At 44.9% G+C, this 576716-nt stretch overlaps 1 protein-coding gene across 1 annotated transcript; it reads right to left on the reverse strand.

The window, feature by feature from the left end:
- Nucleotides 1-16466: 16466 nt before the first annotated feature.
- On the reverse strand, nucleotides 16467-465538 carry LOC132393593 (1,4-alpha-glucan-branching enzyme-like). Its single transcript, XM_059969048.1, has 16 exons — nucleotides 465345-465538; nucleotides 377327-377496; nucleotides 294340-294455; nucleotides 231061-231186; nucleotides 159582-159717; nucleotides 132998-133088; nucleotides 131277-131486; nucleotides 89013-89128; nucleotides 84776-84903; nucleotides 81961-82059; nucleotides 71631-71741; nucleotides 70822-70993; nucleotides 70169-70353; nucleotides 40984-41114; nucleotides 35751-35868; nucleotides 16467-20057 (listed from the first exon to the last, which is right to left on the reverse strand). The coding sequence occupies exons 1-16, from the start codon at nucleotides 465437-465439 to the stop codon at nucleotides 20001-20003; spliced, it is 2061 nt and encodes a 686-aa protein (XP_059825031.1). The 5' UTR covers nucleotides 465440-465538; the 3' UTR covers nucleotides 16467-20000.
- Between the last annotated feature and the right edge of the window lie 111178 nt (nucleotides 465539-576716).

Genomic DNA, 576716 nt, shown 5'->3' on the forward strand with positions numbered 1-576716 from the left:
ACCCAAGATAGAGCTGACTAGATTTACAACCCTCTACAGCTTCTTTCAGTCCTGTGCAGTACCCCCTCCAAACCAGACAGTGATGCAGCCTGTCAGAATGCTCTCCACGTTACAGCTAGAAGTTTTTGAGTGCATTTGTTGACATACCAAATCTCTTCAAACTCCTAATGAAGTATAGTCGCTGTCTTGCCTTCTTTATAACTACATCGATATGTTGGGACCAGGTTAGGTCCTCAGAGATGTTGACACCCAGAGACATGAAACTGCTCACTCTCTCCACTTCTGATCCCTCTATGAGGATTGGTTTGTGTTCCTTTGTCTTACCCTTCTTGAAGTCCACAATCTGCTCTTTTGTCTTACTAACGTTGAGTGCCAGGTTGTTGCTGCGGCACCACTCCACTAGTTGGCATATCTCACTCCTGTACGCCCTCTCATCACCACCTGAGATTCTACCAACAATGGTTGTATCATCAGCAAATTTGTAGGTGGTATTTGAGCTATGCCTAGCCACACAGTCATGTGTATACAGAGAGTAAAGCAGTGGGCTAAGCACACACCCCTGAGGGTCAGCAAGGATGAGAAATTATCACCAATCCGCACAGATTAGACCATAAGACCATAAGATATAGGAGCAGAAGTAGGCCATTTGGCCCATTGAGTCTGCTGTGCCATTCAATTATGGGCTGATCCAATTCTTCCAGTCATCCCCACTCCCCTGCTTTCAGCCCATATCCTTTGATACCATGTCCAATCAAGAACCTATCTATCTGTGCCCTAAATACACCCAATGACTTGGCCTCCACACTTGCTCGTGGCAACAAATTCCACAGATTTACCACCTTCTGACTGAAGTAATTTCTCTGCATCTCTGTTCTAAATGGATCCCCTTCAATTTTGAAGTCATGTTCTCTTGTCCTAGAATCCCCTACCATGGGAAATAACTTTACCATATCTAATCTGTTCAGGCCTTTTAACATTCAGAATGTTTCTATGAGATCCCCCCCCTCATTCTCCTGAACTCCAGGGAATACAGCCCAAGAGCTGCCAGACGTTCCTCATACGGTAACCCTTCCATTCCTGGAATCATTCTCGTGAGTCTTCTCTGAATCCTCTCCAATGTCAGTATAGTCTTTCTATAATAAAGAGTCCAAAACTGCACATAATACTCCGTGTGGTCTCATAAGTGCCTTATAGAACCTCAACATCACATTCCTGCTCTTATATTCTATACCTCGAGAAATAAATGCCAACATTGCATTCACCTTCTTCACAACCAACTCAACCTGGAGATTAACCTTTAGGGTATTCTGCACAAGAGCTCTTAAGTCCCATTGCATCTCTGCATTTTGATTGTGGCCGTCTTCTTAGGAAGTCGAGGATCCAATTGCAGAGGGAGGTACAGAGGCCCAGGTTCTGCAACTTCTCAATCAGGATTGTGGGAATGATGGTGTTAAATGCTGGGTTATATTTCGATGAACAGCATCCTGACATAGGTGCTTGTGTTGTCCAGGTTGTCTAAAGCTGTGTGAAGAGCCATTGAGATTGCATCTGCTGTTGACCTATTGTGCTGATAGGCAACTTGCAATGGGTCCAGATCCTTGCTGAGGCAGGAGTTCAGTCTAGTCATAACCAACCTCTCAAAGCATTTCATCACTGTCGATGTGAGTGCTACCAGGGTCACTAAGGCAGCTCATATTATTCTTCTTAGGCACTGGTATAATTGTTGCCTTTTTGAAGCAAGTGGGAACTTCTGCCCATAGCAGTGAGAGGTTGAAAATGTCCTTGAATACTCCTGCCAGTTGGTTGGCACAGGTTTTCAGAGCCTTACCAGGTATTCGATCCAGACCTTCTGCCTTGCGAGGGTTCCGTTTTCAAAGACAGCCTAACATTGGCTTCTGAGACAGAGATCACAGGGTCATCAGATGCAGCAGGGATCTTCACAGCTGTAGTTGTGTTCTCCCTTTCAAAGCGGGCATAGAAGGCATTGAGTTCATCTGGAAGTGAAGCATCGACACCATTCATGCTATTGGGTTTCACTTTGTAGGAAGTAACGTCTTACAAACCCTGCCAGAGGTGTCGTACATCCAATGTCACCTCCATCTTCATACGAAATTGTCTCTTTGCCCTTGGAATAGCCCTCTGGAAATCATACCTAGTTTTCTGGTACAGACATGGGGTTTCCAGACTTGAATGCCACAGATCTAGCCTTCAGCAGACAACGTACCTCCTGGTTCATCCACAGCTTTTGGTTTGGGAATGTACAGCAAGTCTTTGTGGGCACACACACATCCACACAGGTTTTAATGAAGTCGGTAACAACTGCAGCATACTCATCCAGGTTCGAAGATGAATCCCTGAACTCATCCAGATTCAAAGATAAATCCCTGAATACAGTCCAGTCCACCGATTCAAAGCAGTTTTTATGTAGTTCAGTCTAGTTTTCTTTGTCTCGCTTTTACTACGTACTGTATCAGCAGTTATGGTTGAAATGACAATAAAAGTGACTTGACTTGTGCTTCCCTTGTCCAAACCTTCTTGGTCCTCACTACTGGTGCTGCAGTCTTCAATCTCTGCCTATACTATATAGCAGAAGTACAGATGGGGTCAGACTTCCCAAAGTGAGGGCATGGAATAGCATGGTAGGCATTCCTGAGGGTGGTGTAACAATGATCCAGAATGTTGTTCCTGCTAGTATTGTAAGTGATCTGTCGATGGTAGTTGCTTAATGATTTTTTTCAGACTGGCCTGATTAAAATTTCCCAAAACGATAGTGAAGGCGTTAGGGTGCGCTGTTTCATGCATGTTGATCCGTAATGGAATTGATGGCTTTGTGGCAAGGTTTGCAGATGATACGAAGATGGGTGGAGGGGTAGGTAGTGCTGAGGAAGCAATGTGATTGCAGCAGGACAGAGAAATTGGCAAATGGGCAAAAAATATCAGATGGAATACAATGTTGGGAAATGTATGATAATGCATTGTGGTAAAAGGAACAAAAGTGCGGAGAAGGTTCAAACACCAGAGGTGCAGAGGGACTTAGGAGTCCTCATGTAAGACTCCCTGAAGGTTCATTTACAGGTTTGAGTCTGTGGTAAAGAAGGCAATTGCAATGTTAGCTTTTATTTCAAGAGCATTGGAATATAAAAGCAAGGAGAAAATGCTGAGCCTTTATAAGACACTCACCAAACCACACTTGGAACATTGTCAACCGTCTTGGGCCCCGTAACTGAGGAGGGGTGTGTTGTCATTGGAGACAGTCCAGAGGGGGTTTACGAGGAGGATTTTGGGAATTAAGGAGTTAGCAAATGGGGTGCATTTGGCAGCTGTGGGCCTGTATTCAGAGAATTAGAAGAATGTGGGCAGATCATTTCCTGATTGGTAGGGGCATCAAAGGATATGGTGAGAGGGCAGGTGCAGAGGATGAGTGAGATCAGCTGGCCACTTACACCTACCAAATGTTGACAGGACTAGACAGGGTCGATGTGGAGAGGGTGTTTCCTAAGCTGGGGGTACCTCACACACACACAAATGCATAGACAGACAGACACAGACACCTACACACAGACACACTCACAAACATAGGCAGAAACACATAGACACATACAGACACACACTTCTTCGGTTGTCCATCGAAATCCGATGACAACGTCCACTCTTAACGGTCACACACACATACACACTCATACACTCACACACACACACACACACGTACACACACACAGACTCACACATACACACTCATACACTCACACACACACACACTCAGACTCACACATACACACTCATACACACACACACTCAAACACACACAGACTCACACATACACACTCACACACACACACACACACACACACACACACACATACACAGACTTACACATACACGCTCATACACTCACACACACACACACACACACTCAGACTCACACATACACACTCATACACACACACACTCAAACACACAGACTCACACATACACACTCACACACATACACAGACTCACACATACACACTCATACACACACACATACACAGTCATACACACATTCACTGTCTCTCACACATGCATACACTCAGACACGCACACGCACTCACTCTCTCTCTCACACACACACACACACACACACACACACACACACACAAATATGCACATAGACACATGCACACACACTGCAGCGTGGCCAGCTTCTAACTTCAGAACATTTTTATTATTTCGTTTCACAGAAAGCCCCCAGACTTTGAGGAAAATCGGACAACAATATAGGGTTTAGTTGCAATTTAGAAAAAGCGGCACCATAGTCCCCAGTCAAGAGTCGTCGACTGTTGGAGTTACAGCCGGTTACTTGCTAACGTCAGCATCTGCAGTGGTCTGAGCTCCACATGTAAAATCGTTAACGGCTGGCCGAGGGTCGGCTTTGAACGCGTGAAATCTGAAGGTTAAACACTCTTTCTGAAACCATCTTTACGGGCGAGTCGTGGAGCGCAATGAATTATTCTGGCACCGTAACGGAATGATTCAAGGCAGGGTGCGCCTTTCTCCCCGTCGTTGCCTCCACTCTCAGCCACTCTCCCTGCTGATATTCCTGCCTCCCAAGATCACCTGTTGACCCACTCACTATAACCGATTGTGGATCATTTTCATCACTCCCACTCCCCTCACGCTAATCTCTGAACTGCTGAAATTGTGCGCAAACATGCCCCTGACAAAGACCCCCTCAAACGGGCAGATTTGTAAGGTTCGGAAATGGGAACTCCGGCTGTACTTACGCGAGACGTTCCGGGAAGCCCTGGGAAAGGAGAGAGTCCAACAGGTTCGGTGCACTTCTGCTCGGAATCCGAGAGTGGCAGAGAAACGGTGTCCTGCCTGAAAACTCCGCCATCTCACTCACTCCCTCTCCAACGGCACCGGGTAACCTCACCTACACCGACTTCCTGTTGCTGCAGCCGACACTGACACAGACTGGGTGAAAGTGGGGTTCATGAGGGAGGAAGCTACATTTCATCCATGCCTGAACCTCAAGACTCAAAAACAGTTAATTTTCCCAAGCAGTAAGGCTGACCAACACCTCCATCCACTAACCCACCCCTCCACACCCCAAACACCACTTCCTGTCAGTCACCTTATGTACAGACACCCCTGTGCCTAGTTAAGGGTCTCGACCCGAAACGTCGACTGTACTTTTTTCCATAGATGCTGCCTGACCTGCTGAATTCCTCCAGCATTTTGTCTGTTTTACCTCCTGTGCCTAGCGTAACTTTATGAACATACATAAAGTATACATGGATATACAGTACGCTGTCCGATGTATTTATATTTGTGTGATTATTATTAGTATTCTGTATTTTATTGTGTTTTTTGCGCTACATCGGATCGGGAGTAACAATAATTTCATTTTCCTTTACGCTTGGGTACTGGAAATTACATTAAACAATCTCAAAGAATCTGCTGTGTTCCTTCAGCATTTTGTGAGTTGAAGAACCGGGGTTAGTCCAGGGCCGCTGTCCACCAAATCGGCTCCCCGAAAGCTCGACACTGGTTAGTCTATCAGACTGAGGGGTTAGACTACGAGGAGAGATTGAGTCACCCGGGACTGTACTCGCCGGAATTCAGAAGGATGAGGAGAGATCTTATAGAAACATATAAAATTATGAAAGGGATTGATATGATAGAGACAGGAAAGTTGTTTCCACTGATAGGTGAGACTAGAACTAGGGGACAGGGCATCAAGATTCAGGGGAGTAGATTTAGGACCGACAAGAGGAGAAACTGCTTTTCCCAGAGAGTGGTGAATCTGTGGAATTCCCTGCCCAATGAAGCAGTGGTGGCTACCACAATAAATATATTTAAGACACAGTTAGATAGATTTTTGTATAGTAGGGGACTTAAGGGTTAAGGGGTAACCCTTAAAGGCAGGTAGGTGGAGATGAGTCCATGGCCAGATCAGCCATGATCTTATTGAATGGCGGGGCAGGTTCGATGGGCCGGATGGCCTACTCCTATTTCTTATGTAACCGAAGCTCTGGACAGGGTCGCTGTAGTTATGTACGCGGTCAAATTCGGGGTTAAGGCCGAAGTTCTGAAATGAGACAGAGTTTGGGAGAGGGTAACGTGCCTGCTCCCGTGTATATACAGATGACACAGTTTCTTTCACGGGAAGGTTTTTACTGCTCGAGCATTAACATGAACGCTTCCGGTGGTTTAATTGCAGTGAGCCGTGGCATCTGTTATCTTTTCATCAGCAAGCGAGAGCGGGTGAGCTGAGACACCGCCGGGCGGGCAGGTTCCAGTGCAGAGTCGGCTCCGAAAGGGAAGGAGCGCGGCTGGGTAAACTGCCCTTCTGTGGGGCTAGTACAGTCTCGTTACGCCAAATATAATTTCTCACACCTTGTAGCCATACAGGGGCTCATTCAGCGAGGCGTTGCTTTGCTGCTAACTTGGGTGGTTCCACGACTGACTCCACAACTAAAGTCAGAATCTCTAAAAGTAAATGTAGCCTGGGGTGGGGGCGGGGAGTGCGTCGGGAATGGATGGTTCGGATCGGAATGAATGGTCCGGATCAGAATGGATGGTCCGGTTCGGAATGGATGGTCCGGATCGGAATGGGTGGTCCGGATCCAGACTGGGTGGTCCAGAATGGGAGTTCTAAATTAAAGTTCAGATTGGTGTCGGTGCCAGTGGTTCAGGGAGAATAATTCTGGAGATAGGAGACAAAATCAGAGCTGAGGGAGTTTAAATCAGGAATGGATTAGGATCAGACTGAATCCGGAGTAACTGCGATTAGCCTGGATTAGGATCAGACTGAATCCGGAATAACTTGGATAGGTTAGGTGAGTGGGCAAATTCATGGCAGATACAATTTAATGTGGATTAATTTAATGTGAGGTTATCCACTATAGTTGCAAGAACAGGAAAACAGGAAAAGGGGAGGTGCAACGAGACCTGGGTGTCATTGTACAGCAGTCATTGAAGGTGGGCATGCAGGTACAGCAGGCAGTGAAAAAGGCAAATGGTATGTTGGCATTCATAGCAAAAGGATTTGAGTACAAGAGCAGGGAGGTTCTACCGCAGTTGTACAAGGCCTTGGTGAGACCGCACCTAGAATATTGTGTGCAGTTTGGGTCCCCTAATCTGAGGAAAGACATTCTTGCCATAGAGCGAGTACAGAGAAGGTTCACCAGATTGATTCCTGGGATGGCAGGACTTTCATATGAAGAAAGACTGGATCAACTAGGCTTATACTCACTGGAATTTAGAAGATTGAGGGGGGGATCTTATTGAAATGTATAAAATTCTAAAGGGATTGGACAGGCTAGATGTAGGAAGATTGTTTCCGATGTTGGGGAAGTCCAGAATGAGGGGTCACAGTTTAAGGATAAAGGGGAAGCCTTTTAGGACCGAGATGAGGAAAAACTTCTTCACACAGAGAGTGGTGAATCTGTGGAGTTCTCTGCCACAGGAAACAGTTGAGGCTGGTTCATTGGCTATATTTAAGAGGAAGTTAGATATGGCCCTTGTGGCTAAAGGGATCGGGGAGTATGGAGAGAAAGCAGGTACAGGGTTCTGGGTTGGATGATCAGCCATGATCATACTGAATGGCAGTGCAGGCTCGAAGGGCCAAATGGCTACTCCTGCACCTATTTTCTGTGTTTCTATGTAACTGTGATTGGCCTGGATTAGGATCAGACTGAATCTGGAGTAACTGCGATTAGCCTGAGCAGAGTTTGGTGAGTTTTCCTTTCAGGGTTTGAACGCAAATGGAGTTCAGTTCACCTCCAAAGACAGTATGTCCTTTCTCAAGTAAGGAGACCAGATGTAACCATGTTCCAGACTCTTAGTAGGTCCTGATAGAAGCCAGGTAGGCTCCACATAGTAGTGCGGCTGATGCACACCGGTGGTAGCCGCATCTCTTCGTGAAGATAGCAGCCCCTTTGGAGGAAGAATGTCACCAACACGTGCCACCTGGGAGGGTGCTCAGCATACAGGAATCTCTGAGACAGAGAGCTGCCATTCCTGTATGTACACACACCAGTGACTGTGCGCCCTCTCTCACTGGGAGACTCAAAAGACTGCTGCAGAGACCCAGTGTTTCCTGTTACCCCAGAAGAAGTCCACTAAATTCCTCTGCATTCTTGCAACAAAAGAGGCAGGAGGGGCCAAGGTGACCATGCGGTACTACAACATGGAGGCTACCAACTGGTTTATGACCACCATCCTGCATTGTTAGGAAAGCATCCTGAGAAGGCTTAACCAGTGCCCCAGCCGGGCCATGACTTTTATCTCCAGGTCCTGCTAGTTTGCCAGCCAGGTCTCTCTAGAAGGACTCAAGTAGACTCCCAGATAAAGGAGATGCCTGGTGCTCCACTCAAAAGCTCTCATCTCTTCCATTAGGGAGTCCACCTGCCACTGACCCATTAACATTTCGCCCAGTTGATCCTAGCAGAGGACACTGCTGATAAAACTTACTGGCACATCCTTCGCAGGTCATTGGGATCTGTCACCATCAGGAGCACGTTGTCAGCGTAAGCTGAGGAGGCAACCTCCATCTTCGGTTCGCGCAGAACCAAACCGATCAGCCTCCGCCGAAGAAGGAACTGGAATGGTTCTACACAGATTGCATACATCTGGCCAGACATGGGGCACCCCTGACGTACTCTTCTTCTAAAGGGAATGGGCGCTGTTAGTGATCCGTTGATCTTAACAAGGCACTCTGTGGCAGACTATAGGAGATGAGCTTGGGCTACAAAGTGCTGTTCGAGCCTACTTATATACAGTCAGCCAGTAAGGAGAGGGTATGGAGGGATGAGGATGTCCTTGTGAATTTGCCCCTGGGACTGGCAAAAACAGTTATGTGTGGGCGTCCTGGGAACGGGTGGTGGAGGGATCTGCTCAAGCAGACTGCCTGGCAATGCTTAGAGGGTATATCCGTGCCCGGGCAACCATTGAGAGAGAACATGTGTGGTCCACGGCGACCATAGAGGTGTTCCAGGACCGTTGGGCTCCGTGGGGGGAGAGCGCCATCATTGACAGAGATAAAGACATTTTTGTTTAATGTCGTTTGTCTAGTAGTTGTGTAGTAATTGTGTTAGTCACTGGTGTATATATACATTGTAGCACTGAATTTCTAATAAAGATATCTTGTAAAAAAAGTCCCTCTGGATAACAACATGCTGCAATTTTTTACCATTTTAATAATCTGCTCTTGCATTTTTCCTTCCAAAGTAGATGACCTCACATTTACTTATTCACTATGGAAAAGGACTTTGGTGATTGTAGGGATGACTTACAGTGGACTGAAAAGCTTGAGCATGTAGACATTAAGAGGATGTGCTGGAGCTTTTGGAAAGCATCAGACTGGAGAAGTCTCAGGAACTGGATGAGATGTACCCCGGGCTACTGTGGGAGACGAGGGAGTAGATTGCTGAGCCTCTGGCGATGATCTTTGATCAACGAGGACTGGAGAGGTTCCAGAGGACTGGAGGGTTGTGGATGTTGTTCCCTTATTCAAGAAAGGGAGTAGAGATAGCCCAGGAAATTGTAGACCAGTGAGTCTTACTTCAGTGGTTGGCACATTAATGGAAAAGATCCTGAGAGGCAGGATTTATGAACATTTGGAGAGGCATAATATGATTAGGAATAGTCAGCATGGCTTTATCAAGGGCACGTCGTGCCTTAAGAGCCTGTTTGAAATTTATGAGGATGTGACTAAACACATTAATGAAGGTAGAGCAGAAGATATAGTGTTTATAGATTTCAGCAAGGCATTTGATAAGATACCCCATGCAAGGCTTATTGAGAAAGTAAGGAAGCATGGAATCCAAGGGGACATTGCTTTTTGGAACCAGAACTGGCTTGCTCACAGAAGGCAAAGAGTGGTTGTAATAGAAACACAGAAAACCCACAGCACAATACAGACCCTTCAGCACAAAAAGTTGTGCCGAACATGTCCCTACCTTAGAAATTACCAGGCTTACCCATAGCTCCATGGGACTATCTAAAAGTATCTTAAAAGACCCTGTCGTATCCGCTTCCACCACCAGTGCCGGCAGCCCATTCCACGCACTCGCCACTCTCCGAGACAAAAAAACTTACCCCTGACATCTCCTCTGTACTTATTCCCCAACACCTTAACCCCGTGTCCTCTTGTGGCAACCATTTCAGCCCTGTGAAAAGCCTCTCATCATTTTATACACCTCTATCAGGTCACCTCTCATCCTCCGTTGCTCCAAGGAGAAAAGGCTGAGTTCACTCAACCTATTCTCATAAGGCATGCTCCCCAATCCAGGCAACATCCTTGTAAATCTCCTCTGCACCCTTTCTATAGCTTCCACATCCTTCCTGTAGTGAGGTGACCAGAACTGAGCACAGTACTCCAAGTGGGGTCTGACCAGGGTCCTATATAGCTGCAACATTACCTCACAGCTCCTGAATTCAATTCCACGATTGATGAAGGCCAATACACCATATGCCTTCTTAACCACAGAGTCAACCTGCGCAGCTGCTTTGAGCGTACTATGGACTCGGAATCCAAGATCCCTCTGATCCTCCACACTGCCAAGAGTCTTACCATTAATACTACATTGTGCCAACATATTTGACCTATCAAAATGAACCACTTCACACTTATCTGGGTTGACCTCCACCTGCCATTTCTTTGGCAGTTTGAATGGCGCAGGACTGCGCAAGCACGTGTGAAGGTGGGTCTCTGAAATCAGCGGGGGAGTTTAAAAAGTGAGCAGAATAACGGAGCGGGTGATGGAGTAGAGGGAGACAGAGTAGGAAGGCTTTGGCTTGAAAGGCTTCGGCGAGCAGAGGCTGAGGATGAGCTTGCTCCCAGTGAGGTAAGGCTGGGTAAGCTCCTTTAATTAATCTAATTAACTTAGAAGTAGGGAATGGATGTAGGGTTGTTGGGTGCTCCGTTTGCAGTATGTGGGAAGTCAGGGTGAGCACAATTGTCCCTGATGACTACACCTGCAAAAGGTGCATCCAGCTGCAGCTCCTGACAAACCAAGTTAGCAAACTGGATCTGGATGAACTTCGGATCATTCGGTAGGCAGAGGCAGAAATAAACAGGAGTTTCAGGGAGATAGTCACCCCTAAGACTCAGGAGACAGGTAACTGGGTGACTGTCAGGAGAGGGAAGGGTGATAGACAGAATGACAGAGCACCCCTGTGCCGTTCCCATCAATAATAAGTATACTGTTTTGGATACTGTTGGTAGAGATGACCTACCAAGGACAAGTTGCAGTGGTTGCGTCTCTGGCACTGAGACTGGATCCTCAGCTCAGAAAGGAAGGAGGGAAAAGAGGAGAGTAGTAATGATAGGGGATTCGATAGTTAGGGGGACAGATAGGAGGTTCAATGGAAGAGATCGAGAATCCCAGATGGTCTGTTGCCAGGGTCTGCGATATCTCGGATTGCGTTCTCAAGAGGGAGATGAGCAGCCAGATGTCATGGTCCATGTAGGGACCAATGACGTGGATAGGAAGGAGGAGGAGGTCCTGCAAAGAGAATTTAGGGAGTTGGGTGCAAAGTTGAAGGACAGGACCTCCAGAGTTGCAATCTCAAGATTGCTACCTGTGCCATGTGCTAGTGAGGCCAGAAATAGGAAGATAATGCAGCCAAATATGTGGCTAAGGAGGTGGTGCAGGAGGGTGGGCTTCATGTTTCTAGACAATTGGGAAGGTGAGACCTGTTCCGACAGGATGGGTTGCACCTGAACTGGAGGAGGAGTAACATCCTTACGGGAAGGTTTGCTAGTGCTGCTCTGGGGTTTTAAACTAGATTTGCAGGGGAAGGGGAACCAGAGTGTTAGAGCAGATAGTGAGGTGGAGGAGGATAAAGGTCACGTGAGAGCTGCAAGTATAGTGCACGGAGTAAAGCCAGATCTAACATATAAAGAGGCTTTGAGGAACGAGAAGCAGAATAATGGGTGTAAAGGTAGTAAGGTAGAAGGCTAAAGTGTGTGTACTTCAATGCAAGAAGCATCAGGAACAAAGGTGATGAACTGAGAGCTTGGATACATACCTGGAATTATGATGTAGAGGCCATTACAGAGACTTGGCTGGAACCAGGGCAGGAATGGATTCTCAATATTCCTGGATTTCAGAGCTTTAAAAGGGAATTGGGGGGGAATCAGAGGAGAGGTGGCATTACTGGTCAGGGATACTATTACAGCTACAGAAAGGGTGGGTAATGTAGCAGGATACTCTTTTGAGTCAGCATGGGTGGAAGTCAGGAACAGGAAGGGAGCTGTTACTCTATTGGGAGTATTCTATAGGCCCCCTGGTAGCAGCAGAGATACTGAGGAGCAGATTAGGTGGCAGATTTTGGAAAGGTGCAAAAATAACAGGGCTGCTATCACAGGTGACTTTAACTTCCCTAATATTGATTGACACCTGATTAGTTCTAATGGTTTAGATGTGGCAGAGTTAGTCAAGTGCGTCCAGGATGGATTCCTGTCACAGTATGTTGACAGGCTGACTAGGGGGAATGCCATACTAGATCTAGTATTAGGTAATGAATCGGGTCAGGTCACAGATCTCTCAGTGGGTGAGCATCTGGGAGACAGAGACCATGAGAGACAGTGACCACTGCTCCCTGGCCTTTAACATCATCATGGAAAAGAATAGAATCGGGCAGGACAGGAACATTTTTAGTTGGGAAAGGGCAAATTATGAGGCTATAAGGGTAAAACTTGCGTTTGTGAATTGGGATGATGTTTTTGTAGGGAAATGTACTATGGACGCGTGGTCGATGTTTAGGGATCTCTTGCAGGATGTTAGGGGTAAATTTGTCCCAGTGAGGAAGATAAAAAATGGTAGGGTGGAGGAATGATGGGTGAGGTGGAGGTGGAGAATCTAGTCAGGTGGAAGAAGGCAGCATACGTAAGGTTTAGGAAGTAAGGATCAGATCAGTCTATTGAGGAATATAGGGTAGCAAGAAAGGAGCTTAAAAAGGGGCTGGGAAGAGCAAGAAGGGTGCATGAAAAGGCCTTGGTGAGTAGGGTAAAGGAAAACTCAAAGGCATTCTTCAATTATGTGAAAGAACAAAAGACTGACAGGAGTGAAGATAGGACCGATTAGAGATAAGGGTGGGAAGATGTGCCTGGAGGCTGTGGAAGTGAGTGAGGTCCTCAATGAATACTTCTCTTCAGTATTCACCAATGAGAGGGAACTTGATGATGGTGAGGACAATATGAGTGAGGCTGATGTTCTGGAGCATGTTGATATTATGGGAGATGTTGGAGTTGTTAAAATACATTAGGACGGATAAGTCTCCAGGGCCTGATGGAATATTCCCCAGGCTGCTCCACGAGGCGAGGGAAGAGATTGCTGAGCTTCTGGCTAGGATCTTTATGTCCTCGTTGTCCACGGGAATGGTACCAGAGGATTGGAGGGAGGCAAATGTTGTCCCCTTGTTCAGAAAAGGTAGTAGGGATAGTCTGGGTAATTATAGACCAGCGAGTCTTACATCTGTGGTGGGAAAGCTGTTGGAAAAGATTCTTGGAGATAGAATCTATGGGCACCTAGAGAATCATGGTCTGATCAGGGATCAGGGGTACATCTCATCCAGTCCTGGTGACTTATCCAACTTGATAACTTTCTAAAAGCTCCAGCACATCCACTTGCTGCAAGTTATCACTACAATCACAAAGATCCTTTTCCATAGTGATTACTGAAGTATTCATTAAGTACCTCTGCTATTTCCTCCGGTTCGATACACACTTTCCCAAGGTCACATTTGATAGGTCCTATTCTTTCACATCTTATCCTCTTGCTCTTCATATACTTGTAGAATACCTTGGGGTTTTCCTTAATCCTGCCCACCAAGGCCTTCTCATGGCCATTTCTGGCTCTCCCAATTTCCTTCTTAAGCTGCTTCCTATTAGCCTTATAATCTTCTAGATCTCTAACATTACCTAGCTCTCTGAATCATTTGTAAGCTTTTCTTTTCTTCTTGACTATTGACTTCTTGACAGCCTTTGTACACCACAGTTCCTGTACCTTACCAGAACTTCCCTGTTTCACTGGAACAAATATCCCCTAAATATTTGCCACATTTCTTGCATACTTTTCGCTGAGAACTTTCCCAGTTTAAGCCACCAATTTCCTGCTTGACAGCCTCATAATTTCCCTTACTCCAATTAAATGCTTTTCTAACTTGTCTGTTCCTATCTCTCTCCAATGTTATTGTAAAGGAGACAGAATTATGATCACTATCTGCAGAATGCTCTCCCACTGAGATCTGATACCTGACTAGGTTCATTTCTCAATACCAAATCAAGTACAGCCTCTCCTCTTGTAGGCTTATCTACATATTGTGTCAAGAAACCTTCCTGAACACACCTATCAAACTCTGCCCCATCTAAATCCCTTGCTCCAGGGAGATGCCAATTGGTATTTGGAAAATTAAAATCTCCCATCACGACAACTGTTATTTACATCTTTCCAGGATCTGTTTCCCTATCTGCTCCTTGATATCCCTGCTGCTATTGGGCGGCCTATGAAAAACACACAGTAAAGTTATTGACCCCTTCCTGTTCCTAACCTCCATCCACAGAGACTCAGTAGACAATTCCTCCATGGCATCTACCTTTTCTGCAGCTGTAACACTATCTCTGATCAACAGTGCCACGTCCCCACCTCTTTAGTCTCCCTCCCTGTCCTTTCTGAAACATCTAAAACCTGGCACTTGAAGTAACCATTCCTGTCCCTGAGTCATCCAAGTCTCTGTAATGGCCACCACATCATATCTCCCAATACTGATCAACGCTGTAAGCTCATCTGCTTTGTTCACAACACTCCTTGCGTTAAAATACACATCTCAAACCTTCGGTCTGAACACGTCCCTTCTCTGTCAAAAGCCTATCCTCCCTCTTGCACTGTCTACAAGCTTTCTCTATTTGTGAGCCACCCTCCTCTTCCCCAGTTCGATTCCCACCCTCCAACAATTCTAGTTTAAACTCTCCCCAGTAACCTTTGCAAACATCCTCACCAGGATATTGGTCCCCCTGGGATTCAAGTGCAACCAGTCCTTTTTGTACAGGTCACACCTGCCCCAAAGGAGGTCCCAATGATCCAGAAATCTGAATCCCTGCCCCCTGCTTGAATCCCTCAGCCACGCATTTATCCTCCACCTCATTCCATTCCTATTCTCACTGTCGCGTGACACAGACAGTAATCCCGAGATTACTACCTTTGCAGTCCTGCTTCTCAACTTCCTTCCTAACTCCCTGTCATCTTTTTTCAGGACCTCTTCCCTTTTCCTACCTATGTCATTGGTACTAAAATGTACCACAACCTCTGGCTGCTCTCCCTCCCACTGCAGGATATCTTGGATGCAATCTGAAACATCCTGGACCCCAGCACCTGGGAGGCAAACTACCATCCGATTTTCTTTCCTGCATCCACAGAATCGCCTGTCTAACCCCTTAACTATAGAGTCCCCTATCCTCATCCCTCCCCTTCTGAGCTACAGGGCCAAACACTGTGCCCAGGGCACAGTCACTGCTGCTTCCCCCAGATAGGCTGTCCCCCTCAACAGTACTCAAACAGGAGTACTTATTGTCAAGGGGCATAGCCACAGGGGTACTCTCTAGTACCTGACTCTTCCCCTTCCCTCTCCTGACTGTGACACACTTGTCTGTCTCCCGTGGCCCTGGTATGACCACCTGCCTATAACTCCTCTCTATCACCTCCTCGCTCTCCCTAACCAGGCGAAGGTCATTGAGCTGCATCTCCAGTTCCCTAACTCGGTCCCTTAGGAGCTGCAGCTGACACACCTGGTGCAGATATGGCCATCCGGGAGGCTGGGAGAGTCCAGGACTTCCCACATCTGACACTGAGCACAGAAAACTGGCCTCACACACATACTACTTCCTTTCCACAATTAACACAGTTAAACCTACCGCACCTCGTCCCATTACCACCTAAGCCCGTTGAGCCAAAGCCCTATCACTCATGCCTCCTCTCACTCCGCTGCGCACTGGATTTGGCAGTCTTCTTTTTAAACCTTTCGCGCTCTACTGGTTGACTTAACGTGACTGTGCAGTCTCGCCTCTCTTTTACCCCGAGTAGTAAAAAAAAGTCCCTTTGCTTCGAAAAATCAGCTGTTCACTCGCCGCCTTCTTGCTCCGTAGACGGGTCATATTCTGCATGGAAGCCGGTCACTAGTGGAGTGCCTCAGGGATCTGCTCTGGGACCCTTACTCTTCGTGATTTTTATAAATGACCTGGATGAGGAAGTGGAGGGATGGGTTAGTAAGTTTGTTGATGACACAAAGGTTGGAAGTGTTGTGGATAGTGTGGAGGGCTGTCAGAGGTTACAGCGGGACATTTATAGGATGCAAAATTGGGCTGAGAAGTGGCAAATGGAGTTTAACCCAGATAAATGTGAGGTGGTTTATTTTGGTAGGTTAAATATGTTGGCAGGATATTGTTGATGCACCATCAATAACTCTGAGACGTGAGGTGAGATATAGGCTTTTATTGACTGGAAGAAAGAACAAGCAGCAATTGACCACCATACTACATCCTGGAGACTGAGGGCAGGGCTCAGGCCTCAATCGCCTTTATACCGGGGTCTGTGGGAGGAGCCACAGGAGCAGTCAGCGGGGGGGGGGGGGGGGGGGGGTGTCCAGACAGGTATATGTAGTTCACCACAATAGTATTAATGATAAGACTGCTGGCAGCATGGACGATCAGAGGGATCTTGGGGTTCGAGTCCATAGGACGCTCAAAACAGCTGCACAGGTTGACTCTGTGGTTAAGAAGTCGTACGGTGTATTGGGCCTTCATCAATCGTGGGAATGAATTTAGGAGCCGAGAGGTAACGTTGCAGCTACATAGGACCCTGGTCAGACCCCACTTGGAGTACTGTACTCATTTCTGGTCACCTCACTATAGGAAGGATGTGGAAGCCATAGAAAGGGTGCAGAGGAGACTTACAAGGATATTGCCTGGATTGGAGAGCATGCCTTATGAGAATAGGTTGAGTGAACTCAGCCTTTTCTCCTTGAAGTGACGGAGGATGAGTGGCGACCTGATAGAGGTGTATAAGGTGATGAGAAGCATTGGTGGTGTGGATAGTCAGAGGCTTTTTCCCAGGGCTGAAATGGTTGCCACAAGAGGACACAGGTTTAAGGTGCAAACACGAGGAAATCTGAAGATGCTGGAAATTCAAACATCGCACACAAAATGCTGGTGGAACACAGCAGGCCAGGCAGCATCTATAAGAAGCACTGTTGATGTTTCGGGCTGAGACCCTTCGTCAGAGGTTAAGGTGCTGGGGAGTAGGTACAGAGGAGATGTCAGGGCTAAGTTTTTTTTACGCAGAGAGTGGTGAGTGCATGGAATGGGCTGCTGGTAATAGTGGTGGAGGTGAATACGATTGGATCTTTTAAGAGACCCTTGGATAGGTACAAGGAACTTAGAAAAAAGGAGGGCTATGGATAACACTAGGTAATTTCTAAAATAAGTAAATGTTCGGCACAGCATTGTGGGCTGAAGGGCCTGTATTGTGCTGTAGGTTTTCTATGCATTCCATCTGCCAGACCCTTGCTGACTCACTGAACCTATCTCTATCTCTCTGCAGACTCTCCGTATCTTCTTCACAATTTGCTTTTCTATTCAATTTAGTGGCATCAGCAAACTCAGAGACGGTACACTCGGTCCCCACTTCCAGATCGTTAATGTACAGTATATCACGGTCAATAATGTATACCCAGTACCAACCCACGGCACACTGATGGCCAGCCAGAGTAACACCCATGTATATCTCTATCCAATCTCCTCTTAATCTTCTACGTTCCAAGGTGTACAATCCTAACATATTCAATCTTACCTTATAGCTCAGGTCCTCCAGACCCAGCATCATCCTCGTAAATTTTCTCCACTTTATCTATGCCCCTCATGATGTTATATGGTCGCACCCCCAGCTTCTTTCACCGAGAGGTAACAAGCCATAGACTACCTGGCCTCCCCCTCAATACTCCATGCGCTCTCACCAATGACTTGTACAGTTGTAACGTAAAGTCCCAACTCCTGCACCATGGAGTGTCCTGACCAGCTGCAACGCTGCTTGTGTTGGGAATTGCAAGGCTTCTGACCACAAAACACTACAAAGAATTGTGAGGAGATCATTGGGGTTTCTCTTCCAACCATTAGAGATATTTCTCAGGAGCACTGCCTGCACAGGGCCCTTAGTGTTGTCAATGATCCCTCCCATTGGTCCCACAGTCTCTTTGACGCCTTACCATCAGGCAGGAGGTACCAAGGCATTAGGACAAGAACTGTTAGGGTGAAAACTGCTTCTTCCCCCAGGCCGTGAGACAACGGAACCCCCTGCCATTACCTAGGTCATCACATATGAAGTGCCACCAGTAGCGTTATACTGTTTACTTTTTAGCTTGTGTCAAAAATATACCTTATTTCTTAATGAATTTGTGGTAATATTACTTGTATGTGTTATGTGTGTGAGTTATATGTACTGTGTTGTGAACCTGGGTCTGGAGGAACATCATTTCATTGGCAGTACACATGTATATGGTTGAATGACAATAATCTTAAATTGAATCTGAACTGTACTCAGCGCCCCAACTAATGAAGGCAAATGTGCCAAATGTGTTCTTCATCCCCCTACCCGTGTCAACACTTTTAGCAAACTATATTTTGAGCATTAATCCCTTTAAAGTATTTTTAAGCAGAATTTTTAACAGATACTTTTTAAATGATTTCCTGTTTCTGACTGAAACATTGAGTAAGATTTACAGCCAGTGAGTTTGAGGATAGGTTTTCTCCCTGACATTCCTCTGCCCAAGTAGATGCTGGCACCATGTGGGCTGAGTATTTGTGAAAGAACAGTGTTGTTGTGAGTTGCTGGGTCCGAATTTTAATGGAGGAGATGTGTATGAAGCTTTATCCAGCTGGTAAATGTGGGGAGGATGGTGGCAAAGGACAGCAGCTGGCTTTGCTGCTCCCGAGGAGCGCCACCCTTGGGCATCAGTGCAGTGCGGTTGATGAGGCAGGTTCACTCATCTCCAGAAAACAACGGGAAGTCCAGGGTCCTTATTCTGACCATCTCTGGTGGTGCTCTGGAAAAAAAAAAGTTTGATTGTCCACTCAATCTATGCTTCTCATCACCTTGCACACTTCTGTCAAGTCACTTCTCATTCTCCTTTGCTCCTGAGAATGGCCCGAGATTGCTTGAGCCCAATCTAATCTATTTATTTAGTGTATGGAACAGGTCCTTACAGCCCAGTGAGTTGTGCCACCCACAACCCACTACATCTCCCTGTCTTTTAACCCTAGCCTAATCCCAAGACAATTTATAATGGCCGAATAACTGGTATGTTTTAGGATTGGGGAATAATGAGGTGATTTCTCAGTAATCTGGCCCACTGATGACAAGGAGACCTTTCAAACACTATTTGCAAAGTGCTGGTCCTTTTGATTTTGAACTCCAGCCTACTCTTTATAAGCTGCACCTATCTGTACACCAACTACCCCACCCTCTCTGGTTCCCATTCCTCCGCCAACATTATAGGAAGGGTGTGGAAGCTTTAGAGAGAGTGCAGAAGAGAATTACCAGGATGCTGCCTGGATTAGAGAACATGTCTTATGAACATAGGTTGAGTGAGCTGGGGCTTTTCTTTTTGGAGCAAAGGAGAATGAGAGGAGACTTGACCGATGTGATCAAAATGATGAGAGGCCAACATTGAGTGGATAGCCAGAGGCATTTTCCCCAGGGCGGAAATAGCTGATACACTCCTTCAGAATTGCCCTTCTGCGATGAGGTGGTGAGGGTTCCCTCTCAGGGAGTGATTCGCTCTAGAATCTGTCCCTCAGCCTCCGGAACAAGGTGGACGCAGACCCTCATTGGAACATGTTCAGTTTACCACAGATATTTAATGACAAATCTCAAACAGGCAAGGGTTAATGTGTGTGTGAACTTGTGGCAGGAGGGGTAACGTGTCCGGATTTTGCTCCATTCTCCCTGTGCTCCTGATCACTGGGGGGAGTCCACCCGAGCGAGGATGATGGCCGTCCGGCTGGGAATATAAACCTGCAAAACAGAATCAGAGTCAGTCTGGCATACAGGGTAATGAGTACAGACAGGGACCGTACAGTGCGCACAGGGACAGTTCAATACGCACCCAGGGATTGTTCAACGCATACACAGGAACCATTCAAGATGCACACAGGGACTGTTCAATGCACTTGGGCTAACGGGCGGAAGAACACAAGCTGGAACAGCAATCTTACACAGAGAATGTGATCTGGGGTTTAACGTCACACAGACAATGTGATCTGGGGTTTAACGTCACACAGACAATGTGATCTGGGGTTTAATGTTACAGACAATGTGATCTGGGGTTTAATGTCACAGACAATGTGATCTGGGGTTTAATGTCACAGACAATGTGATCTGGGGTTTAACGTCACAGACAATGTGATCTGGGGTTTAACGTCACAGACAGTGTGATCTGGGGTTTAATGTCACAGACAATGTGATCTGGGGTTTAACGTCACAGACAGTGTGATCTGGGGTTTAATGTCACAGACAATGTGATCTGGGGTTTAACGTCACACAGAGAATGTGATCTGGGGTTTAATGTTACAGACAATGTGATCTGGGGTTTAACGTTACAGACAATGTGATCTGGGGTTTAACGTCACAGAGAATGTGATCTGGGGTTTAACGTCACAGGGAATGTGATCTGGGGTTTAATGTTACAGACAATGTGATCTGGGGTTTAATGTTACAGACAATGTGATCTGGGGTTTAATGTTACAGACAATGTGATCTGGGGTTTAACGTCACAGAGAATGTGATCTGGGGTTTAACGTCACAGGGAATGTGATCTGGGGTTTAATGTTACAGACAATGTGATCTGGGGTTTAATGTTACAGACAATGTGATCTGGGGTTTAATGTTACAGACAATGTGATCTGGGGTTTAACGTTACAGACAATGTGATCTGGGGTTTAACGTCACAGAGAATGTGATCTGGGGTTTAACGTCACAGGGAATGTGATCTGGGGTTTAACGTCACAGGGAATGTGATCTGGGGTTTAACGTTACAGAGAATGTGATCTGGGGTTTAACGTCACAGAGAATGTGATCTGGGGTTTAATGTTACAGACAATGTGATCTGGGGTTTAACGTCACAGGGAATGTGATCTGGGGTTTAACGTCACAGGGAATGTGATCTGGGGTTTAATGTTACACACAATGTGGTCTGGGGTTTAACGTCACAGGGAATGTGATCTGGTGTTTAACGTCACAGAGAATGTGATCTGGGGTTTAACGTCACAGGGAATGTGATCTGGGGTTTAACGTCACAGGGAATGTGATCTGGGGTTTAACGTCACAGGGAATGTGATCTGGGGTTTAACGTCACAGGGAATGTGATCTGGGGTTTAACGTCACAGACAATGTGATCTGGGGTTTAACGTCACAGAGAATGTGATCTGGGGTTTAACGTCACAGACAATGTGATCTGGGGTTTAACGTCACAGACAATGTGATCTGGGGTTTAACGTCACAGACAGTGTGATCTGGGGTTTAACGTCACAGACAGTGTGATCTGGGGTTTAACGTCACAGAGAATGTGATCTGGGGTTTAATGTGACAGACAATGTGATCTGGGGTTTAATGTTACAGACAATGTGATCTGGGGTTTAACGTCACAGACAATGTGATCTGGGGTTTAACGTCACAGACAATGTGATCTGGGGTTTAACGTCACAGACAATGTGATCTGGGGTTTAACGTCACAGACAATGTGATCTGGGGTTTAACGTCACAGAGAATGTGATCTGGGGTTTAACGTCACAGGGAATGTGATCTGGGGTTTAACGTCACAGACAATGTGATCTGGGGTTTAACGTTACAGACAATGTGATCTGGGGATAAACGTCACAGACAATGTGATCTGGGGTTTAACGTCACAGAGAATGTGATCTGGGGTTTAATGTTACACAGACAATGTGGTCTGGGGTTTAATGTTACACAGACAATGTGATTTGGGGTTTAATGTCACACAGACAATATGATCTGGGGTTTAATGTTACACAGACAATGTGATCTGGGGTTTAATGTCACAGTGAATGTGATCTGGGGTTTAATGTTACACAGACAATGCAATTTGGGGTTTAACGTCACACAATGTGATTTGGGGTTTAATGTTACACAGACAATATGATCTGGGGTTTAACGTCACAGTGAATGTGATCTGGGGTTTAACGTCACAGTGAATGTGATCTGGGGTTTAATGTCACAGTGAATGTGATTTGGGGTTTAATGTCACAGACAATATGATTTGGGGTTTAATGTCACACAGACAATATGATTTGGGGTTTAATGTCACACAGACACTGTGATCTGGGGTTTAACGTCACAGTGAATGTGATCTGGGGTTTAATGTCACAGTGAATGTGATTTGGGGTTTAATGTCACAGACAATATGATTTGGGGTTTAATGTCACAGACAATATGATTTGGGGTTTAACGTCACACAGACAATATGATTTGGGGTTTAATGTTACACAGACAATATGATCTGGGGTTTAACGTCACAGTGAATGTGATCTGGGGTTTAATGTCACAGTGAATGTGATTTGGGGTTTAATGTCACAGACAATATGATTTGGGGTTTAATGTCACACAGACACTGTGATCTGGGGTTTAATGTCCCAGACAATGTGATCTGGGGTTTAATTTCACACAGACAACACAATCTGGGGATTGACTGTCAGACAGAGAGAACGCATCTGGGGTTTAACGTCACACACAGGCAATGCAAGCTGGGGATTTATTCTCACACACAGACAATGCAATTGCAGGTTTGATGTCACACACGGACTATGCGATGTACGGGTTTAATGCACACACAGACATCTGAATGCAATGGTGGGGACCAGGGTACTGTGGAAGTGAGGAATCTGCTGCCGGGATATACACTCTCCTTTTCCCATGTTGAGATTCTCTGCTCTCTTCTCGCCATGCTGCCTCAGTTTCCCAGCAGAGAGCTTGTGTTAACTAGAGATTTAATGTCACAGGAATGTGGGGCCGATTTGCTGTTACCTGGGGCTGTACAAGCCCCGAGCCCAGAACTGCCAGCTTTTGTCTCAAAGAACAACCTGACAGCAGTTAAACATGAGAGGTTCTGCAGATGATGCAAATCCAGAGTAACACAGAGAACGCCAGAGTAACTCAGCAGGTCAGACTGCATCAATAAACAATACACAGAGAACGCTAGATGAACTCAGCAGGTCAGACTGCATCAATAAACAATACACAGAGAACGCCAGAGTAACTCAGCAGGTCAGACTGCATCAATAAACAATACACAGAGAATGCTAGATAAACTCAGCAGGTCAGACTGCATCAATAAACAATACACAGAGAACGCTAGACGAACTCAGCAGGTCAGACTGCATCAATAAACAATACACAGAGAACGCCAGAGTAACTCAGCAGGTGAGACTGCATCAATAAACAATACACAGAGAATGCTAGATGAACTCAGCAGGTCAGACTGCATCAGTAAACAATACACAGAGAACGCCAGAGTAACTCAGCAGGTCAGACCGCATCAATAAACAATACACAGAGAACGCCAGAGTAACTCAGCAGGTCAGACTGCATCAATAAACAATACACAGAGAATGCTAGACAAACTCAGCAGGTCAGACTGCATCAATAAAGATGTGATACTTTGTGTCGAGACCATTACCATCACTCATTCCATCACTGAACTGTTCTCACAACCTATGTAAGAACTTTCAAGGGCTGTTTATCTCATGTTCTCAATATTTATAGCTTATTTAGTTATTAGTATAGTTTATTATTTTTCACTGTTTGTATTTGCCTGTCTTGATGTGTGTGGTCCTTCATTGTTTCTATTGTATTTCTCCGTACTTACTGTGCATGCCCACAGAAAGTGAATCGTAGGGGTTGTATATAGTGACATATGTGTACTTCGATAATGAGACTCTCCATCAGGACAGTTATCGTAACCAGGGTAAGGAGGACACACAACTTCCACCGCTGAGGTGAATCTATCTTTCATCCCTGGAAGAGGTGTATTGTTCCTGGGGACACTGCAAAGCACCGAGTGGATGGGATCCCAGTTCCAAACACAAAGTCCCCAGCAGGGTAGTTTATCAACTTATTAGGTAGCCCTCCTGTCTTCCTCGCTCCATATCTCGACTCACACCACCCTCTCAGGCACTTCACTTCCAATCTTATCTTGTTAATGATTCCCACAGACCAACACTTCTCCTACTGACAGAATCCATCTTGGAAAGATCAAAACTGCTCCATGCTGAACACCTGGACGCTCAGAACTCCAGCATCCATGCCTCTCAAGTTCAAGTTTGTTGTCATCTGACTGTACACATATATAACCAAATGAAAAGAACATTCCTCCAGACCACAGTGCAGCCATGAAACATATATCACACACAGCACCTAAACAAACTATTACTGTAAACAGGTTAATAAAATATTACTCCAAATGCATGTGAATTGCACAGCACAGGTAAACGGTAACCAGTAAACAGCTCGCTGTCCTAGTGACTAGAACTCGGTCCCACAGCCTGAGGGAGGAAGCTGTTCCCCAGTCTGACAGTCCTCGTCTTCATGCTCTTGTACTTTCTTCCTGATGGTCGTGGCTCAAACAGATTGTGGGATGGGTGGCAGGCACCCTTCCGGTCCTTCGTCCACAAAGCTCCCGGTAAATGTCACAAATGGGGTGAGGGAGAGCCCGGTGATCCTCTCGGAGGTATTACCATCTGATCAGGGACTAAACCAGTACCATTACACAGCCTGCACACCCTTCTCGCTTATTACGGCACAGTTCAGAGTCTCTGTCACACAACGGCATTCCACAGACAGCCATGCACACCTGAACGAAGCCAGTGCCATGCACTTGAGAGTCTGTTGTGTGGCCACAGACACTGGTAAAGATTGGGAGCGTGCAGACCAGTGAGAGTGGAAGGTCACGGCTCGGTCATCCCCAGAGCACTACTGAAGCCGCCACACACTCACCGACTCACCTTTAGACAGAGTTTACACTTGTGTAGAGTTCCTGATTTGACGAGCTGGGGGAGGAAAAGCAGCGGAAAATGTGATGCAAAGAGAAAGACAGGCGTGGCGGGGCTGCCACTGGTTAATGAATGTCAGGGCGGAGAAGAGGGTTAGTAGAAAACAGTGGGCATCGTAGGGTGGGCAGATTAAGCAGGAAAGCTGCATGAGAAAGGGGAGGGGCGAGTGAACTTTAAATAATATTTACTGGTACCTAATCAATAACATCAAGTATCGCTGCCGGTTCAGGAGTGCTGGGGGCAGGGGAACATGACGGGTGATGAAGAAACTACACACAGGTCTGCCCATCACCAGCAAGGCCATTCCTAGCTCCTATGCTTTCCATTCAAGCCGGGGGGGGGGGGGGGGGGAGGAAGCCTCTTGCGTTAACCCACAGATTTGATCACGTCCGACTACAAATGCCTTCCTCCTCTTCACCTGTCACTGAACATGAATCTAATGCAGGGGTCGGCAACCCGTGGCTCCGGAGCCGCATGCGGCTCTTTCATCTCTGTGCTGCGGCTCCCCGTGGTTTGTTAGTTTTTGAAATGTAATTCGAAATTTGAAGATTATGGTGATCTTGTACAATCTAAATAAAACGTTGTGGCGACCCCATTTCCTGGCACATCCGAACCGGCTCACAATTAGCCACCGTTCCGGCTAAGGGAGATAGCCTACGGGGGTTTGTGAGTACGTATCTTTTGGAGCATCCGCGCCCACGGGGGGCGGGTTGAGGGAGGCTTTAAAGCAAGACTGTTTAGTTCGAATAAAGTTATCTTTGACTGCAGTGTCGTTATTTTAGCACTGCGTGTAGCACACCGCCACAACGTGTTTTTTTATTGCTATTAATATACGTCACCACTGCCAATCCCTGACACCCGCCAGTGCGCGATTTCTTTTAATTTTTGGATCGAAGGTAGGCTAACTATGGAGTAACCTTCAACCCAACGTCTTTTTTTCGGAGTTCAAAATGTTTTTGTTGCATGCAGAAATGTAATTTCGTTTTCTCTGCAGGAGTTCATCAATTTCATAAATGCAACACATTATAGTTTGTTTATACATAGCATAAAGGCAAAAAAAACCGTTGTATGCAGTGTTATTTCATTTTAAATGTCAAACGGGTTTTGTGGCTCCCAGTGTTTTCTTTTCTGTGGGAAATGGGTCCATATGGCTCTTTCAGTGGTAATGGTTGCCGACCCCTGATCTAATGTTTACAAAGAACCTAACTCTGACCAATTCCTTGATTATCTGTCCAGATTAATCCTCTGTTCCTTGAAACCCTGGTCAATGCAAGAGCAGGCAGCAGCTCCTGATGTCGATCCTTTAGAAGATTCCACCCCGCTCTCACTCCCACACCACCTTCACTACACCGTCCCTCACCCCCTACCACCCCTCACTCTCTACATACCTCATTCCCTACTGCTCCTCACTCTATACAGACCTCGCTCCCTATCACCCCTCGCTCCCTCTTACCCTCACTCCTTATGGTGCCTCACTTCCTACTACCCTCACTCTCTACAGCCCTCACACACGGCCCTCATTACTGCACCTCACTCACCACCAATAAGGGGCAAAGGGCACTTACCTGCTCAGCGTGTTTCCTCCTCTGGATGTGGTCAGGTTCAAGGTGATACAACTGAGTGAGAAGAGAAAAGTAGGAAAATAAAGGGGGAGGAAAGGACACAAACAGGGGGAAGGGAGGAGTGATGAAGGAGCTGGGGAAATGATGAGGAATAAAGCGGAAAGAGGTCAGAAAGAACAGAAGCTGGGGAGTGTTGCCACCGGGAGCTGATTGAACACCCTGTGAACAGTCCCCCGAACAAACCTGACTGATACACACATCACATGGATCAGGCACCGGACACTTGGCTCTTCAACTGGCTCCAAACTTCCATCAGGTGACAATTATCTTACTGGGGCCTCAGCACCACTCTCTACACTGCCCTACCCCAGAATCTGATGGACAGAGGTGGTGACACTAAGGCCCTAAGATATGGGAGACTATTTGGCCTATCGAGTCTGCACTGCCATTTTGTCATTCCTGATCCATTTTCCTTTCAGCTCCAATCTTCTGCCTCCCCCACCCACCCCCGTATTCCTTCCTGCCCTGAGCAATTAAGAATCTTCAACTTCTGCCTTAGATCATGACTTGGCTTCCACAGCTGCCTGTGGCAAAGAATTCCACAGATTCACCACTTTCCAGCTAAAGAAATTCCTCCTCATCTCCATTCTAAAAGATTATCCCTCTACTCTAAGGCTGTGTCCTCTAGTCTTAGACTCTCCTATCAAAGGAAACATCCTCTCCACACCCACCTTATCAAGGCCTTCCACCATTTGACAGGATTTAATTAGGTCATCCCTCATTCTTCTGAATTCTAGTGAATACAGGCCCAGAGCCATCCAACGCTCTTCATATGGCATGCCATTCAATCCTGGAATCATTTGTGTTAACCTCCTTTGAATCCAGCACATCCTTTCTAAGATAAGGGGCCCAAAACTGCTCACAATATTTCAAGTGAGGCCTCAGCAGTGTTTTATATAGTCTCAACATTACATCCTTGCTTTTATATTCTAGTCTTCCTGAAGTAAATGGTAACACTGCATTTGCCTTTCTCACCACATACTCAACCTTCAAATTAAGTTTTAGAGAATCTTGCACAAGGACTCCCAAGTCCTTCTGCACCTTAGATTTTTGTATTTTCTCTCCATTTAGAAAATAGTCAACCCTTTCATTTCTTCCACCAAAGTGCATGGCCAAACAGTACACTTTCTGACACTGTATTCTATCTGCCACTCTTCGCCTATTTTAATTTAAGTACTTTAGTAGCTGCTCCGCTTCCTCAAAACTACCTGCCCCTCCACTTTTCTTCACATCGTCTGCAAACTTTGGAACAAGGCTATCGATTCCATCATCCAAACCAGTGATTTACAATGTAAAATGAGTCTATCCCAACACAAATCCCTGTGAAACACCACTCATCGCCAGCAGCCAGTCAGAAAAGTCTCCTTTTATTCCCACTATTTGTCTCCTGCTAACCAGCCACTGCTTTATCCATACTGTAATCTTCCCTGTAACACCATGGGCTTATAGCTTGTTAAGCAGCCTCATATGTGTGGCACTTTGTCAAAGGCCTTCTGAAAATCCAAGTACACAACATCAACTGATTCTCCTTTGTTTATCCTGCTTGTTCAAAGAATTCCAGCAGATTTGTTAGACAATATTTTAAGTTGAAGAAACCATACTGACTACAGCCTATTTCATCAAGCGCCTTCAAGTAGTCTAAGACCTCATCCTTAACAATTTACTCTCACACTTCCCAATCACTGAGATCAGTGGTCGAGGCCACTAACTGGCTTATAGTTTCCTTTCTTTTGCCCCTCTCCGTTCTTGAAGAGTGAAGTGACATTTGCAATTTTCCAGTCTCAGGGAACCATTCCGGAACCTACTAATTCTTGAAAGATCATTACTAAAACCTCCACAATCTTTCAGAACCCTGGGGTGTACACCATCTAGTCCAGTTGACTTATCTACCTTCAGATCTTTCAGTTTCCTAAGAACCTTCTCCCTGATAATGGTAACTTCACACACTTCATGGCCCCTGACACCTGGAACTTCCACCATACTGCTAGTGTCTTCCACAGTGAAGATGATGCAAAATACTTATTCAGTTCATCTGTCATTTCCTTGTCCCCATTACTACCTCTCCAGCACCATTTTCCAGTGGTCCAATATCCACTCTTGCACTCTTTTACACCATATATCTGTAGAAACTCTTGGTATCCTCTTTAATATAATTGGCTAGCTCAATTTTGTATTTCATCTTGATCTTCTTAATGACTCTTCTGCTGTTTTTTTTAAAAGCTTCTCAATCCTCTAACTTCCCACTAATCTTTACTCTATTATATGCCCATCTCTTTGGCTTTTATATTGGCTTTGACTTCTTTTGTTAGGCATAGTCACGTCATCTTGTCTTTAGAACACTTCTTCCTCTTTGGTATGTCCATATTCTGTGCTTTCTGAATTGCTTCCAGAAATTCCTGCCATTGCTGCTTTGCTGTCACCCCTACCCTTCTTTTCCAGTCAATTCTGGCCAACTCCTCTCTCATGCCTCTGTAATTCCCTTCACTCCACTGTAATACTGATGCATCTGACTTTAGCTTCTTCTCAGATTTCAGGGTGAATTCAATCATATTATGATCACTTTCCCCTAAATGTTCTTTTACATTAAGCTCTCTGATCAATTCTGATTTATTGCATAGCACCCAATCCAGAATAGCTGATCTCCTAGTGCAACCATGAGCTGCTCTAAAAAGCCATCTCACATGCACTCTGGAATCCTCCTTCCTGGAATCCAGTGCCAATCTGGTTTCCCCAATTTACCTGCATATTGAATCTCCCATAACTATTGTAATATTGTCCTTTTGGCATGCATCTTCTATCTCCCGTTGTAATTTGTAGACCACATCCTTACTACTGTATATAACTCCCATCAGGGTCTTTTTACCCTTGCAGTTCCTTAGCTCTATCCACAATGATTCAACACCTTATGTCACCTCTTTCTAATGATCTGATTTCATTTTTTACCAACAGAGCAACACCATCCCTTCTGCTTTTCTGCCTGTCCTTTTGATACAATGTGGATCCTTGGACATTGTAATCTTCCTTCAGCCATGATTCAATGATGCTGACAATGTCATACATGCCGATCTGTAACTGTGCTACAAGTTTATCTACCTTACTCTACGTACTGCGCACAATCAAATACAACACCTTCAGTCCTGCATTCACCCTTTTCGATTTTGTCTGCCTTTTATGTTGCAACTCACCCTGTTGACTGCAATACCCTATCAACAGCCTCTCCTTGCAAGGAGTCGCACTACATAGAGCCTCAATTTGTAAACCTTATCTTTAGCACTATCACTCCAGTTCCCATCCCTCTGCCAAATTAGTTTAAACCCACCTGAACGACTCTAGTTAAACTGCCTGCAAGGATATTGGGTCCCCTTGGGTTTAAGTGTAACCTGTCCTGTTTGAACAGGACATACCTTCCCCAGAAGAGATCCCTGCAATGCATGAATTCAAACATGGGTGGGGGAACCCGACCACATCTCCTACTACCCAGGCAGTAAGTCAACTTGCAGAGTTCCCGTATTCTTACAGGATCCATCATGGTTTCACTATTTTATTCACAGCATGACGTATCAGAGTTTGATCTGGTGCATCAGGATCAGAATGCTGGACGATAAACCCTGTACCCCGGTGCCATACAGTGTAAATCCTATACAGACCGGTACTGTACCCCGGTGCCATACAGTGTAAATTCTATACTGACCGGTACTGTACCCCGGTGCCATACAGTGTAAATCCTATACTGACCGGTACTGTACCCCGGTGCCATACAGTGTAAATCCTATACTGACCGGTACTGTACCCCGGTGCCATACAGTGTAAATCCTATACTGACCGGTACTGTACCCTGGTGTTACACAGTGACAGACCCGTCCCCACCGGTACTGTACCCCGGTGTTATACGGTGACAGACCCGTCCCCACCGGTACTATACCCCGGTGTTATAGTGTGACAGACCCGTCCCCACTGGTACTGTACCTGGTGTTACACAGTGACAGACCCGTCCCCACTGTAAACGTACCCCAGTGTTATACAGTGACAGACCCGACCCCACTGGTACCGTACCTTGGTGTTATACAGTGACAGACCCGTCCCCACTGGTACCGTACCCCGGTGTTACAGAGGCCATATAGGTGGAGCTGAGGAACGGGAAAGGTGTGACCACACTTATAGGGTTGTATTATAGACCGCCCAATAGTCAGAGAGAATTGGAGGACCATTCTGTAGAGAGAGAGCAGACAACTGCAGGAGACAGAAAGTCGTGATTGTAGGGGATTTTAATTTTCCACATATTGACTGGGACTCATACACTGTGAAAGGGCTAGATGGCTTGGAGTTCATCTAATGTGTTCAGGAAAGTTTTCTAAATCAATATATAGAGGTACCTACAAGAGAGGATGCAACGCTTGATCTCCTATTAGGGAACCAGACAGGTCAGGTGACAGAAGTACGTGTAGACGAACATTTTGGGTCCAGTGACCATAATGTCTCAAGTTAATTATGGATAAGGATGGGTCTGGTCCTCGAGTTGAGGTTCTAAATTGGAGAAGGGCCAATTTTGTGGAAATGAGAAAGGATCTAGGAAGAGTGGATTGGGATAAGTTGTTTTCTGGCAAGGATGTGTTCAGAAAGTGGTAAGACTTCAAAGGTGAAATTTTGAGAGTGCAGAGTTTGCAAGTTCCTGCCATGATTAACTATAGAACCATAGAACATTACAGCACAGAAACAGGCCTTTTGGCCCCTCTTGGCTGTGCCAAACCATTTTTCTGCCTAGTCCCACTGACCTGCACCTGGGCCATATCCCTCCAAACCCCTCTCATCCATATACCTGTCCAAGTTTTTCTTAAATGTCAAAAGTGAGCCTGCATTCACCACTTCATCTGGCAGCTCATTCCACATTCCCACCACTCTCTGTGTGAAGAAGCCCCCCCAATGTTCCCTTTAAACTTTTCCCCCTTCACCCTTAACCCATGTCCTCTGTTTTTTTTTCCTCCCCTAGCCTCAGTGGAAAAAGCCTGCTTGCATTCACTCTATCCATACCCATCATAATTTTATACACCTCTATCAAATCACCCCTCATTCTCCTATGCTCCAGGGAATAAAGTCCTAACCTATTCAACCTTTCTCTGTAACTCAGTTTCTCAAGTCTCGGCAACATCCTTGTAAACCTTCTCTGCACTCTTTTAACCTTATTAATATCCTTCCTGTAATTAGGTGACCAAAACTGCATACAATACTCCAAATTCAGTCTCACCAATGTCTTATACAACCTCACCATTACATTCCAATTCTTATACTCAATATTTTGATTTATAAAGGCCAATGTACCAAAAGCTCCCTCTACGACCCTATCTACTTGTGATGCCACTTTTAGGGAATTATGTATCTGTACTGTCAGATCCCTCTGTTCTACTGCACTCCTCAGTGTCCTACCATTTACCTTGTATGTTCCAGCTTGGCTTGACCTTCTGAAGTGCAATACCGCACACTTGTCCGCATTAAACTCCATCTGCCATTTTTCAGCCCATTCCTCCAACTGGTCCAAATCCCTCTGCAAGCTTTGAAAACCTTCCTCACTGTCCACTACACCTCCAATCTTTGTATCATCAGCAAATTTGCTGATCCAATTTGCCTCTACAAGATTATGAGAGGCATAGATAGGGTGGATAGTCAGTACCCTGTTTCCCAGAGCACCAATAGCAAACACCAGAGGGCATAGGTACAAAATTAAGGGAGGGAAGTTTAGGGGAGACATCAGAGGTAAGTTTTTTTTACACAGAGAGTTGTGAGTGCCTGGAATGACTTGCCAGGGATGGTGGTGGAGGCCAAAACATTAGGGGTATTTAAGAGCCTCTTGGACAGGCACATGGATGAAAGAAAAATGGAGAGTTATGGGGTGGTGTGGGTTTAGTACTTTTTTTTAAGGTTTATATGGGTCAGCACAACATGGAGGGCTGAAGGGTCTGTACTGTGCTGTAGCGTTCTATGGTTCTACGTATTTGTTGATGTGCCAAATCTCTTCAAACTCCTAATAAAGTATAGCCGCTGCCTTGCCTCCTTTATGACTATATCAATATGTTGGGACCAGGTTAGATCCTCAGAGATCTTGACACCCAGGAACTTGAAGCTGCTCACTCTGTGAGCATTGGTACATGTTCCTTCGTCTTACCCTTCCTGAAGTCCACAATCTGCTCTTTTGTCTTACTGATGTTGAGTGCCAGGTTGTTGCTGCGGTACCATTCCACTAGTTGGCATATCTCACTCCTGTACGCCCTCTCGTCACCACCTGAGATTCTACCAGCAATGGTTGTATTGCCAGCAAATTTAAAGATGGCATTTCAGCAACGCCTAGCCACAGAGTCATATGTATATATAGAATAGAGCAGTGAGCTAAGCACACACGCCTGAGGTGCGCCAGTGTTGATCGTCAGCGAGGAGGATATGTTATCACCAATCCCCACAGGCTGCAGTCTTCCAGTTAGGAAGTCAAGGATCCAATTGCAGAGGGAGGTACAGAGGCCCAGGTTCTGCAACTTCTCAATGAGGATTGTGGGAATGATGGTATTAAATGCTGAGCTATAGTTGGTGAACAGCATCCTGACGTATTGTCACGTATACTGAGAAAAACTCGTTACGCAGTGAAAACTGGTACATACCCTCCACACAGATCACTTCATCACATCAGTTCATTGAGGTAGGACACGCCGAATAGAGTGTAACAGCTACAGAGAGAGTGCAGAGCAGCTAAATAATAAGATGCAAGATCATGATGAAGTGGACTGTGCAGTTAAGGGAACTATTCAAGAGTCTGATTACAGTGGGGAAGAAGCTGTTTTTGAGGCTGGTGGTATGTGTTTTCAGGACTTAACGAGCTAGGAAAGCTATAAAGAGAGTGGATTGCAAATCTGTAGGCCTATTGCATATGAAAGAAGCCATGTAAACTTGCGCGATGTGGAATCAGTGGCGTCTAGGCGGCATCTTTTGAAAAATCTAACCTGTGTTAAGGAAATGTCTATCATGTCAATGTTATTTCACGGTGATGATATTACCAAACAGAAAAGGACCCATGATTGGTATCACTTCAGCCTCTACGGTCCCACAGTCAGATGGAGTAATCTCTGACCAGACTGTCAACTGCTCCCTCAGTTCAGACCAACACAGTCACCTCTTTCAAGAAATTGGAAATGGTGTGGGTGGGGTAAAGCTGACTGACATAGAACACAGACATCTCCAGTACATTACAGCTCCTTCGGCCCACAATGCTGTGCTGACCATGTCACCTACTCTAGAAACTGCACAGGATTTTCCTACCACATAGCCCTCTATTTTTCTAAACTCCATGTACCTATCTAGCAGTGTCTTAAAAGACCCTAATGTATCAAACTCTACGCTGTCGCTGGCAGTGCATTCCACCACTCTCTGTGTGAAAAGCTTACCCCTGACATTCCCCGTGTACCTACTTCCCAGCAAATTAAAACTATGCCTCTTGTGTTAGCCATTTTAGCCCTGGGAAAAAGCCTCTGGCCATCAAAGCTTCTCATCATCTTATACACCTCTATCAGGTCACCTCTCATTCTCCACCACTTCAAGGAGAAAAAGCCAAGTTCACATCCTATTTTTATAAGGCATGCTCCCCAATCCAGGCAACATCCTTGTAAATCTCCTGTGCACTCTCTCTGTAGTTTCCACATTCTCCTTGTAGTGAGGTGACCAGAACTGAACACAGTATCTGAAGTGGGGTCTGACCAGGGTCCTATATAGATGTAACATTACCTCCCAGCTCTTGAACTCAATTCCATGGTTGATGAAGGGCATCACACCATATGCTGTCTTAATAATACTGTCAACTTGCACTGTAGCTTTGAGTCTCCTATGGACCCCAAGAATCTTAACATTAATACTATATTCTGCCATATTTGACCTACCAAAATGAACCACCTCACACTTATCTCCAACTTTTCAGCCCAGTTTTACATCCTATCGAGGTCCCGCTGTAACCTCTGACAATGGTCCAGACTATCCACAACACCTCCAACCTTTGTGTCATCAGCAAATTTACTAACCATCCCTCCACTTCCTCATCCAGGTCATTTATAAACATCACAGAGAGTTGGGGTCCTAGAACAGATCCCTGAGGCACACTACTGGTGACGAACCTCTATGCAGAATATGACCCGTCTACAACCACTCTTTGCCTTCTGTGGGCAAACCAGTTCTGGATCCACAAAGCAATGTCTCCTTGGATACCCGTCCTTATTACTGTCTGTATGAGCCTTGCATGGGGAATCTTATCAAATGCTTTACCGAAATTCATATACACTATATCCACTGTTTCATCAATGTATTTAGTCACATCCTCAAAGAATTCAATCAAGCTTATAAGGCAGGACCTGCCCTTGACAAAGCCATGCTGACTACTCCTAATCAGATTATGTCTCTCCAAATGCTCATAAATGCTCTCAGGATCTTCTCCAACAACTTACCCACCACTGAAGTCAGACTCACTGGTCTGTAATTTATTGGGTTATCACTACTCCCTTTCTTGAACAAGGGAACAACATTTGCAACCCTCCAATGCCCTGGTACTTCCCGTCCCCACCGATAATACAGAAATAATCGCCAGGGGTTCTTGTGGCATCACTTGCAGGGGCAGCAGAGGAATTGTCCCACATTTATTCTTTCTCCTCTCAGGAGATTACAGACCTGTAGAGGGAGCTCTAGTAACAACAGCCCAGACATGAGGGCAGTTACTAAACTGATGTCTAGGTATTATGAAGCACGGTCCAGACACAATGTCCAGACATCACCGAGCCCTGTCCAGACATCACTGAGCCCCATCCAGACATCACCAAGCCCTGTGCGGAGATGATATCTAGGGAGATGTTGCCGTGGCTGCAGAAAGAACCTGGCCACACACAGAGTCCTGCGCCTCTCCTCATTCCCACCCTTGCTGTGCCTGGACCCTGGTGTGACCCATGTTCTGCAGCAGTCATATTCCTGTGGAGCTTTCTGCTGAGGGGACAGTAAACACTCACCAGCAGAGAGTTGGGCCGGTTGTTCTGGGGTTGTGGTTCTGTGAAGAACTCGGTGTCATGGTTCAATCGGCTGTGACCTCCATAATCAGCAGCGTCACTGTCCAGTACGATCTTATACCTGCAGTACGAATTAAGGAAAACACATCTGCACATTTCAATATTCACATAGAACTATTATTTAGAAGTAACTCCCAGTGTAGCAGACATGGAGATCACAGCCCAGGACCAGAGACCTGGATTCCAGAATTACAGCCAGGGGTCAGATACCTGGATCCAGGGATTACAGCCAGGAATCATGCACCAGGATCCAGGGATTACAGCCGGGGACCAGAGACCTTGATTCAGGAATTACAGCCAGAGACTATGGACCAGGATCCAGAGATTACAGACGTGTACCAGTGACCTGGATCCAGGGATTGTAGCCAGTGATGAGTGACCAGGATCCAGGGATTACAGCCGGGCATCAGAGATCAGCATCCAGTGATGACAGCCTGGGATTAGAGACCTGGATACAGGGATTACAGTTGGGTGCAGAGATCAGGATCCAGGGATTACAGCCGGGGATCAGGGACCAGGATCTATCAATTACAGCTGGATATCAGAGACCAGGATCCAGGGATTACAGCCGGGGATCAGGGACCAGGATCTATCAATTACAGCTGGATATCAGAGACCAGGATCCAGGGATTACAGCCAGGGATCAGGGACCAGGATCTATCAATTACAGCTGGATATCAGAGACCAGGATCCAGGGATTACAGCTGGGGATCAGGGACCAGGATCCAGGGATTATAGCCGGGGATCAGGGACCGAGTTTGTGTAATCACAGCACCTGGACCAGGGATTGGGGTTCACGGCCAAGGGACAGGAGATTAAGGCTCAATGACTTGGGACTGGAGACCATAGAATATGGCCAGGTGACTATTGACTGATAATTGTGGATCATGGCCCAAAGACTGGGTTGGGAGCTGGCCGTTCCCATTGCTGCTGCTCTCCGGTGTTGGTGTGGTATAAAGGGCTGGACTGTGTGTTTCTTCAGCTGCATGAGCGTGTGATGATCGGGTTGTTTTGGGTTTATTCTTACCAGTAGCACTATCAATCTACAAGATATGACACTCAGGAACTTGGGCTTTATTATTATTTTTGTGACTGTATGATTACTGTATCATAATGTGCTTTGTGTTGTGTGTGACTGTTGGTACTGTGTTTGTACTGCTTCACTTGCCTGTATTCATGCGGGGTTGAATGGCAATTCAATGACCTGGAGAGTGTAGAATTGGCATCAGAGACTGGGGATCTTGGCCCAGAGGTAGGATACACATACTGTACTGCAGAGAGCACTTGGCCGCACACAGGACCCTCACCAGGCGCTCCCCCACCTCTGACCACCCTGTCGTCTGGCTCCTCTCCTTCCTGTCCCTGGACCCTAATGTGACTTGCACCCTGTGGCAAATCCTACTGTTTGATTCCTGTGCAATTTCATGAACTCAGCAGATCATTTGCCTAGTTTCTCTTTTCAACCTCTGTTGATCACAAGGCTCAGTGTGTGGTCATGAGTGTGAACTTTCCTATCAGTCAGAACCCTGTACCGGGGGGACCTTGATGCAACAGTTGTGAGCCACACCCAGAGGGTGTGCTACCACACGGGGGTCCAGTTATAATCTCTACACCAACAGTCCATCAGGATCCCATCCTGCCCCCTCAAACACCTCTTCACTCTGCACCATCGCTTACGGGAGGGTCCAACTGTAATCACACTCTGCACTGATGGTCCATCAGCACCCTATCCACTCCCCCCAAACTTCTCTCCACTCTGCAGCAGCACAAGCGGGGTGGGGGGGGGGGGGTCGGTTCAGCTGTACTGACGGTTCATTGGTTCTTCATCCATCCCTCGTCTCTCCACACCAGCACACACGGGTATGCAACTGTAGTCACTCTCTACAACGATGGTCCATCGGGATCTCATTGACATCTCCTCTCTCCACAACAGCACACACAAGCTGCCCTGTTCACCGTCTATAGAAACCACTGCAGTCCCTTGTCCAGACTACATTCACACCTCCTCTCAAACCTATCACAGGAAAGCAGCATCCCATCCATTATTGAGGAGCCCCACCATTCTGACCAGGCTGTCTCCTTGCTGCTGCCTTCTGACCCCCACCACCAGGGTTTGGAACAATTATTACCTTTCAACCATCAGGCTCTTGGACCAGAGGTGATAACTTCACTCACAGTATATGGATTCACTTTAAAGCACTCATATTCTCAAATTTATTTAGCGTGGAAAAGGCCCTTCTGCCCCTTTGAGCTGCACTGCCCCGCAACCCCGACTTCACTCTAAGCTACATCATTACAATGGCCCACTGCATCTATGGATTGTGTGAGGAAACCAGGGCAGCCAGGGAAAACCCATGCTTTCCACGAGCAGGACATACAAAGACTCGTTACAGAGGACGCCGGGACTGAACTCAGAACTCCAACGCCTCTAGCCTTTGCACGTTGTCCAAATTTGGATGTGCGACTTTTCACTGGTTTTGTTGTGTTTCTTTGTAGTTACTGTGAATGCCTGCAAGGAAATTAATCTCAGGGATTGTACATGGTGACATATGCAGAATGCACTTTTCATAATAAATTTACTTTGAATTTTAGAAATCATCGTGCTAAGCTTCCCCTTCGGCATGGCTGGCTCTGTGGGAGCACTTTCACCAGTGGCTGGAGGAGCTGGCTCCTCCATTCTCTCACAGACATAGGGGATGGGTGAATAGTGCTGGCCAGCTCTGGGGAGACATTTGAGTCAGGCGGGCAGTGACTGTCCAAACAGCTGTGACCTGACATGGAGATTCAGCATGGTCCACCTTTGCAAACAGAGACCACAGGGTAGTGGGGTGCCAGGTTTGCCTCGGGTTGCCGCTCCTTGAGAGTGGATTCAGATACGAGGCCCTGGTGTTTGGACTGAGGCCACATTACTCTGCGATCACTCAGTGGTGTAATTAAGGATGTGGGTTCAATGCATTCATTCATCAGCAGAGGGAGACAGACACTGAGAGATCGTCTGCAGCTGCAGCTCCCGCTCCCCAGTATGGCCAGGTCCAGTGCGAGCCTCCTCCCACACATACAACTCCTAGAGCCAGGCGTTTCGTAAACAGAAGCTCATCTGGAAAGTCAATTGCTGTCCAGTCATGGTGCTGGACAAGCTGGACACAGGGTCACAGAGGCAGCCTGATTCCTGCCCTGGGGGAGTCTCCCCTCGAGACCAGCTTCTCCATGAGAGCAAGAATGTCATGAATCATCAGCATCAACAGATGACGAGAAACATCACTTATCCTCACTGCCAGTGGATGAGCCTTCCTCGTGGCCAAGAGTGTCCCCATGCTGCCTGATGCTCTGCCATGGGCAACTGGACCTGACACTCCAGGATTAGCAGTGGGGAGGGGGAGCACAGAGGATTGTGTGCAGGAAGAGGTTGAGAAACATGTTGACAGCTGTAAATCTGTGCTCCAGGAAAGGGACAGCAGAGGAAAGGCCACCTGCTTGTGCTGGCTTTTGGTGAGCCATCGCATGGCTATTTAATACCTCCCCTCAGAGTCTATCCCATCCTTCTGAATAACCACCATGGAGTATGCCCCCACTACACTGTGTAACGGAGGGGTACCTCCACAGATGATACCCAGTGTGGCCTCTGATGAGACTCGACATAGATTGGGGGAACACTTTGTCAAACATCTTGACTCCATCAGCCACAACAGGAAGAATTTCCCAGAGGCCACCCATTTCAATTCTACTTCCCATCCCCATTCTGACATGTCGGTCCATGGTCACCTCTACTGCCACCATGAAGCCTAACTCAAGTTTGAGGAGCAACACCTCATATTCATCTGGGTAGCCTCCAACTGGACGGCATGAACATCAATTCCTAGAACTTGTGGCAACTCCTCCCTCTTCACCCTTCTCTCTTTTTCCATTCTCTATTCTGACTCTTCTTATATCTCTTCTCTTCTCTTCTCCTCGCTTGCTTCATCACTGCTCTCTGGTCCACCATCTTCTCTGATCAGATTCCTTCTCTTGTAGCCCTTTACCTCTTCCACCCATCACTTCCCTGCTTCTCACCTCATCCCCTCCCCTCACCTATAACCTGCCAGCATGTACTCCTCTTCCTCCTACCCTCTTATTCTGGCTTCCTCCTTTTGCCTTTCTAGTCCAGCCTAAAACATTGACTGTTAATTCATTTCCATTGATACTGCCTGACTTGCTGAGTTTCTACACCATTTTGTGTGCGTTGCTTCAGGTTTCCAGCATCTGCGGAATCTCTTGTGTTTATAATCTGCAGATACTGGAAATCTGAAATTAAAACAGAAACAGCAGGAAACTGACCTGCAGCCAACCCACCATCCATTGGTCTCTCCTTGCTACACTACCTGCTTAACAGTGGCCTGAGCATGAGCTCCTGAGAGTCAACCGATCACTTCGCCCAAGCTGTGGAGATTTGTCCCCTGGGGAATTACCCTGTGGAGATTTGCCCCATAAGGGATGCCCTGTGTGGATTTCCCCATGGGGTATGCGCTGTGGTGATTCGTATCATGGGGATTTACTCTGTGGACATTTGCCCCATGGGGTGTACCCTGTAGAGATTTTTTACCATGAGGAGGTGTGCCCTGTGGAGATTTGCCCCTTGGGGTGTCCCATGTGGAGATTTGCCTATGAGGTGTGCCCTGTGGAGATTTGTCCCATGGTGTGTACCAGGTAGAGATCTTCCCTGTGGGATCTGCCTCATCAGGATGTGCCTCGTGTAGATTTGCCACATGGGTATACCCTGTAGTATTTGTCCTATAGGAATGAACCCTGTGCAGATTTTTACCATGGGATGTGCCCTGTGGAGATTTGCCCCCTGTGGTGTACCCTGTGGAGATTTGCACCATAGGGAGTATCCTGTGGAGAATGGCCCCCTGTGGTGTACTCAGTGGAGATTTTCCTATGGGGATTTATCCTGTGTATATTTACCCCATGGGGTACCAGGTGGAGATATGTCATATGGGGTGTGCCCTGTGGTGCTTTAAACCATGGGGTGTAACCTGTGGAGATTTGCCCCATGAGATGTGCCCCTTTGAGGAGATTTGTACCATGGGAATTGCCCTGTGGAGATTTGCCCCATGGGTGTACCCTGTGGAGATTTACCCCATGGGGTTGTGCCCCTTTCAGCATTCAAGAGCACACAGAAAGCACGTGAAAAGGATATTTCCCAGGTAGATCGATTCCAACTCTGTAGTCAGGAAAACTTTTCTCGTGGTTGAAGTTGAAAACAAAGAGCAAATTTGCACGCTCAAAGGCGATGACCTTGTTTTCTTCATGGTTCTCACTGACGTAGGCCTAGGGTGGAAAAATATTAATGTCCGTGTGTTATTAAATAAAAACAGCAGTGTGGCTGGATGAGACGTTCACCTCTCCTTTATCCGTTCCCCACACATCTCCTTCAAACCCCTCCCCGACACACCTCCTTTAAAACCCCCCCCACTGTTGAGTGGCACAGGTAGCAATCCCAAAATTACTACCCTTGAGGTCCTGTTTCTCAGCTTCCTTCCCAACTCTCTGTACTCTGTTTTCAGGACTTCCTCCCCTTTTCTTCCTGTCGCTGATATCAATATGTAGCACAGCTTCTGCCCACTCACCCTCCCTTTTCAGGATATTGCGGACACTTCCAGAAACATCTCAGATTCTGGCACCTGGGAGGCAAACTACCATCTTTAGGGAGTGGTGTTCAGAAAGGCAGCGTCCATTATTAAAGACCTACAGCATCCAGGACATGCCCTTTTCTCACTGTTACCATCAGGGAGGAAGTACAGAAGCCTGAAGACCCACACTCAGCAATTCAGGAACAGCTTCTTTCCCTCTGCCATCCGATTCCTAAATGGACACTACTTCATTTTTTAAAATATACAGTATTTCAGTTTTTGCACGTTTTTAATAACCTATTCAATATTCATAATTAATTGACTTGTTTATTTATTATTTTTTCTCTCTCTACTAGAATATGTATTGCATTGAACTGCTGCTGCTAAGTTAACAAATTTCATGTCACATGCTGGTGATAATAAACCTGATTCTGATTCCTTTTTGTGTCCATAGAATCACTGATCTGTCCCCGACTATATAGTCCCCTCTTACTGCTGTCATCCACTCCATTTCTCTACCTTACTGAGCCACGGGGCGTGACTGCCGTTGCTTTCCCCAGGTAGGCTGTGCCCCCCAACAGTACTCAAAATGGAGTACAGTACTTATTGTTGAGGGGGATGGCCACAGGGGTGCTCTCCACTATCTGACATTCCTCTTTCCCTTTCCCGACAGTCACCCATTTATCTGTCTCCTGTAGCCTGGGGATGAATACCTTATTGTACCTTCCTGTGTTTTACTGCCTCACTTTTCCTCACAAGCTGAAGGTCATCAAGCTGCAGCTCCGGTTCCCTCACAACCTTCAACATTTGGCATATTGCTAGCATCTTCCACAGTGAAACCTGATACAAAATACTCACTTAGTTCATCAGCCATCCCCTTGTCCTCCGTTATTATTTCTCCATCCTCATTTTCTAGTGGTCCTACATCCACTCTCATCTCTCTTTTATACTTTACATATTTGAAAAAGGTCTTAATATCCATTTTGACATTGTTTGCTAGCTTGTTTTCATATTTCATCTTTTCCCTCCTGATAATTCTTTTAGTTGCTTTCTGTAGGTTTTTAAAAGCTTTCCAATCCTCCGTATTACCACAAATTTTTGCTTTGCTGTATTCTCTCTTGTCTGCTTTACATTAGTTTTGATTTCCCTTGTCAGCCATGCTTGTACTATTTCACTATTTGAGTATTTCTTGGTTTTTTGAATACATCTATCCTGCACCTTCCTCATCTTCCTCAGAAACTCACACCATTACAGCTCTGCTGACATCCCTGCCAGCATCTTCTTATAATTTACTTTTGCCAAGTCCTCTCTCATACCACTGTAACTTCCCTTAGTCCACTGAAATACTGCTACATCAGACCTTATTTTCTCTTGATCAAATTTCAAGTTGAGCTCAATCATATTGTGATCACTGATTTCTAAGGGTTCTTTTACCTTAAGCTCTCAAATCACCTCTGGTTCATTACATAACACCCAATCCAGTATAGCTGATCCCCTAGTAGGCTCAATGACAAACTGCTCCAAAAAGCTATACCTTAGGCATTCAACAGACCCCTTCTCTTGAAATCTATTACCAACCTGATTTTCCCATTCAACCTGCATATTAAAATCTCCCTCGACTCCCATAACACTGCCCTTTCGATACACTTTTCTATTTCCTGTTGTAACCTATGGTCCACCTCCCAGCCGCTGTTGGGAGGACTGTATATAACTGCCATCAATGTAATTTTACCCTTGCAGTTTCTTAGTTCAATCCACAAGGATTCAACATCTTTTGATCCTATGTCACATCTTTCTACTGATTTGATGCCGTTCTTTACCAGCAGAGTCATGACACCCCCTCTGCCTACCTTCCCGTCCCTCCATTACAACATGTAACTAACATGCTGTAAGGTTTCACTGCTAATGTAATGGTTTCTCCGTAGCAGCAATGTTTGGGTTATGACTAGAGATAATGGGACTTTAGAATGTGGGGGCTATCCAATGAGAGAAATATTCTTCTTTCTTGTGAGTCTGGAAGAGAGATTTTTGTGGTCTTTGGTTGGCGAGAGGAGAAGAAGGAAGACATGTGTAGAGAGAGCTGGTAGACCACCGGATGGAGTGGACTGGGAGTGAGGGTCCAAAGGTCGGGGACACTCGGAGGAGGTTGATGGTTGAAGAATGGCTGTATTTGAGCTCCAACGTGTACTTTTGACTTTTCTCTTAAAATGGACCCCTTTTCTTTTTATTTTCTTTACTAGCCCTATATTCAGATTAAGATTTATAAAGTTCAATCAGTTAATTGCATATGGTGTTCTGTCTGATATTTTGCGGTGCGGATTTGAAACCGGGCAACACATCACGCAGAATACACACAAATAGATTCCTCAGTTTGCCGGGGCCAGAAGTTGTCTTCTCCAAGACGAACACACGCTGGCCGAGCCTGAGGGTTACACCAGTGACTTATGAAGCTGAGATGTCAGGGGTAGGTTTTTCTATTCAGAGAGTGGCGAGTGCATGGACTGGGCTGCTGGCAACAGTGATGGAGGTGGATAAGATAGGGTCTTTTAAAAGGCTCCTGGATAGGTATATGGAGCTTAGAAAAATACAGGGCTATGGATGACCCTAGGTAATTTCTAAAGTAAGTACACATTTGGCACAGCATTGTGGGCCGAAAGGCCTGTATTGTGCTGTAGTTTTTCTATGTTTCTAAAGAGACCTATTTCTGGTGGTTGCCGCTGACAAGTGATGTTCCAAAGGAGTTGGTGTTGGGATTGATTCTTTTTACAGTATATGTCAATGATTTGGATGATGAAATTGATGGTTTGTTTCAAAATTTTCAGACAAAACAAAGAAAAATGGAGACGCAGGTAACTTTGAAGAAGCAGAAGGGCTACGGAAGGACTTAGATTAGGAGAATGAGCAAAGAAACAGCTGATGGAATACAGTGATGGGAAGTGTATGGGTATGCTCTGTGGTAAAATAAAAGGGTTGACAACTTTCTAAATGGAGAGAAAATGCATAAAAAGTGAGGTGCCAAGGGACTTGAGAATCCTTGTGCAGGATCCCCTAAAGGTTAATTTGCAGATTAAGTCTGTGGTGAGGAAGGCAAATGCAATGTTAGCTTTCATTTCATCAATATAATATAATGTAACCATATAACAATTATAGCACGGAAACAGGCCATCTCAGCCCTTCTAGTCTGTGCTGAACACTTACTCTCACCCACTCCCACTGACCCACACTCAGCTCATAACCCTCCATTCCTTTCCTGTCCATATACCTATCCAACTTTACTTTAAATGACAATACCGAACCTGCCTCTACCACTTCTACTAGAAGCTCATTCCACACAGCTACCACTCTCAGAGTAAAGAAATTCCCCCTCGTGTTACCCCTAAACTTTTGCCCCCTAACTCTCAAATCATGTCTTCCTGTTTGAATCTCCCCTACTCTCAATGGAAAAAGCCTATCCACGTCAACACTATCTATCCCTCTCATAATTTTAAATACCTCTATCAAGTCTCCCCTCAACCTTCTACGCTCCAAAGAATAAAGACCTAACTTGTTCAGCCTTTTCCTGTAACTTAGGTGCTGGAACCCAGATAGCATTCTAGTAAATCTTCTCTGTACTCTCTCTATTTTGTTGACATCTTTCTTATAATTTGGTGACCAAAACTGTACTCCAAATTCGGCCTTACCAATGCCTTGTACAATTTTAACATTACATCCCAACTCCTATACTCAATGCTCTGATTTATAAAGGCCTACATACCAAAAACTTTCTTCACCACCCTATCCACAAGAGATTCCACCTTCAGGGAACTATGCACCATTATTCCTAGATCACTCTGTTCTACTGCATTCTTCAATGCCGTACCATTTACCATGTATGTCCTATTTGGATTATTCCTACCAAAATGTCGCACCTCACATTTATCAGCATTAAACTCCATCTGCCATCTTTAAGCCCACTCTTCTAACTGGCCTAAATCTCTCTGCAAACTTTGAAAACCTACTTCATTATCTACAACGCCACCTACTTTAGTATCATCTGCATTCTTACAAATCCAAATATAAACTTACTAATATAAAAGGAAAAATGCAATGTTGAGACTTTATACAGCATTTGTTGAAACTGGGGAAGGTTCAAAGGAGGTTCATAAAAATGATTCCTGGATTGAATGGTTTGTCATATGAAGAACATTTGATGGCTCTGGGCCTGTATTCACTGGAATTCAGAAGAAGGAGGGGTGACCTCATTGAAACCTACCTAATGGTGAAAGGCCTTGATAGAGTGGATGCAGTGAGGATGATTCCTTTGGTGGGAGAGTCTAAAACTAGAGGAGACAGCCTCAGAATACAGGGGTGCATTTGGAATTTTGTTAGCCAGAAAAGTGGTGAATCTGTGGAGTTCGTTATCACAGGCAGCTTTGGAGGCCAAGTCTTTATGTAGATTTAGACAATAGACAATAGGTGCAGGAGTAGGCCATTTGGCCCTTCAAGCCAGCACTGCCATTCAATGTGATCATGGCTGATCATCCACAAGTAGTACTCCGTTTCTGCCTTCTCCCCAAATCCCTTGACTCCGCTATCTTTAAGAGCTCTATCTAACTCTTTCTTGAAACCATCCAGAGAATTGGCCTCCACTGCCTTCTGAGGCAGAGCATTCCATAGATCCACATCTCTCTGGGTGAAAAGTTTTTCCTGAACTCTGTTCTAAATGGCCTACCCCTTATTCTTAAACTGTAACCTCTGGTTCTGGACTCCCCCGGATCTATAAAACATTGGAAAATGATTACAATGCGTCCACGATTTCTAGAGCCACCTCCTTAAGTACTCTGGGATGCACACCATCATGCCCTGGGGATTTAGCAGCCTTCAGACCCGTCAGTCTACCCACCACCATTTTCTGCCTAATGTGAATTTCCTACAGTTCCTCCATTACCTTTGGCCACTATTACATCTAGGAGATTGTCTGTGTCCTCCCTAGTGAAGACAGACCCAAAGTACCTGTTCAACTTGTCTGCCATTTCCTTGTTCCCCATAATAAATTCACCTGTTTCTGCCTTCAAGGGCCCAACTTTGGTCTTTAATAATTTTTTCCTCTTCACCTATCTAAAGAAGCTTTCACTATCCTCCTTTATATTCTTGGCTAGCTTACCTTCGCACCTCATCTTTTCTCCCCATTTTGCCTTTTTAGTTATCTTCTGTTGCTCTTTAAAAGTTTCCCAATCCTCTGACTTCCCACTCATCTTAGTTGTGTTGTACTTCTTCTCTTTGATTTTTAAACTGTCCTTGACTTCCCTGGTCAGCCACGGTTGTCCCCTTAGAATCTTTTTTCCTCTTTGGAATGAATTGATCCTGCACCTTCTGTATTATTCCCAGAAATACCTGCCATTGTCGTTCCACTGTCATCCCTGCTAGGGTATCCTTCCAGTCAACTTTGGCTAGTTCCTCCCTCATGGCTCCATAGTCCTCTTTGTTCAACTGTAATACTGACACTTCAGATTTTCCCTTCTCCCTCTCAAATTGTAGATTAAAACTTATCATTTTATGGTCACTACCTCCTAATGGCTCCTTTACCTTGAGTCCCCTTCTCAAATCTGGTTCATTACACAACACGAGATCCAGAATTGCCTTCTCCCTGGTAGGCTCCAGTACAAGCTGTTCTAAGAATCCATCTCAGAGGCACTCCACAAACTCCCTTTCTTGGGGTCCAGTATCAACCTGATTTTCCCAGTCTACCTGCATGTTGAAATCCCCCATTACAACCTAGTATTACCTTTGCGACATGCTAATTTTAGCTCTTGATTTAACTTGCACTCTATATCCAGGCTACTATTTGGGGGGCTGTAGATAACTCCCATTTTTTTTTGCCCTTACAATTTCTCATTTTTATCCATACTGACTCTATATCTCCTGATTCTATGTTACCCCTCGCAAGGGACTGAATTTCATTCCTCACCAGCAGAGCCACCACACCCCCTTTGCCCACCTGTCTGTCCTTTCGATAGGTCGTATATCCTTGAATATTCATTTCCCAGCACTGGACCTCTTGCAGCCATGTCTCTGTTACTCCTACAACATCATACTTACCAACTTCCAACTGAGCCTCAAGCTCATCCACTTTATTTCTTATACTTCGTGCATTCATATATAATGCTTGTAATCCATTACTCCCCTCGTTTCTCACATCGATCCCTATTGCAGTTGGCCATACTCTCCGGTTCCTTCCTGAGCTTTCTGCCCCTTTAATTATGTTGTCTTTCTTAACTTTCTTACTCTCTCTTTCCCTTTAACTCCATCTTTACGTTTCCAGTTCGTCTCCTCCCCCAACTTATTAGTTTAAACACACCCGTGTAGCAGTGGCAAACCTGCCTGTCAGAATGCTGGTCCCCCGCCTGTTAAGGTGCAACCTGTCTCCTTTGTACAATTCATTCTTACCCCAAAACAGATCCCAGTGGTCTAAGAATCTAAAACCCTGCTTCCCGCACCAAGCTCCTCAGCCACACATTGAGATCCCATATCTCCCTGTTCCCACCCTCACCAGCACAAGGAAATGGAAGCAAACTGGAGATAACCACCCTGGGGGTCCTGCTTTTCAGTGTTTTTCCAAGTTCTCTAAAGTCACGCTGCAGAATTTCTTTCCTCTTCTTCCCGACGTCATTTGTGCCGACATGCACTACCACTTCCGGCTGTTCACCTTCACCCTTGAACATGCCGTGCAATCAGTCGGTGACGTCCTGGATCCTGGCACCAGGGAGGCAACACACCATCCTTAAATCCCGCAGAAACCCCTTTCTGTACCTTTCACTATGGAATCCCCTACTACCATGGCTCTGCCTGACATCTGTCTCTTCGACTTTGCTTCAGTGCCAATTTTTGACTCGCAGACCTGTCCGCCTCTCAGACTGGCAGTGTCTTCTGTCCTGACAGCTTCCAAGAGGATGAACCTGTTTACGAGAGGTACATCCCCCAGGGTCTCCTGTACTCCAAGCATCCATCCCTTCCTTATCGTCACCCCCGTTCTCTCCTCCGGTATCTTCGGTGTAATGATCTCTCTGTAGGTCCTGTCCAGAAAACTCTCGTTTTCCCGGGTGAACCTGAGATCATGCAGTTGCTTCTCCAGTGGCCCAACACGGTCCTTCAGGAGCTGAACCTGGACACACTTTTCACAGTTGTAGCAGCCGGAGGCACCATCAGTATCCCTGACCTCCCACAGCAGGCAAGCATCACACTGAATCAGTTTACCTATCATCTCTTCACCACCTCTCACCCTCTCCAACTGTGGCATAGTCTCCTCGCTGAAGACTGTTGAGCCAAAGACTTGCACTTTTCTCACAAGGCACTTCCCTCAACAAGGCCACTCCCCAGGTCAAAGCCTCAAATCTCCACTCCTTTACTGGCCCACTCACACACTGGCTGCTCCGCTTGAGCTACTCCTCTACTTATTTGTCTGAGGTTTTCCAAACTGCTTGGTCACCTGACCTCGATTGCCCAATCAGCTGCTTTCTGCTGAGTCTGAGCTATTCAAATCTTGAATTGTCTAATTAACTGCTTTCTGCTGAGCTATTCAAATCTTAATTGACTTGACTGCACAGTCCAAATGCCAAAACTGCCAGAACCTCTCGAGCCAAAGACTCGCTCTTTTCTCACAAGGTACTTCCCTCAACGTCCGCTCCCTGACTCAAAACTCCACTCCTTTACTGGCCCACTCACACACTGGCTGCTTTCCAAGGCAGAGATTCATAGATTCTTGATTGGTCAGGACATGAAGGGATATGGGGAGAAGGCAGGGATGGGGCTGAGAGTAAAACTGGATCAGCCATGATGGAATGGCGGAGTAGACTTGATGGGCCAAATGTCCTTATACTGCTCCTATAACTTATGGTCCTATGGATATCCCACAGTGGAGGCACATCCCACAGAAGGGATTCCACAGAGGGACATCCTGTTGTTGTATATCCAGTGGAAGCACATTCTACTGAAAGATGTCCCATTGAGGGACCTCCTGTTGTGGGGCTTCTCATGGAGGGACATCAGAGACATCCATTTTTGTAAGTAGATGGTCCCAATGCAGGTAAGTGGGATGAGTGTAGGTGGGGCAAAGGGATGGCATGGACAAAATGGATCGAAGGGCCTGTTTCTGCGACTATCATGAGAGGAGGTAAGTAACATTTGTGTTGCATGTAAAAGACTATGACCATCACTCACTGATCTCTCCCCTTCAAAGACTGTAGATTATTCCATGTTATGTTGCCGAAATATGAGGCACAGAACGTTCAAGAAGCTGGCTGTTTTAACAAAGCACGGCGCTTTCTCTGGAATTTGTTCGCTTTTCGAGTTTGCATGACTGACCAGCTCCTGTCTCTGAGACAACCATGGAGTGGGTGAGAGGCATGACATAGTGGAGCTGCCATGTCATTGACTTCCACAGGAGCAGTCCATATCTTCTGCCATGAACTCCCAGGATAACCCACATCCCTGATTCACAGCATTCCCAGGAGACACCCACACCAGTCCACTTGTGAGACCCGTAATGACAACACTGGACCTAGGAACGTCACATAAGAACACAGACAGCCACAAGAGATTCTGCACTGATGGAAATCCAGTGCAACACACTCAAAATGCTGGAGGAGCTCAGCCAAAACGGCGACTGTTTATTCCTCCTCTTAGATGCTGCCTGACCAGCTGAGTTCCTCCAGCACTTCGTAAAAACATAAGGACGAAGAGCAGGAGTCAGCCATCTCACTCATCGAGCCTGACCATTTAGTAAGATTGTGGACACAGCTCCACCTACCTGCCTCTTCCCCAGAATTCTTAATCCCTCTGCTGCTTAAAACCTTTCTAAGATTTACAGCTGATCCAGTCAGGCTTATTGTGAGGTTAGTGACAGGCCTGGTACTGACAAGCTTATTGTGTGGTCAGTGTCAGGCCTAGTACTTACAGGCTTATTGTGTGGTCAGTGTCAGGCCTAGTACTTACAGGCTTATTGTGTGGTCAGTGTCAGGCCTAGTACTTACAGGCTTATTGTGTGGTCAGTGTCAGGCCTAGTACTTACAGGCTTATTGTGTGGTCAGTGTCAGGCCTGATACTTACAGGCTTATTGTGTGGTCAGTGTCAGGCCTGATACTTACAGGCTTATTGTGTGGTCAGTGTCAGGCCTGATACTTACAGGCTTATTGTGTGGTCAGTGTCAGGCCTGATACTTACAGGCTTATTGTGTGGTCAGTGTCAGGCCTGATACTTACAGGCTTATTGTGTGGTCGGTGTCAAACCTGGTACTAACAAGGCTTCTGTGGCGACTTCTGAGTCAGATGGTACTTGTACAAAAGGGACAGGTTGTACTTGAATCTGAGGAGGCCAATATTCTTGCAATCAGATTGACGAGGGCTGTTGGAAATGGTTTAAAGTAATATGGCAGGGGGATGGAAACAAGTATGGTAGAGCTGAGAATGAGCCAGCAGGTTTATAAGTAGATGATGAGAGGCATTGATCATGTGGATAGTCCCAGGGCTGTAATGGTTGCCACAAGAAGACACAGGTTTAAGGTGCCGGGGAGTAGGTACAAAGGGGATGTCAGGGGTAAGTTTTTTCTCTCAGAGAATGGCGAGTGCGTGGAATGGGCTGCCGGCAACCACGGTGGAGGCAGATATGATAGGGTCTTTTAAGAGATTTTTGGATAAGTTCATGGAGCTTAGAAAAATAGAGGGCTATAGGTAAGCCTAGTAATTTCTAAGGTAGGGACCTGTTCGGCACAACTTTGTGGGCTGAAGGGCCTGTATTGTGCTGTAGGTTTTCTATATTCTATGATGGGTGTAACATGAACGTAAGGAAGGACAAGCCAATGACTGGGTACAAGTGCAGACAGACCAAAGAGTTAAGTTGTACCACAGAGGCAAAATTCAAAAAGGTGAAGAATGCGGGACTGAAGATGCTGTATTTAAATGCACAGAGCATTCGGAAAAAAGTGGATGAACTCGTGGCGCAGTTAGAGATTGTACAGATTGGTCAGTATGATGTGAGTATCACTGAGTTGTGGCTGAAAGAAGGCCATATTTGGGAGCTTACATTAAAGGAAATACTTCGTATCGAAAGGGCAGACAAAAAGGCATAGGCAATGGTGTGTCTCTGTTGGTAAGAGACTGAATTATCTTAGATGGCTATCTAAGATTGGGTGTTGTGTAATAACTCAGATCTTACTATAGAGCTCAATGTAAAGGAACCCTTAGGAGACAGCGATCATGATATGACTGAATTCATACTGCAATTTGAGAGGGAGAAGCACAACTCACGTTATCAGTATCGCAATGGAATAAAGGGAATTACAAAGGCATGAGAGAGGAGCTTGCCCAGGTGGACTGGAGGAGGATACTGGCGGGGATGACAGCAGAGCAGAGATGGCTGAAGTTTCTGGGAATAGTTCACAAAGCACAGGATAGATATGTCCCACAGAGGAATAAGTTCTCAAATGGCAGGGGTAGGCAACCGTGGCTGAAAGGACTGCACAAAAGCCAAGGAAAGGTAGCAAAAGTAAGTGGGAAGTTGAATGATAGGGAAACTTTTAAAATCCAACAAAAGGCAACTAAAAAGCTATAAAAAGGGAAAACATTAAATATGAGGCAGACTAGCCAATAATATAAAGCAAGAAACCAGAAGTTTTTTCAGTTGTATAAAGAGTAAAAGGGGGGGTGAGGGTTGATGTTGGACCACTGGAAAATGATGCTGGTGAGGTAGTAATGGGAGACAAAGAAATGACAGATGAACTTAATGGGTAATTGGCATCTGCCTTCACTGTGGAAGACACTAGCAGTGTGCCTGAGTTCCGAGAGTGTCAGGGAGCAGGGATAAGTGCCATTGCTATTACAAAGGAGAAAATGCAAAGCAAACTCAAAGGTCTTAAGGTGGATAAATCACCTGAACCAGGTGGAAATTATAGGCCTATTCGCCTAACCTCAGTGGTTGGGAAAGTGTTGGAGTCTATTACAAAGGATGAGCTTTCAAGGTACTTGGAGATAAAACAAGTCAAAGTCAGCATGGTTTCAGTGAAGGGAAATTTTGCCTGACAAATATCTTACAGTTCTTCGAGAAAGTAACAAGCAAAGTGGAAAAAGGAGAGGCAGTGGATGTCATTTACTTGGATTTTCAGAAGGCATTTGATAAGGTGCCTCACATGAGGCTGCTTAACAAGATAAAATCCTATGGCGTTATGGGAAAGATACTGGCATGGATAGAAGAATGGCTGACAGGCAGGAGGCAGTGAGTGAGAATAAAATGGGCCTTTTCTGGTTGGCTGCCAGTGACCAGTGGTGTTCCTCAGGGGTCAGTATTGGGACTGCTGCTTTTTACATTATTTGTCAATGATTTGGATAATGGAATTGATGGCTTTGTGGCAAAGTTTGTGGATGATACAAAGATAGGTGGAAGGTAGGTAGTGCTGAGGAAGCGCTGCAATTGCAGATGGACTTCGACAAATTGGAAGACTGGGCAAAGAAGTGGCAGATGGAATACAGTTTTGGGAAATGTACGATAATGCATTTTGGTAAAAGGAACAGTAGTGCAGATTATTATGTAAATGAGAAGTTTCAAATGTCAGACATGCAGAGGAACTTAGGAGTCCTTGTGCAAGACTCCCAGAAGGTTAATTTACAGGTTGAGTCTCTGGTAAAGAAGGTAGATGTAATGTTGGCATTTATTTCAAGGGGAATAGAATATAAAAGCAAGGAAATAATCCTGATGCTTTATAAGATACAAGTCAGGCCACACTTGGAGTATTGTCAACAGTTTAGGGCCCCATATCTCAGAAGGAATGTGTTGTCATTGGAGAGAGTCCAGAGGAGGTTCATGAGGATGATTCTGGGAACGAAGGGGTTAACATATGAGGAATGTTTGGCAGCTTTGGGCCTGTAATCACTGGAATTTAGAAGAATGCGGGGTGGGGGGGCGGGTTCTCATTGAAACCTGCTGAATGTTGAAAGGACATGATGTGAAGATGTGGAGATGTGGAGAGGATGGTTCCTTTGGTGAGGGTATCCAGAACTAGAGGCCACAGACTCAAAATTGAGGGGTGATCTTTGAGAACACAGGTAAGGAGTAATTTTTTTAGCCAGAGAGCAGTGAATCTGTAGAATGTTCTGCCACAGACTGCGGTGGTGGAGGCAGAGTCCATGGGTATATTTAAGGCAGAAGTTGATCGTTTCCTGATTGGTCAGGGCATCAAAAGATATGGCAAGGAGGTAGGTGTAAGGGCTTGAGTAGGATCTGGGATCTGCCACGATGGAATAGCGGAATATACATGATGGGCTGAATGGCCTAACTCTGCCCCTATATCTTATGGACTTATGGTCTTAAAGCTTCTTGTGTGGTCAGTGTCAGGCCTGGTACTAATCTGAGGGGCTTAATTTCTCAGATAAGCATAAGGTTGTTATAGTAACACACACAAAATGCTGGTGGAACACAGCAGGCCAGGCAGCATCTATAGGGAGAAGCGCTGTCGACCCTGGGTCTCGGCCCGAAATATCGACAGCGCTTCGTCCTATAGATGCTGCCTGGCCTGCTGTGTTCCACAAGCATTTTGTGTGTGTTGTTTGAATTTCCAGCATCTGCAGATTTCCTCAAGGTTGTTATAGTAGGTGATTTTAACTTTCCATGTATTCACTCGGAATCCCATACTATTAAAGGACTAGATGGGATGAAGCTTGTCCAATGCATTCAGGAAACTTTCCTTTATCATTATGTAGATATCCCAACAAGAGACTGTGCTGTTTGGGAATGAGATAGGGCAAGTGACAGAAGTTTGTGTAGGGGAACACTTTGTATCCAGTGATCATAATGCCATTAGTCAAAGTAAATATGCAAAATGATAGGTCTGGTCTGCAGGTTGAGATACTAAATTGGAGAAAGGCCAATTTTGACATTATTAGAAAGGATCTGGCAAGTGTAGTCGGGACAGGTTGTTTTCTGGCAAAATGTACCTGTTAAGTGGGAGGCCTTCAGAGATGAAATTTTGAGAGTAGAATGCATGTATATGGCTGTGTCAGAATAAGAGGTAAAGATAACAAGTGTAGGGAACCTTGGTTTTCAAGAGATATGGAGACCCCAGTAAAGAGAAAAAAGGAGGTGCATAGTAGGTATAGACAGGGAGGAATAAATGATGTCCTTACAGAGTATAAAAAATCCCCTGGGCCCAACAAGAGGAGCCTAGTGCAGAAATTTCTGGGGTCCTAGCAAAGATATTTAAATTAGCATTAGTGACAGGAGAGGTACGAAAGGATCTTAGGGTCTTATTGGAGGGTAGCCACTGTTGTTCCACTGTTTAAGAAAGGCTCGAAACAAAAACCAAGAAATTATAGGCCAGTGAGCCTGACATCAGTTGTGAGGAAGTTATTGGAAGGTATTCTGAGGAACTGGATACATAAGTATTTGGATAGATATGGAATGATTAGGGATAGTCAGCATGGCTTCATGTGTATTAAGTCCTGTTTAACCAATCATACAGAGCCTTTTGAGGAAGTTACCAGGAAAGTGGATGAAGGCAAGGCATGGACGTTGTCTACATGGACTTCAGCAAGGCATTTGACAAGATCCCACATGAGAGGTTGGTCAAGAATGTTCAGTCGCTCAGCATTCAAGGTGAGGTAGTAAATTGGATTAGCTTTGTGGGAGAAGCCAAAGAGTGGTAGTAAATGGCTGCCTCTCTGACTGGAGGCCCGTGACTAGCATCAGAGCTGGGTCCATTGTTGTTTGTCATCTATATCAATGTTCTGGATGAGGTTAACTGAATCACTAAATTTGTGGATGACACCAAGATTGGGGATGTAGCAGACAGCAAGTAAGGTTATCATGGTTTGCAGAGGCATCTGCATCAGCTGAAAAAATGGACTGAAAATGGCAGATGAAATTTAATGCAGCCAAGTGTGAGGTTTTGTACTTCAGTAGGACCAACCAGGGTAGGTCTTACACAGTGAACAGTAGAGTACTGAAGAGTGTGGTAAAACAAAGGAATCTGGGAATACAGGTCCATAATTCATTGTAAGTGGCATCACAGGTAGATAGGGTCAAAAAGAAAGCTTTTGGCACATTGACCTTCATAAATCAATGTATTGAGTGCAGAAGATGGGGATGTTATGTTGAAGTTATATAAGACTTGGTGAGGCCTAATTTGGAGTATTCTGTGCAGATTTAGACCATAAGATATAGCAGCAGAAGTAGGCCATCTGGCCCATCGAGTCCGCCCCACGATTCAATCATGAGCTGATCCAATTCTTCCAGTCATCCCCACTCCCCTGGCTTCTCCCTGTACCCTTTGATGCCCTGCCTAATCAAGAATATACCCTATCTCTGCCCTAAATAAACCCAATAACTTGGCTTCCACAGCCGCTCACGGCTCACGGCGACAAATTACATAAATTTACCACCATCTGACTAAAGTAATTTCTCTGCATCTTTGTTCTAATTGGACATCCTTCAATCCTGAAGTCGTACCCTCTTGTCCTAGATGCCTTCCATGGGAAATAACTTTGACATATCTAATTTGGTCAGGCCTTTTAACACTCAGAATGTTTCTATGAGATCCCCCCTCATTTTCCTGAACTCCAGGGAATACAGCCCAAGAGCTGCCAGACGTTCCTCATACGGTAACCCTTTCATTCCTGGAATCATTCTCATGAATCTTCTCTGAACTCTCTCCAATATCAGTACATCCTTTCTAAAATAAGGAGCTCAAAATTGCACACAATACACCTAGTGTGGTCTCATGAGTGCCTTATAGAGCTTCAACATCAAATCCCTGCTCTTATATTCTATACCTCCAGATATGAATGCCAACATCGCATGTCCCTTCTTCAGCACTGACTCAACCTGGAGTTTAACCTTTAGGGTATCCTGCACAAGGACTCCCAAGTCCCTTTGCAAATCTGCAATTTTAATTCTCTCCCAATCTAAATAATAATCTGCCCATTTATTACTTTCACCAAAGTACATGACCATACATTTTCCAACATTGTATTTCATTTGCCATTTCTTTGCCCATTTCCCTAAACTAAGTCTCTCAGTTTCCTCAACACTACCCTCTCCTCCACCTATCTTTGTATCATTGGCAAATTTAGCCACAAATCCATTAATCCCATGGTCCAAATCACGGACATACATCGTAAAAAGCAGCAGTCTCAATACCGACCCCTGTGGAACTCCACTGGTAACTGGAAGCCAGCCAGAATAGGATCCCTTTATTCCCACTCTCTGTTTTCTGCAGATCAGCCAATGCTCCACCCATGCGAGTAACTCCCCTGTAATTCCATGGGCTCTTATCTTGCTAAGCAGTCTCATCTGCAGTCACTTACCTGCAGGAAAGATGTAAATAAGGTTGAAAGAGTACAGAGAAAATTTACAAGGATGTTGCTAGGTCTGGAGGATCTGAGTTGTAAGGAAAGATTGAGTAAGTTTGGTCTGTACTCCTTAGAATGTAGAAGATTGAGGAGATTTGACAGAGGTATTCAAAATTATGAGGGGTATAGATAGGGTAAATCCAAGTAGGCTTCTTCCATTGGTTGGGTGGAACGACAACCAGAGATCATGGGTTAAAGGCAGAAAGTGAAATGTTTGAGGGGAAACTCCTTCACTCAGAGGGTTGTGAACATGGAACGAGCTGCCAGCATAAGTGGTGCATGTGAGCTCAATTTCAACATTTATGAGAAGTTTAGATAGGTACGTAGATGGTTAGGGTATGTATAGTTATGGTCCCGATGAAGGTTGATGGGAGTAGACAGCTTAAATCATTTTGGCATGGATTTGATGGGCGAAAGGGCCTGTTTCTGTGCTGTACTTCTCTATGTTTATAATTAGATCAATGTAAAATCATTACAGGTAAAGTTCTATTAGTTAAATTTATGTATTTTGCATAACATCTTAATTTTATGCAACTGAACCAATCTTTGTTTCTTGCATTCTGTAATTTTATTTTAAAATGTTTATTTAGGATTATGGCTTTTATTAGCTGTTTTTTTTGCTTGTGATTGGTTGGGTCAGCCCAGTGGATGACATCACTGTCACTGGATACCAGGGATCCCCTTGGAACTGACAACTGGTGGACAGAAACACACAGAGCACAGATAATGGGATCGACCGAATGTCTGTGTTCTGTGGTCAGCAGAGAGTGTGTCGCTCTCCAGTGACTATCCACACAAGCCCTGTTCAACCTGACTGAAAATAAAACTGAGCATGTTTAAATTAGAACATAATTACCCATAAAACTAATTTACATAAGCAAATATTCTGCATCTGTTCTTTTATTAACAGAACTGGGCTCCTTAATCAATGCCAAATGGTTTTTAATAAAGCATTCTCTCTCTATGGTTTGCACCAGTCTCTGATTGGGACTGAGGGAACCATTAACAACTGTCACACCATCCACCAAGAGTGACAAATGATGTCAGAGAGCAGTTCCTCGCCTCCAGGTTGATATTATTGTTATCTATGATGAGAAAACCATGGGGAGATGGGGTCCAGAGCTGACCCCAGTGAACTATGCTGCTAATGAGAGAGAGAGATAAAGCGGGGGAGAGGCGACTTGCTACACATGCTGATAATGAGAGAGACACAAGGATTTAAAATTATGGCTTCTTTGATTGTTGACTTTACTTCCAAGGACTTCGCCTGCTTGTGTGAATCCTTGCTGACACAGCAGAATGATGCCAGGTACTTGTGTTGACAGCAGGGAGTGGCCCAGTTTGATGACATGATCAGTTGATGGATGGCTGGTACCCCGGCAGGGGAGATAAAAGACGAGTCTGCTGAGACACAGGCAGACACGCCACTGGACACTGAAAGAGTGTTGTACACCCACAGGAAGGTGGGGGCTTGGAGAATTGATTCGAGGAATCGGTCAGAGGCTCACAGTGTGTGAAACCAGGCTGGTGGGGGCTTGTGTGTGTGTCCACCCACACCTGGGTGATGAGCCCACCACTGAAGAATGGTCTGGCTTGGAACGGAGAGGTCATAATCGGTGACAATAACGGTACAATGGAACAAGAAGACGACGGAAGGTTTGCCTGCTGCAGCTGCTCCCATCTCGCTCTCTCTCTCTCTCCAACGTCACAACTGCAACTACCTCAACCCAAACTGAACTGACCTGAACTCTGCATTATCTTAAGACTATTCATTACCCCTAGACTACGATAGAGCTTGGTTTTGATTCTTATTCCTACACTTCTGTATTTATCATTGCTAACCTGTTTTATATGTATATTTGCATTTTTGATACTATATTACTTAGTCTACTAATAAACACCTTTAGTTACAGTATCACCAGACTCCAGCGTATCCTTCCATTTCTGCTGGTTTGGTAACCCAGTCATGAGGTACGTGACATTATCAATCTTACAAAATCAATACCTGGGGGGGGGGACACTCCTGCAAAAGCTCAACAGGTCAGGCAGCATCCGCAGAGTTAACAGCTCAGGCCCTTCACTGCAGGTTAAGGAGTGCATAGTGCCTGGAGCTCAGTGACGAATGGTGTCCAAAGGGATCTGAGACAACTGCTTTGTGATTTTATAAATGACTTGGATGTCTTTGTGTGAGCTAGGACTTTTCTCTTTGGAGCAAAGGAGGATGAGAGGTGACTTAATGGAGGTGTACAAGATGATAAGAGGTCTACCAGAGAATGTGATAGACTGGGAAAGGGAGAGGTGCAGAGAGACCAGGCTCACTGAGTGCAGGCGTGGAAAGAGGGCTGCAGCCAGAGCATTGTGTATTGTTTTATCACTGGGTTACAGAGTGAACAGAACAGAAACTGCCTTTTGGCCCACTGATTCTGTGCTGACCCATTTACACTTAGCTGATACCAATACCCGCATTTCCTTCCACTGACGTCAGATGCTAACACACTGCAGCGAAATCAGTAAGCAGTCTGCATTTCTTTGGGATACGAAAGGAATCCCATGGAGTTACAGGGAGATCACGCAGACTGGACACAGCCTGTATCTCTGGAGATGTGAGATTGTGCTATAATGGGTTTCCTTGTCTGAGGAATACTGTACAGTTGGAGATGCAAGATATTAGTTTGATTCCTGTGGCCGTGTGTAATGAGTTTGTATGATTGCCCTGTGACCATATGGTTTACCTTCGGGTGATTCAGTTTCGTCTTATATCCCAAAGAAATACTTGTTAGAGTTAGGAAGTTGGAACGTGCTATGTTGGCACCATAAGAGACCCAGGAACACAATGGTCTCCCTGCAACTCCCTAGACACCAGTGCACTCTAATGTCTGCCATCAGTGATGGGTAATCAGCATCAACCCGGTCTCTCTCCACCGGAACTCCCCGGTCTTTCTCCACCGGAACACCCCGGTCTCTCTCCATCGGAACACCCCGGTCTCCCCCCACCGGAACACCCTGGTCTCTCTGCACCGGAACACCCCGGTCTCCCCCCACCGGAACACCCTGGTCTCTCTTCACCGGAACACCCCGGTCTCCCCCCACCGGAACACCCTGGTCTCTCTTCACCGGAACACCCCGGTCTCCTCCCACCGGAACACCCCGGTCTCTCCCCACCGGAACACCCCGGTCTCTCTCCATCAGAACACCCCGGTCTCTCCCCACCGGAACACCCCGGTCTCTCCCCACCGGAACACCCCGGTCTCTCCCCACCGGAACACCCCGGTCTCTCCCCACCGGAACACCCTGGTCTCTCTCCACCGGAACACCCCGGTCTCTCTCCACAGGAACACCCTGGTCTCTCCCCACCGGAACACCCCGGTCTCTCTCCACCAGAACACCCCGGTCTCTCCCCACCGGAACACCCCGGTCTCCCCCCACCGGAACACCCCGGTCTCTCCCCACCAGAACACCCCGGTCTCTCCCCACCAGAACACCCCGGTCTCTCCCCACCGGAACACCCCGGTCTCTCCCCACCGGAACACCCTGGTCTCTCTCCACCGGAACACCCCGGTCTCTCCCCATCGGAACACCCCGGTCTCCCCCCACCGGAACACCCCGGTCTCTCCCCACCAGAACACCCCGGTCTCCCCCCACCGGAACACCCCGGCCTCTCTCCACTGGAACACTCCGGTCCTTCTGCACAGGAATACTCTGGCCTCTCTGCAGTGGAACACACTGGTATCTCTCAACAGGAAAACGAAGTCTCTCGACACAGGAACACCTCGGTGTCTCTATTTAATGAACTGGAGGTGATTAGGGAGCTGAAGGAAAAAGTACTCTTAGGAACCAGTGATCACAATATGAGTGAGTTGAACTTGAATTATGATAGGGTAAAAGTAAAGTCTATTGTAGCTGTGTTTCAGTGGAGTAAGGGAAATTACAATGGTATGAGAGAGGAGTTGGTTAATGTAATTTGGAAGGAGCTGCCAGCAGGAATGTCAGCAGAGCAGCAATGGTGTACATTTCTAGGAAAAAATGAGGAAGGTGCAGGACACGTGTACTCCAAAACTGAAGAAATACTCAAATGGTAAAATAGTACAACTGTGGCTGACAAGGGAAGTTAAAACTAATGTAAAAACAAAAGGGAAAGCATACAAGAAAGCAAAAGTTATTGGGAAGATAGAGGAATCAGAAGTTTGTATAAACCTACAGAGAGCAACTGAAAGAATCATTCGAGGGGTAAAGATGAAATATGAAAGCAAGTTAGCAAATAATAACAAAGTGGATAGTAAAAGCTTTTTTCAGGTATTTTATTTTCAAAAAAATAAGAGAAATGAGAGTGGATTTTCTATTGGAGACCACTAGAAAATGAGACCAGAGGAATAATAACGGGGGACAAGGAGATGGCTGATGAACTAAATGAGTATTTTGCATCAGTCTTCACTATGGAAGACAGTAGCAGTGTGCCAGATGTGGTTGTGTGTGAAGGAAGAGAAGTGGATCCAGTTACTATTACAAGTGAGAAGGTGCTCAGAAAACTGAAAGACCTAAACGTACATAAGCCACCCGAACCAGATGAACTGCACCCTAGGGTTCTGAGAGATAGTGGTAGAGATTGTGGCGGCATTATAAATGATCTTCCAAAAATTGTGCCAGAGGACAAGAAAATTGCAAATGTCACTCCACTCTTTAAGAAAGGAGGAAGGCAGCAGAAATAAAATTATAGACCAATTAGCCTGACCTCAGTGGTTGGGAAGATGTTGGAGTCAATTGTTAAGAATGAAGTGATGGAGTACTTGGTGACACAGGACAAGATAGTACAAAGTCAGCTAGGTTTCCTTCAAGGAAAATCCTGCCTGACAAACCTGTAAAATTCTTTGAGGAGATTACAAGGGGATACTGTGGATGTTGTATATTTGGACTTTCAGAAGGCCTTTGACAAGGTGCCACACATGAAGCTGCTTACTGAGTTATGAGCCCATGGTATTACAGGAAAGTTACTATGATGGTTAGAGCACTGGCTGATTGGAAGAAGGCAGAGAGTGGGAATTAAAGGATCCTTGTCTGGTTGGCTGCCAGTGACTAGTGGTGTTCTGCAGGGATCGATGTTGGAACCACTGCTTTTTATGCTGTATATAAATGATTTAGATGATGAAATAGATAGCTTTGCTGTCAAGTTTGCAGATGATATGAAGTTTGGTGGAGGGCCAGGTAGTGTTAAGGAAACAGTAGGAAGCAGAAGGACTTAAACAGATTAGGAGAACGGGCAAGAAAGTGGCAAATGAAATATAATGTTGGAAAATCCAAAAATCTGAGATATAAAAGGACTTGGGAGTCCTCGTACAGAACACTCTAAAGGTTAACTGTGCACAGTTCTGGTCGCCTTACTATAGGAAGGATGTGAAAACCATAGAAAGGGTGTAGAGGAGATTTACAAGGATGTTGCCTGGATTGGGGAGCATGCCCTATGAGAATAGGTTGACTGAATTCGACCTTTTCTCCTTGGAGCGACCGAGAATGAGAGGTGACTTGATGGAGGTGTATAAGATGATGAGAGGCATTGATCGTGTGGATAGTCAGAGGCTTTTTCCCAGGGCTGAAATGACTAGCACGAGAGGACACAGTTTTAAGGTGCTTGCAAGTAGGCACAGTGGAGATGTCAGGGATAATCCAGTCTCTCTGTAACTCTCCTTTTCCGAGTCTATCACATTCACATTATCTGCTCTCTGATTATCCTACCAATGTGAATCACCTCACATTTACCCTCATTCATAAGGCCAGTGATGTTGTGGGGGTGGAACTGGACTCTCTGACGGTCATGTCTGAAAAGAGGATGCTGTCCAAGTTGCATGCCATCTTGGACAATGCCTCCCATCCACTCCATAACGTACTGGTTAGGCAAAGGAGTACATTCAGCCAGAGAGTCATTCCACCGAGATGCAACACTGAGCGTCATCGGAAGTCATTCCTACCCGTGGCCATCAAACTTTACAACTCCTCCCTCAGAGTGTCAGACACCCTGAGCCAATAGGCTGGTCCTGGACTTATTTCCACTTGGCATAATTTACTTGTTATTATTTAATTATTTGTGGTTTTATATTGCTATATTTCTACACTATTCTTGGTTGGTGCGACTGTAACAAAACCCAATTTCCCTCTGGATCAATAAAGTATGTCTGTCTGTCTGATTACATAGGATTTCTCCATCCCCTCACTCTATACCAATCAACCCACAATCTCTCTCTCTCTGTCCTTTTCAACCCTCACCCTCCCTGTTGGCACTGGTATTGATGTATTATTGCCACCTGCACCAAAATGCAGTGTAAAACCTGTGCAGACAGTTCACAGATCCAATCATTGCATTGACCTGGAATAAGGTAAATAACAATGTCAAATCAAATGTCAAATCTACTGAACAAGGTGAGCAATAAAGTATAAGGTCATAATGAGATAGATTGTGAAACCAAGAGACCATCTCAGACCATAAGACATAGCAGCAGAATTAGGCCATCTGCCCCATCGAGTCTACTCTGTCATACAATTGTGGCTGATCATTTTTTCTATCTTCTCCTCAAGCCCAGTTCCTGGTCTTCTCCTGTAACCTTTGATGCCATGTCCAATCAAGAACCTATCAATCTCGGCCTTAACTAAACCCAACAACCTGACCTCCACAGCTGCATTTGGTACCAAATTCCACAAATTCACCATCCTTTTGCGAAAGAAATTTCTCCGGATCTCTGTTTTGAAAGGGCGCCCCTCTATCCTGAGGTTGTGCCCTATGTCCCAGACTCTCCCACCATGGGGAATATCCTTTCCACCTTTACACATCTACTCTGCCTGGGCTTTTCAACATTCCAAAGGTTTCAATGAGATCCCCTCTCATCCTTCTGAATTCCAGCTAGTACAGACCCAGAGCCATCAAACGTTCCTCAAATGATAACCCTTTCATTCCTGGAATCATCCTCGTGAACCTCCTCTGGACCCTCTCCAATGTCAGCTCATCTTTTCTAAGATGAGAGGCTCAAAACTGTTCATAATACTCAAGGTGAGGCCTCACCAGTGTAGTGCACTGTAATGTTTCACTGCTAATGTAATGGTCTCTCTGAAATGTTTCACTGCTAATGTAATAGTTTCTCTGTAGCAGCGATGTTTGAGATAACAGGGCTTGGAATGTGGGGCCTATCCAATGAAAGGCATGTTGTTGTTTCTTGTGAGTCTGGAAGAGATTTTCGTGGCCTTTGGTCGGTGAGAGGAGAAGAAGGAAGATGTGTGGAGAGAGCTGGAAGACCACTGGATGGAGTGGACTGACAGTGAGGGTCCGAAGGTCGGCGACACTCGGAGGAGGTCGATGGTTGATGAATGGACGTATTTGTGAGCTCCAATGTGCACTTCTGGTTTTTCTCTTAGAATGGGCCCTTTTCTTTTTATTTTCTTCACTAGCCCTATGTTCAGATTAAGATTTATAAAGTTCAATCAGTTAATTGCATATGGTGTTCTGTCTTATATTTTGCTGTGTGGATTTGTAACCAGGCAACACATCACGCAAAATACACACAAACGAGATTTCTCAGTTTGGTGGGGCCAGAAGGTGTCTTTCCCAAGACAATCACATGCTGGCCGAGCCTGAGTGTTACAGTTGTGGGGGCTGCAATCGGGATTGATTCCGTTGGATGCTGTGTGATTGCCCTAAGCAATGAACCAGTGGGCTGTGTGTTTTAATCTGTGCTGGTAAGGATGCTGCTGGGGTGGGGTGGTGGTAAGTAATGCGTGTGTGTTGAGTGGGGTGGATATTCGTACCCCAGATGAATTTTAAATTTGATTTTTGTGTACGGTTAAAGCTATTGGCAAAGTTGAGATCGTAGCATGGCATTTTGATAAAATGGCGGGTTCAGACCTCGTTTTCGTTCAGACTAGCACTGACATAACAGTAATGGAACTGCCAGTGTCTATCGGTGCCCCAGGTGGGGAGGGGCCATGGCCTGTCCATACTGTCAGGGAGGAGGAGAAGGGAGCCAAGTGGGCTGAGTCACAAGTTGAGTTGCCTGTAGCAGGGGGTAGAGATTTCAAAGACAGGGTTCTATCGTTTTTGAGGACTGAGGAGAAAGAGTGGTCAAATGGAATGTCTAATTCGTCCCTGTCACCCAGTGAAGAGTGAGAGTCTTCAGGGCCCCCAACAGGTGAAGTTAGGCAGGCCCCCACCACTGAGAGGGACACTCATTTGGAGGATGAAGACCTGGATGTGTGGTATATTCTGCCTTTAATGAACTCCCCATTGATTGAGGAAGAGATCCCCGGCCCTTCTACCATTGAGTCAGGTGAAGTGGTGGGGGGGGGGGGCTATCTGTGGGCAGCCTGGGTTGCAGCAAGACACAGCAGGGGAGGAAGCAGGGTTTGACCATAGGACAGAGACAGACAGACATACTTTATTGATCCCGAGGGAAATTGGGTTTCGCTACAGTCGCACCAACCCAGAATAGTGTAGAAATATAGCAATATAAAACCATAAATAATTAAATAATAACAAGTAAATTATGCCAAGTGGAAATAAGTCCAGGACCAGCCTATTGGCTCAGGGTGTCTGACACTCTGAGGGAGGAGTTGTAAAGTTTGATGGCCACGGGTAGGAATGACTTCCGATGACGCTGTGTTGCATCTCGGTGGAATGAGTCTCTGGCTGAATGTACTCCCGTGCCTAACCAGTACGTTATGGAATGGATGGGAGACATTGTCCAAGATGGCATGCAACTTGGAAAACATCCTCTTTTCAGACACCACCATCAGAGAGTCTGTCTGTCTGTCTACGTCACACCAGGGGAAACTGCTGTTCTGGGGAGCTAGGTCACTGCCTTTTACACCTGGGTTGGACTTTGTATTTTGCAGGAAGGGTTGGCAAATTATCTCAACATCATGAGGACATGACTAAATTTTCTGGGGGGGTGTGTAGAGTGTAGCATGCTGTAAGGTTTCACTGCTAAAGTAATAGTTTCTCTGTAGCAGCAATGTTTGGGTTATGACAGGAGATAACAGGGCTTGGAATGTGGGGCCTATCCAATGAGAGACATGTTGTTGTTTCTTGCAAGTCTGGAAGAGAGGATTTTTGCAGTCTTTGGTCGGCAAGAGGAGAAGAAGGAAGACATGTGTGGAGCGAGCTGGAAGACCACTGGACGGGGAGCGAGGGTCTGAAGGTCGGCAACACTTGGAGGAGATCGATGGTTGATGAATGGCTGTATTTGTAGATCCAACGTGCACTTTTGACATCTCTTAAAATGGGCCCTTTTTCTTTATATTTACTTTACTAACCCTATATTCAGATAAAGATTTATAAAGTTCAATCAGTTAATTGTATATGGTGTACTGTCTGATATTTGTTACAGGGCAACACAACACGCAGCATCCACACAAACGAGATTTCTCAGTTTGCCAGGGCCAGAAGTTGTCTTCCCCTCGATGAACACATGCTGGACGAGCCTGAGGGTCACACCAGTGACTTATGAAGCCTCAGCATCACATCCCTGCTCTTGTATTCTAGACCTCTTGAAATGAATGCTAACATTACATTTGTCTTCCTCACTACCGACTCAACCTGCAAGTTAACATTTAGGGTGTTCTACACAAGGACTTCCAAGTCCGTCTGCATCGCAGATTCATGGGTTTTCTCCCCATTTAGAAAATTTATTTCTACTACCAAAGTGCACGACCATGCATTTTCCAACATTTCATTTCATTTGCCACTTTCTTGGCCATTCTCCTAATCTGTCTAAGTCCTTCTGCATCCTACCTGTTTCCTCAACACTACCTGCCCCTCCACCAATCTTTGTATCATCTGCAAACTTAAAAACAAAGCCATCTGTTCCATCATCGAAACCACTTACATACAGAAAAAATGACATGGTCCCAACACTGACCCATCCCTGTGGAACCCCACTAGTCATTGGCAGCCAACCAGAAAAGGATCCTTTTATTCCCACTCACTGCCTCCTATCAATCAGCCAATGCTTTAACCATCTTAGTAAATTTCCTATAATACCATGGGCTCTTATCTTGGTAAGCAGCTTCATGTGTGGCTCCTTGTCAAAGACCTTCTGAACGTCCAAATATACAAAATCCACTGCATCCCCTTTATCTATTGTACTTGTAGTCTCTCAAAGGATTCCGATAGGTGTCAGTAACAGTGGGGTGGAGGTAGTCTTTAAGCCTTGTAGTACATGTCTTCAGGCTTTTGTATTTTCCATCTGCCCAATGGAAGAGGACCTGTACCTGATGGAATGCATCCTTGTGTTCTGAGGAAGCAGCTGGAGAGACTGTGGAGGCATTAACAATTGACAGATTCCAGCATTGTACTTGATGACTGGAAAATTGCAGATGTTACTCTGCTATTTAAGAAGTGTGGGAAGCAGCAGAAAGGAAACTATAGACCTGTTAGCCTTACATCAGTGGTTTGGAATTTGTTGGAATCAATTGTTAGGGATGAGATTATGGAGTACCTGGAGGCACATGACGAGATAGGCCAAAGCCAGCATGGTTTCCTGAAAGGAAAGTCCTGCCTGACTAACCTACTGAAATTCTTTGAGGAAATTACAAGCAGGGTAGACAAAGGAGATGCAGTAGACATGGTGTACTTGGATTTTCAGAAGACCTTTGACAAGATGCCGCACATGAGGCTGTTCAGCAAGATGAGAGCCCATGGAACTACAGGGAAGTTACTAGCATGGGTGGAGCATTGGCTGATTGACATAAAACAGAGAGTGGGAAAAAAGGGATCCTATTCTGGCTGGCTGCCAGTTACCAGGGAAGTTCCACAGGGGTCAGTGTTGGGACCGCTGCTTTTTACCATGTATGTCAATGATTTGGACTATGGGATTAATGGATTTGTGGCTAAATTTGCTGATGATACAAGGATATGTGGAGGAGGGGGTGGTGTTGAGGAAACAGAGAGCCTGCAGGGAGACTTGAACAGTTTGGGAAATGGTCAAAAAAGTGGCAAATGAAATACAATGTTGGAAAGTGTATGGTCATGCACTTTGGTGGAAGAAATAAATGGACAGACTATTATTTAGATGGGGAGAGAATTCAAAATGCAGAGATGCAAAGGGACTTGGGAGTTCTTGTACAGAATACCCTAAAGGTTAACCTCCAGGTTGAGTCGGTGGTGAAGAAGGCAAATGCAATGTTGACATTCATTTCTAGAGGTATACAAGAGCAGGAATGTGATGTTGAGGCTCTATAAGGCACTCGTGAGACCACACTTGGAGTATTGTGTGCAGTTTTGAGCAATTTCCTGTGGTCAGTGCAGAGCAGATACCATACCAAGCTGTGATGCACCCAGGCAGAATGCTTCCTGTGGTGCATTGACAAAAAAATTGGTAGGAATCAACAGGGCTTGTGCTGGGAGAGTCCTCTCTCAACTTGGTGATATTTCTTCAAAACCCCGGGTATATGCAAGTCCAAGTTTGTTGTACATATATAAAACCAAATGAAACAATGTTCAACTGGACCACGGTGCAGAATACCTGTCTAGCAGCAATCCACTTGTCTCTATCAACCTCTCAGTGTCACACTCTTTCAGACATCCTTCCATTAGCCAGCCAGTTCAGTCCCCAATCACTATCTCACCCCGCTATCCTTCATGAAGCCACGGACCAGCCTGACAGCATCCATCTACTGCACTACAATCATCACCATCACATGAACAAACGAGATTGACTGCCCGTTCAATATCTGCCCTTCAGTTCACACAGCTACAAATACTCCCACTGTTCCACCCTCTGCCTTCTACACAGTCTGTTACCCCCGCTACTCAACCTCTCTCTCTCTCGCTCAGGTGAGGGTTTCTGACCTGAAATGTGAATTGTTTCTCTCGTCACAGACACTGACTGACTGGTGAGCTCTTCCAGCTAAAGTGATACGGGGGCCTAGGCTGTGCCTGATTCAGGGCAGGGACTAATGAGTGGATTTCCGGAGACTTTTTTCCCAGGGTGGAAATAGCTAAAACAAGGGAGCATAATTTTAAAGTGATTGGAGGAAAGTATAGGGGGATGTCAGATAAGTTTTGTCAGAGAGAGTGGTTGTTGTGTGTAACACCCTGCCTCGGATGTGGTAGAGGCAGGTATATTAGGGCCATTGAAGAGACTCTTAGAGAGGCACACGGATGAAAGAAAAATGGAGGGTTATGTGGAGGGAAGGGTTAAGTTGATCTTAGAGTAGGTTACAAAGGTTGGCACACCATGGTGGCTCGTAGGGGTTGTATGCCAGACTGATGGTTACAGGGAGAGAGGGGAGTGCTGGAAATGTTGATGTGGTATGGGATGTGATCCGTGACAGGTCCATCCTTTGTTCAGAGGAAAGCATCCACACTCACTGAGACAGTGGCAGGAAGGGTGTCTCAAAACACTTTCCCTTCTGTCACGTCTCAGTAAAGGCCCTCGTGGAATTTTCCGTGTTGACGTGCATGGTGAAGTTAGCCTCTCCCTTCTGAAGGGCAGGGATGCCCTCCAACACACTCACTACTCTCAGGCTGGTCAGCAGAAGCAGAGCGTGGGTGATAATTAAACAGGCTGCAGTGAGAGAGACAGGATGCAGCTTCAAGCACGTTGTCCTCCCAGTGTTTGGGACACGAACCTCATGCTCAATGGTTCACAGCCAATGATGGAAAACCAGGGACCGACATCTCCATCTTGCCAAGAGCTTCATGAAACTGCTGAACTTATCACCCACAGCTGCCCCAGTGAATGGTGAGGGTCGGCGGGAGGACCAAGACCAGCAGCTTCAGTCTAAAGCATCCTGTCCTGAGGGACCCACCATCCATCCACCCCAGAGTTCACAGTGGCCCCTTGCCTCCTCCACTGAGAACGAGAGAGAGAGAAAACCAGCAGAGTGATGGTGAGTGGAACAGAGGAATCAGGGAGTGGGGGGATTGTGAGGAAATTGGGGGGTCAGGGAGAGGAGGATGGTGAGGGTGAGGAGGACAGGAGTGGTGAATTCAGGAGCCCATTGAAACCGACTGAATTTTGAAAGATATGGATAGAGTGGATGTGGAGAGGATGTTTCTTATGGTGAGAGAGTCTAGGGCACAGCCTCAGAATAGAGGGACGTCCATTTAGAAAGGGGATGAGGAGGAATTTTCTTAGCCAGAGTGTAGTGAATCTGGAATTTGTTGCCACAAACGGTTGTGGAGGCCAAGTCACTGAGATGATGTTGAGAGGCTCTTAATTGGTCAAGGCGTGAAGGAATATGGGGAGAAGGCAGGAGATTGGGGCTGAGGGGGAAATTGGACCTGCTATGATGAAACAGTAGAGTAGGCAGGGGATGAGGTGGATGGGTGAGACTGGGGACCTGGTTGGTGATAATGGGGGATGAAAAGGACTGTTGCCAGGTCAGAACGATGCCCACTCACCGGTGGCGCTGCCAGCCAGCCGTACTTCTCCTCCAGGTGGTTCATGTCTCTGTCGAAGGTGTTGAGTTGGTTGTAACGCAACAGGTGATCATTCAGCAGGTCAAACTGGCGCCTGGCATAGTGGTAACTCTCGTTGTTCCCCTTTCGTGGGAAGTCCAGCCACTCGGGGTGACCAAATTCATTACCTGCAGGAAAAGCACAGGTGAAAGTTTGGCAGAGAACCATAGGACTATGGTCCCCATGGATGGGGCAGTGGGTGTACTCCTGTTAGTACCACCCCTCCCAGTGTGACCCTCTCTCAGTTCTGAACAAACATAGACTGAAGAAAAAATTTATTTTATTGTAACTGTATGTTTTCTGCTATCATATTTTATGTGCTATATGTGTGTGCATGAGTGTTGGTTCTGTGTTTTGCACGTTAGCCCCAGAGGAATGCTGTTTTGCTTGTCCGTATTCCTGTGTGGTTGACTGACAATTAAACTGAAAATATCAGGTTGGTGGGTTGAGGATTCCAGGACGCTTGGACCCAGAGGTGGGGCTATCCAGTCAGCCGCAAGAAATACAACCGCAGTGAGGGTTCGATGTCAGCTCCGGTTTTGAGCAGGTGGTACAAAGGGAAACAGGCCACTTTCAGAGCACCCACACAGACTTACCAATGAAGTTCAGATAGCCCTCGCCTCCCAGAGTGTGTGTGATCAGTCGGATCATCTTGTGTAACTGGATTCCACGGTTTATTACTGGTGTCAAGGGAGTTATAACACTCATGTTGGTATACATCTCTGCATCCATCAGCCAAAACGCCAAGGTCTTGTCCCCAACCAGAGCCTGTAAGCAGACCAGAGAGAATGCTGATATATGGATGGGGTAAAACTGAGAACCTGCACAGCATTCTCCAGTTACTGAACAAATGGGACTGGACTAATCCCAAATCCTGCCAGTTCCCCATCACCCTTGACTGCCCTGTAGCTGAACATCTCAATAGAAACATTGCTGGGAAGGCTGATAACGGTGCATGACATCTGGATTAGAGAATGTCAGAGTGCAAGGTACCTCTTTGACAGGCAATATTTTCTTAGCACTGCTCTGGTTCCCACCAGATCAGGAGCATATCCACATCACCACTGAGTTTCCCAAACACTGTGAATGTTTCCACATCACCATTGAGTTTCCCATCTCAGTGAGTGTTTCCACATCACCATTGAGTTTCCCATCTCAGTGAGTGTTTCCACATCACCATTGAGTTTCCCATCTCAGTGAGTGTTTCCACATCACCATTGAGTTTCCCAGTCCCAGTGAGTGTCTCCACATCATGACCGAGTTTCCTGGTCTTTGTAAGGGAAGGGGAAGGCGATGCGTGCAGGGGAAAGGTAGATGCTTAGGAGGTGTGAGGGGGTTTAACGGAGCAGGGAAGAGAAGCAGGATAATACCATGATGGCCTTACGTTGTCAGTGAGGATCATTACCTGGTCATGGCTCTCGGCGTAGGCTATGGCCTTCTCTCCGTACCGCCGGTTGGTGAGTGTGTGCACAATGTTGCCCATGTTCCAGTCCTCATCTTTTAGTTCTTTAAGGATCTGTGGGTGGTGGTAGGTTGTTATACACAGTTTTTGGTGACTGACAGTGACAGAAAGTGATGTTACAGACCGTAACTGTCTGGTCGTGTGCAGTCTGGGAGGACACATCGTGTGCTTCAAGATGGGGAGGGTGTGTTCTATGAGGAAGAACAGGACGTACACACCGGGGGGGGGGGGAGACGTACACACCAGGGGGACGACGACGACGTACACACCGGGGGGGGGGGGGGGGACGTACACACCAGGGGGACGATGACGTACACACTGGGCACCGGGGGGGGGGGACAGACGTACACACCGGGGGGGGGGGGGGAACAGGACGATACGACATAGGAGCAGGATTAAGCATTTGGCCCATTGAGTCTGCTCCACCATTAAATCATGGCTTGATTCTTTTTTCCCCTCCTCAGCTCTACTCCCCAGCCTTCTTTCAATAACCCTGGATGCCATGTCCAATCAAGAACCTGTCAAGCTCTGCCTTAAATCCCATGGAAATAAATTCCACGAACTCATACCCTCTGGCTAAAGAAATCTCTCAGCATCTCATCTTCAAATGGATGCCCCTCTAACCTGAGACTGTGCCCCCTTGTCCTCAACTCCCCCACATTGGGAAGCATCCTTTCCATATCTACTCTGTTTATGCCTTTCAACATTCAAAAGATTTCAATGAGATCCGCCCTCATCTTTTTAAATTCCAGCGAGTACAGACCCAGAGCTTTCAAACGTTCCTCATATGACAATCCTTTCATTCCCAGAATCACCCTTGTGAACATTCTCTGAACCCTCTCCAAAACCAGCACATCTTTTCCTCTATGAGAAGCCCAAACCTGTTCACAATACTCAAGGTGAGGCCTCATCAGTGTCTTGTAAACACTCAGCATCACATTCTTGCTCTGGTATTCTAGACCTCTTGAAATGAATGCATTTGCCTTCGTCACCACTGACTCACCCTGCAAGTTAACCTTTAGGTGCTTGGGTGTCACAAGGGCTCCCAGGTCCCTTTTCATCTCAGATTTTTGGATTTTCTCCCCGTTTAGAAAATAGTACACATGATTATTTCTACTACCAAAGTGCATGACCATGCATTTTCCAGTTTTGTATTTTGTCACTTTCTTGCCTATTCTCCTAACCTGTTTAAGTCCTTCTGCATCCTATCTGTTTCCTCAACACTACCTGCCCCACCACCAATCTTTGTATCATCTGCAAACTTGGCAACAAATCCTTCTACTCTATCGTCTAAATTACTGATAAACAGCATAAAAAGACGCGGTCCCAACACTCACCCCTGTGGAACACCACTAGTCACTGGCAGCCAACCTGACAAGGATCCTTTTCCCACTCACTGCCTCCTACCAATCAGCCAATGCTCTAAACATGTTAGTAACTTTCTTGTAATACCATGGGTTCTTAACTTAGTAAGCAGACTGATGTGGCACCTTGTCAAAGGCCTTCTGAAAGTCCAAATATACAACATCCTCTGCATCCCCTTTATCTATCCTACTTGTAATCTCCTCAAAGAATTCCAACATGTTCACAAGTCAGGATTTTCCCTTAAGGAAACCACGCTGACTTTGTTCTATCTTGTCCTGTGTCACGAAGTACTGCTTCACCTCATTGTTAACAATTGACTCCAATACCTTACCAGCACTGAGGTCAGGCTAACTGGTCGAGAATTTCCTTTCTGCTGCTTTCCTCCTTTCTTAAAGAGTGGAATGACATTTGAAATCTGCCAGTGCTCTGGCACCATGCCAGAGTCCAATGATTTTTGAAAGATATAACCATATAACAATTACAGCACAGAAACAGGCCATCTTGGCCCTTCTAGTCCGTGCAGAACACTTACTCACCTAGTCCCACCAACCTGCACTCAGCCCATAGCCCTGCATTCCTTTCCTGTCCATATACCTACCCAATTTTTTTTTAAATGACAATATCGAACCTGCCTCTACCACTTCTACTGGAAGCTCGTTCCACACAGTTACCACTCTCTGAGTAAAGAAGTTCCCCCTCGTGTTACCCCTAAACTTTTGCCCCTTAACTCTCAACTCATGTCCTGTTTGAATCCCCCTACTCTCAATGGAAAAAGCTTATCCAAGTCAACTCTATCTATCCCCCTCATAATTTTAAAGACCTCTATCAATTCCCCCCTCAACCTTCTACGCTCCAAAGAATAAAGACCTAAATTGTTCAACCTTTCTCTGTAACTTAGGTGCTGAAACCCAGGTAACATTCTAGTAAATCTTCTCTGTACTCTCTCTATTTTGTTGACATCTTTCCTATAATTCGGTGACCAGAACTGTACACAATGCTCCAAATTTGGCCTTACCAATGCCTTGTACAATTTTAACATTACATCCCAACTCCTATACTCAATGCTCTGATTTATAAAGGCCAACATACCAAAAGCTTTCTTCACCACCCTATCCACATGAGATTCCACCTTCAGGGAACTATGCACCATTATTCCTAGATCACTCTGTTCTACAGAGTTCTGCAATGCCCTACCATTTACCATGTATGTCCTATTTGGATTATTCCTACCAAAATGTAGCACTTCACACTTATCAGCATTAAACTCCATCTGCCATCTTTCAGCCCACTTTTCTAACCGGCATAAATCTCTCTGCAAGCTTTGAAAACCTACTTTTCCACAACGCCACCTACCTTAGTATCATCTGCATACTTACTAATCCAATTTACCACCCCAACATCCAGATCATTAATGTACATGACAAACAACACTGGGCCCAGTACAGATCCCTGAGGCACACCACCAGTCACCGGCCTCCAACCCGACAAACAGTTATCCATCACTACTCTCTGGCATCTCCCATACAGCTACTGTTGAATCCACTTTACTACTTCAATATTAATACGTAACGATTGAACCTTCTTAACTAACCTTCTGCGGGGAACCTTCTTCTTTTAGATTTTCTAATTTCTTTCTTAAGATTCTTTTTACATTCTTTATATTCTTCGAGCATCTCATTTACTCCATGCTGCCTATATTTATTGTAGATATCTCTTTTTCTGAACCAAATTTCCAATATTCCTTGAAAACCATGGCTCTCTCAAACTTTTAACCTTTCCTTTCAACCTAACAAGAACATACAGATTCTGTATCCTCAAAATTTCACCTTTAAATGACCTCCATTTCTCTATTACATCCTTCCCATAAAACAAATTATCCCAATCCACTCCTAAATCCTTTCACATCTGCTCAAAGTCAGCCTTTCTCCAATCGAAAATCTCAACCCTGGGTCCAGTCCTATCCTTCTCCATAATTATATTGAAACTAATGGTATTGTGATCACTGGACCTGAAGCGCTCCCCAACACATACCTCCATCACCTGCCCTATCTCATTCCCTAACAGAAGATCCAACACTGCCCCTTCTCCAGTTGGTACCTCTATGTATTGCTGCAAAAAACTACCCTACACACATTTTACAAACTCCAAACCATCCAACTCTTTTACAGAATGGGCTTCCCAGTCTATGTGTGGAAAATTAAAATCTCCCACAATCACAACCTTGTGCTTACTACAAATATCTGCTATCTCCTTACAAATTTGCTCCTCTAATTCTCGCTCCCCATTAGGTGGTCTATAATACACCCCTATAAGTGTTACTATACCTTTCCCATTCCTCAATTCCACCTAAATAGTTTCCCTAGACGAGCCCTCTAATCTATCCTGCCAAAGCACCACTGTAATATTTTCTCTGACAAGCAATGCAACACCTCTCACTCTTGCCCCTCCGATTCTATCACATCTGAAGCAACAAAATCCAGGAATATTTAGTTGCCAATCACACCCCTCCTGCAACCATGTTTCATTAATATCTACAACATCATATTTCCAGGTATCAATCCATGCTCTAAGCTCATCCACCTTTCTTACAATGCTCCTAGCATTAAAATAGATGAATTTAAGAAATTCACCACCTCTTACTCTCTGTTTATCCGTAATGGTGCAAACAACTTTATTATCTTTTTCTTCCTGCTCCCCTACATCTTTGGTCTTTGCGCCCCCCTTCTCTATCACCTGCCTTTCCTCCCTCACACACTCTCTACTAGCTTTCTGTATTTGTGAACTAACATCCTCACTCCTGGTCTCTTCAATTTGATTCCCACCCCCCCAACCATTCTAGTTTAAAGTCTCCTCAGAAGCCTTAGCAAATCTCCCAGGATACTGGTCCCCCTATGATGCACCATCAATAACTCACACTGAGACGTAAGGCGAGATATCGGCTTTTATTGACTGGAAGAAGGAACCAGGAGTGAGTGTCTATCATACAATGTTCTGGAGACTGAGGCCGAGCGTCAGGCCTCAGATCTCCTTTATACAGGGGCCTGTGGGAGGAGCCACAGGAGCAGTCAGCAGGGGGCGTGTCCAGACAGGCACATAGTTCACCACATTCACCCCCCCTTTGTTTGTAAGAGTCCTCATGTGGCGAAGTTTCTTACAAGTCAAGTCTATCAGGTGGTCGAATCTGTCGCTGCGATCTACGTAGCACCGGCTGTGATCGCATAGATGCCGGCAACATTGGTGATTGCACAGGGGACGGAGGTTGCACTTGTTCTTGCCCACTAGGCGCCGGTGATCCCTCATGCATGTGCGAGGTGCCTGGTATAAATGCGTACGAAACGCCCGGTATACAAGTGTCGTGAGGAGTCTGTGTAGGGCCTGGTGAGCACGGTGTCACCTCTGGTGCAGGGTTCATAGTTACCGGAGAGCCTTCAGGGTAGTGGTCTGCTGCACCTGCGGGTGCCAGGTCGCGGATGGAGACCGTGTCCTCCCGCCCATCAGGTAAGACCACGTAAGCATACTGGGGGTTCGCATGTAGAAGGTGAACCCTCTCTACCAGCGGGGAGTATTTATTGCTCCTCACATGTTTCCGGAGCAGCACTGGCCCCAGGGACGTCAGCCAAACTGGTAGGGTGGTCCCAGTGACAGACTTCCTGGGAAAAGAGAGGGGTGGCATTGGTGGACGTACATAACAGAGAGCGGATAGAGTGGAGTGCCTCAGGGAGGACCTCCTGCCATCGAGAGACCGGCAACCCTTTTGACTTAAGGGCTAAAAGTGTGGCCTTCCACACTGTGGCATTCTCCCGCTCCACCTGGCCATTACCCCGGGGATTATAACTCGTGGTCCGACTGGTAGCAATGCCCCTAGCTAGCAAGTACTGGCGCAGCTCCTCACTCATAAAGGAGGACCCTCTATCACTGTGGATATAGCAGGGATACCCGAACAGAGTGAAGAGCTGGCGCAGGGCTTTTATGACGGACGTGGCAGTGGTGTCGGGGCAGGGGATGGCAAAGGGGAACCGTGAGTACTCGTCGATAACACTGAGAAAATAGACATTGCGGTCAGTGGAGGGAAGTGGGCCCTTAAAGTCAACACTCAGTCGTTCAAAAGGGCGGGTGGCCTTGACAAGTTGTGCCGTGTCAGGACGGTAGAAGTGCGGTTTGCACTCAGCGCAAATTTGGCAGTCCCTGGTCATCGTCCTGATGTCCTCCAGGGAGTATGGCAGGTTCCGAGCTTTCACAAAATGGTAAAATCGGGTGACCCTCGAGAGTAGGATTCTGTGCATAACGGCGGGTTCAGTCGCACGAAGCTCCGCCAAGTACGATTGGAAGCAGGCAAGCCAGTGTTCAAAAGCGAGAGCTGCGTCAGGGTCTTGAGGGTCCAAATCCAACCGGTCCAGACGCAAAACGGGTTCCATGTTTTAAAACTTCCAGTCAATAAAATTGATGCACCATCAATAACTCACACTGAGACGTAAGGCGAGATATCGGCTTTTATTGACTGGAAGAAGGAACCAGGAGTGAGTGTCTATCATACAATGTTCTGGAGACTGAGGCCGAGCGTCAGGCCTCAGATCTCCTTTCTACAGGGGCCTGTGGGAGGAGCCACAGGAGCAGTCAGCAGGGGGCGTGTCCAGACAGGCACATAGTTCACCACACCCTAGGATTCAAGTGCAACCGGTTCTTTTTGTACAGGTCACACCTGCCCCAAAAGAGGTCCCAATGATCCAGAAACCTGAATCCCTGCCCCCTGCTCCAATCCCTCAGCCACGCATTTATCCTCCACCTCATTCCATTCCTACTCTCACTGTCGCGTGGCTCAGGCAGTAATCCTGAGATTACTACCTTTGTGGTCCTTCTTCTCAACTCCCTTCCTAACTCCCTGTATTCTCCTTTCAGGACCTCTTCCCTTTTCCTACCTATGTCATTGGTATCTATATGTACCACGAGGCTCTTCACCCTCCTACTTCAGGATATCTTGGATGCGATCAGAAACATCCCGGACCCTGGCACCAGGGAGGCAAACTACCATCCGGGTCTCCTGACTGCGTCCACAGAATCACCTACCTGACCCCCTAACTATGGAGTCCCCTATTGCTACTGCCTTCCTCTTCCTTTCCCTACCCTCCTGAGCTACAGGGCCGGACTCTGTGCTGGAGGCACAGCCGCTGTTGCTTCCCCCAGGTAGGCTGTCCCCCTGCAACAGTACTCAAACAGGAACACTTATTGTCAAGGAGTACAACCACTGGGGTACTCTCTAGTACCTGACTCTTCCCCTTCCCTCTCCTAACTGTGACTCACTTGTCTGCCTCCCGTGGCCCTGGTGTGACGACCTGCTTGTAACTTCTCTCTATCAACTCCTCACTCTCCCTGACCAGATGAAAGTCATCGAGCTGCAGCTCCAGTTCCCTAACACGGTCCCTTGGGAGCTGCAGCTCAGCGTACCTGGCGCAGATGTGGATGTCCGGGAGGCTAGGAGACTCCGGGACCTCCCACGTCTGACACCAAGAACAACAAGCTGCCCTCACACTCATAATTCCCCCTTTCCACAAATAACAGGAAAAACTGAATCCTACACCTACCTTGCCTCAACCATTTCCGCCTAAGCCTGTTGAGCCAAAGCCCTTAAGCCTTCACTCTGTTCCCGGCTCACTCCGCTGCCCGCAATATAAGGCTGTGTTCCTTTTAAATCTTCCACGCTTCACTGCCCAATATCACACGCCTGCGCAGTCCCGCCTCCCTTAACTCCGATGAGAACAAGAAAGAATCAAAATGGCTCCCACCACACTCCCGTTCTGATTCTCAGACTTTCTTCTCCAAATTCATTACTAATCATTACTAATGCCTCTACAATCTCTACTGTTACCTCTTTCAGAACACTAGGGTGCAGTTCAACTGGTCCAGGTGACTTGCGTATCCTTAGGTCTTTCAGCTGTTTGAGCAGCTTCTCCCTTGTAATAGTAACTGCACTCACTTCTGTTCCCTGACACCCTTCAACATCTGGCACACTGCTAGTAATTTCCACAGTGAAGACTTATACTTATAATACTTATTTCAAGTCGCATTTTATTGTCGTTTCGACCATAACTGCTGGTACATTACACAGTAAAAACGAGACGACGTTTTTCATGACCATGGTGTTACATGAACAATCCTTGCCCCAGTTATTATTTCTCTGGCCTCATTTTTTTGCAGTCCTATATCCACTCTCAACTCTTTTTTACTTTTTATATACCTGAAAAAGTTTTTACTATCCACTTTGATATTATTAGCTTGCTTTCCTATTTTATCTTTTGCTCCTCAAGATTCTTCTAGTTGCTCTCTGTAGGGTTTTGAAAGCTTCCCAATCCTCTATCTTCCCACTCATTTTTGCTTTGTTGTATGCCCTCTCTTTTGTTTTTACATTAACTTTGACTTCCCTTGTCAGCCATGGTTGTACTATTTTGCCATTTGAGTATTTCTTTGCTTTTGGAATACAACTATCTTGTACCATCCTCATTTTCCCCAGAAACTCACGCCATTGCTGCTCTGCTGTCATCCTCAGCAGCATCTCCTTCCAATTTACTTTGGCCAACTCCTCTGTTGCACCACTGTAATTTCTTTTACTCCACTGAAATACTGTTATGTCAGATTTTACTTTGTCCCTATCAAATTTCAAGTTGAACTCAATCATATTATCACCACTGCCTCCTAAGGGCTCTTTTGCCTTAATTGCCTCGCACACCCACACACCCCTACAGCAGAGTATTGCAGGGTCATTCAATCTAACCCCACTGCCCATATAACTGTGCATTACAGGGTCATTAAATCTACCCCCACAGCCCATATAACTGTGCATTACAGGGGCATTAAATCTACCCCCACTGCCCATATAACTGTGCATTACAGGGTCATTAAATCTACCCCCACAGCCCATATAACTGTGCATTACAGGGGCATTAAATCTACCCCCACTGCCCATATAACTGTGCATTACAGGGTCATTAAATCTACCCCCACAGCCCATATAACTGTGCATTACAGGGGCATTAAATCTACCCCCACAGCCCATATAACTGTGCATTACAGGGGCATTAAATCTACCCCCACAGCCCATATAACTGTGCATTACAGGGGCATTAAATCTACCCCCATTCTCCTACAGCAGTGCATTACAGGGGCATTAAATCTACTTCCACACTTTCTACAGGGAAAAAAGGATGAGCCATGATTGAATGGTGGAGCAGACTCGACAGGTCAAATGGCCTAATTCTGCACCCTGTCTTATGGTCTATGGTCTAAGACAGGCACTGAAAATATATGAAGGACAAACTGTGGTTGAGGAACTGGTGTGAAATACACACACACAACCGCTCTGACTATAACTTAGTAAATCCCATGTACAGTCCAGGGGACACATGGGACACAAAGATGGCACTGGCTTGTTCAATATCAGGGAGAGGGACAGTCCTCTCTGGAAAACTGCACATATATGGTAGGCTCTAAGGAACCTTCCTCACCAACACTCTGCTCTATGTTCCACATGCACCGATGATTTCAATCGTCTTCTCTAAAGACTGAAGAGAAATTTTAATTTCCCTCTGCAGTTTATAAATAGATAATTGCTTTGTTTATGAGAGGGTGAACAATTTCCTCAAGGCTCATGACTCCGTTCTAATAACGCTCAATTTGCAACTGCATGAACTGCTGGTCTATTTTAAGCTCGGGTGAGCGTTGTGCATACAGAATCTGATACTCCCCAACAGACCAGCATGCATCCTATCACCTGAATACTCACGACATGGAGGCAAAGGCTGGAAGCGTCACTGACAACAGTCACTCACAGGACATGACCACAGGGTGACGCACGACACCAGCATCCATGGCAGAACCTATCCACTGACACTCTTCTGCATTCCAGCGCCAACTCCCCAACTTCCAGCCTGATTACAGTGTGTGTGTGTGGGGATGGGCCTATGGCAGGACAGATCCCCTCTTCCACCTCCCAGACACTGACGTACATAGTTCCCTTCCCCTGACCTTTGAACCACACCAACCCTTTCTTCTGACCATGACACTTCACCCAAACTAACCCCTTCTCTGAACTCACCTCAACCTCTTGCCCCAAATCAACCCCTTTTCCTGACTCAGACTGGCCTATTCACCTGACCCATACCAACACTTTCGCCTCACCTTAAGAACTAAGAAATAGGAGCAGGAGTAGGCCATCTGGCCCATCGAGCCTGCCCCACCATTCAATAAAATCATGGCTGATCTGGCCATGGACTCATCTCCACCCACCTGCCTTTTCCCCATAACCCTTAATTCCCTTACTATGCAAAAATCTCTCCAACCTTGTTTTAAATATACTTACTGAGGTAGCCTCCACGGCTTCATTGGGCAGAGAATTCCACAGATTCACCACCCTCTGGGAAAAGCAGTTCCTCCTTATCTTTATCCTAAATCTACACCCCTGAATCTTGAAGCTATATCCCCTAGTTCTAGTCTCACCTACAAGTGGAAACAACTTTCCTGCCTCTATCTTATCCATCCCTTTCATAATTTTGTATGTTTCTATAAGATCTCTCCTCATCCTTCTGAATTCCAGAGAGTACAGTCCCAGGCGACTCAATCTCTCCTCACAGGTTAAACCCCTCATCTCTGGAATCAACCTGGTGAACCTCCTCTGCACTGCCCCCAAAGCCAGTATATCCTTCCTCAAGTATGGAGACCAGAACTGCACACAGTACTCCAGGTGCGGCCTCATCAGTACCCTGTACAGTTGCAGCATAACCTCACACTTAAATTCAATCCCTCTAGCAATGAAGGCCAACACCCCATTTGCCTTCTTGATAGCCTGCTGCTCCTGCAAACCAACCTTGACCCACAGCTGTACCCTGACCTCTGATTCAGCAGAAACATGGGGACTCACCTGAATCCACTTATCGGGAATGGCCATCGCCAAACGGAAGTCAAACCCTGCGCCCCCTTCCGTGACCGGTCGGCAGAGTGTGGGCATTCCTGACACATCCTGGAAAACATTTTCACAGTCTTAGTGCTGCCTCCCAGACTCGAGATGTCCACCTGCATTTACACAGTACCTGACTCTGCCCGAGCTGATACTGGATCACGGGAACAGATAGGGTACGGTGAGGTTGAGGGTCGAGTTCAAGGCTGGATCTGTGAGCACTCTCCTGGTATTCCCCTAACTCTTTTTAAACCGAGAACTAATCGGACAGTAACACGATTGTTCTCCAGCACAGAAACAGGAACACAGAAGACTACGGTCACTGGAATCTGTAGCAACTTACAATATGGTGGAGGAACTCAGTGGTTCAAGAGAACCTGCAGTGGGAAATGGTCAGCTGATGTTCTGAGGATTGTTCTGAGGATCACCATGATGATGCTGGCTGGAGAAAACCCACCCAGATACCCAATTCCCACAGAGAAGTTCCTCATACCTGAAGGATTATTGGTGAAATATTGTGATAGTCTCCTGTTCAAGCACCATCCCAGAGAAAGAGGATTACAAATATACACTGGAAGAAGAAATCCTTCTGATGCAATTCAGTAAATGGCACTGGGCCCAGGCCCTGTCCTATGGCTATCATCATCATAGCCATGGAAACCCGGCCCCGTCCTTCACTGGGCCCTGACCAGTGGCCTTCACCGTTGGCATCAATCCCTTGCTGAGCCACGTCCCATGGCTGTTGGAACCTGGACCCATCCTGTGTCAGAGACACTCAGCCCTACCACCCTTGTCACCGGGCTTCATCCTGCTAATGTTGATACTGGGCCTCGCCCCATGGCCATCAGCAACTGGCCCACCATTCACTAAGCCCAGTCCTCCAGCCATTGACAACAGGCACCACCCCACACTGGGTCCAGACATGCAGCTGTCAACACCGAGCCCTGTCCTTCGGCCAACACTACTGGGTCCTGCTCCTTGCTAGATGCTGTCCCACTGACATTGACACTGGGTTTTGCCCTTCACTAAGGCCCATCGCATGGCTGCTGAAACAGGGCCCCGACCCACACCCCTTTGCACTGCCAGACTGAAGATCCCTCCACACTGTGTGATATGAGGTCCTGAACTGGAGTTAATTAGCACATTTGCAGATGATACAAAGACTGGTGGAGGGGCAGGTCATGTTGAGGAAACAGGTAGGATGCAGAAAGACTTAGACAGATTAGGAAAATGGGCAAGAAAGTGGCAAATGAAATACAATGCTGGAAAATGCATGGTCATGTGCTTTGGTAGTAGAAATACTGTAAATGTGTGGACTATTTCCTAAATGGGGAGAAAACCCAGGAATCTGAGATGCAGAGGGACTTGGGAGTCTTTGTGCAGGACACCCTGAAAGTTAACGTGCAGGACACCCTGAAAGTTAACTTGCAGGTTGAGTTGGTGGTGAGGAAGGCAAATGCCATGTTAGCATTAATTTCAAGAGGTCTAGAATATAAGAGCAAGATGTGATACTGAGACTTTATAAGGCACTGGTGAGGCCTCACCTTGAATATTGTGAACAGTTTTGGGCTCCTCATCTTAGAAAAGATGTGCTATCATTGGAGAGGGTCCAGAGGAGGTTCACAAGGATGATTCCAGGAATGAAAGGGTTATCGTACAAGGAGCGTTTGTACTGGGTCTGTACTTGCTGGAATTTAGAAGGGTGAGGGGAATCTCATTGAAACGTTTCCAATATTGAAAGGCCTTGACAGAGTAGATGTAGAAAGGATGCTTTCCATAGTGGGAGAGTCTAGGACAAGAGGGCACAGCCTCAGGATAGAGGGGTGCCCTTTCAAAACAGAGGTGTGGAGAAATTTTTTAGCCAGAGAGTGATAAATTTGTGGAATTTATTGCCACATGCAGCTGTGGAGACCAGGTCGTTGGGTGTATTTAAGGCAGAGATTGATAGGTTCTTGATTGGTCATGACATCAAAGGTTACGGGGAGAAGGCTGGGAATTGGGGTTGAGGAGAAAAAAAAGGGATCAGCTATGATTGAGTGGCGGAGCAGACTCGATGGGCCAGATGGCCTAATTCTGCTCCTATGTCTTATGGATTTCTATGGGACCACACAATCCACTGATCATTCACAATCCCTCTGGGATCATCAGTCCTGATTACAATACACAATCTCTCTGGGATCATCAGTCCTGATTACAATACACAATCTCTCTGGGATCACCAGTCCTGATTATCATACAATTTATGATTCAGTGCTTCTCTGGCCAGACCAGGAGTTAATGGTGAGGGATTGCACTACATCCTCATCCAAATGCCTGCACAAAACTGGCATTGGTAGAAGGTGATTGTGTAAAATGAACTTCACTCTGTGTCTGACCCCGGGAGTGTGTGATGGGATGGTGTGGATGGAGCTTCACTCAGTGTCTGACCCCGGGAGTGTGTGATGGGACAGTGTGGAGGGAGCTTCACTCTGTGTCTGACCTGGGAAGTGTGTGATGGGACAGTGTGGATGGAGATTCAGTCAGTGTCTGACTGGGAGTGTGTGATGGGATGGTGTGGAAGGAGTTTCACTCTGAGTCTGACCTGGGAAGTGTGTGGTGGGACGGTGTGGAGGGAGCTTCACTCTGTGTCTGACCTGGGAAGTGTGTGATGGGATACTTCATTCTGTATCTTATTTAAATACTACTGCCTGAAATAATTCTCAAACACAACATTTATTCTGCTGAAGAGACTGCAGAGCCGGTGATTACACAGAGGAGCAGACACAAAAGGAGCTGTTACCTCTGCAATACTGATAAAGTCAGGGTAGAAGTTGTGTAACATGTAGTTCGACAGGGTCAGGTAGGCCAAGGCTTCCTCATCAACTTGTAGACCAAAGTATTCACCGTAGTCTCCAGAGAAACTGACAGCTGCAACCAGATGTGAGAGGCATGTGTTCAGTCACTGTACAGTGTCCAGCACTGATCTACTAACATACAGCAGGCAAATACTGGAAAGGACAAGCAGTGTTGCTGATCTGGTTGGTACGGTAGTGTAGTGTATGGTAGTATGGTGGTTAGCACAATGTACGGTAGTGTAGTGGTTAGCACAATGTACGGTAGTGTAGAGTATGGTAGTGTAGTGGTTAGAACAATGTACGGTAGTGTAGTGGTTAGCACAATGTACGGTAGTGTAGAGTATGGTAGTGTAGTGGTTAGCACAATGTACGGTAGTGTAGTGGTTAGAACAATGTACGGTAGTGTAGTGGTTAGCACAATGTATGGTAGTGTAGTGGTTAGAACAATGTACGGTAGTGTAGTGGTTAGCACAATGTATGGCAGTGTAGTGGTTAGCACAATGTATGGTAGTGTAGTGGTTAGCACAATGTACGGCAGTGAAGTGGTTAGCACAATGTATGGCAGTGTAGTGGTTAGCACAATGTACGGCAGTGAAGTGGTTAGCACAATGTATGGCAGTGTAGTGGTTAGCACAATGTACGGTAGTGTAGTGGTTAGCACAATGTACGGTAGAGTAGTGGTTAGCACAATGTACGGTAGTGTAGTGGTTAGCACAATGTACTGTTCTGTAGTGGTTAGCACAATGTACGGTAGTGTAGTGGTTAGCACAATGTATGGCAGTGTAGTGGTTAGCACAATGTACGGTAGTGGTTAGCACAATGTACGGTAGTGTAGTGGTTAGCACAATGTACGGTTCTGTAGTGGTTAGCACAATGTACGGTAGTGTAGTGGTTAGCACAATGTACGGTAGTGTAGTGGTTAGCACAATTTATGGTAGTGTAGAGTACAGTAGTGTAGTGGTTAGCACAATGTACGGTAGTGTAGTGGTTAGCACAATGTATGGTAGTGTAGAGTACAGTAGTGTAGTGGTTAGCATGATGTATGGTAGTGTAGTGGTTAGCACAATGTATGGTAGTGTAGAGTACAGTAGTGTAGTGGTTAGCACAATGTACGGTAGTGTAGTGGTTAGCACAATGTACGGTTCTGTAGTGGTTAGCACAATGTACGGTAGTGTAGTGGTTAGCACAATGTATGGCAGTGTAGTGGTTAGCACAATGTACGGTAGTGTAGTGGTTAGCACAATGTACAGTAGTGTAGTGGTTAGCACAATGTATGGTAGTGTAGAGTACAGTAGTGTAGTGGTTAGCACAATGTACGGTAGTGTAGTGGTTAGCACAATGTATGGCAGTGTAGTAGTTAGCACAATGTACGGTAGTGTAGTGGTTAGCACAATGTACAGTAGTGTAGTGGTTAGCACAATGTATGGCAGTGCAGTGGTTAGCACAATGTACGGTAGTGTAGTGGTTGGCACAATGTATGGCAGTGTAGTGGTTAGCACAATGTACGGTTCTGTAGTGGTTAGCACAATGTACGGTAGTGTAGTGGTTAGCACAATGTATGGCAGTGTAGTGGTTAGCACAATGTACGGTAGTGTAGAGTATGGCAGTGTAGTGGTTAGAACAATGTACGGTGGTGTAGTGGTTAGCACAATGTACGGTAGTGTAGAGTACGGTAGTGTAGTGGTTAGCACAATGTACGGTAGTGTAGTGGTTAGCACAATGTATGGCAGTGTAGTGGTTAGCACAATGTACGGTAGTGTAGTGGTTAGCACAATGTATGGCAGTGTAGTGGTTAGCACAATGTATGGCAGTGTAGTGGTTAGCACAATGTACGGTAGTGTAGTGTACAGTAGTGTAGTGGTTAGCACAATGTATGGTAGTGTAGAGTACAGTAGTGTAGCGGTTAGCACGATGTACGGTAGTGTAGTGGTTAGCACAATGTACGGTAGTGTAGTGTACAGTAGTGTAGTGGTTAGCACAATGTATGGTAGTGTAGAGTACAGTAGTGTAGCGGTTAGCACGATGTACGGTAGTGTAGTGGTTAGCACAATGTACGGTAGTGTAGTGGTTAGCACAATGTATGGCAGTGTAGTGGTTAGCACAATGTACGGTAGTGTAGTGTACAGTAGTGTAGTGGTTAGCACAATGTATGGTAGTGTAGAGTACAGTAGTGTAGTGGTTAGCACGATGTATGGTAGTGTAGTGGTTAGCACAATGTACAGTAGTGTAGTGGTTAGCACAATGTATGGTAGTGTAGAGTACAGTAGTGTAGTGGTTAGCACAATGTATGTTAGTGTAGAGTACAGTAGTGTAGTGGTTAGCACAATGTACGGTAGTGTAGTAGTTAGCACAATATATGGCAGTGTAGTGGTTAGCACAATGTACAGTAGTGTAGTGGTTAGCACAATGTACAGTAGTGTAGTGGTTAGCACAATGTATGGCAGTGTAGTGGTTAGCACAATGTACGGTAGTGTAGAGTACGGTAGTGTAGTGGTTAGAACAATGTACAGTAGTGTAGTGGTTAGCACAATGTACAGTAGTGTAGTGGTTAGCACAATGTATGGTAGTGTAGTGGTTAGCACAATGTACAGTAGTGTAGAGTACAGTAGTGTAGTGGTTAGCACAATGTATGTTAGTGTAGAGTACAGTAGTGTGGTTAGCACAATGTATGGTAGTGTAGTAGTTAGCACAATATATGGCAGTGTAGTGGTTAGCACAATGTACAGTAGTGTAGTGGTTAGCACAATGTACGGTAGTGTAGTGGTTAGCACAATGTACAGTAGTGTAGTGGTTAGCACAATGTATGGCAGTGTAGTGGTTAGCACAATGTACGGTAGTGTAGAGTACGGTAGTGTAGTGGTTAGAACAATGTACAGTAGTGTAGAGTACGGCAGTGTAGCGGTTAGCACAATGTACAGTAGTGTAGTGGTTAGCACAATGTATGGCAGTGTAGTGGTTAGCACAATGTATGGTAGTGTAGAGTACAGTAGTGTAGTGGTTAGCACAATGTACGGTAGTGTAGTAGTTAGCACAATATATGGCAGTGTAGTGGTTAGCACAATGTACAGTAGTGTAGTGGTTAGCACAATGTACAGTAGTGTAGTGGTTAGCACAATATATGGCAGTGTAGTGGTTAGCACAATGTACGGTAGTGTAGTGTACAGTAGTGTAGTGGTTAGCACAATGTATGGTAGTGTAGAGTACAGTAGTGTAGCGGTTAGCACGATGTATGGTAGTGTAGTGGTTAGCACAATGTACAGTAGTGTAGTGGTTAGCACAATGTATGGTAGTGTAGAGTACAGTAGTGTAGTGGTTAGCACAATATATGGCAGTGTAGTGGTTAGCACAATGTACAGTAGTGTAGTGGTTAGCACAATGTATGGTAGTGTAGAGTACAGTAGTGTAGTAGTTAGCACAATATATGGCAGTGTAGTGGTTAGCACAATGTACAGTAGTGTAGGGTTAGCACAATGTACGGTAGTGTAGTGGTTAGCACAATGTACAGTAGTGTAGTGGTTAGCACAATGTATGGCAGTGTAGTGGTTAGCACAATGTACGGTAGTGTAGAGTATGGTAGTGTAGTGGTTAGAACAATGTACAGTAGTGTAGTGGTTAGCACAATGTACAGTAGTGTAGTGGTTAGCACAATGTATGGCAGTGTAGTGGTTAGCACAATGTATGGCAGTGTAGTGGTTAGCACAATGTATGGTAGTGTAGTGGTTAGCACAATGTATGGCAGTGTAGTGGTTAGCACAATGTATGGTAGTGTAGTGGTTAGCACAATGTACGGTAGTGTACTGGTTAGCACAATGTACGGTAGTGTAGTGGTTAGCACAATGTACGGTAGTGTAGTGGTTAGCACAATGTATGGTAGTGTACTGGTTAGCACAATGTACGGTAGTGTAGTGGTTAGCACAATGTATGGTAGTGTAGTGGTTAGCACAATGCTTTACACTACCAGCAATTAATTTCAATTAATTCCCAACACTGCCTGTAAGGAGCCTGTACATTTGCCTGTGTCACCACAAGTTTCCCCCATATTCCAAAGATTGACCAGTAGGTGGGATAATAGGGCATTGGAAATTGTCCTGTGATTAGGCTAGGATTACATTGGGCTATTATTGGGTGGCACGGCTTGAAGGGTCAATTAATATTATGGTGATAAATAGATCAGTTGCTTACCAATGCCATGATGGTGGTATAACATGGATGTCACCCCGTCGAATCGGAACCCATCAAAACCATACTCCTCGACCCACCAGCGGAGGTTGGAGAGCAGGAAGCGCAGAACCTCCCAGCTGAGAAGGAAGCAGCCACTTAAAATCAACAACAGCTGAGGCAACAAAGCAATGGTAGACAGAGGACCAGAGGACACAGGGAACCAGTGGCCAGGGGACTGACTGGTGGACGCAAGGGATCAGCGGACTGGGGACTGGTGGACAGAGGACCAGGGGACACAAGGAACCAGTGGCCAGGGGACTGACTGGTGGACAGGGGACCAGCGGACACAAGTGACCAGTGGTCATTGTGCTGGTGGACAGAGGAGCAGTAGACACAAGGGTCTGGTGGACAGGGGACCGGTGGACAGGGAACTGGTGGACAGGGGACTGGTAGACAAGGGATCAATGGACACAAGGGACTGGTGGACACAGGGCACTAGTGTACAGGAGACTGGTGGACAAGGGACCAGTGGACAGGGGACCAGTGTACAGGGGACTGGTGGACACAAGGGACCAGTGGACAGGGGACCAGTGTACAGGGGACTGGTGGACACAAGGGACTGGTGTACAGGGGACCAGTGGGCAGGAGACTGGTAGACAGAGGACCAGAGGACACAGGGCACCAGTGTACGGGAGACTGGTGGACACAAGGGTCCAGCGGTCAAGGGACCAGTCTACAAGGGTCCAGTGGACAGCAAACCGGTGGACAGGGGACTGATGGACACTGGTGACCGGTGGACAAGGACCAGTGGACACAGAGGACTGGTTGACAGGGGTCTGGTGTAAAATAGAATGATGGACTCAGGGTACCAGAGGACAGGGGACTGGTGGACTGGAGACTAATGGACACGGAACCAGTCGACACAGGGACCAGAGGACAGAAGGGTCTGGTAGACAGGAGATTGGTGAATAAAAGACAGGCAGACAGGGGACCAAGGGACAGGGGATCCGTGGACATGGGACTGGTGGACACAGGGGACTGAAGGACACAGAAGGCATCAAACTAAAAGCTCGTGCATATACAGTTGTCAGGGGTAGTGGGAAACTGGAAGATTGGGATAACTTTAAAAAGCAACAGAGAAGCACTAAGTGAGCAATAAAGAAAGGGAAAATAAATTATGAAAATAAACTAACCCAAAATATAGAAACAGATCGTAAAAGTTTTATATTATATAAAGTGGAAAAGGGTGGTTAAAGTGAATGTAGGTCCCTTGGAGGATGAGAAGAGGGAATTGATATTGGGTAATGAGGAATGGCAGAAGCTTTGAAAGACTATTTTGTGTCGGTCTTCACGGTGGAGGACATATCTAACATGCCAAAGAGAGATGTTACGGATGTGATGGGACTCTGAGGTCCTCGATACAATAGCTATCACTGAAGAGGTAGTGCTGAGCAAACTTGTGGGCCCAAAGATAGATAAGTCCCCTGCTCCTGATGGAATGCAACCCACAATACTGAAAGAAATGGCAGAAATCAAAGTTGAGGCTTTGGTGATAATTTACCAAAATTCTCTGGATTCTGGGCAGGTCCCAGTGGATTGGAAGATGGCAAATGTCATGCCTCTGCTCAAAAAAGGATGTAGCCAAAAGGCAGGTAACTCTAGGCCAGTTAGTTTAACATCTGTAGTTGGAAAAATACTTGAAGCTATCATTAAAGAAGAAATAGCGAGGTATCTGGAACGAAATGGATCCGCCAGGCAGACTCAGCATGGATTCAGCAAAAGCAGGTCCTGTTTCGCAAATTTGTTTTTTTTTTGCAGCAGTGCAGTGCAAAATATAAAATAAACTATAAATTGCAATAAACAATATGTACTCAAAGGTACATAAGTACAGCAAAAAGATAGAAAGATAGTGAAGTAGTGTTTATCGGTAGTGGTGATGGGGAGGAAGCTGTTCCTGAAACATTGAATGTGTGACTTCAGGCTCCTGTAACTCCTTCTTGACGGAAGCAACGAGAAGAAGATTTGTCCTGAGTGACTGAGGTCCTTAACGATGGATGCTGCCTTTTGAAGGTGTCCTGGATGCTGGGGAGGCGAGTGCCCAGGATCTAGTTTGCATCTACTTTTTCCGATCCTGTGCCATGGCCCCTCTGTACCAGACAGTGACACAACCGGTTAGAATGCTCTCTATGGTTCATCTTTTGAAATTTTTGAGTGTCTGTGTCATATCAAGCAAATCTCCTCAACCATCTTATAAAATGTAGCTGCTGGTGAGCCTTTTTCATTTTGCATTAGTATGTTAGGCTCAGGATAGATCTTCAAAGACGTTGACACCCAGGAATTGTTTACCCTTTCCTCTGCTGACCCCTTGACGAAGACTGGTGTGTGTTCCCCTTCCTGAAGTCCTTGGCCTACGGACGTTGGGTGCAAGGTTATAGTTGTAACATCACTCAACCAGATGACCTATCTCACTCCTGTACAGCTCCTCGTCACTCACTGATCTTCACCAGTTCCCACACCCACAGTGTTGCAGATATCTCCCCCCCTGCAGTGTACCCCTATATTGGGCAACAATGCACCCCATCCCTGGGCCGTCGCGATTGGAAGTTTCCTGTGTGTCCATCCAGTTCTTCTTCAAGCATGTCTGTCCTCCCCCCTCCTCCCCACCCAAGGTGGTTTCCATATTCACATTCCGCTAGATAAAGAATACATCTCTCTGTTGGACACATTCAAACTGGTTATTACTAAGATGTGAGGCACCTTTAATATGTCCACTCGGTCCTGTCCACTAGCTCCCATGCTGCAGAGGTATGAGACCCTCCCCTACCACATCCACCGTATGTGGTTAAGAAAGCATATGCGCATTGGTCTTCATCAACCGTGGGATTGAGTTTAGGAGCTGAGACGTAATGTTGCAGCTATATAGGATCCTGGTCAGATCCCACTTGGAGTACTGTCATCTCACTATAGAAAGGATGTGGAAACCATAGAAAGGGTGCAGAGGAGATTTACAAGGATGTTGCCTGGATTGGGGAGAATGCCTTATGAGAATAGGTTGAGTGAACTCAGCCTTTTCTTCTTGCAGCGACGGAAGCTGAGAGGTGACCTGATAGAGGTGTATAAGGTGATGAGAAGCATTAATCATGTGGATAGTCAGAGACTTTTTTCCCAGGGCTGAAATAGCTAGCACGAGAGGGCACAGTTTTAAGGTGCTTGGAAGTAGGTATAGAGGAGATGTCAGGGATAAGTTTTTTACGCAAAGTGGTGAATGCGTGGAATGGGCTGCCGGTGACGGTGGTGGAGGCGGATACGATAGAGTCTTTTATGAGACTCCTGGACAGGTACATGGAGCTCAGAAAAATAGAGGGCTATGGGTAACCCTAGGTAATTTCTAAGGTAAGGACACGTTCGGCACAGTTTTGTGGGCCAAAGGGTCTGTATTGTGCTGTAGGTTTTCTGTTTCTATCTATGTAACACTCATCCTGGGCACCCAATGTTCCTGAACAACACACTCAAGTCTGGGTGTGAAACCACTAACATTGCACACAAGCTCTAACTGGTGATAGTTCAGTAAATTGTAAGAAGGCCAGGAGGCAACCAGAGTGAAAATGTTTCATTAGGAGATAGCTGAGGTGGCCCAGGGCAACGCTGGCCTAAATTCCAATGGATTAGGGCTCGGGTTGGGCAAAGGCCAAAGTCATTGCCAGAAGTGGGAGGAAAGGCAGGACAATGAACAAAAGGGAGCAGGTCACCATCGGGAAGGGGTAGAAAGCAAGAGCAGATTGAGCATCAGAAGCTGTGCACCATCAGATGGGAAGTAATGAGACAGGAGTGCACAGTGGGATGAGAGGAAAGGGTGACGGGCAGCAGAGAACGAGAAACCCACACATCACAGCTGGTCAAACAGGAGAGGGAGCAGAGATGGGGAGACGGAGAGGGGATGGAGGGAGAGTGGATAGAGGAAAGGTTGGGAAGTAGAAGGGGTAGAAGGTGAGGGTGAGGTGGGAAACGAGGGGGAGGGGTGGAGGGTGGAGGGGAAGGTGGATGGGGAAGGGTGGAGGGGAGGTTGGAAGAAGTGTGCAGTGACTCTGAGAGGGTGGAATGACTGCTGGGAGCTGGATCCACTGGGATTGATCTGAGTTGCTGAGGAATGGAAGGAAACAGAAACATCCTGGCCATGATTTCCCAGCCTTCTTTCACCGACCCGAGGGTATCCCTGGCTCTCTTCCCACAGATGCTGCCTGATCTGGGCTTTTCCAGCATGCTGTTAGTTTAGATTTCCAATGCTTTTATTTCCCAATTTACAAACATAATCCTATGTTGACGCTGAAGCAGGTCAGGTGCCATGTCCCGACCTACAGTATGTGTGAGCATCATGCACAAAGCTTCCTCGATACATCCCGTCTCAGTGACTTCAACAGAGTGAGATGGTCACCCTGTGATCAACAGCCCACTCACTGAGATCTGTTCACCAAAGACAAATATATCTCTCACCTCTGTATTTTCTAATTCTCTGCACTAAAGCTTTATACAGTGAACAATGCATCAGACAGCAGCTAACTCGTGCCGTCCTTTCCCTTTTTCCTAAGTTAAATATCTGCCAACGCAAACACTTTGAATTACTTCATTGGTGTTGACTGAAACTTGTTAACTTTCTGAACATCCCACATACAGCTCCAGTTTAATCAACATTCTCCCATTCATCAGTTGGATCCAACTAAAAATAATCCGAGCCTCAGGTGTGAAAATTCTCAGACACAAAATGAGCTGGGAGCCTCAACCCAATTACAGAAAACTACAGATTCACAGCAAACTCTGCACACAATTAGGCACAAACTCGTCGTTGCATTCAGCCGCAGTTTACACGTCAGTGTCTGCAGAAAGGAGGGACACCGGGGCCTTTAGGCCTCCCTCCGTGTCCATGTGTTTACAGCTGATCAAATGAAGCATTTCCTCGCTCAGGAACAAATGTGAACAGAACACACTGGAGAACAGCAGGATAATCAGTTTCCCAAGGCAGTGTTTTTCTAATGGTTCACAGTGAGTCCTCCACTCTGGTAATCTGCCTTTATAAAGCCACCTGTTTCTGAAACACTTTAGCACAGTACAGTCCCTTTGGCCCACAATGTTGTGCTGACCCTTTAATCTACTCTAAAATCAATCTAGCCCTTTCCTCCTACAATGCCCATTTTTCAATCGTCCATGTGCATATCCGAAATATCCTTGCTTGCTTCTACCGGCAGGGCATCCATCCCATGCACACAGTACTACCTGCATTAAAAAAAACTTATCTCTGACATCCCTCCCTATACTTTCCTCCAATCACCTTAAAATTATGTTCTCTTGTGTAGCCATTTCCACCTTGGGAAAAAAGTCTCTGGCTGTCCACTTGATCTTTCCCTCTGATCATCTTGTACACCTCTATCAAGTCACCTCTTCAACCTGAGCCTGAGTCTCCAGAGGGTTCCTGTGCTGTGAAAGACGTTCTGCCTCGTCCCTGTGCTGAAGACGCCACGCCCTAGTGGCTCCAATGACTACAGACCGGTGGCATTGACCTCCCACATCATGAAGACCCTGGACAGACTTGTTCTACAGCAGTTCCGGCCTATGGTTAGGCTACACTTAGACCCCTCCAGTTTGCCTATCAGCCCCGACTAGGAGTTGAGGATGCCATCGTCTACCTGCTGAACCGTGTCTACGCCCACCTGGACAAGCCGGTGAGCACTGTGAGGGTCATGTTTTTTGACTTCTCCTGTGCGTTCAACACCATCCACCCTGCTCTACTGGGTGAGAAGCTGACAGTGATGCAGGTGGATGCTCCCCTGGTGTCATGGATTATTGATTACCTGACTGGCAGACCACAGTACGTGCGCTTGCAACACTGTGTGTCGGACAGAGTGGTCAGCAGTACTGGGGCTCCACAGGGGACTGTCCTGACTCCCTCTCTCTTCACCATCTACACCTCTGACTTCAACTACAACACAGAGTCTTGCCAGCTTCAGAAGTTTCCTGATGACTCTGCCATAGTTGGATGCATCAGCAGGGGAGATGAGGCTGAATACAAGGCTACGGTGGGAAACTTTGTCACGTGGTGCGAGCGGAAACATCTGCTGCTTAATGTGAAAAAGACTAAGGAGCTGGTGGTGGACCTGAGGAGGGCTAAGGCACCGGTGACCCCTGTTTCCATCCAAGGGGTCAGTGTGGACATGGTGGAGGATTACAAATACCTAGGGATACGAATGGACAATAAACTGGACTGGTCAAAGAACACTGAGGCTGCTTACAAGAAAGGTCAGAGCCGTCTCTATTTCCTGAGGAGACTGAGGTCCTTTAACATCTGCCGGACGATGCTGAGGATGTTCTACGAGGCTGTGGTGGCCAGTGCTATCACCTTTGCTGTTGTGTGCTGGGGCAGCAGGCTGAGGGTAGCAGACACCAACAGAATCAACAAACTCATTCGTAAGGCCAGTGATGTTGTGGGGGTGGAACTGGACTCTCTGACGATGATGTCTGAAAAGAGGATGCTGTCCAAGTTGCATGCTATCTTGGACAATGACTCCCATTCACTCCATAATGTACTGGTTAGGCACAGGAGTACATTCAGCCAGAGACTCATTCCACCGAGATGTAACACTGAGCGTCATAGGAAGTCATTCTTACCTGTGGCCATCAAACTTTACAACTCCTCTCTTGGAGTGTCAGACACATAGGCTGGTCCTGGACTTATTTCCACTTGGCATGATTAACTTATTATTATTTAATTATTTATGGTTTTATATTGCTATATTTCTTCACTATTCTTGGTAGGTGCGGCTGTAACGAAACCCAATTTCCCTCGCGATCAATAAAGTATGTCCGTCTCTCTGTCTGTCTCCCATCCTCCTTTACTTCAAAGAGAAAAGCCCTAGCTTGTTCAACCTGTCCCCATAGAGTCATAAACATAGGAAAGTACAGCATGGAAACATGCTTGGCCCTTGGCCCATCTAGCCCATTCTGAAACTATTTAAATGTCTACTCGCATCCACCTGCCCCAAGACACTAGCAGTGTGTCAGAGGTCTGTCAGTGTCAGGGAGCAGCAATGAGTGCCATTGCTATTACAAGGAAAAAGTGCCAGGCAATCTCAAAGGTCTTAATGTGGATAAGTCACCTGGGCCAGACGGATTACATCCCAGAGTCCTGAGAGAGGTTGCTGAAGAGATAACGGATGCATTGGTCATAATCTTTCAAGAATCACTTGATTCCAGCATATCCCAGCACTCTTTATGAAGGAAGGAACACAAAAGAAAGGAAGCTATAGGCCAGTTCACCTAACTTCAGTGTGTTGGAATCTATTATTAAGGCTGAGGCTTTGGGGTACTTAGAAACTAGTGATAAAATAAATCAAAGCCAGCATAGTTTCTGTAAAGGGAAATCTTGCCTGACAAAACTGTTAGGAATTCTTCGAGGAAGTGACAAGCAGAGTGGGAAAGGAGAGGCAGTGGATGTCATTTACTTGGATTTTCAGAAGGGATTTGATAAGGTGCCACGCATGAGGCTGCTTAACAAGATGAATTCTTATGGTGTTACAGGAAATATACTGGCATGGATGGAGGATGGCTGAAAGGCAGTGAGTGGTTGGCTGTCAGTGACTAATGTTGTTCCTCAGGGGTCAGTATTGGGACCACTGCTTTTCACATTATTTGTCAAAGATTTGAATAATGGAATTGATGGCTTTGTGGCAAAGTTGTGGATGATACAAAGACAGGTGGAGGGTAGGCAGTGCTGAGGAAGCAATGCGATTGCAATAAGACAGACAGATTGGAAGAATGGGCAAAAAAGTGGCAGATAGAATACAGTGATGCGAAATGCACAATAATGCCTTTTAGGAAAAGGAACAATACTGTGGACTATCATCTAAATGCAGAGAAGGTTCAAATATCAGAAGTGCAGAGGGACTTCACATTGTCTGCTAGAGCAACCTCATGCCTTCTTTATGATCTCCTCATTTCTTTAAATTCTCTTGCATTTCTTATTTTTACTTCATAAGCACCTTGCCTGCCTGGACCTGCTGCGCACCTCACCTGCCTGGACCTGCTGCTCACCTCACCTGCCTGGACCTGCTGCTCACCTCACCTGCCTGGACCTGCTGCGCACCTCACCTGCCTGGACCTGCTGCTCACCTCACCTGCCTGGACCTGCTGCTCACCTCACCTACCTGGACCTGCTGCGCACCTCACCTGCCTGGACCTGCTGCGCACCTCACCTGCCTGGACCTGCTGCGCACCTCACCTGCCTGGACCTGCTGCGCACCTCACCTGCCTGGACCTGCTGCGCACCTCACCTGCCTGGACCTGCTGCGCACCTCACCTGCCTGGACCTGCTGCGCACCTCACCTGCCTGGACCTGCTGCGCACCTCACCTGCCTGGACCTGCTGCGCACCTCACCTGCCTGGACCTGCTGCGCACCTCACCTGCCTGGACCTGCTGCGCACCTCACCTGCCTGGACCTGCTGCGCACCTCACCTGCCTGGACCTGCTGCGCACCTCACCTGCCTGGACCTGCTGCGCACCTCACCTGCCTGGACCTGCTGCGCACCTCACCTGCCTGGACCTGCTGCGCACCTCACCTGCCTGGACCTGCTGCGCACCTCACCTGCCTGGACCTGCTGCGCACCTCACCTGCCTGGACCTGCTGCGCACCTCACCTGCCTGGACCTGCTGCGCACCTCACCTGCCTGGACCTGCTGCGCACCTCACCTGCCTGGACCTGCTGCGCACCTCACCTGCCTGGACCTGCTGCGCACCTCACCTGCCTGGACCTGCTGCGCACCTCACCTGCCTGGACCTGCTGCGCACCTCACCTGCCTGGACCTGCTGCGCACCTCACCTGCCTGGACCTGCTGCGCACCTCGCCTGCCTGGACCTGCTGCGCACCTCACCTACCTGGACCTGCTGCACACCTCTTTTTTCCCCTTAACCGGGGCCTCAACATCTCTTGAAAACCAAGACACCTGATACTTATCTTTACCTTTTATTCTGACAACACATACAAGCTTTGTACTCTCAAAATTTTGCTTTTGAAGGCCTTCCACTTACCAAGTACGCCTTTGCAAAAAAAAACTGTCCCAATCCTCATTTGCCTGATCATTTCTGATACCATCAAAATTGGCCTTTCACCAACTTAGAATCTCACCTGTAGAAAAGGCCTATCTTTTTGCAGAGTGACTTTGAAACTAATGGCATTGTGGTCACTAGATGCAAAGTGTTCCCCAACACAAACTTCTGTCATCTGTCCTGTGTCATTCCCTAATAGCAGATCCAGTATTGCATACTCTCTCATTGCAGACATCCCACTCTGCAAAAATTCATTTCAGGGAGGTAGCATCATCATTTTGTAGGAGACTCCGAGGAGAGGTGGGATCTCTGCAATAGAGTAGCTCCTTAGCAGCTAGCCAGCTAGTTTAAATAACATTAGCTATGCTAATGAATGAATGACACCTGTTAAACTCACATCTCTCTCTCTCTCTCCCCCCACCTCCCACCCCCCCTCACTCGCTCTTGAAAAATCGATTTCCGGGATATTGTATATAATTTGCGGGTGTCAGGGAGCCTCTATCAATTTGCGGGAGACTCCTGGAACTTCCGGTTGAGGTGGGATGTCTGTCATTGGGACTTCTATGTACTGATGCAGGTCGTCTGCCTGAAACGTGAACTGTTTACTCTTTTCCATAGATGCTGCATGGCCTGCTGAGTTCCTCCAGCATTTTGTAGGTGTGCAAAAAACCTTACCGAACACATTTGACAAACATTATCCCAACTAGTCCTTTTCCCATAGGGGATTCTCAGTCAGTTTGTGGACAGTTAAAATCACCTATTATAACAGCACAAATCTTGCCCTTTCATCTGTTTTCGTCCTACCTTTCAGATATGCAAGTGGCAGTGCAAGTGATGTACCCATTCTTCCAATCTCATGCATTCTACATTCACACAGTGCTCCACATGACACTGGATATCCCATTGTGTACACTGACGCAGTAGACAGACTGGGTGACCACTTTGTGAAGCACCCATGTTCAGTCCACAGGAGTGATCCTGAACTCACTGCACCCTTAAATCAGCACCCCACTTTTGAGGCATCAAGTTTGCTCCGCAATTCCATCATGACTGATAGAAACATAGAAACTAGGTGCAGGAGTAGGCCATTCGGCCCTTTGAGCCTGCACCGCCATTCAGTATGATCATGGCTGATCATCCAGCTCAGAACCCTGTACTTGCTTTCTCTCCATACCCCCTGATCCCTTTAGCCACAAGGGCCATATCTAACTTCCTCTTAAATATAGCCAATGAACCGGACTCAACTGTTTCCTGTGGCAGAGAATTCCACAGATTCACCACTCTCTGTGTGAAGTTTTTCCTCATCTCGGTCCTAAAAGGCTTTCCCTTTATCCTTAAATTGTGACCCCTCGTTCTGGACTTCCCAACATCGGAAATAATCTTCCTGCATCTAGCCTGTCCAATCCCTTTAGAATTTTATACGTTTCAATAAGATCCCCCGTCAATCTTCTAAATTCCAGTGAGTATAAGCCTAGTCGATCCAGTCTTTCTTCACATGAAAGTCCTGCCATCCCAGGAATCAATCCGGTAAACCTTCTTTGTACTCCCTCTATGGCAAGAATGTCTTTCCTCAGATTAGGGGACCAAAACTGCACACAATACTCGAGGTGTGGTCTCACCAAGGCCTTGTACAACTGCATTAATTATCCCTCTCAACTCTGTTCTGCCTTTTCTCTCTTCCTGTAATCTTTGACAGCCTGACTAATCAAGAACCTATCAATTTAATGACTTAGCCTCCACAATTGCTGTGGCAATTAATTCCATAGATTCACCACCATCTCCCTGGCTAAAAAGAAATTCTTCCATATCTCTCTTCCAAATGGATATCCCTCTATTCTGAGGCTATGTCTTCTGGTCCTACTCTGCCAATATAGGAAACATCCTCTAAACATCCACTCTATCTTGGCCTTTCAATATTCAATAGGCTTCAATGAGATCTCACTCCCCCTCCCCCATCAGCCTCATTCTTCTAAACTCCAGCAAGTACAAGCCCAAAGACATCAAATGCTCCTTGTACGTTAACCCTTTCATCCTCTGAATCATTCTCATTAATCTCCTCTGAACCCTTTCAATGCCAGCATATTGTTTCGTAGATAAGGGGCCTTAAACTGCTCACAACACTCGAAGTGCAGTCTGACCAACACCTCATAAAGCCTCAGCATTACATCTTTGCTCTTACATTCCAGTGCTCTCAAAATGAATCCCAACTCATCCCTGCCCTGAATGGCCACTCAGATACTTGAAAGGCAGGTCATAAACATGAAATTCTGCAGATGCTGAAAATCCAGAGTAACACAAACAAAAAGCTGGAGGAACTCAGCAGGTCAGGCAGCATCTATGAAAATAAAAAAAAAGATGAAGGGTCATGGCCCGCAATGTTGACTGCTTATTCCTCTCCTTAGATGCTGCCTGACCTGCTGAGTTCCTCCAACATTTTGTGTGGTGTTTTCCTCAAAGCAGGTGAAATGTAGGGTTAAGTGTAGGGAGCTACGATATTGTGGCCATTACAGAGACTTGGATGGCTCAGGAGCAGGAATGGCTACTTCAGTGGCAGGTTTTAGATGTTTCAGAAAGGACAGGGAGGGAGTCAAAAGAAGTGGGAGCATGGCATTGTTGATCAGAGATAGTGTCATGGCTGCAGAAAAGGAGGAAGACATGGATGGACAGACATACTTTATTGATCCCGAGGGAAACTGGGTTTCGTTACAGCTGCACCAACCACGAATAGTGAAGAAATATAGCAATATAAAACCATAAATAATTAAATAATAATAAGTTAATCATGCCAAGTGGAAGTAAGTCCAGGACCAGCCTATTGGCTCAGAGTGTCTAACACTCTGAGGGAGGAGTTGTGAAGTTTGATGGCCACAGGTAGGAATGACTTCCTATGACGCTCAGTGTTACATCTCGGTGGAATGAGTCTCTGGCTGAATGTACTCCTGTGCCTAACCAGTACATTATGGAGTGGATGCAACTTGGACAGCATCCTCTTTTCAGGCACCACTGTCAGAGAGTCCAGTTCCACATCCACAACATCACTGGCCTTACGAATGAGTTTGTTGATTCTGTTGGTGTCTGCTACCCTCAGCCTGCTGCCCCAGCACACAACAGCAAACATGATAGCACTGGCCACCACAGCCTCGTAGAACATCCTCAGCATCGTCCGGCAGATGTTAAAGGACCTCAGTCGCCTCAGGAAATAGAGATGGCTCTGACCCTTCTTGTAGACAGCCTCAGTGTTCTTTGATCAGTCCAGTTTATTGTCCATTCGTATCCCTAGGTATTTGTAATCCTCCACCATGTCCACACTGACCCCTTGGATGGAAACAGGGGTCACCGGTGCCTTAGCCCTCCTCAGGTCCACCACCAGCTCCTTAGTCTTTTTCACATTAAGCTGCAGATGATTCTGCTCGCACCATATGACAAAGTTTCCCACCATAGCCCTGTACTCAGTCTCATCTTCCTTGCTGATGCATCCAACTATGGCAGAGTCATCAGAAAACTTCTGAAAATGGCAGGACCCTGTGTTGTAGTTGAAGATCGAGGTGTAGATGGTGAAGAGAGAGGGAGACAGGACAGTCCCCTCTGGAGCCCCAGTGCTGCTGACCACTCTGTCTGACACACAGTGTTGTCTATGGAGACTCTGTGGATGGAAGCTCGGCATAGGAAGGGGTCATTAACTGTACTGTGTGTTTTTTATAGACCACCCAGTAGTAAAAGGGACATCAAGGAGCCGATAAGGAAACAGATTCTGGAAAGGAGTACAGTAATAATAACAGGGTTGTTGTGGTGGGAGATTTTAATTTCCCAAATATTGACTGGCATCTCCCTAGAGTGAGGGGTTTAGATGGGGTGGAGTCTGTTAAGTGTGTTCAGGAAGGTTTCTTGACACAATATGTAGATAAGCCTACAAGAGGAGAGGCTGTACTTGATCTGGCATTGGGAAATGAACCTGGTCAGGTGTCAGGTCTCTACGTGGGAGAGCATTTTGGAGATAGTGATCACAACTCTATCTCCTTTACAATAGCATTGGACAAGGTTAGGAACAGACAAATTAGGGAAATGTTTAATTGGAGTAAGGGGGAAATATGAGGCTATCAGGCAGGAACTTGGAAGCATAAATTGGAAACAGATGTTCTCAGGGAAATGTGGTAGAAATGTGGTAAATGTTCAGTGTCTATTTGTGTGTGGTTCTGCATAGATACGTTCCATTGAGACAGGAAAAGGATGTTAGGCTACAGGAACCGTGGTGCATAAAGGCTGTTGTAAATCTAGTCAAGAAGAAAAAAAGAGTTTATGAAAGGTTCAAAAAGCTAGGTAATGATAAAAATCCAGAAGATTATAAGACTAGCAGGAAGGAGTTTAAGAATGAAATTTGGAGAGCCAGAAGGGGCCATGAGAAGGCCTTGGTGGACAGGATTAAGGAAAACCCCAACACATTCTATAAGTATGTTAAAAGCAAGAGAGAATAGGACCAATCAAATGTGACAGTGGAAAAGTGTGTATGGAACCGGAGGAGATGGCAGAGGTACTGAATTAATACTTTGGTTCAGTATTCGCTGCAGAAAAGTATCTTGGCAATTGTAGGGATGACTTGCAGTGAACTGAAAAGCTTGAGCATGTAGATATTAAGGAAGAGGATGTGCTGGAGCTTTTGGAGAGCATCAAGTTGGATAAGTCACCGGGACCAGACAGGATGTACCCCAGGCTACTGTGGGAAGCAAGGGAGGAGACTGCTGAGCTTCTGGCGATGATCTTTGCATCTTCAATGGGGACGGGAGAGGTTCCGGAGGTTTGGAGGGTTGCAGATGTTTTTCCCTTATTCAAGAAAGGGAGTAGAGATGGCCCAGGAAATTACAGACCAGTGAGTCTTACTTCAGTGGTTGGTAAGTTGATGGAGAAGGTCCTGAGAGGCAGGATTTCTGAACATTTGGAGAGGTATGATATGACTAGGAATAGTCAGCATGGCTTTGTCAAAGGCAGGTCGTGCGTTACGAGCCTGACTGAATTTTTTGAGGATGTGACTAAACACATTGATGAAGGTAGAGCTGTACATGTAGTGTATATGGATTTCAGCAAGACATTTGATAAGGTACACCATGCTTAGAAAAACAGAGGGCTATGGGTAAGCCTAGGTGGTTCTCAGGTAAGGACATGTTCGGCACAGCTTTGTGGGCCGAAGGGCCTTATTGTGCTGTAGGTTTTCTATGTTTCTGTGAGTCACACTTGGGAAGGGAGGCAGACATGTTCACCTGATGTGCTTCAGTGGAGCAGATCAACAAGCTTCATGAGCTGAATTCTCCATGGTGGGACTCCAACTCCAGTAAACTCAGCACGATGCTCTGACTCCACAGTGTCTGCATCATCTGTTCATACGTGGCTCCATACCTCATCTGTCTGAGTGTGATCCTGTGAAATGCCTCGGGAGAAGTGAGGCATGGCTTAAAGTTATATCTGAGCCATTATGTAGCCAACACTCATGCTTTCAACTGAAATGAGAATGCAGTTACTTTGTGCTCATCAGCACCAAGATCCAATTGCCAGTAAAAGCAATTTGTCCTCATTGATTTAATTCTTCCAAGAGCTAAGAAGCTAAATCATTACTGGATAAGGAATGAGATTGAAGTTCTCTCACATTTATAAAGGGGGTACTTTTCAAAAGCCTCAGGATGTCCATCAGACAAGAGAATATTTTACAAATACAGGTCATACCGGGGCTGAGGAAGCAAGTTTCAAAGCTGCAGATAAGGCTTGTCCCTCAGATTTAGGGCACTTGGCTGGAGAAGAGGAGAGCTCCCCCTCCCTGCTGCTGCTGTGTAAAGGGGCAAAAGGGCAGCACCTTCAACGAGGGAAGGCCAAAGCCCGAGTGTGGCCCCGACGACCCTAGAGTGGAACTCCAACTCATGACCTGTGCAGTGAGATGTATCACCCACAGAGGCTGCTGGGTCGAGGTGACTCAACATTGCAGGGAGTGTTTGGTGAAAGGACCTCCGTGCTCAGCTGTTCAAGGATAAAGATGAGCTTTATTTGTCATATGTACATTGAAACATCCAGTGAAATATATCATTTATGTCAATGACTGATGCAGTCTGAGATTGTGTGTTGGGGCAACCTGCAAGTGTTGGCATTCCCAAAACTTACTAAACCTAACTTGTACATTTTTGGAATATGGCAGGAAAGTAGATCACCAGAAAAAGGTAGAAACTCCCTACAGATAGTGATGGGAATTGCATCCTTATTGCTGGTGCTGTAAAGTGTTATGCTAACCACTAGTACACTACACTGCCACCTCAAGTTTCAGTGACTCGCTCCATGGGTGTGGGTGGGGTAGAAATGCCCCCTCTGCCTCCATCTATCATGCCCACCTCTTTCCTGTTACGTGAAGAGCACAGCCACTGGGGCTCACCAGTTCTCTCATTTCTCTTCATTTAGCCTTGTACCATTATCATATCGATTCATTTAATTACCTCCTGCCCTCCACTCTTTGTCAAGTTTGTTTCACTAAAGAGCTGAGTAATCAGAGAGGTTTCTTTGATTGAAATACAGAAATGTCAGGAATAATCCTGCACCTGCCGTACTGTAATCCTTTGCATTCACACAAGGCTGCGGCTTGGTAAAGCATCTCTGAAAGGACGGCAGGGCTGCTTATCGGTCCCTCCATCTACACAGATGTACCGGACAACACAACCACACAACACTACTGTCAACTGCTTTGTAAAGTAAAACTCAAATCAAAAACAATCTCTTAATCTTCATTAAGTCCATAAAAGCCCCATTGCAGTTCTATAAAATTTTCAGAATATTCCAGTAATGAAAGGCATTAGGAAATGCATTTTGTTACAGTGACTTTGATTCAGCTCAGTGAATTAAAATCCATTCACTGTCAGAGCTCACAGTAAGAGGCAGCAGGCACTCCTGTCTCACACTACAGAGGGTAACCTTCAACCTGCTCCATGAAGCCCTCTCTCTGCAATGCAAAGGCAGTGGTCAGTGGCTGCACTTGGCCGGTACAGAGGACACAACACAATAGCAAAGCAAAGAGTATTAAATTCAGCACTCAGAAGCTGCCTGAGATCTCAAAATAGGTCTCCCAGTCACTGAGTGAGGGTCTCCTTGCACACCAGATGAGACTCACCCCATGCACCAGATGCAGGCCTCCCCTCTTCCACTGTGTAGGAGATACAGAAGCCTGAAAACACATACTATCAGACTTATGGACAACCTCTACCCTGGTGTTATCAGACTCTTATATGATAAAATGGACTCATGACATGATAATCTACCTCATTATGGCCCAGCACCTCATTGTCTGGCTGCTCTGCTCTTTCTCTGTAGCTGTAACACTTTATTCTGCATCTTGTTATTAGTTTTCCCTTGTTCTACCTCAATGAACTGTTGTAATGAATTGATCTGTATGAACGGTATTCAAGACAAAATTTTTTTACTGTATCTGGTACACATGACAATAATAAACCAATTTACTGTCACACAGCGACCACCTTTCTGAAGATATTTCACTGGCCAGACAGCACCGGGTCCATCCTGTGAGTGGGCAAAGCAGTAGATTAATAGCAAATCCTCTTTAAACATCCACAGGCACTATCTCCCATTGAGAAAATCAGACAACTGCTTTTATGATGCTGTTTGGAGAGAAGCATTGGCCAGAACACTGGGAGAAGTCCTCTAGTCATCTCTGGGACTGCAGCAGTCTTCAGTCATGAAGCAGTTAGCAGCTGGGGATCTCCAGGCCCTCAGGATCCATTTCACCTTATCTACGGGAAGCATCACCAGCAGCAGACGGGCAGGGATTCCAGGAAACCGGCTCCACCCAATGCCAGAGTCCCAGGACATCAAGCTGGGGGAGGTTGGGGATTTGAATCAAGATTCTGGCGTGTTTGTCAGCCTGGCTAGCTGCGAGTTGACGTCTCTATCAGTGGTGGTGTAGTCAGCCCTGACAACGGCGAAGCAGAATCAGCTCGCAGTTACATCTTCATTGCATCATTTCTCAAGAGTCACTAACGCTGCACTTTTCCAATCTCCGGTGATTTTTAAAAGGGTTCTTTTTTCATAATTTAGCAGGTTTGTCATTGTGGAGTAGGAAGGAAACCAATTAAGTCCCAGCACAGACAGCAACTCAAAATTTGGAAAGGTAAGCAAAAAAAGCTGTGGAGTTTTGTAGAAGCAGGCAAAATGTTTTCCTGGCTCAACCAGAATTCAAAGCCTCACAACAGAGTTTCAGAAATACAGTGATATTTGTAAGGTACACACTGCAGCATAATACTGTGAGGAGCAGAAACACAGTTCCAGAATTACAGAGCACAGCAACAGCCTTGCAGGCCAGCTCACTCCATTCCACACTGACTCAGCCCCTATCCCTCCACTTCACTCCAATCCACACTGACTCGGCCCCTATCCCTCCACTTCACTCCTATCCACATTGACTTAGCCCCTATCCCTCCACTTCACTCCTATCCACATGACTTGGCCCCTACTCCTCCACTTCACTCCAATCCACACTGACTCAGCCCCTATCCCTCTACTTCACTCCTATCCACACTCACTCAGCCCCTACCCCTCCACTTCACTCCTATCCACATGACTCGGCCCCTATCCCTCCACTTCACTCCTATCCACACACCTGTTCAAATGGGAAACAAAAGAAAATCTGCAGATGTTGGAAATTCAACCAACACACACAAAGTGCTGGAGGAACTCAGCAGGCCAGGTAGCATCTATGGAAAAAAGTAGAGTCGACATTTTGGGCCGCGAGGCTCCTGTTCAAATGGCTTTTACCTCTCTGTTCCTCAGACAGCTTCTTCAGAAACTGACAACATCAAGGGGTCTGCAGCTTCAACAGGACAGATCTCTCAACAATCACGAAGAAGGCACTGCAATGCACTACTTCATTCGGAGTTTGAGGAGATTTGGTATGTCACCAAAGTCTCCTGGAAATTTCTCCAGATGTATAGTAGAGAGTATTCTGAGTGGTTGCAACATTGTCTAGTATGGAGATTGGAAAAAGCCTCAGAGTGTTGTAAATTCAGCCAGTTCCACCATGGCCATAACCCTCCCACCATTGAAGATATCTCCAAGAGGCAGTGCCTCAAAAAGACAGCATCCATCATGAAGGACCCTCATCACCAAGGACATGCCCTCTTCCGATTATTACCATCAGGGAGAAGCTACAGGAGCTTGTGCACGCACACTCAACATTTTGGGAACAGCTTCCATGAACACACTTGTTATTCTTCCCCCCCACCCCCCCCACCGGCGCATCATTTATTTATTTATTTTGTAATTTATCGTTATATTTCTCACACTGTATTGCCACTGCAAAACAAAAAAGTTCACAATTATGTTGGTGATAATAATATGATTTTAATGTGAAAAACTCACCTATCACATCTCCTTTAAACCTCATAATTTACCTTAAACCTGTGTCTTCTATTTCCATCCTGTGGAAAAAACTTGGGTAATCTAATCTCTCTCTGACCCTCATCATTTATAAACCCCCATAAAGTCACCCCTCAGCCTCCTATATTACAGTGAGAACAATAGATATATAATAACAAATGTAAATATATAGATTTTATTGATCCCAAAGGAAACTACAGCGTCCTAGTGGTACAGCATTACAAGTGCACAGATATACAAATATTAGAAGAGAAATAAGAAAGAATAAAAATAAGAATAAGAAAGAATTGCCCTGACCAATCAGCAAACAATCAACTTCTGCCTTAAATATGTGCACGGACTTGGCCTCCACTCAAGTCTGTGGCAGAGCATTCCACAGATCTACTACTCTCTGGCTAAAAAAATGCCTCCTTACCTCTGTTTTAAAAGGTCACCCCTTAATTTTTGAGGCAGTGCCCTCCAGCTCTTGATACCCCCACCATAGTAAACATCCACTCCACAATCACCCTATCTAGTCCTTTCAATATTTGGGAAGTTTCAATGAGATCCTCCCCTACATTCTTCTAAAATTCTGTGAGTACAGGTCCAAAGCTGCCAAATACTCTTCACAGGTTAACCCTTTCATATCTGGAATCATCCTCATGAACCTCCTCGGGACTCTCTGTCCAATTGCAACACATCATATCTGAGATAAGGGGCCCAAAACTGATGACAATACTTCAAGTGGGGCCTGACTAGTGTCTTATAAAGACTCAGCATTCTCTCGTTTTTATATCCATTCCCCATGAAATAAATGCCAACATTACGTTTGCCTTCTTTACCACAGACTCAACTTGTAAATTAACTTCTGGGAGTCTGCACCTCTTGTGTTTGTACCTTCTCCCCATTCAGATAATACTCTTCACTATTGTTCCTTTTACAAAAATGTATTATACATTTCCCAACACTTCATTCCATCTGCCACTTTTTTGCCCATTCTTCCAATTTGTCAGACTGTAATATCCATTTCCATGTGACAATCTACACCATTCCTCTGTTTGTCAGACTGTAATATCCCATTCCCATGTGACAACCTACACTGTTCCTGTTTGTCAGACTGTAGTATCCCATTCCCATGTGATAATCTACACTAATTTCCTCTGTGTCAGACTGTAATATCCCATTCCCATGTGACAATCTACATTGATTTCCTGTTTGTCAGACTGTAGTATCCCATTCCCATGAGACAATCTACACCAGGGGTGTCAAACTCATTTTAGGTCATGGGCCAGATTGGGCAAAATGCAGCTTCATGCGGGCCAGATCAGTCGGGCGTGTGCAAACGCAGCTTTCATTGCCTCCGTTTTTTCAGCCCGTTCTCATGTATCTCAGTCTCTGCGATAACTACAAAGTGTTTCACTTCACAAATTCCGTTTCTTATGAAGAAGTAAGCATTATTTTTATGATTGGTATTAACTTACAATCATAGGCTTCATATCGCCGGGCCATTAATAATTAAAATAATAGCTCTATCTAAAATGATCTCGCGGGCCGGATATAATTGTACGCCGGGTCGGATATGGCCCGCGGGCCTTGAGTTTGACACCTATGATCTACACTGTTCCTGTTTGTCAGACTGTAATATTGGATTTTCATGTGGCAATCTACAACACTCCTGCTTGTCAGACTGTAATATCCCATTCCCATGTGATAATCTACACTGATTTCATCTGTTTGTCAGACTGTAATATCGGATTTTCATGTGGCAATCTACAACACTCCTGCTTGTCAGACTGTAATATCCCATTCCTCTCTGACAATCTAGAGAGATATAGATAGGCTAAGTGAGTGGGCAAGTGGCTGGCAGATGGAATACAATGTCGGTAAATGCCAGGTCATCCACTTTGGAAGAAAAAAATCAAAGAGCTGATTATTATTTAAATGGTAAAAAAATTGCAGCATAGGACTTGGGAGTGGTTGTGCATGAATCACAACAGGTTGGTTTGCAGGTGCAGCAGGCTGTCAAGAAGCCAAATGGAATGTTGGCCTTCATTGCTAGAGGGATTGAATTTAAGAGGAGGGAGGTTATACTACAACTGTACAGGGTACTTGGTGAGGCCACACCTGGAGTACTGTGCGCAGTTCTGGTCTCCTTACTTGAGGAAGGATATCCTGGCTTTGGGGGCAGTGCAGAGGAGGTTCACCAGATTGATTCCAGAGATGAGGTGGCTAGACTATGAACAGAGACTGAGTCGCCTGGGTCTGTACTTACTGGAGTTCAGAAGGATGAGAGGAGATCTAAGTTTGTCATAGCCGAGGGTGGTAGTGGGGATAAGCTCCCACTACCTATAAAGTTCTCCAAATGGCGTGTGTCTCAAACAGCCTCTGACAACTGTCCAACTCTTGGCCTTCACATTGGCTTAGCTACTAGGCCTGTTGGAACTGTTTCTACTGACAAGAGAAGGGGCAAAGCTGGACCACTGGCAACTCAAAACCAGCTGCTTTGGGCAGGTGAGGCCCATCAGCCTTGGACAGCAGCCCACCTAGGAGAAGGAAAACTCTGATTTTAAACCTCCACTGCTTTGTGGTCATACCCACCCATGGGAAAGGCTTTGGAGTAAACCCTGAGGAAGAAATCCGGAGTCGAGGTCCCTCAGGCAGTTTGATGTTGTTTACAATTTCACTCTGGCAACCTCAATGAGACGCTGGTGCCAAGCTGTATCAACACTTGCCCTTCCCTTGGACAACATCAGTGACAAGGAGAGGGAGGGGCGAGCCCGCTGCATGGGCAACAACCGGTTCTTCAAATCTTCCCACTCAGGCTTCACCCTGGAGAGGACACAGTCCACCAGAGGGGCAAATCCATGATCCCCTGAGATTGATGGCTGCCTAATATTATAGAAACATATACAATTATAAAAGGGATCAATAAGATAGAGGCAAGGAAGTTGACTCAGCCTCAAGATTCAGGAGAGTAGATTCAGGATGGAGATGAGAAGGAACTGCTTTTCCCAGAGAATAGTGAATCTGTGACAAACAACAATGGACCCTGCATTGATCCCTGCAGCATTCCATGAGTCACAGGCCTCCAGCTAGAGAGGCAACCATATACCCCCATCCTCTGGCTTCTCCCACAAGGCCAATGTGTAATCAATCTTGAATTACCTCATCTTGAATTCTGAGCCACTGAACCTTCTTGACCAACCTCCCATGTGGGACCTAGTCAAATCCCATGCTAAAGTCCATGGAGACAACATACTCTGCTTTGCCCTCATCAATTTTCCTGGTAACTTACGCAAAAAACTCTATAAGGTTGGTTATATGTGACCGACCACACACAAAGCCACGCAGACTACCCTTAATCGGTCCCTGACTATCCAAATAGTCACACACCCAGTCCCTTAGAGTACCTTCCAAGAACTTTCTCACTACTAACATCAGACTCACCAGCACATAATTTCCTGGCTAATTTTTCAGAGCTTTTCTTAAACAGTGAAACAACATTACCTATCCTCTAATCCTCTGGTACCTCACCTGTCACTAAGGATGATTTAAATATCTCTGTGTGGACCGCTGCAATTTCTGTACTTGCCCCCCATGGGGTCCGAGGGAACACCTTGTCAGGCTCTGGAGATTTATCCACTCTAATTTGACTAAAGACTGGAAAACACCTCTTCCTCTGTAATCAGTATAGTCCATGACCTCACTGCTGCTTTGCCTCATTCTATAGAATCTATGTCCATCTCCAGACAAAATACAGTTGCAAAAAATCCATTTAAGATGTCCCTCATCTCTTTTGGGTCCACACAAAGATGACCAGAGTACCAACTTTGTCAGTTGTAATCCCTTTGCTCTCACAAAGCTATAGAAACCTTTAGGATTCTCCTTTGCCTTGTCTGCCAGGGTAACCACGTGCCTTTGTTCAGCTCTCCTGATTTCTTTCTTAAGTGTTTTCTTGCATTTCTTATACCCAGAAGTACCTCACTTGTTCCCACCTGCCTATACCTGCTATGCATCTCCTCTTACTTAAACAGAGCCTCAATATCTCTTAAGAACCAAGGTTTCTAAACCTGTTATCTTTACCTTTTATTCTGACAGGCAAGTACAAGCTTTGTATACTCAAAATTTCACTTTTGAAGGTTCCCACTTACCAAGTACACTTTTGCCAGAAAAATAATCTGTCCCAATCCACAATTGCCAGACCCTTGTTGTCCTTTCTCCAATTTTTAATCTCAATGTGCGGACCAGACCATATTTACTTTGAAACTGAAGGCCAGAGTTTTTGGGCTGCACAGGTGCAGAAAGTGTTGGCATCAGAGACCTAACCCCAGCAGCAAGTAAAATAAGTTCAAGCAAAGCAGCCATCCTTGAGTGTGCCAGTGACAGAGTGTGAAGACTTTGGCTTAACAGGCTTCGGTGTGAACAGGCGAAGGCACAGTTAAGAAGAGGCAAACCTTTCACTTTGTTGGTATAGAGTAGTCAGGATGGAATGCTTCTCCTGTCAGACATGGGAAATTTGGGATACTTGACGGTTTCCCTGATGACTACATTTGGCACGTGGCCTCATGGACAAGGCACTGGTTCGAGCCTCAGCTGAGGCAGCGTGTTTGTGTCCTTGAGCAAAGCACTTAACAACAGCCAAGCTGCATGGGTCCTGGTGCCCTGCCCTTGGACAACATCAGTGGCGTGGAGAGGGGAAGGCCTGCAGCTTGAGACCGTCGGATGCCACCATTGATTGACATTTGCAGAAGGTGCACCCAACTTTAGTGCCTGACTGACTGGGTCAAGGAGTTGGAGATGGAGTTAGATGTATTCAGGATCATTTGAGAGGCTGAAGATATTAGATACAAGATTTTTGAAGAGGTGGTCACACCCAGAGTAGAGTATAGACTTTGGACAGTAGATGGGTAGACCAGGAAGAGATACAGGATTAAGAAGACAGTCAGGGCTCTCCTTTGCCATTCCCCTCAACAACAAATTTACAGACAGAGAGATAGACAGATGTACTTTATTGATCCCAAGGGAAATTGGGTTTTGTTACAGTCACACCAACCAAGAATAATGCAGAAATATAGCAATATAAAACCCATCAATAATTAAATAATAATAAGTAAATAATGCCAAGTGGAAATTAGTCCAGGACCAGCCTATTGGCTCAGGGTGTCTGACACTCTGAGGGAGGAGTCGTAAAGTTTGATGGCCACAGGTAGGAATGACTTCCCATGCTGCTTAGTGTTACATCTCGGTGGAATGAGTCTCTGGCTGAATGTACTCCTGTGCCTAACCAGTACCTTATGGAGTGGATGGGAGAATTTAGCCCCTTGGATACCGCTGGGGAGGGTGACCCATTAGATCACTGCAGCGGCTGCCAGGCTGGTGACAATGTGGCCGACTCTGAGCCTCAACATGGAAGGGCAAGGCCAAGCAATGTGGTAGTTATAGGGAACCCGATAGGTAGGGGGGCAGAATGGAGATTCTCTGACCACAAAAGCCACACCAGGGTGGTGTGTTGCCTTCTGGGTACTAGGGCTGATGATGTATTGGAGTGGCTGCAGGATATTCTCAAGAGGAGGTGGAACAGCCGGAGGTCCTGGTGCTCACTGGCACCATTGACATAGGCTAAAAAGGGGCAGAGGTCCCACGAAGTGAGTTAGGGAAGAGGCTGAAGAGAAGGACCTCCAAGATTGTAATCTCTGGATTACTCCCTGAGCCACAGGCTGGTGCATGTAGAAATGGGATGATAGCACAGACGAACGAGTAGCTGAGAAGATGATGCGGGGGACAGGGTTTCAAGGTCTTGGGTCATTTCTGGGGAAGGGGGTGTGACATGTACAGGAGGGATGGGTTTCGCCAGAAGTGGACGAAAACCAACATCCTGACTGGGAGGTTTGCTGATTGTTACTTGGGAGAGTTTAAACTAGTTTTGCAGGGGGCTGGGAACTGAAACCTCAGATTTGTAAGGGAAAGATTGAACCAGATGTCAGGAAAAGTATTGAATGACAAAAACAAAATAACAGGTTATGATGGGTCAGATAGTTTGAAGTGTGTATATCTTAATACTAGCAGTATTATAGGCCAGTATGATGAACTTAAGAGTATGGATCGGTGCATGAAACTATGATGTTGTAGCCACTACTGAAACTTGGTTCAGGGAGTATCAGGAGTGGGTGATTAATGTTCCAGGTTTTCAAAGTTTTAGAAAAGATAGAGGAGGAGGTAAAAGAGGGGAGGGAGTTGCACTAGTAATCAGGGACAGTCACACAGCTGTAAACCGAGGAGGCAAAATGGATGGGTCAGACACTGAGTCCATTTGGGTAGAACTCAGGAACAGGAAGGATGCAATCACACTGATGGGATTGTACTTCAGACCCCTAATAGCCACTGGGACATTGAGGAACAGATATGTAATCAGCTTAAGGAAATGTGTAAAATTAATAGGAAATGTTGTCATAGGGGATTTCAATTTCCCTGATATAAACTGCAACCCTCTTACTATAAAGAGGGAAGAATTTGTTTGAGTTTATCCAGGAAGGTTTCTTAAATCAATATTGGGACAGCCTGATGTTGGGTAATGAGCCTGGCCAGGTGATTGACCTTTCAGTGGGTAAACATTTAGGGAACAGTGACCACAATCCCTTACCTTTCAGCATAGCTATAGACAATGATATGTACGGTCCTTGTGGGAAGGACCAGATGGAACAATAAGAGACCCATCGATGACCAGAGAGATGCTGAATTTAGCCAAGAAGGAAAAGGGAAAATATATAATGCTTCAGAACCATGATCAAATAAAGCACACGAGGAGTATAAAGAAGCCAGAAAAGAGCTAAACAAGGGAATTAGGAAAGTCCTTGGCAAGAAGGGGTAAGGTGACTCCAAAAGCATTCTTCACATACATAAAGAGTAAGAGGAAAACTAGGGATAGGGTGGGACCACTTAAGCATAAAAGGGGGAAACATTTGATTGGATGCAGAGAATGTAAGTGAGACAATGATTACTTTGCTTCAGTATTTACCGAGGATATGGAGGAGCAGGAGATCAGTGCCGAGTGTGTAAATACATTAGGGATATGAAGGAGCAGGAGATCAGCATCAAGTGTGTAAATACATTAGGGATATGAAGGAGCAGGACATCAGTGCTGAGTGTGTAAACACATTAGGGCATTTAGAGGTCAAGGAGGAGGAAGTGTTTGGTCTCCTAATGTGAATTAAGGTGAATAAGTCCCAAGGGCCTGATGGTTATTATTCTTCACTGTGGAAGACACTAGTGGTATGGTGGAAGTTCCAAGTGTCGGGGTCATGAAGTGTGTGAAGTTACCATAACTAGAGAGAAAGGTCTTGGGAAACTGAAAGGTCTGAAGGTAGATAAGTCACCTGGACCAGATGGTGTACAGCCCAGGGTTCTGTAAGAGGTAGCTATAGATTGTGGAGGCATCAGCAATGAACTTTCAAGAATCACTAGATCTGGAAAGGTTCCAGAAGATTGGAAGATTGCAAATGTCACTCCACTCTTCAAGAAGGGAAGGAGCCAGAAGAAAGGAAACTATAGGCCAGTTAGTCTGCCCTCAGAGGTTGAGAAGATGTTGGAGTTGATTATTAAGGATGAGTTCTCAGGGTACTTGGAGGCACATGATAAAATAGGCCATATTCAGAATGGCTTCCTCAAGAGAAAGCCTTGTCTGACAAATCAGTTGGAATTCTTTGAGGAAGTAACAAATAGGATAGACAAAGGAGAATCAGATGATCTTGTGCACTTGGATTTTCAGATGGCCTCTGATAAGGTGTCACACTTGAGTCTGCTCAACACCTACACACCCATGGTATTACAGGAAAGATTCTAGTATGGCTAAAACAGTGGCCGATTGGCAGGAGGCAAAGAGAGGGAATAAAGGGAGCCTTTTCTGGTTGGCTGCCTCGTGGTTTTCCACAGGGTTTTGTGTTGGAAATGATTCTTTTTTATGTTATATGTCAATGATTTCAAAAGATCGTCAGGCAATACACTAGACTCATATATTCCATTAAACAGTTCAAAAAGAATATCAATGCCCAGATCTTCTAGGGCTTGTATCAATTCCACTGAAATTTCATCAGGTCCAGTGGCATCATGTTTCATGCTTTTCAATGCTTTAGTTATTTCTTCTTTGGTAATAGGTGGGCCAGAATTAGGGTGTTTAATATCTGGGAGTTCCCCTCTATTATCTTCAAAAAGCTGCTCTATATACTGAATCCACCTCTTACATACTTTATCTGGATCCGTCTGCCGGTTGAACTGCTTAATGGCATATATGAGTCTGGTGTATTGCCTGATGATCTCTTGAAATCAGTATTTATAACTCTGCCAAAAATTCCTGGACCTATTGACTGCAAAAATTATAGAACAATCAGTCTTATGAGTCACATAATAAAGATTTTGTTAAGAATTGCTCTGAGTTGAATTAAAAACAAATGAAGGCCAGAAACTTCTAAACTGCAGTATGGGTTTATTGAGGATAGAGGAAGTAGGAACACAATTTTCATACTATGAATGCTTAGAAGTTTCAATACTATGAATTGAATATCAAAATTATGTCTTTTTCAGTTTTATTGATTTCACTAAAGCACTTGACAAAGTGCAACATGAAAAATTATTTCAAATTCTCGCTAAACTAAACATTGACAGAAGGGACCAACAACTGCTTCAAAATTTATATTGGAATCAAATGGCGGGTGGTAAAAATTCATGATAATATAAGCAGATGGACTAAAATTCAAAGAGGAGTTAGACAGGGATATGTCGCCTCACCAGAATTATTTAACATCTATAGTGAAGTGATTCTCAGAGAAATAAAAGAACTAGATAGGATAAAAATTGGAGGTGTTAACATCAACAATATAAGATACGCAGACGATACCACCCTAATAGCAAGTGCTACCCTAATGGAAGACCTACAAATCCTCCTAGACAAAGTAGTACAAACAAGTACAGATTTTGGTCTAACCATCAACTGTAAAAAAAACCAAATGTATGATAATACAAAACAGCAGGATACTCCCAACTGCTAATTGTACATCGGTAACCAAGAGATTGAACAAAAGACCAGCTTTAATTACTTTGGTAGCTTTATATCACAAGATGCTAAAAGTAAAGTAGAAATAAAAGAATTGCCATTGCCAAAACCAGCTTTCAAAAAATTAAACCCATTTTTACCAACAGACACACATCTATAACAACAAGGCTTAGGCTACTAAAATGTTACCTCTGGTCAATCTTGCTGTATGTTTCCAAAAAATGGACTATAACACCAGATCTCCAAAGAAACTTAGAAGCACCAGAAATGTGGTTTCTTAGAAGCATGCTGAAAATATCATATAGAGATAGGATAACTAATGAGACAGTACTCTAATGTGCCCATTCAAAAAGATCTTTAATGAGAACATTAAATGAGAGGAAAGTTAATTTCCTGGGTAATGTCATCAGAAAGGGAGAAATAGAATACCTTACATTACAAGGCAGTAGGCCTGGGAAACACAGAAGAGGAAGGCAAAGAAGAAAATATATGGACACTGAAAGAACTAACAAATCTAAATGTGTGAGATATCATTGATGCTGCGAGGGATCGTTCGATGTGGAGAGCCATGATCGCCCAAGCATGTAATGCGCAAGGCACATGAAGAAGAAGTTAATGATTTAGATGTTGAAACTGATGGCTTCGTTAAGAAGTTTGCAGATGAGATGAAGATAGGTGGAGGAGCAGAAAGAGTTGAGGAAGGAGAGAGGCTACAGAAGGAAAATAGGAATACAGTGTTAGGAGGTGTATGGTCATGCACTTTGTTAGAAGATCATAAGACATACGAACAGAATTAGGTCATTCAGCCCATCGAGTCTCCTCCACTAAAGGAATGAAAGGGTTGAATATTTTCTAAACGGAGAGAAAATACAAAAACACTGAGGTGCAAAAAGACTTAGGAGTCCTTATGCAAAATTTCCTGAAGGTTAATTTGCAGGTTGAATCTGTGGTGAGGACAGCAAATGCAATGTTAGGATTTATTTCAGGAGGACTAGAATATAAAAATATGGATGTAATTTTGAGACTTTATAAAGCACTGGTGAGGCCTCACTTGGAGTGTTGTGAGCAGTTTGGGCCCCCTATCTGAAAAAGGATGTGCTGAAACTGAAGAGGGTTCAAAAGAGGTTCATGAAAATGATTTCAGGATTGAATAGCTTGTCGGGCAGCTGTGGAGGCCAAGCCTTTATGTATATTTAAGGGAGAAGTTGATATATTCTTGATTGGTCAGGGCATGAAGGGATATGGGGAGAAGGCAGGAGATTGGAGCTGAGAGGAAAATTGGATCAGCCAGAGTCAATGGACTAAATGGCCTAATTCTGCTCTGATATCTTCTGGTCTAATCCTGATCAAATACCAAACTACCATGAACTGATGCCTTATGTACTCAATCGACAATCCTGAGTGAGCTATGTCCCTCACCTTGGCTGCTGCTCAAACTACCCATATGCCCTACCTACAGAGAAACCGTCCTCTACAAGCCTTGCACATTTTCACTTTTTTACTTGCCCTAATTTTCTGATCTGCTATGGGTCCCACCACCACCAGACTAGTGTGACTCGTACTAGCACATCTCTCCAGGATATTGGAACCCTCCAGTTCCAGTGCAATTTGCTAATTCTCATGTACAGATGATATCTACATCCTCTTGTCCAGCTCACCTCTGCTGCAGAAGGGATCTCAAAGGTCCAAGAACCAGAAACCCTCCCACCTATACCAGCTTCTCAGCCACATCCTTCATGTGTGCTATTCTTCAATTCCAATCCTCACCAAAGTGTGGCGCTGGGTATGATTGAGAGATGACAACCCTTGAGGTCTTGATTTTTTAACCTCCGAACTCCCTATTTTCACTCTGCAGGACCTCATCCTTTTCACTACTTATGTCATTGGAGCTGCAATGCACATCACTGTCTGGCTGCACCCCTTCCTCTTGGGAATTCTCCGCAACCACTCAAGGACGTATCCTCAACCCTGGGACCAGGGACGTAACACACCACTCTGAAGACTTAGGCTATGTCCACACTAGACCGGATAAATCCATAACTGAAGCCTTTTCTCTTCGTTTTGACCCTCTGTCCACACTGAAACAGCGTTTTCCTCCCCTGAAAATGGAGCTTTTCTAAAACGCCCTCCAGAGTGTGTAAATTTGAAAACACCGATTGGGCAGAGTAGTGTGGACGGGGAAACCAGAGATTTTTAAAAACGCTGTCATGAAGTGCCGGAACAGATGGTGGCGGCAGCGTGGCATTTCATAGTCTTCTTGAACGCAACCCCCACACACAACCTAACAATTTCAGAACAGATGGCAACCAGAAGCCAGAAGAATTAAAAATGTACTCACTAAATACTTTGACCCATAACTTACTGAATAAATAAGTATACTCACTTTGCCCTGTTTTCTGTCCTTGCTGGTATGAAGGTGGTTTACCTATTTATGTAAGTATCTCTCTGACAATAGATGTGTTACAGCCTAATGCAACATTGTATGTTTTATACATTTAACAAGGTATTCTATTAATGCAACACAGTTAGTCAGTTTTTCAATGTTCGTTGTCAGCCGGGTCATACTGTCCGTGAACTCTCTGTTGGTTGCCTCCATATGTTCCAGTATTTGTTTTTTCAGTTTTAAGTCCTCCTGCACAAGAGCCAACAGCAGTTTGTCGTTTGGCAATTTCCTTTTAACTTTTTCTAGTCTGTAACTGGACAAATGCGCAGCAAGATTCGACACCAAACATGTCGCTTGTTTTCTGTAGATGTGTCCTGTGCATGCCCAGTAGGAGGAGATTTGCTCAAATACCCGTTTTAATGTGGACGGAGGTATTTTCAAAAATGCTTGGTGTGGACACCTATCGTTTTTACGTGAAACCAGCGTTTTCAAAATTATCCAGTCTAGTGTGGATGTAGCCTGACTGTCTGTCTCTGTGACTGAAGAGTTTCCTGTTATTTATGGCTACAGAGTCTCCGATCTGCCCTACTAGCGACACTACCTTGGCTGCTGCTGTCATTTATCCTGAGATCATCTCCAACCACCTCTCCCACCCATGAGTAGAGCCCTCTGATCTACTCTCTCTGCATCCACAACTGCATGGCTAGGCACAGCTCAAACACCATCTGAAAATTTGCTGAGATACAACGATTGCTGACAGAATTTCAGATGGTGACGAGGAGGTGTACAGGAGTGAATTAGATCAGCTGCCTTGAGTGGTATCACAGAAACAACCTTGCACTCAAAGTCAGTAAGACCAAGGAATTGACTGGACTTCATAAGGGGAAGCCAAGAGGACACACACGAGTCCTCATCAACAGAGCAGCAGTGGAAAAGATATGGCTCCTGGGTCTCAACAGCGTATAAATGTAATTACAAAGAAGGCATAACTGGTTGTATCGCCGTTTGGAGTGGAGGGGCCACTGCACAGGATTGGAAAAAGCTGCAGAAGTTGTAAACTCAGTCAGCCCCATCGTGAGTAATAGCCTCGTCAGCATCGAGGATACCTTCAAAATGCTATGATTGAAAAGGTGGCATCCATCATTAAGGATCTCTATTACCAAGGAGCTTCTCACGACTATTGTTAAAGAGAAGGTACAGGAGCCTGATGACACACACACAACATTTTAGTAACAGCTTCTTCCCCTCCATAGTCAGATTTCTGAATGGACAATGAACCCACATACAATACCTCACTATTTTGTTTTTTATTTTTGCTCTCTTTTTGCACAACTTATTTAATTTTTAGGTATATTTGAACAGGGCATGACTACACAGCATGTGGAGGTCAGCCAATGAGAACAGTGGGAAGAGTTTAAAAGAGAGCAAAGTTGAAAAGGTGACAGTTATTTCTTCAGCAGTTTGAAAACGGCACGACTGCGCAAGTGCATGGAGGTCGGCCAGTGAGAACAGTAGGAAAAGTTTAAAAAGGAGACAGCCTGACAGAGCGGGAAATGCTCTATAAAAGACGGTGGAAATGCTCTCCCACTGAGAGACCTGATACTTGACCAGGTTCATTTCCCAACACCAGATCAAGTACAGCCTCTCCTCTTGTAGGCTCCTTCCTCAACACACTTAAGGAACTCCACCCCATCTAAACCCCTTGATCTAGGGAGATGCCAGTCAATACTTGGGAATTTAAAATCTCCCACCATGACAACCCTGTTATTACACCTTTCCAGAATCTGTCTCCCTATCTGCTCGTCGATGTCCCTGTTACTATTGGGTGGTCTATAAAAAACACCCAGTAGAGTTATCGACCTCTTCCTTTTTCTAACTTCCACCCACAGAGACTCTGTAAACAATCTCTCCATGTCTTTCTCCTTTTCTGCAGCTGTTACACTATCTCTGATCAACAGTGCCAAGCCCCCACCTCTATTGCCTCCCTCCCTGTCCTTTCTGAAACATCTAAAGCCTGCCACTCTAAGTAACCATTCCTGATCCTGAGCCATCCAAGTCTCTGTCATGGTCACAACATCAAAGCTCTAAGTACAGATCCACGCTCTAAGCTCATCAGCTTTGTTCATGATGCTCAGTCTGAGCGTGTCCCTTCTTTATCACCTGCCTATCCTCTCACTCGCACTATCTACAAGCTTTCTCTATTTGTGAGTCAACTGCTCCTTCTTTCATCACTTCAGTTTGATTCTCCCAAGCAGTTTTTCCCTCGATTCCCAGCAGCTACTGCCTCTCTCCAGAAGCTCCTCCCTCTCTCCCCAGAAGCTCTTCCCTAGCTCTGAGACAGCATCCAACTCTCCCCAGCAGCATCCCACTCTTTCCCCAGCAGCATCCCACACTTTCCCCAGCAGCATCCCACTCTTTCCCCAGCAGCATCCCACTCTCCCCAGCAGCATCCCACTCTTTCCCCAGCAGCATCCCACTCTTTCCCCAGCAGCATCCCACTCTTTCCCCAGCAGCATCCCACTCTCCCCAGCAGCATCCCACTCTCCCCAGCAGCATCCCACTCTTTCCCCAGCAGCATCCCACTCTCCACAGCAGCATCCCACTCTTTCCCCAGCAGCATCCCACTCTTTCCCCAGCAGCATCCCACTCCCCCCAGCAGCATCCCACTCTCCCCAGCAGCATCCCACTCTTTCCCTCGCAGCATCCCACTCTCCCCAGCAGCATCCCACTCTCCCTAGCAGCATCCCACTCTCCCCAGCAGCATCCCACTCTTTCCCCAGCAGCATCCCACTCTCCCCAGCAGCATCCCACTCTCCCCAGCAGCATCCCACTCTTTCCCTCGCAGCATCCCACTCTCCCAAGCAGCATCCCACTCTCCCCAGCAGCATCCCACTCTCCCCAGCAGCATCCCACTCTCCCCAGCAGCATCCCACTCTTTCCCTCGCAGCATCCCACTCTTTCCCTCGCAGCATCCCACTCTTCCCCCAGCAGCATCCCACTCTCCACAGCAGCATCCCACTCTTTCCCTCGCAGCATCCCACTCTCCCCAGCAGCATCCCACTCTCCCCAGCAGCATCCCACTCTCCCCAGCAGCATCCCACTCTTTCCCTCGCAGCATCCCACTCTCCCAAGCAGCATCCCACTCTTTCCCTCACAGCATCCCACACTCCCCAGCAGCATCCCACTCTCCCCAGCAGCATCCCACTCTCCCCAGCAGCATCCCACTCTTTCCCTCGCAGCATCCCACTCTTTCCCTCGCAGCATCCCACTCTCCCCAGCAGCATCCCACTCCCCCCAGCAGCATCCCACTCTTTCCCTCGCAGCATCCAACTCTCCCCAGCAGCATCCCACTCTCCCCAGCAGCATCCCACTCTCCCAAACAGCATCCCACTCTACCCAGCAGCATCCCACTCTTTCCCCAGCAGCATTCCACTCTCCCCAGCAGCATCCCACTCTCCCCAGCAGCATCCCACTCTTTCCCTAGCAGCATTCCACTCTCCCCAGCAGCATCCCACTCTCCCCAGCAGCATCCCACTCTTTCCCTCGCAGCATCCCACTCTCCCCAGCAGCATCCCACTCTCCCCAGCAGCATCCCACTCTCCCGAGCAGCATCCCACTCTCCCCCAGCAGCATCCCACACTCCCCAGCAGCATCCCACACTTTCCCCAGCAGCATCCCACTCTCCCCAGCAGCATCCCACTCTCCCCAGCAGCATCCCACTCTCCCAAACAGCATCCCACTCTCCCCAGCAGCATCCCACTCTTTCCCCAGCAGCATCCCACTCTTTCCCTAGCAGCATTCCACTCTCCCCAGCAGCATCCCACTCTCCCCAGCAGCATCCCACTCTTTCCCTCGCAGCATCCCACTCTCCCCAGCAGCATCCCACTCTCCCGAGCAGCATCCCACTCTCCCGAGCAGCATCCCACTCTCCCGAGCAGCATCCCACTCTTTCCCTCGCAGCATCCCACTCTCCCCAGCAGCATCCCACTCTCCCCAGCAGCATCCCACTCTCCCCAGCAGCATCCCACTCTCCCGAGCAGCATCCCACTCTCCCGAGCAGCATCCCACTCTCCCCAGCAGCATCCCACTCTTTCCCTTGCAGCATCCCACTCTCCCCAGCAGCATCCCACTCTCCCCAGCAGCATCCCACTCTCCCCAGCAGCATCCCACTCTTTCCCTCGCAGCATCCCACTCTCCCCAGCAGCAACCCACTCTTTCCCTCGCAGCATCCCACTCTCCCCAGCAGCATCCCACTCTCCCCAGCAGCATCCCACTCTCCCCAGCAGCATCCCACTCTTTCCCTCGCAGCATCCCACTCTCCCCAGCAGCATCCCACTCTCCCGAGCAGCATCCCACTCTCCCGAGCAGCATCCCACACTCCCCAGCAGCATCCCACTCTTTCCCCAGCAGCATCCCACTCTCCCCAGCAGCATCCCACTCTCCCCAGCAGCATCCCACTCTCCCAAACAGCATCCCACTCTCCCCAGCAGCATCCCACTCTTTCCCCAGCAGCATCCCACTCTTTCCCTAGCAGCATTCCACTCTCCCCAGCAGCATCCCACTCTCCCCAGCAGCATCCCACTCTTTCCCTCGCAGCATCCCACTCTCCCCAGCAGCATCCCACTCTCCCGAGCAGCATCCCACTCTCCCCAGCAGCATCCCACTCTCCCGAGCAGCATCCCACTCTTTCCCTCGCAGCATCCCACTCTCCCCAGCAGCATCCCACTCTCCCCAGCAGCATCCCACTCTCCCGAGCAGCATCCCACTCTCCCGAGCAGCATCCCACTCTCCCCAGCAGCATCCCACTCTTTCCCTTGCAGCATCCCACTCTCCCCAGCAGCATCCCACTCTCCCCAGCAGCATCCCACTCTCCCCAGCAGCATCCCACTCTTTCCCTCGCAGCATCCCACTCTCCCCAGCAGCAACCCACTCTTTCCCTCGCAGCATCCCACTCTCCCCAGCAGCATCCCACTCTCCCCAGCAGCATCCCACTCTCCCCAGCAGCATCCCACTCTTTCCCTCGCAGCATCCCACTCTCCCCAGCAGCATCCCACTCTTTCCCTCGCAGCATCCCACTCTCCCAAGCAGCATCCCACTCTTTCCCCAGCAGCATCCCACTCTTTCCCTCACAGCATCCCACTCTCCCCAGCAGCATCCCACTCTTTCCCTCGCAGCATCCCACTCTCCCCAGCAGCATCCCACTCTTTCCCCAGCAGCATCCCACTCTTTCCCTCACAGCATCCCACTCTCCCCAGCAGCATCCCACTCTTTCCCTAGCAGCATTCCACTCTCCCAAGCAGCATCCCACTCTTTCCCCAGCAGCATCCCACTCTTTCCCTCACAGCATCCCACTCTCCCCAGCAGCATCCCACTCTTTCCCTCGCAGCATCCCACTCTTTCCCCAGCAGCATCCCACTCTTTCCCTCACAGCATCCCACTCTCCCCAGCAGCATCCCACTCTTTCCCTCGCAGCATCCCATTCTCCCCAGCAGCATCCCACTCTCCCCAGCAGCATCCCACTCTTTCCCCAGCAGCATCCCACTCTTTCCCTCACAGCATCTCTCTCCCCAGCAGCATCCCACTCTTTCCCCAGCAGCATCCCACTCTTTCCCTCGCAGCATCCCACTCTTTCCCCAGCAGCATCCCACTCTTTCCCTCACAGCATCCCACTCTCCCCAGCAGCATCCCACTCTTTCCCTCGCAGCATCCCACTCTCCCCAGCAGCAACCCACTCTTTCCCTCGCAGCATCCCACTCTCCCCAGCAGCAACCCACTCTTTCCCTCGCAGCATCCCACTCTCCCCAGCAGCATCCCACTCTTTCCCTCGCAGCATCCCACTCTCCCCAGCAGCAACCCACTCTCCCCAGCAGCAACCCACTCTCCCCAGCAGCATCCCACTTTCCCTCGCAGCATCCCACTCTTTCCCTAGCAGCATCCCACTCTTTCCCTTGCAGCATCCCACTCTTTCCCTCGCAGCATCCCACTCCTTCCCTCGTAGCATCCCACTCTCCCCAGCAGCATCCCACTCTCCCAAGCAGCATCCCACTCTTTCCCTCGTAGCATCCCACTCTCCCCAGCAGCATCCCACTCTTTCCCTCGCAGCATCCCACTCTCCCCAGCAGCATCCCACTCTTTCCCCAGCAGCATCCCACTCTTTCCCCAGCAGCATCCCACTCTTTCCCTCGCAGCATCCCACTCTTTCCCCAGCAGCATCCCACTCTCCCCAGCAGCTTTCCACTCTTTCCCTCGCAGCATCCCACTCTCCCCAGCAGCACCCCACTCTCCCCAGCAGCATCCCACTCTCCCCAGCAGCATCCCACTCTTTCCCTCGCAGCATCCCACTCTCCCCAGCAGCAACCCACTCTTTCCCTCGCAGCATCCCACTCTCCCCAGCAGCATCCCACTCTCCCCAGCAGCATCCCACTCTCCCCAGCAGCATCCCACTCTTTCCCTCGCAGCATCCCACTCTCCCCAGCAGCATCCCACTCTCCCGAGCAGCATCCCACTCTCCCGAGCAGCATCCCACACTCCCCAGCAGCATCCCACTCTTTCCCCAGCAGCATCCCACTCTTTCCCTCACAGCATCCCACTCTCCCCAGCAGCATCCCACTCTTTCCCTAGCAGCATTCCACTCTCCCAAGCAGCATCCCACTCTTTCCCCAGCAGCATCCCACTCTTTCCCTCACAGCATCCCACTCTCCCCAGCAGCATCCCACTCTTTCCCTCGCAGCATCCCACTCTTTCCCCAGCAGCATCCCACTCTTTCCCTCACAGCATCCCACTCTCCCCAGCAGCATCCCACTCTTTCCCTCGCAGCATCCCATTCTCCCCAGCAGCATCCCACTCTCCCCAGCAGCATCCCACTCTTTCCCCAGCAGCATCCCACTCTTTCCCTCACAGCATCTCTCTCCCCAGCAGCATCCCACTCTTTCCCCAGCAGCATCCCACTCTTTCCCTCGCAGCATCCCACTCTTTCCCCAGCAGCATCCCACTCTTTCCCTCACAGCATCCCACTCTCCCCAGCAGCATCCCACTCTTTCCCTCGCAGCATCCCACTCTCCCCAGCAGCAACCCACTCTTTCCCTCGCAGCATCCCACTCTCCCCAGCAGCAACCCACTCTTTCCCTCGCAGCATCCCACTCTCCCCAGCAGCATCCCACTCTTTCCCTCGCAGCATCCCACTCTCCCCAGCAGCAACCCACTCTCCCCAGCAGCAACCCACTCTCCCCAGCAGCATCCCACTTTCCCTCGCAGCATCCCACTCTTTCCCTAGCAGCATCCCACTCTTTCCCTTGCAGCATCCCACTCTTTCCCTCGCAGCATCCCACTCCTTCCCTCGTAGCATCCCACTCTCCCCAGCAGCATCCCACTCTCCCAAGCAGCATCCCACTCTTTCCCTCGTAGCATCCCACTCTCCCCAGCAGCATCCCACTCTTTCCCTCGCAGCATCCCACTCTCCCCAGCAGCATCCCACTCTTTCCCCAGCAGCATCCCACTCTTTCCCCAGCAGCATCCCACTCTTTCCCTCGCAGCATCCCACTCTTTCCCCAGCAGCATCCCACTCTCCCCAGCAGCTTTCCACTCTTTCCCTCGCAGCATCCCACTCTCCCCAGCAGCACCCCACTCTCCCCAGCAGCATCCCACTCTCCCCAGCAGCATCCCACTCTTTCCCTCGCAGCATCCCACTCTCCCCAGCAGCAACCCACTCTTTCCCTCGCAGCATCCCACTCTCCCCAGCAGCATCCCACTCTCCCCAGCAGCATCCCACTCTCCCCAGCAGCATCCCACTCTTTCCCTCGCAGCATCCCACTCTCCCCAGCAGCATCCCACTCTCCCGAGCAGCATCCCACTCTCCCGAGCAGCATCCCACACTCCCCAGCAGCATCCCACTCTTTCCCCAGCAGCATCCCACTCTCCCCAGCAGCATCCCACTCTCCCCAGCAGCATCCCACTCTCCCAAACAGCATCCCACTCTCCCCAGCAGCATCCCACTCTTTCCCCAGCAGCATCCCACTCTTTCCCTAGCAGCATTCCACTCTCCCCAGCAGCATCCCACTCTCCCCAGCAGCATCCCACTCTTTCCCTCGCAGCATCCCACTCTCCCCAGCAGCATCCCACTCTCCCGAGCAGCATCCCACTCTCCCGAGCAGCATCCCACTCTTTCCCTCGCAGCATCCCACTCTCCCCAGCAGCATCCCACTCTCCCCAGCAGCATCCCACTCTCCCGAGCAGCATCCCACTCTCCCGAGCAGCATCCCACTCTCCCCAGCAGCATCCCACTCTTTCCCTTGCAGCATCCCACTCTCCCCAGCAGCATCCCACTCTCCCCAGCAGCATCCCACTCTCCCCAGCAGCATCCCACTCTTTCCCTCGCAGCATCCCACTCTCCCCAGCAGCAACCCACTCTTTCCCTCGCAGCATCCCACTCTCCCCAGCAGCATCCCACTCTCCCCAGCAGCATCCCACTCTCCCCAGCAGCATCCCACTCTTTCCCTCGCAGCATCCCACTCTCCCCAGCAGCATCCCACTCTTTCCCTCGCAGCATCCCACTCTCCCAAGCAGCATCCCACTCTTTCCCCAGCAGCATCCCACTCTTTCCCTCACAGCATCCCACTCTCCCCAGCAGCATCCCACTCTTTCCCTCGCAGCATCCCACTCTCCCCAGCAGCATCCCACTCTTTCCCCAGCAGCATCCCACTCTTTCCCTCACAGCATCCCACTCTCCCCAGCAGCATCCCACTCTTTCCCTAGCAGCATTCCACTCTCCCAAGCAGCATCCCACTCTTTCCCCAGCAGCATCCCACTCTTTCCCTCACAGCATCCCACTCTCCCCAGCAGCATCCCACTCTTTCCCTCGCAGCATCCCACTCTTTCCCCAGCAGCATCCCACTCTTTCCCTCACAGCATCCCACTCTCCCCAGCAGCATCCCACTCTTTCCCTCGCAGCATCCCATTCTCCCCAGCAGCATCCCACTCTCCCCAGCAGCATCCCACTCTTTCCCCAGCAGCATCCCACTCTTTCCCTCACAGCATCTCTCTCCCCAGCAGCATCCCACTCTTTCCCCAGCAGCATCCCACTCTTTCCCTCGCAGCATCCCACTCTTTCCCCAGCAGCATCCCACTCTTTCCCTCACAGCATCCCACTCTCCCCAGCAGCATCCCACTCTTTCCCTCGCAGCATCCCACTCTCCCCAGCAGCAACCCACTCTTTCCCTCGCAGCATCCCACTCTCCCCAGCAGCAACCCACTCTTTCCCTCGCAGCATCCCACTCTCCCCAGCAGCATCCCACTCTTTCCCTCGCAGCATCCCACTCTCCCCAGCAGCAACCCACTCTCCCCAGCAGCAACCCACTCTCCCCAGCAGCATCCCACTTTCCCTCGCAGCATCCCACTCTTTCCCTAGCAGCATCCCACTCTTTCCCTTGCAGCATCCCACTCTTTCCCTCGCAGCATCCCACTCCTTCCCTCGTAGCATCCCACTCTCCCCAGCAGCATCCCACTCTCCCAAGCAGCATCCCACTCTTTCCCTCGTAGCATCCCACTCTCCCCAGCAGCATCCCACTCTTTCCCTCGCAGCATCCCACTCTCCCCAGCAGCATCCCACTCTTTCCCCAGCAGCATCCCACTCTTTCCCCAGCAGCATCCCACTCTTTCCCTCGCAGCATCCCACTCTTTCCCCAGCAGCATCCCACTCTCCCCAGCAGCTTTCCACTCTTTCCCTCGCAGCATCCCACTCTCCCCAGCAGCACCCCACTCTCCCCAGCAGCATCCCACTCTCCCTCGCAGCATCCCACTCTCCCCAGCAGCACCCCACTCTCCCCAGCAGCATCCCACTCTCCCCAGCAGCATCCCACTCTCCCCAGCAGCATCCCACTCTTTCCCTCGCAGCATCCCACTCTCCCCAGCAGCATCCCACTCTTTCCCTCGCAGCATCCCACTCTCCCCAGCAGCATCCCACTCTCCCCAGCAGCATCCCACTCTCCCCAGCAGCATCCCACTCTCCCCAGCAGCATCCCACTCTCCCTCGCAGCATCCCACTCTTTCCCTCGCAGCATCCCACTCTCCCCAGCAGCATCCCACTCTTTCCCTCGCAGCATCCCACTCTCCCCAGCAGCATCCCACTCTCCCCAGCAGATTCCCACTCTTTCCCTCGCAGCATCCCACTCTTTCCCTCGCAGCATCCCACTCTCCCCAGCAGCATCCCACTCTTTCCCTCGCAGCATCCCACTCTCCCCAGCAGCATCCCACTCTCCCCAGCAGATTCCCACTCTTTCCCTCGCAGCATCCCACTCTCCCCAGCAGCATCCCACTCTTTCCCCAGCAGCATCCCACTCTTTCCCCAGCAGCATCCCACTCTTTCCCCAGCAGCATCCCACTCTCCCCAGCAGCATCCCACTCTCCCCAGCAGCATCCCACTCTCCCTCGCAGCATCCCACTCTTTCCCTCGCAGCATCCCACTCTCCCCAGCAGCATCCCACTCTTTCCCTCGCAGCATCCCACTCTCCCCAGCAGCATCCCACTCTCCCCAGCAGATTCCCACTCTTTCCCTCGCAGCATCCCACTCTCCCCAGCAGCATCCCACTCTTTCCCCAGCAGCATCCCACTCTTTCCCCAGCAGCATCCCACTCTTTCCCCAGCAGCATCCCACTCTCCCCAGCAGCATCCCACTCTTTCCCTCGCAGCATCCCACTCTTTCCCTCGCAGCATCCCACTCTCCCCAGCAGCATCCCACTCTTTCCCTTGCAGCATCCCACTCTTTCCCTCGCAGCATCCCACTCCTTCCCTCGTAGCATCCCACTCTCCCCAGCAGCATCCCACTCTCCCAAGCAGCATCCCACTCTTTCCCTCGTAGCATCCCACTCTCCCCAGCAGCATCCCACTCTTTCCCTCGCAGCATCCCACTCTTTCCCTCGCAGCATCCCACTCTTTCCCTCGCAGCATCCCACTCTCCCAAGCAGCATCCCACTCTTTCCCTCGCAGCATCTCACTCTCCCCAGCAGCATCCCACTCTCCCCAGCAGCATCCCACTCTCCCCAGCAGCATCCCACTCTCCCCAGCAGCATCCCACTCTCCCTCGCAGCATCCCACTCTTTCCCTCGCAGCATCCCACTCTCCCCAGCAGCATCCCACTCTTTCCCTCGCAGCATCCCACTCTCCCCAGCAGCATCCCACTCTCCCCAGCAGATTCCCACTCTTTCCCTCGCAGCATCCCACTCTCCCCAGCAGCATCCCACTCTTTCCCCAGCAGCATCCCACTCTTTCCCCAGCAGCATCCCACTCTTTCCCCAGCAGCATCCCACTCTCCCCAGCAGCATCCCACTCTTTCCCTCGCAGCATCCCACTCTTTCCCTCGCAGCATCCCACTCTTTCCCTCGCAGCATCCCACTCTCCCCAGCAGCATCCCACTCTTTCCCTTGCAGCATCCCACTCTTTCCCTCGCAGCATCCCACTCCTTCCCTCGTAGCATCCCACTCTCCCCAGCAGCATCCCACTCTCCCAAGCAGCATCCCACTCTTTCCCTCGTAGCATCCCACTCTCCCCAGCAGCATCCCACTCTTTCCCTCGCAGCATCCCACTCTTTCCCTCGCAGCATCCCACTCTTTCCCTCGCAGCATCCCACTCTCCCAAGCAGCATCCCACTCTTTCCCTCGCAGCATCTCACTCTCCCCAGCAGCATCCCACTCTCCCAAGCAGCATCCCACTCTTTCCCTCGCAGCATCCCACTCTCCCAAGCAGCATCCCACTCTTTCCCTAGCAGCATCCCACTCTCCCCAGCAGCATCCCACTCTCCCCAGCAGCATCCCACTCTTTCCCTCGCAGCATCCCACTCTCCCAAGCAGCATCCCACTCTTTCCCTCGCAGCATCCCACTCTCCCCAGCAGCATCCCACTCTCCCAAGCAGCATCCCACTCTCCCCAGCAGATTCCCACTCTCTCCAGCAGATTCCCACTCTCCCCAGCAGCAACGCACTCTCCCCAGCAGATTCCCACTCTCCCCAGCAGATTCCCACTCTCCCCAGCAGCATCCCACTCCTTCCCCAGCAACATTCACTGATGGAACCATGTTCAGCAAAAACTGATCATCAGTAGTTGGTAAAATAAAAGGAATAAAAAAATTATGTTACAAACAAAGTAATCTTGATTTCTGTGCTTTCTGGCAAAACTTTCTAAAATATCCATCTGAAAGAGCCCTTGGAGAATTAATTAGAGCGAGTTACAAAGAATTTGTTCAGCTTCAACAGCAGGATGCTGCCTGAAAGAAAATCCTAACAGCCCATGGCCACCTTGGGAGCCGTGAGTGGGGAGGAAGGAGGGGTGCAAGTGGAACCAGAGCAGTAATGGGCTGCCAGGGGCATGTTGAGGGAGTACGTACTTGGAATAGTTGAAGAGCCGACTGTCCCACAGGCTGTGAGTGCCCCGGTTCCCTGTATGGAAGAAGCAGGAATCAGTGCCGTCAAAAAGGTTCAGCCCGTCCTCTGTGTTTGTCGATGCATGGCTGTGGACAATGTCAAGGAGCACCAGCAATCCCATCGAGTGCGCTGTGTCAACCAGCAGCTTCAGCTCATCTGGAGTCCCGTAGCGGCTGGACATGCACACAATACAGTAATACACTGTTAGCTTTCCCTTCTCATCTTCTGTGTTCTTGCTTGAAACTACTGAGCTGCAAATGCTCTCTGGGCCTTTACATCAATTTCTGCACAAATAGCCTTTGTCATCTTTTATTTTTGTTGTTGTTGAGGAAAATCAAAACAGAATAACTAGTGAGTGTAGTGAGTGAGTGTGGGAATGCTGGATAGAGAGAGCGAGAGAGAGAAAGAGAGAGGGAGGGAGGGAGGGAGAGAGAAAGGGGGGAGAGAGGGGGGAGAGAGGGGGAGGAGAGAGAGGGAGAGGGAGAGAGGGAAAAAGAGAGAGTTGGGGGAGAGGGTTGTGGGAGACCGGGAAAGGGGAGAGAGGGGGAAAAAGGGAGGGAGAAAGCGGGGAGAGAGGGACAGAGAGAAAGAGATAGAATAAGGGAAGAGGGGGAGAGGGGGGAAAGGGGAGAGAGTGGTTGGGAGAGGGACGAGGGAGAGAAGGGGAGAGTGAGAGCAGAAGAGGGAGAGAGAGAAAGAGAGAGAGTGAGATGGTGAGAGGGAGAGAAGGTGGGGGGGAGAGAGAGTAGGAGAGTGAGGGAGAGAGGGGGAGGGAGAGGGGGAAGACAGGAGAATGGGGATGAGTGTGGGTTCAGATGGGGAGAGAGAGGGAGAGAGGGCAGAGAGGGGCGAGAGGGGGAGAGGGGGAGAGGGAGAGAGGGCGTAGGAGATGGAGGGAGTGGGGAGTGGGAAAGGGGGAGGGAGTGGGGAGTGGGAAAGGGGGAGGCAGCAGGGAGTGGGAAAGGGGAGGCAGTGGGGAGAGATTGGGGTGGGAGAGGGGAGCGAGCGAGTGAAAAGTCACATAGAGGGGGTTAGGGAAATGCAGGAAGGGATAGAATGGAGAAGCAGAGTGGTTTGGGAGAAAAGGGAAGTGGAAACAGAGGGAAGAGTAGGGTTAGGGCCAGAAGAGAATGTGTGGGATGAGGAGAGCAAGAGTTGTTTGAGAGAGACATGGAGAATTGGAGGGGTGCGTGTGGAGGGGTGGATGTGGGGAGGAGGTTTGGAGGGGTGGGTGTGGGGTGGGGGTGTGTGGTGGGGTGGGTGTGGGGAGGAGGGGTGGGTGTGGGGAGGAGGTGTGGAGGGGTGTGTGTGGTGGGGTGGGTGTGGGGAGGTTTTTAGGGGTGGGTCTAGGGTGGAGGTTTGGAGGGGTGGGTCTGGGGTGGAGGTTTGGAGGGGTGGGTCTGGGGTGGAGGTTTGGAGGGGTGGGTATGGGGAGGAGGTGTGGAGGGGTGGGTGTGTGCGGGGAGGGTGGGGTGCAGGGAGGAGGTTTGAAGGGATGGGTGCGGGGAGGTGTGGAGGGCGTTTTGAGGGGTGGGCTCTCTCCTACACAGTTCTTTATTCCCCAGCCTCCCCCTTTCCCCTTGCTGCCTCTGATCAGCCGTGTTCCCTCCAGCTGCTTTGCCCCTCACTCCAGCAGGATGCATTTGAGCGGAAGAATGTGGGGAAACCCCTCTGTGTGTTGTACCTGGATGCAGCAAAGAAACTGGTCACTTGATATCCAAAGCTAGCATAGTAGGCGTGTTCCATGATGGCCATTAGCTGGATACAGTTGTAACCTGCAGGGGGACAAGATCACTCTCTGTGGCCAAACGTCTCTGACACCAGCCTGTACAACACCACCCCTCACTCTGGTACAAAAGTCTTCTCTCCCACCTCACAGACCACCATTGGCAGGGATAGCTATTCAGCACAACCACCTTGTGTTGGCCCAGCTGATCCCAGCACCCCTGCCCTGGGAACCCCAGCCCAACAGCAGCACATGTGCTCTGATGATCCTCTGTACCCACTCGTGTGCCACACCCACAGTTGGTGACGTTCCCATGGGGGGGGGGGCAGCGATCCCACATTGGGGGTGAGGTCACACACAGGATGACAATTCCACAGAAAGGTTCGCTCAGACAGGGTTGACAATCCTACAGCAAGTGAGGTCACAAAGAGGGTGACGATCCCACAGTGAGTGACGTCCTGCAAGGTGTGAGACTCCTACACAGGTTGACACCCTTATAGAGAGTGTCACCCAACAGGAGGTGACTCTCCTACAGAGGCTGAAACCCTTGCAGGGGTGACATCCTAATGGAGGTGCCTCTCTTACAGGGGTTGCCACTACTACAGGGGTTGATGCTCCTACAGGGGTTACAGTGGTACAGGTGCTGATACTTGTACGGGGGTGACATCCTACAGGGATGATGGTTGTACAGGGGCTGATACTCATACAGGGGGTGACACTCCAACATGAGGTGAAGCTCCTATAGAAGGTGACAGTCCTACAGGGGGTTATTGTTCTACACGAGGGTGATGCTTCTACAGGGGGGGGGGGGGGGGAGGATGATGCTCCTTCAGAGGGTGACACTCCTACAAGGGGTGACACTACAACATGTGGTAACACTCCGACAGGTAGTGACGCTTGTACAGGGAGGAACACTCCAACAGGACATTCTTGGTAGATCAGGAGCCCAAAACTGTTCACAATACTCAAGGTGAGGCCTCACCAGTGCCTTAAAAAGCCTCAGCGTCAAATGCCTACTCTTGTATTCTAGACTTCTTGAAATGAATGCTAACATGGCATTTGCCTTCCTCACCACCGACTCTACCTGCAGGCTAACCTTCAGGGTGCACTGCACAAGGACTGTCAAGCTGCTTGGGATCTCAGATTTTTGGATTTTCTCCCCATTTAGAAAATAGTCTACAGATTTACTTCTACTGCCAAAGCGCATGCCCATGCATTTTCCAACATTATATTTCATTTGCCAATCTCTTGTCCATTCTCCTAATCTGTCTAAGACCTTCTGTATCCTACCCATTTCCTCAAAAGTACCTGCTCCTCTACCAATCTTCATATCATTTGCAAACTTGGCAACAAAGCCATCTATTCCATCATCTGAATCACTGATTACAGAATAAAAAAGCAGTCCCAACACCGACCTCTGTGAAACACTACTAGTCACTGGCAGCCAACCAGACGAGGATCCTTGAGGCTGAATTTGGAGTATTGTGTGCAGTTTTGGTCACTGAATTACAGGAAGGATATTAATAAGGTTGAAAGAGTGCAGAGAAGGTTTACTAGGATGTTGCCGAGACTTAAGAAACTGAGTTATAGAAGAAGGTTGAATAGGTTAGGACTTTATTCCCTGGAGCGTAGAAGAATGAGGGGAGATTTGATAGAGGTATATAAAATTATGATGGGTATAGATAGACTGAATGCAAGCGGGCTTTTTCCACTGAGGCCAGGGGAGACACAGTTGTACTATTTTACTATTTGAGTATTTCTTCATTTTTGGAATACACATGTCCTGCACCTTCCTAATTTTTCCTAGAAACTCATGCCATTGTTGCTCCGCTATTAATCCTGCCAGTATCTCTTCCCAAGTTACTTTGGCCAACTCCTCTCTCATACCATTGTAATTCCCTTTACTTCACTGAAATACTGCTATATCAGACTCTACTTTATCCTAATCAAATTTCAAGTTGAACTTAATCATATTGTTATCATCGGCTCCTAAGGGTTCTTCTACCTTAAGCTCCCTAATCATCTCCTGTTCATAACACCCAATTCAGTATAGCTTGTAGGTTCAATGATAAACTGCTCTAAAAGTAAAAACATTTTATAGGCATTCAACATACTCACTCTCTTGGGATCTATTTCCAACCTTATTTTCCCAATCGGGCCTGCATGTTGAAATCTCCCCTGACAATCATAACATTGCCCTTTAGACACGCCTTTTTGATTTCCTGTTGTAATCTGTGGTCCACAATCCAACCACTGTTGTTAGATCTGTATATATCTGCCATCAACATCCTTTTACCCCTGCAGTTTCTTAAATCAACTCACAAGCATTCAACATCTTCCGATCCTATGTCACATCCTTTTACTGATTTGATGCTATTCATTACCAGCAGAGCCACACCACCCCCTCTGCCTACCTTCCTATCCCTCCGATATAACGTGTAACCTTAGATATTCAACTCCCAATTACAATCATCTTTCAGCCTCAATTCAGTGTTGACACAAAATCATACCTGACAATCTCCAATAGTGCAACAAGATTATTCACCTTATTTCTTATACTCTGTGCATTGAGATCTACTGTAACACTTTGAATGCTGCACTTGTTATCCTTCTTGATCCTGCATCCCTAATGCACTGATACTCACCCTGCTGGCTGCAATTATATCTCTTACTATCTCTTTTTTCTGTTAGTCCTGACAAAGGGTCTTGACCCAAAACATCGACTGTACACCTTCCTATAGATGCTGCCTGGCCTGCTGCGTTCCACCAGCATCTTGTGTATATTACCTGAATTTCCAGCATCTGCAGATTTTCTTGTGTTTACCTCTCTCATACCACTGTCATTTCCCTTACTCCACTGAAATAGATATAGAAACCCAGAAACGTAGAAAACCTACAGCACAATACAGGCCTTCAGCCCACAAAGCTGTGCTGAACATGTCCCTACCTTAGAAATTACTAGGCTTACCTATAGCCCTCTATTCTTCCAAGCTCCATGTACCTATCCAAAAGTCTCTTAAAAGACCCTATCATATTCGCCTCCATCACTGTTGCAGGCAGCCCATACCACACACTCACCCCTCTCTGAGTTAAAAAACTTACCATAGAACCATAGAACACTACAGCCCAGTACAGGCCCTTCAGCTCTGAATGTTGTGCTGACCCATATAATCCTTAAAAAAAAAAGTACTAAACCCGCACTACCCCAGAACCCTCCATTTTTCTTTCATCCATGTGCCTGTCCAAGAGGCTCTTAAATACCCCTAATGTTTCAGCCTCCACCAACATCCCTGGCAAGTCATTCCAGGCACTCACAACCCTCTGTGTAAAAAACTTACCCCTGATGTCTCCCCTAAACTTCCCTCCCTTAATTTTGTACATATGCCCTCTGGTGTTTGCTATTGGTGCCCTGGGAAACAGGTACTGGCTATCCACCCTATCTATGCCTCTCATAATCTTGTAGACCTCTATCAAGTCCCTTCTCATCCTTCTATGCTCCAAAGAGAAAAGTCCCAGCTCTGCTAACCTTGCTTCATATGACTTGTACTCCAAACCATGCAACATCCTGGTAAATCTCCTCTGCACCCTCTCCATAGCTTCCACATCGTTCCTATAAAGAGGTGACCAGAATTGAACACAATACTCTAAGTGCGGTCTCACCAGAGATTTGTAGAGTTGCAACATGACCTCTCTACTCTTGAACTCAATCCCCCTGTTAATGAAGCCTAGCATCCCACAGGCCTTCTTAACTACCCTATCAACCTGTGCAGCAACCTTGAGGGATGCATGGATTTGAACCCCAATGTCCCTTTGTTCATCCACACTCTTAAGTAACTGACCATTAATCTTGTACTCAGTCTTCTGGTTTGTCCTTCCAAAATGCATCACCTCACACTTATCCGGATTGAACTCCATCTGCCATTTTTCTGCCCAACTCTGCAGCCTGTCTATATCCTCTTGTAACCTTCGACAACCTACAGCTCCATCCACAACTCCTCCAATCTTCATGTCATCTACAAACTTACACACCCATCCTTCTGCCTCTACATCCAGGTCATTTATAAAAATCACAAAATAGCAGGGGCCCCAGGACAGATCCCTGCGGCACTCCACTAGTCACTGACCTCCAGACAGAATACTTTCCTTCCACAACTACCCTCTGCTTTCTTCCTTTAAGCCAATTTTTTATCCAAAAAGCCAAGGTTCCACTTATCCCATGCCTCATGACTTTCTGGATGAGTCTCTCATGAGCAACCTTGTCAAATGCTTTGCTAAAGTCCATGTAGACCACATCCACTGCCCTACCCTCATCAATTTCTTTTGTTACCTCTTCAAAAAACTCAATCAGGCTCATGAGGCATGATCTTCCTTTCACAAAGCCATGTTGACTATCAATGAGTAGACTGTACTTCTCCAAATGCTCGTAGATCCTATCCTTAAGAGTCCTTTCCAGTAGTTTGCATACCACCAGCGTAAGACTCACTGGTCTATAGTTCCCAGGTTTCTCCCTATTACCTTTTTTAAACAAGGGAACTACATTTGCCATTCTCCAGTCCTCCGGCATTTCCCCTGCAGCCAAAGAGAATTCAAAGATCATAGCTAATGCTCCTGCGATCTCTTCTGTCAATTCCCACAACAACATGGGGTGTATCATATCCGGGCCTGGGGATTTATCAATCTTAATGTTTTTAAGAAGATCCAGCACTTCTTCCTTAATATCCACATTGTCCAGCACGCAGGCCCACTCTACTTCGACCTCATCCTGATCAAGATACTTCTCACTTGTGAATACTGAAGCAAAGTATTTATTTAGGACCTTCCCAACATCCGCTTCCAGGCACATGTTGCCCTCTTTATCCTTTAGTGGTCTCACCTTTGTTCTCGTCATCCTCCTATTCTTCACATACACATAGAACGCCTTAGGATTCTCCTTAATCCTACATGCCAAGGCCTTCTCATGCCCCCTTTGAGCTCTCCTTTCTTTAGCTCCTTCCTGGCTACCCTATATTTCTCATAAGCCCCTCCTACTTCCTGCTTCTTATATCTAACATATGCTTCATTTTTCCTCTTGATGAGTTGCCTCATGTGTTTCATCAGCCACGGTTCCCTTTTCCTACCATTTTTTCCTTACCTCAGTGGGAAAAACCTATCCTGAACCCAGCTCAAGTAGTCCCTAAACTTCTCCCACATTACTTCTGTGCCTTCCCCTTTGAACATCTGTTTCCAATTTACTCTCACTAGTTCCTGCCTCATCCCTTCAAAGTTAACCCTTCCCCCAGACATCTGATGTTACCCCTGACATCTCCTCTGTAGCTACTCCCCAGCACCTTAAACCTGTGCCCTCTTGTGACAACCATTTCAGCCCTGGGAAAAAGCTTATGACTATCCATGTGATCAATGCCTCTCGTCATCTTATGCACGTCTATCAGGGCACCTCTCATCCTCCCACAAAAATACAACTGCAGATGCTGTGGATCAAAGAGTATGTACAGAACGCTGGAAGAACTCAGCAGGTCAGGCAGCATCTGTGAAAAAAGAGTAGCCAACGTTTCTGGCCGAGACCCTTCATCAGGACCCTTCCTGATGAAGGGTCTCGGCCCAAAACATTGGTTACTCTTTTCTCACAGATGCTGCCCGACCTGCTGAGTTCTTCCAGCATCGTGTACGTATCCTTCACCTCTCATCCTCCGTCGCTCCAAGGAGAAAAGGCTGAGTTCACTCAACATATTCTCATAAGGTATGCTCCCCAATCCAGGCAACATCTTGTAAATCTCCTCTGTACCCTTTCTATGGCTTCCACATCCTTCCTGTAGTGAGGTGACCAGAACTGATCACAGTACACCAAGTGGGATATGACCAGGGTCCCATATAGCTGCAACATTACCTCCCAGCTCCTAAATTCAATTCCATGATTAATGAAGGCCAATACACTGTATGCCTTCTTAACCAGAGAGTCAACCTACATAGCTGCTTTGAGCGTCCTATGGACTTGGACCCCAAGAACCCTCCGATTCTCCAGACTGCCAAGGGTCTTACCATTAATGCTATATTCTGCTATCATATTTGACCTACCAAAATGAACCACCTCACACTTATCTGGGTTGAACTCCATCTGCCACTTCTCAGCCCAATTTTGCATCCTATCAACGTTCTGCTGTAACCTCTGACAGCCCTCCACACTATCCACAACACCTCCAACATTTGAGTCATCAGCAAATTTACTAACTCATCCCTCCACTTCCTCATCCAGGTCATTTATAAAAATCATGAAGAGTAAGGGTCCCAGAACAGATCCCTGAGGCCGACCACTGGTCACAGACCTCAATGCAGAATACGACCCATCTGCAACATCTGTCCGAGTGCCTCCTATCCGTTTCTGTCCGAGTGTCTCCTATCCCTGTCCCTGTCCGAATGACTCCTACCCCTGTCCCTGTCCAAGTGTCTCCTATCTCTGTCCCTGTCCGAGTGTCTCCTATCCCAGTCCCTGTCCGAGTGTCTCCAAACCCTGTCCCTGTCCGAGTGTCTCCTATCCCTGTCCCTGTCCGAGTGTCTCCTATCCCTGTCCCTGTCCGAGTGTCTCCTATCCCTGTCCCTGTCCGAGTGTCTCCTATCCCTGTCCCTGTCCGAGTGTCTCCTATCCCTGTCCCTGTCCGAGTGTCTCCAATCCCTCTCTCTGTCCGAGTGTCTCCAATCCCTGTCCCTGTCCGAGTGTCTCCTATCCCTGTCCGAGTGTCTCCTATCCTTGTCCGAGTGTCTCCTATCCCTGTCCCTATCCGAGTGTCTCCTATCCCAGTCCCTGTCCGAGTGTCTCCAATCCCTGTCCCTGTCCGAGTGTCTCCAATCCCTGTCCCTGTCCGAGTGTCTCCTATCCCTGTCCGAGTGTCTCCTATCCCTGTCCGAGTGTCTCCTATCCCTGTCCCTATCCGAGTGTCTCCTATCCCAGTCCCTGTCCGAGTGTCTCCAATCCCTGTTCCTTTCCGAGTGTCTCCAATCCCTGTTCCTTTCCGAGTGTCTCCTACCCTGTCCCTGTCTGAGAGTCTCCTATCCCTGTCTCTGTCTGAGTGTCTCCTATCCCTGTTCCTGTCTGAGTGTTTCCCACCCTGTTCCTGTCCGAGTGTCTCCAATCCCTGTTCCTTTCCGAGTGACTCCTACCCTGTCCCTGTCTGAGAGTCTCCTAACCCTGTCCCTGTCCTAGTGTCTCCTATTCCTGTTCCTGTCCGAGTGTCTCCTATCCTTGTCCCTGTCCTCGTGCCTCCTATCCCAGTCTCTGTCCAAGTGCCTCCTATCCCAGTCCCTGTCTGAGTGTCTCCTATCCTTGTCCCTGTCCGAGTGTCTCCTATCCCTGTCCCTGTCCAAGTGTCTCCTATCCCTGTCCCTGTCTGAGTGTCTCCTATCCCTGTTCCTGTCCGAGTGTCTCCTATCCCTGTCCCTGTCCTAGTGTCTCCTATCCCTGTCCCTGTCTGAGTGTCTCCTATCCCTGTCCCTGTCCGAGTGTCTCCTATCCCTGTCCCTGTCCTAGTGTCTCCTATCCCTGTCCCTGTCTGAGTGTCTCCTATCCCTGTTCCTGTCCGGGTACCTCCTATCCCTGTCCCTGTCCGAGTGTCTCCTATCCCTGTCCCTGTCCGAGTGTCTCCTATCCCTGTCCCTGTCCTAGTGTCTCCTATCCCTGTCCCTGTCCTAGTGTCTCCTATCCCTGTCCCTGTCTGAGTGTCTCCTATCCCTGTCCCCGTCCGAGTGCCTCCAATCCCTATCCCTGTCCGAGTGTCTCCTTTCCCTGTTCCTGTCCGAGTGTCTCCTATCCTTGTCCCTGTCCGAGTGTCTCTTATCCCTGTCCCCGTCCGAGTGTCTCCTATCCTTGTCCCTGTCTGGGTGTCTCCTATCCCTGTCTCTGTCCGAGTGTCTCCTATGCCTGTCTCTGTCCGTGTGTCTCCTACCCCGTCCCTGTCCGAGTGCCTCCTTTCCCTGTCCCTGTCCGAGCGTCTCCAATCCCTGTCCCTGTCCGAGTGTCTCCTATCCCTGTCCAAGTATCTCCTATCCCAGTCTCTGTCCAAGTGTCTCCTATGCCTGTCTCTGTCCGTGTGTCTCCTACCCTGTCCCTGTCCGAGCGTCTCCTATCCTTGTCCCCGTCCGAGTGTCTCCTATCCTTGTCCTTGTCTGGGTGTCTCCTATCCCTGTCTCTGTCCGAGTGTCTCCTATCCCTATCAAGTATCTCCTATCCCAGTCCCTGTCCGAGTGTCTCCTATCCCTGTCACTGTCCGAGTGTCTCCAATCCCTGTCCCTGTCCGAGTGTCTCCTATCCCTGTCCCTGTCCGAGTGTCTCCTACCCCGTCCCTGTCAAAGTGCCTCCTATCCCTGTTCCTGTCTGAGTGTCTCCTATCCCTGTCCCTGTCCGAGTGTCTCCAATCCCTGTCCCTGTCCGAGTGTCTCCAATCCCTGTCCCTGTCCGAGTGTCTCCAATCCCTATCCCTGTCCGAGTGTCTCCAATGCCTGTCCCTGTCCGAGTGTCTCCTATCCCTGTTCCTGTCCGAGTGTCCCCTTTCCCTGTCCCTGTCCGAGTGCCCTCTATCCCTGTCCCTGCCCGAGTGTCTCCAATCCCTGTCCCTGTCCGAGTGTCTCCTATCCCTGTCCCTGTCCGAGCGTCTCCAATCCCTGTCCCTGTCCGAGTGTCTCCTATCCCTGTCCCTGTCCGAGTGTCTCCAATCCCTGTCCCTGTCCGAGTGTCTCCAATCCCTGTCCCTGTCCGAGTGTCTCCAATCCCTGTCCCTGTCCGAGTGTCTCCAATCCCTATCCCTGTCCGAGTGTCTCCAATGCCTGTCCCTGTCCGAGTGTCTCCTATCCCTGTTCCTGTCCGAGTGTCCCCTTTCCCTGTCCCTGTCCGAGTGTCTCCAATCCCTGTCCCTGTCCGAGTGTCTCCTATCCCTGTCCCTGTCCGAGCGTCTCCAATCCCTGTCCCTGTCCGAGTGTCTCCTATCCCTGTCCCTGTCCGAGTGTCTCCAATCCCTGTCCCTGTCCGAGTGTCTCCAATCCCTCTCTCTGTCCGAGTGTCTCCAATCCCTCTCTCTGTCCGGGTGTCTCCAATCCCTGTCCCTGTCCGAGTGTCTCCTATCCCTGTTCCTGTCCGAGTGTCTCCTATCCCTGTTCCCGTCCGAGTGCCTCCTATCCCTGTCCCCGTCCGAGTGTCTCGTATCCCTGTTCACGTCCGAGTGTCTCCTATCTCTGTTCCTGTCCGAGTGTCTCCTATCCCTGTCTCTGTCCGCGTGTCTCCTACCCCGTCCCTGTCCGAGTGTCTCCTATCTCTGTTCCTATCCGAGTTTCTCTATCCCTGTCCCTGTACATGTACCTGTTCTTTAAAAGGAGATTTAGGACTTTGTCTAACAGCCAGGCCAGAGAGTGGCTGCTTGCTTTGTGTTCAAATCCAAGCGATAATCTGTCCAACACTGATTTCCCAAAACAAACAGGTGTTAGTTAGAATGAGAAAAGGAGCCCCTTGTCAGTCAGAGAATGGTGAGAGCAGCTGTGCCATCAAATACACACTTCTTTGGTTTTCCATCGAAATCTGATGATGATGTCCACTCCTTTAACGGTGAGATCTGTGATGACTATTTAATCCTGTACTGGACTCACAAGCTCTACTGCAGGTGGGACATGTACAAATGTTTGTATATGTGGTAGTGGTGGTAATGATGGCAATCACGGCTGCATTTCTCCTAGATCTTCTGCTGTCGGCTGGTTGTTCTTTCCATCTCCAGAATACGAACTCCATCCCTACACAGCTGTCGCCAAGTGATATGGTCAGCAGCAACATCCTCCAGGTCCTCGGGTCTGATCTTGCACTTCCTTATAGCGTTCTTCATCTGATCCTTGTAGCGCTTCTTCGGCCCTCCAGCTGAGTGTCGACCATGATGTAGCTGGCTGTATAACACTCTGCGGGGTAGCCGACATGGGGGCATCCTTATCACGTGCCCCAAGCACTGTGGCTGACACTGGTTAATCATGGCCTCAATTGGTCAGTTGGTCTTTACAAGTATTTCAGTTGGTCTTTACAAGTATTTCAGTGTGAGACACAGGTTCACGCCAGGTAATTCCCAGGATGCGCTGAAGGCAGCTTATGTGGAAGCGCTTCAAGGACTTGACGTGACGGCTGTAGGTTACCCAAGCTTCACAGCCATAAAGGAGACAGGGACAGGGATAGAGAAACTCGGACAGGAACAGGGGTAGAAGACACTCGGACAGAGACAGGGATTGGAGACACTCAGACAGAGACAGGGATAAGAGACACTCGGACAGAAACAGGTATAGGAGACACTCGGACAGGGACAGGGATAGGAGACACTCGGACAGGAACAGGGATTGGAGACACTCGGACAGAGACAGGGATTGGAGACACTCGGACAGAGACAGGGATAGGAGACACTTGGACGGGGACAAGGATAGGAGGCACTCGGACGGGGACAGGGATAGGAGGCACTCGGACAGGGACAGGGATTGGAGACACTCGGACAGGAACAGGGATTGGAGACACTCCGACAGGGACTGGGATTGGAGACACTCCGACAGGGACTGGGATTGGAGACACTCCGACAGAGATAGAGATAGGAGACACTCGGACAGGAACAGGGATTGGAGACACTCGGACAGGGACAGGGATTGGAGACACCCGGACAGGGACTGGGATTGGAGACACTCGGACAGGGACAAGGATAGGAGACACTCGGACGTGAACAGGGATAGGAGACACTCGGACGGGGACAGTGATAGGAGGCACTCGGACGGGAACAGGGATTGGAGACACTCGGACGGGAACAGGGATTGGAGACACTCGGAGAGAGATAGGGATTGGAGACACTCGGACAGGGACAGGGATAGGAGACACTCGGACGTGAACAGGGATAGGAGACACTCGGACAGGGACAGGGATAGGAGACACTCAGACGTGAACAGGGATTGGAGACACTCGGACAGAGACAGGGATAGGAGACACTCGGACAGGGACAGGGAAAGGAGACACTTGGACAGGAACAGGGATTGGAGACACTCAGACAGGGACAGGGATATGAGACACTCGGACAGAGACAGGAATAGGAGACACTCGGATAGAGACAGGAATAGGGGACAGAGACAGGGATAAGAGACACTCGGACAGGGACTGGGTAGGAGATACTCGGACAGAGACAGGGATTGGAGACACTTGGACAGAGACAGGGACAGGAGACACTCGGACAGAGACAGGGATTGGAGGCACTCGGACAGAGACAGGGATAAGAGACACTCAGACAGGGATACGAGACACTCGGACAGGGACTGGGTAGGAGATACTCGGACAGAGACAGGGATTGGAGACACTCGGAAAGACGGATAGGAGACACTCGGACAGGCAGGCATAGGAGACACTCGGACAGGAATAGGGTAGGAGACACTCGGACAGGAACACACAATTACAGACACAGACACACATACAGAAACACACAGATACACACTCACTCACATATACACACACACACAGACACACACACACACACACACATACAGACACGCATACCCAGGGACTCTGAAAATGGCCTCCCCGGTTCTAGATCTCACCAGCACTCAGCATCACCCTGTCAACCCCTCGAGATGTTCGACATTTCAATCACATGACCTCCTATTCTTCCAAATTTATTGACACAGGTCCAATCTGCTCAGACGTTCTCCAGAAGTCAACATCACCATCAAGGGAAACATTCTGGTGAGCCTGGCTTTCCATGACGCAGTACTCCACATGTACCAGCTCGGAAAATAACCTGTAAAAATTCTTCTCCCTGGGATAAACTGCTCCGGAGGACTTGGTGAATTACAGATGACCAATAGTCAGATAAGCTTGCCCTGGGTCAGTCCATAGAAGTTCAGACCGTTCCCCCCCACCCATGTCAGTCAACTCCATCTGCCAGTTCTGAATGTCCTTTGGCTTCATGTGTACACCCTGCATCTCCAGAGATGCTGCCCAACTTGCTGAGAGCTCCTAGCACTGCTGGCATTTCATTACTAAAGACTTTGTCCTGGATACACTCGCGTGCTTGTACAAGCCTGCAGGCAATGCCAAGGTTCTGAAGGGAAATGCTAGTGTGGGGAAGGTTCCAGATTGCTGTGATCGGGGGTCTCACACTACAGGTAGTTATGTAGCCAGAACACCAAGGAGCACCTTTGGGATTATGGTGCATTCATGATTTACACAATCAAAGGCAAAACAATAGGAATGATTGCAAATGGCAATCCAGACAAAAACATTTTACCTTCATCCAATAGCTCTATAAATTTAAAACAAATATAACGTATTTTGCTTTGTTCAAAACAGACTTTATCGCAATTCCAAACCTACAGTAATTGCTCTGCAAACTATAGATTTTTTATTCCAATCCAACAAAAGTATTCATAAAAATCTTTTATGTAGTTGCCAAGCAATCTATCAGGACAGTATATTATCTGTGGGAAGGTATGAAGATGAGTGTGATTGTCTGATTAATGAGGAACTTCATTATGTTGAACCATATGCTTATGCACTAATTTCAAATAAATACAGCAATTGTCCAGATGCACACCAATTAAACCACAAGGATATCACCGTTGTTGTAAAATGTGGAAGTTGAAGGATGTAACCAGCAATAAACACCTCAGCCACTTTGGTTTTTGCTCATGGATCTTGCAGGAAGCACATTTCCACTTTTTGACAGACATACACCAGCAAGTACTGTCAATGTGTTCATCTCCGTGTCAGCACACTCGTGTTTCATTCTGATCCCAAGCCACAAAATAGATGGGGTTTGATTATGTATTGTATTGAACTGCTGCTGCTAAGTTAACAAATTTCATGTCACATGCCATTGATAATAAACCTGATTTTGATTCTGATCAGCCTGGTAATTGGGGACGGTGGGGTCTGACTACATGAAACAGAGGGGAAGAAGCAGTTCCTGAATTGCTGAGTGTGTGCCTTCAGGCTTCTGTATCTCCTACTTGCTGGTCACAGTGAGAAAAGGGCATGCCGTGGGGGCTGGAGGTCCTTAATAATGGATGCTGCCTTTCTGAGACACTGTTCCCTGAAGATGTCCTAGGTACTTTGTAGGCTAGTACCCAAGATGGAGCTGACTAGATTTACAAACTGCTGCAGCTTTTTTTTGGTCCTGTGCAGTAGCCCCTCCATACCAGACAGTGATGCAGCCTGTCAGCATGGTACAACTATATAAGTTTTTGAGTGTTTTTGTTGACTTACCAAATCTCTTCAAACTCCTAATGATTTATAGTCGCTGTCATGCCTTCTTTATAGATGCATCGATATGTTGGGACCAGGTTAGATCCTCAGGGATCTTGACACCCAGGAACTCGAAACTGCTTACTCTCTCCACTTCTGAACCTTCTATGAGGATTGGTATGTGTTCCCTCGTCTTACCCTTCCTGAAGTGCACAATCAGCTCTTTCATCTTACTGACACTGCGTGCAAGGTTGTTGTTGCGACACCACTCCACTAGCTGGCATATCTTGCTCCCGCGCACCCTCTCATCTCCACCTGAGATTCTACCAACAATGGTTGTATCATCAGCAAATTTATAGATGGTATTTGAGCTATGCCTCGCCACACAGTCATGTGTATCGAGAGAGTAGAGCAATGGGCTAAGCACAAACTCCTGAGGTGCACCAGTATTGATCGTCAGCGAGGAGGAGATATTATCACCAATCCACACAGACTGTGGTCTTCTGGTTAAGAACTCAAGGATCCAATTGTAGAGGGAAATACAGAGGCATTAACTTCTCAATCAGGACTGTGGGAATGATGGTGTTAAATGCTGAGCTATAGTCGATGAACAGCATCCTGTTATCCGATTCCTAAATGGACACAAAACCCGTGAACACTAACTCATTTTGTTAATATATATTATTATTATTTTAAAAAAAAATCTATTCAACTAATTTACATATTTATTTATTATTTTTTCCTCTTCTATATTATGTATTACATTGAACTACTGATGCTTAATTAACGAATTTCATGACAAATGCCGGTGATAATAAACCTGATCTGATTCTGATCAACCTTGGAGATGGGGACAGTGGAGTCTGTCTATATGATCAACCTTGGAGATGGGGACGATGGGGTGTGTCTATATGATCAACCTTGGAGATGGTGACGATGGGGTGTGTCTATATGATCAACCTTGGAGATGGGGACGGTGGGGTGTGTCTATATGATCAACCTTGGAGATGGGGACGGTGGGGTGTGTCTATATGATCAACCTTGGAGATGGGGATGGTGGGGCTACATGACTATCTTTGGTCTGTACGAAGCAAAGATTTGGTTTCTTCGTTATTATTGAAGCTTTGTCTGCAGCTATGATCTCCCCTCAACGGACACAAACACTGACCCTATGTAAGTCTACCTCCAGCCAACTGCTGACAAAGACCCTTTGCCACCTCTTTATCACTTCCAACCATTCCCGATCCAGCCTTTTTAAAAACTTTATTCACAAAACAGCTCGGTAATAGGCCTTACTGGCCCAGTGAGCCTGCACTGCCCAATTACACCCATGTGACCATCTGACCTGCTAATTCGTCTGTATGCCTTTAGAATGTGGGAAGAAATTGGAGCACCTAGAGGAAACCCACATGGTCATGGGAAGAACATACAAACTTATACAGAAAGCGGTGGGAATTTGACCTGAATTACTGGTGCCAACCTCTACATGATAGTGTCACCCACTACCATCACCCAGGTTCAGGCCAACATCCACTCACCCCACCTGCCACACTCAGTGCCACTGTTTGGGCCAGGTACAGGGGTCAATATTCAGACCCCAATCTCTGGACTGCCTTCTCTGCCCTGCCAAGTTTTCCATAAGACCATAAGACATAGGAGCAGAATTAGGCCATTTGGCCCATCAAGTCTGTTTCACCATTCAATCATGGCTGATCTTTTTTTCCCTTCCTCAGTCCCACTCCTCAGCCTTTTCCCCGTAATCTTTGATGCTGTGTCCAATCAAGAACCTATCAAGCTCTGCCTTAAATACACACAATGACCTGGCCTCCACAGCTGCCCGTTGTAATAAATTCCACAAATTAACCACCCTCTTGCTGAAGAAATTTCTCTTTGCATCTCTGTAATAATAATTAAATAATTATTTAATTAATTATCTGTTTAATTATTTATGGTTTTATATTGCTATATTTCCACACTATTCTTGGTTGGTTCGACGAAACTCAATTTCCTTCGGGATCAATAAAGTATGTCTGTCTATTTCAAATGGACACCCCTCTATCCTGAGGCTGTGCCCTCTTGTCCTGGACTACCCCATAACGTGAAACATCCTTTCCACATTTAGTCTGTCTAGGCCCTTTGACATTCAAAAGTTTTCAATGAGATCCCCCCCCCCCCCCCCCATCCTTCTGACTTCTAGCGAGTACAGACCTAGAGCCATCAAACGTTCCTCGTATGATAATCCTTTCATTCCCAGAATCATCCTTGTGAACGTCCTCTGGACCTTCACCAATGCCAGCACATCTTTTCTTTGCTGAGGAGCCCAAAACTATTCATAATACTCAAAGTGAGGCTTCAACAATGCCTTATAAAGCCTCAGCATCATATCCCTGCTCTTGTATTCTAGACCTCTTGAAATGAATGCTAACATTACATTTGTCTTCCTCACCACTGACACTATCTGCAAGTCCCCTTGCATCTCCGATTCCTGGATTTTCTCCTCATTTAAAAAATTGTCTGCACATTTATTTCTGCAACCAAAGTGCATGACCATGCATTTTCCAACACTGAATTTCATTTGCCACTTTTTTCCCCATTATCCATATCTGTCCAAGTCCTTCTGCAGCATTCCTGTTTCGTTAACACCATCTACTCTTCCACCAATCTTCGTATCATCTGCAAACTTGGAAACAAAGCCATCTATTCCATCATCTAAATCATTGATATACAGCATAAAAAGAAGTGGTCACTGGCAGTCAACCAGAAAAGGATTATTTTATTCCCACTTGCTGCCTCCTACCAATCAGCCAATGCTCTAACCATGCCAGTAACTTTCCTGTAATACCATGGGCTCTGAACTTTGAAAGCAGCCTCATGCATGGCACTTTGTCAAAAGCCTTCTGAAAGTCAAAATATACAAAGTCCACTGCATCCCCTTTGTCTATCCTCTGTGTAACCTCCTCAAAGAATTCCAACTGGATCGTCAGGCAAGATTTTCCCTAAAGGAAACCATGCTGACTTTTTTCTATCTTGTCCTGTGTCAACAAGTACTCCACAACCTCATCCTTAAAAATTGACTCCAACATCTTCCCAACCACTGAGGTCAGGCTTACTGGCCTAGAATTTCCTTTCTGCTGCCTCCTCCTTTCTTAGACAGTGGAGCAACATTTGCAATTTTCCTGTCCTCTGGCACCATGCCAGAGTCCAATGATTTTTGAAAGAGCATTAGACTAATGCCTCCACAATCTCTACCATTACCTCTTTCAGTTTTTTGAGTACCTTCTCCCTTGTAATAGAAACTGCACCCACTGCTCTTCCCTTACACCCTTTAACATCTGGCACACTGCTAGTGTCTTGCATAGTGAAGACTGATGCAAAATACTCATTTTGTTCAACTGCCAACTTCTTGGCCTCCGTTATTATTTCTCTGGCCTCATTTTCTAGCAGACCTATATCAACTCATATCTCTCATTTAGATTTTTACATACTTAAAAATGCTTTTACTATTCACTATGATACTGTCTGCCAGCTTGCTTTCATATTTCATCTTTTTTCTCCTAATAATTTGTTTAGCTGCTCTCTGTAGAATTTTAAAAGCTTCCCAATCTCGTACTCCCACCAATTTTTGCTTTGTTGTATGCTCTCTCTTTTGCTTTTACATTTATTTGACTTCCCTTGACAGGCACGGTTGTACTATTTGCCCATTTGTGTATGTCTTTGTTTTTGGAATACATCTATCCTGCACCTTCCTCATTTTTCCCAGGAACTCACACCATTGCTGCTCTGCTGTCATCCCTGCCAGCATCTCCTACAATTTACTTTGGCTAACTCCTCTGTCAGACCACTGTAACTCCCTTACTCCAATGAAATATTGCTATATCCGACTTTTCTTTCTCCCTATCAAGTTTCAAGTTTGAACTCAATCATATTGTGATCATTGTCTCCTAAGGGTTCTTTTACCTTCAGCTCCCTAATCACCTCCTGTTCATTACATAACAACCAATCCAGTATAGCTGATCCTCTAGTAGGCTCAACAACAAACTGCTGTAAAAAGATATCTCATAGGCTTTCAACAAACTCTCTTGGGATCCAATTCCAATCTGATTTTCCCAATTGACCTGCATGTTAACACCTCCCATGACTATCACAACATCATTATTTTGCCACACCTTCTCAATTTCCTGTTGTAATCTGTGGTCCACAATCCAGCCACTGTTGTTAGATCTGTATATATCTGCCATCAACATCCTTTTACCCTTGCAGTTTCTTAAATCAACTCACAAGCATTCAACATCTTCCGATCCTATGTCACATCTTTTTTATTCTTTCAATGCCAGCAGAGCCATACCACCTGCTCTGATGACCTTCCTATTTCTCCAATACAATGTGCAACCTTGGACCTTCAGCTCACAACACTACAACCATCCTTCAGCCATGATTCAGTGATGGCCACAACATCATACCTGACAATCTCCAATAGTGCAACAAGATCATTCACCTTATTTCTTTTACTCCGTGCATTGAGAAATAACAGTTTGAATGCTGCATTTGCTACCGTTTTTGATTCTGCATCCCTAATGCACTGATACTCACCCTGCTTGGTGCAATTATATCCTATCATCTGCCTGCCCTTCTTGACAGTCTGACTGCACGCTATCTTTGTTGTTTTAACCATCTGTCCTATCCTGAGTCCCTTCACTCTGGTTCCCACCCCACTGCCAAATTAGTTTAAACCCTCCCCAACAGCTCTAACAAACCTGCCCACAAGAATATTGGTTCCCCTTGAGTTCTGGTGCAACCTGTCACTTTTGAACAGGTTATACCTCACCCAGAAGAGATCCCAATGATCCAAGAACGTGAAGCCCTTACCCCTGCAGCAGTTTCTCAGCCACACATTAATATGCAAAATCATCCTGTTTCTACCCTTTCTGGTGTATGGCACAGGCAGCAATCCAGAAATTACTATCCTGGAGGTCCTGCTTCTTTCTCAGCTTTCTATCTCACTCTCTAAATTCTCTTTTCAGGACCTCTTAGCTTTTTCTTCCTGTCACTGGTACCAATATGTATCAAGATATCTGTCTGCTCCCCCCTCTCTCCAAAATGTTGTGGACATGATCTGAGACATCCCTGACCTTGGCACCTGGGAGGCAGCATACCATCTTGGTGTCCCATTCACGTCCACAGAATTTCCTGTCTGTTCCCCTCACTATCCAGCCCCCTATCACTACCACTCCCTTCTTCTCCCTCTTTCCCTTCTGCACCACAGACCCATGCTTAGTGCCTGTAACACAGTCTCCATGCCATTCCCCGGGAGGTCAAACCCCACAACAGCATCCAAAATGGTATACTTATTATTGAGGGGAATGGCCACAGGGCTGCTCTGCTCTAACTATCTGTTCACATTTCCATTTCTCCTGACAGTCACCCAGCTACTCACCTCCTGCAACTTCAGGGTGACTACTTCCCTGTAACTCTGATCGATGATCTCCTCACTCTCCCGTACAAGCCAAAGGTCATCCAGCTGTTGCTTCAGATCTCTAACACGGTCTTCAAGGAGCTGCAACCAGATGCACTTCAAGCAGATGTAGTTCCCTGGCAGACTCTGGGTCTCACAGGACTCCCAACATCTGGCATGAAGAACACACAACAGCCATTTAGTACACTAGGTATAATAAGGGGGGGAGAAAAGGGAACCTTAACAGAAACTTACTCAGAGCCAATGCCTCTTTCGAGCTGAAGCATCCTCTGAGACAAAACCTGACACTCCTACTCTTGCCACTGGCCTACTCCCAACAAAGGCTGACCGGCTTGTTCTTTCTGTACTTTTAAACAAGTGTCGCCAACCTGCGAGAAACCTCATTGCCATAGCCTGCTCTTGCTGCTGATTGAGCCGTCAGAATCAGCCCGAACGCCTGCGAAGCATCACCAGCCTGTAAGAAATCTTGTCCCTGTGGCCTGCTGCTCATGCTGACTGGACTGTTGGAGTAAGCCCGAACGCCTGGGAAACTCTCCTTTTAAACGTGACCTCCGGAAACCTGCCTTAAAGTCTCTCCTGGCGGCTGGATGATATAGGAGTGTAGTGGCTTACAGTGCCAGTGACCCAAGTTAAATTTGCAGAGCTGCCTGTAAGGAATTTACACGATCTCCCTGTGACCCTGAAGTCACTGTTCACAGCCAGACCAGCAGCTGCCTGGACCAGGGCTGTTCACTGAAGCAAAACCCTCCTCTCAAGCTTCATAAACAATGTGTGTATGTCATCTGTGGCCAAGACCAGTACTGCTCACTTAAGGTCCAGCAGCTCTAATTGAGATCCTCTGCTCTCTCTTCAACTCAATCACTGTGTGACAACCAGAATTACACATTACACACTAAATGTGGCCAAATCAGACTTTTGTAAACTTGAAGCTTAACAACCCAACTTTTATAACTTGTGCCCAGACATGAAGGCAACACCCTGTCTACCCATGTTGCCACTCCTGGGGAGTTACAGGCATGGACCCTTGGAGCCCTCTCCTAAAGTGCTCCTAAAGATCCTGTATTCTGCCGTTTACAGTACTCTGAAACTTCCTAATTATTCACATTCAAGCTGCTACATCTCTTTCTTTAGCCAGAAACCCCCTTCAGTATAAGCAAATGCTTTGAGAGGTCTGTCAAGGACTACATCTACAGCTTGCTACCATCAAAACTGGATCCCCTACAATCTGCCTACCAACACAACCGATCGACAGACAACTCAACAGCCACTTTTCTACACACTGTCCTTACACGTCTGGAGAAGAAGGATGCTGTTCTTGGACGACAGTTCAGCATTCAACACCATAATTCCATCCAGGCTTGACAGGAAGCTCAGAGACATCGGCCTTCACCCTGTCTTGTGCAGCTGCATCCTGGACTCTCTGTCAGATCACTGGAAGGTGGTAAGAGTGGGCTCCCTCACCTCCACTCCTCTGATTCTCAACACAGGAGCCTCTCAGGGCTGTGTACTAAGTCCCCTCCTTTACTCCCTGTATACCCATGATGGTATCACTACCCACAGCTCTAATCTGCTAATTAAATTTGCCAACGACACTACATTGATTGGCCTAATCTCAAACAATAACGAGGTGGCTTACAGGGAAGAAGTCAGCTCTCTGACACAGTGGTGTCAAGAAAACAGCCTCTCCTTCAATGTCACAAAAACAAAAGAGCTGGTTGTGGATTACAGGAGGAATGGAAACAGGCTAACCCCTATTGACATCAATGGATCTGGGGTTGAGAGGGTAAACAGCTTCAAGTTCCTCGGCATCCACATCACCGAGGACCTCATGTGGTCTGTACACACCAGCTGTGTGGTGAAAAACACAGACCTCAGACGACTGAGGAAGTTTGGTATGGACCTGGAAATCCCAAGAACTTTCTACAGGGGCACATTTGAGAGCATCTTGACGAGCTGCATCACTGCCTGGTATGGGAACTGTAGCTTCCTAATCGCAGGACTCTGCAGAGAGTGGTGCGGACAGCCCAGTGCATCTATAGTTCATTCATTCACTGTTCATTTCAGACAAGATGATACTGGACCAGGAGTCATAACTTCTGCAGAGATGTGGAGATCCTGAGACTGATCAGACACAGCCTTTTGCCTCCTTCCTGTCTTCAGGTTGTCCCTACACTTGAAACTATGTACGTCTCACTTGATACCATCCACATCCACTTTGGAACAAGAAGGCAACGGGAGTTCTCGGGGGTTGAGCGTGAACAGTTTACAAAGGGCAAGGGATCTGCAGAAGTTTTTGATTTGGAACAAGAAAGCAGCGGGAGAGCACCTAAGGATTTCCAGCAGGAAGACATTTTGAGTTCTCGGGGGAAGAGAGAGGCCAGACTGCGCAGGCGCGTGACGTCAGAGAGTCGAGTGCGAACAATTTAAAAAGAAGGCAGTCATATCCAGCAGGCAGCGTTGGGCGTGGGCAGCAGAGTGAAAGGGCTTTGGCTCCACGGGCTTCGGCAGTAACGGGATGAGGTGAGGCAGTTGTTGATTGCAAAAGAAGGGAGTATGTGTGTGAGGCCAGTTTTCTGTGGTTGGTGTCAGATGTGGGAGGTCCTGGAGTCTCCCGGCATCCCAGACGGCCACATCTGCACCCGGTGCATTGAGATGCAACTTCTAAGGGACCGTGTTAGGGAACTGGAGCTGCAGCTCGATGACCTTTGTCTGGTCAGGGAGAGTGAGGAGGTGATAGAGAGGAGTTACAGACAGGTGGTCACTCTGGAGCCACAGGGGACAGAAAAATGGGTCACAGTCAGGAGAGGGAAGTGGAAGAGTCAGGTACTAGAGAGTACCCCAGCGCCTGTACCCCTTGATGATAAGTACTCCTGTTTGAGTACTGTTGGGGGGGGGGACAGCCTACCTGGGGGAAGCAACAGTGGCCGTGCCTCTGGCACAGAGTCTGGCCTTGTGGCTCAGAAGGGTAGGGAAAGGAAGAGGAAGGCAGTAGTGATAGGAGACACTATAGTTAGGGGGTCGGACAGGCGATTCTGTGGATGCAGGAAAGAAACTCGGATGGTAGTTTGCCTCCCAGGTGCTAGGGTCCGGGATGTTACTGATCACATCCAAGATATCCTGTGGTGGGAGGGAGAACAGCCGGAGGTTGTGGTACATATTGGTACCAATGACATAGGTAGGAAAAGGGAAGAGGTCCTGAAAGAAGACCACAGGGAGTTAGGAAGGAAGTTGAAAAGCAGGACCTCAAAGGTAGTAATCTTGGGATTACTGCCTGTGCCACACAACAGTGAGAATAGGAATAGAATGAGCTGGAGGATAAATGCGTGGCTGAGGGATTGGAGCAGGGGGCAGGGATTCAAATTTCTGGATCATTGGGACCACTTTTGGGGCGTGTGTGACCTGTACAAAAAAGACGGGTTGCACTTGAATCCGAGGGGGACCAATATCCTGGCGGGCAGGTTTGATAGAGCTGTTGGGGAGGGTTTAAACTAGTTTGGCAGGGGGGTGGGAATCAGAATGTGAGTGTAGGGATTAAGGTAGATGGACAAGGGCATAATGCTAAGAGTTTTGAGTTGATGATGAAGGACAGGCAGGGGACAGAACATAATTGTAGCCAGTTAAAGGGGTTGAAATGTGTCTATTTCAATGCTAGGAGTATTAGGAACAAGGAGGATGAACTTAGAGCATGGATTAGTACATGGAACAACGATGTTGTGGCCATTACTGAAATTTGTTTGGAGGAAGGGCAGGATTGGTTGATGCAGGTCCTGGGGTTCAGGTGTTTTAAAAGGAATAGGATGGGAGGTAGAAAAGGGGGGGAGTGGCATTGGGGGTCAGGGATAGTATCACGGCTATAGAAATGGAGGACACTGCAGAAGGAGTATCCACGGAGTCAGTCTGGGTGGAAGTTAGAAATAGGAAGGGATCAATCACTGTGTTGGGAGTAGTCTATAGGCCCCCAAATTGCCCTCGGGACACCGAGGAGCAGATAAGCAGGCAGATTTTAGAATGGTGCAGGAAATACAGGGTAGTAGTTATGGGGGATTTGAACTTCCCTCATATTGACTTGCACATCCTGAGTGCAAGGGGGATAGATGGGGCTGGATTTGTCAGGTATGTTCAAGAGGGATTCCTGACATAGTATGTGGACCGGCCAATGAGAGGAGAAGCCATACTGAATGTAGTTCTGGGTAATGAACCTAGTCAGGTGACAGACCTCTTGGTGGGGGAGCATTTTGGTGAGAGTGACCACAACTCCCTTAGCTTCAGCATAGCTATGGAAAGGGATAAAATCAGACAAAATGGTAAAGTGCTTAACTGGGGAAGGGCCAACTTTGAAGGGGTGAGGCAGGAACTAGTGAGAGTAAATTGGAAACAGATGTTCAAAGGGGAAAACACGGAATTAATGTGGGAGAAGTTTAGGGACTACTTGAGCTGGGTTCAGGATAGGTTTGTTCCACTGAGGCAAGGAAAAAATGGTAGCAAAAAGGGAACCATGGCTGATGAAACATGTGAGGCAACTCGTCAAGAGGAAAATGGAAGCATATGTTAGATATCAGAAGCAGGAAGTAGGAGGGGCATGAGAAATATAGGGTAGCCAGGAAGGAGCTAAAGAAAGGACTTAGGAGAGCTCAAAGGGGGCATGAGAAGGCCTTGGCATGTAGGATTAAGGAGAACCCCAAGGTGTTCTATGCGTATGTGAAGAATAGGAGGATGACGAGAACGAAGGTGGGACCACTAAAGGATAAAGAGGGCAACATGTGCCTGGAAGCGGAGGAGGTTGGGGAGGTCCTAAATGAATACTTTGCTTCAGTATTCACAAGTGAAAAGGATCTTGATCAGGATGAGGTCAAAGCAGAGCGGGCCTGTGTGCGGGACAATGTGGAGATTAAGGAAGAAGAAGTGCTGGATCTTCTTAAAAACATTAAGATTGATAAATCCCCAGGGGCGGATATGATACACCCCAGGTTGTTGTGGGAATTGACAGAAGAGATCGCAGGAGCATTAGCTATGATCTTTGAATCCTCTTTGGCTGCAGGGGAAGTGCTGGAGGACTGGAGAATGGCAAATGTAGTTCCCTCGTTTTAAAAAGGTAATAGGGAGAAACCTGGGAATTATAGACCGGTGAGTCTTACGTCAGTGGTATGCAAACGACTGGAAAGGACTCTTAAGGATAGGATCTACGAGCTTTTGGAGAGGTACAGTCTACTCATGGATAGTCAACATGGCTTTGTGAAGGGAAGATCATGCCTCACAAGCCTGATTGAGATTTTTGAAGAGGTAATAAAAGAAATTGATGAGGGTAGGGCAGTGGATGTGGTCTACATGGACTTTAGCAAAGCATTTGACAAGGTTGCTCATGAGAGACTCATCCAGAAAGTCATGAGGCATGGGATAAGTGGAACCTTGGCTGTTTGGATAAAAAATTGGTTTAAAGGAAGAAAATAGAGGGTAGTTGTGGAAGGAAAGTATTCTGCCTGGAGGTCAGTGACTAGTGGAGTGCTGCAGGGATCTGTCCTGGGACCTCTGCTATTTGTGATTTTTATTAATGACCTGGATGTAGAGGCGGAAGGATGGGTGAGTAAGTTTGCGGATGACACGAAGATTGGAGGAGTTGTGGATAGAGCTGTAGGTCGTCGAAGGCTATAAGAGGATATAGACAGGCTGCAGAGTTGGGCAGAAAAATGGCAGATGCAGTTCAATGCAGACAAGTGTGAGGTGATGCATTTTGGAAGGACAAACCCGAAGACGAAGTACAGGATTAATTGTCAGTTACTAAGAGTGTGAATGAACAAAGGGACCCTGGGTCCCTCAAGGTCGCTGCACAGGTTGATAGGGTAGTTAAGAAGACCTGTGGGATGCTAGGCTTCATTAACAGGGGAATTCAGTTCAAGAGTAGAGAGGTCATGTTAATAGACAATAGACAATAGGTGCAGAAGTAGACCATTCGGCCCCTCGAGTCTGCACCGCCATTCTGAGATCATGGCTGATCATTCACTATCAATACCCAGTCCCTGCCTTGTCCCCATATCCCTTGATTCCCCTATCCATCAGATATCTATCCAGCTCCTTCTTGAAAGCATCCAGAGAATTGGCCTCCACCGTCTTCCGAGGCAGTGCATTCCATACCTCCACAACTCTCTGGGAGAAGAAGCTCTTCCTCAACTCTGTTTTAAGTAACTGACCTCTTATTCTCAATCCATGCCCTCTGGTACTGGACTCTCCCAACATCTGGAACATATTTCCTGCCTCAATCCTATCAAATCCTTTAATTATCTTAAACATTTCAATCAGATCCCCTCTCAATCTCCTCAATTCCAGCGTGTACAAGCCCAATCTCTCCAATCTCTCTGCGTAAGACAGCCCTGCCATCCCAGGAATCAACCTAGTGAATCTACGCTGCACTTCCTCAATTGCCAGAATGTCCTTCCTTAAACCTGGAGACCAAAACTGTACACAATATTCCAGGTGTGGTCTCACCAGGGCCCTGTACAAATGCAAAAGAACATCCTTGCTCTTGTATTCAATTCCCCTTGTAACAAAGGCCAACATTCCATTTGCCCTCTTCACTGCCTGTTGCACTTGCTCATTCACCTTCATTGACTGGTGAACTAGGACTCCTAGGTCTCTTTGCATTTCTCCCTTACCTAACTCGACACCGTTCAGACAATACTCTGCCCTCTTGTTCCAGCTTCCAAAGTGGATAACTTCACATTTATTCACATTGAATGACATCTGCCAAGTATCTGCCCACTCACTCAGCCTATCCAAGTCTCCCTGTATTCTCCTAACGTCCTCTTCGCATGTCACACTGCCACCCAGTTTAATATCGTCAGCAAACTTGCTGATATAGTTTTCAATGCCCTCATCTAAATCATTGACATAAATCGTAAAGAGCTGTGGTCCCAATACAGAGCCCTGTGGTACCCCACTAGTCACCTCCAGCCAGTCTGAGAAACACCCATTCACTGCTACCCTTTGCTTTCTATCTGCCAACCAGTTTTCTATCCATGTTGAAACCCTGCCCCCAATGCCATGAGCTCTGATTTTACTCACCAATCTCCTATGTGGCACCTTATCGAATGTCTTCTGAAAATTATCAAATGCCTTCTGAAAATTATCGAATGCCTTCTGAAAATGCCTTCTGTTGCAACTCTACAAATCTCTGGTGAAACAGCACTTAGAGTATTGTGTTCAATTCTGGTCACCTCATTACAGGAAGGATCTGGAAGCTATGGAGAGGGTGCAGAGGAGATTTACCAGGATGTTGGATGGTTTGGAGAACAAGTCATATGAAGCAAGGTTAGCAGAGCTGGAACTTTTCTCTTTGGAGCGTAGAAGAATGAGAGGGGACTCAATAGAGGTCTACAAGATTATGAGAGGCATAGATAGGGTGGATAGTCAGTACCTGTTTCCCAGGGCACCAATAGCAAACACCAGAGGGCATAGGCACAAAATTAAGGGAGGGAAGTTTAGGGGAGACATCAGGGGTAAGTATTTTTACACAGTGGGTTGTGAGTGCCTGGAATGACTTGCCAGGGATGGTGGTGGAGGCTAAAACATTAGGGGTATTTAAGAGCCTCTTGGACAGGCACATGGATGAAAGAAAAATGGAGGGTTGTGGGGTAGTGTGGGTTTAGTACTTTTTTAAAGGATTATATGGGTCAGCACAACATGGAGGGCTGAAGGGTCTGTACTGTGCTATAGTGTTCTATGGTTCTACCTTGTTACGGCACAGTCTCCCCCTCATCCATCCATTTCTCACATGGAGATCAGTGCACATGTCCGCTTCTGAGCTCAATCAATGTACGGACAGGCAGAGCCACTTCTCTACATAACCTTACCCAGATTCTTGATATGGGCCAGGACATTCTGTGTGAAATTCCTGTACGTCGCTATCGTTCCTTCAGGAGATGCAATGCCAACATGAGCTTCATAGATTCGTACACTCTTTGGTCTTGGGGGACGAGGATGCCGGAGCTGCACACAAATAAAACCAGGTTCTTTGTCAGTAACATAGTTGATACCGAGAGGTGTAAGTCTCTTCAATAGAGAGAATTTTAACTATATCCCCTGCCTCCAATCTGACACTCCATCAGTGGATGCCCTGAAGTGCAATCTCACATAACTCAAAACAAAAAAATTAGGAATGGCAATTGAAGCAGTGTAGGGCAATTTTAAACCTGGCGCAGGAACAGAGCAGGAACAATGGGTGGTGAGGGTCTCGACAAACTGAGCTGGAAATGAGGGATGATGAGGATCTTCCATGAAAAACTGAACTAGGAATGAGGGGTGGTGAGGGTTTCACACGACAATTAGCCGGGAATGAGGGATGGTGAGAGTCAAATGAAGAGTGAACACCTCTGACCAATGTGCTACGGGAAGATCCTGGAAAGGGTTAGTACCTTCATTCCATCCACAGCTGTGAGGATTTTAATTCCACTTCCCATTCCTATTTTGACATGTCTGTCCATGGCCACCTCTCCTGCCAAGATGAGTTCACACTCATATTGGAGGTGCAACACCTTGTATTCCACTTGGTTAGCCTCCAACGTGATGACATGGACTTCAATTTCTCCAATCTGGTAATCTCTCCCCATTCCCCATTTTGGCTCCATTCCTTTCCCATCTTTTCTCCTCACCTCATCTCCCCCGGTTGCCCTCTTCCTTCTCTTTCAGCTATGGTCCACTCTTCTATAATGGACGCTGCCTTTCTGAAACACTGCTCCCTGAAGATGCCGGACCTTCTTTGAACCCACTCCAGTTTCAGCACTTGCCTTCTGAGATAAGCGACCCAAAACTGTTCACAATACTCAACGTGTGGCCTCACCAGAACTTTATAAAGTCTCAACATTACATCCTTGCTTTATTCCCTTCTGAAGGCTCTATAAGATTCAGTCTTCTCAGCCCTTTACTTTTTCCACCTATCCCTTCCAGCTTCCCACTTCATCTCACCTATCACCTCCCAGCTGGTACTCCTTCCCTCCCTCCACCTTTTTATTCTGGCTTCTGCCCCCCTTCCTTTTCAGTCCTGATGAAGAGTCTTGGCCCAAAACATCGAATGTTTCTTCTTTTCCCTAGATCTTGGCTGAGTTCCTCCAGCACTGTGTGTGTGTTGTTCTGGAAAGGGTGCAGAGATATGTCCCAAGGGTGAGGATGTGGACAGATACATGCAATTGTGGGTCACTCTCCAGTGATAGAAATGAAAAGGATATTGCTGGAGGTTTTCAAACTCTTGTACAGGCATTGTTTTGGGTAAGGGTATAAGAGGAGTTGCAGGAAGAATTTTACACCCCAGACAGTGATTGTAATCTGGAACATACTCCCTGAGGGATATTGGTTAACTTTTATGAATTATCCAGGCAGGATCATTCTTTAGATCAAATGTTGGGAAGCTGAATTATGGATTAAACAGGAGCCTTCAGAAGGGAATAAAGCAAGGATGAAATGTTAAGACTTTATAAAGTTCTGGTGAGGCCGCACGTTGAGTATTGTGAACAGTTTTGGGTTGCTTATCTCAGAAGGCAAGTGCTGAAACTGGAGTGGGGTCAAAGGAGGTCCGGCATCTTCAGGGAGCAGTGTTTCAGAAAGGCAGCGTCCATTATTAAGCACTCAGGGCGTGCCCTTTTGTCATTGTTACTATCAAGTAGGAGGTACAGGAGCCTGAAGACAAATACTCAGCGATTCAGGAACAGCTTCTTCCTCTCTGCTATCCGATTCCTAAATGGACATTGAAGCTCTGGACACTATCACAGAAGTTACTGGAAGGGATTCTGTGGAACAGGACATATGGCTTTATACAAGGCACTGGTGAGGCCTTACATTGAGTATTGTGAACAGTGTTGGGCCTCTCATCTTAGAAAAGATGTGCTGGCATTGAAGAGGGTCCAGAGGATGACTCCGGGAATGAGAGGGTTATCATATGAGCAACATTTGATGGCTGTGGGGCTGTACTTGCTGGAACTCAGAAGGATGGTGGGGTATCTCTCTGAAACCTTTCGAATGTTGAAAGGCTTAGACAGAGTAGATGTGGAAAGGATGTTTCCCATGATAGGAAAGTCTAGGACAAGAGGGCACAGCCTCAGGATAGAGAGGCACCCTTCCAAAACAGAGATGAGGAGAAATTTCTTTAGCCAAAGGTGGTGAATTTGCGGAATTCGTTGCCACATGCAGCTGTGGAGGCTAGGTTGTTAGATGTATTTAAGGCAGAGATTGATAGGTTCGTGATTGGACATGGCATCAAAGATTATGGGAGAAGGCCGGGAACTGGGGTTGAGGAGGAGAGAAAAAAAGGATCAGCCATGATTGAATGGTGGAGCAGACTCGATGGGACAGATGGCCTAATTTTGCTCCTATGTCTTACAGTCTAAAGTTGACTTAGTGTAGGAAGGAGAGGGTGGTAGAACATAGAACAGTACTGTGGACATGTTCTGTGTTTGAATTCCAGTGTGGGAACAGAAATCCCCACTCTGGTTTTCCAACTCATATCACGAGCTGGGTGGCGATAAGCCAGATGCTCCATCTAAGAAACCAATACAGCATCAGGTACAAAAGCATTGACTCCTCACTCTACAAAAGATTCCAGCTCCCATAGCAACAAGACAGCATTTGCAATTTCTTATAATATACATTTAATTCTAAACACTCCTGCCACTTTACAAAGGATCGCAATGCTCCGGCATTTATCATTCCTCCCCTGACCTGACAGTTGCAACAAAAATTATTTTGTGCACCTTTACAGATTTAATTCATTTATGATGAAAAGGCATGTTGTTACAAAAGTCACAAGGTCCGATGGGGATACTTCACTGCAGCTTTGATACAAGCCACTTCACTCACAAAATTAAAGTCAATGTGAAACACTGTTGAGAAGCAGCTTAATTGAAGATGACAACAATTGTGAAAGAGCTGAGACAAAACCCAGTGAACTAATCTGAAGTCAAAAACTTGAGAGGCTACGATTCACTTCGTGGTCTCGGGGGAGGCGGTGTGCACGGAAGCAGCAGATGGAATACAGCATAGGGAAGAGTACGATTGGTAGAAGGAACAAAGGCGTAGACCATTTTCTAAATGCGGAGAAAATCTAAACTAAACAAAGGGAGCAATACACACTAAGTGGTAGAGGAACTCAGCAAGTATCTGGAAAAAAGTAGCTGACATTTTTGGCCAAAACCCTTTGGCAGGACTTGTACATTTTTCCATCGATGCTGCCTGGACTGCTGAGTTCCTCCAGCATCTTGTGCAAGTTGCTTGGATTTCCAGCATCTGCAGGTTTTCTCTTGTTTCAGGAGCAAAGGGACTTGGAGGTCCTCATGCAGGATTCTCTAAAGGAAGAAAGGAAATTATAAGCCGGTCAGCCTGACTTCAGTGGTTGGGAAGATATTGGAGTTCACTGCTAAGGATGAGGTTTCAGGGTATTTGGAGGCACATGGTAAAACAGGCCAAAGTCAACATGGCTTCTTTAAGGGACAATCTTACCTGAAAAATCAGATGAAATTCTTTGAAGAAATAACAAGCAGGACAGACAAAAGAGAAAGGTTGATGTTATGTACTTGGGATTTTCAGAAGGCCTTTGACAAGGTACCACACATGAGGCTGCTTAACAAGTTAAGAGCCCATGGTATTACAGGAAAGATTCTAGCATGGATAGAACATTGGTTGACTGGTGAAAGACAGAGTCGGAATAAAGGGAACTATTCTGTTGGCTGCCGGTGACTAGTGTGTTCCACAAGGGTTGGTACTGGAGATTCTTCTTTTCACATTATATGCCAATGATTTGCTTGACAAAATTGATGGCTTTGTGACCAAGTTTGCAAATGATACCAAGCTAGGTGGAGGGGCAGATACTGTGAGGAAACAGAGAGTCTTTACTTGAGAAGGACTTTACTTGAGAATAGGCAGAGCTGCTAGCTGGGAAGTGTATGGTCACGCACTTTGGCAGAAGGAATAAAGACTATAAGACCATAAGATATCAGAGCAGAATTAGGCCATTTGGCCCATCAAGTCTGCTCCATCATTTCATCATGGCTGAAAAAAGGCGTAGTGTGGCGACCCATTTCCTGGCACATCCGAACCGGCTCACAATTAGATAGCCTACGGGGGTTTGCGAGCACAGAGCTTTGGAGCCTCTGCGCCACGGGGGGCAGGTTGAGGGAGGCTTAAAAGTGAGGCTGAGGATTTCGAATAAAGTTTTTCCTTTGACTGCAGTTACCGACTCCGTGTCGTAATTTTAGCGCTGCGTGTAGCACACCGCTACAATTGGTGACCCCGACGGTCCAAATGATTTTTGGACCAGAAATGACCGACGCCGCCTCTGTTCATGCGGTTTCGTTGAAACTGCCGGGTTTCTGGACACAGCGACCGAACCTATGGTTCCAGCAAGCCGAAGCCCAATTCCACGTTCGCCGGATCACCTCAGAAGACACCCGCTACTACTACGTGGTGAGCTCCCTCGACCAGGACACAGCGGCCCAGGTTGCGGAGTTCGTACAGTCGCCCCCGGCAGACGGCAAGTACACGGAATTCAAAGCCCTGCTCCTCAGGACTTTCGGACTCCCACAGCGTGAGCGGGCTGCCCGTTTACTGCACCTGGATGGCTTGGGCGACAGACCTCCATTGGCTTTAATGAATGAGATGTTGTCTCTCGCCGACGGACACACACCCTGCCTCATGTTTGAGCAGGCATTCCTGGAGCAGCTGCCCGAGGACATATGCCTGCTGCTGTCCGACGCGGATTTCAGTGACCCGCGGAAGGTGGCAGCCCGGGCGGACTTGCTGTGGAACGCCAAAAAGGTGAGTGGGGCGTCCATCGCACACATCTCCCAGCCACGCTCCCGGCAGCAAACCAGTCCAGGCCCGGCCGCAGAGCCCGCCAACCCCCGGCCCAATGAACACTGGTGCTTCTACCACCAGCGGTGGGGCGCAGAAGCCTGCTGTTGTCGCCCGCCCTGCAAGTTCCCGGGAAACGCCAGGGCCAGCCGCCGCTGATGGCTACGGCGGCTGGCCATCGGGATAGCCTCCTGTATGTGTGGGATAGAAGGTCGGGACGCCGGTTTTTGGTCGATACTGGGGCTGAGATCAGCGTTTTACCTCCGACGAGTTACGACACCCGCAGCAGGGCACCGGGTCCCCCCCTGAGGGCCGTGAATGGCAGCACAGTAAGGACCTATGGCACCCGTCAGGTGCAGCTACAGTTCGGCTCCAGCCAGTTCACGTGGGACTTCACACTGGCCGCCGTAGCCCAACCGCTTCTGGATGCGGATTTTTTGCGAGCTCACAGCCTACTGGTCGACCTGCCCAGGAAGAGACTGGTACACGCCGAGACCTTTCAGACGTTCTCCCTGGGTGCAGCCCAGTTGCCAGCCCCTCACCTCGGCTCCATCACGCTGTCCGACAACGACTTCACCAGGGTTCTGGCGGATTTCCCATCGGTTCTGGCACCGCAGTTCACAGTGGCCATGCCCAGGCATGGCGTACAGCACCACATCCCGACCCAGGGACCACCCCTCCACGCCCGCGCTCGGCGGCTTCCCCCGGACAAGCTCCGACTGGCGAAGGAGGAGTTCCAGAGGATGGAGGAATTGGGGATCATCCGGTGGTCCGACAGCCCATGGGCCTCCCCCCTACACATGGTGCCCAAAGCGACGGGAGGCTGGAGACCGTGCGGCGACTACCGCAGGCTGAACGAGGCTACCACACCGGACCGCTACACTGTGCCGCACATTCAGGACTTTGCAGCAAACCTGCACGGCGCACGGATCTTCTCCAAGGTAGACCTCGTCCGAGGGTACCATCAAATCCCGATGCATCCGGACGACGTCCCCAAAACGGCTCTCATCACCCCATTTGGCCTTTTCGAGTTCCTCCGCATGCCGTTCAGCCTGAAGAATGCCGCACAGACGTTCCAGCGGTTAATGGACGCGGTGGGACGGGACCTGGACTTCGCGTTCATCTATTTGGATGACATCCTCATAGCCAGCAGCAGTCGTCAGGAGCATCTGTCCCACCTCCGTCAACTCTGCGCCCGACTGAGTGAGTACGGTCTTACAATCAACCCCGCCAAATGCCAGTTCGGACTCGATACCATTGACTTCCTGGGCCACAGGATTACTAAAGACGGGGCAACCCCTCTGCCCGCTAAGGTAGATGTGGTCGGCCACTTTCCCCGACCCACCACGATCAAAGGCCTTCAGGAATTCGTAGGTATGGTCAATTTCTACCGCCGCTTCCTCCCTTCAGCTGCCCGGATCATGCGCCCCCTGTTCGCCCTGATGTCGGGTCCGAGCAAGGACATTACCTGGGACGAGGAGTCCGCCGCCGCTTTCGTTCAAACGAAGGAAGCTTTGGCGAACGCCGCAATGCTAGTACATCCCAGAATGGACGCCCCTACCGCCCTCACAGTGGACGCATCTAACACGGCAGTCGGTGGGGCGCTGGAGCAACTCATCGCAGGTCGCTGGCAACCCCTGGCATTTTTCAGCAAACACCTGCGGCCACCCGAGCTCAAGTACAATGCTTTCGACCGGGAACCGTTGGCGCTCTACCTGGCAATCCGGCATTTCAGGTACTTCCTAGAAGGTCGGCCCTTCACCGCGTTCACGGACCACAAACCGCTTACCTTTGCGTTTACGAAAGCGTCCGACCACTGGTCGTCCCGCCAGCAACGCCACCTGTCCTACATCTCTGAATACACGACGGATGTCCGGCACGTCTCGGGTAAGGACAATGTCGTGGCAGATGCGCTCTCTCGCCCTACCGTTCATGTCCTTTCCCAAGGGGTAGACTTTGAGGCACTGGCAGAGGCGCAGCAGGCGGATGAGGAGATTCCGAGTTACAGAACCGCAGTCTCTGGTTTGCAGCTCCAGGACCTCCCCGTGGGCCCAGGTGAGAGGACCCTACTCTGTGACGTCGTCCTGACAGCCTGGCGACGCCGTGTTTTCGACTCCATTCACAACTTGGCGCATCCCTCCTTCCGGACAACTGTCCGGATGGTTTCCAGCAGGTTTGTTTGGCACGGACTCCGCAAACAGGTCAGTGAATGAGCCAAAACGTGCATGCACTGCCAGACGGCCAAGGTGCAGCGGCACACCAAAGCCCCACCGCAGCAGTTCCATCCCACCCACCGGCGTTTCGACCACATTCATATGGATATCGTGGGCCCCCTGCCAGTGTCGCGCGGAGCGTGGCACCTCCTGACTATCGTGGACCGGTTCACAAGATGGCCAGAGGCGGTCCCGCTCACCGACACCACCTCCGAATCTTGCGCCCGAGCCCTGATCGCCACCTGGATATCTCGCTTTGGTGTACCGGCCCACATTACCTCCGACAGAGGCGCCCAGTTCACCTCCAGCCTGTGGTCAGCTATGGCCAGCCTTTTGGGGACTCAGCTGCACCACCCCACTGCCTACCACCCACAGTCGAACGGGCTAGTGGAGCGTTTCCACCGTTACCTGAAGTCGGCCCTCATGGCCCGCCTGCGAGGAGCCAACTGGGCGGACGAGCTTCCCTGGGTCCTACTCGGCATCCGCACAGTGCCCAAGGACGACCTGCATGCCTCGTTGGCCGAGTTGGTATACGGCGCGCCCCTGGTCGTCCCCGGGGAGTTCCTACCAGCCCCACGGGGGCAAGAGGAAGATCCCGCAGCAGTCCTGGGCAGACTACGCAAGAAGCTCGGTAACCTGGCCCCCATACCCACTTCACAGCACGGGCGGCACCTGACCTGCGTAACCAAAGACCTACAGAACTGTAAGTCTGTGTTTGTACGAAGGGGCGGGCATCGGCCACCGCTGCAGCGGCCATACAAGGGGCCGTTTATGGTGCTCCGGAACAACGGGTCCACGTTTGTGCTGGACGTTGGGGGGAAAGAGGAGATTTTCACGGTGGAGCGCCTCAAACCGGCCCATGTAGACCTGGTGCAACCGGCCGAGTTTCCGGCACCTCGGCGCAGAGGCCGACCTCCCAAGCAGGTTCTGGCCCAGACCGTGGACATTGTATCGCCGGTTCTGGGGGGGGTTATGTGGCGACCCATTTCCTGGCACATCCGAACCGGCTCACAATTACATAGCCTACGGGGGTTTGCGAGCACAGAGCTTTGGAGCCTCTGCACCACGGGGGGCAGGTTGAGGGAGGCTTAAAAGTGAGGCTGAGGATTTCGAATAAAGTTTTTCCTTTGACTGCAGTTACCGACTCCGTGTCGTAATTTTAGCGCTGCGTGTAGCACACCGCTACAGTAGACTATTTTTGAAATGGGGAGAAAATTCAAAAATGAGAGGTGCAAAGGAATGATATTGTGCATGATACTCTGAAGGTTAACTTGCTGGTTGAATTGGTGGTAAGGAAGGAAAATGCAAAGTTAGTATTCATTTCAAGAGGACTAGAATATAAAAACAAGGATGTAATGCTGGGGATGTGTGAAGTTCAACGTTCAAGGTACATTTATTATCAAAGTATGTATACTAAAAACAACCTTGAGATTTGTCTCCTTACAAGCAACCACAAAACAAAGAAACCAAATAGAACTCATTCTTTTTCGGTTCTCCGTTGAACTCCGATGACGACGTCCACTCCTTTAACTGTGAGATCTTTGATGACTATACAGTCCTATCCTGGACCCTCAAGCTCTCTTGCAGGTGGGACATGTATACGTGGTAGTGTTGGTAGTGGTGGCAGCCATGGCTGCATTTCTCCTGGCTCTCTTCCGTTGTCTTCTGGTTGTTCTTTCCATCTCCAGAATACCAACCCCGTCCCTACGCAGCTGTCGCCAAGTGTTATGGTCAGCAACAACATCCTCCAGGTCCTCGGGTCTGATCTTACATTTCCTTAAAGCATTCTTCATCTGATTCTTATAGCGCTTCTTCGGCCCTCCAGCTGAGTGTCGACCATGATGTAGCTGGCTATATAACACTGCAACTGACGCTGGGTGATCATGGCCTCAATACTTCTGCAGTTGGTCTTTACAAGTATTTCAGTGTGAGGCACCCGCTCACACCAGGTAATTCCCAGGATGCACTGAAGGCAGCTTATATGGAAGTGCTCCAAAGACTTGATGTGACAGTTGTAGGTTACCCAAGCTTCACAGCTATAAAGGAGGGTGGTGACACAGACTGCTTCGTATACGGCAACCTTTGTGGAGGTTGTCCACCAAGGCTCCTGTTCTGAAAGACTCTACGCTGAAGTCTCCCAAAGGCAGCTGATGCCTGTTTAATGCAGCTCTGGATGTCGTTGTCAATGCCGCTATCCTCAGAGAGAATGCTCCCCAGATATTTGAAAGCTCGCACTACTGACAGCTTTTCATCACCAACAGTGAAGGCAGGTAGGGTGGGTGGGACACTGGTACTCCATTGGAAATCCACTTCTGTATTGACAGTCAGCCCCATCCTGCTGTACGCTCTCACTGCCACAGCAAGGACAGTCTGAAGATCCTCCGGAGTATGGGCCACAAGAACACAGTCATCTGCAAACTGCAGCTCCAGGACCCGCTCTCTATGGAGTTTGGTGGTTGTGTGGAGCCTCCTGATGTGAAAGAGGTTGTCATGTAATCTGACGCCCACTGCCACACCGCTGCTGTCCTCAATCTCGTTGTGAAGAAGCTTGGTAACACACAAGAGGAAGATGTTAAAGAGCACTGGCGCTAGCACACACCCCTGCCTCACCCCTGTGCGTACAAGGAAGGGCTCGGACTCTTGTCCTCCTATGGCCACCGAGCAGTTATCCCATCGTGGAACTGGCAGAGGATGTTAACAAATTTATTGGGGCAGCCAAACCTGAGGAGGACATCCCATGAGAGCTCTCTTTGCACAGTGTCGAATGTTTTGGGGAGGTCGACAAAGGCCATAAGCAGGTCTTGATGTTGCTCCCGGCACTTTTCCTGAAGTTGCCGGGCTGTGAAGATCATGTCGATCGTGCTCCTGTTCTTCCTAAATCCACAATGCGATTCAGGCAGCATTGACTCGGTGATGTTGCTGATGAGCATCTGAAGCATCACCTTAGCCAGGACCTTTCCAGCAACAGAATGGAGTGATATGCCCTACTATTGCCGCAGATGGCCTTGTCACCCTTGTTCTTATGAATGACAGTGATGTTTGCATTTCTCCGTTGCTGTGGGATGTTCTCATCATTCCAGGTCTTGGTGATGTACTGGTAGAGGGTGCGCATACACATGTACCTTCCGTTCTTCAGTAACTCAGCAGGAATATTATCAGTGCCAGGGGACTTGTTGTTCTTAAGGGAAAGGATGCTGATAGAACCTCCTGGAAGGTTGGTGGTAGACTGAGGTCGTGGATAGGAGGAAGTTCAGATAGTTTGTCCAGGATAGTGGGGTCTGCATCAGAATCTTGATTAAGCGGGGTGTTAAAATGTTCAGCCCACCTCAGCAGAATGGTATTCTGATTCTTCAGAAGTGTTAGACCATCTGCTGTTTTCAGGGGAGTAACGCCACCAATTTATTGGGCCGTAGATGGTTTTGACAGCATTGTAAAAACTATGCATGTCATTATTATCGGCAAAGGACTGGATTTCATGTGCCTTTTCAATCCACCACTCATTTTGCATGGCCCGTATTGCCTTTTGCACTTTCCTCTGAGCTGCCTGCCAATGCTGCCTGATGCTGATGGATGAAGGGTTATCCAAAGTTGCCCGATGTGCTTTGTGCATGTCCTTAAGCAAGTTGTGGATGGTATCTGAGTTATCATCAAACCAGTCTTGGTGGTTTCTGCTCTTATGGCCGATGGATTGGGCTGCTGCCTCAGAGAGCGCAGAGCTGATATAGGTCCACTGTTGTTTCATGGTATTTTCTGATCTCAGACAAGGTTTCAGCTCCCTTAGTTTCTCAGCTAGGATGTGTCGAAATTCACTTCTTGCTTCTGTGTTTCTCAGACGTTTGCAATTTAGCCGCTTTTTATTGGTATTTTGCAGCCGCAAGGGGGGGACGCACTTTCATATGGAGCTTGGCCACAGTCACACGATGGTCAGTCCAGCACTCTGCACCTCTCATGGCACGGGTGATGAGAACATCCTTGATGTCACTACATCTCACAATGAAGAAGTCGATCATGTACCAATGTTCAGAGTGAGGTCTTATGTTTTGCCTTCCGCTGGAAGATGGTGTTGGTTATGGTAAGGGTTATGCTCAGAGCAAGGAGTAAGTAGCCTCATGCCATTTGCATTGACCTTGCCAATACCATGCCTACCTAGCACTCCACTCCATATCCTGTTGTTCTGTCCCACCCTAGCGTTGAAGTCCCCAAGCAAAAGGATCTTATTATTCTTAGGGATCCGGCAAAGAGCTTCATCCAATGTCTGATAAAAGCATTCTTTGGCCTTGTTCTCAGATGGCAAAGTTGGTGCATAGGCACTGAGAAGCGTGGCATAACGTTTATTTGCCGCGGGATACGGAGGGTCATTAGTCTTTCACTAATGCCAACAGGTGTTTCTGTCAGACTTGGTAGAAAGGTTTTCTTGATGGCCAATCCTACTCCGTGGAGATTTGTCCACCTGGGGGAAACCTTTCCATAAGAAGGTGGAACCCATCCCTTCCTCTATTAAAGAGCCTTCATCCAGGAGCCTGGTCTCACTCAGGGCAACAAAGTCGATGTTGTAGTGCCTCAGCTCAGCAGCGATCAAGGCTGTTCTCTGGTGACGTCTGTTAGAGGTGCCATATGAGTCCAGGAGAGTCCTTGCATTCCATGTTGCCAGTTTTAGGTTATATTGTTTCTTATTTCAACCGCGGTAGTGGAATAGCCCGATAGACGCAGTAACCTATCCAAGTGAGTGACTGAATGGGCAATTTTTAGGCCACCTTTTCTAGGCCCCCCCCCCCCAAATTAGAGTGAGCAGTGCGGTCCCTAAATAGGGCTGCTGAGTTGCACAGGGATCTGCCGACAACATCTGCCACTCAGTCCCAGCTGCCAGTGACCAAATACCCTGTGCCGCTGCCATGCAGGGTTCTGACCAGGAGCTCCCAGTCCACTCATACCTGCTCCCATTGCCAGATGCTCCATCGCTGTCAGACTTCAACCATATGTAAGGTTCAGGTATTGTTCACCGTGGTCAGAGTGGAGACCTGCGCAAGGAAGATACTAAAGTGCCACAGGGAGTGTGCCATCCCCAGTAGCACTACCTTCACCGTGATGAGGTAAATCCCGGTGGCAAGGGTGAACCCAGGACAACCGGTCCCACATCCTGGCTGCAGGAGGCTGCCGGGTCCTTGGTCTGTTCAGGCCCGCCTATTACGCGCTACCAGCGCATTGCTTTTCTGTCAGGGTGTGCTCCCTTCGCCTTGTCTCAACAGACTTACCACAAGGCAGTGGGGCTATTTACCCATAGCTGGGACAGTGGTTGACAGGCGCCAGGGCGTATCCACACAGTGGTGGGCCTGCACGCCATGTCTCTGGGGCCCACTGCTGCTCTGAGATCTCCTGCAGTTTAGCCGGGGACCGTAAGATACCCAGATTCCATGTGTGGCCCCGAGGAGGCACTGCAGGAGTCTTGGTGGTGGAGAGGCTCTGTACTGGCAGGAGGAGGCTTGCGCACTTGGCCCTTTTCACTCTCTGTTGAGACGGCCAGCCAGTGGCAATAGCTGTAAGCAGAGATCACCTATGCGGCATACAGCATGCAGCATACACTAACTACAAGCACTACTACACTAGACACTTCATACACACCCTGTGAGCAAATACTCCCACCCACACAGAGAACTCATTAAAAAACAACCATCAAACAAAGTTAATGTAAAATTTATTATCAGAGTACATATATGTCCTGCAGGTATACTTAACAAATCTATAGAACAGTAATTGTGACAGGATCAATGAACAACAACTGTTCAAATGCAAACTGAAATAAATAACCAGGGCATGAAATAATATGATAAAGTCCTTAAAATGAGACCATTGGTTGTGGGGACACCAGAAATAGAATGAGTGTAGTTATCCCCTTTTCAAGTCAAGTCAAATCAAATCACTTTTATTGTCATTTTGACTATAACTGCTATGTACAGTACATAGTAAAAATGAGACAAAGTTTTTCAGGACCATGGTGTTACATGACACAGTACAAACACTAGCCTGAACTACGTAATAAAAACAACACAGAGAAAAAAAAACAACCACACTAGACTACAGACCTACCCAGGACTGTATAAAGTGCACAAAACAGTGCAGGCATTACAATAAATAATAAGAAGGACAATAGGGCAGTAAGGTGTCAGTCCAGGCTCTGGGTATTGAGGAGTCTAATAGCTTTGGGGAAGAAACTGTTACATAGTCTGGTCGTGAGAGCCCGAATGCTTTGATGCCTTTTCCCAGATGGCAGGGGGGAGAAGAGTTTGCTTGAGGGGTGTGTGGAGTCCTTCATAATGCTGTTTGCTTTGCAGATGCAGCTTGTAGTGTAAATGTCCGTGATGGCGGGAAGAGAGACCTCAATGATCTTCTCAGCTGACCTCACTATCTGCTGCAGGGTCTCGCGATCCGAGTTGGTGCAATTTCTGAACCAGGCAGTGATGCAGCTGCACAGGATGCTCTCAATACAACCCCTGTAGAATGTGATGAGGATGGGGTGTGTGAGACAGATTTTCCTCAGCCTTCACAGGAAGTAGAGACGCTGCTGGGCTTTCTTTGCTATGGAGCTGGTGTTGAGGGACCAGATGATATTCCCCGGCAGGTGAACACCAAGAAATTTGGTGCTCTTAATTGTTTTGTTCACATTCATAGACAGGTTGTTGGCTCTGCACAAGTTCATTAGCCACTGCACCTCCTCTCTGTAAGCTGACTTGCCGTTCTTGCTGATGAGACCCACCACCGTCGTGTCATCGGCGAACTTGATGATGTGGTTCGTGCTGTGTGTTGCAGCACAGTCGTGGGTCAGCAGAGTGAACAGCAGTGGACTGAGCACACAGCCCTGGGGGGCCCCCGTGCTCAGTGTGATGGTGTTGGAGATGCTACTCCTGATCCGAACTGACTGAGGTCTCCCAGTCAGGAAATCTAGGATTCAGTTGCAGAGGGAGGTGTTCAGTCCCAGGAGGCTGAGCTTTCCAATCAGTTTCTGAGGGATGATTGTGTTGAATGCTGAACTGAAGTCTATGAACAGCATCCAAACTTACGTGCAGGGTGATGGCAATGGCGTCATTTTGAGTGGTTGGGATGGTACGCAAACTGCAGGGGGTCCAGTGAGGGGGGCAGCAGGGTCTTGATATGCCTCATGACGAGCCTCTTGAAACACTTCATGATGATAGATGTAAGTGCAATGGGACGGTACTCATTGAGGCAGGACACTGAAGACTTCTTCGGCACGGGGACAATGGTTGTGGCCTTGGAGCACGTTGGAACGGTGGCACTGCTCAGGGAGATGTTGAAGATGTCAGTGAGAACATCTGCTAGCTGGTCTGCACATCCTCTGAGCACTCTACCAGGGATGTTGTCTGGTCCAGCAGCCTTCCATGGGTTGACCCTGCTCAGGATTCTTCTCATATCAGCCACGGTGAGACACAGCCCCTGGTCATTCGTAGGAGGGGTGGACTTCCTCGCCGCCACGTCATTTTCCACCTCAAATTGGGTGTAGAAGTTATTCAGCGCATCTGGGAGGAAGGCATCACCTGCATAGTCAGGTTATGTTGACCTGTAATTGGTGATGTCCTGGATGCCCTTCCACATGCGTCTTGTTCAAGAGCCTGATGGATGAAAGGTAATAAGTGTTCTTGAACCTGGTGGTGCAAGTCCAGAGGCTCCTGTACCTCCTACCTGATGACAGCAACGAGAAAAGAGCATGGCCTGGGTGGTGAGGATCTTTGATGATGGACACTGCTTTTCTACGGCAACATTTCATGTCGATGTGCTAACTGGTTGGGAGAGCTTTAGCTGTGAGGTACTGGGCTGAATCCACTAACTTTCAAGGGATATTCCACTCAAAGGCATTGGTGTTCCCATACCAGGCTGTAATGCATTTCCCCGTGGTGCTCCTGTGCTGATAGAGATTGTGGAGGAGATGTTGCTGCCAATCTGAACTAACTGGTGTCTACAAGCGAGGAAATCCAGCATCCAATTGCACAAGATGTTATTAAGGTTCAGTTGTTGGAGCTTACTGATTAGTTTTGAGGGGATGATGGTGTTAAATGCTGAGTTGTAACGAGCATCCTGATGTTTGCATCTTTGCTGTTCAGACGTTCCAGGTTTGTGTGAAGAGCCAGTGAGATTGCATCTGCCATGCAAATTCAAGTGGATCCAAGTCACCACTCAGGAGCTGATATGTTTCAACACCAGCCAACGTGTAGAAAAAACAAATGGTGCAAACAATAAAAATAAGCAAATAACATTGAGATCTGAAGTTCACAGAAGTGAGCTCAGAGCCATGAAGCCAGCCCCAGCTGGTCCAGGAGCCCATTAGTTGCAGACCACAGCCTCAGTTCAGTGCAGAGGTGAAGAAAACTTGTGGAGAGCGAGCTGAACACTGGCCTGACCCTTGCCTCTGGCTCCAACACCCTGACCTTTTCAAACTGGCCTAGCACTTAAATCGACCACACAGCCAGTCGTCCCTCACACTCAGGCCCGGGCCCCACCACCTCTCCTCGATTCTGCCACTCAAATCACCTCTAATTGCGCTGCAGCAATGGCCAAATATTGGCTCGCTTGTCAGCCTTGGGATCAGGCCGGGGTCTAGTTGCATCCATTTGGCCCTAATGCAACTGTCCTGCTCCTTTGAGACTTCAGTTCACACCAGAAAAATGCTAGATCAACCAAGTGTTTCAAAAGCACAACTCTGAAAGGGAAGTTACCGGCAGTGATTGCAGTGATCATTTCTGAGAAAAAGTGTAATAAAGTAGCTCATATTTGTGTTTTCTGCCAGCAAGTCTTTGCTGTGCTTCATCAGCGCGAGCAGAAACCGGAAGGCATTTTCAATTCAAAGCAAGTAGGCAGCGGAGTAAGTCGCCGTTTTTTGGGAGAAAATTCAGATATATGTTTTTTTAACTACTTGGGATAAAAGAGGCATGATTGTGCAGGCACGTGACCTCAGAGTGCGTAAGGTTTAAAAAGGGAAGCAATTTTCAACGTTTTTTTTCAATTCACAGCAAGCAGGCAGTGGAGTAAGTCGCAAACACGAGGAAATTTGCAGATGCTGGAAATTCAAACAACAACACACACAAAATGCTGGTAGAACACAGTGTTCTACCAGCATTTTGTGAGTGGAGTAAGTCGCTGTTTTTCAGGAGAAAATTCAGATTTTTTTTTAAACGACCATATATTCCGGAATATAAACTGACCCAGAGTACAAGCCGATCCCCCATTTTCAAGGTTAAAAAGTGACTTTTTCATGGTACTTTTGAATGAGCCGACCCCTTTTATAGAGTTTTTGGATTTAGCCAGAAAAGATCATGTGATCTCACATGCTGGTACTCAGCTTTACTGGATCCGGAACCTGGAACTTTTGTGAACCAGTACCTGCTAAGAAAACAGGCCTGCACATTGTGGAGCGTTATAGGCGAATTCTTAATAATCAGGGAGAGAAACTTTGGATTAGGTTTCCAAAGGAAAAGAATCCTCTGAAATGTAACCCCCATGAAACCATTTAGCGCCTATCGTAATCTCTTTAAAACATAACATGGGGTGGTGGGATCAGTACGTGTACTCAGTATTGGGTTTGCGACCACCATGTACAAAGATTAAAACAAATGCGATATGATGCTGGCTTCAAGCTGAAGGTTGCTGATTTTGCTAAACGAACAAATAATTCTGCAGCTGCTAAGAAGTTTATTGTAAACGAGAAGCAAGTGAGAGAGTGGAGAAAGGCAGAGGACACGCTGAGAGAAATGCCAAAGAAGAAATGTATAAACCGAAGGAAAAAATGCCAGTGGTCAGAACTGGAAGAAAAAGTTTTAGAGTGGGTGAATCACCAGCAATCATCTGGATACATTGTTACCAGAGAAATGATTCGAGTTCAAGCATTGAAATAGGATGAAAAACACCGTGAGGTCAGCGAAAATTTCAAAGCTACGCGAAGCTGGTGCACCCCGATTTATGAATAGACGTGATCTTGTGTTGAGACAAAAAACAAAGATTGCTCAGAAAATTCCCGCAGGGTGTCGTTTACGTTCAAGAACGCTGCTGGATGGACGAAGAGGGTTGCTTGAGGTGGGTTAAAGAGGTGTGGCATTGACGTCCCGAAGGTTTCAGGAAGGAAAAGTCACTACTTGTCTGGGACATGTTCAAAGCACACTTGTCAGGTGAGACAAAAGCAGCACTGAAAGCTGAAAAGACGGACATTGCAGTCATCCCCGGTGGTTTGATGTCCGTGTTCCAGCCACTAGATGTGAGTTTAAACAAACCATTCAAAGAATTCATGCATCGACAGTGGAACGAATTTGACTTAAGACAGCCAATAATTACGACCTGTCTTCCATGTATTCGCTTTTCGAAAGTTGGCACCCTCTGTACAAGCCAACCCCCTAATCTGAGGACCAAAATTTAGGGCCAAATTCTCAGCTTATACACCGGAATTTACGGTACTTGGGATAAAAGAAGCACAACTGCGCAGGTGTGTGACCTCAGAGTGCTGAAGGCTTAAAAAGAACACCGCCATATCCAGTGGGCAGCGGAGTGAGAGGGTGCGGAGCGATAGGGCTTTGGCTCAACGGGCTTAGGCAGAAATGGGAAGAGGCTTCCTGCAACCATTGAGTCTTATAGTAAAGGGGTAAGTTACAGGCTTATTTATTTAGTAATAACAGTAGCATTAGGGGTATGCATCTAGGATTAGTGTTGTGCTTGGAGTGCCAGATGTGGGAACCCTGGGAGACTCCCAACCTCCCCAAGGATTACATCTGCACCAGGTACATTGAGGAGAGGTTCCTTAAGGACCGTGTTAGGGATCTGGAGCTGCAACTTGATGACCTTCAGCTAATTAGGGAAAGTGAGGAGGTGATTGATAATACCTATAGAGAGATAGTGGACAGCTTGACAGTCTCTGTGACAGTCCCTCTCGGAAATTGATATATCATTTTAGATACCTTTGGAGAGGTTGACCTGACAGAGGAAGACCACAGCAAACGGGACTGGCACTCTGCCCAATGCCATGATCAAGAGAGCAAGGAGAAATGCAGTAGTTATAGGGGATTCCATAGTGAGGGGAACAGACAAGAGATTTTGCGAGCTGGACAAGGATACCCGGATGGTGTGCTGTCTCCCTGGTGCCAGGATACAGGATTTCTCAGATCGGGTCCAGAGTATTCTGAGGAGAGAGGGCGAGCAGCCAGAAGTCTTGGTACATGTTGGTACCAATGACATAGACAGAAAAAGAGAGGAGGTCCTGAAGGAAGAAAATTGAAAAGCCACACCTCCAGAGTAATAATCTCAGGATTACTGCCTGAGCCACGCGCTAATGAAGGTAAGAATAGCAGAATTAAGCAGATGAATGTGTGGCTAAGTAACCCGTGCAGGGGGCAGGGCTTCAAATTCTTGGATCATTGGGATCTATTTTGGGGGAGGTACAAAAACAATGGGTTACACCTAAACTCAAAGAGTACTAATATCCTGGTGGGATTGTTTAATATTGCTGTTAGGGAGGTTTAAACTAAGTTGGCAGGGGGAAGGAAACCAGAGTGTTAGGGTTGAGGAAGAGAAAAATAGAAATAAGTCAAAGATACTGTGCAGCAAAGATGGCAAGAAGGATAGACAAGTGAATAGACAGGATAATTTGCTGTGTGATAAAAATATAGCAAAATTGGTAACAGATACTGATCTAAATGTACTGTACTTAAATGCACGCAGCATTAGAAATAAAGTGGATGACCTTATTGTACAGCTACAGGTCAAAAGATATGATATTGTGGCCATCACCGAGTCATGGCTAAATGACGGATGTGGTTGGGAGCTGAATGTCCAAGGATACACAGTATATAGGAAAGATAGGAAGGTAGGTAAAGGGGGTGTCGTGGCCCTGATGGTAAGCAATGATATCAAATCACTCGAAAGAAGGGACATGTACTCTGAAGGCTGTCTTAGAGGGAAAATTATAGCGATATCTTCATATAAGAAAAAGATAAGGAATAAAACATTAGAGGAATTACAAAATAGGCTGAAGGAACTAGAAAAAAAACACAAATTGAATTTGGCACAGGATACATTAAGGGAAATTAAAAGAATTAGGAATGAAATTAATAGTTTGGCTACGCAAGAAATCAGGAAAAATTTAATGTTTCTGAAACAGAGATATTATGAAAGTGGATCAAAATCTATGAAAATACTGGCGTGGAAACTGAAAAAAAAATATAGCAGAAAATACAATTCATAGAATTAGAGACCCAAGAACAAAAATGATAAAAAATAAGCTAAGTGAAATTTAAGAAGCTTTTGAAGTGTTTTACAAAACTCTATATTGCAAAGTTCCGGGGGAAGCATAACCCAAATTGACACCACCCTGAATTCTCTAGAGTTACCCACTTTAAGTGAAGAACAAAATAGAACGATGACTGCTGACGTAACTGAAGTAGAATTAAAAGCTGCAATTAGTAGGCTTAAATTAAGCAAGTCACCAGGATCAGATGGGTATACGGCAGAGTGGTACAAAGAATTTAAAAATGAGTTAATTCCTGTTTTACTCCCCACACTTAACTGGGCTCTAAAAAAGGCACAAATGCCACCCAGTTGGAAGGAATCGATGATCTCAGCTACACTGAAAGAAGGCAAGGATAAAATAGAATGCGGGTCATTTAGACCAATATCCGTTCTTAATGTAGATTACAGATTATTTACCTCCATCGAGGCCAAACAATTAGAGGAGTTTCTACTCATACTGATACGTAACGATCAAGACAGATTTTATACGACAACGCCAGACACAAGACAATATACGAAGGACACTTCACATTATGGATCATATATAAAAAAATAAAATCAAAGCAATAGTGATAAGCGTGGACACTGAAAAGGCATTTGATTTGCTTAATTGGAATTTTCTTTACAGAGTTTTACATAGATTTGGTTTCCAAGACACAATTATTAAAATGATACAGACTCTATATGACAACCCTACTGCTAGGATTAAAATCAATGGATATTTATCAAATAGTCTTACTCTAGAAAGGGCACAAGACAGGGTTGTGCATGGTCAGTGCTACTCTTCGCATTATATCTGGATCCATTAACTCAATACATCAGACAAAATGAAGATATCAGGGGCATTACTATTAAAGGGACAGAGCATAAGTTGACTTGTTACGGGGATGACATTTTGATCTATCTAGGGCAACCGACATACTCTTTATCTAAATTGATGCAATCCTTTGAACAATATGGTCAATTATCAGGATACAAGATCAACATAGATAAAACCCAATTACTTTCATATTACTATAGCCCACCAATAGAAACTAAAAGTAGATATCCTTGGGCATGGCACACAGAGTCTTTCAAATATTTGGACATCATTATGCCAAAAGATCTGGCAAAATTATCACAATGTAATTATCAGCCTTTATATAAAAAAATTTAAGAAGATATGGCAAGATGGAATCTGATTCCTTTTTTCAGTCTCAGTTCAAGGGTTGAGTCTATTAAAATGAATATACTGTCTAGACTGTTATATCTCTTTCAGACCCTACCAATAGAGATTAATCAAAATCAATTCAATGAATGGAACAAGATGTTATCAAAGTATATTCGGCAGGGTAAAAGGCCTAGAGTTCGTCTCAAAAATTTGCAATTAGCAAAGGAAAGGTGGCGGGGGGGGGGGGGGCTACCTTCTCTTAGAGATTATTATTTTGCAGCACAGTTGAGAGACAGGTACTTTCCATCCTCATACAAGCAATGTTGGCTGATAACAACCTGCAAAGGTACATAAATACTATTGATAATCCATGGGTGAAATTGACTCTTAAAATATGGAAAGCTACTAATAAAGAATATAAACTAAAGGGAGATATTGCAATTCTTAAATGGTGTGCATATGATTCAGATTTTACACCAAATAAATTGTATGCTAGATTTAAGGACTGGGCAGCTAAAGAAATAACAGTTCTTTGCAACATAATGAAAGAAGGAACACTGTTCAGTTTTGAAATGCTTAAAGAGAAACACTTATTAGAAAAACAAGATTTTTATTGGTATTTACAGATGCGACAATATGTTAATAAGACGCTTAAAAATGTAACCAGGGCAAGTACATGCTTGATAGAGCTATTTAGAAAAAGCATATAATTCAGATAACGGTAGGAGAATCATTTCAAACATGTATAGGGGGTTGTCAAATCTTAAAACACATTCAACTTCATACATTAAAACAAAATGGGAGAAGGAAGGAGGGATAATTATATCTGAGGAAGAGTGGACAATAATATGGAGGTATCAATGAAAGTGTACCAGTTCACAGAAATGGAGGGAGTTTGGATGGAAAAACTTGATAAGATATTTTATTACACCCTCTCAGAAATCCCATTATGATAGTAACCTCCCTGTTTGCTGGAGAAATTGCGGAAATCAAAATGCAAATCATTATCATATTTTTTGGGACTGTCCTGTTATTAAAAACTATTGGACGGGGATACAAAATGTCCTACAAGACATCTTTAAATGTGAAATACCCTTAGAGAGTAAGACCATATATTTTGGATATCTACCTCAAGAATGGTTGAAGAGAGATAAATATTTAATGAATATACTGTTGGTGGCTGGTAAAAAGACTCTTACTAGGATATGGTTATCACAGGAGAGCCCAACTTTAAATGCATGGATGGAAATTACAATGGACATTTACAAAATGGAGAAGATAAACAGCATCTGTTAATCATAAGCTGGAACAATTTGATTCATACTGGGAAAAATGGTTTAACTACATAATGACTCATAGGCCTGATTTTATTCTCACAAATCAATGAATATGTTGTAAAAAAAATCACTCACTACTTATACATAGTTCTTTCCTTTTGCTTGTTTTTTCTTTCCACTCTTTTCTATAAGTGTATACCTCAGATAAATACTTAGTGGAGATTTGTGATATATATGATTATATGATATATATGTACAATGTCTGAAATACATCTTATGGAAATGTTTGTTTGATGATCAACTTCAATAAAAAATAAATTACAAAAAAAATGAAAGAAAGGACATAGGATCAGAAGAGGTAGAATCTTTATGGGTCGAGTTAAGAAATGGCAATGGTAAAAAGACACTAACAGCAGTTATATACAGGCCTCCAAACAACAGCTGGGATGTGGACTACAAGTTACAGCTGGAAATAGAAAAAATGTGTCAGAAGGAAAATACAAAGATAATTGTGGGGGATTTTGATATAAAAGTGGATTGGGAAAGTCAGGAAGATACTGGGTCTCAGGAGAGGGAGTTTGTAGAATGCCTACAGGATGGCTTCTTGGAGCAGTTTGTCCATAAGCCCATCAGGGGATCGGCTGTTTTGGATTGGGTGCTGTGTAATGAACCTGAGGTGATTAGGGAGCTAGAGGTAATGGATCCTCTTGGAAATAGTGATCATAATATGATTGAGTTCAGTTTTAAATTTGAAAAGGACAAGCTGTTATCAGGTGTATCGATATTTCATTGGAACAAAGGAAATTACAGAGGTATGAGAGAGGAACTGGCCCAAGTTGACTGGAAAAGTAAGCTGGATGGAGGGACAGTAGAGCAGAATAGGATGAAATTAATACAAGAAATAAGGAAAGTGCAGGAAAAATATATTCCAAGAGAAAAGAAAATCATGAATGGAAAAATGGCACAAATGTGGCTAACGAGAGAGGTCAAGGCTGAAATAAAAGCAAAAGAGACGGTGTACAAGGAAGCAAAAAATTAGTGGGAAAACTGAGTGGACGTCTTTTAAAAACTTACAGAAGGAAACTAAGAAAGTCATTAGGAAAGAAAAGATGAATTATGAAAGGTAGTTGGCCATTATCATAAAAAAAGATACAAGAGTTTTTTAAAATATATGAAGAGTAAAAGAGTGACACGAGTAGGTATAGGACCGATTGAAAATGATGCTGGAGAAATCATAACAGGTAACAAAGAATTGGCAGAGAAACTAAATGAGTATTTTGTATTAGTCTTCACAGTGGAAGACATTAGCAACATACTTGATAGCCAGAGGTCTCAAGGAATAGAATTAGGTACAGTCAAGATTACTAGGGAGAAAGTGCTTGGGAAGCTAAATGGACGAAGGATAGATAAGTCTCCCAGACCGGATGAGATGCACCCACAGGTTCTGAAGGAGGTGGCTTTGGAGATTGTGGAGGCATTGGAAATGATCCTCCAGGAATCAATAGACTCTGGCATGGTTCAGAAGGACTGGAAGGTCACAAATGTTGTTCCACTGTTTAAGAAAGGAGGGAGGCAGCAAAAAGGAAATTACAGACCTATTAGTCTGACATCGGTAGTTGGAAAGTTATTGGAGTCGATCCTCAAGGATGAGGTTATGAATTACCTCAAAGTGCATGACAAGATAGGCCCAAGCCTGCATGGTTTCATGAAGGGAAGATTCTGCCTCACCAACCTATTGCAATTTTTTGAGGCAATCTCAAATAAGATTGACAAGGGAGAGGCTGTGGATGTTGTGTATTTGGATTTTCGAAAGGCCTTCAATAAGGTGCCACATAAGAGGCTGCTTAATAAGATGAGAGCCCACTGAATTACAGGAAAGATATTGGAATGGGTGGAGCATTGGCTGATAGGCAGAAAGCAAAGGGTGGGAATAAAGGGATCCTATTCTGGTTAGTTGCCAGTTACTAGTGGTATTCCCCAGGGGTAGATGTTGGGGCTGCTTCTTTTTACACTGTATATCAATGATTTAGATTATGGATTAAATGGTTTTGTGGCTAAATTTGTGGATGACACTAAGATAGGTGGAGGAGCAGGAAATGTTGAAGAAACTGAAAGGTTGCAGAGAGACTTGGTCAGTTTAGGAGAGTGGGCAAAGAAATAGGAGATGAGATACAATGTTGAGAAGTGTACGGTTGTACATTTTGGAAGAAGGAATAATTGGGCAGATTATTATTTAGATGGGGAGAAAATTCAAAAATCGGAAGTGCAAAGGGATTTGGGGGTCCTCGCGCAGGATACCCTAAAGGTTAACCACCAGGTTGGATCGGCAGTAAGGAAAGTGAATGCCATGTTGGCATTCATTTCAAGAGGAAGAGGAATAGTGTGTAAGAGTAAGGAGGTGTTGATGAGGCTCTATGGGGCACTGGTGAGACCTCATTTGGAATGCTGTGTGCAGTTTTGGGTCCCCTTCCTTAGAAGGGATATACTGATGTTGGAGAGAGTTCGGAGAAGATTTACGAGGATGATTCCTGGAATGCAGCGGCTAACATATGAGCAGCATTTGTTGGCTCTTGGACTGTATTAACTAGAGTATAGAAGAATGAGAGGGGATCTCACAGAAGCATTTCAAATTTTGAAAGGGTTGGACAGAGTAGATGTGGAAAGGCTGTTTCCCTTGGTGGGTGAGTCCAGGACAAGAGTATTAGAATTAGAGGGTACCCGTTTAAAACAGAGATGAGGAGAAATTTTTTTAGCCAGACGGTCATGGATTTATGGAATTTGTTGCCACATACAGCTGTGGAGGCCCGATCATTGAGGGTGTTTAAGGAGGAGATTGATAGGTATCTGATTAGTCAGGGTATCAAGGGTATGGGAAAAAAGCTGGAAATTGGAACTAGATGGGAGAATTATTTAGCTCATGGTGGAGTGGCGAAGCAGATTGGATGGGCTGAATGGCCTACTTCTGCTCCTTTGTCTTGTGATCTTGTGGTCACACCACATTTGGAATACTGTGAGCAGCCTTGGGCCCCTTATCTAAGAAAGGATGTGATGCTATTGGAAAGAGTCCAGAGGAAGTTCAGGAGAATAATTTCGGGAATGAAAGACCTAATGTATGAGGAGCATTTGATTGCTGGAGTTTAGAAGAAAGAAGGCAAATCTCATTGAAACCTATCGAATATCGTGCCACGTGACAGTGAGTATACGAATAGAGTGAGGTGGAGGATTAAATGTGTGGCTGAGGGATTGGAGCAGGGGGCATGGATTCAGAATTCTCGATCATTGGGACCACTTTTGGGGCAGGAGTGATCTGTACAAAAAGGACGGGTTAAACTTGAATCCCAGGGGGACCAATATCCTGGTGGAGAGGTTTGCTAAGGCTATTGGGGAGAGTTTAAACTAGAATTGGTTGGGGGTGGGGTGGGAACTGAACTGAAGAGATGGAGGAAGAGGCTGTTGTCTCAGAAATAGAGAAAGCAGGGAGACAGTGCAAGATGGAGGATAGGCAGGTGATAGAGAAGGGACATGCTCAAACTCATGGTTTGAGATATGTCTATTTTAATGCAAGAAGCATCATGAACAAAGTGGATGAGCTTAGAGCGTGGATTAGTACTTGGAGCTATGATGTTGTGGCCATTACAGAGACTTGGATATCTCAGGGGCAGGAATGGTTACTTAGAGTGCCAGGCTTTAGATGTTTCAGAAAGGACAGGGAGGGAGGCAAAAGAGGTGGGAGCGTGGCACTGTTGATCAGAAACAGTGTCACGGCTGCAGAAAAGGAGGAAGACATGGAGGGATTGTCTACAGAGTCTCTGTGGGTGGAGTTTAGGAACAGGAAGGGGTCAATAACTCTACTCTTTTTTTATAGACCACCCAATAGTAATATGGATATCGAGCAGCAGATTGGGAGTCAGATTATGGAAAGATGCAATAATAACAAGGTTGTCGTGGTGGGAGATTTTAATTTCCCAAATATCGATTGGCATATCCCTAGAGCGGAGTTAGTTAGGTGTGTTCAAGAAGGTTTCTTGACACAGTATGTAGATAAACCTACAAGAGAGGTTGTACTTGATCTGGTATTGGGAAATGAACCTGGCCAGGTGTCAGATCTCTCAGTGGGAGAGCACTTTAGAGATACTGATCACAATTCTAGCTCTTTTACCATTGCATTAGAGAGGGATAGGAACAGACAAGATAGGAAAGCATTTAAAGAGCAAACACGAGGAAATCTGCAGATGCTGGAAATTCAAACAACAACACACACAAAATGCTGGTAGAACACAGCAGTCTAGGCAGCATCTATAGGGAGAAGCGCTGTCGACGTTTCGGGCCGAGACCCTTCGTCAGGACTAACCGAAAGGAAAGATAGTAAGAGTAAGAGATCTCTTACTATCTTTCCTTTCGGTTAGTCCTGATGAAGGGTCTCGGCCCAAAACGTCGACAGCGCTTCTCCCTATAGATGCTGCCTAGCCTGTTGTGTTCTACCAGCATTTTGTGTGTTGTAGTTGTTAGGAAAGCATTTAGTTGGAGTAAAGGGAAATAAGAGGCTATTAGACAGGAACTTGGAAGCATAAATTGGGACAGATGTTCCCAGGGAAATGTACGGAAGAAATGTGGCAAATGCTCATGGGATATGTGCGTGGAGTTCAGCATAGGTACATTCCAATGAGATAGGGGAAGGATGGCAGGATACAGGAACCATGCTGTGGAAAGGCTGTTGTAAATCTAGTCAAGAAGAAAAGAAGAGTTTACAAAAGGTTCAAAAAAGCTAGGTAATGATAGAGAGCTTGAAGATTATAAGGCTAGCAAGATGGAGCTCAAGAATGAAATTAGGAGAGCTAGAAGGGGCCATGAGAAGGCCTTGGCGGACAGGATTAAGAAAAACCCCATGGTTTGTAAGAGCACGAGGATAAGACATGGAAGAATAGGACCTATAAAGTGAGACAGTAGGAAAGTGTGTATGGAACTGGAGGAAATAGCAGAGGTACTTAATGAATACTTTGCTTCAGTATTCACTACAGAAAAATATCTTGGCAATTGTAGAGATGACTTACAGCGGACTGAAATGCTTGAGCATGTAGATATTAAGAAAAAGGATGTGCAGGAGCTTTTGGAAAGCATCATATTGGATAAGTCACTGGGACCAGACGAGATGTACCCCAGGGTACTGTGAGAGGCAAGGGAAGAGATTTCTGAGCCTCTGGCGATAATCTTTGCATCAACAACAGGGATGAGAGAGGTTCCGGAGTATTGGAGGGTTCTGTATGTTGTTCCTTTATTCAAGAAATGGAGCAGAGACAGTCCAGGAAATTATAGACCAGTAAGTCTTACTTCATTGGTTGGTAAGTTGATGGAGAAGATCCTGAGAGGCAGGATTTATGAACATTTGGAGAGGCATAATATTAGAAATAGTCAGCATGGCTTTCTGAAAGGCAGGTCATGCCTTACGAGCCTGATTGAATTTTTTTGAGGATGTGATTACACACATTGACGAAGGTAGAGCTGTACATGTAGTGTATATGGATTTTAGCAAGGTGTTTGATAAGGTACCCCATGCAAGGCTTATTGAAAAAGTAAGGAGGCATGGGATCCAAGGGGAAATTGCTTTGTGGATCCAGAACTGGCTTGTCCACAGAAGGAAAAGAGTGGTTGTAGACGGGTCATATGCTGCATGGAGGTCGGTCACCAGTGGTGTGCCGCAGAGATCTGTTCTGGGACCCGTACTCTTCGTGATTTTTATAAATGATCTGGATGAGGAAATGGAGGGATAGGTTAGTAAATTTGCTGATGACACAAAGGTTGGAGGTGTTGTGGATAGTGTGGTGGGCTGTAAGAGGTTACAGCGGCACACTGATAGGATGCAAAACTGGGCTGAGAAGTGGCAGATGGAGTTCAACCCAAGTAAGTGTGAGGTGGTTCACTTTGGTAGATCAAATATGATGGCAGAATAGAGTATTAATGGTAAGACTCTTGGCAGTGTGGAGGATCAGAGGGAACTTGGGGTCCGAGTCCATAGGACACTCAAAGCTGCTGTGCAGGTTTACACTGTGGTTAAGAAAGCATACGGTGCATTGGCCTTCATCAATCCTGAGATTGAGTTAAAGAGCCGAGAGGTAATGTTACAGCTATATAGGATCTTGGTCAGACCCCATGTGGAGTACTGTACTCAATTCTGGTCGGATCACTACAGGAAGGATGTGGAAACCATAGACAGGGTGCAGAGGAAACTTACAAGGATGTTGTTTGGATTGGGGTGCATGCCTTTTGAGAATAGGTTTTCCTTGGAGTGATGGAGGATGAGAGGTGACCTGAAAGAGGTGTATAAGATGATGAGAGGCATTGATCGTGTGGATAGTCAGAAACTTTTCCCCAGGGCTGAAGTGGTTAGCATGAGAGGGTACAGTTTTAAGGTGCTTGGAAGTAGGTATAGAGGAGATGTCAGGGGTAAGATTTTTACGCAAAGTGGTGAGTGTGTGGAATGGGCTGCCGGTAATGGTGATGGGGGCGGATACAATAGGGTCTTTTAAGAAACTCCTGGATAGGTACATGGAGCTTCAAAAAATAGAGGGCTATGGGTAACCCTGGGTAATTCCTAAAGTACGTACATGTTCCGCAAAGCATTGTGGGCCGAAGGGCCTATATTGTGCTGTAGGTTTTCTATGTCTATCACGCAGCATCCGTACAAACAGGAAATTTTGCACCTCAATCTAATACGATTGGTGGGGCCAGAGATTGTCTTCCCTGGACTTGTGCAGCCAACAGAACCTGAGGGTTACAAAAGTATGTATTCACCATATGACCTTGAGATTCATTTCCTTACAGGCAGCCACAAAACAAGAAACTCAAATGAAGATACCCAAAAGAACCTATAAAGAACGTCGACAAACAAGAGGGGGAGAAAACAAATTGTGCAGACAATAAAAGTAAGCAAACAGCATTTAGAATGGAAGTGAGTCCTCAGACAAGGAGCCCGGAGCAGGCCCACAGCCTCAGTGCAGCGAGGAGGGCAGTAAACGTCATAGAGCAGTGAGCTGAACCTGCCTGACTCTTGTCTATAGTTCCTGACACCAAGTTTTTTCAATTCATCTGGGTCAGCATTTTAATCGTCTTTCCTTGCACTAGGACCTGGGCTTTGTCGCTTCGATAGGCTCTGGATCTGAACTCTGGCACCCATATTTTGGCCCACATCTGACCTTTCCAAATTGGCCCATCACTTAGATCGATTAGACCTCACTCCTAGTTTCTTCCACATTGACTTTTCTCCACTTTGCCTGCCCAGCTCTGTTTCGAACAAGCCTCCACCTTGCTCCGACTCCTCCTCAACCATACCTCCACCTAGCTCTAACTCCAGCAACTCTGTACTGTACCTGCATGCTTCAACTCTTGAGTCAGTCTTATCTTCGCTCACCTCTTCATTGTTTGTGGTGATGATAATCTTTTACAGAAAAAGTGTTATTAATAATATATTTAGTTGTTTTCCTTGTTTTGGATCTACCAGTAAGTTATTGCCTGCCTTCAGCAGTGTCATCTCAATCCCTTCAGTCCATCAGATCCTGCTGCATATAGCAATCCCACATACCAGCAGTTGGTCCATACTTTTCTGCACTTTGGCAATCTGCAGATATGTCTTAAAATATCAAGAGCATACCAGACCCCAGCAGCCATCCAGGCTGAGTTCCAGATTTAACCACCATCTGAGTGAGGAAGTTCCTCAGATCCCATCCAAACCTATGCTTTTCAAATTAATTTGTAATTCGACCCCCTGAATCTCTACTAATACTTGCAGACTCACTCTTTAAAGAACACGAGAGATTCTGCAGATGCTGGAAATCCAGAGCAAGACACACACAAAATCCTGGAGGAACTCTGCAGTTCAGGCAGCATCTATGGAGGGAAATAAACTGCCAATACTTGAGCAGCCTTGAAGAAGGGTCTCAGCTTGAACCTTCATCTGCTTATTCCCTGCAGAGGTGCTGCCTGTGTCAGTGCCTCTCTCTTTCAGGTACAGATCCAATCACAGGTTCTGGAATAAAAGGCTGCAAACTGACCAGCGTCCTGGCAGAGATGGAGCACTCTCTAACACTGGACAACAATATTTTTCAAAAGTGTTGCTTCCTCAAGCTTTTTCTTGTTTATGGTAGACTGCTCGAGGATGAACACAATTATAATTTCAGACTACTTGTATCACGTAGGAATTTGGAGAAACAACAAATTAACTTTTATTGAATATAATGTGCTTAATTGCATAATGGTGCTGATGCTTTGCAATAGTTCAACTAAGTTTAAAATATTTTGTTAATGATTTTCATTTGTACTCAGTGTCTGAGGCTTTTCGCTTAAGTGTCCAACAATAATTCACCAGCATTAATGGACCAGTTGCCCTGGTATCTTTTCTCCATGATCGCAATGTCCTGGTGAAACCTTTCACCATGCTTATCACTAACAGCACCAAGATTTGCAGGAAAGAAGTTTAAATGGGAATGCAGAAAATGCATCTTTAGTGACATGTTGCATTTCATGGTTTTATACACTTGAAGCATGCTTTCAACCAGCTGCAAGTAGTTTGGTGCTCTGCAGATACTGAGAAAAATTTCAACAACTTCCTTAAATGCCTTCCAAGTGATTTTCTCCAGTCCCACTAGAAATTCTTCAAATTGCCTGTCATTGATGACCTGTTTGATTTGTGGACCAACAAAAATGCTTTCCTTAATCTTGGCCAAGTGAAATAGGAATTGATATGAAAGGAGAGGGGAGTAACGAATTAAAAGTATTATATATGAATGCACTAAGTATAAGGAATAAAGTAGATGAGCTTGAGGCTCAGTTGGAAATTGGCAAGTACGATGTTGTGGGAATAATAGAGACATGGCTTCAAGCCGACAGGGCCTGGGAAATGAATATTCAAGGTATACATCTTATCGAAAGAACAGACTGACTGGCAGAGGGGATGGGGTGGCTCCGTTGGTGAGGAATGATATTCAGTCCCTTGCAAGGGGGGACATAGAATATGGGGATGTAGAGTCAGTATGGATAGAACTGAGAAATTCTAAGGGTAGAAAGACCCTAATGGGAGTTATCTACAGGCCCCCAAACAGCAGTTTGGATGTAGGGTGTAAGTTGAATGAAGAGTTAAAATTGGCATGTCGCAAAGGTAATGATACAGTTGTCATGGGGGATTTCAACATGCAGGTAGACTGGGAGAATCAGAATGGTACTGGACCCCAAGAAAGGGAGTTTGTGGAGTGCGTCCGAGATGGATTCTTATAATAGCTTGTACTGGAGCCTACCAGGGAGAAGGCAATTCTAGATTTAGTGTTGTGCAATGAACCGGATTTGATCAGGGGCCTCGAGGTAAAGGAACCATTATGAGGTAGTGACCATAATATATGTTTTAACCTACAATTTGAGAAGGAGAAGGGAAAATCGGATGTGTCAGTATTACAGTTGAACAAAGGGAACTATGGAGCTATGAGGGAGGAGCTGGCCAAAGTTCAATGGAAAAATACCCTAGCAGGGAAGACAGTGGAACAAAAATGGCAGGTATTTCTGGGAATAATGCAGAAGGTGCAGGATCGGTTCATTGCAAAGAGGAAGAAAGATCCTAAGGGGAGTAAAGGGGCGGCCGTGGCTGACGAGGGAAGTAAAGGGCAGTATAAAAATAAAAGAGAAGTATAACATAGCAAAGATGAGCAGGAAACCAGAGGACTAGGAAGCTTTTAAAGAGCAACAGAAAATAACAAAAAAGGCAATACACCAAGAAAAAATGAGGTACGAAGGTAAACTAGCCAAGAATATAAAGGAGGATAGTAAAAGCTTCTTTAGGTATGTGAATAGCAAAAAAATAGTTAAGACCAAAATTGGACCATTGAAGACAGAAACAGGTGAATTTATTATGGGGAACAAGGAAATGGCAGATGAGTTGAACAAGTACTTTGGATCTGTCTTCACTCGGGAAGACACAAACAATCTCCCAGATGTAATAGTGGCCAAAGGAACTAGGGTAAAGGATGAACTGAAGGAAATTTATATTAGGCAAGAAAAGGTGTTGGATAGACTGTTGAGTCTGAAGGCTGATAAGTCCCCGGGACCTGATGGTCTGCATCCCAGGGTACTTAAAGAGGTGGCTCTAGAAATTGTGGACGCATTGGTAATCATTTTCCAATCTTCTATAGATTCAGGAACAGTTCCTGCTGATTGGAGGGTGACTTATGTTGTCCCACTTTTCAAGAAAGGAGGGAGAGAGAAAACAGGGAATTATAGACCGGTTAGCCTGATGTCAGTGGTGGGAAAGATGCTGGAGTCACTTATAAAAGATGAAATTATGACACATTTGGATAGCAGTAGAAGGATCTGTCTGAGTCAGCATGGATTTATGAAGGGAAAATCATGCTTGACTAATCTTCTGGAGTTTTTTGAGGATGTAACTATGAAAATGGACAAGGGAGAGCCAGTGGATGTAGTGTACCTGGACTTCCAGAAAGCTTTTGATAAAGTCCCACAAAGGAGGTTAGTGGGCAAAATTAGGGCACATGGTATTGGGGGCAGAGTACTGACATGGATTGAAAATTGGCTGGCTGACAGGAGATAAAGATTTGCGATTAACCGGTCCCTTTTGGAATGGCAGGCTGTGACCAGTGGGGTACCGCAAGGTTCGGTGCTGGGACCGCAGCTGTTTACAATATACAATAATGATTTAGATGAAGGGATTAAAAGTAACATTAGCAAATTTGCTGATGACACAAAGCTGGGTGGCAGTGTGAAATGTCAGGAAGATGTTATGAGAATGCAGGGTGACTTGGACAGGTTGGGTGAGTGGGCAAATGTATGGCAGATGCAGTTTAATGTGGATAAATGTGAGGTTATCCACTTTGGTGGCAAGAAGAGGAAGACAGATTATTATCTAAATGGAGTCAAGTTAGGAAAAGGGGAAGTACAACGAGATCTAGGTGTTCTTGTACATCAGTCAATGAAAGCAAGCATGCAGGTACAGCAGGCTAATGGCATGCTGGCCTTTATAACAAGAGGAATTGAGAATAGGTCCTTCTGAAGCTGTACAGGGCCCTGGTGAGACCCCACCTGGAGTATTGTGTGCAGTTTTGGTCTCCAAATTTGAGGAAGGACATTCTTGTTATTGAGGGAGTGCAGCGTAGGTTCACAAGTTTAATTCCTGGAATGGCAGGACTGTCATATGTTGAAAGATTGGAGTGACTGGGCTTGTATACACTGGAATTTAGAAGGATGAGAGGGGATCTGATTGAGACATATAAGATTATTAAGGGATTGGACACGCTGGAAGCAGGAAGCATGTTCCTGCTGATGGGTGAGTCCAGAACTAGAGGCCACAGTTTAAGAATAAGAGGTAGGCCATTTAGAACTGAGATGCGGAAAAACTTTTTCACCCAGAGAGTGGCGGATATGTGGAATGCTCTGCCCCAGAAGGCAGTGGAGGCCATGTCTCTGGATGCATTCAAGAGAGAGTTAGATAGAGCTCTTATAGATAGTGGGGTCAAGGGATATGGGGAGAGGGCAGGAACGGGGTACTGATTGTGTATGATCAGCCATGATTATAGTGAATGGCGGTGCTGGCTAGAAGGGCTGAATGGCCTACTCCTGCACCTATTGTCTATTGTCTATTATTGTCTATTAGCATCAGTTATTCTGGGAAGCATCTGTCTCAAATATCAAAATCCTTCATAGAAACTTTTGTGCCTGCTGTTAGCAAATTCCATCCTTACAGTCCTGAACCCAATAATTATTACTCAAACCTGTCCTGCTGTGCAGCAGCCAAGACGCCTAAGCATGCCTGGACAAGATAGGAAACTTTCCAGCTTACATTGTAGGCAATATTTGAATTGACTTTGAATTATGACTTGAAATAATAAACATAAGTTTATTAAAAATGGTGTGTGACAGAGAAATTTCATGATCAGTAGCCCAAAATACATAAGATACACCTAACGGTATTCAGGAAGCAAATCTTTGTTGTCCAGTGTAATAGTCGAGCCAGCTCTCCCATCTGCTGCATTTCAAGCATAACAAAGTATCCAAAATATGATATTGTGTAGGTTTCTTTGCCGCATGACAAAGCCCATTCCAGTATAATCTGGCGAAGACTTGACTCATTAAACTAACACATTTTCCTGAGCAAGACATTTCTGAGGGGTAGATTGATAGGAGTTTGATAAGCAAACCTAAAGGTGTGCTTTGTAACAATGAGAAAGCTGTAGAGAAATATTAAATGGTGTGTTATCAGTCCTTCAAGAAATGGTACAAGGGTGTCAACATCACTGAAGATGTTCAAGTCATAAAGTGTGGTCCATGTAGGGACCAATGACATGGATAGAACAAGTGATGAGCAGTTAGTGATAAGGGGGATGGGAAGCAGAGTGCCAGAACAGTTAGAGGAGAGGTTGTGGAGGCTGATGTTGGTAAGACCTCAAAACTCGGAATCAACAGGTTGAGATGGAGCGAGCCCGCTCCTCTTGGACACAGACTGACCAATCAGAGCCTTTGTTCTCCTCTCGGATACTGAATGACGGATCAGAGTCTCTCCTCTCCTCTCGGATACAGACTGACAGATTAGAGCATCTTCCCTCCTCTCGGATACAGACTGACAGATCAGAGCATCTTCCCTCCTCTCGGATACAGACTGACAGATCAGAGCATCTTCCCTCTTCTTGGACACAGACTGACACATCAGAGCCTCTCCTCTCGGATACAGACTGACAGATCAGAGCCTCTCCTCTCCTCACCTCTCGGGGTTCAGGTCAACATATTAAAGCCTCTCCTTTCCTCTTCGACACAGACTGACAGATCTGAACTTCTCCTCTCCTCTCGGATACAGACTGTCAAGTCAGAGCATCTTCCCTCCTCATGAATACAGACTGACAGATCAAAGACTCTCTTCTCCTCTTGGATACACACTGACAGATCAAAACCTCTCCTGTCCTCTCAGATACAGACTAACAGATCAGAGCCTCTCCTCTCCTCTTTGGGTTCAGACTATGGATCGGAATGTCTGCTCTGCTCTCACTGTTCAGACTGATGGAGTCTCTCATCTCCTCTGCTCTCGGGGTACAGATTAGAGCCTCACCTCTTGAGCTTCAGACTGTTGGATCAGAACCTCTGTTCTCCTTTTGGTGCTCTGTCTGACAGTTCAGAGCACTTGACAGATGTACTTCACAGCATTAACAGGAAGTCTGAGCGGAGGCCTTTGTGCACCCTGACGAACATCACAATGTTGCTGTTAATTCAGCACTCACTGGAACATAAGAAATAAGAGCAGGAGTAGGCCATCCGGCTCATCGAGCCTGCCCCGCCAGTCAATAAGATCATGGCTGAACTGTCCGTAAACTCAGCTCCATCTACCTGCTTTTTCCCCATAACCCTTAATTGCCTTACTATGTAAAAACCTATCTAACTGTTTCTTAAATATATTTAGTGAAGAAGCCTCAACTGCTTGCCTGGGCAGAGAATTCCACAGATTCACCACTGTCTGGGAAAAACAGTTTCTCCTCATCTCCATCCTAAATCTTCTCCCCTGAATCTTGAGGCAATGTCCCCTAGTTTTAGTCTCACCTACCAATGGAAACAACTTTCCTACTTCTATTTTATATATCACTTTCAGCATTTTGTATGTTTCTATAAGATCCCCTCTCATTCTTCTGAACTCCAAAGAGTATAGTCCCAGGTGACTCAGTCTCTCCTCATAGGTCAACCCCTTCATCTCTGGAATCAACCTGGTGAACCTCCTCTGCACTGCTTCCAAAGCTAATATATCCTTCATCAAGTATAGTCAAATGTCACATCTCTCAGTGGGAGAGCATTTTGGAGATAGTAATCATAATTCTATCCCCTTTACATTGGAGAGACATTGGAGGAACAGACAAGTTAGAAAAGGATTTAATTGGAGTAAGGGGAATTATGAGGCTATCAGGCAGGAACTTGGAAGCTTAAATTGGGAACAGATGTTCTCAGGGAAAGGTATGAAAGAAATGTGGCAAATGTTCAGGGGATATTTGTGTGAAGTTCTGCATAGGTATGTTCCAATGAGACAGGGAAGTTACGGTGGGGTACAGGAACCGTGGTGTACAAAGGCCAAAGAAGACTACTACTACCTTGGCTCACAGGTCTAGGGGGCTGGCATAGTCAAGAAGAATAGAAAGCTTACAGAAGGTTCAAAGATCTAGGTAATGTTAGAGATCTAGAAGATTATAAGGCTAACAGGAAGGATCTTAAGAAGGACATTAGGAGAGCCAGAAGGGGCCATGAGAATGCCTTGGAGGGCAGGATTAAGGAAAACCCCAAGGCATTCTACAAGTACACTGGTAAGTTGATGAAGAAGATCCTGAGAGGGAGGATTTACGAACTTTTGGAGAGGTATAATATGATTAGGAATATTCAGCATGGCTTTGTCAAGGGCAGGTTGTGCCTTACGAGCCTGATTGAATTTTTTGAGGATGTGACTAAACACATTGATGAAGGAAGAGCAGTAGATGTAGTGTATATGGATTTCAGCAAGGCATTTGATAAGGTACCCCATGCAAGGCTTAATGAGAAAATAAGGAGCCATGGGATCCAAGGGTCCATTGCTTTGTGGATCTAGAACTGGCTTCCCCACAGAAAGCAAAAAGTGGTTGTAGACGGGTTATGTTCTGTATGGAGGTTGGTGATCAATGGTTTGCCTCAGGAATCTGTTCTGGGACCCTTATTCTTCATGAATTTTATAAATGACCTGGATGAGGAAGTGGAGGGATGGGTTAGTAAGTTTGCTGATGACACAAAGGTTGGGGGTGTTGTGGATAGTGTGGAGGGCTGTCAGAAGTTACAGTGGGACATTGATAGGATGCAAAACTGGGCTGAGAAGTGAAAGATGGAGTTCAACCCAGATAAGTGTGAAGTGGTTCATTTTGGTCAGTCAAATATGATGGCAGAATATAGTATTAATGGTAAGACTCTTGGCAGTGTGGAGAATCAGAGGGATCTTGGGGTCTGAGTCCACTGGACGCTCAAAGCAGCTGCACAGGATGACATTGAGTGCCAGGTTGCTGCTGCGACACCACTCCACTAGTTGGCATATCTCATTCCTGTACGCCCTCACGTCACCATCTGAGATTCTACCAACAATGATTGTATCATCGGCATATTTAGAGATGGTACTTGAGTTATTCCTAGCCACACAGTCATGAGGATATAGAGAGTAGAGCAGTCATCGAAACACACACCCCTGAGGTGCACCAGTGTTGATCGCCAGAGAGGAGGAGATGTTATTACCACTCTGCACAGATTTTGGTCTTCCGGTTAGGAAGTCAAGGATCCAATTGCAGAGGGAGATATGGAGGCCCAGGTTCTGCAACTTCTCAATCAGATTTGTTGGAAGCTTCAAGATGGCGGCGCAATGCAGTTTGCAACAGCTTCTCCGGAGTTGATATCTGTTACCTGTTAAGCAGGGTGCTGTGCACAATCCTAATCTGATGAAAAACGGACGTGGGAGCACGGAGGAACATCTGGAAATCTCCAGGAAGCCCTTCTTCGTTGCTGCTGCTGCTGTGAGGTCTGGGTCTCTGCTGGAAAGAACAGACCCCCAGTCCTCGGGGTTGTGTTGCCAGTGGCATCATAGTGCGCTCGGCAGAGGATGATGCTCAGAGAGGCTGTGCCGGAGGGGATGGTCGGAGGCTCGGAGGTTCGACGGACTCAGAGTCCGCTGCGGTTGGGGCGCTTTCACTGTGTGCTGCGTCTGCGAGGCTGAATCCGGCGGCGCCCTGGAAGTCCATCGCAGGGGTATTCCCTTCTGCCATCTGCGTGGGATGATGAGTCTATTGAGAGCCTGAGGTCTTGTGGAAACTGTGTGGTGGTTTCTTTCGAACTTATAGTCTTTTAACATCTTTGGACTATTTTTACTGTGCCCATGGTCTATTTTCTTTTATCAATTATGGTATTGTTTGCACTGTTATAACTATATATTTAACTATATGGTTTTGTGCAGGTCTTGTAGCTTTAGTTTTTGGTTTGTTGGGTGGTAGAGTTGGTCTCCTGACTTGGTGTGTCTGGGTAGTCTTATTTTGTCTGGTGGGTTTGGGCTCCTTTCCAGGGAATGCGCTATGATGGTAGTGTGATATTAATACGCAGCAGCCTCTCGGGACTCTGGATTTGAGGATTGCCAAATGTTACGTGGATTTTCTGGTGTAGTCTCTTTTGTCATGTGCTTTTGTGATATCATTCTGGAGGAATGTTGTTTCATTTTTTAAATGCATTGCAGTTGAGGTTTCTAAATGACAATAAACCAAAATTCAATTCAATTCTATTAAATGCTGAGCTACAGTCGATGAACAGCATCCTGACATAGTTGTTTGTGTTGTCCAGGTGGTCTAAAGCCTTGTGAAGAGCCATTGAGATTGCATCTACTGTTGACCTATTGTGACAATAGGCAAATAGCAATGGGTCCAGGACCTTGCTGAGGCAGGAGTTCAATCTATTCATGACCAATGTCTCAAAGCATTTCATCACTGTAGATGTGAGTGCTACTGGGCAATAGTCATTAAGGCAGCCCACATTATTCTTCTTAGGCACTGGTATAATTGGTGTCTTTTTGAAGCAAGTGGTAACTTGCAGCCATAACAGTGAGAGGTTGAAAATGTCCTTGAATACTCCTGCCAGTTGGTAGGCACAGGTTTTAAGACCCTTAGCAGGTATTCCATCAGGACCTCCACCGTGCGACAGTTCTTCACAGCCGTAGTTATATTCTCCCTTTGAAAGTGGGCTTAGAAGGCGTTGAGTTCACCTGGTAGTGAAGCACCACTGCCATTGCTATTGGGTTTCGCTTTGTAGGAAGTAATGTCTTGCAACCCTACTAGACTTGTCGTACATCCAATGTCACATCCAACCTGGTTCGAAATTGTCTCTTTGCCCTTGAAATAGCCCTCCGCAAATCATTACTGGTTTTCTGGTACAGGCTTGGTTTGTCAGATTTGAATGCCACAGACCCGGCCTTCAGTAGACAACTTATCTCCTGGTTCACCACGGCTGTTGATTTGGGAAAGTCTTTGTAGGCACACACTCATCCACACAGGTTTTACTGAAGTCGGTAATAACTGCACTATAGTCATCCAGGTTTGAAGATGAATCCTGGAATACAGTCCAGTCCACTGATTCAAAACAGTCCTGTAGGCGCTCCTGTGCTTCCCTTGTCCAAACATTCTTGGTCCTCACTACTGGTGCTGCAGTCTTCAGTCTCTGCCTGTACTCAGGGAGTAGAAGTACAGATGGGTGATCAGACTTCCCGAAGTGAGGGTGTGGAATTGTACGGTAGGCATTCTGAATAGTCGTGTAGCAATGGTCTGGTGTGTTGTTTCCTCTGTTATTGCAAGAGATCTGCTGATGGTAATTGCTTAGTGATTTTTTTTCAGACTGGTCTTGGTAAAATCTCCCAAAATGATGGTGAAAGTGTTCAGGCGCGCTGTTTCATGCATGTTGATCCCATTGCTCAGAAGCTTGCTTAACATTAGCCTGAGGTGCAATGTATACTGCTACCAAGATGGTCCCAGAGATCCACCGCAGTAAGTAAAATGGACAGCACTTAACTGCTAGCTATTTCAGGTCTGGTGAGCAGATTTGGGACAGCACTGATATATTCGTGCACCAAGAAGAGCTGATCATGAGGCATACTCCTCCACCTCTGCTTTGAGAGACTCTATACATCTATTCTGACAGTGTATAGTAAACCCGTTGGTCTGAATCGCTGCATCCAGAATGGAAGGGGTTAACCAGGATTTTGTGAAACAAAGGACACACACGGTCCAAATGTCCCTCTGATTCAGCACCCTAGCTCTGAGATCATCGATTTTATTCACCAGAGACTGTACGTTTGTCAGCAAGTTAGTTGATATTGGGAGTTTAAAACCCTGTTTCCTTAAATGCACTTGTATCCCTTATCTAGAATCCTACAAGGTCTCATCCATCCACAATCTGTACAGTTTCCATCAGTTTTAAGCAGCGATAGCTCGCTTAAATACACTATGACATTTTTAATACATGTACATGTATTAAATACATGTACTGACCTTGGAAGCAGTTGTATTTTTTAACTGTATCAGGCTGAAACAAGAGTATTTAATTGTATCCACTGAGAGCTCTGCTGCTACACGAGTCACCCCAAGGCACCCTGGAACTATCACAGCATAGAAGACAATGGGGCTTCACTTCCAGGTGAGCTCAATGCTTTCGATGCTCGCTTTGACCATCAAAACATGGAGGAACTATTACAAACTCCCACATCCCCCGATGATGCTATGAGTTATTTCTCTGAAGCCGATGTGCAACCCATGGAAAGCATGTGGTCCAGCTGGGGTATCTGACTAAGTACCAAAGACTGTGCTGGTCAGCTACGGTGTTACCCCCTCACTTTGGTACTGCGCGGTGCCCACCTGCTTCAAGCAGGCTTCAATTATACCAGGGCCCAAGAAAAGTGCAGTGACCTCTCTCAATGACTACCACCCAGCAGCACTTACATCCACAGAGAGAAAAAGTTTTGAGAGGTTATAATGAAATATATCAACTCCTGACTGAGAAGCAATTTAGATCCACTCTAATTTGCCTACGGATGCCAGATCATTAACTCTTCATTTAACCCTGGAACATATGGACAGCAAAGATGCATACATCAGGATGCTCTTTATCAACTACAGCTCAGCATTCAATACCAACATCCCCTCAAAACTAATCAATAGCTTCAAGACCTTGGCTTCAATACCTTCATGATTTCTTCACTTGCAAACCCCAGTCAGTTTGGATTGGCAACAACATCTTCTCTACTATCTCCATCAGGTGCAAAACAAGGCTGCAGGCTTATCCCCCTGCTCTATTAGCTTCACACTTATGACAGTGTGGGTAAGCATAGCTCCAATGCCATATTCAAGTTTCGAGTAGTTTCAATATAATATAGAGGAGGATAGGACTGGATCCAATGTTGAGATTTTTAATTGGAGAAAGGCTAACTTTGAGGAGATGCGAAAGGATTTAGAAGGAGTGGATTGGGACAATATGTTTTATGGGAAAGATGTAATAGAGAAATGGCGGTCATTTAAAGGTGAAATTTTGAGGGTACAGAATCTTTATGTTCCTGTTAGGTTGAAAGGAAAGGTTAAAAGTTTGAGAGAGCCATGGTTTTCAAGGGATATTGGAAACTTGGTTAGGAAAAAGAGAGATATCTACAAGAAATATGGGCAGTAAGGAGTAAATGAGGTGCTCGAGGAATATAAAGAATGTATGAAGAATCTTAAGAAATTAAAAAAGCTAAAAGATACGAGGTTGCTTTGGCAAGTAAGGTGAAAATAAATCCAAAGGGTTTCTACAGTTATATTAATAGCATAAGGATAGTGAGGGATAAAATTGGCCCCTTAGAGAATCAGAGTGGACTGCTATATGTGGTGCCAAAAGAGATGGGGGAGATTTTGAACAAATTCTTTTCTTTGGTATTCACTAAGGATAAGGATATTGAATTGTGTAAGGTGAGGGAAACGAGTAGGGAAGTTATGGATATTATGACGATTAAAGAGGAGGAAGTACTGGAGCTTTTAAGGAATATAAAAGTGGATAAATCTCCGGGTCCTGACAGGTGGGTAAATTAATGGAAAGTATTTCTAGAGATGGTATATATAATTATCTGGATAGACAGGGTCTGATTAGAAACATAGAAACATAGAAAAAAGGTGCTGGAGTAGGCCATTCAGCCCTTTGAGCCTGCACCGCCATTCAGCATGATCATGGCTGATCATCCAACTCAGAACCCTGTACCTGCTTTCTCTCCATACCCCCGATCCCTTTAGCCACAAGGGCCATATCTAACTTCCTCTTAAATATAGCCAATGAACCGACCTCAACTGTTTCCTGTGGCAGCGAATTCCACAGATTCTCCACTCTCTGTGTGAAGAGACTTTTGCCACTTTTGCCTCTAAGAACTCCATTTTCACTGACCAACAACCGTTGTCTGGATAATCAACGGCACTGGTACCCCAAATCTCCAGTGCCCTCAATGTCGTCAAGGGTAAATGCTTCCAATAACGGTTATAAAACAAACTGTACAGCAACTTAACTGATGCCCCAGTACCGAGGATGGCTTTAACTTGACTTCCATCCATCCGTAACAACACCTGTGCGCATGGCCCCTCTAAGCCTTCAGGAATAGAGTCTGTTCCTTTTGGGAGTTCCTTGGTACATTGCTGGGAATGTGCTCCCTCAGAGACCCCAAGCCGTTCCCCCGCTGGGCCTCCTCTAAGTTTCCCGACACCTCTCGAATCAACGGAACAACTGATCCCCTTTACAGATCCCCTTGGCACCACAAGCAATTTATCTGCCCCCCTAGGCAAAAGGGATACCCTAAAAACTTTCCACCAATCTCCTGCCACGGATATGATAAGCCCCCCCAGCTGCGGCATTTGACTTCCAGTCGAACCACACGCATTTTCCCACACTTTCCCAGAACTGGCAGCTGTCACTTCGAGGTAATTGAGCCCGACAGTTCTAACAAAGTCACCAGCCCGCCTACTCAAACTTTCAACCTGTCCCTGTCGCTTTTCCTCAGCCAAGCACTGCCACTCACCCAACAACTGAGGGGTCTGCTCCGCCCACGCCTCCGCCCCTTTAGGGCCGGACATTATTCCAACAACCGGGCGGAGCTCACCGCTGCTGAAACATCCCAACCTGTCACTCCTCACTCTACAAACAGTACGGACAACCCACAGTCCCACCACCATTTCGTCAGCACTAGTCGGAACTCGAACAACGACCTCCAGGCTACCAACAGCAGCCACCCCACCCAACACACATGCAGTGATAACCAGCAATCGCACACCCACAAAGGCACACCAGCTCTTCGCCGCAGACACAATTTAAAGAGGGTGATCACACAGCTTCCACAGAAATCAATCCCGGACGAGCACCTCACAATGTAACCCCCTGGGTCACCTCAGGCTCGCTCAGCTCGTACTCATCTAGGGGGAGCAGCCTTCAGCCCCACCAAACTGGGTAATCAGCTGGTGTGGATGCTGTGTGATGTCCCCGCCTCGCCCAAAAACAGACAGTACACCATAAGCGATTAAATGAGTACAATTTATAAAGGTTACTATAACTAAGTGATTAATAACGATACAGTATATATGGAGAAAAAATAAAGAAAAGGCGCCAAACTTATCAAAGTCCAAACCACTTCGTGCACAACCGTTGGAGCTCAATTACTGAAGTCTTCTGGCCACCATTCGATCCCCTCCGAACTCCTCGACTTGCAGCTCAGGACCCTCCGAGTGGTCAACCAAGCACATCTAGCTTCATCCCCCCTCCTCGGAGTACCTCCTGGCCTCGGATCCCTGCTTGGGGTCCGTTCCTCACCTAGCTTACAGCATTGCGTCCTCTCTCTCTCACCCCCTCGCGCTGATCTGCCCAAAAGCCCAAAATCTCAACAAAAGCTTACAGACTCAGAAGAAAGAACATTAATCCCCATTTGGTTTACAAAGGAATACCATTCTCGTTATCAGTAAATTTTAACAAACAAGCTTCCAGCACTCTCTCGCAACAAAGGAGCATTCCTGCTTGTCAGCAAAACAAAGAAGCCCTTTTGATTACATACACAGTAACAAAGAAAAAAGAAGAAACCCCCTTTACATATGTAAATGATCTGGACGAAAATTTAGAAGGGGGGATTACTAAATTTGCAGATGATATCAAGATTGGTGGAGTTGTGGATAGTGTAGAGCACTGGTAAAGAATACAGATATGGGCTAATAGATGGCAGATGGAGATTAACCCAAATAAATGTGAGGATTTGCACCTTGGTAGGACAAATGCAAGGACATAGCACACTGTTGATGGCAAGGTCCTTAACAGTGTTGTTGATCAGAGAGATCTTGGGATCTAAGGTCATAGCTCCTTGAATGTGGCTATACAGGTCAATAAGGCGATTAAGGTGGTTTATGGAATGCTTGCTTTAATTAGTCTAGGCATTGGGTTCAAAAGTCACGAGGTTATGCTGCAAATTTATGAAACTCTGGTTAGGTAACATCTGGAGTGTTCCATACTGTTCAGGTCATCCCAATATAAGAAAGATGTTGAGACTTTTGAGATGGTGCAGAAGAGGTTTACCAGGATGCTTTCTGGTTTAAAGGGCATGTGCTATCATGAGAGGATGGATAAACTTGGGTTGTTTTCTCTGGACTGTCAGAGGTTGAGGGGAGGTCTGATAGAGGTTCATAAGATTATGAGAGGCACAAATAGAGTAGACAGAGATTGTCTGTTTCCCAGGTTTGAAATGCCTTATACCAGAGGGCATGCCTTGAAGGTGAGAGGAGGTAGGGTCAAGGGGGATGTGATGGGTAAATATTTTACTCAGAGTGGCGGATTCTCGGAATTTGCTTCTTGGTGTTGTGGTACAGGCAAATACATTAGAGACTTTTAAGAGAAGTTTGAATAGGCACATGGAAGGACAGGCATGAGGAAAATGAAGAAATGGGACTGGGTCAGTGAGCAGTCCATAGATAAAATCAACTCCAGAAATAATAAAGAAATACATTGTTCTGTTATTACCAGGGAGCGAAATCAGGCAGATGTGATGAGATCAGAAATTACATCACCACAGTGAGAAGAAAATTAAAACCTGCTAAATGAACCAATCACATTGAAGAATTAACCTTGGGCCAATGGGTATTAAGCTCTGCCAAGAGGCTATAGAAGCTCCTGGGGAGGGTATTACCCTGTTTCACCTCAGTCTGTTACCTGACAAACCTGGGGGTCAGTAGCCCAATCCACCCAAACATTTAGTACGAGATACATCCTCCAGTGCAGCAGTCCATCTCATGAGGGCGAATGAGAACATTTAGTTCTGCAGGGGTCCCAGTGAGCTGCTGAACCATCTCAGATTATGGAAGGACAAAGTGTGTGTGCAGGAAACAACAGAGTAACTACCTTCAGACTCAGAGTGATCCTTTGAAACAGGAAGAGAAAACAGAACCACCCAGGAGCAAAGTATAACAGGAATCAGCAGGGATTTCAAACAGGAAAGTCTGCCTTGATCAATTTTAATAAGTCCTTTGAAGGAATAAGGGCAACAGTCATTAAGATGATTCAGAATATGTAATAAGGCAGTTACAAAGTGTCTTAAGCAATGGTGTAGGAGAAAGAGAGGGTCAGGGGTAGCATATGGAATGAAGAGGTGGGCCAGAGGGCAGCTTGTTAAGTTAGGAGTCCCTAATCTCTGCACTAGCCACTGGGTGCCCAGTTTACGTTCATGATTCAGACTTGAGATTCAAAAATGCAGTTTCTAAATAAAAAAAATGCTCCTCTCAACTTAAACTATATGTTCAAGTTCTTGATTTCCCAACCATGGGATAAAAAACTGAGTGCACTTACCATCTCTGTAAGGTCACTCCTCAGTCTCCTTTGCTCCAAGGAATAAAGTCCAAGCTTGCCCAACCTTTCCCTATAACTCAGCCTACAAGTCCGGGCAACATCCTTGTAAATTTTTTCTGCACACCTTCCAGTTTAATGACATCTTTCTTATAGCAGGAAACTGGACACAGTGCTCTAATATGATTAAATTAGGGATGGGGGCATCAACTGAACAGGATGAACTTCCAGGAGACAATGTAATGGGCAATAGTTGATGTGATCACAGATGTGACTCCTCATTCCCAAATTCTTCACAGGCTGAGTATAAATACTGAATTACCATCAACACCAGTGTGATGAGCTGGAACACAGAATGTGGAACAATACAACACAGTACAGGCCCTTCAGCCCATGAAGATGTGCTGACCTTTTAACCTACTCTAAGATCTTTCTCTCCTAGAGAGCCTTTCATTTTCCTATCATCCATGTGCCTAAGAATTTCTTAACTGTACCTAATGTACATATCAGCCTGTACCACATCCCCTGGCAGTTCATTCCATGCACCCACCACTCTCTGGGTAAATGACATACTCCAATATTCCCCCTATTCTTTGCTCCAATCATCTTAAAAATTATGTCTTCTCATATTAGCCATTTCTGTCCTGGAAAAAAGTCTCTGGCTGTCCACTCGATCTATGCCTCCTATCATCTTGTACACCTCTATTGAGTCACTCTCATCCTCCTTCGCTCCAAAGAACTGTTATATGTTTGCAAACCACAAGTTGAAGTAACAGGTGAGAGCAGCTCAGAGTGTGAATTTGGAGGGTCCATGACAGCAGATATTGCAGGAGGCTACAGCATCACAAAACAGCTCTGAGAATGCACACTGTGACTTTACATTGTGAACGTCACATAAAACTTGCCGAGGAGGAAAACAAATTGCAACCCAGATAGTAAGAAAAGTTACCTTTAAGCAAGAAAAATAAGCAGGCAACCAAGCATTTTGAAAGTCGAGATGCAAATGGAGTGAGGAGCCAAGGATTGTGTAAGTCTGGAACAAAACTACTGAAGAAAAAACAAACGACACTGGGCTTTATTACAAATGGGATGGATAACATAAAGTTGCATCAACCTTGGATGGGATTCTGCATACAGTACTTGTCATACACAAAGGACAGAGATGGCAAAGAGGATTAAAATAGATTTACAAGAAGGTAGCTGATGAGAGAAGTGCAGAATTTGAAGGCTGGAGGTGTGACATGTGGGATTTAATGTCTCTACTTTCAATGTCAGTAAGGTTTTATCTCATTCTTCCTGCCTTCCTTCCATTTTCACTATGGAACAAAGAAGAGCATAACAAAGCACAGGCGCTTTGGCCCACAATGTTGTGCTGATCATTTTATCTACTCCAAGATCAATTTAAACTTTTACTCCCACATAGCTACTCCATTTTACTTTCATACCTCCATATCTCAGGTCATGTGTTCATGGCCAATGACTGACCACGTTTCCCATACTATCTTCATCCATCATTGGTTTATAAACAATGATTGACTCACGTTTCCACACAATCTTCATCTATCATGGATTTGTAACTGATGATTCACCCATGTTTCTACACTATCTCGATTCATCATGAGTTTGTAACCAATGACTGACCCACGTTTTGCTAATATATCATTCCATCATAGGTTAGTGACCAATGATTGATCCCTGTTTCTATACTATCTCCATCACATCTCCTCCCTGACCTGGTTCCTTTAAAGACATTTTCACTTTCTGATCAGATCTGATGGTGACATCTGCTAACTCTATGTGTCTGTGATGTCTCCTTTGTTACTTACCTATAATCTTCTCCACTGCTGTTGACAGAGCCAGCCATTTTAATTCCCTTCTCCAGAATTTCAACTCTCATTTCCTCTTCTCTCAGTCAGAACAAGGAGAAGCTTTCCCTTTCTTCACTTCGTCTTCTGTATGTACACAACCTAAAACTCAATGCTATGATTGCGCATAGCTTCTCTTCTCTCTTTCTGCTTCCCAAACCTGTCTCTCACACAACCTCCAGAGATGTAATATCTTGCTTTCACCTTCTCTTCCCACCATTCAGTTGTTCCAGGTGAAGCAGAGATCCACTTGCACATCTTCCGATCCGGTGCACTACATTCAGAGTTCACACCATGGTCTCCTCAACACTGGAGAAAACCCGGAGCTTGGGAGCCCCCTCAGTCTGCAGCAATGATCTCCAGCTTCCAGCTGCCAGTCACTTTAATTCTTGGCCCCACACAGACTTCCACCTAATTCCCAGAAACCAAAGATAAGGTCCAGACTCAGCACCTCAGCGCGTGACCTGGTTCACAATAGTGTGAATTAGTAAACATCCAGCAAGCTCATGTAAGCAGATTCACAAATAGAAAGGCCTCTGACCGGAAACTGATGGTGGCCCCTTGCAGATGGTACTGACTTGACCAATATTTCAGCATTTGTTTCTCTTTCTGATTGTCAGTATTTGCATGTTTTTGTCCTCCTCGACCGCAGTACTGTTTGTATCCTCTCTCAGACTGAGAGTAGATATAGGACCGATAGAAAATGATGCTCAAGAAATTGCAATGGGAGATAAGCAGATGGCGGAGGAACTGAATGAGTATTTTGCATCAGTCTTCACTGAGGAAGACAACAGACAGTAGGTGCAGGAGTAGGCCATTCAGCCCTTCTAGCCAGCACTGCCATTCACTGTGATCATGGCTGATCATACACAATCAGTACCCCGTTCCTGCCCTCTCCTCACATCCCTTGACCCCACTATCTATAAGAGCTCTATCTAACTCTCTCTTGAATGCATCCAGAGACTTGGCCTCCACTGCCTCCTGGGGCAGAGCATTCCACAGATCCACCACTCTCTGGGTGAAAAAGTTTTTCCGCATCTCAGTTCTAAATGGCCTACCCCTTATTCTTAAACTGTGGCCTCTAGTTCTGGCTCACCCATCAGCGGGAACATGCTTCCTGCCTCCAGCGTGTCCAATCCCTTAATAATCTTATGATTCAATCAGATACCCTCTCATCCTTCTAAATTCCAGTGTATACAAGCCCAGTCGCTCCAATCTTTCAACATATGACAGTCCCGCCATTCCGGGAATTAACCCTATGAACCTACACTGCACTGCCTCAATAGCAAGAATGTCCTTCCTCAAATTTGGAGAACAAAACTGAACACAATACTCCAGGTGGGGTCTCATCAGGGCCCTGTACAGCTGCAGAAGGACCTCTTTACTCCTATACTCAATTCATCTTGTTATAAAAGCCAGCATGCCATTAGCTTTCTTCACTGCCTGCTGTACCTGCATGCTTGCTTTCATTGACTGATGTACAAGAACACCTAGATCTCATTGTACTTCCCCTTTTCCTAACTTGACTCCATTTAGATAAAAATCTGTCTTCCTGTCCTTGTCACCAAAGTGGATAACCTCACATTTATCCACATTAAACTGCATCTGCCATACATTTGTCCACTCACCCAACCTGTCCAAGTCACCCTGCATTCTCATAATATCCTCTTGACATTTCACACTGCCACCCAGCTTTGCGTCATCTGCAAATTTGCTAATGTTACTTTTAATCCCTTCATCTAAATCATTAATGTACATTGTAAACAGCTGCGGTCCCAGCACCGAACCTTGCGGTACCCCACTGGTCACAGCCTGCCATTCTGAAAGGGACCCGTTAATCACTACTCTTTGTTTCCTGTCAGCCAGCCAATTTTCAATCCATGTCAGTACTCTGCCCCCAATACCATGTGCCTTAATTTTGCCCACTAATCTCCCATGTGGGACTTCATCAAAAGCTTTCTGGAAGTCCAGGTACACTACATCCACTGGCTCTCCCTTGTCCATTTTCATAGTTACATCCTCAAAAAACTCCAGAAGATTAGTCAAGCATGATTTTCCCTTCATAAATCCATGCTGATTCAGACTGATCCTTCTGCTGCTATCCAAATGTGTCGTAATTTCATCTTTTATAATTGACTCCAGCATCTTTCCCACCACTGATGTCAGGCTAACCGGTCTATAATTCCCTGTTTTCTCTCTCCCTCCTTTCTTGAAAAGTGGGACAACATTAGCCACCCTCCAATCAGCAGGAACTGTTCCTGAATCTATCGAAGATTGGAAAATGATTATCAATGCATCCACAATTTCTAGAGCCACCTCTTTAAGTATCCTGGGATGCAGACTATCAGGTCCCGGGGACTTATCAGCCTTCAGACTCAACAGTCTATCCAACACCATTTCTTTCCTAATATAAATTTCCTTCAGTTCATCCTTTACCCTAGTTCCTTAGGCCACTATTACATCTGGGAGATTGTTTGTGTCTTCCCTAGTGAAGACAGATCCAAAAAACCTGTTCAACTCATCTGCCATTTCCTTGTTCCCCATAATAAATTCACCCGTTTCTGTCTTCAATGACATCAGCAATATGCTGGACAAGGGTGTCAGGGAAGAGAAATATGCGCAGTCACAATTACTACAGAGAAAGTACTCAGGAAGCTGAGTAGTCTAAGGGTAGGTAAGTCTCCTGAACCAGATGGAAGGCACCCTCATGTTCTGAAGGAAGTAACAGTGGATATTACGGAGGGATTAGTAATGATCTTTCAAAAGTCAATAGATTCTGGCCCGGTTCTGGAGGGCTGGAAGATTGCAAATCTCACTTGGTTATTTAAGAAGGGGGCAAGGAAGCAAAAAGGAAATTATAGACCTGTTAGCTTGACATCAGTGGTTGGGAAGTTGTTGGAGTCGATTGTCAAGGATGAGGTTACGGAGTACCTGGAGGCATATGACAAGATAGGCAGAACTCAGCATGGTTTCCTTAAAGGAAAATCCTGCCTGACAAACCTAGTGCAATTTTTTGAGGAAATTACAAGTAGGCTAGACAAGGGAGATGCAGTGGATGTTGTGTATTTGGATTTTCAGAAGGTGTTTGACAAGGTGCCACACATGAGGCTGCTAAACAAGATAAGAGCCCATGGAATTACGGGAAAGTTACATACGTGGATAGAGCGTTGGTTGATTGATAGGAAACAGAGAGTGGGAATAAAGGGATCCCATTCTGATTGGCTGCCAGTTACCAGTGGTGTTCCACAGGGGTCCGTGTTGGGGCCACTTCTTTTTATGTTGAATATCAACGATTTGGTGGCTAAGTTTGCTGATGATACAAAGGTAGGTGGAGGGGCCAGTAGTGCTGAGGAAACAGAGAGTCTGCAGAGAGACTTGGATTGGGGGAATGGGCAAAGAAGTGGCAAATGAATTACAATGTCGGAAAGTGTACTGTCATGCACTTTGGTAGAATAAATAAACTGGCAGACTATTATTTAAATGGGCAGAGAATTCGAAGATCTGAGATGCAACTGGACTTGGGAGTCCTCGTGCAGGATACCCTTAAGGTTAACCTCCAGGTTGAGTTGGTGGTGAAGAAGGCGAATGCAATGTTGGCATTCATTTCCAGAGGAATAGAGTATAGCAGCAGGGATGTGATGTTGAGGGTCTATAAGGCACTGGTAAGACCTCACTTGGAATACTGTGTGCAGTTTTGGGCTCCTTATTTAAGAAAGGATGTGCTGACATTGGAGAGGGTTCAGAGAAGATTCACTAGAATGATTCTGGGAATGAGAGGGTTAACATATGAGGAACGTTTGACCGCTCTTGGACTGTACTCCTTGGAGTTTAGAAGAATGAGGGGGGACCTCATAGAAACATTTCGAATGTTGAAAGGCATGGACAGAGTGGATGTGGCAAAGTTGTTTCCCATGGTGGGGGAGTCTAGTACGAGAGGACATGACTTGAGGATTGCAGGGCGCCCATTCAGAAAAGAGATGCAAAAAAATTTTTTAGCTAGAGGGTGGTGAATCTATGGAATTTGTTGCCCCGGGCGGCAGTGGAGGCCAAGTCATTGGGTGTATTTAAGGCAGAGATTGATAGGTATCTGAGTAGTCAGGGCATCAAAGGTTATGGTGAGAAGGCGGGGGAATGGGACAAGGGGAGATTGGATCAGCTCATGATGAAATGGCAGAGCAGACTCGATGGGCCGAATGGCCAACTTCTGCTCCTTTGTCTTATGGTCTTTCCATTGTTTCTCTCATTTCACAGAGCCTGCCACTGTAGTTTCCTGTTCAATCTTTAGAAGGGTCAGCTGGACAAATCTGCAGCAAATGAGCAGTAGTGGTGTCCATATGCACATATGAGGCAGCAAGTATGTCTGTGTGTCCTGTTTGTTTTGGTGGCTGCATGTGTCATTGAACATTTTTGTGTGAATCTACGTGTCCCTGTGTCTTGAGTGGGTGCCCGTGTCAGAGTACGTATCCGGAGTGTGTGTGTGTGTGTGTGTGTGTGTGTGTGTGTGTGTGTGTGTGTGTGTGTGTGTGTGTGTGTGTGTGTGTGTGTGTGTGTGTGTGTGTGTGTGTGTGTGTGTGTGTGTGTGTGTGTGTGTGTGTGTGTGTGTGCATGTGCGTGCGTGTGTGTGTGTGCGTGTGTGTGTGCGTGTGTGTGTGCGTGTGTGCGTGTGTGTGTGTGTGCGTGTGCGTGTGTGTGTGCGTGTGTGTGTGTGTGTGTGTGCATCTGCTAGTGCTCGTGTCTGTTTGTGCATCTGATAGTGATTGTGTCCACTTGTGCATCTGCATGTGCCTGTGTCCATTTGTGCATCTGCTAGTGCTCGTGTCCGTTTGTGCATGTCTGTATATCCATGCCCGTTTGTGCACCTGCTGGTGCTCATGTTGGTTTGTGCATCTGCTAATGCTGCTATGCATTTGTGCAACTGTATGTGCTTGTGTCCATTTCTGCACTTGCGTGTGCCCATGTCCTTTCGTGCAACTGTTTGTGCCTGTGTCTATATATACATCTGCTAGTGCTTGTTTCCGTTTGTGTGACTGTGTGTCGTATCCATGTGCATACTTATGTGTGCCCATGTCTGTACCTCATGTGTGACCATGTCACCTGTCAGTGTGTGACTGTGTCCATGTGTGCACCTGCACGTGCGCATGTTCATGTGTGCACCTGCGTGTCTGTGTCCATGTGTATGCCTGCATGTGTGACCATGTCAGTGTGTGTACTTGTGTGTGATAGTGTTCGTGCGTGTTCTTAGCTGGGTGAAGAACTGGAAATAGCCGTATGCAACCCAGAGGCCATGTAAACTGGTATCAGAAAACAGAACTGAACAGAGTTTCAGAAATGTGTTTCAGAGTTTCTGTGAATGCTTGCTAAACTCAGTGACAAAGATGATTTGATATCACAGACAGAAATGTGAAGATATCAATGTGTTACTACAGTACCACAGCACCCTGTGACCAGGGCTGGGTACTCAGTATTATAGCTTATTCCAAGTTCCAAATGAACAACCCAAAAGCAGAAAGAGGTGGGTAGCATTGTCAATCAAGAGAGGCATTGGAGCAGTCACTGAGAAATGCAACATGAAAACAAGCCCTTTGGCCCAACTCTTCTGTTTTGACCTTGGTGCCCCATGTTCGGCCCATATCTCCGTAAAACCTTCCGATCCATTACTTATCCAAATGCTGTTATGGTGATAATGTAGATAGTGGTGATATGGAGGCAGTGGATAGTGAGGTGGAATTTATTTGTTGGAATCAAGAATAGCATGGCAAAGAAGACACGAATGATCATAGTCTATTGCCCAACTGTGAGCACACGAAAAGAGAATATCTCAGGCACGTAATTATCATGGCTTCTGCACCCTCTCCTCTTCCTGTGTGTACATTATCCACACCCCACCTCGCTGACACACAGAACTATTGACATGTAACCACTCAGATCTGATTTTGGCAAACGCCACAATCCTTGAAGAGCATAGAAGCTTCTGCAGGTGTTAAATGAGTTGCAAATCTAACAGACTGAAAGAGACAGCACAATCTCTTCTCTCAGGAAGATGGTTTGACAGGAATGCATGCGACACTGACAGAGCTAAGAGCAGCCATCTGCCACTGAGAAGTCAAAGGCAGCTCCCAGGCAGGAGAGGCAGCTAATTTCCTTGGGAAGGAAAAGCCAACAGCTTGCTCATGCCCGTCATCCCTCCCTTCAAATCCTCCACTGTCTTAAGCTCCTGCAATGACTCATCTCCATGTTTGCCCATGAACCTTGCTGGTCTTAATCACCCCACCGCTTAAAGCTCCATTTTGTATCACCAAAACTTCCTCTGAAAATTCATCTCATTCCACCTTTAATTGAACTCTTTGTTTAAGTGTTGACCACCAGTTGTTGTGATGTCAGTTTCTGCTGGGTTACAATACCTTCAGTTGGACAAAAGACCATAAGATATAAGAGCAGAAGTAGGCCATACGGCCCATCGAGTCTGCTCCACTGTTCAATCATGGGCTGATCCAATTCTTCCAGTCATCCCCACACTCCTGTCTTCTCCCCATACCCTATGATGCCCTGGCTAATCAAGAATCTATCTATCTCTGCCTTAAATATACCCAATGATTTGGCCTCTATAGCCACTCGTGGCAACAAATTCCACAGATTTACCACCCTCTGTCTAAACTAATTTCTCTGCATCTCTGTTCTAAATGGACGTCCTTCAATCCTGAAGTCATACAGTCTTGTCCTAGACGCCCCTACCTTGGGAAATAACTTTGTCATGGCGAATGACCAGGAGGAATGAACACTGGGCCCTGGTACTGTGTCACTGAAGAGCCTGACAGATAGTTGACCAAGGGGCAATGAGACCTGAGCCTTGTTACTGTGTCACTGGAGAATATGACAGATATCTGGCCCATGGGCAATGAGAACTGGGCCTTGTTACTGTGTCACTGGAGAGTACGACAGATAACTGGCCCATGGGCAATGAGAACTGGGCCTTGTTACTGTGTCACTGGAGAGTACGACAGATAACTGGCCTATGGGCAATGAGCACCGGGCCCTGGTACTGTGTCACTGGAGAGGCCGACAGATAGTTGGCACAGGGGCAATGAGAACTGGGCCTTGTTACTGTGTCACTGGAGAGGCCGACAGATAGTTGGCCCCAAGGGCAATAAGTGCCAGGCCCTGGACTTTTGTCACTCCAGGACTTTGAATACAGAAACTCAATGAAAGATGAGGTGAGGTAACTCAGTCTCCTATTCTGATGTAGCCTGATTCCCCCTCTCCCCACTCCCATGGTACTCACTGCTCCATTCTCCACCACATCCTCTCACCTTGTTCCCCACACCACCTTCAGAACCACCACATGGAGCTGACTGGGAGAAGGATAAAAGGATAGATGGGCAATTTTTAGCACACAGCAAAATAATGCATGGTGCATGGTGCAATAGAAACAGAATCCCCAAGGCAGAAAATAACAGCAAGAAAAATGATTCATCCATGGCTGACAGAAGAAATTAAAACTAGTAGTCAATTCAAAGAAGAGACTTATGAAGTTTCCAGAAATAGCAGCAGACTTGAGGATTGGGAGCAGATTACATCTTGCCAGAGAATAACCAGGAAACTGATAAAGAAACAGGACAAATAACATGAGTGCAGACTGCAGGAAAATAAGACCATAAGATAGGGGAGCTGAATTAGGCCATTCAGCCCATTGAGTCTGCTCCACCATTTTATCATAGCTGATCCAATTTTCGCCTCAGCCCCAGTCTCCTGTCTTCCTCTTCAGAATCAGAATCAGGTTTATTATCAGGAAATTTGTTAACTTAATAGCAGCATAATGCAATACATAATACAGAAGAAAAAAATCCTATTAATAAATAAGTAAATCAGTTACAGTATACATATATTGAATAGATTAAAAATCATGCAAAAACAGAAATAATATATAAAATAGTGAGGTAGTGTTCAATGTCCATTTAGGAATCAGATGGCAGAGGGGGAGAAACTGTTTCCTTTCACCCCCTGACCAACTTAGAATTTGTCAACCTTTGCTTTCAAAATATATAAAGGCTGCCTTTCGCAAAGAATTCCACAGATTCACCACTCTCTGGATAAAGAAATACCTCCTCATCTCCATTCTAAAAGGACTCCACTCTGTTCTGAGGCTGTGTCCTCTGGTCTTAGACTCTCTCACCAGAGGATATATCCTCTCCACAAACTCACCACAGACCCAACCCAGAAATTAACTTTTAAGGAATCCTGCTCAAGGACTTCAAAGTACCTTTGCATCTCAGTTTGTATTTTTTCTCTACTTAGAAAATAGACAACCATTTCATTTCTTCTACAAAAGTGCATGACCGCTCACTTCCCGACAATGTATTCCATCCGCAATTTCGATGCGCATTCTCCTAATCAATCCAAGTCTAGAAGACCATAAGACAAAGGAGCAGAATTTACCATCTTCCTCTTTGAATATACCCATGGACTTAGCCTGCACCACAAGTTCACCACTTTTTGGCTAGAAAACATTCCTCCTTACTTTTGTTCTAAAAGGTCGCCTCTCAATTTTAACAAACGAGAAAATCTGCATTCACTGGAAATCCGAGAAACACACACAAAATGCTGGAGGAACTCAGCAGCCAGGCAGCACCTATGGGAAAAAAGCACAATCAACTTTTCGGGCCAGTACTTGAGGCATTGCCCTCCAGTTCTGGATACCTGCACCAGAGGAAGCATCCTCTCCAAATCCACCTTATCTAGTCCTTTCAAATTTGGTAGATTTCAATAAGATCCCCATACATTCTTCTAAATTCCAGTGAGAACAGGCCCAAAGGAGCCAGACCCCCATCACATGTTATCCCCTTGACTCCCAGAATCAGCCTCATGAACCTCCTCTGGACTCTCTCCAATGACAACACATCCTTTTTGAGGTAAGGGGCCCAAAACTGTTGATGATACTCCAAGTGCGGCCTGACTAGTGTCTTATAAAGCTTCAATATTATCTACTTGCTTTTATATTCTATTCTCTTTGATATAAATGCCAACATTGCATTTGCCTTCTTTACCACAGACAAAACCTGCAAATTAACCTCTGGGAGTCTTGCACGTGGACTTCTAAGTCCCTCTGCACCTCTGATGTTTGAATTTTCTCTCCATTTAAATAATAGTCTGCACTATTGTTCCTTTTACCAAAATGCATTATCATACAGTTACCAAGACTGTATTCCATCTGTGTCCTGCCGAAGGGTTTCGGTTCAAAACATCGACTTTTTCCATAGATGCTGCCTGGCCTATTGAGTTCCTCCAGCATTTTGTGTGTGTTGTTCAGATTTCCAGCATCTGCAGATCTTCTCTTCACTGTATTCCATCTTCCACTTTTTTGCCTATTCTAAAGTGTCGCCCCTCAATTTTGAGGTTGTGCTCCTTAGTTCTGGATACCCCATCACAGAAAACATCATCTCCATACCCACCCTTTCAACATTCAGTAGGTTTCAATGAGATTCCCCCACATTCTTCCAGATTCCGGTGAGTACAGGCCCAAAGCTGCCAAACACTCCTCATACGTTAACCCCTTCACCCCCCGAATCATTCTCATGAACCTCCTCTGGACTCTCTCCAATGACAACACAACCTGTTTGAGGTACAGGGCTCAAAGCAGTTGACAATACTGAAATTGCCACCTGACTGGTGTCTTATAAAGCCTCAGCATTACCTTCTTGTTTTTATATTCAATTCCCCTTGAAATAAACACCAACACTGCATTGGCTTTCTTTACAACAGACTCAACTTGTACATGGACTCCTAAGTCTAATTTCCAATTTGTCCAAGTCCTGCTGCAATTACACTGCTTCCTCAGTGCCACCTACCTCTTTAGATCATCCCTAAACTTTACCACAAAGCCATCAATTCCACTATCTAAATCACTGACAAACAACGTGAAAAGCAGCGGTCCCAATACCAATCCATGAGGATGAACACTAGTCACTGTCAGCCAACCAGGAAAGACCCCCTTTATTCCCTCTTGCTGCCTCCTGCCTGTCAGCCATTCCTCTATCCATGCCAGTACAGCGGGGGAGGCAAAAGAGGTGGGGATGTGGCACTGTTGATCAGAGATAGTGTCACAGCTGCAGTAAAGGAGTAAGTCATGGAGGGGTTGTCTACTGAGCCTCTGTGGGTGGAAGTTAGAAGCAGGAAGGGGTCAATAACTCTACTGGGTGTTTTTTTTTACAGAACACCCAATATTAACAGGGACATCGAGGGGCAGATAGGGAGACAGATTCTGGAACAGTGCAAAAATAACAGGGTTGTTGTGTTGGGAGATTTTAAATTTCCCGAAGTTGATTGGAATCTCCCTAGAGTAAGGGGTTTACATGGTGTGTCATTGGTACCAGTATGTACCACAACCTCTAGCTGTTCTCCCTTCCACCGCAGGATTATCTGCAACCCTCCAGAACTTCTGTCCTCATTGATGATGCAAAAATCATTGCCAAACATAGAATAGTACAGCACATTACAGGCCCTTCGGTCCACAATGTTGTGCCGACCCTAAAACACTGCCTCCCATATAACCCTCCACCTTAAATTACTCCATATACCTGTTTAGTAGTCTCTTAAACTTCACTAGTGTATCTGCCTCCACCACTGAATCAGGCAGTGCATTCCACGCACCAACGACTCTCTGAGTGAAAACACTTCCTCTAATATCCCCCTTGAACTTCTCTCCCCTTACCTTAAAGCCATGTCCTCTTGTACTGAGCAGTGGTGCTCTGGGGAACAGTCGCTGGCTATCCACTCTATCTATTCCTCTTAATATCTTGTACACCTCTATCATGCTCCTTCTCTCCAAAAAACAAAGCACTAGCTCCCTTAATCTCTGATCATAATCCATACTCTCTAAACCAGGCAGCATGCTGGTAAATCTCCTCTGTACCCTTTCCAATGCTTCCACATCCTTCCTATAGTGAGGCGACCAGAACTGGACACAGTACTCCAAGCGTGACCTAACCAGAGTTTTATAGAGCTGCATCATTACATCGCGACTCTTAAACTCTATCCTTTGATTTATGAAAGATAACACCTCATAAGCTTTCTCAACTACCGGTACCCTATCTATCTGTGAGGCAACTTTCAGGGATCTGTGGACATGTACCCCCAGATCCCTCTGCTCCTCCACACTACCAAATATCCTGCCATTTACTTTGTACTCTGTCTTGGAGTTTGTCCTTCCAAAGTGTACCACCTCACACTTCTCCGCGTTGAACTCCATCTGCCACTGCTCAGCCCACTTCTGCATCCTATCAATGTCTTTCTGCAATCTTTGACAATCCTCTACACTAGCTACAACACCACCAACCTTTGTGTCATCTGCAAACTTGCCAACTCACCCTCCTACCCCCACATTGAGGTCGTTAATAAAAATCACAAAAAGTAGAGGTCCCAGAACAGATCCTTGTGGGACACCACTAGTCACAACCCTCCAATCTGAATGTACTCCCTCCACCACAACCCTCTGCCTTCTGCAGGCAAGCCAATTCTGAATCCACCTGACCAAACTTCCCTGAATCCCATGCCTTCTGACTTTCTGAATAAGCCTATCATGTGGAACCTTGTCAAATGCCTTACTAAAATCCATGTAGATCACATCCACTGCACTACCCTCATTTATATGCCTGGTCACCTCCTCAAAGAACTTTATCAGACTTGTTAGGCACGATCTGCCCTTCACAAAGCCATGCTGACTGTCCCTGATCAGACCATGATTTTCTAAATGCCCATAGGTCCTATCTCTAAGAATCTTTTTCAATAGCTTTCCCACCACAGATGTAAGGTTCACTGGTCTATAATTACCCAGACTAACCCTATTACCTTTTTTGAACAAGGGGACAACATTCACCTCCCTCCAATCCTCCGGTACCATTCCCGTGGACAATGAGGACATAAAGATCCTAGCCAGAGGCTCAGCAATCTCTTCCCTTGCCTCATGGAGCAGCCTGGGAAATATTCCGTCAGGCCCCGGGAACTTATCCGTCCTAATGTATCTTAACAACTCCAACACCTCCTCTTCCTTAATATCAACTTGCTCCAGAACATCAACCTCACTTATATTGTCCTCGCCATCATCAAGTTCCCTCTCATTGGTGAATACCGAAGAGAAATATTCATTGAGGACTTCGCTCACTTCCACAGCCTCCAGGTACATCTTCCCACTTTTATCTCTAATTGGTCCTACCTTCACTCCTGTCATCCTTTTGTTTTTCACATAATTGAAGAATGCCTTGGGATTTTCCCTTACACTACTCGCCAAGGCCTTCTCATGCCCCCTTCTTGCTCTTCCCAGCCCCTTCTTAAGCTCCTTTCTTGCTACCCTATATTCTTCAATAGACCTATCTGATCCTTGCTTCCTAAACCTCATGTATGCTGCCTTCTTCCACCTGACTAGATTTTCCCTTGTCACCCATGGTTCCTTTACCCTACCATTCTTTATCTTCCTCACCAGGACAAATTTATCCCTAACATCCTGCAAGAGATCCCTAAACATCGACTACATGTCCATAGTACATTTCCCTACAAAAACATCATCCCAATTCACAAGTTCTAGCCTTATAGTTTCATAATTTGCCCTTCCCCAATTAAAAATTTTCCTGTCCTCTCTGATTCTATCCTTTTCCATGATAATGCTAAAGGCCAGGGAGCAGTGATCACTGTCCCCCAGATGCTCACCGATTGAGAGATCTGTGACCTGACCCAGTTCGTTACCTAACACTAGATCTAGTATGGAATTTCCCCTAGTCAGCCTGTCAACATACTGTGATAGGAATCCATCCTGGACACACTTAACAAACTTTGCCCCATCTAAACCCTTGGAACTAATCAGGTGCCAATCAATATTAGGGAAGCTAAAGTCACCCATGACAACAACCCTGTTATTTTTGCACCTTTCCAAAATCTGCCTCCCAATCTGCTCCTCGATATCTCTGCTGCTACCAGAGGGCCTATGGAATACCCCCAGTAGAGTAACTGCTCCCTTCCTATTCCTGAAAAGAGGATCCTGCTACATCACCCACCCTTTCTGTAGCTGTAATAGTATCCCTGACCAGTAATGCCACCCCTCCTCTCCTTTCCCCCCCTCTCTATCCCTTTTAAAGCACTGAAATCCAGGAATATTGAGAATCCATTCCTGCCCTGGTGCCAGCCAAAGGCTCAGCATCTCCTCCTTTGCCTCTCACAGTAGCCTGGGTTATATCTCATCCGGTCCCAATGACTTATCTAATCTGGTGCTTTTCAAAAGCTCTAGCACATTCTCTTTCTTAATGTCTGTATGTTCAAGCTTTTCAGTCCACTATAAGTCACCCCTACAATCGCCAAGATCCTTTTCCATAGTGAATACTGAAGCAAAGCACTTAGAAGTAGGTACAGACGAGACGTCAGTGGTTGTTTTTTTACACAGAGACTGGTGGGTGCATGGAATGGGCTGCCAGCGACAGTGGTGGAGGCGGTTATGATAGATCTCTGGGTCTCCCAGGACTCTAACATTCGTCATGAAGAGCACACCATGGCCATTTAAATGGTACAGTAAGAGAGGGAAAAAATCAAAAAAGGAAACCTTTTGTCTTTTTTGAGCCAAATCCTGTCATTTCTACTTTCGCCACTGGCCTACTACTGACAATGGCCACTCTGCCTATCCCTTCTGCACTTTTATTTAGTTCGTAGAGCTTTGTTGACATGGCTGCTAGGCCCCATAGGATGGACAAATACCCGTGAAACTCTCTTTTTAAATAACTGCTGCCAACCTGCGAGGAAACACCTCTTCGTAGTGCTCTGTTGAAACCGCTGATGGGCCCGGTATGTGACTAAAGACTCTGGTAAAATTCTACAGATGTACTGTGGAGAGCTTTCTAACTGGCTGCATCACTGTCCAGTATGACTACAGACCGGTGGCATTGACCTCCCACATCATGAAGACCCTGGAGAGACTTGTTCTAGAGAAGCTCTGGCCTATGGTTGGGCCACACTTTGACCCCTCCAGTTCGCTTATCAGCCCTGACTAGGAGTTGAGGATGCCATCATCTACCTGCTTAAATGTGTCTACACCCACCTGGACAAGCCGGCGAGGACTGTGAGGGTCATGTTTTTTGACTTCTCCAGTGCGTTCAACATCCGCCCTGCTCTGCTGGGTGAGAAGCTGACAGTGATGTAGGTGGATGCTTCCCTGGTGTCATGGATTATTGATTACCTGACTGGCAGATCACAGTACGTGCGCTTGCAACACTGTGTGTCAGACAGAGTGGTCAACAGCACTGGGACTCCACAGGGGACTGTCCTGTCTCTCTTTCTCTTCACCATCTACACCTTGGACTTCAACTACTGCACAGAGCCTTGCCATCTTCAGAAGTTTCCTGATGACTCTGCCATAGTTGGATGCATCAGCAAGGGAGATGAGGTGGAATACTGGGCCACGGTGGGAAACTTTGTCACATGGTGTGAGCAGAATCATCTGCAGCTTAATGTGAAAAAGACTAAGGAGCTGGTGGTGGACCTGAGGAGGGCTAAGGCACCGGTGACCCCTGTTTCCATCCAAGGGGTCAGTGTGGACATGGTGGAGGATTACAAATACCTGGGGATACGAATGGACAATAAACTGGACTGGTCAAAGAACACTGAGGCGGTCTACAAGAAGGGGCAGAGCAGGCTGAGGGTAGCAGACACCAACAGAATCAACAAACCCATTCGTAATGTCAGTGATGTTGTGGGGGTGGAACTGGGCTCTCTGACGGTGGTGTCTGAAAAGAGGATGCTTTCCAAGTTGCTTGCCATCTTGGACAATGTCTCCCATCCACTCCATAATGTACTGGTTAGGCACAGGAGTATATTCAGCCAGAGACTCATTCCACCGAGATGTAACACTGAGTGGCATAGAAAGTCAATCCTACCTGTGGCCATCAAACTTTACAACTCTTCCCTCGGAGTGTCAGACACCCTGAGCCAACGGGCTGGTCCTGGACTTATTTCCACTTGGCATGATTAACTTATTATTATTTAATTATTTATGGTTTCATATTGCTATATTTGTTTTATATCGCTATATTGCTATATGTATGGTTTTATATTGCTATATTTCTTCACTATTCTTGGTGCGGCTGTAATGAAACCCAATTTCCCTCGGGATCAATAAAGCATGTCTGTCTGTATGGAGGTTTCACTATATACCGGTGTAGAGGGATACAATAGCGTCTTTTAAGAGACTCCTGGACAGGCACATGGAGCTTTGAAAAATAGAGGGCTATGGGTAACCGTAGGTAATTTCTAAAGTAAGTACATTATGGGCCAAAGGGCCTGTATTGTGCCGTAGGTTTTCTATGTTTCTACTCCACAGGATCAGAAAAAGCTGCAGAGTGTTGCAAACTCAGTTAGCTCCATCACAAGCACAATCCCCTCCATCAATGAGGACAGTCTTTAAAAGGCAGTGCCACAAGAAGGCAGCATCCATCATGAAGAACTATCACCATCTGGGACATACCCTCTTCTCACTGCTACAATCAGGGAGGAGGTAGAGTAACATGGTATCTTACAGGCTACTGTGACTTGTATTTTTTTTATATTACAGCACTGTAATGCTGCCAAAAAAAAACAAATTTCATGACAAATGTCAGGGATAAGAAAGCTGATTCTGATTCCAAATCTGAATGAGGAAATGTAGGAAATATCAATTCATCAAAATTAAGTGTAAAAGTTGATAAATATCAAACCAAAATATAACAGTAGGTGCTCTGGTCCTTATTTCATAGATATTCTGAAATTCTTCCTGCTTTCCTCATGTGATTTAAGGAAGGAGGGGTAAACTAGGGAATTGCCAATCCGTTGGGAGTTCTTTAAGAATCTGACCTGTAGAACAGGTGAAAGGGAAATGAGTGGATGAGTTGCATCTGTACTTGAAGAAAATGTTAAATATTGGCTGACCCAGGAGCTTAATCAATAACAAACCATCAGCTGGAGGAACGCAGCGGGTTAGCTCCACGTTGACCAACATGATTATAGCAGATGGAGTTGGGAGAATGTACAAATGGGAATTACCAATTGGTGATCAGATGGAAAGCAAATTGAGCCAGGCCACAAACAGAGGGTACCACAGGGATCAGTGTTTGGCACCTGGCTATCCACAACCTATATCTGATAGGAGAGAATCTCACACTGTTAAGATTTCAGATGATATGAAACTAAGTAGAATCATGAGAACAAAGGGGGTGGGGGCGCGTGAATGGGTTTCAGGAATACAAACCATCTGTGCAATAGGTCAGAACATGGCAGATGGATTAACAAACCCTAACACACTCATTCATAATGCCAGTGATGTTGTGGGGGTGGAACTGGACTCTCTAACGGTGGTGTCTGAAAAGAGGATGCTGTCCAAGTTGCTTGCCATCTTGGACAATGTCTCCCATCCACTGCATAATGTACTGGTTAGGCACAAGAGTACATTCAGCCAGAGACTCATTCCACTGAGATGCAACACTGAGCGTCATAGGAAGTCATCAAACTTTACAACTCCTCCCTCGGAGTGTTAGACACCCTGAGCCAATAGGCTGGTCCTGGACTTTTTTCCACTTGGCACAAGTTACTTACTTATTATTATTATTTAATTATTTATGGTTTTATATTGTCATATTTCTACACTATTCTTGGTTGCTGCGACTATAACAAAACCCAGTTTCCCTCGGGATCAATAAAATATGTCTGTCTGTTTGTCAAAGTAGGATCAACCACCTTGGTGCTCATGAACTGAAAACCAGAGTTATTTGTTAAGAACAAAGCATAGTACAGCACAGTACAGACCTTTCAGTTCACAGTATCCTGCCAACCTATATAAGCCCTCTCCGAGATCAATCTAACCACTTTATCATATAACAATTACAGAATGGAAACAGGCCATCTCGGCCTTTCTAGTCCGTGCCGAACGCTTACTCTCACCTAGTCCCACTGACCCACACTCAGCCCATGACCTTCCATTTCTTTCTTGTCCATATACCTATCCAATTTTACTTTAAATGACAATACCGAACCTGACTCTACCACTTCTACTGAAAGCTCGTTCCACACAGCTACCACTCTCTGAGTAAAGAAATTCCCCCTTATGTGACCCTTAAACTTTTGCCCCCTAACTCTCAACTCATGTCCTCTTGTTTGAATCTCCCCTACTCTCAATGGAAAAAGCCTATCCATGTCAACTCTATCTATCCCCCTCATAATTTTAAATACCTCTATCAAGCCCCCCTTAACATTCTACGCTCCACAGAATAATGACCTAACCTGTTCAGCTTTTCCGTGTAACTTAGGTGCTGAAATCCAGGTAACATTCTAGTAAATCTTCGCTGTACTCTCTCTATTTTGTTGACATCTTTCCTATAATTCAGTGACCAGAACTGTACACAATATTCCAAATTTGGCCTCACCAACGCCTTGTACAATTTTAACATTACATCCCAACTCCCATACTCAATGCTCTGATTTATAAAGGCCAACTTACCAAAAGCTTTCTTCACCACCCTATCCACATGAGGTTCCACCTTCAGGGAACTATGCACCATTATTCCTAGATCACTCTGCTCTGCTGCATTCTTCAATGCCCTACCATTTACCATGCATGTCCTATTTGGATTATTCTTACCAAAATGTAGCACCTCACACTTATCAGCATTAAACTCCATCTGCCATCGTTCAGCCCACTCTTCTAACTGGCCCAAATCTCTCTGCAAACTTTGAAAACCTACTTCATTATCCACAACACCACCTACCTTAGTATCATCTGCATAGTTACTAATCCAATTTACCACCCCATCATCCAGATCATTAATGTATATGACAAACAACACTGAACCCAGTACAGATCCCTGAGGCATACAACTAGTGTCCGGCCTCCAACCTGACAAACAGTTATCCACCACTACTCTCTGGCATCTCCCATCCAGCCACTGTTGAATCTATTTTACTATTTCAATATTAATACCTAACGACTGAACCTTCCTAACTAACCTTCAGTGCAGAACCTTGTCAAAGGCCTTACTGAAGTCCATATAGACAACATCCACTGTTTTACCCTCGTCAACTTTCCTCGGAACCTCTTCAAAAAATTCAGTAAGATTTGTCAGACATGACCTTCCACGCACAAATAAATCCATGATGACTGTTCTTAATCAGACCCTGTCTATCCAGATAAGTATATATACCATCTCTAAGAATACTTTCCATTAATTTACCCACCATTGACGTCGAACTGACAGGCCTATAATTGCTAGGTTTACTTTTAGAACCCTTTTTAAACAATGGAACCACATGAGCAATACGCCAGTCCTCCAGCACCATCCCCGTTTCTAATGACATTTGAAATATTTCTGTCAGAGCCCCTGCTATTTCTACACTAACCTCCCTCAAGGTCCTAGGGAACATCCTGTCAGGACCCGGAGATTTATCCACTTTTATATTCCTTAAAAGCGCCAGTACTTCCTCCTCTTTAATCATCATAGTTTCCATAACTTCCTTACTTGTTTCCCTTACCTTCTCCTTCAATATCCTTCCCCTTAGTGAATACTGAAAAAAAGAAATTGTTCAAAATCTCCCCTATCTCTTTTAGCTCCACACATAGCAGTCCATTCTGATTCTCTGAGGGAACAATTTTATCCCTCTTTATCCTTTTGCTATGAATATAACTGTAGAAACTCTTCAGACTTATTTTCACCTTACTTGCCAAAGCAACCACGTATCTTCTTTTAGCTTTTCTTTTCTTTTTACAATATTTTTATTCAGAAAAAAACAAGATTTGCAGAGTGCAACACATAGATACATCTCAACATAACTTGTGTACATTCATATATTGTAATAAAATTGATCAAAATGTTATAGTATAACACAAAGGTATACCACTCTGTAATCAAAAATTTAAAGATAAGTCATACATCATAAACGAAATTTTTTTATATAAAAAAAAGTCAACCCCCTACCAACTACCAAAGAAAAAAGCTGATGGATGACAATGGATACTTAAAAAAAAAGACATATTCACTTAAAAAGAGAAGATAAAAATATACATAAAAGTCTGTGCACTGTTAAACTTTATAAGGGGATTTGGGTCAAATCGGACCCTAAAAAGTTGTGAGAAGATATGAAGTACTTGCTGCCAAAACTTTTCAATTGTAGGGCAAAACCAAAACATATGAATTAAAGAGGCATCCCTTTTAGCTTTTCTAATTTCTTTCTTAAGATTCTTCTTACATTCTTTATATTTCTCGAGCACCTCATTTACTTCATGCTGCCTATATTTATTGTAGATATCTTTCTTTTTCCTAACCAAATTTCCAATATCCCTTGAAAACCATGGCTCTCTCAAACTTTTAACCTTTCCTTTCAACCTAATAAGAACAAAGATTCTGTACCCTCAAAATTTCACCTTTAAATGACCTTCATTTCTCTATTACATCCTTCCCATAAAACTAATTGTACCAACCCACTCCTTCTAAATTCTTTCGCATCTCCTCAAAGTTAGCCTTTCTCCAATCAAAAATCTCAACCCTGGGTCCAGTCCTATCCTTCTCCATAATTATATTGAAACTAATGGCATTGTGATCACTGGACCCAAAGTGCTCCCCAACATGTACCTCAGTCACCTGCCCTATTTCATTCCCTAACAGAAGATCCGACACTGCCCATTCTCTAGTTGGTACCTCTATGTATTGCTGCAAAAAACTATCCTGCACACATTTTACAAACTCCAAACCATCCACCCCTTTTACAGTATGGGCTTCCCAGTCTATGTGTGGAAAATTAAAACGTCCCACAATCACAACCTTGTGCTTACTACAAATATCTGCTATCTCCTTACAAATTTGCTCCTCCAATTCTCGATCTCCATTAGGTGATCTACTATACACCCCTATAAGTGTTACTACACCTTTCCCATTCCTCAAGTCCATCCAAATAGACTCCCTAGACGAGCCCTCTAATCTATCCTGCCAGAGTACCGCCGTAATATTTTCCCTGACAAGCAACGCAACACCTCCCCCTCTTGTCCCTCCGATTCTATCATACCTGAAGCAACAAAATCCAGGAATATTTAGTTGCCAATCACACCCCTCCTGCAACCATGGTTCAATAATAGCTACAACATCATATTTCCAGGTATCAATCCATGCTCTAAGCTCACCCACCTTTCTTACAATGCTCCTAGTATTAAAATAAATGCATTTAAGAAATTCTCCACCTCTTCCTCTCTGTTTATCTCTAACAGTACAAAGAACTTTACTGTCTTCTTTTTCCTCCTTCTCCCATATATCTGTTCCTACACTCTGGTTCCCCTCCCCCCTCATATCTAGTTTAAATCCACTGGAGCCTCTCTAGCAAACCTACCTGCAAGAATATTTGTCCCCCTCCAGTTCAGATGTAAACTGTCCCGCCGGAAGAGGTCCCACCTTCCCCCAATTATCTATAAACCTGAAGCCCTCCCTCCTGCACCATGACTTCAGCCACGTGTTGATCTGCACTATCTTACTATTTCTAAACCCACCTACACGGGGCACTGGAAGCAATCCTGAGATAACTATCCTAGAGGTCCCGTCCCTTAACTTGGCACCTTGCTCCCTAAACTCACCTTTCAGGACCTCCTCACTCTTCCTACCCACGTCATTGGTTCCTACATGGACCACGACATCTGGCTGTTCACCCTCCCTCTTGAGAATACTGAGAACTCGATCCGAGATATCGCGGACCCTGGCACCAGGGAGGCAAAAGACCATCCAGGATTCTCGATCTCTTCCACAGAACCTCCTATCTGTCCCTCTAACTATCGAATCCCCTATCACAACTGCTCTCCTCTTTTCCCTCCTTCCCTTCTGAGCTGAGGGTCCAGTCTCGGTGCCACAGACACAACCACAACTTGTCCCTGGTAGGTCGGCCCCACCAACAGTATCCAAAACAGTATACTTATTGTTGATGGTAATGGCCATAGGGATGCTCTGCTCTTCCTATCTATTTCCTTCCCTCTCCTGACAGTCACCAAACTACCTGTCTCCTGACTCCTAGGGGTGACTATCTCCCTGAAACTCCTGTCTATTTCTGCCTCTGCCTCCCGAATGATTCGAAATTGATCCAGCTCCAGCTCCAGTTCCCTAACATGGTTTGTCAGGAACTGCAGCTCGATGCACCTTTTGCAGGTGTAGTCATCAGGGACAACAGTGCTTGCCCTGACTTCCCACATACTGCAAACGGAGCACTCAACTGCCCTAACTGCTGCCTCTATTATCTACTCCTAATCTAATTAGATTAATTAAAGGAGCTTACCCGGCATTACCTCATCTGGAGTGAAGCTCGTACTCAGCCTCTGCTCGCTATTTAAATTCTCCCACTGCCTCACGGGCTGACTTTCACGCGCTTGTGCAGTCGTGCCCCGTTCAAACCTCGCCTCTGCCTGTTCTTGCCGAAACCTGATTGAGCCAAAGCCCTCCCACTCTGCCTCAGTCCACTTTGACGATGGCTGCTGTATATGGTGGTCTTTCTTCTTAAACCTTTGGCGTGCTACATCACACGCCTGCGCAGTCTAGCCTCTTTGCCCCAAACAGTTAAAAAAAAACAGCTTCTCTCCAAGCTTCTTTTACCTTCCTCTGACACAGCCCATAGCTCTTACATCTTTCTTACACCTGTCTGCCATGTTAATGTCCCTATTCATCAGCCTGGCAGTGCATTCCAGGCACCCAACACTCTGTGTAAAACATTCCTCTCCTTACAACTTTCTCCATTCATGTTCAGTGAATGTCCTTTGGTATTGGCCATTGCTGCTCTGGGAAAAAATCTCTGACTGACGACTTGATCGATACCTCTCATAATCTGACACACCTCTGTAAATTGGCTCTCATTCACTGTTACTTCAAAGAAAAAAGTCCAAGTTCACATAACTTTTCCTCATAAATTCTCTAATCCTGACAGCATCCTGGTAAATTTCCCCTGCACCCTCTCTAAAGCTTCCACTTGCTTCCTGCAATGTGACCATAACTGAACACAATACTCCAAGTGTGGTTAAACAGATTATGTAGAGTTGCAACATTACCTTGAACTCAACAAACTCAAATAAAGAAGGTTAGCAACCACTTATCTCCTTAACCACCTTATCAACTATGTGAAGGATCCTACCATTAACCCCATTCCTTCACTGTGAGGGATCCTACCATTAACCCCGTTCCTTCACTGTGAAGGATCCTGCCATTAACCCCGTTCCTTCACTGTGGATCCTACCATTAACCCCGTTCCTTCACTGTGAAGGATCCTGCCATTAACCCCGTTCCTTCACTGTGGATCCTACCATTAACCCCGTTCCTTCACTGTGAGGGATCCTACCGTTAACCCCGTTCCTTCACTGTGAGGGATCCAGCCATTAACCCCGATCCTTCACTATGAGGGATCCTACCGTTAACCCCGTTCCTTCACTGTGAAGGATCCTGCCATTAACCCCGTTCCTTCACTGTGGATCCTACCATTAACCCCGTTCCTTCACTGTGAGGGATCCAGCCATTAACCCCGATCCTTCACTGTGAGGGATCCTACCATTAACCCCGTTCCTTCACTGTGAAGGATCCTGCCATTAACCCCATTCCTTCACTGTGAGGGATCCTACCATTAACCCCATTCCTTCACTGTGAGGGATCCTACCATTAAACCCGTTCCTTCACTGTGAGGGATCCTACCGTTAATCCCGTTCCTTCACTGTGAAGGATCCTACCATTAACCCCGTTCCTTCACTGTGGATCCTACCATTAACCCCGTTCCTTCACTGTGAGGGATCCTACCGTTAACCCCGTTCCTTCACTGTGAGGGATCCAGCCATTAACCCCGATCCTTCACTGTGAGGGATCCTACCATTAACCCCGTTCCTTCACTGTGAGGGATCCAGCCATTAACCCCGATCCTTCACTGTGAGGGATCCTACCATTAACCCCGTTCCTTCACTGTGAAGGATCCTGCCATTAACCCCATTCCTTCACTGTGAGGGATCCTACCATTAACCCCATTCCTTCACTGTGAGGGATCCTACCATTAACCCCGTTCCTTCACTGTGAGGGATCCTACCGTTAATCCCGTTCCTTCACTGTGAAGGATCCTACCACTAACCCCATTCCTTCACTGTGAGGGATCCTACCGTTAATCCCGATCCTTCACTGTGAAGGATCCTACCGTTAACTCCGTTCCTTCACTGTGAAGGATCCTGCCATTAACCCAGTTCCTTCACTGTGAGGGATCCTACCGTTAATCCGGATCCTTCACTGTGAAGGATCCTACCGTTAACTCTGATCCTTCACTGTGAAGGATCCTGCCATTAACCCCGTTCCTTCACTGTGGATCCTACCATTAACCCCGTTCCTTCACTGTGAGGGATCCTACCGTTAACCCCGTTCCTTCACTGTGAGGGATCCAGCCATTAACCCCGATCCTTCACTGTGAGGGATCCTACCATTAACCCCGTTCCTTCACTGTGAAGGATCCTGCCATTAACCCCGTTCTTTCACTGTGAGGGATCCTACCATTAACCCTGTTCCTTCACTGTAAGGGATCCTACCGTTAATCCCGATCCTTCACTGTGAAGGATCCTACCGTTAATCCCGATCCTTCACTGTGAAGGATCCTACCATTAACCCCGTTCCTTCACTGTGAAGGATCCTGCCATTAACCCTGTATTCTGCTTTCAAGTTCGACTTTCCAGAGTGAATCACTTCACAAGTTTCTGTGATGAACTCCATCTGCCACTTCTCAACCCAGCTCTGCAACCTGTCAATGTCTTGCTGTAACCTACAAGGCATAGTATTCACAACTCGAGCAACCTTTGTAACACATATAAAACGTTGGAGGAACTCAATGGGATAGGTGGCATCCACAGAATTGAATAAGTAGCTGACGTTTCAAGCTAAGAGCTGTCATATGAACCAACCTCGTGTTGTAAGTGGCTGTCTGATTTACACAAAAATCGCAACAAATTTTGTGAGATTTTTGGTAGAGTCATAGAAACACAGGGCTCAGAAATGGGCTTGTTCGTACTGATTATGCTGTCTGTCTATGAATCCCATGTTCCTGGATCTGGGCCATATCTCCCTGGACCTGTCTTCATGCCTTCTAAGCATTGTAATTGTACCAATCTCTACCACTTCCATGTATCCACCACCCCATGTGTACAAGACATAACCCTTAATCTCCAAAATTCTAATACACCATTCTTCCTGATCTTTTGTTTGGTTTTGTGCTTTCAGTCAGAAGGCTAAAAACTAGGACAATGCCTTCTGTGTTGATGCTTTTTCCAGGATGAATACAAACAAACTGCTTACCATGTATCGGTGGGGTGGCTGCCAGTGCACCCACTCGTAGATCCTGGAGTTCACCTGGCGGGTGACATATCTTGCCCAGGGAGAGATGCGGTAAAGCTGCTGACCAGTACTGTCCCCAATCACCACCTTCGGAAGAAAACAGTTGCTTGGTTAGTTTAGCGTACATTAGACCCACATCGTAACAATAAATTGATGTACTCCAACAAGTTGTAAACTGTAAACATGAGGAAATCTGCAGATGCTGGAAATTCAAGCAACACACACAAAATGCTGGAGGAACGCAGCTGGCCAGGCAGCATCTGACGAAGGGTCTCGGCCCGAAACGTCAACTATACTTCTTCCTTTAGATGCTGCCTGGCCTGCTGCGTTCCACCAGCATTTTGTATGTGAAGTTGTAAACCATTCTGTAATTAGACTAGAACTAAATCAGTAAGTTGCTGGGCCGCATGACTTGGTGGGTCGGAAGGCCCCATTCCATGCTGTATCTCTAAATAAAATGAACAAAAAGCTAGTGAGGCAGTTCATTCCAAGTAATGCTGGTTCACTGATCAGAACCTCAGCACCCTCCTCTGTTTCTTTAACCTCTCTGAACTCTCTGATCATGTCATCCCTTGATTTCTGCTATGATTTCATTAACTCCATCACCAGTATCCACTCCTTCAGATACTTGGGCCCTGAAACCTCTTCATTACTCTCCCCTCCTTCCAGACAGTTCAGGCTGCTCAGGTTGTACCACCTGTTTCAATTTCCTTTCATCAGCTTTCATTTGTGCCAGCAGAGGCTTGGGACATTTCTGAAGAATCTTGGGACATTTTGATGTGCTCTAACCGCAGGGGCAAGCAGCAGCATGTCTAAGTACTGTCACGGGTCATACAGAGAAGTTAAGGGAGCTGAGCAGATCTGCCTCCCACAGGGGGCTAAGGAGGTTACTGTGGATTTTCAGAAGGAAGCGACAGAAATTTCCAGATGCAGCACAAATCAAGGAGTGTGGGAGAGTATGGAAACATGGTGTTTCTATGGCAAATCAGTCACGATTGGCATTAATGGCAAGCTGGGGCAAAGGGCTGAATGGTCTACATTATCTTAGTCATAGAATACTACAGCACAGAAAGACACCTTCAACCCATCTAGTGATGCCTGAAAAACTTCCCTTCATATTCTCAAGGGAAATTGTTAAATTTCAACTACTAAACATTTCAAAATTCGAAGTAAATTTATTATCAAACGATATATATGTCACCATATGCAGCCCTGAGATTCATTTTCTTGCTGGCATTCACAGTAAATACCAGAAACACAACAGAAACAATGAAAGACCACACCCAACAGAACAGACAACCAGCATGAAAGATGACAAACTGTGCAATTACAAAAAGAATAATAATAAATAACTAAGCAATAAATATCATAAGTATGAGATGAAGAGTCCTTGCAAATGAGTCCATAGGTTGTGGAAACAGTTCAGTGTTGGGGTGAGTGAAATTATCCCCTCTGGTTCCACAGCCTGATGGTTGAGGGGCAATAACTGTTCCTGAGCCAATGGCAGCAGTGAGAAGAGAGAATGGCCTGAGTTGTGTTTGTCTCTGATGATGGATGCTGCTTTCCTGTGATAACACTCCATGTCGATATGCTCAAAGGTGGGGAGGGCTTTACCCATGATGGACTGGGCCATATCCACTACTTATTGTAGGATTTTCCATTCAAGGGAATTGGTGTTTCCATACCAGGCTGTGATGCAACAAGTCAATATATTCTTTGCCACACATCTACAGAAGTTTCGTCAGAGTTTTAAATGATAGGCTGAATCTTCTCAAACTTCTAAGTAGAGGCTCTGCTGTGCTTTCTTTGTATGAAACTGACGTGCTGGGACAGGTCCTCTGAGGTGATAACACTGACCCTCTCCACTTCTGATCCCTTGATGAGGATTGGATCAAGGACCTCCGATTTCCTTCTCCTGAAGTCAATAATCAGCTCCTTAGTCATTGAATGAGAGATTGTTGTGGCACCACTCAGCCAGGTTTTCAGTTTCCCTCCTATATGCTAATCAACAACAAGGCTTTGTTCCCAGATAATCTCAATACCTGTTATGCTAGCTTTGACCATCAAAACATGGAAGAACCATAATGAACTCCCACAGACCCCAATTATCCTGTGATTTCAGACTCTGAGTCTGATGTGAGAGCATCCTTCAGGAGGGTGAGCCCATGGAAAGAATCCAGCCCTGATGGGGTACTGGCCGAGTACTAAAGATCAGTACTGATCAACTGGCTGGGTGCTCACTGATATCTTTAACCACTCACTTCAGGTACCCACCTATTTCACATAAGCTTCAGTTACACCAGTGTCTAAGGAGAACCTGCCTCAATGACCATCATACAGGAGCACATACATCCACAGTGACAGGTTGGTGATGAAATATATCAACTCCTGCCAGTCAAGTGACTTGGATCAGCTCCAATTTTCCTATCATCACAACAGACCAACAGCAAATGCCATTACATTGACTCTTCCCTTAACCTCACAACATCTGGACAGCAAAGATACACACATCAGAATGCCCTTTAGTGAGCATTCAATACCATCATCCCTTCAAAACTAATCAATGAGCTTCAAGACTGGGGCCTTCATACCTCCTGGTGCAACTGGATCCCTGATTTCCTCATTTGCAGACCCCAGTCAGTTTGGAATGGCAACATCTCCTCCATGTTCTCTACCAGCACAGATGCACAAGGCTGTGTGCTTAGCCCCTGCACTACTTGCTTTGCACTTATGACTGTGAGGCTAAGAACAGTACCAATGCTGTATTTAAGACTTAAAAAGACATCACACAGAAATAACTGTCAATATTGTTGGAGTGGGGCAGTGTTAGCATGGAGAGACTTTTGGCTTTGGTGAACAGGCGTGGGTGAAGTAAGTCCCTGGTAAGCTTGTTGTTGCTCATTTTTCATCTGCAAGTGCATCGTTTGGGCAGTAAGGATGGCTCCAGTGGCTGTGTTTCCATCTGTATGTGAGATGTGGGAATCCTGGGACAGCACTAGCCTCCCAGATAACCACATCTGCACCATGTTCACCGAGCTGCAGCTCCTCAGAGAATGAGTTAACGAACTGGAGCTGCAACTCAATGACCTTCAGATCATCAGGGAAATTGAGGAGGTGATAGTTAGGAGCTACAGCAAAGTAGTCACTCCTTGGTTGCAGGAGGCAGGTGAATGGGTGACTGTCAGAAGGAAAGGAAATTGGCAGCCGGTACAGATGACCCCCATGGCCATTTCCTTCAATAACAAGTATAATGTTTTGGATACTGTTGGGTGGGGGTGGAGAATGACCTACCGGAGGAGGGGGCCATAGTGACTGGGTCTCTGGCTGTGGCTCAGAAGGAAGGGGCACAGGAGGAATGCAGTGGTGATGGGAGATTCCATAGTTGGAGGAGTAGACAAGTCTGTGGATGTGATAGAGACCTTGTCTCTCAGGTGCCAGGGTCAGGGACATCTTGGATCATGTCCACAACATTCAAAAAGGGGAGGGTGAACAGCCAGATGTCTTGGTAGATATTGATATCAATGACATAGGAAGGAAAAGAGAGGGGGTCCTAAAGAGAGCTAAGCAAAAAGCTGAAAAGCAGCATCTCCAGAGTAACGATCTATGGATTATTCTCCTGTGCAGTATGCCGTTGTGGGCAAGAATTGGATGATGTGGCTGATGAATGTGTGGCTGAGAAACTGATGCAGGAGGCAGGGTTTCAGATTTATGGATCTCTTCTGGGGAAGGTATGATCTTTTCAAAAGGGACGGACTACACTTGAAAATATCTTTTCAGGCAGGTTTACTAGAGCTGATGGGGAGAATTTAATGTAATTTGGCATAGGGATGGGAACTGGAGTGATTGGACTGAGGATAGGGATAGAAACATAGAAAACCTACAGTACAATACAGGCCCTTCAACCCACAATGCTGTGCCGAACATGTCTTAGAAATTACTAGGTTTACCCATAACCTTCCATTTTTCTAAACTCCATGTACCTGTCCAAAAGGCTCTTAAAAGACTCTATCGTATCCGCCTCCACCACTGTTGTCAGCAGCCCATTCCACACACTCGCCAGTCTTTGTGTAAAAAACTTACCCCTAACATCTCCTCTGTACCTATTCCCAAGCACCTTAAACCTGTGTCCTCTTGTGGCAGCCATTTCAGCCCTGGGTAAAAGCCTCTGCTTATCCACACGATCTATGCCTCTCATCATCTTATACACCTCTATCAGGTCACCTCTCATCTTCCGTCGCTCCAAGGAGAAAAGGCTGAGTTCACTCAACCTGTTTTCATAAGGCATACTCCCCAATCTAGGCAACATCCTTGTAAATCTCCTCGGCACCCTTTCTATGGCTTCCACATCCTTCCTGTAGTGAGGCGACTAGAATTAAACACAGTACTCCAAGTGGGATCTGACCAGGGTCTTTTGTAACTGCAACAGTACCTCTTGGCTCCTAAACTCAATTCCATGATTGATGAAGGCCAATGCACTGTACGCCTTCTTAACCACAGAGTCAATCTGCGCAGCTGCTTTGAGCGTCCTATGTACTCGGAATCCAAGATCCCTCTGATCCTCTTCTTTGAGGGATGTTGCTTTACAAGTAGAGGTAGGGTATTTTGAGACTGCCAGGAAGGACAGGCAGATGATGGGGCAAAATTGTAGTCAGTGATGTAGGTTGCAGTGTAAAAGGGGGACAAAATTGAAAAGGGTGACAGATACAGGACTGAAGGTGTTATATTTGCACATGGTATACAAAATAAGACATATGATCCTGTCGTACATTAGAGACTGGCACTTATGACATTGTGGGCATCATGGAGTCATGGCTGAAAGACAATTCTAGTTGGGAGACTAATATCCAAGGATACACATTGTATTGAAAGGACAGGTAGGTAGGCAGAGGAGGAGGAGTGGCTTTGCTGGTAAAAATTGAAATTAAATCTTTAGAAAAAGGTGACATAGGATCAGAAGATGTGGAATCCTTGTGGGTAGAAACAAGAAACTGCAAGGGTAAGAAGAACCTGAAGGGAGTTATTTATAGGCCTCCAAACAGTAGCCAGGACGATAGAAAAAGCATGTCAAAAAGGGAATGTTATATTATTCTTGGGGAATTTCAATATGCAGGCAGATCAGAAGTTGATGCTGGATTCAGAGACAAAATTTGTAGAAATTGTAGAAATTCGTAGAAATCGTAGAGATTGCTTTTTGGAACAACTCGTGATTGAACCCACTAGGGGATCTGCAATTCTGGATTGGATGTTGTATAATAAACCGAATATGATTAGGGAGCTTAAGGCAATGGAACCCTTAGGAAACAGTGATCATAATATGATAGAATTCACCCTGCAACTAGAGAGGGAGAAGCTAAAGTCAGAATTATCAGTATTACTGTGGAGTAAAGGGAATTACAGAGGTGTAAAGAGACTGGAAGGGTACACTGGCAGGAAAGACAGCAGAGGAGCAATGGCTGGAGTTTCTGGGAGCAGTTTGGAAGGTCAAGGATAGATACATCTCAAAGAAGAGGAAGTACTCTAAAGGAAGGATGATTTAACTGTGCAATGCACACAAAATGCTGGAGGAACTCAGCAGGCCAGGCAGCGTCCATGGAAAACAGAACAGTTGATGATTCCGGCCAAGACCCTTCATCATGACTTAACTGTGCCTGAGTAGGGAAGTCAAACCAACATAAAAAGCAAAAGAGAAGGCATATAATGGAACAAAAATAAGTGGGAATTTAGAGGATTCAGAATTCTTAAAAACTAACAAAAAACAACTAAGAAAAACCGTGTGGGTGAAAGATTAAATAGGAAGGTAAACTAGCCAATAATATCAAAAATGATACCAAAGGTTTTTTAAAGATGTATAGCGACTAAAAGAGAGGCGAGAGTAAATAAAAGACTGCAGGAAAATGACACTGCCGAGATAGTAATGGGGGGCAAAGAAATGGCAGACGAACTGAGTAAGTATTTGGCATCTGTGTTCCCTGTGGAAGACACAAATAGTATGCTGGAATTTCGAGGGTGTCAACAGAAGAAATGAATGCATCTGCTATTGCTGGGAAAATGGTACTTTGGAAACTGAAAGGTCTGTAGGTAGTTAAGTCACTTGGACCAGCTGGACAACACCCCAGGGTTCTAAAACAGGTAGCTGACGAGATTGTGAAGGCATTAGTAATGATTTTTCAAGAGTAAATAGATTCTGGCATGGTTCCGGAGGACTGAAAAATTGCACATTTCATTCCACTCTTCGAAAATGGAGAGAGACAATAGAAAGGAAATTACAAACTAGTTAGTCTGACCTCAGTGGTTGGGAGTATGTTGAAGTCAATTGTAAAGGATGAGGTTAGGGAGTGCTTGGTGACACAAGACAAAATAGGAGAAAGTCAGCATGGTTTCTTTAAGGGAAAATCCTGCCTGACAAACCTGTTGTAATTCTTTAAGGAGATTACAAGTAGGATAGATAAAGGGGATGCAGAGGATATTGCATAGGCCACACATGAAGCTGCTTACCAAGAGCCCATGATATTACATGAAAGTTACTGGTATGGTTAGAGCATTGGCTGATCTGTAGGAGGTGGCGAGTGGGAATAAAATAATCCTTTTCTGGTTGGCTGCTAGTGACTAGTGGTGTTCCACGTGGGTCGGTGTTGGGATCGCTTCTTTTTATGCTGCATATCAATGATTTAGATGATGGAATAGATGGTGTTGTTGCCAAGTTTACAGATGATATGGAAGTTGGTGAAGGGGCAGGTAGTATTGAGGGAACAGGTAGGATGCAGAAGGACTTAGACAGATTAGGAGAATGGGCACTGTTTTCTATACGGGGAGAAAATCCAAAAATCTGAGATGCAAAGGGACTTGGGAGTCCCGAAAGGACACCCGAAAGGTTACTTGCAAGTAGAGTCAGTGATGATGAAGGCAAATGTAATGTTAGCATTCATTTCAAGAGGTCTAGAATACAAGAGCAAGGATGTAATGCTGAGGCTTTATAAGACACTGGTGAGGTCTCACCTTGAGAATTGTAACAGTTTCTGGACCTTCATCTTAGAGAAGTTTATGTACATGGCCTATCAGCGGCGTCAACAAAGCTTTACTAAGAGGGATTTCTCACAGGTCTGAGGCAGTTATTTAAAAAGGGAGCTTTGAGAGCATTTGCCCATTGTACGTGGCCTGTACGTGGCAAGGTAAGTTACCTGTGAGGAACAGAAACAGGAAGTATGTCTGTCTTCTGTGCTCAGTGTAAGATGTGGAAAGTTTGGGGTACTCCCACTCTCCCAGACGGCCACATGTGCGCCAGGTGTGTCAAGCTGCAGCTCCTTAGGGACTGTGTTAGGGAATAGGAGATGCAGTTCGATGACCTTCATCTGGTCAGGGAAAGTGAGGAGGTGATAGAGAGGAGCTATGGGCAAGTAGTCACACCGGGGCCTCGGGAGACAGAGAAGTGTGTCACAGTCAGGAGGGGGAAGGGGAAGAGTCAGATATTAGAGAATACCCCCGTGGCTGTCCCCCATAACAATAAGTACTCCTGTTTGAGTACTGTTGTGGGGGACAGCCTACCTGGGGGAAGAGGCAGTGGCTGTGCCTCTGGCACAGAGTCTGACCCTGTGGCTCAGAAGTGTAGGGAAAGAAAGAGGAAGGCAGTAGTGATAGGGGACTCTATAGTTAGGGGGTCAGAGAGGCGAATCTGTAGACACAAGAAAGCAACTCGGATGGTAGTTTGCCTCTCAGGTGCCAGGGTCCGGGATGTTTCGGATCATGTCCAATGTATCCTGAAGTGGGAAGGAGAACAGCCAGAGGTCATGGTATATATTGGTACCAACGACATAGGCAGGAAAAGGGAGGGTGTTCTGAAAACAGACTACAGGGAGTTAGGAAGGAAGTTGAGAAGCAGGACCTCAAAGGAAGTAATCTCAGGATTACTGCCTGCACCACGCAACAGTAAGAACAGGAATAGAATGAGGTGGAGGATAAATGTGTGGCTGAGGGATTGGAGCAGAGGGCAGGGATTCAGATTTCTGAATCACTGGGACCTCTTTTGGGGCAGGTGTGATCTGTACAAAAAGGACGGGTTGCACTTGAATCCCAGGGGGACCAATATCCTGGCGGGGAGGTTTGCTAAGGCTAATAGGGAGAGTTTAAACTAGAATTGCTGAGGGGTGGGAACCGAACTGAAGAGATGGAGGAGGAGGCTGTTGTCTCACAAATAGAGAAAGCTTGTAGACAGTGTGAGAGAGGGAGGATAGGCAGGTGATAGAGAAGGTATATGCTCAGACCAATGGTTTGAGATGTGTCTATTTTAAGGCAAGAAGCATCATGAACAAAGTGGATGAGCTTAGAGCGTGGATCAGTACTTGGAACTATGATGTTGTGGCCATTACAGAGACTTGGATATCTCAGGGGCAGGAATGGTTACATAGAGTGCCAGGCTTTAGATGTTTTGGAAAGGACAGGGAGGGAGGCAAAAGAGGTGGGGCGTGGCACTGTTGATCAGAGATAATGTCATGGCTGCAGAAAAGGAGGAAGTCATGGAGGGGTTGTCTACTAAGTCTCTGTGGGAAGAAGTTAGGAACAGGAAGGGGTCAATAACTCTACTGGGTGTTTTTTTATAGACCACCCAATAGTAACAGGGACATCGAAGAGCAAACAGGGAGACAGATCCTGGAAAGGTGTAATAATAACAGGGTTGTCGTGGTGGGAGATATTAATTTCCCAAATATTGATTGGTATCTTCCTAGAGCAAGGGGTTCAGATGGGGTGGAGTTTGTTAGGTGTGTTCAGGAAGCTATCCTGACTCAATATGTAGATAAACCTACAAGAAGAGAGGCTGTACTTGATCTGGTATTGGGAAATGAACCTGGTCGGGTGTCAGGTCTCTCAATGGGAGAGCATTTTGGAGATGGTGATTACAATTCTATACCATAGCATTAGAGAGGGATAGAAAAAGACAATTTAGGAAAGTGTTTCATTGGAATAAGGGGAGTTATCTGGCAGGAGTTTGGAAGCATAAATTTAGAACAGATGTTTTCAGGGAAATGTACGACAGAAATGTAGCAAATGTTCAGGGGATATTTGCATGGCGTTCTGCATAGGTACATTCCAATGAGACAGAGAAAGGATGGTTGGGTACAGGAACCATGGATTATAAAGGCTGTTGAAAATCTAGTCAAGAAAGAAAGAAAAGCTTATGAAAGGGTCAAAAAACTAGGCAATGACAGAGATTTAAAAGATTATAAGGCTAGCAGGAAGGAGCTTAAGAATGAAATTAGGAGAGCCAGCAGGGGCCATGAGAAGACCTTGGAGAACAGGATTAAGGAAAACCCCAAAGTGGATAACCTCACATTTATCCACATTAAATTGCATCTGCCATGAATTTGCCCACTCACCTAACCTATCCAAGTCACCCTGCATCCTCTTAGCATCCTCCTCACAGCTAACACTGCCGCCCAGCTTCATGTCATCCACAAACTTGGAGATGCTGCATTTAATTCCCTCGTCTAAATCATTAATATATATTGTAAACAACCGTAGTCCCAGCACCGAGCCTTGCGGTACCCCACTAGTCACTGCCTGCCATTCTGAAAAGGTCCCATTTATTCCCACTCTTTGATTCCTGTCTGCCAACCAATTCTCTATCCACATCAATATCATACCCCCAATACCATGTGCTTTAAGTTTGCACACTAATCTTCTGTGTGGGACCTTGTCAAAAGCCTTTTGAAAATCCAAATATACCACATCCACTGGTTTTCCCCTATCCACTCTACTAGTTACATCCTCAAAATTCTATAAGATTCATCAGACATGATTTTCCTTTCACAAATCCATGCTGACTTTGTCCGATGATTTCAGCTCTTTCCAAATGTGCTGTTATCATATCTTTGATAACTGACTCTAGCATTTTCACCACCACCGATGTCAGATTAACCGGTCTATAATTCCCCGGTTTCTCTCTCCCTCCTTTTTTAAAAAGTGGGGTTACATTAGCCACCCTCCAATCCTCAGGAACTAATCCAGAATCTAAAGAGTTTTGAAAAATTATCAGTAATGCATCCACTATTTCTTGGGCTGCTTCCTTAAGCACTCTGGGATGCAGACCATCTGGCCCTGGGGATTTATCTGCCTTTAATCCCTTCAATTTACCTAACACCACTTCCCTACTAACATGTATTTCCCTCAGTTCCTCCATCTCACTAGACCATCGGTCCATTATTATTTCCGTAAGATTATATATGTCCTCCTTAGTGAAGACAGAACCAAAGTAGTTATTCAATTGGTCTGCCACGTCTTTGTTCCCTATGATCATTTCACCTGTTTCTGACTGTAAAGGACCTACAGTTGTCTTGACCAACCTTTTTCTTTTCACGTATCTATAAAAGCTTTTACAGTCAGTTTTTATGTTCCCTGCCAGCTTTCTATCATAATCTTTTTTCCCTTTCCTAATTAAGCCCTTTGTCCTCCTCTGCTGGTCTCTGAATTTCTCCCAGTCCTCAGGTGTGCTGCTTTTTTTTGCTAATTTATATGTTTCTTCTTTGGACTTGATACTATCCCTAATTTCCCTTGTCAGCCACGGGTGCACTACCTTCTCTGGTTTATTCTTTTGCCAAACTGGGATGAACAATTGTTGTAGTTCATCCATGCGATCTTTAAATGCTTGCCATTGCATATCTACCGTCAACCCTTTAAGTATCATTTGCCAGTCTATCTTAGCTAATTCACATCTCATACCTTCAAAGTTACCCTTCTTTAAGTTCAGAACCTTAGTTTCTGAATTAACTATGTCACTCTCCATCTTAATGAAGAATTCCACCATATTATGGTCACTCTTACCCAAGGGGCCTCGCACGACAAGATTGCTGACTAACCATTCCTCATTGCTCAATACCCAATCTAGAATGGCCAATTAGAATATACTTGTCTAGTCGTCTCTTAAACTTCACTAGTGTGTCTGCCTCCACCACTGACTCAGGCAGTGCATTCCACACACCAACCACTCTCTGAGTGAAAAACCTTCCTCTAATATCCCCCTTGAACTTCCCTCCCCTTAACTTAAAGCCATGTCCTCTTGTACTAAGCAGTGGTGCCCTGGGGAAGAGGCGCTAGCTGTCCATTCTGTCTATTCCTCTTAATATCTTGCACACTTCTATCATGTCTCCTCTCATCCTCCTTCTCTCCAAAGAGTAAAGCCCTAGCTCCCTTAATCTCTGACCATAATCCATACTCTCTAAACCAGGCAGCATCCTGGTAAATTTCCTCTGTACCCTTTCCAATGCTTCCACATCCTTCCTATAGTGAGGCGGCCAGAACAGGACACAGTACTCCAAGTGTGGCCTAACTGGAGTTTTATAGAGCTGCATCAATACATCACGTCTCTTAAACTCTATCCCTCGATTTATGAAAGCTAACACCCCATAAGCTTTCTTAACTACCCTATCTACCTGTGAGGCAACTTTCAGGGATCTGTGGACATGAACCCCCAGATCCCTCTGCTCCTCCACACTACCAAGTATCCTGCCATTTACTTTGTACTCTGCCTTGGAGTTTGTCCTTCCAAAGTGTACCATCTCACACTTCTCCGGGTTGAACTCCATTTGCCACTGCTCAGCCCACTTCTGCATCCTATCAATGTCTTTCTGCAATCTTCAACAATCCTCTACACTATCTACAACACCACCAACCTTTGTGTCATCTGCAAACTTGCCAACCCACCCTTCTACCCCCACATCCAGGTCGTTAATAAAAATCACGAAAAGTAGAGGTCCCAGAACAGATCCTTGTGGGACACCACTAGTCACAATCCTCCAATCTGAATGTACTCCCTCCACCACAACCCTCTGCCTTCTGCAGGCAAGCCAATTCTGAATCCACCTGGCCAAACCTCCCTGGATCCCATGCCTTCTGACTTTCTGAATAAGCCTGCCATATGGAACCTTGTCAAATGCCTTACTAAAATCCATGTAGATCACATCCACTGCACTACCCTCATCTATATGCCTGGTTACCTCCACAAAGATCTCTATCAGGCTTGTTAGGCATGATCTGCCCTTCACAAAACCATGCTGACCGTCCCTGATCAGACCATGATTCTCTAAACGCCCATAGATCCTATCTCTAAGAATCTTTTCCAACAGCTTTCCCACCACAGTCGTAAGACTCACTGGTCTGTAATCACCTGGACTATCCCTACTACCTTCTTTGAACAAGGGGACAACATTCGCCTCCCTCCAATCCTCCAGTAGCATTCCTCTGGACAACGAGGACATTAAGATCCTAGCCAGAGGCTCAGCAATCTCTTCCCTCGCCTCGTGGAGCAGCCTGGGGAATATTCCGTCAGGCCCTGGGGACTTATCCCTCCTAATGTATTTTAACAACTCCAACACCTCCTCTCCCTTAATATCAACTTGCTCCAGAACATCAAACTCACTCATATTGTCCTCACCGTCATCAAGTTCCCTCTCATTGGTGAATACCGAAGAGAAGTATTCATTGAGGACCTCGCTCACTTCCACAGCCTCCAGGCACATCTTCCCACCTTTATCTCTAATCGGTCCTACCTTCACTCCTGTCAGCCTTTTGTTCTCCACATAATTGAAGAATGCCTTGGGGTTTTCCTTTACCCTACTCGCCAAGGCCTTCTCATGCCCTTTCTTGCTCTTCTGAGCCTCTTCTTAAGCTCCTTTCTTGCTACCCTATATTCCTCAATAGACCCATCTGATCCTTGTTTCCTAAACCTCATGGATGCTGCTTTCTTCCACCTGACTAGATTTTCCACTTCACTTGTCACCCATGGTTCCTTCACCCTACCATTCTTTATCTTCCTCACCGGGACAAATTTATCCCTATCATCCTGCAAGATATCCTTAAACACCGACCACATGTCCATAGTACATTTCCCTGCAAAAACATCATCCCATTTCACACCCGCAAGTTCTAGCCGTATAGCCTCATAATTTGCCCTTCCCCAATTAAAAATTTTCCTGTCCTCTCTGATTCTATCCTTTTCTATGATAACGCTAAAGGTCGGGGAGCGGTGATCACTGCCCCCAGATGCTCACCCACTGACAGATCTGTGATCTGACCCGGTTCGTTATCTAATACTAGATCTAGTATGGCATTCCCCCTCATTGGCCTGTCAACATACTGTGACAGGAATCCATCCTGGACACACTTAACAAACTCTGCCCCATCTAAACCCTTGGAACTAATCAAGTGCCAATCAATATTAGGGAAGTTAAAGTCACCCACGATAACAACCCTGTTATTTTTGCACCTTTCCAAAATCTGCCTCCCAATCTGCTCCTCAGTATCTCTGCTGCTACCAGGGGGCCTATAGAATACCCCCAGTAGAGTAACTGTTCCCTTCCTCTTCCTGACTTCCATCCATACTGACTCAAAAGAGGATCCTGCTACATTACCCACCCTTTCTGCAGCTGTAATAGTATCCCTGACCAGTAATGCCACCCCTCCTCCCCTCCCACCCCATCCTTTTTAAAGCACTGAAATCCAGGAATATTGAGAATCCATTCCTGCCCTGGTGCCAGCCAAGTCTCCGTAATGGCCACTACATCATAATTCCATGTATGTATCCAAGCTCTCAGTTCATCACCCTTTTTCCTGATGCTTCTTGCATTGAAGTACACACACTTTAGTCCTTCTACCTTACTACCTTTATACCCTTTATTCTGCTGCTCTTTCCTCAAAACCTCTCTATATGTTAGATCTGGCTTAACTCCATGCACTTCTTTCACTGCTGTATCGCTCCGGGTCCCATCCCCCTTGCAAATTAGTTTAAACCCTCCCAAACCATGCTAGGGTTGCAGATGTTGTTCCCTTATTCATGAAAGGGAGTAGAGATAGCCCAGGAAATTACAGACAGTGAGTTTTACTTCAGTGGTTGGTAAGCTGATGGAAAAGATCTTGAGAGGCAGGATTTATGAACATTTGGAGTGGCATAATGCGATCAGGAATGGACAGCATTGCTTTGTCAAAGGCAGGTCATGCCTTACGAGCCTGATTGAATTCTTTGAGGATGTGACTAAGTGCATTGATGAAGGAAGAGCAGTACATGTAGTGTGTATAGATTTCAGCAAGGCATTTGATAAGGTACCCCATGCAAGGCTTATTGAGAAAATAAGGAGGCATGAGATCCATGGGGAACTTGTTTTGTGGCTCCAGAAGGCTAAGAGTGGTTGTAGATGGGTCATATTCTGCATGGAGGTTCCAGTGGTGTGCCTCAGCGATCTGTTTTGGGACCCCTACTCTTCATGATTTTGATTAATGACCTGGATGAGGAAGTGGAGGAATGGGTTAGTAAATTTGCTGATGACACAAAGTTTGGGAGTGTTGTGGATAGTGTGGAGGGCTGTGAGAGGTTACAACAGGACATTGATAGGATGCAAAACTGGGCTAAGTGGCAGACAACAGAAGCGGTTCATTTTGGTAGGTCAAATATGATGGCAGGATACAGTATTAATGGTAAGATTCTTAGCAGTGTGGAGGATCAGAGGGAACTTGGGTTCCAAGTGTGTAGGACACTGAAAGCTGCTGCACAGGTTGATTCTGTGGTTAAGAAGGCATACGGTGCATTGGCCTTCATCATTCGTGGAATTCAGTTAAAGAGCCAAGACGTAATATTACAGCTATGTAGGACCCTGGTCAGACCCCACTCTGTGCTTATCTCTGGTCATCTCACTACAGGAGGGATGTGAAAACTGTAGAAAGGGTGCAGAGGAGATTTACAAAGATGTTGCCTGGATTGGGGAGAATGCCTTATGAGAATAAGTTGAGTGAACTCGGCCTTTTCTCCTTGGAGCAATGGAGGATGAGAGGTGATCTGATATAAGATGATGAGAGGCATTAATCGTGTGGATAGTCAGAGGCTTTTTCCCAGGGCTGAAATGGCTAACGTGAAAGGGCATAGTTTTAAGGTGCTTGGAAGTAGGTACAGAGGAGATGTCAGAGATAAGATTTTTACGCAGAGAGTGGTGAGTGCATGGAATAGGCTTCAAGCAACAGTGGTGGAGGTGGATACGATAGGGTCTTTTAAGAGACTCCTGGATAAGTGCATAGAGCTTAGAAAAATAGAGGGCTATGGGTAACCTGGGTAATTTCTAATGTTCAGCTTTGTGGGCTGAAGGGCTTGCATTGCGTTTTAGGTTTTCTATGTTCTGTGTGCTAGCATAGGAGAAGGTTCAGAGGAGATTCACAAGGATGATTCCAGCAATGAAAAGGTTATCATACGAGGAACATTTGATGGCTCTGGGTCTGTACTCGCTGGAATTCAGAAGGATGAGGGGGGATCTGATTGAAACCTTTTGAATATTAAAAGGCATGGACAGAGTAAATGTGGAAAGGATGTTTCCCAAGGTGGGGAAATTTAGGACAGGAGGTCACAGGCACCCTGTGATAGAGGGGCACCCTTTCAAAACAGAGATGCGGAGAAATTTCTTTAGCCAAAGGGTGGTGAATTTGTGCAGCTGTGAGGGCCGGGTTGTTGGGTGTTTTTAAGGCAGAGATTGATAGGTTCTTGATTGGGCATGGCATCAATGGTTACAGGAGAAGGCCAGGAACTTGGAGTGAGGAGGAGATCAAATAAACGATCAGCCATGATTGAATGGCGGAGCAGACTCAATGGGCCAGATGGCCTAATGCTGCTCCTATGTCTTATGGTCTTCTGTCTCATCCAGTCCTGATGACTCATTTAACTTAATTTTTTTCGAAAGCTCCAGCACATCCTCTTTCTTAATGTCTATATGTTCAAGTGTTTCAGTCCGCTGTAAGTCACCCCACAATTGCTAAGGTCTTTTTCCCTGGTGAATAATGAAGCAGAGTATTCATTAAGTACTTCTGCTATGTCCTCCGACTCTATGCACAAGTTTCCACTATCGCACCTGATTGATCCTATTCTCACACGGCTCATCCTCTTGCTCTTCACATAGCTGTAGAATTCCTTGGGGTTTTCTTTAATGCTGCTCACCAAGGCCTTCTCATGGCCTCTTCTGGCTCTCCTCATTCCATTCTTAAGCTCCTTCCTAGCAACTAGATCTTCTAGATCTCTAACATTACCTAGTTTCTTCAACCTTTTGTAAGCTTCTTTTCTTCTTATCTAGATTTTCTACATACTTTGTACACCATGGCTCTTTAACTCTACCATTCTTTTCCTTGCCTCAATGGAATATACCTATGCAGAATTCCATGCAAATGTTCCCTGAACTTATGCCATATTTCTGCTGCACGTTTCCCTGAGAACATCTGCTCCCAATTTATGTTCCCAAGTTACTTCCTAATAGCATCACATTTCCCCCACCCCATTTAAATGTTTTGCTAAATTGGCTGCTCTTATCCCTCTCTAGCGCTATGGTGAGAGAGAGAGAGAGAGAGAGAGAGGGGGAGAGGGAGGGGGAGAGGGAGGGGGAGAGGGAGGGGGAGAGGGAGGGGGAGGGGGAGAGGGAGAGGGAGAGGGAGAGGGAGAGGGAGAGGGAGAGGGAGAGGGAGAGGGAGGGGGAGAGAGGGAGAGAGGGAGAGAGGGAGAGAGGGAGAGAGGGAGAGAGGGAGAGAGGGAGAGAGGGAGAGAGGGAGAGAGGGAGAGAGGGAGGGAGAGAGGGAGAGAGGGAGAGAGGGAGAGAGGGAGAGAGGGAGAGAGGGAGAGAGGGAGAGAGGGAGAGAGGGAGAGAGGGAGAGAGGGAGAGAGAGAGAGAGAGAGAGAGAGAGAGAGAGAGAGAGAGAGAGATTGTGTGTGTGTGTGTGGGTTTGAGCGCGTGTGTGAGAATACAAGTTAATGAGAGAAAGCTGAAATCCTCCACAACTGTAGACCTATCCACACCAAAACATTTGCTTCTGCCTCCTGGTGATGGTTGAATGGCTCCTAGACTAATCCTAGCAAAGTGATCTCCCTGTTCGATTTCTGAACTTTACCCATTTGACAAGCTGCAGGGATGGTTTCCTTGATCAATATTACAGTACACTCCCTTTAACTACCGGCTCTACGATGTCTCAGTCTGAACACGATTAGGTAGAGGAAGAATGCTGAAGCTCGGTGAAGTGCGAACAGAACAAAATTCTGCCGCCTGCCCTTCAGCTTCTTCTGTTTGATGACAAGTGTCGATTATACAAGAAAAATGTGTAACACTGACGAAATTAGAGCCACTAACTCACAGTGCAATATTGTATAAATGCCAACACAACTTGTATCAAATTCCTCTTCCCCAGCTTGAAATAGCCAGACTGACAGCTTCTTCATAAGCTAACAGCAACTTTCACGTGAATGTGTTAGACACTGGATATTTCATCTCAAGAGACAAAAACACAAAAGTGTGTGAAGTTACAGTACTTCATCCAGAGCTTACTGGTGTCACTGATCCCACCGTCCTCTCTAGAACCATCCAATGTCCCACTGATCCCACCGTCCTCTCCAGAACCATCTAACGTGTCACTGATCCCACCGTCCTCTCTAGAACCATCCAATGTCCCACTGATCCCACCGTCCTCTCCAGAACCATCCAATGTCCCACTGATTCCATCGTCTTCTCCAGAACCATCCAACGTCCCACTGATCCCACCGTCCTCCCCAGAACCACCCAACATCGCACTGACCCCACCGTCCTCTCCTGAACCATCCAACATGTCACTGATCCCACCGTCCTCTCCAGAACCATCCAAAGTCCCACTGATCCCACCGTCCTCCCCAGAACCATCCAACGTGTCACTGATCCCACCGTCCTCCCCAGAACCATCCAAAGTCCCACTGATCCCACCGTCCTCCCCAGAACCATCCAACATGTCACTGATCTCACCGTCCTCATCAGAACCACCCAACATCGCACTGATCCCACAGTCTTCTCCAGAACCATCCAACGTGTCACTGATCCCACTGTCCTCTCTAGAACCATCCAACGTGTCACTGATCCCACCGTCCTCTCCAGAACCATCCAACGTGTCACTGATCCCACCGTCCTCTCCAGAACCATCCAACGTGTCACTGATCCCACCGTCCTCTCCAGAACCATCCACTGTGTCACTGATCCCACCGTCCTCTCCAGAACCATCCAACATGTCACTGATCCCACCGTCCTCTCCAGAACCATCCAACGTGTCACTGATCCCACCGTCCTCTCCAGAACCATCCAACATGTCACTGATCCCACCGTCCTCTCCAGAACCATCCAACGTGTCACTGATCCCACCGTCCTCTCCAGAACCATCCAACGTGTCACTGATCCCACCGTCCTCTCCAGAACCATCCAACGTGTCACTGATCCCACCGTCCTCTCCAGAACCATCCAACGTGTCACTGATCCCACCGTCCTCTCCAGAACCATCCAACGTGTCACTGATCCCACCGTCCTCTCCAGAACCATCCACTGTGTCACTGATCCCACCGTCCTCTCCAGAACCATCCAACATGTCACTGATCCCACCGTCCTCTCCAGAACCATCCAACGTGTCACTGATCCCACCGTCCTCTCCAGAACCATCCAACATGTCACTGATCCCACCGTCCTCTCCAGAACCATCCAACGTGTCACTGATCCCACCGTCCTCTCCAGAACCATCCAACATGTCACTGATCCCACCGTCCTCTCCAGAACCATCCACTGTGTCACTGATCCCACCGTCCTCTCCAGAACCATCCACTGTGTCACTGATCCCACCGTCCTCTCCAGAACCATCCAACATCGCACTGATCCCACCGTCCTCTCCAGAACCATCCAACGTGTCACTGATCCCACCGTCCTCTCCAGAACCATCCAACGTGTCACTGATCCCACCGTCCTCTCCAGAACCATCCAACGTGTCACTGATCCCACCGTCCTCTCCAGAACCATCCAACGTGTCACTGATCCCACCGTCCTCTCCAGAACCATCCAACATGTCACTGATCCCACCGTCCTCTCCAGAACCATCCACTGTGCCACTGATCCCACCGTCCTCCGCAGAACCATCCAACATGTCACTGATCCCACCGTCCTCACCAGAACCATCCACTGTGTCCTGATCCCACCGTCCTCTCCAGAACCATCCAACGTGTCACTGATCCCACCGTCCTCTCCAGAACCATCCAACGTGTCACTGATCCCACCCATCGTCCTCCCCAGAACCATTCAACATCCCACTGATCCCACCGTCCTCTCCAGAACCATCCACTGTGTCACTGATCCCACTGTCCTCTCCAGAACCATCCAATGTGTCACTGATCCCACCGTCCTCTCCAGAACCATCCACTGTGTCACTGACCCCACCGTCCTCACCAGAACCATCCAATGTGTCACTAATCCCACCGTCCTCACCAGAAACATCCACTGTGTCACTGAACCCATCGTCCTCCCCAGAACCATCCACTGTGTCACTGAACCCACCGTCCTCCCCAGAACCATCCACTGTGTCACTGACCCCACCCATCGTCCTCCCCAGAACCATTCAACATCCCACTGATCCCACCGTCCTCTCCAGAACCATCCACTGTGTCACTGATCCCACCGTCCTCTCCAGAACCATCCAACGTGTCACTGATCCCACCGTCCTCTCCAGAACCATCCAACGTGTCACTGATCCCACCGTCCTCACCAGAACCATCCAATGTGTCACTGATCCCACCGTCCTCTCCAGAACCATCCAATGTGTCACTGATCCCACCGTCCTCACCAGAACCATCCAATGTGTCACTAATCCCACCGTCCTCACCAGAAACATCCACTGTGTCACTGAACCCATCGTCCTCCCCAGAACCATCCACTGTGTCACTGATCCCACCGTCCTCTCCAGAACCATCCAACATGTCACTGATCCCACCGTCCTCTCCAGAACCATCCACTGTGCCACTGATCCCACCGTCCTCCGCAGAACCATCCAACATGTCACTGATCCCACCGTCCTCACCAGAACCATCCACTGTGTCCTGATCCCACCGTCCTCTCCAGAACCATCCAACGTGTCACTGATCCCACCCATCGTCCTCCCCAGAACCATTCAACATCCCACTGATCCCACCGTCCTCTCCAGAACCATCCACTGTGTCACTGATCCCACTGTCCTCTCCAGAACCATCCAATGTGTCACTGATCCCACCGTCCTCACCAGAAACATCCACTGTGTCACTGAACCCATCGTCCTCCCCAGAACCATCCACTGTGTCACTGAACCCACCGTCCTCCCCAGAACCATCCACTGTGTCACTGACCCCACCCATCGTCCTCCCCAGAACCATTCAACATCCCACTGATCCCACCGTCCTCTCCAGAACCATCCACTGTGTCACTGATCCCACCGTCCTCTCCAGAACCATCCAACGTGTCACTGATCCCACCGTCCTCACCAGAACCATCCAATGTGTCACTAATCCCACCGTCCTCACCAGAAACATCCACTGTGTCACTGAACCCATCGTCCTCCCCAGAACCAGTGCAATATAAAAGCAATCTGAATAAATTCTACATAAAAACAACTGTTATGTAGTATTCACATGCACAGATTGTACAAAATATTCAAACTATATATGTAAGCAATATAATAACGTAAATGAAGTCACACTAGCTGTAGGCTAGAGGGCGGGGTGGGTCAGGACAGGTTGGTGTGTAGTTGGCGGTGGGCATGAGTGGTGTGAGCGTGTGGTTCGTGCTGGGCCTGTTGTGGACCTGTGCTATGGTTAGTAGTGGGTGTGGGGTGTATGGTTAATCATGGGGTTGCTGTGTGTCATGGGTTTGCATAGTTTGTGGTGGGTTTTTGGTGTGTGGAGGTTTTGTGACGTGTGGGGGTCTGTGGCGTGTAGGGCTTGTGGGTTAGTGTCTGCGAGGTGTGGCTTAATATGTGGGTGTGAGTGTTTGTGGGTTGTGGGTTATTGTGTGGGAGTGGGTTAGTGTGCTGGAGGTGTTGATCAGCTTTACTGCTTGGGGAAAGTCACTGTTTTTGTGCCTGGTGGTTTTGGCATGGATGTTACACAGCCTTCTCCCTGGTGGGAGTTAGAGAGACAGTCCATGAGCAACACAGAACATGGTTGATGAACTCTGCAGGCCAGGCAGCATCTACAGAAAAGAGGAAAGAGTTTACATTTTGAGCCGAAACCCTTTTTCAGTCTACGAGCAGGTTGGGTGGATTTCTTCAGATTATTACTGGCCGTTTTCCATTACCTTACTATATAAACAACTTTGGTGGGGGTTAGTCTGTGCTGAACATCACAGCACACAGTGGAACAGATCTATTATATTGCATGAACAACCAGCTCAATATAAGCGTGTGCTGGGGGCAGCCCATGAGTGTTGTCAAACACTGCACCAGCAATATAGCTTGTTCAATATACAGCAGAAGAACTCCAGCAACAACTCTCTTTTTCTTTCTCTGCCCCACTCTATGTCTCCTCTCTCTCCCCATCCCCCTCTCTTCCTTTTCTTTCCCCATCCCACTCTCCCTTCATCCCCATTCTCTCTCTCCCCATCCCCCTTACTCTCTATTTCCCCATCCCCCCTACTCTCTCCCCATACCCCATCTGTCTCCCCATACCCTCCTCTCTTTCTCCCCGATACCTCTCTCTCTCCTTCTCTACCTCTCTCACCACACCCCTTCTCACCCTGTACCCTCTCTCCATCTCTCCCCATCCCCCACTCTCCATCCCTCATCTCTTCCCATTCTCTTTCTTCTAATCCCTCTCTCTCTCTATCCTCCCCATCCTCCTCCTCTCTCCCCAACTCTCTCCCTCTCCCCCATCCTCCTCTCTCTCTCTCATCGTCTTCCCCTCTCTCCTCTACCCCTCTGTCTCACCACCCCCTTGTGACAATGTTCACACTCCCAGATCTGCCTGCCAGACTCTGGGTCTCTGCATTAGTTTGGGAATGCAAGGCAAAGCAGACATGTGTGGGCCAACACAAGGAAATCTGCAGATGCTGGAAATTCAAACAACAACACACACAAAATGCTGGTGGAACACAGCAGGCCAGGCAGCATCTATAGGGAGGAGCGCTGTCGACGTTTCGGGCAGAGATGTCGACAGCGCTTCTCCCTATAGATGCTGCCTGGCCTGCTGTGTTCCACCAGCATTTTGTGTGTGGTGTTATGTGTGGGCCAGAATTGTTCGAACTGTGCAGCTTTCCCACTTCCAATAGAGGGAGCCATATCCTAGCGAGTCCCAGCAGCTAGGGACTGCTGAGCAGTCATTCCACCCCGGTTACTGAAGGTCCAGGAAAGCCCAATGGCCTGAGAGACAAGGCAGCACTGCATTTTCTTCCATTGTTAACAATTACAGTGGCATGCAAAAGTCTGGGCACCCCAGTCAGAATTTCTGTTACTGTGAATAGCTAAGAGAGTAAAAGATGACCTGATATCCAAAAGGCATAAAGTTAAAGATGACACATTTCTTTAATATTTTAAGCAAGATTACTTTTTTATTTCTATCTTTTACAGTTTCAAAATAAAAAAGGAAAAGGGCCCAAAGCAAAAGTTTGGGCACTCTGCATGGTCAGTACTTAGTAACACCCACTTTGGCAAGTATCACAGCTTGTAAACACTTTCTGTAGCCAGCTAAGAGTCTTTCAATTCTTATTTGGGGGATTTTTGCCCATTCTTCCTTGCAAAAGGCTTCCAGTTCTGTGAGATTCTTGGGCCGTCTTGCATGCACTGCTCTTTTGAGGTCTATCCATAGATTTCTGATGATGTTTAGGTTGGGGGACTGTGAGGGCCATAGCAAAACCTTCAGCTTGCACCTCTTAAGATAGTCCATTGTGGATTTTGAGGTGTGTTTAGGATCATTATCCTGTTGTAGAAGACATCCTCTTTTCATCTTCAGCATTTTTTTTTAAACAGATGGTGTGATCTTTGCTTCCAGAATTTGCTGACATTTAATTGAATTCATTCTTCCTTCTACCAGTGAAATGTTCCCCGTGTCACTGGCTGCGACACAAGCCCAAAGCATGATTGATCCACCCTTGTGCTTAACAGTTGGAGAGGTGTTCTTTTCTTGAAATTCTGCAGCCTTTTTTCTCCAAACATACCTTTGCTCATTGCGGCCAAAATGTTCTATTTTAACTTCCTCAGGCCACAGGACTTGTTTCCAAAATGCACCAGGCTTGTTTAGATGTTCCTTTGCAAACTTCTGATGCTGAATTTTGTGGGAGGATGCAGGAAAGGTTTTCTTCTGATGACTCTTCCGTGAGGTCATATTTGTGCAGGTGTCACTGCATAGTAGAACAGTCAGTACACCACCATTCCAGAGTCTGCTAAATCTTCCTGAAGGTCTTCTGCAGTCCAACAGGGGTTTTGATTTACCTTTCTAGCAATCCTACGAGCAGTTCTCTCAGAAAGTTTTCTTGGTCTTCCAGACCTCAACTTGACCTCCACCGTTCCTGTTAACTGCCATTTCTTAACTACATTATGAACTGAGGAAACTGCTACCAGAAAATGCTTTGCTTTCTGCTTATAGCCTTCTCCTGCTTTGTGGGCATCATTTATTTTAAATTTTCAGAGTGCTGGGCAGCTGCTTAGAGGAGCCTATGCCTGCTGATTGTTGGGACAAGGTTTGAGGAGTCAGGGTATTTACAAAGCTTTGAAATTTGCATCACCTGGCCTTTCCTAACAATGACTGTGAACAAGCCAAAGCCCTAACAAGCTACTTAAGGTCTGAGACCTTGGTAAAAGTTTTCTGACAGCTCAAATCTCTTGGGGTGCCCAAACTTTTGCATGGTGCTCCTTTCCTTTATTTTCCACTCTAAAATTGTACAAAACAAAAATACACTAATCTTGCTTAAAATGTTGAAAAGAATGTTTCACCTTTAACTCTATGACTTTTGGAGATCAGTTCATCTTCTACTCACTTAACTATTCACAGTAACAGAAATTTTGACCAAGGTTGCCCAAACTTTTGCATGCCACTGTACATTGGACAGCAATCTTTTTCTAAAAGTGTTGCTTCCTCAGATTTTTAGACCAGTTGAAGCTGAACATAAATATAATTTCAGTTTACTTGTATAACATAGGAATTTGGAGAAACAAGAAATTAACTGTTATCGAATATAATGAGTTTAATTGCATAACGGTGCTGACACTTTGCAATCGTTGAACTAAGCTAAAAATGTTTTGTTGATGATTTTTGTTTCTACTCAGTGACTGAGGCTTCTCACTTAAGTATCAGCATTGATGGAATCCAGTTGCCCAGACACGGTCTCTCCATGACTGCAAACCCGAGTGAAGCCTTTCAGCATGCTCGTCACTGACAGTGCTAAAACCTGCAAGGAAGAAGTCTAGATGGGAAGGCAGACAATGAATCTTTAGTGACATGTTGCACTTTATGGTTTTGTATGTATGAGGCATGTTGTCCACCAACTCTGCACTTAGTTTGGTGCTCTGCAGTTGCCAACATCCTCTAATGATTTTCACCAGCAATCCATCCTAAGTGATTTTCTCTAATCCCACTAGAGGTTCTTAGAAGTGCTTGTCATTGATGATCTGTTTGGTTTGTGGACCAACAAAAAATGCCTTCCTTAATCTTGGCATCAGTTATTCTGGGAAACTTCTATCTCAAATATCGAAATCTTTCACAAAATATTTGTGCCTAGTGACAGCAGATTCCATCCTTGCAGTCATGAACCCAGTAATTCTGCTTCTGACTTTGACAAACCCAAGTCTCTGAACGGTCATTTGGATCATAAGACATCGGAGCACAACTTGGCTGCTTGAACCATTGTCCCTGCTCCGCCATTTCATTATGGCTGATCTAATTTTTCTCTCAGCCCCTATCTCCTGCTTTCTCCACATATCCCTCCATGCCCTGACCAGTCAAGCTCTATCAACCTCAGCCTTAAATACATATAAAGACTTGGTCACTACAGCTGTCGGTGGCAAAAAATTCTAGAGTCACCACCCTGGCTGAAGAAATCTCCAATCTAAAAAGATGCCCCTCTATCCTGAGGATATGTCCTCTGATGATGTCAGGAAACATCCCCTCCACGTCCACTCTATCAAAGCCATTCACCATTTGATAGGTTTCAATGAGGTCACTCCTCATTCTTCTGAATTCAAGCGATACAGACCCAAAGCTATTAAACAATCTTCATATGACAAGTCATTCCATCCTGGAATTATTTTCCTGAACATCCTTTGAACCCTTCCCAATTTCAGCACATCCTCTCTAAGATAAAGGGCCCAATCTTGCTCACAATACTCCAAGTGAGGCCTCACCAGTGCTTTACAAAGTTTCAACATTACAACCTTGCTTTGATATTCAAGTCCTCTTGAAATGAATGCAAACATTACATTTGCCTTCCTCACTATAGACTCAAACTACACATGACCCTTTAGGGAATCCTGCACAAAGACCCAAGTCCCACTGCACCTCAGGTTTCTTGTATTTTTAGAAAATCATCAACCCTTTCATTTCTTCTACCAAAGTGCATAACCACATACTTCCCAACACTGATTTCCATCTGCCATTTCTTTGCTCATTCTCCTAATCTCCAAGTCCTTTTGTAGCCTCCCTCCTTCCTCAAAACTATTTGCCCCTTCACCTATCTTCTTATTGTCTGCAAATTTTGCAACAAAGCCATCAATCCACCATCCAAATCATTGACATATAACGTAAAAAGGATTGGTCCCAACACAGATCCCTGTGGAACACCACTAGTTACCCACAGCCAACCAGAAAAGGCTCCCTTCCTTTCCACTCTTTGTCTCCTGCCAACCAGCCACTACTTTATCCATGCTAGAATCTTTCCTGTAATACCATGGGCTCGCAGCTTGTTAAGCCACCTCATGCACCTTGTTAAAGGCCTTCTGAAAATCCAAGTACACATCAACCAATTCTCTTTTGTCTATCTTGCTTGTTATTTCTTCAAGGAATTCCAACAGATTTGTTCAGGTAAGATTTTCCCTCGAGGAAATCATGCTGCTTGTGGCCTATTTTATCCTGTGCCTCCAAGTACCCTGAGACCTCATCCTTAATAATAGACTCCAACATCTTCCCAACCACCGTGGTCAGACTAACTGGTTTATAGTTTACTTTCTTCTGCTTCTTTCCCTTCTGGAAGAGTGAAGTAACATTTACAATTTTTCTGTCTTCTGATACCATTCCAAAATCTAGTGATTCTTGAAAAATCATTACGAATGCCTCCATGATCTCTTTGGATGCTCTTTCAGAACACAGGTGTATACACTATCTTATCCAGGTGACTTATCTACTTTCAGCCCATCCGGTTTCCCAAGAACTTTCTGTCTAGTTATGGTAACTTCACACACTTCATGCTCCCCAACTCCCGGAACCCACCATACTGCCAGTGTCTTCCAGAGTGAAGATTGATTCAAAATACTTAGCCATTCGTCCACTGTTCCCAGAGTTACATATCCATGTAACATCTCCATGTTACATCTCCATGCATCCATGATGGCTTTCTTGAGCAGCATGTTAGTGAACCTTCAAGGGAAAATACTATCTTAGATCTAGTCCTGTGCAATGAGACAGGTAAGATTAACTATCTTGTAGTCAGGGATCCTCTTGGAAAGACTGATCATAGTATGATTGAATTTCGCATTCAGATGGAGAATGAAATAGTTAGAACTAAAACTAAGGTACTATGCTTGAACAAGGGAGACTACAATGGGATGAGGGAGGAGCTGGTTAATGTGGATTGGGAGCACAGGTTATTTGGTAGGACAGTTGAGGAACCGTGGAGTACTTTCAAAGAGATTCTTCACAATGCTCAACAAAAGTATATTCCAGTCAAAAGTAAGGACAGAGCAACATGACTTGACGAAGGGTCTCGGCCCGAAACGTTGACTGCTCATTTCCACGGATGCTGCCCAATCTGCTGAGTTCCTCCAGCTTGTTGTACATGTTGCCTTGATCACAGCATCTGCAGTGTACTTTGTGTTCAAAATTAAGGACAATAAGTGTGGGGACAGCTAGCCTTGGATAACTAAGGAAATAAAAGATAGTGTCAAATTAAAAGTTCATGTGTACAAAGTTGGGAAGAGTAGTGGGAGTCTGGAGGATTGGGAAAACTTTAAAAAGCAACAGAGAAGAACTAAACAAGAAATAAGGAAAGGGAAGATGGAGTATGAAAATAAATTAGCACAAAATATGAAAACAGATAGCAAAAATTTTTATAAATATATAAAGCCTAAGAGGGTGGCTAAAGTCAACGTAGATCCCTTGGAAGCCGATAAGGGGAAATTGATATTGGGTGATAAGGAAATGGCTGAGGCATTAAACGACTATTTTGTGTTAGTCTTCATGGTGGAGGACACATCTAATATGCCAAAGAAGGATCTTATAGACGAAATGGGAGGTGAGAACCTTGATAAAATCACTGTCACTAAAGAAATAGTGATGAGCAAACTAAAGGGCCTGAAGGTAGATAAGTCCCCTGATCCTGATAGGATGCAACCCAGGGTGCTGAAGGAATTGGCAGAGGTTATAGTAGACATGTTGGTACAGTAATCATTTATCAAAACTCTCTGGACTCTGGGCAGGTCCTGGCAGATTGGAACTCAGCAAATGTCATGCCACTTTTTAAAAAAGGATGTAGGCAAAAGATGGGCAACTATAGGCCAGTTAGCTTAACATCTGTAGTCGGGAAAATGCTTGAAACTGTCATCAAGGAAGAAATAGCAAAACATTTAGAAAGGAGTGGTTTCCATTAGACAGACGCAGCATGGATTCAGAAAGGGCAGGTCCTGTTTGACAAACTTACTAGAATTCTTTGAGGACATAATGAGTGCAGTGGATAGAGGGGAACAGGTGGATGTTGATTTGTATACTTGGATTTCCAGAAGGCTTTCGATAAGGTGCTGCACAAGGGACTTATAAATAAGATACCGACACATAGAGTTGGAGAAAGTGTATTGGCATGGATAGTGGACTGGTTAACCGATAGAAGGCAGAGAGTTGGTATAAATGGGTGTTTCTCTAGTTGGCAGTCAGTGGTGAGTGGGGTGCCGCAGGGGTCGGTGCTGGGCCCACAGCTGTTTACCATTTACACTGATGATCCAGAAGAAGGGACTAAGTGTAGTGAACAGGGGACTGGGTGTAGCGTAGCAAAATTTGCTGATGACCAAACTGAGTGGAAAAGCAAATTGTCCAGAGGATGTGGAGAGTCTGCAGAGGGATATTGATAGGTTAAGTGAGTGGGCCAAGGTCTGGCAGATGGAATACCACGTTGGTAAATGCGAGATCATCCACTTTGGAAGGAATAATAGAAGAGCAGATTATTATTTAAATGGTGAAAGATTGCAGCATGCTGTTGTGCAGAGGGAACTTGGGCGTGCTTGTGCATGAATTGCAAAAGGTTGGCTTCAGGTACAACTGGTTCTTAAGAAGGCAAACGGAATGTTGGTCTTCATTGCTAGAGGGATTGAATTCAAGAGCAGGGAGGTCATGTTGCAACTGTACAGGGTACTGGTGAGGCCGCACCTCGAGTACTGTATACAGTTCTGGTCTCCATACTTGAGGAAGGATATATTGGCTTTGGAGGCAGTGCAGAGGAGGTTCACCAGGTTGATTCGAGGGATGAAGGAGTTAACCTTTGAGGAGAGATTGAGTCGCCTGGGACTATACTCTCTGGAGTTCAGAAGAATGAGAGGGGATCTTATAGAAACATACAAAATTTTAAAAAGTTGGAAAGTTGTTTCCATTGGTAGGAGAGACTAGAACTAGGGGACATTGCCTCAAGATTCAGGGGAGAAGACTTAGGATGGAGATGAGGAGAAACTGTTTTTCCCAGAGAGTGGTGAATCTGTGTAATTCACTGCCCAGGCAAGCAGTTGAGGCTTCTTCACTAAATATATTTAAGAAACAGTTAGATAGGTTTTTATATAGTAAGGGAATTAAGGGTTATGGGGGAAACCATAGAACCATAGAACACTACAGCACAGTACAGACCCTTCAGCCCTCCATGTTGTGCCGACCCATATAATCCTTAAAAGTACTAAACCCACACTACCCCATAACCCTCCATTTTTCTTTCATCCATGTGCCTGTCCAAGAGGCTCTTAAATACCCCTAATGTTTTAGCCTCCACCACCATCCCTGGCAAGTCATTCCAGGCACTCACAACCCTGTGTAAAAAGCTTACCCCTGATGTCTCCTCTAAACTTCCCTCCCTTAATTTTGTACATATGCCCTCTGGTGTTTGCTATTGGTGCCCTGGGAAACAAGTACTGACTATCCACCCTATCTAAGTTTCTTATAATCCTGTAGACCTCTATCAAGTCCCCTCTCATTCTTCTACGCTCCAAAGAGAAAAGTTCCAGCTATGCTAACCTTGCTTCATATGACTTGTTCTCCAAACCAGGCAACATCCTGGTAAATCTCCTCTGCACCCTCTCCATCGCTTCCACATCCTTCCTATAATGAGGTGACCAGAATTGAACACAATACTCTAAGTGCGGTCTCACCAGAGATTTGTAGAGTTGCAACATGACCTCTCTACTCTTGAACTCAATCCCCCTGTTAATGAAGCCTAGCATCCCATAGGCCTTCTTAACTACACTGTCAACCTGCACAGCAACCTTGAGGGATGTATGGATTTGAACCCCAAGGTCCCTTTGTTCATCCACACTCTTAAGTAACTGACCATTAATCCTGTACTCAGTCTTCTGGTTTATACTTCCAAAATGCATCACCTCACACTTGTCCGGATTGAACTCCATCTGCCATTTTTCTGCCCAACTCTGCAGCCTGTCTATATCCTCTTGTAACCTTCGACAACCTACAACTCTTGCAATCTTCGTGTCATACTCCTCCAATCTTCGTGTCATGAAAAGGCAGGTAGATCGAGCTGAGCTTACAGAGAGATCAACCATGATCATATTGAATGGTGGGGCAGGCTCGATGGGCCAGATGGCCTACTCCTGCTCCTGTTTCTTCTGTTTTTATGTTCTTATGGCTTTCCATCAGTCCAATATCCACTCTTGACTTTCTTTTATACTTTCATGCTCTGCAATAATATTAGCAAGCTTACTTTTGGATTCTATCTCTAGACCATAAAACTACAAAGAGAGGAGCCCATCAAGTCTGCTCCACCATTCAATTTCAATCATGGCTGATCAATCAATCATGGCTGATCCTTTTATCGCCTCCTCAGCCCCACTCCTGGCTCTTCTCCCTGTAACCTTTAATGCCATGTCCAATCAAGTACCTACCAAGCTCTGCCTTAAATACACCCAATAATCTGCCCTCCACAGCTGCCTGTGGTAATAAATTCCACAAATTCACCATCTTCTGGCAAAGGAAATTTCTCCATATTTCAGTTTTAAATGGACACCCCTCCATCCTGAGGCTGTGCTCTCTTGTCCTGGAGTCCCTCACCATGGGAAACATGCTTTCCACATCTGCACAGACTAGGCCTTTCAAAATCTGAAAGGTTTCAATGAGATCCTCCCTCATCCTTCTGAACTCCAGCAAGTACAGACTCAAGAGATCAAACATTCCTTGTATGATAACCACTTCATTCCCAGAATCATTCTTGTGAACCTCCTCTGAACCCTGAACAATGCCAGCACATTTTTTATGAAATGAGGAGCCCAAAACTGTTCACAACACTCAAGGTGAGACCTCACCAGTACCTTGTAAAGTCTCAGAATCACATCCTTGCTCTTGTACTCTAGATTTCTTGAAATTAATACTAACATTGCATTTGCCTTCCTCACCACTGATTCAACCTGCAAGTTAACCTTCAGGGTGTTTTGCACAAGGATGCTCAAATCCCTTTGCACCTCAGATTTATTTCTTCTACGAAATTGCACAACCATGTCACAGTACACTGATTTTTGAAAGATCATTACTATTGCCTCCATGATCTCTCCTGCTGCCTTTCAAAACCTTAGGGTGCAGTTCATCTGGTCTGGGTGACTTATGTACCCTTAGGTCTTTCAGCTTTTTGAGCACTTTCTCGCTTGTAGTAGTAACTGCATTCACTTCTCTTCCTTCATACCCTTCATCAGGCACACTGCTAGTGTCCTCCACAGTGAAGACTGATGCAAAATACTCATTTCGTTCATCTACTATCTCCTTGGCCTGTTATTATTTCTTCAGCCTCAGTTTCTAGTGGTCCTATATCCACTTTCATCTCTCTTTTATTTTTTATATAGTTGAATAAGCTTTTACTACCCACTTGGATATTGCTATGCTAATTTGCTTTCATATTTCATCTTTTCCCTCCTGATGAACCCTTTGGTTGCTCTCTGTAGGGTTTAAAAAGCTTTCCAACCCTCTGTCTTCCTACTAATTTTTGCTTTGTTGTATGCCCTCTCTTTTGCTGTTTGATTAGCTTTGACTTCCTTTGTCAGCCACAGTTGTACAATTTTGCCATTTAAGTATTTCTTCAGTTTTTGAATACATCTAGCATGCATCTTCCTCATTTTCCCCAGAAACTCACGCCATTGCTGCTCTGCTGTCATCAGTTTCCTCAACAGTACCTGTCTCTCCACCAATCTTCATATCAACTGCAAACTTGGCAGCATAGCCACCTATTCCATCATCTAAATCATTTATATCCAGCATAAAAAGAAGTGGTCCGAACACTCACCCTTGCAGAACACAACTACTCACTGGCAGCCAACCAGAAAAGGATCCTTTTATTCCCACTCACTGCCTCCTACCAATCAGCCAGTGCTCTAACCATGTTAGTAACTTTCCTGTAATACCATGGGCTCTGAACTTGGTAACCAGCCTCATGTGTGGCACTTTGTCAAAGGCCTTCTGAAAGTCCAAATATACAACATCCACTATATTCCCTTTATCTATCCTACTTGTAATCTCCTCAAAGAATTACAATAGGTTCATCAGGCAAGATTTTTCCTGAAGGACACCATGCTGACTTTGTATTATCTTGTCCTGTCTCACTAAGTACTCTATCACCTCATCCTTAACAATTGACTCTAACACCTTCCCATCCATTGAGATCAGGCTAACTGATTTCCCTTCTGCTGCCTTCCTGCTTTCTTAAAGAGTGAAGTTACATTTGCAGTTTTTCAGTTCCCTGGTCCATCTTTTGAAAGATTATTTCTCATGCCACCACAATCTCCAACACTCTTTCAGAATGCTATGGTGCAGTTCCAGGTGATTTAGGTTCTTTTAGGTCTTTCAACTTTTTGAGCAGAGAGACTGGTAGGGGGCGTGGAATACACTGACATTGAAAGTGGTAGAGGTCTTTTAAGAGACTCTCAGATAGGTACATGGAGCTTAGAAAACTAGAGGGCTATTTGGTAGTGAAATTCTAGGTTACACGGTTGGCACAACATTATCGGCTGTAGATTTCTATGTTTCTATGTCACCATATAAAACACTGAGATTCATTTTCTTCTGGGTATACTCAATAAGTCCATAACAGAACAATAGCCATAACATAATGAAAGACCACCCCAACTTGGGCGTACAACTAGTGTGCAAAAGACAACAAACTGTGCAAATACAAAAAGAAATAATAATAAATAAATAAACATAAATATCAAGAACATGAGATGAAGAGTCCTTTAAAGTGAGTCCATAGGTTGTGGAAATATTATGATTGGTGGGACAAGTGAAGTTGAATGAAGTTATTCATCTCTGTTCAAGAGCCTGATGGTTGAGGGGTAATTACTATTCCTGAACCAGGTGGTGTAGGGTCCTGAGACCTGTACCTTCTTCCTGATGGCAGCGGTGAGTAGAGAGCATAGAAAATAGGTGCAGGAGTAGGCCATTCAGCCCTTCGAGCCTGCACTGCCATTCAGTATGATCATGGCTGATCATCTAACTCAGAACCCTGTACCTGCTTTCTCTCCATACCCCCGATCCCTTTAGCCACAAGGGCAATATCTAACTTCCTTTAAAATATAGCCAATGAACCGGCCTCAACTGTTTCCTGTGGCAGAGAATTCCACAGATTCATCACTCTCTGTGTGAAGAAGTTTTTCCTCATCTCGGTTTTAAAAGGCTTCCCTTTTATCCTTAAACTGTGACCCCTCGTTCTGGACTTACCCAACATCGGAATCAATATTCCTGCATCTAGCCTGTCCAATCCCTTTAGCATCTTATATGTTTCAATAAGATCCCCCCTCATGACCAAGGTGGTGAGGATCCCTGACAATGGATGCTGCTTTCCTACAATACTCCATATAGATGCTCTCACTAGTGGAGAGGGCGTTATCCGTGATGGACTGAGCCACCTCCACTACATTTTTGTGGGATTCCATTCAATGGCCTTGATGTTTCCATACCAGGCTGTAATGCATTAATTCACAGATTAATAGAAGTTTGCCAAAGTTTTAGATGTCATGCTGAATCTACACAAATTTCTAAGAAAATAGAGGAGCTGCCTTGCTTTCTTTATAATTGTACTTGCATGCTGGACCCAGGACAGGTCCTTCAAAATAATAACACTGAGGAATTTACAGTTACTGACCAATCTCCACTTCTGATCCTCCGACGAGGACTGGCTCATGGACCTCCACTTTTCTCTTCCTGAAGTCTATAATCAGCTTCTTGGTTTTGCTGACATTGAGTAAGATGTTGTGGTTGTGGCACCACTCTATCAGATTTTCAATCTCCCTCTGATATGCTGATGCGTCTCCTCCTTTGATTTGGCCGTTGACAATAGGATAATCAGGAAACAAATATGGCATTGGAGCTGTGATTAACTAAGTATAAAGCAAACAGAATCAACTAAGCACACGGCCTTGCGGTGCTTTGCTGACAGAGATTGTGGAGGAGATGCTGTTGGCAATCTGAATTGAGTGGAGTCTGCAAGTGAGGATCTAATTGCACAAAAAGGTACTGAGACCAAGGTCTTGAAGCTTGTTGAATAGTTTTGAGGAATGATATATTGAATATCGAGATATAGTCGATAAAGAGCATCCTGACGTATGCACCTTTGCTGTCTAGATGATCCAGAATTGCAGATGGTATCTGCTGTAGACCTGTTGTGATAGTAGGCAAATTGGAGTGGATCTACAAATGTTTGTAAGTTGCTTCTCAAGCAGGAGTTGATATATTTCATCACCAATCTCTCAAAACACTGCACCACTGTGGATATAAGTGCTACTGGGTGGTAGTCATTGAGGCAGGTTACCATGTTCTTCTTAGGCATTGGTATAATTGAAGCCTGCTTTAAGCAGATGGATACCTCAAAAAGCCAAAATAAGAGGCTAAAGATCTCAATGACCACTCCAGCCAGCTGATCAGCACAAATCTTTAGTACTTGGCCAGATACCGTGCCTGGGTTAGACGTTTGTTATGAGTTCACACTCTTGAAAGCTACTCATATGTCGGCCTCAGAGACTGAAATCACAGGATCATCAGGGGCTGCGGGAGTTCAGAATAGTTCCTCCATGCTTTGAAGGTCAAAGGGAACTTAGAAGGCATTGAGCTCATCCAGAAGCAAACCCTGTTGTTGCCTACGTCACTTGATTTAACTTTATAAGAGGTGATAACATTCAAGCCCTGTCACAACTGTGGAACATCCTTCATTGATTTGAGTTTGATCTGGAATTATCACTTCGCCTGCGAGATGGCTTTCTAAAGATCGTACATGGATCTTGTAACTTTCTTGTAACCACAACAAATGACTATGGCCAGAACAGGACATAGCTCCCTGCACAAACTGTAAACCTTCTACCCCAGTCTTATTGAACATCCCTTAGTGCAATAAAGTGGACTCTTTGACCTCACAATCTACCTCGATATGACCTTGCACTGCATTTTCTATCTGCACTGCACTTTCTCTGTAACAACCTACATTCTTCTCTCTGGTCTTGTTTTACTTTAGTGCACTACTGCAATAAACTGAATTGTATGGACAGTGTGCAAGGCAAGTTTTTCACTGTACCTTGATGCACATGACAATAATAAATAAGTTCACCAATTTTCAATGGGCTTTGTAAGTTTTACAAAGTTTAAGGCATATAAGAAAACACTAAATCAGATGAGCAAAGTCTTGATGGAAGAGGAAAGTTTAAAGGAGCAAGTCTGGAAAGGAAAGAAACTGAGCATTTTCCAGGAAAGAATTTTGAAGCTTAACGCTGTAGCAGTTGAAAGAGTGAATTCTGGCTTTTGGTGGATTGATGATATCAGAGGACAAGCCAGATAGAGAAGACAGACCGCTTCTTTTCACATTATATCTTAATGACTTGGATAACAGAGTTAATGGCTTTTTGGCCAAGTTTGCAGACAATATGTAGGTGGAGGGGCAGCTAGTGTTGAAGAAGGAGTCTGCACAAGGATTTACAAAGACTAGGAGAATGGGCAAAGAAGCAGCAGATGCAATGCATTGTAGGGAAGTGGATGGGCATGCACTTTGGTAGAAGAAATAAAGTATAGACTATTTTCTAATTAGGGAGAAAATTCAAAATTCAGAGGTACAAAGGGACTTCGGAGTCCTTGTGCAGGATTCCCTAAAGATTAATTTGTAGGTTGAGTTGGTGGTAAGGAAGAAAAATCCAATGTTAGAAACATAGAACATAGAAACATAGGAAATCTACAGCACAATACAGGTCCTTCGGCCCACAAAACTGTGTTGAACATGTTCCTACTATAGAACTACCTAGGCTTAATGATAGCCTGCTATTTTTCTAAACTCCATGTATCCATTTAGGAGTCTCTTAAAAGACCCTATCGTTTCTGCCACCACCACCGCTGCTAGCAGTCCATTCCACACACCCACCACTCTCTGCATAAAAATAAAACTTACCCTTGACATCTCCCCTGCACCAATTTCCAAGCACCTTAAACTGTGCCCTCTTGTGCTAGCCATTTCAGCCCTTGGGAAAAGCCTCTGACTAGACACATGATCAATGCCTCTCATCATTTTATACACCTCTATCAAGTCACCTCTCATCCTCCGTTGCTCCAAGGAGAAAAGACTGAGTTCACTCAACCTATTGTCATAAGGCATGCTCCCCAATCCAGGCAACATCCTTGTAAATCTCCTTTGCACCCTTTCTATGGTTTCCATGTCCTTCCTGTAGTGAGGCGACTAGAAATGAGCACAGTACTCCAAGAGGGGTCTGACCATGGTCCTATATAGCTGCAACATTACCTCTCGGCTCTTAAACTCAATCCCACGATTGCTGAAGGCCAATGTACTGTATGCCTTCTTTAACAACAGAGTCACTCTGTGCAGCAGCTTTGAGTGTCCTATGGACTCGAACCCCAAGATCTCTCTGATCCTCCACATTGCCATTAATAATATATTCTGCCATCATATCTGCCTACCAAAATGAACCGTCTCACACTTATCTGGGTTGAACTCCAACTGCTTCACAGCCCAGTTTTGCATCCTTCCAATGTGCCACTGCAACCTCTGACAGCCCTCCACACTATCCACAACCCCCCCAACCTTTGTATCATCAGCAAATTTACTAACCCATCCCTCCACTTCCTCATCCAAGTCATTTATAAAAATTACAAAGAGTAGGCATCCCAGAACAAGGTAATGATAGGGGTCTAGAAGATTATAAGGCTAGCAGGAAAGAGCTTAAGAATTAAATTAGGAGAGCCAGAAGGGGCCATGAGAAGGCCTTGGCGACAGGATTAAGGTAAACCCCAAGGCATTCTGCAAGTATGTGAAGAGCAAGAGGATAAGATGTGAGAGAATAACCAATCAAGTGTGGCAGTGGAAAAGTGTGTATGGAACTGGAGGAGATGGCAGAGGTACTTAATGAATACTTTGCTTTAGTATTCACTATGTAAAAGGATCTTGGCGATTGTAGGGATGACTTGTAGCGGACTGAAAAGCTTGAGCATGTAGATATTAAGGAAGAGGATGTGCTGGAGCTTTTGGAAAGCATCAAGTTGGATAAGTCACACACACAAAATGCTGGTAGAACACAGCAGGCCAGGCAGAGGAGAAGCATTGTTGACGTTTCGGGCCGAGACCCTTCGTCAGGACTAACTGAAAGGAAAGATAGTAAGAGATTTGAAAGATTTCCTCGAAGTTGGATAAGTCACCAGGACCGTATGGGATGAACCGCAGGCTACTGTGGGAGATGAGGGAGGAGACTGCTGAGCCTCTGGCGATGATCTTTGCATCATCAATAGGGTTGGGAGAGGTTCTATAGGATTGGAGGGTTGAGGATGTTGTTCCCTTATTCAAAAAAGGGAGTAACGATAGCCCAGGAAATTATAGACCAGTGAGTCTTACTTCAGAGATTGGTAAGCTGATGGAGAAAATCTTGAGAGGCAGGATTTATGAACATTTAGAAAGGAATAATATGATTAGGAATAGTCAGCAGGCTTTGTCAAAAGAAGGTCCTGCTTTACGAGCCTGATTTTATTTTTTAAGGATGTGACTAAACACATTGATGGACGTAGAGCAGTAGGTGTAGTGTATATGGATTTTAGCAAGGCACTTGATAAGGTACCCCATGCAAGGCTTATTGAAAAAGTAAGGAGGTATGTGATCCAAGGGGACATTGCTTTGTGGATTCAGAACTGGCTTGCCCACAGAAGGCAAAGAAAGTGTGGTTGTAGATAGGTCATATTCTGCATGGAGGTGTGTGACCAGTGATGTGCCTCAGGGATCTGTTCTAGGACCTCTTCTATTCATAAATTTTATAAATGACCTGGATGAAATCCCACTTGAAGTACTGTGCTCAGTTCTGGTCGCCTCACTGCAGGAAGGATGTGGAAACCATAGAAAGGGTGCAGAGTAGATTTAAAAGGATGTTTCCTGGATTGCGGAGCATGTGTGGATAGTCAGAGGCTTTTGCCCAGTGCTGAAATGGCAAGCAGAAGAGGGCACAGTTTAAGGTGCTTGGAAGAAGGTATAGAGGAGATATCAGGGTAAATTTTATTTTTTTACACTGGGAGTGGTGAGTGTGTGGAATGGACTGCCAGCGATGGTGGTGGTGGTGGATACGATGGGGTCTTTTAAAAGCTCCTGGATGGGTAAGTGGAGCTTAGAAAAATAGAGGGTTGTGGGTAACCCCAAGTAATTCTAAGGTAAGAATATATTCCGCACAGCTTTGTGGGTCGAAGGGCCTGTATTGAGCTATAGGTTTTCTATGTTTCTAAGTATCGCAAGAAAGGCAGTTGAGCTCAGGGCTTGGATCAACACCTGGAATTATGATATTGGGCCATTAGTGAGACTTGGCTGCAGGAGGGATAGGACTAGAGCTCAATATTCTGGACTTCTGTTGTTTTAGACAGGACAGAGTGCGAAGGAATTAAAGGAGGAGGAGTCGTATTACTATTCTTGGAAAATATCATGGCAGTGCTCACTCAGGACAGACTGGAGAACTTGTCTAGTGTGGCATGATGGATTGAACTGAGAAATATGAAAGGTATGAACAAGTTAATGGGGCTATATTACAAACCACCCAACAGTCCGAGGGATTTAGAGGAACAAATTTGCAGACAGAAGGCAGACTGTTGCAAGAAACATAAAGCTATTATAGTTGGTGATTTTAACTTTCCACATATGGACTGTGACTGTAAAAGTACTAGATGAAACAGAGATTGTCAAACATGTTCAGAAAGTTTTCTTTAAGCAGTATGTAGAAGTCCCAATGAGAGAATGTGTGGTCCTTGATCTGCTATTAGAGAATGAGACAGGGCAGGTGACCCAAGGTGTATAGGGGAATACTTTGCATCGAGTGATCACAATGCCATTAGCTTCAAAGTAAATATGTGTGAAGCCAAAAGAGATGGGGGAGATCTTAAATTTTTTTTTGCATCTGTATTTACTCAGGAGACAAACATAGTCTGCAGAAGTGAGGCAAAGCAGAAAATGCCAGGGTCCTAGCAGAGATAATTAAATCATTCTTAGCAACAGTTGAGGCACCAGAGTATTGGAGGATAGCCAATGTTGGTCAATTGTACAATAAAGGCTCTAAAAATAAACCAGGAAATTAAAGTCAAGAGAAAATCTGCAGATACTGGAAATCCAAGCAACACACACAAAATACTGGTGAAATTCAGCAAGTCAGGCAGCATCTATACAAAAACGTACAGTCAATGTATCAGGAAAAACCCTTTGGCAGGACTGGAGACCAAAAGCTGTGGAGTAGATTTGAAAGGTGGGGGAGGGGAGAGAGAAACGCCAGGCAATAGGTGAAACCAGGAGGGGGAGGGATGAATCAAAGAGCTGGGAAGGCAATTAATGACAGAGACAGAAGGCCATGGAAGAAAGGGAAAAGGGGAAGGAGCACCAGAGGGAGGCGATGTGCTGGCAAGGAGATGAGAGAGGGAGAGGGGGAGGGGAATGGTGAAGGTGGAGAGACAGGGGTTATTACCAGAAGTTTTAGAAATCTATGTTCATGCCATCAGGTTGGAGATTGTCCAAACGGAATACAAGGTGTTGCACCTCTAACCTAAGTGTGGCCTCATCATGACAGTAGAGGAGGCCATGGGTGGACATATTGGAATGGGAATGGGAAGTGGAATTAAGATGGGTGGCTTCTGGGGGATCCCTCTTGTTCTGACAGACGGAGTGTAGATGCTCAGCAAAGTGGTACCTTCCAGGTGAGGCAACACTTCACCTGAGAGTTTGCTGGGGGCCATTTACAGTGTCTGGTGCTCCTAGTTTGCCCTCCTGAACATCGGAGGAACCTAACATAGATTGGGAGACCGCTTTGTCGAGCATCTACGCTCCATCTGCCAGAACAAGTGGATCTCCCAGTGGCCATCCAGTTTAATTCCACTGCCCATTCCCATTTCCTTTCTGATATGTCCATCCATAGCCTCCTCCACTATCATGATGAGGCCACACTTGGGCTGGAGAGCAACACGTTTGGGTAGCCTCCAACCTGATGGCATGAACATCGATTTCTCAAACTTCCAGTAATGCCCCCCAACCTCACTCCTTCACCATTACCCATCCCCCTTTCCCTCTCACCTTATCTCACCTTGCCCTCCCATTGACCCCCCTCTGGTGCTCCTCCACCCTCTTTCTTTCTTCCATGGCCTTCTCTTTCACCAATCGACTTCCCAGGTCTTTGCTTCATTCCCCCCCTCCCCCCACCGCCTCCAGGTTTCACCTATCATCTAGTGTTTCTCTCTCTCCCCTCCCCCCAACTTTTAAATCTACTCCTCAGCTTTTTTTCTGCAGTCCTGCTGAAGGGTTTTGGCCCAATATGTCCACTGTACTTTTTTCCATAGAAGCTGCCTGGCCTGCTGAGTTCCTCCAGTATTTTGTGTGTGTTGCCAGGAAATTATAGGGTGGTAAGCCTGACATCAGTAGTGGGAAAGTTATTGGAAGGTATTCTGAGGGACTAGATATACTGTACGAGTATTTGCATAGACATGGAGTGATTAAGGAGAGTCAGCAAGGCTTCCTGTGAGGCAAATCATGTCTACCCAATCTTAAGAAGTTTTTTGAGGAAGTTACCAGGAGAAACAACAAAGATAAGGAGAATTTTTTTTAGCCAGAGGGTTGTGATTCTGTGGAATTCATTGTCACAGATGGCTATGGATGCCAAGTTATTTATTGACTAAACCGGAGGAACATCGGCCAGTCCTCATCAGGACGTCAGAGGTAGAGAGGGTCAGTAAGTTTTAATTCTTCAGCATTATCATTTCACAGGACTGAACCTGGGTTCAGCAGCAGGTGTCTTCACAAAGAAGGCACAGCAGCACCTCTACTTTCTTAAAAGTCTGCAAAAATTTGGCATGTTATCTGAAACTTCGACAAACTTCTATGGATGTGCAGAAGAGAATATACTGATTGGTTGCATCATGGCCTGGTATGGCAACACCAATTCCCTTGAACAGAAATGACTATAAAAAGTAGTGGATATAGCTCAGTCCATTCACAAACAAGAGAAAATCTGCAGATGCTGGAAATCCGAGCAACAGACACAAAATGCTGGAGGAACTCAGCAGGTCAGGCAGCATCTATGGAAATTAATCTCTTCTCCATAATCTCTAGTAAGGAGCGCTATCCCAGGAAGCAGCGTCCGTCATCAAGGACCTCTACCATCCAGACCATGCTCTCTTCTCACTGCTGCCATCAGGAAGGAGGTACAGGAGCCTTAGATTCCACAGCACCAAGTTCAGAAACAGGGATTACTCCTCAACCATCAGGCTCCTTAATCAGAATGGACAACTTCACTCACCCTAGTTATGAACTGATTTGACAACTGTTGGACTCACTTTCAAGAACTCATGTTTGATATTTGTCTATTTATTTACCTAATATTTATCTATTTATTTATATTTTGTATTTGCACAAATATCATCTTTTGCACATTGGTAGTTTGTCAGTCTTTGTGTCACACTTTTCATCGATTCTATTGTTTCTTTTAATTTACTATGAATGCCCGCAAATGAATCTCGGGGTTGTATATGGTGATATATTTACTTTAAACTTTGTACTTTGATTTACAAACAGTAGAAGAGCTTCAAGGTTATGGGGGTAAGGCAGAATGGGTTTGAGAGGGTTAATAATTCAGCCCTAATGACATGGCAGAGTGACTCAATCCACCTAATGGTCTAATCAGAATCAGATTCAATATCACTGGCATATGTTGTGAAATATATTTTGTAATGCAGAATATAACACCATAAATTACAATTTGTTCATTATCCTTTCAGGAATCTGATGGTGGAGGGGAAGAAGCTATTCCTGAAATGTTGAGTGTGTGCCTTCTGGCTCCTGTATCTTCTACTTGATCATAGCAATGAGAAGAGGGCATGTTCTGGGTGATGTGGTCCTTAATAATGGATGCTGCATTTTTGAAGCATCGCCTTCTGAAAATGCCCTCGATGCTGGGGAGGCGAGTGCCCACGACAGAGTTGACTGAGTATGCAATTTTCTGCAGCCTTTCCCTATCCCGTTCAGTGCCCCCTCCATACCAGAAGGTGATTCAAGCTGCCAGAATGCCTTCCATGGTACATTTGCAGAAATTTCAAGAGGCTTTGGTGATATATCAAGTCCTCTCAAATGCTTAATGAAATATAGCTGCTGCTGGACCCAGGATTGATCCTCAGAGAAGTTGACCACCAGGAACTTAACACTGCTCACCCTTTCCACTTCTGATCCCTAGATGAGAGCTGGTGCGTGTTCCCTCGACCTCCCCTTTCTAAAGTCCATAATCAGTTCCATTGTCTTACTGACGTTGAGTGCAAAGTTGTTGCTGCAACACCTCTCAACCAGCTGACCTACCTCACTCTTGTACACCTCCTCGTCATCTAAGATTCTGTTTTTCAACAGCTGTGTCATCAGCAAATTTATAGATTTGAATTTGAATTGACTTTATTTCTTACATCCTTCACAGACATGAGGAGTAAAAGTCTTTACATTACATCTCCATCTAAATGTTCAACGTGCAATTACAGTAATTTATAATAAATAGAACAGTCAATATAAAATAGAAATCCACTCAAATCAGTGTGAGTTAATCAGTCTGATGGCCTGGTAGAAGAAGCTGTCCCAGAGCCTGTTGGTTCTGGCTTTTATGCAGCGGTACCATTTCCCGGATGGTAGCAGCTGGAATAGATTGTGGTTGGGGTGACTCGGGTCCCCAATGATCCTTCGGGCCCTTTTCTCACACCTGTCTTTGTAGATGTCCTGAATCATAGGAAGTTCACATCTACAGATGTGCGGGCTATCTGCACCACTCTCTGCAGAAATCTATGATTAACAGAAGCACAGTTCCCATACCAGGTAGTGATACAGTCAGTCAGGATGCTCTCAATTGTGCCCCTGTAGAAAGCTCTTAGGATTTGGGGGCCCCTACCAAACTTCCTCAACTGTCTGAGGTGAGAGGAGCTGTTGTGCCTTTTTCACCACACAGCTGGTGTGTACAGACCACGAGAGGTCCTCGGTGATGTGGATGCTGAGGAGCTTAAAGCTGTTCACCCTCTCAACCCCAGATCCACTGATGTCAATTGGGGTTAACCGGTCTCCATTCTTCCCGTAATCCATAACCAGCTCCTTTGTTTTTGCAACATTGAGGGAGAGGTTGTTTTCTTGAAACCACTGTGTCAAGAGAGGTGGCTTCTTCATTGTAGGCTTCCTCATTATTATTTGAGATTAGGCCAATCAATGTAGTGTCATCAGCAAATTTAATTAGCAGATTAGAGCTCTGGGTGGTGACACAGTCATGGGTATACAGGGAGTAAAGGAGTGGACTTCATACACAGCCCTGAAGGGCTCCTGTGTTGAGAGTCTGAGAGGTGGAGGTGAGGGAGCCCACTCTTACCACCTGCTGGCGATCTGACACGAAGTCCAGGATCCAGCTGCACAAGAGAGGGACAAGGCCGAGGTCTCTGAGCTTCCTGTCGAGCTTGGATGGATTTATGGTGTTCAATGCTGAATTGTAGTTCAAGAACAGCATTCTCACATAAGCATCCTTCTTCTCCAGATGTGTAAGGACAGTTTGTGGAGCAGTGGCTATTGTGTCATCTGTCAATCGGTTGTGTTAGTAGGCGAATTGTAGGGGATCCAGAGTGGATGGTAGCAAGCTGCAGATATAATCCTTGACAAGCCTCTCAAAGCATTTGCTTTAAAAGGCTCTAAAAGTAATCCAGGAAATTACAGGCTGGTAAATGTGACGTTGGTAGTAGGTAAATTATTGGAAGTACTAAGAGATAGGATCTACAAGTATGTAGATAGTCAGGGAATTATTAGGGAGAGTCAACACAGCTTTGTGCGTGGTAGGTCATGTTTAACAAATCTATTAGAGTTTTTCGCGGAGGTTACAAGGAAAGTGGATGAAGGGAAGGCAGTGGATGTTGTCTACATGGACTTCAGTAAGGCCTTTGACAAGGTCCTGCACGGGAGGTTAGTTAGGAAGATTCAATCACCAGGTATACATGGAGAGGTAGTAAATTGGATTAGAAATTAGCTCAATTTCTAATTGAAGAAGCCAAAGAGTGGTAGTGGAGGATTGCTACTCTGAGTAGAGGCCTGTGACTAGTGATGTGCCACAGGGATCAGTGCTGGGTCCATTGTTATTTGTCATCTATATCAGTGATCTGGATGATAATGTGGCAAATTTGCTGATGATACAAAGACTGGAGGTGTAGTGTACAGTGAGGAAGGTTTTCAAAGCTTGCAGAGGGATTTGGAATGGTTGGAGGAATGGGCTGAAAAATGGTAGATGGAGTTTAATGCGGACAAGTGTGAGGTATTGCACTTCGGAAGGTCAAACCAAGGTAGAACATACAAGGTAAATGGTAGGGCACTGAGGAGTGCAGTAGAACAGAGGGATCTGGGAATACTGATATAAAATTCCTTAAAAGTAGCATCACAGGTAGATAGGGTAGTAAAGAGAGCTTTTGGTACATTGGTTTACATATCAAAGTATTGAGTATAAGAGATGGAATGTAATGGTGAGGTTGTATAAGGCATTGGTGAGGCCAAATTTGGGGCATTGTGCGCAGTTTTGGTCACCAAATTACAGGAAGGATATTAATAAGGTTTATATAAGAGTGCTGAGAAGGTTTATAAGGATGTTGCCAGGACTTGAGAAACTGAGTTACAGAGAAAGGTTGAATAGGCTAGGACTTTATTTCCTGGAGCGTAGAAGAATGAAGGGAGATTTGATAGCGGAATATAAAATTATGATGGGTATAGATAGAGTGAATGGAAGCAGGCTTTTTCCACTGAGGTTAGGGGAGAAAAGAACCAGAGGACAAGGGTTAAAGGTGAAGGGGAAAAAGTTTAAAGGGAACCGTAGGGGGTGTGGAATGAGCTGCCAAATGAAGTGGTAAATGTGGGCTCGCTTTTAACATTTAAGAAAAACTTGGGCAGGTACATGGATGAGAGGTACATGGAGGGATATGGTCCAGGTGCAGGTCAGTGGGACTAGGCAGAAAAATGGTTCGGCACAGCCAAGAAGGGCCAAAAGGCCTGTTTCTGTGCTGTAATGTTCTATGGTTCTATTGAGGTGAGTGCGACAGGATGTCAGTCGTTCAGGCCTGTTATCTTGGTCTTTTTTGGTACAGGGACAATGGTGGATAATTTAAAGCAGGAGAGCATTCTACACTGTCAGTAAACACTCCTGCCAGTTATGCTGTGCACATCCTGAGTACTCGCCCTGGGATGCCGTCTGGTCCCGCAGCCTTGTGACTGTCCACTCATTGTAAACATCTGTGTACCTCGGCCTCACAGACAACCAGGTTGCAGATTGTAGTGGTGGCTTTCCTCGGAGACTCACAGTTAGCAACGTCGAATCAGGTGTAAAAGCGATTGAGCTCATCTGGGAGAGAGGCCGCGAGGTTGGCGGCGCCACAACATTTGGCTTTGAAGTCTGTGATGGTATGCAACCCTTAACAGAAGTCACGTGTGCTATTCGTTGTGAATCTCGACTCAATATTGTTGTTTCACAGCACTGATAACTTTGTGCAGACCGTAGCTGCTTTTCTTGAACTCCAGTTGCTTGCTGGCAGCGTAAGCTCTGTGTTGCGTGGTAGGTGCTGCTTGCACAGAACTATGCCCATGGTGTTTGAGCTATGCCCAGCCACACAATGATGGATGCAGAGAGAACAGAACACGTCCTTGTGGTACGCCAGTGTCGACTGTCAGTGAGATGTTACTTCCAATCTGCACTGGCTGGGGCCTCCTGTGAGGATGTAAAGGCTTCAGTTTTGCTCCTGTCCTATGTTTCTATGGACTGAGCTTAAGAGACACTTGCTGTTGCTGGCTGCTACAGAAACCAGCCAGTTGAACCTAGATGCACAAGAGATATGGTGGAAGAACGATTTCGTCTCACACACACTGTGAGTGCTGTGAAAAGGTTCCACCGCTCCTCGGGTTTTCTCATTAGCACTTTGATAGAATGGCACCCACCTGTTCCCCACTCTTCACACCAAATATCAATAACACCATTTACCACTCAGCCTATCAGTCACAGTCAGAGAGCAGCACATCAACAAGGTTAACTGCACTCATTGGCCATTTCACACTCCACGTGAAGCCACAGTGACAATGCAATGAAGGAAACAGTGACTAAGTGCCACATCGTGGCCACAACATATTATGCTGTTTGGAGCTACGTTAGAGGTCAACATGAAGGAGTGTGGAGAATGCAAAATTAAGGAATGGCCAGTTTCTGAAAGCTTTAAATTCGATCAATATTTAATGATTTTTGTACCACTGTGACAAAGAACCATGGTTACTTTTTCCAGCAGCTTCTTCTTGAGTCACGAACAGTGAGGGTTGCTGTCGGAAAAGGCACTCTAATAGAGTCACTACCTGAGCAAGTCTGTCAGGAACAGACAGCAGAAGCGTCTTGGACTTATCTTCACAAAGAATTACACAAAACCCCATGCAATCTGTTCTTCAATAAACAGAGAGACAGGCATAGTAGGGAGGGGGCAAGAGAGATGGGGTAGAGTAGGGGGATAGTATACGGAGGGGGAGGGGGCAAGAGAGATGGGATAGAGAAGGGGATAGTGTAGGGAGGTGACAAAAGAGACGGGGCAGAGTAGGAGGTAGAGTAGGGAGGGGGCAAGAGTAGTGGTGAAGGGTTGAAGATTGAGGGTCGAATGCCAGTGGTGGAGAGTTGACAAATGAGGGTTGAATGTCAGTAGTGGAAGGTTTGGGGCCAGTGATCACAAGACAAAGGAGCAGAAGTAGGCCATTTGGCCCATCGAGTCTGCTCCACCACTCCACCATGAGCTAAACTATTCTCCCACCTAGTTCTAATTTCTGGCTTTTTTCCCATATCCCTTGATACCCTGATGAATTATATACCTATCAATATCCTCCTTAAACACCCTCAATGATCGGGCCTCCACAGCTGTATGTGGCAACGAATTCCATAAATCCACAACCCTCTGGCTAAAAAAATTTCTCATCTCCGTTTTAAATAGGTTCCCTCTAATTCTAAGACTGTGGCCTCTTGTCCTGGACTCACCCACCAAGGGAAACAGCCTTTCCACATCTACTCTGTCCAACCCTTCAACATACGAAATGATTCTATGAGATCCCCTCTCATTCTTCTATGAATGAACCCTAATGAATACAGTCCAAGAGCTGACAAATGCTCCTCATATATTAGCCTCTGCATTCCAGGAATCATCCTCATAAATCTTCTCTGAACTCTCTCCAACATCAGTACATCCCTTCTAAGATAGGGGGCCCAGAACTGCACACAGTATTCCAAATGAGGTCTCACCAGTGCCCCATAGAGCCTCATCCACACCTCCTTACTCTTATACGCTATTCCTCTTGAAATGAATGCCAACATAGCATTCGCTTTCCTTATTGCCGATCCAACCTGGTGGTTAACCTTTAGGGTATCCTGCACGAGGACCCCCAAGTCCCTTTGCACTTCCAATTTTTGAATTTTCTCCCCATCTAAATAATAATCTGCCCGATTATTTCTTCTTCCAAAACGTACAACCGTACACTTCTCAACATTGTATCTCATCTGCCATTTCTTTGCCCACTCTCCTAAACTGACTCTCTCTGCAACCTTTCCGTTCCTCAGCACTTCCTACTCCTCCATCTTGGTGTCATCCGCAAACCATTTAATCCATAATCTAAATCATCGATATACGGTGTAAAAAGAAGCAGCCCCAACATCTTCCCCTGCGGAACACCACTAGTAACTGGCAACCAACCAGAATAGGATCCGTTTATTCCCACCCTTTGCTTTCTGCCTATCAGCCAATGCTCCACTCATTCCAATATCTTTCCTGTAATTCCACGGGTCTCATCTTATTAAGCAGCCTCTTATGTGGCACCTTATTGAAGGCCTTTTGAAAATTCAAATATACAATACCCACAGACTCTCCCTTGTCATGCTTATTTGAGATTACCTCAAAAGTTCAAAAAGGTTGGTGAGGCAGGATCTTCCCTTCATGAAACCATGCTGGCTTGGGCCTATCTTGTCATGCACCTCGAGGTATTTCATAACCTCGTCCTTGAGGATCGACTCCCAATAACTTTCCAACTACCGATGTCAGACTAATAGATCTGTAATTTTCTTTTTGCTGCCTCCCTCCTTTCTTAAACAACGGAACTACATTTGCAACCTTCCAGTCCTCCGGAACCATGCCAGAGTATATTGATTCCTGGAAGATCATTTTCTTTCCTAATGACTTTCTTAGTTTCCTTCTGTAAGTTTTTAAAAGTCATCCAGTCCTCAGTTTTCCCACTAATTTTTGCTTCCTTGTATGCTGTTTCTTTTGTTTTTATTTTAGCCTTAACCTCTCTCGTCAGCCACATTTGTGTCATTTTTCCATTCATGATTTTCTTTTTTCTTGGAATATATTTTTCCTGCACTTTCCTAATTTCTTGTAGGAATTTCATCCAATTTTGCTCTACCATCCCTCTATCCAGCTTACTTTTCCATCAAATTAGGCCAGTTCCTCTCTCATACCACTGTAATTTCCTTTGTTCCACTGAAATATCAATACACCTGATATCAGCTTCTCCTTTCAAATTTAAAACTGAACTCAGTCATATTATGATCACTACTTCCAAGGGGTTCCATTACCTCTAGCTCCCTAATCACCTCAGGTTCATTACACAGCACCCAATCCAAAACAGCCGATCTCCTGGTGGGCTTATGGACAAGCTGGTCCAAAAAGCCATCCAGTGGGCATTCTACAAGCTCCCTCTCCTGAGATCCAGTATCTTCCTGACTTTCCCAATCCACTTTCATATTAAAATCCCCCATAATTATCTTGACATTATCCTTCTGACATGCTTTTTCTATTTCCAGCTGTAACTTGTAGTCTACATCCCAGCTGCTGTTTGGAGGCCTGTACATAACTGCTATTAGTGTCTTTTTACCCTTGCCATTTCTTAACTCGGCCCATAAGGATTCTACCTCTTCTGATCCTATGTCCCTTCTTTCTAGTGATTTGATATCATTGCTTACCATCAGGGCCACGCCACCCTCTTTACCTACCTTCCTATCTTTCCTATATACTGTGTATCCTTGGACATTCAGCTCCCAACCACATCCATCATTTAGCCATGACTCGGTGATGGTCATAATGTCACATCTTTTAACTTGTAGCTGTACAACAAGGCCATCCACTTTATTTCTAATGCTGCGTGCATTTAAGTATAGTACATTTAGATCAGTATCTGTTACCGATTTTGCTATATTTCTATCACACAGCAAATTATCCTGTCTATTCACCTCCCTGTCCTTCTTGCCACCTTTGCTGCACCTTCTATTTTCCTCTTCCTCGGCCTTAGCACCCTGGTTTTCTCCCCCCTGCCAACTTAGTTTAAACCTTCCCCTAACAGCTATATTAAACAATCCCACCAGGATATTAGTGCCCTTTGAGTTCAGGTGTAACCCATTGTTTTTGTATAAGTTATACCTCCCCCAAAATAGGTCCCAGTGATCTAAGAATTTGAAGCCCTGCTCCCTGCACCTGTTACTTAGCCACACATTCATCTGCTTAATTCTGCTATTCTTACCTTCATTAGCGCGTGGTTCAGGCAGTAATCCTGAGATTATTACTCTGGAGGTGTGGCTTTTCAATTTTCTTCCTTCAGGACCTCCTCTCTTTTTCTGTCTATGTCATTGGTACCAACATGTACCAAGACTTCTGGCTGCTCGCCCTCTCTCCTCAGAATACTCTGGACCCGATCTGAGAAATCCTGTATCCTGGCACCAGGGAGACAGCACACCATCCGGGTTTCCTTGCCCAGCTCGCAAAATCTCTTGTCTGTTCCCCTCACTATGGAATCCCCTATAACTACTGCATTTCTCCTTGCTCTCTTGATCATGGCATTGGGCAGAGTGCCAGTCCCGTTTGCTGTGGTCTTGCTCTGTCAGGTCAACCTCTCCAACGGTATCTAAAACGATATATCAATTTCTGAGGGGAACTGTCACAGAGGTGCTGTCCACTATCTCTCTATAGGTATTATTAATCACCTCCTCACTTTTCCTAATTAGCTGAAGGTCATCAAGTTGCAGCTCCAGATCCCTAACACGGTCCTTAAGGAGCCTCACCTCAATGCACCTGGTGCAGATGTAATCCTTGGGGAGGTTGGGAGTCTCCCAGGGTTCCCACATCTGGCACTCCAAGCACAACACTAATCCTAGATGCATACCCCTAATGCTACTGTTATTACTAAATAAATAAGCCTGTAACTTACCCCTTTACTAAAAGACTCAATGGTTGCAGGAAGCCTCTTCCCATTTCTGCCTAAGCCCGTTGAGCCAAAGCCCTATCACTCCGCTGCCCACTGGATATGGCGGTGTTCTTTTTAAGCCTTCTGCACTCTGAGGTCACACATCTGCGCAGTTGTGCTTCTTTTATCCCACATAGTTAAAAAAAAATTGAATTTTCGCCTGAAAAACAGCGACTTTCTCCGCTGCCTGCTTGCTGTGAATCGAAAAATCCGTTGAAGATTGCTTCCCTTTTTAAGCCTTCCACGCTCTGTTACGTGGCTGTGCAGTCGTGCCTCTTTTATCCCATGTAATTAAAAAAAAATCTGAATTTTCTCCCAAAAAACTGCGACTTACTCCGTTGCCTGCTTGCTGTGATGTGGTGAGAGTTGAGGGCCAGTGGTGTATATGGTGTCAATTGATATGAAAGGAGAGGGGAGTATCGAATTAAAAGTATTATATATGAATGCATGAAGTATAAGGAATAAAGTAGATGAGCTTAAGGCTCAGTTGGAAATTGGCAAGTGTGATGTTGTGGGAATAACTGAGACATGGCTTCAAGCAGAAGTGAATATGAAGTGGGAAATGAATATTCAAGGATATACATCTTATCGAAAGGACAGACTGACTGGCAGAGGGGGTGGGGTGGCTCTGTTGGTGAGGAATGATATTCAGTCCCTTGCGAGTGGGGACATAGAATCTGGGGACGTAGAGTCAGTATGGATAGAACTGAGAAATTCTAAGGGTAGAAAGACCCTAATGGGATTTATCTACAGGCCCCTAAACAGCAGTCTGGATGTAGGGTGTAAGTTGAATGAAGAGTTAAAATTGGCATGTCGCAAAGGTAATGATACAGTTGTCATGGGGGATTTCAACATACAGGTAGACTGGAAGAATCAGAATGGTACTGGACCCCAAGAAAGGGAGTTTGTGGATTCTTAGAACAGCTTGAACTGGAACCTACCAGGGAGAAGGCAATTCTAGATTTAGTGTTGTGCAATGAACCGGATTTGATCAGGGACCTCGAGGTAAAGGAACCATTAGGAGGTAGTGACCATAATATGATATGTTTTAACCTACAATTTGAGAAAGAGAAGGGAAAATCGGATGTGTCAGTATTACAGTTGAACAAAAGGAACTATGGAGCTATGAGGGAGGAACTGGCCAAAGTTCAATGGAACAATACCCTAGCAGGGAAGACAGTGGAACAAAAATGGCAGGTATTTCTGGGAATAATGCAGAAGGTGCAGGATCGGTTCATTCCAAAGAGGAAGAAAGATCCTAAGGGGAGTAAGGGGCGGCCGTGGCTGACAAGGGAAGTCAAGGGCAGTATAAAAATAAAAGAGAAGAAGTATAACATAGCAAAGATGAGCGGGAAACCGGAAGACTGGGAAGCTTTTAAAGAGCAACAGAAGATAACAAAAAAGGCAATACGCCAAGAAAAAATGAGGTACGAAGGTAAACTAGCCAAGAACATAAAGGAGGATAGTAAAAGTTTCTTTAGGTATGTGAATAGCAAAAAAATAGTTAAGACCAAAATTGGGCCATTGAAGACAGAAACGGGTGAATTTATTATGGGGAACAAGGAAATGGCAGATGAGTTGAATAAGTACCTTGGATCTGTCTTCACTAGGGAAGACATAAACAATCTCCCAGATGTAATAGTGGCCAAAGGAACTAGGGTAAAGGATGAACTGAAGGAAATTTATATTAGGCAAGAAACGGTGTTGGATAGACTGTTGAGTCTGAAGGCTGATAAGTCTCCGGGACCTGATGGTCTGCATCCCAGGGTACTTAAAGAGGTGGCTCTAGAAATCGTGGATGCATTGGTAATCATTTTCCAATGTTCTATAGATTCAGGAACAGTTCCTGCTGATTGGAGGGTGGCTAATGTTGTCCCACTTTTCAAGAAAGGAGGGAGAGAGAAAACAGGGAATTATAGACCGGTTAGCCCGGGGGTCGGCAACCCGCGGCTCCGGAGCCACATGTGGCTCTTTTACGTCTGTGCTGCGGCTCCCTGTTGCTTTGGGAAATAATTGGTTGTGGCGACCCTTTTCCTGGCACATCCGAACCGACTCACAATTAGATAGCCTACGGGGGTTTGCGAGCACAGAGCTTTGGAGCCTCTGCGCCATGGGGGGCAGGTTGAGGGAGGCTTAAAAGTGAGGCTGAAGATTTCGAATAAAGTTTTTTCCTTCGACTGCAGTTACCGACTCCGTGTCGTAATTTTAGCGCTGCGTGTAGCACACCGCTACATGGTCAGTATTTAATTAAAATGTATTTTATGTTAGTTTGTTAGTTTTTGAAATGTAAATCTAAATTTGAAGATTATGGTGATCTTGTACAATCTAAATAAGATGTTGTGGCGACCCATTTCCTGACACATCCGAACCGGCTCACAATTAGCCAGCGTTCAGGCTAAGTGAGATAGCCTACGGGGGTTTGTGAGTACGTGTCTTTTGGAGCATCCGCGCCCATGGGGGGCGGGTTGAGGGAGGCTTAAAAGCAAGGCTGTTTAGTTCGAATAAAGCTATCTTTGACTGCAGTTTACTGACTGCGTGTAGCACACCGCTACAACGTGTTTTTATCGCTGGCTGTCCAGAGGGGAGGTGCTGAAACGCTTTGTCGCGTGTCTGGAAGAAGTGAAAACTTTCTTGGGCAGCAAAGGGCTCACCTTTCCTGAGCTGGAACAGCCAGAGTGGCTGGAAAAGCTACACTTCATGGTAGACATGACAGCGCACCTGAACACGCTGAACACAGCTCTTCAACGGGGTAAGGACGTACAGCCCTGCACATGTTGGAGGATGTTTTGGCATTCGAGCGCAAGCTGACGTTGCTTGCCAGAGATTTACAGAAAGGCACATTGTCTCACTTCCCCAATTTGAGAGAGTTCAAACCAAGGTCACAACATGATAAATTCGGAGTATTTACATTCTGCAATCATCGCAATGTAAACATCGTTTGGGAAACGCTTCTGTGAGTTCAGAGAGGAAAAAAACACATTATCCTTCCCGGTCACTCCCCTAAGCATCGATCCATCCCTACTGAATACGACTGCATTGTCAGGTGTGAGTCAACCTGACCAAGTATGATAAATATTTTAATTGCCTATTATTTTACGTATATTCATATGTTTTCATTGTTCAGTGAAATAGTCCTTTTATTTTTCAGGTTGACAGCTGGCTGACGTTATTTTTGGTTTGCTGCTGGCGGCAAATTTAAGTTTGGCGTTTTTCATAAATACAAGAAGGACTCAAATAGACATTGAGTATTTTACTTAAAAGTAACCTTCAACCCAACGTCTTTTTTTCGGAGGTCAAAATGTTTTTGTTGCATGCAGAAATGTAATTTCGTTTTCTCTGCAGGAGTTCATCAATTTCATAAATGCAACACATTATAGTTTGTTTATACATAGCATAAAGGCAAAACAAAACGTTGTATGCAGTGTTATTTCATTTTAAATGTCAAACGGGTTTTGCGGCTCCCAGTGTTTTCTTTTCTGTGGGAAACGGGTCCAAGTGGCTCTTTCAGTGGTAAAGGTTGCTGACCCCTGGGTTAGCCTGACATCAGTGGTGGGAGTCAATTATAAAAGATGCAATTATGACACATTTGGATAGCAGTAGAAGGATCAGTCTGAGTCAGCATGGATTTCTGAAGGGAAAATCATGCTTGACTAATCTTCTGGAGTTTTTTGAGGATGTAACTATGAAAATGGACAAGGGAGAACCAGTGGATGTAGTGTATCTGGACTTCCAGAAAGCTTTTGATAAAGTCCCACATAGGAGGTTAGTGGGCAAAATTAGGGCACGTGGTATTGGGGGCAGAGTGCTGACATGGATTGAAAATTGGCTGGCTGACAGGAAACAAAGAGTAGTGATTAACGGGTCCCTTTCGGAATGGCAGGCTGTGACCAGTGGGGTACCGCAAGGTTCAGTGCTGGGACCACAGCTGTTTACAGTATACATTAATGATTTAGATGAAGGGATTAAAAGTAACATTAGCAAATTTGCTGATGACACAAAGCTGGGTGGCAGTGTGAAATGTCAGGAGGATGTTATGAGAATGTAGGGTGACTTGGACAGGTTGGGTGAGTGGGCAAATGTATGGCAGATGCAGCTTAATGTGGATAAATGTGAGGTTATCCATTTTGGTGGAAAGAACAAGAAGGCAGATTACTATCTAAATGGAGTCAAGTTAGGAAAAGAGGAAGTACAACGAGATCTAGGTGTTCTTGTACATCAGTCAATGAAAGCAAGCATGCAGGTACAGCAGGCAGTGAAGAAAGCTAATGGCATGCTGGCTTTTATAACAAGAGGAATTGAGTATAGGAGTAAAGAGGTCCTTCTGCAGGGGTACAGGGCCCTGGTGAGACCCTGCCTGGAGTATTGTGTGCAGTATTGGTCTCCAAATTTGAGGAAGGACATTCTTGCTATTGAGGGAGTGCAGCAAGGTTAATTCCCGGAATGGCGGGACTGTCATATGTTGAAAGATTGGAGCGACTGGGCTTGTATACACTGGAGATTAGAAGGATGAGAGGGGATCAGATTGAAACATATAAGATTATTAAGGGATTAGACATGCTGGAGGCAGGAAGCATGTTCCCGCTGATGGGTGAGTCCAGAACTAGATGCCACAGTTTAAGAATAAGGGGTAGGCCATTTAGAACCGAGATGCGGAAAAACTTTTTCACCCAGAGAGTGGTGGATATGTGGAATGCTCTGCCCCAGAAGGCAGTGGAGGCCAAGTCTCTGGATGCATTCAAGAGAGAGTTAGATAGAGCTCTTATAGATAGCGGGGTCAAGGGATATGGGGAGAGGGCAGGAACGGGGTACTGATTGTGTATGATCAGCTATGATCACAGTGAATGGCGGTGCTGGCTAGAAGGGCCGAATGGCCTACTCCTGCACCTACTGTCTATTGTCTATAATTTCCTGGGTTATCTCTACTCTCTTTCATGAACAAGGGCAACTAGGGCATAACATCCTAACATTTGCAACCCTCCAACCCTCTGGTACTTCTCCTGTCCCTATTGATGATACAAAGATCATCGTCAGAAGCTCAGCAATCTCCTCCCTCACTTCCCACAGTAGCCTGGGGTATATCTTGTCTGGTCCCGGCAACTTATCTAACAATGCTTTTCTAAAGCTCCAGCACATCCTCTTTCTTAATGTCTGTATGCTCAAACGTTTGTCTGCTGTAAGTCATCCCCACAATTGCCAAGGTCCTTTTCTCTGGTGAATACTGAAGCAAAATATTCATTAGGTACCTTTGCTACCTCATCCAATTGTATGCACACGTTTCCACACTGCTCATCCTCTTGGTCTTCACATACTTGTGGACTGCCTTGGGGTTTTCATTAATCCTGCTCACAAAGGCCTTTGCATGGCCCCTTCTAGTTCTCCTAATTTCATTCTTAAACTCCTTACTGGTGTAAAGGGGGTTTCTTCTTTTTCTTTGTTACTGTGTATGTTAATCCAAATCGCTTCTTTGTTGCGAGAGGGTGCTGGAAGCTTGTTTGGGTTAAAATTTACTGATATTCCTTTGTTAACCAGTTGGGATTAATGTTGTTCTTTCTTCTGAGTCTGTAAGCTATTGTTGGTGGGCTTTTGGGGAGATTGGCGCAAGGGGGTGAGAGAGAGAGGACGTGATGCTGTAAACTGGGCGAGGAACGGACCCCAAGCGGGGGTCTCAGGGCCAGGAGGTACCCCAAGGAGAGGAGACGACGATAGGTGTGCTTGGTTGACCACTTCCGGTGGTTCCGAGCTGCGAGTCGAGGAGTTTGGAGGGGATCGAATGGTGGCCAGAAGACTTCAGTAATTGAGCTCCAACGGTTGTGCATGAAGTGGTTTGGACTTTGATAAATTTGGCACCTTTTCTTTATTTTCTTTTCCTTCATGTATACTGTATCATTATTTCTTAGTTATAGTAATCTTTATAAACTGTAATCATTTAATTGCATATAGTATCCTGTTTGTTCTTTGGCGAGGCGGGGACATCACACAGCATCCACACAAGCTGATTACCCAGTTTGGCGGGGCCGAAGGCTGCTCCCCCTAGATGAGAACGAGCTGAGCGAGCCTGAGGTGACCTGGGGGCTACACTGGCAAACTTGTAAGTTTCTAGAGCTCTAACAGTACCTAGTTTCTTCAACCTTCTGTAAGGTTTTCTTTTCTTAACTACATTTTCTACATGCTTTGTACAAGATGGTTATTTCCCCCTGCCGCCACAATCTTTTTAGCCATCTCTGTCAGAATCCTGGGGTGTACATCATCAGGTCAAGTGACTCATCTACCTTCAAACCTTTCGTATTCCCAAGCACCTTCTCCCTAGTAACGGCAACATCACTCACTTCTGTCCCCTGACACTCTCGAACTTCTGGCACACTGCTAGTGTATTCCACAGTTAAGACTGATGCAAAATACTTATACAGTACATCCGCTATTTCCTTGTCGGCTCATTACTACCTCTCCAGCATTGTTTTCCAGCAATCTGATATCTACTTGTCTCTCATGTGCACTTTATATATCTGAAGAAACTTTTGATATCCTCTTTAATATTATTGGCTAGCTTACCTTTGTATTTCATTTTCCTACTTTATGACATTTTTATTTGCCTTCTGTGGTTTTTAAAAGCTTCCCAATTCTCTAACTTCCCACTATTTTTGATTTAATTTCTCCTCTCTCATGCCTCTGTACAGTACTGTAACACTGATACATCTGACTTCAGCTTCTCCTTTTCAAATTGCAAGGTGAATTCTATCATACTATGATCACTGGCCCTTAAGAGTTCCTTTACCTCGATTCTATTCTCATATTAACCCTCAATGTGACAGATGTCATTCAGATGTGGCTTCATTGACCCATATGTTTTGGTCATGTCCCACTTTACATAACTATTGGAAGGACATATTTGCTACCATTTCCTCAATTTGGAATATCGATTTACAACCTCATTTTATTACTGCAATTTTTGGTATACCAAATGAGGATGGTAATCAGTTTTCCCCTTCAATTAGACGAATGATTGCTTTTGTAACATTAATGGCCAGAAGGTCTATATTACAAAATTGGAAAGAAGTAAATCCTCCTACCACGTTTCAGTGGTTCTCTCAAACTATTTCTTATCTGAGCTTGGAAAAAATTAGAAGCACTATTTTTGACTCATCAATTAAATTTGAAGAAACTTGGGGACCGTTCATTCGACATTTTCATATGAATTAATTTGACCTCTTCCAGACCTTCTTGTTCAGGTATGGAGTTCCAGAGTTCTTGACACTATCATATACATATAAACTGTTATTATTGCCCATGTTAGTTTAGTTTAGTGTTTTTTTTTCTATATATTTTTTCTTGTATTTTTAATTTTTTTTCTTCTTTTGATGATTATTTTTATTTTTTTTCATATATAATTATTATAGACTTGATTATTATACTTTTTTTTGTTGTTGATATTAATAGGATATTGTTATCTTATTATTAATGTAATCTCAAGTCTATTGCACTTATAACCTATTCACTATTATGTTATGTTTTCTTTATATATGAAATTCAATAAAAAGATTGAAAAAGAAAGAAAGAGAGAGTTCCTTTACCTTAAGCTCTTTAATAGCTGATCCCCTAGTAGGCTCAGTTCCAAAAAGCCATCTCGTAGTCATTCTACAAATTCTCCCTCTTCGAATGCAGCATCAACCTGATTTTCCCAATCAATTTGCATATTGATATCCCCCATGACTATTGCAACATTGCCCTTTTGACATAACTTTCTTTCTTCCGCTGTAATTTGTAGACCACATCTTACTACTGTATACAATTCCCAACAGGATCTTTATACCCTTGCAATTTCTTAGCTCTACTCACAATTCTACGCCTTCTAATGCTATGTTACCTCTTTCTAATGATTTGATTTCAGTTTTTACCAACAGAACCATGCTACCCCCACCCCCCCCCCCACCATCTGTCCTTGCATATTAAGCTCCCAGCTATAATCTTCCTTCAGCTACTATTCAGTAATGCCTACAGTGTCACACATGCCAATCTGTAACTGTGCTACAAGTTCACCTACCTCTGCTTATGTTGCTGGGTACATCAGAAAGCACAGACATGATGGATCGAAGGGCTTACGACTACTCCTGTTGACTGTTCGATCACAACTACTTGGTACAATTAGACTTTCAATCAAAAAATATTCAACACCAGCAGGTAGTCTCAACTGATTGGATAATAAACCAGGGATCTGGGGTGATGCTCCTAAGACAGTGAGTTCTCCTGTGGGGTACCATGAAGTTCACTATTTTCCTTTCTCAAAAACCAGTTAAATAAACTCAGTCTCTGATTAACAAAAATGAAGCTATATTGCTTAGTGTTAACACTTACAAGCACCCTCTATACCATGTATTCACTACTCAGGCTGATATCAAATTATTGCTTGATTTTAGAAAGTGTCTTCTTTACAGATTACCAAATCACTCAGCTTCTTGCTGTCACTGTTTCCAACAAACAAAAAGTACACCACATCTGAAATATATGTGAGATGTCAATCAAGACAACAGAACAACAACTGCTACTGATTGCAGACTTCCTGATCAATGGGCTATGCATCTTGAGCTCCCTTGAGAAATTAATGAGACTTAAAGCTTCTCAGAGTGGTTGGGATAGTTCATAAACACAACAGGGCTTTCACAGTCTGCTAGTCACCCCGTAAACTGAACTCAGCATCAAGCCACGGCCTGAGACATACACTTCTAAAAACAAAAGCACCGCACTGAGCACATACCTCACCTCTTTTGTTTCCTACACAAAGGCACCACATTTAATAGATTAATAATGTAACGTTAACTGGTAGGGTCATCATCACAACGCTGAGTGTGCTGACGTGGGTGGTTTGATAATAATTAGGAGTTCTGCTCTCAATGTGAGACTGGTTGCAAACACAATCAGACCAACATACATGCAAATCCACGTCACTGAACCCCGAAAACAATGAGGTCACATCCCCAGAACAAGATACGATAATCTTCAGCTGTCGTGCAAATTTATACAAGTTTATCCAAAGGTTAATTAGGTGTGGGAGAAGGAGGCAGCAAGAATGCATGCGTGAGTCTTCACAGGATTTTTTTCTCTAATCCCCATCCCAGCCAAGACTGGCAGACCTCACCAACTAGCTCAGCATAAATCCAACTAGCAGGCAGCTACAAGGTGCACAGGGAGGAACGTTGATTTATTCTTTAACGGATGCGGTGTCATTTATTTATTTAGAGATACAGCACAGTAACAGGCTCTTCCAGTCCAACGAGTCCGCGCCACTCAATTACACCCATCTAACCAATTAATCTACTAACCCGCAATCAGATCTGGTCAGTTCACTACAGAAAAGATGTGGAAACTATAGAAGGGGTGCAGAAGACCTTTACAAGGACATTGTTTGGATTGGGAAAGCATACCTTATGAGAATAGGTTGAGTGAACTTGGGCTTTTCTCCTTGGAGCGACAGAGGATGAGAGGTGACCTGATAGAGGTGTACAAGATGATGAGAGGCATTGATCGTGGGGATAGTCAGAGGCTTTTTCCCAGGACTGAAATGGCTAGCATGAGGTTGCCAGGTGTTGGTTGAAACCTGCTTTTTCCAAAACAGGTTGCTAGAGGTTGATCATTTCGCATTTCCCCCTCTCCCCTCTACTTTCAAATCTCTTACTATCTTTCCTTTCAGTTATTCCTGATGAAGGGTCTCGGCCCGAAACGTCGACATCGCTTCTCCTTATAGATGCTGCTTAGCCTGCTGTGTTCTATCAGCATTTTGTGTGTGTTGTTGTTTGAATTTCCAGCATCTGCAGATTTCCTCGTGTTTGCCAGAGAACATAACTGTTTTCACTTCTGTTTTTACTGCAGTGTCCCCCCCTTTGTACCAAGTCAAATGCACGTGTACCAATACTGTACTGTAGGACCCCAGAGGCAGCAAGACATAAACATCTTCTATCACCACGGACACTCTGCAGTTATATTTCTAAACAAATAAAAGAGAAAGGAAATTCAATAGCTTTACCTTAAACCATGAGATAATCTTGCAAAAACCCCATTGCCCACATCGCATCCACTTCTGAACGCATCTCCTTCATGCCTACCACCCTCAAAACCAACATCTAGGCTGGAATTCCCACCGCTTTACAGACATGTGCCCATTCCTGCTACAGTTAAATCCATGAGCCAGGGACAAATGGTCACTCGGGGGACCCGTGGGCGGACGGTTGACCCCGTAGAAGCCACTGCACTCAAGCATGCTGTCATCTTACCGGAAGTCTATTGTTTCTTTCATGCCTGCAAGCTTGGCACATTTCTAGGAATTTGTGAATGTTTTTTATGACATACCAAACCTCCTGAAACTCCTAATGAAATATAGCCATTGTCTTGGCTTCTTTATAGCTGCATTAATATGTTACATCCAGGTTACGTCCTCAGAGATATTGACAATCAGGAACTTGGAATTGTCACTCTCTCCACTTCTAATGCCTCTATGAGGATTATTTGTGTTCCCTCATTCCTTTCTGAAGTCCATAATCAGCTCTTTGGTCTTGCTAACATCGAGTACAAATTTGTTGCTACAACACCACTCAGCTAACTAGTATATCACATTCCTGTACACCTCTTGTCACCATCTGAGATTCTGCCAATAATGGTTGTATCATCAGCAAATTTAGAGATGGCATAAGTTGGCATAACATGGTGGGCAGATTGGCCTGTTCAGTGTTGCATTTTCTACGGTTACGATATTTTCCCTGGTGAACAAGACTAGAAGCAGTGTCAAGTCTCCGATTAAGGTCAAGAACTGAGATGAGAAATACTTTCACCTACAAGACGGTGGATCTTTGGGACTCCTTCCCTCACAGGTTCAGACACTGGGTTGATTGAATTATAGGTCATTAGGAAAATCAAAGTTCAATGTATATGTATGTTGCCATTCATTTTCTTATGGACATACTCAATAAATCTATAGAATAATAACCATAATAGAACCAATGAAAGACCACACCAACTTAGACAATCAACCCAATTGCAAGACAACAAAACTTCAATACAAAAGAAGGAAGGAAAGAAATAATAATAATAAATACATGAGCAATAAGATGATGAGAGGAATTAATCGTGTGGGTAGTCAAGAGGCTTTTCCCCAGGGCTGAAATGGCTGCCACAAGAGGGCACAGGTTTCAGGTGCTTGGAAGTAGGTACAGAGGATACATCAGGGGTAAGTTTTTTTTAAAAAAAACGCAGAGAGTGCTGAGTGCGTGGAATGAGCTGCCAGCAACGGTGGTGGAGGTGGATACGATAGGGTCTTTTAAGAGACTTTTGGATAGGTACATGGAGCTTAGAAAAGTAGAGGACTATGGGTAACCCTAGTAATTTCTAAGGTAGGGACATGTTCAGCACTACTTTGTGGGCTGAAGGGCTTATATTGTGCTGTAGGTTTTCTATGCTTCTATGTTTTTTTCAATGTTTCTAATAAATATCAGAAACATGAGATGATGAGTCTGTGATAGTGAGTACATAGGTTATGGGAACATTTCAATTAAAGGGTGAGTGAAGTTACCCCTTCAGTTCATGAGGCTGTTGGTTGAGGGGTAATGACTGTTTCTGAACCTGGTGGTGAAAATCCTGAGGTTCTTGTACTACTTTCCTGAAGGCAGCAGCAAGAAGAGAGCATGTCCTGTGTGGTGGGGTCTCTGATAATTAATGCTGCTTTCTTGTGACGGAGATTCATGTAGATATGTTTAATGGTGGGGAAGGCTTTACCTGTGATGGACTAGGCTGTATCCACTACTTTTTGTAGGCTTTTCCATTCAAGAGCATTGTTGTTTCCATACCAGGCTGTGATGCAGCCAGTCAATTTGCACTCCACCACACATCTATAGAAGTTTGTCAAAGTTTTAGACGTCATGCCAAATCTTCACAAATTTAAACACAAGAAGATGTGTAGGAGAATAAAGAGGTGGATGGTTGGCCATGATCTTGATAAGTAACAGGAGAACTCCGGAGGCTAAATGATCCCTCACCCCTTCATATTTCTCATCTCATCCTTCACTGTAAAGGCAGAGTTTACACATCTATTTGTATTTTTGATGCTACTAACAGAATGGCTCAGGGAAACCGATGAAGGGACGTTGTCTGCAAATGCTGGAATAAGTTTACAATTCAAGTCAAAGCAGACCGAAGATCCTGTTTCCATGCTGTGAGCAAAGAAAATAGCGAAAAGATTTGAGGCTGATATAAGCAAAGCAGTACAATGTTGGAACAGGGCCTTCAACCATGATGCCAATTAAAACTAATCCTCTCTGTTTGCACATCAGCTGTATCCCTGCATTCCTTGCCTATTCATGTATATCTCAAACATTCCATCTGCTTCCACCACTTCCTCCAGCTGGGAACTGCACTTACCACTCTCTGTGTAAAATAAAATTTGCCTTGACTCTCCTTAAAACTTCCACCCACCCCCACCTACACCCTCTTGTATTTGATACTTCCACCTTGGGATAAAGACTCTGACTATCTACTCCATTAATGCCTCTCATTATTTAATATACTTCAGTCAGGTTGTCCTTCAGCCTCCAGTGCCCGAGAGAAAACAACTGATGTGTATGCAAACTCCCCTTGTAGCTTCTACTCTCCAATCCAGGTAACTTCCCGGTGAACCTGCTTTGCACCCTTCCTGTAAAGCAGCAAGCAGAAGTCACAGTTCAAAGTAAAGTTATTATTAAAGTATGCATACCATGTACATCTTTGAGATTCATTATCTTACAGGCAGCCACAAAACAAAGAAACACAACTGAATCCATGAAAAACCTTGCACAATAAAGACTGAAAAATGTTTAATATGCAAAAAAAGTCATGCAAACAATAAAAAAAACCCAAATAATACACAGCAACTGATTCCACAGCCACGGAGTCAGGTCAGTGCTGAGGCGAGGAGCCAGTCCAGGAGCCTGATGGCTACAGGACAACTACTCCTGAACCCGGTGGCACAAATGTGGCCCAAGCAAGGTTTTATACTGCTGCTGCTTGACTTGCTGACTTTTATACACAAGTCAGACACAGATATAATTGCTGACATCCTTCCAGAACATGAAGCAAATTGCATATCTGCCATTTTCCCGAGCTGGTCTCTCAAGTACTTGGCAGGAAAAGAGCAACAACACTTTTCTCAAGAGGTTGGTCAAATCAGCAAAACAAGTCAAGTCCTGAAGCCAACAGACTTTTCCTGCCACGAATTTCAAACGCAACAGTATCATGAGGAATTTACCTTTAGCTTGGATCCGTGCAGTATAGGGGATGAACCATCAGCTTTGGGAGGGATGTACAACTCCCATTTTCCAAATGGCAATTGTTTATAATGATGGGAAGAAACGTTCCATTCATCTGCAGGAAAAAAACAACATTAATAAAAATCTCACACTATCAGGTGGACTGTATCTAATCAGTGAGTAGGATCATAAAAGGAAACTGCCATTTCATTTAGGTACTCGGCTGAAGTTTAAAAAAAGCAGCACTTCATTGCAGTTTTTGGAGTTGAACTGCACCCAATCAGTGAATGGGATTCAATAGAAAGAACTAATGAAAATAAGGCAGGGGCAAGTGAGTGGCCATTATGTGAGGCAAGTACCTGGTAAGTTTCTCCTTCCTCTTTATTTTTCGGTCCTCGTCTGTTAAGGCACACTTAGCGCAGTAAGAATGGTTACAAGGGCCACACACAAAATGCTGGAGGAACTCAGCAAGCCAAGCAGCAACTATGGAAAGAGTACAGATGACGTTTCAGACCAAGACCTTGACTGTACTCTTTTCTATAAAAACTGATAACCACATCTGCACCAGGTGCACCGAGCTGCAGCTCGATGACCTTCGGCTCATATGGGAATCTGAGGAAGTGATAGATAGTAGTTACAGGGATCAGTCACCCTTAGGTTGCAGGAGGCAGGTAACTAGGTGACCATCAGTGCAGAATATCCCTGTGGCCAATTCCCTCAATGTGCTTCTCTGCCTCCACTCATCATTGATGTTGATGAGGCCAGCTACTGTAGTATCATCAGCAAACTTGGCGATGGGGTTGAGATGAATCTGGCAGTGCATTCATGAGTTGCAGCTTGAACAGCAATGAGGTGAGTATGAGGAAAGGTTGAGCGAGCTTTGGCTTTACTCTTCAGTGAAAAGGAAGTGTCTAAGACAGTAAGACTGTGGGGGCATGGATACTTTGCTGGTATTTACAACCTGACACATCATCAACTGCCCTATTCAACACTTCATCTCCCATCCCCAGTGAGCTCACCACCAGCCCTTTTCAATGCTTCATCTCCCATCCCCAGTGAGCTCTCAACAGCATAATGCTGTTTCTCCTGTTTAGTATCTCTATCCAAACATTCCATCTTTGACTCTATTGCCTCTCTGCAGCACTGTATCAGTCTCTTTGAACAAGATGTCCCTTTAACATTACTACCATCAAGGAGCTGGTACAGGGGCCAGAAGACACAAACTCAACATTTCAGGAAAAGCTCCTTCCCCTCCACCTTCATATTTCTGAATGTACAATGAACCCATGAACTACCTCACTATATTCTTTCTTCTCTTTTTGCACTACTTACTGAATTTTCAATATATTCTTATTGAAACTTATTGCTTTTATTATTATGTATTGCAATGTATTGCTACCAGAAAACAACAATTTTTATGACATATGCCAGCAATATTAAACCTGATTCTGATCAAACACCCTCCTTTTCTCTTTCCCTGTCCTTCTTACACCAGGAGTATTTTCTCTGTCCTATCCCTTTAAGAGCTAAGTTTCTGTTATCAGTACACTACGCTCCTGCATGGCTCTCTGCGCCTGATTTACCACACTCAGCGCATCCACACAGATGCAAAGTGAACCAGCTTAACTTGCATTTCACTGATCACAGTAAAATCTTTATGCTGACCTCATTGAGTGTGAACTGCCTTCTTCATTCCTTTTCATATTTTGCCTTTAATTTTAGCTTATTAGTTTACCTGACTGTCCCTCTGGAGAGTTGCAAACGCCGAGAACGTGCTGTTAGGGGAGAAGCTGGAAGCAAATGCGATAGCAACATTTAAGAGGTACGTTTTTTGGGCACAGATGGAGAGGGAATGCAGTTCAAGGTTCAAGTTAATTTATCAGATATACACTGTATAAGGTAGATGATCTTGCAGCACAGTTACAAATCGGTAGGTACAACATTGTAGGAAACACTGAGTCATAGCTGAAAGAAGATCATAGCTGGGAGCTTAACATCAAAGGATATACCTTGTATCGAAAGGACAGACAGGGAGGAAGAGGGGGTGGGTGGCTCTGTTGTTAAAAAAATGAAATCAAATCCTTCAAAATAGGTGACATAGGACCAGAAGGTGAAGATTCCTAGGGGTAGAGTTAAAAGACCGTAAGGGTAAAAAGACCCTGATGGGTGTTATATACAGACCTCCGAACAATAGCCAGGATGATGGGTAAGTTACAATGGGGGATAGAAAATGCATGTCAAAAGAGCAATATTACAATAGTCATAGGAAATTTCAAAATGCAGGTAGATTGGGAAAATCAGGTTGGTGCTGGATCCCAAGAGAGAGAATTTGTAGAGTGCCTACAAGATGGTTTTTTTAGAGCAGCTTATGATTGAACCCACAAGGGGAAAAGATAATCCTGGATTGGGTGTTGTCTAATAAACCAGATTAGATTAATGAGTTTAAGGTAAATTAACTTTTAGGAGGCAGAAATCATAATATGATAGAATTCACCCTGCAATTTGAGAGGAAGCTAAACTCGGATCTATCAGTATTACAGTGGAATAAAGGCAATTATAGGGGCATGAGAGAGGAGCTGGCCAAAGTTGATTGGAAGAGGACACTAGCAGGGTTGAAGCAGAACAGCAATGGTCTGAGTTTCCAGGGGAAGGAGCAAGATCCCAAAGAAGAAGTAGTATTCTAAAGGCATGATAGATGACAAGGGAAGTCAAAAACAACATAAAGGTGAAAGAGAAGGCATATAATAGAGCAAAAATTAGTGGGAAGTTAGAAGATTGGAAAGCTTTTAAAAACCAATAGAAGACAGCCAAAAAAAGTCATAAGGGAAATAATGGAATATGAAAGTAAGCTAGCAAATAATAAATACACACACACACACACACACACACACACACACACACACACACACACACACACACACAGGGGGCAAAAGTGAGCACTTGCTGTTACTAGGGAGAAGGTGCTTGGGAAACTGAAAGCTCTGAAGGTATCTAAGTCACTTGGACCAGATGGTATACACTTCAGAGTTCTGAAAGAAGTGGCTGAAAAGTGTGAAGGCATTGGTAAAGATCTTTCAAGAATCACCAGATTCTATAATGGTTCCAGAGGACTAGAAAATTGCAAATGTCACTCCACTCTTAAAAGGAAGAGAAGCAGAAGTAACAAACTATAGGACAGTTAGTCTGAACTCAGTGGTTGGGAAGATGTTGGAGTCGATTATTAAGCATAAGGTCTCAGGGTACTTGGAGACACATGATAAAATAAGTTTGGTTTCCTTTAGGGAAAATCTTGCCTGACAAATCTGTTGGAATTTTTGAAGAAATATCAAGCAGGATAGACAAAGGAGAATTGTTTAATGTTGTGTATTTGGACTTTCAGTAGACCAGTGACAAGGAGCTGAATGTGAGCCTGCTTAATAAGATAAGAGCCCATGGTACTAATGAAAATTACTAGCATGGATTAAAGATTGGCTGATTGGCAGGAGGCAAAGAGTAGGAATAAAATAAGCCTTTTTTGGTTGGCTGCTGTTGACTAGCAGTATTCTGTAGGGGTCAGTGCTTGGGATTACTTTTTAAGTTATGTCAACTATTTGGATAAAATTGATGGCTTTGTGACCAATTTTGTGGACAATATGAAGATTGTATTGCAGTGGAAGCCGGGAGTCTGCAGGCAGACAGATTAGGAGAATGGGCAAAGAATGGCAGACAGAGGTGTCGGGAAGTGGATGGTCATGCACTTCGGAGGAAGGAACAAAAACAGACTATTTTCTAAAGGGCAGAAAATTTTAAAATATGAGTTGCGAAGGGATTTGAGAGTCATCGTGCAGGATTCTCTAAAGCTTAACTTGCAGACTAAGGGGATGGTGAGGAAGGCAAATGCAAAGTTAGCATTCATTTTGAGAGGACAAGAATATAAAGGCAAGGGTGTAATGCTAAGGTTATATGAGGCGTTCGTCAGACCGCATGCTGTATTGTGAGCAGTTTTGGGCCCCTTATCTTAGAAACACAGAAACATAGAATAGTACAGCACAGTATAGGCCCTTCAGCCCACAATGTTGTGCTGATCCTTAAACCCTGCTTACCATATAACACCCCATCTTAGATTCCAAAAGAATAAAAAATTGCAATTGTCACTCCACTCTTCAAGAAATTAAAGAAAGTGCAGAGACGATTTACTAGGATGTTACCTGGGTTTCAGCACTTAAGTTACAGAGAAAGGTTGAAAAAGTTAGGTCTCTATTCATTGGAGCGTAGAAGGTTGAGGGGGGATTTGATCGAGGTGTTTAAGATTTTGAGAGGGATAGATAGAGTTGACGTGAATAGGCTGCTTCCATTGAGAGTAGGGAAGATTCAAACGAGAGGACATGATTTGAGAGTTAGGGGGCAGAAGTTTAAGGGAAACACGAGGGGGTATTTCTTTACTCAGAGAGTGATAGCTGTGTGGAATGAGCTTCCTGTAGAAGTAGTAGAGGTCAGTTCAGTTGTGTCATTTAAGGTAAAATTGGATAGGTATATGGACAGGAAAGGAGTGGAGGGTTATGGGCTGAGTGCGGGTATGTGGGACTAGGTGAGATTAAGAGTTCGGCACGGACTAGGAGGGCCGAGATGGCATGTTTCCGTGCTGTGATTGTTATATGTTATATGTTACAAGAAGGGATAGAGGCACAGGAAAGTAAACTATAGGCCAGTTAATCTGAACTCAGTGGTTGAGAAGATGTTTTTGTCAGTTATTAAGGATGAGGTCTCAGGGTACTTGGAGGCACATGATAAAATAGGCTGTAGTCAGCATGGTTTCTTCAAGAGAAAATCGTGCCTGACAAATCTTTGAAGAAATAACAAGCAGTATTGACAAAGAAGAATAGGTGGATGTTGTGTATTTGGATTTTCAGAAGGCCTTTGACAAGGTGCCACACATGAGACTGATTAACAAGCTACAAGTCCAAGGTATTACAGGAAAGATTCAGGCACGGATAAAGCAGTGGCTGATTGGCAGGAAGCAGAGATAGGGAATGAAGGGAGCCTTTCTGGCTGGCTGCGGGTGTGGTGTTCCACAGGGATCTGTTTTTGGACTGATTCATTTTATGTTAAGTCAATGGCCTGGATGAGAACTTTGTTGTAAACTTCGCAGATGATTCTGAAGATGGGGGAGGGGCAGGTAGTTTTGAGGAAATAGAGAGGCTACAGAAGGGCTTAGAGAGATTATGAGAATGGGCAAAGAAATGGCAGATGGAATACAGTGTCAGGAAGTGTATGGTCATGCACTTCGGTAGAAGAAATGAAAGGGAATAGAGAATGAATTGAAATGAAATAGAGAGAAATTACAAAAAAAAAACTGATCACAAGTTCATCTTTAATGTATCAGAAGACCAGTCAAGAGTCTTATAACTGTGAGATAGAATCTGTCCTTGAACCTGCTGGTGCAATTTTCACACTGTTGTTATCTTCTGCTCAATGGAAGAGAGGCGAAGAGAGAATGATTAGGTTTTCAATCGAAGCAGGAGGCTGAGAGTGGAAGACTAAAGGCATCGCGGAGAGGTCTTTTTTTTTCTTTAACAGCTCGGGGAAAAGAGGCTAATCTGCACAGGCGCGTGACATAGCGCGCCAATGTTTGAAAGAAAGACCACCGTATACAGTGGCCATCGTTGGAATGGACTGAGTCGGAGTGGGACGGCTTTGGCTCAATCAGGCTTCGGCAAGTAACAAGCACAGAGGCGAGGGTAGGTTCCGGTAAGTTTCATTTTTCTTCTTTTTTTTTGTTCAGACTACAGAATATGCCAGGCAGGATGTTGGAATGCTCCTCTTGCAGGATGTGGGAAATCAGGGAGACCGCCGGTGTCCCTGACGATGATACCTGCAAGAAGTGCATCCAGCTGCAGCACTTAACAGACCATGTTAGGGAACTGGAGCAGGAGCCGGATGACCTCTGGATCATTCAGGAGACTGAGCAGTTTATAGACAGTAGCTTCCGGGAGGTAGTTACACCTAAGGAACAGGGCACAGGTAACTGGGTTACTGTCAGGCGAGGGAAGAGGAAAGGGCAGGTAGTGCAAGATTCCCCTGCGGCCATTCCCCTTCAAAACAGGTATACCGATTTGGATACTGTTGTGGGGGATGGCTTACCTGGGACAAGCTGCGGCAGCCAGATCTCTGGCACGGAGTCTGGCTCTGCAGTGCAGAAGGGAGGGAGAAAGAAGAGGAGAGTGGTAGTGATAGGGGACTCAATAGTCAGGGGTACAGACAGGAGATTCTGTGGTCGTGACAGAGACTCCCAAATGGTTTGTCGCCTCCAGGGTGCCAGGGTCAGGGATGTCCCTGATCGCGTGCATAGCATTCTGAGGTGGGCGGGTGATCAGCCAGATGTCGTGGTACACATCGGTAACAATGACATAGGTAGAAAGAGTAAGGAGGTCCTGAACACTGAGTACAGAGAGCTTGGTAAGAAATTAAAACAGGACCTCAAGGGTAGTAATCTCCAGATTGCTGCCTGTGCCACGTGCCAGTGAGGGTAAGAGTAGGATGCTCTGGCAGATGAACATGTGGCTGAGAAACTGGTGTAGGGGGCAGGGTTTCAGATTTCTAGGTCATTGGGACCTCTTCTGGGGCAGGTGGAACCTGTACAAGAGAGACGGGTTACACCTGAACTACAAGGGGACCAATATACTTGCAGGGAGGTTTTCTAGTGTTATTGGGGAGAGTTTAAACTAGATTTGCATGGGGGTGGGAACCAGAGTGCCAGAGTAGATAGTGGAACGGGGTAAAAATAAATGATGTTAGTAGTTCATGCAAAGTCACAAATAGTAAGGTTGTGTGTGGTGGTAATACTCTTCTGAGGGGCGTATATTTCAATGCGAGGAGTATTGTGGGAAAGGCAGACGAGCTGAGGGCCTGGATTGACACATGGAATTATGACATCATAGCCATTTCTGAAACTTGGCTACAGGAGGGGCAGGACTGGCAGTTCAATGTTCCAGGGTTCCGTTATTTCAGACGTGATAGAGGCAGAGGGATGAAGGGTGGGGGGTGGCTTTGTCAGTCAAGGAAAATATTACAGCAGTGCTTCAGCAGGACAGATTAGAGGGCTTGTCTACTGAGGCCATATGGGTGGAGCTGAGAAACAGGAAAGGTATGACCGCATTAATGGGGTTGTATTATAGATCACCCAATAGTCAGCAAGAATTGGAGGAGCAAATCTGCAGAGAGATAACAGACAACTGCAGGAGACAGAAAGTTGTGATTGTAGGGGATTTTAATTTTCCATACATTGATTGGGACTCCCATACTGTTAAAGGTCCAGATGGGTTAGAGTTTGTAAAATGTGTTCAGGAAAGTTTTCTAAATCAATATATAGATGTACTAGCTAGGGAGGATACAATATTAGATCTCCTATTAGGAAATGAGTTAGGGCAGGTAACGGAAGCGTGTGTAGGGGAACAGTGGTTCCAGTGATTGTAACATCATTAGTTTCAACTTGATCATGGATAAAGATAGGTCTGGTCCTCGAGTTGAAGTTCTAAACATAAAAAGGCCAAATTTGAAGAAATACGAAAGGATCTAAAAAACGTAGATTGGGACAGGTTATTCTCTGGCAAGGATGTGATTGAAGTGGGAGGCCTTCAAAGGAGAAATTTTGAGAGTGCAGAGTTTGTATGTTCCTGTCAGGGTTAAAGGCAAAATGAATAAGAATGAGGAACCTTAGTTGTCGAGAGATATTGGAACACTGATTAAGAAGGAGAGAGAGAAGTATATGCTCGAGGAGTATAAAAAGAGTAAGAAAATAGTTAAGAAAGAAATCAGGAGGGCTGAAAGAAGACATGAGGTTGCTTTGGCAGTCAGGGTGAAGGATAATCCTAAGAGCTTCTACAGGTATGTTAAGAGCAAAAGAATAGTAAGGGATAAAATTGGTCCTCTTGAAGATCAGAGTGGTCGGCTATGTATGGAACCAAAAGAAATGGGAGAGATAATAAATGGGTTTTTTGCATCTGTATTTACTAAGGAAACTGGAATGGAGTCTATGGAAACAAGGCAAACAAGTAGGGAGGTCATGGAACTTATACAGATTAAAGAGGAGGACGTGCTTTCTGTCTTGAACAAATCAGAGTAGATAAATCCCCAGGACCTGACAGGGTATTCCCTCGGACCTTGAAGGAGACTAATGTTGAAATTGCAGGGTCCCTGGCAGAAATATTTAAAATGTCGATATCCATGGGTCAGGTGCCAGAGGATTGGAGGATAGCTCATGTAGATCCGTTGTTTAAAAAGGTTCAAAAAGTAAGCCAGGAAATTATAGGCTGGTTAAATTTGACATCGGTAGTAGGTAAATTATTGGAAGGAATACTAAGAGATAGGATCTACAATTATTTGGATAGATAGGGACTTATTAGAAAATGTCAGCATGGCTTTGTGCATGATGGGTCATGTTTAACCAATTTATTAGTTTTTCGAGGAAGTTACCAGGAAAGTGGATGAAGGGAAGGCAGTGGATGTTGTATACATGGACTTCAGTAAGGCCTTTGACTCCCGCATGGGAGTTAGTTAGGAAGATTCAGTCGCTAGTTATACATGGAGAGGTAGTAAATTGGATTAGACATTGGTTCAATGGGAGAAGTCAAAGAGTGGCAGTGGAGGATTGCTACTCTGAGTGGAGGCCTGTGACTATTGGTGTGCCACAGGGATCAGTGCTGGGTCCATTGTTATTTGTTATCTATATCAATGATCTGGATGATAATGTGGCAAATTGGATCAGCAAATTTGCTGATGATACAAAGATTGGAGGTGTAGTGGACAGTGAGGGAGGTTTTCAAAGCTTGCAGAGGGATTTGGAACAGTAGGAGGAATGGGCAGAAAAATGGCAGATGGAGTTTAATGCAGACAAGTGTGAGGTTCGGAAGGTCAAACCAAGGTAGAACATTCAAGGTAAATGGTAGGACACTGAGGAGTGCAATAGAACAGAGGGATCTGGGAATACAGATACAAAATTCCCTAAAAGTGGTGTCACAAGTAGATCGGGTCATAAAGAGAGCTTTTGGTACATTGGCCTTTATAAGTCAAAGTATTGAATATAAGAGTTGGAATGTAATGGTGAGGTTGTATAAGACATTGATGAGACCGAATTTGGAGTATTGTGTGCAGTTTTGGTCACCTAATTACAGGAAGGATATTAATAACATTCTAAGAGTTCAGAGAAGGTTTACAAGGATGTTGCCAGGGCTTGAGAAATTGGGTTACAGAGAAAGGTTGAATAGGTTAGGACTTTATTCCCTGGAGTGCAGGAGAATGAGGGGAGATTTGATAGAGGTATATAAAATTTTGATGGGTATAGATAGAGTGAATGCAAGCAGGCTTTTTCCACTGAGGCTAGGGGAGAAAAACACCCAGAGGCCATGCGTTAAGGGCAAAGGGGGAAAAGTTTAAAGGGAACATTGGGGGGGGGGCTTCTTCACGCAGAATGGTGGGAATGTGGAATGAGCTGCCAGATGAAGTGATGAATGCAGGCTCACTTTTGACATTTAAGGAAAGCTTGGACAGGTAATATGGATGAGAGGGGTTTGGAGGGATATGGCCCAGGTGCAGGTCAGTGGGACTAGGCAGAAAAATGGTTCAGCACAGCCAAGAAGGGCCAAAAGGCCTGTTTCCATGCTGTAATGTTTTATGGATGGGGTATTTTACTTCATTGACTGCTTTATTGAGGCAGCAAGAAACATAGACAGAGTCCATGAAGGGAAGATTGGTTTTCATGATGTGCCGAGATGTAGTTTAAACTCTCTGCAGTTTCTTGAGGTCATAGGCAGAACAGTTTTCATAAACCATAACTTTAGAGCATGGAAAATATGCTCTAAATATGGAAAATATGGAAAATAGAGGGGTTGGTGTGCTCTCTTGGTTGTAGAGCCAATCTGTTAGATCAGCACAGCCAATGGTGATATTTATACTTAGGAATCTGAAGCTCTCAGCACCACTTGCTTCCTGAAGTCAGTGACCATCACTTTGGTTCTGCTGGTAACCTGTCAGAACCCTCTCAGAAGGACAAAAGGTGGGGAGAGTGAAGAGCACAAAGTTTGTTGCTGTGTACATAATGGATGATCTAACCTGGAGCTACAACATGCCAGAAGAGACTGAGGCACACAAGGTTCTCTGCCCCCACTCTAACAACTTCCGATAGCAGCACCTTCAAGAGCATCCTGTCTGGCTACATCATTGCGTGGTACGAAAGAACAGAAGAAATAGGATCCTGTTGAGCCTGTTCTGCCATTCAATAAGATCATGGCTGATCTGGCCATGGACTTATCTCCACCTGCCTTACTTTTCTCCATAACCCTTAATTTCCCTACTATGCAAAAATACATCCAACCTTGACTTATATATAATTACTGAGGTAGCCTCCACTGCTTCATTGGGCAGAGAATTCCACAGATTCACCACCCTTTGTAAAAAAGCTGCAAGGCTTTGGTCCACAAGACAGAGGATAGTAAAAAAAAACCATTGAGGAGATCACCACTATTTGTGACATTTTCCAGGAGCGTTGCAGACCAAGGGCTCAAAGCTTTGTTGAGATTCTCCACCAACCATCCCCCAATCTCTTTGAACCTCTACCATCGTGGAGGTGGTACAGGAGCATCAGGACTAATACTACCAGACTGGATAATAGTTTCTTCCCTCAGGCTGTGAGATTAATGAATATCCTGCCACCAACAAGGTTTCATCACTGGAACGACGAGCTGCTTACGTGTGCTGTGTGTGATATATATTTTGTGGGTACACTGCAGTCTAGAGGAATGTTGTTTTGTTTTTTTGCTTATATAAGAACATAAGATATAGGAGCAGAATTAGGCCATTTAGCTTGAGACCGTTCCACCATCCAATCATTGCTCATGTACTTTCCCTCTTAATCCCATTCTCCTGCCTTCTCTCCGTAACCGTTGACGTCCTTAGCCACTCTCATTTCTTGAGCTTGTGAGGAAGAGAGAGGAGTAAGATAGACGAGGTGCCAATAGGGGAAGGATCTTGGGACAGGAAAGGAAAAGTGAATAGGCCAACAGTTACTGAATTGGCTGTGATGTTGTAACTCTAGCTGGCAACAGTGAAAACTGCAGATTGGGCTAATTCTACAAACTGCTGCTACATGAAGATCACTTACAAAGTTCAACAATCTGTCTGCTAATTCAGGATTTAAAATGACATTTACACCATCCACATCTCTCCTGCAAAGATTAGCACTCTACCTAATCGAAAATGCAAAGAATCCATCACAGCTGAAGGATCATTAAAGAGCCATTTTATTGAACTTGCTGGCTCAATGTTTTCTGCGTCCCAGCCTACTGACACCTTGGCTGTGATAGGTCAGGTACAGGGGTTAAAGGGGCTGGGTCACTGGGACTCTGTTCCAGTGGAAGCCAGGGAGGGTTACAGGTACTGTACATAGTTCCCTGATGATACCATGCTTGCATTATGATGTGCAGTTCTGTCACTTAGCCGTAGGCAGGATGTCAAAAGCAGGAGAGGATCAGAAAGGATTCGCAAGGAGTGCTTCAATTAGGAGAGATGAGATTGGCTGGGACTGGTTTCCCTGGAGCTTAGAAGGCTGACAGGTATCCTTACAGAGGTTTATAAAATCGTGAGAGACGTAGATAAGATGGACGGTCACAGACTTTTTCCCCAGGATAGAAGACTCTAAACCTTGAGGACATAGGTTTAAGGGGAGAAGTTAAAGTGTACAGAGGACATAAGGGGGCAACTTTTTCCACACAGTAGGTGGTGGATATATGGAGGAATGTACAACTACAATGTTTTGAAATATATTTGGATAAGACATGGGCCAGCTCAGAAGTATCAGTGAAGTATGTCTTCAATGGGAATTGTAAGGCAACTGACTGCAAGATTCTACAAAGGATTGTGACAAATGCTGAGAGGATCATTGGGATCTCTTTCACCCATCTGAGATTATCTAGAATGCTGCTTACGCAGGACCCTTTGCATTGTCAATGATCCTTCCCATCCGTCCCACAACCACTTTGACCCCCTACCATCAGGCAGGGGTTACTGTAACATTACAACAAGAACTGTTAGGATGAGACAACTGAGCTCCCTGCCACCACCCAGGTCTCATCACATATGAAGCACCAGTAGCATTATACTGTTTATTTTTTAACTTGTGTTATAAATGCATCTTATTATTTGTTAACTTATTTGTGGTAATATTACTCTGTGTGTGTGTGAATTATACATACTGTGTTTTGCACCTTGGTCCAGAGAAACGTTGTTTTGTTTGAAACGTCGGAACATAGGAAATCTACAGCACAATACAGGCCCTTTGGCCCACAAAGCTGTGTCGAACGTGTCCTTACCTTAGAAATCACGTAGGGTTACCCATAGACTTCTATTTTTTTGAGCTCCATGTACTTGTCCAGCAGTCTCTTAAAAGACCCTGTCGTATCTGCCTCCACCACCATCGCTGGCAGCCCATTCCACACACTCCCCACTCTCTGAGTAAAAAACCAACCCCTGTCATCTCCTCTGTACCTACTCCCCAGCACCCTAAACCTGTGTCCTCTTGTGCTAGCCATTCCAGCCCTGGGAAAAAGCCTCTGACTATCCACATGATCAAAGCCTTTCATCATCTTGTAAACTTCTATCAAGTCACCTCTCATCCTCCATCGCTCCAAGGAAAAAAGGCCAAGTTCATTCAACCTATTCTCATAAGGCATGCTTCCCAATCCAAGCAACATCTTGCAAATCTCTTCTGCACCTTTTCTATGGTTTTCACATCCTTCCTATAGTGAAGTAACCAAAACTGAGCACAGTACTCCAAGTGGGGTCTGACCAGGATCATATATAGCTGCAAAATTACCTCAGCTCTTAAACTCAATCCCACGGTTGATGGAAGGCCAATGCACAGTATACCTTCTTAACCACAGAGTCAACCTGCGCAGCAACTTTGAGTGTCCTATGGATTCGGACCCCAAGATCTCTGATCCTCCACATTGCCAAGGGTCTTACCACTAATACTATATTCTGCCATCATATTTGACCTACCAAAATGAACCACCTCACACTTATTGGCGGTATCCATGTGTACTGCTGAATGACAATAAGCATGAACTTGAAGTAAGGATGAGGCAGGCCAAAGTGCCTGCTTTGTGCTGTATGACTAAAGGCTTGAAAAAGAAAAACCCAAGTAGGGGTTGGAATGGGGCAGGGGAAGAAGGAACTGGGTGGAGGAGTCAGAGTGGTAGAAGAAGGGCAGATTACAAGGAGGAGGAAGGAGAATTTGTGGGAAGTGAGAGGGAGGAAGGTGATGCATGAGTAAGTTCAGGAGAAAGCCCATATTGCAACATTGTTCATCTGCAGAACATGGACATAGGCAGTGGCAGAAGGAGCATAATCCTGAGAAGAGTGAGGTGATGCACTTTGAAAGGACACACAATGTATGGGAGGGTACTAGGGGAGCTTGGAGGAGCAGGAAGACACTGGTGTACAACCCAGTGATCTCTAAAGGAGACAACACAGGTAGGCAAAGTGCTTAAGAAGGCACATGGGCACAGAATCCAAGCACAGTGCTCAGGCTTCATACAGTTTTACACAACATTGCTAGAATACTGTAATAAACTCAATACAAACTTGATAAATGGCACTTCAACTTCTATCTGGGCATCTAGCAGCCTTCAGCTTCCTATAGTAGGAGAATCTAGGACCAGAGGGCACAGATAGAGTGGATGTGGAGAGGATGTTTCCTATAGTGGGGGAGTGTAGGACCAGAGGGCATGGATAGAGTGGATGTGGAGAGGATGTTTCTAATAGCGGAGGAGTCTAGGACCAGAAGGCACAGATCGAGTGGATGTGGAGAGAATGGTTCCTATAGTGGTTGGGGTGTAGGACCCAAGGGCACAGATAAAGTGGATGTATAGTGGACATTTCCAATAGTTGGAGAGTCTCGAGCCAGAGGACACAGATAGGGTGGATGTGGAGAGGATGTTTCCAATAGTCAGAGATTCTAGGACACAAAGGCACATAAAGAGCAGATGTGGCGAGGATGGTTCCAATTGTAGGAGAGTCTAGGACCAGAGGGCACAGATAGAGTGGATGTGGAGAGTATGTTTCCTATAGTGGGGGAGTCTAGGTCCGAAGGGCATGGATAGAGTCGATGTGGAGAGTGTAGTTTCAATAGCAGGAGAGTCTAGGACCCAAGGGCATAGATAGAGTCGATGTGGAGAGGATGTTTCCGATAGCAGGAGAGTCTCAGACCCAAGGAAACAACCTCAAAACATGAACTTTTTCCTCAATAAGCAGCTGAGGCTTTCCAGTGTGTTCTGTATTTTGGAATCTTGTTTATTACCATTGACTTGTTATACAGCATCAGTACAATGCAAAGACATAAAAATTACTATAAATTACAAATAAATAGTGCAAAAAAAGTAAATACTGTTCATGAACTGTTCCTTAATCTGATTGCAGAGGGGAAAAAGCTGTTCCTAAATCATTGAGCGTGTGTTCAGACTCCTGTATCTCCTTCCCAAAGATATTAACACGAGGAGGGTGTGTCTTAAATGGTGAGGGTCTTTGACGATGGATGCCTGGGATTGTGCCTGCAATGGAGATGGCTGAGTCTACAACCTCCGCCACCTCTTGTGATCCTGTGCATTGGAGGCTCACCACGGAACATTTATAGAATTTTGCCAAAGTCTTTGATGACATACCAAATCTCCTCAAACTCCTAAGGAAGGAGAGCCACTGATGCGCTTTCTTCATGATTGCATCAGTAGGTTAGGCATTGGATAGATCATCTGAGATGTTTACATTCTGGAACTTGAAGCTGCCTTGCTACCACTAATCTCTCTACAAGGACCACTGTGTAAGGGAAGACTTCTCTATCCTATATTCCACAATCAATACTTTGGTCGTACTGATGTTCAGCGCAAGGTTACTGTTGCAACACCACTCCAGTAGCTAATCCATCACAATCCTGTACACCATTTGAGGCTCAGCCAACAACCGTGGTATCAATGGCAAATTTATAGATGGTGTTTGAGCCGTGTCTAGCCACACAGTCATGTGTGTAGGCAGAGTGAAGAGAGTAGAGCAGTAGGCTAAGCACACATCTTTGAGGTGCACCATTGTTGACTGTCAGCAAGGAGGAGACATTATTTCCAATTCACACTGACTGTGATTGCTCAGTGAAGTCAAGAATCAAGTTGCAAAGGGAGGAAGAGGCCCAGGTTTTGAAGCTTAGTATTGAGGGGATGATGGCCTGGCAAATTTTTGATTTCCACCATAAGCTGTTTTTATTTATTTTCATTAACTGGAGTTTGCATGCGGTTCTGGTTGCCATGCTACAGGAAGGATGTAATTGCACTGTACAGGGTTTAGCAGAAACTCACCAGGACAATGTCTAGGGTGGAATGATTCATTTATGAGGACAGCCACAAGACCATAAGATATAGGAACAGAATTAGGCATTTTTGCAGATCAAATCTGCTCCATCATTTAATCATGGCTAATCCAATTTTCCTCTCAGCTCCAATCTCCTGCCTTCTCCCTGTATCCCCTCATGCTTTGACTAATCGAAAATCTATCAAACTCCGCCTTAAATACACATAACGACTTGGTCTCCACAGCTGCCCGTGGCAAAGAATTCCATAGATTCACCACTCTCTGGCTAACAAAATACCTCCTCATTTCCGTACTATAAGGAGCCCCCTTTATTCTGAGGCTGTGTCCTCAGGTCTTAGACTCTCTCCTATCATACGAAACATCTTTTCCATATCCACTCTATCAAGGCCTTTCACCATTTGAAAGGTTTCATTGAAGTCACCCCTCATTCTTCTGAATTCCAGTGAATACAGTCAGGCCCAGAACCATCCAGTGCTCTTCATATAACAAGCCATTTAATCATGGAATCATTTTTGTGAACCTTCTTCGAACCCTCCCCAGCTTCAGCACATCCTTTCTAAGTTAAGGGGCCCAAACCTATTCACAATACTCCAAGTGAGGCCTCACCAGTGCTTATAAAGTTTCAACATTACTGGGGTTACTGGAGATGCAGGGGTTGTTTTCCTTGAGATAAAGGAAAGATAGATGAGTACAAATACTAAGGAGTATAAGAGGAGAAATGACTCCTAGAGGGCACAGGTAAGGGCTGAAACATTTAGAGGGAACCTGAGTGTGGGTGGAATCTGGTATGCTGCCTAAGAGGGCAGCAGACACACGAACTCTCACTGCATCTACATATCCAGACAAACCATTTACTCTCCCATTCACAGAGCATCCTATCACCCAGACTGAAGGTGACCCAATCCTAATTTTGAAGACCTCAGTCAGTGAATGTGGTGCTCTCCCCTGCGAGCACAAACTTAGAAGACTACAGCACAGTACAGGCTCTTTAGCACACAATGTTGTGCCAACATTTTAACCTACTGCAAGATCAATCTAACATTCCCCTCCCACACAGTCCTCCGTATTTCTATCATCCATCTGCCTATCTAAGAGTCACTTGAATGTTCCTAACGTATCTGCCTCACTCAGCCGATCCTCACAAGGCATGCTCTCTAATCCTGGCAGCATCCTAGTAAATCTCCTCTGTACCCTCTCTAAAGTTTCCACATCCTTCCTATAATGAGGCAACCAGAACTGAACACAATACTCCAAGTCATCCAAATCATTCCAAGTAATTTTTGCTTCAGAAAGTTAAGTCTCTCTGGTGTTCTGCTGGAATCCGCACTCATTTGGGAGCTGGCCCTCCCATCGGTCTGGCCCTCTGACGTTCATTCAGTAGAAGACAAACCGGATTGCATTCGTCTGTGGCTAAACTATACGATATGGTGAACGATTGCAGGCTTGTTCTTGAAGATACGTGCCTCCAGGACAACATCCATGTACCATCAATCTCCAGGCCACAAAATTCAGAGTCTTGGACTACATATATTTTTATAACTATTACAATTTTTGTAACTATGTTTATCTGCTATCATGGTTTTATGTGCTCTATAACCATATAACCATATAACAGTTACAGCACGGAAACAGGCCACCTCGGCCCTTCTAGTCTGTGCCGAACACTTACTCTCACCTAGTCCCACTGACCTGCACTCAGCTCATAACCCTCCATTCCTTTCCTATCCATATACCTATCCAATTTTGCTTTAAATGACAATACCAAACCTGCCTCTACCACTTCTACTGGAAGCTCATTCCACACAGCTACCATTCTCTGAGTAAAGAAATTCCCCCTCATGTTACCCTTAAACTTTTGCCCCCTAACTCAACTCATGTTTCTTGTTTGAATCTCCCCTACTCTCAATGGAAAAAGCCTATCCACATCAACACTATCTATCCCCCTCATAATTTTAAATACCTCTATCAAGTCCCCCCTCAACCTTCTACACTCCAAAGAATAAAGACCTAACTTGTTCAACCTTTCCCTGTAACTTAGGTGCTGAAACCCAGGTAGCATTCTAGTAAATCTTCTCTGTACTCTCTCTCTATTTTGTTGACATCTTTTCTATAATTTGGTGACCATAATTGCGCACAATACTCCAAATTCGGCCTTACCAATGCCTTGTACAATTTTAACATTACATCCCAACTCCTATACTCAATGCTCTGATTTATAAAGGCCAACATTCCAAAAGCTTTCTTCACCACCCTATCCACATGAGATTCCACCTTCAGGGAACTATGCACCATTATTCCTAGATCACTCTGTTCTACTGCATTCCTCAATACCCTACCATTTACCATGTATGTCCTATTTGGATTATTCCTACCAAAACATAGCACCTCACACTTACCAGCATTAAACTCCATCTGCCATCGTTCAGCTCACTCTTCTAACTGGCCTAAATCTCTCTGCAAACTTTGAAAACCTACTTCATTATCCACAATGCCACCAGCCTTAGTATCATCTGCATATTTACTAATCCAATTTACCACCCCATCATCCAGATCATTAATGTATATGACAAACAACATTAGACCCAGTACAGATCCCTGAGGCACACCACTAGTCACCGGCCTCCAACCTGACAAACAGTTATCCACCACTACTCTCTGGCATCTCCCATCCAGCCACTGTTGAATCCATTTTACTACTTCAATATTAATACCTAACGATTGAATCTTCCTAACTAATCTTCCGTGTGGAACCTTGTCAAAGGCCTTACTCAAGTCTATATAGACAACACCCACTGCTTCACTGTGTTGTATGTGCTGTACATGATTGTTAGTTCTGTGTTTTGCACCTTGGCCCCGGAAGAACACTCATTCATAGAAACACAGAAAACCCTCAGCACAATACAGGCCCTTCAGCCCACAAAGCTGTGGCGAGCATGTCCTCAGCTTAGAACTACCTAGGCTTACACATAGCCCATTTTTCTAAGCTCCATGTACCCATCCAAGAGTCTCTTAAAATACCCTATCGTATCCGCCTCCATCACCGTTGCCGGCAGCCCATTCCATGCACTCACCACTGAGTAAAAAAAATCATACCCCTGACATCTCCTCTGTACCTACTTCCAAGCACCTTAAAACTATGCCCTCTTGTGCTAGTCCAGCCCTGGGATAAAGCCTTTGACTATCCACATGATCAATGCCTCTCATCATCTTGTAAACCTCTATCAAGTCACTGCTCATCCTCCATCACTCCAAGGAAAAAAGGCCAAGTTCACTCAACCTATTCTTATAACGCATGCTCCCCAATCCAGGCAACATCCTTGTAAATCTCTTCTGCACCCTTTCTATGGTTTCCACATCCTTCCTGCAGTGAGGCAACCAGAACTGAGCACAGTGCTTCAAGTGGGGTCTGACCAGGGTCCTATAAAGCTGCAACATTACCTCTCAGTCCTTAAGTTCAATCTCACGGTTGATGAAGGCCCATTCACCGTAAGCCTTCTTAACCACAGAGTCAACCTGCACAGCAGCTTTGAGTGTGCTATGGACTCGGACCCCAAGATCCCTCTGATCCTCCACACTGCTAAGAGTCTTACCATTAATGATATATTCTGCCGTCACATTTCAGCTACCAAAATGAACCAACTCATACTTATCTGGGTTGAACTCCATCTGCCACTTCTCAACCCAGTTTTACATCCTATCAATATCCAGTTGTAACCTCTGACAGCCCTCCACACTATCCACAACACCCACAACCTTTCTGTCATCAGCAAATATACTAACCCATCCCTCCATTTCCTCATATCGGTCACTTATAAAGATCACAAAGAGTAGGGTTCCCAGAACAGATCCCTGAGGCACACCACTGGTGACCAACCTCCATACAGAATATGACCCGTCTACAACCACTCTTTGCCTTCTGTGGGCAAGCCAATTCTGGATTGACAATGCAATGTCCCTTTAGATCCCATGCCTCCTTACTTTCTCAATAAGCCTTGGATAGGGTACCTTATCAAATGCCTTGCTGAAATCTATATACACTACATCTATGGCTCTACCTTCATCAATGTGTTTAGTCACATACTCAGAAAATTCAATCGGGCTCATAAGGCACGACCTGCCTTTCACAAAGCCATGCTGACTATTCCTAATCATATTATGCTTCTCCAAATGTTCATAAATCATGCCTCTCAGGATCTTCTCCATCAACTCACCAACCACTGAAGTAAGACTTACTGGTCTATAATTTCCTGGGCTATCTCTACTCCCTTTCTTGAATAATGGAACAACATCTGCAACCCTCCAATCCTCCGGAACCTCTCCCATCCCCACTGATGATGCAAAGATCATCGCCAGAGGCTCAGCAATCTCCTCCCTTGCTTCCCACAGTAGCCTGGGATACATCCTGTCCAGTCCCGGCGACTTATCCAACTTGATGCTTTCCAAGAGCTCTAGCACATCCTCTTTCTTAATATCTACATGCTCAAGCATTTTGTTTGGCTGTATTCAACTGTATGGTTGAATGACAATTAATCTTAAATTTGAACTTGATTTGCTACTTCCTAGAACAGACTCACAACCTGTTCAACCTTCCCTGCCAGATATAACATCTCAGTCCAAGTATCATCATTGGAAAGACTGATTTTTACACTTTCCACAATTCCTCACAAAATCCTTCCCTGCTTAGAAACATGCTCGTCGTTAATTCACCCCACACATAAAATACTCATCAGAAAGCTGATTTCTCAGCATAGCTTTTCCAATAGTGCAAAGATAACAAATCCACCAGTACATTTATGATTCAAATTCATTTATCACATGTATGTTGAAATATACAGTGAAATGTATTGTTGCGTTAACAACCAAACAAGGGTGTGCAGGGTCAGCCTGTAAGTGTCATAACACATTCCGGTGCCAACATAGCATGCCCACAATGTTCGGCAGAACAACGCAGAACACAGCAAGCAACAAACTAACAGCAGAACACCCAAGCAGTCTCCTAACCCCAACAGGCCACCTTGTTTGGCCTCCAGCGGATGTGGATTTGGACTCAGACATTGGACTGAGTGAAAATGAGGAATAGAATTTCCAATTTAAGCAGGTGATGTGTAGAAAGAGCCAAATACACCCAGATCCACTAAATTCATACCAATTCCATTACAGCGATAGAAGATGGAGATGTAGTTAACACACCACAGCTGAAGGGGAACTGACTCAGGAATCTCCCTATATGTGCAATATAGTACAGGGGATTGGTAACAAGGCACTGCTTTATTGTCCCTAAGTTATGAATCTCCTGCACTATATTCAGCATGGAAAGTCAAGCACTATTCAGACCAATGATGACGAAAGTGGATTTCACAAAGACACAAAGGATGAAAAATGGAGAATTAATTTCAAAGTGGAGAGCACAGAGGGAACATAAAGTGTTAGCTAGTGAGTCCATCACTTGGTTAGATAGTCATTCACTGGATGGACAAATGCTATGTGATAAGGTAAGAAAAATAAAGAACTGTACTGATCAGAAGCGAAGATAAATCCACTACTATTTATCCACTGTAGCAGCTCATTAACTGTACTGTAGATAGACTTAAGTGCTACTTTGCACTTTGTAACAGAACAAGGTGCTGGAAATACACAGCCCATCAGGAAGCAAGTATGATGAGAACAGATATAGAACAACTGGTAGAGGTACAACGTTCACAGTAAATTTGTTACCAAACACATATGTCACCATTTACAACCCAGAGGTGCAACTTCTTGTGCACAGAGTAGATTCAAAGAAACACCACAGAATTAATAAAAAACTGCACACAAGGACAAACAACACATGTGCAAAAGACAACAAACTGTACAAATACATAGAACATAGAACAGTGCAACACAGGAACAGGCCATTAAGCCCACAATGTTGTGGTGAACCAGCTAAAATAGGTGCATGGAGTTTAGGAGAGGGCTAAGGGTAACCCTAAGTAATTTCCTGAAGTACGTACATATTTGCCACAGCATTGTGGGCTGAAGGGCCTGTATTGTGCTGTAGGTTTTGTACATTTCTGTGCTTTCTATGTTTCTAAAAAGTAAATCAAAAACACCCAAACACTAATCCCTCCTACCTACATCACGTCCACACCCCTCCATCTTCCTACATCCATGTGGCTATCCAAATGAGTCTTAAAAGCCTTAATATAGTTGCCTCTACCACCATACCAAGCAGCACATTCCAGGCATCCACCACTCTCTTAAGTAATGAAAACTTACCTATCATATCCCCTTTGAACCTATCCCCGCTCTCCTTCAATGCATGGTATTAAAATATTTCAACCCTGGGAAACAGATACTCTCTGTCCACTCTATCTATGCCTCTCATAACCTTGTAAACCTCTTATCGGATCTTGGTTGAGTGTACTCGGCCTTTTCTCCTTGAAGCGACGGAAGATGAGAGGTGACCTGATAGAGACGTATAAGATGTTGAGAGGCATTGATTGTGTGGAGAGTCAGAGGCTTTTTCCCAGGGCTGAAATAGTTGCCACAAGAGGACACAGATTTAAGGAGTAGGTACAGAGGAGATGTCAGGGGTAAGTTTTTTTACTCAGAGAGTGGTGGGTGTGTGGAATGGGCTGCTAGCAAAGATGGTGGAGGTGGATACGATAGGGTCTTTTAAGAGACTTTTGGATAGGTACATGGAGCTTAGAAAAATAGAGGGCTATAGGTAAGCTTAATAATTTCTAGGGTAGGGACATGTTTGGCACAACCTTGTGGGCCAAAGGGCCTGTATTGTGCTGCAGGTTTTCTATGTTTCTATCTCCCCTCAGCCTCAGGTTGTTTACTCTGGAGCGTCCAAGTTTATCCAGGCTCTTGTGATAGTACACGCCCTCTAAACCAGGCAGCACCCTAGTAAACCTCTTCTGCACTCTCCCCAAAGTCTCAACATCCTTCCTTCTAACCAGAACTGTATGCAATAGTCCAGATGTGGCCTAACCTGAGTTTTATAAAGTTGCAACGTAATCTCCTGACTTTTGAACTCAATGCCTCAACTAATAAAAACAAGTATTCCATAAGCCTTCTTAACCACCTTATCCGCCTGTATCACCGCTTTCTAGGAGCATTGAACTTTGCTCCTAAGATCTCTCTGCTCCATTTGCCATTTCTCAGCTCATATCTGTATTCTTTGCTAGCCTTACACTATCCACAACAGCACAAATCTTGGTATCACCTGCAAATTTATTAACCTACCTATTAACATTTCCATCAGGACCTTTACATACATTTCAAATAGCAGAGGTCCCAGCACAGATCCTGCAGAACTCCACTGATTACAGACTTCCAGCTTGAATAAGTCCCTTCAACCACCAACTTCTGTCTTCTTTGCGCAAGCCAGTACTGAACCCAAACAGGCCACAGATCACATGCAGGTTAATCTTCTCGATTAGCCTCCCATGAGGAACTTTGTCAAACACCTTACTAAATTAATGCAGACGATATCCACAGCCCTACCCTCAACAATCTCTTGTCACCTTGTCAAAAATCTCAGTCGCTATATGACCTGCCATGCATGCACAAAGCCAAGCTAGCTCTCCCTAATTAGGTTATAGATTTCCAAATGCTCATATATCCTATCCCTAAGAATTTTCTACAGCAATTTTCCTACGAATACTGTGAGACACCAGTCTATACTGCCCAGGATTTTCCTTTGTTCCCTTCTTAAATAGAGGTACAAAAGTATCAACCCACCAGTCCTCCAGGATCTCGCCTGTGACTACAAAGGATACAAAGATACTGGTCAAGGGCCCAGAAATCTTGTCTCTTTCTTTGCTCAATAACTTGGGGTAAATTCTAACAGACCCTAGGGGCTTATCCACCTTAATACTCATTAGGTTCAATACTTCCTCCTTCTTGACCTCTAAAATGCCTTAATGCATTTATACACTCAGCATTGATCTCATGGTCCTCTATATCCTTTTCCTTAGTAAATACTGAAGCAATGTGCTCATTAAATACCTCACTCACATTCCCTGCATCCAAGCAAATGTCTCCCCCTTTATCTCTGAGTGGTCCCACCCTCTCCCTAGTTATCCCCTCACTCTTGATGTATGCAAAAAATGCTTTGAGATTCACTGTGATCCTACTTGCCAGGAGGCTTTTCATGCCCCCTCCTGGTTTTCCTAATTCCCTTCTTTAGTTATTTTCTTGATTCCTTAACCTCCTCACATGCTTTGTTTGTTCCTGACTTACAAAGCTTTACGTACTTTTCTTTTTTCTTCTTGACTAAATTCATCAACGTCTCTAATCATCGAAGGTTCTCTTATCATTCCATCCCAGTCCTTCCTTCTAACAGGAACATACCATCCCTCTACTCTGTGTTCGTAAGGGATAGTAAGGGATAAAATTGGTCCTCTTGAAGATCAGAGTGGTCGGCTATGTATGGAACCAAAAGAAATGGGAGAGATATTAAATGGGTTTTTTGCATCTGTATTTACTAAGGAAACTGGAATGGAGTTTATGGAAACAAGGCAAACAAGTAGGGAGGTCATGGAACTTATACAGATTAAAGAGGAGGAGGTGCTTGCTGTCTTGAGGCAAATCAGAGAAGATAAATCCCCAGGACCTGACAGGGTATTCCCTCAGACCTTGAAGGAGACTAGTGTTGAAATTGCAGGGGCCCTGGCAGAAATATTTAAAATGTCGATATCCACGGGTCAGGTGCCGGAGGATTGGAGGATAGCTCATGTAGTTCCGTTGTTTAAAAAAAGCTCAAAAAGTAAGCGGGGAAATTATAGGCCGGTAAGTTTGACATCGGTAGTAGGTAAATTACTGGAAGGAATACTAAGAGATAGGATCTACAAGTATTTGGATAGACACGGACTTATTAGAAAAAGTCAGCATGGATTTGTGCGTGGTAGGTCATGTTTAACCAATCTATTAAGAGTTTTTCGAAAAAGTTACCAGGAAGGTGGATGAAGGGAAGGCAGTGGATGTTGTATACATGGACTTCAGTAAGGCCTTTTCCCGCATGGGAGGTTAGTTAGGAAGATTCTGTCGCTAGGTTTACATGGTGAGGTAGTAAATTGGATTAGACATTGGCTCAATGGAAGAAGCCAGAGAGTGGTAGTGAGTGAAGGATTGCTACTCTGAATGGAGGCCTGTGACAAGTGGTGTGCCACAGGGATCAGTGCTGGGTCCATTGTTATTTGTCATCTATATCAATGATCTGGATGATAATGAGGCAAATTGGATCAGCAAATTTGCTGATGATACAAAGACTGGAGGTGTAGTGGACAGTGAGAAGGTTTTCAAAGCTTGCAGAGGGATTTGGACCAGTTGGAGGAATGGGCAGAAAAATGGCAGATGGAGTTTAATGCAGACAAGTGTGAGGTATTGCACTTCGGAAGGTCAAACCAAGGTAGAACATACAAGGTAAATGGTAGGACACTGAAGAGTGCAGTAGAACAGAGGGATCTGGGAATACAGATACATAATTCCCTAAAAGTGGCTTCACAAGTAGATAGGGTTGTAAAGAAAGCTTTTGGTACACTGGCCTTTATAAATCAAAGTATTGAGTATAAGAGTTGGAATGTAATGGTGAGGTTGTATAAGACATTGGTGAGACCGAATTTGGAGTATCGTGTGCAGTTTTGATCACCTAATTACAGGAAGGATATCAATAACTTTCAAAGAGTGCAGAGAAGGTTTACAAGGATGTTGCCGGGACTTGAGAAACTGAGTTACAGAGAAAAGTTGAATAGGTTAGGACTTTATTCCCTGGAGCGTAGGAGAATGAGGGGTGATTTGATAGAGGTGTATAAAATTATGATGGGTATAGAAAGAGTGAATGCAAGCAGGCTTTTTCCACTGAGGCAAGGGGAGAAAAAAACCAGAGGTCATGGGTTAAGGGTGAAGGGGGAAAAATTTAAAGGGAACATTAGGAGGGGCTTCTTCACGCAGAGAGTGGTGGGAGTGTGGAATCAGCTGCCAGATGAAGTGGTGAATGCAGGCTCTCTTTTGACATTTAAGCAAAACTTGGACAGGTACATGGATGAGAGGGGTTTGGAGGGATATGGCCCAGGTACAGGTCAGTGGGACTAGGCAGAAAAATGGTTCAGCACAGCCAAGAAGGGCCAAAAGGCCTGTTTCTGTGCTGTAATGTTCTATGGTTCTGAGCAATTGATCTTTAAACACCCTCCACATGTCTGATATAGACTTGCCAGAGGGAAGGTGTTCCCAATTAATACTTTTAAGTTCCTGCCTAATGCCCTTGTAATTTGCCCTACTTCTATTTAAAACTCGCCCACAAGACCATAAAGCATAGAGCAGAATAAGGCCATTCAGCCCATCAAGTCTGTTCTGTCATTCCATCAAGGCTAATGCCAGGTCCTACTCAACCCCATACACCTGTCTTCTCGTCATATCCTTAGATGTCTTGACTAATCAGGAAACAGTCAACTTACACCTGAAATATACCCAGCCTGTGGCATAGCATTCCACAGATTCACTATCCTCTGCCAAAAAAAAAGCCCTTATTTCTGTTCTAAAAGGTTGCCCCTCAATTATAATGCTGCGCCCTCTAGTTCTAGATACCCCCACCAAAGGAAACATCTTCTCCTATCTACAACACACACAAAATGCTGGTAGAACACAGCAGGCCAGGCAGCATCGATACGGAGAAGCACTGTCGACGTTTCGGGCCGAGACCCTTCGTCAGGACTAACCGAAATGAAAGATAGTAAGAGATTTGAAAGTAGTGGGGGGAGGGGGAAATGCAAAATGATAGGAGAAGACCGGAGGGGGTGGGATGAAGCTAAGAGCTGGAAAGGTGATTGGTGAAAGTGATACAGAGCTGGAGAAGGGAAAGGAACATGGGACAGGAGGCCTCAGGAGAAAGAAAGGGGGGAGGGTAAGCACCAGAGGGAGATGGAGAACAGGCAAACAACTAAATATGTCAGGGATGGGGTAAGAAGTGGAGGAGGGGCATTAACGGAAGTGAGAGAAGTCAACATTGATAGGGGCACCTGTTCAAATTTTTTTCTTGCTTCTTTGCCCAGGATAATTGTTGCCATTTCCAGTGCACATGGCTTGATGAGATCTTCTGCAATTGTCTGGGGCTTCTTGGATTTGGCCACTTTATATGCCACTTGGTATGAAGCAAGTAGTGGTAGTTTTTCAACAGAAACGAAACCTAATTTTGGAAGAGTCCCTTGTGAATTAAAATGAGGTCTTTTGATTTTCAATGACCCAACATCATGTCCTTCAACATCAGCTCCGCCATGCTTGTACTTGAAGTGCTCTTGAAGCTTGGATGGCTTCAGATTTGAGTTGGAAAACACAACACTACAAAGAATGCACTGGGGTTTTTGCAAGCCATCATTTCCTGTTGTGCAAGTGAAACCAAAGCACACATAGTCATCATTCCACTTTCTTCTTTTTGACATGATGAAGGGTTAATGAAAGGTTAAGGGTAAAGAGAAAAATATGAGCTAATATGAGAAAAACTATCTGACTAAGTCAGGGATGACCGCTTTTCTCAACCAGACATGTCTATGGCAAAGTATCGTGAGAAGTATGCTTTCGAATATTATATTACGATATTATCTGCAGTTACGCCAAGATAAATCGTCAGGTGGAAATGCTACGGGGATGCGACACAACTTATTAGGCTACTCTCTACTGAATTTACACACCTATTTCTGATAATTACCGGAGATATGAACTCCTATCACATGATACCTCCTCAACTAACACAATTCAAAATTATCAATGATTCAAGAAAAAAACCTTTTAACAGAAAAAAATCCTTTGAAATTCAAAAACTTCTCTAATACATTGAGACAAATACAAATGAATGATTTCAGCTGCTTTTTATAAAAATGTGGCTTTTTGAAATTTTATAATTGAATAATTTACCTACTGTCTGTGGGTTTGGTTTTAACTCGAAGTCATTACTTGATGGTTGATTCGGGATGTATAAAGATTTTGGCATTATGAGATGATTTTTAACTCTGAGATGTGACCTTCTAGCTAACATTGATGAGACTCCTCAACGCTGACTTGGGCAGCAGGAGACTGGAGTGAGTTTACGTCTCTCTCGACTCGGGCAGCGGGAGACTGGAGTGTGCTTGGGACAAACGTTATTTCTACTTCTCAAGGCACACTGGCAACTGGCTGAGTGATGACTCGTGACTCTTCACTCAAGGACACAAGCCACTCTTTGTCGCACCCCCTGAAATTCCATCTCGCACCTCCTGGGGGTGCAGGCACCCCAGGTTGGGAACCCCTGGTCTAGAGAGAGTGGATATGGAGAGGATGTCTCCAAAAGTGGGACAGTATTGGTCCAAAGGAGACAGCCTCAGAATAGAGGGACATCCATTTAGAACAGAGATGAGGAGGAATTTCTTTAGCCAAAAGACAACTATGTCTTATGGTCTGTTATAGAGCATAGAAGCGGATAGTACGGTATTGGCCGACGATGATGTGCCAACATTTTAACCAACTCCAAGATCAATCTAACCCTTCCCTCTTACATAACACTCCATTTTTTCACATCCCTGTGCCTAAATTGTCTCTAATGTATCTGTCTCTACCACCACTCCAGTTGCTCATACCTACCACTTGCTATGTAAACAAACTCCACCTCCGACATCTTCCCTATACTTTCCTCCAATCACTTATAATTCTGTCCCCTCGTATAAGCCATTTCTACCCTAGGCAAAAGGCACTGGCTGTCCACTCAATCAATGCCTCTTATCATCTTGTACACAATTGTTTCGATCTGTGAGGCCATGGGAGTAGATTACAGGCTACTGCTGGAAGTACAACCAACCTCTCCTTCCCCAACATTGTTAAGTGCTCTCTCATAAGCAGCAGCACTAGAAATATTAATGCATCCATTCTACTTAAGGCATTGTATGGTCTACTGTCGATTTCTAACGATCTTTGTTCCAGCAAAAGATTTTTCTGTTAAAGATTCAGAGGTCACAAGTAAGGAGTTAAAATGGAAATCAAGGAAATAAAAACATTCAACCCCCGCCTAATAAATAGTGCACTTAGAGAACAGGTTTATAAATTGTCACAATTGTTAATGCATTGAGCATCGTTGTCGTGGCTATCCCTTGAGGTCGAGGATGATGGTCTTCGTTCTGTTGATCTATTTATGGACCCTCAAGTAAGTGGTCCACAGAGCAAAGACGCCTGTGCGTGTATTTATTTAATGTGTACTTGATATTGCACTCCAAGAAGCACACGATACGTCACAAATCAATCAACTGATTCTAATGGCATGGAAACCACGGCGATTGGAGTTGACGGATTTGTTGCAGCCTTCATCCGCCTTCATAGCCGTTGAGTTCAAAGTAACTTTGTCTGCCTGTTCCACCGTTGAGGTCTTGGTTGTACTGTTCTTTGTCAGGGACCTCACCTTCAACCTTACCGCCATGAGTGACCCTACCAGAAGCATAGCTCCAGACAGCATCGCTCTCGGGATCTCAGGACCACACAAGCTTCTCCACCACGACAACGTAACAATCCATGGAGAAGACTGAGCATATGCAGCTGGTCAAACACAATGGGAATTTACAGACTGTCCAATGCCCAAACTCTTCCCTCCAACCCACCTCCAGTCATGCACTCACAGGCCTGGAGCACTTGCTACTTATTGGAGGAAAGCTTTACACATTCTTAAGAGTGTCAGATTCAGAATCAGGTTTATTATCACCAGCATACATGGTGAATCGTTTTATTTTGAGCAGGGGTATAGTACACGGCATAATCAGAATCAGGTTTATTATCACCGACATGTGTCATGAAATTTGTTAAGATAGCAGCAGTTCAATGCTAATAAATAAATTACAGTATACGTATATCGAACAGATTAAAAATCTTGCAAAAATAATATATTAAAAAAGCTGTGGAAAGCGGTCAGTGAGTGAATGTCGAAGATTGCAGAGAGACATTGATAGGATGCAGAAGTGGGCTGAGAAGCGGCAGATGGAGTTCAACCCGGAGAAGTGTGAGGTGGTACACTTTGGAAGGACAAACTCCAAGGCAGGGTACAAAGTAAATGGCAGGATACTTGAGAGTGTGGAGGAGCAGAGGGATCTGGGGGTACATGTTCACAGATCCCTGAAAGTTGCCTCACAGGTAGATAGGGTAGTTAAGAAAGCTTATGGGGTGTTAGCTTTCATAAATCGAGGGATAGAGTTTAAGAGACGCGATGTAATGATGCAGCTCTATAAAACTCCAGTTAGGCCACACTTGGAGTACTGTGTCCAGTTCTGGTTACCTCACTATAGGAAGGATGTGGAAGCATTGGAAAGGGTACAGAGCAGATTTACCAGGATGTTGCCTGCTTAAGAGAGTATGGATTACAAACAGAGATTAAGGGAGCTAGGGCTTTACTCTTTGGAGAGAAGGAGGATGAGAGGAGACATGATAGAAGTGTACAAGATATTAAAAGGAATAGACAGAGTGGACAGCCAGCACCTCTTCCCCAGGGCACCACTACTCAGTACAAGAGGACATATCTTTAAGGTAAGGGGAGAGAAGTTCAAGGGGGATATTAGAGGACGGTTTTTCACTCAGAGTGGTTGGTGCATGGAATGCACTGCCTGAGTCAGTGGCGGAGGCAGATACACTAGTGAAGTTTAAGAGACTACTAGACAGGTATTTGGAGGAATTTAAGGTAGGGGGTTATATGGGAGGCAGGGTTTGAGGGTCGGCACAACATTGTGGGCCGAAGGGCCTGTAATGTGCTGTACTTCTCTATGTTCTATAAAAATGAGGTATGTTCACTGGTTCAATGTGCATTTAAGAATTGGATGGCAGAGGGGAAGAAGCTGTTCCTAAATCGCAATGTGTGCCTTCAAGCTTCTGTACCTCCTACCTGATGTTAACGGTGAGAAAAGGATGTGCCCTGGGTGCTGGAGGTCCTTAATAATGGACACTGCTTTTCTGAGACAACACTGCTCGAAGATACCCTGGGTATTTTGTAAGCTAGCAGCTAAGATGGGGTGGACTAGATTTATAACCCTCTGCAGTTTCTTTTGGTCCTGTGCAGTAACCCCTCCATACCAGACAGTGATGCAGCCAGTCAGAATGCTCTCTACATCTATAGAAGTTTTTGAGTGTATTTGTTGACATACCAAATTTCTTCCAAATCCTAATGAAGTATTGGCACTGTCTTGCCACCTTTATGACGACATTGATACGTTAGGACCAGGCTAGATCCTCAGGGATCTTGACACCCAGGAACTTGACACTGCTCTCTCTCTCCACTTCTGATCCCTCTATGAGGATTGATATGTGTTCCTTCATCTTACCCTTCCTGAAGTCCACAATCAGCTCTTTAGTCTTACTGCTGTTGAGTGCTAGGCTGTTGCTGTGACACCACTCCACTAGTTGACATATTTCGCTCCTGTATCCCTCAGGTCACCATCTGAGATTCTACCAACAATGGTTGTATCATCAGCAAATTTATAGATGGCACTTGATCAATGCCTAGCCACACAGTCATGTGTATAGAGAGTGCAGAGCAGTCAGCTAAGCACACACCCGAGGTGCACAGGTGTTGATTGTCAGTGAGCAGGATATGTTATCACTAATCCGCACAGATTGTGGTCTTCCAGTTAGGAAGCTGAGGAACCAATTTCAGAGTGAGGTAAAGTAATCTCTCAATCAGGATTGTGGGAATAATGGTATTAAATACTGAGCTATAGTCGATGAACAGCACCCTAACATAGGTATTTGTGTTGCCCAGTTGATCTAAAGCCGTGTGAAGAGCCATTGAGATTGCGTCTGCTGTTGACTTATTGTGGGGATAGGCAAATTGCAATGGATCCAAGTCCTTGCTGAGGCAGGAGTTCAGTCTAATCATGGCCAATCTCTCAAAGCATTTCATCACTGTAGATGAGAGTGCTACTGGGTGACAGTCATTAAGGCATAAGACTATAAGACATAGGAGCAGAATTAGGCCATCTGGCCCATCGAGTCTGTTCCACTATTAAATCATGGCTAATCCTTTTTTTCTATATCCTCCTCAACCCCACTTCCTGGCTTTCTCCATATAACCTTTGATGCCATGCCCAATCAAGAACCTATCAATCTCTGCCTTAAATAAACCCAAGAACCTGGCCTCCACAACTGCATGTGACAACAAAGTCCACAAATTCATAAAATAAATTTCTCCGCATCTCTATTTTGAAAGGGTGCCCCTCTATCCTGAAGCTGTGCCCTCTTGTCCTGGACTCTCCCACCATAGGAAACATTCTTTTCACATCTACTCTGTGAAGCCCTTTCAACACTCGAAAGGTTTCAATGAGATCCCACCCCTCATCCTTCTGAATTCCAGTGAGTATAGACCCAGAGCCATCAAACGTTCCTCATATGATAACACTTTCATTCTTGGAATCATCCTTGTGAACCTCCTCTGGACCCTCTCCAATGCCAGCATATCTTTTCTAAGATGAGGGGACCACAACTGTTCATAATACTCAAGGTGAGGCTTCACCAGTGCCTTATAAAGCCTTAGCATCACATTCTTGCTCTTACATTCTAGACCTCTTGAAATGAGTGCTAACATGGCCTTTGCCTTCCTCACCACAGACTCAACCTGCAAGTTAACCTTCAGGGTGTTCTGCACAAGGACTCCCAAGTCACTCTGCATTTCAGATTCCCGGATTTTGTCCCCATTTAGAAAATAGTCCACAGATATATTTCTTCCACCAAAGTGCATGACCATGCATTTTCCAACATTTCATTTGCCAATTTCTTGCCCATTCTCCTAATCTGTCTAAGTCCTTCTGTAACCTACCCGTTTCCTCAACACTACCTGCCTCTCCACCAATCTTCATATCTTCTGCAAACTTGGCAACAAAGCCACCTATTCCATCATCTAAATCATTTATATACAGCATAAAAAGAAGAGGTTTCAACACCGACCTCTGCAGAACACCACTAGTCACTAGTAGCAAACCAGAAAAGGATACTTTTATTCCCACTTGCCACCTCCTACCAATCAGCCAATGCTCTAACCACGTTAGTAACTTTCCTTTTATACGATGGGCTCTTAATTTGGTAAACTGCCTCGTGTGGCACCTTGTCAAAGGCCTTCTGAAGGTCCAAATCTACAACATCCACTGTGTCCCCTTCATCGATCCTTCTTGTAATCTCCTCAAAGAACTCTAACACGTGGGTCAGGCAGGATTTTCACTGAAGGAAACATTGCTGACTCTGTACAATCTTGCCCTGTGTCATCAAGTACTCCGTCACCTCATCCTTAACAATTGACTCCAACACCTTCCCAATCATTGAGTACAGGCTAACTGCTCTATAATTTCCTTCCTGCTGCTTTCCTCCTTTCTTAAAGAGTGAAGTAACATGTGCAATTTTCCAGTCCTCTGATCCAATTATTTCTGAAAGATCACTTCTAGTGCACCACGATCTCTAACGCTACCTCTTCCAAAACCCTAGGGTGCACTTCATCTGGTCCAAGCCACTTAAGTACCTTTGTCTTTCAGCTTTTTGAGAACTGTCTCTCTTGTAGCAGTAACTGCACCCACTTCTCTTCCTTCACACACTACAACAGCAGGCATACTGCTAGTGTCTTCCACAGTGAAGACTAATAAAAAAAATACTCATTTAGTTCATCAGCCATCTCCTTATCCCCATTATTATTTCTCCCATCTCATTTTCTAGCAGTCCTATATCCACTCTCATTTCTCTTTTATTTTTAACATACTTGAAAACATACTTTTACTATCCACTTTGATATTATTTGCTAGCTTGCTTTCATATTTTGTCCCTCTGTAGGTTTTTAAAAACATCCCAACATCTATCTTTCCACTAACTTTTGCTTTGTTATATGCCCTTTCTTTTGCTTTTACAATGGCTTTGACTTCCCTAGTCTGCCATGGTTGTACTATTTTGCTCTTTGAATATTTCTTCATTTTTGGAATATATATATATATATATCCCATACTCTCATTTTCCCAGAAATGCACACCATTACTGCTCTGCTGACATCCCTGCCAGTGTAATCACTTGTTCCTAAGGGTTGTTTTACCTTCACCTCCCTAATCGCCTCCAGTTCATTGCATAACACCCAATCCAGTGTAGCTGATCCCCTGAAAGGCTCAATGACAAACTGCTCTAACAGCTATATCTTAGGCATTCAACATACTCACTCTCTTGAGATCCATTACCAATCGACCTGCATGTTAAAATCTCCCATGACTACCATAACATTGCACTTTTGACTCACCTTTTCTGTTTCCCGTTTTAACTTGTGGTCCACCGTTGGGATGCCTGTATATAACTGCCTTCAGGGTCCTTTTACCCTTGCAGTTTCTTAACTCAACCCACAAGGATTCAACATCTTTGGATCCTATGTCACATCTTTCTATTGATTTGACGTCATTCTTTACCAGTAGAGCCACACCACCCCCTCTGCCTACCTTCCTATCCCTCCGATATAACGTGCAATCTTGGACATTCAGCTCCCAACTACAACCATCCTTCAGCCACAATTCAGTGATGGCCACCACTTCTTACCTGACAATCTGTAAGTTGCAACAATATCATCCATAAAAACACAATGCTGGCAGAACTCAGCAGGCCAGACAGCATCAATGGGAGGAGGTAGTGACGACATTTCAGACTGAAACCCTTCCAAGTTCTGCCAGCATTTTGTGTTTTTATTTATTTCCAGCATCTGCAGATTCACTTGTGTTGCCCAACAATATCATGCACCTTATTTCTTGTACTACGCACATTTAGATACAACACCTTGAGTACTGTAATTGCTATCTTTTCTGAGTCTGCATCCCTAATGATTTGATACTCAGCTAAGTCCCATCATCTGCCTGCCCTTCCTGACAGTCTGACTGCACGCTATCTTTTACATTTTTACTACCTATCCTATCTTGAGACCCTTCACTCCGGTTCCCACCCCACTGCCAAGTTAGTTTAAACCCTCCCCAACAGCTCTAACAAACCTGCCCCCTCAGGTTCAGAAGAAATTATTACCCGGGAGGTCCTGCTTCTCAGCTTTCTAACTAGCTCTCTAAATTCTCTTTTCAGGACCTCACTGGTTTTTCTTCCTATGTCATTGGTACCAATATGTACTAAGACATCTGGCTGCTCCCCCTCCCTCTCCAAAATGTTGTGGACACGATCTGAGACATCCCTGACCCTGGCACCTAAGAGACAACATCCACAGAATCTCCTGTCTGTTCCCTTCACTACTGAGTCCCCTATCACTACTGCTCCCTTCTTCTCCCTCTTTCCCTCCTGCACCATGGACCCATGCTCAGTGCCTGTAACCCAGTCTCCATGGCATTCTACCGGGAGATCATCCCCCACAACAGTATCCAAAGCGGTATACTTCTTTTTGAGGGGAATGGCCACAGGGGTGCTCTGCTCTACTACCCATTCCCATTTCACCTGACAGTGACCCAGTTACTCACCTCCTGCAACTTCAGGGTGACTGCCTCCCTGTAACTTTGATCAGTTATATCCTGGCTCTCCTGTACAAACCAAAGGTCATCCAGCTGCTGCTCCAGATCCCTAACACAGTCTTCAAGGAGCTGCAGCTGGATGCACTTTACATAGATGCGGTTCTCCCAAAAAATAAGGAAACCTTAACAGCTGCTCTACACAGAGACAACACCTCTTCCAAGCCAAAGCCTCCTTTTGAGCCGAAGCCTGTTGCTTCTACTCTTGCCACTGGCCTACTCCCGGCAAAGACAGTTCACATTATTTTTCTTAGGCACTGGTATAATTGTTGCCTTTTTGAAGCAAGTGGGAACTTACACCCAAGGCAGTGACAGGCTGAAAATGTCCTTGAATACTCCCATCAGTTGTTTGGCACAGGTTTTCAGAGCCTTACCAGGTACTCCATCTGGGCCTTCTGCCTTGCGAGGGTTCACCCTCTTTAAGGACAGCCTAACACTGGCCTCTGAGACAGAGATCACAGGGTCTTCAGGTGCAGCCGGGATCTTCACAGCTGTAGTTATATTCTCTCTCTCAAAGCAGGCATAGAAGGTGTTGAGTTTATCTGGTAGTGAAGCATCCCTGCCATTCATGCTATTGGGTTTTGCTTTGTAGGAAGTAATGTCTTGCAAACCCTGTCAAAGTTGCCATGCATCTGATATCGCCTCCAACCTTGTTCGAAATTGTCCCTTCACCCTTGAAATAGCCCTTCGCAACTCATACCTGATTTCCTGGTACAGGCCTGGTTTGCCAGACTTGAATGCTACAGATCTAGCCTTCAGCAGACAATGTACCTCCTGGTTCATCCACAGCTTTTGATTTGGGAATGTACAGCAAGTCTTTGTAGGCACACACTCATCCACACAGGTTTTAATGAAGTCGGTAACAACTGCAGCATACTCATCCAGGTTCGAAGATGAATCCTTGAATACAGACCAGTCCACCGATTCAAAACAGTCTCGTAGGTGCTCCTGTGCTTCCCTTGTCCAAACCCTCTTGGTCCTCACTGATGGTGTTGCAGTCGTCAATCTCTGCCTGTACTCAGGGAGTAGAATTACAACTTGGTGATCAGACTTCCCGAAGTGAGGGCATGGAATAGCACGGTAGGCATTCTTGATGGTGGTGTAACAATGGTCTGGTGTGTTGTTTCCTCTGGTATTGCAAGTGATCTGTAGATGGTAATTGCTTAGTGATTTTTTTCAGACTGGTCTGGTTAAAATCCCCCAAAACGATGGTGAAGGCGTTAAGGTGTGCTGTTTCGTACATATTGATCCCATTGCTCAGATCATCCAAAGCTTGATTGACATTGGCCTAAGGTGGAATGTATACTGCTGCCAAAATTATCCCACAAATCTTCACTGGTAGGTTTAAAAAAAAAAGGCACTTAACTGCTAGATATTCCAGATCTGGTGAGCAGAAATGGGACAGCACTGATAAATTTGTGCACCAAGAAGAGTTGATCATGAGGCATACACCTCCACCTCTGCTTTTGAGAGACTATAGATCTATCCTGACTGTGTGTGTATGTATAGTAAACCTGTCGATCAGAATCACTGCATCTTGTACATAAGGGGTCAATCAGGATTCTGTGAAACAAAGGACACACACGGCCCTAATGTCCCTCTGATTCAGCACCCTAGCTCTGAGATCATCGATTTTATTCACCAGAGACTGCACGTTTACCAGCAAGATAGTCGGAATTGGAAATTTAAAACGCGTCTCCTTAAATGCACTTGTATTCCTGACTTGCAGCCACGCTTCGTCCGTGGAATTCTATGAGGACGCATTCGTCCACAATCAGTATTGTTTCCATCTGTCTTAAGCAGCAATAGTTCATTTAAAAGCATTAAGACATCTTTGTTGACTGTATTAACCTTGGAAGCAGTTGTGTTTTTTAACTGTATCAGACTGAGGCAAGAATATTTAATCATATCCATTGAGAGCTCTGCTGCTACATGAGTTGCCCCTAGGCACCCCGGAAGTAGAAAATTACTACAAGTTAAAAAGAATAAATAAAAAGAGTCGAACGAGTGTTTCTACATGCCTTATAAACAAACAACATATGGACTCTGGTAGCCAATATCTGCACAGAAAGATCCTACAGTAGTAATTCAGTCATGAACAGATAGTATATGTCAGTTAAAAGAAAGATTAAAGAGACTAGCTTTACTTGAGCAATGTGCATCAAAACATACTAAAATGTCATTTGTGTCAAATCAATTCAGCATAAATTGTGTTGAGCAGTCCACAAGTGTCACTATGTTTCCAGTGCTAACATTGGAAACAAGGCAAACAAGTAGGGAGGTCATGGAACTTATACAGATTTAAAGAGGAGGAGGTGCTTGATGTCTTGAGGCAAATCAGAGTAGATAAATCCCCAGGACCTGACAGGGTATTCCCTCAGACCTTGAAGGAGACTAGTGTTGAAATTGCAGGGGCCCTGGCAGATATACTTAAATGTCGGTATCCACGGGTGAGGTGCTGGAGGATTGGAGGATAGCTCATGTAGTTCCGTAGTTTAAAAAAGGCTCAAAAAGTAAGCCAGAAAATTACGACATTGGATGACATTGGTAGTAGGTAAATTATTGGAAGCAATACTAAGAGATAGGATCTACAAGTATTTGGATAGACACGGACTTATTAGAAAAAGTCAGCATGGCTTTGTGCGTGGTAGGTCATGTTTAACCAATCTATTAAGAGTTTTTCGAAAAAGTTACCAGGAAGGTGGATGAAGGGAAGGCAGTGGATTTTGTATACATGGACTTCAGTAAGGCCTTTGAAAAGGTCCTGCATGGGAGGTTAGTTAGGAAGATTCAGTCGCTAGGTATACATGGAGAGGTAGTAAATTGGATTAGACATTGGCTCAATGGAAGAAGCCAGAGAGTGGTAGTGGAGGATTGCCACTCTGAGTTGAGGCCTGTGACTAGTGATGTGCCACAGGGATCAGTGCTGGGTCCATTGTTATTTGTCATCTATATCAATGATTTGGAATGATAATGTGGCAAATTTGCTGATGATACAAAGACTGGAGGTGTAGTGTACAGTGAGGAAGGTTTTCAAAGCTTGCAGAGGGATTTGGAACAGTTGGAGGAATGGGCTGAAAAATGGCAGATGGCGTTTAATGTGAACAAGTGTGAGGTATTGCACTTTGGAAGGTCAAACCAAGGTAGAACATACAAGGTAAATGGTAGGACACTGAAGAGTGCAGTAGAACAGAGGGATCTGGGAATACAGATACATAATTCCCTAAAAGTGGCGTCACAAGTAGATAGGGTTGTAAAGAAAGCTTTTAGTACATTGGCCTTTATAAATTAAAGTATTGAGTATAAGAGTTGGAATGTAATGGTGAGGTTGTATAAGACATTGATGAGACCGAATTTGAAGTATTGTGTGCAGTTTTGGTCACCTAATTACAGGAAGGATATTAATAACGTTCAAAGAGTGCAAAGAAGGTTTACAAGGATGTTGCTGGGACTTGAGAAACTGAGTTACAGAGAAAGGTTGAATAGGTAGGACTTTATTCCCTGGAGCATAAGAGAATGAGGGGGGATTTGATAGAGGTATATAAAATTATGATGGGTATAAATAGAGTGAATGCAAGCAGGCTTTTTCCATTGAGGCTAGGGGAGAAAAAAACCAGAGGTCATGGATTAAGGGCGAAGGGGTAAAAGTTTAAAGGGAACATTGGGGGGGCTTCTTCACACAGAGAGTGGTGGGAGTGTGGAATGAGCTGTCAGATGAAGTGGTGAATGCGGGCTCACTTTTGACATTTAAGAATAACTTGGAAAGGTAATATGGATGAGAGGGGCTTGGAGGGATATGGCCCAGGTGCAGGTCAGTGAGACTAGGCAGAAAAATGGTTCGGCACAGCCAAGAAGGGCCAAAAGGCCTGTTTCTGTGCTGTAATGTTTTATGGTTCTATTGCATTTCCACAACTTCCTAAACTTAACTGTAAGTCTTTGGACTGTGGGAGGAAACTGGAGCTCCCAGAGCAAACCCATGCAGTCATGGGTAGAACATACAATCTCCTTGCAGTCAGCAGTGTGAATTGAACCCCAGTTTTACGACTGATGCTGTAATGTGATTGTGCAAGTCCTATGTTGCAGAGCAAGTATTGGCTTGGATTCCCAGTTCTTCTGCTAAATAGCACAGTGGGATCTTTCACAAACCTTTAACAAAATTGCTGGAGTCCTGACAGAGATCTTTGTCAGCATCTCAGGAAGCCTACATTGTTCCTTCGTGCAAGGGCCACAGGGATAGTACAGAAAAATACAGGCTAGCAGAACCAACATAAATATTACTGGCAAACACAAGGAAATCTGCAGATGCTGGAAATTCAAACAACACACACAAAATGCTTGAATTGCTTGAAAATGCTTGAAGGGTCTTGGTCTGAAATGTTGACAGTGCTTCTCCCTATAGATGCTGCCTGGCCTGCTGTGTTCCACCAGCATTTGTGTTGTTTAAATATTACTGGAATAGATTTTTAGGAAAAGTATGGATGAACATGGCCCTGATAAAGTGGATGTGGAGAGGATGTTTCCTATGATGGGTGAGTTGAAGACCAGAGGTCACAGCCGCAGAGCAGAGGAGCATCCTTTTAGAATGGAGAAAAGGAGGAATTTCTTCAGCCAAAGAGTGGTGAATCTGTGGAATTTGTTGCCACAGGGAGCTCTAGAGGCCAAGTCTGTATGTATATTTAAGGCAGAGGTTGATAGATTCTTGATCAAAGCATGAAAGGACACAGGGAGAAGGCAAGAGATTGGGGCTGAGAGGAAAATTGGACCAGCCATGATGAAATAAAGGAGCAGACTCAATGGACCAAATGGCCTGATTCTGCTCTTGTGGTCTTATGGTCCTATGGAACAGTGTGAGAAACACTGCTCCACCATTTCTTTCTGTCATCCACGACAAAGCCAATTCTGTTCCTTTCTACTTACCACTCTGGACCAACTGCCATAAGGAACCTTCTCAACTGTTCTAGTCATTTTTTTTATAAAAGGAAGGTAACAGAGGGCTGATGAGGGCAATGCAGTGGATACCATATACATGGATTTTCAGAAAGTGCTTGACAAAATCCTATATAAACAAATACACTGAGTATCATAAATTTGAAGATTTAGTGGAAACCTGGATAAAAAAATTCCAAGACAGAACACAGAGGGATGTGGTGAACAGTGCCACATTGTTCAGCAATACTACTGCAACATTAAAGAAATTAACTGCATGTTGCATTTACCTGTTAGAGCCATGTCCCATCAATGGTGAAGCCCTGTTTCATTGCTGGCTGCTGAACTTGGTCAGAATACCAAGGCACTTTAAAAGGCAGGACTTCTTTTCAGAGCGGGCAGCGGAGTCCGTGGAAGCAGAGTCCTGGGCTTTGGCTAAGTGGGCTTCGGCGTAAGGGGACTTCGGTAAGCCTGTGTGATTGCTCGCTGAGGGGAAGAAGGTAAGGTCGCTAGGTTCTTTTTAGACTTATTCTATTAATCCAGTTCAGGTATGGGGGAGACAGTCAGAGCAGTGGTGTGCTCCATATGCAGTATGTGGGAGGTCAGGGTCAACACAGTTGTCCCTGATGACCACACCTGCAAACGGTGCGTCCAGCTGCAGCTCCTATCAGACCGAGTTAGGGAGTTGGAGCAGGAGCTGGATGAACTACGGATCATTCGGGAGGTGGAGGCAGAGATAGATAGGAGTTATCAGGAGGTAGTCACACCAAAAAACCAAGAAGTAGGCAGATGGGTGACGGTCCAGAGAGGCAGGGGGAGCAGGCAGAGAGAGCAGAGCAGCCCTGCGGCCATTCCCATTAACAATAAGTATACCGTACTGGATACTGTTGTTGGGGATGACCTACCAGGAATGAGTTGTAGTGGTCCTGCCTCTGGCACAGAGGTTGAACCCTCAACTAGAAAGGGGAGGAGGGAAGAGAAGAGAGCGATAGTTTTAGGGGACTCTATAGTTAGGGGGGCAGATAGGAGATTTTGTGGGGCAGATCGGGAGTCTCGGATGGTATGTTGCCTCCCTGGTGCCAGGGTCCGGGACATCTCAGATTGGGTGCAGGCTATTCTTGAGAGTGAGGGCATGAACCCAGATGTAGTGGTCCATGTAGGGACCAATGATGTAGGTAAGGTGAGTGAGGGGGTCCTGCTTAGAGAGTTCAGGAAGTTAGGAGTGAAGCTGAAAGGCAGGACCTCCAGGGTGACAATCTTGGGATTGCTACCTGTGCCACGTGCGAGTGAGGCGAAGAATAGAATGATTATGCACATTAATACGAGGCTGAGAGCATGGTGCAGGAAGGAAGGGTTCAGGTTTTTGGATAATTGGTCTTTGTTCCAGGGACATTGGGATCTGTTTCGAAGGGATGGTCTACATCTGAACCAGAGGGGTACTAACATTCTTGCAGGAGTATTTGACAGTGCTGCTCGGGGGGGTTTAAACTAGATGTGCAGGGGGCAGGGATCCAGATCCAGAGGGTTGGTCAGAAGGTGCATGGGGTTAAATGTGTACAAGGTTTGGGTGATCTTGAGAAGGTCATCAAAATTCAGGGTGCAATTTGCCCGATGGAAGTTCAGGAGCTGGGTTAGGTACAGTAGACAGTGTTTTAAGCAAAGAGAGGAGGAATGGGTTAAGAATTCTATACTTGAATGTGCGTAGTGTCAGAAATAAGACAGATGAGCTTGAAGCTCAGATGAAAATGGGGAACTACGATATTGTTGGGATAACGGAGACATGGCTGCAAGGGGATCAGGCCTGGGAATTGAGTGTACCAGGGTATACGTGCTATCGTAGAGACAGAAATATGGGAAGGGGGGTGGGGTGGCCCTGTTGGTGAGGAATGAGATTCAGTCCTTAGCAAGAGGTGACTTGGGGACAGGGGAAGTAGAGTCTGTGTGGATTGAGCTGAGGAACAGCAAGGGTAAAAAGACCCTAATAGGTGTTGTGTACAGGCCCCCAAACAGTAGCGTGGATATTGGGTACAAGTTGATTCGGGAGTTAACACTGGCATGTGCTAAAGGTAATGCAGTCGTTATGGGAGATTTCAACATGCAGGTGGACTGGGAGAATCAGGTAGGTGCTGGACCCCAGGATAGGGAGTTTGTGGAGTGTCTAAGGGAGGTATTTTTGGAACAGCTTGTGCTTGAGCCAACCAGGAACAAGGCTATTTTGGACCTGGTGATGTGTAATGAACAGGAATGGATAAGTGATCTTGAAGTAAAGGAGCCATTAGGAAGTAGTGATCATAACATGATAAGTTTTTATCTACAATTTGAGAGGGATAGGGGCAGATCAGAGGTGTCAGTGTTGCAATTAAATAAAGGAGACTACGGAGCCATGAGGGAAGAGCTGGCCAAAGTTAAATGGGCAGATGCCCTGGCAGGAAAGACAGTGAATCAGCAGTGGCAGATATTCTTGGGCATAATACAAAAGATGCAAAAGCAGTTCATTCCAATGAGAAGGAAGGATTCAAAGAGGGGGAAGGGGCCACAGTGGTTGACAAAGGAAGTCAGAGATTGTATAGCATTAAAGAAAAAGAAGTATGACAGCGCTAAGATGAGTGGGAATACAGGTGATTGGGAAAGTTTTAAGGAACAGCAGATCTTAACTAAAAAAGCAATACGGAGAGAAAAAATCAGGTATGAGCTCAGTCTAGCCAGGAATATAAAAGGGGATAGCAAAAGCTTTTTTAGCTATGTGAAGAGAAAGAAGATAGTTAAGAACAATGTTGGCCCCTTGAAGAATGAATTGGGAGAAATTGTTATGGGAAACAGAGAAATGGCAACAGAATTTAATGCATACTTTAGATCTGTCTTCACTCAGGGAGGACACAAGCAATCTCCCAGATGTATGGATGGGCCAGGGTCATAAGATATCAGAGGAATTGAGACAGATTGACATTAGGAAAGAAACTGTGATGAGTAGACTGGTAGGACTGAAGGCTAATAAATCCCCGGGTCCAGATGGTCTGCATCCGAGGGTTCTAAAAGAGGTGGCTCAGGAAATTGCGGATGCATTGGTAATCATTTTCCAATGTTCCTTAGATTCAGGATCAGTTCCTGAAGATTGGAGAGTGGCTAATGTTGTCCCACTTTTCAAGAAGGGAGGGAAGGAGAAAACGGAGAACTATCGCCCTGTTAGCCTAACGTCAGTCGTGGGGAAGATGCTTGAGTCCATTATTAAGGACGAAATAGTGGCACATCTAGATGGCAGAAATAGGATTAGGCCGAGCCAGCATGGATTTACCAAGGGCAAATCATGCTTGACTAATCTGTTGGAGTTTTTTGAGGGTGTAACAAGGATTTTAAATGAGGGTAAGCCAGTAGATGTTGTGTACCTAGATTTTCAGAAGGCATTTGATAAGGTGCCACATAGGAGATTGGTGAGTAAACTCAGAGCTCATGGCATTGGGGGCAGGGTTTCAACATGGATAGAAAACTGGTTGGCAGATAGAAAGCAAAGGGTAGCAGTGAATGGGTGTTTCTCAGACTGGCTGGAGGTGACTAGTGGGGTACCACAGGGCTCTGTATTGGAACCACAGCTCTTTACGATTTATGTCAATGATTTAGATGAGGGCATTGAAAACTATATCAGCAAGTTTGCTGACGATACTAAACTGGGTGGCAGTGTGACATGCGAAGAGGACGTTAGGAGAATACAGGGAGACTTGGATAGGCTGAGTGAGTGGGCAGATACTTGGCAGATGTCATTCAATGTGAATAAATGTGAAGTTACCCACTTTGGAAGCTGGAACAAGAGGGCAGAGTATTGTCTGAACGGTGTCGAGTTAGGTAAGGGAGAAATGCAAAGAGACCTAGGAGTCCTAGTTCACCAGTCAATGAAGGTGAATGAGCAAGTGCAACAGGCAGTGAAGAGGGCAAATGGAATGTTGGCCTTTGTTACAAGGGGAATTGAATACAAGAGCAAGGATGTTCTTTTGCATTTGTACAGGGCCCTGGTGAGACCACACCTGGAATATTATGTACAGTTTTGGTCTCCAGGTTTAAGGAAGGACATTCTGGCAATTGAGGAAGTGCAGCGTAGATTCACTAGGTTGATTCCTGGGATGGCAGGGCTGTCTTACGCAGAGAGATTGGAGAGATTGGGCTTGTACACACTGGAATTGAGGAGATTGAGAGGGGATCTGATTGAAACGTTTAAGATAATTAAAGGATTTGATAGGATTGAGGCAGGAAATATGTTCCAGATGTTGGGAGAGTCCAGTACCAGAGGGCATGGATTGAGAATAAGAGGTCAGTTATTTAAAACAGAGTTGAGGAAGAGCTTCTTCTCCCAGAGAGTTGTGGAGGTGTGGAATGCACTGCCTCGGAAGACGGTGGAGGCCAATTCTCTGGATGCTTTCAAGAAGGAGCTGGATAGGTATCTGATGGATAGGGGAATCAAGGGATATGGGGACAAGGCAGGGACTGGGTATTGATAGTGAATGATCAGCCATGATCTCAGAATGGCGGTGCAGACTCGAGGGGCCGAATGGTCTACTTCTGCACCTATTGTTTATTGTCTAATACCTAATGATGTGAACCCATACAAGAGTAATTGATAAACAGTAATTCTCACATCCCTGGAATGGGTGTCCTGCTAAATGCTTCCATGTCCTTCAGCCCTACCCCAGGCCCTTCTGCCCAACCGGTCTGTGACAACCAAGATGCCCTACCTCAGGCAGGCCCTTCTGCCCAACCGGTCCGTGACAACCAGGATGCCTCTTTCCAGCTGGCCCCATTGGGTTGAATCTCTCTTCACCAAGAAGAGAGCCTGTGATCTACTGAAACTGGACTTTATTCCCCTCTTACCACCGCTTTAATTGTTTGTACTCCCTGTACTTCTGGCCAAGATCATTCCCCATTACCACCCTAACATCATCCCTTACAATCAGGGCTACTGTCCGTAAATCCCCACACCACTTTTCCACTGATCCACTCTTTCTCCATATCCTTGTAATTCTGTCTCCTTTCAGGGAAATACTAAATTTCCTTCTGAATGGCACCTGCTCATTAGCCAGTTCTTTCCAAACCTGTCGGACCCATTGCAGAAGAACATTTTCCTCGTTAGCTCATTTTCTGTTGCCAATCACAAGAATTCTGAACCTTCTGAGCACACATCTCCCAGTCTCCAGAAGCAGTGGCTTTTTATTGAATCAAACTAAACTCTTCGTAACATTAAACCTGTTTACAGTAGCAATTACCAACCCTCTCAGCACAAAGGACAATCTCTGCTCCTTATTTTTTATTCAGTATAATTCAGCCTGAGCAAACTGGCCAGTTGGCACATTGCACATCCTTGACTCATTTGTCTCGTCCTCTCCAGCCGCTGTGTTTTGTGTGGTGTTCAGACTGGTCCCTGAAGCATTGCTGATGGGTCACATACTGGAAACTCAGTTATTACATTGTCCAGATAATGATGCAAAATGCAAGGACTAACACAGGGTCAGCCATAGACATTATCAATCACATAACTCACACAAAATGTGAGAGGAACTCAGCAGGAAATCTGGAGGTTGTTGTATATGTTGCTCTGGATTTCCAGCATCTGCAGAAACTCAGTCACATAACAGCATGAAGCTCGGCCTGGTCAGGCCCATCATTAAAGATTAGCTTCACTTGAGACATGTATATCGAAGCATACAATGAAATTTGCCATTTGCATCAATGACCAACATATTCTGAGGAATGTGCTGGGAACAGCCAGCAGGTGTCAGTGTGCTTCCAGTGGCAATATAGCACATCCACAACAAACTACCCAAATCAGTACATCTTTGGGATGTGAGAGGAAACTAGAGGAAATCCACATGGTCAAAGGGAGAACGTACCAACTCCTTACTTACAGTGGTGGGAATTAAGCCCGATCGCTGGCACTATAAAGCAGTACACTGACCGCTGGGCAACCCTGCTGCCCATAACATAAAGGCAGAGGATCTGCACAAAACAGACCAATGGAAACTGCCCACACATACCATCACTTATGTTGACATTTTCTGAGTGTGGTTCAGCATTAAGACCTCACCCCTGGGGGTGGTTGTGGGATTCTGCTTACTACTCAGGCCTAGTCACTACGCATCTCCTTCACTGCAAGTGGCATATGTTATAAGTCACTAAATATGATGATTTCTGCTAAAAAAAAATTCTGAGCAGAGTGCAACAATGAAATGACTAAGCTTTATCGCATTGACTATCAACAAGGTTGCTCACAGGTGCCCCCACTTAAACACACTGATCATTTCACATCAACCCAGTCTCACATATATTACAACCAGCCAACCCAACCAAAGTTTCATTCCTAAATAAATTGAGGAATATTTTTTTTAAATTGAAAATATTCAATTATGTTGTATTACGCTGCCTGATGGCATTGGTTGATGGACGATGTTACATATGATTATAATCAACTGTCTGAGCAGAAACTCTATCTGTAACCTGATCTGCAAGCACAATATGGTAATGAAGGGGAAATGCAATGAAGGATGACTCAATGTTTAGAGACATTGTTTACAGCAGAAAACCAGGTCCTTGGTCCACTTATAGACAATAGACAATAGGTGCAGAAGTAGACCATTCGGCCCTTTGAGCCTGCACCGCCATTTTGAGATCATGGCTGATCATCTACTATCAATACCCGGTTCCTGCCTTGTCCCCATATCCCTTGATTCCCCTATCCATAAGATACCTATCTAGCTCCTTCTTGAAAGCATCCAGAGAATTGGCCTCCACTGCCTTCCGAGGCAGTGCATTCCAGACCCCCACAACTCTCTGAGAGAAGAAGTTTTTCCTTAACTCTGTCCTAAATGACCTACCCTTTATTCTCAAACCATGCCCTCTGGTACTGGACTCTCCCAGCATCTGGAACATATTTCCTGCCTCTATCTTGTCCAATCCCTTAATAATCTTTTATGTTGCAATCAGATCCCCTCTCAATCTCCTTAATTCCAGCATGTACAAGCCCAGTCTTTCTAACCTCTCTGCGAAAGACAGTCTGGACATCCCAGGAATTAACCTTGTGAATCTACGCTGCACTTCCTCTACAGCCAGGATGTCCTTTCTTAACCCTGGAGATCAAAACTGTACACAATACTCCAGGTGTGGTCTCACCAGGGCCCTGTACAAATGCAAGAGGATTTCCTTGCTCTTGTACTCAATTCCCTTTGTAATAAAGGCCAACATTTCATTAGCCTTCTTCACTGCCTGCTGCACTTGCTCATTCACCTTCAGTGACTGATGAACAAGGACTCCTAGATCTCTTTGTATTTCTCCCTCACCTAACTTTACACCGTTCAGATAATAATCTGCCTTCCTGTTCTTACTTCCAAAGTGGATAACCTCACACTTATTCACATTAAACGTCATCTGCCAAGTATCTGCCCACTCACCCAGCCTATCCAAGTCACCCTGAATTCTCCTAACATCCTCATCACATGTCACACTGCCACCCAGCTTAGTATCATCAGCAAACAGCAAACTATTCTCAATGCCTTCATCTAAATCATTGACGTAAATCGTAAACAGCTGTGGTCCCAATACCGAGCCCTGTGGCACCCCACTAGTCACCACCTGCCATTCCAAGAAACACCCATTCACCTCTACCCTTTGCTTTCTATCTGCCAACCAGTTTTCTATCCATGTCAATGTCTTCCCCCCAATGCCATGAACTTTGATTTTACCCACCAATCTCCTATGCGGGACCTTATCAAATGCCTTCTGAAAATCAAGATACACTACATCCACTGGATCTCCCTTGTCTAACTTCCTGGTTACATCCTTGAAAAACTCCAACAGATTAGTCGAGCATGACTTACCCTTGGTAAATCCATGCTGGCTCGGCCCAATCCTAACACTGCTATCTAGATATGCCACTATTTCATCTTTAATAATGGACTCTAGCATCTTCTCCACTACCATTTATTCTATACTGAACCATTAATCAGCCTAGTCCAGGGGTCGGCAATGTTTACCACTGAAAGAGCTATATGGACCCATTTCCCACAGAAAAGAAAACACTGGGAGCCACAAAACCCGTTTGACATTTAAAATGAAATAACACTGCATACAACGTTTTTTTTTGCCTTTATGCTATGTATAAACAAACTATAATGTGTTGCAGTTATGAAATTTCCTGCAGAGAAAACGAAATTACATTTCTGCATGCAACAAAAACATTTTGAACTCCGAAAAAAAGATGTTGGGTTGAAGGTTACTCCATAGTTAGCCTACCTTGGATCGAAGAATTAAAAGAAAGCGCGCACTGGCGGGTGTCAGGCATTGGCAGTGGTGATGTATATTAATAGCGATAAAAAACACGTTGTAGTGGTGTGCTACACGCAGTGCTAAAATAACGACACTGCAGTCAAAGATAACTTTATTCGAACTAAACAGCCTTGCTTTAAAGCCTCCCTCAACCCGCCCCCCGTGGGCTCGGATGCTCCAAAAGACACATACTCACAAACCCCCGTAGGCTATCTCCCTTAGCTGGAATGGTGGCTAATTGTGAGCCGGTTCGGATGTGCCAGGAAATGGGGTCGCCACAACGTTTTATTTAGATTGCACAAGATCACCATAATCTTCAAATTTTGAATTACATTTCAAAAACTAACAAACCACGGGGAGCCGCAGCACAGAGATGAAAGAGACACTTGCGGCTCTGGAGCCGCGGGTTGCTGACCCCTGGCCTAGTCAAATTGACCTGCAGCCGAACCATAGTCCACTATAGCCCTCCTATCCATGTACCTATTCAAAATTCTCTTAAATGTTGAATTGACCCTGTGTCCACCAGTTGTGCTGGTAGCTGATTCCACATGCTTGTCAGCCCCTGATTAAATTTCCCATTGTGAGGGGTGCCCTTTCAAAACAGATGCTGAGAAATTCCTTCAGCCAAAGGATGATGAATTTGTGAAAGGTGCTCAAAAAGCTGAAAGACCTAAAGGCACATAAGTCAACCAGACCAGAGGAACTGCACCCAAAGGTCTGAAAGAGGTAATGTTAGAGATTGTGGTGGCATCAGAAATGACCTTTCAAAAATCATGGGCTGGAATATTGCAAATCTTTAAGAAAGGAGGAAGGCAGTAGAAAGGAAATTATAGACCAGTTAAAAACCTACAGAGGGCAACTGAAAAAATAATTAGCAGGGAAAAGATGAAATATGAAAGCAAGCTAGCAAATAATATCAAAGTGGATTGTAAAAGTTCAATAATGGAGATGGCTGATGAATTAAATGAGTATTTTAGTTAGTCTTCACTGTGGAAGACACTAGCAGTATGCCTGACATTATAGTGTGTGAAGGAAGAGAAGTGGGTGCAGTTACTGTTACAAGGGAGAAGGTGCTCAAAAAGCTGAAAGACCTAAGACATAAGTGACCTAGACCAGAGGAACTGCACCCTACAGGCCTGAAAGAGGCAGCTGTAGATGAGGTGATGGAGTACTTGGTGACACAGAACAAGAGAGTACAAAGTCAGCATGGTTTCCCTCAGGGAAAATCCTGCCTGACAAACCTGTTGGAATTCTTTGAAGAGATTACAAATAGGATAGATAAAGGGGATGCAGAGGATGTTGTATATTTGGACTTTCAGAAGGCCTTTGACAAGGTGCCACACATAAGGCTGCTTTCCAAGTTAAGAGCCCATGTTATTACAGACAAGTTACTAACCTGGTTAGAGCATTGCCTGATTGGTAGGAGGCAGTATGCTCTGTCCAATCAAGAACCTATCAATCTCCACCTTAAATACGCCCAATGACCTGACCTCCACAGTGTACCATCCTATTACGCCCAGCAGGTCCCCCATTACGCAGACAAGGCACGCCCCCTGGTCAAGTCTACCACTTTTCCCCTCTCTGCTGAGGCCCGCGCGGCCTTCAGCTGCATTAAAGAGGACATTGCCAAAGCTACGATGCATGCGGTGGACGAGACCGTTCCCTTCCAAATGGAGTGTGACGCCTCCGATTTCGCTCTGGCTACTACCCTCAATCAGGAAAGCAGGCCAGTAGCATTCTTTTCTCTCACCCTCCAAGGCTCTGAAATTCGGCACTCCGCGGTGGAGAAAGAAGCCCAGGCCATAGTGGAGGCTGTTAGGCACTGGAGGCACTATCTTGCTGGCAAAAGGTTCACCTTGCTGACCGACCAGCGCTCGGTTGCATTCCTGTTCAGCAACCAACAGCGGGGCAAAATCAAAAATGATAAGATTTTGCAGTGGAGAATAGAACTCTCCACCTACAACTATGATATCCTGTACCGGCCTGGCAGACTCAATGATCCCCCTCATGCCCTATCCCGGGGAACATGTGCTAGCACACAGCTCGACCAGCTCTACGCCCTTCATGCACAACTTTGCCATCCGGGGGTCACCCGATCTTACCATTTTGTGAAAGCTCGGAACCTGCCGTACTCCCTGGAGGACATCAGGACGATGACCAGGGACTGCCAAATTTGCGCTGAGTGCAAACCGCACTTCTACCGTCCTGACACGGCGCAACTTGTCAAGGCCACCCGCCCTTTTGAGCGACTGAGTGTTGACTTTAAGGGCCCCCTTCCCTCCACTGACCGCAATGTCTATTTTCTCAGTGTTATCGACGAGTACTCACGGTTCCCCTTTGCCATCCCCTGCCCCGACACCACTGCCACGTCCGTCATAAAGGCCATGCGCCAGCTCTTCACTCTTTTCAGTTATCCCTGCTATATCCACAGCGATAGAGGGTCCTCCTTTATGAGTGACGAGCTGCGCCAGTACCTGCTAGCTAGGGGCATTGCTACTAGTCGGACCACGAGTTATAATCCCCGGGGTAATGGACAGGTGGAGCGGGAGAATGCCACAGTGTGGAAGGCCACACTTTTAGCCCTTAAGTCAAAAGGGTTGCCGGTCTCTCGATGGCAGGAGGTCCTCCCTGAGGCACTCCACTCTATCCGCTCTCTGTTATGTACGTCCACCAATGCCACCCCTCACGAACGCCTATTCTCTTTTCCCAGGAAGTCTGTCACTGGGACCACCCTACCAGTTTGGCTGACGTCCCCGGGGCTAGTGCTGCTCTGGAAACATGTGAGGAGTACTAAATACTCCCCGCTGGTCGAGAGGGTTCACCTTCTACATGCGAACCCCCAGTATGCCTACGTGGTCTTACCTGATGGGCGGGAGGACACGGTCTCCATCCGCGACCTGGCACCCGCAGGTGCAGCAGACCACTACCCTGAAGACTCTCCGGTAACTATGAACCCTGCACCTGAGGTGACACCGTGCTCACCAGGCCCTACACAGACTCCTCACGACACTTATATACCGGGCGTTTCGTACGCATTTATACCAGGCGCCTCGCACATGCGTGAGGGATCACTGGCGCCTAGTGGGCTGGAACAAGCACAACCTCCGTCTCCTGTGCAATCACCAATGTCGCCGGCATCCGTGCAATCACAGCCGGTGCTACGTAGATCGCAGCGACAGATTCGACCACCTGATAGACTTGACTTGTAAGAAACTTCGCCACATGGGGACTCTTTTAAACAAAGGGGGGGTGAATGTGGTGAACTATGTGTGCCTGTCTGGACACGCCCCCTGCTGACTGCTCCTGTGGCTCCTCCCACAGGCCCCTGTATAAAGGCGATCTGAGGCCTATGCTCGGCCTCAGTCTCCAGGACGTAGTATGATGGTCACTCACTCCTGGTTCCTTCTTCCAGTCAATAAAAGCCGATATCTCGCATTACGTCTCAGAGTGAGTTATTGATGGTGCATCAATCTGCAAGTTAGGGTGATCTGCACAAGGACTGCCAAGTAATTTTGCAAGTCAGTTTTTTTTTTATTTTCTCCCCGTTTAGAAATTAGTCTACAGTTTTATTTCTCAAGTCAAGTTTATTGTCCTTTCGACCATAAACTGCTAGTACAGTACACAGTAAAAATGAAACAACATTCCTTCAGGACCCTGGTGCTACATGAAACAAAACAAAACTACACTAGACTATGTGAGACAGCACAAGGCTACACTAGACTATGTAAAATAACATAAAAACTGCACTAGACTACAGACCTGCACAGGGCTACATAAAGTGCACAAAACAGTGCAGGGCAGTACAATAATTAATAAACAAGACAATAGGCACAGTAGAGGATAAATTACAATATAATAATAAATGATGTAGATGTCAGTCCAGACTCTGAGTATTGAGGAGTCTAATGGCTTGGGGGAAGAAACTGTTGCACAGTCTGGTCGTGAGAGCCCAAATGCTTTGGTACCTTTTGCCAAATGGCAGGAAGGAGAAGAGTTTGTATGAGGGGTGCGTGGGGTCCTTCACAATGCTGTTAGCTTTGAGGGTGCAGCGTGTGGTGTAAATGTCCGTAATAGTGGAAAGAGAGACCCCGATGATCCTCTCAGCTGACCTCACTATCCACTGCAGGGTCTTGCGATTGGAGATAGTGCAATTCCCGAACAAAGCAGTGATGCAGCTTCTCCGGATGCTCTCAATACAACCCCTGTAGAAAGTGGTGAGGATGGGGGGTGGGAGATGGACTTTTCTCGGCCTTCGCAGAAAGTAGAGACGCTGCTGGGCTTTCTTTGCTATGGAGCTGGTGTTGAGGGACCAGGTGAGATTCTCCATTAGGTGAACACCAAGAAATTTGGTGCTCTTAACAATCTCAACAGAGGAGCCATCAATGTTCAACGGAGAGTGGTCACTCCATGCTCTCTTGAAGGCAACAACCATTTCTTTTGTTTCATTCTCTCAGAGACAGGTTGTTGGCTCTGCACCAGTCCGTTAGCCATTGCACATTCTCTCTGTAAGCTGACTCGTCGTTCTTGCTGATGAGACCCACCACGTTCGTGTCATCAGCGAACTCAATGATGTGGTTCGTGCTGTGTGTTGCTGCACAGTCATGGGTCAGCAGAGTGAACAGCAGTGGACTGAACACACAGCCCTGGGGGGCCCCGTGCTCAGTGTGATGGTGTTGGAGATGCTGCCTCTGATCCGGACTGACTGAGGTCTCCCAGACAGGAAGTCTAGTATCCAGTTGCAGAGGGAGGTGTTCAGGCCCAGTAGGCTCAGCTTCCCAATCAGGTGCTGAGGAATGATTGTTTTGAATGCTGAACTGAAGTCTATGAACAGCATTCAAATGTATGTGTCTTTTTTGTCCAGGTGGGTGAGGGCCAGGTGGAGGGAGGTGGCAATGGCATCATCTGTTGAGCTGTTTCCTACCAAAGTGCATGACCATGCATTTTCCAACATTGTATTTTATTTGCCACTTTCTCGCCCATTCTCCTGATCAGTCTAAGTCCTTCTGCAGCCTACCTGCTTCATATACAACATCCACTGCATCCCCTTTATCGATCCAACTTTCAACCTAGATTGCAGGGAGGTAGGAACCGAAGTGAAGAGGCAGAGGATGAGGAGGTTGGAGCACAAGTAGAGTCAACTTGTAGGGAGTTTGTGAAGAAGAACAGTCAGATGTAAGAGCAAAGATGTACTCAGCCTGATGGTTTGAGATCTGTCTATTTTAATGCAAGGAGTATCATAAACAAGTTGGATTAACTCAGAGTGTGGATCAATACGTAGAACTGTGATGTTGGTTTGAGATCTGTCTATTTTAATGCAAGGAGTATCTTAAACAAGTTGGATTAACTCAGAGTGTGGATCAATACGTAGAACTGTGATGTTGTGGCCATTTCAAAGACTTGGATGTCTCAGAGCAGGAATGGCTGCCGAGTGTGCCAGGCTTTAGATATTTCAAAAAGAGCAGAGAGTCAAGAGAGGTGGGGAGTGGCATTGCTAATTAGGGATAGTGTCACGGCTGCAGAAAGGGAGGAAGTCATGGAGGGTTGGTCTACTGAGTTTGTGTGGATGGAAGTCAGCAGGAAAGGGGCCATAATCCCTTTTTTAGACCCCCAAATAGCAACGGGGATATCAAAGAACAGATAGGGAGGCAGATTCTGGAATGGTGCAATAATAATAGGGTTGTTCTGATGGAAGATTTTAATTTTCCTAAGTTTGATTGACAACCCCATAGCCCAAGGGGTTTAGATGGGGCGGAGTTTGTTATGTGTGTTCAGGAAGGTTTCCTGATGCAATATGTAGATAAGCCAATTAGAGCAGAGGCTGTATTTGATCTGGTATTGGGAAATGAACTTGGTCAGGTGTCAGATCTCTCAGTGGGAGAGCATTTTGGAGGTTGTGACCACAACTCTACCTACTTCACCATAGCGCTGGAGAGAAATAGCAGCAAACAATGTGGGAAAACATTTGATTGGGGGAGGTGGAAATATGACACTATTAGGCAGAAACTTGGGGGTATAAATTGGGAGTAGATGTCTTCAGGGAAATGCACAGCAGCAATGTGGAAAATGTTCAGGGAACATTTGCATGGAGTTCTGCATAGGCATGTTCCATTGAGGCAGGGAAAAGGATGGTAGAGTTAAAGAACCATGGTGTACGAAGGATGTAGAAAATCTAGTTTAAAAAGAAAAGCTTATGGAAGGTTCAAGAAACAAAGTGCTGTTAGAGGTCTAGAAAATCACATGGTTGCTAAGAAAGAGCTTAAAAATGGAATTAGGAGAGCCAGCAAGGGCCATGAGAAGGCCTTGGTGAGCAAGATTAAAGAAAACTCCAAGGCATTCTACAAGTATGTGAAGAGCAAGAGGATGAGCCGTGTGGAAACTCGTGCATGGAGATGAAGGAGGTAGCAAAGGTACTTAATGAATACTTTGCTTCAGTATTCACCAGGGAAAAGGACCTTGACAATTGTGGGGTTGTCTTACACCAGGCTAATATGCTTGAGTATACAGACTTTAAGAAAGAGAATGTGATGAAGCTTTTGAAAAGCACTAACTTAAGTAAGTCACTGGGAACAGATGAAATGCACCCCAGGCTACTGTGGGAAGTGAGGGAAGAGATTGCTAAGACTCTTGCAATGATCTTTGCATTATCAGTAGAGACAGGAGACATACTGGAGAATTGTAAGGTTGTAAATGTTGTTCCTTTGTGCAAGAAAGTGGGTAGAGATAACCCAGGAAATTCCTGACCAGCCAGTCTGACTTCAGTGTTGGGCAAGTTGTTGGAGAAGATCCTGAGAGGCAGGATTTATGAGTATTCGGAGAGACATAATCTGATTAGGGATAGTCAGCATGGCTTTGTCAAGGGCAGGCCGTACCCTACGAGTCTGATTGAATTCTTGGAGGAAGTAACAAAACACATTGATGAAGGTAGACCAGTGGATGTAGCGTATATGGATTTCTGTAAGACATTTAATAAGGTTCCCCATGCAAAGCTTCTTCAGAAAGTAAGGAGGCATGGGATCCTAGGAGACCTTGCTTTGTGTATCCAGCAATGTCTTGCCCACAGAAGACAAAGGGTGGTTGTAGGTAGTTCATTTTCAGCATGGAGGTTGGTGACCAGAGGTGTTTTGCAGGGATCTGTTGTGAGACTCTTCCTCTCTGTGATTTTTATGTGACCTAGATCAAAAAGTAGAACTGTTAAGTTCTACTAGTAAGTTTGCTATTGACACAAGGGTTGGAGGTATTGTGGATAGTCTGAAGGGTTGTCAGAGATTACAACAGGACATCGATAGGATGCAAAACTAGGCTGAGAAATGACAGGTGGACTTCAACCCAGATAAGTGTAAAGATTTTGGTAGGTTCAATTTGAAGACGGAATGTAATATAAATGGTAAGACTCTTGGCAGTGTGAAGGATCAGCGAGATCTTGGTGTCCATGTCCATAGGACACTCAAAGCTGCTGCGCAGGTTTATAGCGTTGTTAAGAAGACAAATAGGTACTGAGGGGATGTCTGGAGTAAGCTTTTCCACACATAGAATGGTGTGTGTGTGTGTGTCTGTGTGTGTGTGTCTGTGTCTGTGTCTGTGTGTCTGTGTGTGTGTGTGTCTGTGTGTCTGTGTCTGTGTGTCTGTGTCTGTGTGTCTGTGTCTGTGTGTCTGTGTCTGTGTGTCTGTGTCTGTGTGTCTGTGTCTGTGTGTCTGTGTCTGTGTCTGTGTCTGTGTCTGTGTGTCTGTGTCTCTGTGTCTGTGTCTCTGTGTCTGTGTCTCTGTGTCTGTGTCTCTGTGTCTGTGTGTGTGTCTGTGTGTGTGTCTGTGTGTGTGTCTGTGTGTGTGTGTGTGTGTATGTGTGTGTGTGTGTGCACTGCCAGAACCGGTGGTGGAAGCAAATACAATAGGGTCTTTTAAGAACCTCTTAGATAGATACATGGAGCTTAGAAAAATAGAGGGCTATGCAATAGGGAAATTCTAGGCAGTCTCTAGAGTAGATTACATGGATGGCACAACATTGTGGGCCAAAAGGCCTGTAATATGCTGTATATTTTTATATTCTATGTACCATGTTCTACTTGTAACCCCCTCAAAAAATTCCAACAGGTTCATCAGGCAAGATCTACTCTAAAGTAAACCATGCTGACTTTGTCCTATCTTGTACTGTGGCACCAATCTTGGTGTCATCAGCAAATTTTCTGATCCGGTTGGCCACATTATCATCCAGATCATTGATATAGATGACAAACAACAACAGACTCAGCAATGATCCTTAAGGTACACTACTAGTTACAGACCTCCAGTCAGAGAGGCAACCATCTATAACCATTCTCTGGCTTCTTCTGCAAAGCCATTCTCTAATCCAATTTACTACCTCATCTTGAACACCAAGCAACTGAACCTTCTTGACCAATCTCCTATGCTGGATCTTGTCAAATGCCTTGGGAAAGTCCACGTAAACAACATCCACCACCTTGCCTTCATCAATTTTTCTCAAAAAACTCTAACATTGGTTGACACGACTTACCACACACTAAACCATGTTGACTATCCTAAATCAGTTCTCATCTATGCAAACACTTATATAACCGGTCTATTAGAATACCATCCAATTTTCCCACTACTGATATCAGGCTCACCAGCCTATAATGTCCTGGCTTATTATTAGAGACTTTCTTAAACAACGAAACAACATTAGCTATCCTCTAAACTTCCGGTACCTCATCATGACTGAGGATGTTTTAAATATCTCTGCTTGGGCTCCTGTAATTTCTGCACTTGCCTCCAACAGGGTCTGAGAGAACACCTTGTCAGGACTTGGGGACTTATACACCCCAATTTGCCTCAAAACAGCAAACACTTCCTCCTCTGTCACCTGTATCAAGTTCATGACCTCACTGCTACATTGCCTCATATCTATAGACTCTGTGCCCATCTTACAAGTAAATAAAAATACAAAACATTTAAGATCTTCCCCCATTATCTTTGAGCTCCTTGCATAGACTACCACCGTGATCTTCCAGAGGACCAATTTTGTCCTTGTAATCCTTTTGCTCTTAATATATCTAGAAGCCTTTAGGATTCTCCTTCAGACAGACAGACAGACATACTTTATTGATCCCAAGGGAAATTGGGTTTTGTTACAGTAGCACCAACCAAGAACCATGTAGAAATATAGCAATATATAACCATAAATAATTAAATAATAAGTAAATTATTCCAAGTGGCTCAGGGTGTCTGACACTTGTCTTCTAAAGCAACCTCATGTCCTTTGGCTTCCTGACATTTTTTATTATAAGGGTTCTTTTGGATTTCTTATACTCAAGTACCTCATTTGTTTCTTGATAACTCTTTCCCATCCAGCCCACTTACAGTATGCACATCCCAGTCAATATGTGGAAAGTTAAAATCACCTACTATCACAATGTTATGGTTTTTGCAAGTCTCTGATCTCTTCACAAATTTGCTCTTCTAAATGCTGGGTACTGTTGGGTGGACTGTAATAGAACCCCCATTAATGTGATCATGCCTTTCCTGTTCCTCAGTTCCATCCATTACACCTCACCAAACAAGTTCTTCAGTCTGTCCTGACCAAGCACTGCTGTGACTTTTTATCTGGCTCTGTATCACCCCTTCCCCTTTAATCCCTCCTGCTCTACCTTATCTAAATTAACAGGTCTCCAAAATATTGCACTGTCAGTCCTGCCCATCCTACAACCAAGTCTCACTAATGTCATAATTCCAGGTGCTGAGCAATGCCCTAAGCTCATTCACCTTTTCCACAATACTCCTTCCATTGAAATATATGCAGCTCAGAACATATGTCTCACCATACCCAAACTTTTGATTCTTGACCTTGTATGTAGACTTAACAATATCTTTCTCCACTACCATTCCACTATCTGTTCTTGCACTCCAACGGTTCCCATCCCCCTGCAACTTTGCAACTCTAGCTTAAGCAACCTCCCCCACTCCTGAACAGCACTTAGCACACTTTCCCACTAAGATCTTCCCCTCCAGTTCAGGTGCAAATCGGCTCTTCTGTACGTATCCCACTTTCTTTGAAAGGGAGCACAATTCTCCAAAAATCTGAAGCTCTCTCCAACACTGACTTCTTAGCCACATGTTAAACTGTATGTTCTTCCTCCTCCTAGCCTCATCAGCACATTGCACAGGCAGTAATCCTCAGATCACAACCCTGGATGTGCTGTCCTTTAATTTAACACCTAACTCCCTGAACTAACTTTACAGGACCTTGTCACCCATCCTACCCATGTCATTGGAAACTACATGGTCCATGACCTCTAGCTGTCTTTCTGTTCTCCCAATTAATAAATCTTCCATCACTACTGGATTCCACTTCTCTACCTGCTTCCCTTCTGAGCCACAGAAGCAGAATCAATGCCAGACACCTGTTTGCTGCAGCTTCTCCCTGGTAAGTATTTCTCTTCCAACAGTATCCAAAGTTGTATACTTATTATTGAGGGGAACAACCACAGGGGTATTCTGCACTGGCTGCCTATTTCCTTTCCCTCTCCTGACAGTCATCCAGTTACCTGTTTCCTGTAACTTAGAGGTGACAAGCTCCCTTTAGTTCCTGTCAGTCACCTCTTCAGTTTTCCATTAAGCCAAAGGTCAACCAGCTGCAGCTCCAGTTCCCCGGCGTCTCCAAGGAGCTGCAGCTCAGTGACTTCGTGCAGATGTAGTTATCAGTAAGAATGGAGGTCTTCCAAAGTTCCACATCTCACACAAAGAACATACCAATAATTATGAACCCATTCTCAGTGAACTAGCCCATAAAAATTTTTCACCTCCCTTGGAAGTTTTCATGTTTTATTGTTTTACAACATTAACAGTGGTTTAATTCAGCTTTTTTGACACTGATCAACAGAAAAAGACTATTTTGTGTCAACGTGAAAACATATCTCTACAAAATTATCTAAATTTATTACAAATATAAAACACGAAGTGATAGCATTCACCCCCATTTTAAAATGGCACAGCAAATCACCACTAGTGCAACCAATTGGTTTTAGAAGTCACATAATTAGTTAAATGGAGATCTGTGTTCAGTCAAGGTGTTTCAATTAATTGTAGTAAATATACACCTGTATCTGGAAGGTCCAGCTGCTGATGAGTCAGTATCCTGGCAAAAACTACACCATGAAGACAAAAGAACACTTCAAGCAACTCTGTGAAAAGGTTATTGAAAAGCACAAGCCATGAGATGCACACAAGGAAATTTCCAAGTCACTAAATATCCCTTGGAGTACAGTTGTCAATCATCTAGAAATGGAAAAGAATATGACATAGCTGTAAATCTGCCTAGAGTTGGCCTTCCTCAAAATCTGAGTGTCCATACAAGAAGGGGACTAGTGAGGGAGGCCACCAAGAGACAAATGACAAATCTGGAGGAGTTACAAGCTTCAGTAGCTGAGATGGGAGAGACTGTGCATATAACAGCTGTTTCCTGGGTGCTTCACCAGTCACAGCTTTATGGGAGAGTGGCAAAGAGAAAGCCACTGTTGAAAAAAAAACACAAGTGAAATCTCAGCTAGAGTTTGCCAGAAGGCTTGTGGGAGACTCTAAAGTCAGCTGGAAGAATGTCCTATGGTCTGATGAAACCAACATTGAGCATTTTGGCCATCAGACTATACACCATGTAAGCCAAACACCACACCCCATCCCGACCAAGAAGCATGGTGATGGCTGCATCATGGGAAATCCAGGAGGAAAACCTGATGCAGTCTGCAAGAGAAATGCAATCTGGGAGAAGGTTTGTTTTCTAGCAAGACAATGGCCCCAAACATAAAACCAAAGCTACACAGGAATGGCTTAAAAACAACAAAGTTTATGTCCTAGAGTGGCCAAGTCAGAGTCTTGACCACAATCCAACTGAGAATTTGTGGCTGGACTTGAAAAGAGCTGTTCACTCACGATCCCCATGCAATCTGACAGAGCTTGAGCAGTTTGGTAAAGAAGAATGGGGAAAAATTGGAGCGTCCAAATTCACAAAACAGATAAGAGACCTATCCACACAGACTCAAGGTTGTAATTGCTGAAAAAGGTGCATCTACTAAATACTGATTTGTAAAGGGGATGGATAATTATGCAATCAATTATTTTATTTTTTAGATTTGTAAATGATTTAGATTACTTTGTAGAAATCTGTTTTCACTTTGACACAACAGTCTTTTTCTGTCGATCGTGTCAAAAAAGCAAAATTAAATCCACTGTGATTCAATGTTGTAAGACAATAAAACATGAAAACTTCCTGGTGGGGGTGGGGTGAATACTCTTTATAGGCACTGTACTAAGAGAGAAAACATTTTTTTTAACCAGAAGCTTACCTAGACCCTATGTCTATTCTATGTCTATTTTGCCTGTTGAGCAAAAACCAGACCACTAACACTGCCCCACTCACAAAATTTGAGGCAATTCAGGTGATGGGTGCCACTGTTAAACTAGAGTTGCCATCACAGCTAACACCACTGGATAAGGAGGCACAACAGGTCTGCCTTTGAAACACTGATGAATGGCGGCAGTTACTGATTAAGTAGCTGTGTGACAGACCAACCCAGCGGACAGACCAAATAAATATGCAGTAATGAAATACAGTACAATTTGTAGCATTGATGTAGCAGGAGGACAGACAAGAGTGAGGAGGTTGAGTGGAAAGAGGTTCCTGTGGGTGTAGAACAGTTCTACACTCCACATATACAGAGGGTGGGATGATAATGAACACAATCCATTGTCAAGCCAAGCTTAGCATGTGTATCAAGTGTCATCATTCAATTACTATGCTGTGAGGCCTATTTCAGAAGATAGGGAATTTATTGTGCAAAGTCCATTCTCCCCAAGTACATTCCAGCTGTAGGCTTGTCAAACATCATGCCTCTCCACAGAACATTATACCACTCAGCCTTGTCATCTCAGGCTTTCTGCCAAGGTGTACGACTTCACACTTCCTTATATTGGATTTCGTCAGCCACTTGTCTGTTCGCTGAGCTGACCAATCAATGTTTTCTCGTCCATTGCAATACTTCTCACCATTTACCAAGAACTGTTAGGATTCTTCCCCCCAGGTAGTGAGATGAATAAACTCCTTCCCACCACCCAGGTCTCGGTATTAGACTATTCACTTTTCAAACTCGTGTCATAAGTGCACCTTATTATTTATTAATTTATTTCAAAAGGTTAATTTATTATCAAATTATACAACACTGAAATTCTTTTTCCCTAGAAAGCCACAAAACCAAAGTAGTAAATAACAGTAGCCTGATCATCAAACACCATATTTCTCCTCTCCACATAAAAAAAAACAAACCAAAATGGAACAGGCACATTGACCCCAAATGCTCACAATTCTTCACTTGGGGGTATCGTCAACAGTTTCAGACCCCATTTTTCAGAAAGGATGTATTGTCATCGGAGAAAGTCCAGAGGAGGTTCATGAGGATGATTCCGTAAATGAAGGGGTTAACATATGAGGAGCATTTGGCAGCTTTGGGTCTGTACTCACTGGAATTTAGAAGAATGTGTAGGATCTCTTTGAAACCTACAGAATATTGAAACAACTAGATAGGGTGGTGTGGAGAGGATTAGGGTCTTAACTCTAAACCAGAAATGACATACAACGGACCTAGCACTGGCCTTGAACAGATATCAACAGTACTTAATCACCTCTGGACTGAGATCTGAATTCACGACCTTCTAACTCAGGGCAAAGTTCTGGTGCTAAGCAGTCCTGTGGCAGAAATGAGACTCTATAATCTTCTGTTAAAAATTTGACACAAAATGCTCATCACCAAGAAATGAAGATGATGAAAAAGTGAATAAATTCCAAGATGCTGTTCCAAACTGCTTAAGTCTAATTTGTTGAGTTATGCTAAACTTGGCCTACGGAATTTGTTGCAACAGATGCTTCGTCTTGCTTATTCTGCTATTTCACAACGATTAATCATTAACTAAACCATTTAATTAATATTGATTGATCCTGCTGTAATCCAGGGTAACAACAAATTTTACAAAGTTATGTACATTATAAAAATTCAATTGTCAGCATAATCTATGCCTTCCCCTCCCCACACCATCTCCCACAGTATGAACCATTGTAAAACAGAAGCGGAGAGAGTGGGAGACCATTTCACTCCCTCAATTTAATTGAGATCTTTCTGCCTTCAGCTACACTGCTTTCCGTATGTACAGCAAACTGACACACCGTATGTTTACAAGAGCAATAAAGTGCTTCGCTGAAGCATCTGAAATTGCATTTTGTACTGAGATACAAGAGAGGTGAATGCATCGGATTTCTTGGTCAAAGGCACTTTATCTAGTATCTTATTGAGGGCATTCCTGGGTTGAAGTCACCAATAGTTCACCAATGGTTTTGGAGGATCGTATGAGATAATGAAGGCGGAAAACATTGAAAAGGGCAAGTCTCATTGCACAAGTTAAACTTGGGTCAGTAAGTAGTACTTAGGTTAAAATGTGGCGATCTTTGTGGGTGTGAACGTATTTAGAGGGGGAACTGAGGCTTTGGCAAGAAGAGGCAGTGGTAAGGTTCTGTTAAGTTCTCTTCCATTCTTTATTGTTGCTCAGGTTTGAGCAGTGGGAATGGCAGTCAGGACAGAGGTGAAGGCTAACTTGCAGGATATGGGCAGTAAGGGATATTGCCAGTACTCCTGATGTCTATATCTGCAAGATGTGCATCTAGCTGCAGCTCTTCAGCCACTGCTTCTTCTTGCCAAAGCCTCAGTTCCCCCTCTCTAAATATGATCACGCCCACATGTTAGGGTACTGGAACTGCAGCTGGCTGGCCTACAGGTCATTCAAGAGAATGATTAGGTGATAAACAGGAGCTACAGGGAGGAAAGTCACCCATAAGTTGCAGAAAGAAGGTGACTGCCAGGGGAGGAGAGGGAAGACAGCCAGTGTAGAGTACCCCTGTGAACATTCCCCTTAATATGTATACCACTTTGATAGTTTGTTTCTTCGCCCACCCCCCAACAATAGTATCCAGAGGACAGCTGCAGTGACCAGGTCTCTGGGAGAATCTGGCTCTGTGGCTCAGATAAAAGGAGGGGGTGGAGGAGCAGAGTGGTGATAGGGGATTCAATAATCAGGGAAGCAGAAAGGAAATTCTGTGGATGTGAAAGAGACTCCTGGATGGTATGTTGCCTCCCAGCTGTCAGGGTCAGGGATAACAGATTGGGTGCACAGCATCATAAAGGGGAGGCTGAACAGCTAGAAATCATATCGTTATGAACAACATTGGCAGAAAAAGGAATGAGATCTTGTAGAAAGAATTTAGGGAGCACGGCAGGAAGCTAATAAAACAAGACCTCCAAGTTAGTAACCTCTGGAAAGCTGCCTGTGCCATAGGCCAGTAAAGAAAAGAATACGATGATTTGACAGATGAATGTATGGCCAAAGAATTGGTGCACAGGGAAGTGTTTCCAATTTGTGATTCATTGGGATCTCTTCTGGGGAAGGTATGACCTGTACAAAAAGGATGGGTTACCCCTGAACTTGAGGAGAACCAATATCCTCATGGGCAGTGTTAGATACATGGGTTAAGACCAAAAGAAAAATAGTTGGAGTCACTTAGTCTGTTAATGCTTTGGTGTTTATTAGGTGTGTCAAAAATCAAACTTACAAAAATTAGTGAAAATAGTGAAAAAAAAATCTCCAATATTTACAAAAAGATATCTACTGGAAAACAGAATAATAGCTCCACACTATTCTTGCCCAGTGTGAACTCCTGGCAGCCCCGATCTCTCATTCACTGAGCTCTTTTCTGTTCAGCACCAGGACATACTATTTTTAGTTACCCACAAATTTACCTTCAGGATACACATGAATTACAATACAATGCACTCCACAATGTAGTTACAATCATGTTACAAAATAAACAGAAGTGTCCTCCTTAGATACAATACAAACAACGTATACGTATTTATACATTCCCATTACTGCAACCAGCTCGGTTTAAGACCCATTATGAGAATATATCAGGGAAGACACTGAGGTGCATACACTCAGCACAACGACAGTGGAATTACAAGGAAATGCGAGTGATATGTGTGTGTGTACAAATGTGCAAGTGTGAGGAGTGCAGTTATGAAGTGTTCTCTTGAGGTGGATTTGTCAGGGGTGTGGGAACCAGAGTGACAGGTCAGAGGATAGGGCAGTTATTGTACAGGTAGATGCAGTGTATAGCGAGACTGTGAGACAGGATAGGCAGTTGACAGGGTAAAATTACAGACACTGATGGGTTGAAATGTGTCTATTTTAATGCAGCAAGTATTAGGGACAAGGTGATGAACTTCGAGCATGGGTCATGGAAATATGGTGGCATCCGTCGGTCTCGAGAGACCATGGATCTGCGCCTGAAGTTTCCAGGGCGCAGGCCTGGGCAGGGTTGTATGGGAGACCGGCAGTTGCCCAAGCTACCGGCCTTCCCCTCTCCACACCACCAATGTTGTCCAAGGGAAGGGCACTAGGACCCATGCAGCTTGGCACCGGTGACGTCACAGAGCAATGTGTTGTTAAGTGCCTTGCTCAAGGACACAAACACGCTACCTCAGCTGAGGCTCGAACCAGTGACGTTCAGGTTACTAGTCTGATGCCTTGCCCACTAGGCCACGCGCCAACTCTATGGAAATATGCCATTGTGGCATTACAGTGACTTGGCTGTCACAAGGGTAGGTCATGCACTTTGGTAGTAGAAATAAATATACAGACTATTTTCTAAACGGGGAGAAAATCCAGGAGTCTGAGATGCAGAGGGAATTGGGAGTCCTTAGCAGAACACTCTGAAGGTTAACTTGCAGGTTGAGTTGGTGGTGAGGAAGGCAAATGCAGTGTTAGCATATATTTCAAGAGGTCTAGAATAAAAGAGCAAGAATATGATGCTGAGACTTTATAAGGCACTAGTGAGGCCTCACCTTCAGTATTGTGAACAGTTTTAGACCACTCATCTTAGAAAAGATGTGCTGGTATTGGAGAGGGTCCAGAGGAAGTTCACAAAGATGATTCCAGGAATGAAAGGGTTATCATACGAGGAATGTTTGATGGCTCTGGGTTTGTACTTGTTGGAATTCAAAAGGATGAGGGAGCATCTTACTGAAACCTTTTGAATGTTGAAAGGCCTAGACAGAGTAAATGTGGAAAGAATGTTCCCCATGGTGGAACAGTCTAGAACAAGAGGGCACAGCCTCAGGATAGAGGCGCACCCTTTCAAAACAGAGATGTGGAGAAATATCTTTAGCCGAAGTGTGACGAATTTGTGGAATTTGTTGCCACCTGCCACTGTGGAGGCCAGGTTGTTGGGTGTATTTAAGGCAGAGATTGATAGGTTCTTGATTGGACATGCCATCAAAGGTTACGGGGGAGAAGGCTGGGAACTGGGGTTGAGGAGAAGATAAAAAAAAAGTATCAGCCATGATTGAATGGCAGAGCAGACTCAATGGGCCAGATGGCCTAATTCTGCTCCTATGTCTTATGCTCTGTGAATGACAGCTGAATGTTCTGGGGGCTTTACATGTTTCAAAGGGGACAGGGAGGGACATAAAAGTAATAAGGGGGAGCGGCATTGCTAATTAAGAATGGTATCACAGCTGCAGAAAGGGAGGTTGTTGTGAAAGTGATTGTTTGAGTCAGTGTGGATGGTGGTCAAAAACAGGAAGGGAGCAATCAGGAGGCAGAATTTGGAAAGATACAAAAATAACAGGGTTGCTGTCATGGATAATTTCAATTTCCCTAATATTGATTGGGGAAAACTCCTTTTCTACAATAGGTTTGGATGGTAGAATTTGTTAGGTGTGCCCAGGTAGGATTCCTGAGACAATATGTGGACAGGCTGAATTAAATAGGTGCCATACTGAATCTGGTACTAGTCAATGAAACTGGTCAGGTGACAGATCTCTCGGTGGGTGAACACTTCAGAGAGGGTGACCACAACTCCCTGACCTTTACCATATACAAGGATAGGAGAAGACAGCATGGGAAAGTATTTAATTGGGGGTGGGCAAATTTTGATTCTATTAGGCAGGAATGTGGGAGTGTAAATTGGGAACAGATGTACTGAGGGATATAGAACATAGAACAGTACAGCACAAGAACAGGCCCTTCAGCCTGCAATGTTGTGCTCAACCAATTAAATTTGTTATGTTACGTACCCAGTAACTGGGTGTCTAACCAGCAGAGAAAGAAGAATTTGTTGGAGTCTGGTGGTATTATACGAAAGGTGTTTATTAATAAAAATAAGCAAAACCATATCAATAATGCAAATATACATATAAAACCAGTTAGCAGTAATAAACCCAAAAGTGTAGGAATAATAATAATCAATAATAAACAAGCTCTATCGATGTCTAGGGGTAAATAAATTGTCATAGAAAAGTATAAAGTTCAGTTCAGTTCAGTTCATGAGTGCTAATGTAGTTATAGTTGTTGTATTGTAATCGTTGGAGGGAGAGAGAGTGAGCGAGATGTAACAGCTACAGTCAGGCAAACCTTCCTTTGCTTTCTTAATCAGTCATATCGGTGTGGTCATTCAGTTATGACCTCTCCGTCCTTCTGCTAGACTGTTCTTCTGTGGTGGACTCGTCACTCTGGCATGAGTGGACACACACACAAGTCCCCACCAGCCCTGCGTTAACACTGATTGCCTTAATGACTGACCTCCTGGTTCAGTCTTCAAAGCCCCCACCTTTCTTGTGGGTTCCAACACTCAATCAGTGTCCACTGGCGTGCCTGGAGGGTGTCTCTCCAGACCTGTCTTTTATCCCTACTCACGGGGACTCAGCTATCCATCACTCCTGAATGACTGTGTCCATCAAATAAGGCCACTCCTTCAGTCCACTGAGGAATGTTTATGAGCAAACTATTGTCCTTGCAGCGAAACAGTAAATAATTCAAAAAGGAGTGACAATACGGTTAATCAGCAATTTCCCCCTCTCTCTTATCTGTCGCCGATGTTCTTACTTGTTTTTCTGTCTTTCTTTCTCATGGTCAGCATAGCAACAGTAATAGTTTGTGTTTCTCAGGAGGGGAATAGTTAACTCTGTATCCCATTGTCCATCAGGTCTATTCATCACTCATAACAGTTAACAAAATGTTAACCAATCAAATCCCTCCTGCCTACAAAATGTCCATACTCTTCTACTTTCCTCACATTCGTGTGCCTATCGAAACGTCTCTGAGAAGTCCTCTATGAGTCTGCCTCTACCACCACCCCAGACAGCACATTCTAGTGACCCACCACTCTCTGTGTAAGATACACTTGCCCCTCACATCTCCTTTAAAATCTCCCCACTCACCTTAAATGCATGGCCTCTGGTGTTAAACATTTCTACCATTGTAAAAAGATATTCCCTGTCAATTCTACCTATGCCTCTCATAATCTTTAAAATCTCACACCAGCCTGCATCACTCCAGAGAAAACACAAGTTTGTCCAACCTCTCATCAAAGCTCATACCCTCTAACCCAGGCAATATCCTGGTAAACCTCTTCTCACCCTCTCCAAAGCTTTGACATCCTTCATCGAATGCACAATGGAGATGTGGAGGTTGATCAGAGAGCATTTGTGGATAGGTTTGGATAGGTTTGTCCCATTGAGGCAGGAAAAAATGATAGGGTGAAGGAACCATGGTTGACAAGAGATGTGGAACATCCAGTCAAGAGGAAGAGGGTAGTATTCTAAAGCACAATGACATAGCCGTGGTTGACAAGAGAAGTCAAAGCCAACATAAAAGCCAAAGAGAGGGCATATAATTGGGCAAAAATTAGTGAGAAATTAGAGAATTGGGAAGCTTTAAAAAACCAACAAAAGGCAACTAAAAAAGTATTAAGGAAAAGATGGAATACAAAGGTAAGCTAGCCAATAATATTAAAGAGAATACCAAAGGTTTCTTCAAACTTATGAAGTGTGAAAAAAGAGGCATGAGTAGATATTGAACCACAGGAAAATGATGCTGGAGAGGTAGTACTGGGAGACAAAGAAATGGTGGATAAACTAAATAAGTATTTTGCATCAGTCTTCTCTGTGGAAGACACTAGCAGTATGCCAGAAGTTCGAGAGTGTCAGGATGCAGAAGTGTGTGAAGTTGTCATTACTAAGGAGGTGGTTCTTGGAAACTGAAAGGTCTGAAGATAGATAGTCACCTGGACCAGATGGTGTACACACCAGGGGTCAGAAATAGGTGGCTGAAGAGATTGTGGAGACATTAGTAATGATCTTTCAAGAATCAGTAGATTCTGCTATGGTTTCAACAGGATCAGAGCTCATAAGACCTTAAGATATAGGAGCAGAACGGACAGAGGCTATGGTTTAATCACATCTAATTTATGGCAGCAAGATCTCCATTTGTACAGGTGGCCAGAGGAGATACCAAACACAAAAGCCAGTAGTTGTGAGGAGACTGTGAAACTCATTCTGTCAGAACAAAATTACACGTTCACATTTATAAAGGAATCAAGAAATATTCTATCCATCAGCAAAGCTGGTGAGTCAAGGACATCAAAGGAATGAATCGGAAAATGTTGAGGTTAGTCTGTCAGAGAGGCAGTAGTATAAACCATGCTGCCAGAAAGCTACATAGAGGCAAGCAGTGCTTGATTCTGAGGTAGGATCCAAGGTGAGGCTGGGATGCGGATGGGCAAAAAACAGTGAGGTAAAGCAAGACAGGCTTGGTATATATGTGTGTAAAATATTAAATGTTGGGAAAATAAGGTTAATGAGAAGCAGGCACTAACAACCATGTAGGATTTTGATGCTGCGGCAGTAACAGATTCACCTTAAACAGATGAAGGGTTGTGAACATTATTCCCTTGTTCAAGAAAGGGAATAAAGATAACTCAAGAAATTAAAGAGCATTGAGTCTTACTTCAGTGGTGAGCAAGTTGTTGGAAACGATCCCGAGAGGCAGGATTTATGAACATTTGGAGAGACATAATCTGATTAGGGACAGTCAGCATAGCTTTGTCAAGGATAAGTTGTGCCTTACGAACCTGATTGAATTCCTTGAGGATGTAAGAAAACACATTGATGAAAGAAGAGCAGTGGATGTAGTGGAAATAGATTTCAATAAGGCATTTGATAAGGTTCCCCATGTAAGTGAGGAGACATGGGCTCCAAGGAGACCTTGCTTTGTGGATCAGAATTGGCTTGCCCACAGAAGGCAATGGGTGGTTTGAGATGGTTCATATTCTGCATGGAGGTCAGTCACCAGTGGTGTTCCGCAGGGATCTGTTCTGGGACCCCTCCTCTTTGTGATTTTTATAAATGATCTGGATGGGGAAGTAGTAGGATGGGTTAGTAAGTTTGCTGATGACACAAAAGTTGGGGCGTTATTGGCAGTCTGAAAGGTTGGCAGAGGTTACAGCAGGTCATTGATAGGATGCAGAACTGGGCTGAGAAGTAACAGATGGAGTTCAACACAGATAAGTGTGAAGTGGTTCATTTTGGTAGGTCAAATTAGAAGACAGAATATTAAAGGTAAGACTCTTGGCAGTGTGGAGGATCAGAGAGATCTTGGGGCCCATGTCAATAGGACACTCAAAGCTGCTGCACAGGTTGAGAATGTTGTTAAGAAGGCGTACAGCATGTTGGCCTTCATCAACTGTGGGTTTGAGTTCAAGAGCCATGAGGTAACGTTACAGCTATATAAGACCTTTGTCAGACCCCACTTGGAGTACTGTGTTCAGTTCTGGTCACCTCATTACAGGAAGGATGTGGATACTATAGAGAGAGTGCAGAGATTTACAAAGACATTGCCTGGATTGGAGAGCATGCCTTATGAGAATAGGTTGACTGAACTTGGCCTTTTCTCCTTTGAGCAATGGAGGATGAGAGCTGACCTGATAGAGGGATACAAGATGATGAGAGGCTTTGATCGTGTGGATAGCCAGAGCCTTCTTCCCCAGAGCTGAAATGGCTAACATGAGGGGGCATGGTTTTAAGATGTTTGGAAGTAGGTACAACGGGGACATCAGAGGTAAGATTTTTCACACAGAGCGGTGAGTGTGTGGAATGCACCGCCAGTGATGGTGGTGGAGGCAGATGCAATAGGGTCTTTTAAGAGACTCTTAGATAGGTACATGGAGCTTGGAAAAATAGAGGGCTCTGCATTAGGGAAATTCTGAGCTGTTTCTACAGTAAGTTACATGGTCAGCACAACATTGTAGGCTGAAGTGCCTGTAATCTGCTGTAGATTTCTATGTTCTCTGAAGGGATGGGCACAGTATCTTACTTGAATATACAAAGGCGGCCTGACAACAATGAACAAGGGAAAGTGCAGTGAGCAACAAAAGCGGAACCCTTCTGCTTAGAATTAAAGAGAAATGGAGAAGCAGTCGCTTTCTGGGTCCAGGCCAGTAAACATTGGGGAGAAGATAGAAAGGAATTTGCAGGAAGTGAGCTGTCATAATGTGCACTGGCAAAGTTGGAAAATGTAGAGGAAAGACAGACTCCGATGTAGAGACAGTGATCAGAGTTTGTTCACAAGAATTCCAACAGAACATTGTTGGCTCAGCTAAGTAATGCTGTGAGATGTAACATTCTCAAAACTAGGACCCCGCGAATAGAGCTAATCGGGTGTCCTCTTAAATAATACAAGTACACCAGAATCCCTGAGCCCATCAAAATAAACTTAACAAGTTTAAACAGAGAGCACCAGGAGATCACATTACAAAGAGCGATTTGCTCAAGAAAAACACAAGAAACTCTAAATGATTAATGCCACTCTTTAAACAATTAACCAATTCAGGTACTCTAAAAACCTCTTCGACTCCCTGCACAAGCCTGAAGAGCTCATTACTCCGAGTAAAAGATGCAAGAAATTAAGTGGTGATAATGTAACACATTGCTGAAATTGACTGGAAAAAAATAAAAATACCACAAGGAAAAATGCACTTAAGACTTTTTTGATCAATTGTACTTCCAGCCCAAGGAAGCAGACAGGAGACTATCAAGGGTGGAAAATGAAGTGAGATGAGTGTGTCTTGTCTTAGTGAGAGATGATTTACAAAACAGCAATCACAATATCATTAGTTTTGGAGCATCTGATATATACTCCTTTACAAAACCCTTGAACTCTGTTTTCTCTGAACAGTCTGCTCAACTAACGTCATCTCGGCAGCACAACTAATGGAATGACTGGAATGGTTGACTTTTATGTTAATAATTTAGACTACAGAATATGTATGTCAAAGATTTAGACTACAGTATTAATGGATTTGTGGCTAAATTTGCTGATGATACAAAGATAGGTGGAGGAGCGGGTAGTGTTGAGGAAACAGAGAGACTGCAGAAAGATCTAGATAGTTTAGGGGAATGGGCAAAGAAGTGGCAAATGAACTAGAATGTTGTAAAGTGTACGGTCATGCACTTTGGTGGAAGAAATAAACAGGAAAACTATTACACCCTATCCCTGTTATACGCGTTTTCACAGTTGTGTGTCGAACCTATTTCTACCAACTTCTCCTTAAATGCATCCAAAACTCACCGTTATAATGCATGTGTGGTGGAGTCTGCGAGACTGCTGGCTGACCAGTATTGTGTGGGACGAGACGCACCGCTTTCCTGCCAAAACAAGCCACGCATGCACGCCTCACAGTCCCACTCCCACCAGTCTCGCATTGGTAGTGGCAGCATGTAGATGTGCGATCTTGCGTTCTTAACCTTTTGTTGTTATTACCTATGGTGCAGTGATTTTGTGCTTGAAATATTTAACCACGCCTCCTGAGCATTCTACATCAAGTCCTGGGCCATCAGCCAAGCAGCAGAGAACTGCTTTAACACTTGAAAAAAAGTTGGAAATTATAAACAGGGCTGTGTCAGGTGAAGGTAACACAGCTCGAGTCCACGATCGGGAACACAAAGAAAGATGTGGAGAAAATAAAACGTGCAGTGATTGATCCATCACAAGTGTCTCCAAAGATTGTTACCAAAGTGCGTCACCCAATCATGGCAAAAATGGAGAAAATGTTGAGGTTGTACAATGAGCATGAAACAAAGAATAAAACACCACTCAGTGCACATCATCTTTGTGTGAAAGCTTTGGAAATTTATGGTCGCCTTTGTTCAGAGGCACACCTTCAAGGGATTTCCTGCCTTCACTGCAGCTGTCCAGGATTGTGTGGCCATGGGTCATAAAATTGGTGGGGAAGGATTCTCAGATCTCGAGACTGCTGACGTGGTAGAACTCCTGGATTCTCATGATGAAGAAATAAATGTAGATGTCCTTCTGCATTTAACTCAGACTGAAGGTGATAACAATGATGGAGAAAGAAGTGTGAAGTTGCAGGCGAAGGATTTTACGGTGAAGCAATTGGCAGAATTTTTTAAGGCTGGGGAACACTTGGCACAAATGGTGATGGACATAGACTTAAGTTTAGAACGGAGTCAGCATTTCAGTCATTCCTTGCATTCAATCCTTCTTCCCCACAAGCAAATTTATGCTGAAAAAACAAAATGCTGCCAAGCAAACAACCCTCACCACTTTTTGTACACTCTAGTATGTTAACTTTCTATGATTTATTACATTGAATATTACCTTAAATTGATGAAATACGAATGTGCCTTGTGGTAGTGCTTCAGTGTCATATTGGTATGAAAATGTGAATAAATTACAGATAAAACATATTTAGGAAGCCCTCTAGATGCATCTCTATTTTCTCCATTTAAATAATTATTCACTTAACGCATTTCTATACTATGCGTCGACTGCAAGGAACGTATCCCTCGCATATAACGAAGATAGGGTGTATTTAGATGGGGAGAGAATTCAAAATTCAGAGATGAAAAGGGACTTGGGAGTCCTTGTGCAAGATACCCTAAAGGTTAACCTTCAGGTTGAGTTGGTTGTGAAGAAGGCGAATGCAATGTTGGCATTCATTTCCAGAGGTATAGAATACAAGAGCAGGGATGTGATGTTGAGGCTTTATAAAGGCACTCATGAGACCACATGGAGTATTGTTTTCAGTTTTGGGCTCCTCATTTTAGAAAGGATATACTGATATTGCAGAGGGTTCAGAGAAGATTCACAAGGATTATTCCAGGAATTAAAGATTTACTGTATGAGGAACATATGGCAGCTCTTGGGCTGTATTCCCTGGAGTTCAGGAGGATGAAGGGATATCTCATAGAAACATCCTGAATGTTAAAAGGTTTGAACAGATTAGATATGACAAAGTTATTTCCCATGGTAGGGGATTCTAGGACAAGAGAGCACGACTTCAGGATTGAAGGACGTCCATTTAGAACTGAGATGCAGAGAAATTACTTTAGTCGGAGGGTGGTAAATCGGTGGAATTTGTTGCTATGAGCAGCAGCAGATAGCATGCATTTAAGGCAGAGATAGATAGGTTCTTGATTAGCCAGGGAAACAAAGGTATGGGGTGAAAGCAGGAGATTGGGGATGACTGGAAGAATTGATCAGCCCATGATTGAATGGTGGAGAAGACTCAATGGGCCAAATGCCCTACAGCTCCTATATTCCCCTAGCCAACTAGGGGGAATGCCATACTAGATCCAGTATTAGGTAACGAACTGGGTCAGGTCACAGATCTGTCAGTGGGTCAGCATCTGGGGGACAGTGACCACTGCTCCCTGGCCTTTAGCATTATCATGGAAAAGGACAGAATCAGAGAGGACAGGAAATTTTTTAATTGGGGAAGGGCAAATTATGAGGCTATAAGGCTGGAACTTGCGGGTGTGAAATGGGATGAGGTTTTCACAGGGAAATGTACTATGGACATGTGGTCGATGTTTAAGGATCTTTTGCAGGATGTTAGGGATAAATTTGTCCCAGTGAGGAAGATAAAGAATGGTAGGATGAAGGAACCATGGGTGACAAATGTAGTGGAAAATCTAGTCAGGAGGAAGAAGGCAGCATACATGAGGTTTAGGAAGCAAGGATCAGATGGGTCTATTGAGGAATATAAGGTAGCAAGAAAGGAGCTTAAGAAGGGGCTGAGAAGAGCAAGATGGGGGCATGAGAAGGCCTTGGCGAGTAGGGTAAAGGAAAACACCAAGGCATTCTTCAATTATGTGAAGAACAAAAGGATGACAGGAGTAAAGATAGGACCGATTAGAGATAAAAGTGGGAAGATGTGCCTGGAGGCTGTGGAAGTGAGCGAGGTACTCAATGAATACTTCTCTTCAGTATTCACCAATGACATGGAACTTGATGATGGTGAGGACAATATGAGTGAGGTTGATGCTCTGGAGCATGTTGATACTAAGGGAGAGGAGGTGTTGGAGTTGTTAAAATATATTAAGATGGGTAAGTCCCCGGGGCCTGATGGAATATTCCCCAGGCTGCTCCACAAGGCGAGGGAAGAGATTGCTGAGCCTCCGGCTAGGATCCTTAAGTACTCGTTGTCCACAGGAATGGTACCGGAGGATTGGAGGGAGGCGAATGTTGTCCCCTTGTTCAAACAAGGTAGTAGGGATAGTCTGGGTTATTATAGACCAGTGAGCCTTACGTCTGTGGTGGGAAAGCTGTTGGAAAAGATTCTTAGAGATAGGATCTATGGGCATTTAGAGAATCATGGTCTGATCAGGGACAGTCAGCATTGCTTTGTGAAAGGCAGATCGTGCCTAACAAGCCTGATAGAGTTCTTTGAGGAGGTGACCAGGTATATAGATGAGGGTAGTGCAGTGGATGTGATCTACATGGATTTTAGTAAGGCATATGACAAAGTTCCACATGGTAGGCTTATTCAGGAAGTCAGAAGGCATGGGATCCAGGGAAGTTTGGCCAGGTGGATTCAGAATTGGCTTGTCTGCAGAAGGCAGAGGGTTGTGGTGGAGGGAGTACATTCAGATTGGAGGGTTGTGACTAGTGGTGTCCCACAAGGATCTGTTCTGGGACCTCTACTTTTCGTGATTTTTATTAACGACCTCAATGTGGGGGTAGAAGGGTGGGTTGGCAAGTTTGCAGATGACACAATGGTTGGTGGTGTTGTAGATAGTGTAGAGGATTGTTGAAGATTGCAGAAAGACATTGATAGGATGCAGAAGTGGGTTGAGCGGTGGCAGATGGAGTTCAACCCGCAGAAGTGTGAGGTGGTACACTTTGGAAGGACAAACTCCAAGGCAGAGTACAAAGTAAATGGCAGGATACTTGGTAGTGTGGAGGAGCAGAGGGATCTGGAGGTACATGTCCACAGATCCCTGAAAGTTGCCTCACAGGTAGATAGGGTAGTTAAGAAAGCTTATGGGGTGTTAGCTTTCATAAGTCGAGGGATAGAGTTTAAGAGTCGCGATGTAATCATGCAGCTCTATAAAACTCTAGTTAGGCCACACTTGGAGTACTGTGTCCAGTTCTGGTCGCCTCATTATAGGAAGGATATGGAAGCATTGGAAAGTGTACAGAGGATATTTACCAGGATGTTGCCTGGTTTAGAGAGTATGGATTATGATCAGAGATTAAGGGAATTAGGGCTTTACTCTTCGGAGAGAAGGAGGATGAGAGGAGACATGATAGAGGTGTACAAGATATTAAGAGGAATAGACAGAGTGGACAGCCAGCGCCTCTTCCCCAGGGCACCACTGCTCAGTACAAGAGGACATGGCTTTAAGTTAAGGGGAGGGAAGTTCAAGGGGGATATTAGAGGAAGGTTTTTCACTCAGAGAGTGGTTGGTGCGTGGAATGCACTGCCTGAGTCAGTAGTAGAGGGAGACACACTAGTGAAGTTTAAGAGACTACTAGACAGGTATATGGAGGAATTTAAGGTGGAGGGTTATATGTGAAGCAGGGTTTGAGGGTCAGCACAACATTGTGGGCCGAAGGGCCTGTAACGTGCTGTACTATTCTATGTTCTATATCTTATGGTTTAGAATTATGAAGGTAGGAAGAGACACTTGCTAACACAGTTTCTTGCTCCAGCACTGATCAGTATCTAACACCAATCCAGTATCTTGCCAGTCTAAATTCCCCAGCCCATTTGGGCTTATCTCATCCACAAAATTCATTACAACATAAAGCCACTCAATTTGCTTTTCTCTATATGGGCCATGCCCATCTTCAAGCTATCACCACCCCTTCTAAAATAGTCTTTTGCAATTAGTTACACAGTCAAATTATAGTTTATTACAGATCCACCTTCAGTGCTATAATTCCAAGTAAACTACTCATTGAGTGTGTTTACAGAGTTCTGCCACAAGAAAGTAGCACGATCAAGGACTCCACCATCCAAAGCCATGCTCTCTTCTCACTATCATCATCAGGCAGGAGTTAGAGGAACTTTGGGACAGTTGTTAACCTTCAACCATCATGCTCCCAAACTGGTTCACTGACCTCACCTCTGAACCTATTTCACAACCTACCAGTAGAGTCACTATCAAGTATTGTACAAATCACATTCATAGTATTATTTACTTTTTTATTTGTACAATTTGCCTTCTTTTGCACATTGGTTGTTTGTCAATCTTTATGCAGTTTTCCATAAATTCTATTGTTTACCATTATTTTCCTGTGAATGCCTGCAAGAAAGTGAATTTCAGGATAGTATATGGTAACCTACATGTACTCAAATACTGGGACTCAGCACCTCTTGCAATCTGTAAGAAGGGGCAGCAAAATCTCCACCACAATAATTCTCAACACTGGAGTATGTCCTCTGCTCCTTACCCTAACCACTGCACACTCAGTTGTACAGACAGATTACATAGTGTCATGACAACAACCTTTCCCTCAATGTCAACAAAACAAAGGAGCTGGTCATGGATTTCATTCAGCAAGGGGGCATTGCACAACAGTGCTGAAATCCAGACGGTTGAGAGCTTCAAGTGCTAAGTCAAAACATCACCACTGTTGCCTATCCTGGTCCAAACCACGTTGTTTGCCATGAAAAGAAAGGTCACTTCTACTTCCTCAAGAGATTAAAGAAATTTGCCATATCCCCTTTGACTTTCAGCAGCTTTTGTTGATGCTCTACAGAAAGCATCTTATCCAGTTGGTATGGCAACTGCTATGCCAATGACTGCATGAAACTAGAGAGAGTTGTGGACCCACTCAGCACATCACACAAATCCAGCCTCCTCTCTATGGACTGTCTACACTCTTGCTGCCTCAATAAAGCAACCAAAACAATGAAAGACCTCAACGCCCTGGCCATTTTCTTTTTCACTCCTCCTATCAGTCTGAAGATACCATCCAGCAGATCACTCAGGGCCTACCCAACCCTAATAGACCAGTCCCACATCTCCTTCCCTCTGTTTCTCCAGTCCCCTAGCCCATTTGACCAATCATAGCATTCCTCTCGGTTGGAATGTAACTCTCCTTTGTAGTTTCTCCCTATTATTGTCTCCATTTTGAAAATTTGCCATTTTTCCTCCCACTAGTCTCTCAAGTCATCACAGTCACATATTTCAGCAACTTTCACCAAGCCGCTGGTCTTGCCTGTACACATTCACCACACCCCACAATTAATAGCTCCTGGCCTCCCTTCCCTTAAATCTTTCCGAACACCCTTGCACATCTCTCTGCTATGCCTGAAAGCATACATAAATCCAAGATCTGCCTACACTCTTCCATTATTATCCTTTCAGTGGCTGGCTGAGAAGCAATTGTGAAGCACTTAATGGTTTTACAAGCCCCATAAATGCTCTAAGCATTTGATCTGGAAGGGAGGAGTACGCAGGGCTGTGGTCCAGATGCAAGTCGATTGAATAGTTCAGCACGGACTTGATGGGCCAAAGGGCCTGTTTCTGTGCTGTTGTATTCCATGACTATCTTCTTTGTTGCAATGTCAATAGAAAGAAATGACTATTCCAGATAATGATAGTATAAGGACAGAGGGAATTACTGCATCAAGAATTGTCTGCTCATTTAGCAGAACTTGACGATGTTTGAATGGAACTTATTTCAGCAGATGAGCAGGTTTGGCTGCCAGGGTACAGGAAGGTGAGAGGTTAAGGGGTGGAGGGGGAAGCTAGCCAACAGCTTCTTTGAAGAATATTCAAGTGTTTGGAAATGAGGGGGGAGTAAATAACTACTGTAACAGTTGTTTACTGGAGTGAGATAATTGCACCCATCATCCAATACAAGTCAATTATAGATCTATTCTTAAACAAAGATCAACATGATACAAGGTACCCCATGCAAGGCTTATTGAGAAAGTAAAGAGGCATGGGATCCAAGGGGACATTGCTTTCTGGACCCAGAACTGGCTTGCCCACAGAAGGCAAAGAGTGGTTGTAGACGGGTCATATTCTGCATGGAGGCCGGTCACCAGTGGTGTGTCTCAGGGATCTGTTCTGGGACCCTTACCCTTCGTGATTTTTATAAGTGACCTGGATGAGGAACTGGAGAGACGGGTTAATAAATTTGCTGATGACACCAAGGTTGGAGGCGTTGTGGATAGTGTGGAGGACAGTACTGGCCCTCATCAATCGTGGGATTGAGATTAGCAGCCGAGAGGTAATGTTGCAGCTATATGACTCTAGTCAGACCCTACTTGGAGTACTGTGCTCAGTTCTGGTCGCCTCACTACAGGAAGGATGTGGAAACTATAGAAAGGGTGCAGAGGAGATTTACAAGGATGTTGCCTGGATTGGGGAGCTTGCCTTAGGAGAATAGGTTGAGTGAACTCAGCCTTTTCTCCTTGGAGCAACAGAGGATGAGAGGTGACCTGATAGAGGTGTACAAGATGATGAGAGGTGACCTGATAGAGGTGTACAAGATGATGAGAGGTGACCTGATAGAGGTGTACAAGATGATGAGAGGTGACCTGATCGTGTGGATAGACAGAGGCTTTTTCCCAGGGCTGAAATGGCTAACACAAAAGGGCACAGATTCAAGGTGCTTGGAAGCAGGTACAGAGGAGATGTCAGGGGTAAGATTTTTTTTCTTCCACAGAGAGTGGTGAGTGGGTAGAATGGGCTGCCAGTGACAGTGGTGGAGGCAGATACAACAGAGTCTTTTAAGAGACTCATGGATGGGTATATGGAGCTTAGAAAAATAGAGGGCTATGGGTAACCCTAGGTAATTTCTAAGATGAAGACATGTTTGGCACAGCTTTGTGGGCCGAAGGGCCTGTATTATGCTGTAGGTTTTCGATGTTTCTATATTTCTAAGTCAAATTAAAATAAAGCACACAGATTTACAATATTTTAGAGCCATAGAACATTACAGCACAGAAACAGGGCTTCTGGCCCTTCTTGGCTGTGCCGAACCATTTTTCTGCCTAGTCCCTCTGACCTGCACCTGGACCATATCCCTCCAAACCCCTCTCATCCATACACCTGTCCAAGTTTTTCTTAAATGTTAAAAGTGAGACTGCATTTACCACTTCATCTGGAAGCTCATTCCACATTCCCACCACTCTCTGTGTGAAGACGCACCCCCCAATGTTCTCTTTAAACTTTTCCCCCTTCACCCTTAACCCATGACCTCTGCTTTTTTTCTCCCCTAACCTCAGTGGAAAAAGCCTACTTGCATTCACTCTATTGAAACCCATCAAAATGCTATATACCTCTACCAAATCTCCCTTCATTCTTTTACACTCCAGGGAATAATCTCCTGACCTATTCAACCTTTCTCTGTAACTCAGTTTCTCAAGTCCCAGCAACATCCTTGCAAACCTTCTCTGCACTCTTTCAATTTTATTAATGTCCTTCCTATAATTAGGTGACCAAACTGCACACAATACTCCAAATTCAGCCTCATGAATGTCTTATACAACCTCACCATAACATTCCAACTCTTATACTTAATACTTTGATTTATAAAGGCCAATGTACCAAAAGCTCTCTTTCCTACACTATCTACCTGTGACACCACTTTTAGGGAATTTTGTATCTGTATTCCCAGATCCCTCTGTCCTACTACACTCCTCAGTGCCCTACCATTTACCTTTTATGTTCTACCTTGGTTTTTCCTTCCAAAGTGCAATCCCGCACACTTGTCTGTATTAAACTCTATCTGCCATTTTTCAGCCCATTTTCCCAGCTGGTCCAAATCCCTCTGCAAGCTTTGAAAACCTTCCTCACTGTCCACTACACCTCCAATCTTTGTATCATCAGCAAATTTACTGATCCAATTTACCATATTATCATCCAAATCACTGATATAAATGACAAATACAATGGACCCTGCTCTGATCCCTGTGGCACACCACTAGTCACAGGCCTCCATTCAGAGAAACAATCCTCCACTACCACTCTCTGACTTCTCCCATTGAGCCAATGTCTAATCCAATTTACTAACTCACCATGTATACCTAGCAACTGAATCTTCCTAACTAACCTCCCATGCAGGACCTTGTCAAAGGCCTTACTGAAGTCCATGTAGACAACATCCATTGCCTTCCCTTCATCCACTTTCCTTGTAATGTCCTCGAAAAACTAATAGATTTGTTAAACATGACCTACCACGCACAAAGCCGTGTTGACTCTCCCTAATAAGCCCCTGTCTATCTAAATACTTGTAGATCCTATCTCTTAGTACTCCTTCCAATAATATACCTACTACCAACGTCAAATTTACCAGCCTATAATTTCCCGGATTACTTTTAGAGCCTTTTTTAAACAATGGAACTACATGAGCTATCTTCCAATCCTCCAGCACCTCACCCATAGATACCGACGTTTTAAATACATCTGCCAGGGCCCCTGCAACTTCAACACTAAGGTCTTGGGGAATACCCTGTCAGGTCCTGGGGGATTTATCAACTCTGATTTGCCTCAAGATAGCAAACACCCCCTCCTCTTTAATCTGTATAGGTTCCATGACCTCACTACTTGTTTGCCTTATTTCCATAGATTCTTTGCCAGTTTCCTTAGTAAATACAGATGCAAAAAACCCATTTAAGTCTCCCCTATTTCTTTTGGTTCCATACATAGCCGACCACTCTGATCTTCAAGAGGACTAATTTTATCCCTTACTATCCTTTTGCTCTTAATATACCTGTAGAAGCTCTTAGGATTATCCTTCATCTTGACTGCCAAAGCAACCTCATGTCTTCTTTTAGCCCTCCTGATTTCTTTCTTAAGTATTTTTTTGCACTTTTTATACTCAAGTACCTAATTTGCTCCCTGTTTCCTGTACATGTCATACATCTCCCTATTCTTCTTTATCAGAGTTCCAATATCCCTTGAGAACCAAGGTTCCTTATTCTTATCCACTTTGCCTTTAATCCTGACAGGAACATACAAACACTGCACTCTCAAAATTTCTCCTTTGAAGGCTTCCCACTTACCAATCACATCCTTGCCAGAGAACAACCTGTCCCAATCCATGCTTTTTAGATCCTTTCTCATTTCTTCAAATTTAGCCTTTTTCCAGATGAATGTAAGCATCTCAGCACCAGTAATGAATATAATCACACAATTAGCACTGGTCAGTCGTATCAAACCCATTCATGGAGCTAAGGATTAGAATAACTTCAGCAAGTGTCCATTTCTTTGGTGAAGAGGCCAGACTGCCGAATGACTGAGAATTTGGTGAACAGCAGATATCACAATGTACATTGTCACCAGAGCATACACTCACAACAATCTGCATCCTCTCACTTCAACTACCAAACCAATCCATCTGCCTCAATAATTTACTTTTTTTATTCACCTTTCAAATTGCAGGCATCTCTCCAGACCCTACTCCTGCATTTCCAACATTTTCCTGTTTTATAGCATCTGCAGTCTTTTGCTTTTCTAGTCTAACCGGTCTCAAGTACCATGTCTGGCAGTGAATTCTACAACATGTAAACCTTTTATTAATTCCATAAACAAGAGAAAATCCAAGCAAAATGTTGTGCGTGTCATTATTTACATAGCTCCGTAAACACAGGGACATCTCTCAAGGCATTTCAGGACAGACTCAAATATTAGGACAGATGACTAAAGACTTATTTGAAGGAGTTTGTGAAAGGAGGAAGAGGAAAAAAGGCCCAGAGATCTATGGGAGGATTTCAGCACTGAGAGCCTGAAGTATGCAAATTCAAAGATCAGGAACATGGGCCTTTTGAATGATGGTGGCACTGAAGGAGACTGCCAAGAAATTCAGTGGAAAGCCCCCTGTAATCACTACCAACACTATCATTAGGGCAGTTGCTGTTGTGGTTTGAGGACACAAGGGGCGCTGGAATATATGGCAACACTTGTGGTGAAGTGGAATATCACACTTCACTATATGTATCTAAATCCAAGTGAACAAGACCTGGAGCAAGTTCAAATGGGGACAGACCTGCAAGATTTTGTTTGTGAAAATTAAATCATAGAGTATTCCCTTTTAATGTTCCATAACATGCCAATGAATAAGAAAACATCTGAATTTTGTCCGTGTATCTATTAAACTGGATGAAAGTTATCAAGTAAACAGTTTTGCTGGAAACATTAATAATCTCCTGCTCAAAGAACAAAACACCTCCAATCTATCATGAACAGGTCTATGATTAAATACAGAATTACTATACATCATAACACACTGAAGTCTGATAGTCTCATTATGCCTGAACATTTTTCTTCTCCAAAACCTCACCATTGTATCTATAGCTCAGTGCTTTTCTTCATAACATCCTGTGACCTAAATCACAGCAGTCAGTCTACTTCCAGTCAACCCATAATTACTCACTTGCTTTAAAACCATAAACAAGCCCTTCAGCCCTTAGTCGCCTCCTATATTTCATTAGATTATGGGTGATGTGTTGATGGAAATTCAGTCACATCACACAATGCCTTTTATTCACAACAAATAGTAGCATTAAAACATTTGGACCCAGAAACCGTCATCAAAGAAACATTTACACTAACAAGGTGAAAACCTGAGAATTCAGTAACTTTTTGGATTACATTGCAAATCTCCTGCATTCAGTTTTCACCACTAGTAAGAATATATAATGTGCTGATCAAGTAATATCAAGTTTACATGAAAGGTGAATACTCACTGAATTCTCCAACAAGAGACACCGATTTTGCTCCAGGGATCCATTCCTTGCAATAAATTCCACCATTAGGCAGTTGGTTGACACCGAAAGATTCATAGCCACGAGAAAACTTGTCAAGACTTCCTTCATTTGCAACAATTTGTTTCAGCAAATTGTTAAAATTATTGTACCTTTGCAGAAGGAAAAAAGGTAAATTACTGGTTATCTCCAACATACATCAGCAAAAGCAGAGATACAACAGCAAAGAAAAATTACAAGAAGATGAGAACATTTTTAACCATGTGGATATCGGGACTTGGTCTGAAAAGTACCAAAACAGTGTGTTGGCAGAGAGAAGATCAGCATCAGGAGCCCAGGAAATCAACCTTGGATGGATCTCCCATTTGAAACAACATATAGTTAGATCTGCACAACTCCACGACATCACCCACTGACGCAGAGAACATCTCCAAATATTGCAACAGATAATAGTTCAGCAAAGGACACTCAGAACTCTGTGGACAAGAGGTAGCTGGATGTGAGTGAGGCCATTGATCATGCTCAGACTCAACATTCATATAGTTCCTTATGCCTTTCTGAACCAATGGCATTGTTCCGTGTGCTCAGATTTAGTCCTGTCTCTCTGTAGCCTCTCCAGTACAAATCACATCTTCCTGTGGTGTGGTCACCAGAACAGAACTGGAGATGTGGTTGCACAATACTCCAACTGTGGCCTAAGCAGCATTTTAGAAAGCTGCTCCATAACTTTGCTTTTCTTACATTCCATGCCATAGGCGTTAGGGTAAATGGTCCCAAATGTGGCGTAATCAGTGTTCCACACAGTTGCACCATTACCTCCTTGCTTTTACATTTCCATGCCCCGGCTGTTGAGGTCAATGACTCCACTTGCCTCCTTCAACACCACATCTATGTGTTCTGAAATGTTCAGAGATCATCAGACATGTCCACCAAGATCCCCCTGTTCCTCAATGCTTTTTACGGTTCTACAATTAATTGGGTATACCCTAGCTTCAATAGTCCTCATAATATGCATGACCTCACACAATAGCAGAATCTATCTATAAGGCAATAACACACAGGAGCAGAATTAGCCATTTGGCCCATCAAATCTGCTCTGCCATTCAATCATGGCAGATCCTTTTTTCCCCCTCTCCTCAGCCATCTCCCCATAATCTTTGATGTCATATCCCATCAAAATCTATCAATCTCTGCCTTAAATACACCCAACGACCTGGCCTCCACAGCTGCCTGTGGTAATAAATTCCACAAATTTACCACCCTCTGGCTGAAGACATTTCTCCGCATCTCTGCTTTAAATGGATACCCCTCTAGACTGAGGCTGTGCCCTATCGTCTCCCTAACCATAGGAAACATCCCTTCCACATTTATTCTGTTCAGGTCTTTCAACATTTGAAAGGTTTTAATGAAATCCCCCCTCTTTCTAAATTCCAATGAGTACAGACCCAGAGCTATCAAATGTTCCTCATATCATAACCCTTTCATTCCCAGAATCATCCTTGTGAACCATCTCTGAACAATCTCTGATGCCAGCACATTTTCTCTTAGATGAAGAGCTCAAAACTGTTCACAATACTCAAGGTGAGGCCTCACCAGTGCCTTATAAAGCCTCAGCATCACATCCCTGCTCTTGTATTCAAGATCTCTTGAAATGAATACTAACATTGCATTTGCCTTCATCACTACCAACTCTACCTGCAAGTAACCTTTAGGGTGTCCTGTACAAGGACTCCCAAGTCCCTTTGCATCTCAAATTTTTGGATTTTCTCCCTGTTTAGAAAATAGTCTACACATTTATTTCTACTACCAAAATGCAGGACCAAGCATTTTCCAACATTGTATTTCATTTGCCACTTTCTTGCCTATTCTCCTAATCTGTCTAAGTCCTTCTGCATCCTACCTGTTTCCTCAACACTACCTGTCCCTCCACCAATCTTTGTATCATCTGCAAACATGGCAACAAAGCCATCTATTCCATCAGCTAAATCACTGTAACACTGCATAAGGAGGCCAATTCTCTGGATGCTTTCAAGAAGGAGCTGGATAGATATCTGATAGGGGAATCAAGGGATATGGGGACAAGGCAGGGACTGGGTATTGATAGTGAATGATCAGCCATGATCTCAGAATGGCTGTGCAGACTCGAGGGGCCGAATGGTCTACTTCTGCACCTATTGTCTATTGTCTATAAGAAGAAGCGGTCCCAACATGTGGCCCCGACCAATGTAGAACACCAGTTATCACTGACAGCCAACCAGAAAAGGCTCCTTTTTTATTCTCACTCATTGTGTCCTACCAATAAGCCAATGTTTGAACCATAGCAGTAACTTTCCTATACAGTAATACAACGGGCTCTTAACTTGGTAAGCAGCCTCAAGTGTGGCACCTTGTCAAAGGACTTCTGAAAGTCAAAATATATAACATCCACTGCATCCCCTTTATCTATCCTACTTGAAATCTCCTCAAAGAATTCCAACAGGTTCATCAGGCAGGATTTTCCCTGAAAGAAACCATGCTGACTGTGTCTTACCTTGTCCTGTGTCACCAAGTACTCCATAACCTCATCCTTAACAATTCACTCCAACATCTTCCCAACCACCAAGGTTTGGCTAACTGGTCTATAATTTTCTTTCTGCTATCTTCCTCTTTCTGAAACACTGGAGTGACATTTGCAATTTTCCAGTCCTCTGGCACCATGTCAGAATCCAATGATTTTTGGAAGATCATTACTAATGCCTCGTCAATCTCTAGAACTACCTCTTTTAGAACCCTAGGATTCAGTTCATCTAGTCTGGATGACTTATGTACCCTTAGGTCTTTCAGCTTTTTGAGCACCTTCTCCCTTGTAATTGTAACTGCACTCACTTCTCTTCCCTTGTACCTTTCAACATCTGGCACACTGTAAGTATCTTCCACTGTGAATACTGATGCAAAATACTCATTTAGTTCATCTGCCATCTCCTTGGCCCCATTATTGTTTCTCCTGCCTCATTTTCTAGCAGTCCTATATCCACACTCATCTCTCGTTTTTTTTTTACATACATGAAAAAGCTATTTCTATCCACCTTGATAGTTTGTGTTCTTATTTCATCTTTACCTCCTAATGATTCTTTTAGTTGCTCTCTATAATTTTTCAATAGCTGTTCAGTAGGATTTCAACAGCTTCCCAATCCTCTATCTTCCCACTAATTTTGGCTTTGTTGTATGCCTTTTCTTTTGTTTTTACATTAGCTTTGACTTCCTTTGTCGGTCACAGTTGTACTATTTTACCATTTGAGTATTTCTTCATTTTTCGAATACATCTGTCCTGAACCTTCCTTATTTTTCCCCTGGAACTCACGCCATTGCTGCTCTGCTGTCATCCCTGCCAGCAGCATCTCCTTCCAATTTACTTTGACCAACTCTTTTCTCACGCTACTATAATTTCCTTTACTCCACTGAAATACTGCTACATCAGACTTTATTTTCTCAGTGTCAAATTCAAACATATTGTGATCACTTTCTCCTCAGGGCTCCAATCACCTTCAGTTCATTACATAAGATCCAACCCAGTATTGCTGATTCCCTAGTAGGCTCAATGACAAACTGCTCCATGAAGAGTGAAGGAGAATGAAAGGTCACTTGAAGTATACTAAATGAGAAGAGGCATAGACAGAGTGGACAGCCAGAGAATTTTTCCCAGGTTGGAAATGACTAATACAAGGGTATTTAACTTCTAGGTGGTTGGAGGAAAGTACAGGAGGGATATCACAGGAAAGTTGTTTTTTAATTACATGGAGAGTAGTGAATGCAAGAAATCCTCTCCCAGGAGTGGAAGAGTAATGATAGAGGCAAATACATTAGAGACATTTAAGAGACTCTTGGAGAGGCACATGAATGATAGAAAAATGCAGAACATTTAGGAGGTTAAAAGGTCAGTACAATATCGTGCGCCAAAGGGCCTGTATTCTGTGTTCTCGGAATTATTTCATTTACACTGACAACAGTCCCACAGCCCTGTAATTACCTGGCTTATACCTGCTGCTCTGTTTGAATAAATCATTTCAAATTTTCAAAATGTAATTTCAGAATTTCAGTACCAGGATTTTGATGCCTCTTTTTACCCTTTTGTTTTCCTTCACATCGTATTTCATAATGAAAATTAATAGCAACCATTGCTGTTTCAAAAGGTAGCTAAACCCAACAACCCTCAGCACACAGAGGGACAAAGTTAAACTAACGACTGCATCCAGTGTCAACTGTGTGGCTTAGACAACCCAACAACCTCCAGTACATGGAGGGACAAAGTTATACCAACTTCATCCAGGCTCCTTTCCAACATACATCTTCCTGACTGAAGTAGTTTATTTTCTCCATCAACGGCGGACAATGATTACACTATGTACAATCTGCAGGGAATACTGCAAGCTCCCCCAGCTCTCTTCAGTAGCTCTGTCCAAGTTCACAAGAGTTGCCAACTGATAAAAGGCCACAGATGCATGGGGATGCCAGTACCTATACCACGTTGCTCCTGATGGAGAACCTCCAGCAAATCAAATACCTCCTCATGGCCACTGGTGACAGAGAGAAAGGAAAATCCAAAACAGCACAACGCACAAGCTGAGATTTTTTCTTCTCCAACAGAGTGGTGGGTGCAGGGTTGACAATAGAATCAGATACATTAGTGGCATTTAACACACTCTTGGGTCATCATATGGATCAGAGAAAAATGTGGGGTCAGCTGTGGGGGTCAAGGGTTAGATTCATCTTGGATTAGATTAAAAGGCCAGCACACCATCAAGGGCAGCCGGACCTGTACGACCCGGAATGTTCTATAATCATCTCTGCTAAAGCCAGGACCACCTTCTGTTGAGTTAAAACTCGCTTGTTCTCTGTACTGCAAAATATCATCGACTATTTTCATTGATTCATAGAGTGCTATAGCATATAAACAGGCCCTTTGGTCCATCTAGTCAATGCTGAAGTATTATTCTGGCTGGTTCCATCGACCTGCACCAGGACCATGGCCCTCTACACCCCTCCCATCCATGGACTTATCCAAACTTCTCTTAAATATTGTATTTGAACCCACATAGAACAGTACAGCACCTTACAGGCCCTTCGGCCCACAATGTTGTGCCGACCCTCAAAACCTGCCTCCCTTATAACCACCCACCTTAAATTCCTCCATATACCTGTCTAGTAGTCTCTTAAACTTCACTAGTGTATCTGCCTCCACCACTGACTCAGGCAGTGCATTCCAAGCACCAACCACTCTCTGAGTGAAAAACCTTCCTCTAATATCCCCCTTGAACTTCTCTCCCCTTACCTTAAAGCCATGTCCTCTTGTACTAAGCAGTGGTGCCCTGGGGAAGAGGCGCCAGCTGTCCACTCTATCTACTCCTCTTAATAACTTAATTACATCTCTATCATCTTTGAACTATTTTTACTGTGCCCATGGTCTGTTTTTTTTTATCAATTATGCTATTGTTTGCACTGTTGTAACTATGTGGTTTTGTGCAGGTCTTGTAGCTTCAGTTTTTGGTCTCGTTTTGTCTGGTGGATTTGGAGTTCCTTTCCGGGGAACGCGCTAAGATGGTAGCGCGTATTAATACGCAGCAGCCTCTCCGGACTCTGGATTGGGGATTGCCAAATGTTATGTGGATTTTTTGGTGTAGTCTGTTTTGTCATATGCTTTTGTGATATCATTCTGGAGGAACGTTAACTCATTTTTTAACTGCATTGCATTTGTGGTTTCTAAATGACAATAAACTGAATCTGAATCACATCTCCTCTCATCCTCCTTCTCTCCAAAGAGTAAAGCCCTAGCTCCCTTAATCTCTGATTATAATCCATACTCTCTAAAGCAGGCAGCATCCTGGTAAATCTCCTCTGTACCCTTTCCAATGCTTCCACATCCTTCCTATAGTGAGGCAACCAGAACTGGTCACAGTACTCCAAGTGTCGCCTAACCAGAGTTTTATAGAGCTGTATCATTACATCGCGTCTCTTAAACTCTATCCCTCAACTTATGAAAGCCAATATCTCATAAGCTTTCTTAATTACCCTATCTACCTGTGAGGCAACTTTCAGGGATCTGTGGACATGTACCCCCAGATCCCTCTGCTCCTCCACACTACCAAATATACTGCCATTTACTTTGTACTCTGCCTTGGAGTTTGTCCTTCCAAAGTGTACCACCTCACACTTCTGCGGGTTGAACTCCATCTGCCACCACTCAGCCCACTTCTGCATCCTATCAATGTCTCTCTGCAATCGTCAATAATCCTCTACACTATCTACAACACCACCAACCTTTGTGTCATCTGCAAACTTGCCAACCCACCCTTCTGCCCTTACATCCAGGTGTTTAATAAAAATCACGAAAAGTAGAGGTCCCAGAACAGATCCTTGTGGGACACCACTAGTCACAACCCTCCAATCTGAACATACTCCCTCCACCACGACCCTCTGCCTTCTGCAGGCAAGCCAATTCTGAATCTAACTGGCCAAACGTCCCTGGATCCCATGCCTTCTGACTTTATGAATAAGACTAACATGTGGAACCTTGTCTTACTAAAATCCATGTAGATCACATCCACTGCACTACCCTCATTGATTTGCCTGGTCACCTGCTCAAAGAACTCTATCAGGCTTGTTAGACACAATCTGCCCTTCACAAAGTCATGCTGACCATCCCTGATCAGACCATGATTCTCTAAATGCCCATAGATCCTATTTCTAAGAATCTTTTTCAACAGCTTTCCCACCACAGACATAAGGCTCACTGGTCTATAATTGCCCGGACTATCCCTACTACCTTTTCTGAACAAGGGGACAACATTCGCCTCCCTCCAACCCTCCGGTACAATGAGGACATAAAGATCCTAGCCAAAGGCTCAACAATCTCTTCCCTTGCCTCATGGAGCAGCCTGGGGATTATTCTGTCAGGCCCCGGGAACTTATCCATCCTAATGTATTATAACAACTCCAACGCCTCCTCTCCCTTAATATCAACATGCTCCAGAACATCAACCTCACTCATATTGTCCTCACCGTCATCAAGTTCCCTCTCATTGGTGAATACCGAAGAGAAGTATTCATTGAGGACCTCGCTCACTTCCACAGCCTCCAGGCACATCTTCCCACTTTTATCTCTAATTGGTCCTACCTTTACTCCTGTCATCCTTTTGTTCTTCACATAATTGAAGAACGCCAAGGCCTTCTCATGCCCACTTCTTGCTCTTCTCAGCCCCTTCTTAAGCTCCTTTCTTGCTACCCTATATTCCTCAATAGACCCATCTGATTCTTGCTTCCGAAACCTCATGTATGCTGCCTTCTTCCACCTGACTAGATTTTCCACTTCACTTGTCACCCATAGTTCCTTCACCCTACCATTCTTTATATTCCTCACCGGGACAAGAGATTCTTAATCATCGACCGCATGTCCATAGTGCATTTCCCTGCAAAAACATCATCCCAATTCACACCCGCAAGTTCTATCCTTATAGCCTCATAATTTGCCCTTCCCCAATTAAAAATTTTCCTGTCCTCTCTGATTCTATCTTTTTCCATGATAATGCTAAAGACCAGGGAGTGGTGATCACTGTCCCCCAGATGCTCACCCACTGACAGATCTGTGACCTCACCCGGTTTGTTACCGAATACTAGCTCTAGTATGGCATTCCCCCTAGTCAGCCTGTCAACATACTGTGACAGGAATCCATCCTGGACACACTTAACAAACTCTGCCTCACTTCAACCCTTGGAACTAATCAAGTGCCAATCAATATTCGGGAAGTTAAAGTCACCATTGATAACAACCCTGTTATTTTTGCACCTTTCCAAAATCTGCCTCCCAATCTGCTCCTCGGTATCTCTGCTGTTACCAGGGGGCCTATAGAATACCCCCAGTAGAGTAACTGTTCCCTTCCTGTTCCTGACTTCCACCCATACTGACTCAAAAGAGGATCCCGCTACATTTCTGCAGCTGTAATAGTATCCCTGACCAGTAATGCCACCCCTACTCCCCTCCCCCCCATCCCTTTTAAAGTACTGAAATCCAGGAATAATTGAGAATCCATTCCTGCCCTGCTGCCAGCCAAGTCTCTATAATGGCCACTTCATCATAATTCCATGTATGTATTCAAGCTCTCAGTTCATCACCTTTGTTCCTGATGCTTCTTGCATTGAAGTACACACACTTTAGCCCTTCTACCTTACTACCTTTACACCCTTTATTCTGCTTCTCTTTCCTCAAAGCCTCACTATATGTTAGATCTGGCTTTACTCCATGCACTTCTTTCACTGCTCTATCGCTCTGGGTCCCATCCCCCTTGCAAATTAATTTAAACCCTCCCAAAGCATGCTAGCAAACCTACCTGCAAGGATATTGCTCCCCCTCGAGTTCAGGTGCAGCCCATCCCACCTTCCCCAGAAGAGATCCCAATGATCAAAAAATCTAAAACCCTGCCCCCGCACCAATTCCTCAGCCACGCATTCAACTGCCATCTCCTCCAATTCTTACCATCACTATCACGTAGCACTGGCAGCAATCTTGAGAACGCCACCTTTGAGGTCCTGTTCTTCAGCCTTCTGCATAGTTCCCAAAACTCACACTTCAAGACCTCATCCCTCTTCCTGCCTATTGTCGTTGGTACCAACATATATCACGACTTCTGGTTGCTTTCCCTTGTGCCAGGATGTCATGCACCCGGTCAGACATCCCGCACCCGGGAGACAACAAATCATGCGGGTATCCTTCTCACGTCCACAAAATCTCCTGTCTGCTCCCCCCTGACTATTGAGTATCCAATGATGACAGCTCTCCTCTTCTCCGTCCCAACCTTCTGCACCACAGGGTCAGACTCAGTGTCAGAGGCTCTGCCACCGTGGCTCACACCTGGTCAGTTGGTCGTCCTCGCCAACAGTATCCAAGATGGTAAGCTTATTATTCAGGGGAATGGCTACAGGGTGCTCTGCACTACCTGTCTACTCACCTTCGCTTTCCTCCCTGACTGTCACCCAACGACCTGCTTCCGGCAGCCTAAGTGTGACTACCTCCCTGTAGCTCTCATCTATGACTGCCTCATTTTCCATTATGAGTCGAAGGTCATCCAGCTGCTGCTCCAGATTCCTCACACAGTCTTCCAGATCGCCCAGCCACATGCACTTCTGGCAGATCTGACTCTGCAGGAGAGGGGAGTTCCCCCAAGACTGCCACATCTCACAGGAGAGGCACATCACTGTCTCAGGAGGCATTGTAAAGACCAACTGGGAACAAACTCATCCTCCGCCTCTTCTCATCGAAGCCTCTCGAGTCAAAGCCTCAAAATCTCCACTCCTTCACTGGCCACTTTCCACACTCTCACTACCCTCTGAGTAAAGGAGTTCCTCCTTAGGTTCCCTTTAAGTATTTTCCTTTCACCCTTAATCCATGACCTCCAGTTCTAGTCTCACATAGTAGGCCAGGCAGCATCTATTAAAAAGAGTAAACAGTCACCAATTCCGGCCAAGAAGGGCCTCGGACCAACACATCGACTGCTTACTCTTATTCACGATGCTGACTGGCCTGCTGAGTTCCTCTAATAATTTTGTGTGCACTGCTTTGGATTTCCAATATCTGCAGATTTTCACGTGTTTCTCTTCTCACCCAACCTGTGAGGAAAAGCTTCAGAAATTGCTTTGGAATTTTTCTTGCTTTGCAAACTATGAGGAATAAATCTTAATGAAAAAAGGCAGGGTTCATGCACTAATGGATCAAGAGCTAAAGTTTGAATTCCATTGGAACTTTGGGAGGAGGAATAGGCCACTAAGCCCCTTAGACTTGTTCTGGTAATTAATTCTGTCGTGTTGACTGGCACCTCAGCTCCATTTATTGTCCTTTGCTGCATCCCCAGACACCTTGGTCCACTTTGTGATCGAAAGGTCAGCCAACCCTCAGCAGCCATACTGTAGGGCAGAGAACTTTCAATTCCTATTTCCAATTGTGGAAAGAATTGCTTATTAATCTCTGTGCTGAACAGTTGGCTACTATGTCAACATTAATTAAAACTATTAGGTGTATAAAATGTCATACACCTTGTCAGCACCTGTAATTAACAATGAAGGAAAACAGTATATCCTCTGGTGGACTATCTCCCACAGTCGAATAGATCTGCCAGATGCACAGCAGAATCATTCTGACTCTCAGGCTGAACAGCCACCTACTGGGAAGTATCACTCTGTACTTCTACACTGGCAAAAATCTGAGACCACAGCAATACCTTGATGGCAAAATACGTAAGATAAAACTGAAAGGTTACGGTATAAAAATGCATAAAACCAGCATTTCCATAGACAGTGAAAATACGATGGGCCAAATAGCCTCCTTCAACATTGCACCTTTGTCTTAATTAAAAGGAGGTGAAGGATGTGAGGACGTGCCAGAAAGTTCCATGCACACATAACAGCGACTGGTAAGTGACCCAGACAGCAGCATAGGATACATTGGTCTTTGACTGATCTGACTGAACAACCACTGCCTTCATTCTGAGCACACCCTGCTGTCTACTACTGATAATTCAAAGCACTTCTTTGACTTTCAAAGATAAATTTTCCTGTAATTTGAATTTGTTAACATAAATAGCTAAAAGTAGTACTAAATAAGGAATCCAATCACTTGGATTAAGTATATTTGAATTAAAGTGACATCAATTTAAAAATAAATAATTCTAAATTACTGTAAAACAGAATTCTTCAATCATTTTTCTCCATAATCAAAGAAATTATTAGGCCAGAGAATTTCACAGCAATTCCCAATAGAAACCTGCTTTGACACCTTGCACTTGGCCAGTGGTTGAGGGAAACCAACTCTTACTGGGTAGCCGAGGGCTGATCAAGGATAGTCAGCATGGCTTTGTGCATGGTAGATCGTGTTTAACGAATCTTGTAGATTTTTTTGAGGAGGTTACCAAGAAAGTAGATGAAGGAAAGGCTGTGGATATTGTCTACATGGACTTTAGTAAGGCCTTTGACAAGGTCCCACATGGGAGGTTAGTTCAGAAGGTTCAGACACTAGGTATCCATGGAGAGGTTATAAACTGGATTTGAAATTGGCTGTGTGGGAGAAGACAGAGTGGTAGTGGATAATTGCTTCTCAGACTGGAGGCCTGTGACTAGTGGTGTGCCTCAGGGATCTGTGCTGGGACCATTGTTGTTTGTTGTCTATATCAACAATGATGATAATCTGGTAAACTGAATCAGCAAGTTTGCTGATGACACTAAGATTGGAGGCATTGTGGACAGTGAGGAAGGCTTTCAAAGTTTGCAGAGGGATCTGGACCAACCAGAAAAATGGGGCAGAAAATGGCAGATGGAATTTAATGCAGACAAGTGTGAGGTGTTGCATTTTGGAAGGACAAATCAAGTTAGGAAATACACAATGAATAGCAGGGCACTGAGGAGTGTGGAGGAACAAAGGGATCTGGGAGTTCAGATATATAATTCTCTGAAAGTGGCATCACAGGTGGACAGGGTTGTAAAGAAGGCTTTTGGCATCCTGGCATTCAGAAATCAAAGTATTGAGTATAGAAGTTGAGATGTTATGGTGAGGTTGTATAAGACATTGGTGAGGCCAAATTTGGAGTAGTGTTTGCAGTTCTGGCCACCTAACTATAGGAAGGATATCAGTAAGATTGAAAGAGTGCAGAGAAGATTTGCTAGGATGTTGCCGGGTCTTCAGGAGTTGAGTTACAGGGAAAGATTGAACAGGTTAGGGCTTTATTCCTTGGAGCGTAGAAGAATGAGGGGTGATTTGATAGAGGTTACAAAATTATATGGGGCATAGACAGAGTAAATGCGAGTAGGTTCTTTCCCCTTAGATTAGGGGAGATAAATACAGGGTTTAGGGTGAAAGGGGAAAGGTTTAGGGGGATCTTCACTCAGAGTGGTGGGAATGTGGAACGAGCTGCCATCTGACATGGTAAGTGCAGGTTCACATGTTTTAAGAATAAATTGGATAGATACATGGATGGCAGAGGTCTGGAGGGTTATGGACTGGGTGCAGGTCAATGGGACTAGCGGAATAAAGTTTTGGCACAGACTAGAAGGGCTGAATGGCCTGTTTTCTGAGCTGTAGTGTTGTATGGTTCTATATGGTTCAACTTATGGAGGTTGATCGGTTCTTGTTTAGTAAGGATATTAAAGGTTACAGGGAGAAGGCATGAAAACGGGGTTGAGAGGGATAATAAATCATCCATTATGGAATGGCCTAATTCTGCACACGTCTTATGGACAGAGAAAGATACAGAGACATAGAGAGACCCACAGGAGGGTTAACAGCAGGCAAGTAAACAGCACCCTACAATTGGCACAGCTAAGAAAAAGGACTGGCCACTGAAATGGATGCTAAAGATGATCATAACTGAGAGGCTTGGTCAGCCATCCTGCATGGCTCTCAACTACGAAGTACTGAAAGCCAGACTGCACCACAGGCCAGTCATAGCAGGAGGGTTAATGGGGTGGGGGAAGGGTGTTGATTTTGTACCAAGGAATAAGCATGACCAGGTGATTGAACTTTCAATGGGTAAGCACATAGTCAGAGAGCTGTACAGCACAGATAAAGGCCCTTCAGCCCATAAAGGTCCTTACTAACCAAGATGAATACCCAAGCTAATCCCATTTCTTAGCATTTGGCCCATATCCCTCTAAACTCTTGTCATTTACCTGTCCACATATCTAAATTACCTGCCACAACCACTTTCTCTGGCAGCTTGCTCCATACAGCTCCCACCCTCTGGGTAAAAAAAAATGTCCCTCACGCTCTGATTAATCTTTTCACCTCAGTTCCCAAACCTGAAAAAAGATTGGTCAATTCATCTCTGCACTTACGATTTTATACACTCTCCAAGATCACCACTCAGTCTCCTACACTCCAAGGAGTAAAGGCCCAGTCTGACTTATTCAGTCCCTCAAGCCCTGACAACAATCTTGTAAATCCTTTTCTCCCAACTCTTTCCTGTAAGGGAACCATGGTGATAATCCCAAAGGTTTTAATATACTTATGGATTAGACTAGCTCTGTGGAAAAATACTAAATGGGGAAAAAGGCTAATTGCAACAGAATGAGGTAGTAACTGGGGAAGGTAGATTGGGAGCAGCAGTTTGGAGATAAATCTGACATGTTGGAGGCCAATTGATTTAAGTTTAGGATCACTATGTTCCAATAAGAATGAAGACTTGGGAATCCTTATTGAAAGTTTTGTGAAAAAGCAAAAGGAAGATTATATTTATGGTTTAGGACTTCAGTCAAGATAGCATGAAACAGAAATCTCTATCAATATCATGGCTCAGATATAGTCATTTTTATTAGTTTTTATTTTAGGTTTATAGGGATTGTTTTAGGGACAGATAGGAGAGTTAGGGGTCAGGATATGGTTAAGGAACGGGAATATGGGGAAAATCAGAGGATAGGCTGGAGGCTAAGCCTCTGTTCCATATTCAACAGCCAGTAACGTGGATGTGGTCAGATATTGAACCGGCACACCAGTGGAAACACAAGTCAGGAGACCAGGGTTTGAGTCCTGGAATTCAGGTCTTCATCCAAGATCGTCATTGATCATCAGCAAGTCCTGGGTCAATACTGAAAACTGAAGCCCCAAAAGTCGATCAGAAGTCCAGAAGTCAAGGTCCAGAAGCCAAGTCTGATTCTCTAAGATTCTGCTGAGGAAGTCCAAGGGCGTTGTCTGTGATCCACGAGTCTGCTGGAGGTTGCAAGGCAAAAAGACCTTATCATGGGGTTAGAGAATTGTGCATGTGTGGGGGTGAGTGAGTGGAAGGAAAGGAAGAAAAGGGCTTGTTTCATTGTTTTGTTCCTGTTATGTTGTTTTATTGTGTTCTGTTGAGCATTTTGGGCATGCAATGGTAGCACCAGAATGTGTGGTGACACTTGCAGGCTTGGTTAACACAACCAATGCATTTCATTGTAAGATTTGATGTACATGTGATAAATAAATCTGAATTTGATTTTAGAAATTCTAATCAGACAAGGCTCTTGAGGAATAAAGGAAGCAAGTAAAACCTTAAACATAAAATTAGAAGGGCTATAAAGGGCAATGAAATGTTTTTGCATTAGTATTAAAGACAACCCCAAGGCATTTTACACTCGCTTTTGGAGCAAGACGGCAGATTGTAAAGGGAGGTCTGCTCAGGAACAAAGGAGGGGGGTCAGCATATAGAGCCAGAGGAGGTGGGAGAGGTTCTTAATGAGTACTTTGTGCTGGTGTTCACCAAGGAGAATATCATGGATGGTGAGATCCAGGAGGATCATATGGTTAGCAAGGATGAAAAGATGCTGAATCTCTTGAAAAGAAACATCAAGGTGGTTAAGTCTGCAGAGCCTGAGGGGATCTATCTCAAGAAACTGAAGGAAGCAAGGGAGAAGCGTGTTGGGGCATTGACAAACATCTTCATATCCACTTTAGACAGGCTGAATGGCCTGTTTTGCTGCTGTACAACTCTATATTCCCCTATTGCAAGTTAAAACATGCAAGGACACTGCCAGGATTTCAGGATCTGAGTTAGGAAAAGGTTGAACAGGTTAGGGCTTTATTCCCTACAGCATATGAGAATGAGGGGAGGTTTGATAGAGTTCAAAACTGTAAGTATAGGGTAAATGAAAGCAGGCTTTTTCCATGGAAATTGGGTGAAACTAGAACAAGAGGTCTTGGATTAAGGCTGAAAGATGAAATATTTAAAGGAACCTGAGAGGGAACTTCTTCACTGAGAGGGTGTTGAGAGTGTGGAACGTGCTACCAGTGAAAGTAGTGAATGAGATTTTGATTTGAACATGTAAGAGAAGTTTGGATAAGCATATGAATGGAAGGTCTATGGTCATGGTGCAGGTCAATGGGACTAGGCAGAATAATATTTCAGCACGGACTGGAAGGACTGAGGGGCCTGTTTCTGTGCTGTGTTCTACGACTGTGTACATTCTTTATCCCAGTTTTGACAACAGACATCAACTCTGTTAACCTTTCTATAGATGTTGCCTGATTTGTTGACTGTTTCCAGCATTTTCCATTTTTACGATGTAACCCAATGAGATTTTGGGGTGCAGTTGGACAGAACACTATGAAAAGAACAGTGAAGGAATAGGTCCATTAGCTGACCATCTCTGACTATCATTACACCAATTTAAACTAACCCCTCTTTGGCAATCAGTGATGAGCGGTGTGCCACAAGGGTTGGTGCTGGGCCCACAACTGTTCATGATGTACAATGATCTGAAGAGGGTACTGAGTGTAGTGAATCTGAGTTTGCTGATGATACTAAATTGAGTGGAAAAGTAAATTGTTCAGAAGAAATGAGGATTCTACAGAGAGATATAGATAGATTAAGTGAGTGGCAAGTGTCAGGCAGATGGAGTACAATGTTGGTAAATGTGAGGTCATCCACTTTGGAAGGAAAAATGAAAGAGCATATTATTATTTAAATGGTTAAAAAATTGCAGTGTGCTGCTGTGTGGAGGGACTTGGGGGTGCTTGTGCATGAATCACAAAAGATTGGTTTGCAGCTGCAGTGAGCTATCAAGAAGACAAACGGAATGTTGGCCTTCATTGCTGGAGGGATTGAAGTTAAGAGCGGGAGGTAATGTTGCAACTATACAGGGTACTGGTGAAGTCACACCTGGAGTACTGCATGCACTTCTGGTCTCCTTACTTGAGGAAGGGTATACTAGCTTGATTCCAGAGATGCAAGAGATAAATAAGATAGCAGAAAAGTTGTTTCCATTGATAGGTGAGACTCGAATTAGGGGGACATGGCTTCAAGATTCAGAACGGAGATGAGGAGAAATTGCTTTTCCCAGATAGTGGTGAATTTGTGGAATTCTGTGCCTAATGAAGTAGTGAAGGCTACATCAGTAAATATTTTTAAGACAAGGATGGATAGATTTTTTGCATAGATGGGGAAATGAGGGTTATGGGGAAAAGGCAGGTAGGTGGATACGAGTCCATGGCCAGATCAGCCGTGAACTTATTAAATGGTGGAGCAGGCTCTTTAGGTCAGATGGCCTATTCCTGCTCCTATTTCTAATGCTCTGATGATCTTGAATTCATCTGCCTGCACATGCTCCATTTCCTGCCTGTTCAGGTGTCTGCTATTGCATGTGCTTTCGCCAAACAACCCCAGCAGCACATTCCGGGCACCCATAGCTCTAATAAAATTTGCCTCGCAAGCCTCCTTACTATTTTTCGCATCACCTTGAAGCTCTGCTCTCCAGTATCTGACATATTCACTCAGAGGCAAATAATTCTGACTATCTACCTTATGAAACCTTCTCATTATTTGATAAATATCAAACTTCCTTTCAGATCTCAAATTCATCCATCCTCTCCTTCTGTCTAACCTTCTTTAATCCAGTCAAAATCTGGGTGAACTCGTCTGCATCATTTCCAAAGTCCCCATATCCTTCTTATGAACACAGCAACCACAAATGTACAAAATACTTCAGATGTGGCCTGACAGCTCCAACAGGTACTTTCAAACTTTAATACTCAACACCACAATCAATAAAGGCAAGAATGCCATACGTTCATCACCACTCTATCTACTTATGTTTCCACATTAAAATTTAGCAGGAGAGTTCAGGATTTACTGCAAAATCACCTCACAATGATGCAAAGCATCAGATACCGGAATTTAAACTTGATACTATCGGCACCATTTATTAATGTCAGCTGTCTGTGAAAGCCACAAAGCAGGACGTTGTCTTCTGTCATGTAGTCAGAGAGCACCACAGAAGAGAATTGGGCAAACTGCCTTGTCTCATAGATCCCAGGATCATTATTGTGAATTTCCTTAGGACCCTCTTCAATATCAGCACATTCTCTCTCAGATAAGTGGACTAAAATTGCTCGCAATAATCTAAATATGGTCTGACTAAAACTTATAAAGACTCAGCATTATATCCTTACTCTTATGCTAGTCTTTTCAAAATGAATGCTAACATTGCATTTGCCTTCCTCACCACTAGTTAACTAGAATTGCACACAATTGGGCCTCATATACATCTTCAGCAATTTCAACATACCATCCCAACTCCTGTACTCGATACTTTGATTTATGAAGGCCAATGTGCCGAATGCTCTCTTTGTGACCCTATATACTTGTGCCACCACTTTCAATAAATTATGGACCTGTCTTCCCAGATGTTTCTGCTCTGTAGCACTCCTCACTGCCCTAACACTCACTGGGAGGACAATCTAGGGTAGGACTTGCTCAAAGTACAACATCTCATACTTGTTTAGTATGAATGGAATTGGAAGAGCCTGAAGGGGCCATGAGAGGGCCTTTTGGTCAGCGGGATTAAAGAAAACACAAAGGCATTCTACACATATGTGCAGAGCAAGAGGATGAGCCATGTGAGAATAGCACCAATCAGGTGCAATAGTGGAAATGCGTGCATTGAGCTGGAGGAGATAGCGAAGGTACTTAATGAATGCTTTGCTTCAATATTCACCAGGGAAAGAGACCTTGGCAATTGTGGTGATGACTTACAACAGGCTGAAATGCTTGAGCATATAGTCATTAAGAAAGAGGATGTGTTGGAGCTTTTGAAAACCATTAAGTTAGGTAAGTCACCGGGACTGGATGAGATATACCCCAGGCTACTGCAGGAAGTGACGGAGAAGATTGCTGAGCCTCTGGTGATGATCTTTGTGTCATCAGCAGGGATTCAGATTCAGAAGGCTTTTGACACACTGCAATACATGAGGCTACTTAACAAGCTACGAACCCGTGGTATCACAGGAGAGATTCTGGCATGGATAAAATTGTGGCTGATTGGCAGGAGGCAAATAGCGCAAATGAAGGAAGCTTATTCTACTGGCTGCCAGCTGGTAATTGGTACTGTTTCACAGAGGTCTCTTTAAGATTCTTTTCAAGACTTTTGTCAATGATTTCGATGATGGAGTTGATGGCTTTGTTGAAATGTTTGCAGACGACATGAAGATAGGTAGAGAGGCAGGTAGTTTTGAGGAAGTAGGCTACAGAATGACTTGGATAAGGAGAATGGGCAAAGTAATGGCAGATGGAATACAGAATTGGTAAGTGTATGGTCATGCACTTTGGTAGAAGAAATGAAAAGTGCTGACTATTTTATAAATGGAAAGAAAATACAAAAAACTGAGGTGCAAAGGGACTTGAGAATCCTTGTGCAGGATTCTCTAAAGGTTAATTTGCAGGTTGTGCCTATATTCACTAGAATTCAGAAGAACGAGAAACAACCTCATAGAAACCTATCGAATGGTGAAAGGCCTTGATAGTGTGGATATGCAGAGGATGTTTCCTGTGGGGGGAGAGTCTAAGACCAGAGGGGACAGCATCAGAATAGAGGGGTGTCCTTTTAGAATGGAGATGAGGAGGAATTTCTTAAGCCAGAGAGTGGTGAATCTGTGGAATTCATTGCTACAGGCAGCTATGGAGGCCAAGTCTTTAGGTATATTTAAGGCAGAGGTTGATAAATTCTCAATTAGTCAAATCATGAAGGAATACAGGGACAAGAGAGGAGATTGGGGCTGAGGGGAAAATTGGATCAGCCATAATGAAATAACAGAGCAGATTTGATGGGACAAATGGCCTAATTCTGCACCAATATCTTATGGTCTTATCTTTCATCCATGTGCTGATCTAAGAGTTTCTTAGTGTGCCTAATGTACCCACTTCTAACATCACCACTGACAGGGTTTTTCCACATACCCACCACTCTCTGTAAAAAGCTAGAATACAACAGGAGGTGAGTAGGCTTCTGGCTCTGATCGACATGTCTATACACATTCTCCAAAGCCAGAATGGTTGGATAATGTCCAACTACACACTGCAGTACTGGAAACATTCCTGGCCCAGTCACTGGATTGTTAAAGTAACTACCAGGAATTCACTTTATTCTGAATTTTCATCCCAATTTCATAGAATCATGAAGCTCTACAGTAGGGAAACAAGCACTTTGGCCAATTGGATGCTTGCCAACCAAGGCGCTGACCTGAACTAATCCCTTAGTCTGCATCTAGTCCAAATCCATCTGAACCTTCCTTATCCATGCCAATGCCTGCCTCTAGCAGCTCATCCCATATCCCCATCACCTTCTGGTGGGAAAACCAGATTCATGGGTCCCCATTAAATCTTCCCCACTCACCTTCTAAACCAGGACCCTCTAATTTTAAATTTCCTACCATGGGAAGATGATGACCATCAGTATCTTAGAGCAATCTTCCAACAGCATCTTGCCCCAAAGAGAAATGTTCTACCCTTGTGAGAAAGGTAACAAGCCAGAGTTTTAAGTCACTGTCGGTGACGAGAAGGTAGGAGGAGACCCAGGTTCAACTTGAGCCATGAAAAGGTGTGTGGATATCCCTACCCTCTAACTACATGTCAGCACACTCACACTGAGCATATATAACCACTATGACTCAGAACAGTATCATGTGGGATAATGTCCTTTGGAAAGGGCCTGCAGATGAAGTTATACCTCATCAAGACAAACTGCCAGCAGCGCACACATACCAGAAACAGAATCACATTTATTATCACCGACACACAACATCAAAGGTGTTGATGAATTGAATTGTTGATGAATCCACATAACAAGGTGGATGAATTGAATGTGCAGATAGTTATTAATGAATATGATATAGTTGGGATCACAGCGACATGGCTCCAGGATGACCAAGGATGGGAGCTCAACATCCAGGGATATTCAATATTCAGCTGGGATAGACAGGAAAGAAAAGGAGGTGGGGTAGCATTGCTGGTTAGAGAGGAGATTAACGCAATAGAAAGGAAGGACATTAGCCTGGAGGATGTGGAATCGATATGGGTAGAGCTGCATAATACTAAGGGGCAGAAAATGCTGGTGGGAGTTGTGTACAGGCCACCTAACAGTAGTAGTGAGGTTGGGGATGGCACTAAACAGGAAATTAGAAATGCGTGCAATAAAGGAACAGTAGTTATAATGGGTGACTTCAATCTACATATAGATCAGGTGAACTAAATTGGTAAGGGTGCTGAGGAAGAGGATTTCTTAGAATGTATGTGGGATGGTTTTCTGAACCAACATGTCGAGGAACCAACTAGTGAGCAGGCCATTCTAGATTGGGTATTGAGCAACGAGGAAGGGCTAGTTAGTAATCTTGTCATGCGAGGCCCCTTGGGTAAAAGTGACCATAATATGGTGGAATTCTTCATTAAGATGGAGAGTGACATAGTTAATTCAGAAACAAAGGTTCTGAAATTAAAGAAGGGTAACTTTGAAGGTAATGAGAATTGAATTAGTTAAGATAGACTGGCAAATGATACTTAAAGGGTTGACGGTGGATATGCAATGGCATGCATTTAAAGATTGTATGGATGAACTACAACAATTGTTCATCCCAGTTTGGCAAAAGAATAAACCAGGGAAGGTAGTGCACCCATGGCTGACAAGGGAAATTAGGGATAGTATCAAGTCCAAAGAAGAAACATACAAATTAGCCAGAAAAAGCGGCACACCTGAGGACTGGGAGAAATTCAGAGACCAGCAGAGGAGAACAAAGGGCTTAATTAGGAAAGGGAAAAAAGATTATGAGACAAAGCTGGCAGGGAACATAAAAACTGACTGTAAAAGCTTTTATAGATATGCGAGAAGAAAAAGCTTGGTCAAGACAAATGTAGGTCCTTTACAGTCAGAAACAGGTGAATTGATCATAGGGAACAAAGACATGGCAGACCAATTGAATAACTACTTTGGTTCTGTCTTCACTAAGGAAGACATAAATAATCTTCCGGAAATAGTAAAGGACCGAGGGTCTAGTGAGATGGAGGAACTGAGGGAAATACATGTTAGTAGGGAAGTGGTGTTAGGTAAATTGAAGGGATTAAAGGCAGATAAATCCCCAGGGCCAGATGGTCTGCATCCCAGAGTGCTTAAGGACGTAGCCCAAGAAATAGTGGATGCATTAGTGATAATTTTTCAAACTCTTTAGATTCTGGATTAGTTCCTGAGGATTGGAGGGTGGCTAATGTAACCCCACTTTTTAAAAAAAGGAGTGAGAGAGAAACCGGGTAATTATAGATCGGTTAGTCTGACATCAGTGGTGGGGAAAATGCTAAAGTCGGTTATCAAAGATGTGATAACAGCACATTTGGAAAGAGGTGAAATCATCGGACAAAGTCAGCATGGAATTGTGAAAGGAAAATCATGTCTGACGAATCTTATAGAACTTTTTGAAGATGTAACTAGTAGAGTGGATAGGGCAGAACCAGTGGATGTGGTATATTTAGATTTTCAAAAGGCTTTTGACAAGGTCCCACACAGAAGATTAGTGTGCAAACTTAAAGCACATGGTATTGGGGGTATGGTATTGATGTGGATAGAGAATTGGTTGGCAGATAGAAAGCAAAGAGTGGAAGTAAACGGGACCTTTTCAGAATGGCAGGCAGTAACTAGTGGGGTACTGCAAGGCTCAGTGCTGGGACCCCAGTTGTTTACAATATATATTAATGATTTAGACGAGGGAATTAAATGCAGCATCTCCAAGTTTGCAGATGACACGAAGCTGGGCGGCGGTGTTAGCTGTGAGGAGGATGCTAAGAGGATACAGGGTGACTTGGGATAGGTTAGCTGAGTGGGCAAATTCATGGCAGATGCAATTTAATGTGGATAAATGTGAGGTTATCCACTTTGGTTACAAGAACAGGAAAACAGATTATCTGAACGGTGGCCGATTAGGAAAAGGGGAGATGCAACGAGACCTGGGTGTCATTGTACACCAGTCATTGAAGGTGGGCATGCAGGTACAGCAGGCAGTGAAAAAGGCAAATGGTATGTTGGCATTCATAGCAAAAGGATTTGAGTACAGGAGCAGGGAGGTTCTACTGCAGTTGTACAAGGCCTTGGTGAGACCGCACCCAGAATATTGTGAGCAGTTTTGGTCCCCTAATCTGAGGAAAGACATTCTTGCCATAGAGGGAGTACAGAGAAGGTTCACCAGATTGATTCCTGGGATGGCAGGACTTTCATATGAAGAAAGACTGGATCGACTAGGCTTATACTCACTGGAATTTAGAAGATTGAGGGGGGATCTTATTGAAACATATAAAATTCTAAAGGGATTGGACAGGCTAGATGTAGGAAGATTGTTTCCGATGTTGGGGAAGTCCAGAATGAGGGGTCACAGTTTAAGGATAAAGGAGAAGCCTTTTAGGACCGAGATGAGGAAAAACTTCTTCACACAGAGAGTGGTGAATCTGTGGAATTCTCTGCCACAGGAAACAGTTGAGGCCGGTTCATTGGCTATATTTAAGAGGAAGTTAGATATGGTCCTTGTGGCTAAAGGGATCAGGGGGAATGGAGAGAAAGCAGGTACAGGGTTCTGAGTTGGATGATCAGCCATGATCATACTGAATGGCGGTGCAGGCTTGAAGGGCTGAATGGCCTACTCCTGCACCTTGTTTCTATGTAAAACAGTTCTTATGTCAATTACTAAAATAAAATTAAAAAATAATTAGCAACTACACAGAAATCTGATGGTGAACCAGATGTCACTAAATCATTGAAACAGATGAATAAATAACCCCTCCTGTACAGTGCAGTACACCCTCAGCCCTCCTGCAGAATACATATCCCCTGTACAGTACAGTCACACACATTCACAAGGCCAGGCATCATCTATGGAAAAGAGTAAACAACAGTCGATGTTTCTGGTCAAGACCCTTCTTAAGGATGCATATTTCATTCCTTTTGCTTTGGATGTGCAACAGCTGTATATTTATTTTCATGTTTTTGTCTCCTTCAGAACACTAGCTTCACTGTCCAGTCATAAATGGGTGGCTCTGTAGCATAGTGGTTAGCATAACGCAATTAAAAGCACCTGTGACCCAGGTTCAATTTGCACATCTGTCAGTAAAGAGATTGCCAGTTCTCCCCATTCCCGCCTTGGTTTCCTCCTGTTTCTTCTTGCGTTCCACAGATATACAGTTTAGTATGTTAATTGTTCACTTTGGTTTATTTGGGGTCCAGAAGGGCCTGTTGTATCTGTGAATTAAATAAAAAATTCAGTCTCTGTAATGTGATTTGTAGCCTCGAAGCAGCAGTACCACTGAATGAGCAGTACTGGTACAGCAGGTAAACACCCAGCAATATCAATGGAAAACAGTTTAATCTAGATTAACAAATCACTAACTAGACTTTTCCCTTGGATAAACATTCCTATTTACCAACAAGAAGGAATATTTTGTTGTTGTCGTCCGCTTTCAAGGTTAGCATCTCCCTGAATGTTGATGTACCGTATATGAAGGTTAACCCCATATCACAGTCATTCACCAGAACTTGGGAGGACACTGCTGAATTCAGTGCGTTAATTCCTTAAAGCAAAACTTTTGAATGCAGACCACATGTAGAAGGACAATTATTACTGGTCACACTGACTTAAGGAGAGTCTCCTCAGCAAGAACACAACCGATGCAAAAGTTCTTTTATGTCCCTAGAGATGCACTTAAATTAACAAAGAACCAGTCAATTCAATTCACATACCAACAAGAAGCCAGTAATTCTTTCTCAAAACAGAGAAAACTGCAGCTCTTTGGATTAATGAGGCCCTTTGCAATTTAACCAAAACACGGATCAAAAGAATGTAGACTCAAATGAGAAACGCAACTGAAGGCAGTGCTGAGCAAGTCTGAAACATCGTTTACAATAATGGACAGCACCAAGGGAATACCGAGATGTGGTGACATTTATCCACTAAGAGATGTCCTGGGATGATTTACTCTGTGAATTGCACTACGTGAATAAAATCTATTGTGTCTGTGAAGGTGTACAACAGTAGTCAGTGTCCCAGCCTCATTACTAATCCCCTATCCTCTACAGATAACTCAGCTGATAGGGTGGACAACTGTTGAACTCCTCATTCTACATTAGATCCAAAACTACAGGGGAATCAATCCTTTTCAGCAGATATCACTCCTAGCCAAGTCATGAAGAGCAAATGTCAAAGGTGCACTCATAAAACATAACAGCACAACATAGGGATCAGCCCATGATATTGGGCAAAGCTTTTAACCGACTCTAACCCTTCCCTCCTACATAGCCCTCCATTTTTCAACCATCCATATGCGTATCTAAGAATTTCTTAAAGATCCCAATGTATCTGCCTCTCACACCAACCCTGGCAGTCAGCATGCACCCACTGGTTTCTGCTTTCAAAAAAAAAAACTACCTCTGACATCCGCTCATAGTTTCCTCCAATCACCTTAAAATTATGGCCCCTTGCATTCACCATTTCCACCCTAGAAAACTGTCTCTGGCCAGTTCAGAGTTCATTTTCAATACCATCTACAACAAGTTTGTACATACCAATGAGCTCATGCGTCTCCTCTAGGTGCTCTGGGTTCCTCCCACATTTCAAAGTAAAAGTAAAAGAAAGGGCATACAAGGAAGCCAAAGCTAGTAGGAAGACAGAGGATGGGGAAGCTTTTAAAAACTTGCAGAAGAAAACTAAGAAAGTCATTAGAAAAGCTGAATTATGAAAGGAAGTTGGTGACTAATATCAAAGAAGATACTAAAAGCTTTTTTTAATTATATAAAGGGTAAAAGAGAGTGAGTGTAGATATAGCACCAATAGAAAATGATGCTAGAGATATTGTAATGAGAGACACAGATGGCAGAGGAACTGAATGCATATTTTGCATCATTCTTCACAGTGGAAGACATCTGCAATATACCAGACATTTAAGAGTGCCAGGGAAGTGAAGTATTTGCATTGAAAATTACAACTGAGAAGGTGCTCAGGAAGCTTAATGGTCTGAGGGTGGATAAATCTCCTGGACCTGATGGAATGCACCTTCGGGTTTTGAAGGAAGCAGCTGGAGAGATTGAGGAAGCATTAACAATGAAATTTCAAGAATCGATAGATTCTGGCATTGTATCGGATGACTGGAAAATTGCAAATGTTACTCTGCTATTTAAGAGGGGTGGGAGGCAGCAGAAAGGAAACCGTAGACCTGTTAGCCTGACATCAGTGCTTGGGAAGTCATTGAAATCAATTGTTAGGGATGAGATTACGGAGTACCTGGAGGCACATGACAAGATAGGTCAAAGCCAGCATGGTTTCCTGAAAGGAAAATCCTGCCTGACTAAACAACTGCAATTTTTTGAGGAAATTACATGCAGGGTAGACAAAGGAGATCCAGTAGACGTGATGTACTTGGATTTTCAGAAGGCCTTTGACAAGGCACATGAGGTTGCTTAGCAAGATAAAAGCCCATGAAATTACAGGGGAGTTACTAGCATGGGTGGAGCATTGGCTGATCAGCAGAAAACAGAGTGAGAATAAAGGGATCCTATCCTGGCTGGCTGCCAGTTACCAGTGGAGTTCCACAGGGGTCGGTGTTGGGACCACTGCTTTTTACGATGCATGTCAATGATTCGGACTATGGGATTGATGGATTTGTGGCTAAATTTGCCGATGATACAAAGATAGGTGGAGGAGCAGGTAGTGTTGAGGAAACAGACAGCCTGCAGAGAGACTTAAATAGTTTAGGTGAATGGGCAAAGAAGTGGCAAATGAAATATGATGTTGGAAAGTTTATGGTCATGTACTTTGGTGGAAGAAATATACAGGCAGACTATTATTTAGATGGGGAGAGAATTCAAAATGCAGAGATGCAAAGGGACTTGGGAGTCTTTGTGCAGGATACCCTTAAGGTTAACCTCCAGGTTGAGTCAGTGGTGGAGAAGGTAAATGCAAAGTTGGCATTCATTTCTTGAGGTATAAAATATAAGAGCAGGGATGTGACGTTGAGTCTCTATAAGGCACTTGTGAGACCACACTTGGAGTATTATGTGCAGTTTTGGGCTCCTTATTTTAGAAGGGATATACTGACATTGGAGAGGGCTCCAAGAAGATTCACAAAGGGTTACTGTATGAGGAACATCTGGCAGCTCTTGGGCTATATTCCCTGGAGTTCAAGAGAATGAGGTGGAGGGGGGGGGGGGGATCTCATAGAAACATTCCAAATGTTAAAAAGCCTGAACAGATTAGATATGGCAAAATTATTTCCATGATAGGGGATTCTAGAACAAGAGAGCACGACTTCAGGATTGAAGAACGTCGATTTAGAACAGAAGTGCGGAGAAATTACTTTAGTCCGAGGGTGTTAAATCTGTGAAATTTGTTGCCATGAGCCACTGTGGAGGCCAAGTCATTGGGTGTATTTAATATCACCCAGAGATAGATGGGTTCTTGATTAGCCAGGGCATCAAAGGGTATGGGGAGAAGGCAGGGGAGTGGGGATGACTGGAAGAATTGGATCAGCCCATGATTGTTTCTGATGACTCTGCCATAGTTGGATGCATCAGCAAGGGAGATGAGGCAGAATACAGGGCTACAGTGGGAAACTTGGTCCCATGGTGAGAGCAGAATCAACTGCAGCTTAATGTGCAAAAGATTAAGGAGCTGGTGGTGGACCTGAGGAGGGCTATGGCATCGGTGACCCATTTCCATCCAAGAGGTCAGTGTGGACATGGAGGATTACAAATACCTGGGGATACAAATGGACAATAAACTGGACTGGTCAAAGAACACTGAGGCTGTCTACAAGAAGGGTCAGAGCCGTCTCTACTTCCTGAGGAGACTGAGGTCCTTTAACATCTGCCGGACGATACTGAGGATGTTCTACAAGTCTGTGGTGGCCAGTGCTATCATGTTTGCTGTTGTGTGCTGGGGCAGCAGGCTGAGGGTAGCAGACACCAACAAAATCCACAAACTCATTCCTAAGGCCAGTGATGTTGTGGGGGTAGAACTGGACTCTCTGACGGTGGTGTCTGAAAAGAGGATGCTGTCCAAGTTGCATGCCATCTTGGACAATGTCTCCCATCCACTCCATATTGTACTGGTTAGGCACAGGAGTACGTTCAGCCAAAGACTCATTCCACCGAGATGCAACACTGAGCATCATAGGAAGTCATGCCTGCCTGTGGCCATCAAACTTTACAACTCCTCCCTCAGAGTGTCAGACACCCTGAGCCAATAGGCTGGTCCTGGACTTATTTCCACTTGGAATAATTTACTTATTATTTAATTATTTATGGTTTTATATTGCTATATTTCTACACTTCTCTTGGTTGGTGCGACTGTAACAAAACCCAATTTCCCTTGGGATCAAGTATGTCTGTCTGTCTGAATGGCAGAGCAGACTTGATGGGCCGAATGGCCTACTTCTGCTCCTATATCTTATGGTCTTATGATACCAGTTAGTAGGTTATTTGGCCATTGCAAGTTGTTGTGTGATTAGGCTGGCGTTAAATAGGTGGTTTGCTAGGTGGTGTGGCTCATTGGACTGGAAGACCCTGTTCCACACGATATCTCTAAATGTAATAAATATCCACTCGACCTCTGCCTCTTAGCATCTTGTACACATCTAAGTAACCTTTCATTCTCCTTTGCTCCAAAGAGAAAAAAAAATCTAGTTTGGTCTACTTATCCTCACAAGATATGCCCTCTTGTCCAGGCAGCATCCTGGTAAATCTCCCTCCCTAAAGCTTCCACATCCTTCCTCTAATGAGGCAACCAGATCTGAACACATGTGGTCTAACCAGAGCTTTATAGAGCTGCATTACCTTGTGATTCTCAAATTCCTACCCACATTGACAGGATGAAAGTCCTGAGCACGAGTCTGGCCAAAGCACTGCCGCAGTATTGAAAGGAATTCTGTTCAGCGATGCTACCTTTCAGCAGAGGTATTACAACAGTCTCCACCCATTTTCACAGATGGATATTAGAGGCCCCAGAGCATAACCTCAAAGGAATGTATGGCTGTTTGAAACAGAGGGATGAGTCGATAGCCAGTGATTTTTCAAGGCAAACTGTGTTTTTTAAATTACACAGAGTGATGGGTGTGTGGAACACACTGCGGGGTGGTGGTCGAGACAGATACATCAGGGACATTTATGAGACTCTTAGAGAGGCACATGGATGATAGAAAAATGGAGGGCTATGTGGGAGGGAAGGGTTAGGTTGATCTTAGAGTACGCTAAAGAGTCAGCAAAACATTATGGACCTGTACTGGATTGTTCTGCTCTGCTCACTGGAACAGCTCAAAGTCAGAATCACACTACCATAGTTATGACCATGCCTTGCAAACTAACTGCAATATTCCTTCCATTCCAAAGGTGTCCATGCTTCAGAGGTAAAGCTACATGGTCCGTTCACAGCTGACAAAAGACACCCAATACCATGTGCAGAAGTGTGAGACTGGACCAGTTGGACAAACATAATACACTTTGGGTCATTAAGATGACAAATGCAAGTAGAGCTTTTCCTTTAATTCTCTGCACTCATCACTTTGTCTAAACCCGTGTCCCTCAGCTGAGCTCAAGGCCATTGGAGATCAGTGAAGCTGTTTTCATGGGTGCAGTGAGCTAACCACAGAGTGAAGACTGGAGAAGAATCCTTGGTTCTTGTAGGGGCTGTGAGGAATCTCAGTGTGGGATGTTCAGCTCAAGGTTTCCAGGGCAGCACAATAACCTCCTGAAAATTTACCATGAGCAAAGCTCTTGCAAATGCATTTAAGGCTTTAGCCAAAGCCATTTCAGAAGCACCATTAGGAAAGCATTTGCAAATATTTAAAAATTTATCCTACAGCATTTCAGACAATTTGCTTTTCTTCCCTCAAGCACATATTAATTCTCAAAATATTATCTTTGAAATGCATTATTTTTTAAAAAGTTGACCATTAATCCAAATCAAAGGCATGGCATTAAGGCATTAAGAGATTTCAGGACAAGTTGTGAATTTTGAACATTAATACGGGACACAGGGAGGGACCAACCGACAGACAGGAAAAAAATCTGCCATGATGGAATGGCAATAGAAGAGCAGATTATTATTTAAATGGTGAAAGACTGCAGCATGCAGTTGTGCAGAGGGACTTGGGAGTGCTTGTTCATGAATTGCAAAAAGTTGGCTTGCAGGTACAACAGGTTATTAAGAAGGCAAACTGAACGTTGGCCTTCATTGCTAGAGGGATTGAATTCAAGAGCAGGGAGGTCATGTTGCAACTGTACAGGGTACTGGTGAGGCCGCACCTGCAGTACTGTGTACAGTTCTGGTCTCCACAACTTGAGGAAGGATATACTAGCTTTGGAGGCAGTGCAGAGGAGGTTCACCAGGTTAATTCCAGAGATGAAGGGGTTAACCTAAGAGGAGCGATTGAGTCTCCTGGGACTATACTCTCTGCAATTCAGAAGAATGACAGGGGATCTTATAGAAACATAAAAAATTTTGAAAGGAATAGATAACATAGAAGTAGGAAAGTTGTTTCCATTGGTAGGTGAGACTAGAACTAGGGGACATTGCCTCAAGATTCAGGGGAGAAGATTTAGGATGGAGATGGGGAGAAACTGAAAATGTTTTTCCCAGAGAGTGGTGAATCTGTGGAATTCTCTGCCCAGGCAAGCAGTTGAGGCTTCTTCACTAAATATATTTAAGATACAGTTAGATAGATTTTTACATAGTAGGGGAATTAAGGGTTATGGAGAAAATGCAGGTAGATGGAGCTCAGTTTATGGACAGATCAGCCATGATCTTATTGAATGGCGGGGCAGGCTCGATGGGCCGGATGGCCTACTCCCGCTCTTATTTCTTATGTTCAAACCCATGGTATTACAGAAAAGATATTAACATGGACAGAAGATTAGCTGATTGGCAAGAGGCAAAGAGCAGGGGAAAAGGGAGCCTTTTCTAGTCGGCTGCCAGTGACTCCAGGTGTTCTGCAGGGGTCCATGTTGAGACTGCTTTTTTTTTTACGTTATACGTCAATGATTTGGATGATGGAATTGATGGCTTTCTGGCCAAGTTTGCAGACGATACAAGGATAGGTAAACAGTCAGATAGAGTTCAGAAAGCAGGGAGGCTGCAGAAGGACTTAGACAGTTTAGGAAATTGGGCAAAGAAATGGCAGATGGAATAGTGTCAGGTGGTGTATGGTTATGTACTCTGGCAGAAGAAATGAAAGGGTTGACTATTTTCTAAATTGAGAGAAAATACAAAAGAAACTGAGGTGTAAAGGGACTTGAAAATCCTCGTGCAGGATTCCTGAAAGGTTAATTTGCAGATTGAGACAGTGGTGAGGAAGCCAAAAGTAATGTAAGCATCTGTTTCAAGAGGACCAGAATATAAAAGCAAGAATGTAATGCTGGAGGAACATAGCAGGCCAGGGGGCATCTACAGTAAATGAGTACAGTCAATGTTTCCGGCCGAGACCATCGGCAGGACTGGAGAGAGAAAGCTGAGGAGTAGATTTAAAAGGTAGGGAGACAGGAGAGAGAAACACAAGGTGATAGGTGAAATCTGAAGGGGGAGGGGGTGAAGTAAAGAGCTGGGAAGTTGATTGGTGAAAAGGTACAAGGCTGGAGAACGTTGGGGGTGAAGGGGGTTGGCTGGCAGAGGACAGAAGGCCATGGAAGAAAGAAATGGGGGAAGAGCACCAGAGGGAGACGATGGACAGGCAAGGAGAGAGGGAAAAGGGGATGGGGAATGGTGAGGTGGGCAGGGGTGGTGGTTATTACCAGAAGTTTGAGAAATTGATGTTCATGCCAGCAGGTTGGAGGTTACCCAGACGGAATAAAAAAAGGTGTTGTTACTCCAACCAGAGTGTGGCCTCGTCACAACGGTGGAAGAGACCATGGATTGACATATCGGAATGGGAGTGGGAAGGAGAATTAGAATGGGTGGCCACTGGGAGATCCCGCTTTTTCTGGAGGATGAAGCATAGGTGCTCAACGAAGCAGTCTTCCAACCTACGTCGGGTCTCACTGATGTCATAGTCTCAAAAATCTACAGCAGATTATAGGTCCTTTGGCCCACAACATTGTGCTGACCATGTAACCTATTCTAGAAACTGCCTAGAATTTCCATTCCACAAAGCCCTCTATTTTTCTAAGCTATACAGGAGGCCGCACCGGGAGCACCGTCACTGTGAGTATATGACTCACAGGTGAAGTGTTGCCTCACCTGGTAGGACTCTTTGGGGCCCTGAATGGTAGAGATAGAGCTGATGTAGGGGCTCTTATTCTGCTTGCTAAGTTCAATAGCACCTACCACTCCACCAGCTTCCACATCCAGCACATTCTCCTTAACTTCTGCCAGCTCCAATGGGATCCCACCACCAACACATCTTTTCCTTCCACCCACAACCCCCACTTTCTGCTTTCTGTTGGGATGGCTCCCCATGTGACTCCCTTGTCCATTCATCCCTCCTCACTCTCTCTCCTGGCACTTATCCTTGCAAGCAGAACTAGTGCTACATCTACCCCTACACCAACACCCCCACTACAAACCAGAACCCCAAACAGTCCTGCCAGGTGAGGCAATATTTCACCTGAGCGCTGTTGGGGACATATTGTGTCCGGTGCTCCCTGTGTGACCTCCTGTATAATGGAGAGACCCAACATAGATTGGGACATCACTTCGCCAAGCCCCTCCGCACTGGCCGCCAGAACAAGAGGGAATCCCCAGTGGCCACCCATTTTAATTCCACTTCTCTTTCCAATATATCTATCCATGGACTCCTCCACTGTTGCGATGAGGCCATACTTAGGTTGGAGGAACAATACCTTTTATTCCATCTGGGTAGCCTCCAACCTGATGGCATGAACATTGATTTCTGAACATCTGGTCATGCCTCCCATCCCCTTGCCTGCCCATTGCCTCCCTCTTGTGCTCCTCCCCCCTTTTCTTTCTTCCATGGCCTTCTGCCCTCTTCTATCAGATTCCCACTGCTCCAGCCCTGTACCTTTTGCACCAGTCTACTTCCCAGCATTTACTTCATTCGCCCCCCCCATTCAAGTTTCACCTATCACCTTCTGCTTCTCTCTCCCTTTTTAAATCTACTCCTTAGCCTTTATTCCTCCAGTCCTGCCGAAAGGTTTCAGCTCAAAACCTCGACTGTACTCTTTTCCACAGATGCTGCCTGGCCTGCTGAGTTCCTCCAGCATTTTGTGTGCGTTGCTCGGATTTCCAGCATCTGCAGATTTTCCCTTGTTTGTGACTGGTCTGCCTGTACAAGTGGGTTTGTGGATCTTGATAAGGCGAGAGAAACAGGAGATGCTACATATGGAAACTATGATGTCGGTGGCAGAGGATAGAAGAACCCCAAAGTCAATAAGGTTGGTGATGGTGTGGGAGACAATGGCCTGGTCTGTCTGAGAGTTGGCGCTGAGCCTCAACAAGATAAAGGTCAGTATGCCAGATTACCACAGCACCTCCCTTACCTGCGGGTTTAATGGTGAGGTCAGGATTGGTGCAGAGGGAGTGAAGCGCTGAATGTTCGGAAGGAGTGAGGTTGGAATTGGAGAGAAGACTGCCGAGGTTGAGATGGTTGAGGTCCCATTGGCAGGTGGCAATTAAAAGGTCCAGCGTAGGCAGAAGACCAGGTCGGGGTGTCTAGGAAGAGGAGGAGGGTTGAAGATGGAAGGAGGAGTCATTTATGCAGGGTGGAGAGTCATTGCCAGAGAAATAGGCTTGAAGATGGAGGCGAAAGAAGAGCTCAGCATTGTGGTGGGAACAGACCTCACTGGAGGTGTGGGCACAGGGGATAAAGGTGAGGCCCTTATGGAGAACAGAACATTCTGCCTCAGAGAGGCAAAGGTTGGAGGGGATGGTGAAGACCTAGTAAGGATGAGAACTGACATTAAAAGGGGAAGGGGGCTGGTAGTGTCTGAGGGGGAGGGAGGCTTGGCGTATTCAGGGATTGTGGGGTAAGAGGAAGACGGAGTCACCAAGGACCCAAGAACTGGTGGTAGGATCTGAGAGAGACGGGATTGCAGAGTGGTGGTTGGGGAAGGAGAGGTAGTAGGGAGAAGGGGAAAATGGGGGTTTCAGTAGCAGCATGTGAAGTCTGGAATTGGAGATTGTGCTATCCGCACCTTGGAATCTGCATTAATGGCGATGGAGTCCGGGTTCTGCTCAAGACCACTGGAGCCACCAATGTCAGCAGCAGGGATCACGGTCTGGAGAAATCCAAGCCTGTCGTCATTAAAGATAGCAGGTTCTGTGATCTGTAGATGGGTAATCTTTTGTTCCTTGCAGGACGCGAGAAAGTCAAAGAACAAGCAAATGAAAATGTGGATCCAGAGGATAAAGTAGCATACAGGTCTATTAGAGGCGGTAGAGAGAGAATCACAGTTGTGGAAGTGACTGGGATCGGGACACCAGGTACCTTCTCATGACTGAAAGCATGCTGCGTGTAATACAGTGGGAAGAGCAATCAATTGAATGAAAGAACCTGCTGAGGCTTTAGAAGGCACTGGTGAGACGTCACCTGGGAGTATTACAAGCAGTTTTGGGCCCCTTACCCAAGGAAGGATGTGCTGACATTGGAGTGTTTGGAGGATGTTCACAGGAACGATTATAGATAAAATGTTTATTGTACAAGGAGCTTTTGATAGGTCTCGGCCTGTACCTGCTGGAACTTAGAAGAATGAAGGGGATTGCATTGAATCCTATTGAATTTTTAAAGACCTAGATGGGTTACACTTGAATCCTGGGGGGACCAATATCCTAGCAGGGAGGTTTGCTAGGGCTACAGGGCAGACTTTAAACTAGTAAGATGGGGGGGGGGGGGTGGGAATCAATTTGAGGAAATCATGGGAGAGGAAGTTAGTTCACCAGTAGAGCAAGTAAATAGACAGTGTGTGAGGGAGGAAAGGCAGGTGATGGAGAAGGGATGCACTCAGCCCGAAGATGTAGGGGAGAAGAAAGAAAAGGATAATAAATTTGAATGCATTGTTAGGGTTGAAAAGAGAGGAGGGGGTGGAGAGTATCTTAAATGTATCTATTTTAATGCTAGGAGCATTGTAAGAGAGGTGGATGAGCTTAAAGCGTGGATTGATACCTGGAATTATGATGTTGTAGCTATTAGTGAAACATGGTTGCAGGAAGGGTGTGATTGGCAACTAAATATTCCTGGATTTAGTTGCTTCAGGTGTGATAAGAGTAGGAGGGGCCAGAGGAGGAGGTGTTGCATTGCTTGTCTGAGAAAATCTTATGGCAGTGCTTTGGAAGGATAGATTAGAGGGCTCCTCTAGGGAGGCTATTTGGGTGGAATTAAGGAATGGGAAGGGTGTAGTAACACTGATAGGAGTGTATTATAGGCCACCTAATGGGGAGCGTGAGTTGGAAGAGCAAATGTGTAAGGAGACAGCAGATATTTGTAGTAAACACAAGGTGGTGATTGTGGGAGATTTTAATTTTCCACACGTAGACTGGGAAGCTTATTCTGTAAAAGGGCTGGATGGTTTAGAGTTTGTGAAATGTGTGCAGGATAGTTTTTTGCAACAATACATACAAGTACTGACTAGAGATGGGGCAGTGTTAGATCTCCTGTTAGGGAATGCGATAGGTCAGCTGACAGATGTATGTGTTGGGGAGCACTTCGGGTCCAGTGATCACAATAGCATTAGCTTCAATATAATTATGGAGAAGGACAGGATGACCTAGAGTTGAGATTTTTGATTGGAGAAAAGCTAACTTTGAGGAGATGCGAAGGGATTTACAGAGAGTGGATTGGGTCAAGTTATTTTATGGGAAGGATGTAATAGAGAAATGGAGGTCATTTAAGGGTGAAATTATGAGGGTACAGAATCTTTATGTTCCTGTTAGGTTGAAAGGAAAGGTTAAAGGTTTGAAAGCACCATGGTTTTCAAGGGATATTAGAAATTTGGTTCGGAAAAAGAGGGATGTCTACAATAGATATAGGCAGCATGGAGTAAAGGAATTGCTCGAGGAATATAAAGAATGTAAAAGGAATCTTAAGAAAGAGATTAGAAAAGCTAAAAGAAGATACGAGGTTGGTTTGGCAAATAAGGTGAAAGTAAATCCGAAAGGTTTCTACAGTTATATTAAAAGCAAGAGGATAGTGAGGGATAAAATTGGCCCCTTAGAGAATCAGAGAGTTCAGCTATGTATGGAGCCGAGGGAGATGGGAGAGATTTTGAACGATTTCTTCTCTTCGGTATTCACTAAGGAGAAGGATATTGAATTGTGTAAGGTGTGGGAAACAAGTAAGGAAGTTATGGAACCTATGACAATTAAAGAGGTGGAAGTACTGGCGCTTTTAAGAAATTTAAAAGTGGATAAATCTCTGGGTCCTGACAGGATATTCCCCAGGACCTTGAGGGAAGTTTGTGTAGAAATAGCAGGAGCTCTGACAGAGATCTTTAAGATGTCATTAGAAACGGGGATTGTGCCGGAGGATTGGCGTATTGCTCATGTGGTTCCATTGTTTAAAAAGGGGTCTAGAAGTAAGCCTAGCAATTATAGACCTGTCAGTTTGACATCAGTGGTGGGTAAATTAATGGAAAGTATTCTTAGAGATAGTATTAATAATTATCTGGATAGACAGGATCTGATTAGGAGTAGCCAGCATGGATTTGTGCGCGGAAGGTCATGTTTGACAAACCTTATTGAATTTTTTTGAAGAAGTTAGGAGGAATGTTGACGAGGGTAAGGCAGTGGATGTAGTCTATATGGACTTCAGCAAAGCCTTTGACAAAGTTCCACATGGAAGGTTAGTTAAGAAGGTTCAGTCGTTAGGTATTAATGCTGGAGTAATAAAATGGATTCAACAGTGGCTAGATGGGAGATGCCAGAGAGTAGTGGTGGATAATTGTTTATCGGGACGGTGACTAGCGGGGTGCCTCAGGGATCTGTTTTGGGCCCAATGTTGTTTGTAATATACATAAATGATCTGGATGATGGGGTGGTAAATTGTATTAGTAAGTATGCCGATGATACTAAGGTAGGAGGTGTTATGGATAATGAGGTGGGTTTTCAAAGCTTGCAGGGAGATTTATGCCGATTAGAAGAATGGGCTGAACGTTGGCAGATGGAGTTTAATGCTGAGAAGGGTGAGGTTCTACATTTTGGCAGGAATAATCCAAATAGAACATACAGGGTAAATGGTAGGGCATTGAGGAATGCAGGTGAACAGAGAGATCTAGGAATAACAGTGCATAGTTCCCTGAAGGTGGAGTCTCATGTAGATAGGGTGGTGAAGAAGGCTTTTGGAACGCTGGTCTTTATAAATCAAAGCACTGAGTACAGAAGTTGGAATGTAATGTTAAAATTTTACAAGGCATTGGTAAGGCCAAATTTAGAATATTGTGTGCAGTTCTGGTCACCGAATTATAGGAAAGATATCAATAAATTAGAGAGAGTGCAGAGACGATTTACTAGGATGTTACCTGGGTTTCAGCACAAGTTACAGAGAAAGGTTGAACAAGTTAGGTCTCTATTCATTGGAGCGTAGAAGGTTGAGGGGGGATTTGATCGAGGTATTTAAAATTTTGAGAGGGATAGATAGAGTTGACGTGAATAGGCTGTTTCCATTGAGAGTAGGGGAGATTCAAACGAGAGGACATGATTTGAGAGTTAGGGGGCAGAAGTTTAAGGGAAACACGAGGGGGTATTTCTTTACTCAGAGAGTGATAGCTGTGTGGAATGAGCTTCCTGTAGAAGTAGTAGAGGCCAGTTCAGTTGTGTCATTTAAGGTAAAAGGATAGGTATATGGATAGGAAAGGAGTGGAAGGTTATGGGCTGAGTGCGGGTAGGTGGGACTAGGTGAGATTAAGAGTTCAGCACGGACTAGGAGGGCCGAGATGGACTGTTTCCGTGCTGTGATTGTTATATGGTTATATGTTATATAGATACAGTATAGTGATAATGGACAGGATGTTTCCTAAATGAATGGAGTCTTGGACCAGAGGATGCAGCCTCAGAATAGAAGGATGTCCATTTAGAACAGAGATGAGGAAGGAATTTCTTTAGCCTGAGGGTGTTGAATCTAGGGAATTCATTGTCACCAATGGCTATGGACAACAAGTCATTGGGTATATTCAAAGCCAAAGTTTAAAAGGAACTCAGCAGGCCAGGCAGCATCAATGAAAAAAATACAGTCAACATTTTGGGCCAAAATCCTTCAATAGGACTGCCAGAATAAAAAAAGGCTGAGGAGTAGATTTGAAAGGTGGGGGAGGAGAAGAAAGAACCACCAGGTAATAGGTGAAACCTGGAGGGGGAGGGATGAAGCAAAGAGCAGGGAATATAACTGGTGAAAGAGACAGAAGGCCATGGAAGAAAGAAAAAAAAGAGGGAAAGAGCACCAGAGGGAGGTGATGGATGGGCAAGTAGATGAGGTGAGAGAGGGAAAATGGAGAAGGGGGTGGGGGTTAGATGGATTACCGGAAGTTTAAGAAGTTAATGCCATCAGGTTGGAGGCTACCCAGATGGAACACAGGGTGTTGGTCCTCCAACCCAGGTGTGGCCTCATCACCACAGTGGAAGGGGCCATGGATGGACATATTGGAATGGGAATGGGAAGTGGAGTTAAAATGGGTGGACTCTGGGAGATCCTGCTTCTTCTGGCAGATGGAGCACAGGTGCTCAGTGAAGTGGTGTCCCAATCTATGTCAGGTCTCACCGATGAACAGGAGGTCACATTAAGAGCACAGTAAATGATCCCAACAGACTCACAGGTGAAGTGTCACCTCACCTGGAAGGACTGTTTAGGGCCTTGGATGGTAATGAGGGAGGAGGTGTAGGGGCAGGTATAGCACTTGTTCTGCTTGCAAGGATAAGTGCCAGGAGGGAGATCAGTGGGGAGAGTCCATTGGACAAGGGAGTCACGTCAGGAGCAAAATCTGCAGAAAATAGAAGGGGAGGGAACAATCTGCTCGGTGGCCGGATCCCTTTAGAGGTGGAGGTGGCAGAAGTTTCAGAGAATTATGTGCTGGATGCGGAGGCTGGTGGGGTGGTAGGTGAGGACAAGAGGAACCGTATTCCTGGCTGGGTGGCAGGAGGATGGGGTAAAAGCAGACATACATGAAATGGAAGAGATGCGGTTGAAGGCAGAGTTAATAGTGGAGGAAGGGAAGCTCCTTTCTTTGAAAAAGGAGGACATCTCCTTTGTTCTAGAATGAAAAGCCTCATCCAGAGAGCAGATGCAGCAAGATGGAGGAATTGAGAAAAGAGGATAGCGTTTTACAAGTAGTAGGGTGGGACGAGGTGTAGTCTTGTTTGACGAGAGAATTTGTGGACTTGTAATAGATATTGCAGGAAAAACTGTCTCTGGAGGTAGAAATAGTGAGATGAAGAAAGGGGAGGGAGGTGTCGGAAATGGACCAGGTGAATTTGAGGGCAGGGTGGAAGTTGGAGAAGTTGGATGAAGTTGACGAGTTCCACATGGGTGCAGGAAGCAGAACCAATGTAGTCATCGATGTAGCACAGGAAAAGTGCGGGACAGTCACCAGTGTAGGCTTGGAACATAGACTGTTTCACATAGCTGACAAATGGGCAGGCATAGCTGGGACCCAAGCAAATACCCATGGCTACCCCTTTCGTCTGAAGGAAGTGGGAGGAGCCAAAGGAGAAATTATTGATAGTGTGGACAATTTCTGCTAGGCAGAAGAGAGTGGTAGTGGATGGGAACTGGTTAGGTTTGGTGTCCAGAAAGAAATAGTGAGCTTTGAGGCCTTCCTGGTGGGGCATGGAGCTGTACAGGGACTGGACATCCATAGTAAAAATAAGATTATGGGAGCCAGGGAATTTGAAATCCTTGAAAAGATTAAGGCATGTGAGGTGTCATGAATGTAGGTAGAAAGGGACTGAACTAGGGGGGGGGATTAAAACAGAGTCGAAGTATGCCAATACGAGTGGGGCAAGAACAAGCTGAAACAGGAGGTGTGGGAACGATGAGGTTGGTGGCGGTAGGTGGGAGATCCTCAGAGTCAATAAGGTTGGTGATGATGTGGGAGACAATGGCCTGGTGTTCTTTAGTGGGGTCCTGTACAAGGAGCAAGTAAGAGAAGATGTCAGAGTTGGCGCTGGGCCTCAGCAACGTAGAGGTCAATATGCCAGACTACTACAGCGCCTCCCTTGTCTGCGGGATTGATGGTGAGGTTAGGATTAGTGTGGAGGGAATGGAGAACATAAGTGTTAAGAAGGAGCAAGGTTGGAATAGGAGAAAAGAATATTAAAGTCTAGATTGTTAATGTCCCGTCAGCAGTTGGCAATGAAAAGGTCCAGAGCAGGCAGAAGACCAGAGCGGGATGTCCAAGAAGAGGAGGAGGGTTGAAGACAGGAGAAGGGGTTATCAGTGCAAAAGAAATAGATCAAATATGATGGCAGAATATAGCATTAAAGGCAAGACCCTTGGCAGTATGGAGGATCAGAGGGATCTTGGAGTCCAAAGCACACTCAAAGCTGCTACGCAGGTCGTCTCTGTGATTAAGAAGGCATATGGCGCACTGGCCTTCATCAACTGTGGGATTGAGTTTAAGAGCCGAGGGGTAATATTGCAGCTGTATAGGACCCCGGCCAGACCCCACTTGGAATACTGTGCTCAGTTCTGGTCGCCTCACTACAGGAAGGACGTGGAAACCATTGAAAGGGTGCAGAGGAGATTTACAGGGATGTTGCCTGGATTGGGGAGCATGTCTTATGAGGATAGGTTGAGTGAACTTGTCCTTTTCTCCTAAGAGCAACAGGGGATGAAAGGTGACCTGATAGAGCTGTACAAGATGATGAGAGGCATTGATCGTGTGGATACCCAAAGTCTTTTTCCCAGGGCTAAAATGGCTAGCACGAGAGGGCATAATTTTAAAATGCTTGGAAGTAGGTACAGAGGAGATGTCAGGGGTAAGTTGTTATTGCTGTTGTTTTTTTTCTTTTATGCAGAGTGGTGAGTGTGTGGAATGGGCTGCCGATGGTGGTGGAGGCAGAAACGATAGGGTCATTCAAGAGACTTCTAGATAGGAACATGGAGCTTAGAAAAATAGATGGTTATGGGTAAGCCTAGGTAGTTCTAAGGTAGGGATATGTTCAGCACAGCTTTGTGGGCCAAAGGGCCTGTATAGTGCTGTAGGTTTTCTATGTTTTCTAAATAGGCTCGAAGATGGAGGCAGCAGAAAAAGGCTACATGGTGGCGACTGTGGAACTCACTAAGGTGTGGGTGCAGGGGGACAAAGATGAAGCCCTTAGGCCTTTACTGAGGACAGAACGTTCTGCCTCAGAAGAGGGAAAGGTCAGAGGTAATGGTGAAAACCTGGCATGAATGAGAACTGGGTTTGGGGGAGGGTGGTGGGAGGTGGTGGTTGGTAGTGTCTGAGGGGAAAGGAGGTTTGGGGTGTTCGGGGTTGGTGGGGTGAGAGTAAGATAGAGTGTCCTGAGTGCCCAAGAACTGGTGATGGGACCTGAGAGAGATGGGATTGCGGAGTGATGGTGGGAATGAAAATGTCAACAGAATTGTTCAAAGGCAAACTGCCGTTGATGATTGGAAACTTACAAATTTATAATATTTAAACCCAACTAGAATAGTAATAGCCAGGCCTCCTCCAATTAAAACCTGTTGTTTTCAGATCAAATAAATTGTGAAAAGGAACATTGCATACTATCTTGTGTGTCCCATGACCTACAGAGCACATAGCACCATTATCTGAGAGAAAATAATGTCCAAGAAGTCATTTCCTGTTGCAGAAGACTGCTGACTAATGAATAGAGAGCAGGAAGAACAAGAACTTGCACATTGTCCTGTGATGTGGCTATTATCATCTACAGAGGTATCACATGCCACAGGACATCTTGCTGAAAAGCTGGTAGAACAATCTGCTGGTCTCGTTAAGAAGCAACAGAAAGGAAAGGTGCTCAAAAAACAAATCCTGAACCATGCACCAAAAACACACATTGATCAAACAATCATTAAACACAAACCTAAAGCACATTGTTTGTATCATTGGTGCCAGATACATTAACTAACACTTGGCCAAATGCCAGTGGTACGACGTGGATGGGAAATACGTGGTTAGATGGTGGGCAGCTAAGTCAATCTCGAATGATTTCACTGGATTAAATTTCCCAGGAATACCTGATCACGCTAGAGGTTAGATGCTGAGCACGAGCAACCTCTTGGGGTTGAAATATCTAATATCAGAGGACATGCATTTAAGGTGAGAGTGAGTTAGGTGATATCTATACAGTGATCGTGCTATGGGTAATGATGAAAATCAAAAGTGCTGGAAATACTCCGATCGGAGAGAGAAATTACCCTTTCTGGTCAATCATCTTCCATCATGTTCTGGAAACTAGAATCAAAGTTTCAGAACCAGTGAAAGACCAACTCTGCTCCTCTGCCCACCTAAGTATTTTCTCTTTTCATTCCTTACTTCTGGCAACTGAGGGTTTGGCTTTTTTTGATTAGTAGCTGTGAGGTGCTAAGCTGTTTCTCCGACTCATCAGAATCCACTGAGCCACTAAAGCATTTAAATCCAATCCATGCTGTGTCTAAAGCACCACAAAATGAAAACAAAATGAGGATTGGTTGCATTTTCTCACTGTTGCTCAAGCAAAACAAAGCAAGCATTTTGCATCTTAATAAAACAGATGTCAGCACCACATATTATAAACACAAAAAGCTGGGAGGCGATAGGTGGAAGAAGTAAAGGAGAAAAGGAAGGTATCTGATCTGAGAGGAAAGTGGACGATGGGAGAAAGGGAAGGACTAAGGGCACCAGTGGGGAGGTGACAGGTAGGTAAGGAGAAGAAAAGGGTTAACAGGGAAACCAGAATGGGGAAATAGGAAAAGAGAGAAGAGGAAGGGGGAGAAATTACCACGTTAGAGAAATTGATGCTCATTCATCAGGTTGAATGCAACCCAGATGAAATGAGAAGTTTTGCTCCTCCAACCCAAAATTAGCCTCATCACAGCAATAGAGGAAGGCGGCCGTGGACCAACATGTCAGAATGGGAATAGGAAGTATTATTAAAATGAGTGGCTGCCCGGAAGTCCTGCCTCTGGTGGCGGAAGGTGCTCAATACAGCTCCTGTTGCAGCAGACGGAGCAAAAGTGTTACATCTCAGTGTTGCATTTCAACATCAATTCAACTTTAGGGCAGCCAAGTAGCATAGTAGTTAATGTAACACTATTACAGCATCAGTGGCCCAGGTTCAATTCCCATCACTGACTGTAAAGAGTTTGTACACTCTGCCTGTGATCATGTGGGTTTCCTCCAGGTGTTTGGATTTCCTCCACATTCCAAAGGTTAGTAGGTTAATCGTTCACATGGGTGTGATTGTTCACCTTTGGGTGGGAAGGGCCTGCACTGTGTTGGATTTCCAAATTAAAAGTAATAAAATAAACTTCTGACCCAGTGTCAAATCAACTCCCACACCCACCTTGATTTCCATCTGTAGGGCAGAAGGAGCCTCAACTGAAGCATAGCATCTCCAACAGTGCTGCACGATGCACATTGGCCTGGGGTGGGTGACAAAACTGCTGAACTATGGCAGGAGTCATACAGCATTGAAACAGGCCCTTCTGCCCAACTCCTCCAAGAATTGCCCAAACCTTTCCCTTCTATTCAAGTCTTAAATTATGTTATTGTACCTGCCTCAGCCACTTTATTCCATATGCACACCACCATTGAGTCCTAGTGACTTGAACCCATAAACCTGATGCCTCCATGAGTGAGGATACATCTACTCATCATCCAACAGCAGCTACATTTCAAGATTAGCTTTATTTGTCACATGTACCTCAAAACATGCACCATTTGCTTCAAATCAAATTAACAAGGCTTATGCTGGGCGGGCCACAATTGTTACCACGCTTCTGCCACAAGCATAACATGTCTATAACTAACTAACCCTAAACCTAGCCTTCAATCTTTGGAATGTGCAAGGGAATCAGAGCACCTGGAGGAATCCCAAGCGATCACAGGGAGAATATACTACAATCTCCTCACAGCCAGCAACAGGAATTGAATCCTGATTTTAAAGCTGCCACTGTAAAGTGGTACACTAACCACTACAGTACTGTGCTGCCCCCTCAAGTCACAAACAGATTTGCAGAATGATTCAAATTATCAAGATCCCAAATAACAATGGGGTTAAACAGCACCATTTCACTTCAGTGGTGTATACCTGTGGTGAAACAGTTGATTAACCAAATTGGGATTGATATTTTTTTTAAAAAAAAGCAAACTGTATTCTCAACTTGCCAAAAGCCCAAGTTCAGGCATTGCCTGACTAATAGCATCATCAATGGGGACGGGAGAGGTTCCAGAGGATTAGAGGGTTGCAGATGTTGTTCCTTTATTCAAGAAAGGGAGTGCAGGAAATTATAGACCAGTGAGTCTTACCTCAGTGGTTGGTAAGTTGATGGAGATCTTGAGAGGCAGGATTTATGAACATTTGGAGAGGTATAATATGATTAGGAGTAGTCAGCATGGCTTTGTAAAGGGCAGGTCGTGCCTTACAAGCCTGATAGAATTTTTTGAGGATGTGACTAAACACATTGATGAAGGAAGAGCAGTAGATGTAGTGCATATGGATTTCAGCAAGGCATTTGAGAAGATATCCCATGCAAGGCTTATTGAGAAAGTAAGGAGGCATGGGATCCAAGGGGACATTGCTTTGTGGATCCAGAACTGGCTTGCCCACAGAAGGCAACGAGTGGTTGTAGTCGGGTCATATTCCGCATGCAGGTCAGACACCAGTGGAGTGCCTCAGGGATCTGCTCTGGGACCCTTACTCCGTGATTTTTATAAGTGACCTGGATGAGGAAGTGGAGAGATGGGTTAGTAGGTTTTCTGATGACGCAAAGGTTGGGGGTGTTGTGGATAGTGTGGAGGGCTGTCAGAAGTTACAGCAGGACATTGATAGGATGCAAAACTGGACTGAGAAATGGCAGATGGAGTTCAACCCAGATAAGTGTGAGGTGGTTCATTTTGGTAGGTCAAATATGATGGCAGAATATAGTATTAATGGTAAGACTCTTGGCAATGTGGAGGATCAAAGGGATCTTGGGGTCCAAGTCCATAGGACGCTCAGAGCAGCTGCGCAGGTTGACTCAGCGGTTAAGAAAGTGTACAATGTATTGACCTTCATCAATCGTGGAATTGAATTTAGGAGCCGAGAGGTAATGTTGCAGCTATATAGGACCCTGGTCAGATCCCGCTTGGAGTACTGTGCTCCGTTCTGGTTGCCTCACTACAGGAAGGATGAAGTAGTCATAGAAAGGGTGCAGAGAAGATTTACAAGGATGTTGCCTGGATTGGGGAGCTTGCCTTATGAGAATAGGTTGAGTGAACTCAGTCTTTTTTCCTTGGCACGAAGGAGGATGAGGGGTGACCTGATAGGGGAGTACAAGATGCTGAGAAGCATTAATCGTGTGGATAGTCAGAGGCTTCTTCCCAGGGCTGAAATGGTTGCCACAAGAGGACACAGGTTTGAGGTGTTGGGAAGTAGGTAGAGAGGAAATGTTAGGGGTAAGTATTTTTTACTCAGAGTGGTGAGTGTGTGGAATGGGCTGCCGGAAACGGTGGTGGAGGCGGATACGATAGGGTCTTTTAAGAGGCTTTTAGATAGGTACATGGAGCTTAGTAAAACAAAGGGCTATAGGTAAGCCTAGTAATTTCTAAGGTAGGGATGTGTTCGGCACAACTTTGTGGGCCGAAGGGCCTGTATTGTGCCGTAGGTTTTCTATGTTTCTAATAGCCTCTGCTTCCCCAGTGATCCTGATATGCCATCTGTGCAGGAGCTTGACAACAGACAATAGGTGCAGAAATAGACCATTCAGCCCCTCGAGTCTGCACCACCATTCTGAGATCATGGCTGATCATTCACTATCAATACCCAGTCCCTGCCTTGTCCCCATATCCCTTGATTCCCCTATCCATCAGATACCTATCTAGCTCCTTCTTGAAAGCATCCAGAGAATTGGCCTCCACCGTCTTCCGAGGCAGTGCATTCCACACCTCCACAACTCTCTGGGAGAAGAAGCTCTTCCTCAACTCTGTTTTAAGTAACTGACCTCTTATTCTCAATCCATGCCCTCTGGTACTGGACTCTCCCAACATCTGGAACATATTTCCTGCCTCAATCCTATCAAATCCTTTAATTATCTTAAACGTTTCAATCAGATCCCCTCTCAATCTCCTCAATTCCAGTGTGTACAAGCCCAATCTCTCCAATCTCTCTGCGTAAGACAGCCCTGCCATCCCAGGAATCAACCTAGTGAATCTACGCTGCACTTCCTCAATTGCCAGAATGTCCTTCCTTAAACCTGGAGACCAAAACTGTACACAGTATTCCAGGTGTGGTCTCACCAGGGCCCTGTACAAATGCAAAAGGACATCCTTGCTCTTGTACTCAATTCTCCTTGTAATAAAGGCCAACATTCCATTTGCCCTCTTCACTGCCTGTTGCACTTGCTCATTCACCTTCATTGACTGATGAACTAGGACTCCAAATTCTCCTCTCCATTTCAGAAATGGATCTGTGAGAGAAGAGGGTGATGTAGCAATTCAGGGAAGGTACAAGAGATTTTGAAAACCTTTGCAGCAGGAATAATTGCTTTATAAGCATGTAAAATGCTGCATGCATATTATCTAGAAATATAATTCTGTGGGATGTAATTTCAAATTATTTAAATACAAAGCAAAAGGGGCAAATGATCCAAATCCAGCACGCAGCATCTTCCAGTTTCTTCCCTCTGTTTCTCCACACAATGACTGCAATGTTTTAGGTTTACACTAACCATTGACTATTCAAGCCTAAAAATCTGCTTGATGCCAGTGCACGGAAAACCGGCATAGTATTTCCACTGGGGTTGCGAATATTGAATGTTTTCCTTACATGATACAATTCAATCCAGTATACATAATACAAATCAAAAAGATCACTCTCAGGCTGGAGGAGCTACACCTCCTACACCTGGGTGGCCATCAGATTGATGGCATGAATACTGATGCTCTAACTTCAGGTCATTTCTCAGCCCTCCTCCTCTCTTCATCCAGTCCCCACTCTCATCCCTTCTCTTTCCTTCTCACCTACACATCACATCCCTCGTGCCCCCCCTCCTTCCTTTTATCCCAAGGAGGTGTGACTCCTCCTCCTCTCCTAACAGATTCCTTCCTCGTCAGCCCTTTACCTCTTCTACCTATCACCTCCCAGCTTCTTGGTTCATCCCCCTTTCCCAACCCACCTGGTTTCACCCATTACCTTCTGATTACCTGATCTCACATTTCACCTACCAGCTTATACACCTTCCCCTCCTCTAACCATCTTACCCTGACTTCTGTCCCTTTCCTTTCCAGTCCTGATGAAGGATCTTGGCCCAAAACGTACTCTTTATTCCTTTCCACAGATGCTGTCCGACCTGCTGAGCTCCTCTAACACTACGTGTTACGCTCTGAATTTCCAGCATCTGCCCAATCTCTTGTGTTTACAATTCAGATTAGTATTGCAGAGGTGGCCTACTGATATCTCAGCCAGTGACATTGCTGCCAGGACATCTCTTCAATACCCAGAGAAACCAGTTCCACTTCCTAAATACTCACCCCCACCCCCACCCAACCCAGACGTGCAGCTTTTTATTCCATTTTATCCCAGCACCCAGCCACCACCCTCAAAAAACACTAACTCATGTACAACTGCGCAGAGTAATGTAGTGTATTAGTGGGGGAGAAATTCACAAAGTGACAGAAAACAGAATCCAATTTATTTTTGTGATACCCAGTTACAATTAATGGGCTTCCACAGGCCTTAGTTCTGGAGTCGCAATTACATTCAAAAATATTAATTACAGATGAAATGATTGTGTCATGCCCTCAGTTCACATCAACAGGCTCCAAAACCTGGGCCTACACCCCCCTCTGCAAGTAGATCCTCGACTTGCTCACCATCTGTGTGGATTGGAAATAATATCTCCTCCTCGCTGATAGTCAACTGTGGTGCACCTCAAAGATGCGTGCTTAGCCCACTGCTCTCTCTGCACCCTTGCCAGTGTGGCTAGGAATAACTTAAATACCATCTAAAAAATTTGCTGATGGCACAACTATTGTTGGCAGAATTTCAGGTGGTGACAAGGAGGCGTAAGGGAGTGAAACAGATCTGCCGGTTGAGTGGTATTGCAACAACAACCTTCTACTCAATGTCAGTATGACCAAAGAATTGACTGTGGACTTCAGGATGGGGAAGCCAAGGGAAAACACATCAGTCCTTATGGAGGGATCAGCAGTGGAAAGCATTTGCCGTTTAAAAGTTCCTGGGTGGCAACATCTGTGAAGATCTATCTTGGGCCCAACGTTTTAATGCAATTACTAAGGCTGCTATATTTTATTAATTTCAGAGAAGCCCTGGTGAGTCACCAAAAAAATCTCGCAAATTTCTACAGATGTACCATGGAGAATATTCTGATTGCTTCACCGTCTGGTATGGTGGGGCCGCTGCACAGGATCAAAAAAGCTGCCAAAAGCAATAGGTTCAGCCAGCTCCATCTGGCACTCACCTCCCCAGCACTGAGGACCTTCAAAAGGCAACAGCTCTAAAAGGTGGCAGCCATCATTAAGGAACCCCATCACCCAAAATAAGCCCCTTCTCATTGCTACCATCAAGGAGGTATAGGAGCCTGAAGACACACTCTTCTGTTAACATATTTCTGAATGGACAAAGAGCCTATGAACACTGTCTCACTTTTCTTTGCAGTAATTAATTTTTAATATACTGTGAGATTCTGGCAGGGGTGTGATCGACAGCCTGCCCCTGCATTTCTAATAACCGGTACTGTTTAACTGTTCTTCTGTTAAAATGCTTTTGTGGGATTATGGTGGGAAGTTCCAGTTTGTTTACTGTTACATTTTAGCTTGGGTTATACAGATATTTGCGGGTCACCATAACTGTAACCAGGGTGTGTGATGTCAACCCCGCCACCCGTCACTGTGAGACTGTGGGGAAGGGGTTCACTCTCTGGATCATGGTGCCTGGTCTGTTTGTGTCTATCACAATAAAACTGTCATTGAATTAAAAGAGATTCCTTGTCTGTCGTTATGAACCAAATGCTCGCCACAATACATTTCTTATTGTAATTTATAGTTTTTAATTATTATGTATTACAATGTACTGCTGGCACAAAATGACAGAATTCACAGCATATGCCAGTGATACTACACCAGGTTCTGATTTTGTGATTTAGCATGTTGTGAAGAGGACACAGAATGCACAAAAGATTTAAATGGGTCACAGTGTGTGGTTATAAAGGTGGGAGGTAGAACAGTCTGGTCCAAGAATGAAATAGCAGAATATTATTTATAGGGGGAGACACATAAATGTTCGCATATATAGAAATGAGCAAGAAACACTGCAAGCGAGCAAACAGATACAAGTCATTGGAAGGCAAATGGAGCATTGGCAGAAAGTGAGACCAACACTCAGCAGTTTCAGGTTAGAGACCCTTCATCAGAACTGTTCTTCAAAGAATAGCTACTTTCCTTCAACCACCAAGCAAAACCCTAATCACCACTAGAGTTCAGCAACACTATGACCACTTCACACTAAAATGGACTTGGCTCTTTCTTGTTCAGATTGTGTTTTTTCTTTAAAAATTGTATGCAATTTGTTTCACTTTTGAATGCTGCTTAAATGATGCTGTTGAACGTTTTTCATTGCACTTGTGCATATGTGCAATTGCAATTGTTTAGTACAGTAATTAACAAGACTTTGAAAAGTCCATCTTAAAGTGTTAACTACTATCCCCTTTCTACAGACACTGGACTTCAGCTTTTTATTTTTCAGCAGCTGTTGGTATTTGGTGTACTTATTCTCCAAGACTCCCCATCCAATGTCCACTGCTGTCTGTAAGGAGTTTTTATTTTCTCCCCCTGACTGCATGGGTTTCCTTCGGGAGCTCTGCTTGCCTCCCACATGCCAAAGGCATTCAGGTTAGAGTTAGTGAGTTGTGGGCCAGAAGTATGGTGGCACCTGCAGGCTGATGCCTGCACAATCTTCAGTTTGTGTTGGTTGTTGAAGCAAAATGACTCATTTCACTGGATATTTCAATATGCACATTACAATTAAAGCTAATCTCTTAAAAATAAAGATCTAAAATCTTTATCTTTAGTTATTTCCCTAGTTCGTATATTGTACGTCTTCACATCTTGTAGCACAACAGGTGGCAACCTTGTCGTTTCTTTAGCATGTCTTTTTCTTTTTAAAATGAGACTCCAGCATGGATGGAATGCGTGCAAGGAACTTGCTGGATTTCTCTCCCCCGTCCTCAGAGAGAGGATATTAGATACCCTGAATGGGTTAAGGACAGGGACATTACCTCCTAAAGGACATGAGTTAATGGGCAGGTTTTTATTAACTGGTGCTTTCACAGTCACCATTACTGAGAGCAGCATCTCCATTCAGACGTGCTTAATTAATTGTATTCCGATTCCCCAATGTACATGACCGAACTGCCATCAGCTCATTAGCTCAGCCTTCTGGATTTCAAGTCCAGCAATTTAACCTGCTGCCTGGCTACCCAAGCCCTGTGGAACCAGACTTCATTAGGCCTGGATTGAGTGCAATGGCAAAAAGATATTGGCCCTCTGGCTTGGGTCAGGATCTACGACTGAGCCAAGCTGCTCTCCAATTGAATGTTCTGCCAGCAACTGCCTGAAGTACTAAATGGAGATTCAATAAAGACAAGCAAGATGTTGGAATCCAGAGCAAAAGCTAGCTAACGGGACTTGACCCCAAACAGCGACACAGCCCTTATGCCTCCTGACCCTGAATCCTCCCAGGAGTTGATTTATTGTTGGGAGTTTCACTGCAGTTCAGTTATGATCTCATGAGTGGCAGAAAATAGATTCATGAACTGTCTACAATAGATTCAAGGTCTTCAGTCTAGCAGCCAGCTATCTAAAATGATTAGTTTTGATTCATTTCCAACACGCTTTTAGAATGCTACACTACCATTAACTTCTTGTCAAGACAGTGACATTTTCACACTGTCCTTTTCTTCCCCTTCAATACAGAAAGTCGCCAGGAAAAGCATTTCTTGTGATGCTGGTATTTACGAATCTTTAAATCGTAAAGACAGGACCTTCGCTCACATGACTTCCTTCAAATCCTCTTATTTAAAATCTTATTCAAGAGCTTACAACAAGTGTCCGGTTTACAGGCAACGGACAATTTCTCCAGCCCTTGCCCTTCAACCTTTTGACAGCAGGAAATCAAGGAACCAGCCCAGCCTGACAGATACTAAAAAGTTTGAAATACTCAGGTCAGGCAACATCTATGCAGAGGGAAGCAGTTGGCCTTTCATGAAAAGAGATTTCCAGAAGGACAATAAAAATAGATCAGGGACATTCTAAAAGTTTGTTTAAAACTTTGAGAGACTAGCTTTATTTGTCACATGTACATTAAAACATTGTTCATGTCAGTCCAAGGAGGTGCTTCGGGGCAGCCTGCAAGTGTTATAATGCTTCTGGTGTCAACATAGTGTATCCACTACTTACCCCCAAGTCTGTGGGGAGGAAGCAAAACCAGAACACCCAGAGGAAACCTGCACAGTCACTTCCAGAACATGCAAACTCCTAATAGGCAGTGGAAGGAACTTAACCTTGATCAGTGACCACTGCAAAGTGTTACATAACCACTACTCTACCATGCAGCCCCAAGCACTGAAACTAATGCCAGGGTTCTGAACACCAGTGAAAGGAGAGCATCACTTCCCTTACAACCCACCCAATCCAGTAACACCTGTGGCAGTCTGCAGAACCCATACAGATCTACAGATCTCTTCCGAGGCTCCAGAAAACAAAATTGAGTGGAAGGAGGTCATTGTCAACTTTGAAGTAACCTAAAGATGTGGGCTGTTGCTGAGGGACAGAAGAGGAAAGAACAACAGGGATGGTCTAAGATGGTAGACACACTCACAGTGCTGAAGGAACTCAGTGGGTCAGACAGCATCCATGGAAAGGAACGAATGTCCAATTTTTCAGACTAAGGCCCTTCATCAGGACTGAATCACATTTCCTGTGTTACTTTTGATTTTGGATGCCTAGCCCTGCCATATGAGAACTTCTGTGGAACACATCTACTCTGCGCCTTGTGAACTATTCCCAGAAACTTAAGGCACCGCTGTTCTGCCATCATCCTCCTCCAATCCACCTGGGCAAGCTCCCCTCATGTCTCTGTAATTCCCTTTATTCCATTGTGGTACTGATACATGTGACTTATACTTCTTCCTCTCAAATTGCAGAATGAATTCAATCATATTATGATCACTACCTCCTAAGGGTTCCTTTACATTAGGCTGACTAATAACATCTGGGCCATTAAACAACCCCCAATTTAAGATAGCCTGTCCCCAAGTAGGCTCAAGCTCAAGCTACTCGTAAAAGTCATCCTTCAGGCATTCAACAAATTCCCTCTCTTGCTATCTGACACCAACCTAACTTTCTCAATCCCTTTACATATTGGTCTCCCATTACATTTAGAACATTATTCTTATTACATGCCTTTTTCAGTTCCCTTTGTAATCTCAACCCCACACCTTGGCTACTATGTCGAGGCCTATATATGATTTGCACCACTGCCTATGCCTTCCTACCTGTCCTTTCAATATAAAGTACATCCTTTGATGTTAAACTTCCAACTATGACCTTTTCTCAGCCACAACTCTGTGATGCCCACAACATCATACCAACCAATCTCTAAATGAGCCACAAATTCATCCACCTTATTCTGAATGCTATCTGTATTTCAGTACAGCACCTTCAGTCCTACATTCTTCAACTTCTTGAATTTTGCTGCTGTGGTACAATTTAACTCTTTGCCCCATATATATCTTTTTCTTTAAAAACTTGTCCCCTCTCACTTTAAACTCAGGTATTTAAGGTGAATACATAAACATCTGGTTTTAGACATCTCAGTACTGGAAACAAGATACTGGCTGTCCACTCTTATCTATGCCGCTTAATCTTACAAACCTCTATCAGATCTCTCCCCATCCCTCAAGTCTTGGCTGCTCCAGAGAAACCAACCCCAAGTTCGCCCAACATCGTGTTATAGCACATGCCCTCTAATCCAGGCAGCATCTTGGTAAACCTCTTCTGCACCCTCTGCAAAGACTTGACATCCTTCCTGTAATGGGGTGGCCAAAACTGAATGCATTATCCAGATGCAACCAAACTGTTTTATAATGTTTTATAAAGTCACAACACAAGTTCCCAACTCTTGAACTCAGCTCTTCAATGAAAAGGCAAGAATGTTGTTTGCTTTCTTTACCACCCTATTAACTTGCAGAGCCACTTTCAGAGAGCTAAGAACTTGGACCCCAAGATCCTTCCGCACATTACAATAAGAGTCTTATCATTTACAGCGCATTATCCCTTTACATTTGATCTCCCGAAGTGTAACACTTCACATTTGGCCAGGTTAAACGCCACCTGCCTTTTTTTGCCCTTCTCTGCAACTGATCTCTATCTCTGCTGTAGCCTTTGACGATCTTTCACAACAGCAATGTTTGTATCACCTGCATACTTGTCATTCTGTTTAATATCTCACTCTGCTGAAGCTCATCACTACCAATAGCTGCTAATCTATATTTAGTACAACATTCCGTTCAACCAAAGCTCCAATGAAGTGTCTTAGATGGATTTACTGCTTAGAGGCACCATATAAATGCAAATGACTATTAACATCATTCAGCTGAAAATATTCTCACCAAGTACGGCCGGCAAAAGAGAATTACTAATGATACTGGGCCGTTTACCCAGTCTAAGTGGGTTCAGAGAAAATGCATATATTACTGCCTCCCTGCAGCCCGTGACAACAAACAAAACTTCACGTGCTGCTTTGTTTTGAAGCTGTGATGCATCTACCAAAAGCCTGTTGTATGATTACACCCACTGTGTAAACGATGGATGACTGGGAACCATGCCTACAGCAGTATAAACAGAACAAGTAGACACACTTACTTATACCAGTGTTTACACCCTCCATTTCAACCCACGGACACAGCAGTAAACCATTTAATAGAATCTCAGCTCTTTTATATTGGCTTCAAATGAGTTGCTTCCTTTCCTGAATGGGACGTGCAGGGTGCCAGTTTTTCAGCAACATCCCACAAAAACACCAGCACCTGCAGAATCTCATGTTTGTGCATCGCATGACCTACTCTCTTGACACTCCAGTGATAAGAGGATAACACCATTAAACAAAGACAAAGAGTTTTATAACTAAGATTGTGCTGATGTCAGTCCGACAGACCAGCATGGACGAGGGTTGGTCAACGTACCACCCATAAAGTCAATCACTGATACTAGAATTCAAAAATGCAAGAAAATAGAAAACCATTCTGTCTGCCTCATATTCAATATGATCACGGTTGATCTGCACCAGGCTTCATTCCTTCTGTGCCAAATCCACCATCTTGGAAAGATTTATCAATCTAATCTATAAATATCCCAATGGCTTCTTCTGCCCAGCTCTCCAAGGAATCAGAATCAAGGTTAATATGTTGTGAAATATGTTGTTTTGCAGCAGCAGTACATTTCAATACATAATAAAAAACTGCATACATATATAATGTTATACAAAAAGAACAAAAATTAGAAAAAAAGGTAGTGTACATGGCTTATTGCACATTCAGAAATCTGATGGTGGAAGGGAAGAAGCTGTTCCTAAAATATTGTGTGAGAGTCTTCAGGCACATGTGCCATCTCTTTGATGGCAGCAGTGAGAAGAGGGCATGGCCTGCCTGGGTGATGGGGTGCTTACTGATAGATGCTGCCCTTTCGAAGTGTTCTTGATCCTAGTGAGGCTATTGGCCACAATGGCACTGATAGAGCTTGCAAATTTCTGCAGTATTTTCTGATCCTGTGCAGTGGCCCCTCCATACCGGATGGTAATGCAACCAGTTAGAATGCTCTCCAGAGTACTCCTCAAACTCCGTTGTGTCTTCTTTCTAATTGCTTCAATATTTTGGGCCCAGGGCAGATCTTCAGGATACCCAGGAGATTTATCACCCTTTGTTTAATGGTACCTTAGTCTAAAAGATCACCCTTTCCGTCCTGACAAAGGGTCTCAGCCCGAAACGTCGACAGCGCTTCTCCCTATAGATGCTGCCTGGCCTGCTGTGTTCCACCAGCATTTTGTGTGTGTTGTTGTTTGAATTTCCAGCATCTGCAGATTTCCTCATGTTTACCCTTTCCTTTCCCTTCTTTAGAAATTCTCCCACTAGTGGAAGCACATCAACATGTTTCTACACGATGGGAGGAAATCTCGTTTAAAGGTTAATGTAGAATATAGACATAATTTCTTCAGTTGCTCTTGACAGATCAACTATCATCCCAGAAATTAGCTAATTGAATTAATTTGGACTGCTTCCAATCCTTTCTGAAATACGGGAACCAAAAATACATATTACTTCAGCCTCACCAGTGTCCGTAACAAAACTTGTAATAAACTTCCCTGTTTCTAAATCCAACTCTTTGCTTTCCTAATCATGTGCTGCAGCTGCCTGCCCAAGAACAGCTCAATTCCTCTGTGCGCTACTCATCTGCAATCTTTCTCCACAAAGATGAGTTACTTTTACTGCATGCCAGACCACATCTTTCCCCTAATAGTCATCTCCACTCATTCCCACAATCTTATCCTTAATAATAATTATGATAGTTATTAGAATTACAATAATTATAATATCATAATTAGGGCTTATTATTACCCCTCAATTATCAGGCTCTTGAACCAAAGGGGGTTTACTTCACTCAACCTCCTCTCCACATTACTTAACTGTTCTCACAACCTAGGGACTCAGTTTCAAGAACTCTTCATCTCATGTTCTTCATGTTTATTGTTTTTTGTTAATTTTTAAATTGTTATTATAATTGCTTTTTTCTTTCTCTTTGTATTTGCAGTCTGTTTTGCAAATTGGTTGTTTGCACTCAACAGGATGGATGGTCTTTCATCAAATCTATTGTGTTTCTTGTATTTACTGTGAATGCCAGCAAGAAAATGCATCTCAATATTATTTGACATGTACAAACTCATTATAAATTTACTTTGAACCTATCTATACACAGCTGCAGAAACCAATGTCCTCATTGCAATACATTACAACCTATTCTCACGTCACCAGCACACAAACAGGATCCATCACAGGCAGAGTCACAGATCCCACATACTCCTGATTCACTCCACCCAGGAAAGCTCACACCTCATGTGACAACTATTATTCACCCGGCAGGGTCCTGCTACCTTGTTAAGTGTATTGGAGGCAGACAACACCACAAGCTTTATTTATTGTGCAAAAATTCCACTGAGGGTGGGTGACACTAGATTAGGGGTCATAGGTTAAGGGTGAGAGGTGGAAACATTTAAGCAGTATTTGAGAGGGTGGTGAGATTGAGGAACAAGCTGTCAGTGGAAGTGGTAGATGCCAGCTCGATATCAACACTTAAGAGAAGTTTGGACATGTACATAGATGGGCGAGGTATGGAGGGACATGGTCTGGGTGCAGATCAACAGGATGAGGCAGAATAGAAGTTTGGCACAGACTAGATGGGCAGAAAGGCCTGTTTCTGTGCTGTAGTGCTCTTTGACTCTACACAAACATTAATATTGAATGGCAACATCATTCAATGTGGATAATAATGCACTTGCTGGCAACCCTTCCTCAGAAGCCATGTAGAGTGGGGGTTAGTGAGTAATCAGACAGTACGGCTGATGGTTTCTGGTCAAGACCTCTAACCTAGTAGTTCTCAATAAAAGCAACAATTATCAAAGGAAGAAGCACCTTACCTAAATAGTGAGAGACTGCAAAGCTCAAGATACGAAAGCATCTGAGTGTCCTAAAACATGATTCATATAAGAAACATGTATCTAATAAGGATGTTATGCTCCAGTTATAAAAGGGAAATGGCAAGACCATATCAGGAGGCACAAGAGATTTTGCAGATGCTGGAAATTCAGAGCAATAGCACCCCTGATGAAGGACTTTGGCCCAAAACGTTAATTCCTTATTCCTCTCCATAGATGCTGCCTGGCCTACTGAGTTCCTCCAGCATTTTAGAAACATAGAAACAGTAAAAGCTACAGCACAATACAGTCCCTTCAGCCCACAAAGCTGTGCCGAACATGTTCTTACCTGAATGTGCTACCATATCTGGGCACTAATGCCTTTTCATCTGAAGGTGGCAATGCATTATAAGCAATGCAGAGAAGAAATAATACACTGATAGGACAGCCTGTCTGGCCTACTTCTGAAGAAATATTGGACAGACTAGTCTTGTATCGGCTTAAGAGTGTCAACTTGAATGAAAAAGATAAGAAATTTCCTGAGGGGTTTTGACAGGGTAGATGTGGAGAAGATGACTCCTCTTGTAGGAGACTCTAAACTAGAAGGCCATTGCTTATAGACAAGGCATCTCTCATTTAAAACAGATGAGGTGAACTTTTGTACTTTTAAAGGGTTGTGAGTGTTTGGAATGAGCAATGGAAGCTGAGCCTGAATATGTTTAAAGCACAGACAGACATATGTAATGAGCCCAAGGGTGAAAGCTGGCTGCAGATTGAGGTTAAAGTTGGATCTGTGATCCCATTAAATAGTGAAGCAGGATTTCATTTTTCCTGTCCTAATTCACTTCTTTGTATGTTTATGGCATTCATTTTGAGGAATATCAGAGCATAGACCTGAAGCAAGAAGATTCACTCTAGCACAGACTTAATACTCACAACAGATTGTAATCAAATGTTTGCAAACTCCAGTGGCCATCCCTTTTACTGAGTGCACAGGACACAGTGAAATCATTCACTGAAAATTAAGCTGTCAAAGCACTCTGTCAAAACTCCCTACACCACAAATAAGGAAATCATCCAAACTTCCTCATTGGAACAGAAACATGGCAGGGAATAACTGCCATGTTTATCTTTACCTTTATTTCCAAATATTTATCTTTATCTCCAAATATCAGATCTGAATATTAATGTGATGGAAAACACTTCTGTTGTTCCTATTCAGAGCTCTGCCCCAGGGCTTCAACACTGACGGGAGTGAATAAAATGGAGTGACATTGTAGCGTAGTGATTAGTGTAATACTATTACAGTGCCAGTGACTAGTTTGGTTCCGTTGCTATCTGTAAGGAATTTTTACATTCTTCCTGTAACTGTGTGGATTTCCTTGAGGTGCTCTGGTTTCCTTCCAGATTCCAAAGTTATACAGGTTAGCAGGTTAACTGGTCATATGGGTGTAACTGGGTAACATGGGCTCATTGGACTAGAAGGGCCTTTTACTGTGCTGGACCTCTAAATAATATGCAACACTTCACCTTTCACCTGAGCACACACCAGCCTTCCAGACTCACTCAGTTTTAACAACTTTACATCACAAATATTGTTCTCAGCAAATGTTGTTGATCTTTCTGCTGTAGACATTTATATCATCTTTGGCTCTGTCTTGTTCCCTTGTCACTCTCTTCCTCATTCCATCAGTACCCTACCTTTAAAACCAGAGAACATGGGAAGCACTCAGTGGGTCACGCAGCACCACCGAGACAGAAACACTCAAGTCAAAAACTCTTCACTAGACTGTCAAGAACATGTATGCATGTTAAGACATAAAGAAAAGTGGAGAATACCCATGACCAGGTGCAGAGTAAAGTCATTAAGGTAATAGATACTGTAAAACACAGCAGCCACTGACAGAAAAGAAAAAGAGAATCCAAGGTTAGGGGTTAAGGGTGAAAGGTGAAATTTTTAAGGAGAACAAGAGGGGGAACTTCTTTACTTGGTGCAAGTGTGGTACAAGCTGCCAGTGGAAGAGTTAGATGTGGACTTGACTGCAACATTTAAGGCAAGTTTGGATAGGTATGGAAAGCAGGTTGATGGGACTAGGTGGGATAATAGTTGGCAGAGACTAAATGGGCTGAAGGGCCTGTTTGTGCTGTAGTGTTCTAAGACTCTGAGACACAATGCACATGTGTAGAGCTCTCAGAATTTAACAGACTGAGTTTTGTTAACAACGTGCTACACTTTTGCCAGGGAATGCTATTTTGGGTTGAAAGACAAAACCAGCAGACAACAGATCAGCCATAAACCTTTGAGCATTAGGCACATGGAAATTGATCTTAACTCTCTAAAATAGACTCAAGGGGCTTCAGTTTAATAACCAGCTTTCTGAAGTGATTCATTGCAATTATGCTCAAAGCATCTCTGCAATTCTACATTCTGCTTTAGAGTCTTTTCAGAACAACAGCATTTCCTCATCGACATCTTCTCTCTTCAAAATGCAAAATCTACTGAAAAATTTCCCTATTACAAAATTCCCTAATGCTTTAGAAGGCAATGCTGGACAACATTCTCTCTTCTTCCCTCCTCCCATTGCATGGAAGGCACAAAAACCCAGAAGTTTTTCATAGAATATAGAACAATACAGCCCTTCAGCCCACAATATTGTGCTGACAAAAACACTGCAGTTGATCAGCTGACAGTGAGGATGTACCTAACCCGATTCTTGCTCTTCCCACCTGGTAGCAGGCATGGATTCACGAAAGCCTGATACCCTGAGCTGGACACAGATTGTCTTTAGCTCCCAGACCTGAATCTGTGAAACATCCTCCTCACAACTAAAGACAGCTGCCATAACCACCTACAGTGATCCAGTGGTGATCGATACACAAAAAAAGTCGAGTGAGCTAGGGCTTTTCTTTTTGGATCAAAGGAGAATGATAGGTGAATTTATAAAGGTGTAAAAGATAAGAGGCATAGATAGAGCCGTCATGCTATGCTGATGTGGAAACTGTGGTGAAACTGCTGGCTGTCCCCATCATCAGGCTGTGTTGGTTAACAAAAAATGATAAATTTCACTGTATGATTTGATGGATATACAATACACAAATCTGAATTTGAACCCAACAGCCAGAAGCATGTTCATTGTGGTGAGCGCATGAAATGTGTTGGCGGGGTGCTGGTAGAGGCAGATACATTAGGGACCCTTCAACTCTTAGACGTATGGATGAAATAAAAATAGAGGGCTATGTTTGAGGCAGAAGTTAGATTGGTTTTAGCAGGCTAAAAAGGTCAGCTCAATATTGTGGGCTGAAGGGCCTGTACTGTTCTATATTCTATGATTACTAACCATTTTCATCCGGGCAAGTGGAGAGTATGCCAGTTTGTGGTGTTAGTTTGTGGTGTTAGTTTGTGGTGTTAGTTTGTGGTGTTAGTTTGTGGTGTTAGTTTGTGGTGTTAGTTTGTGGTGTTAGAAGTCTCTCATCACAGATACCCAGCGTCTCAGTCGTACCAGTTACATGGTTTGTCTACTGTGTTTCTGGAGGATGGTGACCACAGGTCATCAGCATATTGAGAGTGGGTCATCAGCTCTGAGTACCAGCAGAAGGCTTGCAAGAGAGTGAAGATGAGCTTTATCAGGATACTGCCTGGCATGGAAGACACATACAATGAGGAGCATGGTTAAACAATCTATTTCCTCTTAGAAGTTTATAAATTTATACCAGTCATAGGCTGCAGTACATTTGTCCCAGGATTTAAATGTACAGGGTGTGTACTCCATTTGAGAGGGGGAAAGTACAAAGAAGAGTTACTGCCCATGCTAGAAATCTAGAGCAATACACAATGTGCTGGAGGAGCTCAGCAGGTGAAGCAAATTATAGGAATTGCAAATGGGAATAGACAGTTGATGCTTCAGCCTGAGAACGCTGATCAGGACTCTGATGGAGTGACCCTTCATCTGGAGTATCAAGTATAAAGAAGATGTGCAGAGCATTTTTTTTCCTACAGAGAGTGATGGGTGCCTTAATGTACTGCCATGGGTGGTGGTGGAGGCAGATGACAGGAAGATGGAATAAGAGGCTCATAGACAGGTACAGGGTGGGATATGGTCAATACGTGGGAAAGAGGATGGATTGGATTAATTGGGTCAGCATTACACTGTGGGCTGAAGGGCCTGTTATGAGTTTCACTTTTATGTCCACTCACTCCAATTTTAAGTTCTTTGGCAGAGATTTTCCAAGATACATACACTTTAAATTGTGCAGAGGGACTTGAGAGTACTTGTGCATGAATCACAAAAGGTTGGTTTGCAGGTGCAGCAGGCTATCTAGAAGCCAATTTAAGAGCAGGAAGGTTATGCCTCAACTGTACAGGATACTGGTGAGGCCACACCTGGAGTTCTGTGCGCAGTTCTGGTCTCCTACTTGAGGAAAGGATATACTGGCTTTGCAGGCGGTGCAGAGGACGTTCACCAGGCTGATTCCAGAGATGAGGGGGTTAAACTATGAGGAGAGATGAGCCACCAGGGACTGTACCTGCTGTAATTCAGAAGAATGAGAGGAGTTCTTACAGAAAGATATAAAATTATGAAAGGGATAGATAAGATAGAGGCAGGAAATTGTTTCCACTAATAGGCAAGACTTCAACGAGGGGGTATAGCCTCAAGATTCAGGGGAGTAAATTTACGCTGGAGATGAAGATAAACTGCTTTTCCCAGAGAGTGGGGAAATCTGTGGAATTCTCTGCCCAATGAAGAAGTGGAGGCTACCTCAGTAACTATATTTAAGACAAAGTTAGACAGACTTTTGCATAGTAGGGTAATTAAGGGTTATGAGAAAAAAGCAGGCAAGTGGAGATGAGTCCACAGTCAGATCAGCCATGATCTTATTGAATGGTGGAGCAGGCTTGACTGACCAGATGGCCGACTCCTGCTCCTATTTCTTATGCTCTTACGTTCTTACTAGATACACGCGAAATGTAGAAAAAATATTAAAAGATGTGGAAAATTCAACCAGCTCTTTGGAACTGAATGACTTTCAATCTTTTTCTGAATATCGTCAGCTTCAGACACACCATATACACCATCACACAGGATACAAGCTGCTCCCCAGCCAGGACTGACATCCATAAATGCAGCACAGCACATTCCTTACAAAGGCCACAACTGTGTAATGATTGACACCAATTCACAATTTTACAGCAATCCCAGATTATATTACAAACAAAACAGAGTGTGACACATCAGAAATCTCTGTCTGAAGTGGAATTAATTGAAAGGCCCAGCTGTCCCATCACGACTACACAAACTGAACGAACACAACAAAATGCTAAATACATTGCTATGCATCTGGGGTAACAGAGCAGCACTGGCAGACTACCCTCCATAGCAGGCAAGTTGCCAGGAAGTGGATACTGTTGTGGGAAGCTGCCAGGAACATGGAGGCAAGAGCCAAAACTACTCTGCAGATTTTGTCAGTGTTGAAGATGCAACAGTGAACAAAACAGGTTTCATTACCAAAATATGGACTTGAATTCAAAATGACTGGTTCAGAAGAAACCATGACCATTAGACTGCAAGATTCAGGCACAGTACAAGGCTATTTGGCCCATCTAGTCTGCCCTCACCTTCTTCTGTAACCTTTCATGCCCTTAGTAATCAAGAACCCATCAATCTCCACTTTAAATATACCGAATGACTTGACCACCAGAGCTATCTATAGCAATGAGTTCCAGAGATTTTTCACCCTCTTGTGAAAGAAATTCCTCCTCATCGGTTCTAAATGGACATCGCTTTCTGAGACTGTGCCCTCTGGTCCTAGACTCTCCCACTATCTCAGCCTTTCAATATTCAATACGTTTCAATGAGATCTCCCTCATTCTACCAAACTCCAGTGAGAAGAGACCCAGAGCCATCAAGCAACCCTCATACATTAACCCTTTTCTGAGATTATTCTTGTGAATCTCCTCTGGACCCTTTCCAATGACAGCACATCCTTTCCAAACTAAAACCATATAATCATATAACAATTACAGCATGGAAACAGGCCATCTCGGCCATTCTAGTCTGTGCCGAACGCTTACACTCATCTAGTCCCACTGACCCGCATTCAGCCCATAACCCTCCATTCCTTTCCTGTCCATATACCTATCCAATTTTACTTTAAATGACAATACCGAACCTGCCTCTACCAATTCTCCTGGAAGCTCATTCCACAGCTACCATTCTCAGAAGGTCCAGAACTGCTCATAATACTCCGTGCGGTCTAACCAATGCCTGATAAAGCCTCAGTATTACACCAGTGACAGGTTATTCAGGATTTGAAGACAGTCTGTACTCAAATTTATCCATATTACTTTCAGCATACAAGCTGTTAATCAATGAAAAAAATCTCTTGCAAACATCATAGACTCAGGGTATCCTTCAACCAACCACATGTCCTTATTGTTGGAGCAAAGGGTGACATTACGAGAGTCACTGATAAGAACAGGGCCAGTGTCTGTTTCCTGTGGTAGTGGTGTTGAAAACTAGAGTGCATAAGCTGAAGGGGAGAGAAGGAGTTTTCACACAGAGAGGAGCTGACATTTGGAAGAGCTGCCAAAGGTGATGGTGGAGGCAGGAACAGAAACAACATTTGAGAGACATCTGGTCAGGTATGTAGATCAATGTAGATTTACTATTGGCAAATGGGATTAAAATCAAAAGTAACATAAAATTTCTTATTTTACAGCTTTTCAATCCACTGTAAGTCATCCCTACAATTGCCCAGATCCCTTTCCATAGTGAATACTGAAACAAAGTACTCATGAAGTACCTTTGCTATCTCCGCCGCTTCCATACAGACTTTTCCACTGTAACACTGGATTGGTCCTATTCTCTGATGTATCATCCTCATACTTGTAGAATGCCTCAGGGTTTTCCTTAATCCTGTTTATCAAGGCCTTCTCATGGCTCCTTCTATCTCTCCTAACTTCATTCTTAAATTCCTTCCTAGCAACCTTGTAATCTTCTAGATCTCTATCATTACCAGTTTTTTGAACCTTTCATAAGCTTTTCTTTTCTTCTTGACTAGATTTTCAACAGCCTTTGTATAGCATGGTTTCTGTACCCTACCATCCTTTCCCTGTCTGTAGCTATGCAGACCACATAAATATCCCCTGAACTTTTGCCATATTTCTGCCATACAATTTCCTGAGAACATCTGTTCCCAATTTAAGCTTCCAAGTTCCTACTTGTTAGCTCAATTTTTCCCCTTACTCCAATTAAATGCTTTCCTAACTTATCTGTTCCTATTCCTCTCCAATGCCATGGTAAAGGAGATAGAATTGTGATCACCATCTCCAAAATGCTCTCCCATTGAGAGACCTGACATCTGACCAGGTTAATTTCCCAATACCAGATCAAGTATAGCCTCTCCTCTTGTAGGCTTATCTACATATTGTGTCAAGAAACCTTCCTGAACACACTTAACAGACTCCACCCCATCTAAACCCCTTACTCTAGGGAGATGCCAATCAATATTTGGGAAATTAAAATCTCAAATCACGACAACCCTGTTATTATTACACCCTTCCAAAATTTGTCCTCCTGTCTGCTCCTCGATGTCCCTGTTACTATTGGGTGGTCTATAAAAAACACCAAGTTATTGACCCCTTCCTGTTTCTAACTTCCACTCACACAGACTCCGTAGCCAATTCCTCCATAGCGTCCACCTTTTCTGCAGCCAAGACACTACCTCTGATCAACAGTGCCACGCCCCCACCTCTTTGCCTCCATCCCTGCCCTTTCTGAAACATCTAAAGCTCGGGATTCATAAGTAACCATTCCTGCCCCTAAGCCATCCAAGTCTCTGTACTGGCCACAACATCATAGCTCCCAGCACTGATCCACGTTCTAAGCTCTTCCACTTTGTTCATGATACTTCCTGCATTAAAATAAACACATCTCAAACCATCAGTCTGAGCGTATGTCTCCTCTATCACCTACCTATCCTCCCTCTCGCACTGTCTTCAAGCTTTCTCTATTTGTGAGCCAACTGCCCCTTCTTCTGTCTCTTCAGTTCGTTTCCTGCTTCCCAGCAATTCTAGTTTAAACTCTCCCCAGTAGCCTTGGCAAACCTCCCTGCCAGGATATTGGTCCCCCTTGGATTCAAGTGCAACCCATCCATTTTGTACAGGTCACACCTGCCCCAAAAGAGGTCCCGATGATCCAGAAATCAGAATCCCTGCCCCCTGCTCTAACCCCTCAGCCATGCATTTATCCTCCACCTCACTCTATTCCTATTCTCACTGTCACGTGGCACAGGCAATCTTGAGATTACTACCTTTGAGGTCCTGCTTCTCAACTTCCTACCTCACTCCCTGTAGTCTGTTTTCAGGACCTCCTCTCTTTTTCTACCTACGTCATTGGTACCAATAGGTACCACAACCTCTGGCTGTTCACCCTCCCACTTCAGTACCCTTCCTGCTAGCCTTAAATAAACCAACAGTTCCTGAGATAATTTCTAAAGTAAGTGTTTGCACCGTACTGTGGACTGAAGGGCCTATATTGTGCTGTAGGCTTTCGATGTTTCTATTAGAGCACATAAATGTCACCACATACAATCTTGAGCTTCTTTTTCTGCAGATATACTTAGCAAATCTATAGAACAGTAGCTGTAAACAGGATCAATGATCAACAAACGTTGCAAATGCAGATATAAGTAAATAGCAATAAATAACGAGCATGAAACAAGTTTAAAGTGTCCTTAAATCAGTGTAGGTATCCCTTTTGTTCTAGAGTCTGATGATTGTAGGGTAGACAAACACAAGATCCTGCAGATGCAGGAAAACCTGACTTACACACACACACTCACAGAAACTCAGGTCAGGCAGCATCTATGGAGAAGATTAACAGTTGACAATTTGTGGCAAGACTCTTCAGGAGTCCATCCACACCACAGTCCCTGGAGTCTACCCGAGTGATCATTCCGCTCCCAGTGCTTGCTAACAGAACAGATGGCTTACACAGAAAACATCCCGTCTGACTGGGAGAGTCAATTCTCAGAGCTAATACTAACAGTGACTAATGAATCAAGTAATAATACTAGGAGATTTACAAGGATGTTGCCTGGATTGGGGAGCATGCCTTATTAGAATAGGTTGAGTGAACTTGGCCTTTTCTCCTTGGAGCAACGGAGGATGAGAGTTGACCTGATAGAGGTCTATAAGATGATGAGAGGCATTGATCGTGTAGATAGTCAGAGGCTTTTTCCCAGGGCTGAAATGGTTGCCACAAGAGGACACAGGTTTAAGGTGCTGGGGAGTAGGTACAGAGGAGATATCAGGGGTAATTTCTTTACTCAGAGAGCGGTGGGTGTGTGGAATGGACTGCCGGCAATGGTGGTGGAGGTGGATACAATAGGGTCTTTTAAGAGACTTTTGGATAGCTACATGGAGCTTAGAAAAATAGAGGGCTATGGGTAAGCCTAGTAATTTCTAAGGTACAGACATGTTCGGCACAACTGTATTGTGCTGTAGGTTTTCTATGTTTCTAAGAACACTGAAATGGGGGGGGGCGGGGAGGGGCCTCTACGCACAACTGATGGAGACAACAGCAGTGACATACTCAGTGGCCACTTCATTAGGTATTCCTTTACCTAATAAAGTGGCCACTAAGTTAGTTCATAGTCTTCGGCTGCTGTAGCCCATCCACAGTTTGGTGTGCTGTGCATTCAGAGATGTTTTTCTACACACCACTGTCCGGTCATTCTCCTCTGACTCCTCTCAGACAATACATTTTTGCCCTCAAAACTGTCGTTCACCAAGTGTTTTTTTTATAAACACCATTGTCTGTAAACTCTAGTTTAACAAAATCCTAGGAGGTCTCCACGGTAGTGTAGTGGCTAGTGTGACGCTATTATAGCTCGGGGTGTCCCAGAGTTTGGAGTTCAATCCTGGCTTCTTCTATAAGGAGTTTATATGTCCTCCCGTGGAATGTGTGGGTCTCCTCTGACTGCTCTGGTTTCCTCCCACATTCCAAAGACAGACCAGTCAGTAGGTTAATTGGTCACTGTAAATTGTCCTGACTGGGGTTAAATCAGGGGATGATTTGTAGCACAGTGGGCCAGAAGGGCCTGTTCCATGCTGCATCTTTAAATAAACAAACCAACAGTTCCTGAGATACCCAAACCACACAATCTGGCATTAAGAATCATTTCATGGTCAAAGTCACTTAGATCACATTTCTTCCCCCACTCTGATGTTTGGTCTGAACAACAGCTAAACTTCTTGACCATGTCTGCAGGCTTTTATGCTTTGAGGTGCTGCCACGTGACTGGCTGATTAGGTATTTCAATTAACAGGGTGTACAGTTGTACCTAATAACAGGAGCCTCAAAAAGCATGCAAGAGAAAGAGACGGAGGATATGATGAAATAGAGACGGAAGGCAGCTTGTGTATAGCAGAGATACTTAGGAAACCATGTGAACCATTTTTCTGCTTAAATTCTGTGTAACAGGAAGATTTGAATCATCACCCTTCCCTTTTTGAGGTGATTCATAAATTAATAGTATTGCATATGGAGTTGGGATGTTATGTTGAAGTTGCATAAAACGTTGGTGAGACCTAATTTGGAATATTATCTTAAGTTTTGGCTGTCTACCTGTAGGGAAGATATCAGTAAGAATGAAAGAGAGCAGAGAAAAACTATAAGGGTTTTACTGAGACTTGAGGAGCTAAGTTTTAATAAAAGGTTGAATAGGTCAGGATTCATTGAAACCTAGTGAGCATTAAAAGGTCTGAATAGAGAGGATGTGAGGAGGATGTTTCCAGTAGTAGGACAGTCCAGGACAAGAGGCATAGCCTCAGACAAGAGAGATGTCCATTTAGAACAGATGAGGGGGAGCTTCTTTAGCCAGAGTGTGGTATATCTGTGGAATCATTGCTGGAGACCAGGTCATTGGGTATGTTTAAAGCAGAGGTGTAAGGTTCTTGATTAGTTAGGGTGTCAGAGGTAACAGGGAGAAGTCAAGAGAATGAGATTGAAAGGGATACTAAATCAGCCATGATGGAATGGCACAGCAGACTCAATGGACTGTAGGGTCTAATTCTGTTCCTGTCTTATGGACTTTATTCTCTAAGGCTTTTCCACTGAGGGCGAGGGTAAAACATCGAATATATGGGTGAGACTACAACTAGAGATTTTGGGTTAAGGGTGAAAGGTGAAATGTTTAAGGGGAACAAGAGGGGAAGCTTCTTCGCCCAGAGGGTTCTAAGAGTGTGGAACAAGCTCAGAAGAGATAGATAGATGGAGCTCAATTTCAACATTTAAGAGAAATTCAGAGAGGTATATTGATGGGAGGGGAACGGAGGCCTATGGTCCAGGTGCAGGGTGATGGAACTAGATAGATTAATAGTTTGGCATGGGCTAGATGGTCCAAAGGGCCTGTTTCTGTGTTAGTGTTCTATCACTCCATTTGACCAAGGCTGCTCATTTGGTAAATTGCAACAAATAAGGCCATTGAGAATTATTACATCTCCATAGCTGAAAACTGGTAACAGTTCAGTTCTCCTGTTGATTTTCTGTGAACGTTTCAGGCCGAGACTCTTCGTCAGGACTATAGATGCTGCCTGGCCTGCTGCATTCCAATAGCATTTTGTGTGTGTTGCTTGAATTTCCAGCATCTGCAGATCTTCTTGTGTTTGCGCCTGTTGATTCTGTCCATATTGCCAAGAAGCCAGCTACCTGGAGATTAAAGGCTTCGTTCCACTTGCTTATGTTCACCAACTACAGTGTACAGTTCCTTTTTTATAAAAAATTAGTAATAGGTGGCATAAAACATACTTAATATCTTAAGCAATAATTACTTACCAGGAAACCCTCAGGACGATCTATTAAGAATTATGCCAGTATAATTTAATGTTGTGCGAAACATTTTTTGTTGAGATATTTCAATTTATAAGTGGTCTTAATTCAACCATACATCACCTCAAATCGGTTCTATCACCAGCGCCAGACCCATAACCAAAGTATTAACTCCAGCCACAGCTCCAATTCCAAAGGTCAAATCTGTACAACTGTGCTACTGGATATTCAAATACCCGGCATGAGACTTTCACAAAGTCACCATCAAAAGCAATCTGTTCAGTCCTCCAAGCCATCTGATATTCTATTAGGTCAGGAATTGTTCAATTAAACCTGATCTAAACCATCTATATATTCTGTTATAGAATCATTCATACCTTCTCCAAAACAAACCAATTGTTTTTGATCCATTCCAGCCTCAGATTCAGACCTAGTTATCACACGTACATGAAAACATACAGTGAAATGGTTGTTTGTGTTAACAATCAACACAAAGCAAGTATGTGCCAGGGACGTCAGCATAGCATGCCCCCCATGATCAGCAGAAAAACACAACAAGCCCCTTTCCTCTCTCCATCCACCCATAAAGAATTCAACAACACCAAGACAGGCCTCCAGCAGACTCACAGACTTTAGAGAGGGTGCAGAGGAGAATTGCCAGGATGCTGTCTGGACTAGACTATGTGTCCTTGAAGAATGTAAGAAAGAAAGTCAATTCAATTGTATCTTGAACTTTGAGAGGAGGTGGGATTGAAATGGGACAATAGAAATATACAGTACAGGAAAAGGTCCTTTGGTGCAATGTGCTGAACCAATGAAATAAATAATCAACTGGCCAACTAAACTAATCCCTTCTACCTACACAATGTCTATATCCCTCTATTTTCCTCACATTCATGTGCCTATCTAAACATTTCTTTAACATCTCTGACGTAACTGCCTCTGTCATCACCCCAGGCATCCACGACTTTCTGTGTGTGCCTCTCACATCTCCCTTGAAACGATCTTCTCTCACCTTAAATGTATGCTCTCTGATAGTAGAGATTTTAACCCTTGGAAAAAGACATTGTGTGTCTGACTGTGCCATTCAAGAGCTGTGGATAATGTTGCAGCTTGGATACTGAGGCAGAAGATATATTTACACTTGGAAAGGCAAGAACTGAGTAGGGTAAACACAACAACTCTGTGTGTTGGAGAATGTGAATCACAAATTTGATTGAGTTTTTCTGACAACTGACAAAGACAGGGCGGTAGACATCATCTACATGGAATTCAGCAAGGCCTTTGACAAGGTCTCATATAGTCGGTTGGTCCAGGAGGTGACATTATATGATATCCAAGGTGGACTGGGCAATTGGACATAAAATTGGCTTGGTGGAAGGAGGCAGAGTAGATCAAAGTAGATTTATTATCAAAGTACATAAATGTCACCATATTCTACCCTGAGATTAATTTTTCTGCAAGCATTCACAGTAACTACAAGAAACACGATAAAAATCAATGAAAGACCGCACAACCAATGTGCAAAAGACAGTGAACTGCATTAATAAAAAGAAACAAAGAAAAAATAATTAATATCAATAACATAAGATGAAGAGTCCATGATAGTGAGTCCATAGGTTGTGGGAACAGTTCAGTGATGGGGCAAGTGTCTGATGGTTGAGGGATAATAACTGTTCCTGAACCTGATGATATGAATACTAAGGATCCTGTATCTTCTTCCTGACGGTAGCAGCAAGAATACAGCATGATTTGGCCAGTGGGAGTGCTTGATGATGGATGCTGCTTTCCTGTGACAACGATCCGTGTAGTGTGCTCAATGGTGGAGAGGGATTTCCCACAATGGACCAGGCCACATCCCTTACTTTTTGTAGAATTTTCTGTCAAAGGAATTGGTGTTCCAAGCCATGATGCAACCAGTCAATATACTCTTCACCATACATCTACAGAAGTTTGTCAAAGCTTTAGATGACATGCTGTCAGCAAACTGTCCAGCAACTGGATCACTCCTCCATCTTGCCACTGAAAGTACAGGCAGAAGCTGAAACAAGAGGTGGCTGTAGTTAAAACCCTCCACTGTCGGTCTGACCAATCAGCCTCCATGCTGCAGGACTGCTTCGATAACGTCGACTGGAATGTCTTCCATGATGAGGATGTCTCCGAGTTCACGGAAGGGGGTCACGAGCTTCACCCGGAAGTGCATCGAGGATGTTGTTCCCCGGAAATCAGTCAGGGTCTATCAAACCAGAAATCCTGGATCAATAGATCTGTGCAAGCAGCACTTATTTCGCAACACAGAGCTTACGTTGCTGGCAATCAGCAGAACTCAAGAAATGCAGCTGTGACCTGTGCAAAGTCATCAAGGCAGCAAAACAACAATACAGAGACGAGACCCAGACACAACTCTCCAACAACAACACATGCTGCTTATGGCAAGGTCTGTACACTATCACAGACTTCAAAGCTAAATGCAGAGGAGTTTCTAACATCATTGTCTCTCTCCCAGAATGTAAATCTTTTTTATATTCGATTCAATGTTGCCAACACTAAGCCCGAGGAGACCAACAGCTTGGTCATCTCTGAGGCTGAAGTACGCAGACGTTTCCAACGTATGGACAGTCACAAGGCTGTGGGACCAGAACAGCATTCCAGGATGGGTACTCAGGATGTGTGCAGCACAGCTGGCAGGTGTGTTTACAGACATTTTTAATCTCTCCTTCTCCCAGTGTAGAGTGCCCTCCTGCTTCAAAACATCCACCATTGTCCCTGTACATAAAAAGACCAAGGTAGCAAGTCTGAATGACTGGCACCCTGTCGCACTCACCACAATAAGAAGCAAATGCTTTGAGAGGCTGGTCAAGGACTACATCTACAGCATGCTACCACCCAAACTGGACCCCCTACAACTCACCTACCAACACAACCGATCGACAGACAACGCAATAGCCACTGATCTGCACACCGTCCTTACACATCTGGAGAAGGAGGATGCTTATGTGAGAAGGCGGTTCTTCAGCATTCAACACCATAATTCCCTCCAGTCTCAACAAGAAGCTCAAAGACGTCAGCCTTCACCCTGCTTTAGATCCTGGACTTCCTGTCAGATTGCTGGCAGGTGGTACGAGTGGGGTCCCTCACCTCCGCCCCTCAACACAGACATACTTTATTGATCCCGAAAAATTGGGTTTCGTTACAGTCGCACCAACCAAGAATAGTGCAGAAATAGCAATATAAAACAATAAATAATTAAATAAGTAAATTATTAAGTCCAGGACCAGCCTATTGGCTCAGGATGTCCCCTCATGACTGTGTCCTAAGCCCCCTCCTCTACTCTCTGCATACCCATGACTGTGTCGCCACCCACAGCTCCAATCTGCTAATTAAATTTGCTGACGATGCTACACTGATTGGCCTCGAATAATAATGAGGAGCCTACAGAGAAAAAGCCATCACCCAGACACAGTGGTGTCAAGAAAACAACCTCTCTTTCAATGTCACAAAAACAATGGAGCTGATAGTGGACTACAGGAGGAATGGAGACAGGTTAACCCCTACTGACATCAATGGATCTGCAGTTGAGAGGGTGAACAGCTTTAAATTCCTCGGCATAAGCGTCACCAAGGATCTTTCCTGGTCTATACACACCAGCTGTGTGGTGAAAAAGGCACAACAGCGCCTCTTTCACCTCAGACGGTTGACGAGGTTTGGCATGGGCTCCCATGTCCTAAGAACTTTCTACAGGGGCACAATTGAGAGCATCCTGACTGGCTGCATCACTGCCTGGTATGGGAACTGTACCTCCCTCAATTGCCAGACTCTGCAGAGAATGGTGTGGACAGCCCAGCGCATTTGTAGATGTGTACTTCCTATGATTCAAAACATTTACAAAGACAGGTGTGTAAAAAGGACCCAAAGGATCACTGGGAACTCGAGTGACCCCAATCACAAACTGTTCTAGCTGCTACCATCCGGGAAACAGTACTGCAGCATAAAAGCCAAGATCAACAGGTCCGGGAGAACTTCTTCCACCAGGCCATCAGACTGATACAATTGTGCTGACACAATTGTATTTCTGTGTTATATTTGTAAGGGGTTCTCTTTTATGCTAACTGCCAAGGCTGATAAAATGGCTTCTCTGTAATGCTAACTGCTGAGGTAGTGGGCTCTCTGTAGCTGCGATGTTTGGGTTATAACTACAGATAACGGTGAACTAACCAATGGGTGACGTTATTCTATCTTGTATGTCTAAGAACTGAGGTGGTTTGCGTGTTTTTGCAGGCGAGGTGAGCAAAGAGGGAGGATGAGTGCGGGAAGTGCTCAGTGATCACTGAGCGGTGGACACGGAAATTCGAGAATCTGAAGGTTGGCGCAGTTTTGGAGCTCATTTATAGAAGGACACCAGAAGTGTGAGCTCCAACGATTTTTTTTTTCAGCACAAACTGATACTTTTAATAAGAGTGGTGCCTTTGGCTTTTATAATTTTGTTTCTCTATTAATCACATAAGATTTATAAAGTGTAATCATTTAATCGCTTATTGTGTACCGTCTAATTTTTACATTGTGGGCCTGTACTGGGGTACATTACGCAGCATCCACACAAACTTGGTTACTCAGTTTGATGGGGCTGAAGGTCGCTTCCCCTGGATAAACCCAAGCTGAGCGAGCCGGAGGCTTACATTTGGAAGCTCATCCAGGATTTGATCCTGCACACGTGGGTCAAATGTACCCACTACATATTGTTGCACATACTATTTATTATACATCACTATAAATTACACATTCAGATGGATACATAACATAAAGATCTTTACTCACATGTATATGAAGGATGCAAGTAACAGAGTCAATTCAATTTTCACTGTCTAGTATGTGGGTGCTACTGCACAGGACCAAAAGCAGCTACAGGGAGTTGTAAAATTAATCAGCTGCATATAACCATATAACAATTACAGCACAGAAACAGGCCATCTCGGCCCTTCTAATCCATGCCGAATGTTTACTCTCACCTAGTCCCACTGACCCGCATTCAGCCCATAACCCTCTATTCCTTTCCTGTCCATATACCTATCCAATTTTACTTTAAATGACAATACCCAACTTGCCTCTACCAATTCTACTGGAAGCTCGTTCCACACAGCTACCACTCTCTGAGTAAAGAAATTCCCCCTCGTGTTACCCTTAAATTTTTGCCCCCGAACTCTCAACATGTCCTCTTGTTTGAATCTCCCCTACTCTCAATGGAAAAAGCCTATCCACGTCAACTCTATCTATCCCCCTCATGATTTTAAATACCTCTATCAAGTCCCCCCTCAACCTTCTACACTTCAAAGAATAAAGATCTAACTTGTTCAACCTTTTCATGTAACTTAGGTGCTGAAACCCATGTAACATTCTAGTAAATCTTCTCTGTACTCTCTCTATTTTGTTGACATCTTTCCTATAATTCAATGACCAGAACTGTACACCATACTCCAAATTCGGCCTTACCAATGCCTTGTACAATTTTAACGGTGCATCCCAACTCCTATACTCAATGTTCTGATTTATAAAGGCCAGCATACCAAAAGCTTTCTTCACCACCCTATCCACATGAGATTCCACCTTCAGGGAACTACACACCATTATTCCTAGATCACACTGTTCTACTGCATTCTTCAATGCTCTACCATTTACCATGTATGTCCTATTTGGATTATTCCTACCAAAATGTAGCACCTCACACTTATCTGCATTAAACTCCATCTGCCATCATTCAGCCCACTTTTCTAACTGGCCTAAATCTCTCTGCAAGCTTTGAAAACCTACTTCATTATCCACAACACCACCTACCTTAGTATCATCTGCATACTTACTAATCCAATTTACCACCCCATCATCCAGATCATTAATGTATATGACAAACAACATTGGACCCAATACAGATCCCTGAGGCACACCACTAGTCACTAGCCTCCAACCTGTCAAACAGTTATCCACTACTACTCTCTGGCATCTCCCATCCAGCCACTGTGGAATCCATTTTACTACTTCAATATTAATACCTAATGATTGAACCTTCCTAACTAACCTTCCGTGCAGAACCTTGTCAAAGGCCTTACTGAAGTCCATATAGACAACATCCACTGTTTTACCGTCATCAACTTTCCTCGTAACCTCTCCAAAAAATTCAATAAGATTTGTCAAACATGACCTTCCACGCACAAATCCAAGTTGATTGGTCCTAATCAGACCCTAATCAGATATTTGAAATATTTCTGTCAGATTCCCTGCTATTTCTACACTAACTTCCCTCAAGGTCCTAGGGAATATCCTGTCAGGTCCTGGAGATTTATCCGCTTTTATATTCCTTAAAAACGCCAGTACTTCTTCCTCTTTAATCGTTATACTTTCCATAACTTCCCTACTTGTTTCCCGTACCTTACACAATTCAATATCCTTCTTGTTTGTGAATACTGAAGAAAAGAAATTGTTCAAAATCTCCCCCATCTCTTTCGGCTCCACAAATAGCTGTCCACTCTGATTCTCTAAGGGACCAATTTTATCCCTCACTATCCTTTTGCTATTAATATTAATGTAGAAACCCTCCGGATTTATTTTCACCTTACTTGCCAAAGCAACCTCATATCTTCTTTTAGCTTTTCTAATTTCTTTCTTAAGATTCTTCTTACATTCTCTATATTCCTCGAGCACCTCATTTACTCCATGCTGCCTATATTTATTGTAGATATATTTCTTTTTCCTAACCAAGTTTCCAATATCCCTTGAAAACCATGGCTCTCTCAAACTTTTAACCTTTCCTTTCAACCTAATAAGAACATAAAGATTCTGTACCCTCAGAATTTCACCTTTAAATGGCCTCCATTTCTCTATTACATCCTTCCCATAAAACAAATTGTCTGAATCCACTCCTTCTAGATCCTTTCACGCCTCCTCAAAGTTAGCCTTTCTCCAATCAAAAATTTCAACCCTGGGTCCAGTCCTATCCTTCACCATAATTATATTGAAACTAATGGTATTGTGATCACTGGACCCAAAGTGCTCCCCAACACATACCTCCATCACCTGATCTATTTCATTCCCTAACAGAAGATCCAACACAGCCCCTTCTCTAGTTGGTACCTCTATGTATTGCTGCAAAAAACTATCCTGCACACATTTTACAAACTCCAAACCATCCATTCCTTTTACAGTACGGGCTTCCCAGTCTATGTGTGGAAAATTAAAATCTCCCTCAATTACAACCCTGTGCTTACTACAAATATCTGCAATCTCCTTACAAATTTGCTCCTCCAATTCTCACTCCCCATTAGGTAGTCTATAATACACCCCTATAAATGTTACTACACCTTTCCCTTTCCTCAATTCCACCCAAATAGTCTCCCTAGACGAGCCCTCTAATCTATCCTGCTAAAGCATCGCTGTAATATTTTCTCTGAGAAGCAATTCAACACCTCCCCCTCTTGCCCCTCCGATTCTATCACACCTGAAGCACCTAAATCCAGGAATATTTAGTTGCCAATCACACCCCTCCTGCAACCATGTTTCACTAATAGCTACAACATCATATTTCCAAGTATCAATCCATCGTCTAAGCTCATCCACCTGCATCTTGGGTACCAGCCTCCACAGTTTCTAAGACATCTTCAAGGAGTGGTGCCTCAAAGGCAACATCCATTATTAAGGACCCCCATCAACCAGGGCATGCCCTTTTCTCACTGTTACCATCAGGTAGAAGGTACAGAAGTCTGAAGCCACACACTCAACAATTCAGGAACAGCTTCTTCCCCTCTGCCATACGATTACTAAATAGATATTGAACGCATGAATGTTACATCACTTTTTAATATATTTGTTTTGGCACCTTTTTAATCTATTCAATATACTTATGTCATTAAATCATACTTATTAAATCATGTCTGACAAATCTTATAGAATTTTTTGAAGATGTAACTAGTAGAGTAGATAGGGGAGAACCAGTGGATGTGGTATATTTGGATTTTCAAAAGGCTTTTGACAAGGTCCCACACAGGAGATTAGTGTGCAAACTTAAAGCACACGGTATTGGGGGTATGGTATTGATGTGGATAGAGAATTGGTTGGCAGACAGGAAGCAAAGAGTGGGAATAAACAGGACCTTTTCAGAATGGCAGGCAGTGACTAGTGGGGTACTGCAAGGCTCAGTGCTGGGACCCCAGCTGTTTACAATATATATTAATGATTTAGATGAGGGAATTAAATGCAGCATCTCCAAGTTTGCGGATGACACAAAGCTGGGCGGCAGCGTTAGCTGTGAGGAGGATGCCAAGAGGACGCAGTGTGACTTGGATAGGTTAGGTGAGTGGGCAAATTCATGGCAGATGCAATTTAATGTGGATAAATGTGAGGTTATCTACTTTGGTGGCAAGAACAGGAAAACAGATTATTATCTGAATGGTGGCCGATTAGGAAAAGGGGAGGTGCAACGAGACCTGGGTGTCATTGTACACCAGTCATTGAAGGTGGGCATGCAGGTACAGCAGGCGGTGAAAAAGGCAAATGGTATGTTGGCATTCATAGCAAAAGGATTTGAATACAGGAGCAGGGAGGTTCTACTGCAGTTGTACAAGGCCTTGGTGAGACCGCACCTAGAGTATTGAGTGCAGTTTCGGTCCCCTAATCTGAGGAAAGACATTCTTGCCATAGAGGGAGTACAAAGAAGGTTCACCAGATTGATTCCTGGGATGGCAGGACTTTAATATGAAGAAAGACTGGATCGACTGGGCTTATACTCGCTGAAATTTAGAAGATTAAGGGGGGGATCTTATTGAAATGTATAAAATTCTACAGGGATTGGACAGGCTAGATGCAGGAAGATTGTTTCCGATGTTGGGGAAGTCCAGAACGAGTGGTCACAGTTTAAGGATAAAGGGGAAGCCTTTTAGGACCGAGATGAGAAAAAACTTCTTCACACAGAGAGTGGTGAATCTGTGGAATTCTCTGCTACAGAAAACATTTGAGGCCGGTTCAATGGCTATATTTAAGAGGAAGTTAAATATGGCCCTTGTGGCTAAAGGGATCAGGGGGTATAGAGAGAAAACAGGTACAGGGTTCTGAATTGGATGATCAGCCATGATCATACTGAATGGCAGTGCAGGCTCGAAGGGCCGAATGGCCTACCCCTGCACCTATTTTCTATGTTTCTATTATAATTGATTTACTTATTTACCTTTTTCTTTCTATATTATCATGTATTGCATTGAACTGCTGCTCTAAGTTAAGAAATTTCACAACACATGCCAATGATAATAAACCTGATTCTGAAATGATTCATAAGCACGTTGCTGGACTGGAGGGCTTGAATTATAAGGTTTGGCTGCATAGGCTGGGGCTTATTTTACCTTGGAGTGTAGGAGGCCAAGTGGTGACTTCTTAGAAATAAAACATTAGGGGCATAGATTTAGGTGGATCGGCAGTGTTTTTCTTAGAGCGGTGGGGGTGGGGGCTTAAATCAGAAGGGCATAGGTTTAAGGTAAGAGGAGAAGGATCTGAGGGACATGTTTTTCTACAGAAGAAAGTATATAGAACGAGCTGCCAGAGGAAGAGGTAGAGGCAGGCACAAGTACAATATTTAAAATACATTTTGGCAGGTACGTGGTTGGAAAGAATTAATGGGACAAAGGCCAAGTGTGCCCGGCTGATGTAGGCAACTGTCAGCATGGATGAGTTGTTCCAAAAGGCCCAGTCCATACTACGTTACATTTTGACTGACTGGCATTGTGTTTACCCCTCCCACAGTCAGCTGCTCTCTTCTCACCTTCAACAAGAGGCTCAACTTCAGTGAATGTGAACCCAGTCTAATACTCCTGGAATCAAGAAACCATTCATCCCAGCAAGGTTATGCTGGCTTATAAAAGAATCATCCACTCTAGACACTTACACCCTGTTAAAAACTTTCAAGTTACTTGTAAAAGCAACTACTGTATTCACCATCAGAATCAATCAGAACATGGGGCACTAAGTGTTTCGTCCTACACTATTACAGCTCGGCGTGTCAGAGTTCAGAGTTCAATTCCCATGTCCTCTATAAGGAAGTTTGTATGTTCTTCCAGTGAGCACATGGGTTTCCTCCGGTGCTCCGGCTTCCTCCACAGTCCAAAGGGGGTACTGGCAAGTGGATTAATAGGTCATTATAAATTGTCCTATGATTAGACTAGTGTTAAATAGGGGAGATGCTGGGTGGTACGATTTGAAGGGCCTATTCCATGCTGTACATCTAAAATAAAATATTAACAAAGACGTAACCATCCCTCCCACAAGTTTTTCTTTATCATGCCTCTGTGCCCTTTGTCTTGTGTTCCCTTCAGTAAATGGCTACCTTTCCCCTTCATCCCTGACATTTCCTCCTTGTCCCAACTAATGCGAGCTGCCTCAGCTTCCTCAGAGCTGCAGAATATCTGTAGCTACTGCACTTTATCATGAGCATATCCTCTAATACAATGAACACTGGCACACCTCACAGCCCACTGTTCAGCTCTCTCTACAACTATGACTGTGGCTAGGTACAACTCAAACACCATGTAACTTCACTAATGACACATCTGTTGTTGATAGAATATCAGATAGTGCCAAGGAGGCATACAGGAACGAGATAAATCAGCTGGTCAAGTAGTGTCAAAACAACAACCTTTGCACTCTATGTCATCAAATCCAAGGATATGACTTCAGGAAGGTGAAGTCGAGGGAACACACAACAGTGAAAAGGGTAGCTCTCACAGCTACCTGGACTGTACTCTTCCCACCCTGTTACTTGTAAAAACACCATCCCCTTCTCTCAATTCCTCCGCCTTCACCCCATCTGCTCTTAGGATGAAGCTCTTCATTCTACAACAAAGTAGATGTCCTCCTTCTTCAAAGAAAGGGGTTTCCCTTCCTCCATCAACACTGCTCTCAATCACATGTTTTTTCTGCACATCTGCTCTTTCCCCATCCTTCTGCCACCGTACCAGGGATAGGGTTCCTCATCCTCGCCTACCGCCCCATCAGGCTCCACATCCAGCACATAATTCCCTGAAACTTCTGCCACCGCCAACGGGATCCCACCATCAAGCACATCGTTCCCTCCCTGCCCCCACTTTCACTTTTATACACAATTCCCTTGTCAATTCATCCCACCCCAATGATTTTCCTTCTGGCACTTATCCTTACAAGCAGAATAAGTGCCTCACTTGCCCCTACACCTCCTCCCTCACTACCATTCAGGTCTCCAAACAATCCTTCCAGGCGAGGTGACACGTAACCTCTGTCTGTTGGGGTCATGTCCAGTGCTCCCGGTGTGGCCTCCTGTATCGATACGAACTGATGTAGACTGGGAGACCATTTCACCGAGCATCTACATTCTCCGTCCGCCAGGAAAAGCAGGATCTCCCAGTGGTCACCTATTTTAATTTTACACTTGCCCCTACACCTCCTCCCTCACTACATTCAGGTCTCCAAACAATCCTTCCAGGCGAGGTGACACATAACCTCTGTCTGTTGGGGTCATGTCCAGTGCTCCCGGTGTGGCCTCCTGTATCGATACGAACTGATGTAGACTGGGAGACCATTTCACCGAGCATCTACATTCTCCGTCCGCCAGGAAAAGCAGGATCTCCCAGTGGTCACCTATTTTAATTTTACTTCCCATTCCGATATGGCACTTCATGGCTTCTTCTACTGTTGCGATGAGGCCATACTCAAGTTGGAGAAACAAAACTTTATATTCCGTCTGGGTAGCTTCCAAACTGATCGCATGAATGTTGATTTCATGAATTTCCAGTAAAAGAACCCCGCCCCCCCACCCCCCCACTCTTTCACCATTCCCATCCCCTTTTCCCTCTCACACCTCATCTCCTTGGCTGTCTGTCAGCTTCCTCTGGTTGGTTCTCCGCCATTTCTTCTTTTCATGGCCTCCTGTGCTCTCCTATCAAACACCCCCTTCTCCAGCCCTGTATCATTCATCAGCTTCTTTACTTCCCAGCTCTTTACTTCAACCCTCCAACATCAGGTTTCACCTATCACTTCACTCACCTTTTAAATCTACTCTTCTTTTTCTCTCCAGTCCTGCCAAAGGGTCTCAGCCCGAAATGTCAACTGTACTCTTTCCCATAGATGCTGCCTGGCCTGCTGAATTCCTCCAGCATTTTGTGTGTGTGTCAATTGGATTGGATCGGACAGGGTTGACTTTATTACTTAACATTCTTCATATACGTGAGGAGTAGAAATCATTACGCTACATCTCCAACTATGACTGAGCACACAACCTTGGGGGGCATCAATGTTCAGCATAATGGAGCTTGAGATTACTGCCAACTCAGACCAAGTGGGGTCTTTCCATCAACAAGCCCAAGATCCAGTTAGAGAGAGGGGTGTTGAATCCCAACAAGGACAGTCTATTCACCAGTCATGTTGAACACCAAGCTAAAGTCAATGAACAACATCCTGGCATATGAAACACCATTTTCAGCATGGGACAGAGCGGAATGGAGGAGTGAGGCACTGGCATCATTAGTGCACTGGTTTGAGTGGTAGGCAAACTGCAGAGGGTCCAATGTTGCAGAAAGGTACAATTTTGTATGATCTATTATCAGCCTCTCAAAGCACTTCACGATTGCTGGAGACAGTGCCACTGGGTGGTAATTATTTAGGCCAGTTACTGCTGCTCTCTTGGGCACTGGAATGATCATGGCTGCCTTAAACCCTGCAAGGACAGTCGACTGTTTCAAAGAGATGTCAGGGATATCCATTAAGACCCTTTATCTGGGCAGCACAGTCCCTCAACCCCTGACTAGGTAGAAACATAGAAAATAGGTGTAGGAGTAGGGCATTCAGCCCTTCCAGCCTGCACCACCATTCAGTATGATCATGGCTGATCATCCAATTCAGAACCCTGTACCTGCCTTCACTCCATGCCCCCGATCCCTTTAGCCACAAGGGCCATATCTAACTTCCTCTTAAATATAGCCAATGAACTGGCCTCAACTGTTTCCTGTGGCAGAGAATTCCAGAGATTCAGCACTCTCTGTGTGAAGAAGTTTCTCCTCATCTTGGTCCTAAAAGGCTTCCCCTTTATCCTTAAACAGTGACCCCTCATTCTGGACTTCCCCAACATCGGAAACAATCTTCCTGCATCTAGCCAGTCCAATCCCTTTAGAATTTTATATTTCAATAAGATCACCCCTCAATCTTCTAATTTCCAGCGAGTATAAACCCAGTCGATCCAGTCTTTCTTCATATTAAAGTCCTGCCATCCCAGGAATCAATCTGGTAAACCTTTGTACTCCCTCTACGGCAAGAATGTCTTTCTTCAGATTAGGGGACCAAAACTGCACACAATACTCCAGGAGTGGTCTCACCAAGGCCTTGTACAGCTGCAGTAGAACCTCCCTGCTCCTGTACTCAAATCCTCTTGCTATGAATGCCAACATACCATTTGCCTTTTTCACCGCCTGCTGTACCTGCATGCCCACTTTCAATGACTGGTATACAATGACACCCAGGTCTCGTTGCACCTCCCCTATTCCTAATCGGTCACCATTCAGATAATAATCTGTTTTCCTGTTATTGCCACCAAAGTGGATAACCTCACATTTATCCACATTAAATTGCATCTGCCATGAATTTGCCCACTCAGCTAACCTATCCAAGTCACACTGCATCCTCTTAGCATCCTCCTCACAGCTAACGCCGCCGCCCAGCTTTGTGTCATCCGCAAACTTGGAGATGCTGCATTTAATTCCCTCATCTAAATCATTAATATATATTGTAAACAACTGGGGTCCCAGCACTGAGCCTTGCAGTACCCCACTAGTCACTGCCTGCCATTCTGAAAAGGTCCTGTTTATTCCCACTCTTTGCTTCCTGTCTGCCAACCAATTCTCTATCCACATCAATACCATACCCCCAATACTATGTGCTTTAAGTTTGCACACTAATCTCCTGTGTGGGACCTTGTCAAAAGCCTTTTGAAAATCCAAATATACCACATCCACTGGCTCTCCCCTATCCACTCTACTAGTTACATATTCAAAAAATTCTATAAGATTCGTCAGTCATGATTTTCCTTTCACAAATCCATGCTGACTTTGTCCGATGATTTCACAGCTTTCCAAATGTGCTGTTATCACATCTTTGATAACTGACTCTAGCATTTTCCCCACCACTGATGTCAGGCTAACCAGTCTATAATTCCCCGGTTTCTCTCTCCCTCCTTTTTTAAAAAGTGGGGTTACATTAGCCACCCTCCAATCGTCAGGAACTAATCCAGAATCTAAGGAGTTTTGAAAAATTATCACTAATGCATCCACTATTTCTTGGGCTACTTCCTTAAGCACTCTGGGATGCAGACCATCTGGCCCTGGGGATTTATCTGCCTTTAATCCCTTCAATTTACCTAACACCACTTCCCTACTAATATGTATTTCCCTCAGTTCCTCCATCTCACTAGACCTTTGGTCCCCTACTATTTCCAGAAGATTATTTATGTCCTCCTTAGTGAAGACAGAACCAAAGTAGTTATTCAATTGGTCTGCCATGTCCCTGTTATCCATGATCAATTCACCTGTTTCTGACTGTAAGGGACCTACATTTGTCTTAACCAATCTTTTTCTTTTCACATATTTATAAAAGCTTTTACAGTCAGTTTTTATGTTCCCTGCCAGCTTTGTCTCATAATCTTTTTTCCCTTTCCTAATTAAGCCTTTTGTCCTCCTCTGCTGGTCTCTGAATTTCTCCCAGTCCTCAGGTGTGCCGCTTTTTCTGGCTAATTTGTATGTTTCTTCTTTGGACTTGATACTATCCCTAATTGCCCTTGTCAGCCACAGGTGCACTACATTCCCTGGTTTATTCTTCTGCCAAACTGGGATGAACAATTGTTGTAGTTCATCCATGCGATCTTTAAATGCATGCCATTGCATATCCACCGTCAACCCTTTAAGTATCATTTGCCAGTCTATCTTAGCTAATTCATGTCTCATACCTTCAAAGTTACCCTTCTTTAAGTTCAGAACCTTTTCTCCTGAATTAACTATGTCACTCTCCATCTTAATGAAGAATTCCACCATATTATGGTCACTCTTAGTCAAGGGCCCTCGCACGACAAGATTGCTAACTGCCCCTTCCTCATTGCTCAGTACCCAGTCTAAAATGACCTGCTCTCTAGTTGGTTCCTCGACATGTTGGTTCAGAAAACCATCTCGCATACATTCCAAGAAATCCTCTTCCTCAGCACCCTTACCAATTTGGTTCACCCAATCTATGTGTAGATTGAAGTTACCCATTATAACTGCAGTTCCTTTACTGCGCGCATTTCTAATTTCCTGTTTAATGCCATCCCCAACCTCACTACTACTGTTAGGTGGCCTGTACACAACTCCCACCAGCATTTTCTGCCCCTTAGTGTTATGCAGCTCTACCCATATCGACTTCACATCCTCCAGGCTAATGTCCTTCCTTTCTATTGTGTTAATCTCCTCTCTAACCAGCAAGGCTACCCCACCTCCTTTTCTTCCCTGTCTATCCCAGCTGAATATTGAATATCCCTGGATGTTGAGCTCCCATCCTTGGTCTCCCTGGAGCCATGTCTCTGTGATCCCAACTATATCATATTCATTAATAACTATCTGCACATTCACTCCATCCACCTTGTTACAAATGTTCCTCGCATTGACACATAAAGCCTTCAGGCTTGTTTTTACAACACTCTCAGCCCTTATACAATTAAGTCAAAAAGTAACCCTTTTGATTTTTGCCCTGGATTTGCCTGCCTGCCACTTTTACTTTTCACCTTACTACTTTTTGCCTCTACCCTCATTTTACACCCCTTTGTCTCTCTGCACTTGTTCCCATCCCCCTGCCACATTAGTTTAAATCCTCCTGAACAGCAGGACTTCCTTGACTTATTTCTATTTTCCTCTTCCTCAACCCTAACACCCTGGTTTCCTTCCCCTTGCCAACTCAAGTTTAAACACTCCCTAACAGCTATATTAAACAATCCCACCAGGATATTAGTACTCTGAGTTTAGGTGTAACCCATTGTTTTTGTACCTCCCCCAAAATAGATCCCAGTGATCTAAGAATTTGAAGCCCTGCCCCCTGCACCAGTTACTTAGCCACACATTCATCTGCTTAATTCTGCTATTCTGACAATTATTAGCGCGTGGCTCAGGCAGTAATCCTGAGATTATTACTTTGGAGGTCTAGCTTTTTAATTTTCTTCCTAGCTCCCAGTAATCTTCCTTGAGGACCTCCTCTCTTTTTCTGTCTATGTCATTGGTACCAACATGTACCAATGGTTGCTCGCCCTGTCTCCTGAGAATACTCTGGACCCGATCCGAGAAATCCTGTACCCTCGCACCAGGGAGACAACACACCATCTGGGTATCCTTGTGCGGCTCGCAGAATCTCTTGTCTGTTCCCCTCACTATGGATTCCCCTATAACGATGGCATTTCTCCTTGCTCTCTTGATCACGGCATTGGGTAGAGTGGTGCGTTATCTGGCCATGTAGCCTAATGTGGGTTTACCCTGGCTAGGGTCCTCCTTCACCTTGGATGCAGCCTGATGGGGTGCCTGCTCCTCAGGAAGAGAGAGGGTTTTCCTCGATATCCCATCATTCAATTGGGAAAATTGTGCATTAAAAGCATTCAGCCTATCCAGAAAATGCTAGCCTAAAAAGTGGCATCCATCACTTCCAGCATCCAAGGCATGCCTTCTTCTCATCATACCATCACAAAGTTGGTACAGGAGTCTGAAGCCAGCCATTTTACATTTTAGGAACGGTATCTTCTCCTCCAATTTCAGATTTCTTAACAGACCATGAACCCAAACTCACATTTTGCACTACTTATTTATTATGTTTGATATATTTTTTGTTGTAAATTACAGTAATTTTGTTATGTATTGCCCTATACTGTGCTGCAAAACAACAGATTTCATGATAGATGTCACTGATAATAAACCTGAATCTGAAGACCTTCACATCCTCTCTAAAGTATGACTCAGACTCAGAACTGCCCTCGGCATTTCTAACATACAGATCAGAACACATGGACTTTTTAGAGCTGACCTTCCAAGCATACTCTGCCTTTTGATAAGGTCACAGCTGATCTGATTTGTGTCATCACATTCTTGTTCGATTTCCAGGACACTTGACTCTCCCAGTCCAACATGTATCTCAGTCCCCTACACACTCAGCGACAAAGCAGTCAGACATGCAGGGCATTCATCTCAGTATGTGTATGAAAGTGGGTTCGTCACCATGCAGCTAGAGAAAAGCTTCAAAATGGCTCCACTAGGATTATAGGGCGAAGTTCTGGTTGCCACACTATAGGAAAGATGGAGAGGAAACAGAAGATGCTCATCAGGGTGTTGTCTGAATTTAGAACCATAGAACAGTACAGCACAGAAAACAGGCCATTCAGCCCTTCTAGTCTGTGCCGAAACTTTATTCCGATAGTCCTATAACCCTCCAGACCTCTCCCATCCATGTATCTATCCAATTTATTTTTAAAACTTAAGGTTTCCCCCTAAACCTTTCCCTTTTCACCCTAAAGGCATGTCCTTTCGTATTTATCTCTCCTAATCTAAGTGGAAAGAGCGTGCTCACATTTACTCTGTCTATACCCCTCAATTTTGTAAACCTCTATCAAGTCCTCCCTCATTCTTCTATGCTCCAAGGAATAAAGTCCTAACCCGTTCAATCTTTCCTTGTAACTCAATGCCTGAAGACCCGGCAATATCCTGGTAAATCTTCTCTGCACTCTTTCAATCTTACTGATATCCTTCCTACAGTTAGGTGACCAGAACTGCGCACAATACTCCAAATCTGGCCTCACTGATGTCTTATACAACATCACTATAACATCCCAACCTATACTCAATACTTTGATTTCTGAATGCCAGGATACCAAAAGCCTTCTTTACAACCCTGTCTACCTGTGACACCACTTTCAGGGAATTATGTATCTGAATTCCCAGATCCCTTTGTTCCTCCGCACTCCTCAGTGCCCTACCATTCACTGTGTATGGCCTACCTTGATTTGTCCTTCCAAAATGTATTGTCCTCCCACCTGTCTGTATTAAACTCTATCTGCCATTTTCTGGCTCATCTTTCCAGCTGGTCCAGATCCCTCTGCAAGCTTAGAAAGCCTCCCTTGCTGTCCTCAACACCTACAATCTTAGTGCCATCAGCAAACTTGCTGATCCAATTTACCACATTATCATCTATATCATCATTGATATGGACAACAAACATCAATGGTCCCAGCACAGATCCCTGAGGAACACCACTAGTCACAGGCCTCCAGTCTGAGAAGCAATCATCCACTACCACTCTCTGTCTTCTCCCACACAGCCAATTTCAATCCAGTTTACAACCTCTCCATGGATACCTAGTGTCTGAACCTTCTGAACTAACCTCCCATGTGGGATCTTGTCAAAGGCCTTACTAAAGTCCATGTAGACAACATCCACAGCCTTTCCTTCATCTACTTTCTCGCCTCGAAAAAATCTACAAGACTCATTAAACATGATCTACCATGCACAAAGCCACACTGACTATCCTTAACCGGCCCTTGGCTGTCCAAATACTTGTATATTCGATCTCTCAGAACACCTTCCAATAATTTACTACTACTGATGTCAGGCTCATCAGCCTGTAATTACCTGGTTTACTTTTGGAGCCTTTTTTAAACAATGGAACAGCATGAGCTACCCTCCAATCCTCCAGCACCGCACAAGTGGCTAAGGACATTGTAAATGTTTCTGCCAGAGCCCCTGCAATTTCTACACTAGTCTCTCTCAAGGTCTAAGGAAATATCATGTCAGGCCCGGGGGATTTATCTACCTTTCTTCACAGTAAGGCAGGAAGGAGAGATTAGAAAAACTTGGATTGTTTTCTTTGGAGACTCAAAGGTTGGGCAAACCTGGAAGAGGCTTATAAAGTTATGAAACGCACAGACAGGGCAGACAGTCGATCTCTTACCCAGGATAGCACTGCCAGATTCTAGAGGGCAGAGCTTTAATTTGATAGCATTTAGCTAAATGGCATTTCTAAGTGTGGCTTTAAAAAACAAAACAGAGTAGGTGCTTGGAATACCCTGCCAGAGGAAGAGGTGGAAGCAGATCTGATTCAGTGGTGTTTAGACAGGCGCATGAACAGGTGGGGAATGAATGGACCAAGGCTGGGGCAGGCAGATGGGATTGGTATGGACTGGCATTGTGGACAACACTGATGGGATGAGTTAAAGGGTCTGCATTATACGAAGGGAATGAGCAGGTATTGCACTCTCAGAAAATGGCAGCCATGTTACCCGCTTCATTCTGAGGGTCACAAATTCAAGTGAACTGTACTGCTGCCACAATCTACAGAGGAGATGTCAGGGGGAAGTTTTTTTACTCAGAGTGGTGAGTGCGTGGAATGGGCTGCCGGCGGCAGTGGTGGAGGCGGATAAGATAGGGTCTTTTAAGAGACTCCTGGATAGGTACACAGAGTTCAGAAAACTAGAGGGCTATGGGTAACCCTAGTAATTTCTAAGGTAGGGACATGTTCCACACAACTTTGTGGGCCGAAGGGCCTGTATTGTGCTGTAGGTTTTCTAAAACAACATTTTACCACATCTCTCAGTGATAATAAACCTGATACTGATTAAATGGAGTGAAACTGAGAAAAAGACATACAGCCCAATCCAGCTCAAAGGAAAACACCCTCGCAATGTCCCAACAAGGTTTTCATTCAATAAGCTAAATTCTCGTTCTTCATCTCAAACAACACTGCTCCAGCCTTCTCAATCCTTCCATCTGTTGTCCCACAATGAGCTTAACTTCCAGACCATTTGACTGAGCCTAAGGATTCCTGTTGCTTTAACTGCTTTCTGAAGTCCTCCTCCTGCTCAGAGACCAGCTCCTCTCTACATTCATTCTTGCTGTAAAGAGTTTCAGTTAAACGAGTTTCATCCACCCCAAGACAGTGTATCCTCTTACTTCTCAACTGGATGCAATTTCTTTTTTGTTCTGTGTTCTTTCCTGTAAAAATGATATTTTTTCTTGTGAATGCAGCTTATCTGATGCGATGTGTCTGTCATGCTGTTCTAGGTTTTTCATCGTACGTGCACATGACAGGAAACTTGACTTTGACTACAAGCCAGCCTCTGTCGTAGTTCGAGAATCCAATACACCACACAAGCTGTGCTGCCTCACCCACTTCAGCAAAACATTACCAGGTTTCCTCACAAACCGACAACTTTTCACATCCCTGTGTTTCCTCCTGGTGAAAAACATCAATGTACCTCTGTACAATTTCCTCCGCTGTCACACGCAGCCAGCAGCAACGCTTTTACACCCATAGGTCAGCCACTGAATACGCTGCAGCCTTTTCGCTCCCCACCCATGGGTGCTCCGGATTCTCAACCCCAACCCCCATCACCACTGGGTACAGTTCCCCCGAAGAAAACCGGCCGGTGACAAGGCCGAGGTGAAGTTCCCGAAGGGAGCCTGGGACCCTGGGACCCGGTTCGATATGGCGGGGCGGCCTCCCTTACCTCCTCCGCAGCTCCCCGACGTACTGCGCCAGGTACGGATCAATCCGAAGCAGCTCGTCCAGCTCGGCCTCAGCCGGCAGCTCCACCTCCGCCATGTTTGCACCGTCAGTCGAGCGGGACTCCGCTCCGGGGTTACGGCGTTATAGCGGGCAATGGGGGCGGGGCTACAGGAGGATTGACGGGTCGCCTGGGTGACAGGGGCGGGGCCACAAGGGACAGACGGCGTCTTAATAACCGGATAAGTAAGAGGGCGGGGCTATATGTGTCAGGGGCGGGGTTAACGCAAAGAGGCGGGGCCACAGGAGGATTGACGGGTCGCCTGGGTGACAGGGGCGGGGCCACAAGGGACAGACGGCGTCTTAATAACCGGATAAGTAAGAGGGCGGGGCTATATGTGTCAGGGGCGGGGTTAACGCAAAGAGGCGGGGCCACAGGAGGATTGACGGGTCGCCTGGGTGACAGGGGCGGGGCCACAAGGGACAGACGGCGTCGGAATAACCGGATAAGTAAGAGGGCGGGGCTATATGTGTCAGGGGCGGGGTTAACGCAAAGAGGCGGGGCCACAGGGTGAGTGAAAGGGACGGTGTGGAGAGGGTCGGGTGCACAGATTAGCGAGGTTGAGGTTACAAGGGGACTGACAGGGCAGGGTTAGAGAGGGACAATAGACAGTAGGTGCAGGAGAAGGCTATTCGGCCATTCTAGCCAGCACCGCCATTCACTGTGATCATGGCTGATCATACACAATCAGTACCCCGTTCCTGCCCTCTCCCCATATCCCTTGACCCCGTTATCTATAAGAGCTCTATCTAACTCTCTCTTGAATGCGTCCAGAGACTTGGCCTCCACTGCCTTCTGGGGCAGAGCATTCCACATTTCCACCACTCTCTGGATGAAAAAGTTTTCCTGCATCTCTGTTCTAAATGGCCTATCCCTTATTCTTAAACTGTGGCCTCTAGTTCTGGACTCACCCATCAGCTGGAACATGCTTCCTGCCTCCAGCGTGTCCAATCCCTTAATAATATATGTTTCAATCAGATCCCCTCTCATCCTTCTAAATTCCAGTGTATACAAGCCCAGTCACTCCAATCTTTCAACATATGACAGTCCCGCCATTCCGGGAATTAACCTTGTGAACCTACGCTGCACTGCCTCAATAGCAAGAATGTCCTTCCTCAAATTTGGAGACCAAAACTGCACACAATACTCCAGGCAGGGTCTCACCAGGGCCCTTTACAGCTGCAGAAGGACATCTTTACTCCTATACTCAACTCCTCTTGTTATAAAGGCCAGCATGCCATTAGCTTTCTTCACTGCCTGCTGTACCTGCATACTTGCTTTCATTGACTGATGTACAAGAACACCTAGATCTTGTTGTACTTCCCCTTTTCCTAACTTGACTCCATTTAGATAGTAATCTGCCTTCCTGTTCTTGCCACCAAAGTGGATAACCTCACTTTTATCCACATTAAACTGCATCTGCCATACATTTTCCCACTCACCCAACCTGTCCAAGTCACCCTGCAATCTCATAACATCTTCCTGACATTTCACACTGCTACCCAGCTTTGTGTCATCAGCAAATTTGCTAATGTTACTTTTAATCCCTTCATCTAAGTCATTAATGTATACTGTAAACAGCTGCAGTCCCAGCACCGAACCTTGCGGTACCCCACTGGTCACAGCCTGCCACTCCGAAAGGGACCCGTTAATCACTACTCTTTGTTTCCTGTCAGCCAGCCAATTTTCAATCCATGTCAGTACTCTGCCCCCAATACCATGTGCTCTAATTTTGCCCACTAATCTCCTATGTGGGACTTTATCAAAAGCTTTCTGAAAGTCCAGGTACACTACATCCACTGGCTCTCCCTTGTCCATTTTCATAGATACATCCTCAAAAAACTCCAGAAGATTAGTCAAGCATGATTTTCCCGTCATAAATCCATGCTGACTCAGACTGATCCTTCTACTGCTAGGGATGGGATGGGGTGGACTATGGGGGGGGGGGGGGTTGGTTACATGAAGAGACAGAGGCAGGGCTAAATGGGGCTAAAGGCTGCAGGTCAATAGGGTGAGGAGAACCAATGGATGGGATGGCAGGAGAACAGAGTGAGGTCAATATTGATCAGCCATGATTGTTTAGAATGGCAGTACAGCTTGAGGGGCCGAATGGCCTACTCCTATTTTCCTGTTGCAGTTCCAGGGGGAAGTGGGAAGTTGGGAGTGGAGAGTTCCCAGTTCTGATGAGACGGGGAACACTGTATGACCAGCTGCTGAAGGGGCTGGGTTGAGAGGGTCCTGAGGAGGAGAGATTGGATGTAGGGTTGATAATGAATGGTATGTTGATGGGAAGAGTAGTGTTGGATGTTCAGGGTTGGGAGGGGTGAAGCTGCTACCAAGGGTAAAGTGAACACAAGCTTCGATTGGTAACCAAAGAGGATAAGAGGTGAGAGAATAGGACCAATCAAGTGCGACAGTGGAAAAGTGTGTATGGAACCGGAGGAGATAGCAGAGATACTTAATGAGTACTTTGCTTCAGTATTCATTACAGGAAAGGATCTTGGCGATCGTAGGGATGACTCACAGTGGGCTGAAAAGCTTCAGCATGTAGACATTAAGAAACAGGATGTGCTGGAGCTTTTGGAAAGCATCAAGTTGAATAAGTCACTGGGTCCAGACAAAATATACCCCAGGCTACTGTGGGAGGCAAGTGAGGAGATTGCTGAGCCTCTGATGTTGATCTTTGCATCATGAATGAGGACGGGAGAGTGTCCAGAGGATTGGAGGGTTGAAGATGTTGTTCTCCTATTCAAGTAAAGGAGTAGAGACAGCCCAGAAAATTATAGACCAATGGTTGGTAAGTTGATAGAACATAGAATAGCACAGCACATTACAGGCCCTTCGGCCCACAATGTTTTGCTGACCCTCAAACCCTGCCTCCCATATAACCCCCCACCTTAAATTCCTCCATATACCTGTCCAGTAGTCTCTTAAACTTCAGTAGTGTATCTGCCTCCACCACTGACTCAGGCAGTGCATTCCATGCACCAACCACTCTCTGACTGAAAAACCTTCCTCTAATATCCCCCTTGAACTTCTCTCTCCTTACCTTAAAGCCATGTCCTCTTGTACTGAGCAGTGGTGGCCTGGGGAAGAGGTGCTGGCTGTCCACTCTGTCTATTCCTCTTAATATTTTGTACACCTCTATCATGTCTCCTCTCATCCTCCTCCTCTCTAAAGAGTAAAGCCCTAGCTCCCTTAATCTCTGATCATAATCCATACTCTCCAAACCAGGCAGCATCCTGGTAAATCTCCTCTGTACCCTTTCCAATGCTTCCACATCCTTCCTATAGTGAGGTGACCAGAACTAAACACAGTACTCCAAGTGTGGCCTAACTGGAGTTTTATAGACCTGCATCATTACATCATGTCTCTTAAACTCTACCCCTCGACTTATGAAAGCTAACACCCAATAGGCTTTCTTAACTACCCTATCTACCTGTGAGGCAACTTTCAGGGATCCATGGACATGTACCCCAAGATCCCCCTGCACCTCCACACTCCCAAGTATCCTGCCATTTACTTTGTACTCTGCCTTGGAGTTTGTCCTTCCAAAGTGTACCACCTCACACTTCTCCGGGTTGAACTCCATCTGCCACTTCTCATCCCACTACTGCATCCTATCAATGTCTCTCTGCAATCTTCGACAATCCTCTACACTATCTACAACTCCACCAACCTTTGTGTCGTCTGCAAACTTGCCAACCCACCCTTCTACCCTTACATCCAGGTCATTAATAAAAATCACGAAAAGTAGAGGTCCCAGAACAGATCCTTGTGGGACACCACTAGTCACAACCCTCCAGTCTGAATGTACTCCCTCCACCACGACCCTCTGCCTTCTGCAGGCAAGCTAATTCTGAATCCACCTGGCCAAATTTCCCTGGATCCCATGCCTTCTGACTTTCTGAAGAAGCCTACCGTGTGGAACCTTGTCAAATGCCTTACTAAAATCCATGTAGATCACATCCACTGCACTACTCTTGTCTATACGCCTGGTCACCTCCCCAAAGAACTCTATCAGGCTTGTTAGACATGATCTGCCCTTCACAAAGTCATGTTGACTGTCCCTGATCAGACCATGATTCTCTAAATGCCCATAGATCCTATTTCTAAGAATCTTTTCCAACAGCTTTCCCACCACAGACGTAAGACTCACTGGTCTATAATTACCCGGCCTATCCCTACTTCCTTTTTTGAACAAGGGGACAACATTCGCCTCCCTCCAATCCTCTGATACCATTCCCGTGGACAACGAGGACATAAAGATCCTAGCCAGAGGCTCAGAAATCTCTTCCATTGCCTTGTGGAGCAGCCTGGAGAATATTCTGTCAGGCCCTGGGGACTTATCCGTCCTAATGTATTTTAACAACTCCAAAGCCTCCTCTCCCTTAATATCAACATGCTCCAGAACATCAACCTCACTCGTATTGTCCTCACCGTCATCAAGTTCCCTCTCATTGGTGATTAGTGAAGAGAAGTATTCATTGAGGACCTCGCTCACTTCCACAGCCTTCAGGCACATCTTCCCACTTTTGTCTCTAATCAGTCCTATCTTCACTCCTGTCATCCTTTTGTACTTCACGTAATTGAAGAATGCCTTGGGGTTTTCCTTTACCCTACTTGCCAAGGCCTTCTCATGACCCCTTCTTGCTCTTTTCAGCCCCTTCTTAAGCTCCTTTCTTGCTACCCTATTATAGACCAATGAGTCTTACCTCAGTGGTTGGTAAGCTGATGGAGAAGATCCTGAGAGGCAGGATTTATGAACATTTGGAGAGGTATAATATGATCAGGAATAGTTAGCATGACTTTTTCAAAGGCAGGTCGTGCCTTATAAGACCAATTAAATTTTTTGAGAATGTGACTAAACACATTGACGAAGGAAGAACAGTAGATGTAGTGTGTATGGATTTCAGCAAGGCATTTGATAAGGTACCCATGCAAGGCTCCTTCAGAAAGAAAGGAGGCATGTGATCCAAGGGGACCTTGCTTTGTGGATCCAGAACTGGCTTGCCCACAGAAGGCAAAGTGTAGTTGTAGACGGGTAATATTCTGCATGGAGGTCAGTCACCAGTGGAGTGCCTCAGGGATCTGTTCTGGGACTCCTTTTCGGGGTTTTTATAAATGACCAGGATAAGGAAGTGGAGGGATGGGTTAGTAAGTTTGCTGATGACACAAAGATTGGAGGTGTTGTGGATAGTGTTGAAGACTGTATTGGCCCTCATCAAATTTGCTGATGGGTTGGGGTACTGTGGATAGTGTGGAGGGCTGTCAGAGGTTACAGTGGGACATTGATAGGATGCAAAACTGGGCTGAATAGTGGCAGATGGAGTTCAACCAGAATAATAGAAACATAGAAAACCTATAGCACAATACAGGACCTTTGGCCCATAAAGTTGTGCTGAATGTGTCCATACCTTAGAAATTACCTAGAGTTAGCCATAGCCCTCTATTTTTGAGCTCCATGTACCTGTCCAGAAGTCTCTTGAATGATCCTATCGTATCCGCCTCCACCACCATCGCCAGCAGCCCATTCCATGCCCTCACTACACTCTGCGTGAAAATGTTAAGTGTGAGGTGGTTCATTTTAGTAGGTCAAATATGATGGCAGAATATAGTATTAATGGTAAGACTCTTGGCAGTGTGGAGGATCAGAGGGATCTTGGGGTCCAAGTCCATAGGACGCTCAAAGCAGCTGCGCAGGTTGACTCTGTGGTTAAGAAGGCATACGGTGTATTGGCCTTCATCAATCGTGGAATTGAATTTAGGAGCCGAGAGGTAATGTTAAGCTATATAGGATCCTGGTCAGACCCCACTTGGAGTACTGTGCTCAGTTCTGGTCCCTTCACTACAAGAAGGATGTGGAAACTATTAGAAAGGGTGCTGAGATTTACAAGGATGTTGCCTAGATTAGGGAGCATGCCTTATGAGAATAGGTTGAGTGTAATTGGACTTTACTCCTTGGAGCGACGGAGGATAAGAGGTGACCTCATTGAGGCATATAAGATGATGAAAGGCATTGATTGTGTGGATAGTCAGAGGCTTTTCCCCAGGGCTGAAATGGCTAACACGAAGGAGCATAGTTTTAAGGTGTTTGGAAGTAGGTACGAGGGATGTCAGAGGTTTGTTTTTGCCACACAGAGGGTGGTGAGTGTGTGGAATGCATTGCTAGCAATGGTGGTGGAGGCGGATACAATAGGGTCTTTTAAGAGACTCCTGGATAGGTACATGGAGCTGAGGAAAATAGAGGGCTATGCAGTAGGGAAATTCAAGGTGGTTTCTAGAGTGGGTGACATGGTCGGAACAACGTTGTGAGCCGAAGGGTCTGTGATGTGCTCTAAATTTATGTTTCAATGTGTGTTTCCCTAATTCAGGGGAGATACCGGTGTTCAAGGGTCAAAGTTAATTTGTAATCCAAGGACCATCTTGAGTTTCATTTTCTAGCAGGCATTCACTGTAGAACACAGAAATACAACAGGATCAATCAAAAACTACACATGGACTCGTAAACAACCACTATGCAGGAGAAGACAAACTGTGTAAATAAAAAAAAGTTAATAATAATGAAATGCATGAGATTGAGTATGTAAACTGAAGACTCCATGAAAGTGATTCGATAGGTTGTGGAATCAGTTCAGTGTTGAGGTGAACTCTGCCGTGTGGACCCGGAGTGACGGTTCAGTGTTGAGGTGAACTCTGCCGTGTGGACCCGGAGTGACGGTTCAGTGTTGAGGTGAACTCTGCCGTGTGGACCCGGAGTGACGGTTCAGTGTTGAGGTGAACTCTGCCGTGTGGGCCCGGAGTGATGGTTCAGTGTTGAGGTGAACTCTGCCGTGTGGACCCGGAGTGACGGTTCAGTGTTGAGGTGAACTCTGCTGTGTGGACCCGGAGTGACGGTTCAGTGTTGAGGTGAACTCTGTCGTGTGGACCCGGAGTGACGGTTCAGTGTTGAGGTGAACTCTGCCGTGTGGACCCGGAGTGACGGTTCAGTGTTGAGGTGAACTCTGCCGTGTGGACCCGGAGTGACGGTTCAGTGTTGAGGTGAACTCTGCCGTGTGGACCTGGTGTGACGGTTCAGTGTTGAGGTGAACTCTGTCGTGTGGACCCGGAGGGACGGTTCAGTGTTGTGCTGAAGTCCTACAAGCAGTCCAGGCCAGGAGAGGGGCTTGTGGTGGGAACTAGGAAGGATATGGAAGCCTGAAAGAGGGTGCAGAGGAGACTTACCAGGATTCTGCCTGGATTAGAAAGGATGTCCGGTTTGAGTGACCTGGGGTTTTTTTCATGGACGAAGGAGGATGAGAGGTGATTTGATAGAGGTACACAAGAAAAGAGGCACTGGTTAAGTTGGTGGCCAAGGTGGCATGATTGTAAAGTCATTGGTGGAAAATATAGGGGCAGGTCAAAGCTCGGTATTTTACACTGAGTGTGGTGGGTGCGTAGAACATGCTGTCAGGATGGGGGAGAGGTCGATACATTTTGGAAATTTAAGAGATTCTGGAGGTGCATATTGATGACAGAATGGAGGGCTATGACAGAGGGAAGGGTTAGGTTAATTTCAGAGTAGGTTTAAAGGTTGGCACAGCATCATGGGCCAAAGGGCATGTAGTGTGCTCTAGTGTTCAGTATTGCATGAAATGGAAATTCTGGGTTTGTGCAAGAGGCAGATGAGTGCAGGTAAAGGGAGCTGGCCCTGAGTTGTGCCTGTGGACAGGAGATGTGTGACAATCACCAGCCATTTCCTGAAAAACAACGTCAGCCACTGCTTGTTCAGAATTACACTCAGTACAAAAATAGAATCCAAAGGTGAAGGTCACTGCTGCTGTGTACATAGTGTGTTCAGAACAAATTTACATCGCACAGCAGCTGTGGTGGGGCTGAATTTCTGTCTTGGGATTGTTGGTAGAGGTCACCGTGTTCCGAGTCTGGTGAGCCGTACACATCTTAGTGTTGTTGTCGCTCTCGGTTTTAGTTCAGCTCCTGTGAAGTTTCATTGTATTAGGTCCAGAGCAGCAACCTCTCCCACTCCAACAGTTTGTGTCCTGGCTTCGGCAGCCCTGCTGACAGATTATCTTGTGTCATCACCACTTGCCCCTCGCACACTCAATCTTGCACTGCATTTACAGAAAAATGAAGGGCTACTTGGAAAATGATGCTGGTGAGGTAGTATTGGGAGCAAAGAAATGGCAGATGAACTTAATGGGTACTTTGCATCTGTCTTCACTGTGGAAGACACTAGCAGTGTGCCTGAGGTCGTGTCAGGGAGCAGGTGTGAGTGCTATTGGTAATACAAAGGGAAAAGAGCTCAGCAAACTGAAAGTTCTTAAGGTCGGTAAGTCATCTGGACCAGATAGACTACACCCCAGAGTCCTGAGAGAGGTTGCTGAAGAGATAACGGATGCGTTGGTCAAGGAACGCGCGCAGTCCACAGCGGCCTTGGAGGAGTTTCGAGACCGTTGGGCTCCGCAGGGTGTGAATGCCATCGTGGATAGGGATGGCAACATTCTGGTGTAATGTCTATTGTCTATTTGTAGTGCAGTAATTGTGTTTGCCACTGTTTTGTATATATTGTATAGCACCAAAATTTGTAATAAAAGATTTTGTAATAAAAAAAAGGGTCAAAAAAAAAAGGATCTTTCAAGAATCTCTTGATTCTGGCATGGTCCCAGAGGAATGGAAATTTGCATTTGGATTTTCCAGAGGCATTTGATAAGGTGCCACACACGAGGCTGCTTAACCAGATAAACTCCTATGGTGTTACAGGAAAGATGCTGACATGGAAAGAGGAATGGCTGACAGGCAGAAGGCAGCATGTGGGAATGACAGGGGCCTTTTCTGATTGGCTGCCAGTGACTAGTGGTGTTCCTCAGGGGTCAGTATTGTGACTACTACTTTTCACATTGTTTGTCGGTGATTTAGATAATGGAATCAATGGCCCAAAACGTTGACTGCTTGTTTCCACAGATGCTGCCCGACCTGCTGAGTTCCTCCAGTGTGTTGTACGTGTTGCAAGGTTCCTTATTCTTATTCACTTTGTCTTTAATCCTGGCAGGAACATACAAACTCTGCACTCTCAAAATTTCTCCTTTGAAGGCCTCCCACTTACTAATGACATCCAAGTTCATGCAAGAGTTTCAACTTGGATCTGAGACTGATGTTATTGACTCTCCAGATTGGTTTTAGTTTAGCCAGAATTAGAGGTGTATAAGATGATGAGAGGCATTGATCGTGTGGATAGTCAGAGGCTTTTTCCCAGGACTGGAATGGCTGCCACAGGAGGACACAGGTTTAAGGTTCTGGGGAGTAGGTACAGAGAAGATGCCAGGGGTAAGTTTTTTTTTAAAACGCAGAGAGTGGTGAGTGTGTGGAATGGGCTGCCGGCAACGATGATGGAGGTAGATGCGATAGGGTCTTTTAAGAGAGTTTGGACAGGTACATGGAACTTTGAAAAATAGAGGGCTATGGGTAAGCCTAGTAATTTCTAAGGTAGGGACATGTTCGGCACAACTTTGTGGGCTGAAAGGCCTGTATTATGATATAGGTTTTCTATGTTTCTAGAATTGCTATAGTTTGGGCTGTCCTTGCAAAGACTTTAGGCTTTGATCCTTCTTGGTTGATGATGGTTCCCTAAGAAAGGCAACTTTCAACAGTGCAAGAATTATAGAATCATAAGTCTTATCAGCCAATTAAGCAAAATTATCTTGAAAAGACTGAAACCACAGGCAGAAGAAATAATTGCCGAAAGCAGGCTGGATTCAGAAGTGGAAGAAGTACAATGGAACAGATATTCAACCTCCAAGTACTGCGCAAGAAATACAGCCAACATCAACAGGATATCTTCCATATGTTCATCCACAATGAAGAGATACAACATGAGCCAGAAGCTGATCCAAACCATCAAGCAACTCGACACCAAAGTTAGCAGTCTCCAAGGCCCAGTTGGAAAGTGGTTCCACACATCAGTTGGAGTTCATCAAGGCTGCCTCTTTTCACCATGCTGTTCACCGTTTTCCTGGAACAGATGCCCTGGAAGACCATATCAGCAGTCAGCATCGGAGGACAGATCATAATCAGCCTTAGGTTCACCTATGACATTGATGGGCTGGCGGGAAGTGAGGATGAATTGGCTTGCCTTGTGAACTGTCTGGATGATATATCTACCAGATCAAGCATGGAGATCAGCACAGAGAAAACCAAGCCGATGAGAAACAGTGAGGAGCTAATCACGACAAAAATCACAGTCAGTGGACACGAGTTAGACTGTCAAACGGTTGAAATATCTTGGCGCCATTGTCAACCAGGAAGGATCATCAGCGTAAGAGTAGGAATGCGATAAAACATGTTCTTAACAAGGGCATTACACTGGAGGAAAGATAACTCCTGTGGCAATAACATTCAGAACAGTGAAATACAACAACAGACAAGCCACTTTTGGGCTTGTATGTGGCAAAAACTGAAGACTGGCATTGTGAGGCTGTGATTGGCTAGACAACTACTACTTGATTGGCAATCTGTCCACCATTTACATGCCACTTCCCCTGCAACAGAGTCAACTGAAAACTAATTAAGAAAGTTACTGCATGATGCCATAGCAGTATTCAAGGCATTGAAAAACACAAACATATCAAGGGTAAAATAGTGTTAAATGAAAATGCTACATCTAATTAGCGGCAGACCAATCGATTCGTAGAGAGAGAGCTTTGCACTGGTCGGGGAGAAAAGTTTTAAAAAGGAACGTCTAGCGGAGCTCGGCACATTAGAATAGTGGGTACGACTGCGAGACCAGTTTTCTGTTCTGGGCGTGTCAGATGTAGGCTGTCCGGGTTTTCTGTTCTTCGGTAAATTCTCCACTCTCTGACTGGACTAAAACTGGCAGCATTGTGAAACTGCCGGCAATAACCTTTGAGACTTAAGGCAGAAATGTAAACTCCACTTTAAAACAAAACTGCGTCATGAGACACATACGCAGCATAACGGAGTAACTGATAAATTAAACCATGAATTGACCCGCGTTACAGCAAGAATTGACCCTTTAATATCTGTTGAAACAGGCCATCACATGACCTCTCACTGGTGGGAAAATTACATCATGTAACCTCACACTGGTGGGAAATTACATCACTCCACAAGACCATTACATCATGCTCATAAGACAGTCACAAGATACCCAGGGGTATGTAACAATCGGCACAACATTGTGGGCTGAAGGGCCTGTAATGGGTTGTAAATTTCTATGTTCTATGTTCTAAGTTTTACAAAGCCTGTCTGGTTTGTTATACCATCTATCCTAAAGTAGCCATTTTGATAGATCAAATCTGGCCACTGTGCTCCACACCTTGAACTCACTTCTACAGATTGGAAAGAAATGGCAATCAACTGAGTAGTGTGAACTGGCTTTCAAAAAGGTAAAGGGAATGGTGACGTTAGACACTGTATTCACACATTATGATCTCTGTCATCCAGTGAAGGTTGTCTGTGATGCTTCACCTTATGGTATCGACACAGTCATGCCACATGTTATGAGTGGTGAAAGTGCAAGCCCCATAGCCTTTGCATCATGTTCCCAAACTGCTACAGAAAAAAAATCCACACAGGTTGCCAGGGAGACCTTGAGTCTGGTTTGGGGTGTAAAACGTTTCAACCAGAACTTGTATGAGAGACAGTTTACCCTCATTACTGATCGTCTGCCACTAGTTGTACCATCCAAGCTGAGAGCTTAAATGATGGAGGAGCTACATGCCAGTCTATGCATGGTCAAATTTAACACGTTGGCCTGAAGCTTCGTCTAGTAGCCTAGGGTAATGCACAGTTGAAAATGCCAGCAAATCCAGAAGATGCCATGAATAGTGTCTCTCCATCCATGGGAAAGGCCTACATTACCCTGGCACAGGATTCATTAGGATTCTACCAGACCATTCATGAGCACAAATTTTTTGGGAGTAGCGGATGTAGCTACAAAGTGGACAGAAGCCTCTACTACAGCCTCCCATACAATTGATATGTTGAGAAGTCTCTTTCAAATGATCTTTCAAAAATCATTGGACTCTGGCATAGTGCCAGAGGACTGGAAAATTGCAAATGTTACTCCACTCTTTAAGAAAGGAGGAAGACAGCAGAAAGGAAATTATTGACCAGTTAGCCTGACCTCAGTGGTTGGGAAGATGTTGGAGTCAGTTGTTAAGGATGAGGTGATGGACTACTTGGTGACACAGGACAAGATAGGACAAAGTCAGCATGGTTTCCTTCAGGGAAAATCCTGCCTGATGAAGGATTGATAAAGAGGATGCAGTGGATGTTGCATATTTGGACTTTCAAAAGGCCTTTGACAAGGTGCCACACATAAGGCTGCTTACCAAGTTATGAGCCCATGGTATTACAGGAAAGTTACTGACATGGTTAGAGCATCGCCTGATTGGTAGGAGGCAGCGACTGGAAATAAAAGGATCTTTTTCTGGTTGGCTGCCAGTGACTAGTGGTGTTCCGCAGACACCACTTCTTTTTATGCTGTATATAAATAATTCAGATGATGGAATAGATGCCTTTGTTGCCAAATTTGCAGATGATACAAAGATTGGGGGAGGTACAGATAGAGTTGAGGAAACAGGTAGGATGCCAAAGGAGTTAGACAGGTTAGGAGAATGGGCAAGAAAGCGGCAAATGAAATACAATGTTGGAATATGCACTTTGGTAGTAGAAATAAATGTGCGGATTATTTTCAAAATGGGGAGAAAATCCAGGAATCTGAGATGCAGAGGGACTTGGGAGTCCTTGTACAGAAAACACTGAAGGTTAACTTGCAGGTTGAGTCGGTGGTGAGGAAGGCAAATACCATGTTAGCATTCATTTCAAGAGGTCCAGAATAAATGAGCAAGGATGTGATTTTGAGGCTTTATAAGCCACTGGTGAGGCCTCACCTTGAGTACTGTGAACAGTTTTGGGCTCCTCATCTTAGAAAAGATGTGCTGGCATTGGAGAGGGTCCAGAGGAGGTTAACAAGGATGATTCCAAGAATGAAAGGGTTATCATACAAGGAACGTTTGATAGCTTTGGGACTGTACTCGCTGGAATTGAGAAGTAGGAATGGGGATCTCATTGAAACCTTTCAAATGTTGGAAAGGCCTAGACGGAGTAGATGTGGAAAGGATGTTTCCCATGGTGGGAGAGTCTAGGACAAGAGGGCACAACCTCAGGATAGAGGGGTGCCCTTTCAAAACAGAGGTGTGGAGAAATTTCTAAAGCCAAATGGTGACAAATTTGTGGAATTTGTTGCCACATACAGTTGTGGAAGCCAGATCGTTGGTGTACTGAAGGCAGTGATTGATAGGTTCTTGATTGGACATGGTTTGAAAGGTTATGGGGAGAAGGCCGGGAACTGGGGTTGAGGAGGAGAAGAAAAAGGATCAGCCATGATTGAATGGTGGAGCAGACTCAATGGGCCAGATGGCCTAATCCTGCTACTATGTCTTATGGTCTAATTGTGAGAAGGATTAACTAAAATCAGGTGTATCAGTATTTGTGCAGCCCACCTGTTTCCTCAACACTACCTGCCCCTCACCAATCTTCACATCATCTGTAAACTTGGCAACAAAGCCATCTATTATAGACAATAGACAATAGACAATAGGTGCAGAAGTAGACCATTCGGCCCCTCGAGTCTGCACCGCCATTCTGAGATCATGGCTGATCATTCACTATCAATACCCAGTCCCTGCCTTGTCCCCATATCCCTTGATTCCCCTATCCATCAGATATCTATCCAGCTCCTTCTTGAAAGCATCCAGAGAATTGGCCTCCACCATCTTCCGAGGCAGTGCATTCCACACCTCCACAACTCTCTGGGAGAAGAAGCTCTTCCTCAACTCTGTTTTAAATAACTGACCTCTTATTCTCAATCCATGCCCTCTGGTACTGGACTCTCCCAACATCTGGAACATATTTCCTGCCTCAATCCTATCAAATTCTTTAATTACCTTAAATGTTTCAATCAGATCCCCTCTCAATCTCCTCAATTCCAGCGTGTACAAGCCCAATCTCTCCAATCTCTCTGCGTAAGACAGCCCTGCCATCCCAGGAATCAACCTAGTGAATCTACGCTGCACTTCCTCAATTGCCAGAATGTCCTCCCTTAAACCTGGAGACCAAAACTGTACATAATATTCCAGGTGTGGTCTCACCAGGGCCCTGTACGAATGCAAAAGAACATCCTTGCTCTTGTATTCAATTCCCCTTGTAACAAAGGCCAACATTCCATTTGCCCTCTTCACTGCCTGTTGCACTTGCTCATTCACCTTCATTGACTGGTGAACTAGGACTCCTAGGTCTCTTTGCATTTCTCCCTTACCTAACTCGACACCGTTCAGACAATACTCTGCCCTCTCGTTCCTGCTTCCAAAGTGGAGAACTTCACATTTATTCACATTGAATGACATCTGCCAAGTATCTGCCCACTCACCCAGCCTATCCAAGTCTCCCTGTATTCTCCTAACGTCCTCTTCGCATGTCACACTGCCACCCAGTTTAGTATCGTCAGCAAACTTGCTGATATAGTTTTCAATGCCCTCATCTAAATCATTGTCATAAATCGTAAAGAGCTGTGGTCCCAATACAGAGCCCTGTGGTACCCCACTAGTCACCTCCAGCCAGTCCGAGAAACACCCATTCACTGCTACCCTTTGCTTTCTATCTGCCAACCAATTTTCTATCTATGTTGAAACCCTGCCCCCAATGCCATGAGCTCTGATTTTACTCACCAATCTCCTATGTGGCACCTTATCGAATGCCTTCTGAAAATCTAGGTACGCAACATCCACTGGCTTACCCTCGTCTAACATCCTTGTTACACCCTCAAAAAACTCCAACAGATTAGTCAAGCATGATTTGCCCTTGGTAAATCCATGCTGGCTCGGCCTAATCCTATTTCTGCCATCTAGATGTGCCACTATTTCGTCCTTAATAATGGACTCAAGCATCTTCCCCACGACTGACGTTAGGCTAACAGGGCGATAGTTCTCCGTTTTCTCCTTCCCTCCCTTCTTGAAAAGTGGGACAACATTAGCCACTCTCCAATCTTCAGGAACTGATCCTGAATCTAAGGAACATTGGAAAATGATTACCAATGCATCCGCAATTTCCTGAGCCACCTCTTTTAGAACCCTCGGATGCAGACCATCTGGACCCGGGGATTTATTAGCCTTCAGTCCTACCAGTCTACTCATCACAGTTTCTTTCCGAATGTCAATCTGTCTCAATTCCTCTGATATCTTATGACCCTGGCCCATCCATACATCTGGGAGATTGCTTGTGTCCTCCCTGGTGAAGACAGATCTAAAGTATGCATTAAATTCTGTTGCCATTTCCCTGTTTCCCATAACAATTTCTCCCAATTCATTCTTCAAGGGGCCAACATTGTTCTTAACTATCTTCTTTCTCTTCACATAGCTAAAAAAGCTTTTGCTATCCCCTTTTATATTCCTGGCTAGACTGAGCTCATACCTGATTTTTTCTCTCCGTATTGCTTTTTTAGTTAAGATCTGCTGTTCCTTAAAACTTTCCCAATCATCTGTATTCCCACTCATCTTAGCCCTGTCATACTTCTTTTTCTTTAATGCTATACAATCTCTGTCTTCCTTTGTCAACCACTGTGGCCCCTTCCCCCTCTTTGAATCCTTCCTTCTCATTGGAATGAACTGCATTTGCATCTTTTGTATTATGCCCAAGAATATCTGCCACTGCTGATCCACTATCTTTCCTGCCAGGGCATCCGCCCATTTAACTTTGGCCAGCTCTTCCCTCATGGCTCCGTAGTCTCCTTTATTTAATTGCAACACTGACACCTCTGATCTGCCCCTATCCCTCTCAAATTGTAGATAAAAACTTATCATGTTATGATCACTACTTCCTAATGGCTCCTTTACTTCAAGATCACTTATCAATTCCTGTTCATTACACATCACCAAGTCCAAAATAGCCTCGTTCCTGGTTGGCTCAAGCACAAGCTGTTCCAAAAATACATCCCTTAGACACTCCACAAACTCCCTATCCTGGGGTCCAGCACCTACCTGATTCTCCCAGTTCACCTGCATGTTGAAATCTCCCATAACGACTGCATTACCTTTAGCACATGCCAATGTTAACTCCCTAATCAACTTGTACCCAATATCCACGCTACTGTTTGGGGGCCTGTACACAACACCCATTAGGGTCTTTTTACCCTTACTGTTCCTCAGCTCAATCCACACAGACTCTACTTCCCCTGATCCCAAGTCACTTCTTGCTAAGGACTGAATCTCATTCCTCACCAACAGGGTCACCCCACCCCCCTTCCCATATTTCTGTCTCTACAATAGCACGTATACCCTGGTACACTCAATTCCCAGGCCTGATCCCCTTGCAGCCATGTCTCCGTTATCCCAACAATATCGTAGTTCCCCATTTTCATCTGAGCTTCAAGCTCATCTGTCTTATTTCTGACACTACGCGCATTCAAGTATAGAATTCTTAGCCCATTCCTCCTCTCTTTGCTTAAAACACTGTCTACTGTACCTAACCCAGCTCCTTGAACTTCCATCGGGCAAATTGCACCCTGAATTTTGATGACCTTCTCAAGATCACCCAAACCTTGTACACATTTAACCCCATGCACCTTCTGACCAACCCTCTGGATCTGGATCCCTGTCCCCTGCACATCTAGTTTAAACCCCCCTGAGCAGCACTGGCAAATACTCCTGCAAGAATGTTAGTACCCCTCCGGTTCAGATGTAGACCATCCCTTCGAAACAGATCCCAATGTCCCTGGAACAAAGACCAATTATCCAAAAACCTGAACCCTTCCTTCCTGCACCATGCTCTCAGCCTCGTATTAATGTGCATAATCATTCTATTCTTCGCCTCACTCGCACGTGGCACAGGTAGCAATCCCGAGATTGTCACCCTGGAGGTCCTGCCTTTCAGCTTCACTCCTAACTCCCTGAACTCTCTAAGCAGGACCCCCTCACTCATCTTACCTACATCATTGGTCCCTACATGGACCACTACATCTGGGTTCATGCCCTCATTCTCAAGAATAGCCTGCACCCGATCTGAGATGTCCCGGACCCTGGCACCAGGGAGGCAACATACCATCCGAGACTCCCGATCTGCCCCACAAAATCTCCTATCTGCCCCCCTAACTATAGAGTCCCCTAAAACTATCGCTCTCTTCTCTTCCCTCCTCCCCTTTCTAGTTGAGGGTTCAACCTCTGTGCCAGAGGCAGGACCACTACAACTCATTCCTGGTAGGTCATCCCCATCAACAGTATCCAGTACGGTATACTTATTGTTAATGGGAATGGCCGCAGGGGTGCTCTGCTCTCTCTGCCTGCTCCCCCTGCCTCTCTGGACTGTCACCCATCTGCCTACTTCTTGGTTTTTTGGTGTGACTACCTCCTGATAACTCCTATCTATCTCTGCCTCCACCTCCCGAATGATCCGTAGTTCATCCAGCTCCTGCTCCAACTCCCTAACTCGGGCTGATAGGAGCTGCAGCTGGACGCACCTTTTGCAGGTGTGGTCATCAGGGACAACTGTGTTGCATACGGAGCACACCACTGCTCTGACTGTCTCCCCAATACCTGAACTGGATTGATAGAATAAGTCTAAAAAGCACCTAGCGACCTTACCTTCTTCCCCTCAGCGAGCAATCACACAGGCTTACCGAAGTCCCCTTACGCCGAAGCCCAGGACTCTGCTTCCACGGACTCCGCTGCCCACTCTGAAAAGAAGTCCTGCCTTTTAAAGTGCGCGCTCGACGCTGACGTCACTCGCGCCTGCGCAGTTCCCCCTCCTCCACAGGTATTGACCAGGTAGGCTTAAATCCTACCTACACGGTCGAATTCTCTGAGCTCCCAGCTGAATCACAAGCTGTAACTTGCTCCCGATTCAAAATCCCTATTCCACCATCTAATCGTTTATATACAGCATAAAAAGAAGTGGTCCCAACACCAACCCCTGTGGAACACCACTAGTCACTGGCAGCCAACCAGAAATGGATCCTTTAATTCCCATGCACTGCCTCCTACCAATCAGTTAATGCTCTAACCATGTTGGTAATTTTCCTGTAATACTGTGGGCTCTTAACTTGGTAAGCAGCCTCATGTGTGGCACTTTGTCAAAGGCCTTTTGAAAGTCCAAATATGCAACATCCACTACATCCCCTTTATCTATCCTACTATAATCTCCTCAAAGAATTCCAACAAGTTTGTCAGTTGAAATTTTCCCCTCAGGAAGCCATGCTGGCTTTGTCGTATCTTTTCTTGTGTCGGCAAGTACATAATCTCATCCTTAACAATTAACTCCAATGTCTTCCTAACCACTGGGGTCGGGCTAACTGGTCTACAATTTCCTTCCTGCTGCCTTATTCTTTTCTGAAAGGTGGAGTGACATTTACAATTTTCCAGTCCTCAGTCCTCTAGCTCAATGCCAGAGTCAAATGATTTTTGAAAGATCATTACTAATGCCTCCACAATCTCTACCGCTACCTCTTTCAGAACCCTAGGGTGCAGTTCATCTGGTCTGGATGACTTTTGGTAATTCAGCTTTTTGAGCATCATCTTCCTTGTAATAGTAACTACACTCACTTCTCTTCCCCACACCCTTCAACATCTGGCACAGTGTAGTGTCTTCCGTAGTGAAGGCTGGTGAAAAATACTCATTTAGTTCTTCTGCCATCTCCTTGTCCCCTATTATTATTTCTCCAGCCTCATTTTCTAGCAGTCCTATATCCACTTTAATCTCTCTTTTATTTTGTTACATATTTGAAAAAGCTTTTATATCCATTTTGATATTGTTTGCTACCTTGTTTTCATATTTCATCTTTTCCCTCCTGATAATTCTTTTAGTTGCTGTCTGTCGGGTTTTAAAAGCTTCCCAATCTTTGGTCTTCCCAATAGTTTTTGCTTTGTTGTATGCTCTCTCTTTTGCTTTTTCATTAACTTTGACTTCCTTTGTCAGCCACAGTTGTACTATTTTGCTATTTGAGCATTTATTTGTCTTTGGAATGCATTTATCCTGCATCTTCCACATTTTTTCCAGAAACTCAAGCATTGCTGCTCTGCTGTCATCCCTGCCAATTTACTTTGACAAACTACTCTCTCATACCACTGTAAATTCCTTTACTCCAATGAAATACTGCTACATCAGACTTTACTTACTGCCTATCAAATTTCAAGCTGACTTAGTCATATCGTGATCACTGCCTCCTACTGGTTCTTTTACCTTAAGCTCCCTAATCACCTCCAGTTCATTGCATGACACTCATCCAGTATTGCTGATCCCCTAGTAGGCTCAACAACAAACTGCTCTAAAAGTTCATCTCTTAGGCATCCAACAAACTCTATCTCTTGTGATTCATTACCAAGCTTATTTTCCCGGTTGACATGCATGTTAAAATCAGTGAAGGACCAGACCAACTTGGGAGTTAAACCATTGTTCAAAAGCCAACAAACTGTGCAAATAGAAAAAGAAAGAAACAACAATAATAAGTAGATAAGCAATAAATATCAAGAACATGAGATGAAGAGTTCTTGAAAGTGGGTCCATAGGTTGTGGGAACATTTCAATGATGAGGCAACTGAAGTTGAGTGAAGTTATCTCCTTTTATTGAAGTTCCTGAAGGTTGAAGGGTAGTAATTGTTCCTGAACCTGGTTGTGTGAGTTCTGAGGCTTCCCGATGGCAGCAGTGAGAAGAGAGCATGTCCTGTAAGGTGGGGGTCCTTAATGATGAATGTCGCTTTCCTGCAACAGTGTTTCATGTAGATGTGCTCAATGGTGGTGGTGGGGGGTGCTTTATCCTTGATGGGCTGGGTCATATCCATTACTTTTTGTAGGATTTTCCATTCAAGTACATTGGTGTTTCCATACCAGGCTATGATGCAGCCAGTCAATACTCTATACTACACATCTCCAGAGGTTTGTCAAGGCTTTAGACGTCATCCAAATCTTCGCAAATTCCTCAGGAAGTAAAGGCTCTGCCGTACTTTCTTCATAATTGCATTTGCATGCTGGGCCTAGGTCAGGTCTCGTAAATTTGCTGACCCTCTCCATCTCTGATCAGGACTGGCTCATGGATCTCTGGTTTCCTTCTCCTGAAGTCAATAATAGTCTTGCTAATGTTGAGTAAGTGGTTGCTGTGGCACCACTCAGCCACTCCCTCCTATAAGGTGATTAATCAGCACCTTTGAATCAGCCTACAATATTGGTGTCAGCAAACTTGTATATGGCATTTGAGCTATGCTTAGCACAGTTATAAGTTTAAATCCAGTAGAGCAACTTACTGGGGTCTGCAAGTGAGGAAATCAAGGATCCACTTACACTGTAGCATACCACCCAGCTACAAATTGGTTGGTAGAAAGGTTTGTCTGGAGTCTAAAGAACGCAATGTTGGCAGAACACACTGCACTGCCACAGAATCAGAAGCTTGCCAATTTGCTCCTTGGATGTTACAATGCAGCACAGTCACAAACAACAACTCACAGATAATGAAATGTGGGAGGAACTCAGCAGGCCAGGCAGGGTCTTGGCCTGAAGCAGCTGTCTACTCTTTCTATCAATGCTGCCTGGCCTGCTGAGTTCCTCCAGCATTTTCTGTGTGTTGCTTTGGATTTCCTGCATCTGCAGATTTTCCCATGTTTGTAACTCATCGGCTATGCTGTTCCTGTGTCGTCCCTGGTGCTCACACTTGAATATCCTCAAACCCATTCTCAGAAGGAGTATGCAGGACAAACAGATGAGACAAATTGAGGGCTTCTCAAACAAGGAGGTTCAATGCTTCACTCCTGGACAGACAGTCCTGATGAGGGTCTAAAGAGGTGATTAAAAATGAGTATTTGAAAGGATTAAGGACAGAATTGGACCACTCTCCTACACTGTGGAGATTGCATCTGATGTCATCTGGAGAAGACATATCAATCAGTTGAGGAGAACAGAGTCAACTGTTGGAGAAGAAAGGTGCCCAGAGCTGTCAGAGCCACTCCCTGTAGTCCCAGAGTCAACTCATACAATCACTACCGAGGAAACCCCAAAATCTGCAATTGTTTCACAGCAACCTCTTATAATTGAGATAGAGATGTTGAGTTAGACTTTATAGGTAAACAGGGAGGAGTGCTGTGTATTTAATATTTCTGTAATATTGTAAATATATTGTTTGGTTAAGCATTCTTGTTTGTTTTCATAATGCGTTACGGGTTACTTGTAAAAGTACATGAATGGCATGGTGTCATTGTGCCACCACATCATGCGCGTGTACACACTAAAAGTAAAAATGATGACTACAGGTTTATCCCAGTTTTCTGTGTTTTTCTTTCATTAGTTTTTGAATTACAAAACGTAGTTCTTCATGCCATTACCACAATCATCTGTCTCTGTAACCTCCTATGTTGTTTCAATAAGCCCACCAACAAAGCTGCAGGGAATTTGAACACAGACTGTGAAAGCTTTCACAAGGAAAATTCTTAGCTGTGTTGCAAACAATTCATTTTTGTACATGTGATAACAAAGTCACAATATGCATCTGAAACTGACAGAAGGTTCATGAAGTCAAATGCAGGGTCTCCTGTGATCAGAAAAGGCAAAATTTATGAAGAGGAAGAGGAAAGAAGCAAAACAATTAAACAAATCCTACAGTTCTGATTTCACAGAAGACACCAGTATCATTTCCAGAACATTAGGGGATGGAAAAATCTAATAAAGAGCAAAAGTGAATGAGTGTGAGTCAGAGATAGAACTGGAGAAAGTGCTGACAGTGGTAACTATGTCATTGAACTCTTTGGACCAGTGCAGGGTGCTGGAGAGCATCAGGCCTTGGCACTCCAACACCTGAACATCATTGATTTGTTTAAACTAGAACTTGTTAAGCAACTGGTTTAGTTATTAAGTTTTCCTTGTGTCTCACCTGAATCTTGAGGGTATGTCCCCGAGTCTCACCTACCAATGGAAACAACTTTTCTGCTTCTATCTTATCTATCCCTTTCATAATTTCATATGTTTCCATCAGATCTCCTTTCATTCTTTTGAATTCCAGCAAGTACAGTCCCAGGTGACTCAATCTCTCTTCATAGTCTAACCCCCTCATCTCTGGAATCAACCTGGTGAACCTCTTCTGCACCGCCTCCAAAGCCAGGATATCCTTCCTCAAGTAAGGAGACCAGAACTGCACACAGTACTCCAGGTGAGGCCTCACCAGTACCCTGTACAGTTGCAGCATAACCTCCCTCCTCTTAAATTCAATTCCTCTAGCAATGAAGGGCAACATTCCATTTTTCTTCTTGACAGCCTGCTGCACCTGCAAACCAACCTGTTGTGATTCATACACAAGCACTCCCCAGTCCCTCTGCACAGCATGTTGCAATTTTTTGCCATTTAAATAATAGTCTAGTCTTGCATTTTTCCTTCCAAAATGGATGGTCTTGCATTTACCAACATTGTACTCCATCTGGCAGACCCTTGCCTACTCACTTAACCTAAATCTCTCTGCAGACTCTCCACATCTTCTGGACAATTTGCTTTTCCACTCAGTTTAGTATCATCAGCAAACTCAGATACACTACACTTGGTCCCCCTTCCAGATTGTTAATGTATACCATGAACATGTGTGAGCCCAGCACCGACCCCTGTGGAACACCGCTCACCACTGAGTAACACCCATGTATCCTATCTCTCTGCTTTCTATTGGTTAACCAATCCTCTATCCATGCTAATATATCATCCCTTACTCTAAGTGTAAGTCTTTTACATGGCACTTTATCGAATGCCTTCTGGAAATCCAAGTAAATAACGTCTATTTGTTCCCCTCTATCCACTGCACTCATTATATCCTCAAAGAGCTCCAATAAGTTTGTCAAACAGAACCTGCTTTTGCTGAATCCATGCTGCATCTGCCTGATGGATCCATTTCTTTCCACATGCCTCGCTATTTCTTCTTCAATGAAAACTTCAAGCATTTTCCCAGCCACAGATGTTAAACTAACTGGTCTATAGTTATCTGCCTTATGCCTAGATCCTTTGTTGAACAGTGGCGTGATATTCACTGTCTTCCAAACTGCCGGGACCTGCCCAGGGTCCAGAGAATTTTGGTAAATCATCACCAAAGCCTCTACTATAATTTCTGCTATTTCTTTCAGAATCCTGGGACGCATTCCATCTGGACCAAGGAACTTATCTATCTTCAGGCCCACAAGTTTGCTCAGCACTACCTCTTTGGTGATAGCTATTGTATTGAGGTCCTCAACCCCCATCACCTCCATAACATCTCTCTTTGGCATGTTAGATGTGTCCTCCACCGTGAAGACCGGCACAAAAAAGTCTTTCAAAGCTTCTGTCATTCCTCATTACCCAATATCAATTCCCCCTTCTCGTCCTCCAAGCAAGCGACCTATGTTCACTTTTCTGCTTTATATAATTATAAAAACTTTTACTATCTGTTTTTATATTTTGTGCTAGTTTATTTTCATTAATCTATCTTCCCTTTCTTTATTGCTTGCTTTGTGGTTCTTTGTCAGTTTTTACATCTTCCCAATCTTCCAGTTTCCCACTGTTCTTGGTAACTTTGTATGCATGAGCTCTTAGTTTGATGCCTTCTTTTATATCCTTAGTTATCCAAAGCTGGCTGTCCCCACCCTAACTATCTTTGCTTTTAACTGGAATATACTTTTGTTGAGCACTGAGAAAAATCTCTTTGTAAGTCTTCCACTGTTCCTCAACTGTCCCACCATATAGGCTGTGTTCCCAGTCTACACAAGTCAAATCCTCCTCCTTCCCATTGTAGTCTCCATTGTTTAGGCATAATACACTGGTTTTCAATCAAATTATTGCATCCTCCATTTGTATGAGAAATTCAATCATACTGTGATCACTCTTTTTAAGACGATCCCTAACTACAAGATCACTAATTTTACCTGTCTCAATTCACAGGACCTGATCTAAGACAGCATATTCCCTTGTAGGCTCAGTAACATGCTGTTCAAGAAAGCCATTACGGATGCATTCTATGAAGCCCTCCTCAAAACTCCTTGACCAACTTGATGCACCTAATATATGTGCAAGTTAGAGTTCCCCACGATAACTGCTGTTCCATTCTTACATGCCTCAGATATTTCTCTGTTTATTGCTTGTGCACTGTGATGTTATTATTCAGTGGCTGACAGACAACTCCCATCAGTGATATTTTCCCTTTACTATTCCTAATCTCTACCCAGATGGATTCAACATTCTGCTCCTTAGATCTTATATCGTCTCTCACTATTGCCCTGATCTCATCCCTAATTAAGAGAGCTACCCCACCTTCCTGTCTATCCTTCTGTATTATCTGATATCCTTGGATATTTAATTTCCAATCCTCTCCACCCTGCAACCACATTTCTGTGATGGTCACTAGATCAAACCCCTTTGTACTGATTTATGCAACAAGTTCACTGATCTTGTTTCAAATACTATGGGTATTCAAACAAAGAGTCCTTACACTCATTGTGCTTTTAAACTCTTGTCATCTTTTTCTCTTTTGCACTTGACTCTGCTTACTTTTCTTTTTTTAATCTTTTGAAATTTTCTTTATCTTTAACCACACTTTTCTTTTTTACTTTATCCATACCTCTCCAATCTGTTGAACCCAACCTCTTACTATTTAGTTTAAATCCCTATCCACAACCCTAGTTATGTGGATAGTCCCATCATGATCCAGGTGGGAGTGTTGTGCGGGAGAGACGGGAGTGTTGGTGGGAGAGATCTTGAAGTTCAGATGGACTTTGAAAGTAACCTGACAGGCTGCATCTTGGCCTGGAGTGACGACTGCTCTACCCTGATCTGACGAAACCTTCAGAGAGTGGTACATGTTGCCAAATCACAACCCTCCCACACAATGCTCCCATCTCTCCCACACAACCCTTCCATCTCTCCCACCATCTGCACTGTGCATTGCTTCAGGAAGCCTGACAGTATCGTCAACCTTCCAGCCTTTTACCCTGAACCCTTGTTCCCCTGCTTTGTAAAAATCTGTCATTGTGTCTTTAGTATGTTTAATGTGTTAGCCTCTACTGTTTCTTGGGCAGAGAATTCCTCCGATTCATTGCTCTCTGGAAAAAGAAATTTCTCCATCTTAAATCTATTCCCCTACATTTTGAAGCTATGTCCCCTCATTCTGGTGTCACCATCTTGTGGAACCAACTTTACTGCATCAGTTTTATCTACCACTTTCATAGCTGTATTTGTTTCTATAAGATCCCTCTGTCAATCTTCTTCAAGATCGCCTGCCACCCTGGCCATTCAAATTTCTCTATTCTACTTCCTGGGAGAAGATACAGGAACAAGAAGGCTGCGAGTGAACAGCTGATTTCTGGAGCAAAGGCTTTTTTTTACTACTTGGGGGTAAAAGAGAGGCAAGACTGCGCAGGCGTGTGATGTCAGTCAGTAGAGTGTGAAAGGTTTAAAAAGAAGACCGCCTTATCCGGTGGGCAGTAGAGTGATTGGGCTTTGGTTCAATGGGCTTAGGCAGTAACGGAATGGGGCAAGGTAGGTTTAACTGTGTTATTTATGGAAAGGAAGTAGTATGTGTGTGAGGCCAGTTTTCTGTGCTCGGTGTCAGATGTGGGAGGTCCTGGAGTCTCCCAGCCTCCCGGATGGCCATATCTGCACCAGGTGTGTCGAGCTTCAGCTCCTGAGGGACTGTGTTAGAGAACTGGAGCTGCAGCTCGATGATCTTCACCTGGTCAGGGAGAGTGAGGAGGTGATAGAGAGGAGTTATAGGCAGGCGGTCACTCCGGGGCCACGGGAGACAGACAAGTGGGTCACAGTCAGGAGAGGGAAGGGGAAGAGTCAAGTACTAGAGAGTACCCATGTGGCTGTACCCCTTGACAATAAGTACTCCTGTTTGAGTACTGTTGGGGGGGGGGAACAGCCTACCTGGGGGAAAAGGCAGTGGCTGTGCCTCTGGCACAGTGTCTGTCCCTGTGGCTCAGAAGGGGAGGGAAAGGAAGAGGAAGACAGTAGTGATAGGGGACTCTATAGTTGGGGGTCAGATGGGTGATTCTGTGGACACAGGGAAGAAACTCGGATTGGGTAGTTTGCCTCCCAGGTGCCAGGGTCTGGGATGTTTCGGATCATGTCCAAGATATCTTGAAGTGGGAGGGAGAACAGCCAGAGGTCATGGTACATATTGGTACCAATGACATTAGTAGGAAAAGGGAAGAGGTCCTGAAAAAAGTGTACAGAGAGTTAGGAAGGAAGTTGAGAAGCAGGACTGCAAAGGTAGTAATCTTGGGATTACTGCCTGTGCCATGTGTATAGTGAGAATAGGAATAGAATGAGGTGGAGGATAAATGCATTGCTGAGGGATTGGAGCAGGGGGCAGGGATTCAGATTTCTGGATCACTGAGACCTCTTTTGGGGCAGAAATGACCTGTACAAAAAGGACGGGTTGCACTTGAATCCCAGTGGGTACCAATATCCTGTTGGAGTAGTTTGCAAAGGGTTCTGGGGAGAGTTTAAACTAGAATTGTTGGAGGGTGGGAATCGAACTGAAGAGACTGGGGAAGAGGAGGTTGGCTCACAAATAGAGAAAGCTTGGAAACAGTGCAAGAGGGAGGATAGGCAGGTGATAGAGAAGGGACGTGCTCAGACCAAAGGTTTGAGAAGTATCTATTTTAACGCAAGAGTGAACAAAGCAGATGAGCTTAGAGCGTGGATCAGTACTGGGAGATATGATGTGGTGGACATTACAGAGACTTGGATGGCTCAGGGCCAGGAATGGTTACTTCAAGTGCCGGGTTTTAGATGTATCAAAAAGGACAGGGAGGGAGGCAAAAGAGGTGGGGGCATGGCAGTGTTAATCAGAGATAGTGTCACAGCTTCAGAAAAGGTGGGCACTGTCTCTGTGGGTGGTGGTTAGGAACAGAGAGGGGTAAATAACTTTACTGGGTGTTTTTTTACAGGCTGCCCAATAGTAATAGGGATATCGAGGAGCAGATAGGGAAACAGATCCTGGAAAGGTGTAATAATAACAGAGTTGTCAAGATGGGAGATCTTAATTTCCCAAATATCCATTGGCATCTCCCTAGAGCAAGGGGTTTAGATGGGGTGGAGTTTGTTAGGTGTGTTCAGGGAGGTTTCTTAACACAATATATAGATAAGCCTACAAGAGGAGAGGCTGTACTTGATCTGGTATTGGGAAATGTCAGATCTCTCAGTGGGAGAGCATTTTGGAGATACTGATCATAATTCTATCTCCTTTACAATAGCATTGGAGAGTGATAAGAACAAACAAGTTAGAAAAGCATTTAATTGGAGTAAGGGGAATTATGAAATTGGAAGCTTAAATTGGTCAACAGATGTTCTCAGGGAAAAGTACGGAAGAAATGTGGCAAATGTTCAGGGGATATTTGTGTGGAGTTCTGCATAGGTATGTTCCAATGAGACAGGGAAGTTATGGTAGGGTACAGGAACCGTGGTGTACAAAGGCTGTAGTAAATCTAGTCAAGAAGAAAAGAAAAGCTTACAAAAGGTTCAGAGAGCCAGGTAATGTTTGAAATCTAGAAGATTATAAGGCTAATAGGAAGGAGTTTAAGAAGGAAATTAGGAGAGGCAGAAGGGGTCATAAGAAGGTCTTGGTGGGCAGGATTAAGGAAAACCCCAAGGCATTCTACAGGTATGTGAAAAGCAAGAGGATAAGATGTGAAAGAATAGGACCTATCAAGTGTGAGAATGGGAAAGTGTGTATGGAACCGGAGGAAATAGCAGAGGTACTTAATGATTATTTTACTTCAGTATTCACTATGGAAAAGGATCTTGGTAATTGTAGTGATGACTTGCAACAGACTGAAAATCTTGAGCATGTAGATATTAAGAAAGAGGATGTGCTGGAGATTTTGGAAAGCATCAAGTCAGATAAGTCGCTGGAACTGGATGAGATGTACCCCTGGCTGCTGTGGGAGGCGAGAGAGGAGATTGCTGAGTCTCTGGCGATGATCTTTGTGTCATCAATGGGGATGGGAGAGGTTCCGGAGGATTGGAGGGTTGTGGATGTGGTTTCTTTATTCAGGAAGGGGAGAGGAGATAGCCCAGGAAATTATAGACTGGTGGGTCTTACCTCAGTGGTTGATAATTTGATGGAGAAGATCCTGAGAGGCTGGGTTTATGAACATTTGGAGAGGCATAATATGATTAGGAATAGTCAGCATGGCTTTGTCAAGGGCACATTGTGCCTTATGAGCCTCATTGAAATTTTTGAGGATGTGACTAAACACATTGATGAAGGAAGAGTAGTAGATGTAGTGTATATGGATTTCAGCAAGGCATTTGAGAAGGTACCCTATGCCAGACTTATTGAGAAAGTAACGAGGCATGGGATCCAAGGGGATATTGCATTGTGGATCCAGAACTGGATTGCCCACAGAAAGCAAAGAGTGGTTGTAGACACATCTTATTCTGCATGAAGGTCGATCACCAGCAGAGTGCCTCAGGGATCTGTTCTAGGACCCTTACTCTTACTCTTCTTTATAAGTGACATGGATGAGGAAGTGGAGGGATGGGTTAGTAAGTTTGCTGATGACACAAAGGTTGGAGGTTGGAGCGTGGTCAGAGGTTACAGAGGGACATTGATAGGATGCAAAACTGGGCAGATGGAGTTCAACTCAGATAAGTGTGAGGTGGTTCATTTTGGTAGGTCAAATAAGCATCCATTAGTCTCGAGAGACCATGGATTTGCACCTCAGAAAGTTTCCAGGGAGCAGGCCTGGGCAGGGTTGTGTGGGAGACCAGCAGTTGCCATGCTGCAAGTTTCCCCTCTCCATGCCACCAACGTTGTCCAAGGGAAGGGTAAGGGCTGATACAGCTTGCTGCTGAGCAATGTGTGGTTAAGTGGCTTGCTCAAGGACACAACACACTGCCTTAGCTGAGGCTTGAACTAGCAACCTTCAGATCACTAGACCAACACCTTAACCATGTGCCAACACAGGTCAAATATGATGGTAGAATATAGTATTAATGGTAAGACTCGAGAGGTAATGTTGCAGCTATATAGGACCCTGGTCAGACCCCACTTGGAGTACTGTGCTCAGTTCTGGTCACCTCACTACAGGAAGGATGTGGAGATCATAGAAAGGGTGCAGAGGAGATTTGTAAGGATGTTGCTTGGAATGGGGAGCATGCCTTATGAAACAGGTTGAGTGAACTTGGCCTTTTCTCCTTGGAGTGATGGAGGATGACAGCTGAACTCTCATAGAACTGATAGAACTGTATAAGATGAGAGGTATTGATTGTGTGGATAGTCAGAGGCTTTTTCCCAGGGCTGAAATGGTTGCCACAAGAGGACACAGGTTTAAGGTGCTGGGGAGTAGGTACAGATGAGATGTCAGGGGTAGATTTGTTACTTAGAGAGTGGTGAGTGCGTGGAATGGGCTGCCAGCAACGGTGGTGGAGGCGGATATGGTAGGGTCTTTTAAGAGACTTTTAGATAGGTACATACAGCTTAGAAAAATAGAGGGCTATAGGTAAGCCTAGTAATTTCTAAGGTAAGGACATGTTGTGGCACAACTTTGTGGGCCGAAGGGCTGTTTTCTATGTTTGTATGAAAGCCCAGAGAAACAGTCTCCAGGTCAACTTTTTCCCAATGTTTCCTGACTTCTGAATCAGACATTTCCCTCCTGATGGGACTGCCATATTCACAAACCCTTACCTTGTTTCTTCCATTATTGTCACTATGGACACCAGCTCAACATGGACACCAGATGCATCACGTGCATCAGGTCGCCACAGATAGCAAGTCACATGAATACCAGGTCATCACTTACACCAGTTCATCACAGATACAAGGCCACTAGAGGACAAATTCAAAAGTAATTCCAGTGGGAAAAACAGAGCAGCAATTAAATTGTGTTAGAGGTGAATAACTTTGGGGTTCTAACTTCTTTCTGTCATTCATTCTTTGTTTTTTTTCTCTTTGTTTCTTTTGTGGATGTCTGTGAAGAACAAGAATTTCAGGTTGTATACTGTATACATCCTCTGACATTAATTTGGACCATTGAACCATTGAGGCTTTCCTGAAATCCAACAAATTTTAAATCAAATGCTGGGTCATGAATGAGCTGAGAAGTTTTCTTAAGGAGAGCTGCAGCCGTCTGATGAGAGAAGTAATATACGGAGAATTGATTTTTCCCTAATAGATAGAGAAGTGGTTTACAGCAAAGTGTACAGGAACAATATCACAGTGGCATTAGGAACAGCATCACTGCCCTTTCCTATTGACCCGCTTATTTTGTATTTCGGTCGCTAATGGGAATACATTACCACTCAACATGACATTAAACACTTGGTGTTGTTGTCTGAGAAGGTTAGAGAATAGAAATATAGAACAGCCCAGCTTTAAATGTAAACCTCTTCCACTGCTCTACAAAAATTGCCTGTGTGATGTGCTTCAGACAAGCAGTTTCTCCTGCTAGACAATAACAAGGTTTACCATCACCACTGTGTAAATCCTTGCATCGAGTTTCAGGAGAGGCTTGAATTTACACAAAAACACACTTGTTCTCTCAGCCACATCATTTCCTGAGTAAAGTGTTTGGAAGTGGATGTGTAACGTTGTTCTGCTACTGACCTGGTTTCCAGGAACTAAGGCCGCAGGTTTGCATTCACTCTATTACAGGCTCATGCACTGAAGCAATTCTCGATTTTTATTTAGTGATACAACACTTCCAGGCCAATTACACCCATGTAACTAATTAACCTACTAATCCATACATCTTTGGAATGTAGGAGGAAACCCATGAGGAGAATGTGCAAATTCCTTATATGTACATTGAAACATACGGGGATGTGTGACGTTTGTGTCAATGTCCAACAGAAGTATAGCCTGTCCACAACTTACCTATCCTAACCAGGACGTCTTTGGACTGTGGGAGGAAACTGGAGCATCCAGAGGAAACCCACCCTGTCAAATGGAGAACGTACAAAATCCTGTCAGACAGCACTGGGAATTGGACATGGGTTGCTGGTACTGTGAAGCACTACACTAACCACTATGCTACAGTGAAAGGGTCCAACAGTCCAACATGCAAAACATTCAGCTGGAGTACTGTGTGTCCCTGAGGAATCACAGCAACCCAGTGCATTATCTGAGAAGGATGAGATCCCCAAACAGTTCAAGAATCCCGTAAGATCCATTACTCAGCCAATGTTGTGGATAGAGGTCAAACACTAACTTCGACTAAGAGGTGTCAAGAAATGTACAGGAGGCTTGACCCAAAAGCAAAGCAATGGAGATGATTCAGCTGTGAATGATAACTTGGGAATCCAGGAGGGCAGTGGGAATCCAGGAGGGGCAACGGGAATCGAGGAGGGGCAACGGGAATCCATCAAGGCAATGCAAATACAGGAGGGCAGTGGGAATCCAGAAAGACAATAGGAATCCAGGAAGGCAATCGGAATCTAGGAAGGAAATTGGAATCCTGGAGGGGCATTGGGAATCCTGGAGGGGCAATGGAATTCTAGAAAGGTGATGGGAATCTATGAGGGGCAGTGAGAATCCAGGAAGACAATGAGAATCCAGGAGAGACCATGGAAATGCAGGAGAGGAAATAGGAAACTAACAGGGCAGTGTGAAGCCAAGAAGGCAATGGGAATCCAGGAGGGGCAATGGGAACCCAAGAAGGCTATGGAAATCCAGGAAGGCAATGGGAATCTAGGATGGGAAATAGGAATTGAGGATGGCAATCAGAATCCAGGAGAGAAAATAAGAATCTGGAAGGAAATGAAAACCCAGGAAGGGCAATAGATATCCAAGAGCAGCAATGGGAATCCAGGAAGGCAATAGGAATCCAGGAGGGGCAATTGGAATCCAAGAAAGAAATTGGAATCCAGGAGAGGCAATGGGATTCCAGGAGAGGCAATCGGAATCGAAAAAAGCAAAGTATATCCAGTAGGGGCAAAAGGAATTGAGGATGGCAGTGGGAATCCAGTAAGTCAATGGGAATCCAGAAGGAGCAATGGAATGTGCTCCTCATGGCAATGGGAATCCATGATGGTCAATGGAAATCCAGGAGGACCAATAAGGAATCCAGGAAGCAATGATAATCCAGCAAGGGCCATGGGAATCTAACAGGGCAATGGGAGTCAAGCAGAGGCAATGGAAATCCAAGAAGACAATGGGAATTTTAGAAGGCCATGGAAAATCCGGGAGGATACTGGAAATCCAGAAGGGGCAATGGGAATCCAGAGAGTCAGTGGGAATCCAGGAAGCCAATGGCCATCCAGGAAAACAATGAGATTCCAAGAGAGCCAATGGGAATCCATGAGGGCAATAGGAATCTCGCAAGGCAATGGGAATCTAGGACAGGCAGTGCGAATCCGTAAGGGGCAATGGGAATCCAGAAGGGTAACATGAATCGAGGATGGCAGTGGAAATCCAGGAGAGGAAATAGGAATCCAGAAAGGACATTGGAATCCAGGAGGGTGTCATAAGGAGGGCATTGAGAGCAGACCCAAAAGCAAGACACAGACACTGAACTACCAGGAACAGGACTAGGCGTGAGAAGGAAGCAAGGAAAGTGGAGAAGAAAGGACGCTGGACATGACACAGGCCTCGGGCGAGACAAGGATTCCGGGCCTGGGCTAAGACTTGACTAGGACAGCAGAACCAGGACATGGAGCTGGGAACTAGGAGCCTGGGCTTGGACTTCAAGCCAGAAACAGGACAAGGCCCCAGAACCTGGGTCTTGACTCGAGATCGGAATCCAGAACTAGGCGAGGACATGATGAGGCTACAGGACAAAGAGAGGCAACAGGACTGGACATGAGACTCCTGGACAGGACAAGGGAACCCCAGCACCGGGCTGGGCAAGGTACTCCTGGGCTGGGTGAGGCACATGGACAAGACGAGAACACAAAGCCGTGGCTTGGACAGGACAAAGTTCTCAGACGTGGCTAGGACAGGATGAGACCCCAAAGCCTTGACTTGTTCGAGGGAGAGACAGGAATGCAGAACCTTGTTCGAGGGAGAGACAGGAACATGGAACACAGAGCCAGGCCCCTCCTTGGGTACAGGACGTAGGGCTGGGGCTCATTACACAGAATGCTGAATACAACAAGACGGTTCTCAACACAAGGTAGTGGTAAACAGCCTGACCTACCTAGTGAAGGCATGGACACAGAGACAGTTCAAAACAACAAAAGACAGTTCCTTATCTTGCTCCAGTAGTTGAACTTGACAGCAGTGAAGGCAAGGGTTACAGGAGAGGAGAGGCCAGGCTCCAGGAGGAAGATGAAGGGAAGAGATACAGACTGGGGTTTGGACAGGAACAACCCAGCAGCCCAAGGCTGAATTCTGAAGCTATTTATGAAGCCAGGCCAAAAGAGAATCAGCTGCCTCAACAGAAACTGGGGAAAACTGGAAAACCTGGAATAAGGAGCATGGACTGGACCGTGAACCGGAATGTGGATTTCATGGACTGGACCATGACAGAGGGGCATTGGAAATCCTGGAAGGGCAATGTGAATTCAAGAATGCAATGGGAATCCAGAAGGGGTAATGGGAATTATAGAAGGCCATGGAAAATCCTGGAGGGCAGTGGAAATCCAGCATGTGCAATGGGAATCCTGGAGGGCCATTGGAATTGAGAAGAGGCAATGGGAAGCAAGGATGACACTGAGAATCCAAGAGGGATATATGAATTGAGGATGGCAGTGGAAATCCCAGAAGGCAATGCTAAGCCAGCAGGGGCAATGTGTATCTAGCAGTGTAACCCCCTGGGTCGCCTCAGGCTCGCTCAGCTCGTTCTCGTCTAGGGGGAGCAGCCTTCGGCCCCGCCAAACTGGGTAATCAGCTGGTGTGGATGCTGTGTGATGTCCCCGCCTCGCCCAAAAACAGACAGTACACCATAAACGATTAAATGAGTACAATTTATAAAGGTTACTATAACTAAGTGATTAATAACGATACAGTATATATGAAGAGAAAAAAAAAGAAAAGGCGCCAAACTTATCAAAGTCCAAACCACTTCGTGCACAACCGTTGGAGCTCAATTACTGAAGTCTTCTGGCCACCATTCGATCCCCTCCGAATTCCTCGACTCGCAGCTCAGGACCCTCCGAGTTGTCAACCAAGCACATCTAGCTTCATCCCCCCTCCTTGGAGTACCTCCTGGCCTCGGACCCCCGCTTGGGGTCCGTTCCACGCCCAGCTTACAGCATTGCGTCCTCTCTCTCAACCCCCTCACGCCGATCTGCCCAAAAGCCCGTCAACAAAAGCTTACAGACTCAGAAGAAACAACATTAATCCCCATTTGGTTTACAAAGGAATACAATTCTCATTATCAGTAATTTTTAACCCAAACAAGCTTCCAGCACTCTCTTGCAACAAAGAAGCAATCCTGCTAGTTAACAAAACAAAACCCTTTTGATTACATACACAGTAACAAGGAAAAAAGAAGAAACCCCCTTTACAAGGGCAATGGGAATCAGGTAGAGGCAGTGAAAATCCAGTAAGCCATTGAGAATCCAGAAGGGATATATGAATTGAGGATGGCAGTGGAAATCCCAGAAGGCAATGCTAAGCTAGCAGGGGCAATGTGTATCTAGCAGGGCAATGGGAATCAGGTAGAGGCAGTGAAAATCCAGCAAGGCATTGAGAATCCAGAAGGGGCAATGGGAATTTTTGAAAACAATGGAAAATCCCAGAGAGCAGTGGAAATCCAGCAGGGACAATGGGAATCCAGGATGTCAATGGGAATACAGGTGGGGCAATGAGAATCTAGGATGTCAATGGGAATCTAGGTGGGGCAATAAGAATCCAGGAAGGGAATTAAATGCAAGAAGGACAATGGGAATTCAGTAAGGCAATGTGAATTCAAGAGGGCAGTGGGACCAGGAGGGCAATGGGAATCTAGTAGAGGAAACAGGAAACCAGGAGGGCAATGGGAATACAGGAAGCCAATTGGCATCTAGCAGGCCAATGGGAATTCTGGAAAGGCAGTGGGAATCCAGGAAGGCAATGAGAATTCAGGAAGGCAATGGGAATCCAAGAATGAAATGGGAACCTATGAGTGCCAATGGGAATCCAGGAAGGCAATGAGAATCTAGCAGGGCAATTGAAATCTAGTGGGGCAATGGGAATCCAGGAGGAAAAATAGAAATCTAAAAGGCAATGGGAATCCAGGAGGGGCAATGGGAATTTTGGAAGGCAATCGAATACCTGGTGGGCAGTGGAAATGCAGGAAGTGCAATAAGATTCCAGGAATGAAAGGGGAATTCAGAAAGGCATTGGAATCCAGGAAGGCAATGGAAATCTGGGGGGGGGGGGGGAGGTGGAGGATGGGATGCAATGAGAATCCAGGCAGAGAATGGGAATGCAGGAGGGACAATGGGACCAGGAGGGCAGTGGGAATCCAGGAGGGGAAATGAGAATTTGGAAAGGGGCGATGGGAATCCAGGAGAGGAAATAGGAATCTAAAAGGCAATGGGAAACCAGGAAGGCAATGGGAATCCAAGACAGTTATTTCTTCAGCGGTTTGAACGGGACACGACTGCGCAAGTGTGTGGAGGTCAGCCAGTGAGTACAGCGAGAAGAGAGATTTATACAACGTGTGTCAGAGAAGCGAGGGACAGAGTAAGGGAGACAGAGTAGGAAGGCTTTGGCTCAACGGGGCTTCAATAAAGGGTCAAGGCGAGGTAGGGTATCTGTGTAGAATACAGACAGAAAGTATGTGTGAGGCCAGTTTTCTGTACTCGGTGTCAGATATGGGATGTCCTGGAGACATCCAGCCGCCCGGATGGCCACATCTGCACCAGGAACCGTGTTAGGGAACTGGAGATGCAGCTCGATGACCTTCATCTGGTCATGGAGAGTGAGGAGGTGATAGAGAAGAGCTAGAGGCAGGTGGTCACACCGGGGCCACAGGAGACAGACAAGGAGGTCACAGTCAGGAGGGGGAAGGGGAAAAGTCAGGTACTAGAGAGTACTCCTGTGGCTGTCTCCCTTGACAATAAGTACTCCTGTTTAAGTGCTGTTGGGGTGGGGGGGGGGGGAGACAGCCTACCTGGGGGAAGCAACAGTGGCCGTGCCTCTGGCAGTCTAGCCCTGTGGCTCAGAAGGGTAGGGAAGGGAAGAGGAAGGAAGTACTGATAGGGGACTCTATAGTTAGGGGGTCAGACAGGTGATTCTGTGGACGCAGGAAAGAAACTTTGATGGCAGTTTGCTTCCCAGGTGCCAGGGTCCGGGATGTTTCTGGTCAAGTGTCAGATTTCTCAGTGGGAGAGCATTTTGGAGATAGTGATCATAATTCTAACTCCTTTACGATAGCATTGGAGAGCGATAGGAACAGACAAGTTAGAAAAGCGTTAGAAAAGAGTAAGGGGAATGATGAGGCTATCAGGCAGGAAATTGGAAGCTTAAATTGGAAACGGATGTTCTCATGGAAACGTATGGAAGAAATGTAGCAAAGATGTAGCTAGATGGGAGATGCCAGAGAGTAGTGGTGGATAATTGTTTATCGGGATGGAGGCCGGTGACTAGCGGGGTGCCTCAGGGATCTGTTTTGGGCCCAATGTTGTTTGTAATATACATAAATGATCTGGATGATGGGGTGCAAAATTGGATTAGTAAGTATGCCGATGATACTAAGGTAGGAGGTGTTATGGATAATGAAGTGGATTTTCAAAGCTTGCAGGGAGATTTATGCCGGTTAGAAGAATGGGCTGAACGTTGGCAGATGGAGTTTAATGCTGAGAAGTGTGAGGTTCTACATTTTGGCAGGAATAATCCAAATAGAACATACAGGGTAAATGGTAGGGCATTGAGGAATGCAGAGGAACAGAGAGATCTCGGAATCACTGTGCATAGTTCCCTGAAAGTGGAGTCTCATGTAGATAGGGTGGTGAAGAGGGCTTTTGAAACGCTGGCCTTTATAAATCAAAGCATTGAGTACAGAAGTTGGGATGTAATGCTAAAGTTGTACAAGGCATTGGTAAGGCCAAATTTGGAATATTGTGTGCAGTTCTGGTCACCGAATTATAGGAAAGATATCAATAAATTAGAGAGTGCAGAGACGATTTACTAGGATGTTACCTGGGTTTCAGCAATTAAGTTACAGAGAAAGGTTGAACAAGTTAGGTCTCTATTCATTGGAGCGTAGAAGGTTGAGGGGGGATTTGATCGAGGTATTTAAAATTTTGAGAGGGATAGATAGAGTTGACGTGAACAGGCTGTTTCCATTGAGAGTAGGGGAGATTCAAAATAGAGGACATGATTTGAGAGTTAGGGGGCAGAAGTTTAAGGGAAACACAAGGGGGTATTTCTTTACTCAAAGAGTGATAGCTGTGTGGAATGAGCTTCCTGTAGAAGTAATAGAGGCCAGTTCAGTTGTGTCATTTAAGGTAAAATTGGATAGGTATATGGACAGGAAAGGAGTGGAGGGTTATGGGCTGAGTGCGGGTAGGTGGGACTAAGTGAGATTAAGGGTTCGGCACGGACTAGGAGGGCCAAGATGGCCTGTTTCCGTGCTGTGATTGTTATATGGTTATATGGTTAAATGTTCAGGGGATATTTGTGTGAAGTTCTGCATAGGTATGTTCCAATGAGACAGGGAAGTTATGGTAGGGTACAGGAACCATGGTGTACAAAGGCTGTAGTAAATCTAGTCAAGAAGAAAAGAAAAGCTTACAAAAGGTTCAGAGAGTCAGGTAATGTTAGAGATCTAGAAGATTATAAGGCTAACAGGAAGGAGCTTAAGAAGGACATTAGGAGAGCCAGAAGGGGCCATGAGAAGGCCTTGGTGGACAGGATTAAGGAAAACCTAAAGGCATTCTACAAGTATGTGAAGAGCAAGAGGATAAAATGTGTAAGAATAGGACCTATCAAGTGTGACAGTAGGAAAGTGTGTATGGAACTGGAGGAAATAACGGAGGTACTTAATGAATACTTTACTTCAGTATTCACTATGGAAAAGGATATTAGTGATTGTAGTGATGACTTGCAGCAGGCTGAAAAGCTTGAGCATGTAGATATTAAGAAAGAGGATGTGCTGGAGCTTTTGGAAAGCATCAGGTTGGATAAGTCGCTGGGACTGGATGAGATGCAAGGCTACTGTGGGAGGAGAGAGAGGAGATCACTGAGCCTCTGGTGATGATTTTTGCATCATCAATGGGGACGGGAGATGTTCCGGAGGATTAGAGGATTGTGGATATTGTTCGTTTATTCAAGAAAGGGAGTAGAGATAGCCCAGAAAATTATAGACCAATGAGTCTTACTTCAGTGGTTGGTAAGCTGATGGAGAAGATTCTGAGAGGCAGGATTTATGAACATTTGGAGAGGTATAATATGATTAGGAATAGTCAGCATGGCTCTGTCAAGGGCAGGTTGTGCCTTATGAGCCTGATTGAATTTTTTGAGGGTGTGACTAAACACATTGATGAAAGAGTAGTAGATGTAGTGTATATGGATTTCAGCAAGGCATTTGATAATGTACCCAATGCAAGGCTTATTGAGAAAGTAAGGAGGCATGGGATCCAAGGGACATTGCTTTGTGGATCCAGAACTGACTTGCCTCCAAAAGGCAAAGAATGATTGTAGAAGGTTGTATTCTGCATGGAGGTCGGTGGTGTGTCTCAGGGATCTGTTCTGGGACCCCTACTCTTCGTGATGTTTATAAATGACCTGGATGAGGAAGTGGAGGGAAGGGTTAGTAAATTTGCTGATGACACAATGGTTGAAGGTGTTGTGGATAGTGTGGAGGGCTGTCAGAGGTTACAACGGGACATTGATAGGTTGCAAAACTAGACTGAGAAATGGGTGATGGAGTTCAACCCTGATAAGTGTGAGGTGGTTCATTTTGGTAGGTCAAATATGATGGCAGAATAGAGTATTAATGGTAAGACTCTTGGCAGTGTGGAGGATCAGAGGAACCTTGGGGTCCGAGTCCATAGGACACTCAAAGCTGCTGCACAGGTTGATTGTGTGATTAAGAAGGCATATGGTGCATTGGCCTTCATCAACTGTGGGATTGATTTTAAGAGCCGAGAGGTAATGTTGCAGCTATATAGGACCCTGGTCAGACCCCACTTGGAGTACTGTGCTCAATTCAGGTTGCCTCAGTACAGGAAGGATGTGGAAAGCATAGAAGGGGTGCAGAGGAGATCTACAAGGATGTTGCCTGGATTGGGGAGCATGCCTTATGAGAAAAGGTTGTGTGAACTCGGCCTTTTCTCCTTGGAGCAACAGAGGATGAGAAGTGACGTCAAAGAGGTGTATAAGATGATGAGAGGCATCGATTGTGTGGGTAGTCAGAGGCTTTTTCCCAGGGCTGAAATGGCTAGCATGAGAGGGCACAGTTTTAAGGTGCTGGGGAGTAGGTACAGAGGAGATGTCAGAGCTAAGTTTTTTACACAGAGAGTGGTGAGTACGTGAAATGGGCTGCCGGTGGCAGTTGTGGAGAAGGAAACGATAGGGTGCTTTAAGAGACTCCTGGGTAACTATGTGGCGCTTAGAAAAATGGAGGGCTATGATAAGCCTAGGTAGTTATAAGGTGGGGGCATGTTTGGCACAACTTTGTGGGCCAAAGGGCCTGTATTGTGCTGTAGGTTTTCTATGTTTCTAATTGGAATTGAAGATGGCACTGGAAATCCAGAATGGCAATAGGAACCTTGGGTGGGAAGTCGGAATCCTGGAAGACAATGGCAGTCCAGGAAGCCAATTGGAATCTAGTAGGGCAGTGGGAATCCAGGAGAGTCAGTGGGAATCAAGGAAGGTAATTCGAATCTATGAAGGAAACTAGGAAACCAGGAGAGCAGTGGGAAATCCAGGAAGACAATGGGAATCCAGGAATGCAATTTGAATGCAGGAGGAGCAATAGGGATTGAGGATGGCAGTGGAAATCCAGGGAGGCATTGGGAAACCAGGATGGGAAATAGGAATCTAGGAAGGCAATGGGAATCCTGGAAGAAAATTGAAATCTAGGAGGGAGAGTGGGAAATTAAGAAGGCAATGGTTATATGGTTAATGGAAATCCAGGAGGGGTAATAGGAATTGAGGATAGCAGTGGGAGTCGAGGAACCCATTTGGAATCTAGCAAGGCAATGGAAATCCTGGAAAGCAATGGGAATCAGGGAAGTCAATGGGAATCTATTAGGGAAAACAGGAAACCAGGAGAGCAGTGGGAAATTCAGGAAACCAATGGGAATCTAGGAGGGGAAACAGGAATCTCGGAGAGGCAATGGGAATCTGAGGGCAATGGGAATCTAGGAGGGACATTTGGAATCCATGAGAGGCAGTGGGAATCCAGGTGGAGCAGTAGGAATCCAGGAAGGCAATGGGGTATCTAGTGGGCAGTGGAAATCCAGCAGGGACAATGGGAATCCAGAAGGGGCAATGAGAATCTAGGAAGGGAATGGGAATGCAGGAAGGAAATGGGAATCTAGGAGGGGCAGGGGCATCCAGTACCTCCCACTAGCCTCTGGCTCGGCAAAGGAGTGACACATCTTGTGGTGGATGGGTGTAGGTTGCTGGGTTCAGCTGTGTAGATGCAGTACAAGTAAACATTGTCTAGTCCAGACACAAAATGCTGGTGGAACACAGCAGGCCAGGCAGCATCTATAGGGAGAAGCGCTGTCGACGTTTTGGGCCGAGACCCTTCGTCAGGACTAACTGAAAGGAAAGATAGTAAGAGTTTTGAAAGTATGAGGGGGAGGGGGAAATGCAAAATGATAGGAGAAGACCGGAGGGGGGTGGGATGAAGCTGGGAGCTGGAAAGGTGATTGGCAAAAGGGATTCAGAGCTAGAGAAGTGAAAGGATCATGGGACGGGAGACCTAGGGAGAAAGAAAGGGGGAGGGGAGCACCAGAGGGAGATGGAGAACAGGCAAAGAGTGATGGGTAGACAGAGAAAAAAAAGGAGGGGAAAAAATATATCAGGGATGGGGTAAGAAGGGGAGGAGGGGCATTAACGGAAGTTAGAGAAGTCAATGTTCATGCCATCAGGTTGGAGGCCTCCCAGCTGGTATATAAGGTGTTGTTCCTCCAACCTGAGTGTGGCTTCATCTTGACAATAGAGAAGGCTATGTATAGACAGATCAGAATGGGAATGGGACGTGGAATTAAAATGTGTGGCCACTGGGAGATCCTGCTTTCTCTGGCGGACAGAGCGTAGGTGTTCAGCGAAACGTTCTCCCAGTCTCCGTCGGGTCTCACCAATATATAAAAGGCCACACTGGGTGCACAGGATGCAGTATACGAGCCGACTCACAGGTGAAGTGTCGCCTCACCTAGAAGGACTGTCTGGAGCCCTGAATGGTGGTGAGGGAGGAAGAGCAAGGGCAGGTGTAGCACTTGTTCCACTTGCTCCCCTCCCCCTTTCTTTCTTCCTAGGCCTCCCGTCCCAAGATCCTTTCCCTTCTCTAGCTCTGTATCCCTTTTGCCAATCACCTTTCTGGCTCTCAGCTTCACTCCACCCCCTCCAGTCTTTTGCATTTTCCCCTCCCCCCCAACTTTCAAATCTCTTACTATCTCTCCTTTCAGTTAGTCCTGACGAAGGGTCTCGGCCCGAAACATCGACAGCGCTTCTCCCTATAGATGCTGCCTGACCTGCTGTGTTCCACTAGCATTTTGTGTGTGTTGCTTGAATTTCCAGCATCTGCAGATTTCCTCGTGTTTGTCTAGTCCAGACACTTGGGTCCGAAGCTTTTGAGCATGTCTCCAGCCTCAGCAGAAGAAAAACATTTTTTGGATTTTTTTAATTGCAATTATTTTGAACATGTTTAAAAAATTTATCTTCACTGAGACCAGCTGCAGGCTCTGAGTATCATTAAAAATTGAAATGCTGTCCACTGCTCAGGATGTGAAGTGAGCAGTAGCTGACATGAATGAAACTTTTTTAATATAAAGATGCACAGTTTCCTGCTCATTTGGACCTGACACATTCCTCAGTCTAGCAGTGAACTAGCTGTCCATAGACTTGAAAAAATTGCCACACCAGAAGTCTCTCCAACCTTTATTGTAGTTAATACTACTTTTACCAGGAAACAATCCAAAACTTCCTCATCCATCCTAAAATGAGGCAACCAGATCTGCACACTACACTCCAAACGTGGTTTAACCAGAGCTTTAGAAAGCTGCAACAGAACTTCCTGAACCCTGTGCCTTCACCAATAATGCTGTAAGCCTGCCTATCTACCCTATCAACGTTCAGCAAGCTATGAACTTGGAGCTCTGCAAATCAACACTCTTGGCATTAACTGTGCTTTGCCCCTTTACATTCAATCTCCCAAAGTGCCACAAACTTGACTGGGTTAAAGTCCAGCTGCCATCTCTTTGCCACATTGTCAACTGGTCTATATACCATGTATCCTTTGACAGACTTCCTCACTATCCACAATTCCCTAAATTTGCCCCTCAGCTGTGGACCAAACTGTTCCTTCTGAGGTGCTTCTAGCTGTGCTATACCATCAAGGCTGATTTATTATCCTTCTTAACCCATTTTTCTGTCTTCTCACCGTAATATTTGAAACTCTGTTTAATAAAGAACCCATCACCCTCTGAACATAGAACATAGAAATAGAAATTTACAACACATCACAGGTCCTTTGACCCATAATGTTGTGCCGACCATGTAACCTACTCTAGGAACTCCCAGAATTACCCTACCGCATAGCCCTCAATTTTTCTAAGCTCCATGTACCATTCTATTTCTTTATCCAGCTCATTTATAAAAATCTCAAAGAAGAGGGGTGTCAGAGCAGATCCCTGAGGCACTCCACTGGTGACCGACCTCCATGCAGAATAGGATCAGCCTACAACCACCCTTTGTTTCTGTGGGCAAGCCAGTTCTGGATCCACAAAGCAATGACCCCTTGGATCCCATGTCTCCTTACTTTCTCAATAAGCCTTGCATGGGGTACCTTATCAAATGCCTTGCTGAAATCCATATACACTACATCTACTACTCTGCCTTCATCAATCTGTTTTGTTACATCTTCAAAGAATTTAATCAGGTTTGATTAACCTGCCCTTGACAAAGCCATGCTGATGATCCCTAATCAGATTCTATCTCTCCATTCATTCATTCAGGTGCCTTGCCGTTCGGAGTGGGCGATCATGTCTCTTCACCCATCACTGTCCCTGACCCTCCGAATTGTAGTTGTTGCCTCCCGTTTCTAACCATGATGTTAATCCATCTGTCATTCTCACTCTCTGTCTGCCTCTGCTTCCTTTTCCTCCAGCTTTCCATTTGTAACTAAATGTTTTAATGTCTCTCCTCGCCTGATATGTCCAAAGAATTTTGATTGCTGTTTTCTGATTGTTTTAAGTAATGAATGTTTTGTTTTCGTTCTCTGTAGAAGTTCTTCGCAGGTTATCCTGTCCATATATGATATGCATAGCATTCTTCTGAGGAACCACATCTCTGCTGCATCGATTCTTTCCATTGTATTTGTGATGGTCCATGACTCACAGCCATACATCAATATAGGAAGAATATATGTGTCTCCAAGTGCTCATAAATCCTGCCTCTAAGGATTCTCTAACAACATGCCCACCACTGAATTAAGGCTCACTGGTCTATAATTTCTAAATTATGATCCTGGAAAGATTTGACACTGACTGAAATGCAAGGAACCATGGTGAAACCCGAGTCACTCACACTAAATGCTGGAGGAACTTTACAAGCCAGGCAGCATCTAGGAAAAGAGTACAGTTGATGTTTTTGGCTGAAACCCTTTGGCAGAACTCTTCCATAGATGCTGTCTGCCCTGCTGAGTTCCTCTAGCATTTTATGTGTGTTGCTCAGATTTCCAGCATCTGCAGATTTTCTTTTGATGGTGAACCCCTAATTTACTGCACTTCTGGAGTGCGTTCACACAGGTGTAGGAGTGTGAGAGAGTGAAGAAAGAGTGAGTGAGAGAGAGAGAGAGAGAGAGAGAGAGAGAGAGAGAGAGAGAGAGAGAGAGAGAGAGAGAGAGAGAGAGAGAGAGAGAGAGAGAGAGAGAGAGAGAGAGAGAGAGAGAGAGAGAGAGAGAGAGAGAGAGAGAGAGAGAGAGAGAGAGAGAGAGAGAGAGAGAGAGAGAGAGAGAGGACATATATCTGTGTACTGCAGGAAGATGTCCTTCCACACAAGTGTTACTGAGACTCTGACATAAACTGTACCATTATTAAAAATTGATTCATTTTTGTGATGTTATTTGCCCAGCTGCTGTGGGATCAGTGACAGGGGATGTTATCGGGAAAGGTTTCAGCCAACTGATCAACGCCACATCCATTCAGCACATTAATATTTTAAGGAAGATTATTTTCATTATGAATGTAGAACTACACCATTTCAATGTTTTCTGCTTCATGAATACTTGCAGGCAGACCCTTCTGAAGCAGAGTGTCACAGTGCAATTGCACTTCAAGCTTTAGCCTGGCTCATGAAATATTTGGCTCCTAACTGTGTTAGAGGTATTTCTGGCAAATGAGTTTTGAAACTCAGACAGATGCAAAAGGGGATTTTGTGGTGTTCCCAAAGGAGCGAGGGTCCAGTAATGGATGAGGAGATGAGTTCATTCCATGGCATCATAAGATCATAAGACATTGGAGCAGAAGTAGGCCATTCAGCCCATCGAGTCTGCACCATGATTCTATCATGGCTGATTTATTATCCCTCGCAACACAATTCTCCTGCCCTCTCCCTGTAACCTTTACTAATCAGGTATCTATCAACCTCCACTTAAAAATATCCAACATCATAGGAACGAAAAGCAAAGAAGTCCTGAAAAGACAATTTAGAGAGCTAGACAGAAAGCTGAGAAGCAGGACTTCCTGGGTAGTCATTTCAGGCTTGCTGTTGGTGCCACACGTCAATGAGGATATAATGAGGGTTGATTTGGCAGATTAATGTGTGGCTGAGAAGCTGGTGCCAGGGGCAGGGCTTCAGGTTCTTGGATCATTGGATTCACTTCTGGGGGAGGTATGACCCGTTCAAAAGTGATGGGTTGCACCTGAACCTGAGGGGGGACCAATGTTCTCCCGAGCAGGTTTGTTAGAGCTGTTGGGGAGGGTTTAAACTAACTTGGCAGTGGAGTGGGAACCGGAGTGAAGGGATGGATGGCAAAAGAGCAAAGATAACATGCAGTCAGACTGTCAGCAGAGAGCTGCAGCCAGCAGGGTGAGTTTCAGTGCATTAGGGATGCAAAATCAAAAAGGTAGCAAATAGAATATTCAAAGTGTTATGTCTCAATGCACGGAGTATAGGAAACAAGGTGGATGATCTTGCTGCACTATTAAGATTGTCAGGTATGATGGCTGAATCATGGCTGAAGGATGGTTGTAGTTGGGAGGTGAATGTCCAAGGTTACACATTGTATCAGAGGGATAGGAAGGGAGGCAGAGGCGATGGTGTGGCTCTACTGGTAAAGAATGGCATCAAATCAGTGGAAAGATGTGACATAGGATCAGAAGATGTTGATTCCTTGTGGGTTGAGTTAAGAAACTGCAGGGGTAAAAGGACGTTGATGGCAGTTTTATACAGGCCTCCCAACGGTAGCTGGGATGGACAGTAGATCAGATTATAGCAGGAGAGGCAATTCAAAAGGGCTTTGTGATCGTCAAGGGAGATTTCAACATACAGGACAATTGGGAAAATCAGGTTAGTAATGGATCTCAAGAGAATGAGTTTGTTGATTACCTACAAGATGACTTTTTAGAGCAGCTTGTTGAGCTTATGAGGACATCAGCTATGCTGGATTGGGTCTCAATAGGTATCAATAGGTGCATTTAATGTCAGAGAAATGTATGCAATATGCATGTTGAAATTCTTTTTCTTTGCAAACATCCAAGAAAACAAAGGACTGCCCCAAAGAATGAATGACAGCTAGATGTTAGAACCCCAAAGGGCACCCACCAACTCCCCCCCACACACAAGCAGCAGCAAAACAACGATCCCCCTCCCCACCAGCAAAAAGCATCAGCGCCCCCACTGCGCACTCAAGCATGCAGCAAAGCATCAGTAAGTACACGCAGTGCCCCAAAGACTACTCATTCACCCAGTAACTCGATGTACCACAGGCTCTCTCTCTCCCTAATAAGGGAGAAAGAGGTGTCTCTATTTCACGGGAAGAGTGGAGACATAACAAAACAACCCGCTGATTTATGCTGTTAAAAGTCTGTTGCATTGCTTTTTCTGAGCTCTGTGCCTATAGAACTCGAGTGTCTGGGCACACAGACACCTCGCTGCTTTCGATCTTCCATGACATATTGGGCGGTGGCACTGGCCTCGAATCTGCCCACCTCCAGAGCCATAAAAATCCGGCACCCTGAAGGTGCGCTACTCTTCCAGGCCGTGTCCTTGGCATATTGAAAAGCGGCTGGTCGCAAGGCCCTGAGAGCGGGTCCCATTTTCCCAAAGAACCAAAGTCAGAGTAACTCCAGGCCAGGGTCTTCAAAAGATCCTTGAAAAGGAAAAGAAGAGATATCAAAGGTAGAAATAGAAATAGAGCTGTTTCCAAAGACACAAGCAAAGGAGTCACTGTTAGGCACCATCACCCTAAGTTCTGCCCTCTGTGATTAGAGAACTTATGGTAAAAGAACCCCGAGGAACCAGTGATCACAAAATGATTGAGTTCAACTTGAAATTTGACAGGAAGAAAGTAAAGGCTGACGTAGCAGTATTTCAGTGGAGTAAAGCAAATTACTGTGGTATGAGAGAGGAGATGGCCAAAGTAAATTGGAAGTTGTTGCTGGCAGGGATGTCAACACAGCAGGAATGGCAGGAGTTTCTTCGAAAAATGAAGTGGGTGCAGCATAGATGTACTTCAAAAATGAAGAAATACTCAAATGGCAAAATAGCACAACCATGGCAGGCAAGGGAAGTCAAAGCTAATGTAAAAGCAAATGAAAGATGAGTGAGCACTGAGGGAGGTAAAGGGAGAAGGAAGTCAGTGTAGAGTCCCCTGTGACTATTCCCCTCAGTAACAGGTATATCCCTGTGGATACTGCTGAGGGTGATGACCTCTCTGAGCAAGGCAGCAGCAGCCGGACCAGCAGCACTGTGGTCGGCTCTGAGTTCAGAAGCATAGGGTGAAGTCAGGTGGAGCAATAGTCACATGGGACTCGATAGTTAGGGGGTCAGATAGGAGATCCTGTGGCAGCAAAAGAGACACCAGGATAGTGTGTTGCCTTCTGGGTCCAAGAAGTGTCTGAATGTTTGCAGAATATTCTTGAAGGGGTGGGTAAGCAGCCAGAGGTTGTGGTACATATTAGTACCAATGACATAGGCAGGAGAGGGCTAGAGGTCCTACACAGTAAGTTTAGGGAGTTAGGAAGGAGGCTGAAGAGCAGGACCTCCAAGGTGGTAATCTCCGGATTACTCCCAGGGCCACAAGCTGGGGAAGGTCAGAACAGGAAGATAGCGCAGATGAATGAGTTGCTGAGGAGATGGTGCAGGGGGCAGGGTTTCAAGTTCTGGGATCATTGGAACCTTTTCTGGGGAAGGGGTGACCTGTACAAGTGGAACGGGTTGCACCTGAACTGGAGGGGAACCAATATTCTGGGAGGGAGGTTTGCTAATACTATTGGGAGTGTTAAACTAGATCTGCACAAGTGTGGGAACCAAAGTGAAGAGGCACAGGATGGGGCGGTTGGAGCACAAGTAGAGACAGCTTGTACAGAGTTTGTGAGGAAGAACAAGCAGACAATATAGTAAAGAAGCACTCAGTCAGAGGGCTTGAGATGGGTCTAGTTTAATGCTAGACGGATGAACTCAGAGTGTGGATCAATACGTGGAACTATGATCTTGTGGCTGTTACAAAGACTTGGATGTCTCAGGGGCAGGAATGGCTGCTGAATGTGCCAAGGTTTAGATGTTTCAGAAAGGACATGGAGGGAGGCAGAAGAGGTAGGGGCGTGGTATTACTAATCAGAGATAGTGTCACGGCTGCAGCAAAGGAGGAAATCATGGAGGGATTGTCTACTGAGTCTCTGTGGGTGGAAGTCAGAAACAGGAAGGGAACAACACTCTACTGGGTGTTTTTTATAGACCCTCCCCATAGTAACAGAGACATCAAGGAGCAGATAGGGAGGCAGATTCTAGAACGATACAATAATAATAAGGTTGTTGTGATGGGTGACTTTAATTTTCCTAATATTAAATGACATCTCCTTAGAGGATGGGGTTTGAATGGGGTGGAATTTGTTAGGTGTGTTCAGGAAGGTTTCCTGATGCAATCTGTAGATAAGCCAACTAGAGAGGCTGTATTTGATCTGGTATTGGGAAATGAACTTGGTCAGGTGTCAGATCTCCCAGTGGGAGAGCATTTTGGAGGTTGTGACCACAACTCTACCTCCTTCACCATAGCGCTGGAGAGAAATAGGAGCAAACAATGCGGGAAAACATTTAAATGGGGTGGGGGAAACATGATGCTATTAGAAAGTAACTTGGGAACATAAATTGGGAGTAGATGTTCTCAGGAAAATGCATGACAGAAATGTGGCAAAATGTTCAGGGAACGTTTACCTGGCGTTCTGCATAGGCATGTTCCATTGAGGCAGTGAAAGGATGGTAGAGTTAAAGAACCATGAAGGATGTAGAAAATCTAGTTAAGGAGAAGAGAAAAGCTTACGAAAGGTTCAGGAAACTTGGTACAAATAGAGTTCTAGAAAATTACAAGGTTGCTGGGTAGGAGCTTGAGAACAAAATTAGGAGAGCCAGAAGGGGCCATGAGAAGGCCTTGGTGAGCAGGATTAAGGAAAACTCCAAGGCATTCTATAAATATGTGAAGTGCAAGAGGATGAGCCGTGTGGAAATGTGTGCATGGAGTTGGAGGAGGTAGCAGAGGTACTTAATAAATACTTTGTTTCAGTATTTATCTGGGACAAGGATCTTGGCAATTGGGGATGATTGACAGCAGACTGAAACGCTTAAGCATACAGACATTAGGAAAGAGGATGTGCTTGAGCTTTTGAAAAACATTAAGATAGATATGTCACTGAGACAGGATGAAATAGTAAAACTTATAGGGGTGTATTATCGACCACCTAATGGGGAGTGAGAATTGGAGGAGCAAATTTGCAAGGAGATTGCAGATATTTGTAGTAAGCACAGGGCTGTGACTGTGGGAGATTTTAATTTTAGCCACACACAGACTGGGAAGCCCATACTGTAAAAGGAATGGATGGTTTGAAGTTTGTAAAATGTGTGCAGGATAGTTTTTTTGCAGCAATACATAGAGGTACCAACTAGAGAAGGGGCAGTGTTGGATCTTCTGTTAGGGAATGAAATAGGTCAGGTGACGGAGGTATGTGTTGGGGAGCACTTTGGTTCCAGTGATCACAATACCATTAGTTTCAATATAATTATGGAGAAGGATAGGACTGGACCCAGGGTTGAGATTTTTGATCAGAGAAAAGTTAACCTTGAGGAGATGTGAAAGGATTTAGACAGAGTGGATTGGGACAATTTGTTTTATGGGAAGGATGTAATAGAGAAGTAGAGGTCATTTAAAGGTGAAATTTTGAGGGTACAGAATCTTTATGTTCCTGTTAGGTTGAAAGGAAAGGTTAAAAGTTTGAGAGAGCCATGGTTTTCAAGGGATATTGGAAACTTGGTTAGGAAAAAGAGAGATATCTACAATAAATATAGGCAGCATGGAATAAATGAGGTGCTCGAGGAATATAAAGAATGTAAGAAGAATCTTAAGAAAGAAATTAGAAAAGCTAAAAGAAGATACGAGGATGCTTTGGCAAGTAAGGTGAAAATAAATCCAAAGGGTTTCTACAGTTATATTAATAGCAAAAGAATAATGATGGATAAAATTGGTCCCTTAGAGAATCAGAGTGGACAGCTATGTGTGGAGCCGAAAGAGATGGGGGAGATTTTGAATAATTTCTTTTCTTCAGTATCCACTAATGAGAAAGATATTGAATTGTGTAAGGTAAGGGAAACAAGTAGGGAAGTTATGGAAACTCTGACGATTAAAGAGGAGGAAGTACTGGCGCTTTTAAGGAATATAAAAGTGGATAAATCTCCGGATCCTGACAGAATATGCCCTCGGACCTTCAGGGAAATTAGTGTAGAAATAGCAGGGGCTCTGACAGAAATATTTCAAATGTCATTAGAAATGGGGATTGTGCCAGAGGACTGCCAATTGCTCATGTGATTCCATTGTTTAAAAAGTGTTTTAAGAGTAAACTTAGCAATTATAGGCCTGTCAGTTTGACATCAGTGGTGGGAAAATTAATGGAGGTATTCTTAGAGATGGTATATATAATTATCTGGATGGATAGCATCTGATTAGGAACAGTCAGCATGGATTTGTGCGTGGAAGGTCATGTTTGACAAACCACTGAATTTTTTGAAGAGGTTACGAGGAAAGTTGAAGAGGGTAAAGCAGTGGATGTTATATATATGGACTTCAGTAAGGTCTTTGACAAGTTTCCACATGGAAGGTTAGTTAGGAAGGTTCAATCGTTAGTTATTAATATTGAAGAAGTAAAATGGATTCAACAGTGGCTGGATGGGAGATGCCAGAGAGTAGTGGTGGATAACTGTTTGTCAGGTTGGAGGCCGGTGACTAGTGGTGTGCCTCAGGGATCTGTACAGGGTCCAATGTTGTTTGTCATTTACATTAATGATCTGGATGATGGGGTGGTAAATTGGATTAGTAAGAATGCAGATGATACTAAGGTAGGTGGCATTGTGGATAATGAAATAGGTTTTCAAAGCTTGCAGAGAGATTTAGGCCAGTTAGAAGAGTGGGCTGTATGATGGCAGATGGAGTTTAATGCTGATAAATGTGAGCTGCTACATTTTGGTAGGAATAATCCAAATAGGACATACATGGTAAATGGTAGGGCATTGAAGAATGCAGCAGAACAGAGTGATCTAGGAATAATGGTGCATAGTTCCCTAAAGGTGAAATCTCATGTGGATAGGGTGGTGAAGAAAGCTTTTGGTATGTTGGCCTTTATAAATCAGAGCATTGAGTATAGGTGTTGGGATGTAATGTTAAAATTGTACAAGGCATTGGTGAGGCCAAATTTGGAATATTGTGTACAGTTCTGGTTGCTGAATTATAAGAAAGATATCAACAAACTAGAGAGAGTATAGAGAAGATTTATTAGAATGTTACCTGGGTTTCAGTACCTAAGTTACAGGGAAAGGTTGAACAAGTTAGGTCTTTATTCTTTGGAGCGTAGAAGGTTGAGGGGGGACTTGATAGAGGTATTTAAAATTATGAGGGGGATAGATAGAGTTGACGTGGATAGGCTTTTTCCATTAAGATTAGGGGAGATTCAAACAAAAGGACACGAGTTAAGAGTTAGAGAGCAAAAGTTTAAGGGTAACACAAGGGGGAATTTCTTTACTCAGAGAGTGGAAGCTGTGTGGAATGAGCTTCCAGTAGAAGCGGTAGAGGCAGGTTCGGTATTGTCATTTAAAATAAAATTGGATAGGTATATGGACAGGAAAGGAATGGAGGGTTATGGGCTGAGTGCAGGTCAGTGGGACTAGGTGAGAGTAAGTGTTCGGCATGGACTAGAAGGGCCGAGATGGCCTGTTTCCGTGCTGTAATTGTTATATGGTTATATGGAAATATATCCCAGACTACTGTGGAAATTGAGAGAGGAGATTGCTGATCCTTTGACAATGATTTTTGCACTATCAATAGGGTCGGGAGAAGTACTGGAGGATTAGAAGGCTGCAAATGTTGTTCCCTTGTTCAAGAAAGGGAGTAGAGATAACCCAGGAAATTATAGACCAGTGAGTCTTACTTGAATGGTGGGTAGGTTGTCTCAAGAGGTGTGAGGTAATGTTACATCTATATAAGACCCTAGTTCGACCCCATTTGAAGTACTGTGTTTATTTCTGGTCACCTCACTACAGGAAAAATGTGGAAACTACAGAGAGAGTGCAGAAGAGATTTACAAGGATGTTGCCTGGATTGGAGAGCATGCCTTATGAGAATAGGTTGAATGAACTTGGCCTTTTTTCTTTGCAGTGATGGAGGATGAGAGGTGACCTGATAGAGGTGTATAAGATGATGAGAGGCATTGATCATGTGGATAGCCAGAGGCTTTTTCCCAGGACTGAAATGGCTAACACAAGGAGGCATAGATTTAAGGTGCTTGGAAGAAGGTATAAGGGGGATGTCAGAGATAAGTTTTTCCAGAGAGAGAGTGGTGGGTGCATGGAATGCACTGCCATTGAAGGTGGTAGAGGCAGATACAACAGGGTCTCTTAAGAGACTGCTAAATAGGTACATGGAGCTTAGAAAAATACTGCTATGCAGTAGGCAAATACTAGGCAGTTTCTACAGTAGGTTATATAGTCTACACAACATAGTGGGCCAAAGGGCCTGTAATGTGCTATAGATTTTCTATGTTCTGTGTTCTATATTCTATGAGAGTGCATACATCACAGCCAAAATTAGTGGGAAGATAGAGGACTGGGAAGTTTTTAAAAAACCTACAGAGAGCAACTAAAAGAGTAATTCAGAAGGAAAAGGTGAATTATGAAACCAAGTTAGCAAACAATATCAAAGTGGATGGTAAAAGCTTGTTGAAGTATGTAAAAAATGAAAGAGAGATGAGAGAGTATATTGGACAGCTTAAAAATGAGGCAGAAGAAATAATAACGGGGGACAAGGAGATGGCTGATGAACTAAATGAGTATTTTGTATCATTCTTCACTATGAAAAACACTAGCAGTATGCCTGATGTTGAAGGGTGTGAGGGAAGAAAAATGGGTGCAGTTACTATTACAAGGAAGAAGGTGCTCAAAAAGCTGAAAGACCAAAAGGGTACATAAATCAACCAGACCAGATGAACTGCACCCTAGGGTTCTGAAAGAAGTAGTGGTAGAGATTGTGGAGGCATTAGAAATGATCTTTCAAAAATCATTGGACTCTGGCATGATGCCAGAGAACTGGAAAATTGCAAATGTCACTCCACTCAGTGGCTGGGATAACATTGGAGTCAATTATTAAGGATGAGGTGATGGAGTACTTGATGACTCAGGATAAGATTGGACAAAGTTAGCATGGTTTCTTTCAGGGAAAATCTTGCCTGACGAACCTGCTGTAATTTTTTAAGGAGATTACAAGTAGGATAGATAAAGGGGTTGTAGTAGATGTTGTATATTCGGACTTTCAGAAGACCTTTGACAAGTTGACACACGTGAGGCTGCTTACTAAGTTGAGAGCCAATGATATTACAGGAAAGTTACTGGCATGGTTAGAACATTGGCTGCTTGATAGGAGACGGTGAGTGGGAATAAAAGGATCCCTTTCCGGTTGGCTGTCAATGTTTAGTGGTGTTCTGAAGGGGTAGGTGTTGGGACCTCTTCTTTTTATGCTGTATATAAAAGATTTAGATGATGGAATGGATGGCTTTATTGCCATGTTTGCAGATGATACGAAGATTGGTAAAGGGGTAGATAGTGTTGAGGAAGCAGGTAGGAGACAGAAGAACTTAGTTTAGAAGAATTGGCAAGAAAGTGGCAAATGAAATACAATGTTGGAAAATGTATGATCATGCACTTTGGTAGAATCCATAAGGCATGGATTATTTTCTAAAGAGGAAGAAAATTCAAAGACTCATGATTGGGGCTGAGGCGGGGAGAAAAGGATCAGTCAAGATTGAATAGCAGAGCAGACTTGATGGGCCAAATGGCCTAATCTGCTCCTATGCCTTATGGTCTTATGATCAATGACTTGGCCTTCATAGCTGTTTGTAGCAATGATTTCCACATATTCACCACCCTCTGGTAAAAGAATTCCAGCATCATCTTTATTCTAAAGGGACATACTTCTATTCTGAGTCTGTGTTCTCTGGTCCTATAGAAAATATCCTCTCCACATCCACTTTGCCTTGGCCTTTCAGTATTCAATAGCTTTCAATGAGATTCCCCCTCCTCCTCCCCTCCCCTCTCCCCAATTCTTCTAAACTCCAGAGAATACAGGTCTGGAGCCATCAAACCCTCCTCATACATTAACCCTTTCATTCCTGGGATAATTCTTGTGAACCTCCTCTGGACCCTCTCCAATGCCAACACATCTTTTCTTAGATAATGGGCCCAAAACTGCTCACAATACTCCAACTGTGGTCTGACCAATGCCTTTTAAAATCTCTGTATGACATCTTTGTTTTCATGTCCTCTTGAAATGAATGCTAGAATTGAATTTGCCTTTCTTACCAACAGCTCAAACTGCAAGATAACCTTTAAGGAATCCTGCTCAAGAACTCCTAAGTCCCCTTGCACCTCTTATTTATGAATTTTCTTCTTCTTTAAAAAATAATCCACCCCTTATGGATTCTACCAAAGTGAATGACCATGCAATTCCCTCTACTATAATTCCATCTGCCACTTCTTTATCCATTCTCATAATCTGTTTAGGTACTTTGCTTTCACAACACTACTCACTCCTCCACCTATGTTCATATTGTCCACAGACTTGGCCACAAAGCCATCAGTTTCATCATCCAAACTACTGATTGTCCTTCCCACACAACAGCAGGGAGCCGAGACAGCTGAAGCAGGATTCAGTTCACTTGTCACCAACCCACTCGGTCATTGTCTCTTTTACCCCTCACCCTTTACTCAGGAGATACAAAAGACTGAAAGAATATACCACCAGGCTCAGGGACAGCTTCTATCTTAATGTAATCAGAATCCTGTGCAGAACTCTTAGAGCACAAGACATTGGCCCATTGAATCTGCTCTGCCATTCAATCATGGCTGATCCCTCTTTCCCCTCCTCAGCCCCACTTGCTGTGTTTCTCCCTGTAACTATATAACCATATAACAATTACAGCACGGAAACAGGCCAGCTCGGCCTTCTAGTCCGTGCTGAACACTTACTCTCACCTAGTCCCACTGACCTGCACTCAGCCCACAACCCTCCATTCCTTTTCTGTCCATATATCTATCCAATTTTACTTTAAATGACAATATCGAATCTGCCTCTACCACTTCTACTGGAAGCTCATTCCACACAGCTACCATTCTCTGAGTAAAGAAGTTCCCCCTCGTGTTACCCTAAACTTTTGCCCCTTAACTCTCAACCCATATCCTCTTGTTTGAATCTCCCCTACTCTCAATGGAAAAAGCCTATCCACGCCAACTCTATCTATTCCCCCTCATAATTTTAAATACTTCTATCAGGTCCCCCTCAACCTTCTACGCTCCAAAGAATAAAGACCTAACTTGTTCAACCTTTCACTGTAACTTAGGTGCTGAAACACAGGTAACATTCTAGTAAATCTTCTTTGTACTCTATTTTGTTGACATCTTTCCTATAATTCGGTGACCAGAACTGTACACAATACTCCAAATTTGGCTTTACCAATGCCTTGTACAATTTTAACATTACATCCCAACTCCTATAATTAATGCTCTGATTTATAAAGGCCAACATACCAAAAGCTTCCTTCACCACCCTGTCCACATGAGATTCCACTTTCAGGGAACTATGCACCATTATTCCTAGATCACTCTGTTCTACTGCATTCTTCAATGCCCTACCATTTACCATGTATGTTCTATTTGGATTATTCCTACCAAAATGTAGCAGCTCACACTTATCAGCATTAAACTCCATCTGCCATCATTCAGCCCACTCTTTTAACTGGCCTCAATCTCTCTGCAAGCTTTGAAAACCTACTTCAGTATCCACAACGCCACCTACCTTAGTATCATCTGCATACTTACGAATCCAATTTACCATCCCATCATCCAGATCATTAATGTATATGACAAACAACATTGGACCTAGTACAGATCCCTGAGGCACACCACTAGTCACTGTATGTAACCTATGAAGTCATGTCCAATCAAGAACCTATCAAGCTCTGCCTTAAATACACCCAATGACCTGGCCTCCACAGTTGCCTGTAGTAATTAATTCCATATATTCACCAGCCTTTGGCTAAAGAAATTTCTTCGCTTCTCTGTTTTGAAAGGGCCTCCCTCTACCTTGAGGCTGTGCCCTCTTGTCATAAACTCTCCCACCATGAAAAACATCCTTTCCACATCTACTCTGTCTAGGCCTTTCAACATTGGAAAGGTTTCAATGAGATCCCCACTCATCCTGCTGAATTCCAGCGAGTACTGACCCAGAGCCATCAAATGTTCCTGGTATGATAAGCCTTTCATTACTGGAATCATCCTTGTGAACCTCCTTTAGACCCTCTTCAATGCCAGCACATCTTTTCTAAGATGACGGACCCAAAACTGTTCACAATACTGAAGGTGGGGCCTCACCAGTGTCTCAGTATCGCATCCCTGCTCTTGTACTTTAGACCTCTTCACACACACACTCACACACTCACTCTCTCTTCGGTTGTCCATTGGAATCTGATGACGACGTACACTCCTTTAACGGTGAGATCTTTGATGACTATCCAGTCCTATCCTGGACCCACAAGCTCTATTGCAGGTGGGACGTGTATATGTGGTAGTGGTGGTGGTAGTGATGGCAACCATGGCTGCATTTCTCCTGGCTCTCTTCTGGTTGTTCTTTCCATCTCCAGAATACGAACCCCATCCCTACACAGCTGTTGCCAAGAGTTACAGTCAGCAGCAACATCCTCCGGGTCCTCGGGTCTGATCTTGCACTTCCTTAAAGCATTCTTCATCCAATCCTTACAGCGCTTCTTCGGCCCTCCAGCTGAGCGTCGACCATGATGTAGCTGGCCGTATAACACTCTGCGGGGTAGCCGACATGGGGGCATCCTTATCATGTGCCCCTCCCACTGCAGCTGACGCTGGGTGATCATGGCCTCAATATTTCTGCAGTTGGTCTTTACAAGTATTTCAGTGTGAGGCACCCGCTCACACCGGGTAATTCCCAGGATGCGCTGAAGGCAGCTTATATGGAAGCGTTCCAAGGACTTGATGTGATGGCTGAAGGTTACCCAAGCTTCACATCCATAAAGGAGGGTGGTGACACAGACCACTTGGTATACGGCGACCTTTGTGGAGGGACGAAGGCTCCTGTTCTGAAAGACTCTACGCTGAAGTCTCCCAAAGGCAGCTGATGCCTGTTTAATGCAGCTCTGGATGTCGTTGTCAATGCCGCTATCCTCAGAGAGAATGCTCCCCAGATATTTGAAAGCTCGCACTACTGACAGCTTTTCATCACCAACAGTGAAGGCAGGTAGGGTGGGTGGGACACTGGTACTCCATTGGAAAACCACTTCTGTATTGACAGTCAGCCCCATCCTGCTGTATGCTCTCACTGCCACAGCAAGGACAGTCTGAAGATCCTCCGGAATATGGGCCACAAGAACACAATCGTCTGCAAACTGCAGCTCCAGGACCCGCTCTCTATGGAGTTTGGTGGTTGTGTGGAGCCTCCCGATGTCAAAGAGGTTGCCATGTAATCTGACGCCCACTGCCACACCGCTGCTGTCCTCAATCTCGTTGTGAAGAAGCTTGGTAACACACAAGAGGAAGATGTTAAAGAGCACTGGCGCTAGCACACACCCCTGCCTCACTCCTGTGCGTACAAGGAAGGGCTCGGACTCTTGTCCTCCTATGGTCACTCAAGCAGTCATCCCATCGTGGAACTGGCAGAGGATGTTAACAAATTTATTGGGGCAGCCAAACCTGAGGAGGACATCCCATGAGAGCTCTCTTTGCACAGTGTCGAATGTTTTGGGGAGGTCGACAAAGGCCATAAGCAGGTCTTGATGTTGCTCCCGGCACTTTTCCTGAAGTTGCCGGGCTGTGAAGATCATGTCGATCGTGCTCCTGTTCTTCCTAAATCCACAATGCGATTCAGGCAGCAGTGACTCGGTGATGTTGCTGATGAGCATCTGAAGCATCACCTTAGCCAGGACCTTTCCAGCAACAGAATGGAGTGATATGCCCTACTATTGCCGCAGATGGCCTTGTCACCCTTGTTCTTATGAATGACAGTGATGTTTGCATTTCTCCGTTGCTGTGGGATGTTCTCATCATTCCAGGTCTTGGTGATGTACTGGTAGAGGGTGCGCATACACATGTACCTTCCGTTCTTCAGTAACTCAGCAGGAATATTATCAGTGCCAGGGGACTTGTTGTTCTTAAGGGAAAGGATGCTGATAGAACCTCCTGGAAGGTTGGTGTTAGACTGAGGTCGTGGATAGGAGGAAGTTCAGGCAGTTCCTGTGTGCGCGCACACACACACATACATATACAGATATGGATACACATACTTACATGCAAACACACACATACACACACAGACACATATGCACAAACACACGCACATTCACACAGACACATACACCCACACACAGACATGCTCAGACACAGAAGCATACAAACACACACATACATGCACACATTGCGACACAGACACACACATACGAATGCGCAAAGACACACACACATTTACTGTTTATACAACCCTCCCAACAGTGGCTGGGACGTGGACCACAGGTTACAACAGGAAATAGAAAAGGCATGTCAAAAGGGCAATGTTATGATAGTCATGGGAGATTTCAACATGCAGGTCAATTGGGAAAATCAAGTTGGTAATGGATCCCAAGAAAGTGAGTTTGTTGATTACCTGCAAGATGACTTTTTAGAGCAGTTTGTCGTTGAGCTTGCCAGGGAATCAGTTGTACTGGATTGGGTTTTATTTAATGAACGAGAGGTGATTAGGGAGCTTAAAGTAAAAACACAATATTTCTGAGTTCAACTTGAAATTTGATAGGGTGAAAGTAAAATCTGATGTAGCAGTATTTCAGGGGAACAATGGAAATTACAATGGTATGAGAGAGGACTTGGCCAAAGCAAATTGGAAGGAGATGCTGGCAAAGATGTCAGCAGAGCAGCAATGGTGTGAGTTTCTGGGAAAAATGAGAAAGGTGCAGGACAGATATATTCAAAAATTGAAGAAATACTCAAATGACAAGATTGTATAACTGTAGCTAACAAAGGAAACAAAGCTAATGTAAAAGCAAAAGAGAGGGCATACAACAAAGCAAAAATTAGCAGGAAGATAGAGGATTGGGAAGTTTTTAAAAACCTACAGAGAGCAACTAAAATAATTATTAGGAAGGAAAAGATGAATTATGAAAGCAAGCTAGCAAACAATATCTAAGTGGATGGTAAAAGCTTTTTAAAATATGTAAAAAATAAGAGAGATGAAAGTGCAAATAGGACCACTAGAAAATGAAATCAGAGAAATAATAACAGGGGACAAGGAGATGGCTGATGAACTCGATGAGTATTTTGCACAGTCTTCTCTGTGGAAGACACTAGCACTGTGCCAGGCGTTGACAGGTGCGAAGGAAGAGAAGTGGGTGCAGTTACTATTACAAGGGAAAAGATGCTCAAAAAGCTGAAATGCCTAAAAGTAATAAGTCACCCAGACCAATAGACAATAGGTGCAGGAGTAGGCCATTCAGCCCTTCGAGCCAGCACCGCCATTCACTGTGCTCATGGCTGGTCATCCGCAATTAGTACCCTGTTCCTGCCTTCTCCCCATATCCCTTGACTCCACTATCTTTAAGAGCTCTATCTAACTCTCTCTTGAAAGCAGCCAGAGAATTGGCCCCCACTGCCTTCTGAGGCAGAGCATTCCACAGATCCACAACTCTCTGGGTGAAAAAGTTTTTCCTCAACTCTGTTCTAAATGGCCTACCCCTTATTCTTAAACTGTGGCCTCTGGTTCTGGACTCCTCTAACATCGGGAACATGTTTCCTGCCTCTAGCGTGTCCAGTCCCTTAATAATCTTATATGTTTCAATCAGATCCCCTCTCATCCTTCTAAATTCCAGTGTATACAAGCACAGTCACTCCAATCTTTCAACATATGACAATCTGCCATCCCAGGAATTAACCTCGTGAACCTACACTGCACTCCCTCAATAGCAAGAATGTCCTTCCTCAAATTTGGAGACCAAAACTGAACACAATACTCCAGGTGGGGTCTCACCAGGGCCCTGTACAACTGCAGAAGGACCTCTTTACTTCTATACTCAATTCCCCTTGTTATGAAGGCCAACATGCCATTAGCTTTCTTCACTACCTGCTGTACCTGCATGCTTACTTTCAGTGACTGATGAACAAGGACACCTAGATCTCATTGTACATCCCCTTTTCCTAACTGGTCACCATTCAGATAGTAATCTGCCTTCCTGTTCTTGCCACCAAAGTGGATGACCTCACATTTATCCACATTAAACTGCATCTGCCATGCATCTGCCCACTCACCCAACCTGTCCAAGTCAGCCTGCATTCTCATAACATCCTCCTCAGATTTCACAGTGCCACCCAGCTTTGTGTCATCTGCAAAATTGCTAATGTTACTTTTAATCCCTTCATTTAAATCATTAATGTATATTGTAAATAGCTGCGGTCCCAGCACCGAGCCTTGCGGTACCCCATTAGTCACTGCCTGCCATTCTGAAAGCGACGTGTTAATCACTACTCTTTGTTTCCTGTCTGCCAACCAATTTTCTATGCATGTCAGTACCCTACACCCAATACCATGTGGTTTAATTTTGCCCACTAATCTCCCATGTGGGACCTAATCAAAGGCTTTCTGAAAGTCCAGGTACACTACATCCACTGGTTCTCCCTTGTCCATTTTCATAGTTACATACTCAAAAAATTCCAGAAGATTAGTCAAGCATGATTTCCCCTTCGTAAATCCATGCTGACTTGGACTGATCCTGTTACTGCTATCCAAATGTGCCATTATTTCATCTTTTATAATTAATTCCAGCATCTTCCCCACCACTGATGTCAGGCTAACTTGTCTATAATTCCCTGTTTTCTCTCTCCCTCCTTTCTTAAAAAGTGGGACAACATTAGCCACCCTCCAATCCTCAGGATCTGATCCTGGATCTATAGAACTTTGGAAAATGATTACCAATGTGTCCACAATTTCTAGAGCCACCTCCTTAAGTACGCTGGGATGCAGACCATCAGGCCCTGGGAATTTATCAGCCTTCAGTCCCATCAGTCTACTCAACACCATTTTCTGCCTAATGTGAATTTCTTTCAGTTCCTCTGTTACCCTAGGTCCCCTGGCCACTATTACATCTGGGAGATTTGTTTGTGTCTTCCCTAGTGAAGACAGATCCAAAATACCTGTTCAACTCATCTGCCATTTCCTTGTTCCCCATAATAAATACACCCGTCTCTGTCTTCAAGGGCCCAACTTTGGTCTTAACTAATTTTTTCCTCTTTACATACCTAAAGAAGCTTTTACTATCCTCCTTTATATTCTTGGCTAGCTATTCTTGACCAGATGAACTGCATCATAGGGTTCTGAAAGAGGTAGCGGTAGAGATTGTGGAGGCATTAGTAACGAGCTTTCAGAGGTCATTAGACTCAGGCATGGTGCCAGAGGATTGGAAAATTGTCAATGTCACAAACACACAGTTATGTGCACATAGACATGTTCAAATACACAAAGCTACACACACACACGCACACGCGTGCACGCACACACACACACACACACACACACACACACACACACACACACACACACACACACACACACACACACACAGCCACACACATACACACCCTTATACACATCATGATTAAGTGTTTTTATAACAAAACATAATACACTCTGTGAACAACAATATGGTTTCAGAAAAAAACAGAACCACCACAATAGCATTAATAGATTTTGTAGAAGAAATATCAAACACTATAGAAAGAAATGAATACACAGTGGGAATATTCCTTGATCTAAAAAAAGCATTTGACACCATTGACCATAACTTATTATTAACAAAATGAGAAAGATATAGTATTAGAGGGGTGGCACGTGACTGGTTAAGTAGTTATTTGGAAGATAGGTATCAGTATGTACATATAAACAACTTGAATTCAAAACTTTTAAGGGTAACTTGTGGGGTTCAACAAGATTCAGTGTTTGGTTCATTGCTGTTCATTTTATATATAAATGATATATGTATGGTTTCTCAGACATTAAAATGTATATTATTTGCTGATGTTACAACTATATTTTGTAGTGGCGAACATCTGAAAGAACTTTTGGATACAGTGGAGAAAGAACTAAAAATTATAAAGAAATGGTTTGATATTAACAAATTATCACTGGCTAAGTAAAACTAAATTCATAATATTTGGAAACCATGTACCAAACTCATACTTAGAATAAATGATGTTGAAATTGATAAGGTATCTGAAACAAAAATTTTAGGAATGGTAATAGATAATAAATTAAGCTGGAAACCACATATAAATTATGTCAAAGTAAGAAGGCCAAAATCTATTGCAATACTGTACATGGCGCAAGATTTCTTAAATCAGGAATCTTTGTATACATTACACTGTTCACTTATAGTCCCATACATGACTTACTGTGTAGAGGTGTGGGGAAATACATACAAAACAAATACAAACTTGATTTTTCTACTCCAAAAGAAAGCCATACGAATTGTAAATAAGACCAGTTATTATGAGCCAACCAATCCATTATTTATTGAACTAAACACTTTAAAATTCAGAGATGTTGTAGATTTTAAAATAATACAAATTATGTATAAAGTAAAAGATGGACAACTACCACAAAGTATCCGGAGTTCGTCTAAAATGAGGGAAAGTCAACGTGATTTGAGAGGAACGTGTATATTTCAAAAACAAAGGATAAGAACAAATATAAAAAATCATTGTATTTCAGTCAGAGGGGTGAATCTATAGAACAGTTGCAGTGAGAATTTAAAAACATGCACCCCACTTAAACAAGTTTAAAAAATTATTTTAAAATAATTTAATGAACAAATATAAAATACATGATTTAAAATGAATGGAAATAAATGATACTTGGAATTGGATTTTGTGTTAAAAGATTATGAAAGTTTTTGTTTAGATGTGATGATTGATGTCAAATATGTTTTTGTATAAGTAAGAGGGGTAGGCGTAATAAGCTGTAGCTTCAGCCTACACCCTTTCGGTCTGTTTTACAATTTTTATTTTTTAATTTTGTCTTATGAAATAATCGTTGAAAATTATGCATTTTGTTATGTTTGTACTGACCAAAAAATAAAATTTCATTCATTCATTTCATTTCACATAAAAACATACAGAAATACACACACACACATTCATACACACCCTTACACACATAATAACACACACAAATATACTACACACATACACACACACACACGCTGACACGTTCACACACACACACACACACCTACATACAAACCATATAACAATCACAGCACGGAAACAGGCCATCTCGGCCCTCCTAGTCCGTGCCGAACTCTTAATCTCACCTAGTCCCACCTACCCACACTCAGCTCATAACCCTCCACTCCTTTCCTGTTCATGTACCTATCCAATTTTACCTTAAATGACACAACTGAACTGGCCTCTACTACTTCTACAGGAAGCTCATTCCACACAGCTATCACTCTCTGAGTAAAGAAATACCCCCTCGTGTTTCCCTTAAACTTCAGCCCCCTAACTCTCAAATCATGTCCTCTTGTTTGAATCTCCCCTACTCTCAATGGAAACAGCCTATTCACGTCAACTCTATCTATCTCTCTCAAAATTTTAAATACCTCGATCAAATCCCCCCCAACCTTCTACACTCCAATGAAAAGAGACCTAACTTGTTCAACCTTTCTCTGTAACTTAAGTGCTGAAACCCAGGTAACATCCTAGTAAGTCATCTCTGCACTCTCTCTAATTTATTGATATCTTTCCTATAATTCGGTGACCAGAACTGTACACAATATTCCAAATTTGGCCTTACCAATGCCTTGTACAATTTTAACATTACATCCCAACTTCTGTACTCAATGCTCTGATTTATAAAGGCCAGCGTTCCAAAAGCCTTCTTCATCACCCTATCTACATGAGACTCCACCTTCAGGGAACTATGCACTGTTATTCCTAGATCTCTCTGTTCCTCTGCATTCCTCAATGCCCTAGCATTTACCCTGTATGTTCTATTTGGATTATTCCTGCCAAAATGTAGAACCTCACACTTCTCAGCTTTAAACTCCATCTGCCAATGTTCAGCCGGCATAAATCTCCATGCAAGCTTTGAAAACCCACCTCATTATCCACAACAACTCCTACCTTAGTATCATCGGCATACTTACTAATCCAATTTACCACCCCATCATCCAGATCATTTATGTATATATCCAGATCATTTATGTATGCGCACACAGAAATACTCATAGACGCACAAATGCACAGACACGTTGACTTCAGGAGATCAAAGAACAGAGTACACCCCCCCCCCCCTTCCATATACATGGAGAGGTAGTGGAAAGTGCAGAAAGCCTAAAGTTCTTTGGAGTTATGTTGTCAAAGCAGTTGACGTGGACCACCAACACCTTACTGCTTGTAAAAAAGGCACAACAAAAACTCTTCATCCTCAGAAAGCTGAAACAGGCCAAACTCCCACAAAAGCTGTTGCCTAACTTCTACAGAAGCACAATTGAAACCATCCTGACCAATAGCGCCACCGTGTGGTATGCCAGCTGCACAGCTGCTGAGTGACAAGACCCGCATCACGTGGTAAAGGCAGCCCAGCGAATTGTCAGGATGGAGCTCCCAGGACTGGACACCATCTATTCCAGCAGACTCAGGAGGAAAGCAATGAGCATAACTAGAGACACCACACACCCCAGCCACTTCCTGTCTGACCCACTGCCATCCAGCAAAAGGGACAGGACACTAAAAGCCAGAACAAATAGACTGAGGAACAGCTTCTACCCCAGAGCTGTGGCCTCCATCACACCACTCCCACAGAGCAATGACTGAAACTGGGAGCACACACAAAGACTCAAATACTTGCACTAACGGCACTTGGTGCATTACTGTGATATTCTGGTGCTGCTGCAACTTATTTTCTGCTACTTATCTATTTTGTACTGTTTTTCTATTAGTGTCTTGTTTTTATCTACCGCTTCATTTAATTGCCTGAGAAGAAGCCAAACAGTTTCATTGTATCTATGTATAATGACAATAAAGATCATTCATTCATTCACATATACACACCTGGATAAATACACACATACACATAGATACATAACGTACACGTGCATGCAAGCACATAGGTCAATACACAGAGTTGTGCGCACGCGCACACACACACACACGCAGATGTATACTCGCACACAAATGCAGAAACACACATACACACAAACACAGATACAGACACACAGTGGCACTCACACTCGTGTTGAATTGAATTGAATTGACTTTATTACTTTCATCCTTCATATACAAGAGTAAAAATCTTTACATTACGTCTCCACCTAAATGTGCAACATGCAATTTATAGTAATTTATAATAAATAGTATGTACAACAGGACAGTCAATATAACATAGAAATACAGTTGCGTCAGCATGAATTAATCAGTCTGATGGTCTGGTGGAAGAAGCTGTCCCAGAGCCTGTTGGTCCTGGCTTTTATGCTGTGGTACCATTTCCCGGATGGTAGCAGCTGGAATAGATTGTGGTTGGGGTGACAAGGGTCCCCAATGATCCTTTGGGCTCTTTTCATGCATCTGTCTCTGTAAATGTCCTGAATAGTGGGAAGTTCACAGATGCGCTGGGCTGTCCGCACCACTCTCTGCAGAGTTCTGCGATTGAGGGAAGCACAGTTCCCATAACAGGCAGTGATACAGCCAGTCAGGATGCTCTCAACTGTGCCCCTGTAGAAAGTTCCAAGTCACACATGCATATACGAACACACATATTCATACACACACACACACACACACACACACACACACTCACATACACACTTGTGCACACAAACTCACATACATAGACACAACCTCACACAAACACATTCACATGCGCATACACACACAAACACACACAGATTCACTGACACACACACATACCCACACAGACAGACACACATACCCACACAGACACACATACACACACACAATATAAATTCAAACACACAGACGCATACACACACAAATGCATATATACAGACACACTCCCACACACAGATATACACATGCTTATACACACAGATAGATAGATGCACACATATATGCACACAAACACTCATGTGTGCACACACACAACATATACATACACACAGATGAGACAGACACACATACTCATGTAGATACATACAAACATACAGACACAGACACAGACACACATACGTAGAAACACACATACATACATGCATGCACACACAAATTCACACATCCACACACAAACACAGACAATACACAACCATGCACACACATAGACACGTACACACATAAACATGCACACACACATATACAGATACACACAGTCAAACATAGAAGATAAGGCATAGAAGTTTACAGCACATCACAGGCCCTTTAGCCCACAATGTTGTGCCGACCATGTAACCTACTCTAGAAACTGTCTAGAATTTCCCTAGCACATAGTTCTTTAGAGCCCTCTATTTTACTAAGCTCCATGTACATATCTAAGAGGCTCTTAAAATACTCTAATATATCCACCTCTACCACCTTCGCTGGCAGTGCATTCCAGACATACACAACTCTATGTGAAAAATTTACCGCTGACATGCACCCTGTACCTTTTTCTAAGCACCTTAAAACTGTGCCCCCTCATATCAGACATTTCAGCCCTGGGAAAAAGCCTCTGACTATCCACATGATCAATGCCTCCCATCACCTTATACACCTCTATCAGGTCACCTCTCATCCTCTGTCATTCCTTTGAAAAAAGGACAAGTTCACACAACCTATTATTACAAGACATGCTCCCCAATCCAGGCAACTTCCTTGTAAATCTCCTCTGCACCTTTTCTATGGCTTCCACATTCTTCCTGTAGTGAGGCGACCAAAACTGAGCACAGTACTCCAAGTGGGGTCTGACCAGGGTCCTATATAGCTTAACATTACCTCACGACTCTTGAAGTCAATCCCATGTCTGATGAAGGCCAACACACCATACACCTTCTTAACAACGCTGTTAACCTGCTTAGCAGCTTTGAGTGTCCTATGGACATGGACCGCAAGATTCAGAATCAGGTTTATCATCACTGGCATGTGATGTGAAATTTGTTAACTTAGCAGCAGCAGTTCAATGCGATACATAATCTAGAAGAAAATCAAATAAAAAATAAAATAATAACAAATAAATAAATGAATAAGTAAATCAATTACAGTATACATATATTGAATAGATTAAAAATCCTGCATAAAACAGAAATAATATATATTAAAAAAGTGAGGTAGTGTCCAAGGATTCAATGTTCATTTAGGAATCGGATGGCAGAGGAGAAGAAGCTGTTCCTGAATCACTGAGTGTGTGTCTTTCGGCTTCTGTACCTCCTACCTGATGGTAACAGTGAGAAAAGGGCATGCTCTGGGTGCTGGAATTCCTTCATAATGGACACTCCCTAAAGATGTCCTGGGTACTTTGTAGGCTAGTACCCAAGATGGAGTTGACTAAATTTACAACCCTCTGCAGCTTCTTTCAGTCCTGTGTAGTAGCCTCCCCCCACCCACCCCATACCAGACAATGATGAAGCCTGTCAGAATGCTCTCCACGGTACATCTATAGAAGTTTTTGATGCCAAATCTCTTCAAGCTCCTAATGAAGTATAGTTGCTGTCTTGCCCTCTTTATAACTGCATAGATCTTTTGGGACCAGGTTAGGTCCTCAGAGATCTTGACACCCAGGAACTTGAAACTACTCACTTTCTCCACTTCTGATCCCTCGATGAGGATTGGTATGTGTTCCCTCGTCTTACCCTTCCTGAAGTCCACAATCAGCTCTTTCATCTTACTGATGTTGAGTGCCAGGTTGATGCTGTGGCATCACTCCATTAGCTGGCATATCTCACTTCTGTACGCCCTCTCATCACCACCTGAGATTTTACCAACAATGGTTGTTTCATCAGCAAATTTATATATGGTATTTGAGCTATGCCTAGCCACATAGTCATGGGTATAGAGAGAGTAGAACAGTGGGATTAAATGCTGAGTTATAGTTGATGAACAGCATCCCGATATAGGTGTTCGTGTTGTCCAGGTGGTCTAAAGCCGTGTGGAGAGCCATGGAGATTGCATCTGCCATTGACCTATTGTGGCAATAGGTGAATTGCAATGAGTCCAGGTCCTTGCTGAGCCAGGAGTTCAGTCTAGTCATAACCAACCTCTCAAAGCATTTCATCACTGTCGATATGAGTGCTACTGGGTGATAGTCATTAAGGCAGCTCACATTATTCTTCTTAGGCACTGGTATAACTGTTGCCACTTTGAAGCAAGTGGGAACTTCTGCCCATAACAGTGAGAGATTAAAAATGTCCTTGAATACTCCCGCCAGTTGGTTGGCACAGGTTTTCAGAGCCTTACCAGGTACACCATCAGGTCCTTCCGCCTTGCGTGGGTTCACTCTCTTTAAAGACAGCCAAACGTCGGCCTCTGAGACAGAGATCTCAGGGTCATCAGGTGCAGCAGGGATCTTCACAGCTGTAGTTGTGTTCTCCCTTTCAAAGCGGGCATAGAAAGCATTGAGTTTATCTGGTAGTGAAGCATCCCTGCCATTCATGCTATTGGGTTTCGCTTTGTAGGAAGTAATGTCTTGGAAACCCTGTTAGAGTTGTTTCAGAACTTCCAAGATCTGCCAAGAGTCTTTCCATTTAGATTATATTCTGTCTTCAAATTTGACATACAAAACAAACCACTTCACACTTATCTGGGTTGAACATCTGCCACTTCTCAGCCCAGTTCTGCATCCTATTAATGTGTCACGGTAATCTCTGACAACCCTCCAGACTATTTACAACAGCCCCAACCTTTGTGTCATCAGCAAACTTACTAACCCATTCCTCCACTTCCTCATCCAGGTCATTTATAAAAATCACAAAGATAGGGGGTCTCAGAACAGATCCCTGAGGTACACACTGTTCACCGACCTCCATGCAGAATATGACCTGTCTGCAATCACAATTTGCCTTCTGTGGGCAAGCCTCCTTACTTTCTCAATAAGCCTTGCATGGGGAACCTTATCAAATGCCTTGCTGAAGTCCAGACACACTACATCTACTGCTCTACCTTCATTAATGTATTTTGTTACATCCTCAAAGAATTCATTCAGGTTCATAACGCACAACCTGCCCTTGACAAAGCCATACTGACTATCCCTAATCAGATTATGTCTCTCCAAATGTTCATAAATCCTGTCTCTCAGGATCTTCTCCAACACCATGCCCACCATTGAAGTCAGACTCATTGGTCTGTCATGCACGCGCACACACACACACACTCGCATGCACGTACACACATAACCACACACAGATTCATACACACAGACACACACAGGTATGCACATGCACACAAATATCCATACACAGACAAATCCGAACACAAAAACACACACACAGACACACAAACACACATAAAAAGACACATCCTCACACAAACACACTTACATGCAGAACATACACATGCACATACATACACACTCACTAACATGCACAGATTCACTGACACACATACACAGACATAGCCACACATACAAACTCTCTCACACACACAAAGCTTGCATACACCCAGATAAACTCACTCACTCATACACACAAACACACACAACACACATACATACACATGCACATACTGATACACACATGCATACACAGAAATACAAACACAGATGTACACATACACAGATACTCACTGACCTGCACACCCATGCACAGTTGTGCACACAAACTCACATACACACATCCTCACACAAACACATTCACATGCACACACTGACACTCACTCAAACACAGAGAAAGACACATGCATACACTCATTTGTACACAGATACAAGCACTCACACATACACATGCACCCATGAACACACAGAAACACATATGTACACGCACATGCACACAAATACACTCTCACACACACACACACACACACACACACACACACACACACACACACACACACACAGAAACAGACACATTCACAGATACACACACACTCATAGACACATACACATATACACACACTCAGGTGTACACAAATACACACACATTTAAATATAGATACATATACACACACAATGAAACATTCATACATGAGCACATACATACACACACACACACACACAAACAGACATGCACTTGCAGACTCACACTCACTCACACTACACTACACACATTCACACTCACTTGTACACAGACAGAAATACATACATACACAGAGCAACCACTGCTGTTCACTCTGCTGACCCACGACTGTGCTACAACACACAGCTCGAACCACATCATCAAGTTCACCGATGACACGACCGTGGTGGGTCTCATCAGCAAGAACGACAAGTCAGCTTACAGAGAGGAGGTGCAGCGGCTAACGGACTGGTGCAGAGCCAACAACCCATCTCTTAATGTGAACAAAACAAAAGAGATGGTTGTTGACTTCAGGAGGGCATGGAGCGACCACTCCCCACTGAACATCAACGGCTCCTCGGTAGAGATCGTTAAGGGCACCAAATTTCTTGGTGTCCACCTGGCGGAGAATCTCACCTGGTCCCTCAACACCAGCTCCATAGCAAAGAAAGCCCAGCAGCGTCTCTACTTTCTGTGAAGGCTGAGAAAAGTCCATCTCCCAACCCCCATCCTCATCACATTCTACAGGGGTTGTATTGAGAACATCCTGAGCAGCTGCATCACTGCCTGGTACGAAAATTCATCATCTTGGATCGCAAGACCCTGTAGCGGATAGTGAGGTCAGCTGAGAAAATCATCGGGATCTCTCTTCCCGCTATCACGGATATTTACACTACACGCTGCATCTGCAAAGGAAACAGCATTATGAAGGACCCCACACACCCCTCGTAGAAACTCTTCTCCCTTCTGCCGTCTGGGAAAAGGCTCCGAAGCATTCGGGCTCTCACAACCAGACTATGTAATGGTTTCTTCCCCCAAGCTATCAGACTCCTCAATACCCAGAGGCTGGACTGGCACCTTACTGCCCTATTGTCCTGTTTATTATTCATTGTAATGCCTTCACTGTTTTGTGCACTTTACGCAGTCCTGGGTAGGTCTGTAGTCTAGTGTCGTCGTTTTTTCTTCCTCTGTGTTGTTTTTTTTTACATAGTTCAGTCTAGTTTTTGTACTGTGTCATGTAACACCATGGTCCTAAAAAACGTTTCATTTTTACTATGTACTGTTCCAGCAGTTATGTTCGAAATGACAATAAAAGTGACTTGACTTGACATAAGTATACAAACGCACACATGTATGTACACACACAAACACAGATACACAGAGAAACACACGCATACACATACATCTCAGAAATACACACATGCACATACACACAAACACGCACAAATACATCCACACACAAATAAGCACACGCAAGCACACTCACGCTTACACACAAACACACACACACACACACAGACACACACACACACACACACACATACACACACACACACACACACACACACACACATACACACACACACACACACACACATACACACACACACACATACACACACACACACACACACACACATACACACACACACACACACACATACACACACACACACATACACACACACACACACACACACACACACATACACACACACACACACACACACACACACACACATACACACACACACACACACACACACACACACACACATACACACACACACACACACACACACACATACACACACACACACATACACACACACACACACACACACACACACACACACACAGAGAAACATAGAAAACCTATAGCATGATACTGTGCCGAACATGTACTTACTTTAGAACTCACCAAGGGTTACCCATAGCTCTCTATTTTTCTAAGCTCCATGCACCCATCCAGGAGTCTCTTAAAATACCCTATCATATCCACCTCCACTGGCCCATTCCACGCATTTACCACTCTGCGTAAAAAAAAACTTACCTCTGATATCTCCTCTGTACCTACTTCCAAGCACCTTAAAACAGTGCCCTCTCACGCTAGCCATTTCAGCCCTGGGAAAAAACCTCTGACTATCCACATGATCAATGCCTCTCATCATCTTATACACCTCTATCAGGTCACCTCTCATCCTCCATTACTCTAAGGAGAAAAGGCCAAATTTACTCAACATATATACACCTATACAAACACATACACACACACTTGTACATACATGCATGCATACACACACTCTCACACACACTCACTTGTACACGGGCACAGGCACACACATACACAAACACACACAGATAGACATAGAAACACACACACACTTTCACCTGCAACAGACACAGATTCACACACAAACACACACACACACACACACACACACACACAATCATATACACTCAGACACACACTCCCTCACAGATACACACACTCACACACAGACACACTTACAGACACATGCACAAGAGACACACACAGACAGTCACACAAACACACAGAAATGCACACACTCATACACATACACATGAACAGACACACACATACATACACACAAACTCACTCACAGACATACACACACATAAACACAAATGCATACATACAGACACATACACACACTTGCACACAGACACACACATACACTCATACACAGACACACACACACATAAGTTGACAAACACATGCACTCAGACACAGATACACACATATAGCTTGCATATCCCACTGACACATACACACACGAGATTGTGAGACATGCATGCACAAACACACTCAACAGAATCTTAGGCAAAGACATCATTGAGGGAGAAATTATTCAGCCCCTTGTACTGCTTAGCCTTCAGCAGGACACTACAAATATGACAGAATTCAGGATAAGAGAGGAGGGGCAGTGTGTTTCTGATTCAGGAAAACAACATGACAATAACTGGCCAGAATATTTCGAGGGTATTGTCCATTGGGGCTCTATGTCTAGGTGAGATTTTGAGGGGATTGTTTGTAGGTCTCCCAATAGTCTGCAGGAACAAGATGAGCAAATATGTAATGAGATTACAGGTTTATGTGGTCCTAATAGTAATTTGGTTCCTAAGGTTGTCATAGCCGAGGGTGGTAGTGGGGATAAGCTCCCACTACCTATAAAGTTCTCCAAATGGCGTGTGTCTCAAACAGCCTCTGACAACTGTCCAACTCTTGGCCTTCACGTTGGCTTAGCTACTAGGCCTGTTGGAACTGTTTCTACTGACAAGAGAAGGGGCAAAGCTGGACCACTGGCAACTCAAAACCAGCTGCTTTGGGCAGGTGAGGCCCATCAGCCTTGGACAGCAGCCCACCTAGGAGAAGGAAAACTCTGATTTTAAACCTCCACTGCTTTGTGGTCATACCCACCCATGGGAAAGGCTTTGGAGTAAACCCTGAGGAAGAAATCTGGAGTCGAGGTCCCTCAGGCAGTTTGATGTTGTTTACAATTTCACTCTGGCAACCTCTGCCACGACACTGGTGCCAAGCTGTATCAGCGCTTGCCCTTCCCTTGGACAACATCAGTGATGAGGAGAGGGAGGGGCAAGCCCGCTGCATGGGCAACAACCGGTTCTTCAAATCTTCCCACTCAGGCTTCACCCTGGAGAGGACACAGTCCACCAGAGGGGCAAATCCATGATCCCCTGGGATCAACGGCTGCCTAATATGAATAGTAAGTGATTTTAACTTTTCCAGTATTGACTGAGACTGTCATGGTGCTAAAGCATTAGATGGGGCAGACCTAAAGTGTGTCTGGGAAAGTTTTCTCAAGTGATATGTAGATGGCACAGCAAAAATGGAAGCAACACTACACCTTGTCTGAGGAAATGAGGAAAGACGAGTGATGAATGTGGTAGTGGGGAACACTGTGGCCAGCAAGCATCATTGTTTTAGTTATAGCACATAGAATAATACAGCACAGTACAGGCCATTCAGCCCACAATGTTGTGCTGACCCTTAAACCCTGCCTCACATATAACCCTCCACCTTAAATTCCTCCATATATCTGTCTAGTAGTCTCTTAAATTTCACTAGTGTGTCTCCCTCTACTACTGACTCAGGCAGTGCATTCCATGCACCAACCACTCTCTGAGTAAAAAACCTTCCTCTAATATCCCTGTTAAACTTTCCTCCCCTTACCTTAAAGCCATGTCCTCTTGTACTGAGCAGTGGTGCCCTGGGGAAGAGGTGCTGGCTGTCCACTCTGTCTATTCCTCTTAATATCTTGTACACCTCTATCATGTCTCCTCTCATCCTCCTTCTCTCCAAAGAGTAAAGCTCCAGCTCCCTTAATCTCTGATCATAGTGTATACTCTCATCCAGGCATCATCCTGGTAAATCCCCTCTGTACCCTTTCCAATGGTTCCACATCCTTCCTATAGTGAGGCGACCAGAACTGGACACAGTACTCCAAGTGTGGCCTAACCAGAGTTTTACAGAGCTGCATCATTACATCGCATCTCTTAAACTCTGTTCTTCGACTTATGAAAGCTAACTCTCCATAAGCTTTCTTAACTACCCTATCTACCTGCGAGGCAACTTTCAGGGATCTGTGGACATGTACCCCCTGATCCCTCTGCTCCTCCACACTACCAAGTAACCTGCCATTATTAGGTAAGAGGGGGTGAGCTCAGGGCCCTCATCGTCCTGTTAGAGTGACGGGCAAGGCTAGCAGGATTGGAGAACCCCTGGCTATTGAGGAACATTGAACCTCTGGTCAGGAAAAGAAGAGTGTGTGTGCTAGGAATCCCAAGATGAGATAAGGGTGTCAGGAATACACTTAACAGGGAAAATAGGAGGCCAAAAAAAGGAATAAAATAGCTTTGGCAGGTAAGGCAGAGGAGAATCTGGAGAGGTTCTGCTAGTAATTATAAGCTGGGTGGAATGGTAGCACAGCAGTTAGCATAGCACTTTGCAGTGAATTCAATTCTGTCACTGTCTGTAAGGAGTTCAGACTGCTTCCCCGTAAGTTATAGGGAGAGTTGGGACAGCTTCCCCGTAAGTTGTAGGGAGAGTTGGGACAGTCTCCCCGTAAGTTGTAGGGAGAGTTGGGACAGTCTCCCCTTAAGTTGTAGGGAGAGTTGGGACAGTCTCCCCTTAAGTTGTAGGGAGAGTTGGGACAGTCTCCCCTTAAGTTGTAGGGAGAGTTGGGACAGTCTCCCCGTAAGTTGTAGGGAGAGTTGGGACAGTCTCCCCGTAAGTTGTAGGGAGAGTTGGGACAGTCTCCCCGTAAGTTGTAGGGAGAGTTGGGATCGGCTGAGTCTTTATTCCTCGAAGGGTAGGGTACTGTGGAGTGACCTTAAAGAGGTGCATAAAATCAAGATGGGCAGAGATAGGGTGAGTGTGCAGTCTCTTTTTCAGAAGTTTGGGGAATTACAATCTGGAGGGCAAAGGTTTAAAATGAGACTTAACAGGGACCTGAAGGGCAGCTTCTTCACACAGAGGGTGGTGCATACATAGATAGGATGTTTTCGGGCTAAATGGGGGTGAGAGGGACAAACTTGGTGGGCACCATGGTGAACGTGGGCCATTGGGTCACAGGACCTGTCTCTGGGCTCTATAATGCCATGATCCTCATTTAACATCACAAATCTCTTCCTTTTTGGGGGTGTCCTGGTAGCACGGTGGTAAGTGACAGCTCGGGGCATCAGAGTTCAGAGTTCATTTCCGGTGTCCTCTGTAAGAAGTTTGCATAAGCTTCCTGTAAGTGTGTCGATTTCCTCTGGGTGCTCTCTTTTCCTCCTGTCCTCTAAGACATACTGGCTAGTAAGCTAATTGGTCATTGTAAATTGTCTCATGATTAGGCTAGAGGTTAAATTGAGGGCGGTTGAGTGGTGCAGTTTGTTGGGTTGGAAATGCCTGTTCTAAATCTCTGTAAAATTGTATGTACCCATGACTGGCTTCTCTCTGCATTATTCTCACTTTCTAAACACAAGAGATTCTGCAGATGCTGGAAATCTTGAACAGCACAAACAAAATGTAGGAGGAACTCAGCAGGTGAGGCAGCATCTGTGAATGAGAATAAGCAGTTGATATTTTGGGCTAAGTTCCTTCATTGAGACTCACTTTTTATTTTCCATTCCTCTCCTTCTGTGTTTCTTCCCCTGCTGAATTTCAGAGGTACACCAATCCACAGACTTACTGCTTTTCCTTTCATCTATCTCTGACTTTCCTTTCCCTTAAGAGCCACAGCTAGACTAATCATTGTCTAGTAATCCTGACCTTGTCTTCACTCTGATGGTTATAATTGTGTGATCTAGGGAATTTTTTCCTGTGGTGCAAACAAGTTTCAATAAAACGCTTGATGAGAAAGATCAGTAATTCAAAGAGAAAACCCAGTGAAACTTTATGAGGACAGTAACCCTTGCATAGACCATTATTTTTGCAGAGAGATGATTGAATTCATCTTGCTCATTACTGCACGCAATGAGAATGTTCTGGAGATTGTAGACTTGCCCACACACATAAGGGTAGATGTGCTGATGGGGTACGAGACTTCTGGAGCTGATGTCACTTACAGTAAGAAATCAGGTAGTAAAATATTTCTCTCAGCATCAGCACGGTGAGCACAGACTTGTCACTGGAGACCAGAGAGCCGTTCGGTAAACATCTCTGTTGCTGCTCTGAGCAAAGAGGGCAACACTTTCAAGCTGACATTTAACTGAAAGGAAATGTCTGGTTGCACTGTCACTGTCTCTCACCAGACACACTCGCACACACACAGACATGCACAGACACACACACACACAGACACGCACACACACACACACACACACACACACAGACACGCACAGAAGATGGGAAGGTGAAAGGCTAATCAGGTTAAAATTATTGGGTGCCAAGGTGAGTGGGGAGGGAGGGTTTAGGTAGGGTAGGGACTATTACTGTCTGAAGTTGATAATGAGGGAGACCCTGCTGAACTGTTCCACGCTAATACACCCCCACACATGAGCTGAATCAGGCCACAACTGCAGCTTACTGATGGTGGGGGTGGATGATTCGGGATGGGGGGGTTGGTGGGTGTGAATGGTGCTGAGGTTTGTGGTCCCCACCCAAACAGTTTAAGAACAATACAAGATGTACCAGGATAAATCTGTAGGGGCAATTTGCACAGTGATAAATATAAAGTGGGGGGGGATCTATAGGAATAAATTCAGCAGGGGTAAAGTGATTTCTGTAAAACTTTGAGGATAAATTCATAGAGATAAATATGTGGGGGAATCTGTGGAGTGAACCAACTGGGGACAAATGTGAGGATAGATCTGTGGGGTGAACACAGTGGGGTAAATGTGGGGATAAATCATTAGGGGTGAACACAGTGGGGTAAATGTGAGGATAAATCTGTGGGGTGAACACAGTGGGGTAAATGTGGGGATAAATCATTAAGAGTGAACACAGTGGAGTAAATGTGGGGATAAATCATTAAGAGTGAACACAGTGGAGTAAGTGTGGGAATCAATCTTTAGGAGTGAACGCAGGGGGTAAATGTGGGGATACATTTTTAGGGGTGAAAAAAGTAGAGTTAATGTGGGGATAAATCTTTAGGGGTAAAAACAGTGGGGCAAATGTGGGGATAAATCTATGGGGTGATCAGAGGGGTGTTATACATGAGGGTAGGTCAGTGGGGTGATCAGAGGGGGGTTACACATGAGGATAGGTCAGTGGGGTGATCAGAGGGGGGTTAAAAATGAGGGTAGGTCAGTGGGATGATCAGAGGGGAGTTATACGTGAGGATAGGTCAGTGGGGTGATCAGAGGGGGGTTATACGTGAGGATAGGCCAGTGTGATGAACACAAGGGGGTTATACGTGATGATAGATAATAGGATGATCAGAGGGGGGGTTATACATGAGGATAGGTCAGTAGGGGTGAACACGGGGGTTTTCATGAGGCTGTCAGTGGGGTGAACACAGGGGGGTTACACATGAGGATAAGTCAGTAGGGGTGAACACAGGGGAGGGTTATACATGAGGATAGGTCAGTAGGGGTGACCACAGGGGGGGGTTATACATGAGGATAGGTCAGTAGGGGTGAACACAGGGGGTTATACTTGAGGATAAGTCAGTGGGGATGGACAGAGGGGGTTATACGTGATGATAGGTCAGTAGGGGTGAACACACGGGGATTACACATGAGGATAGGTCAGTGGGGTGATCAGAGGGGGGTTATACATGAGGGTAGGTCAGTAAGGGTGATCAGAGGGGGGTTATACATGAGGGTAGGTCAGTGGGGTGATCAGAGGGGGGTTACACATGAGGATAGGTCAGTGGGGTGATCAGAGGGGGGTTATACATGAGGGTAGGTCAGTAAGGGTGATCAGAGGGGGGTTATACATGAGGGTAGGTCAGTGGGGTGATCAGAGGGGGGTTATACATGAGGGTAGGTCAGTAAGGGTGATCAGAGGGGGGTTATACATGAGGGTAGGTCAGTAAGGGTGATCAGAGGGGGGTTATACATGAGGGTAGGTCAGTGGGGTGATCAGAGGGGGGTTATACATGAGGGTAGGTCAGTAAGGGTGATCAGAGGGGGGTTATACATGAGGGTAGGTCAGTGGGGTGATCAGAGGGGGTTATACATGAGGGTAGGTCTGGGGTGATCAGAGGGGGGGTTATACATGAGGATAGGTCAGTGGGGATGAACAGAGGGGTTATACGTGATGATAGGTCAGTCGAGGTGATCAGAGGGGGGTTATACATGAGGATAGGTCAGTGGGGTGATCAGAGGGGGGGTTATACATGAGGATAGGTCAGTAGGGGTGAACACGGGGGGTTATACGTGAGGATAAGTCAGTTGGATAATCAGAGGGGGGTTATACATGAGGATAGATCAGTGGGATGGACACGGGGGGGGGTTATACATGAGGATAGGTCAGTAGGGGTGATCAGAGGGGGGTTTACATGAGGATAGGTCAGTAGGGGTGATCAGAGGGGGGTTTACATGAGGATAGGTCAGTAGGGGTGAACACGGGGGGTTATACGTGAGGATAAGTCAGTTGGATAATCAGAGGGGGGTTATACATGAGGATAGATCAGTGGGATGGACACGGGGGGGGGGGTTATACATGAGGATAGGTCAGTAGGGGTGATCAGAGGGGGGTTTACATGAGGATAGGTCAGTAGGGGTGATCAGAGGGGGGTTATACATGATGATAGGACAGTGGGGTGACCAGAGGGGGGTTATACGTGATGATCGGTCAGTGGGATGAACACACGGGGGTTATACGTGATGATAGTTCAGTCGAGGTGATCAGAGGGGGGGTTTACATGAGGATAAGTCAGTGGGGTGATCAGAGGGGGTTTATACGTGAGGATAAGTCAGTAGGTGTGAACAGAGGGTGGTTATACACGAGGATAGGTCAGTAGCGATGATCAGAGGGGGTTTATACATGAGGATAGGTCAGTGGGGTGACCAGAGGGGGGTTATACGTGATGATCGGTCAGTGGGATGAACACACGGGGGTTATACGTGATGATAGTTCAGTTGAGGTGATCAGAGGGGGGGGGGTTTACATGAGGATAAGTCAGTGGGGTGATCAGAGGGGGTTTATACGTGAGGATAAGTCAGTAGGTGTGAACAGAGGGTGGTTATACACGAGGATAGGTCAGTAGCGATGATCAGAGGGGGTTTATACATGAGGATAGGTCAGTGGGGTGATCAGAGGGGGGTTTTCATGAGGATAGGTCAGTAGGGGTGATCAGAGGGGGGTTATATGTGATGATAGGTCAGTCGAGGTGATCAGAGGGGGGTTATACATGAGGATAAGTCAGTGGGGTGATCAGAGGGGGGTTATACATGAGGATAGGTCAGTGGGAAGATCAGAGGGGGGTTTTCATGAGGATAGGTCAGTAGGGGTGATCAGAGGGGGGTTATACGTAATGATAGGACAGTGGGGTGACCAGAGGGGGGTTATACGTGATGATCGGACAGTGGGATGAACACATGGGGGTTATACGTGATGATAGGTCAGTAGCGATGATCAGAGGGGGGTTATACGTGAGGATAAGTCAGTAGGTGTGAACAGAGGGGGTTATACATGAGGATAAGTCAGTAGGGGTGAACAGAGGGTGGTTATACATGAGGATAAATCAGTGGGATTATCAGATGGGGGTTATACATGAGGGTAGGTCAGTGGGATGAACACGGGGGTTATTTGTGATGATAGGTCAGTTGGGTGATCAGAGGGGGTTATACATGAGGATAGGTCAGTGGGATGATCGCCGGGGGGTTATACATGAGGATAGGTCAGTGGGATGATCGCGAGGGGGTTATACTTGAGGATAGGTCAGTGGGATGATCGCCGGGGGGTTATACATGAGGATAGGTCAGTGGGATGATCGCGAGGGGGTTATACATGAGGATAGGTCAGTGGGATGATCGCGGGGGGTTATACATGAGGATAGGTCAGTGGGATGATCGCGAGGGGGTTATACATGAGGATAGGTCAGTGGGATGATCGCGAGGGGGTTATACATGAGGATAGGTCAGTGGGATGATCGCGAGGGGGTTATACATGAGGATAGGTCAGTGGGATGATCGCGAGGGGGTTATACATGAGGATAGGTCAGTGGGATGATCGCGAGGGGGTTATACATGAGGATAGGTCAGTGGGGGTGAACTCAAGTGCTGGACGGTGCCACATTTGCTTCACAGCAAAGACGAGGCTGTCAGGCGAAAGGAAGCCATCGGCTCAGTGAGCATCTGTTTGATGGGATATTGTTGTACGAGGGACTGTCCGTGCCTGTCACTGATCTAATGCCTCACACGTGGCCATGACAGGAATGCTGGCCACACTGCCTGATCAATTATTCACTCTGATAAATTGATCCACACAAACCCAGCCTGGCTCATTAATAGAGCATTTCAACATCATCCCAGCAAAAATAAATAACAGCTTTGCACAGTTCTTGGGAAGTATCTTACCTCTATTAATAAATGACAATTATTCTCCAGAGCAAGACTATGGATGGAGCTGGAATGGGCCTGTCAGGTCTGCTATTTCCCCACTCAATACTCTCCAGGCTGATCCTCTGTTCCAACCAAATATGCCTACTGTGTGTCCTCTCTGCTCTATGACTGAATTACCACTTCCTTTCCATTTCAGTTCTGTTCGTGTAACCTCTGACCTGCAACCTGTGATCCCTGCTGCTGAAGTTGACAGTCGCATCCTCCACACATCCATCTGTCATGTCTGTCACATTTCATTTACATCTTGTCCCTTATGTCAAGACTGGAATGATCAGCCCCTCAGTGGTTCCACCATCACTGGCTGTAGGTTAAACATCCTGCAGATTGGCCTACAGGGAAGACCAATGGACTATTTATCTTCCTGACCTCTGCCGCATTGGTTCCTGTCAGTGACTGGTGTGCAACTCCCCTGTGTACAGACTGGTGTGGTCCGTACAATACCCACATACAACATCGGTGTGGGACACGTGTGAGTTTCCCTTTGTACTGGCTCTTAGTCCCGATGCAGGTTTCGACCTGAAGCAATGGCGATTCCATTCACCCTCTGGATATTGTTCTGCCTGAGTTCGTCCCACTGCTGCAGATTGCAGTGCCGGCAGTTTCATCCGGTATCTCCTGAGGAACCAATGAACTCCGTGAGCAGTCTCAACTTCCAGAGCAGAGAATTCCCAAGATTCACCATCGTCTGAATGAAGATCGTGGTCCTACTTCTCGGCCTGAGCCAGTGACAGCTGGTTTGGGACCCTCAGCAGAGAAACCTCCTCCACATCATGATCCAGACGTTCTACGAGGTAAACTCTCGTTCTTCTAAACGGTAGGGAATGGATGTCCCACCCACACGATCCCTCCTCATGCATCATATCCTCCAGACAGGAACCAGCCTAGTTAATCTAGATACATAAAGTACACAGCACAGAAACAGGCCCTTTGGCCCATCTAGTCTATGCCAAACTGCTAACTTGCCTAGTCCCATCGACCTGCGCCGGACCAAAGCCCTCCATACCCCTCCCATCCATGTACTTATCCAAACTTGTCTTAGACTCACCCACCAGGGGAAACGTCTTTTCCACAAAAACCCTGTCTAGGCCTTTCAACGTTCAAAAGGTTTCAATGAGATCCCCTCTCATCCTTCTGAATTCCAGTGAGTACAGACCCACAGCCATTAAACATTCCTTGTATGTTAGACACATAGAAAACCGACAGAACAATACAGGCCTTTCAGCCCACAAAGTTGTGCCGAACATGTAGTTACTTTAGAAATTACCATAGTCCCTTTGTTTTTAAAACTCCATGTACCTGTCCAAGAGTCTATTAAAAGACCCTATCGTATCCATCTCCACCACCATTGCCGGCAGCCCATTCCACGCACTCACTACTTTCTGCATTTTTTAAAAAAACTTACCCCTGACCTCCCCTCTGTACTTACTTCCAAGCACCCTAAAAATGCGCCCTCTCGTGTTAGCTGTTTCAGCCCTGGTTATTTCTTCAGTGGTTTGATCGAGGCACAACTGCGCAAGTGCATGGACATCAGCCAGTTAGAACAGTGAGAAGAGTTTAAAAGGCATTGGCTCAACGGGGCTTCGGTGATAACGGGTTGAGACCAGATAGGTTATCTATGTAGAATATAGACAGGAAGTACGTGTGTGAGGCCAGTGTTCTGTGCTCGGTGTCAGATGTGGGAGGTCCTGGAGACTTCCAGCCTCCCAGATGGCCACACCTGTGCCAGGTGTGTCGAGCTGTAGCTCACAAGGGACCGAGTTAGGGAACTGGAGATGCAGCTCGATGACCTTCGCTTGGTCAGGGAGAGTGAGGAGGTGATAGAGAGGAGTTATGGGCAGGTGGTCATACCAGGGCCTGGGGAGACAGACAAGTGGATAACAGTCAGGAGAGGGAAGGGGAAGAGTCAGGTACTAGAGAGTACCACTGTGGCTGTACCCCTTGACAATAAGTACTCCTGTTTGAGTGCTGCGGGGGGGGGGACAGCCTACCTGGGGGAAGCGACAGTGGCTTTGCCTCTGGCACAGAGTCTGGCCCTGTGGCTCAGGAGGGTAGGGAAAGGAAGAGGATGGCAGTAGTGATAGGGGACTCAATGGTTAGGGGGGGTCAGACGGACAATTCTGTGAACGCAGGACAGAAACATGGATGGTAATTTGTCTCCCAGATGCCAGGGTCCAGGATGTTTCTGATCACATCCACAATATCCTGAAGTGGGAAGGAGAACAGCCTTGGTACCAACGACATAGGTAGGAAAAGGGAGGAGGTTCTGAAAACAGACTACAGGGAGTGAGGAATGAAGTTGAGAAGCAGGACCTCAAAGGTAGTAATCTCAGGATTACTGCCTGTGCCACGTGACACTGAGTATAGGAATAGGATGAGCTGGAGGATAAATGCATGGCTGAGGGATTGGAGGAGGGGCAGGGATTCAGATATCTGGATCACTGGGACCTCCTTTGGGGCAGGTGTGACCTGTACAAAAAGGACAGGTTGCACTTGAATCCTGGTGGACCAATATCCTGGCGGGCCAGTTTGCTGAGGCTATTGGGGAGAGTTTAAATGAGAATTGCTGGGGGGTGGGAACTGAACTGAAGAGACAGAGGAAGAGGCGGTTGACTCAAAAATAGAAAAAGCTTGTAGACAGTGCGAGGGGACGGCAGGCAGATGATAGAGAAGGCATACGCTCAGACCAATGGTTTGAGATGTGTCTACTTTAATGCAAGATGCATCATGAAGAAAACGGATGAGCAGAGTGTGGATCAGTACTTGGAGCTATGACGTGGTGGCCATTACGGAGACTTGGATGGCTCAGGCTACTGTGGGCTGCGAGGGAGGAGATTGACCACCCAATGGGGATGGGAGAGGTTCTGGAGGATAGGAGGGTTGTGGATGCTGTTTCATTATTCCAGAAAGGGAGTAGTGCTAGCCCAGGAAATTATAGAGCAGTGAGTCTTACTTCAGTGGTTGGTAAGTTGATAGAGAAGATCCTGAGAGACAGGATTTATGAACATTTGGAGAGGCATAATATGATTAGGAATAGGCAGGTTGGCTTTGTGAAAGGTAGGTCGTGCCTTACTAGCCGGATTGAATTTTTGGAGGATGTGACTAAACACATTGATGAAGGAAGAGCAGCAGATGTAGTGAATATGGATTTCAGCAAGGCATTTGATAAGGTTCCCCATGTGAGGCTTATTGAGAAAGTAAGAAGGCTTGGGATCTAAGGGGACCTTGCTTTGTGGATTCAGAACTGGCTTGCCCACAGAAGGCAAAGTGTGGTTGCAGACAGGTCATATTCTGCATGGAGGTCAGTGAGCAGTAGTGTGCCTCAGGGATCTGTTCTGGGATCCCTACTCTTCGTGATTTTTTATAAATGACCTGGATGATGAAATGGAGGGATTGGTTAGTAAGTTTGCTGATGATACAAATGTTGGGGGCGTTATCGATAGTGTAGAGGGCTGTTAGAGGTTACAACGGTTTGTTGGTAGGATGCAAAACTGGGCTGAGAATTAGCAGATGGAGTTCAACCCAGATAAGTGTGAAATGGTTCATTCTGGTTCAAAGGTCAAGTTCAATGTCAGAGAAATATAAACAATATAATTAATAGCAAAAGGATAGTGAGGGATAAGATCGGTCCCTTAGAAAATCAGAGTGAACAGCTATGTGTGGAGCCAAAAGAAATGGGGGAGATTTCAAACAATTTCTTTTCTTTGGTATTCAATAAGGAGAAGGATATTGAATTGTATAAGGTAAGGAAAACAAGTAGGAAAGTTATGGAAACTATGATGATTAAAGAAGAGGAAGTTCTGGCACTGTAAAGGAATATAAAAGTGGATAAGTCTCCAGATCCTGACAGGATATTCCCTAGGACCTTTTTCCCTAGGTGTAGAAAAAGCAGGGGTTCCGACAGAAATATTTCAAATGTCATTAGAAACAGGGATGGTGCCAGAGGATTGGCATAATGGTCATGTTGTTCCATTGTTTAAAAAGGGTTCTATGAGTAAACCTAGCAATTATTGGCCTACAAGTTTGATGTCAGTGGTAGGTAAATTAATGGGAAGTATATATAATTATCTGGATAGACAGGATCTAATTAGGAACAGTCAACATGGATTTGTGCATGGAAGGTCATGTTTGACAAACCTTATTGAATTTTTTGAAGAGGTTACTAGGAAAGTTGATGAGGGTAAAGCAGTGGATGTTGTCTATATGGACTTCAGTCAGGCCTTTGACAAGGTTCCACATGGAAGGTTAGCTAGGAAGGTTCAATCATTAGGTATTAATATTGAAGTAGTAAAATGGATTCAACAGTAGCTGGATGGGAGATGCCAGAGAGTAGTGGTGGATAACTGTTTGTCAGGTTGGAGGCTGGTGACTAGTGGTATGCCTCAGGGATCTGTACTGGGTCCAATGTTGTTTGTCATATTATTTAATGATCTGGATGATGGGGTGGTAAAGTGGATTAGTAAGTATGCAGATGATACTAAGATAGGTGGCATTGTGGATAATGAAGTAGATTTTCAAAGCTTGCAGAGAGATTTAGGCCAGTTAGAAGAATGGGCTGAAAGATGGCAGATGGAGTCTAATGCTGGTAAGTGTGAGGTGCTACATTTTGGTAGGAATAATCCAAATAGGACATACATGGTAAATGGTGGGGCACTGAAGAATGCAGTAGAACAGAGTTATCTAGGAATAATGGTGCATAGTTCCCTAAAGGTGGAATCTCATGTGGATAGGGTGGTGAAGAAAGCTTTTGGTATGCTGGCCTTTATAGATCAGAGCATTGAGTATAGCAGCTGGGATGTAATGTTAAAATTGTACAAGGCATTGGTAAGGCCAAGTTTGGAGTATTGTGTACAGTTCTGGTTACCAAATTATAGGAAAGACTTCAACAAAATAGAGTACAGAAGATTTACTAGAATGTTACCTGGGTTTCAGCACCTAAGTTACAGAAAAAGGTTGAACAAGTTTGGTCTTTATTCTTTGGAGCGTAGAAGGTTGAGGGGGGGGGGGGAACTTGATAGAGGTATTTAAAATTATGAGGGGAATTGATAGTGTTGATGTGGATAGGCTTTTTCCATTGAGAGTAGTGGAGATTCAAACAAGAGGACATGATTTGAGAGTTAGGGGGCAAAAGTTTAAGGGTAACACGAGGGGGAATTTCTTTACTCAGAGTGGTAGCTGTGTGGAATGAGCTTCCAGTAGAAGTGGTAGAGGCAGGTTTGGTATAGAAACATAGAAAATAGGTGCAGGAGTAGGCCATTCGGCCCTTCAAGCCTGCACCGCCATTCAGTATGATCATGGCTGATCATCCAACTCAGAACCCTGTACCTGCTTTCTCTCCATACCCCCGATCCCTTTAGCCACAAGGGCCATATCTAACTTCCTCTTAAATATACCCAATGAACTGGCCTCAACTGTTTCCTGTGGCAGAGAATTCCACAGATTCACCACTCTGTGTGAAGAAGTTTTTCCTCATCTCGGTCCTAAAATGTTTCCCCTTTATCCTTAAACTGTGATCCCTTGTTCTGGACTTCCCCAACATCGGAAACAATCTCCCTACATCTAGCCTGTCCAATCCCTTTAGAATTTTATATGTTTCAATAAGATCCCCCCTCAATCTTCTAAATTCCAGTGAGTATAAGCCTAGTCAATCCAGTCTTTCTTCATATGAAAGTCCTGCCATCCTAGGAATCAATCTGGTGAACCTTCTCTGTACTCCCTCTATGGAGAGAATGTCTTTCCTCAGATAGGGGACCAAAACAGCACAGAATATTCTAGGTGCGGTCTCACCAAGGCCTTGTACAACTGCAGTAGAACCTCCCTGCTCCTGTACTCAAATCCTTTTGCTATGAATGCCAACATACCATTTGCCTTTTTCACCGCCTGCTGTACCTGCATGCCCACCTTCAATGACTGGTGTACAATGACACCCAGGTCTCATCTCGTTGTATTGTCATTTAAAGTAAAATTGGATAGGTATATGAACAGGAAAGGAATGAAGGGGTATGGGCTGATTGCAGGTCAGTGGGACCAGGTGAGAGTAAGCATTTGGCACGGACTAGAAGGGACAAGATGGCCTGTTTCTGTGCTGTAATTGTTATTGTCTCTTGTAACAGTAACTCCACTCACTTCTCCTCCTTCACACGCTACAACATCAGGCATACTGCTAGTGTCTTCCACAGTGAAGACTGATGCAAAATACTTATTTAGTTTTATCAGCCATCTCCTTGTCCCCTGTTATTATTTCTCCTGCCTCATTTTCTAGCAGTTCTATATCCACTCTCATTTCTCTTTTATTTTAACATACATGAAAACACATCTACTATCCACTTTGATACAATTTGCTAGCTGGATTTCACACTTCATCTTTTCCCTTCTCATGATTGCTCTCTGTAGGTTTTTAAAAACTTCTCAATCCTCTACCTTCCTACTTATTTTTGCTTTGTTGTCAGCCCTTTCTACTTTTATAATGGCTTTTACTTCCCTTGACAGCCATTTTACCATTGTGCTATTTTACCATTTGAGAATTTCTTCAGTTTTGGAATACGCATGTCCGGCACCTGCCTCATTTTTCCCAGAAACTCATACCATTGCTGTTCTACTGTCTTCCCTGCCAGCATCTCCTTTCAATTTACTTTGGCCACTCCTCTCATACCACTAATGTCCCTTACTTTCACTGAAACCCTGCTACATCAGACTTCACTTTTACTCTATCAAATTTCAAGTTGAACACAATCATATTGTGATCACCGTTTCCTCAGGGTTCTTTTACCTAATCACCTCTGGTTTATTACATAACACCCAATCCAGAATAGCTGATCCCCTGGTAGGCTCAACAACAAACTGCTCTAAAAAAGCCTCCTCATAGGTACTCAACAAACTCACTCTTGAGATCCATTACCACCCTGACTTTTCCAAGTTATCTGCATGTTAAAATCTCCCATGACTACCATAACATTGCCCTTTTGACTCACCTTTTCTATTTCCTGTTGTAATCTGTGGTCTACCTCCCAGCTACTGTTGAGAGGCCTTTATATAAATGCCATTAATGTCTTTTTACCCTAGCAATTTCTTAACTCATCCCACAAGGATTCAACATCCTCAGTGATGGCTATAAGATCATACCTGGTAATGTCAGGAACAGGGGCAGGATTGGACCCAAACACAGGACACAGACACTGAAGTACTAGGGATAGGACAGGATGGGAATATCATGGCATGTGAGGGGTAAGGCAGGAGGATCCCAGAGTTCAGACAAGGCAGGCAGGAGGATCCCAGGCAGGGCCACCTCTCAGGCAGAAACAGAGGCCTGGGCCAGTCACAGACACCTGGGCAGGTGCAGGGCACAAACCTTAGGGAGCAATAGGTGGAGAGGGCAGAAACTCCCATCAGCCAGCAACAATCCAGCCAAACCTGCCCAAAAGGTAACAGATAGGAAGGGGCAGAACCCCACCAAGGCAGCAGCAGTCCAGACAGACCTGCACAACAGAGGCAACAGGTAGGAAAAGGCAGATGGGTGGAAAGGGCAGAATCCCCATCAGGCAGCAGCAGTCCAGCCAGGCCTACCCAACAGAGGCAATAGGTAGAATCCCCATCAGGCAGCAGCAGTCCAGCCAGGCCTACCCAACAGAGGCAATAGGTAGAATCCCCATTAGGCTGCAGCAGTCCAGCCTGACCTACCCAACAGAGGCAAGGGATCAGAAGGAAACTGGGTCCAGGGTGAACAGCAAGACTACCATGATACACCAGTAAATTGGAAAAGGCAACCAACAGCATGGTAGCACAAACAAGGAGAATAAGGCAGAACAGCAGGACCAGCACACAGGAGAGAAGCAGGGGAACAAGACCAACCAGATAGAGCATATACAGAACAGGCCAGCAACCAAGGTAGAGCAGGATTCACAGCCTACAGAGCAGAACAACCCCACAACTAGGCTAACTCCCTGAGCCCCTTATAAACACTTGCCCCCTAATAGGCAACAGGTGTACCTCCTTAAGCCAAGATGATCCAATGGCTCCGTGTGACAGGAGGGCTGGCTGCAAAGCCCAGAGACCAGAGTCTGCGGACTGGAGCAAGACCTGGAAGGCGGGTTCCGGACCGGACCCTAACAGGTAATCTGTAAAATTGCAACATGATCATCCACTTTATTTCTTATGTTACGCACATTTAGATACCACACCTCGAGTACCATATTTGCCATCCTTTCTGATTTCGCATCACTAATGTACTGATACTCAGCCTATTGGCTGCTACTAAGTCCCATCACCCGCTTGCCCTTCCTGACAATCTGACTGCACACTATCTTTACTTTTTCACCATCTATCCTATCCTGAGTCCCTTCATTCATTCCCATCCCCCTGCCAAGTTAGTTTAAACCCCCCCCAACTGCTCTAACAAACCTACCTGGGAGAATATTGGTTCTCCTCGGGTTCGGGTGCAACCCATCACTTTTGAACAGTTCATACCTCCCCCAGAAGAGATCCCGATGATCCAAGAATCTGAAGCCCTGCCCCCTGTACCAGCTTCTCAGCCACGCATTAATCTGCCAGATCATCCTGTTTCTACCCTCACTGGCACATGGCACTGGCAGCAATCCAGAAATTACTACCTGGGAGGTCCTGCTTCTCGGCTTTCTACCTAGCTCTCTAAATTTTCCTTTCAGGACCTCTTTGCTTTTCCTTCCTATGTCACTGGTACAAATACATACCAAGACATCTGGCTGCTCCCCCTCCCTCTCCAAAATGTTGTGGAAGCAATCTGAGACATCCCTGACCCTGGTACCTGGGAGGCAGCGTGCCATCTGGGTGTCCTGTTCACATACACAGAATCTCCTGTGTGTTTCCCTCACTATCGAGCCCCCTATCACTACTCTTCCTTTCTTCTCCCTCTTTCCCTCCTGCACCACGGACCCATGCTCAGTGCCTGTAACTCGGTCTCCATGGCATTCTACTGGGAGATCATCCCCCACAACAGTATCCAAAACAGAATACTAGTTTTTGAGAGGAATGGCCACAGGGGTGCTCTGCTCTAACTGCCCATTCCCATTTCACCTGACAGTGACCCAGTTACTTGCCTTCTGCAACTTCGGGGTGACTAATTCCCTGTAACTCTGATCAATTATATCCTCACTGTCCCGTTCAAGCCGAAGGTCCTCCAGTTGCTGCTCCAGATCCCTAACACGGTCTTCAAGGAGCTGCAACCGGATGCACTTCACACTGGTATACTTCCCCAGGGAGACTGGGTCTCCCAAGACTCCAACATCTGGCACAAAGAAAACACCATGGCCATTTAAATGGTACAGTAAAAGAGGAAAAAAAAACAAAAAGGAAACCTTAACAGACACTTTACACAGAGCCAAAGCCTGTCCCTTCTCCTCTTGCCACTGACCTACCCCCAACAATGGCCGCTCTGCTTTTCCTTTCTGTACTTTAATTTAGTTGACAGAGCTCTGCTGATGCCACTGAGAGGCCATGTACAGTGGACAAATGCTGTCGATGCTCTGTTCTTAAATAATCTCCACCAACCTATGAGAAACAACTTGTCTTTGTAGAGCTCTGTTGACGCTGCTGATAGGCCTTGTACAATATTTATGCACAAAAAGCTGTACACTGTTGATGGCGTAGAACCAAGGAACCAAGGCTCTTCAGAACTGCAGTGAGATATCTTTAGTATTGTACTTGAATCTGCTCATAATCGAGGCCAATGCTGCACTGCTCTTCCTGCACTCCTGTGGAAGAAGAGAACTTTTGAACATCAGCACTTCCACTTTTATCACATTTTAAAAATACTCAGCAATTTTCCCCAAGTGAATCACTTCACTCTGTGCTCCAGCTGTCCTCTCTGTTTACCTCTCCTTGACATGTCTCCACATCCTCCTCCCTCCCCTCACCCTGTGCCAGACTCATATCAGCAGCTAATTTGGAGACATTACACTTGCTTCTCACTGCAGCCTGTCAATGGTGGAGCTCCAAGCACGGCTTGCTCTGCTGCCCTCCAACCTGAGAACCATCCCTTCACTCACCTTCAGGTTTCCTACTACTCAAAGTCAAAGTGATTTATTGTTAATGTCCAAATAATTACCTTGAGATTAATTTTCTTACAGGATTTCTAGGAAAATAAAGAAAAACACTAGAATTTATGAAAAATTATACATAAACAAAGATTGACCAACAGTCAAAGTGCAAAAGAAGGCAAATTGTGCAAATAAGAACCAAGTAATAGGAAGAACATGAGTTGTTGAGTTCTGGAAAGTGATTCTGTAGGTTGTGGGAACAGCTCAGAGTGGAGGTGAGTTAAGTTATCAACGTCTTTTGTAGTTTTCTACGTCCTGCCTGACAGTAGTAGAGAGATACAGCCTAGATGATGGGTTCTTGATGATAGGTGCTGCTTTTTTGTGGCTACAATCTCTGTAACTACACTCAATGGTGGGGAGAGCTTCACGTGTGATGAACTTTCCATTCGTGTTCCCTTGCAGGCTGTGATGTAACCAGTCAGGATACTTTTCATTCTGCATCCATAGATGATTGTCACAGTTTTTAGTGACATGCCAAATCTACGTGAACATCTAAGGAAGTAGAGGCATTCTGCCTTTACCTGATGGCAATTTTGTTGGGGCCTGGGACAGGTCTTCCGAAATGATAACAAAGAGGGATTTAAAGTTACTGATAAACAACAATAAAAGAACCAGTCAGATCCACTCCACCAGCACCGTCCTTTGTCCTTTCTCCTTCTTCAGACTCGAGGTGTAGCCATGGGCACACACATGGGCCCCATCTATGCCTGCCTTTTTGCTTGCTACATAGAACAGCCATGTTCCAAACCTTTCTCGACAACTGCTTCTTACACTTATGCTGAGTTCTTCAATTTCATCAACTTTGCCTCTAACTTCCACTCTGCTCTGAAGTTCATTTGGTTCATTTCTGGCATCTCCCTCCTCTTTCTTGATCTTTGTCTCAACCGGCATCTTTTATAGACCTACCAATTCCCACAATTATCTTGCCTATACCCCTTCCCACAATGACTCTTGTAAAAATGCTATTCTCTTGTCTCAGTTCCTTCACCTCCACTACATCTGTTCCCAGCTTTTTTTTCCAGGGCATCAGAGATGTCCTCCTTCTTCAAAGAATGGGATTTCCCTTCCTCCACCATAGATTCTGCCCTCACCCACACCTCTTCCATTTCCTGAACACCCATGCTCACCCCATCTTCCCACTGTCTTAGCAGTGATAGCATCCAACAAATCATCCTCCCTGACTTATAATTCCGATTCCCATCCCGACATCAGACAAACTTTATCAGATGCATAAAGTGTAAGAAGTTCCTGGAGAGGAAGCAATGAGGGACAATAAAATGGCAGACAAACTGAATAAGTATTTTGCATCAGTCTTCACTGTGGAAGACACTGGCAATATGGTAGAAGTTCCAGGTGTCAGGAATCATGAAGTTACCATAACTAGAGAGAAGGTTCTTGGGAAACAGAAAGGTCTGAAGGTGGATAAGTCATCTGGACCAGATGATGTACACCCCAGAATTCTGAAAGAGGAGGCTGATAGTGGAGGCATTAGTAATGATCTTTCATAATTGTTCTTTGTCAGGGACCTCACCCTCGACCTTAATGAGCATAGCTCCAGACGGCATCACTCTCAGGATCTCAGGACCACACAAGCTTCTCTGTGGATTGTCACCTTGTCGTGGTGGAGAAGCTTGTGTGGTCCTGAGATCCCGAGAGCAATGCCATCTGGAGCTATGCTCCTGGTAGGGTCACCCATGGCGATAAGGTCGAGGGTGAGGTCCCTGACAAAGAACAATCCAACCAAGACCTCAACGGTGGAACAGGTGGACGAAGTTACTTCGAACTCAACGGCTGTGAAGTCGGATGAAGGCTGCAACAAATCCATCAGCTCCAATCATCGTGGTTTCCATGTCATTAGAATCAGTTGGTTGATTTTTGAAGTATCGTGTGCTTCTTGGAGTGCAACATCAAGTACACGTCAAACAAATACATGCACAGGCTCTGCAATAGATTAACAGAACGAAGACCATCATCCTCGACCTCAAGGGATAGCCACGACGATGAATGATCTTTCAAGAATCACCAAATTTTGGAATGTTTCTGGAAGACTGGAAACATGCAAATGTCTATCTACTCCTTAAGAAGGGAGAGAGGCACAAAGCAGGAAACTATAGGCCAGTTACTCTGACCCCAGTGGTTGGAAAGATGTTGGAGTCAATTATTAAGAATGGGGTTAATAATTAAGGATTATGCAATGTTTGCATTTATTTCAAGGGGAATAGAATATAAAAGCAAGGAAATAATACTGAGCCTTTATAAGACACTAGTCAGGTCGCACTTGGAGTATTAACAACAGCTTTGGGTCCCATATTTCAGAAAGGATATGTTGTCATTGGATGGAGTCCAGAGGAGAAAGTTCATGAGGTTGATTCTGGGACTGAAGGGGTTGACATATGAGGAGCGTTTGGCAGCTTAAAGCCTGGACTCACTGGGATTTTCAAGAATGTGGAGGGATCTCTTTGTAGAAAAGGTGGAGGTCATGGAGGGATTGTCTACGGAGTCCCTGTGGGTGGAGGTTAAGAACAGGAAAGGGTCATTAACTTTATTGGTTTTTTTTATAGGCCACCCAATAGTAACAGGGATATCGAGGAACAGATGGGGAAACAGATCCTGGAAAGGTGTAATAATAAGAATTTTCACGGTGGGAGATTTTAATTTCCCAAATATCAATTGGCATCTCCTTGGATAAAGTGGTTTTGATGGGGTGGAGTTTTTTTTGGTGTGTTCAGGAAGGTTTCTTGACACAATGTGTAGATAAGCCTATAAGAGGAGAGGCTGTACTTATTTGGTATTGGGAAATTAACTTGGTCAGGTGTCAGATTTTATGGTCTCAGGGTACTTTGAGGCACATGATAAAATAGGCTATAATCAGCAAGGTTTCCTCAAGGGAAAACCATGCCTGACAAATCTGTTGGAATTCTTTGAAGAAATAACAAGCAGGATAGACAAAGGAGAATCAGTTGATGTTGTATACTTGGATTTTCAGAAGGGCTTTGACAAGGTGTCGGACACGAGGCTGCTCAACAAGCTATGAGCCATGTTATTACAAGAAAGATTCTAGCATGAATAAAGGGGTGTTTGATTGGCAGGAGGCAAAGAGTGGGAATAAAGGGAGGGGGAGTCTTTTCTGCCTGGCTGCTGGTAACTAGTGGTGTTCCATGGTGTCAAAAAATATATGGTAATACACTGTGGTAGAAGAAATGAAAGGGTTAACTGTTTTCTAAGTAAAAATACAAAAATCCAAGATGCAAAGGGACTTAGGAGTCCTTGTGCAGGACTCTCTAAAGATTAATTAGCAGGTTGAGGCTGTGGTGAGGAAGGCAAATAATGTTTGCATTCATTCTACGAAGACCAGTATAATAAAGCAAGGATCTAATGTTGAGACTTTATAAAGCACTAGTGAGGCCTCACTTAGAGTGTTGTGAGCAATTTTGGGCCCCTGCTGTCAGATTGGATGTGTTGAAACTGCAGAGGGTTCAAAGAAAGTTCACAAAATTGATTCCAGGATTAAACTGCTTGTCATATGAAGAGTGTTTGATGGCTCTGTGCCTTTATTCACTAGAATAAGAAGACTGAGGGGTGACCTCATTAAAACATGTCGAATGGTGGAAGGCTTTGATAGAGTGGATGTGGAGAGGATGTTTCCTTTGATGGGAGAGTTTAAGACTAGAGGACACAGCCTCAGAACAGAGGTGCGTCATTTTAGAACTGAGATGAGGAGAAATTTCTCCTCTTCTGTATTTGTACCATGGAGAGCATTCTGACAGGCTGCATCACTGTCTGGTTTGGAGGGGTTACTGCACAGGACTGAAAGAAGCTGCAGAGGGTTGTAAATCTAGTCAGCTCCATCTTGGGTACTAGCCTACAAAATACCCAGGACATCTTTAGGAAGCGGTGTCTCAGAGGATGAGACACTGGAGAAGGTGCAACGGAGATCTACCAGGATGTTGCCTGTTTTGGAGAACAAGTCATATGAAGCAAGGTTAACAGAGCTGGGACTTTTCTTTTGGAGCGTAGAAGAATGAGAGGGGACTCGATAGAGGTCTACAAGATCATGAGAGGCATAGGTAGGGTGGATAGTCAGTACCTGTTTCCCAGGGCACCAATAGCAAACACCAGAGGGCATAGGTACAAAATTAAGGGAGGGAAGTTTAGGGGAGACATCAGGGGTAAGTTTTTTTACACAGAGGGCTGTAAGTGCCTGGAATGACTTGCCAGGGATGGTGGTGGAGGCTAAAACATTAGGGGTATTTAAGAGCCTCTTGGACAGGCACATGGATGAAAGAAAAATGGAGGGTTATGGGGTAGTGTGGGTTCAGTACTTTTTTTTAAGGATTATATGGGTCGGCCCAACATGGAGGGTTGAAGGGCCTGTACTGTGCAGTAGTGTTCTATGATTCAGAAAGACAGTGTCCATCATTAAGGACCCCCAGCATGCAGGACATGCTCTTTCCTCACTTTTACCATCAGGTAGGAGGTACAGAAGCCTGAAGGCGCACACTCAGCGATTCAGGAACAACTTCTTCCCCTCTGCCATCCGATTCCTGAATGGACTTTGAAGCTTTGGACACTACCTCACTTTTAAAAATATACAGTATTTCTGTTTTTGCACATCTTAAATATATTCAATATACATAATTGATTTACTTTTTTATTTATTATTATGTTTTATTTTATTTATTATTCTTATTATTTCTATCTCTGCTCCATTATGTATTGCATTGAACTGCTGCTGCTAAGTTAACAAATTTCACATCATATGCCAGTGATAATAAACCTGATTCTGATTCTTTAGCCAGAGAGTGGTGAACCTGTGTAATTCATTCCACAGGCAGCTGTGGGGGCCAAGTCTTTACATACATTTAAGGCAGAGGTTGTTAGATTATTGACTGGTCAGGGCATGAAGGGATATGCAGGGGCTGAGGGAGGTATGAAGACGGGAGATTGGGGCTGGTAGGAAAAGTGGTGGAGCAGACTAGATGACCAAATGGCCTCATTCTGATTCTATATCTTATGACTCATGGACCCCTGGTTTCTTTCTCCTGTTCTACAATCAGCTCCTTGGTCTTGTTGACATTAAGTAAGAGGTTGTTGTTGTGGCACCACTCAGTCAAATTTTCAGTCCTGTATGTTGATTTGTCATCATCTTTGGTTTGACCAACAACAGTAGCGTTGTCAGCAAACTTAAGTATGTCATTGGAGCTGTGGTTAGACACACAATCATAAGAAAGAAGCAAGTAGAGCAGGGGGCTAAGTAGAGCTAGGAGAAGGACAGCCTCATGATCAGATTTACTGAAATGCAGTCTGGGCATAGAATGGAAAGCATTCCTTGTTCAATGAGAGAGCCTCAGCTGCTTCTCTGGGCAGAGAATTCCACAGACTCACAACTCTCCAGAAAAAAACGTTCCTCCTCATCTCCATCCTAAATCTAGTCCCTTGAATTATGAGGTTATGTCACCTAGCTTATAGTCTCACCTACCAGTGTGAACAACTTTCCTGCCTCTATGAAAATTTCATCTCTTTTTATACGATTCCTTCTCATTTTTCTTCAAGGATGTCTGCCATCTTTGCCATTTCCTTTTTACTCTCCTAACTCTTAGGAGTAGGTACAAAATTCAAAGTTCAAATTAAATTTATAATCAAAGTATATATATGTCACCATATATAACCCTGAGCTTCATTTTCTTGTGGGCATACTCAATAAATCAACAGAAGAATAACCATTATATGATCAATGAAAGACTGCACCAACTTGAGCATTCAACCAGAGTGCAGAAGACAAGGAACTGTGCAAATACAAAAAGAAAGAAATATCCATTACAAATAAATAAGCATTAAATAATATTGAGAACATGAGGTAGAACATAGAATGTAGAAATCTACAGCACGTTGCAGGCCCTTCTGCCCCGAATGTTGCTGACCATGCAACATACTCTAGGAACTGCCTAGAATTCCTGTAACACATAGCCCTCTATTTTCCTAAGAGCCTCTTAAAAGACCCTATTGTATCTGCCTTCACTACCATCACTGCAGTGCATTCCACCTATTCAACACTCTCTGTGTGAAAAAATTATCCCTGACAGCCCCTCTGTGCCTATTTCTAATCACCTTAAACTGATATCCCCTCATGTTAGCCATTTCAGCCCTGGAATAAAGTCTCTGGCTATCCACACGATCAACACCTCATCATTTTGTACCCTCTATCAGGTCACCTCTCATCCTCCATCACTCCAAGGGGAAAAAGCCAAGTTCACTCAACCTATTAGTAGTTTCCGGGAGGTAGTTACACCTAAGGAAGAGGGCACAGGTAATTGGGTTAACTTCAGGCGAGGGAAGGGGAAAGGGCAGGTAGTGCAGGTTTCCCCTGTGGCCATTCCCCTTCTAAACAGGTATACTGATTTGGATACTGTTGGGGGGGGGGGGAATAGCTTACCTGGGACAAGCTGAGGCAGCCAGATCTCTGGCACTGAGTCTGGTTCTGCAGTGCAGAAGGGAAGGTGGAAGAAGAGGAGAGTGGTAGTGATAGGGGACTCCATAGTCAGGGGTACAGACAGGAGAGTCTGTGGTCGTGACAGAGACTCCCAGATGGTTTGTTGCCTCCCGGGTGCCAGGGTCAGGGATGTCTCTGATTGCGTGCACAGCATTCTGAAGTGGGAGGGTGATCAGCCAGATCTCGTGGAACACATCGGTACCAATGACATAGGTAGGAAGTCAGGAGGTCCTGAAGAGTAAGTACAGAGAGCTTGGTAGGAAGTTGAAAAACAGGACCTTGAGGGTAGTAATCTCTGGATTGCTGCCTGTGCCACGTGCCAGTGAGGGTAAGAGTAGGATGCTCTGGCAGATGAACACGCGGCTGAGGAACTGGTGTAGGGGGCAGGGTTTCAGATTTCTAGATCCTTGGGACATCTTCTGGGGCAGGTGGGACCTGTATAAGAGAGACAGGTTACACCTGAACTACAAGGGGACCAATATCCTTGCAGGGAGGTTTGCTAGTGTTATTGGGGAGAGTTTAAACTATATTTGCAGGGGGGGGAACCAGAGTGCCAGAGTAGATAGTGGAATGGGGGTAAAAATAAATGACATAAATAGTTCATGCAAAGTCACAAATAGAAGGGTTGTGGGTGGTGGTAATACTCTTCTGAGGGGCGTATATTTCAATGCGAGGAGTATTGTGGGAAAGGCAGAAGAGCTGAGGGCCTGGATTGACACATGGAATTATGACATCATAGCCATTTCTGAAACTTGGCTACAGGAGGGGCAGGACTGGCAGTTCAATGTTCCAGGGTTCTGATGTTTCAGACGTGATAGAGGCAGAGGGATGAAGGGTTGGGGGGGGGTGGCTTTGCTAGTTTGGGAAAATATTACAGCAGTGCTTCGGCAGGACAGATTAGAGGGCTTGTCTACTGAGGCCATATGGGTGGAGCTGAGAAACAGAAAAGGTATGACCACATTAATAGGGTTGTATTATAGACCACCCAATAGACAGCGAGAATTGGAGGAGCAAATCTGCAGAGAGATAACAGACAACTGCAGGAGACAGAAAGTTGTGATTGTAGGGGATTTTAATTTTTCACACATTGATTGGGACTCCCATACTGTTAAAGGTCTAGATGGGTGAGAGTTTGTAAAATGTGTTCAGGAAAGTTTTCTAAATCAATATATAGATGTACCAACTGGGGAGATTGCAATATTAGACCTCCTATTAGGAAATGAGTTAGGGCCGGTGATGGAAGTGTGTGTAGGGGAACACTTTGGTTCCAGTGATCATAATGTCATTAGTTTCAACTTTCTCATGGATAAAGATAGATCTGGTCCTCGGGTTGAAGTTCTAAACTGGAAAAAGGCCAAATTTGAAGAAATGAGAAAGGATCTAAAAAGCATGGATTGGGACAGGTTGTTCTCTGGCAAGGATGCGATTGGTAAGTGGGAGGCCTTCAAAGGAGAAATTCTGAGAGTGCAGAGTTTGTATGTTCCTGTCAGGGTTAAAGGCAAAATGAGTAAGAATAAGGAACCTTGGTTCTCGAGGGACATTGCAACTCTGATAAAGAAGAAGAGAGAGAGGTATAACAATTATAGGCAACAAAGAGGAAATATGATCCTTGAAAAGTATAAAAAGAGTAAGAAAATACTTAAGAAAGAAATCAGGAGGGCTAAAAGAAGACATGAGGTTGTTTTGGCAGTCAGGCTGAAGGATAATGCTAAGAGCTCCGACAATGTATGCTAAGAGCAAACGGATAGTAAGGGATAAAATTGGTCCTCTTGAAGATCAGAGTGGTCGGCTATGTATGGAACCAAAAGAAATGAGAGCGATATTAAATGGGTTTTTTGCATCTGTATTTACTAAGGAAACTGGAATGGAGTCTATGGAAACAAGGCAAACAAGTAGGGAGGTCATGGAACTTATACAGATTGAAGAGGAGGAGGTGCTTGCTGTCTTGAGGCAAATCAGAGTAGATAAATCCCCAGGACCTGACAGGGTATTCCCTCAGACCTTGAAGGAGACTAGTGTTGAAATTGCAGGGGCTCTGGCAGAAATATTTAAAATGTCGATATCCACGGGTCAGGTGCCGGAGGATTGGAGGATAGCTCATGTAGTTCTGTTGTTTAAAAAGGGCTCTAAAACTAAACCAGTGATGCACCATCAATAACTCACACTGAGACGTAAGGCGAGATATCGGCTTTTATTGACTGGAAGAAGGAACCAGGAGTGAGTGTCCATCATACCATGTCCTGGAGACTGAGGCCGAGCGTCAGGCCTCAGATCGCCTTTATACAGGGGCCTGTGGGAGGAGCCACAGGAGCAGTCAGCAGGGGGCATGTCCAGACAGGCACATAGTTCACCACAGCCAGGAAATTTTAGGCGGGTAAGTTTGACATTGGTAGTAGGTAAATTATTGGAAGGAATACTAAGAGATAGGATCTACAAGTATTTGGATAGACAGAGACTTATTAGAAACAGTCAGCATGGCTTTGTGTGTGGTAGGTCATGTTTAACCAATCTATTAGAGTTTTTCGAGGAAGTTACCAGGAAAGTGGATGAAGGAAAGGCAGTGGATGTTGTATACATGGACTTCAGTAAGGCCTTTGACAAGGTCCCACACGGGAGGTTAGTTAGGAAGATTCAGTCGCTAGGTACGCTTGGAGAGGTAGTAAATTGGATTAGACATTGGCTCAATGGAAGAAGCCAGAGAGTGGTAGTGGAGAATTGCTACTCTGAGTGGAGGCCTGTGTCTAGTGGTGTGCCACAGGGATCAGTGCTGGCTCCATTGTTATTTGTCATCTATATCAATGATTTGGTTGATGATATGGCAAATTGGATCAGCAAATTTGCTGATGATACAATGATTGGAGGTGTAGTAGACACTGAGGAAGGTTTTCAAAGCTTGCAGAGGGATTTGGAACAGTTGGAGGAATGGGCTGAAAAATGGCAGATGGAGTTTAATGCGGACAAGTGAGAGGTATTGGACCACAGAAAGTCAAACCAAGATAGAACATACAAGGTAAATGGTAGGACACTGAGGAGTGCAGTAGAACAGAGGGATCTGGAACTACAGGTACATAATTCCCTAAAAGTGGCATCACAAGTAGATAGGGTTGTAAAGAAAGCTTTTGGTACATTAGCCTTTATAAATCAAAATATTGAGTATAAGAGTTGGAATGTAATGGTGAGGTTGTACAAGACATTTGTGAGACCGAATTTGGAGTATTGTGTGCAGTTTTGGTCACCAAATTACAGGAAGGATATTAATAAGATTGAAAGAATGCAGAGAAGGTTTACAAGGATGTTGCTGGGACTTGAGAAACTGAGTTACAGAGAAAGGTTGAATAGGTTAGGACTTTATTCCCTGGAGCGTAGGAGAATGAAGGGTGATTTGATAGAGGTGTATAAAATTATGATGGGTATAGAAAGAGTGAATGCAAGCAGGCTTTTTCCACTGAGGCCAGGGGAGAAAAAAACCAGAGGTCATGGGTTAAGGGTGAAGGGGAAAAAGTTTAAAGGGAACATTAGGGGGGCCTCTTTACGCAGAGAGTGGTGGGAGTGTGGAATGAGCTGCCAGATGAAGTGGTGAATGCGGGCTCACTTTTGACATTTAAGAAAAACTTGGACAAGTATATGGATGAGAGGGGTTTGGAGGGATATAGGCCAGGTGCAGATCAGTGCGACTAGGCAGAAAAATGGTTCAGCACAGCCAAGAAGGGCCAAAAGACCTGTTTCTGTGCTGTAATATTCTATGGTTCTATTCTCATAAGGCATGCCTCCCAATCCAGGGAACATCCTTGTAAATCTCCTCTGCGCTCTCTCTATAGTATTCACATCCTTTCTGTAGTGAGGTGACCAGATCTGAACACTACTCCAGGTTGGATCTGACCTTGGTTTTATTGAGCTGTAACATTATCTCATGTCTCATGGATTCAATCCCACAGCTGATGAATGCCAACGCACTATACACCTTCTTAACAACACTGTCAAGCTACATAGCATCTTTGTGTGTCCTATGGACATGGACTCCAAGATCTTGCTGATCCTCCACACTATAAAGGTCTTACCGTTAATAGTATATTCTATCTTTAGATTTGACCTACCAAAATTAATCTCTTTATACTTATCTGGGTTGAACTCCATCTGCCACTTCTCAGCCCAGTTCTGCATCCTATCAATATCCCGCTGTAATCTCTAACAACCCTCCACTATCCACAAAAATCTCAACCTTTGTGTCATCAGCAAACTTACTAACCCTTTCCTCCACTTCCTCATCCAGATGAGAGAGATGAGGAGTTCCACAGATACACCATCCTCTAGATAGTGAAATTCCTTCTCACCAACATTCAATTCTGAGTCTATGTCCTCTGGTCCTAGACTCCCCCACCATAGAAAATATCCTCTCCACCTCCACTCGATCTAGGAATTTCAATATTTGACAGGTTTCAATGAGATCCCTTCTTATTTTTCTGAACTCTAAGGATGAGGACTGGCAGAGGCCTCAAACGCTCAGGATCACACTGAAGATGAGGACTGGCAGGGTCCTCAAGCGCTCGGGCCAACACTGAGGATGAGGACTGGTAGGGACCTGAAGCGCTCAGGACCACACTGAGGGTGAGGACTGGCTGATTTGGTGCCATACTGTAGCTCTGAGCTGATGTAAAGATATCTCCGAAATCCCCAGAGGAACATTGACTGATTAATCAAGAGGAAGGAACAGTGAAAGATCAGCTCAGATTACGAAGAGTGTTATTGCTTTTATTGTTCTTAAATGATTTAGTTACATTTTCCCCTGAGGCAGAGGACAGGCCTAATTTTGGCAGAAAGTTGCAGCAGTGTCAGGACTTATTTATGTTCTGTCAGAGTAAATGTTTTTATGAAAGGAAAATTCAGATATTACAAGTCCAGAAAGTGTCAGATTCATTGCCTCTGATACTGTCACACCGATAACCCAGAAAATGTCAGTATCATTGTATCCTACACCTACAGACCAGAAAATATTGGTACCATTGTATCTGATACAATCACCCCGATAATCCAGGAAGTGTCAGTCTCAATGTTCCCGATACAGTCACACCAATGATGCAGGAAATGTCAGTCTCATTGCATCTGACACAGTCACACTGATGCCCCAGAAAATGTCAGTATCATTGTAGCTGACACAGTCACACCAATGGCCCAGTAAGAGTCAGTCTCATTGTAGTCAACACAGTCACACTGATGGTCCAGAAAGTGTCAGTCTAATTATATCTGACACAGTCACACCGATGACCCAGAAAGTGTCAGTACCATTGTATGGGACACAGTCACAAAGAAGGCCCAGGAAATGTCAGTCTTGTGGTACCTGACAGTCACACCAATGACCCAGAAAGTGTCAGTCTTATTGTACCCGATACAGTCACACAGATGACACAGAGTGTGTCAGTATCATTGTACCCAACAGAGTCACCCTGATGACCCAGAAAGAGTCAGTCTCATTGTATCATACTCAGTCACAAAGACAAAGCAGAGAGTGTCAATATCATTGTAACCATATAACCATATAACAATCACAGCATGGAAACAGGCCATCTCGGCCCTCCTAGTCAGTGCTGAACTCTTAATCTCACCTAGTCCCACCTACCCGCACTCAGCCCATAACCCTCCACTCCTTTCCTGTCCATATACCTATCCAATTTTACCTTAAATGACACAACTGAACTGACCTCTACTACTTCTACAGGAAGCTCATTCCACACAGCTATCATTCTCTGAGTAAAGAAATACCCCCTCGTGTTTCCCTTAAACTTCTGCCCCCTAACTCTCAAATCATGTCCTCTCGTTTGAATCTCCCCTACTCTCAATGGAAACAGCCTATTCACGTCAACTCTATCTATCCCTCTCAAAATTTTAAATACCTCGATCAAATCCCCCCTCAACCTTCTACGCTCCAATGAATAGAGACCTAACTTGTTCAACCTTTCTCTGTAACTTAAGTGCTGAAACCCAGGTAACATCCTAGTAAATCGTCTCTGCACTCTCTCTAATTTATTGATATCTTTCCTATAATTCGGTGACCAGAACTGCACACAATATTCTAAATTTGGTCTTACCAATGCCTTGTACAATTTTAACATTACATTCCAACTTCTGTACTCAATGCTTTGATTTATAAAGGCCAGTGTTCCAAAAGCCTTCTTCATCACCTTATCTACATGAGACTCCACCTTCAGGGATTGTATAGGACACAGTCACACTGAAGACCCAGGAAGTGTCAGTATCTCTGTAACTGACACAGTCACACCAAAGTCCCAGGAAATGTAAATCTCATTGTACCTGAACTGAAAAGCTTGAACATGTAGATATTAAGAAAGAGGATGTGCTGTAGCTTTTGGAAAGCATCAAGTTGGATAAGTCGCCAGGACTGGATGAGATGTACCCCAGGCTACTGTAGGAGGTGAGGGAGGAGATTATTGAGCCTCTGGCGATGACCTTTGCATTATCAATGGGGACAGGAGAGGTTCTGGAGTATTGGAGGGTTGTGGATGTTGTTCCTTTATTCAAGAAAGGGAGAAGAGATAGCCCAGGAAATTATACACCAGTGAGTCTTACCTCAGTGGTTGGTAAGTTGATGGAGAAGATCCTGAGAGGCAGAATTTATGAACATTTGGAGAGGTATGATATGATTAGGAATAGTCAGCATGGCTTTGTCAAAGGCAGGTCGTGCTTTATGGGCCTGATTGAATTTTTTGAGGATGTGACTGATGACAGTAGAGCAGTATATGTAGTGTATATGGATTTTAGCAAAGCATTTGACAAGGTACCCCAAGCAAGCTTATTAAGAAAGTAAGGAGGCGTGGGATTCAGGGGAAATTTCTTTGTGGATCCACAAAAAGCAAAAAGTGGTTGTAGATGGGTTATATTCTGCATGGAGGTCAGTGACCAGTGGAATGCCTCAGGGATCTGTTCTGGTACCCTTACTCTTCATGATTTTTATAATTGACCTGGATGAGGAAGTGGAGGGATGGGTTAGTAAGTTTGCTGATGACAGAAAGGTTGGCGGTGTTGCGGATAGTGTGGAAGGCTGTCAGAAGTTACAGCGGGACATTGATAGGATGCAAAACTGGGCTGAGAAGTGGCAGATGGAGCTTAACCCAGATGAGTGTGAAGTAGTTCATTTTGGTAGGTCAAATATGATGGCAGAATATAGTATTAATGGCAAGACTTTTGGCAATGTGGAGGATCAGAGAAATCTCGGGGTCTGAGTCCACAGGACACTCAAAGCAACTGCCCAGGTTGACCGTGTGGTTAAGAAGGCATGCAGTGCATTGGCCTTCGTCAATCATGGGATTGAGTTTAAGAGCTGAGAGGTAATGTTAGAAACATAGAAAACCTACAGCACAATACAGGCTCTTTGGCCCACAAAGCTGTGCTGAACATGTCCTTACCTTAGAACTACCTCGGCTTTAGCCGTAGCCCTCTATTTTTCAAAGCTCCATGTATCCATCCAGGAGTCTTGTAAAAGACCCTATCGTTACCGCCTCCGGCAGCCCATTCCACCCACTCACCACTCCCTGCGTAAAAAACTTACCCCTGACATCTCCTCTGTACCTATTCCCCAGCACCTTAAAACTGTGCCCTCTCATGCTAGCCATTTCAGCCCTGGGAAAAAGCCTCTGACTATCCACATGATCAGTGCCTCTCATCATTTTATGCACCTCTATCAGGTCACCACTTATCCTCCGTCACTCCAAGGAGAAAAGGCCGAGTTCACTCAACCTATTCTCATAAGGCATGCTCCGCAATCCAGGCAACATCCTGGTAAATCTCCTCTGTACCCTCTCTATGGCTCCCACATTCTTCCTGTAGTGAGGCAACCAGAAATGAGCACAGTACAGGTTTCCCTCGCAATTGGAAGGTAGAGCGTTCCTACGAAACCGTTTGTAAACCGAAATGTCGTAAAGCAAAGAAGCAATTACCATTAACTTATATGGGAAGAATATTTGAGCATTCCCAGACCCAAAAAATAACCTAGCAATTCATATCAAATAACACATAAAACCTAAAATAACACTAACATATAGTAAAAGAAGGAATGATATGATCAATATACACCCTATATAAAGTAGAAATATTGTATGAGCAGTGTAGTTTCACTTATCAAAATCGGGGAGACAGCGAGCCAAAGTTGATTTGAAGAAAAAAAATCGGCACGTACATGCATACACTACCTGCACAAGGTTTCACTGTCATTGTAGTCTTTCTCAGGGTAAACACACGTATAAAGTGGGAGTCTTTTTTTCATAAAAGCGAAAGTCCTCTTTAGTTAGCAAAAACAGGTACTAATGTAAGTCTTTCGTAACAGCGAGCTGTCGTAAAGCTAACGTTCAAAAAACGGGGGCCACCTGTACTCCAAGTGGGGTCTGACCAGAGCCCTATATAGCTGCAACATTATCTCTCGGCTCTTAAACTCCTTGCTAAAATGCATGTACACTACATTTACAGCTCTACCTTCATCAATGTTGCAGCTATATAGGACCCTGGTCAGATCCCACTTGGAGTACTGTGCTCAGTTTTGGTCGCCTCACTACAGGAAGGATGTGGAAGCTATAGAAAGGGTGCAGAGGAGATTTGCAAGGATGTTTCCTGGATTGGGGAGCATGCTTTATGAGAATAGGTTGAGTGAACTCAGCTTTTTTTCCTTTGCAGTGACGGAGGATGAGAGGTGACCTGATAGAGGTGTACAAGATGATGAGAGGCATTGATCATGTGGATAGTCAGAGGTTTTTTCCCAGGTCTGAAATGGCTAGCGTGAGAGGGCACAGTTTTAAGGTGCTGGAGAGTAGGTACAGTGGAGATGTCAGGGGTAAGTTTTTTACTCAGAGAGTGGTGAGTGTGTAGAATGCACTGCCGGCAACGGTGGTGGTGGTGGATACAATAGGGTCTTTTAAGAGACTCCTGTGGAGCTCAGAGAAATAGAGGGCTCTAGATAACCCTGGGTAACTTCTAAGGTAGGGACATGTTTGGCACAACTTTGTGGGCTGAAGGGCCTGTATTGTGCTGTAGGCTTTCTATGTTCTATGTTCCTATGACACAGTCACATGGATGACATAAATAGTGTCAGTATCATTGTATCAGACACAGTCACACTGGCGACCCAGAAAGTGTCAGTCTCATTCTAGCTGACACAGTCACAGAGATGGCTCAGGAAGTGTCAGTCTCATTGTACCCAACACAGTCACACCAACAGGCCAGGGAGTGTCAGTCTCATTGTATCTGACACAGTCATACAATGGCCCAGGAAGTGTCAGTATCATTGTATCTGACACAGTCATACAATGGCCCAGGAAGTGTCAGTATCATTGTACCTGAGACAGTCAGACTGACATCCCAGGAAATGTCAGTTGTATTGTATCAGATACAGTCTCACCGATGACCCAGGAAGTGTCTGCATCATTGTTTCCGATGCAGTTGTACCGACAACCGAGGATGTGTCAATATCATTGTATACGACACAGTCACACAGACAACGCAGAAAGAGACAATATCATTTTAGTGGATACAGTCACACCAATGGCCCAGAAAGTGTCAGTCTCATTGTTCCTGACACAGTCACACTGACGACCCAGGAAGTGTCAGCCTCATAGCATCAGATACAGACCCACCAACAGCCCAGAAACTGTTAGTTTCATTGTCACTGAAACAGTCACAACGGGGGCCCAGGATGTGTAGGTTTCATTGCAGATGCACAGTCACACTGACAACACAGGAAGTGTCAGTATCATTGCATCCGCCAAGTCACGCCAACGATTCAGGAAGCATCGGTGTCATTGTACATGACGCAGACACACCAGTGATGCAGAAATTGTAGCTGACACAGTAACACCGATGGCCCAGGAAGTGTCAGTGTCATTGCAGATGACACAGTCACACTGACAACACAGGAAGTGTCAGTATCATTGTACCTGACACTCTCACACGGATGGCCCAGGAAGTATCAGTATCATTGTAGGTGTTACAGTTACATTGACGGCCCATGAAGCGGCAGTATCATTGTACCCAACACCCTCACACCAACGACCCAGGAAATGACAGTATTATCCTATTCTACACTGTCACACCAATGACGCTGCAAGTGTCAGTATTATTGTAGCCAATACAGTCACACTGATGCCAAGGAAGTGTCTGTATCACTATATCAGACAGAGTCATCCTGATGGCAAAGATAGTGTCAGTATCATTGGAGCCAACACAGTCTCATTGTACCTTACACAGTCAACCAACAATGCAGAAAGTGTCAGTCTCACTGTAGCCAACACAGTCACACTGACAGCCCAGAAAGTGTCAGTATTATTCTATCTGACACTGTCACAGAAACAGCCCAAAAAATGTCAATCTCATTGTATTGGACACAGTCACAGCCCAGAAAGCGTCAGTATCATTGTAGTCGACACAGTCACACTGAAGGCCCAGAAGGTGTCAGTGTCATTGTACCTGATACTCTCACAGATGGCCCAGGAAGTGTCAGTATCATTGTATTGGACATAGTCATACCAATGACTCAGAAAGTGTTAGTATCATTGTACCTGACACACTCACATTGACAGCCCAGGGAGTGAGTCTCATTGTGCCCGACACAGTCATACCGATGGCCCAGGAAATGTCGGTCTCATTGTATCTGACACAGTCACACCGACAACACAGAAAGTGTGGGTATCATTGTACCCGACATAGTCACACTGATGACCCAGGAAGTGTCAGTCTCATTGTCGCCAATACAGTCACACCAACGGCCCAGGATGTGTCAGTCTCATTGTAGCCAACACAGTCACACCGACAACCTAAAGTGTCAGTATCATTGTATCTGATACAGTCACAAAGTCGACCCAGATAGACTCGGTATCATTGTATAGGAGAGTCACACCATTACTCAGGAAGTGTGAGAATCATTGAATCCGACACAATCACACTGAATCACAATAGTAAGAGGTACAGAAAGGAGTTTTTGCAGCAACAGGTGAGATTTAAGGATAGTGTGTTGCCTCCCTGGTGCTAGGATCCAGGACATCACGGACTGATTGCAGGGAATCCTCAAGGGTGAAGGTGGACAGCCGGAAGTGGTAGTGCATGTTGGCACAAATGACATCGGGAAGAAGAGGAAGGACATTCTGCAGTGGGACTTTAGAGAACTCGGAAGAAGGCTGAAAAGCAGGACTTCCAGGGTGGTTATCTCTGGTTTGCTACCAGTTCCTCGTGCTGGAGAGGGCAGGAACAGGGAGATAATGTGTGGCTGAGGAACTGGTGCAGGAAGCAAGGATTTACATTCTTGGACCACTGGGATCTGTTTTGGGGTAGGGATGAATTGTACAAAAGGGACGGGTTGCACCTTAATAGGCGGTGGACCAGCATTCTGGCAAACAGGTTTGCCACTGCAACACAGATGTGTTTAAACTAAGTAGTGGGGGGGGGGGGGGGGAGGGGATGAACTGGAAATATAAGGATTGAGTTAAAGGGGAAGTGAAAATAAGAAAAGTTAAAAAGGGCAACAGAATCAATGGAGTAGAAAGCTCAAGAAGAGATCATACAGTATGGCCAAGTGAAATAGGAATTGATATGAAAGGAGAAGGGAGTAACGAATAAAAAGTATTATATATGAATGCATGAAGTATAAGGAATAAAGTAGATGAGCTTGAGGCTCAGTTGGAAATTGGTAAGTACGATGTTGTGGGAATAACAGAGACATGGCTTCAAGTGGACAGGGCCTGGGAAATGAATATTCAAGGATATACATCTTATTGAAAGGACAGACTGACTGGCAGAGGGGGCGGGGTGGCTCTGTTGGTGAGGAATGATATTCAGTCCCTTGCGAGGGGGGACATAGAATCTGGGGATGTAGAGTCAGTATCGATAGAACTGAGAAATTCTAAGGGTAGAAAGACCCTAATGGGAGTTATCTACAGGCCCCCAAACAGCAGTTTGGATGTAGGGTGTAAGTTGAATGAAGAGTTAAAATTGGCATGTCACAAAGGTAATGATACAGTTGTCATGGGGGATTTCAACATGCAGGTAGACTGGGAGAATCAGAATGGTACTGGACCCCAGGAAAGGGAGTTTGTGGAGTGCCTCTGAGATGGATTCTTAGAACAGCTTGTACTGGAGCCTACCAGGGAGAAGGCAATTCTAGATTTAGCGTTGTGCAATGAACCAGATTTGATCAGGGACCTCTAGGTGAAGGAACCATTACGAGGTAGTGACCATAATATGATATGTTTTAACCTACAATTTGCGAAGGAGAAGGGAAAATCGGATGTGTCAGTATTACAGTTGAACAAAGGGAACTATGGAGCTATGAGAGAGGAGCTGGCCAAAGTGTGAGGGATGATGACTCGGACGATTGGTACATGCCCCCATGATGGAGGGGGAGGCTCCTGACCCTTCCCCCACTGGGTTAGATGGGGTAAGGGGGGCTAGTGATGGGCCATTGGGAGTACCACAGGGAGTTGGAGAGGAGGATGTGGGGCCCGAGCAAGAGATAGAGGGTTCTGAGGTGCAGAAGGGTTTGGGTGACCACTCGCAGGAGGGTTTACCTCGTAGTGTCCACGAGTCTCCTGTAGTGTCTGAGGTGGATGAGTTAGAAGAGGGAGTGCACCGGTCTCAGAAGTAGGCGCCCCCCAGATAGATTGGCTTATGTAGCACCCGGGGAACAGGGTGTGAGCTCCACTGCTTTGGGGAGTTATGTCACTGTTTTCTGCACTTGGGTTGGGCTTTGTGTTTTGCAGGAAGGGTTGAGCGTCATGAGGGCATGACTAAATTTGGTGGGGGAGAATGCAAGGCTCTCAGTACCAGTAACTGTGGTGTTAAATGTTCAGGCTAACAAAATGGCTTCTCTGTAATGTTACTCAATGCTGTAATGGGTTTGTCTATCTGCAATGTTTGGGTTATAACTGTAGATAAGGGGGGAACTAACCAATGGACAATTGTTATGCTATCTTGTATGTGTGAGCTGAGTGGGTGTTTGCGGTCTTTTTTGGGGAGGAGAGCAAGGAGGACGGATGTGTGAGGAGCGGACAGTGATTCCAGGGTGGCAGATACTGGACGTCGGCGGTTCGGTCGGCGGCTGAAGGCTTGGTACGTCGTTGTGGATGGAACCTGAGGCATGAGCTGCAACGTATTAAAATATGTGCACAGACTGATAAACTTACTGATTTGTTGCCTTTAGGTTATTGTTTCACTAACCCATCACGAAGATATAACTATAAAGTTGAAACTATTTACTCGCTTTTAGTGTATTGTCTGATATTTGTGTTGTGAGCGTGTACTGGGGGGGGCATTACACCATATTTACACAGAAGTGTACTACTGGTGGGGTGACGATGGTTCACCCTAGGCGAACGGGGGTAAATTGGGGGCACATGCTCTTCATATGACAAGCCATTCAATCCGAATCGTTTTGTGAACCTTCTTTGCACCCTTCAGTTTCCAACATCCTTTCTAAGATAAGAGACCCAAAAATGCTCACAATACTCTAAGTGAGGCCTTACCAGTTCTTTCTAGTCTCAAAGCTATATCCTTGCTATTATATTCTAGTACTGTACTCCTGAAGTGAATGCTAACATGACATTTGCCTTCCTCACCACAGACTCAACCTGCAATTTAACCTGAAGGGAAATCTGCATAAGGATTCCCAAGTTCCTTTGCACCTCAGTTTTTTTGTATTTTCTCTCTATTCAGAATATAGTGAACCTTTTCATTTCTTTTCCCTGAGTACATGACCATACACTTCCCAACACTGTATTCCATCTGTCCATTCTACTCATCTGTCTAAGTTCTTCTGTAGTTACTCTACTTCATCAAAACTACCTACCCCTCTAACTATCTCCATATTGTCTGAAAAATTTGCAACAGAACTGTCAGTTCTATTAT

Source organism: Hypanus sabinus, chromosome 4 (genome assembly GCF_030144855.1).
Source record: "Hypanus sabinus isolate sHypSab1 chromosome 4, sHypSab1.hap1, whole genome shotgun sequence".
NCBI lineage: Eukaryota > Metazoa > Chordata > Chondrichthyes > Myliobatiformes > Dasyatidae > Hypanus > Hypanus sabinus.

What these genes read in the sequence shown, in the direction of transcription:
- LOC132393593 (XM_059969048.1), bottom strand. Translation starts at nt 465,439, where the DNA reads ATGGCGGAGGTGGAGCTGCCGGCTGAGGCCGAGCTGGACGAGCTGCTT. An exon ending in CGGCTCTTCAACTATTCCAA is followed by an intron (nt 89,129 to 131,276) that starts GTACGTACTCCC and finishes CTTCCTTCTCAG; the next exon opens with CTGGGAGGTTCTGCGCTTCC. An exon ending in GGGCTATCTGAACTTCATTG is followed by an intron (nt 70,354 to 70,821) that starts GTAAGTCTGTGT and finishes CTTTTCCTGCAG; the next exon opens with GTAATGAATTTGGTCACCCC.